Below are 460,645 nucleotides of genomic sequence, written 5' to 3' on the forward strand. Positions count from 1 at the left end.
AAAGTAACATTAGGAGAATGTTAATGGAACCAAAAGAGAACGTTCTACAAAGGTTCAATGAAGATTTTGACGAAAGTAATGTTAGGAGAACGTTAATAGAACCAAAAAAGAACGTTCTACAAAGGTTGAATGAAGGTTGTGACACAAGTAATGTTAGGAGAACGTTGATGCAACTGAAAGAATGTTCTATAAAGGTTGAATGAAGGTTGTTACAAACGTAATGTAAATGCAACCAAAAGAACACTCTACAAAGGTTGAATGAAGGTTGTGATCCAAGTAACATTAGGAGAACGTTGATTTAACCAAAATAGATCGTCTGTAAAGGTTGAATGAAGGTTGTGACAAAAGCAACATTCTGGGAACTGAATGTGCAACCAAAACCAAACATTAGGAAAACATTCCCTGACAACTATAGGACTACCTAGTGGAGTGTAACTAAAATGTGACGTTCCCAGAACCTTCTGGGAACCAAAAATTGTTAGCTGAGCTACAACCAGATGCTTGTCATTAGTTTTTTATTATGTTTGTGTGTTTTTTTTTCCACCGTGTGTCTGATTATACTGTATAATTACAATCAGTTGCTCTAGTACATTTAATTACTTCACTTCTCACAGCTTCACTCATGCCATAATTGCACTTAACAGTTTTGTCACATTTGTCAAATAAAGTTATTGGTCAAAGGGTTTCAATGGTCACGTTTGTCTCCAGCTTATATAAAAACAGTGTCCCTTCAAACCGCTGTGGTATGATGGGATGTGCGATAAGCGAGAGGAATTGCCTCCATAATTATTGATAAACCAATAAAGAAAAGAAAAAAACATCTAAATAATGCCTGGTCATTTGTTGCTGCAGGGTCTATCATTTTTAAAGTGAAGCTCCATTATGACTTTGAAGCTGCCAAGCTTTCATTCACTATCTCATAATTGCTCATCATTATTAGATGAGCGCCCCCTTTGGCCAACAATCCCCGCTTTTCTGCTCGCATCAACTATTAAAGTCAGACCAATTTGTGTTATATGGTGATGGAAAATAATGCAGCCGCTCTCTGAGGCCTGATCCTGCCACCGAGCATCGCTATTAAAGTCCTGTTTGATGATATCCATCCGTCCGTTCTGCTGCTTTACGATGAAGGAGGACATGATGCAGACTTTCTCTGGACTCGGGCTGAATTTATGGCAGTGACATTTTCTGTCATTATGAGGCTCGGAGTCAGTAAATCTGTGCGGGGGGAAAAGTTTTAAGTTCAGAAACTTTTGGGAAAAAATGCCATAAAAAAATAGTGTCATAAAAAACAAGGAGAAGGCCACTGTCACTCAAACACACAACACCACACTGATTTTGAGAAATGTCAGAATGTCAGGTCTTGTGGACCACAAACATTGTTTATTAATAAAAACTCACTAAAGGAAATACTCATTGTACTGCATTGTAATACATAACAGTAAATGCATAGTAAATAGAAAGTGGTAAAATAAAACACAGATCATTCAATTTGACAGGTCTGAACTTCCTTACACTCTCTCTGCGTTAACTATTATTATCGTAAGAGGAAAAACGTATTATTTGGCCTTCTCTAAAACCTAAACAAAGGCCTCGGTGTAGCACTGGCACCCGTCATTTGTCTACAGAATGTGCCTCTTTATAGTATTTTCGCTGTGCCTAACCCGACTGGGGCAAAGGACTGATCACTCACCTATGCAGACCTCCCCAAGGTCGACTCTCGGCATCAGCAGAGGAAGGAGCCAGGCATCTTGACCCCTCTCCCTTTTTTCTCCAAAACCCTTTAAATACCATAACTCTGGGATTCACAGGCAGACTGACAGAGGATTGCCCAACTATGAACATCTACTTGCTCATGTTCTCAGCTCTCCTTACATCTGAGCTGCTTCCAATAAAGCTTTTCAACTCATCTCTGACTCCAGGAGCTCCATCCTTGGTTGTCTCACTGATAATCAAATCTCTGCAACAATTATATTATTATAAGGAATGATCGGTAGCATCTTCATTATCATGACATCGTGTCTTTTGTCCCATCCCATCGCTCCTCTGGGATTGGTTCCAGCTCCACATGTGTCCCTCATGTGAAAAGGACAAGCCGTAGATGGATGAAGGGTGGATGAGAATGTATTGATAGGATTACATTAATGAGAAGCTACATCAGAGGTGACAAAATAGCGGCCCGCGGGCAACATGTGGCCCCACAATCGATTACATGCGGCCCGTCACTTCCGATAGCATGTTACTATGACAACATGGCCCGCAACCTTCCTTTGAACAGAGCGTGGCTGAGGTGATAGAATATGGACAGAATCAAATACTAATGATCAATTATTTATTTTGCATCATAAGTGCGTCATGATTGTGAGGAATACATCGTTCCATATTAAAACAAGCACTTTACTTGGAAATTCTGTGAAATATCTTCTTGAAAACCTTCATTGTGATATAATGATGGAATATTGTGGAATAACTTTAAGCTCATATTGCCCACCCACTACTCAACAGCTGTTTCTTCTCTGTTTTTTCCCTCTAGACCGGCCCCCTCTTGACCAGACTAGATGCTCATTGGCCCCCAGGTCATTTGAGGTTGACAGCCCTAAACTACATGATGTATAGTAATAGTTGTTGTACATGAGCTGTGGTGTAGAATGCACTGGGATACATTAGTAGAATAAAAACAAGAGGACAGAGAGGAAGAGCACAAACTAGGAAAATAAAGTTATTGTCATGATAAACAACTCAAGATTGTATTTTGGGTTTATCAGTTCAGAACAAGGAAAAGTCAAAGTGATACCAGCTGTCAGTACAAGTGTCCCTGCTGCTGCTGCTGCTGCTGCTGCTGCTGCTCATCAAGTCGAGCGATTTTTCTTATTTTGAATCCAGAGGCACCTGTGAAATAAACAGTCCCACACACACAAACACACAAACACCTTTGGATTGCAAATGAAAGCAATCGCACAGCAAAACTCTCGGGTTATTTGACGTGTTACTTTTCTCCCCAGCTGCCAGGTAATACCACGAATTAGTCTCAGCTGTTTCTTCTTCTTTTTTTCCTCTGGGGGAATGTTTCCTTCTCTGTGGAGAAAACTATCTCTCCCACACACACACACACACACACACCAGATGCCTCACCACAGCCTGAAGGCAGCAGTGTTTTCTTTAAAACTCCACTTTAACAGACTCCCTACCAATTACATAATAATCTAATGGATTTGGCTAAAAACAAACAAGTGGATCCAGAGATAAATGGGAAATTATAGAGTGCTTTAAGACACAGAGTTGTTGCTGTTTTCCTCCTGGAAACAGAAAAAAAAAACTACTGTTTGTGCTCCTTATTATATTTTAAAGTCTTGTAAATAAAATATCACAGAGAGCCGGAGTGGACAGACAGCAGCCACTGCGTCTGTGAGGGTTTCTACTTTGGCACAACAGTGTTCTGTGAACAAAATATTGACCAGAAAAACCATCAATTACTTTCAGTATAGATTAAATTCTCTTGAATCCAGTCACTGGAGATGCATAAGTGTTCTGCGTGGTGCCGCTTCCAAGTCTGGATAAACGGCAGAGGTTGTGACAGGAAAAGACATCCAGTAAAAGATGAATAAATAAATGCCAAATCAATAATGTTAGCATTTAGGAACAGTTTTGATAAATAGCACATTACACCTGAGGCACAGGGAAAATACCAACTGTAAAAATGCTTGTGGTTGTATTTATGTTTTTTAAAAAAAGAAGCCAGAATTCTATGTCAGCAATCTTCTTCCCTCTAAATTCTGAGAAACAACTGTAATTTAAAAGATTTTAAAGATTAAAGTCAGAATTTTGAGGAAAAACTCCTGACTTAAATCTCAGAATCGTTTTCTTTTTCAAATCCTCTTCCATACATTTTGGTTATGAAACAAAATCAGACGCAGTGAAATTTTAATTAATAAGAAGCTGATGCTGAATTCAGCCTGAAAATACAAAATATTAATTAAATGTATAGAATTATAACTCCAAGACGACAATAACAGACTGTAGAAACATTATATATGTTGAATATCCACCAACAAAATGTTTTTAGAGACTTTACTTTCCTGTGCATACCTTAATGCCATGGTTCTCAAACAGTGGTACCAGGTACTAATTTTAGTACCTGATCAGGCGAGGTTCCAAAAGCGTGCTGAGTAGGTACTATGCAATGATTGGTCAGAGTGACGTCACAGGAAGAGACGTCCCACACACAAATCAAGCCGAACAGCGCCAAACTGTAGATCACTAAAAACTACTTAACAATCCTAAAAACGTGGGTTAACTACAGGAGTCTGGTGTAAAGTCACTAGTCACTCGTGTGTGTGTGTGTTGCGTGTAAAACGAAGTCACCGCAGTTTCACTCAGCCGTGCAGTGATGACTCCGCCCACGTTAAGTAGGTACTTTTTTGTAGTGGAGATGGAACCTAATCGTGCCGTGTCATGCTGTGCCGAGGCGAGTAGAGCCGGTGGAAATACGCCATAGAACACCTTTTAGCAATTTCTGTCAAACTACAAAACTCCTCCTGTCTCATGAGAATTCAGAGTGACTGATGTCAGAGTATCTGCTTGGCGAAAACAAGCACTTTAAGTGGACATAACATAAGAACAAGGTTAAAAACAACAACAAAAAACAAACATAATTCAAGCTTCAAGCTCGACTTATTGATGCAATAATTCTGTTGTTGTGTTTCGAGTTATTTTACCAACTGTAAAAATGCTGGTGGTTGTATTTATATTGTTACCATTTTTAAAAAAAATGTCAGAAATCTTTTTCCCTCGGAATTCTGAGAAACAACTGTAATTTAAAAAAAGGATTAAAGTCAGAATTTTGAAGGAAAATCTCCTGACTTAAATCTCAGAATAATTTTCTTTTTCAAATCCTCTTCCATACATTTTTAATTTTTCTTTTCTGTTCCTTGATCTTATGCATCTAGTTTTTTTTTTTCAGTTTCCCATTAATTATAAACTCGTTAGAATTTCTTTTATCATTATTGAGGTTTGATGTTGATTAAATATTTAATAAAGATGTATACATGTGTTCATTTGAACAAGAACTGATTCAAACCACTTTGCTTCTAGAAAAATACATATAGTACGTATATTCACTTCTTACATTTTATGGAACAACCATCTCTGTCATGGAATTTCCTGAGTGCCTTCAGGCTTCAATAAAAAGGAACGATACATGAGAATATATGGGCCTTTATGGGCTGTTTGAAGAGAAGCACTTCCTGATGACACTGCAATATTCTCTTTCATCTCCCCCGAACACAACAGAGAGGTGAAAAGAGAGACGAGCGCATGACAAAGTAGTCATGGAGGCATAGAGGGGATTGGCCATTGAGTGGAAAAGAACACATTAGACTAATGGAGGAAGCCGGTGGACTGTCGTTCAACCAAACTCCATCTAACATCCCCCTGCTCGCTAATGTATCGTCCATTCAAGGCGTGTTGGACAATTGCTGTCCTCGCTGAGAGATGTTTTTATGGATGCTTTGTGGAATTCAATACTCTGCTGAAGGAGCTCCACTCTGAGGTCTGAGCGAGGAGGTAACTACACCAGGTGTCAGGTGGAGCCGCAGCAGAGGCCGATTCTCACACGTTTGTCTGCAGAATAATGTTTTCATCAGAGAAACAGGAACAGAAACATCATCCATTCACAGTACAGGTTGATGAAAACCACTTTTTTTTTCTCCCATGATGTTTGCAGTGTTGAAAATACTTTGTTCCATAATGAATCTGTCCTCTTTTAAAAGAAAAATCCTCTAAATTATATGTTGTTGAAGGATGATTCTGAAAAGATGTGAAGGAAAGACAAGACATTTAATGCATTTTAAAATCTATGAATATACAATAAAGAAAAATATCCTCTACAATTAATGTTTTCCCCCGTTTAAGACAATTTCCTTGAAAAACCCCTTTATATTAAGTGTGCTTGCTAGAAGAAAATAGGAGATAAGACGAGTCAAAAGTAAAAAGGTGATAATTATCACATTCGTTTTGACATGGATGATTACACATTTACACATAGAGAATATTAAATGTTAAGATAATAAAATAAGACAGAATATGCAGTAACCAGAATATATATACTGCACAACTTTAATCTTTACAATGTAAACATTGTAATTAATCAGAATAGTTTTTTTTAGCGATTCATTTAGTCAATTACTAATCAATGGATTGTTGTTGCCCCCAGTGATATGTTGCTCATGCTTCATAAAAGGCATTAAGAAAATAAGTCGTCTCTCTCTCTCATGCTGATGCTAATTAAAAAACCTGAAAAGCTTTGTTCCGTGACTCAGATGTGACGATAATACATGATCTGAAAAGCATCCAGACCTTAAGTGCTGAGGTAATAAATCTCTCAGAACCATCATCAAAAAGGTTTGAAGTGAGCACAGAGAAGCTCATTTACAATGTTTACTTCAGAAAAAACATCAATGAGTGAGCAGTGAAGTGGATTGAAAAGTTTCCACAGGAGAACAATCAAACAAAAGGCACATGAGAGTCCTTATGATGTTTGTTTTCTGAACAGAACTGTGGACATTTGGAGAAAAGACGATAAGTCGATGCCACAGACATAAAAACAAAGAAACCGCATCACTGAGAAATACACAGAGTCGTGTGGAGCCGGTAGACTTAATCGACACCATGTGAAGTCGTTTGTCAGTGGATTTGCAACAGACGTTTGTTGAGATTAAAAATGACAGCTTTAATGAAGCGGTGGAAGAGGGTTGATCATAAAAAACAATCTGGAGATCACGAGGAGGCCGATGGCTGACACATGTTGAGCGGAAACCAACGAACACAGTCTGGAAGGGAGTGACAGGTGAGTGGAGAATATATAGTGGGCTAACGAGGAACAGGTGCCACCAATACAGCACAGGTGCTGCTAACGAGCAAACAAGAAAAAACAGGGTGTAGAACCTTGGGTGTTTTTTTTCCAACGGCCCAACTGCAGAAGTAATTTAGTCTCTTCTGGAGTGAAATTAACCTAATATTGTATGTAGATATACATTTTCTTCATTGTAAAAAACAACAACATTAAAAAAAAATATATATATTTGTAAAGGATGCTAGCATAAAAGTCAAGGAAGTAGCAGCTTATTCAGACTACTTTTGTAGTTATTAGTTATATCACTGGATCTTAGTGTGTTAGCCATTATCTGATAATACATTTTAAAGCAAATAACAATAATAATAATAATAATAATATTTGATTTGATTTATAAAGCACTTGACATTTGGATACAAGCCTCAAAGTGCTACACAAGCAGATTTAAAAACAAGCATAAAAATCATACCTTAGACTAAGAGCGAGCTTAAAAACATAATATATATAGATATATATCTATATATATCTATATATATATAGATATATATACATAATTATAACTGTAAAGCCTCGTTGTCCTGTCAGAGATGAGCCACTGGGAACGAGGTATAAGAGCCCAAATAAATCAAAAACACTTTAACAGTCACCATTATGACCATGTGACCAAGTTTTAAAAAAATAAATGAATTACAGAAACCTGGTACCTTGGGTGTGTCATCATCAAATAGCGACACGCTCATATGATCGTACACCTTAGCCACAGTAAGTCCATTTATTTATGTGTTATTAACAATGTCAGTAAGTTACTGCATAGACAAGCTTTTAGTCTCTGCAAGAACAGAGAGATTTGTTCTTTCTCTCAGGGTTTGGGAGTTCTCGCAGGTTGTTCTCGACACATCATCTGGTCAGAACCTTTGGTTTTTAAGCCAACTATTGTGTAATTGATCAGAAATTTGAAGTGGGCATCCTGGCCAGAACTAAGTTTTTGGTTTTTTTCTTGACACCTCCAGAAAACAAACACCTTTCTCTGTTCTTGTGGAGTATGTACAGGCCTTAACACAAATATCAGGGGGTTCCTATGGCTGGGGCGGTACATTAGGAAGCTCTCCTATTGGTCAAATTTGGGTGTTAACTCAAACGACTCTCTAGGAGGACGGGTTAATTCAAGAAGATGACAGGGAGGGTGTATACTATATATATAATTGGTTGTGTTCAAAGTCCGGCTTGTGGGCCAATCCTGGCAATTGGATAGGTTTTATGCGGCCTTAGACTTTATTCTTCAAATGTATTCTTCATGGCTCACCAGAACATGGCCAATGTAATGTAGGGCACAGTATGTACTTTTTTGTGTTTCCATCAGGAGTGGTACAAAAACCATTGAATTTTTGCCACTCCTCTCTTGGGGTATTAGTCACTGGGTGACAGAAAAATCAGTAGCTTGTGACCAGTGTTTCTTCAGTCTATTCTCATACGAATCTTGGTGTCTCCGCTGTTGTCGCACTGCTATGACGTCATGCTCCGTATCTCACTGATGCAGCCATCAGAAACAGCGCACATGAAAGAGGCACTTGGCCCCAGCAGGAGCTATTTACGAAAGGTTCATGAGTCAAATATAAACATCGCCAGAGAAAGCCACAAGTAGCTATGATAAGCGCTAAACGAGGCAAACCTTTTTACAGAGGGCGAGTCCATTAAAGACGCCGTGATAAAGATGATGGATTATATTTGGCCTGAAAAGACGTGGTGGTTTGAAAAAGATTTGCAGTTGTGATGCACTAAATTTGAATAAAATGCAGTGAATTTCCATGCTACTCGATTATGGTCTTCACTATTACAGGACGGCCAGTTGACCCTGAGGTGTTTTTACATTATCTAGTTTAAAGACCCCCTAGAATACCAATAATCGGACATTAAAGGCTGCTTGTGTTCTGAAAGTGCACTTTCCTCGTCCAGCTGGCGTGTTGTTAGCAGTAAATGCTTATTAGCTTTTAGATTGATGCATACGTCTATGAACCTCTGAATGCTGTACACTTTAGATGCAAAGGTAATGAGCGAGAGGACCAAAGGAAATTCTTTATCTTACAGCAGGTCAGTAAATTACAGGTCTAGGTTGAGTAGAAAATGGGCACTTAGTCATTTATTTCCTCCTACCTCCTTTAAGTGCTCACAGGGAGCCTTGACACAAGCGGACATTGGGCAGATCTTAGTCCCACATGTCCTCTGGGACTGTGATCATGTACCGGGGAACAGGGCCAACATGATTGCTGTCACCTTCCTATTATTATTATTATTATTATTATTATTGTCGCAGCTGTGGGCACACAAAACAAAACAAAACACAGACAGAGGTGGAGGCAAAACAACCGAGAGGAGGTTCACTGACTGCAGACACTTATATTCAGGTAGGAGGGAGATCGATACAGTTAGTGTGATTTACTATAGAGAGAAGAAAGATCATTTACACTGAGAGCACAATAAAGTAGAGTGTTTCTTCTTTCGCTTAGTCCACATTGACTCTGTGAAATTTTAGACTTTTTCTAAAAAACTTAGCCACAACAGTATTTTGTATAACTGTGGTGAGTAACTTTTAAATATACACACATGTATGTAAGGATACACTGTCAAATAATTTCATACAATTGATTATATTTTCGGTTTTCAATAAGCCACTACGACTACACTAAAATACAGAGATGTTACTACATAAATTAGAGTTGAATTATAGAAATGAATCCCATCACAACAAGAATATTTAAAAAAATACTTTTCATTTTTGGCCATGTTGAATCCCGAAAGCTACTACTAAAAGACAATGACAATGTTTTTGTTCGACCTTATATCAGGACTTTTATATCCCTTACGTTGTCTTCCAAGTTCCCCCTTTACAACAAAACAACAAAAATGCTTACAACTTGCATATAGTCAATTCTGATCAGAATCAGAATGAGAAAAACTTTGTCAAAACAGAAAATAATCTTTGATGTGGCCCAATTCACAGCATACAGTGCAATTTCAAATATACCTATTGATAAAAACGAGTACATTTACAAAACAAGGTAATATAAGAGTACAGAAATGTAAAGCGACACACTGCATGTATGAGTGTTTTTTAATGGCTTATTGTTTGTTTAAGATAATATAATATAAAAATGAAATAATTGGCGTTTGTGGTATGACTCTCTCTGTTTTTCTCAGTATAGCGTGTCACCGGCCAAAATTCCCACCCTGCTCACAGCTAGTAAAGTGAGACGACAGCAAACAAGTTGGAGTGTGACTGAAATGTCTTCAAAACATTGGAGTTTCAAATGTTGCTGAAATGCACTGTGGGTCCCTATCGATGCTTTGTTTACGTTACGTTTGTTAATTACAAGTTGAGAAATGGTCAAATTTCCAAGCGGCAGTGTTAGCATTTGTTCGTTCAAATGACTTCATGCTAATATTATAACAGTGACGCTAGCTAATCAGTTCATTACAACATTTCAGCTCTTGGACCCTGTTGTTGTCCCTGTTACTCAGTGGTGGGCTGTATAATATCAAAAAAGTATTTTTTTTTTATTATTGTTATTTTTAATAATCAAATGAATGTGTGTCTGAACGTGTCTGAATTCAATTACTTTTTCAGTATGTTATGATTATATTTCCAGAAAGAATATGGTTATTTTTTGTGAAGCTGAGCTGGATTTTCCTGGATGTCATTAAACGCATCATAGCTCCGTGGACCTGCTCTAGTAGTATTGCTGGCCTATCGTTGAAGCTGCCATTTCCTATTTGGTTATAACTTTGACTGACGTGTGTCGTCAGCCAATCAAAATGTGATGCATAGTGACAGAACGCCCCAGGCCCAGTGATGTGTCTGGCGCTAGCCCCCGCTGTTGTCATCAACGACATTTGAACCTTTGGCGGGTTTTGAAGTAAGCTATGGCCACTGCATTAACACCACCGATCCATCATGTTTCTGATCTCCTTCGTGTGCACTTTTCACGGCGATCGTTTGGAGAAAAGAAGGACATTATTTCAAGAGGAAGACCTACACCGAAGAGGTACATCATTTACGGTAGTTCGAGTGTTAATGATAAATTGATAACATTTTTTAGAAGTCTGGAGGACAAAACTGTTGATCATAAATAGTGCCGGGGACGTGTTCCCCGTGTAGCTGATGCCTATGCTTGGGCGGCATGATGGCGCAGTGGTTAGTAGTGGTGGTTAGCACTGTTGCCTCACAGCAAGAAGGTGCTGGGTTCAATTCCTGGTCTGGGACCTTTCTGTGTGGAGTTTGCATGTTCTCCCCATGTCTGCGTGGGTTTCCCCTGGGCTCTCCAGTTTCCTCCCACCATCAAAACATGTTAGAATGTTAGTTACATTCGGTCAGGTTGGTCCCTTGTGGCGGCGCGCTCAGTCGCAGCGGCTCTCTGATCAACCCTCCATCTGACCTCGACATCTCGTTGTACAATACCAGCATGATGACAATAAAGTTGCTTTCCTTCCTTCCTTTCCTTCCTTATGTGGAAGCTTGTTTTTGTGTCATATAGTGGCTTGTGAAATTGCAGTTGCTGAGTGACATAACAGAAGATGTGGTGGTAATGATGCAGTAGCCTATAGATGTGCAGTGGTGTGCATGTGCGCTATGGTTGTTGCAGATCAACTGTCTCGTGAATATAGTGCATAATAGTGTGTTTTGTATGTGGTTGTGTGTTTTTTTTTACTGAAGGCCCTGACTGAAACCCCACGGTACACTACTGCTGTTACTGATACATTTATCAAATGAACATCACATCGCCATCACTTTAGCAACATTAGCAACTCTTGCTACATAGTTAGCGATGACAGAGACTGCTCTGCTAACGTGCGTTAGCTTTCTTTAGCCCCGAGCATTAGAAACCGTCCACAGCATTAAGTGTTAAAGCGACGTCACCCTTTCCGACCAAGACGGTTAACAGTCATGTTTATGTTGCTGTTCTCTGTGGGCTGAAGGAACAGCTCGTTTGTTAACATGGTGGAGTTATTTAAATGTGTCTGACCACGTCCGGTGGTGGTTTGGTGGTTTTGGTTTGTCCTCATTCTCAATGTGTCTTTTGTGCATTTACACCTTTATGACCGAGTCAGTTAGAGCACAGTATAATGGCAGTTACAGACTGAGCCTTCACCCGCCCTGGTCGATGGTTTCTAATATTTATTTCAAGTGTGTTGTTGCTCTGAGGGGAAACTTTTTATTTATTAATTTTTTTTTAAAAACATTTATTTGAGAACTGAAGGCACATAATTATTCAAGGGTCTGTTTGGGTTTCATCCAGTAGTTGCTGTTTTCACATCCATAGTTTTATTATTTATTTTAATAGTGGCCTTTGTATTTCTTTTAAAGTGATGTAATATTTGTAGCACTTTTATTTTACTTTACCAAATACTAAGTATTAAGATTAGTCTATATTTTTTTTGATGTATAAATATGTATAAAAATGGGTGTTTTTATTTACTTCTTTCAGTCAGAAGTAAAGAAAAATAAAATGGTATGTTATATGTAATAATAGAAATAATAGAGTAAAATGAGAACTTGATGTTTCAGAAATGTTTCTTTATTACCATCAGAGCTTTGAATTGGTGAGAATTTACACTATATTGCCATTTACTTGGATACTGTAAGCAACATTGGGTGAAGCCTCTGCCCTCTGAGCACTCTGAGCACTTTTCTTAATCAAATAAGTCCTTGAATCTTCTGCATATTCAGTCCTATTTATAAACCCTCTCTCTTAACCTTTTGACCGTCATGTATCCATTTTGAAAAAACAAAAAAACAGCCGCAGTGGCTTCACCACAGAAACGAGACATCCATAACGCTGCATCTGCGATAAGTGGCAGTCCATTTCCTTTCACATTAGGCCTCAGCCAAAGGGAAACTTCTTTTTCTTTCTGTCTCTCATTGTGCACAGCAGCATATCTGTCTTTCATCTAACCCAGTGGCTCAATTAATTATGCATGTGAGCTACACACGCCTTTCTTACTCAAGTACACGAGAGCATCACGGCTGACGTCATGTAAGGCCGTGATGTTTGTGTGTGTGTGTGTGTGTGTGTGTGTGATGACAGGGGTGTCGCCTTTATTTCACAGATCATGACTAAACCTTAACACTGCTACAGGTGTCACAATGAGACTTCTCTGTGTCCTTTTAGAGCTCTGCATTCACCTGTGAAGGCTTCACAAAGCATGAAAATACATTTTTAGTCCTCCAGCATCTTTAAAATGTCATGTCCACTGAGGCAGTAAACAAGTACAACAAAATGTTTTAGCCCCCGAAAACCATTTTTCTCCCCCAGCCTCCTACTAGAAGTGATGGCAGTTTCACGCTAAAGCCACACTTAGAATTCAAACATTCAAGATGTTTATTTGCACGTTGTGCATGAACAGATATCCCAGACTCATAAGAAATCTTGTGCAAAACCTCCAAAGTCATTCATTTGAAAGGCAGAGAAAACAATAAACAAGAGAAAATTACAAAAATAAAAAGTCAGATATGACACTGTATAAAATAACAGTCAAGATATATACAAACCTGCTACCTTAATAAATATGCAGTTTCAAGGCAAATGTACTCATTTTACCTGACAAAATGTCTGGATGAACACATTTCACAATAGTAACAACCTCGAAAGAGTCCAACAATAATGTTGTTATCTGCTCCACACTAGAGGATTTTCCAATCTCACTTGATTTTAAAAATGTGGGAGACCACAGACACAACAAACTCTCTAACCGATTCTCAGTGTTTTAATCCTGAAAAAAGCACAGATTAAACGATCCAGTCAAGAAACAGGACAACACAATCCAATCCAGCGATTTCAGGGAGGAGATTCCAGGGATTTGGGATCTCACAGAAACCTGTGTAATGTGACTTCAGAATATAAACAGACATTAGGTGGACTTTCGGGGTCATCAAATAATAGCAAAAATCTGTGACTTAAGTCATGACTGAGAAGACGGAATCAACTTGTTCTTGTGCAAGATATGGTTCTAAACAAAAGTATGCAACATCCTTTACCGGTCAACACACTCTCATTGGTTATTGTCATAAATATAAACATGTTTAATACTTACAATTTAAAATCAGGAAGACTCTGATGTATCCAATGACGTTAAAATCACACCATAATCCCTCACATTACAGGATAATTTGGTCAGGTAATCTGTTTAAATCAGCCCTAAAATCAGCACCCACGATTGTTGGAAGGGCCAGATCACGACCAAAATCTGACCAATTATCCTATAGTGTGCCGCAGGGCTTTAGTGAAGAAGGGGAATGGTCTGCAGAACACAGAGTGGATGGAAGTAGGTTCTCCTCCAGGAGTTTGACTGGAGGGGATGATGAGGACTGGTCGAGTAGAGAAGGTAAGAAGAAGCTGAACAGGTAGTGAGGCTTGTGATTGTTCCTGGCAGATGATGAAACACCAGGAGAGGGTAAAGAGTGTCTTCAAACACAAAGGTGCATGTTCATCCTGTTCTGTTTTCATGTGTTCTGGTCCATGTTGAACCTACAAAGACACTGTGGAGGCAGGGTTATTGCACACAGGTGAATCACATGACAGACAATCAGCATGGAGGTAAAACAGGACACACAAGGAAAGTAAGAGTAGACAAGGAGAACACAGTGTAGGAAGAACTATAAGTAAAATGGAAACTGTCATCAAACAAGGACAAAAAACACAGGAAATCAACTCTTAAGTCAGTGAAAATAACAGACAGTACATTGTAATAAATGCTACGAACAAAAGTCCAAACTGAATAACTAGCTTATGGGACTTTGGGTCATTGGGTCATGAAAAATAGCAGATAAAGTTAATGTCATGACCTGATCAATACTGGAAACTGCAAAAGTTCTGCTACTTCCTGTTGCTGCTCTTGTTTCACAACAGTTGTGGCTGCGATTCACCATAAAACAAAGGAAGAAACCTTTACAGGAACAGTTCTGGTTGCCAGTATGGCTCAGGCGAGGAACCTTTGAGACACTGACAAACGCAGAGTTGGGATCAAACAAGAACAACAACGTGTCTCAGTGACAGAAGAAGTTGGCTGAAGCCGTTTCACCATGAGTGGGAGCCAGATCTGGCACAGACCGCTGGTATCAGCCTTTGTTCAAATAATGCAGCAGCTTGTGATGTTGATGAGAGATTACACAGGTGGATTTGGTGTGAAACTGAACTGTGCTTCCACAGCGAACAAACAACCAACCACACAAGGGAGAACAAAGAACAGGGAGGAAAAGGGGATGGAGAGAATCTAATTATAACACGGTGGCTATTAAGATGCAGCTAATTCATTTTTCTGGGGAGACTTTCCATTTTCCATTTTTGTCACCAAGCTGAATGGATTTTCTCTGCTTCAGCCGAAAAAAAAACATTTCTTAAAGGTTCAATATTTAATATTATTATAGTCGTACATATATTATTAGTATAAATAGCATTATTAGCATTATTAGTATAAATAAAACATGTTTTGTTCTTGTGGCCTTAGAATAAGACTTCATTATGTATAGGTAAGGGTCTTGTTTTACAGAGGCCGCCATGTTTCTACAGAAGCCAACATAGACAAAGTATTTCATCTTTTCTGGTCTGTGAGGGCCACCGTAGTTTCCTGACTCACTCGGGTAAAAGATTAGGAGAACGGATGAGTCTTTGTTTGTTACAATCTTCTTCTTTTGGCTTCTACCTTTAGAGGTCACCACAGTGGATCATCTGCCTCCATCTTGTCCTCTACCTTGTGTCCTTCACAACATCCTTGAACCTTTTCTGTGGTCTTCCTGCTTTTCCTCCTGCCTGGCAGCTCCATCTTCAACATCATTTGTCCAGTATATAAGTATTCCTCCTCCTCTGCACCTGAGCAAACCATCTCAGCCTTCACTCTCTGAAGGCCTTTTTGCAAATTCTTCACGTTTATGCATGGTTTTTCTCCAGGTTCTCCCTTTCCGCAGTCCAAACACATGCAGAGGTTCATTGAACACTGTGTGAATGTGCGAGTGAAAGGTTGTTCGTCTCTGTGTGATGGACCAGAACATGACCTTACCTCTCACCCTGTGACAGCTGGGATTGACCCTTGTGTGGAGGACAAGGCAGGATGGAACTTGAATTGTCTTTTTCCATTTCCTGAACCACAACATGAGAAACACTAACACTGACTCAAGTTATATCAAACACCTGAGAGACTTCACCAAAAAAATAAAAAACAACCTTCTCCACCACTGACTTCTCATTGTATCAGTGTAACACACTTACAACGTCAGATATTTTACTTAGCGTTCGCAGTGATCTGTGGCGGCTGCTCTACTGTAATTGTGGGGGCTGTGCGGAAGAAAGTAATTAGATCTGTGTTTTGCTCGCAGCTCTCTGTTTTCCATCCATTTTTTTTACTAAATGGATTTGTCAAATCCCTCATTCTTCTTCTGAGAAGAGGTCCAATTATGATTTCATTTGAGTGGAAATAATTCACCGGCCTTTGACTGTGAACGGCTGTTGTGTGTGTGTGTGTGTGTGTGTGTGTGTGCGCTGAAATCCACACTGGGTGCTTTTGATTTGAATTTTTTTTTTTTTCTTATGGTGTGGTTGCTTGGGTGTTGAGTCGCTCACTCACGACTCGTGTCTGTGTTGTTTCTGTAACCAGACTGCTGACCACATCCTGTGCTGTTGTGATTCTGTTTTTTTCTTCCTTTTTCCCATCAAGTGCATCCGAAACACGAGGTTTCCAGAGCAGGAAGAAAGTCCTATCAAATATTAAATTGAGCTAAAATGCTCCGTTGGGCGGCTGCCATGGAAATATGGACTGTCATTTGTACTGTACTTCTAATTTCTTGTTGATTATCTGCCCGCAAACAAGGCGAGAGGGTTGTTCTTATTTGTGTGCAGCTAATGGCTTTTCCTTTCATTACTGCCTTCCTCAGAGTGCACAGAAACGAGCCTCCATCAATGAAAAGACGTGTGGAAATGATTCTGAATGTTTGTCTAAACTTTACAAGGTAATTTTCTCTCCACCCCACATTCGTTGAAAATTACCATGGGAGGCAGAGTGTCTTGTCTGCGGTGGTCTCAGATGCCGTTTCTGTCCCTTCATGTCTTATTAATTAACCCCGCCTGGTCCTTTCAGAGCCATCAGCGGCAGGAGCGCGTTACCTTGGTAGCCACTGATAACACTCGGTCTCCACTGTGTGTGTGTGTGTGTGTGTGCGCGTGCTGAGAAAATACTGGTGACAGTAGCGTGGATCTCAATTTAATTGAGGTATTTACAGTCATTCCGTAGTCTAACAAGCAGAATTAGAACGTAGAAACAGTTGCTTTATCCGAACATCTCTATCTACAGAGCATTTCAGTGTGCACATGCTCACTTTCACTGAAAGGAAAAACCTACAGATTTAACTGTATATGCTATGCTTTTATCTGATTAGTGACAAAGGCTGCATCAGCAAGCTTCCGATTTTGCACAACTGTCAAGGAAATGAGAAAAGTATCCTTGGAATTTAGGCCGTCAGGCTCAAAATGGATTCTGGACGTGAAAGGATGACTCAGCAGAAATGGTTATCTGTGAATCCGGGGTTATAGAAAAACTGTGAATTTAAAAAACAAAGAAAAGAAGTGTGAAGTCTGACTAAGGGTATACGTGCAGGAGTAATCAGACTATGAATCGCATTGTCCAGGTGTGTTAGTCTGACTAAGAGCTTGATTTTAGTCAGACTAACATGTTTACATGACATTAAGAAAACTGAAATATTGTCTTAGTCCGACTAAAATCTGACTTGTAAAAAATGCATGTAAATGCACTGACTCATGTATTCCAATCAATATACCTAAAAGGGGGATATTTGTAGAAATCTATTTGTGTTATTACATATTATATGTGTTATTTTTATTATTTTTAATTTAAGACTTTAAAACAGAACATTGTATCTGAATTTCAGTGAATCCTCCTTTAAATTCTCTCCCTAATGTATTCACTGCTATTTATATTCATGTAGATACTTATATATATATATATATATATATATATATATATATGACTGTCATTTTTTCTGACACTTTATGGCCCGAGGGAGACTTTTATCTCCTTACGTCTCAACTTTGATGTGCAGAAAAATGTCACACAAAGAGATTTTAATGCCTTGCGTAATCCAAAAAAAAAAAAACACAAGATGACAAGAATAATAATCAGTCGTCGAGTAGATATAAAACTCTGCCTGTCTGTGTGGATCAATTGTTTTTTTCTAAACAGTCAAAAGCTTCTGCCGCTATTGAATCTGCTTGTTTAAAGCAAACCTTTTTTTGGCCAAGATTGATTATCGCTGCGAGACAATGGGGCTCATTAAGTCGCAAATGCCCAAACAAACCTAACATGGATCCAGAAAGTCTGCGTGTGATTTATGATCGTCTGAGTCGCTCCCTGGCACCGTTTGAAGACATTCTAAATTCGTGACGCTGCTCAGCTCTGTCTGTGTCTTTATTCACAAGATAGTGGCTCCATATTTTGTTGTGTGAAGGCATTTTTTTATTCAAAGTTTTAAAGGTGATATATATGAAAGAAGTATATTAGTGTACGTGAGGACATAAAATGACCTTAAAGTTTCCTCCAGAGACTAAGAAAATGAGTCAAATCCATATACTGGCTTTAAACCACTTTTCAGGTGTAAACCAGTGTATATGTATGTTCTTGATTAATCGACAGCACTGTACATAGTTAGGCAGAAACCTCTACAACATTTTAGATAGCAGAGAAACCCAAAAGTTCACACAATGAACAAGCACTCAGCATCAGTGGAGAGAAATCTCGGACAGAACCAGACTCAAAGATGTGCGGCAATCTGCCAAGACAGGTTGTGGTGAAAGGAAAAATTGGGGGACAGAGTTCTATCGTTATAAGTATTGTATTGTTATAAGTTTAGACAAGACAGTTCTGAATAAGTTATGACATGAACTACAATGTCATTTATGCAAGCAGCAGCAGAAGAGATTGTTGATAATATATACATATATATATACATATATATGTATATATATATAACCAAATAATAATAATCAAATAATTTTTGCAGCTCTAGAATATAGTCATGCTTTTTGTTGATTCAAATCTTCACAGTGTAAAGCACTGATGTGATCTTGAAGTGTAACACAAGATATAAGTGCAGCGCCTTATTTCCATATTTAAAAAAAATCTAGCTGTCACACCTGTGCAATGTTTTAAATTCTAATATTTTAAAAGCTTTAGGCCACTGTTGAACATATACATGGCCTAGTTGCATTTATATCTCTTGCTCAAGAACTTATTTTACAATTCTTATAAATGAATGAAGTTGTAATGTTTCTTGAAGATTCAAGATTCAAGATTTCTTTATTGTCATTCCAACACACATTAAGACATGATGTCAGAACGAAATTTCAGTCTCTCCAGAACCTGGTCAGCCCAGCAATAAAAGAAGAAGAAAAAAAGAAGAAAAGAACCAACAGTTTAACTTAAAAAATATAAATTTAAAAAAGATTTAAAACAATTAACAACAATTTGAAACAATGTAGCTGTAGAAAATAATGAGTTGCATTTTTCTTGCTGTAGTGACATCTTGTCCCTTGTTGAATTCGCAGGCCGTTAATAGTCAGAAAACAGGTTTACACGTTTAATTAGATCCAGAGGCTCCAGCTGACAGGATTTGTTTGGCCCCACTGTTGTGTCGTCCCTAATGGACGCAGGGATGCAGCCCATAACACGTCAGCGATGCTGAATAATGGGGCTCGATCCAGTCTGGATAAATCTGCATGCAGCAGATGAAGATGTCGAATTGTCTGGGGGGGGGGGAACAGCATCTTCGAACCATTAATCAGCCAACAGAGGATTATGGTCATTTTCAATTTTCAACTGAGTTCAGGAAATGGTAGCCGTGTGACGTATGAAACATGAAAGGTAAACAAAGCTCCGTCTGTCAGAGAAACTATGGCCTCAGAGTAACAGAAAATATAACATTATTTTATTTTCCTGAAACTGATGTAAACTGTTTTCACACATACATGGAATAAATCAGGGTTCCTCTGCACTTTGGGCAGTCTCTGATACATCAGCAGGTCCACTATCTTAGTACGGTCCATCCTGTAAATAAATGCCAAAAAGTAGGTGTGGAAACTGACGGAGACATTTAACTGATTTTGACGAAATTATTTTTATATTTCCTGATATATATATTCATGTCATTCTCTATGTCAGAAAATTATTTTATCCTACTTAATTACAGTCCTTGTAAGGTATGTGCAGTCGGTCACTAATGGTGCATTCCAGTTGTAGTTGGAAGTCAGAATTTCCAGCTCATTAATCAGTCATACACGTAGCACTGTTCAATATTTTTATCTTTACATCTTGCTTTGCAGTAGCAGTTTCTATCGACTGGTGTGCTATGTGTCCAAAAAAAGTACAAAAACATTTATCTGAGGACATTTTGACCTTGGTGAGACTTTTTGTGTGGACCCCAAAACTTTAAGGGCTTTTTCAGGGCTAAGACCTGGTTTTAGGGTTAGAATTGGGTTTAGTTTAGGTAAGGGTAAGGGTTAAGGTTAGGGTAAGGGTAAGTGATGGTTACTTAGTTGTGATGGTTAAAGTTAGGGTAGTTAGGGACGACTGACGCATCTGCTGATTCTTACTAATTGCGTCCTCCTTTGAAATACTGTACGTATTTACAAAGACGTTACTATCACAATACTGTAATAAAAATCATAATTGGTGAACTTGTTTCTGCTGATTTATTGTACTGTGATGTTGTTGTTGTTTTTTTTATGGTAAACTTGTCTCAGTACAACATGGACCTGGACCACCCCCGGCCCCTCTCCCACTCCCCCCCTTTGTCCTCGTTCTGTGCTTTTAAGGATGTTTTCATTGCGATTGTCAAACAGGCAGAGCGTCTTACGTAACGTGGCACATTCTGTATTTATGAGTGAAATGAATATGTGGGCAGGATGTACTTTAAGGAAGCGTCTGATCTAATTGTTCTTGGAAATTGTGATGGAGCGTCTGGACGACCACCGCAACAGCGCATGAAGGAGGAGGGACACAGGGAGAAACTCATTCTGACGTTTCAGGTTTTTCTTCAAACGTCCAATATCTCATTTTTCATTCATATCATTATTATTATTTATTTATTTTGTTGCTAGATGACTCACTGACTGACCACATAGTTGTGGCTTTTTTGTTCAGTATAAACACAAAATACTGTGTTGATAAAATACTATGGGCGTCCTCGTCAAGATAGCAGCACAAATAATATTTAGTTACAGAAACGAGACAATGTGTCGATTCTAGGGAAAGGAAGACATAGCAACATAACTATGGACAGAAAAATTTAGGATTTACACAAATCCCACACTTCAGCGTCATCATCTGTTCACATGAAACTCAATATTAAATATTTATTTCAAGTTTATTTGGGTAGTTAGAGGTTAGAATCAAGGGTTGATACTGTGCATATTTCTGTCTATATAAATGGCTTTTATGTGTGGGCTATTGCCATGGAAACAAAATCCCCCCCCCCCCCCCCCCCCCCACCCACAAAAAAATCTAATGCAGATGTTTAAATTACCATTTTTTGGGTCCTGACAGTTGAGATTATTAATGCCATCAGAAGCTCAGACACTGAAATGTCAAACAGAATCGTCCAAATACAGATCATTTACTGTATATATACAAAAAAATATACAACGTTTCATCAGTACATGGTGACGTACATAGGACTTTGTTGTCATGACAACAGTGCTGACACAACAAGTTTCTATCTAGAGCAAGTGACAGCGTACTTTCCGGAAAACGCTAAAAAAAAGAATGACACCCTCTTACTTTGGAACAGAAAATTGGCTGAATCTAAATCATCATTTGTTGCCCGGCAACAGTGTCCGTGTTGGCATTAACAGGTTTTTTTTTACCACAGCCTTGGAGGTCATGCTTAGGAAGATGACAGAAAATATGCCAGTGTATGTAGAAAAACATGTTTTTTTCGGAAAAAACAGTTTTTACGACTTTATGCTGATCTAAAACCTCTGACTCTGATCCTGGACTTTCTGTAAAACCTTGAGTAAATGTCCAGAAGCAACTGCAGCTTAATCTTATTTTGTTGTTGTTGTTACTTTTCCATCACAGTTGTTTTTTTGCCTTGGGGCTGGAAAAAAAAATCTCATTTGACCTCTGCATCTTTGACTCTCTGTGACTGTGAGTCCAAAAATTAAAGCGTGATTTCCAGGTCCTTCTTTCGATTGTGCTCGGCCTCCTGCTGTAATCCATCTTCACGCCCGTGGATGTGTCATGTCACAGGGGTTTTCGATTGGATTCTGCGACACGGGCAAAATAAATTCTCACTCCTGCCTCGGTTTTACCTTGAGAAGTCAGGAGTGATGGTTCCAAACTCCTGTTTTGACAGCGTGGGACGAGATGCTCTGGTGTTTGTCGTTAAGGAGGAATTAAGAAGGTGTTTTGCAAACACATGGTTTATGTGGGACAGTACATCAATCTGTCAATCAATCAAGGAATCAGACTATCAATAAAGCTTGTTTCAAGTGTGACAAATGTGTTAGACCACAGCCTTATGTGAGGTTTATGCCACATCAGCCCTAAATTAATTATATCTTTATTCCTAATTGAATTCCTAAAAACATATCAAATTAAGATATAATCACAAACATAGCAGAAGAAACAGGAATGACGGTTAAAAATAAACTTGGACATTCAGAAAAACAGGATATTAATTTTAATCACAATTTTGACTTGTGCCAATCACAGCTGCTGCTGCTGTTCCCGTCACCATGCAGCTCCATTTGGATTTCCTGGATGCAGTTCCAACAAGTGAGTGAGTTAGATAACTTGTTCCCTTCACCAATCTCTCTCTCACCAATTATATTTTAATGGTAATGGTACTGTTTTACTAAAAAAACAGGAATTCCTGTGCATTCCTGAACAGAAACATTAGTTTCAGTGGTTGAATTTGATGCGTAATTTCTCAAAAAAGCCCAGTGAGCCAGCTCATATTTGGGCATAAAAAGGTGAATTCAGTTAATTTGCCAAATAAATAACAATATATACAATAACAACATTCAGACAAGTTTCCTAAATTATTTATGTGTTCTCATGGTGTGTTGACAGATGTTAATAATACATTTGTCGAGCACTGTAACTGTAAGTGCATCACAGGATAAAACGAAAAAAATAATTCCTAAAAACATATACAATTAAAATATAATCACAGATATAGCAGAAGAAACAGGAATGACTGTTAAAAATAAACCTGGACATTCGGAATAACCTCACAATATTATTTTAATCACAATTTTGGCTTCCTCTGAATGTGATTGTGCCAATCACAGCTGCTGCTGTTGCTGTTCCCTTCACCATGCAGCTCCAATTGAGTTAACTGGATGCAGTTCCAACAATTGACACATTATAACTTACCTTTTAACAAAAGCACCACTCCTCTCTCTCTCTCTCTCTCTCTCTGTTTGAGAGTGGGTACAGGCAGGGGAGAGACAACTGGGTCATAGAGACCACGTTGTTTTTCATAATTACTCAGACGTCCACAGGGACGATGAAGGTTCCACGCTGGAGCTTTAAAAACTAATTAAGAAAAAATTATAATCCATTCTGAAAGAAACAGGAAACCAGAATGTGTGTGATGTCTGCTCTCTTTCTTTCTGGCCCTGGTCAGAAAACATCCATTACATATAGGAATTCAACTGTTACAGCTACTCACAGAAATTCACCTGTACAAACCGTCCGTCTCTCCAAAAATCCTTGAGATATTGAAATTTTCTAACTATGTGACACACGGCTGAAGGGCTGTAACCTCTGCTTTGTATGCTCGGCAACACATCTGCTCGCCTCCAGCATCAACCTGACATGAAAGTGATTTAGTGACAAGAGTGTGAAGCAAAGAAAAATAAAATAATAATCCGCTACAGGCAGAAATCCAGCTCCGTCAGCATGTTTTAATACACTCGTGTCTATAAAAAAACCTGTCTGGTCACGAAATACTGCAGCATTAATTCAAAGCACATAATATACAGTATATATACATGTAAATGTGAAAGTGTCCACTCAGCAAATGCAACACAGTCTGTCTCATGGCTGTTTACACATGAAAGCTGCTCGTGTTTGTGTCGTATATAAACGTCATATATGAACAAAACACTGAGTCAGGATGATTAACAGTTACGGTTTGTGGCCCCGTGTCCGTCTGTCCACAGCAGGGTGTACATACGTATGCTTAATGTATGAACAAATGGAAGGACATGCATTATTGATGAGTTTAAGTGCACGCTGACCCGAGGCTCTGACGGGGCTTGACCTCTTTCCTCAGCAGCAGCAGCAGCAGCAGCAGAGAGGGGAGAGGAGAGAGGAAGACGTGTCCATCTGTGGTCAGTCACGGAGGAAACCCGACCCCGGAGCTACACTTTTACCCGACTGTGACGCCTTTGTTTCCCAGCTGTGGCCTTTTGTACAAAAGGGAAATAATAAACCTGACAAATACCAGCAGCTCCACATGTACGGAATTAGATTTGTGTTCATATTAACAAACAACACTTAATGAATCAAGCAAACAAAAATGGACCATTAAATCAAGCGACTCGAAGCCTGTGTCTACTTCCGGTCAATTCAACTGTCGCCACAAAATTCAGTAGCCAATCAGTAGGCAGCTTCCTAAGCCCCGCCCATGGTCAGAATTGCAAACAAAAAGCCAGGGAGCGAAGTTTGGGAAGTTTGGAGCACAAACGTTCATTTTTGTTTGCTCAATTCATAAAGTCATAGTGGTTTTATACATGTATACATATATATATTTATACATATATATGTATAAACAGTATATTGGATTTTGTATAGTGTCAAATCTGCAGATAGATCCCTGTTGCCTTGCCAATTTCCTTACTTTACAGTATTTTTATAATTTTGTATTTTCTGTGTTCTTGTTATTTTCTGTCTCGTAAATGACCGACAAGAATTCCTCTGAGCCTGGACTGAGTGTGCGTTCAAGCACAAATCACACCTTGAGTCAACAGAATCTTGGAGGAACATGATATGAACAAATGTTCATATCATTGTCATTGCCACTGTCAGTCAAAGCCTATATACTCAGGGTTGACATCAAATTCGAGGACCGAATGTGCTGACACAGCCTAATATGGGAGGACAACGTGTAAGAGACGCTTCGTCCATGGTGTCAACAAGTGATTGTCCTTGTCCTTGTCCTTGGGCTGGTCAAAGTCAGTCTTTGTCATTCTTGTCAGTCCTTGGTGAGAGTGAGACATCTGTTTGAATTCTTGTTTCCCAGGCATCACGTCGTCATTTGCTGTCTCTTGCTTAACTTTACTCGCACGGAATCTTCCATCAATGGCAGAGAGAGAGACAGAGAGAGAGAGAGACAGAGGACAGTGTCCACAACACCGCCAGTGATTATGACTCCTTGTTTGTCCTGTGTAGGCCTAGTCTATGTACAAGCAACACAGGGCATGAAACAGTGTTGAGTGCTAATGACGGTGAAACGCCCATCTGTATTTGACTTCTTTGGTCTGTTTTGTTTTTTATATGTTAAAAAATAAACAATAACAAACTAAAAATAGACCAGTAGGAATGGCGTTTAAGTTCTAATCTGCAGTCTCACCATCTGATGTCACGACATCTTTAAGTGGAACTTTAATAAAAAAGTAAGATATGACCTCTGTACTCAGAAAATGGCCTTGAAACTGGAAAATACAGCAGGAAAATGTGTAACATTTTAAAAAGGTGGAATTGAAACCTTTCACATTCTGAACTGCATTCCCCTGCTTAGGAGCTTGAGCTATTTTTTGGGAGAACTGCAATCAACGCCTTTTCAGAACTGACTCAATTCTCACATGGAATCCAAACAATGGCTGTGATGGCAGTGATTGGTCTGTTCAGGGCTGCGGTAATTGCACCTTTTTCTCTGCACGCTGGAAGAATGTCAACGCGTGAACACCAATTAGAGAAATGAAGACTCACTCGCAGTCATTCATTCATTCATTTATCTCCACATTAATCACATCTGGGTCAAACATGGTGGCAGCACTGGGAGAGAATGTTGTGGAACATTCATGATGTCATGTATCTGGGCACGGTTGAAGGAAATATCACGACATAAAGCTTTAACTCTTTAAACCACAGACGACACGTTTGCTCACTTTGCATTAGCGTTATTACGCGACGGTTTGTGCTGTCGGGAAGATTCCAACAGTTTACGAAAGCTGAGAAGTTGCACGTCAAAGCCAATGTGTGGTTTATGTGGTTGTTTCACTCGTGTTGTCGCAGGAAGCTGGAGAATCGGCGTCTTTGTCGCCATGAAGGAGAGAGTATTTACATTTTTTTGGCCTGTTTTTGGACATTGAGACCTTTGTTCTCTCAAACCAAAATCAGTGATTTTAGCCTATGAGGACTATGAGACCATTGTTATCCAACTCTAATTATTTAAAATCTCAAGTCTACTTTTAAGAAATAATTCAATACACTTATATGTAACAGTTGCTTTAACTCAGAAATATTACATAACTGCTGCCTTATTTCCATCATAAAAAGGGAATTTCTGTTGTTTTTTTGAGTGAAATATTTATTGGGAGTTACATTAAAGAATGTAGGGCCATGGTTCTCAAACTGTGGTACGTGCACCACTTCCTCTGGTGGTACTTAGGAGTAAAATGAGAGACCCTCTTCTACTGTGTAAATCAGGGTATGTGGACTCTTGACGTGTAGAAAATTAAACCAGTAACACAATAATTATAATAAATTAAATAATAATAATAATGATTAGAGTCACCTTATATCTTAATCTAATGTCACCAGTGTGTGAAGCATGTGTGAAGAAGAGGAGGATGTTGAGAGAGCAAATTATCTTATTGGGAATAAACCACAGCTAACAATATTTGGTTCTGGGAACGTTACCTTTTGGTTGTGGGAACGTTCCCTGAAGGTTCTCCCACCAGGTTCTCCTGTGGTTGCCACGGAAGGTTTTCCTAAAGTTCCCCTAACGTTAGTTTCTGGTTACACATTTGGTTACTTTGTCACAACCTTTATGCGACCTTTAGAGAACGTTCCCCTAACGTTACACTTTTCTACAACCTCATGTGAAAAGTCTGAGAAACACTGGGTATCAGATTATTTTGCTCCATAATAAGTTTATTCCCTAAACAACATTGTAGCTCATGTAAGGGAGACACAGAGACATTATAATATAAGTGTATTTGAATCCACAGGCTGACACATGTGCTAACATTTGCTAAAATTCCATCCCTCCATCACTCCCCCTCTTTTGTTTAGAGCTCACATTTCTGTGAGGATGTAATTGGCTGCTGAGGAAGCTTCTCTCTCTCTCTCTCTTTCTCCTATCACGTCACGGTTTCGGGACCTGCGGGGTCCGGACTGTGCGGGACCAGAGCACGTTCCAGAGCAGAACACAAGTTCTCAACGTGGAGCATCACGACGCACCAACTCACGCGGTCACAGAGAGAGAGAGAGTGGGGGAGGACGAGGATGACGGGACGTGCGCAACATTTGTAGCCATAAATCCCTGACTGAAGTTGTCCTGTGTTTAGTCCGCGAGTCTGTCTCCCTCTGGCTGTTTGTGTAGATGCTGAAGGAGCAGCTGAGGAGGAAGAAGAAGAAGGAGGAGGAGGAAGGAGGAAGGGTGTGGGGAGGAGGAGAAGATTTCAGCACCGGAGCTGTCCACGCACTGGAGAAGAGACGAGCTGCTTTCCACACTGAGTGAACACGCGCTCCGTGGGACTGTGACGCTGAGGAGGGGAAGGAATAACAAACTAGTGTGCCATTCATTCATTCACTCATCCGTCCATTCATTCGTTCGTTCGTTCATTCATTCATCTCTCTGCGTGGCTGCGAGTACAGACTTCATTCTCCGGTGTAAAGTCCTGCCATGCTGCACCGCCGGGTCTGAGACAGGAAGGACAAAGTGTGTGTGAACATCAGCTTCTTTTCTCACAAGGTCAGTCTTTTTTTTTTTACACACACACGTGTGTGTGTGTGTGTGTGTGTGTGTGTCTGTGTGTGTGACTCTCTTACATAACAAACTGACATGTGTTTTTGTATGTCGCAAACCTGAGGCATTGACGGGACTGAGTGGTGTGTGTGTGTGTGTGTGTGTGTGTGTGTGTGTGTGTTTTGAAGCCTCGATGCAGATTTAGGTCAACACACACACACACACACACACACTCATACACACACACACATTCTCGTACAACATCCTTAGTGAGACATAATGCGTTCCCTAACCTCAACCCTTATAACTCAACCTGACATAAACCAAATTGTAACCCTAACCTTTATAAGTGGTGAGGACCACTTTCCTAAAATGTCCTTAATTCCTATAGTATATGGTTTACGGTCCTCACAGAGATGTGTGTACAAGTACACATGTGCACATTCTTGTAACCTAAACCCTTAAGTCTAACTGTAACCCTAAAACCTAGAGTCTGAACCCTCAAAAAGCTCTCAAAATATGTGACGTCCAGCCAAAAATGTCCTCACAGCTATTCTTCTTCGGACACTGCATTGACGTCCATTCATTGAGTGTTATAACCAGTTATAACCCTAACTAGTTCCTCAGAAATGAGGTCCTGCCTCATTAGGACCAGGTTTTGGTCTCCATGACAAGGTCGGTGTTTATGACAGTAAAATGTCCTAAAGAGGCGACAGAAACAAGAACACACACACACACACACAGAGAGATAGATGTCTGGGCGTGGATGAACGCTGCATGTCGTCAAACTCCAAAGAAACGTATGTGATCGAGACAGAAAATAAATAAATAAAAGGAAATCTGGGAATTCTTGCACCACAGAGAGCACATGTACGTCACTGGTGGGTGGGTGTGTGTGTGTGGGGGGGGGAGGCTGTTAAAGGACTAGGCTGCTGTTTAGTCATGTTGTAGTCTGTTGAACCAAAGACGAGGCTAGAACACAAAACTGAAAGAGAAACAAACAGAAAGACGAAAGAACAGCAACAAACAGACAGTGACGTAAAAACAAGATTGAACATTCTGGCTTCAACTGGTGGTGGGAGGCGGCAAAATACAGAGATTCCCAATGTTGTAAAATGTTGTAAGTTTTCTGTCTCCTGGTGGAAAAAGATGCAGAGAGAGAGAGAGAGAGAGAGAGAGAGAGCTGTGTTTGTGGACGTGAGCTGATTCTCCTCCGCTGCAGCTTTCTTTATCTCCAGCTGCTCACTTTTCCCAGCACTGTCCCACAGGAGAGAGAGCTGCTGTCCATTAGCCCACCGTCCACCGCTCTTTGTTTACAAATCTGCTGGTTTGTTCTCATCTGCTGACCCATTGTCTCCTAACACAAAAAACAATGGGGTTTGTATGAATATGACAAACCACAGAGACCAAAATTCACAATCTAAACTGTGACAAGAGCACATTTGTGTCACTTTATATAAAAAACATGAAAATTATGTTTTTTGTGATTTTCGAAATGCAGGTGTTTCCATTACAGTTTTTTTTAAATTGCATAACTTAGGTTTTTCGTATTTCTAGTGGTAATGGAAACCCGGCTTGTATCAAAGCTCCACAACCTTCACTGCTGCCTCTTCTGTACTTTAGTCAGACTCATCTTGTGAGCTCGTCCGGCCTCCAGTCGAAGCATGCACTGAGATTTAAATTCCTCCTCCACTCCAACTCCCTTTGTTCCTTATCTTGTTCAATTGACAAGTGGAATTTTAAACCCTCATATACATTTATTGTGCTTTAATGTGTCAAGTGTTTCTCGGGTAACAAACGGCAACATGGAGAGGAGAAGAAGAAGATGAAGTGAGACGATGCGGGAGGACGAGCTGTGGGTTGATGAGGAATCTACCCACAGGGCTAATGGCTATTGGATATATTTAGCCCTGTGTGTCCCAGTGCACGTACAGTACATCTGCATGTTTTTAAACGGTTGTTAATGATTCCACTCACTCACTCACTCACTCACTCACTCACAGGAGATCTGGGTGAACTCATTAGTGTAATTAGTTCCAGGTCTTTGCTTCCTTGGGTCGTGGGTGAGATCTTTGGCTAAATGGGGTGGGATTCATTCTCATGAAAAGACATGCTTTGTGGTGCCTCCATTCACATACACACACACACCACCACCACCACCACCACTACCCCTCCACTGGAACAAGGAATGAAAAGACAGGCTGGTTGTGATTCTAATCAGCACATACCAGTGACATCCAACAGCTTTGGGAAGGAAGGAAATCATCCAGCTGGAGAAAAACCCAGCAGAGCAAAGCCAGACAAAAGCAGGAGCATCTTTTATCTTTTTTTTTATCTTTTATGATCAGAAAATGCAACAGTTTGTTGACAAAAGCGTGGTTTGAAATTGAGGTTTGATTTGATGATTTCAAAAAGAAAAATAATTGAGAACTACTGATGTGAAGTGTCTGAGTTTGTTGTTCATGTTGTTTCCAGACATCAGGATCAGAAATATCTTTATTATTATTAGCCACTTATTAGGTACACAATTACGTACACCTACTTATATGTCTAACTCTAATCAGCCAATCACACAGAAGCAACTTGTAGACTTTAGGGCTTTTGTATCATGATACTGGTTTGTATTGATTATTTTTCTTCCTGAAACCAAAATTGAATAATTCACTTCTTGAGACAAAAACCAACGAGTCATATTTCATATCACATGTCACGCAGTCTGACAAACTGAATGGAACAGTGAAACATAACAAGGATTGTATTATGTTTAACTGCTACATTTATGCTAATAATAAAATAGGTATTATCAAGCATAGTTAAAAATAACTATCGAGGGACAAATAACTAGCAAAAAACAAGGGCTAAAGCTAACAAATAAAAAACACTGTTTCGAGGGGAAAACTACGAGCAAAAAACAAGGGCTAAAGCTAACAAACAAAAAATACTGTTTCGAGGGGAAAACTACTAGCAAAAAACAAGGGCTAAAGCTAACAAAAAAAACACTGTTTCGAGGGGAAAACTACGAGCAAAAAACAAGGGCTAAAGCTAATAAACAAAAAACACTGTTTCGAGGGGACAACTACGAGCAAAAAACAAGGGCTAAAGCTAACAAACAATAAAATACTGTTTCGAGGGGAAAACTACTAGCAAAAAACAAGGGCTAAAGCTAACAAACAGAAAAATACTGTTTCGAGGGGAAAACTACTAGTAAAAAACAAGGGCTAAAGCTAACAAACAAAAAAACACTGTTTCGAGGGGAAAACTACTAGCAAAAAACAAGGGCTAAAGCTAAAAACCAAAAAACACTGTTTCGAGGGGAAAACTACTAGCAAAAAACAAGGGCTAAAGCTAACAAACAAAAAACCACTGTTTCGAGGGGAAAACTACGAGCAAAAAACAAGGGCTACAGCTAACAAACAAAAAACAGTTTCGAGGGGAAAACTACGAGCAAAAAACAAGGGCTAAAGCTAACAAACAAAAAACACTGTTTCGAGGGGAAAACAAGGCTAAAGCTAACAAACAAAAAACCACTGTTTCGAGGGGAAAACTACAAGCAAAAAACAAGGGCTAAAGCTAACAAACAAAAAACCACTGTTTCGAGGGTAAAACTACTAGCAAAAAACAAGGGCTAAAGCTAACAAACAAAAAACACTGTTTCGAGGGGGAAACTACTAGCAAAAAACAAGGGCTAAAGCTAACAAACAAAAAACCACTGTTTCGAGGGTAAAACTACTAGCAAAAAACAAGGGCTAAAGCTAACAAACAAAAAACCACTGTTTCGAGGGGAAAACTACGAGCAAAAAACAAGGGCTAAAGCTAACAAACAAAAAAACACTGTTTCGAGGGGAAAACTACGAGCGAAAAAAAAGGGCTAAAGCTAACAAACAAAAAACCACTGTTTCGAGGGTAAAACTACTAGCAAAAAACAAGGGCTAAAGCTAACAAACAAAAAACCACTGTTTCGAGGGGAAAACTACGAGCAAAAAACAAGGGCTAAAGCTAACAAACAAAAAAACACTGTTTCGAGGGGAAAACTACGAGCGAAAAAAAAGGGTTTGGCAAAGTAGCAAACAAAAGTGCAAAACCTGACGAGACAGGGACGTGGAAGAAATGCTGATAAATCCTCACAAGACAAAACACGGGGGTTTACGCTGGTTCTCAGGTACACAAGATGAACTGGCAACAGACAAAGGGAGATGCAGATGGGGAACAGGTGGAAACAATCAGGGCGGGACAGACGATCAGACTGACAAGAACTTAACACAACCAGCTTTCATGGTTGTGACAGTTGCCTAATCCGTGTTCCCTGAGTGAGTGCTGTAAACATGACACAGCACAAATGTGAGCCTTCAAATTAACTTGTGCTTCAAATGAAACTTAAAAATGTCTTGTATAGCGCTAAATAACGCTGATAAACCAAACTTTGTGACACTATTTGGGGTGAAGTGACCACTGCTACTTTTTGGAGGGGGGGGCAAATATTAAAATTTGTCGAAAACACATGATATATCATAATTCCCACCAATATAGTCAAGATGAGATGCCGAAGTGTTACAACTGAGCATCAGAAAAGGTCATTTCAGTGACTTTGTAGTGACTGGGAAACTGCTGATCTACTATTTTCATGCGCAACCATCTCTCGTGTTCATAGAGAAGAGAACAGAAAATATCCAGTGAGCAGCAGTTTCTGGGAGAATAACCAGAGTGGCAGCAGTAACTCACATACAACCAAGTTATGAAGAAGATCATCTCTGAATGCACATAAAACTACAGTCCTGCCTCTCCTGACACGTTATCAGATGTGTAATGTACCTAATAAAGTGGCCGGTAGATGTAGATAAACGTTTTTTGTTGTGAATCTGTGGATCTCTCTCTCTCTCTCTCTCTCTCTCTCACAGCTGCTCCAGTGAGTAGAGAATTAAAAAAAAGCCGCACTTCTCATCCAGACTAAAGCAATAACCTGTGACTGATGTGTGGAAAATGACTTGGATTTCAGGTGTCACAAACCCGGCCAGCTGTCTGCCACCGACGCTCCCGCGTTGTTGCTGATACAAATAATTAGAAATTTGCTCCAAAAAAGGGAATCGCGGCTGCACAACCTGCCGTATTTCGTTCATTATTTTGATTACACTCTCATATTAATTTGTCCTCAGAGACCATTTACTACCATCTGTCGCGTTGTCACACTGACCTTCAAGTAATATCCTGTCAAGTTTCCTCGGAGGCTCCTGAGCAGCCAAATATTATAAATAATAAGCCAAATTCTGTCCATGTGTGCTGCCAACTACCATTACTCCGTAGCGGTGACTCTTTTTTCCTCCCCCCATTAGACTGATAAATTGGTGTTATAGGAGCTTGTGTATTTCTCAATAACTCGCTCACAGTGACACTTGGAAGGCAGAGACTGAATGCTAATAAAGACCTTAAGGTGTCCCCACTGGCCTCTAATACACTGACAGTAAAAGATTCATGGGCTCAGCTTTTATCTGCAGGCTGTCCATGATGCATAACACCCACAAAATGAATCCAGGTGAAATTAACGAGCAGGTACGTGACGGGCGTTCCAGAAACGTAAAAGTACCAGGGACAGATTTTCTCTTATTCTCACAGAAACATCGTCTGTTCCCAGACGTTGAATCACGACCCCGTATGCTGAGCGGCTGACACTGGATACTTACATATAAAATGTCGCGTTTCTCCCTCTGGGACCCGTTTTCCAAAAGTAGCATTTTAGTGATTTTGTGGGATTTTAAAATTCGATATGATGTAAAGCCTAAACTCATTCTTGTGCACAAATGGTTCTTTCAGTCCATTGTTTTCCTAAATTTGCATATTGGTTGTATTCATGGAAACTGTACGGTGGCATTTTTTACTCTAGTAAAAAGTACTCAGTTTTCCAAAAATAGCACTGTCGTGCTTTTGTGCGCAGATAAAAAAGCCGATACATTACAAAACTTTTGCAGATTCCCCTTAAGTCATTCTCATTCGTAAGGGACCAAATTGTTCCTTACAGACCTATGTGATGTTTTTCTATTTTCGTAAAAGGCCAGGGAAGATTACGCAAATTATCATAATGACACATGAACGACTCATGGACAACAAAAAGTTATTTCACTCCAGTCCAGCAGGAGGCAGTAATGTAAAAGCCTATATAACTATGATATCATCACCACATGTTACGTATTGGTTGTATACATGAACGTGCTACAGTGGTGTTTTGAATTATTTATTTTTTTTCAGTCTGGTGTTTTTTCAAAAATGCCACGTTGAGTGTTTTAGTGTGAATTAAAAAGTGGATACATGACAAAACATTTGAAGAATCTCTTAAACTCATTTTCATGTGGAAAGGAAAGGAAATTGTTGTTGTGGTGACACAGGAAAGACTCAACAAGCTGTTCCACTCCAGTCCACCAGGGGGTGGTAATTTACAAGCTGATGCAACTATGATATCACCATTGTCTACCGCAGAATTCAATCATTAAATTGAATCAGTTTCATCAAACTATTGTGTAAAATGACTATTTTAGGGCCTTTATCGTCCTCAATAACCACCTGCAGCTAGACTGACTCGTAGAGGTCGAAAGCAGCATGCGTCGTGTTTTATCATCTGTTTTCCTCTGAACGGAGACATCATTTACAAATGTGTCATCATGTTCTACCCTAGAAGACGTGAAACTGACGACTGAGACATTAACTTGTCAGGAAAAATGTTTACTGTCGCTAAAAATCAAGTGAGAATTATATTATTTCTGAGCGACCCCTTGGTGCTATTCAGTATATTCTTATTTCCTGCTTTGTCTCAGGAGGAACCTTGAAGATTATGGTCATAAAGATCTATACTGTTCCTCTGTCTCTGGTGGAGAAAGAATAGGTATAAAGAGACGTCAATGAATGATTCATTTTTGACGAACACGCTTCTCCAAAAAGGCAGAATATGGATAAATATACAACAAGCTCCGCTCCTGCTTCATAAAACATACTGTAAAAAAAAACAAAAAACACGCCCTGACGATTGTTCTGTTGCCGTGCAGACTGACAAAATAACACATACCCCTGGTCTGTCCCTGTTCTACTTCACTTCTCTGAGATCCTTTTTTTATCCCGGGGCATTTAAATCATTCAGAAGGATCAGGGGGAAAGAGAGCAGAGCCGAGCCGAGCCGAGCCGAGCGGTGGAGGCAGCTGCTGCTGCTGCGAGTCCACTGAAGCCTGAGGGACTTTTTTATCCCCATCATCCTCTGCCTGCATTGCACTCACTCGCCGTATGAATGGGTGAATCTAGGTGATGGCCGAGCCTCAGCGGCACCGCACTGGCTGTTGAAAGAAAGACTCACATTAATCACAACTCTGTGTGTGTGTGTGTGAGATTTTCTTTCGTTTTTGTTAGATTTGACCATCATTGCTTTCAGGCCAGACAGTACTGAACCCAGTGAACTCAAGCGCTGACATGAGGGAACATTATGAAGTGTAGTCCCCGTGAAATATCTGCCTGTGTCTCCTGTATTTGTTATTTAAACAACGTCAGAGTTGGCGCCGCACACACTGGTGCCCTCAGTGAGTCACCTGCCAAGACTGAAGCCAATCGTAGTGGCAAATACTATATTCCAAAGCTACCAAAAGTGGTCAGCTGTAGGACGGTTCCTATGGGCTTTACTCGTAGGTACTGTTCCAATTCCTCAGTCACCAAAGCAAGGCAAGAGTCCACTTGTCGTACTGTACATCCAGGTTACATTTCCATCCACATGTATCAAAGCCTCTCTCGGATCAACAACACATATAAATATTCCATTGACATTCCAGGTTGTGAATGACAATCTATAGATTTAACACCAAACAGAGCACAGCGGTTAACTACTGTAACTGTTCACATATTACACTGTAACATGTAATCCTGCGTTAATCATTCAAACTAAATTACTCAGTACTGGCTCCTATACAAATCAAACAAACTGTTGTTAACAGCTATTCAAATAACAGTCAGACAGTCCTTGCTTTTATAGACTAGTGTAGTACCTGTTTAATATGCGCCTGTTTTGTGTGTATTTATTTATTTAACCAGATAAAGTCCCATTGAGATCGAGATCTTTTTTTTTTACAAGGGGCAGATGTTAGATGGAATGAAAAGCTACGAGTGAGATAAGTTCAGATATTTTCAGTTCAGTTTGTAAAGTCTTCCAAGCAGAGGGGGCGGCAATTTTGTGCGTGTACTTGTATTTATATCTTTGTAAGGTCTTTGTGAGGACATTTTGACCTTGTTGGGACATTTTGTCTAGGCCACACAGATTTAAAGGGCTTTTTCAGGAACAGGACCTGGTTTTTAGGGTTAGAATTAGGTTTAGGGAATGCATTATGTCCCATATAATTTATTAACTAATGTGTCTCAACTAAGACATAAAAACAAGTGTGAGTTCTAACCCTGAGGACATTTTGTCTGGGCCCCACAACTTAAAAGGGCTTTTTAAAGGGGTTAAGACCTGATTTTAGCGTTAGAATTGGGTTAAGATTAGGGTAAGGGATTAGGGAATGCACTACTACTACTTAGTGTAGTTTGTGTGGTCCGCTGTTACTACTACAAATAAGTACAGATATTGAAATAATGGCATTATAATGATAATAATAAGCAAATTTATGATTTAATTATTTTTGTTCTTGGGAAAAAGGTTAAACACTTTTTAATCAGTAACCAAAAAAGTAGGCTGAAGCTCATGGCTTATTTTGTTGCCTAATTAGGTCACAAAAACGTTGCTGACCTGTTTCAAGTATTTAATATTTAGTTTATGGATTTTTTTTAAATTGAAAATAAACTTGCACTACAGTGCAAAGATTGATTCGTTTGAAGAGAGACAGTCTATTAAGGTTATAACTGTGTACTAAAGTGAAGCATTTTGTATTATTTGTCACAGTTATATTTTATCGAATGGAAGAAAAAAATCATTGTCAATTATTAAAAATGGATAACCCATATTTGTCGACCTCTAGTTTCTCACCCATACTTTATTTTTCTTGATTTTCATGTTATTTTTCTTCTAATACAAATAGAAAAATACAAAATTTGTGTCACACTTGAAAGGTTTGAAATGCTTTTTTGAATCTACATAAAGTGCAAAAACTCCGCCAAATATTTCCTCAGGAAGTGACTCCATCCCAAATCCCCTTAAGTGAAATCATACCTGGTGTAATGCGGTGCATCGTGCAGCGAGGGCAGAAATTGACTTAGTTTCCACTCAAGTGAGACACAACCGTGAACTCCATTCACGGAAGAAGGCGCCCGCTGTGGATTCAAGTTGATTACATGGTACTTATGGGTCACGTGTCTTTGCTCTGAAATGCAATCCCGTCCATCCACGCCCCTCGTAAGTGCTTGTGTGGAATTCAATCGCGTTTATTCTGAGTGAAATGGGAGTCGTTTGCCTCTCTCTTCCTGCCGGGCCGTCTCTAATGACCTGCGGGGGCCTTATGTTCTCAGGCTGCATGGCGGACTTATGCTTCATGGACTGCAGACGACACAATGCTTATTTGTATCACGCACAATTCAACACCGGCGCCTGCGCTGTCTACTTTCGTACATTTAAACCTTCGGGGATTAAAAACTGCAGGAAACAAGTTACAAGTTTCCTTTTGGGCAGAAATGATGTGGTCATTCTGGACCACAATGGAAAAGTTAAACGTCCTTTAATTTAACAGAAGGTGACATAGTTTCTCCAGCACACTTGGACAGAAATGAGCCAAACCTCAGTTGAAGAAGAACTGGCTTTTAATGAGATCCGTGTACTAAGGAGCCATAACCAGACGACTGTGTCTCACTCAAGGAGAAGCTCTTCATTTAAAAAGGTCACTTCATCTGGTAACAACACCCTCCTGCACTCATGAATAACAGCAACATGTGGAGAATAACTAGTGGAATGAGAATCATTCATATTTTAACATGGACGAGCTGACATAGAAATCCTTTTAAAGCAGGAGCAGCTGCGACGAGTGAAAATAAGACTGTGGATGTTTCAGTTGCTCTTGTAGCCTGGTAGAAAAACAAACTCATTCTATGTCGGTCTGCATTTGAAAGATCAGATATCAATTCATTAAACCTGTAGGTTGCCATTTCCTGTGTCCTCTGCACAAATCTCAGGAGACTAATGCAGTCACGGTAGTCTCGCATGACAATGAGCTGAACAGCTGAGTCAGCAGATTTGTTCATCACATAGCCACTGATGGTGGAGGAAAATAAAAATTGTTCTCAGCACTTGAATACCAAATCAAAAAAATGATATCTTCATCAGGCAAAACCATGTTTTTCTATTAATCTAAACTTTTTAATCTTGTACAAAAATGACAAATTTAAGAGTTCAAAAAAAGTAGCGTGAATTTGCTACAGAATGTTACTCTTGTCTTAAAACTGTTCTTTGTCAGAGCAAAAGGCTTTGAATTCTGCACGACCTTGGTGTTTTTGTGAAGAAAAGCAAATCATTTCCAAAAATTTAAATTTTAATATGACTTTTCACCACATCTACTGGGTCGGTCCACTTTAAGCCCCCGATCGCCAGTTGGACACAGGCCAGCACCCTCTGCTGGACAACTTTCAAACTGCTGTATACAGCACATATCAAAGGCTTCCTCTAGGGCTACAAAAACAAATATATTATTATTTAAAAGCAATTACAAACTTGTACAAGAATACTTGTGGGTATTATATTACATTTCTGCCAATAAACCCTCTTTAATGTCACACACTTGACCTTAAAAATAGCAAATTAGCTCCTTCTGTCAATATCTTCAGATTTTGCTGTCATGCTTTTGCACAACTGCAATTTCAGAGCAGTGCTTATGACTTTAGAATTCAAAGGGATAACAAATACACTAACAATGGCAACAGTAACTATATATTTATCTACAGTCTCCTCATTGATCTACTTTGAGTTGACATTTAAGTCACATGCTTCAGGGTAGAAGTTCCTGAAAGCTTTATAATGTATAATAGGACTTTATTACCAAAATGTTATGTCTACATGTGGATTGCGTAGTATAAATAAGTACTGTGTATGGGTAATATGTTTTTGCTGAATTGGCTGCGCTGATGGCCCCGAGCGAGAAACTGATTTTATTTTTTACTTGACTTGATGTTGTGGTGAACACTTAAATGGGCCAGTTATGTTTGCCTGAGGGCAGGAGGACGGAACAAGCGATAGACAGGATGAAATCAGCCGTTTAAGATGCAGGATGTTCTTCCGCAGGCGCTGGAAGCCACAGATGTTTTCCGCGGCACGCAAATGTGTGTCAAGGACTCGGCAAAGACTTCCTGTCAGTCACAAAACTCACTTCTCTGGGGTTCCCTTGTGTCTAGACACTCCTGATGGAGCATCAAACTAGCAGCTGTTGTAGCAGGTTGGCTTTCCTGAGTGCTCTTGGAAAGTAAATCTACTGTTGTTCTGAATCACATAGTTAAAGCTTGTTGAGCATGTGGGAGGTTTTCTGTGTAACGAACACCACATTATCAGCTCATTTAACACGATTACCTCGGTTTCCAGTGAGGTAAAAGTGTATGCAGAATTATGCAGACCTATTCTTGACAACATTTACTTGTGGGTAGTTGTGAAAATCAATCTAAGCAAATGTCAGATGGGTCTAATGTCAGATGTTTATTAAAATATGCTGGAATAGGAAAAGGCATATCAAAAACTGGAGATATCTTTATTTTCAATATCTTTTGTCTTTAGCGCTAATATGTCAGACCACTCATCTCTCTACTGTATTTCTTATGTTGTGATAAAAAGTGAAGATAGTCAGCGTCAAGCTAACAGGAGAACATTACCAGATTGTGAAAGATCCAGAGAGACTGCCATAAAACTCAGGAAAACAATCCTGATTTTAACAAGTTGTTTATTTTACACACTCTTATTGCAATTTCTTAGCGCTCTCTGGAGTAAATTGAGATGTTGGAATACTGCAGGTCTGGAATAATGTCTGCTCCGACTGTCTCGTGAAAAGAAACTGTGGGTAATTCGAAGACTCAGACACTGAATATTCAGTCTGTCAAGATATGTGATATATCGCTCAATCTCCTTGGATTTAACGTGCACAGCTTGAATCAAGAACTGGAGCCATATTTATTTTTACAGAAGCTTTTCCTGCCAACATGGAGTTGTAACGTAGTGACTGGACTGACGTCCAGAGATATATATATATACGGATGTAATTATCAGCACAAGTGACCATTTTAGCAAAGAGCGGCTTTGGTAAAGATATATATTTTTGTTGCCTGTGAAGATGAACTAGCTGAAGATGAGCACTCAGACCTCTACAAAGACTGAAACACTTTGTCACCTGTGTTTTACAAACTGGGACCTGAAATGATTACATTTACATTTACATATTTAAAGAGAGATTGACCTGCTTTTACCATGTTATATGAGCCTGACCAAATTCATCCCAATCTGTTAAAATGTCACTGAGATAGGAACATCTAAACTTGTTAAATTGGACTGAAACATGTTAAATTTAGATTCGTAATCCGAAACTCAAACCAATGGTAGAGTGTCTAATCCTGATCGTTTTAATTCAAATCCAATGATTTTTGACAGAGATTTGAGATATTTTTTTGCCCATTATAACAGATAGGGATTTCGTGATTGTGACGTCATTGGTGGGTCTTACCAGAATTCAACGGGAACATACTTGGATGATTACCTACCCATTACCAACAAAGGTTTATGCATCAAAAGCTGTAGCTAACACACGGACAAACCTAAAAACAAAACGAAAATGTAACCTCCTTGGCGGAAGTAATAACAACATGCTGCTCTATTGGTTAAATGAATCCTTGATTATAGTGCAGCATAGATAATAGGCGGTACCATTTAAAATGAGGTCATCAAGAAAAAAGAAATTGCTATTTTATGGCCAGCCAAGAGAATAGGTTTCATAGATTGCAAGGGGGGAAAAGAGAGAAGAAATAACAGCAATAAACAAAGTGACATTACAAGCCCCAAGGTCTGCATAACTCTATCCAATCAATGTCTCTGGTAAACACAACATGAAAATAATTTCAGTATCCTCTGAAAGTCAGACACTCGTATCAACATGCTCCAAATCTCATTCTGCAAAATATGTAGAGGGGGAAAAAATAAAATCAACAGTGGTTCCCCATACCTGCATTATTAATGAAGTTTCTGCCTCAGCTCATTTTTCACAACAATTCACTCGCTCGTAATGGGAATCAACACTCGTGCACAGATATATGATACCAGAGGGAAAATGAAGACAGGATGTTACACGCAATGTCCGTATTTAAGTTCTTTAAAGTGGAACACAACAGCGCAATTCGATGTCACCTCTTTCTCTCCAGAGCTCCCCCTATAGTTTGGGAGTACACATTTTTTACGACACCATCGCAAACAGGTGTCAGTCCATTGTCCTGATTGTTGTTCAAAAAATGCTAAGTTATGTATAACTCTATTATGTTATGACAACGGAGATAAATGTAGTGTAAGAATAGAGGGAGCATGTTTTGATGTTTTGGTTTTTCCACAGACAGACAGTAGGGGGAGTGGAGACAGTGCTCAAACTCCCTGCAACAAGACATTTAACCATCACGATGACTCTGAAGCTGTTAAATTAGGGTAAAAATCCTGCAAAGTTCTGCTTTACACAAAGCTGCAAATAAAGTCATGACTGGTGAGGAAAAAAAGACCTTGTCAATGTCAGGTTAACTTTTGAATTTTAATCAAGGGCCTTGTGGAGGTTTTTTTTCTCTCTGTGTACAAATGAATTGCGACACAAATGGGTCACTGCATGGCTTTGATACCTGAGTTTATTAGATGCCACTGAATAACTCCGGAGTTCCTGCAGCTTTGGACCGCGAGGCCTGTCAAGCTGCTCACATGGTTTATTTGTGACTGACTGGCATCGGCGTCTGTGCAGCTCACCACCTCCTGCTCGCACAGAAGTAATAGGTGATGTGTTTGTTTTTTTCACTCATGACAGATTTCCAGCGGGTAGCAACAACAGAAGGCACGAGAACTATTTTAAAGACAGCACAGCTGCTCCATGTCAGTCACACAGTTACAGCTCGCCCGTCGTTTGTCAAGCACAGTATATATAAGTGGTTTTACATCACAGCACACAGGAGTTGTTGATCCACTGCTGCTTCCGTCGGGAAGTTAAAAATGTCTTACTCTGTGACACACAGCTGTGGGCACAAACCTTCCAGACGAGGCAGCTGTAGACCAGCAGCTCCTCCTGTGTCCCCAGAGAGCTGACATTGTACATTTTCTTAATGGACTTTGGTGTGGGAGAGTGAGCGGTTCACAAAAACAGTGAGAGAATGCATCGCCGGCTAGCTCAGTATTCTTTAAAGGGACTGACGTAAAAGACAGAATGGAGTAACCACCGTGTTACTGTCAGAGATTTAAATGGTGTTGTTGTTTCTTGATGACACATTTCAGGCGTGGGTAACACAGAGATAAAACCCACCACAGGACAGGACAGGCTAACCACTGATATTGGGAATGTTGTAAAAGTGCTTTTTATTCTCACAAATCCTGGCGTGCACCTGTTCAATTGAGCGTGACAGAGGTTTTCGTGCGAGTAATAAAACGTGTTTTTCTGTGAACTAGCCCTTTTAATTTCTCAGCATTGCAGAGAATGAGTAGAAGTAGATTATTATTTCAGGTTATTTGTAGGTCATTGGAGCTTTATTTATTTATTTCAATGAGTTATAGGAAACCTCTTATCCATAAGACGTATGTTTTCCAGGTTCTTACAAATGGCTGACAAGCAGTTATGTATGAACAGTGGACCCATTATAGCGAGGTTTAGATCGTTGTGTACGGTAACATGATAAGAGAGAGGAACGTGAGGCTTTGTTTTCTCGCTGTGTTAAAAGTCCATACTCGTATGAAGTGTGATGTGAGCTATGGGACTCGTTTCCCGTGTTCACACTTCATTATTCACATTTTCATTTTGCTTCGCACGTCGTATTATAAGAAATACTATAATTCCGGCGAGTCGCAGGAGTGTAGGGCTGGGAGCAGATGGGCCGGGTTTACCAGCAGTGAGGAGCTGAGTTCGTGGGAGATTTTGACAGACGGAGCTTTTCACAGTCACTATGTGATGAGCGGGGAGAGTAAATATTATCAGAGATTGATGATCCCGTCACTGTGACTGCAGATGGTTTTCACTGTGGCCTTTTTGTGAAAATGTGATAGCACCAGAGAGCTCTTCAGTTATCACTGTATACATCAATAATTGTCTGTGTCTGATTGTAAATTCATGTCACAGTCACACCTCACAGGAGGATTCAGGCGTGAAAAACCCTCCCCATTCAGGGTTTGGCACACGAAAAAACGTTAAATCCCTTCAACACAAAAGAATCCAAAAATATTGGAACAAACAAGTTCATAAACACTCAAGAAAGTCGGCAGAGAGGAAAAGGTGGAGCGGAGAATAAACAGTGAACCGAGGCGATAATGAGAACCAGGTGGAAACAATCAGAGAAGCAATCACTGTGGTGGTGTAGTGGAACACAGGTGAGGGTGATTAGACAAACAAGAAAGTCTGAAACGAGATAAGCTCATGTCACGCCACTCAATCTGCACCGCAAACTTCATTTGTCCTGATTTGATTCTTTGGCTCCTGCAAGTTGTGGTTACCACAAGAGAGAAAGTGAAAGAAGAAACCCCAACCGTTAACCCTTTACAGGGCACGCACTGTGAATACTTGGGAAGGAAAAATGTCGTCCCTGTTGTGTTACTGGAGGATATAACCAAAGACTCAATGTATAGATAAGTAGTATAAATAAGAATATACAAGAAAAACACAAATAACGTGAAAGGAACATTATTTTTAGTACATTATAGAACAGTGTTTCTCAATTCTAGTCCTGCATGTTTTAGACGTTCATCATTAGTTTTTGAGATATTACCGTATATGCAGGAGAAGTCCGAGCCTGTATGTCCGTACTTTTTGCCTTAAAGTAGTTTTCTGTGACTGAATCTCTGCTGAGTGAAATCCACGTGTTTCTAAGATCTCTTGGTAACCCACGGTAGCACGGTTTCGGACGTCTGCGGTAGTTACCAAATACAGTTCTTTGTCCAGTAAAGCGTTGACCCTAATGTGTAAGAATAATTGCTAAATGTAGCCTGTTTTGAATTGGGTAGTGACGGCCCAGATACAAAAAATAGAACAGGAAGGAGCATCAATCCATGCAAGAACCCAAAAAAACCCACAAAAAAATAAAACGACTCAAGAGGACAAAGTCAAAATAAATTAGAGAACCACCACTGGAGTGTTTGAGTGCTTTCTCTACTTTATCTTTTAAGTGAGCAGTCGAGCACAGTGTCAACATGACTTACCCGTCATAGGGCATTAAAACAATGGTTCTTAGTTCTGGGAATGCTGGAACACTGCAAGTGGTTGTATGAAGCAGAGTCTCTTGAGAGTCTTTCCATGTGGTCTGAATGAAGTGATCGGCATAGAAACAGTCCTTATTCTCTCTTTTTCAGACTTCTTTAAAACTGTATTTATGGCTAAATAAATAGAATTATCAGGGCACAAAGTGGAGTTCAGCAAATAAGATTAAAAAGTAAGTTCAGAGACAGATTACAGGCTCTGGCCTGTAAAAGATAAAACCAGGCTTCAGGGTTTTAGTCTTGGTTGATGACTGTGCTGCTGTACTTAACGGTTGGAAAACATTGTAACTGCAGCATACTTATGTAACTGTTCTTCATTTCCCTGTCTGTCTGTCTGTCTGTCTGCAGCCATGGGAGTGCTCATGTCAAAGAAGCAGCAGGTGGAGAAGGTGCAGAAATGCACCGCCGTCGTCTCTGCCTTCCAGGCCGGCATCAAGGACCGCCCTCCTACAACTAAACAGGCAGATGGAGAAGAGGAGGAAAGCGACGGCCCTGCCAGAACCTCAGCAAATCCTGAGGAGAAGAATAAAGAGGAGGCGGACAAGGAGGAGACGGAGGGCAGCGCAGCGCCGTCGACCTCCCGCCAGGCCTCGCTTCAGACCAGGGACGAGTGCAAGGTCAACCAGGAGGCTTGGTCCAGGTTACGCGACGGGAAGGGAGTGGAGCCCGAAGATCTCGACAAGACCCATCAGCTCACGCCGCCTGCCTTCGTCCGGCCTAAACGGGAAGCTGACGATGACCAGCCGGTAGAGGTGGAGCTGGAAAAGAAAGAACAGGTGTGTCTCAGAACACCTCACATGTATGAATAACAGAAGTTATCGGATTTGATCTAGGATTCTGAAATCTGAACAAAAGATTGGATTTTTGCGTGAACACAGCCTTGAAAGATTCTAATCTGGGAGTTGAAACATGGACATATTTAATTTGTCCTTTGTTCCCACTACTATCAACAAACATGTGCAATCATTTGTGCTGTATGTATAGATTTGCACATTATATTGTCCGTGTAGTTCATGGGCCACACAACACTGCAATTTGATGTCAAGTGGGCCGGACCAGTAAAATAATAGCATAATAACATATAAACAACAAGAAATCCAAATGTTTTTCTTTGTTTTACATTTAATTATATGTTTGTTTGATTTTTTACAAAATATATTATGAATTACCTGAGATTTCCTGAGAGAAATAAGTGCAATTTCAACAATATTAGGCCTAGGTTTACCATTTACACATCTGCATTACAACTTACAGAACACAGTGGATCTACAAAGGTTCATAATATTTAGCCACAGGTACCTGGAAATGAAAAATATGCTATTTCAGTTGAGATTGGACCCCCTGGTGGGTACAGTTGACATCCCATGTCTGTAGAGAAAGAATACCGATATCTGTGTTGATACAATCCTGATCAAAAATCACTGCATCTAATATTGGAAAAAGAAAACATTTAAATCAGATATGATCTAGAGTTCCTAAATATCACATAAACGGGTTGTGATTTGACCAGAACGTGACTGAGTGATGCCGTGATCATGGGAGCTACAGGATGTGGACTGATTTTAAAAGGCAAAGCAGACAAGTGTAATATTGTACAAAGGCAGTAATTATCAGTTTTTTGCTGATCAGTACACCGTATTAAAACATATCTTAATTGTTTTAAAAGCATATTTAAATCCTCAAGTCCGGGGATTTAATGTGAGATCTCCATGGCAACAGCAGTGCTTTATAACTGTGTCTTTATAACCTTCCTCCAGTTTGGAATTATGATAAAGCAGCAAAGCTCTAAACTGTCTTTTTGAAGGTGAGAGAATTCTAAAGTCTAAAGTTGTTTTTCTAACACCAGCAGAGAGACAGTGTGGTTGTTGTGGTGGTGCTGGTGGTGGTTGTTATGTGAGTGAGGGCTCTTCACAGTGAGCACTCTGTGGGCAGGCTGCTTTGACCGACTCCAGAGAGGTGACCCTGTCCAGGGGCGACGCTGACTAACAGGATGGAGTTCACCGACACTGTCGGGTTCTCTGTTTTTGCAAAGAGGAAGCATTGCCCGGGCAACTCACTTAACTGCCGACGCTGCGCTTTAACAAGAGCTTCAGAAATAAATGTAACTGCTGAGGTCACACGCTCGGTGTTGTGTTGAGTAAAAGAAGCCAGAGCCGGACCACAGACTCTTTTGGAGGTAGAAAACACGTGGTTAGCTCCTCTTACCTGACGTGTAACAGCAGAAACAGCCGACATGAAAGTAGAAAGCTTAACAAACCAAAAACACATGTGGTGGAGCCTAAACCTGGGCTGTCTATGGTAACGTTTGACTGACAGACGTCACGTTTGACTGTCTGGAATTATCGTTACAGATAATCAAAACTACAGTTTCAGACATCTGCAATTCAGTTTTTGATTAATTGATTATTCAATTATTAAATTAGTTGACAACTAATTTGATAATCGATTCATCGGTTTGTAGCTTTTTTCATGATTAAAACAAGATTTCGGATTTTTTTTTAAATTGCTTCTTAAATGTGAGCATTTTCTTCATTTCCTTGTTCTGGATAACAAAGAAATCATTAAAAGTTCATCATTTTGGTTTGTGGACAAAACAAGACATTTGAGAACATCATCATTTCCTGGTTTGACGAACACTGATCAACATTTTTTAAGGTTTTCTGATATTTTATGGACCAAGCGATTAATCGAGAAAATAATTGACAGATTAATCGATTATGAAAAAAACTGTGGCGTCACTTTTACCATTCATGGATATGAGGCTTGTCATTATATATATGTACTATTCAGTTTCAGATATCTACAACTTTAATTTGACATAGATATCTTCAATTATCCTTAATTGAAGATATCTGCACTGTCCTTTTTAGACATCTTGAATTAAGCTTCAGATTGTCCGCATGATGTTGTAGATAGAACTTGAATTGTGACAAGTGACAATGTGGTCGTGGATATCCGCGTTATCTCTGATATCGACACCGTCATTATGACTGATCTGGAACTGAATTCAAGATATTTGAAAATGGACAATGGACAATATAGATATCTTTAATTCAAGGATAATTAAAGATATCTTGAACTTGAATGATGACCAGTCACAATGACATTGTAATAACTACAAGTCAGTTGCGGAATTTGCGATGACTACTCTACAATGTCACCTCTTTTAGCCGTCATACTATAAAAATACAGCTGCTTTAGTAAACACAACACACAAAATGATGACTCCTGCACTCTTATACGTTCAGCAGAGTATGACTTTTAAAGACTGCAGTATATCTGGAATCTCCTACTAACATAATCTGATTAAATACCCGCTGTTATTGGGTTGTTTTTTTTTAACCTCAGCCACCACGAGACGAGATGTGTGACGTGTGCGAGGTGTGGACGGCCGACGACCTGTTCCCCTGCAGGATCTGCACGCGCGTCTTTCACGACGGCTGCCTGAGGGAGTTGGGCTACCTGCGCGCCGAGGCCCTGCAGGAGATGAGAGACACGGCCCACACGGTTCCAGGCTGGAGCTGCTACTATTGTGTAAGTCCCCATCACACAATCACACACACCAGACAACAGACACACACTTGCTGCAAATGCAAATGCATGGAGGCAAGCCAAGGAGAAAAAATGTATGTTTCAGTGCCAACATTTGATTATTCAAATATTCTGCAGCCTCTGATTTCTTGGCTTGACTGGTTTCTGTCTCTAATTCTTCCTGTTTCTCTGTGTTTACATTGCGAGGCGTCACAGCTGTGAGTATTTGAGGCTGGATACACAGTATTAACGCCAAGACAAAGGATTAGGGCCAGCTTTGTTGTTCTTTCTCGTGTGCAACAACGTGAGGTTTGTTTTTACTTGTTTTAATCTTCAAATACAACTTGTGGTGATAGTGGTGAAGAAGCTCAGGTGTCGGTCATTTAGTGCAAATTATCAGCTCCAGGTGAGTGGATTGTCATCGCAGCAGACTAAATCTGCTGCTGCTGCTGCTCTAAAGTTCTTCTTACTCCATGTTATTAATACACATCTGAGCACTTTGCACATTAACTGCAACAGGAATTAAAATTGTGAATCATTCTGACTTTTGACCCACTCTTACTAGTTACATCCAGCACAACGCGATTAACCTAATAAATTATAAGAACCAGAAAATAAAACACTTCAGTTGGTGTCATTTTGACAGGATAAAAAAAGAAACGCCTGGCAATAACCGACAGTGAAGAAGATCTTAAACCTTCCCACTTCACCACTTCAGGATGGGTTATCTGTCAGACTGTTTGAAGATTTGAGGAAGATCCTGTCAGTTTCGGAAAGTCAGTCCAAGCTGTTATACGTAAGAGTTTGATGTCACATTATCAAAAAAGATAGATCGTTTATAGATAAAGTGTGTTGTAGCAGGACAACTCTCAATCCTTGACAACCAGGATTAGGAAACACTGTTGACCAATAGGATAACGGAGTGTTCTGATGCGGCGTAACATACAGATATAACTAGGCGATGCTGCGGTTATGTTGAACAGTGACCCCAAAAAACCTTCTGTTGAGCTTTGGGCAACAGTAACCTCTGCCTCTTTGACGTCTCCTCAAGGGACGACCGCTGCAAAGTTACAAAACAAAAATACTGGCGAGGAATATCGCAGGCACTTCAGCAACCAGCTGAATAACAATTAAATAACGCCTTGCCCTACCTCCACGATGACCTCTGAACTCACACACTATCGTCTTACTTACAAGTTCCCCCAAACAAGACACGTCAACAAACTGTGCCACGGCATTAACCCTATCCCTCCACTTTGTTTAGTTTAGCTAGAAAGCGCGTTATGAGATATTTCCCAGATTAAGCAAATCCAAGAAAACTAGGCTAACTAAGCTAACTGGTTCACAGTCTCTCATACATACCATAAACTAGTTAGACTAGTCCACTTTCACTCCGAGATGTTGAAGACATACCAACCTGTCCTCCAACTGAAACGTAACTATGGGGCGCTGGTTTTGAAAACGTATTTTTCGGTTTTCCGGTGCAGTAACCCGGTGCGGTATTTTCCAACTCAAATATGCACATGTGTTTCTGAGGTTAGGGTTAGGGCAAAAAAGACAGGGTTAGGCAGTAAAAATTAAAAAGTTGATATAGGGAGTCGAGCCCTTGTCGGCCACACTCTGGTACTACGTAATTCCTGCATACGACCGGTATGTACGTTTCATTTGAGGACAGTCTCAGACATACCGACATGTCTCCACTTTGCAACACCATTGTTAACGATATAACAGCTAACAGTGGTGTTTGTTTGTTTGTTTGTTTTTTCTGCTTACGTGATGACGTGTAATGCATTTGAAGGGATGTCCCATTTCGTTGAAGTAGATTTGAACACTGCAATAGACCCAAGGGGAAGCGGTTAGGGGGGATAAAAATGAGAACTGGGACTGGGCCTTGCGGTGAGACAGTCGTGTGAGTCCTGTGAATTACTGGATTGTGGACCATGATTGTTGTGAAGAGAATAAAGTACCTGGAACAGCATGTTGGAACAGCATGGGATCATATTTGCTACATTACACATTATAATTCTTCACTTTTCATTCTTGAGCTCAACTGTATTGTGTAATGTTCTGAGTTTCTTATTGAAAAGAAAGAAAAGCTAACAAATGCCCAGCTCCTCATCAGGAATTCAAGGCCAAAGCCAAAACGGATGACTCCGGTGATCATTGCCCCGCGAGAGGCATAATGCAACCTGTTTTAATTCTTGCACAAACAGCTTAGGAGTGCTTTCTTCTGGAGGACCCTTCAGAGCAGGAGGAGCGGCGCCGCTTTCTCTCGCCCTGAGAAGCACAAGCACTTGCCAAAGTTGTGGCGAGAAAGAGATGTTTTTCACACAGTCTGTGAAAGAGAGGACACTGAAAGGTCTTCTTTCTTCGTCTGGCTCCTTCATTGTGAGAGAGAGAGAGAGAGAGGAACGTGGGAGGACACAATTCAGCGAGAGAGGGAAATGTTTTATTCAAATTGTGAATCCAAAGGTCTTGACAGACAACAGCTGTTTACTTTAGTGACTGACAGTCAGGTGGTACGATCCTACTGTTTGTCTGTAATATCTCAGACTCACTTTTACATATGCAGTGGAAACTGCTGCCGGCAGAAGGACTGAGTTTCCTTGAAAGTGGATAAACGAGTCAACCTTGTGTGGCAGGCGGCTGCATGTGTGGCTCAGTGGCAGCCAATCAGAGGCAGGAATGACTTTGAATGTCTATGTTCTAGCTGAAGAGGACTGTGAACCCTCTTTGCGACATATTAGCAAGTGAACCTGGGTGAAGCTGCTAAAACGAAGGCAATTAACACTGTTCACATTGTAAGTGGTTGTTTTTTCATTTGTGTTTTTTCATCATTGCAACAACTATGTGTGAATTCTGTCACCAACGCGCCACAAACAAAACAATTCAGAGGAAAAACAAAACACCAATAGCCTCAGTGTTGGCTAACAGCTAAGCTAATGGCTAAAAACAAAACCTCTTTTGTTGTACGTGTGTGCCAAAGTGCAGCTACTTCCTGTTACTGCTGTTGTTTTGGTTGCCACCCGAAATTAAACGTGAATAGATAACTTTACCCTAACCGCTATCGTATATTGTACAAGAATATTTTATTTGAAATCCCAGAAACTGCCGTAAGTAGCCGCACCTAGCATGCGTAGAACAAATATGTTGTTATCCTTACACTGGAAATCACTGGGCCTCGCTTTCCCACTAATGCTATCAAAAACCTGTTTAATTAAACACAGGATGCTAATTTTTGTGTTCACTAACAAACCTTTGCTTCTGCTGTGAGATAAAAGTGACTAAAAAGCCTCCGGAGTGGCTGAGCTACAAGATAATGCTTCATGACAGCCCAATGATTATGGCATCATCATCTGTCATCATCGGATTCAGTGTGAGCACATAAATATTGACTCCTGCAGAACATTGGCACTGAAGCCTCATGTGAAGTTATTTAAAAGCTGTGTGAGCGTTCAACCGAAGCTGTCATTTTCTTATGAAGCGTGGGCTTAAATAACTGAACTGTGTAACCCATCGGATTAAATTAGACTATGCTGCTATTATTATCATGATACTTTATTCCCTAGGGGCCTTTACTGTCTTATTTTTCCGATGCTGTCACAATGTGACAGGAGTATTAGGGCCAAACAGAAGATAATAAAGTCGAAATATTATAAGAATTAAGTTTTAATATTATGAGAATAAATTCATGATATTAAAAAAGTCATAATATTATGAGAAAAAAGTCATAATATTATGAGAAAAAAGTCATAAAATTATGAGACAAAAGTCGTAATATTGTGAGAATTAAGTCGTAATATTATGAGAATGATAATAAATGAGAATGATAATCATAATAATAAAACTGTCATATTATGCGAAAAGTAGTAATATGAGAAAAAAGTTGTTCTTTATGAGAATTAAGTCATAATAAAAAGTTGTAATATGAGAAAAAGTCATAATAAAAAAAGTCACCATATGAGAATAGTCATACTAAAAAAGTAGTACCGAGAAAAAAAGTCATAATAAAAAATTTGTAATATGAGAAAAAAGTCATAATAAAAAAGTTGTGCTATGAGAAAAGTGGTAATATTATGAGAATAAAGTCATAATGATAAAAAAGTAGTAATATTATGATAAAAAAGTCGTCATGCAAAAAAAGTCTTAATAAAAAAGTCGTGATAGCCTAACCCTAACCCTTGGCTTCAGCCATTTCCTCCTCCATAAAAGAGATGATTTCCGCCAAGTCTGTGTGATTCTTTCTTTGAAGTATTTCTTTATTTGTGAAGCCCAAATCAAGATGTAACTTCACAAAATGCTCTGCGTGCCTCATCTTGACACGAGTTGCAGCTAATCATCTGAGATTCTGCTTGAGTAATAATAATAATAATTATGACTTCATTCTCTTGATTCTGGAAAGGTTGAAAAAAAGGTCTTCAGTTCGGCCCTAACATTCCATCGTACTGCAGAAATGTATAAATCAAATTTAATGCAATATAGACTTAGATCAAAAAAAGAAATGCACATGTAGCAGCATCATCACTGCATATTCATAGCAGATGGCCTAATTCCATTGTTTTACACACAGTGTTACTATGGGTGGAACCAGCATATGCAGAGAAATGAGAGTCACTTTGCTGATGACAGCACCATCGTTTGTGTTCCCCACGATCTTGCTCTTTGAATGGCAGCTGGATAAATAGACGTAGCTGTATTCATTTTTGTTTTATTATGTTCTCGTTAAGACGTGGCAAAGTGAAAGCGGCAGCAAGTATGTAAATGAAAAAGAGAGAGGGGGAAAGATGTGACAGATTATGCTTTAGCGCTCTTTAATTTTTCAACCTCCCACACAGCTAAGGGAGAATTCCATTTTTGTGATTAGTGGCATAATCTAGATTCGTCGTTTGAAAAATGCCCTGGAGACAGACGTGACATTTAATTTTCACCAAATTCCACTAGAACAAAAACCAGCAGATGAAAATGATCTGCTCTATTTTAAGCATGAAACTGTGTCACTGTTGTTTAACAGAGCGATAAACAAATGAGGGCAAAAGTTTATCATCCGACACGCTGCTTTAAAGAAATAGAAAGAATTGACATTTCACACAGCAACAGCAGCTGAATGTGATCGGCTCTGTTTTAAGTACATCTAAAGTACAGTGAAACATGCCGAGCACGAGCGGTGAGGATCATTTCATACAATTGTTTTCATGATGCATCGCGACCACAGGACACATTTTAACAAGGCGAACAACAGAGCTACAGATATTTATCGTTGATGAATAAGACATCACAGCAGCTGCTGAATTTGTGGAACTGAGGAGGATTTTATTTCCAGAGAAATCGTAACAGGACACCAAATAAAATGAAGTTAAGGATAATCTCAATATATAAGTTGGCAAAAACGTGGAGCAGAAGTCCACTTTTTAGGACTAAATGTGTTATGAACGTCACTAACATCCTCGGGCATCGTTTGTTCACTGAAGACTTTCGTAATTCAGTAATACTATAATAATACTAGTAATCTAGCCTGGGAAAAGCTCCAGAAAGAAACATCTATATTGATTTTTGGTAACCAAAAACCACAGATATTTTTGTTTTTCAAGTCCTACAATAAAAAGAAGGAAATGTGTGAAATACAAATGCAGTAAACACTCTGTTGATCTGATGTTAGGTTGTGTAATTGCTGAGTGTGAGGGTGTTATTATGTTATTATTATTATTATTATTATTATTATTATTTATCTATTAAGCGTAAGTGGTTGTGGATTTCATTGTGTGACATTTACAAAGTGCTGACAGATCAGCAGCGATTAAGGGCGTGAGGTAAACAAATTGAAATGGACTCACCTCAATAATCGCGGAGAGACCGTTAAAATCTGATCGCTCCGCTAATCTGATGAATAGAATACAAACACAAAATGCCAATATTATTATTCATATCTGTGTCTCCTGTGATGGTTTATATCCTTGCCTGTGGATTTGCTCCAATGAGGAAACATATGTTTACATGTAAATGTACAATATGTTTTTTCCTCTTGCTTTAACTTCAACTTAATTGGATTGTCGAGGAGGAAAAACGAGAAAAAGATTTCTTTTACATTTTGCTCGGAATCAAATTCTCTTTGCTTGTCTTTCTTTGACTAATGATCCGGTGATAATGAGACTCTGAGACAGAGCAGAGGAGCACGTCGCGATAATTACCATAGGAAATGCAACAGTTAATGGATTTCTTTGCTTTCGAATGCCTGTGGCTAATTGCAGGAGGTCGTACGGGAAGAAGTTCTCATAATCAGAGTGCACTGTCTTATTAAACATCAAGTGACGCACCACCTGACGATAATTGCCCTGCCTGCCCTCGTCTCACCCCTTTGTCTGCAGGATAATCTGAATCTACTGTTAACAGAGGAGGAGATGTACAGCATGATGGAGACCTTCAAACAGTGCAAGATCATCCCAGGTGAGACCATACCTACCTTAAATTAAGGTTTTCGTGATACTCTTCAAGTATCCGTTACCTACTTTACATCACAGTTCAGTAACATGTAATAATCTTGTAATCTGGACGCATCCATGAAACGTTACAGAAGGGAAATCTCATTTTAAAAACCCAGTCGTTTGAAAGTTTGATGGAATGAATGTTTCTTGGGCTGCTGTATACAAACAAACGCTCTCTCAGCCAGGTCTGATAGTATTGCCTGACAGAGCCTGGACGCAGCAAACAAATAACATAATAATCACATCAACAACAACAAAAATCGCGAAAAATGTACGCACTGCAGCTTTAACGAGAGACTTAACGAGAGACTTAACGAGAGACTTGGCAGCCCGTGGCCAAGTGGAAAGGGAACTTGACTTGTAACCGGAAGGTCGCCGGTTCAAATCCCCACCTGGCCAAAAAGGGCTGGGGTACCCCTGAGCAAGGTACCCAACTCCCAATGCTCCCCGGGGGCTACTCAGTGTGGCAGCCCACTGCTCCTAATTCTAGGATGGGTCAAAATGCAGAGGAATACTTTCCCTAAGGGGATTAATAAAATTAAACTTTAACTTTTAAAGCCAAGTGAGATCAATTCTCGTGTTTGACAAGGTTGTAAAAACACAGGTGGTCAAAACCGCAGGAGCAGCTGATTAAAGGGACACGGCCACAGAGATACAACAATAAAAACTAATGACTACGAATAAAAAACCAGAACAGAATCAATGACAACACATAAAAACGTATTGGAGTGGCGTAGAATAAATAAATAATACACCTGTACACAACCACGGAAAAGGTCGCAGGGACCCATTGACCTGCATGTTTCAGATGTTTCCTCGCTCCAACACACCTGATTCAAATAACTTAAAATAATAAGGAAACTTCTAAAGCATGGAGGGCATTTTGTCCCCAGGATCAGGATCAGGATCAGGTTCAGGAACTCTGCTTTCATTTGGAGTCATTACCCTTTTTGCAGCCATAACAGCTTCCACAGACTTTCCTCAAGATTTTTAAAAATGTTTCTATGAGAATATGTTCTCAAACTGTGGTACGTGTACAAGCTTGTGGTACACAGGTTTCCTCTGGTGGTACCTGGGGGAAAATATCAGTTGTTGGACCAGAGTGCATAGAAAATGAAACAAATAACAACAAGAAAACATATAATTGCAGTCACCTTGTCTCTTGCTCTATATTATTCTAATTTCACTATACCAGTGAGGCTAATATAACAGAAACACTACTCTCATTACTAATGCGAATTAATACTGGCTATCATGTGGGAATCAACGTAATTGTGGGAGCTAAAACCTTAGCTTAATTTATATTTCTGATATTTGAAGCATTTTTAGACAATGAGGGTGAGTTTGGCTGCGTAATTTTCACTGTACACTATTAATATCTGTCATATATCTTCGTGTTTTTGTATCATAATATTCATTTTCATCTGCTACAGTTTGTCAGTGATCATTTTCTTTTATAAATTGCATGAACTTAAATGGATTTCAAGATGATTATTTTGTTTTTAAGCACGGTAAGTCACCGTTCAGGGGCCAACTCAGCCTCATAGCTGCATTTTGGTTTAGGCTTTATAGTCATAAAGTTACAGCAAATCCTTAATTTCGGAGGGAAACTGCTGTGGGACAACTCTCTGCAATAGAACTCACATAATATTCCCTTTACATAAACATATAATACATGAAGATGTTACTACTCAATTCCAGGAGTGAATGTAATTGTGTTACTAATGATGTTTTGGCCCTCTCTTGTTTAATTTAATCAGGACCATAAAAAGTTATAATAAACAACAAAAACAGGTCCAGGCAGCAGCATCTTTGTGAAGCCGAATTGTCTTTCTCCTGTTTCCTCCCTCTCATTCTATCACCTCTGTTGCCAACATGGCCGGATTAATCTGCGAGAAAGGCTTCAGGCCAGGAAACTTTGATTACCTCACTGCAACATTTCACACCTGCCGTCTCAGCGTGCTCGGTGAAGCCAGTGAACTTTCAAGACCTGCATTCAGCAGCAGAAGAAATGAAATAAAAACATTGGTGAACTATGGGTAGAAATATAACCACCGCCTTGAATTTGCTATTGGATTTCTCTGTTGAAGTTATTACCTGCCTATTACCCAGTCTGATATTTCTAAGTGGCTTACCTTTGCAGGAAACCAGTCCCATAAATCTGGACAACTGGCCGGTGATTAATTAGGTCTTGCTGAGATGAATTGGTTCTCTGTTTTCTGCAGAGTCGTGCCTGGTGTCGGATGAGCTGCTCCAGTACCGCCACTTTGTCTCCAAGCTGCAGTTTGATAAGGACCTGACCGACGAACAGGAGGAGGAAGTCCTGGGCCAGTTTGCGGCACTGGACCCTGAGAAGAAGGGTCACATCGAGTGGTCGGACTTCCTCTACTTTGAGTCCCTCGCGATGCTGAGGAAGTTCCGCACAGAGGTGAAGTCAAATAGAATGAAAGGAGCTGAAATTATAAGACATATATTGCAAAAAGTCATACTGCAGATTTTTTACTGAACTCCTATCTTTCTTTGTTTAGATCGGATTATCGCTAATCCAGTAGATTTCGATGTTGGTTTAACTGAATAACAAAAGTCATCCATGTTTAAACCTGCGTCCACTGCCACATAGCAGTTTAAATGTTGACTGCATGTGTCTGTGTGTGGTTTAAAGATTGCACAGGAATAAATCAGTGTTTATAGATTGACCTTTGACACGCCCATAAATGACAGCAGGGGAGTTATTACTACACCGTCAAATAGGAGGGGCAGTTTTGTGAAGTAATTTCTGATCTTTAACAACGTTTAATATGACAGTTCTTTTAGGCATTAAATATTAGTTACAGTTATTCATTGTCTCAGTTAACTCAAGATTCATCTAAAACAGTTTTAAAGTTTTAAAGTAAAGAGATTATACTTACTTTATAAAACTGTAATGATACTAAAATGTGACGCTGAGCTCACAAAGTAATTCACAGGAACAGGAAGAAAAGTGTAACTTTGTTCTTATTTTAAATCCATTAAAATAACAAGTCAGTTTGACTTAAAATGATTTAAATGACTCAAATTAACCTCTTGTGTTGGAACAAATATGTATCATACAGTTGAGTTTATACACGTTTTTACATTGTTGTGATTCTCACACACGTGTGTTGCCTTTTTATTTTGGAACAGAACTCAATGGTGCGCCTGTTGACCGCCAAGGAGAGAGATAAAGCCCGGTCTGTGTTCCTGGGTCTGCATCTGGATAAAGACGGCATGATCACACGGGCAGAATGTCGCCAGGCTCAGCAGTCCTGGTTCCACAACCTGAACAAGGACTCACAGTCCTGCAACGTGAGGTGAGCAGACCAAGAGTAGACGATGTAAATGTAAATGGAGATAAAAAGGGAAACACCGTCAAACAGGCAGGAGCTCATCAGTAAGCTAACGGTGTCTTATTTAAGAGAAAAGATTTGGCTTCTCAGGGAACAGAGGTTTTTTTTTAAAAGAAAAGACAGACAAGACATCAAGCTGTGTACTTTTCTCAACTTCTCCCTCCTGTTGCCACAGTAACACAGATAGTTTTTGTAATTTTGCAGACGACGAACCGCTTCACACGGCCTCACAGAACTGTTTTTGCAGAACCACTTGTAGCAAAGTGTCAAAACGACATTAGTTCAAATCCAGATCATGTTTATACAAGAGGAGACTCATAACTTGGATATAGAGTAGTTAATATTTCACCTCTTATCCAACAGTTTACTATAATATAACAACCTTTTATTAATAATAATAATAATAATAATAATAATAAACAAATGTCTGTTAGATTCAAATCATGTTACCATTGTCACTGGTTGACAATCCTGTGCCGCACACAGGAAGTGATGTGTTTAATGTAAAGCCAGATGAGGCAACAGCATCATTGCGCTAGTAAAGCAAGATGACTGCAACAAGTCAAGTTTGACTGAAAACACAAAGAAGTGAATTCTACTGCTTAAAAACCCGGTTGTTCAGCAGTTAGGATAAACACTCCTTGTCTCCGCCCACCCCTGCTCTGCAGCTATCTACAAACAAACAAACACCTCCTCATTCAGGTCTGATAGTTTTGCCCGACACAGTCTGTTTTCAGATGAACAGTCGCAGCAAACAAACAATATAACCAAACAGAGGGAGGACAAAAATAATCATAACATTATTGACAACAACAGAATTTAACAACAAAAGTTACGCACTGCAGCTTTAACGATGTTCCAAAGTGCTTCACCAGAGAAACGAAGCCAAGTGAGATAAATTCAAACAAAGCGCCGGACAAGCAGCAGTAAAATAAGGGTGATTAAATCCAAAGAAGCGGTTGGTTAACAAGACATTTAAGGCCACGGAGATGCAACGATAAAAATTAATGACTCTGAATAATAATAAAAAAAACAAAATCAATAAAAACGTAAAGGAACAGCGTACGATAAATATGTGTGCAAATCAGATATTCCAGAAAACTCATTAAAAACCTAAGGTTTTGCTCATCACACTGTACAGAAAAAGATAATAACACGATAACGAACCCAGAGACTTAATTAAATTAATTAAACCTCAGCTATCAGTCAATTTAAATTCCTCCACTGTATCTTTTCTTATTCTTACTCGGGGTTTTGCTTTTTTTATCCTTTTTTATCCGTTTGTGTGGCATAATATTAAATCTGGAGATAATTCTTGTCTATAATTAAACCCTGATTGAGTTTTTTTTTTGCTCGCAGCACGGAACCTGAACAGCGCTTTCCATTTTTAACTGACGTGTCCACGCGTGCTCTGTATCCTGAAACGCACAAAAACTAAATGAGCGACAGTCGTTGGATGATTTTCTCTGATCGTTTTAAAAGCAAGCGCTAACAAATTGTAGTTACAGCGGCGATTGTGCATGCGAGACACGAACCTACAGAGTGAAATACGAGTTTAACGACTCCTGTCCTCGTTTGCATTTATTATTTATCGTGTCCTCTCTTGCCAGTGTGCTAAAATTGAAAAAGTGGGGCTATGACCCCTCAGGGATCGGCTTTGAACTGAAAAGTTTACAGAAACATTTTGCAGCACAAACACACTCGGGACAGACCGGAGCCTCTGGGAGACGTGGACGCGGTCTCCAAACGAGACTAATTGCAGCGAGTATGCGGAGACAAACTTGGGACGCAACAATGTGTGATGAGCAATAAAACACTGCTCGGATAAAGTGCTTCTCTTGTTTTTCCCTCTCAGACCAAATGTATTTGAGTCTCGTCCACAGGAATAATAGCAAAACAAACAGCGTCTTCTTCATCGAGGGCAAACGCACTGACTTCATTCACTAATGTCTCCTGCGCTGCCACTCACGTCGTTAGCAGACACTTAGCTTCCCTTTTCCATTTGGCGAGTAGCACAATCATCGTTCCACTCTTGAGACGGATTAAATACGACGCTGTTAGTCTGAGATACGGACACATTTATGTCAATCATCGTGTACATCCATGGTTCTCAAACTGTGATACGTGTACCACCAGTGGTTCACAAGCTTCCTCCAGTGGTACTTGGAAGAAAATCAGAAAATACTGCTCTTCTGTAGATACCAGGGTATAGGTGTGTGTTACGGCCTCCCTTAAAGAATATGAGCATGGCTCAATAGGAGACCGAACATAAAAGGACGCCACTCATCGCAGCTCATCATTTCAGCCACAAAGTGCACAAAACAAAAGGTTTGGAGATCCTGAGAATCCCCCACAATTAACAAAAGGTGGGTAGAGTCTGGACCAGCAATGGGCTGTCGGACCCAACACGTCCCCAAAAAAGAAAAATAGATGAAATAAACTAAACCCGATAATAGGACTGCCGGTTACCTCCAAACAACTGAAGTGTGAAACAACAACAACAACAAGGGAGGAAAGACAAATAAAAAGACCTCCAGCTGGCTGCCCATTCTCCCCGCCCATTCTCTCTTTCCTCCTCCTTTTAAACTTCCTGCAGATGAGCGGAGAGGAAAGACAGAGGGGAGGGAGAGGGAGAGCGAGAAATGAATATGTGAGGAAGAGGAGGATGATGAGAGAGCAAATTATCTTATTTGGAAATAAATCTGCCTCCTGTGAAAAGTCTGTATTTCATCGTTGGTGATAATGGTGTTGCATCAAGAGCTCAATATTTTCTCAGGTGCTACTTGGTGTAAAAGGTTTGAGAACCACTGATCTACATTATAATATCATACATGTACAGTATGTACGACATGTGTCGTTATGCTGGTGCCCAAATGTTAATGTTGACCAAAAGGTAGACATTGTTGTGTTTTGTTTTGAAAAGTGAAGCCTATAGTGAGGCACCAGGAAGTCACAAAAAGAACTCAGTGACTGTATATTAAAAATGGACGTGGTTTCCTGGTTGCAAAAATGAGCTGAGATTTGTAATTTTTTACCTCCAGAAATTCACAGACAACGACACTGGCGTCCACTCATATGTGCTCTATCGTCTATTGTCCAAATAATTGACATCATGTTCTACTGTTTCTTATACTGTTATAAACCAGGCGAGCAGTAGATGCTCATTTTAACAATAGACTTCCATTCCTCAAGTCTTTTATTTTGGAAAGTGTAAGTAAGACAGAGGTGGAGGTTTAGCCAACAGGCAGTGACTCTGCTCAGTGCATTTCAACATAATGGAAAAATGAGTTCTACTTCTCAAGAAAAACAAATTACAAAAACAAAGAGCCTGTCTGAGCCTGTGGCAGAAACCCACAGCCAAGAAGAAGAAGAACAACAATGCACACGCTGGTTGTTTTAAAATTATAGCCACTCAATGTTTGGTTTTTTTAAAATACACAAAAGTAGAGCTAGGAAATTAAATTATATAAAAAGTAGCTGTGATTTAAAGCAGCCATCACAGTATTATGAAGCATTTTAAATATGTAGACACCAGAGTGTTTCTTATGCTTTTTGTATCAATATAATCATGTTTTGATTCCACAAGATGCTGTTTTATATTAATGGAGGATGATTTATCAATAATTGCCAATGTCTTGTTTCTTCAGACTCCAATCATCCAATCCAATAAATGACACCAAATAAGAAAGCTTTTTTTTGTTCATGGGCACAACCCACAAATGCATTTTCCTGACAAATGTTAAATGTTAAATTTAAAAGAGAAATAAACACTGATTGCCTTACTTTTTTGTTTGGTTTACGAGTTTATTTTAGAGTGAGGTTTAGTTTAGTTTCCCAAATCTTATTATACTATAAAAAATCTATTATAAATAACGTAATAAAAGGGCGAATCTAACAAAGGAGTACCTCAGGCTTGTACCTTTCATCACTGGTGTATGTGTGTGTGCTTGTTACTGCTTCTAACCTCTTGTGCTGTCATGTCAATCTCCTGTGTCGTGCGATTCCATCCCTCTCACCTATCCAACACGCGGCACTCCCCACAGACTCATGGGACTCTGCTCTCCTATGAATTGTGGGTGAGTGTGACTCAGCACTGCATGGCTTTGTCTTCATTTCCTCACATTCAACGACACCCTCAAAGCACTCTGCAGTCCTCCAGTGTCCCCCCCCCCCCCCTTACGACGGCCTCCTCCTCCTCCTGCTACATTTCACATTTCACTGTAGATTAAGTTCTCGTTCACGGGGAAAGAGCAGCATCTCAACTTAAAAATGTAGTTAGTTTAAACGATGCACGCATCCGCGAATGAGGATTAGTGTGAGCTCCTCTTATCCTCAGGTCCTGTTAGACTCAGAGTGGCATGTAATTATAAGGGATGAAAAGAAAAGCCTTGTGTTCTCCCTTAAAGGAGCGAGTGTAAATAGAGGAGAGGTTGTGGCTGAAAACACTGAGATACATCCTCTGATTGAAATTCAGACAAAATATCGAATGCGCTTGGAAACGTGTGCTCCCTTTGATCCCTGAATAAGAGTCAGTCACAGACGGCAGCGAGAAGGCGAAAGGCAACGTTTGAAGGAGCCGTCAGTCAGGAGGATAATCTGAGGAGATTCTCTCAAAAACGGAAATAAGTGTTAGCCGGGATTCACAGGTGTGGAACTCAAGCTGCGACATGTGAACTCAACACAGCCTGTCTGATTTAACAAGGATGGAGGCTCAAACAGATGAGATCAAATCTGATGAGATTATATGGGATGAGATGAGATCAAATGAGACGGGATTAGATGAGATGGTGTGAGATGATGAGATGAGACTGAATGAGATGGGGTGGGATGATGAAATGGGATGAGATTAGATGAGATGGGGTGGGATGATGAGATGAGACTAGATGAGATTAGATGAGAGGATGAAATTAGATTAGATGAGACTGGATGAAATGGGACAGAATAAAATCTGATGTAATGAGATAAAATCTCATGAGATGGGATGAGATGAGACATGATGAGATTAGAGGAGATTAGATAAAATGGGATTGGATGAGACATGATAGGATTGAGAGTTGATATAAGTTTAGATAATGTGTAATGAGATGACACAAGATCCTCCCTTCTTATTCCCATGGTAATTTGCATGGTAAATCAAATGCAAAATTTACATCTTCAAAGGCAGAAGGTCGAAAATATGAAACTACAGTATTGATGGAATTATTTACTATTATACTGTTTCAATTTAGCATGTTTTTTTTTGTTTGTTTTTAATCTGATGACATGTAAACTTCCTACATACAGCTGTTTTAAGAATGTGAACAGAATCACTATGATATTAAAGATATTGTCTTTTGTTTGTCCCAGCTGGTAAACATGTTTGTGCTGACACAGTCTGTTGTGACAGATAACACTCACTTGTTTTGTCTGTTTTTTTTAATTGTTGATCGGATGACACAGCATCAGTCAAGTGGGCCCCATATGTGAGAGCAGTCCAGGAAGCTCTGGCAGTGAGAAGAGCAAGACTGGTGACAGCAGGTTAGTCCTCCCTCTAATATGTTTACTGTGTGTGTAACTCCTGCCTTCACAGTCAAAACAATCACAAAATATCTAGTTTGATGAAGTCGGGAAGCCGCGTGGGATCATGGGAGATCTTTGTCTTCCCCTGAGTTTACCTCTGTGTTTACAGCAAAGATCTCCCAGGACAACAGTTCCCATGGTTCCACACCGATGTCGTCAGACTATTGTTTTTATTAAAGGTAGAAGGTACATACTGTGCTTTTTAATGTACTATATACACAGTCAGCCCAGCTATTTCTGGGTAACTGTCAGCTAAAGATGCAGAGACGTTCGACAGTCGATACCAAGAGTATTTAGCGACAAGTAATAGAATTTAGCAGAAGTTTTGGATCAAAAGCAGAAGTTTTAATTACTAATGTTACTTTACAAAGTCCATGCTGGCTTGGAATAGAATAGAATACGTCTTTATTGTCCACCAAGGTGGAAAATTTTCTTTGGCTTACCAAATGCAGATGACAAAACAACACTGATTACACTAAGAACAAGACCTAAAACCACAATAAAAACACAATGAAATAATTTAAAATAAAAGTAATTTTTAAAATAATAGTTAAAGTTGACGAGTAAAAAGTCGAGCAGTTGAAGTGAATGTATGTGGTGTTTTAGTATAAGTTGTAAGTGATGCTTCATGCATATAATGACCCAGTTTGACCCTTGCCTTGAACCCAATTTTTAATTTTCACCCCCTCTCTGACTGATTTTCGTCACCGTGGCCTCGACTTTCCCCAGTGGAGCTGCTTATTTACGGCTCCTGTGACTCCACAGTGGCGTGTGTTCTGTGCCAAGACTGTTAAACAGGCAGCATCATGGGCAGAAACACAATGATTCTATTTTTTAGAGGAAAAACAATGCAACCCCCGAGGAATGCATGCAGCAGGGTCAGCGATGACCTGTCTCGTTTCAGGTTCTAGCCTGAGCCACTCTGTACGTAACCATCAACAGCACAATGAAAGCGTTTATCATTTGAATATAATTGGACCAATACTTTAGGAAGTGACCACAGGGTGCAACAAGTACAACAAAAGCTCCACACGGGAGAGTCATGAGTGGAATATTAGTGAGCCCGGACACTCACGGCTCACTTATAAGTGAGTTTTCAAAGCACCCTTAGCAGGCAAATTACAGCAGCAGCACAGAGGCTGGACACTCGTTAGAATATTTCCAAATTAGTTTTAATTGCATAGTTACTGTGTTATGTGTGATGTTGGGTAGTGTAGGCTGCATTAAATCATGCTCGCACATGTGCCTAATGAGTGCAAAGAGCAGAGTATGAGAATGTTTGTGTGCAGGAATGGTTCGTATTATTCAGTTTTATTTACTCCATAAATCCAAAGATTCCCACTGAAGATGGCAGATATTTAGTTTTACTCCCCACATTTACAAAAACAAGGGTAAATGCACTTGTTAGCGACTATTTTTAGCATTATTACATTGTTACAAGTGTTAATGTTGTATGATAGGGGAGTGTTTTGGCACTGTGGGAAACCGAGCTGCCTCGGTGGAAAATCTTTGATTGAACTTTGGTTTAGGGTTACTAAACTAAGCCTTCATGTTCACACCAAGTTTGTTTGTTTCCAAGTTACCAAGTTTGTTTCCAGAAAGATCCAAAAATATACTTCCTTGTGAACCGTTACGTCATCAGCGGAAGTAATGGTGATCTGCCATGATGCCACAGTCATGTTTACTTCTACGTAGAACAACAACAGTTGATGAATTGGGACGGTAGAACTTTGGTTCCTCTTGTATGAACACACCTAAAGCACCAAGGTTCCCAACAAAACTCAAACCTGAACAGGAACCGTGACGGTGCCCCTGCCCGGCGATATGAGCGTTTAAATGGGATTTCAAACCGTGAACTACAGTCCCACAAAATCTGCCCTCTATTTCTTCTGTTTTACATTGTGTACCCAACTCCTGACGTTGACATAGATTTAAAATAAACTGTGATTTATTACTCAACTTCTCTTTCACAGGCCAGTGACCTGGGCAGACTTTTTAAGGGAGAGTGCCATCTATATTTTGGCCGCACGTCCCAATAGCTCTGCCATGCACATTCCTCTTCCTCTATAGTCCTGGACCTTCCGCCGCAACCAAGCAGAGCAAGGAGAGAGCGAGAGAGAAAGAGGGAGAAGTTGTACTCGACAGTCTACAGATGAGAGGAAGAAGAAGAAGATCGATGTGGTGGCATGACGACACGGTGAAGGAATGAACAGCGCGAAGCAGCGAGAGATCAAGTCATCTCTCTTCCTCTGCGTCAAATCAATCCACGGCACGACACAGCGAAGACACAAGTGACAGCAGCTGTCACCGCACCCCCATCCCCCAACCTTCAAACTCTTCAAAAACCTCACAACTTCCAAATAAAAAAACACAAAAAAGAGTTCAAGATAGTATGAGGAAGACACTAACCCACTCATCTCTCACGCAGTGAATCAGTGAGTCAGCTTATTTCTGCAAATTTGAGTGAAAACATTATCCACACAATTACTCAGTTACACTATTTAATTGGACCAAAGTGTAAGCACTAGCAGGAAATGTGTCCACATCCTCTACACTAGGTGGCGATACACCCCCATTTAGCATATTAGTAGTAGGTGGTGTCCGGTTTAGCTGGCGGCTAGTTGTTAGCATGTCGAGTCTTCCTACTGTTCATGAACTTTAACACTTTTGATTTTTTGAGCTGTTAAACTCACCTTTTTTTTTTCTGTGAACCAGCTTCCTCTGTTATTTTAGGGTCACAGCTGGGGGAGGGGCAACTGCGGGGCATGTGCAGAGCGCTCAAGCTAGCTTCAGCCAAACTGAACATATACATGCACTAAGTAGCTCGGCTCCCACGCGGTATCTGGGTGTATGAAGTCCTATTTGGTCGGGATTTGTTTTACATGAGATGGTGTTGTAAAGTCATTATTATCAGAGCTTCTCAGTAAATTTTAGTCCCGTCAAATGTACCATGGTAGTACAATCAGATTACAGTGACTTTTACCTGGGAACAATTACCCCGGGTAATACTATTCCCGTGTAGTTTTTCCCACATTTTCAAGCATGGATCGAGGCCCGATGTGGATGACTGTCTTCACTTGTAATATCAACAACAAGCGTAGCACAAACATGATGAAAGAAGGTGACAGCGGTGTATAAATGGAGCGCCACTTGGTCTCAGGGAAGTCGGGGTGAAGTTGTTTGCACGTAGCCAGTGCTGGGTTGGGGATCACCAGGTTCGCTAACCCCCTTGCCCAACGAAGGGGGTAGTAGTCAGGGCCCTTGTTGGTGCGCCGGGTTACTAGGGTGATAGAACATGTGCCTTGTCTGGGGGGGTCACTCTCTGTGGGAGCGCACAGAACTGGTTGTAGCAGTAGCTCCACGACTGGGCCCAGTAAAGGGCTCCTGGGAAAGACAATTTACCCCGATTTACTCCTCCCAATTGTGGTAGTTTTACTGAGATGTCTTATCCCGTGCGAATTGGCCATTAATATTACAGATGTCCTGTGGTGAAATTACATGACTCCACCCTCCCCCATGTAAAACTAATCCAGTCCGAATAGGGCTTTAGTCTGACTTTGAAAAATCCAATTTAGTACAATTTCAGTCTAAAATGGCTAAAATGTTAACGTGTATTTGTAAAGTCTGGTTTCTGGTCGGAGTGACACAATAATCCATTGTTTTCCTGACATAATGCAAACGTAGTGACTCACACAACACATCTTTTCAGCCAACATGCTACATAACAGACCTCCTGCTGCAGGTATATTTATCTGACAGGTGGTTACTCTTTCAAGTATTCGCTCCTCCAGGGCCTCATCGGGTCCTCATAATAACGCCATGCTCCTGTAATGGTTTTGTGTTTTCCACCATCAAAACTGTTAATCACACAGAGGCACACATGCAAATTCATTACTGGTTCTGTCTGACAAATGGATTCTCTCCCGGGAGACGATGAGCCTGCAGCTGCCATGTTCACATCAACATATACCGAACAGGAATGATAGCTATCCGCGTACGTACTATATCACAACTGCTACATACCCATGTGAATCATTATGATGCTTTAAAAAAAGAAAAAGAAAAAAGAAATACATATTTATTCCTGTATCCTCTGGTGTATCCTTTGTTTTATTCTCACTCTCATCCCAGAATCTACGGTCTATGTTCTCCTTAATGTGAAATAAAAGAGTAGGACGTGAAATCTAAGCCAGTGAATGACTTGTGTATATACTGCCATACGTATTGTACATTCTGTCCCCGTTGTGCTCTCTGAGCTTCACTACAACGAGATGGAAACATCTGCTCCGGTGCCATTGTTTGCACTGCGGGATATGAGATGTAGTCGGACGACTCTGTGACATAATCCTGAGCTGAAATAGGAAAAGACAATGGCAGATCCAGTGCAGACAATTTTCTCTTTTGTTCATATGCAGACGCACTATGTAAGACTTGGTATTTAAGGCGTAGCGTGTGGATACTACGATGTTTTACAACAATTTCAATGCACACAAGCCTGTCCTTAGAATCACTGGGAAAACAAAATAGAGCCTCATGTAGTGTTTATGCCATGTAACAAAGGTTCTGCGCACCGGGTCTCCGTGACGTGAATAAAGTACGGTTATGACATGAATGCTGATCGTCTGAGCGATCTGTCAGTGTTGAAATAAATGCATGGCATTTAATGTCCTTCATGAGTCTTTTGTGTTTGTGTGTTTTTGTCACTGTTGTATAGGCAAGAATTTCCCTTGATGGTTACAAAAATAATTAATTCGATTTTTGTCCATGACAAAAGGGTTCATATAGAGCCGATGTATTCAATTCAGATAGAGAAAATCTCCTCATGGCAAGGTCTCAATTATAATAATGTCTTCTTTTTAATCAGTGCAATATACAACTGACTGAAATAATAATGAAACAATAATTCAATTCAATTCTTTATTTGTATGGCGCACAACATACATTATCTCAAGGCACTGTACATAGAAAACGTAATGGAGAGCAGAGAAACCCAACAGTTCCAGGAAGAGATGTGAGGCCATCTGCCGAGACAGGTTGCAGTGAAAGGAAAAAATGGGGGACAGAGGAGAGGTGGGGGACAGAAAGGGGGGAGAGAAAGGACAAGAGGGATGTGAGGTAGAGACAGAAGAAAGAGACCAGGAGCAGATATACAACAATAGTATCAATGTAACTATATATTTGTTTGTATACGTTTTCACAATAAACGGGATAGATTATGAGATGACTAATGACTCATTTTTAGATTTAGATTTATTTATTTATGATAAAATATTCAGTCCATCGTCAGTCCCTTGTCAGGACATAAAATAATATAACATGATATAATATAACAATAACAGTAAGTGCAGAATAATATGAGAAGTGCTATGTGCTGGAAGAAAAGTTGTAAATTAAATTCACTAAAGAGTCTCTCCAGACTATTCTTAGTCTTTGTTTCTGGTGTTAAACTCCCCTTTTCTTCTTCTTTATTCGTAAAAGTGGAACTTGTGTTCCACGACTGCTAGTCATTGACATCATAAGGGAATTAAATAACCCATCATACTGTATGCTCCTGACTTTTAGTAATTTAAATCCAAAAAAACACAAGAGCATTAGTTGAGTTGAAGGAGTGGATTAACCTGTGAGTGTATTGTTTTTTTTTTTACATTATCCACAAAGGCCTGCCGAGGATCCTCTGAGGATAAAACAAATAATATTGTATTTTTATTTATAATATTGCCACAAACATTAAAGACTGCAACTTGAGTCCTTTTATCTTAGTTGCATACTGTAGTTATTGTGTTAAAAAGTCCGTTTTAACAGGATGTGTATGTTATACATTAAATTCAGTGGAGTTAATTTAAGCCGCTGGAAGAAATTGGTGTGAAATTAAAGTGTCAAATCAGCCACATTTGTTCAACATATACTGTTGTGCTCCTATAGAAATGTGACAGGCGTAACACGACGACCGCAGTTCAAATTCAGCCACTTATCAGCCTTCTGCTGTATAATTACAGCTGGTAGATGCAGGTAAATACATCCTCCGTCATTTATGCAAACCTGAAAACTTCAGCCTGCTCAATCTCAAATATATATACTGCATATATGTCAAGAGGGTCGTACAAGAGGGAGCGTCAGAAGTGGCAATCGTGAAGAAGACGGGGAGCTGAGTGTCGGCTCGAGTTTACGTCAAGAGGACAGTCCCTGGTGTCTCTCTGAGTATCATGTCCACTGGACCTTTCACCTGCTGACAATTCAGATGAGAAGAACTGTCTCTCATGTGACCGAGAGGTTTCCGTCTCCTCCTCACTGAGGGGTTGTTCGTCAGAGCGCAGGTGAAAGAGAAATTATTATTCCATACAAACGGTGGGAACAACACAGCTTCCAGTTTTTTGTTATTTGTCTGTCAGAAGAAGAGAATAGAGAGGAGTTGTCTCATTAACATGTTAAACTGAAGGTCACGCAGAGAAGAGAACAGAGAACATTATTCCTTTAACGAATTACAAATGCAACAAGACAGCTTTTGCACATACTGTCTAAAAATAATCTGCACATTGTGTCACATTTATACTGTACTTTATCTCAGCTCTTAACATATTTTGTCCTAGCTTATTTAATGATCTCATCTTATTTTAACACCTTACCTCATCTTATTATCTTTCTCATCTCATTAATCTTAACATATTTTGGCCAGTCTTATTTTAGTTTAGTTTGTCCTATCTTATTTAAACATATTTTATTATTATCTAATTTTACTTTATCTTACCTTAACACCTCATTGCATATTTTATCTTATCAAATTTTTGTCCTATCTTATTTTAGTTTAGTTTATCTCATCTCAATTTACAATCTTATTGTAATTTAACATCTGATCTTGTTAAATCTCATATTATCTCATCTCCTCTTGTCTTACATTATTTAATCTTGACTTCTCATCTCATTTATCTTAACATATGTTGTACCTTATTGTATCCTATCTCATTTTATCTTATCCTTTACAACAGTAAAGTATACATTCACTCTCCTCTCCATGCAGCAGATCTCAAACACACACACACACACACACACTCTTTGAAAACGTAACAAAGAAAAAACAGAACAGAGACAGATGGAGCATAAACAACAGGGGGAGAAAGGGATGAGAGTGACAGAGAAATTGTCTTGCGGAGAAATCATTTAGATGAGGATCTTATGCAATTGTTGCATAACAGATTCAATTATGATGCTGTTGACCGGGATAATTGCCACATTAAATGTTGAGTCAAATGTGAAACTTGAGCCCTGCATAGAATCAAAGGTTACCCTGTTCAAACATTGAGGACTATTGTGTTAAGCACCATAACTTGGCTTTTTCACATTGCAATTATTTATTTAAGGAATAAAAGGTTTGAAACTATGGACGCAGACTTTGTGATTTAAGAAGTCTCTGTCTTTATGAAAACAGCGATGATTAAAGTAACAAATGGAATAAAAAGAATTTACAGCCACACAACCTTCATAATTTGCAATAAACTATGATTCTTCAATAAAACAAGCTTTCTTACACTGCGTGACTGTGTCATAATAATAACATGGATCCAAAACAACAGAGTTGTATGAACATTTGCAGAAGCAACACACACAAGTGTGAATGTGTGAATGTGTGAGTCATCGCCTCCTCAGTGAGTAAACCAGGAGCAGGAAAATAAATAAACGCTCTCTGACTTCTACTACTGGGAGAATATTAGAGTCTGCTGCTTCTGCTGCTGCTTATTCTGCTTCTGCTACTTCTACTGCTTCTTCTTCTGCTTCTGCTGCTTCTATTGTTTCTTTTTCTAGAGCTGCTGCTACTGTTGCTACTTCTACTGCTGCTTCTTCTGCTTCTGCTTCTACTGCTTCTGCTTCTGCTGCTTCTGCTGCTTCTGCTGTTTCGTCTGCTGCTGCTTCTTCATCTACATCTTCTGCTGCTGCTTCTATTGTTTCTTTTTCTAGAGCTGCTACTGCTGCTGCTTCTATGGCTGCTTCCTCGTCTACTGCTTCTACTGTTTATTCTTATAGTGCTGCTGCTGCTGCTGCTGCTGCTGCTGCTGCTTCAGCAGGGATGAGTGATGGTTAATGAGAGTGGCAGTGAGGTCACAGCTCTGGGCAGGTGGTGTCAGAGCACAGCCAAGGTAAGACGTCAGCACATCAGTCACATCGCGGCATTCATTAGCAGCAGCTTTTCAATGAGAGTGAGAGAACTCTGCTCTAGATAAGTTTTGTTGATTGGCACGCCCATATTTATTTCATTTATATAGAATGAGATAGACAATAAAACACGGATGAATTCACCTCTGAACTTCTGTGAGCCTTTACCTTGGTTGTGCACTTTAGATATGAAGGGATGTTTTAATAAAAAGTCAAATGAGACAGGAGTTTTATTTTAGTGGGTGAATTATGGGTTTTTTCATTTCATATTATTTTATTATAGTACAGGTAAGGAGTAATAGTGACAGTGAAATTAAAATGCACACACACTACAAAGAAGTGCTTGATGATCTGGCTCCGCCCTCTTTAAAAGGGTTCATCTTTATGCTCAGACAACGGGAGAGAGCAGGTCTATGAAATTTGACAGATTGACCTTTTCTGTGAGAGATACAACTTTCCATAAGATCAAAAATACCACAGCTTTTAAATCTTAGATTATAATCATGGCTGAAATCATCTGTACAATCAGATGTCTCTTTGAAATAGAGCAGTGGGATTTGAAAAGAAAAAGAGGGGATTAACGGACGGATTCTTTGTATAGCTGTGGGAAGTTTGGGGCACCGGAGAGTGAGAGTGCAGCACAGGGACGATGAGAGCAGGGAGGAAAGCTTGTTATGGATCCTGCATGCTCTGTTTACTCACCCCCACCTGCGTCCTCACCCTCCCACTGTCATGTCTCTTTCAACACATCAAAACGAACAGCACAGCGCAGCATCCAACTCCTTTTCCTCCAGTCCATTTTTAGATCCACCTCTGCGTGTGTGCAAAAAAAAAAGGAGAAGAAAGAAAGAAAGAAAGAAAGAAACATCACATCCCACCTACATCAGCCAGGCCAACTCAGAGCCCAGTCAGTCTTGTCAGCTGACATGAGCCAGTTACAACAGTCTGGTTCCATAAAAGTTAAAAAGTAAATAAACATGTATATAATTCCCTGATACAAGTGTGCAATGGTCCAGTTAACATTATGTAAATCTGTGTGTGGGAAAATAACAATAATCACCTTTATGGAAATCTGGAAATTTGTCAAACAGTCAAATAAATAGACAAAATAAAAATGCATACAGTGAAGATGATGGCGAGATCATTTAAATAGAAGTTATTGGTTGCTGCAGCAGCTCCATAGCGCCTTCCTGTGGGGCACATCTGTTATTTTAGAAGAGAATTAAACAGGATTACTCTCTCCAGATGCTTTTATTCTGGACATTCACTTTTTGTTCTTTAGTCCCTGCACGGCCATTACATGTGCACATATTTAATATTAAAAACATTTCATCAACAAGGCCTCAGTAAACCATCTCTAAAAATATCTTGTCAAATAAAGCCAAGTTCCTCAGTGCTGCCATGGTCTGCTGTACTATTAAATATGAATGAAATATGAATCCACCTACCATAAAGCCACCACACGTAAGCCACACATTCACACGTCCCATACGTAGAACAAATCAGGGTTTCCAGCACGGATCGGGTTTCAAAAACACAACCTTGCCTAGTCTCCATCTCTCCTCAATCTTCCTCTCTCCTACCCCACCCAGTCGAAGCAGAATTTCTCTCTCCACAGTCGCTAAACTGCTGTGTCTCTTTATAATAACTGTAAGGTCGTGACCTCACCATGTAAAGCGCCTTAAGATAATTACATGTAATGGCATGGCACTATAATACATATGAAATTGAATTGCATTTCCCTGCGGTTCTCACATCTCCAGTGGACACTGTTTTTCAAATCTAAAACAAATTCTCATGATGAATCAAAGCGTCCAGCATGTGCTGCCCCCCTGTGGCTGGAGGATCATCGTTATTTCCTTCAAAGTCTGTGTCAAAGTGTGTGGGGGAAAAGCAGAACTGCTGTAATGAGGGAGTCCATGGTGAGCGGACGACGCAGAGATGAAAAGATAGATTTGCTGCAGCTCCACATGATCCCGCTTCACTGAGCAACTGCAACAGAAGGTGCTGAACTATTATATACCCCCTGATGTGGAGGACTAAAGACTACACAGAGAACTAGACTGAGTCCTACTGTAGCTACATGCACTGTTGTTGTTTTAATGTTTGGACAAAAGAAAAGCTTAAAAACAGTGACAGCTTGAGCTGCTTTAGCTCATAACATTGATATCGGCTTGATTTCATGGCCTTGGTGTGATGCAATTGGCTCATCTGTTTGTTTTGCCAGTCATTATAATATGCAAGAGGATTATGGCCACATTTTAAAATATAAAAATAATAATAATAATAACAACAATAATAATAATAATAATAATAATAAACCAGCCTGACGTTTTTTAGTTTTTGTTTGACTTCCGACTCGAGATTAGTGTCCGGATTCTGAGATTAAAAGTCCTAGAATTCTGACTTTAATCTCAGACTTCAGAAGTCAGAAATTCCTGACCATGTAAAATTAAAAAAGTCAGATTTCTGACATTTAAGTCAGAATTGATTAATTTTCAGAATTCTGACTTTAAAAAAAAAGGAATTCAGGTCAGGTGAACACAGTGTCAGTGTGAACTTTTTTACCTGCTGTTTCATTGCTGTTTAATTGTTTATATTATCTTTGTTATTTCCTGTAAAGTGTCCTTAGGTGTTCTGAAAGGCGCTTACAAATAAAATGTATTGTTGTTGTAATAAGTAAATGAGGTGTTATAATACATTGAGAAGCCATGAGTTGTATGTGTGCACTTGCCGTACGGCTCCATCTAGTGTTGACTATATGTAATTACAAGTCTCACATCTACAGACTTGTTAAGTGTTCACATGCGTAATCATACGTTACGTCGAGATTACCGTTGAAATGAACGGTCCAAATGATAACAGGCGAGTCTCGGTTTACAATCTCACGCGAAATTCTGCGGGAGATTTTAATCAGTTTGCGCATGCGCACTGCAGGCGCCGGGATTGTTTGTGTTGTGGTCCTGGGGAAATGGACTGGACGAGCAAACACATACAGCAACGAGACTTAAACGCTGCTCAGGTAAAAAAAACTAAACAAAAAAAACAATAAAAAACAAAACGCTAAATGACGGTTGACAGTTTATATTGTGTGTCACTTCTGTGTAGCTGCTGATAGCTGTTAGCAGCTGTTAGCAGGACCGTTACATGCTAAATGCTAACTGGTGTTAGCTCACCTTGCAGTTACGTGTTTGCACCTGCTGTCCACCTCACGCGTGACAAACTCGGCTGTAGATGTTGTATCTTATTACGTAACCGTGTTAAGGGTAGCTAATGCACGTTAGCTTGTCTCTGAATACAGTTATATTACGGACAGATAAGCCCGTTATCTGGGTTTTTGATCTAATTTGGTCCAACTGCAGAAAAAGCAGTGAAATGTGCCCCCTTTTTTTGCGTTTTCACAAATAGGTAAACATGTTTCACAAATCAGAAACAGTGTTTTGAAGAATCTTCAGCCACTCTGGGACAATCGAGTCCAGGTTTGACAAGTCAAGTATAGGGTTTTTTGATCTGGACCTGATCCAATGTGGTCTAATGATTTATTTCTTATATGGAGCTAAATAATTAGTATGTCGTGTTAATTGACGATGGTAAATTGTCTATTTCAGAACGGTTCAAAAGCTTATTTATGGAGCACTTTTCAAGCACAAATGCAGATTGAAGTGCTGTACGTGAGCGTTTAAAGAGCAACACAGAGACAGAAAAGTAAGAAATCAGTACAAAGTTTAAAAATCACAATACGAAGAGAAAAGCCTGACTGTATCCAACACTGCAGCACTGCAGGTTGTCAGGTGGGATGTTGGAAAAACACTCATGTCACTCGGTTCCCAGCTGCGGGGAGTATTTCATGATTGTTAGTACAGTTTCATCTTACACAGTTTATCCTCTTATCGCCGCAGTCTAGTAATAGGTTTAGTGTTTCCCTCTGTCAGTCAAATCTTTTTGTGATGATTCAAACACAGGGCTGCTCGTAATTTGGAATCTGCACATGTAAATTAGATTGTGCTGCTGCTGCCGATGCACTCACTGTCAATGAGTCTAATCGAGACATTTAGTGCTCGAGGAATCTTAAAGGAATAAAGGACTCTTTCTCGTTTGATTGATGAGGTCTTTGAAAGGAAGTGCTGTTGCCAACATTCCTCTCCAGGCTGTCGTTGATAAATGGCTTCATTTCAGATCTTGTGCCTTGTGCTTTTTCTCGGAGTGTGTCTGCTCCTTCTTTAAAAACTCCTTCCTCACAGTGACCTTGCCTCGGCCCACGAGAAGACAAAGCCATGGGGAACACGAGCAGTGAGAGGGCTGCGATGGGCCATGGCGAGAAGGCTCACCGGAGGGACAGCCGAGGAATGAAGGAGGGAGAGAGGCCAAAGATCCTGATGGACAGTCCCGAAGATGCTGATATATTTCATGGTGAAGATATGAAAGTAAGTCGTGTTGATGCTGTTTACACATAATGTCACTGTCGAAACTAGAGATTTGTCCATTATTATATAATCAAAGTCCTGGTTAGGGCTGCATTGCAAGCTTTCTGATTTTTCAGCTTCTTAAATGTGAGTATTTTCTGGTTTCTTTTGCTTTTAAGAAATCATTGAAATCAGAATCATTTCAACACAATATCAACATTTTTCAACTCTTTCTGACATTTTACGAAACCAAACCAGTACTCGATTAATCGAGGAAAATAATCCCAGATTCGATTATTTGTTATTTATTACTTTTACATAAATGCGTCTAATTCTCCTGAGTTTTGTCTATCACTTTTTTTATGATTCTCTTATATTTAATCGGTTAGAGTGGGAAAAGAAAAACCGGCTGCCCTGATTCCCTGAAGTTCAGCATCAGCCATGAAAAGAGTCACAGACAAACTATGTGAAGGCTCTGTCTGCACCAAATCTCATGCAAAACAAAAAACGTGACCACATTTGTAATGTTGTTTTTATTTTTCAGGCTCCTTTAGAGAAAGATGAGTTTCTTGCATGGCAGCAAGACTTAGAAGCAGACGATAAAGTGCCAACTTTAGACCGACCGACCGTCTTTCGCTGGATTGGAGATGGTAAGGAGGTCTACCTCTCTGGATCCTTCAACAACTGGGCCAACAAGATTCCCCTTACTCGAAGGTGAGGCCATTTATTATTATTATTGTTATCATTATTATTATTATTATGAAAATAACGTATAAAAGTTGTGAAAAGCATCTGGTAGAGAGGATGTGTTCAGCCAGCATGACGTCGAGCTGTGGACGTGGACTTTATGGAGTCGTAGACTCATTAGGGTCACAGTTACACGCCAGCCTGTTGCTTACACAACACACTCACAGTTTTCTCTGTAAGTCGTCTTCCCTGGAATTCTATCACACTGTCCATCTGTCGCAGCAAAATATTATCACAAGAGCCGGCTTCCAGAAGTCCTCAGTACTTGATCAGAGTTTTTTTACGACACCCCCGCACACCATACATACTCTAGTTAACAGGGCAATCAAACATTATATCCTAGATTGCACACCATAAGCACCAGCATGTCACACCCAAGTGCATTGATGCATTAATAACATAGTTATATGTTATATAATAGAAAATGTTGAAAAATGTTGTTTCCCATGTTTTTAAAAATTTAAAGGTATTTAGATTTTATTAATTTCTTAGTTTTATTGAGCAAAGAAATCAGAAATTTTTCAATTTTTAAGATGCAGAAAAAAACCAGGGAGCGGAAACAACTCAACTCGATAATCAAAATAGTTGACGATTCTTTGAAATTGTTATATTCTTTCATTGAGTTATTATCACCTGAACAGTCCGATGATCTGTTTTTATTACAAATATTTTGTTAATTTTGTTGACTTTTGAATCTATCAGATGAATGTTGTCACTGTAGGGCCACACGGTTGGTGTAGTGGTTAAAGTGAAGACTCGTCCTCCGACAATATTTTGTCACAGGACAAACACAGTTCTGTCACGGACACTTCAGAAATTGAAATGCCCATTTCCTGATAAGTCTGCATATTAGAGCTATAAATAAAAACCCTTAAAAAAAACTATCAATTAGAAAGGTACATCCACATGTTTAATGGTTTTTACACCAGACAATAACAAGGTGAAGTTGTGGTCTCCTCTCTCTCGCTCTCTCTCTGAAGTCAGAACACCTTTGTGGCCATCGTGGATCTGCCTGAGGGGGAGCATCAGTACAAGTTTTATGTGGACGGCCAGTGGACCCATGACCCAGCTGAGGTCAGCAGTTCTGAATTCTTTATTAATCACAGTCATCTGAGTGATACTTGCACGAGAACTCGCTGCCGCAAGACATTACAGTTAAAGCAGCAATATTTTAAAAACAATATAACATACTGGGAAGTGAGTATTAGAAACATTTGTTGACAGTTTAACATTTTCTGGACGCGTAATACGTTTGAGCTTTACTTGTGACGTTGACTGTGTCTTGTGCTTCCTCACAGCCGGTCACCACCAGTCAGCTCGGCACCGTCAACAACATCATCCAGGTGAAGAAAACCGACTTTGAGGTGTTTGATGCTCTGATGGTGGACTCGCAGAAATGCTCTGACATGTCAGGTGAGTTCAAATGCACTGATGCAGACCGAGTACAGGTTTGAGAAGCAGATTCTTGTTGTGTTGTGTGCTAGAGTTTCTACATCAACACTCCTGTGTCACCCTTGTTAGACCTCTCCAGTTCTCCTCCTGGACCTTATCATCAGGACGCCTATGTTCCGAAACAGGAGGAGAAGTTTAAGTCTCCACCCATACTCCCGCCACATTTGCTGCAGGTCATCCTCAACAAAGACACCGGGATTTCTGTAAGTGTTTACGTTTTGTAAAATAATCCAGGTTCTCTCTTGAAACTGTAACTGTTATTCGTGTTCCTAAGTTAAAAGCATATTCAAAAACAGACTTTGTTACTCAGGTCCAAATAGTCACGTTTGTCCCATGTCAGTGCTGAATGACCTGATGTTTTTCCAGCAGTAGATTTCACTTGTGAAACTTTCCCCGGTCGTCACGTTGTGTTCTCAGTCAAACTCCGACCTGTTTGCAGTCGTCCTGCTTTATTACAGCAATGTTTTCTGTTCTTTATTTTGTTTTCATCTTCTATCCTAGTGTGACCCTGCTTTACTCCCAGAACCCAACCATGTCATGCTCAACCACCTCTACGCTCTCTCCATTAAGGTAATGGATCTCCATTAACTGACACGCGGTCAGTGTGTGCTGTGCCGTTTCAGCGGCAATGAACACCTGTGTTATTTGTGTTATTCGAGGAGCTGAGGGACAGAAATTTGACAGAGAAAAACAAACGTGGTGTGCATTGGTTAGCGAGGAATCTGTGAGTTTGTAAGTGAATAGTACTTAAAAAACAAAATGTCATTAATTGGTCCAATGGATTGTTCCAGTGTAATTCTATGGGTCCTTTAACCCTTTTATAAACATCATGATATCCAGGCTGCCTGGATTTATTTTAATTTCATGGCTGTAGAATTGTCAAAAAAATGTTCAGTGCGTGAGTGAGTGCTTCTACCTGCCCATCGTTGTGTGTGCACACCTCTGTGTATTTCAGCTGCAGAACACAGAAACGTGTCTGTTGAGCTAATATTTGATGTTTGTCATGCAGGACGGCGTGATGGTGCTCAGTGCGACACATCGCTACAAGAAGAAGTATGTCACCACTTTGCTGTACAAGCCTATATAAGACTTGGCTGAATTCTGTCCCAGTGTGTTAACTGTACACTGAGTGTACAAAATATTAGCTCCGCCTGTTCTCAAATCAAATGAATCCGGACTCGTATCCGTCATGATCCTGGTAAATCCTCGTCCTGGCTTGAAGAAGTGACTCTGAATGAGGTCGATATAAGAGATTCAAGGTTCAATGTTCAAAATCATAATTTTCAGCCCTTCGAAGCTCTTAATCCAAGTTTATATTCTTCTTAAAAATAAAACAAATGTTGCCGACTTAGATTAAAGAACACATATAGACTTTATTTTTGAATGCGGAACTAACTAAGGCTCCGACGATGTCGTCCAAACACATGTCAAAAAGGAGGAAACTACAGAGAGAGAGAACATTTAATGACACATTGAGTGGAAACGCACAGTTCTGACGCGATATCTTGTACACTCACTGTTTGCTCTGCTGTTGTATACGTACGTACTTGCTCAGTTCCTCGTGTTCTTCATCCTCTGCTTTTACGCCTGCACTGACTGCTCTCTGTAGTAAGCAGTAGTTTATATTATTATAATAACAATAATAATAGGTAATAAGCTCAGTAGACATAGCGTGGCATTACTGAGCAGGTAGGACACTGTGTATAGACATATTAAAACACTCCCACACACACAGTGCTGGGAGAATGGACTGACAGACCTCAGCTGAATGTTTCCACGATCGAGAATGTGAATCGCAGAAGGAAAAAACTGCATTAGTTCTGTCACTGTTTTCTATTTAACTGGTTCATCTTTACCTAGTTAAGCAGATGACTCTATTTATTATCATGTGTGAAGAATCTTTAGTTTTTTTTTATTTCTTTCTACTCTGGTTCATAGTGTGGTTTGTTTTGTCGCCAAAACGTCTCGTCATGGTATTCTAGTTACAGTGTTGTGGTTGTTTCCATTTCAGTTGCTAGCTGTCTTAGCAAAAAAAAATGTAGGACTGAGGCCGGAGATAATAGCTACTATAATAATAGTTTAAAATAAAAAGTGAAAAATATACGGCCTAGACGTGCGTCAGACTGTCTAAAGCAATTACTGCTTGATCCAGCAGAGGGCGCCGTGAGTGACAGCCCTCAGATGTGAGACTTCCCTACAGACAAAATTAATTAATCACATTTTTGTCTCTAGCGTTTGGAGGCCACCGTAGTTCCCTGACCATGCTTTATTATATATTTGCAGTTTCACCATTAGATGTCACTAATGCTCACGCACTGTACCTGCGCAATACTGTCATAAACAGTAGGGGCAGCGTTGAGGTGGCATTAACGTTTCTAGGAGGGCCTCACACATGGTTCATGACAGATACCACTGTTTGTGTGTTTGTTTTTTTATTGTTTGAGTCATTTCTAAACTTAAATAACACAAGATTACCTCTTTCATTTACATACGGCAAGTTCATCATTTTGGTTTTGTGGGGGTGCCCCCTAGTGGAAGAAGTGTTGTGCTTATTGAGGACTCTTGACCACACAGCAAGTACACTTTGTTATTTTTATCATAAAATTATTTTATCTTTAAAATAATTTTTAGTTTTGTACTTTTTTGTTGTTGAATGTATACACAGTCGTCGTGTAAAAACAATTGAAGCGCTCTCAGTTTTGAGCGTCTTAAATGTGGAGATGTTCTGGTTTCTTTGCTCCGCGTAACAGAAATGATTAGAACTGAATATTGAGAACATCATCATTTTGAGGTTTGTCATCGATGTGTACACTCCCATTCCCTACTTTGTCAAATTAATATCAATTTTTGGTTTATAATTGAATGAAATGGATACATTGCTGAAGGTCTTTTAAAAAGTGACCAAGATTTGCTTAAAGAACCACAACACTGACAAAGGGACGTCGTAGGATCATGTGTTACACAAGAGTTGTGTTTTTTTTTTTTTAAAGTGAAATCAATATAATTATTGTTAAATTATGCTGTGTAGTGACGATTATTACCACAAGCCAATATTTAATGCCATGATGTGGTGGCTGTATCTCTTCTCTGTCACTGCCTCTCATGTTTTTGTTACAGCTGTTGACAAAATAATTGATTTTTTTTCTTTCTTCAGTTTATTTTTTTTATAACTTGCAGCACCATTAAAAATGTGAAGTTTGAGCCATGCTGGTGTGTATACACTTTTCACTTAAAAAGGTATTTGTATTAAAAGTAGATATTATACTACACATTCAATGCTGTGTGGGTTGTTTTTGTGTGTGTGTTCTTTGGGGGGGGGGGGGGGGGGGCAAACTTTATGTCCTCAACCATAATTTGCATGTAGGAAAGTCAACCCTGAGGGTGGTCCCACATTTTCTGTCAACCTCCTGGGTTAATCTGCCATTGTTGTTCATCCTTATATTTATTTATTTAAAATTTCTATATCCCCCCCCCACAGGTTCAACAACTCTGAGCAATAACCCTTTAAAACAAGTCCACAAGCAGAGATGTTTCATTTGAAGTAGTTCATAGTCATTGACCTTTTATTTAAAGTACATACTGCCGGAGGGTTTGTTTGTTGTCTTGTCTTGTGTTTTGTGTTTGTGTAAGAGGTCTTACGAGTTCTGCATAAAAGTAGGACTTAGGTTTAGAGATGTGTGGATGAGTGGAGAGCAGCAGTGAGGAGAAACAAGATCACTGACTCGCAGAATGAAAACCTTCCAGACTCTGATCCTCGTGGCTGTGGTGGGCCTCTCTCTTGGTGAGAACATGGTTGTAAGCAGACGCATAAACAGCCATCTTCATTTATACTAATATTGATATAAATACTAATACCAGTTGATGTTACGGTTGCCTCTCTTCCTCTCTCTGTAAAATGTGATGTTTTGTTTGTAGTCTGCTGAACGTGGTCCCTCCTCTGTGGCTCTTCGTGAGGTTTTTCCTTCACTCGACTATAACTGAAATTGACTTGACTTGTTCCACCTTGTTGCTTCTCCAGCTCACATAAGGAACAAGAGGTCAATCCCCCAGTTCATGAAAATGATCGCCTGTGTGATGCCAGAGGGTCGCACTGTTATGGAGCACAACAACTATGGTTGCTACTGTGGCTATGGAGGCCAGGGAACACCTGTGGATGACATGGATAGGTCATGATTCTGTCACTTTGCTTTATATCAATACAACTTTCTATCGAAGCAACATGGATGTCGTTTCAGTCTGTTTGAAAACATGCCTTTTTGAACCTGTAGGTGCTGCCAAGAACATGACAATTGCTACGAAAACACAAGGTCGATGGTTGATGGTTGTCACCCTCTTTTCGACAATCCTTACACCGAGTTGTACAGCTTCTGCTGCAAACGCAATGTGATCACCTGTGGCTGTGAGTACACACAATACACTCCACACTTTGGACGTATAAACCTCAAATCATGTTGCTTGTATCTCATAATTATGACCTAGTATCTCAGAATTATGACTTAGTATCTCAGAATTATGACCTAGTATCTCAGAATTATGACATAGTATCTCAGAATTATGACTTAGTCGCTCAGAATTATGAGCTGCTGAGTCATAATTTCAAGATAGCATCTTGTTAAAATGACTTAGCACTGCATAATTATGAGTTACTTTTGCAAAATTATGACTCAGTAAATACCAGCAGCAAAACACCACCTGCTACAGGATGACTGTCAGGGATTATTTTTGGTTTAATCTGTCATACTATTTATTAGGAAAATGCGGCATACTCTACCTTTGACCAGTGTGCTCCTCCGTCCATTCCCTTCCGCAGGTGGAAACGACAACTGTGAGGCGACCCTCTGTGAATGTGACAAGAAGGCCGCTGAGTGTTTTGCCAGAACACCAATCATCGAGAAATACAAGGACATGTCCAAAGAAAACTGTTAGGAGAGCCCGACAAGATCTGCATAATGTGTTCTGGTATACGCCAAATCTAAAACAGGTTGATGTCTGTATGGTTGATCTGTAATGTTATCACCATCCTACTGAAAAGCTCTTTGTTGCTGAAGCTTTGTGTTATCTGAATAAAAATGCTGCAGTCAGTGCTCACACAGGCTGGATAACGCGTTTCAATCATTTATTTTCGGGTATCTTTGTGCGGGTTCTCCGGTTCCCTCCCACAGTCCAAAGACATGCAGATTTGGGGACAAAGCGAATGGTTGTTTTTCTCTATGTGACCCTGGATATGTGATATGTGTGACGGGCAATGAATGAAGGAATGACTGGATATCAAACTGCAGTCTCACCCTTAGATGCCACTCATTCTTACCAGACACTTAAAAATCCTTAAAAATGAATGTAGTCCATGGTCAAGTCAAATAGGAACTGTGTGTATATTAAATAGCCATCAGGGGGCGACTCTGCTGGTTGGAAAAATAACTGTTTGAATGGACGAAAATTAGCGTCTACTTCTAGCCTGATTCATCCATCCATTGTCTACAGGTTGCTGGTGCCAATCCCAGATGACATAGGGCAAAAGGCTGGGTCTAACCCAGGACACAGAGAGACAAACCTTTCACATTCACACCACGGGGGTATAAACCCCCCGTGGAATGAGACACATCACCCCTAGCGGTGGTGGACATGGATTGGACCGTCTGCCAGTTAGTCTGGAATCCGATGGATTCACCTGATCCAAAGTGACCTCAAGCCAAGCATGGAAATTTAAGTCATCTCATGTTGTTTCATATTTAATACTGTTTCATGTTGTTATTTAATATAGATTTATAGAATATAGATAATTTAAGCTACAGTTATCAAGACTATAAGTTGTGAGGCATGTGTTATGAACGGGGGGGGGTTATAATGTTTTAACAGCTTCAGAGTCATTGTTGCCTGTCTCCGCTCTCCGTGCTCTACTGTTAGTGAAAACCCAGTGTTGCAAGATCAGGGATGCTGACCCGGAGTCCTTGTGGAGACCCGGGTCTGGCTAGAAACACAAATAAATGCTTCAAATATAAAAAACATGTATTTAAAAACTGTAGGGGGAGAAAAAAAATCTGAAAGTGTGCGGTACACGAGAAACCGAAAGTGCTTTAACCCTTAGAACACACACAAGTTAGGCTGCTTTTTATCTCAAATCCTTTTTTTCAGCACAACCTACTTGCAAAAAAAAAAGTTTCATTTTCACCAGCTTTATGAACACACCTGGGCAAATATTACTCAACAACTCAACGACTTTAATATAAATCTAAAATTTATGTTAAAATAAATAAAACATTAATAATATCCAAACTTTCAAACTGTCAGGTCAAAACATTTACATTAAAAACAAAATAACACGTCAACAATGAATCTATGGATCACACCAAGCATCTAATGACAGCGACATCTGAGCCAGCGGATCATTTCATCAGGACAGGCCGAGGTAACGCTGCTCTGTGAGCAGCAAGCATCCGCAGAGGCGGAACTGATCACCTCCGACAACGTCGCTGCCAAACTATAAATACGTCATATCTTAATACACAAACCACATGTTTGAATTCTAAATGACTAATTTCTGGCCTCAAATGATCTTAAAACTGTGTTCGGGACAGAGAAAAATATTTACTTCAGGTTTAAATTTGTATTATCTGCTGCTATGCTCCAGAAGACCAAAAGTTCCGCCTGCTAAACTTTAGTTAATACTTTAAAAAAAAACTCTATGACATAAACTCCACATCGACATCCTGAACGCAGAAAGCCTCCACATCTTCCACCGCCGACTAAAAACACATTTCTTCCGACTCTACCTCGACTAAGACGACGACAAATTAATAAAAAGAAAAAGAAATCACTTGCTTATGCATCGCACTTATGACTAGCACTTTATAGTTTGGCTTACTCGAAGTTCTTACTTACTTCTTGCTCTTGTTTGTACCCAAATGTTTAAATGCACTTATTGTAAGTCGCTTTGGATAAAAGCGTCTGCTAAATGACATGTAATGTAATGTAAAAACAGAACTCGTGCCCCCCCCTCCGGAAAATCTCCACGCCCCTCCAGGGGGGCCCGCCCCACAGTTTGAAAAAGGCTGATATGAGGATTTGTGTATTAGGACATTTAAATGACACTTCAGTGGACACCTGTCTCATTGACTCCATGCAGTGCCAGTCATCTCACGAAATAAAAATACCAGGTATACTTCATACAGCTGGACATGTGGATACTCTTGTGAAGTTACACAGTGGCATGCAGGCCGATAATATAGGTTAGGTTAGTAAGTTGTCCAAAATATGATAAAAAAAAAGTCAAAGGTTAGTATGTCGTCCAAAATTAGACAAAAAAGTCATAGGTTAGTATGTCGTCCAAAATTTGATAAAAAAGTCATAGGTTAGTATGTCGTCCAAAATTTGATAAAAAAAGTCATAGGTTAGTATGTCGTCCAAAATTTGATAAAAAAGTCATAGGTTAGTATGTAATCCAAAATTCAGATACACAGCTCCCCCTCTGGCATGGTGGATGCTCTGCATCTCAGCAGCTACAGCGAGAGTAGTTCTTCTTCTTCTTCTGTTGAATGTACGCAACCGGATGTGCCCGGACTAGTGCCCGCACCAGGAGGCGCTACGGTGGTGAGAGGAGTGGTGAGGTTTTCTGATTACATCATCAGCATAGGGAAGTGCCGATCCGCTTCGCAGAGCCCAGGAAAACAATACAACACTATTTTCTCAGCAGTGGCTGAACTGTTTGTGCTGAAATTTTAGGGTTTCATAAACGAGGTAATGACACAGCTACACACACAAACTCAGTGTTAATTGGAGCTTCTGGTCTATGTCGCCTTTAATCTAAATTTTGGAAGACATATAAAGTATGATTGTTCCTTCTCTACATATTTCTTAAACAAGTGGTTTCATATTGGCAGGAGCGTACCCTGGGGTTTCAGTCAGGGCCTTCAGTAAAAAAAAACATGCACAACCACATACAAAACACACTATTATGCACTTACGATGAGACTTATTATGAGAAAGTTGATCTGCAACAACCATAGCGCACACGCACACCACTGCACATCTATACAGTGGGGCAAAAAAGTATTTAGTCAGCCACCGATTGTGCAAGTTCTCCCACTTAAAATGATGACAGAGGTCTGTAATTTTCATCATAGGTACACTTCAACCTCTGAGAGACAGAATGTGGGAAAAAAAAGAATCCTGGAAATCACATTGTAGGATTTTTAAAGAATTTATTTGTAAATGATGGTGGAAAATAAGTATTTGGTCACCTACAAACAAGCCAGATCTCTGGCTCTCACAGACCTGTAACTTCTTCTTTAAGAAGCTCTTCTGTCCTCCACTCGTTACCTGTATTAATGGCACCTGTTTGAACTCTAACTCGAAAAGACACCTGTCCACAGCCTCAAACAGTCTGACTCCACCATGGCCAAGACCAAAGAGATGTTGAAGGACACCAGGAAAAAACTTGTAGGCCTGCACCAGGCTGGGAAGAGTGAATCTACAATAGGCAAGCAGCCTGGTGTGAATAAATCAACTGTGGGAGCAATTATTAGAAAATCTGGGGCTCCACGCAAGATCTCATCCCGTGGGGTCAAAATGATCATGAGAACGGTGAGCAAAAATCCCACAACTACACGTGAACCTGGTGAATGACCTGCAGATAGCTGGGACCAAAGTAACAAAGGTTACCATCAGTAACACACTGCGCCGACAGGGAATCAAATCCTGCAGTGCCAGACGTGTCCCCCTGCTTAAGCCAGTACATGTCCAGGCCCGTCTGAAGTTTGCCAGAGAGCATATGGATGATCCAGAAGAGGTTTGGGAGAATGTCATGTGGTCACATGAAACCAAAATAGAACTTTTTGGTAACAACTCCACTTGCCGTGTTTGGAGGAAGAATGCTGAGTTGCATCCCAAGAACACCATACCTACTGTGAAGCATGGGGGTGGAAACATCACACTTTGGGGCTGTTTTCTGCAAATGGGACAGGACGACTGATCCGTGGTAAGGAAAGAATGAATAGGGCCATGTATTGTGAGATTTTGAGCCAAAACCTCCTTCCATCAGTGAGAGCATTGAAGATGAAACGTGGCTGGGTCTTCCAGCATGACCATGACCCCAAACACACCGCCCGGGCAACAAAGGAGTGGCTCCGTAAGAAGCATTTCAAAGTCCTGGAGAGACCTAGCCAGTCTCCAGACCTCAACCCCATAGAAAATCTGTGGAGGGAGTTGAAAGTCTGTGTTGCCCGGCGACAACCCCAAAACATCACTGCTCTAGAGGAGATCTGCACGGAGGAATGGGCCAAAATACCAGCTACAGTGTGTGCAAACCTGGTGAAGACCTACATTAAACGTTTGACCTCTGTCATTGCCAACAAAGGTCATATTACAAAGTATTGAGTTGAACTTTTGTTATTGACCAAATACTTATTTTCCACCATAATTTACAAATAAATTATTTAAAAATCCTACAATGTGAGTTCCAGGATTTTTGTTTTCACATTCTGTCTCATTCTGTTGAAGTGAACCTATGATGAAAATTACAGACCTCTGTTATCATTTTAAGTGGGAGAACTTGCACAATCGGTGACTGACTAAATACTTTTTTGCCCCACTATGCTTATGTACACGAAGGAGATCAGAAACATGATGGATCGGTGGTGTTAATGCAGTGGCCATAGCTTACTTCAAAACCCGCCAAAGGTTCAAACGTCGTTGATGACAACAGCGGGGGCTAGCGCCAGACACATCGCTGGGCCTGGGGCGTTCTGTCACTATGCATCACATTTTGATTGGCTGACGACACACTTCAGTCAAAGTTATAACCAAATAGGAAATGGCAGCTTCAACGAAAGGCCAGCAATACTACTAGAGCAGGTCCACGGAGCTATGATGCGTTTAATGACATCCAGGAAAATCCAGCTCAGCTTCACAAAAAATAACTATATTCTTTCTGGAAATATAATCATAACATACTGAAAAAGTAATTGAATTCAGACACACATTAAATTGATTATTTAAAAATAATAAAAATAATAATAAACACTTTTTTGATATTGTCAGGGCCAGCAGAGAAGGCCCTGCTGGCCCTGACAGCCCACCACTGCATATTGGAGCGTTTACGTTTAAATTCTGTACAAACACTGAAAAACAGCCATGTTTTGTGGTCCCTATTAAAGCGTATAAACCAGTATGTGTGTGTGTGTGTGTGTGTGTGTGTGTGTGTGTGTGTGTGTTCCAGACCACAGAAAGTTGCTGCATTTTAAAATGATTTGACAGCAAATATTTAAACACAAAGGTATTTTCCTGTGTGGTAATGAAGTGAGAGGAGATATTTTCGCCACTTTACAGGTTTTCAATCTCAAAAAAATGACACATTTTTAGAAAAAATATTTTTTTAATTCATTATTTTTTATTTTACACATCATCTCAATTTACAGTTGTTTCTTTCTTTTTGACTTCAAATTTCAAGGAAATAACTGAAGAGCTTTTATGACATAAACTCCATATAAAAATAGAAGTTTCTCACTTCTTCTTCTTCTTCTTCTTCTTGCTATATCAATTTTTTGCAGGTTTCAAGTCGATGACAAGTCGTCGTCGGCGTGATGTTTGTGAAAAGACGTTTGATAACCTTGAGGTTATACAACACGGTGATAACACTGATAACAAGTCTTGTTTTATTGCTAACCGCCGTTTGCTTTGCCTTTTATTTCTGTTTCCTCAGGCCATGACGACACATGCACGATGTTCGCAGTGTTGCCAGATCAGATTGACAGTTTCCAGCCCAATCACATCGTAGAACCCGCCCAATCCAATAAAAACCAGCCCAAACCACGAAGTTGCCAGACACTCGTGTAAATCCGTAAAATCATAACACATAGACATCCAGAGCTTCATATAGCATCAAATAGCCACACATAAATGATAGATTAACAGGTTTAATGCAACCAACAAGAGCGCAGTAAATAAACCATTGGCTACACAAATTGCAAGATGAACCTCTGGCATCCTAGCGCCAGGCCCAGATTAGTAATAATAACAGCTGCACGTAAAAAGGTGCACTTTTAACCGTGTAGGCCTAATATATTTAATTATTTACATCACAAATGACCCGTATGAGGACTACTTGCAAAACAAACAAACAAAAGAGCTGTTTTTACAATATTAAAAAACCCGCCAAATGTGGACAAAAGCAGCCCAAATTTTATTCACCCGCCCAATGTATTTTTTCCCCGCCTGACGTAAACAAAAGAAGCCCAATTGGGCGGAAAACCGCCCAATCTGGCAACACTGGATGTTCGCCTGCGATTGTGACAAGAAGGCTGCAGAGTGCTTCTCCAAAGTGACCTACGTGCACGAGCACAAGGACCTGCCCATCGAGCGGTGCCAGTGTTAAACCGGGCAGCTGGCGTGTGTCCGTGCACTCGATGCTTATGCGGCACGCGCACCTTTAAAGTGTCTCCATATCCTAAAGGGGACGACGGGACATTAAACCAAACCACAGCTTCACAGCTGTAATCTTCTCTTACTTTCCTCCAGAGCCATGACGACATGGTGTCCTAAAGTCCTAAAGTGACCTTTTGCTTTCCTCTGATATATTCAGGCGTAGACAGCACAATTTGCCATGAATTGGAACTATTTCAATAAAGATTCTTTGTACTTGACTGTGGTGGGGACTTTATCGTGCTCTACGCCTCAGAGTTCTTAAAATACACCAAATACAAAGAGGTGGCTGTCACAGCTGCAGATTAACAAAATACATTACAAGTATGATTATGTATATTAGCAATGACACAGTTGTTTTTGTTGTTAAAAGTGAATAATGGAAATCTGTGTGAATGTATTACAGTGAAAAGACACGACATATGTACACGGCTATAAGGATTTTTTTTATTTGTTTATATGTCAGTGTTCACACATCACGATACGTGTCACCACCGATGAACAGATGCCAGGGTGGAGCACGGCGGCGGCGGCTCGGTGTTTGCTTTATAAAGAGAGCAGCGGAGCTCACGGAGAGAAGACATCTGCAGCTGAAGTTCTGACTGTCACGATGAAAACCCTGCAGACTCTCACTCTCCTGGCTGTGGGCCTCTCTGTCGGTGAGTAGAATCTTGACCCGGAGCTGTTGACCTGCACGTGTGGTGGCCGTGAACTGATGCATTAAAAGAATTTCCTGATCTTCAGCCCAGGGTTCAGAGGAGAATGCACTCCACCAGTTCAGAAAAATGATCCTGTGCTTGTTGCCGAACAGCTGGCCTATTTTGGACTATGCCGACTACGGCTGCTACTGTGGAAAAGGAGGCTGCGGAACGCCTGTGGATGATCTGGACAGGTTCTGATTCACTTAATGTGCTTATATACTAATGCAAAATAGTGAGCCGGTCTTTTGAACGGCTCCTCAAGATCCGGCTCCCTTCAAAGAGCCATGAATCCCATCTCTAATTGTTATCGTTTAATGTAAGGGTCTGCAACCTTTGTGACATGGAGTGCCAGTTTGAAATGTCTAATATACCTGGAATTGTATTCTATTCATAGAGCACATCTCAGTGCTGTATCTGCTCAACCATAATAATAATTTTAAGAGAAAACATCTTAAAAAAACACTGCCTTTAATTAACATATTGCTCTGTCTGGAAAGTTAGGCCAAACCAAAACTGAGACTCCAGTACCTTGTCTGAAAAGTGTGTCTTGTCAAACGTGCAGGTGCTGCCAAGTGCACGACAACTGTTACGGAGAAGCTGAGAAACTGGCTGAATGCAACTTCTACCAATATCCTTACAACACGTTATACAAGTACCAGTGTGACAAAGAAAACAAGACCCTCACCTGCAACAGTGAGTCTCGCACGGCAACACCCCGAGAGCTTCTCGTTCACTCTTGAAACTTGAATTTCAACATTTAAAAAGGTAGTGTGGGGAAAATATTGAGCTCTCCAAGTAAACGCCATCATTATCACCAAAAGGTTAAAATACAGCGATGTAAATAGGCCACAGGGGGGCAGATTTAGCCCTGGTAAGAGCAAGATTGAATTTGCTCTCGTCCTATTGCTAACCACTGTTTCCTCTCCGTTTCTGCTTCCTCAGGCGACAACTGTAAATGTGCGATGTTCGTCTGCGAGTGTGACAGGAAGGCTGCAGAGTGCTTCTCCAGATCTCCCTACAATCCCAAGTACAAGCACCTGCCCGAGGAGCGGTGCCATTGTTAAAGCTGGCAGCCATCATGTGTCCGCACGCTTGATGCTTTTACGACACACTCACCTTTAAAGTGTCGTGATCTCTGAAGGGGAAGATTCCTCTTCCAGTAGATAAACCAAACTACAACTGTCCTGCTGTAATCTTCACTTCCTTTCCTCCAGAGTCACAGGGTGAGCGACACTCTGGACCTTTTGTTTTCCCTCTGACATATTCAGGTGTTTTAACCAAATGTCTACATTTCAATAAAAGAGCAGATAAAACGTTGGTTTATTGCATCATTTGTATTCTTGAATGGTCGACTTTGTAATGATTTAACAGCTGTTGAAAGTCTGTCTCCGTGCTCCCTACCGTCCGTTTGTGAAAACCCAGTCTTGCAAGATCAGGGATGCTGACCCGGAGTCTTCTGAAAACTGTCCTCCAAAACTGTAGGGGGAGCTCCGTAGAGAAAAAGGACCAAAAAAAAACAAAAAACATACTAATTCAAGGAAATGTTCTAAACTCCACCCACACGTGTGGGACTGACGCCGACCCTCGATTAGTACGAACAGAACGGACTGACTCTCCACGGAAAGTACGACCGAGCCCTGAGCCTCACTCTTGATCATATGATATATAGATATATAGAAAATGGTAGACAAAGAATGAATGAATGAATCTAGAAGACAAAAGCTGATTGCAGTTCCCTGTCTGGATTTTACTTGTTCTTACACAGATGCACAAATAATAACAAGTTGAAGATGGTACAGTCCTGAGCAACCATTCTTTTTAAAAAAACAACAACAACAAAAAGAAGCTGATCTCAGATGAGGCCAGCCTCAACACACATCTGGTAGAAGTGACCCTGAAGAGTGATGAGCTCAGGAGGGGAGTCCATCTCTGCGATGGTGCCTCGGTCCATCACAATGACCCTGATGAGAGAGAGACACACACACACACACACACACACACACACACACGAGTGAGACACTTCAGTAAGTCAACCAGAGGCAGGTCAGATGCGTAGAAGACCTAGACGAAGGTTGAAGAAGCAGATAAATTCCTCCAAGACAAAGTCAGAAAGATGCACTCCTCTCACCCTGGACATTTTGTCTTTAAAGACTCTCCTCAGGTGGACGCTTCAGGACATTGAGAGCATGAGCAAATAGACTAAAGAATAGAGTTTAATTTATGGCAGCGTCATTAACGCACTAAAACACAGCAATAAAAGGACCATGGTCATCCTACAGCGTCTTTATACAGACGTGCTGACTTTACACCAGGTCAGTGTTTGTGCTTGTCAATCATTAGTGTCTGCTGCTGCAAGCATCTCTTGTTATTTTGTGTTTATTCCGCTTCTTGATATTCCTCTTCCTCCCATATTGTGTCACTAGTCCCCATCATACAGGACACATATACACACGCAGCATCATACATGACACATACACACACACGTACATGTGCATGCACACACTCACCTCTGCACTGTAATGACCTGCTGACTTATAATTCATTCATTTCTTTTCAACGTCTTTATATTTTTTATATCTATTTTTTTATATGTTTCATTTTATATTTAGACTGCACTTGCATGCCTCCTATGTTTCTTTTTTGTAACATATTCTTGGAGCTGCTGAACTGTGAATAAAGTATCTATCTATCTATCTATCTATCTATCTATCTATCTATCTATCACAGTTTTGAGAAAACCCCCACACATGTTATATCAAAACGTGCGGTTTGTCACAAAGACGAGTCACCGAGAGAGAGAGGAGCGAGCACTAGTGACAGTACCTCGTGTAGTCCATGATGGTGTTGAGGCGGTGAGCGATGGTGAGGACTGTGCAGTCATCAAACTGATTGCGGATGGTGGACTGGATCAGCTGGTCAGTCTTCAGGTCCACAGCAGCCGTGGCTTCATCCAGGACCAGGATCCTGGTCTTCCTCAGCAGAGCCCGAGCCAAACACAGCAGCTGCCGCTGACCGAGACTGTGAGGAGCAACACACACGAGAGCACCATGACCTCGCGACCTCTCGAAAGCATTCGTCACAACACCTCAACCACGTCACACTGAAGTCCACTCCACTTTATCGTCTTTTTTCTCCTTAAAGACGAGACATCACTTACATAACATGTCGTCAAAAACGTCAAACCTCATGTCGGAGCAACCTCAACAATGTAATTGGTGAATGGTTGATTGACTCCAGCTCCCCTGTGACCCCTCCCCCATGTGGGAAAAATGAAGTAGTAGACAATGAGGAGTGAGTGTCATTGTTTGCAACCAGCTGTGTCTCCCTCTGGTGGCCGTCTAGTAAGTTATCACGTCCTTGTTGGACCAGAAGACTACGTCCACTTTCTTTTTATGTACAGTCTGAGGTTTAACCTGCTGGCTCCACCCACATACTGTATCACATGTTTGCTGTACATGTGAACTGTGGTTGGGCTGTTGTGTCAGTGTTGTACAACTGCCTCTGTCACGACTCCGGTGCATTTGGTAGCAGGTGTGTAGGTGGGTCTACGTACCTGAGGTTCTCTCCTCCTTCACAACACTGGTAGTTCAGTCTCTGCGGCAGCTCCGACACAAAGCTGCTGAGGTGAGCGAGTTCCAGGGCCGTCCACAGCTCCTCGTCTGAGCAGGTGTCGAAGGGATCCAGATTCATTCTCAGGGAACCAGAGAACACCACAGGGTCCTGGAAACAGAGGTCACAGAGGTCACAGTAAAGCCGGGTCAGAGAGCACAGGGCGGCTGCTGCTGCTGCTGCTGCTGCTGCTGCTGCTGCTGCTGCTGCTGTTATTGTTCACCGCACTGTTTAAACTCCTGAATTCAAACCTTCCGTTTTGACATGTTTTAGCAGGAAAAGCACAGATGTTACTCATGACACTAATGATGTAGTTTGTATGTAAACTGTAACACAAACATCTTAATATACAAGTAAAACATTAAGGATGAATCACACTGGAAAAATGAGCTGAGGAAACGCCAGAGGACGAGTTAAAGATAAATAAGTAATGAATACAAATATTGAAATGAATAAGAATCAATTAAATCTGTTGGTGAGAGTGCAAATTGTAAGAAATCTCTCTCACTCTTGGGTTTCCTAAGCAGAACAAGGAACTTTATCACCTTCGTTTTTATTTTTCAGGGAAATATATTAAATTTTTGCCAATAAAACCTGCTACATGTTACATACTGGACCTTTAACTGTTTAATTTGACGCGAGTTATGAGGAAAAAGAATAACAGTGATCATAGGATCATAGGAACTGCATTAAAGTACTACAGAAAGTGAACTTGTGTAATTTGGGAGTTCAGACCTGGGGGATGATGGTGATTCTGGATCGGAGGTCATGGAGGCCGATATCGGCGATGTTGACGCCATCGATAAAGATCCGTCCGTTTGCCGCTTCCAGAATCCTGAAGATTCCCAATGCGAGGGACGACTTCCCAGCTCCCGTTCTCCCAACGAGGCCCACCTGACAAATAACGAACTTCCTCAATAAACACTCAAAAGAATACATAAAAGTTTGTGTCACACATGAGACTGGGGTCTTTGCTGAACCTTCTCTCTGCTCTGGATGTTGATGGAAATGTCCTTCAAGGCCCAGTCAAGTCCTTTACGGTACTGCAACCCATAATCCTCAAACTGGATGGTACCCGTGGTCGGCCAGGACTCTGGCAGAAAACTGCCCTGGAGGGTCCATGCTGCCTGGGGAGCGAGAGAGAGATGAGGAGAGGAGGAGAGGAGGGTAGACAGTGAAGATTAATTCATTATTTCTGCATCACATACACACAGGACGTTGCCGTTTGTCAGTGTTTGTACATTTTATGAACATTCCCTGTAGAGTCTTCTTTCTGTTCTCTTTAAAATAAAGTAGCAGAACTGTTAGCGCTTCAAACCTCTTTCGGCGTGTTGTCGTACTCTTTCACACGCTCCACGGAGACAATGTTGTTTTCCACGTCAGTCCAGGAGCGAACAATCCAGCTCAGGATTCCAGTGACCTGTCGAACGCAAGACGCGGCATCACTTATCTGAAGCTTTGGGATTTTGTTTTTAGTATTGTTCATTTATCTTTTGGTTATTTTGAGCAATCTGAAAATATAATTCTATTGTGAAAAACAAAACGAAACCCTTTCACCGTGTTCTTGGTCTAACAAAAAAGGTGGAAAAAGACGGTGTTCTGAACCTGGAGAGATTGCGAGACGGCCAAACCCACGATGCCGGGACTGAGTTCTGCACGGCCGAGCACGGAAAATATGGCTGCGGCCAAAACCAGCAGATTCCCCAAAAACTCCAGATTCACCGCGAGCCACCTGAATCAGGAACGCAGCAGAAATCATCACAACAATGCAAACATCAGCTATCTGTTGCATCTCAGGTCAAATACAAAAGCTGTAGTGCGTAACTTTTTGTTATGTTATGTTATGTCGTTCTTCTACCTCCATTTCATCTTTGTGAACAGAAATAATATAACAAACATTGTAATACCATGTCATTCATCTAAAAAAATGGCAGAATGAGCAAGTTTTTTGAGACGTTTCTTTGTGTTTTCGAACTTCTTCGCGTATTTTTCATTTGACAGTAATGTAATTAGTTTGTATTTTAAAAGTCACACACTACAGTTTTAACACCAAATCTTTGAATAACACTATATGTCTTGGAGTTTGAATAAACCTTGTGGCGACAAAGCGAGGAAAGTACGCTTCCTGGTTGTTGTCGATGCGGAGGTGGGACTCCAGGACAAAGCGCTGCTGTTCGCCAAAGGCCCGGATAACAACGGCGCCCTGCACCGTCTCACTGAAGTGGCTGTAAATGGGCGAGCGGCTCACCGCCTCCAGGCGCCGCAGCTGACACGATGTCGCCACATAGAAACTCTGGAGACCGACACAAAGTAACGGTCAAGACGCTTGAAAGCCCAGAGGTTGATGATGTCCAAGAGAGACCTTTACCTGGATGAAGACGTACACGCAGGCAAGCGGGAGGAGCACCAGTCCTGTGAGGGGCGTGGCCAACAACACAATAATGCAGACTTCCAGCAGCTTGAACAGGTAGCCCAGCATCATCTTCAGCCCGTCGGGAATCATGCAGTCAATTGCGTCAATCTCTTTGGAGAAGCGGTTCAGCAGGTTTCCGCTCGGCGTGACCTCGAAGAAGGACATGGGCGAGTGAAGGACGCTGTGGAGAAGATCGGCGTGGAGGTGACGCGAAGCCACGATCCCGCCCAGAGCGATGGCGAGCGTCGTGCCGAACATGGCCATCGCTGAAACACAAGGAAGTGACCCCAGGGACAATCAACTTAGACTGATGTGGTCAGATTACATTGAGCTGTGTTCACACAGACGACATGTATGCAGCAACATCTGACCCTGAGTGAACCCCAGCGCCGCGAACACGCTCAGTTTCAGCCCGTGGTTGCTCTGCGTGCCGTTAACGGGCGTTTCGTCAGCCCAGAGGCTCAGCCAGTAGTTGTAGGCCAGTGACGCGGCCTGCTGGAAGGCGCAGAGGAAGATGATGGTCATGATGAAGGTCAAGCCAATGGTCTTGAAGTACTCCCTGTACATCTGCAGCTTCACCTGGTGACAGAAAGATTACTCACAAGTGAGTTGCTGGGTCAGGGTCAGCATGGGTCAAAGGTCAGGGGTCAGCACTAACATGTTCATAAGAGAAACAAATGTTATGAAAAACGGGACACACCCTCCCCGTGTGCGCTTTGTCAGCTTCAGTCAGTTTACCGACGTCATCGACGTCCAGATCCTGGTCGACGTCGTTCATCTGCTGGACACTGGCACTGCCCATGTCACAGCTGCAACACACACACACACACACACACACACACACACACACACGTTAACTCTTATGATTAAAATATGAACTTTTAAATGCCAGTTTTGTATTTACCTGATCAGCTGCTCCTGAGAGAGATCACAATCTGTGAAACTGAGACGAGACACGGCCTTTCTGCTGCCTGCGCACACACACACACACACACACACACACACACACACACACACACACACACAAACACTTGACTCCTCCTTCACATGGTATGGAAGTGACGCATTCACATATGCATGGGCGGGGCCTTACTCTTGTCCTGGAGGGCGGGGTTTTCTCTGCGCCCGTTTCCCCTAAAGCTTTGGATCAGTTTGGCAAAGGCTCCTTTCCTGTCCATCAGCTCGGCGTAGGAGCCGATCTCAGAGATGAGACCGTCCTCCATCACGACGACCATGTCGGCTTTAGGCAGGAAACTGAGTCCGTGAGTCACCAGCACTCGCGTCTGAAAACAAACACAAACGTGCACATGTAAACAACAAACCGACAAACTGAAAACAGCAGCAACGGTCTGCATCAAACAACGGTGCGCGGTCATCGTTGCCTTGTCTTTGAGGAGTCCTCTGGGTCCGATGATTCGATCGAAAATGTGTTGTCCCACGTGTGCGTCGACAGCCGACAGCGGGTCGTCCAACAAGTAAACATCGGACTTCCTGTAGACGGCCCGGGCCAGACTGACCCTCTGCTTCTGACCTCCAGACAGGTTCAAGCCCTGTGGTCGGTAAACACATCATCAGTAAACGACAACGTCAAACACATCCGTCTAAAATGTCAGATTATCTGCCGTTCATTCGGAAGACCCACACTCCTCACGACCCCTGGCGGTGTGATGGAGGCAGTGACAGTACCTTCTCACCGATCTCTGTGGCGTCCCCGGCAGGCAGCAGGTCCAGGTCCGGCAGGAGAGCACAGGCCTCCAGAACACGATGGTACCAGCTCTCCTTCCTCTCACCACCAAATACAATGTTGTCCTTCACAGAGGCGTTCTGGACCCAGGCCTGCTGGGGGGCGTAGCCCACAGAACCCTGACCCCGCCCCAACCCCAAGCACGTGTGAAACGATGTCGCTTAGGTTTATCTCATATGTTTGTCAGTTTATGGCTATAACATGATTTTTAAAAAAAGGCACAGTATGTCATTTCTGCCCCTGCGGGGGTCTCTCAAACTGTTGTCACCTTGACAGAGACGAAGCCACACCTCCTCTCCATCTCTCCCAACATGGCCGACAGCAGGGACGACTTCCCTGAGCCGACGTGTCCGACCACAGCGACCAGTGAACCCGTCTTCACCTTCACGTTGATGCTCTGCAGACACGGAGAGTCGTCATGTGACCAGGAGAAGACCCCGCCCTCGATCACGATGGCGTTTCCTCCTGAGGAAAGAATGCGGTTTCTCGTTACGTCCAGTTTCCCCACACTTCCTGTCCCACTTGCTAAAATCAAGGTAGGGGTGAAGCTTGTAACTTGTACTGCAGACAGCCACCAGGGGGCGATCCAGGTGTTTTGGCTTCACTTTCCCCAACAACTCCACGTTCTTTATCTTTATAGAGAGTTGTTGTGCTGGTCACGGATGAAACTGAGATAACTACCTGCGCTGTGAGGAAGTTTCTCCACGTTGTCGGGCCGCAGTTCATCTTGACACAAGAAGTTAGTCAGACGTCTGAGGGAGATGATGGCCTGATTTACAAAGAAATATTAATATCAGTCACTTATCGCCATCAGCGGGTAAATCTAGAAACATCTCTTTGTCATTTTGTCACAATAAACCGCGCCAGTGCACTCTGATAACATTAGATGGGCGAGGAGTCGGGCGACTTTGAGGCCTCAGTGTCGGCCTATGACTCGCCTGCATTGTCGTGTTCATGGCGAAAGGAAGTTGACTCAGAGGACTTTTCAGGATGTTGATGAGAGCGACAGACACAAAGATTTTCTGAGCGTCCAGGACGTTTCGTTGATCAAACAACACGTAGACGCCAAACACCGACAGGGCGATCTGAGGGGAGAGCGACGGCGAAGAGTTAAGAACAACAAACCTCACAGTTTGACCACAGGTGAGTCAGACTCACCAGGAAGGAGGAGGAGTTAAACGAAGCCAGAGAGACCGAATAAAGGATCTGGGATTTCTTCAGAGCTCCGAGTTCTCCGTCTCTCAGGACGCCGACTCTCCGCAGGAACGCTTCCTCCCAGGCGTAAAACTTCAGGATCTTCACACCGCCCAAGATCTCATTCATCAGTTTGATGCGACCGTCCATGAACTTCAACTGAACCTCCTGAGTGAAGCAGAGGACGTTCAGCATTGTAAACAAAACACTTATCAACCCATTCCTATATATTACAATAAAAACAAAAACAATGGTTCCCACCTGTAGTTTGCCTCTCATCTTAGCCAGAACAGCGTTGAGAGGGAAGGTCAGGGCGACGGCAGTGATCCCAGCAAGAGCCGCTGGGCCGAGGAGCTGTCAATCAAACACTCATGAGAATCAGTGCATTTCTGTTTCTTTCACGTTTGTGTTTCATTCTCCGCGTTGACACGTTGCTCTGTGTTTGTGTTTACCTGCCACAGGAAGTAGAAGCAGAGTGCGATCTCGATGGGAGCGATCCACACGCTGTTACAATACACCACAAAGTCCATCAGCTTCTGAGTGTCGGCCGAAACCAGATTGACGATTTCCCCCAGCGTGAAGTGTCTCCGTGCCGCGCTGCTCATCAGGAGAGTCTGACATTCACACAAGACAACTTTATTAACAACAACGGTATTAACAATTTTGACAGCATTTTTAGAGAGAAGGAAATGATGTTTCAATGTTTTCAATGAGTCAGCCCGTACAGATGTGTCCACTGATTATTATTGACAACTTTTCAGTTTTTTGACTATTGTCAATGTTACTGTGTGTGTATTAATGTTCTTGTTTTTGTTGCCTCTTTGGGACATTTTCTGACATAAACACTTATATTGTCAGGGCCAGTAGTCCTCATGGAGACCAAAACCTGGTCCAGATGAGGCAGAACCTCATGTATGAGGAACTGGTTATGTTTAGGACAAAGTTGAATTGTGGTTAGGTTAAAGTTTGTTGAGGCTGTTCAAATGAATGAACATCAGTGCTAAATCCTAAGAAGAAAAGGTGCACAAATGTGTGTGAGTGTGTGTTTGTCACCTTCCTGTAGATAAGTCCCATCAGCGCCGTCTTCAGTCTCATGCCCACCGTGAAACAGTGAAACATGTACTGATGATTAAGAACAGACTGCAAACACGACAAGAGGAAGAGCAGCACGGCGTACAGGAAACCTTTCCACACCGGTGCGTCCTCGTCCCGCATGAAGACCAGGAGAGCACTGACGACGATAAACACAACCACAAACAGCTGCTGTAAACAACGAGTAAACAACTAAATGAACAGAAACGTCGTCTCTCCAGCAGTGTGCCATCAATTCTTCAAATGCGCATCAGCAATATACTCACTGTAAGGATTCAGCACTATTCTGACTTCAATGAGTCGCTCCTTTGAGCACGTTGTAACCTCATCTGTGTCAGCATTACCACAGTTCGTCACTTTAAGCGACTTTTATTGAACAACCGTGGCCCTCTGAAGTGTCATCCTCGGACTGACCTTTGACCTCGGACTCACCTGAGCACCTGTGGCACGGCGAACATGAAGGCGTCATGGAGGAGGAGACACAGGATCCCAAACAGGAAGTAAAGGCCAAAGCTCCACCCCAGAGCGTGCAAGAGGTAGATACTGTAGTCCCGCCCCTTGCGGTCCTTCTTCAACAGTTGAGTCTTCTCCGTTGGTCCTGAAAGACTGTCTGACCGAGACCAGGACCAGGACTGGGATGAATCAGAACCGGGCGACTCTTTTCTGCAGAACATGTCAAAGGTGTTCATTTATTACTGGCTCTGTGTGTGTGTGTGTGTGTGTGTGCGGTCATCCCCACTGGACATATGTATTTTAAAGATGGAATGTGAAGAGTCGTACTGCAACTGTTTACACTTCTGAGTCCAGAAATTCTCCAAGTCCGTCATGATCTGGTTCGAGGAGTCCTGGTCCCGCAGAGACCACAGGTCTGAAGCCTGCAGGGGGCTTTTGTAACCCTTAACCATCAAACTGAGAGGAAGAGAGAAGATGACACATTACATACTGAATATACTTATTAATAATAATAATAATAATAATAATAATAATAATAATTTAGCCCTTAAAAACATTTATCTTTAAATCGTATTCAAGTCTTAAAACACATTTTCCTTTTGAGTTAAAATTTCAAAATAAAAATATCCGTCTCTATAGCAACAAAAGAGCTGTTATGGATACAAAGATCATACCTGCTGAACCAGAAGAAGAGGAACTTTGACAGAAAGGAGGCGTCTTCTTCGGGACATCTCTTCTGAAGAGAAAAACTGTTTAAGCGATAGTCTATCTACCGTGTGTGTGTGTGTGTGTGTGCGTGTGCGTGCGTGCGTGCGTTACCTGGGCAGCGTTGTCAGACAGTGTTCTGCGGTCTGAGAAGCAGCAGAGGACGAGTTCAGCGAGTTGCAGAGAGAAACAGAGGAAGAACACTACATATCGAATGGCGTCTGAAGAAAAACCCTGAAACGTTAACGCAAACCATTAAAAAAAAATTTAATAACGACAATAGTTATAACAATCCTATTTTTATTTTCAAATTTTTATTTTATTCTATTTAAACGCACCAAAACACCAATTCAAATTCCCTGCATGCGTAAATGTACTTAATAAAAGCAATTCTGATTCTGATTCGACAAAGTACAATTAGGTTGAAATGACCCTTTAAAACTGTAGTGTTTTTGTGGAATCAACCTTTAAAACTTGAAGTATTTAGACAACGCAAACCAAGGAAGCTCTGCCTTGGTTTGCCCTTAGGTGTGAAACTCACTGAGGACACCTGGTGGTACAAGCTGGGAGGGCACGTCAGGTAACAGAGACACTAACCCAGATTAAATTCACTGCTCCTCAGCAGGTCCTTATAAACTACTTGAGCTGGTTGTCCAGACTCTCAGGTCCAGTCCAGGCCTTCAGCCAAGTACATTTTAGACTTATTACATCCAAGACTAAATACCCAGGATCAAACACAGAGCTGAGAGGTGGAACTGCCATCACTGGGCCACAAGATCACAGTCAATATGTATGATCAATCGCTGATACAATATGTATGATCAATCGCTGATACCTGATCAATAATCTGCTTGATGTTGACCTTCAAAGGAACAATGGAGCAAAGAACAAGAAGAGTCCAGAAGAGGAAGAGGAGGACGGATGATCGAAGACCCTTTATTCTTTCCACCTGAATTATAACAACAGCCAGAACCTGAGGAACGAGGAGGAGGATGAGAAGGAGGAGTTAAATCTGATCACAACATCTACCAGGGTTAACCCTGGTATCCATGGAGACCAGTACCTGTTTGAAGAATTATGACGTACCAGCGTGAGGCTCCGAACCATCGGACCCAGCAGCATCAGAAGGTGCTTGTGTGTCTCGTCGTTTTCCTTCACCACAAAGTAAAACATCTCAAGAAGGCCAATGGAGGCCAGACTGAGACCGAGGAGCTAAAACCGGGGCCACAGAGACCCACGTTAGTCCGGAGAGACTCAATAACTTAGACCAAGATTAGACTAATTGGCACGTTAATCTATAATTCCCCATCCCAGACCAGATTCTTACCGTCTTGCTGCAGCACAGCTTGGACAGTGGAATAACACCTCGGTGGGAGCGGAGCAGCAGGTACAGCAGGTAAAACGGAGAACAGGTCCACAGGTAAACACAGGGGAACCACACCAGGACAGTGTGCTGGAAACACTGGGTCAGGTCTGGTTTGGAGGTGTACCAGGTCAGGTTCCAGTCCTGAAGACAGAAACAGAGTTAAGACTGATACAGACAGTTCAGGGATGTTTTGTTTAAAGTTATACAAACGACAAACGTGAATTTATTAACAAAGGCCAGTCAACAAGGTCCAGAAAAGTCGGGAAATAGTCCAGAGTCCAAGATGAAGTCCAGAACAAAGTCTAAGACGTAGCAAGTCCAAAAGGTTCAGGAAAGAGTCTGGAACAATGTCCAAGATGCAGTCCATAACAAAGACAAACATTAAGTCCAAAACAAAGTCTAAGAAGTAGTACACCCAGAATAAAGTTCAGGAAAAGTGTCTGGAACAGTCCAAAAGAAAGTCCAGAATTAGCAACACCTCTTCAACCATGACACGGAGCCCCACAGGATCCAGCTCACACAAGACAAGACCGGGTTCACCAAAAGGAGATCAGCAGACAGTTTGTTATACTGTGACACTTAAATCCCTCTAATCCATGAATTCCATAAAGTTCAGGTCCACACCAAGTTCCTCTCAGCCTCCACTCACACACGTAGACAGATAATCTGAATAGTACAAGAACACACAAACACACACACACACACACACACACACACAAACAGGTTCCTGGTTCCACATCAAATCAGCAGCAGCTGTGCAGGTGTTTGAAAACCACCTGGTTACATTTAGTGACATCACAGGAAGAGGCTGTCTGAAGGTTTTTTGCTGATCCTTCTGAATCAGGGTCTAGATCAGGCTTCTGGATCAGAACACATGGTCTTAAAGGTTACTGATGCAGCAGGACATGTTAATGAGTTTGTCATTAAATCAGATGATTAATGTCCTTTTAAATGATAATATCACACAAATCCTGAATAGGAGACTCACCCAGAGAGGATCCAGTCCACTGACACTGCACAGCTCCTCCATCTCTTCTTCTTCTTCTTCTTCTTCCTCTAATTCTTCTTCTTATTATTATTATTATTATTATGTGGTCCGTTTCTGCTGCTGCTCAAAATTTTTGTCCGAAACAAAATGAAGTCTTATGTCTGATTGACCCACTGAAGATCTGAGGAGGGCGGGGCTAAAGAGTGTGTCACATGTTTAAACTTTAAACACACATGTTTATTAAATAACAGCAATTTTACTGTTTTAACTGAAGCACTCCACATTCAGTATAGGTGTGTGAGGAGCCATGTGTGTGTGTAAGAGAGAGAGAGAGCAGTATGTCCTATGTCCTTTGACACACATGTGACAAATAACAAAGTTCAGTCACTTTAATATTGTCAGACACTCTGTTTACACACAGATCAGAGACTCTTTAAACTGCAAAACTTTAGTTGTTCACATATTTACATGTTTAGGGGGTTTTGTTTTCTTCATATTTCATTGACATGATATATGTACATTATTTTTGTTTGTTTATATAGTAGATAATACTGTTAGTCTTCCTATCAAATAACTAAGACAAACAAGATGGCAGCAGTTTCAGGGATTTGCAGGTAAATGGCAGGAAGTGTCAGTTGTCTTGGTAACGGGAAGAGGAGGAACTAGCTCCATCTTTGCGCTGGAAAAAACGGTTTTAATAAGACTTACTTACTGATGACATCACTGAAAGACACACTTTTTAACTGACACCCACCAGAGGTCTGTAGCCAACGCCCACTGGTGATGGCGCTGCCTCCTCAGAGAACGGTGCACTCTGATTGGCCCCTGTGACACTCTGTGGGACACAGACATTCCAGTTCAATTCCTGTCCCGTTTGTCTGTGCTTCCTCCCTTACATTATTTCCTTCCTTCCTTTCTTCCTTACCTCACATCTGTAAAAGGTATTTCCTCTGTGTGCCTGGTGATGGAAACACTGGGCTCCACCAGCTGCTTCCTGTACACACACACACACACACAAACAGATGAATAAATAAGTTATTTATTAAATATGTCGCCGTGGTAACTAATCACTAGATGATAGGTAAGTATTGTTTAATGTAAGTTAAGAGTCTAAATTTGCTGTGCAGTGCTCAACAGTCTCCTGTAGGGGGAGCACCAAATAAGACTTGTCTTTTCCCAAATCTAAATATGCAACAATTCAGCAAAGGATCTTAGATTAGCATTTTAGCACAAGGAAGCCCAATCTCTTTTCTTACACACACACACACACGCACACACTTACTCTATGTGTTGCCGCAGAATCACATCTGGACTCCGCCTACAAAGAAATGCATTAGCATTAGCATTTGCCAAAATGGCTATATTTTATTACTGGGCTAAATTGTTAGCATGGTGTAAAGTAAGGAATTAGCATAAGCATTAGCATTAGCACTGGTCATCCACTTCACCAAAGCTTCCACATACAGGTCTCTGGTCATCATGGCGACCAATGCTAAATGACAACATAAGTTACATGTATCAATAATGAATGGCTTCAAATCACCGGTTATTTCTTCTTCTGTGTCGCTGCCGCTGCTTGTGTTGCCACGGGAACGAGAACTCTTTATAAAATGAACACTTTGTCATTTTGTTTTCCTCTGACTTACTATATTTCAGTAAGTATTTTTATCATTTCATTGTTCTTTCTTACTTTCTTGTGAACTGAACTCACCATCTAGGCTTCTGCATCGCCTGAAACAAAAACAGGAAAGGTTAGTTAGTTAGTTAGCTACCTTGTTCAGTTGTTAGCTAGTTAACTCATTTGTTTGATAGTTGGTTAGTTAGTTAGATCAGTTGTTAGCTAGTTAACTAATTATTTAGTTGTTAGCTTGTTCAGTTGTTAGCTAGTTAACTCATTAGTTAGTTAGTTAGCTCGTTCAGTGGTTAGCTATTTAGCTCATTTATTTGACAGTTGGTTGGTTGGCTAGTTAGCTTGTTCTTTCATTAGTTAGTTGGTTGGCTAGTTAGTTGACAAGTTAGTTAGTTAGTTAGTCCGTTAGTTGGTACACTTACCTCTGTGATTTTCCATCTTTGTCCTCTTTGGTTGTGGGCGGAAACCTTGGGTTGAACAGGCCCCTGAAGACAGATTACGTTCACATTTATGCACATTTATGCTAGAGTCGGATGTCTATGTTAATAATAAAACACCTAACTTCCTGTTTCACCTGGCAGGGTTGCCGCTTTCCCATGGTGCACTGGGCTTCACATGATCCTCCAGCATGCTCTCACCTGCTAACAGCAGGTGGCGCTGTCTGTGTCTTCACTGGCTCACTGCTGACACTCTATGATGTGTGACTGGTTGAGAGAGAGAGAGAGAGAGAGAGAGAACAGGGTGACGTCAGTATGATCATTAATTCTAAAAAGTTATGAAAATATTCACATTAAAACAACAACAGTGTACATACTGGGTTGTTTTGGTCTCACACAGAGATCTTCTGTTGTTGTTTTGTATATTCCGACGTAATGTACTTTTGGTGTGTGTGTGTGAGACGGGACATGCAAATACTGTGTTTGGACGACGGTTATATATTCTATAGACTCTGGGGTAACTGTGGTGTAAATGCTGGAACGAATTTCGAAGTATAAATATGTTAATTTTGTGTTTGAAATGCAACCGTGATTTCCATGAGCCTTATGTAACGGCGGTGGGAGGGTTAGTAGGTCACTAACCGGACAGTAGGTCACTGTCCGGCCATTGTCAATTTGTAATGTTTGATATGCTGATATTTACATTAAAGTTGACAGTATTACCCTAATAGTCCTAATTGGCTGATATCCTGACATTACCATTGATATAAACAGTGTTATTCTAACACCCTGGGGGGGGGGGGGGCAGACAGGTCATGTATAACAACAGCGCAATTATTCAGTGAAATATATTATAATGTACTGTTAAGCTGCTTCTTGTCTTTCAGAAAATGGCTTTTGCTCCCACTTTCCGCTTCGAGCACTCCTCCAATGAGCTCACCCTTCGCCCTTCTGCAGCCGCGGTGGCCCTGGCCACAAAATTCCGCCAGCAGACCACTGCCAGTGTGCGGAAGATACAGAGGCTTGATCTCATTGAGGCGCAGGCGAGGGCTAGAGCCTGTCAGAAGGGGGACGGCTCTGACCAAATGGTGCTGGCTGAGACCGAGCTCCAGTTTGGCCAGTACTATGGCCAAACCTTTCGGTGGCTGCTGGGAAATGATGTGAGGTACGCCGTCTCCATATTGGCGTCCCACCAGAAGGAGACAGAGGAAGAGCTGACCATGAATACGCCCCTCATGTTAAACAAGGACTCTCTTGCCTGCTACGCAAGGCTTTTCCCACCCATGGTGACAGCCGTTGCCAGGCTTGCGTTGTGGGAGAGCTCCAAGCAGGTATGCCAAGTCGTTCCTTCCTGCAGCTGTTAGACTGTACAACAAACACTGCTCACAGTAGACCACACATAACCAGGCTTCCACGTGCAATATACTGTACATTTTCACAAGTGCAATATACCTATACATATTTATACTGCAAATATCCAAGTCCATACTGTTTATATTCTGCTGTTTATAAAGTACATCCTACATTCTATTTTTAACTAATTTTTTACAGTCAAAGTGTTAACATCTTTGTATATTGTAATTTTCTTTTTTGGTCATGCATGTTTATTACTTATTATCTTTATCTTTACTGTCTTGCTGCTGTAACAATGCAAATTTCCCCTCTGCGGGACAAATAAAGGACTATCTTATCTTATCTTATCTCTTCAGAGTACAAGTGAGGTGGATGATACGCTGTTGGGGTTTGGTGTGCACGCGCACCATTCGTACAAGTCCTTGTACAACGCGAGGGACCGGGAGAGTCGAACGTAAGTAGTGTGTGTGTGTGTGTGTGTGTGTGTGTATGTACTGCATGTGTGTTTGTGTGTTGATTTTGTGTGTTTTTCTTTGCTCTGATACAGCTTTGTGGATTGGTTACGCAAGCACAAGCAGATAGGAGCTGGGTCCAGGATGGATGCCTTCCAGAAGTATGTGCTGGCCCGGGACAAAAAATCAGAGCCAGCACACAGACTCCCACAGCCAGGTAACTGCACTGCCTACAAAACAGCCTGTGGGGTGCTTTCAACAGTACACCAGTGCTTCATCAGTGCATGTTGTCCTTTGCCACCAGGCACCTCCTCCTCCGACCCATCTGACGCCGAGTTGTTTGCCGCTGCCGCCAAGGTCGACTCTCCCACGAAGTGTACATTTTGATGTGAATTCACTTGTAATGCACTTGTAATGCATCGCCCTAACACTGAGGTGTGTTGTCAGGCACGTCCAGGGACACCCCAACAGCTGTGGTCCCCTCTTCCTCTCTCCTCCTCCGAGCAGCCACTGGAAGGGCCAGGGCCAGGACTGATGGCTCCTCAGAAACCTGCCTCCGGCAAAGAGGTATGTATGGTGTCTGTGTGTGTGTGCGTTTGTGTGTGCGTGCGTGTGTGCGTGTGCAGTGCCGGCCCAGAGTAATTTGGTGCCCTAGGCAAGATTTTAGCTGGCACCCCCTTGCATCGCAGCAGTCAATTTCACAATCAACTTTCATACAATCACAAAGAAACTGCATGTGTGTATTCAATATTTTATTTCTTTGAGTAAAAAATATCACACCAAATAAAAACAGTGCAAGCTATCATTCTTTTTGGAGTACATAAGCCAGCTCCTTTTGATTTTTTTCCCATTAACTAAGACTCTTTTAAAAAAGTCATGTTGACACCTTCTCCCATCGTTGTTTTGGGGAAATGTGTAACTGTTTTTTGTTTGAAATGGTCCTCTGTGAACTAACTCTCTTCTTACTTTGTCTGTAAGAGATGGCCAGTCAGCAGGGTCTATAGGTGCAGCCTTTCGTCCTGATGCTGTGTCACTGGGCGTGGTACTGAAATATTTGAAGTGCATCTGAAGAGAGAAGAGAAGTATATGTCACGACAGCATGTTACATTTTAATAAAAAAAACAGATGCTTGGTGTGCTATACATGAGACTAATATAGACTAATAATGAAAATGTGATGAGATTCATTCAACTTTATTGTCATTGCAATGCAATTCAGTCTAACCAGAGTGCAAAAACCAGTAAAGTGCAGTGAAATGAATATATATGTATATATAGCCATGAATGATATGGGAAAGCTAAGGTATAAAATATTAACAGTAATACACTTTAACTGCACTTTAACACTGATGTAAACGTTAACAAACATAAACTGTGACACATAAAACAAAAGGCTTACAACTACCCTATTACAAAGGGGATGGACAACTAAAAGCATTTTAACTGACATACAAGCAATACAAGTAACATTAACACACGTCGACTCAGCTATTTATTGATTATTAAACAATGTTGCTATGGTCCGAAGTAAGCTAGCAAGCTAACACTCTGCTCCAACAACGGTAACTACGATGCATTAAACTATTAATTTCATGCACTTCATCACATTGACATTACTGTACCTCTATCTTTTTCACGTTTTCTTCCTCTTCTTTCCTTCTTTTCCTTCCTTGGGCGGCGGATGGCTTCAGTCTTTTGGACATAATTCCGATACAGTGTCATTAATCTTTTTCTTCGTCTCTGGGTCAGATTCAGGCAGCTGGCCTCTTGACCCCGCCCCCCTCACAGAGGGCAGGTACAGAGCAACGGCTCGTTGCACCCAGAAAAAAGGCTTCTGCCTTATTTAATAGTCTTTGCTATGACTTTATGTTGCTGTGGGCTTATATAATATTTCGAAATAATAGTAATAATGGCAGAAGACAGAAGTAGTATTTATATATATATATATATATATATATACACACACAGCGCCGAACTGTAGATCACTTAAAACTACTTAACAATCCTAACAACATGGGCTTATCTCCAACAACTACCAGGGAAACCTCTATATTTAACAGGAGTCTTTTAAAGTGGAGTGGTGTATTTAGGGACAGCGCTGCTGATCGCGAGCCACAGACTGCTGCTGCTGTAGTCTGTAGAGTAGGAGGCTGTACTCCGGAGACGTGTGGACAGAAATCAAGCCGAATAGTGCCAAATTGTAGATAAATTAAAACTACTTAACAATCCTAAAAATGTGGGTTAATCTCCAACAACTACAGAAGTGTGGCGTAAAGTCACTAGTCACTTGCATGTTTTGGGAGAATGTGGCTTAATAAGTAACTAAAGTTAAAACAAAAAAGTAAGAACAAGATAGAAAGGAAAAGTTGAAAACAAAGCAGGAGCGACTGGAACAGGCTGCATACGCCACGACGCATGCGCACATTCTATGGTCCTTCTAGTCTCCATCTTTTCCTTTGATCTTTCTTTCTTTCTCCTTGTTTCTCACTCTCCTGTTGTCCATCATTAGGTTCGTTCCCTACATCTTGCTTGGCACGGTCTTCGTGTAAACATGTTGGGTGCTTCTTTTTACATTTGTCACACACACTTGAGTAGTGTCCTGCCTTTAAACATCCAAAACACAACCTTTTCGATTGCACAAATTGACTCGTCCTTTTGTCGTTGTGCCAATAAACTTTCTACATGTGTAAATGCTATGATTTGGCTTCTCACAAAACACACACATCTTAACTTTTTTCTTCAGAGCTGCTTGCTAACACCTTCACACCAACACTACGAGTCTTAGGTGTCTTCATCACTAGACTTCAGAGCATAAAGTGACGTAACAGGGTTACAAGCAATTTTGGCTTCCTTTGTGACAAATTGGACAAAATGGTTGAAGTTAGGGAATGTCTTACTTTCTTCTTCTATCTCAATGACTTTTCTGTTCCATCTGGCTGTTAACCAATCAGTAAGCTTGGTGAGCATTCGTTGGTTTTCACCACAGTCACAGTCAGTCAAGATTTCAAGACTCTTAATTTGAGACATTGCTGCTTGACATTCTCGAAGAAAGTCTGCAAAATCTCTTAGTTCATCGCTGTTCTTGGGTCCTATCTTTGGCCATGAGGTTAACTTATCCCTGAAGGCTTTTGCAATCACAAATGAGCTTCCATACCTTTCTTCAAAGATCACCCATGCTGATTGGTAGGCTGTATGTGTGCCTAAAAGGAAGTAACCTTCAATGGCTTTCTTTGCAGGTCCTCCAACATACTTGCGGAGGTAGTAGACTTTCTCATTCACTGGATGTTCTGCCTGCCTATTAGTGTTTGAAAGGACATTTTCCAGCCTTTGTACCTTAAAGGGACTCCAGTGAAAAAAGGCTCTGGTACTGGGAGGGCTTGCATTGATGGACTCTTGTGGATATATGGTAGGTTGTGGTAGTTCCACTGGAGGAGTGTTTCTACGTCTGCTGTTGGGCCCTGAACAACTGCCACCTGCTGATATGGCAGGTTGTGGTAGTTCTACATCATGCACTGGAAAACCTGCTGGGTTTAGGTGCAGGTTTGTCCCGTACAAGGTTGCAGTGGAGCAACTCTGAAAGCTCTTTGTCTGAGCCCACTTCGTGTTCAAAAACTTGCAGTCGAGCCCTTGCAGCTTTCATCTTTTTAACTGTGTCTAAACACTCAATTTTCCTGTGCTTTTCTTCCAATGCATGTTTTTTGGCTGACTTTCAAGCTCTTGTTGTTCACGATCCATCCAAGACCCTTAAAGTAGCTTGGGCTGCGGCTTCTTGTTTCTTTACAGAGGACCGGCTTGAATGTCTTGAAGTTATGCTTGAGTGGCTTGTAAACCTTGAACTTTTTTTACTAAATGAAAAACGTATTATTTACATGAAAGCCTGAGGAACTGTATGGCTGACTTTGAAGGCAGCTACAAATATATATATTGATTTATATTCCCTTCTGTGTCTTGTCTCGCTGCTAGTTCTTTGATGTTCACAGCTTACGTTCAGCATTCTTTTCCACAGCCACAGCCATAGTCATGGTCTTTACGTGTATTGAAACTTGCCTGCCTTTTTTGACCATGCCTTTTTGCCTCACGTTTTACAACGGAACTTATAACTTTGCGATAGAAGGTCCGATCTTAACCAAACTTGTGGCGATCGATGATGGGCCCTTGCTGAAGATGCCTATGCAAAAACAGTCACGTTTGTAAACATCACCTCCTGGTGGTGGCAGAAAATGTACTTTACGATTTCAGGAATAACTTTTACAGAGATGATCGTATCGGATTTTTGCGACAAAAAAACAAACTGCTACAATTTTGCGAATCTTGGTCCAATCTGAACCAAACTTGCTAGGATTGATGATAGTCTGGCCCTGAAGAGGTCTATATAAAAATATTCACTTTCAAAAACAGCGCCCCCCGGTGACGGCAGATAATATGGCGTCTGGTATTTGAATAGACTTGTTGTAGAGCTTTTGTGCAATCACCTTCAAACTTGATGAGGTCACTGTGAACAAGTTGAGGAGCTTAAGTTATGAAACGTTTTTTAAAATGTCGAATGGCGTATGAGATAGGGGGCGCCAAAGTTGATGATAATTCATATTTTTCACAATAGAAAGTGAAATTCTTATAACTTCGTGATGGAAGGTCTGATCCCAACCAAACTTCCTATGATTGATGATAGGTAGTTCCTGAAGACAACTATGTTGCTGAAAACAGTACATTTTTATAACAACGGCTCCTGGTGGTGGCAGAAAATACAAAAAAAAAAAACTGTTACAACTTTGCCAATCCTGTTCCGATCTGAACCAAACTTGCTAGAATTGATGAAAGTCCGGCCCCGAAGACGTCTATATGAAAATATTCAATTTCAAAAACAGCAGTAACTGCAGACAGAATTACACTTACATTTTTTGATTCTGCTCTAACAGGGATTGTTGTATCCACTTGAAACTTGATATGTGAGACCTCAGACCCGTCCTGAACATGTCTGTAAAAGATGACCTCCCCACAGGAAGTAGAATGCCCGAAACAGGAAGTAAAGTCTAACATTGTCCTATCTGCACAAAACTTGATATGTGAGTCAAGGGATTTTCCCTGAACACGTTTATGGACACGCCTTTGACCCAACAGGAAGTCGGCCATTTTAAACAGGAAGTGCCCTTTAACTTAGCCATACATTGTCCGATCTGCACAAAACTTGATATGTGAGACAAGGAAACTTCCCTGAACACATTTACAGACATGCCCTTCACCCAACAGGAAGTCGGCATTTTAAACAGGAAGTGCCCTCTAACTTTGCGCAGTGAGGCCGCTGAAAATAACTAGGACTGCGGTGAATGAACGGGAGATTAACGGGAGACGAGGTAGAGGAGCCTTCGAGCTTGAACCCGTTCAGAACCGTTTGCGGTACTTTTTTATGATTATTGATCTTACGTAGGCGTTGAACAGAGAGACTCCATACATCTGCAGAGAGCTGCACAGAGACAGGAAGAGAGTCAGAGCCTGAGGGCGAGAGACACTGCTGCACAGAGAGAAAGAGAGAGAGAGTTTGTAAATGTGTTTGTTTATCTTTGTCATAAATATGTCTCTGTATTTCAGGGCAAAGCAGGCGACCTCAGTGGACGTCCTGTTGAAGCTGCAGGTGAAACTGATGCCTGTGAACAATCAGTCATAATCAGTCAGACATAAAAATATCAAAATATCAGATGAAAGTTATTCATATGTAGATGAAGTCATTTTAAACGTCACCGTGTTTTTTCATCCTCGAGCTTCGTCGGATCCTCAGCGTAAAATTTCACGCCAAAGTAAAAAATGTAAGGAAGCCCAACTGAGACAAAACAGTCAAAAAAGAAAGTTCATTTGAAAGTTCATTTAAAAGTTCATCAGAGTGAGAAACGTATGGAGGCTGCGATGCTGTGAAAGCGTCTTTGAAGGATCCAACCAGTTCTGAAACAAGCAGGTTTTCAAACTTTCAAACTTTATTTAAAAAAAACCAAAAAAAACACCTGCTTCAAAACGGCCGCCGCCTTTGAGGATTTCTGGGGGAGGGGGAGAAATGTTGGTGAGCGACACCACAATTCAATGTGTGTGTGTGTGTGTGTGTGAAAGAGAGTGTAAACAGACAGGAAGTGCTCACTCACCTTTATGCCTTGCTCTGCCGTCAGTGGGAATTTCATCTCATCCAATAGGAGGACTTCTCCATAGAATTCCTCCCGGTTGCCACGGAAACAGGCCATCTACCTGCAGCAGACACCAACTATTCAGGAGCCTGAAGAAATCACTGAATCGTCACATCGTCCATGTTTGTTTGTTTGTTTATTGTTGTCATTGGTCTTCATTTCCTAAAAAACTATTCTCCAAACACAACAAACAACAGATGCATCATGGGAAACAAGCAGTTTCTCTCCTTCCCTTCCCTTCTCACCTTCGTCTCTCCCCTTCCTTCTTTTCCAGTTTCTCTTTTTTTCCTGTTGTCTTGTTGTCATGGAAACAAGCCCCTCCCCCACACGCTCCATTTTTTGCAGAGATGACCTCCTCACCCACCGCTCAGTCTCAACGTTTCTTTTATTGTGATCGGAAATTAAATATTTAAAAGTTTATAAAATATTTTTTTTAAAAACCACTAAATATTAACAGATTATGACATTTAAAAAAAAAAACAGACGGAAGAACAACTTTATAATGTTTATTTTGATTTTTCACAGCTTATCAAAATTATTTATTTGGACGTTCTGCTCTCACCTTCAAAATAAATCACTATCTCTAATAAACTTTTTCAGAATAAAAGCCTCAACTACACATACTGTAGTTGTAATCTTTAAAATATAGGACTTCCTGTTTAATTAAATAAATGGAAGAAAAAAACAATTACAATTGCTTCAGATTAAAAGCCCTCACACTATAAAACCCTGGCTTCAAATGTGGACTTTCAAACTAAAAGCAGGCAGAAACAATCAATGGCTCTTGTTTAAAAAAAAAATTAAATAAATGTCATTTTAAATTGATTTTTAATGATAAATAGTGTTATTCATGTGTCACACTTTATCATTAATAAATAGAAACATAATCTCTAACATTAGAAATACTAAAACAATCAATGAGGTTTTAAAAATCGTATTTTTCAAATAAACATTTCATGATAAATAAATTCTACGCGTTACATTTTACTCATAAATAAACTTTTAATCACTGATCACATGAAACATCTACTGGGACAAGTCGCTCAGGCTCCGACTGGTGGAGAGGAAACTGTCTATGAAGCTCGGCACCTGAAGACCCGTCACCACGGTGATACCGCCACACCAGACCTGCAACGCAGTATCAGTGGAGTATTTGTAGCATAAAAAAATTGTATATCACAATATATGTTAGTATTTTGCAATATCGTGATTATATCGTATTGTGACTTAAATATCGTGACATTATTCTCAACCATAGTACTGCAGTACTTCTTTGTTGGTATTGTAGTATTAATGCAGTAACAGTACTGCAGTGTTTCTGTCATATTACTGTACTAATTATACGTACAGAGTTAGAGTAGCATCAGCGAAGTACTCACAGTGAAGGCGGGGACGAGCGGCTGGCTGAACTTTGTTTTGAAGGAATGGAGAAGCCGACGTTGATCGACATCGATGAAACATAAATCACCTGAAACGCAAATGTGAAAAGGAAACAAAATAAACAAGGCAACTCCGTGGGGTGAAGTACAAATAAAATAAAACCATGACATCACACAAATTAAAGGTTTATTTCGTACCATTGTCGTAGTCACAGTAGATTCCGATTCGCTGAGGCAGCAGCCAATCCAGCGCCTTTGCTCGGTTGTTGTGTTTGGCTGCTAACGAGTTCTGCAGCCACTGGCTCGCGTGAACGCACCATGAACCGGCGCTCTTTCCTAATTGGTCAAAGCGGCCCAAGCTGGGCCGATAAGCCACGCCCACACTGAACGACTTCCAGTCGGCCAAGAGGCGGAGCTCCCAGTAGTGGCAGCCGCCAGCCATCTCCTGGTCACCTAAGAGAATATTTCGACATTTTACCGTGTGAAGAAAATGATTATATTTATATGTTTTCAAAATAAAAGCCTCCAGTCTTTTCTGTTTTACCCAGCACTGTGTACGACTCTCCGGCAAATCTGTCGCGACCCGTTCGGTTCCCTGCCTTATTGGGCGACGGTGTTGCACTTCTGCTGCAAACAAAATAAAATAATATAAATAAAAAAATTAAAAAAAGATGCAACAGACGACCGACAGAAGACGATTCCAGGGAACAAACGTGATTATAAAACAATGAGGTGGAAAAAGCCAATGACGTCAAAGCGAAACGATGAAGCTGTAAAACATGGATTCAAATATGAATTCAACGAAACCTCTGCAGTTTACTGAAAGAGACACGTTTTCCCAACAATGTTTCTGTGCCACAACATTAACCTTAATGTGAATTTTCAAAATAAAAGAATTTAAACGAGACTGGTCTCAAAAAACAAACATGAAGGTTAAATAAATGTCATCGAATTATCAAATAAACACTGATATGATGTCAGCAGTGATGCAGGCGCTGCATGGGAGGAGAGATGGGTGGATGGAGAGAGTGAGTGGTGAAACAGTGGTCGCTAAGCAACCGGTTGTCAACAACGGTTTTCTACCTGAGTTTGTCGAAGAGGACGCAGTACGGAGACTGAAGAGGGATAAAAATACGACATCACGTGACCTGAGCGTTCTCCATTATTTACATTTGTGCAAATACACTGATGACTGGTCGTCAGTGACACGTCTCCTCACCTGTTTTTGCAGTCTTTGGCTCTGAGTCTGGGGTCGTGACCTTTGACCCGCTGAGGCTCCCAGGTCACCGTGTCGCCGTGAACCTTCAGCTCAGCGTGAGCCGTTGCCGCGTCAAAGCCGAAGTTAAATGCTGCGAATTCAAGAGCATTAAAGAGTTCTTACAGTGACGTGTCCCGCCGTCACTTGCTCATTCATGTGCTCACTCATTTATTCACCTCTGGTTTCCATGGCGACAGGCTCAGAGAATTCTCCGGCAGCCGCTTTGTTTTTTGCTCGCACGCGAAACATGATGAAGCGGGAATCAAACTTCAGATCTGAAAAACATCATTTTTGATCCTTAAAAGTTAACAATAATTCACTTTAGTAAATGAATAAAAAAAACAATCAATCAGTTATGAATTCTTAAGAATCAATACGCTTCCGTCACGCTAACACTTTCCTCACCTGAGATGGTGACCTGGGAATCTCTGATGTCACAGATTTTTTCCCAGCATGCCTCTGCTGCGGCTCTCGCCGAGCTGTCGTGGCTCGCTTTACGATATTCGAGTTCGTAGCTTTTGATTGGTCCGGTGAAGTCATCGTTGTCACCCTCGTCAGCTGGTCGCCAGGCAACGGTGACGTTGTTGTCACAAACGACACATCTGGAGACGTCGATCTCTGGAGGTCTGGGAACTGTAAAAAAAAAAAAAAAGATAGAGATTTCATTGATAAGTGATTAGGTGTGTGTATGTTAGCGTGTGTGTTGACTCACCTGGCAGGAATTCAAGTCGCTGAAGCCCCGCCCTCTCTGCGCTGAAGTCGACAGTGAACTGCGCCATGTTTTCGGACACAGCCGGACGAGTCGTCAGCCGAAACGCTGGCGCCATGGTCACCCTGGCAACGGGAAGGGCGCAGGTCCCATTGGATTGGAGGGGGTCCAATGTTAGCATTCGGGGGCAGGATTGGTATGTTAGGGGCGGGGTTAATGTGTTATGGGTTGTGGTTGTGTTAATTGGGGCGGGGTTAACATGCAAATAATTGAAAGCTGTGATTCATTAATAAAGCTTAACATTAGAAGCAAAACAAACAAAACAAATGACAATGTTACAGAAAAGAAAAACAGAATATTGATACGCTGTTATTATATCTGGTGACATGGCATATTGATTTATAATTGATTGACATGTCAGGTGATTGATTAACAGGTAATACAAACCGTTCTTTGATTTGTTTTGCAGCCTGAAAATAAAGACAAAATATCAATAATCAAAAATTTTATTTATGTTTAAATGTTTGTTCACAATATTTGAATTTTTGTTTTTGTTTTTTCTAACCGTGAGGAATTCTTCTTCGGTGGTGATGCCGAGTGTTTTGTTTGCGAACTCCAGCAGCTGCTCACACGACTGCAGAGCGACCTTTCCCTCTGACAGCTGCTCCTGAAAAACAACAAAAATGTTTTAAAAATAATTTGAAAATTTGAATTTCAAAAGCAAAATGTAGTTTGGAAACTTTTTGATGAGCTAAACCAAGAAACATTTAATCAACAATATATAATCTAATCTGAAAATCAAGAAAACATCGGATTCCGCACCTGAAGCTCCGCCTCCTTTCTGTGCTTTTCCTCTCTGATGATGTCACGCAGCTCCTCACCTCTCTCGTGGAGGGCGGAGCTCAGCAACTCAAGCTCCTCCTCCAGGTCTGTCATCACCTTGCAGGACTCCCTCTGATTGGACAAAGTTTACATTCAGTTTTTAAAGGCTCATTTTCTGATGCCTGATGTTTCCACCTCATTCCCACTTCCGAGTTCCAGTGTAAATGGAACGCAGCATTACTGTAATTCAAAGCTCCGCCCCCCCTCACCTGTAGTCCCACCAATGTGTTGTCAACCGTTTCCAGGAAGTTCTGTAGCTCTTCATTTTTATTGGCTAACGTGCTAATGATCCTGCGAAGAGCTTCCTGTTATCCCAAACAGACAAAAACAGCAGATTATCATCTTATAATCAATATGAATATTGACTCAATGAATCCAGACAATGTTTAACATCACATGATCTGTTACTGAACACACCCGTGCTCACACTTAGCATGCTAACATGTGAAATGGGTTGTTTCTTGTTTTTTATTATTTTGAAATTCGTTTCTGATTCGTTTCATTCCATCTGCTGTCTGTGACGTCATCAGTCAACACGGCGAAAGGTAATGGTGTCACGTGACCTTTCACCTGCCTAATACCTAATTATTATTGATAACATATATCAGTTTTTTAGAGTTAGAGTTAGGTGGAGTTACACTGACAGCAAAGAGAGTGGTTGAATTACGTCACGTGAGCACATGATAATCAATAACTTCATGATCAACGACATTGACTGGACCAGAGAGAGAGAATCCGCAATTCAAAGTGATAGTCACTCAACCGGAGAGAGAGGGGAAAGGTCGAGAGACTTGAATAGACAGCTAACAGTAAGCTAACCTCCGTCCTCCCTCCCTCTCTATACATTTACTACGTGTCCCGCCCTCAGCAGGCTGATCAGATATCGATCATTAATCGATTAGAATCTTACCTTTTGACTGTCCATGATCAGAGAGAGAGACGGGGGGCACAGTCCGGAAGTGAAATCATACGTCACAGGCTCAGTTCACGTCTGCGCTGTCAAAATAAGAGGTTTGATGGGGGAAAAACTGAATACCGGTGTTTTAATACGTTAGTGACATCAACGTAGAAGTGATTACTGATCATCTTCAGTTGAAGAAAAACAAAATTGTGTAACAATTCACGAGTTACAGTCGCCTTCAGCTGGTCGGTCACTGCTGTCTACATGAGCCTTCAAAATAAAAGCCCATAAAGCTGATGAGATAGGAAGTAGCGTTGTCCTGGGGGGGGGCACTTTCACATTAAAAGCTCGGCTCGCCACCAATAAAATAAAAGCATATGGACATAAGAGCAGAATAAAGCTTCTGTCTTCCAGTGACTTTTTGATCACTTATTATTATAATTTTCAGTTCAAAATTCAAACCCAACTCATAGGAAAGCTGAGATACACAGAGCACTACACTTTCAAAATGTCATTCGTCTAAAGTAACAGAAAATGAAAAGTCATTTCTGGACACTGAGTATATTAGTAACAGATGTGACTGACAGTTTAATTAATGGGCTGCATCCTTGAAAGTCTCATGTCAGGAGAAGGACACACATTTAAAACGTACACTTTATGCTTTGAATGAAAACTATAAAAACAAACAGTCTGCTCCTAAAGAATTTTATTGTTTCAACATTTCACCAAAACCTTCTGCCTTTTTCTTCCTCGAGAAAAATAAAACAGTGAAAACCAAACGTAAGTTTTTTTTGGCAAAAATCTTTTTTGTTTCATCATGTGCTTTTAACGGGTTTACAGCAATAACTTATGTTTTACAGTGTTATTCATTTCCAAGGCAACACAGAGCGGGTAGTTTTCAGCGACAAACAAGACTTTCAGATTAAGTCCTTGTGTTAGAGTGAAAAAAAATTACTTGGAAGGTTAAAAAACATTTTCAATGTTTATGTGATTTCTCTCATTACATTCGACACGTTCGTTAAATATCATCACCAAACTGTTATCATCTTATTACACAATGGTAACTGTCATCATTAGGGGTTTGGGCGGGGCCATGCAGGGACACAAACGGAGAGGGTGGGGCTAAGCGCTACATGTAATTTAGTGGTATAAAAACATAAAAAGTTCTTGTTTTAAAGTTTCCTCTCATTGGCTGAGGAAGCGTGATTGACAAGTGAATACAGCCAATGACAGGAGAGGGACGGGGCTAGCACTTAAATACAGACTCACTTCCTATACACATTTCTTTCTCCATATTTACACTGTGTGGGCTTTTAATTTAGTCCAGATTCTTCACACTGATGTTACGATGTAAGAGCCGCGCTCCCCACCACCACCACCTGCACCAGCACCGCCCTCTCCACCCTTCGGCTCCCGTTTTTTGGTGACGGGGGTGGGGATGAGTGAGGGTCGTGTGGGTGTGGTCGATGATGATGTCGTGCTAGCTGCTGTGGTCGTGGTGGTGGTGACATCCATGCTGCTCTTCCTGGGACTTGGCGTGTAGTTGAAGGGGCTGACCCTCGCCGCGACGGCACCACTGCGCTGCTGACCGCGCTGCTGCTGCGGTGGCGGTTGTTGTTGTTGTTGTTGTGGTGGTTGGGACTGTTGGCGTTCAGGTGTCTTGTCGTCCAGACTCTCGCAGCTGTGGCGCAGGTTGAGATTGGAGGAGGAAGAAGAGGAGGAGGATGGGATTTTGGAAGGGGCAGGGCTATCAATGATGGGCGGGGCATTGGCAGCAGTAGGGGAGCGAGCTGAACAGGAAGAGGAGGAGCGCGGGTTGTTGACAGGACAGTCCTCCAGACGGACCCACACATCTTCTGATTTGTCAACAAAGTTGCGTCCGGCTGAAAAGTCTGCGTTACTCTTCGCCTTCCTCCACGTTCCCTTCATCCTCACGGCGCCCTCCTCCTCGCTCCTCCCCTTGTCACTGGATTCCGATGATGCCGACAATACTGATGATGAGCTTCCTGTCCGCTTCCACGTCCCAACACGCGGCAACGACGTTGAGTGCTTACCGCCAGCTCCTCCTCCTCCTGCTCCACTGTTTTCTCGCTTCCAGGTGCCGGTGCGGCTGACTCGTGATGATGTAACTTCCTGTGGGCGTGAGGGGCTCTCAGAGTGTGAGCGGTTAACGTCATGTCTCCGAGTCATTGGAGGGAGTGGTGCGTCAGGACTGGATGGCGAGTCTAATGCTGCAGCAGCTGCCGACTCTTCGAGCTTTCTCTTCAGTGTCGGACTCGGTGCTTCTTTGATGAAGGTCGACTGTCGCACAAGCGTTGGTTTCTCAGGCTCCGCCTTCTGCTTCTTTGCTGCAGAGGAGCTGCCGACCCTCGATGCCGACTCGCTCCTCGGGATGCCGCCAGCGCCACTCCTAGGTGTCGTACTCTGTTTGGCCGGTCTGGAAGCCGATGATGATGATGCACTTCCCGGAGACGCTGTGCGTGGCAGCTGTGACAGCTTCCCTCCTTTCTGATTGGTTGCTGAAGAGGAACGAGATGGTGTGGAGTCCCGTGACGAGCCACCTCCTCTGTCGTCGTTGCTGCCGGGAGCTTTGGCAGCAGCAGCTGCTCTAGGTTTACTCCGTCCCCTGGCCGCAGTCTCCGCCCTTGGCTTCCCTGTAATCAGACTCCTGTAAACCTTCTTCCCACCTTTTAATGCCTTTGCCTCTTCTTCCTCCTCCTTCTTCTTCGCCTCCAGCGTGCTGCGCTCGCCTGGCTTCAAGATCCTTGCACCTCGCTTTACCTCCTTTTCCTCCAACTCCTCTTCTTCTTCCTCTGCATTGTTTTTGGCAATAGGCAGGTGGAAAGGTGAGCCTACAGACTTGAGGGAGAGAACAGAGTCTGAGTCTGATGATGGTTGCCGGGACAGTGATGAGGCAGCAGCAGCAGCAGCATTCAGGCTGCTCACAATAGAGTTGGCACCTTCTTGGATTGCCTTCCAGTCAAATGACTCAGAGTCAGGAGAGGTGGGGCTTCTTGGTGCCTCTGGAGGCTCCTCCTCAGCCAGAGTGTTGTCAGCAGCTTTGGGAACAGGAAGTGGAGTGGTGACGGCGGCGGGCGCAGTGGCGGTGGCAATGGCAGCAGCTTTCTTCTTCTTCTTGGGCATGGCAGAGCTGATGCATTCCTGCAAGAGGTCATCCTCTGAGTCGATGCTGAGTGAGCTCAGAGATGAGTTTCTTGAGAAGCAGACGGGGGTGTCCTCCACGTGGAAGGCTTTGGGAGCGTAGCCACTACCTGCGGGGGGGCGTGGTTTTGAATCCGCTGTCTGTGAAGGGGGAGGAGACTTTGTTGCAGTTTTTCCTCCGTCTTGTTGCTCAGGAATAGGCGGAGCAAACTCCTTGTTGTTGTTTTCCTGGTCGATGTCACTCAGCGAGCTCAGCGATGAGTTCCTAGAAAAGCAGACGGGCGTGTCCTCGATGGCAAACTTCTGCTTCTCATCCGTCGTCATCTGATTGGTCGCAGGTTTCGTTCGTGGGAAAACGGCAGCCGTCTGCTGCTTCCTTTTCCTGCCTTCCTCTTCTTTTACTTTCTTCTCCTCTCCATCCTTCTCAACACTGCCTCCACAGTCTTCCTCATCAAAGTCAAGAGAGCTCAGCGAATCATTGCGTGAGAAGCAACACGGCGTTCCTTCGATGGGGGTGTAGTGTCGTGGTGAGTCGAAGGCAAAACCTGGTTTTGCTTTAGTCGCTGCTGCAGTGACAACATTATAAGCCGCCCGCTGGGGCATCGGTTTCACAGGTGACGTTGGCTTCTTCTTTTGCTGCTGCTGCTGCTGAGAGACAAGAGGAGGTGGGGCTGGAGGAGGAAGGGGAGGGGGGAGAGGAGGAGCTTGGAGGTGGTCATTGTTTGCTGCCCCTCTGATTGGTTTTCTGGGTTTTGCTTTAGGCATGGCGGCGCTGATGCACTCGGCGAGGATGTCATCACCATTCTCGCCTTCTGGAGCTCCAGTGCGCCTCCTCTGGGTGGCTGCAGGTGGCACCACAGGTATGACGGCATCTGGTGCCTCCTCATTGGGCGGAGAGTCGATGGTGAGGTCACTGAGGGAGGTAGCGGTGGAAAAGTTGAGGGGGGTTCCCTCCACACAGTAAACTCTTGGAACCTCCTCTGGCGGCAGCAGTGGTACATCCTTCCTCTGCTGTGATTGGGTGCGGGTTTGAGGTGGGAGAAGCTTGTAGACTGGAAGCTGGCTAGGTTTCCGTGGCACTGCTTGTTGCTGTTTCTTTGGTTTCCGTGATGACTTGGGCATGGCCATGTTGATGCAAGCCTCCAGGATTTCAATGTCATCATCGTCATCTGATTCGTCGAGGATGGGTTTTGCTGAATCCTCTTCTTTCTTCTCCTTGTCCCTGTCCTCCTCTTCCTCCTTTTTCTTCATCTCTGCGACGATGTATGGCTCGTCCAGGCTGAGCGAGCTCAGACTCGATGCTCTCGAGAAGCCGTGTGGCGTGCTCTCGGTGGCAAAGTGCAACAAGACGTCAGCACTGCTCTCCTGCTCGTCCTTCTTGGCCGCTTCCTCTTCCTTGGTCTTCTGCATCGATGGGGGTGGAGGAGGTGTCTTGGCCCGGCTTGGCGGCATGGTCTGTCCCGGGCTGTCAGGCAGGTCACTGGGACTCACCACGCCACTTGGGACACCGCTGCATGGCTCACTGGAGCGTACAGAGCTGGCGATGGAGGACGTAGAGAAGCTGTCCAATGAGCTGACAGACGTGCAGCGGCTAAACATCAGCGGTGTCTCCTGGGCATATGGCTGCTCTGGCGGGCTTTTAGGAGTCCTTGCTCCGGAGGAAGACGATGTCATATGGTGGTGGTGGTGGTGGTGGGCGTGGCCGTGGTGATGGTGATGACTTCGTCTGCCCCGTGTAGAAGGAGGCGCTGCGGTCTGGCTCTCTGCTTCTTTCTGCTGCCGCTGCTGTTGCTGCTCGAGAGCATCTTTTTCGCTGACAGGAAGGGTCGGATAGTCATTGCCACCGACTCCACTGATGACGCTTCCGCCTCTCCTCTTTCTCCCAATCATGTCGCCGTCCTCTTCCTCCGACGACGACAGTGACGACAGCGAGCTGCCTCGAGAGAAACAGATGGGCGTGTCCTCCACACAGTACGTCTGTGTCGACTCCTGGTTGCTTTTAGGAACCCCACGGTTGGTTGGAGGAGCAGTCGGGCGGAGCTTATTTGTGGTGGTGGGCTGAGTAGGCGCAGGAGAGGCAGTCGTGGTATCTTCAGACTTGAACAGTGGTTTGCGGGGGGCGTCGGCACCATACTTCAGACTGTAGTCGATCGGCTGCTCTGTTGTGGATTCACCACTGTAGTTGGATGTTGCGGAAACGTAGCGTGGCTGTGAGACGGACGCCATGCGGCTGCTGCCTGTTGCTGATTCGCTACCATCATTCCTTCTCCTCAGCCTCGTGTCCTGTCCCTCGTCTTCATCGCTCTCGATGCCGCCGCGGTGATTTGGACTCTGTCTCCCAGAGTTCAATTGTTCATCAGAGTACTTGAGGCTATAGTTTATAGGTGTGTCTAGCTCTGCACCGTCATCATCCGCCATGTGGTTAGCACTGCGGATTTTGTGGGCCAGGTCAGCCGGGTATTTCCTGTACACACAGCACTTGTTGGCACCGCTCTCGTCCGAGGAGTAAAGCGGCTCTGCTGACGGTTTTGTCTTTCCACGGTTCCCATAGCCGTCAGCACTAGTCACACTGTTCAGGCTGTCACTGGACGCTCGGACACTGGGCGGGAACACCGGCCGAGGGTACACAGTGTCCTCCCCCATCCTTTTCGATACATCTCCGTTCTTTGGGCTCGACAGCACTGGTGTGTTGGCATATGGACGTGTTGCACCTCCTCCTCCTCCTCCAGCACCATTACAGCCACGCCCCTTCCTGTGTGCAGCCTTCGGGCTCAGGTTGTCAATGTTGTCAAATGTCTCCGACAGCTGCTGCGCATCCAGCTCTTTCGAATAACGCCTTCTGTTTGCGGGCGTGCAGTGACGGGGCGCCAGCGCCTGGTGACACCACACTGGCATCCTTGTAGCGTGCCGGGCGGTTGGCCATGAGGTTGCGAAGGGCAGCAGCGCTGCCCATGGCAATCATTTTGTGGCGGGAGTGGATAAGGTTACGCAACATGCCCACAGCACTCAGCTCCCATAATGTCTCCTGGTCTTTGGCGTCTCGCGCCGACAGGTTCCAGAGTGTGCCACAGGCATTGGATACGATGGTCAGACTGTGGGATTTCAGGTGCTGCAGCAGTGTTGGCAGGCAGCCATGGTCACGGAGGATCTGTCTGTAAGACGACACAGAGGGAGCAGTGGATTATGGGTTGTCCACGGTGTTCTGTGTCATCCTATCTAGTTTTGTTTTTCTAGTTGGTTCTTACCTGTGCGTCTCATTGGTGGCGATGAGGCTCGACACATTGCGCAGGATGCCTCCGCCACTCTCGATGATGGCGAGCGTGTTGGTGTGGCTGCGGTGAGTCAGAGTTCCCACCAGGAATGCCAGCGCCCCGTCCACAGCGCAGATGTCGGCCTTGTTCTCAGTACAGTGTGCCGACAGGTTCCAGAGCGCGCTCAGTACGGACTTCAACGTCGACTCCTGAGCAGAGAACAAGAGACTGTGAGAGTGAGGTCCGGAACCCACTTAGAATAGACCCGCATCAAATATTAATTTACCTTCTGAACCTCGAGGGCACAGCCCATCAGCGCTCGCACACTGCCAACCTCACGCAACGTCTTCTTACTGTTGACATCGGCACGCCAAGACAAGTTCCTCAAAACGCTTGCTATCACCTGAAAATACACAAGAGTAGTTTACACCCACAGACTACAACGGTAACAGGTGACGAATCGTTGTTATGGTAACAAACCTGCTGCAGGTCTTCACTCTCAGACTTGAGCTGGGCCACCATCGCTCTCATGCAGCCCTTCATGGAGCACAGCGTGGCCTGATGGGAAACAATGACAGTTGATATGGAGTATTGATTATACTGTTAGGCCATCCAGGTCAAACATTGAACAGCAGAAGTGAAAATGTTTATTAAAAAAATAATTAATTAACATGTGACCACACTTATTGGCCACATCTCCAAAGGTGAGGTTGGTGAGCCCCATGCCGGCCATACCGTCGCAGAGTGACACTGTAATGGTCACTGCTCAGCCCGAACATCTCACAGTCGACTTGCAGCAGCTCAGCCACCGCCTGGAGACCGCCTACAGGGACGAGTGAGCAAGAGAGAGGGGGTCAAAATGCGTGCGTGTGTTTGGATGCGGTCAGAATGTGTGTCTCAGGTGGTCACTTACCAAGCTCGTTCATGGCATGGCGATGTTCTTCATCAAAAGACAGTTTCATGAGGACACAGACGGCTGGACAGATCTGATGTTCCACTGGAGATGGCACTGTGTCACACACACACACACACACACACACACTTAAGGTGTATTCACGCTGAAAAGGTGTTTAGAGTCAATGCACCCGTGTGATTTTAGGGAACAACTGTTCCGCGATTGGCTGGTGGGTGCATGACATCACTTACTAGGGTTGTCGTCCTGCTCGACACTCCTCTCGTGGTTCTCCTGCCAGCTCCAGCAGGCCTCGCAGTAATGACGCACCTGCTCCAGCAGATGGAGCACTCTGATCTCACGCCGCCTCGCTTGTCGTCGGGCTGACTGTGAACGATGTTGTGGAGCGCCGCCGACGCCCGTGCTCGGGCCTCCTTGCTGCCACGCGAGTTACCTGGGCGACAAGAAGATGTACCCGAATATGAACGACTGAATGAACGTGTGCATAAAAAGAAGTGGGAACACAGAGGAACCACGTGGTTACCTAGCAACAGTGAGTCCTTGTCATTTCCGTGCAGCAGCTGAATGAGAAGCGGGAGGCAGCCGGACTGACGCATGGCAATACATGAGTCTTGCGAACTTGACATGGCGAGGAGCGTTCGCGACATGTCGTCTTTGTCATGCGTCCCCAACATGGACAGAAGACTGTAAACCATCTCTACCTGTAGGGGGAGACACAGACACTACAGCAGTTATTGATCACTAATCACTTTCCACAGGGACGACATGGTGGCATGTTGGCGGTTACAAATTCTTGACCTTGGTTCCAAGGTGGCTGGTGATTCGTCGAGGCACAGAGTAGCTGGTCTCATTGACAGGCTCGTGGTCCAACCGGCTGCTGGCACTCTGGACAAGAGAAAAAAAAAAAAAAAGATTGAATCGAGATTCACAGAGGGAAGAAAAAGGATATAAGACAGACACTCACCTGAGCTGCTGCCAATCCACTGTTTTCACTTGGCCCCTGAGATCCCTCCACCTACAGAGAGACAGAGAAAAAGAGACTTAAAAACTATGTCAATCAGCTAAGTCACGTGATCACAGGAGAAACACAAGTCAACTCACCTGCAGTCGGGCTCCCAGTCTCAGGATGTCCTTTTCTATCTGCTGGATGCGAGCCACACGGGCCTGAACACACACACACACACAAACACACAATTGTTGGACACTAGAAGTCAAAGCTGTTCAGTGGCCCTTGACCCGTTTGACCTCTGATGGTACCTGAGCTCTCCTCTCCATCTCCTGGCAGGAGCCCAGCTGCTCCTCCATCGCTGAACGGATCTGACGAGCCTCAAACTCAAGCTGACGCCGACTCATGTCCGTCTGCAACGTGAACTTAAAAAAGAGACAAACCAGTTCTCACTGCCCGTGCTGTGGAAGCAGAAGAGCATCAGGGGAACTGCACTGTGTGTTTCTTACATTCTCTGTGAGCGGTAGACTGTCGATCCTCTTGGTCAGATTCTGCAGCTGAGCATAGTACCAGTCCTTCTCCTTCTCTTCCTTCTCCAGCTCCGCCAATAACAGGGACCTGTCAGCGAGCAACAGCCAATCACAGACAGCACATAGAGGGAGGGAGGGGGGGGGAGGGCAGAACAGCCAACAGCAGCATCCAATCGTAGAGCAATACAAAGAAACAGGAGCAAACTGGTGGCAAAAACAAGTGCCCTGTTAAAATTAAAGTTGTTTCCATGGCAACACAGTGTCGCCTGTTTCCCTGCAGCTTCCCCTGCTGGCAGCAGTTAAAATCATTCACACTCTTAGTGCTACTCAGTAATATTCAGTTGGCCTCAGTAGTACCTCTCCTTCTCCAGCTCCTCCAGGCAGCGGTCGTGGCTGTCTCTGCCCGCAGACGGCAGCCCTCTCCTGGGGAAGGCCGAGGTAGTCGCCGGGCCTCCAGCTGCTCCTGACGCTCCAGAGCCAGAGGAGGCTGAGCTGGAGGAGGATGATGGGGGGAAAGGAGGCCTGGATCTGGCCTTAAAACCTGAGGATTCCAGGCTCATCTCTGATGAGAAAAGACAGCACAGTAATATGTAGTGAGTGTGTGCCTGTGTATTTGTTACCTCAGAAATGAGAACCGGTTAAGTTTATGGCTAAGATTTGATTTGGTTATGCTGTCCAAATGAAAGGAAGTGAGGAAGAGAGAGAGAGAGAGAGAGAGAGAGAGAGAGAGAGAGAGAGAGAGAGAGAGAGAGAGAGAGAGAGAGAGAGAGAGAGAGAGAGAGAGAGAGAGAGAGAGAGAGAGAGAGAGAGAGAGAGAGAGAGAGAGAGAGAGAGAGAGAGAGAGAGAGAGAGAGAGAGAGAGAGACTGAGTTGTCTATACCTTTCAGTCGCTCGATCAGCTCCAGCTGAGATCCAGACCCATCGCCAGGTTCTTCTTCTATGGTGCCCTGCAGATGCTTCAGCACTTCCTGTTTGGTACAGAGCGATATCACAGTGACATATGAGGACAGATGCGTATAACGTCTTATAAATAAGACAACCATGTTTTCCTCAAAACAACAATAAAACAAAGCACAAACAGATACAATTCTCTCTCTCTCTCTCTCGGTCTATGTCTCTTACCACAATGAAACGACAGCGCCCATACAGAGACATGGTGGAACTAGCAACACTCACTCTATTTGCTGCTCATCCACACAACAGGAAACAGGAAACAGGAATAGGGAAACAGGAAGTGAGGGTGTGTTTGCAAAGAGGGGACAAGTAAGAATCACGGACATTAACAAGAAAGAAGGACAACAACAGCAAGTACACAAAATGAAAACAACAAAAAAGACAGAAAATGAACAAATCAACACAAAGAAAACAAGTAAAACAAACAATTTAACCACAGACTTCTCACTCTGACAGGTTTCCCGTGTCCCTTGTGTCAGACCAAAGATCATCACACACACACAGACACCTCACTCTGACCAACAACAAGGAACTCATTCTGAAAGTCAGCATAGCATGTGATTGTGGGAAAACGCTGAAGGGTGAGAGACATTAAGTTACATAGAGAAAGAGAGAATGAGTTTGTATAGAGAGAGTTTATGTAGCAGAGAGGAGCCTCTCACTCAGCTGATTGAAACGGTCAGCTGACCTACTTGTCTCTCCCAGTCAGCTGACAAACCCCCCCCCCTCCCGCTCAGTCACGTGACCTCATCAGCACTGACCTTCATGTTGGACGCCTCTGTCTCCAGCTTGGTCAGGTGGTTGGAGTTGTCCTGTAACTCCTGCCTCAGGTTGGAATTCTCCATCTTTAAAACCTCCACCTGCCTCAGCAGCTGATCGTAAGACGCTGCCGCCATGTTGGAAAAGCCACGGCTGACCTGAGGAACACAGACGATACGTTGCTGTAGTATCATAATACTGTCAAGAGACCTCATTTCCACTTGGGATGCCACAGTTCTCAGTATAGTATTGAACAGTTCCATTCAGCACAGTTCAGTACACATGCTTGTGAACCGAGGTATTTTCGGCTTCATAAAAAGCAACATTTTTCGCCGAGTTGATGCTGTGTGAGCCTGCAAGTCCACGCACTGGGACAAGAAAACACCTCGCCCTGAGAAAATATCCTATCACAATGTGGTGATGTTGGGGGAGCAGTGTCAGATTTCACTTTAATGTGAGGAGCAGTGAGGAGAGACTGCAGCGTGAGGAAGTGCCTCAGTGAGGAAGAGAAACAATTAAACAGAAAGGTTGTTCTACACTTGCTGCTTTCTGAAGTGGAAACACTTCCAACACGACTGCAGTGTCGTCACTCGTCGAAATCGCTGTCTGCAAAGCAGCACAGCTGAGCAGATAACGCCAACATCCACAAAGCGCTGATGCCTTCAATCACACACATCCCACAGGTTTAGAGCACCACATCATCGTAACACAGGCAGTGCGGGTGTTAATGTGGGCTTTTTGTCACCTTGTAACAAAAACCCACGTTACAAAATACCCTCTCACACATTTTTAAGTACCAAAGTTAATTCCCAATCACTATAAAACAAATCGCAAAAGCTCAGAGACTTGACCTTACTAAAGATTAGGTTTGCAACAATTATTAGATTAATTGATTATTAATCCATTAATAAATGAATCATCAATTATTTTGAGAATCGATTAATCGGTTTGAGTCTTTTTTCAGCTTCAAAATCATTTTGATTTGTGGACAAAACAAGACATCTGAGAACATCGTCATTTCCAGGTTTGGTAAACACTGATCAACATTTTCTGATATTTCACGGACCAAACAAGTACTCGATTAATCGGAAAAATACTCGTCAGATTAGTAGATTATGACAATAATCATTAGTTGCAGCCAAATTTAACAAAAAGCCCACATAATCTGCACCGAACATTCCACACTAGAAAATGTTTCACAACAAGGTGATCACCATAGGAAAACAGTTTCAGAACATTCCCATTGGAATGGGACACAGTATGTAAGCAATGGGGTAGAGAAAAATCAATAATTGGACATTTAAAAAGCAGCCATCTCCATTTGTCAATTGCTGGCTTGTGCTGATCCCGGGGAACAGACTAGAAAACAAACATGTATTTATTCCTCCAGAGTACATAAATAACTAGCAGAGTTGTAGACATTGTTGATGTATTCATAATTAGTGGACTATAAGCAATAGAAATATTAGCTGATCAATGCAGAACTTGCTAGTCACAGTTAGGTCTGTCAGTACATTTTTTGTTCTTGATATTTTTCCATAGAACAAAACAGGAGTAAAAACATTTTAAAAATGATATTCCTTGTCATCAGCTGGAGGAGACGCGGAGAAACAGCGACAGCCAATTATTTAGTAGTGGTTTTCAATATCTATTTCAATATAGATGTGTAAAGCTTGAATAGAAAAAGAATATAAATGTCCATATTTAGGTGCACCACATGACTGCTGGCCTTTCGGAGGCATCATGATCCATCATTTTAATCTGTGAGGCAGCAAAGATTGTAGTACTGAAGTAATACTACAACTACACAAATGTCAATTAATACTACAATGTAATGCAGTGATATAACACTGTAGTGTAGTGTAGTGCAGTGCACTATAGTGTAGAAAAACCACAATGTGTTAACTATAGTGTAGAAAAACCACAATGTACTACAATAACACGACAGTGTACTGGAGTAACAGTACACCGTACTGCTGTAATACTATCGTGTACTACGGTACACTATATGGAACTATGATAATGCTATAGAGTACAGCAATATTGCCGTGTACTGCAACAATCCTATAGTACTCTCCAGAAACACTACACTGTACTGTACTCGTGTGAACTGCAGTAACACTCCACTGTAATATAATGATACTACATCACTGCAGTACAGATCTTTTTGTCTGATCGGAACTCATCAATAATTCATCAAACACAACGTGATCAATGGAAAATGACTAATCAAACTGTACTGTTTGGTCATTAAACAAAGTTTGCAGCAGCAGCAGAAACAGTGAAGGACAGCAGAGAACAGCAGCCTCTCCTCCTCCTCCTCCTCCCTGTCTCCATCCCCTATCACCAGGCAGCCATTTTCTCTCCCTCTTCTATCCTTCCTCCATCATCCCTGCCTCCCCCACCTCTCTTTTTCTACCCCCCATCTCTCCCCTCATCTCCCCCCCTTCTCTCTTTCACTCCCTCCATCAAAAACAACAGAATAAATTAAACCACAAACCAGCGGATGGAGAGAAGACAATGAAAGGACAGTGCCCCCCTCCACTATTATCCCTAGTCCTCCCCTCTCACTCATTAATTCATTCAATACCAGACACTCGAAGCAGATAAAACAGATGGAGGGATGAAGGATGGAGAGATGTTAGTAAAAGAAAGAGAAAATGGCAGCTCACCCCATCGCTGTCGCCTCCATCTCCCTCCCTCTCTCTCGCTCTCTCGCTCGCTGTCTGACAGAGAGCAGTCAGCTGGGCGAGAGAGCAGCCAATCAGTGACCAGGGACAGACAGAGAGGGAGGGGAGGGAGGGGCAGCCCCCCCTCCTGCTCCCAGCATGCTTTGCTGCTGCTGCTGCTGCAGGACTGACCGGGTTACTGAAATACTAACACACAAACATTTACACACTCACAGATTAATATGCACACACAAACCCACGCTGAGATTAACACACACACACACACACCCACACACGCGCACACACACACACACAGAGGGATTAAAATACAGTATACACAGATGCACAAACATACACTGTTTTGCACAGCTAGTCTTCTTAGGACACAGCACTGACTTCCATTCATTTGGACAGTCTAAACAAAGTGTTATACCAAACCATAACCATAACCAGTGAATGCCTGAATGCCACAATTCAAACACCTTACACCTCAACTTAACCAGTTCCTCAGAAATGAGGTTCTACACATGTAGAACAAGTATGGGTCTCCATGAGGATCACTGGTCCTGACAAGGTCAGTGTTTATGCCAGAAGAGGTCTTTAAGAGGTAACAAATACAAGTACACACGTCATAATGGAGCCTGCACAGCAGCTCCAATGAATCATGCATCTGTCTACAGAGCAACTACAGACGAACATCAGCTGATGCTTCTCATGAGTAACAGTCCATCATCACTGTATGTCATCAGCTCATGAGGGTGTAAATAATACTATGCTTTGTGTAATTTATTCAAAAACAGTGTATGTGCTTGTGTGTGTGTGTATGTGTCATAGTGCCCCCCCCCCCAAGAGTAAAATCTTAATCATCTTAAGTCCGTGATGTCTTTAGAATACACTTGCTGCTTCACGCTGCTGTTAAACAGCCTTTTCCAACTGGCAACTGAAGTTTGTGTCACTTAGTAAACAGCTCACTCTCCCACAACAAAGACCATGAAGAAAAAGTGTTTTACATCAGGGCACAGAGGAGTTGTTGATCCACTTCTGCCTCCATCAGGAAGATCAACTCATACACATTATTTATGGTTTGAAAGGTGATGCCGTGGTTAGCCTCCCAGGGGTGAATACACGGGTTGCAAAAATAAATTCCACTTGAATTGAAGTCCATGGGAATATAAGCTTCTACTTCTCACTTGATTTGCAATGTCAGTTAACATTTTCCTGTCTTCCTCGCTTGTTTCAGGCCTTCAATAAAATATGAAGCAAGTTTTGTAAATTACATTCCCATTTAGAATTAAATGGATGATAAACATGACACATTTGAGTGGACATTGTGTGATTGACAGCTAGTATTGTCAAATAGCTAATGCCTGTGAACTTGAACTAATTGGTGCCTGTCAAATCACAAATCTCAAGGCTTCAACCTAAAGGCACTGCATTTTTTGTGAACATTGATGTTGAGCAGTTTAAAACCCTTCGGTTTCCTGTCAAGAGAGGAATAAAGCACATATTCTTAGGATATTGTGATCGTAAAACTGTAATGTTTAGATTCAAATCACTGTCAAATGAGTTCACACAAGACTGATTAAGCCCTTCAGCCCCATATGACTGTGCGCTTTTCAGTATAGCAGTGCTTAAATCTTGTGTTGCTTGGCTACAATCTCACACTGCCCACAGGAAGTGATTTATTTTATGTCATAATGGTAACATTTCGCAGGTAATGCAAGAGCAATCCAAACAGGTTAGAGTATGACTGAAACATATGGTAATGGTTCTAGGCCCTAACTGTTCCTGCACTGCTAGCATTTACACATAAACACTCCCTCAGTCAGGTCTGATAGTATTGCTTGACAGAGCCTGTTATCAGGTGAGGAACACAGCATAGAAAAATGTTAATGTTTAATACACTGCAGCTTTAAGATGTCAGACCTTGTGCCAGTATTCTACATGTTCCGTTTCAACACGGAACTCTTGACTTTTCAAGATCACAGAAACCACCGACCCTGGACTTTTTAACTTGGAGCAACCTAACATTACCAGGTTCAGGATTCCACAAAGTCTGCCACACAAGGTACACAGCTAATTTTGGCATTAAAAGCATGTTGGTTTGATATTTGTTTCACAGTATATATGTTGCCATGTGCACAAAATATCATGTACAACAATGGTAACTTTCAACTGGAATGCGTTGAAATCGTGGGGTGACGTCACACAGAAAACCTGAACTATCCCTTTAACACAAACCCAACGCGCGCGCACACACACACACACACACACAGTGTGGACACTCATAGACCGCGTACATTCCCAAGCCACTTACCTTGATCTTACACAAATCACTGCCTTACCCTTTCCCTAATTTAAACCCAATGTTGCGTTTAAACCTGAACCCAAGTCTTAACCCCAAAAAACCTTAGTCGTGAGGGCCATCCAAAATGTGCTCACAAAGATAGTTTTGAATCAGAACTTGTCTTCACAACCTATTACAATCATGTACACGCACAATACAGTGGTCTCAAGCCAACCACACTCGTCTGTAAGTGAACTTTCACACATGTAGTATTAATACTGCAGTGGTAAACCAGTAGTACTACCATAGTGTACAGTTATAACACTGCAGCACTAGCTCTTTAGCTGTTAGCTGAACAGATAGCATTCCAGCTGCAGTCCAGCTGCCATTGACCCGCTGACTTACTGTGTTTAACCCAAAACACAGCCATACCACCGGCTGCACTCCATCTTACTTCTGCCGACCGTCATCTTTACGGTGCGGCTGAACTCTGTGGCCGTTGCCGGTGTGCCCGTTGAACCGCCCGAGCACCCACATCCAACCATAACAAACTGTTAGCGCGGAGCTAGCTGATATGGATAGGCTAGTGGCTAGGCAAGCTAACAGCGCGGCCGCTCTTACCTCCTTTGAAGGAAACGACTAAAGTCCACCTCAGACGGAGGCAGCCGAACGGGACATCCCAAGAAAAACCGGCACCGGTGCGAGTCGTTAAAGGCGGTGGAGGCCGCTCATGTCCCCGGTCCGCGGAGTTCTGGAAGTCCGGCGAAGTTTAGCTCCGTCTTTTTGTTGTGAACCAGCCGCGGCTGCGGTCCGCCATCTTGTTTCAGTGTGTCACTGACTGTGTAAAGTTGAACAGGTAAAAGTACTGAGTGTAACGCACCGCGTTAAGTTACTGCATGTACCAGTACAAGATACTTTAAAGAGTACTTTACACTTTATTTTGATGTGTGTTGCATCACCTGCTGCACTGACTTTAATGACGGTTTCACGTTTAAATCAGCTCAACATCGAGTTTAAAATCAGTGTTTTCGTCTAATTTCTACTATCAATATTTATTAATATCACCATTCTAATTTCTCAGATCATTTAATTGCAGTGGTTAGTTTCTCTCAAGTCACAAGATGCATTTGAGAAACAGAGATTAAAAAATTAGTCACATGTAAACAAGAAAACACACTAAAGCAGTCAGGTGCTAAAAGCTGCAACTATTAGGGCCTTTTTGTATTTATGCTGATGTACTAAAGATCATTTTCTCGATTAATCTAATCTATTAAGTAAGTAATAATTTGGTCTGTAAAGTAAAATGCCAGGAAAAGTTGATCAGTGTTTACCAAACCTGGAAATTATGACGTTCTCAATTGTCTTGTTTTGTCCACAAACCAAAAAATGATTTAGTGATTTATCATAAAGCTTGTTTTAAGTATTGGAGAGAGATAAAAAACACTCAAACCGAATGGATTATCAAAATAGTTGACAGTTTTGAGTCAAGTTTGAGTTGGTAGCTAGTTGGTTAGTTAGTTAGTGATGTTCAGGCATTCTTCTGGATTCAGTACTTCTTTCTCTTGTTCTTCGTCTTTTCACTCGCAGTGTTTGTCCCCTTCTTCTTCATTTCACTTCTTTCCATTCCATTCCAGTTAACACTATTAACTGTAACGATGACAGTCACAACATTATCATAGTGATCATCATTTAGTGTAATATTATTTCAGTGAACAGTCCATGAGCAGAGGAGTGAATACAACATCAGACCATCAGAGTTTAAACTTGCATAAATCACTGTGTTCACCTGTCCCAGGTAAATCAGTCACGTGTCCCAGAGTATAAAATGACTGACTCAGGGAAAAATAACCTAATGGTCACTTTGACATAAAAAGGGAGGAGCAGGAGAGAGGGGGGGGGGGGGGGGGATAGGTTAGTGGAATAACATTTTAAAACCCTGCTCCTCCTCACCACCTCGTGGCGCTGATGCACCAATACGTTTTTCGCCAATAAAACTCCAGGAAGAAGAAGCGGCGCGTCGTTTTAAAGATGGCGGATGTTATCGACGCTGCGGACAGCTCGGTGTAACGGTTTAGCGACTTTAACCCTCACGGAGAGCTCCGCCGCCGCTGGCGTCATGAGGCGCGGGTTACTGCGCACTTTTTCCGGATGCCTCGTGTGAACCGGACGGTCGTTTTGTCCCTGCTGATCGTGAGCAGCTGCGTGTTCTTGCTATTCCAGCTCTATTACTACCGGAACTACGTCACCAGGGTGAGAAAATCTTTTGTTTACGTTCGAGCTAGTAAATTAGCACAACACATTTTTAAACATTGTTTAATTTATTTTATTTAATTACCCAACTTGCTCCTCTGCAGTCTGGTCCTCATATCCTGAGCCAAACGGGTCACCTGACCGCCAGTGACATCCAATGGGTAAGTTAGCATTAAGCAGCACTGACTGTTGTGTAAATGTTCAACCTCTCTGTCAGTGTTCTGTCTTGGTTTCCATGGCAACTGCTATGTTGCACCAGATGCTATTGTAACTGTCAGTTGTTTCCATGTGAGATATCCCATTGGTTCTCACAGTAACTGTCCATTGTTTCCATGGTAACCATCCATTTTGGCTCTTCTCTCTGTAGCAGACAGTGAAGAAGTTCCTGGCCCTCGCACAGCGTTTCAGGCTGCCGCTGTTTCTCGCTGACACTGCAGCACTCACCTTACTCTCCCAGGATGCTTTGCGGCAGCGTGATCGACAGACACGTGAGCCACACTGCAGCTTCCTGTGCACTGACCGGCCAATCACGTCATTTGCGTTGCAGGCCAACCTATGGAAGCACAATGTGAGTTTTTAAAACTATCAGTGAGGATGTAACTGACTCTTGGCACTTTTCCACTACAGTTCTAGCAGAATTGTGAACAAAAACCAGTACTTCCTGCATGACTGGAGCACAGACTCCGTCTGACACAGTCACTGAACTGAAATACACCAAAGTCCTGTTTGATATTAAGATTTTAAAAATTACCTTGCTAAATTTTGGAGAATAACACTTTTTCAGGATTTTTAGGACTAACTGATTTACACTTTGGCATTGTTCGGTTTGATTTTTTTGTCGGACGTCGAGCTTATATGACTAACCTGGTCACATTTCTTTGTTTGTCAGGCCAACTTCCTGTTGGCTGCTGAGCAGAAAGGCTTTGAGCTGCTGCAGGTGCGAGGAGAGGACCCACGTTTAGCCAGTTTAGACACCCTATCAGGCGAAGAGATCCCACTGCACTTCCTGTTCCGCCTCCACGGTTACATCATCCATGTGGGTGGAGTCACATTACCTCGCGATACCTGGTAAGCACAGAAATTACTCCAATAACCATGTTTTGTGGCAGGTGGTGTTCCTGTACGAGCGCAGTGGCAACTACCTGTGGCACGGAGCGCTACGGCTAAAAGCTCACGTGGACCGAAGCTTTGCTCCGTTCAAACTGCTGGACTACGGACGCCACACTGGAGCTTATGACAGGTACAGCAGGAGGCTAACCACTGTGAAAAGCATGTGCATGTGAAAAGATGGAATCAGACACATCAGGAGTGAGTAAACTTGTAGGAATAAAAATCTCATCTGACTCAAACACAGGAATATGTCAGCAAAAATGAGAGGTGCTTTGTTATGAACATCCTGGTGTGTGTTTTGTGTGTGCTCGCCCCCTGCAGGCCAAAGCTGGTCCTGACAGTCCTGGATGGTCTTGACATTCAAGTCCCACACAACATCACTCGCTTCCTGTCTGAGCAGCGGCATGCCCACTTCCTGGAGTGCCGTTACCGTGAAGCCCGCACCTTCCTCCAGGTACAGGAAAGAAAAGCAGCAGGGAAAAAATATGATGGAATAAAGTGATGTGTAAAGAAATGTTTTTTATGTTAAGACATTTTAAGAAATTGTTCAGCTTCATGGTACCTGAAAGTTTGTGGATGACTTAAAACTACACAACACGGAACAAATGTTGTTTATTTCATTGTTATTTTAAAAATTTGAATGATTTTAGCAAAAGAAAATAATATAAATCTGAAAAGCTTTCTCTCTCTCTCTACATTCTTTGTGAATGTAGCTTTACCCAGAGGACTCATCTCCAGCGGCAGTAGATTTTCGCAGAAATGCAAAGTCATTGCTTCATATCGCTGCTCGGACTCTTGCTGGCCTTGACATTCCCTTCTGGCTCAGCAGCGGCACTTGTCTGGGTAATATGCTAACAGGCTAATGCCAAAGCATAATAACAGCAGCATAACCAGATTTGATTCAATTCAAATGTGTCGCCCCCTGCAGGCTGGTTCAGGCAGTGCAGTGTCATCTCATACAGCCGTGATGTGGACATTGGGATCTTCATTGTGGACTTCAAGTCTGACATCGTTACAGCGTTCAAAAAAGCCGGACTGTCACTCAAACACAAGTTTGGAAAGGTCAGAACTCAGTTTATTATTTTTGTTTTTGCGTCTTTCGTGAACATATTGACTCTTACTTACAGAGACTTTATTTATCTTCGTGTTGAAACAGGTCTTTTTATTTTGAGCAGTTGTGTATTTCCCTTTGTGTTGAGACTTTAATTTGGGTCCATCCATCCATCTGCTCCTTTATCCTCCACATGAGGGTCGTGGGAGGCGGCACTGGTGCCAATCCCAGCTGACATAGGGTTGAAAAGCGGGGTCCACCCTGGATAGGTCGCTAGTCCATTACAGGGTCACATGGAGACAAACAACTATTCACTTTCACACTCACACCTTTGGTCAATTTAGAGTGTCCAATTTGCCAAATCCCCATATCTTTTTGTTTTTGGACTGTGGGAGGAAACCGGAGAATGTGCAGAAAACCCCCACACACACAGGGAGAACATGCATGTATTTTGAGTCTTTAATTTTGGGTCTTTTATTGTGAACCGCAGGTAGACGACAGTCTGGAATTGTCATTTGTGAGTGGAGACGTCAAACTGGACATTTTCTTTTTCTATGAAGAGAGAGACATCGTGTGGAACGGTGGAACGCAGGCAAAGAGCGGCAGGAAGTTCAAGTATGTAAAACTCGACGTGACATGAAACACTGTTTGCCAGCAAGGTCGCCACATTTATCACAATGTTACTTTTTCGTCAGGTACATCTTCCCTCGCTTCTCACTCTGCTGGACGGAGCTTCTGGAGCTCAAGGTTCGTGTTCCGTGTGAAACACTGGATTATGTGACGGCAAACTATGGCACCACCTGGAGCATTCCTGTGAGGAGCTGGGACTGGAAGTCATCACCAAGCAATGTGCAAGAAAACGGGGTGTGGCCTCCAGCTGAGTGGGAGGAGCTTATCCAAGTTTACTGACATGAGGTGGAAAATAAGATCAACAATAAAAATACAACAAAAAGTGGAATTGATGTTTCTTTACATCATTGACTCAAAACAAATATTAATGACGTTTCTGTTTCAGCTTAAGTGACAATTACGTTTTCTTCGAGGACATTGTTGTACATTAGAATCCGCTCTTCACAACCTACATTGTCTGATCATTGTTTTACAGAAGATTAAGTTGCATCATCACTGTCCAACTCCATGGTATTTTATAATCATAATAAAGTATCATAAATATCACTTTATTACATAACATAATTTCCCACACGCTGCACGGATGTTATCAGTGATGTTCCAGTACATTGTTTTCATAGTTTGAACAATTTTTGTTCCGTGACGTCACTCAGCCGCCTCGCGCTGCTGCCCCTTGTGGACCACGAGTCCCTTGCTGATCAGGTCCGGGATCTCCACCGCGAGCCATGGGCCGAGACCCAGCGCCATCAGGTGCGCGAGGCCGAACCGGGGCGCGTTCCGGGCCCAGAGCGGTGCGAAGTGATCGGTGAGGCATATCTTTCCTCCGCGGTACATCTTAGCCGTTTTACCGTCCAACTCTGGCACCGCTACCTCGGGCGCGGTGTCGGGATAGGTCACCGGGATGTCAAACTCCAGCCGGAACTCGTAGCGCAGCAGCTCGTGAATGAACCAGCAAGTGCCGGTCCACCGCGTACCGTCCGCGTTAGATTCCAGACGAAACCAGTCATTGTCGGCTCCCTTGTTCTGCTCCACGAACCGGATCAGCGCCTGGTACTCCTCCTTCAGCCTCTGCGGCCACAGCGCGCGGTCCCTCGGCCCCGCGTGCGCCTTCAACAGCGGAATCTGGGACACGGCCTTGCGCGTGGCTTCGTCCGCCATGTTAGTTCCCAGATTAAAACTACAAGTTTTCTTCTCAGCTCAGAATTTATTCGGGTTCAGTCTCTGGGTTTCAGCTGACTTGTGGCTGTCGAAACAGGAATGACGTGGACTTCCGGGTGGAAACACCAGTTCCTGTGTGGGATTTTCAAAATAATACTCTTAAATGAACTTCAGTACAGTTTGGAAAATGTATTTAAATTTATATTGATCACAATATTAATTATAATTAGTATTATTAGCCATCTCTAATATATCAAAAACCGACTGAGGATGAAATTGTATTAATAAATTCACAATAAATAATTTCAGGTTGTTTTGTTTTTACTAATATTCTTACTAATAATAATTTCTGGCAGGATGTACACTGAGAATCAAATGTTAAAAACATCAAAATGTAAAGAAAATGTAGTAGCGCCTGGAAACGGCTTTGCATTGTGGGATGTGTTGTCCATGTTTGGGACTACAGGGGGATATTCCATCAAGCAGGCTAAAGGCAAAGCCAAGCTTAAATGGCCAAGTCTGGCTAATATGAGTGAGAGTTCGGTTCCATCAAAGAGGCTGAGATTAGCCCCAACTCAGTAACCATGGAAACTATGACTCTGGCTAAGCCTCAACCATGGCTAAGCCATAACTGTGGCTCAGGTTTCCGTTCCATCAATCTGAGCCTCAACCCTGTTCCACCAAGGTGGCTAATGTGAATGCTAGCCATGTACCCATGGTAACTTGTGCTGCCGGGCAAACCTGGTCTGTAGCAGGCTAAAAGTGAAGCTTAGCACAATCTATGATCAAAGAATGTCCAATAGACAGAAACAGAGACACACAACTGCCATGGAATGATAAAATAATATGTAAAACATAAAATATATAATAACATTTATTAAAAAATTATCTATACTAATAATTATATATTATATATAAGTACATTAAAGAACATTGTCACCAAAATAAAATATAATAAAAAATAAGACAAATAAATACAAAATTAAACTAATTAGCAAAAAAATATAATAAAAGAAAATTTAAAGAGATCATCATTCATTTGATGTAACAAGGGTTAGGGCCTCCGATTGATAGGAGATAGATGATTGATTTGCTTTCACCTGCATTCACTTACTGTAATAGGGGTTCTCGTCTCCATTGAATTGCTTGATTTGCTAAAAATGATTCTAGATAAATATAAAATAACTTTTTTACAATCAATAGATCTGTCATATGATTATTTCCTATAGAATGATAATCAACATTGCATTTATTCATGTTATAATCTACCATCAATTGTATGATAAATGTGATGAGTCATGTAAAATACTTTGATTAAATGTAGCCTATTATTATCAAAACTGTAGGCAAGGCAACTTTATATAGCACATTTTAGCACACGGTGATTCAAAGTGCTTTACATAAAATAAAATGAAAATACAACAATTCAACATATAGCATCTGGGACAAAATACAGAAGTAGCACAAATACAGCATGTAAAAATGACAGGCTTAAATGAAAATGATATAAATTCTATACAATTAAACAGAGGAATTGGCCATGCAGGAAATAAATTAAAGCCATCCCATCGATTTGCATAACATTCAGTTGATAAATGTGATGAATATCACTTTCTAACATTACTACTAGGGCTGCCAAATGATAAAATATGGAGAATTTCACATAAATTGCAGTGAAACAATAAAGCTATTTTAATTATGTTCATATGAATGTTACTTATTAGGGCTGTATTTTTGTTCTTTGGGGATTTTTCTTTTAATTTTAGGGATTTGGTTGCATTAATAGGTCCACATAATTAATTAGTTTAAAACAAAAACCATCAAGAAATCAATTGGTAGATTATTGTCTACATATATGTTGTCCCTTTGATGGGGGATTTATATATATTGCCAGACTTATACCTAAGTCTGGCAATTCTTAGCTTTTCTTTCACTGCAATTCCTTCACTCATCACATTTATCATACAATTGATGGTAGATTATTACATGAAGAAATGCAATGTTGGTTATCATTCTATAGGAAATAATCATATGACAGATCTATTGATTATTTATCTAGAATAATTTTAGCAAATCAAGAAATTCAATGGAGACGAGGAGCCCTGTTACATTAAGTGAATGCAGGTGACAGCAAATCAATCATCTATCTCCTATCAATCGGAGGCCCTAAACCTTGTTACATCAAATTCAAAATTAAATTTCCTTTTATTATATTTCTTTGCTAATTAGTTTAATTTCGTATTTATTTGTGTCTTATTTTTTATTATATTTTATTTTGGTGATAATGTTCTTTAATGTACTTATATATAATATATAATTATTAGTATAAATAATTTCTTTAATACATTTAATTATATATTTTACATATTATTTTATCATTCCATGGCAGTTGTGTGTCTCTGTTTCTGTCTATTGGACATTCTTTGATCATAGATGGTGCTAAGCTTCACTTTTAGCCTGCTACAGACCAGGTTTGCCCGGCAGCATAAGTTACCATGGGTACATGGCTGGCATTCACATTAGCCACCTTGGTGGAACAGGGTTGAGGCTCATATTGATGGAGCGGAAACCTGAGCCACAGTTATGGCTTAGCCATGGTTGAGGCTTAGCCAGAGTCATAGTTTCCATGGTTACTGAGTTGGGGCTAATCTCAGCCTCTTTGATGGAACCAAACTCTCACTCATATTAGCCAGACTTGGCCATTTAAGCTTGGCTTTGCCTTTAGCCTGCTTGATGGAATACCCCCCTATGTCCAAGACGTAACAACAACATAAACAACAGTGTTGATAGCCCCAAACATGGCCGACATGCCCAAGATGCGATGTGGCATGACATCACAATCCCCAGTTCCCTGTTTGGAATGCTGAGTACTCTTTGATTTGCACTCCCCATTAATTTACCATGGAAAGATTGCCTTTTATGTTGTGCTCTCCATTCCTTCTCTTTTTTCTCATATTTGCCAATGATATAAAGCAGAAAAAGATTAAATGTTGCAGTAATGTCCTGGCCAAGTTGAAAGTTTGATGTATTAACTGATGAAATGGGATAGTGACCAGATGAAAACAATAGTTGGAAATCGTTGAGCCAGAATTCCTAACGAATAAGACATAAATAAATGATTTTGGTCGTTATATTTACCTGTTTTTTTGTCACTGGATGGACACGGGTGCTTTTGTCAGCACTTTAAGTCTAAAAGTCCCAGTTAATCTATGAATTACAGTAATGTATGAGCTGTCAGCAAAGAAAAAAATTGAAGCAGCTTCCTGTCACTGGTCAACGCTCCAGCAGGTGGCGGTAATGCTCCAATAAGCTGCTTTGTCACCCGTCGCTAAACATCAAAGAAGAACGAATCCCGTGTCCGCCATTTGCTCTATTTGCGTTTCTCTCTCTGTTTTTTCTCCTTTTCTCTTTGGATTCAACTCATACTCGGTCCACCTGTGCCACACCTGAGCACGAGGCAGTGGACACGTCGTGGCGGCGGTGATGGCGGCGGCTGACCGGCGCGAGGACAAAGGTAACGCACGCGAGTTTTGCTTTGTTAGCCACAGTTAGCCGTTAGCGTCCGTGATATCTTTGTTCTCATGATACTTTGGGTTCGCAGTGCAGTTGATCGACTGATCACTTATCGATTATTTATTCATCAGAGTGAACTGCTGACGTTAGTAACGTGCGTGCAAACAACTCTCCCAGTAACATGTATTTTATTTCTGGTTAACACAGTGAGAACTTGATTTCGCGGAGTCAAACTCACACCGCGTGTAATTGAACCACACTGTGTCCTAATCGATCGGGGCTCTGACTGGTTAATTATCATGGAGCATAAACAACTTGTCCTGCTTATAAATTGTGTATTGATCTTTCTCGATCCTTAACGTGACACACAATTTCCAATTCGAATGTCAACACCAATGTGACGTATTATTGTTGTTTACATAGCAGGTCCTTTTTATTATCCATCGTAATCAGTTTATTAAACTACTACGATAACGCTGGAATTGATTGTATTAAAGTTTGATGAAATACGTTGTTGGTTTCCAGTGGAACAACTATGGACGAAATGAACGTAGAGTACAGTTTTCGTATACAAAGCCAACATTGAGGTTCACGTAGCCTTTATAGGTGAAACATTCACTCCTACAACCAGCTAATCGTGTTCCTGTGTAGGCTAAATTGGTTTGTTTCTTTCAGACGGAGAGCTGAACGTTCTGGAAGATCTTCTGACTGAAGCTCCAGATCAAGATGATGAGCTTTACAACCCTGAGAGCGAGCGTGACGTCAGCGACAAAAAAGGTGCATCTTCAATATACCACTGATAGTAGCAATTCAGTTTCTGGTAGCTCTACATTGCTACTACTGATAAGGCTGTTGTCTCTCCTCATCTGACATCTCACTTCTTCTTCCTGTCTGTCAGGAACAAAGAGAAAGAGTGAGCGCTCTGACAGCCATGACCTGAAGAGGCTCCGCCCATCAGCAAGTCATGCCCGCTCTAGGTCATCCTCCAACAAGAGAGTGCCTGGTCCACCCCTCTCCTCATCTAAGAAGACAGCACCAAGCCCGCGGGGCAGACACTCCACCAGCTCCAGCTACCGCCACGAATATTATGATGAGCGAAAGGGTCGCAGAGGGACGCGAGAGGCTCCGCCCAGGAGCCGCATTAGGGAGGATGCACGTCACCGTGACTCTCAGAGAGGCCTGGAGGTTCTGCCTCAGGTATTTCTAACTGCCGCCCGTACTACTGATATTACAATTTATATAATACTGCAGCACTATCACCATAGCCACTGCTACTTCTGTCCTGTTACTCACTGTAAATGTTTGTCTTCAGAAGTTAAGGTGCGACGAGCGTCGTCCAAGTCCCACCCCCAACCAGGAGGACAACCAATCAGAGGGGGATGCAACAGAAGAGTATGGCTCAGAGCAGGGATCAGGAAGCTCCTCGCCCGCTGGTTCCCATGTAGAGGAGGAGGAAGAGGAGGACGACGACGAAGAGGAAGAGGGCATGGAGGAAGAAGAGGAGGAGGAGGAAGAAGGCGAGAAGGAGGAAGAGGAAGAAGAGGAGGAGGAGTACGAGCGTCGTGGCGAAGGTAATGACTACGACACTCGCAGCGAGGCCGGAGATTCACGCTCCGCCTCCTCGGTCAGTTTCTCGGACGATGGCGAGTCGGCTCATTCGGGCTCCGCTTCAGATGCTTCAGGTAACTATGACGACACACAACACTTTTTTTTTTTTTTACTTTTTGAATTGTCTTGTTTTCAGTCCCTTGCTTTTATTTTTAAAGGTTCAGAGAAGAAGCATGAGAAGTTATCTTCGTCAGTGCGAGCCGTTCGCAAAGGGATGGAGAGTAAGGCGGCCATCTTGATTTATCGTTAAGAAGCGACCTCCTTGCTGTGTTGCTGAGTCGTCAGATGAGTAATCAGATTACTTTCCTGTCTTTCAGATCCGACCACTAAGCTGCGCTACATCCTGCGAGACGCTCGATACTTCCTCATCAAGAGCAACAACCATGAGAATGTGTCGTTGGCAAAAGCCAAGGTACGATGTCGCCTAACGACGTCATGCTCAAATTTGAAGTGATAATGTCATAACATGATATTGATTATGTCGTGTGTGTTTTTTTTCTTTTTCAGGGCGTGTGGTCAACACTTCCAGTGAACGAGAAGAAGCTGAACGCAGCTTTCCGCTCAGCTCGTAGTGTCATCCTGGTCTTCTCAGTGAGGGAGAGCGGCAAATTTCAAGGTAATAAGTACTCAATTGATTGTCTGATTTAATTATTGATTTTTCTAGAAATGATGTTAAATAGGTTGTGTTATTTTCTTTTGTTGTTGTCGTGTCTGTAGGGTTTGCTCGCCTGGCATCAGAGTCTCATCATGGCGGATCTCCAATTCACTGGGTTCTTCCTGCCGGCATGAACGCCAAGATGCTGGGCGGTGTCTTTAAGATCGATTGGCTCTGCAGGTAAACAACCATGACTTGCAGAACTGTGACATCATGGAATATCAACAACTGGATGTGGTCAGTTGGTCACATTATGTGTGTGTGTGTTTGGTAGGAGGGAACTTCCCTTCACAAAGACGTCTCACCTGGCGAATCCCTGGAACGAACACAAGCCGGTGAAGATCGGCCGTGACGGACAGGTACGTTTTTGTTTTTCAGTATGGTAATATGTGGCGCTGACGCATAATAAGCAACCCACTGTGCTGAAAAAAATGGAACCATCCCTTTTTTTCTTCCAGGAGATCCAACCAGATGTCGGCGTACAGCTCTGCACCCTGTTCCCGTTGGATGAAAGCGTGGACGTCCACCAGGTAGCTCGCCGCGTTCGTCACAAACGTCGGACACCATCGGAACCACGGCCCCGAGGCCGACCACCGCAACGCGAACCGGGAAGGTTAGCCAATCACCAAGCTCCTCCTCCCGCTTCCTGTTCCTGTTCTCCTTCTCCTCCTGCTGTGACCACAGCGCCACCTGCTGCTGGACGACGGAGACGACCGCTGCTTAGAGCCAGTGGCTAGCGATGTCGGGTGTCAAGTGTTGCTGGTTCTCTGGTTGTTGTGGTTTGTCCAGTCACCGGAGCGACACCTCGCTCTGCGTCTATGGTCGAAGTCGTAAAGTCAGGCAGGAAGTTAAAAGGCCCTACAAGTCGTTTCTTAACGTTTACAGTGAAAGTTTATACATTTAGTTCTTTAAACGGTAACAAATTATTCTAAGTTAAGTTTCTAAATTCTGTTGTTACTGAATTTCTTTTCTTTGCAGGAGTTTCGTACTTCGGATGTTAAAAATCTGAATTCTTAGCGGGACTGTGGCTGAGCCTTTCAAAATAAAAGCATAAAGGACAAGCGTCACTGGAGGGGGGCGGGGCCAGCATTGTAGAACTGACTGTTTCTGGTCTTTGAGAAGGTGGTGCAGGTTGGTCAGCAGGGTGCGGGGCCTCTGGACTGTATCCAAAGAGAGGGTTGATGTTTGTGAGTGGGTGGGGCTTCCTCACTGGCTCTAATAAGGTAGAGTTACAGACTGTTGGACTGAAAAAGATAAGCCCCGCCCCTCCAAGAAAGGACAGTTAACTCCGCCCCCAACTCCACCTATACATACACACACTGATTCAGGACTGTGTGTGTGTGTGTGTGTCACACTATTGGGGGGCGGAGTCAGAATCCTGAATGGACTCAGCAAAAGGAAGGACTATTGCAGGTCTCGAAGGGGTGGGGCTGTGATTGAAGTGGGCGGGGCTTTTGGTATTGCTTGACAGGACTGCACCATCATCATCACCATCATCACTTCCTTCCACCCTTTCAAAGTAAGAGGGTTTTTTTTTTTAAAAAAGCCTTTAACTTGGACTGATGAGGAGAAAAACTTTTTATAGTGTTGTTGACAAACAAACAAGCCCCGCCCACATAAACAACAGAAGCGGTATGTTGTTCTTTCACAGGTTCTTTGTTTGTTGTTTTACTTGTGTGTCTGAAGTGAAATTTATCAACATGCTTTAAACATACGTGGCGTCCAGTCCCGCAGGACATCGAGTCATCTGAGTGATTGGTTGGATGGACAGATATTATTGATCACTAGGGCCGTCGTGGTATTGATTTTTCCGACCTAAATTTATCAGATCTTTCATATCACTGCTGAAATTGCCATGCAGTTAGTATAAGCTAGTTAATGACTCGGACGCATGTAAATTACTGTTGATACAGAGTCCAAACCCGAGCCGACCTGGCAGAACTGGACTCAAATCAAATCATGAAGGTAAGAACAATGAGACGGCAGATTTGACTGGAGCCGCCCGCAAAATAACGTCCAATTCTGTGAATTTGACTCGGCGTTACCACGATATTGCAATAACTGCAACAGCCCTATTGATAGCTTATGTGCATGTGACGTGTTTCCGCATGCTTGTGTGTGTGTGTCTTACTTGTCAACTTATTCATGTAGGCGTCGACCTGAAGAGTACGACCTCCATGGCAGGAAGCGGCCGAGAGCTGATGGACCACCGGACTTCAACCAGCGTGCAGGTCGTCTGCGGTCACTTTTTGTTTCTGTCTTTTTTGAGTTTTAAAAGAAAACGTGAATGTTTGATGGTCTTTCGTATTATTGTTTGTTTTCCCCCCCCCCCCCTTTTTTTGTAAACTTTTTGAAACTTAACAAGGAGTATTTTATTTCCAGGCTTCATCCAGGACCTCCGTAACCAGCCAGTGGACAGGTGAGACTCTCAAAATAGACAAAGCTACAGAACACCCGTCGTTATAACGCGACACTTTGACAGTCGACTTCAGTTCACGTTTACAGGAAGTTTTCATTTGTTTTATTTGTACTGTTTCAGGCGATTCTCCAGCGTCAGACGAGATGTTTTTCTCAATGGGGTGAGTCTCAAACCGGTTGGCATGCTTTCTGAGCCTGTTCGTGTGATCACCGCATGTTAGCTTAGCATCAGTTTGTTCAGTTAGCCTCTTTGCCTGTGTCAGGTGGGGACACCGTACTTCGTTTTCGAGTCGTATTATTACTTGAGGGTCATGTGATCTCAGTAAGACTTATGACTACATGTGATAACAGTAGCATTTAAACTGTTAGCTTAGCATCAAGGTTTTTTCAGCTAATGGTACAGTTGTTACAGTCTTATGACTACATGAGGGACATGTGATCACAGTAAGATGTTAGCTTAGCTTCACTGTGCTATGTCAGCATGTGTGTTCGCTGTACTTCCTGTTACAGTCTCATGACTATATGAGGGACATATGATCACTGTAAATTGTTAGCATGTTAGCCTAGTGTCAGTGTGTTCACTGTACTTCCTGTTACAGTCGTACGACTACATGCGGGACTATCACCACAGCGTTGGTCCTCCTGCTCCCTGGCAGACTCTGGTATGATTTGTGTTATTGATCCTACTCCCCGATCGATCAGATGATTGACAACGCACACACACTCACAACCTCATGTATATGTCATCAGGCGGCGTACCCTGGTGTAGAGCAGCCGCCCCCACACCACCCCCCCTACTACCACCACAACCACCCGCCTCCCCCTCCTCACCAGCCGTACCACCACCACCACCCAGCCATGCCGCCACACGAGGCTCCGCCCCCTCGCTTCCGAGACAAGCAGAGGGCGCCACAGCACCGAGCCTTCGCCTCCAGCCCAGTCAGTAACTGTCACTGTATCACTTATGAATTATGTCTTACTGATTCCTCATCTGTCTGATGCATTTCTGTGCTCTTTTAAAAAAAAATTATTTTTTTTTTTTTTATCTATCATGCAGCATGACTATGACATGCGTGTGGACGACTTCCTGCGGCGGACACAGGCAGTGGTGAGCAGCCGACGTGAGCGGGAGCGACAGCGGGAGAGAGAGCGCGGCGGCCCACGGCGCGAGAGAGAAAGAGAGCGACCAAGGGAGAGGGAGCGGGAGAGAGAGAGGGACAAAGAAAGGGGGCGGTATCGCAGGTGATGTGCTGGTGTCACATCCTGTCAGTGTTTCTTGTTTTTTTGTTTATTTGGAATAAAACAATGAGCAGTGTCAGTTTTTATGTGAATAAAATCTAAAAACAAAGAACTGTTATTTTGAAAAATCCTGTCACACATCCACACTTGTTTTATTGTGAAAGGTTGGATGACGTTTCCTGTAAAGTCCTTCAGATTAAAGTTCAAACTTTAATTTTTTTTAATTTCATTTATTTATTTTTCTTTTTTTTCGTCTTTTTTTTAAACTGCAACTTTTGTTTTATTTCCTGTTTTCAGTCCACCGTTGCCTCCTGCTGGATGTTTTTAGAAAGTCTTTGTGATTGGTCCCCACCATGACAATCACTGGTGTGAGGTGATCTATGATTCTGTTTTATTGAACAGTGGTCAGCTCAAATGTGACATTTATTGTTTTCCGTTTGTGGACGGAGGAGGCGGAGCCTGTGCTTGTTTTGTACAAAATAAAAATAAAATCCTTCAATCAACAATGTTGTCAAAGATATCTTTATGTATAATGTAATACACCCCTTTCCTAATCCCCCACAGTATCTTACCAGAAAATGATTTTGGTAGAAGTTGAAGTGACTTTATTATTTACTTAAGTAAAAGTCTTAAAGTATATGACACTTACTGTACTTCAGTATCAAGTCATTTCCTGATGTAAAATGTACTTTTTTAATACTTTTACTTCAAACTTACTAAAACTTGAGGATTGAGCCAGGGTGGCTCAGTGGTAGGGCAAGTTATCTTTTAACTGGAAGGTTGTGAGCTAAATTCTTGGTTCTGCATGTCTATATGTCCTTGAGCAAAGACGCAGTGTGTGAATGGGTGAAAACTGTAGTGTAAAGCAGCTCATCAAGACTAGAAAAGCTCGAGATAATTGCAGACCATAGTACCAACTCTTCTTCTGATTTTATTTGGTAGTAACGAGTAACAAAGATAGTTAGGGGGAATGTAGTGGAGTAAAAGGGTTACTGCCCTTTAAAAGCTGATATTTAATGTAATGGAGGCAACTTTCAGTAACGTTTTGTGAGAGAAGCATACAATATAAAGTTATTTAACTATGTTAAAATCTTATCTAATAATCAAGGAACCTGGGATACCAGTACTTGCTTGCATCATAACACAAGACAACAGGTGTTTACCTTTGACCTGTGGCTAACATCAAGTTCCAATTTTGACAGTTCAGGGGCAAAAGTTTGAAACAAATAATGAACCCGTCAAGAATCTGCTGTGTGGCCCACATTTCATACTACATTGCTTCTTTACAGTTTCCAATGAGTGGGTGGATCATAGTGATTCATCTTCTACCTCTTTATCCTAACATGGTGCCAATCTCAGCTGACATAGGGCAGAAGGTGGCGTACACCCTGGAGGTCACAGGTCACCAGTCCATCACAGGGCCACATAGAGACAAACAACCATCCACTCCCACACGTATGGTCAATTTAGGGACCAATTTGCCTAATCCCCAAATCTGCATGTTTGTGGACTGTGGTAAGAAACCAGAGAACCCGGAGAAAACCCACACACACACAGGGAAAACATGCAAACCCTATGCAGAAAGGCCTTTGTTCTAACCTGGTCACAAACCCGGTCTTCCTGCTGCAAAGGCAAGAGTGCTAAGCATCAATGGTTTCACATGAAAATGTTTAGTTTATCAACAAATAAACTGAACCTTTAATTCATGACAACGGCAGAAAATATAATCGTTTCTCTGAAGTTGCCTGCTGTACCTTTACACACAAACAAACAATATAAACACATCAGTCTTTCTTTTCACGCCGCCTTCGTCTGCAGCTCCACAGCAAACATCTCACCGCTGCCCAGCAGAGGGCGCAGCAGGCTATCATGACAGCCAACAGGGCAAGGACCACGTCCACGCTGTGGTACTGGAACCAGTTCAGCTCCTGTGAGGCCAGACGCAGGTGGCGTGCGCCGCCGTGTCGCATCACATATTCCACCCAGAACACGGCAGTGCTCAGCGGCGACACCGGGCGCTCGCGGTGCAGCTCCGACAGGTACTGCATGTTGGTCTTGTAGCTGAGCATCATGGGAGATAAAAAAAATAAATCAGGTGGTCACAGAGTTTTCTTCTTGCTTTTAAATACTTAAAGTTGACCTCTGACCTCGGCTGGTTGATGACAGCTTGCAGCGCCTCCGTCAGCTCGTCTGACGTCATGGTGTGGATGTCGAGGACGATGGCGGCGCCGCGGCGGGTCAACCGCGCGAGGTTGTCGGGCTGATCTGCAAACAGCGGGAGACCAACCATTGGCACGGCGTGGTACACGGCCTCATACAGGCCGTTGGTGCCGCCGTGAGTCACGAACGCTCGGGTCAGAGGGTGACCTGACAGGAAGTACCAACCAGGCTTTTATTATGAAAGGACTCCGTTAGGAAACACACAAAACAAAACAGTTTTTTACCCAAGAGGTCGTTCTGAGGCAGCCAATCACAAAGCTTTGTGTTTGGCGCCAACGTCTTTGGTTTGTGGTTAAACCTCCAAATCACCTAATGACACAGAAACATGTTAATAAACATGTTAACTACATGCTTGTAAACACAGTAAATACATATATATTTATATACGCTGACATCTGCCTGAGTGGGTGGAGCTTCTGACCTTCTGTGGGATTCGTCCTAAAGCCGTAGCGATAGCGTCGGCACGCTCTGCTGTCAGGTTGGTTACCATGGAGCCAAAAGAAACAACTACCACGCCGGCGTCACCCGAGCTCTGAACGAAGGCCTCCAGGTCGTCCGGCAGCTTATTGGCCGGCCTACAGTGGAGACCTCCCACATATTTGAAGTTGGGCGGGACCGGCCGCGGCGTCTCGACGTCCCAGAATGTCCGGATGAGCCAGATGTCGGCGTTGCCCAGAATCTCGCACACGCTGGTGGGACGTCCTGTCCACACAGGAAACAGAGCTTTGATCTTTGACCTTGTCGGTCATCTCAGTCATCCAGGTCATAATCTTCTTCGGGAGTTAGCAGTGGGCAAAATAGCAGACTCTGGCTCTCAGGTGACCCCGTAACGACCCGTTCACACCTTGTCTCAGGTTATCGAGAGCCATTTTTAACCCCTTTTCACCCAAATATAATTAAACTGGAGCCGCAAAACCTGTAGTTCATGCTTGAGAAAAGCTGTGTGTGAGTAGCATGGGGATGCAAAGATGGGACAAATGACTTCATTTCAGTGTTGGGAATGGCTTTCTATGTTTCAAAACACAAGTTTGTCAGGTTTTGGGAGGTTTTCAAATATCGCATTTGAGGATGTGACGAATATTTGTATATTTTTCAAGTCCAGTCGCCCGCAGCCAACTACTGAAGAATCTTTGACCTTGTTGTGACCTTTGACCAGGCTCTTCTCACTGACCACACCATACTGGTCACTAACCTTTGAGCTCACTGTAGTACCGGTTCAGTGTCGTCCTCCAGAAGAACTCTGTAATCACGGACGTGGCCACGTACGTCACCATGTTGATGACCCTTTCCCTGAACGTCATGTGGTCGCCGTACGGCAGCGGCGCGGTGGGAACGAACGACGGCGGCGCCACCGCGTGGCCACAATGTCGCTCCATGACACTGCCCATAGAGAAGCGCAGAGAGAGGATGAGCGGCACGCCGAGCACGTCGGCCATCAGGTCGCCACACATCACCATGGGGTCGACCAGGACGGCGTCGAACGCGGCGTCACGCAGGGTCGCCATCAGCTGCTCGTTCCTCAACATGCTGTCGCACTGACGCATGCCGAAGTCGATGGAGCGCTGGGCCCAATTATGCAGCAAGAGCACCTTCTGCAGCACGGACGCATGCGGCAGCTCAGTCATGGAGAAGTGGATGAAGTCAAGAAAGAGCTGGTGATACTCTTCCCGAGTGTACGAGACCTGAGGGGGAGACCCAGAGTCATGGGACTAAACTAAAAGATACTGACAGAGGTGGAAAGTAATGAATTACATTTACTCGTGTTCCTGTAGTTGAGTAGGTTTTTGGTGTACTTGTACTTTGATTTGCAATTTTACCTTTACTTAAGTATGAAGTACTGTACTTCACAAACATCACTCAATCAGAGGTGGAAAGAGTACTGAAATATTCTACTCTGCTCATCATTCATTCACTCACCTGACAGGTGAAGTGTTTACATGTTTAATTTGTAAAGGTTTGCCTTTATTTAAAAACTATTCATGTGAGATTTCTGTGACACAAGAACCCCAACCTTGCTTAAAAAAGTAACTAAGTAAATTGAGTAACTTGAGTAAAGTCTTATCAAAAATAGATAGTGGTACTTTTTCTTGAGTAGAACCACTGAATATCACTGAAAGTCATTTAATTCATGTATGAAAACAAACAAATATGAAAGTCGTTGATGTCGAACAATGAAATCACCTTTAAAACAAGGAAATTGAACTTGGCAGCGTCGCGGCTGTTGTTGTATTTGATGGACGGCGACGCGTCAGGAACCGCGACCGTCACGGAGTGGTTTCGCCGCACCAGCTCCTCCATGATGTTCCTCATGTTCAGCCAGTGGCTGTACTCACCGGGGAACACGAGGACGTGTCCGCCGTTCGCCACGGCGAGGTGATGGAGGACAAGAAGGAGGACGGGAGGGAGAAGCTTCATGTCAGAGAGAGACCTCAGAAGGTTTGATGTTTGCTTCAGCCGCAGCAGATCAACGTCCACGGCTCACAGATAAGAGCTGCGCTCTGATTGGAAGGAAGTTCCACACAGGTTATAGGTGCTAGTGTAAGAACAACAAACAACAAATACTAAAACATTCACGTATCTATACTTTACTTTGTTGTTTACATTTCTAGCAACTTTTACTTTTACTCCACTACCATTTCCTCAATTAATTACTCATTACTCATTATGTACTGGACTACATTTCCTCTAACTATCTTTGTTACTCATTATGAACAAATAAAATCAGAAGAAGAAGAAGAGTTGGTATTATGGTCTGTATTTATATAGAGCTTTTTTAGTCTCAATGAGCTGCTTTACACTACAGTTTTCACCCATGCACATGCTGCAACATGGGATTTAGTGTCTTGCTCAAGGACACATAAAGACTAGCAGATCCAGGAACTGAACCCACAACCTTCCAATTACAGCTCGCCCTACCACTGAGCCACCATGGCTCAATCCTCACTTTTTGAATACTTTTGCTTTTAAAACTTAAGTACATTTTATATCAGAGAATGACTTTTGATACTTAAGTACAGTAAATGTTATTTAACTTTTACTTTTACTTCTACCAAAGTCATTTTCTGGTAAGATACTTGTACTTTTACTCAAGTATCACCTTTAACATACAAGACTGAAGAGGGGAAATATAGTTCACTCTCTTATCCCCATGACTGCTCGGCCGGATTAAACAGCAACCACATCATAAAACATTTCTGTGGTCATCACATTTTACAGAGGCGGCAGCTCTGCAGTTAAAGGTGACAAGGTAAGAGGGCACAACAGCTGCTCCTCCACCCCCCTGTGCAAGCAAGATCACAAGGGTTCGAGCACAAGGTGCGTAGAACTCTATTGAAACTGAAGAAGTTATTCTTCAACCGCATCAATCCTGGCAAAAATTATACATGGGAAAGTTGTTCAGTCGAAAAGCGTTGAAAATTGGAAGTGGGAGGGGCTAACGAAAATGGAAATATGCAAAGTTAGCAAAAATTCAGCTTTTTCGTGAAATCCGATCCGAACCAAACTTGCTATGATTGATGATGGGTAGGTGCTGAAGACAACTATGGAAAAATGGTACATTTTGAAAATAGCGCCTCCTGGTGGTGGCAGAAAATACAAAACATTTCAGTTTCTTCATGATTTTGGGAATATTTTGGCGACAAAAAAACAAACTGTTACAACTTTGCGAATCCTGGTCCGATCTGAACCAATCTTGCTGCGATTGACAATAGTCTGGCCCTGAAGACGTCCACATGAAAATATTACATTTTGAAAACAGCGCCCCCTGGTGATGGCAGACAATATGACATTTACTGTTTTTGATGCTGTTACAAACTTAATTGTAACCACAATGACCAAATAACCTTTATAGTGATATTTTACCCAATTTTGCTTTGTGAATAAGACAAAACAGCTGTGACAATGTCTTATTTAATGTTTTTTTTCAGTCAGTCAGTCAGTCATGTCTCACCTGGTTACGTAATATTCCCTTGTTGCAATACTCTGCTCAGGTCACACTGCAGGACCTGCAGGAAAACCACACAACAAGTCAAGTTCTTCTATAGTTTTTATATTTGTATTGCCTTAATATCTTAGTATCTGTTTCTCTGTTATTTTTTTGTTCTTGGATGGTGTAGTATTTTCTGATTCTATTTTAAATGAAGAGGATTCGATTGGATTCTGATTCTCAAATATTTCGCTTTTTTGGACAAAAGGCAGAAGTACAGCATTATACAGAAGTAACAAGTTAAAAGAAAAACAGAGTTTCCCACATTGCCAATGCTTTCCTCCATCTTACAAGGTTAAAAATTGGTTTTAAAAAAATCGAATGATTTCCAAAATCTTATAATTTCTTCCTTACCAATATAAATGAATCCTTTATATTTTAGCTTATAGATATGTATACAAGTAAACCTGGCAGTGATATGACTGATGCAATAAATCATCTTTTTGAATTTGTTATGTACAGAATAATTGTTATTTACATTCCGCTGCTGGTTTATCGGAGGTTACCCACAACAGCTGAAAGAAAATTGGTGACTTTTATTTTGAAATTCTGTGAACTATTGTCACACATATTGTGATGGAATATTGTTATATAATGTGAGGCTCATATTGCACATATCCCTACTGAATAGGTAGGGTAATAATAGGTAGCCCCAAAGAAACTAAATCAGTCAATCCATTCATTCATGATGTATCTGGTTTCTTTATAGGTTTGCATGTCCAGCAGATGGCAGCATTGCACCGCAAATTGCAACGCTGTGAAAAGCCAGATCTGAAAAAATAAACACTGACAGGCAGTACCGAAAAGTGATACTTGAGTAAACGCACAAGTAAATTACTTTGGTAGAAGTTTGAAGTCCCTTTTTTTTTAATAATATTATACAAAAGTTATTCTCCTAAAATAAAATGTACTGAAGTTTCAGAAGTAAAAGTATTAAAAAATAAAGTAAAACCAAAATGTTCAACTCTCTCATTGCTTAATCCAACCAACTGTTAAATATCAATGGTTTCAAAGCAACATACTGTATATAACACATCCCGTTATTTTTAACTGTGTCGTTTAATTCATGATTATAAAATGAATATCAGTAGAATATTATAACTTTATGAGAGGCACATTTCTTCTTTAGAAATATATATATTTAAGAATATTGCAGTTAACACGCACGGTAGAATACGGCGATTCGGTTCGAGCTCGAACCCGTTCAGAACTGCTCGCGGTACTAGTTCTTCTTTTATTTTGAAAATAAAAGTTGCAGTATGGTCGTTAAGTCAGAAGGGGGTGATAATTCACCCTGAAACTTCCACCACCGAATATTTTAAAGGGGGACGTGACGTCATGGTAACTTCCGCTAGCCTCTCGCCGGGTTGATGCTACAATGAGCAGCGTCCCCCTGGAAACGTCGGTCTAAAATGAGCGATAACCGGATAATCGGACACTAACGGACCCGCCGGCTTTAAACAGGTAAAATGGACCGTGTATCTGTGTCCCGGGTAGTTTGTCCCGGATACACTCAGCAGTAGAGCTGGCTAAGTGCAGTTAGCCGCAGCTAGCGCTCAGAGTTTGCTTAATTTCTACCAAATACCGCTCTATCGTCAACTCTGAGCCTAGACTCGTCCCTCTTTCCTCAGTTTCCCCTTCACAGACACACCTGTTGTGACATTACAAGGCCGTCAAATCCACTAGATTCTAAGCGGAAAGTTCACTACAATAGTTCTGGATTTTTCTAAAAGAGGAGTCACATTCTACTCTCGCGAGAATGGAATAAAAATCACTTTCCGATGAAAAAGTAAACCGAGAATCAACAAGACACACACCTGAACATGGTTCTCTGTGACGTTACGTCATCTCGACTACGTGTGGGTGTGTGTGTTTTTGTGAGGACCAGTCGGACTTTGGTACTATTGCTAATGGAAGCACAAACACATTCGTATCGTAATGTACCAAACTGAACCGTTCCACTTGATGGAAACACGACAATAGAAACCGTAACCTGGTCCTAATGAAGCAGAACCTCTTTTCTGAGGAACTGGTCAGGTTTAAGGCTTAGATTTTAACTGTGTTTAGGCTAAGGTAAGGGTTTTTTGTCCAGATGAATGAAGGTGTGTGGGTGCATGTTTGGGATTATTATTATTTTCATAATCTGTAATCCCATGGTTCTCAAACTGTGGTATGTGTACCACCAGTGGTACCAAGCTTCCTCTTGGAGGAAAAATCTGAAATACTGTTTTACTATACTGTACCACTGTACCAGGGTATGTGATTGAGTGGATCTGAGGAATTTAGACCAGAGTGTGTAGAAAACTAAACAAATAAGAAATAATAATAATAATTAGAGTCCCCTTATCTCTCCCTCCATCTTAATCTAATACACTATACCAGTGTCTGAAGTATATGTGAGGATGATGACAGAGCAAATTATTTTATTGGGAATAAATCTGCCTCCTGTGAAAAGTCTGTAGCTGACTTTTTTCAGACTATTTACACCACTGTATTTTAACATTGGCGATAAAGTGCTTTTGTGGAGGTAACACCACCTTAACATCTCTCTTACTGCCCCGCTCCCGAAGCATCCATCATGCTCTCTCGGCCTCCTGCACTGAATGAGAGTGACAACAGGGGGCGGGGCCCAGTATCCGTGACTCCACGTCCTGTCCTACCATTGGCTGATCAAACAGGTAAATTATGTTTTTAAAGCGTTTATGGCACCTTTGATCAATAATACCAAAATGACTCTGTAGAGTTAGGAGAGTCTGTTTTTTCCTCCTGCAGGAGTTTTCTCCTCTACTACCTGGAACTCCTCTTTACCCCTTCCTCCCCCCTTCTCCTCCTCTTCTTCTCTTTCCTCCTCCTCGGCTGCTCCTCTTTTACTTCCTCGCTCCAGCCTTTCCTCTCCTTCATCCTCTTTCATTTGTCATCCTCCTCCTGTCTCTGCTCATCTAATGTATATCTCTCCCCCTCCTCCATCCTCATCGGCCCCTGAAATGGCTCCTTCTCTTTTTTCCTTTCAACCCTTGAACCACACTCCCCCTGCACCTCCTACAGTTTCTTCTCTTTCTTCTGCTTCTTTCATTCCTTCTCACACTTCTTCTTTCTCCTCTCCTTCTCTTACCTCCACCCTCCCTGCCCATTCCTCTCTTTCTCCCTCATCTTCTCCTGCTACTCTCTCTGTCCTTTCTTTGTCTTCTCCTCTTCCTCCTCTCCTTCATTCTCACACTTCTTGTCTCGTTCCGTCTCCTCCTTCAGCTCTTTCAACTCCTCATACTGCTGCTGTTTGTTCACATCCATCTCCCTCCTCTGTGCACACTTCTACTCCTGTCTCTCCTCTTCCTCCTTGCCCTGTAGCTCCTCCACCTGCTTGTTCCTGCTCCTCCCTCCTGCCTCGCCTTCTCTCAGCTCACCGGTTAGAGATGCGGCGCCTCCTGCGAGGAGCCTTGGCAACGCTTGGTCGTCGCCTGGATACTTTGGAGAGGAGGAGCAGGACGAAAAAGAGAAAGAAAGGAGGAGCAGCAGCGTCTTCTCCGGGTGAGATTATCTGTGTTGGTTATAAATCAGCAGGTTGTTTGTCTTAAGTCAGTTTTCTGGTTGATAAGATCCATTTTTATTGATTTAACTGATTAATCACTGAAATATTACTTAAAGAAATCAAACGTTTATGTGAAGAGGATTGACCGGATAAATTAATTGGTAAAATCATACAAATTATGAAAAAAGCTTTTACTTTGAAATACCAGCAGCAAAAATAATGTACTTCCTGTTTGCACAGCTGCTTCCACCCCCTGTAGTTCTGTCTCCATCCCACTGGTTACCTGCTCCTCCTCATTAGACAGCGAGCAATCACACACACCCGCCCTTCTCTCCTGTTTGAGCCAATCAGAGCAGAGCAAGGAGTTTAGGGGCCGGAAGAGGAGGAGGAAGAACAGAGAAGATGATGATAATGAAGATGAGGATCCTGGGAGGTTTGTTGGACAAATGGCCGTCTCCTTCAGAGGAGGAGCAGAGGAGGCGTCGCTCACACTACACAACGTCAACGCAGCGAAACGGAGACTGGAGGGAGGAACCGGCCAATCAGAGAAAGCTGTCAGTGTCATTGGCAGGCGGAACGGTTACAGAGACCCCCTGTCGCTACACAGGTGAGAGCGACTGAGAGAAATAACACACAGAGAGGGCAAGAAACGCTGAGAAACAACCCAGAGGAAGAGAGAGACACTGAGAAACAATCCCGAGGAAGAGAGAGGGTGAGAGACGCTGAGAAACAATCCAGAGGAAGAGAGAGGGTGAGAGACTGAGAAACAACCCAGAGGAAGAGAGAGGGTGAGAGACACTGAGAAACAACCCAGAGGAAGAGAGAGAAACTGAGAAACAACCCAGAGGAAGAGAGAGGGTGAGAGACACTGAGAAACAACCCAGAGGAAGAGAGAGGGTGAGAGACACTGAGAAACAACCCAGAGGAAGAGAGAGGGTGAGAGACACTGAGAAACAATCCCGAGGAAGAGAGAGGGTGAGAGACACTGAGAAACAACCCAGAGGAAGAGAGAGGGTGAGAGACACTGAGAAATAACCCAGAGGAAGAGAGAGGGTGAGAGACACTGAGAAATAACCCAGAGGAAGAGAGAGGGTGAGAGACGCTGAGAAACAACCCACAGGAAGAGAGAGGGCGAGAGACACTGAGAAATAACCCGGAGGAAGAGAGAGGGCGAGAGACACTGAGAAACAACCCAGAGGAAGAGAGAGGGTGAGAGACACTGAGAAACAACCCAGAGGAAGAGAGAGGGTACTACTAACAGAGAAAGTAAATGAATGTTGCAGTACCAGAGTTGACCAGTGGAGGGTGTTGAGTTCAGTTCATTCCTATTAAAATCTTTGTCCATCTTCCTGTCTTCCCCAGCTCCGCCCCCTCCCTCCACCTTTTCCAGTCAGTGCCGAGCGTTCGGACCTGCAGCCAATTGGAGCCCTTTTTTGTTTTATCTGGCCAATGGTGGAGCTCTGACTTCGCCCCTCCCCGCTCCTCCAATCCCCCTGCATTCAGCCTGTGGCTCAACTCCTCTTCCTCCTCCCCGTTTTCATGTCGCCCCGCCTCAATTTTGCGACTCTCCACGGATTCTGTGCAGACCTTTGTAAACTTGGCGAGGAACAGGGCCTGTGGGAGTCCTCTACGGCCCTTGAAGGACTGGACAGCCCCGCCCAGTCTCAGCGGCGATCACTGGTTGGTTGTGTTTTTATTTTTTTAATTTTAATTTTAATTTGCACTTGCATCACTAATCTGAGTGATCAAAAAGGCATAAACTGATTTCGCGATGTCATTGTCTTTATCTTTGCTTTTGCAGTTATGTGCAAACACCAACACAGAGGTAATTATTTTTTAATTTTTGTAAATTAAACCGTTGAATAAGCTTTTATTGTGAAGGCAGTAACTGCTGATCAGTAGCCTTTTTGTTAATCTCTTCCTTGTGAATCTTTTGAGTGAGGTTGAGTCTCATGAATTCAACCCTTGCTCGTTGTAGCTCGACTTTATCTACTCGCCGACAACAGAAGCAGCGAGCCAATCGCAGCCTTCACCTTCCTCGACGAAGACCCCTTGCCCTGCCCCCATGTTCAGCCAATGGGCTTTCAACTCCGTTCCCTGCTGGCCAATCAGCAGCCGGCTCTGGGTTTCTAAGCACAAATGGAGAGGTGGAGTTGGGAAAACGTGTGTCACAGATTCGAATCCGCCGGGCGTCCCCGAAGGAAACGTTGCTTACACCTATGGGACTGCCCAAGGTCAAAAGGTCAAGAGAGAAGGGCGGGAAAGAAATATGAATTACAAAAGAAACAAATTAAATAACTAGTTAAATTAAATGTAATTTTCTTATCTTTTTAGGTTAAAGAAGAAAGAATTTAGTCTCGAGGAAATCTACACGAACAAGAACTTTAACCACCACCCGACCACCAACAGGTAAAAATCAATAGTTGTATGTTCTTCTGGTTTTTAGTTTTGTCACGCAGTACTGTCTTACTCGTAGCCTTGTACATGCTGCTACGTTGTTTTTAATGTATGAAGCCAAATGGTACAGGTTAGCTTGCTAGTTAGTTAGCCAGAATGCCAACTCTAACCACCGAATAACCTGACTTATGAAGTTACATACTTCAGGTGTGTTGCTGCCACTTCTGAGGAAACTTGCACGGACTACAATTCCACCCCACCAGCATGAGTCTGTACTTCCCAGCATGCTTTGCTTTCCTCCCGCAGGAGCCTTGAGACAATCTTTGAGGAGCCACGAGAGAAGGACGGGGCGCTGCTTCTGATTGGCCAGCAGAGACGGCGTAGACTCCTCCTCTTCCCTGACTTTACTCAGCCAAGGAAGAGGAAGAGGGCGCAAGGTATTCTGGGAAAATCCTTCAAAGACACGAGGAGTTAAAACTGTAGAAAATTGTCGACACATTTTTTGCTTTTGTTTGTTTGTTATAGGGGCGGGGCTACCTATTGCCACGTTGCCCAGGAAGCGTGCTGCTGCTCGGCGTCATTGCCACAGCGGTGGCTCGAGTGAAGATGACCTGGACCTGGACGTGATGCTGGTAGAGCGACTGAGCGCGCTCGAACACTTCCTGACACAGCAGGGCCTGGATGTGTAAACTGTGATATCACTTCCTGTTGGCTAACTTAAGGCCAAATAAATAAGCTGCTAGCACACCTGCTAACCACTGCGTTGCCAGGACAACGTCCTCCGTAAGGCAGTCTCATATGGCAGGTTTTTGTTTTTGCTGTGTACTTGATGATTTAATTTTAATTTTTTTATTTTTACACTGTAGGAACCCTCTGGAATATTTAATATTTAGCTTCTGTGTGGATGATGTCAGCACACCCCCTGCTGGTGACATATTCTCTGGTGAATATTTTTACAGTGTAACTTATTTTTCTTATGAAAATTGTTCTATTTTTGAACAAATAAAATGTGTCTGTTTCCACTGTTTCTGTGTACTGTCAATCACTGAAGACCGTTACAACTAAAACTCTTAATGACGGTGTGACGGTGAAATGACAAAGCATTCCAACAGTAATATACATTTACAAACATCAACAGTTGCTTAATTCTCTCTTCAAAATAAGTGATTGATTATTAGTAATATCTAAAAGTACCATATCTGAGCTAGTTTATCTGTAGCTCAGTCTTTGATACTTGTTAATACCTTATTTTACTACGCAGTCAAGCAATAGCTTCTTCAGCCAATCACAGCGTAGATCTCTCCCGACCAATCCATAGTTATGTTATTGTAGGAGTTAACTGACACCAGAAGGTGGCAGTCATGCAAATTACATGGTAGGAAACTGCCATTAAACAAAGAAGAAGAAGAAGAAGACATACTGACGTCACTTCAGCGGCCAGAACATGGCGGCCCCCTTGCGGACCCGCTGCCTACTCTTTTCCCGGTTCGTACCTTTTATTTTTATGTTTTTATCGAACAAAAAAACCCAAAGTGAATGTATTGCCGTGCGTCAGTGACGTGTGGCCAAAACGTAATATGAACGTGACGTATTTGTTGTGTTGACGAGCAGGTGAAGAGACGGCACCGGACTCCGTTCAAAGTCTGCATCAAATTAATATGTGATGACGTGTAGAGTGCGAACGGTGTGTTGACAGATGACGCAGACCTCTGTGACGTGTGTACGAGAGAACAGTGAAAGATTCGGCTTAGGTGAAATGAAGTAGACGTGAACGTGTGGATTTAAATTGAATAAAGATTGAGTCCGACGTTAATCCAGGAAGTACATGCTGTTTATTTAATCAGCGGGTCACGTGACGCTCTGAGTCGACTCTATTTTCATACCTCAGGATTGTTTATTAGAGGCATTTAGACTTAAACGGGCTTCATAGTCCTGGTTCTGATCCCGGTTTGGACTGAGTGTCGCACAGATGTTCCAAAACACATGTCAGTGACGTCACACAGATGTTTATTGTAAATCAGCATCACCTTGTTGGTGTGACTCGTGTTGTTTACAGAGCTTTTGGTTTGAGCTGCAGACGACAACAACAACAACAACAACGCAGCCTCAACATAGGTGAGTATCTGCTCCTCTGTGTTATCACCTGGTTATCATCACTTTGATTCTAAAATGTTTTTTTCTGAATGTCTATCCCGTCACTGTCTTCAGGTCGAGGTTTGCTACCTCGTCCCCGTCCGCTCCCCCTCCTGTTGGTGACTGGTGGTGGATACCTTGGGTACCAGCACTACAGAAATAGGGTCCAGCAGGAGGATGGAGTTCCCACAGTGGCCTCACCCACACAGGTGAGCGATAATTCCTCTTCCCTTACTCTCCTGTCTTCTCTCGACTCATCTTTATCTGGCTGCTGCGGGGGGGCGGAGTCAAACACTGAAAGTTCACATGTTCACTTGCCAGGTAACGATACTTGTGTGTGTGACACAGAAGACATCACATAGAAAAGATGCCCTGGACTCGCTACACCAGGGCAAATATTCAATATTTTAATTAACAAATGAAGGCACTTTAAAGTAAACAGTCCGTGACAGTTTCACTCGCTGGGCGTTGCTACTTCATGTCTCCTCGTGGCGGCACTGCTCAAATGAATGAGGGAAACTTGGGTGGACGTTACCTGGCTGAAGAAGAGGGAGTTTACAGTGGGATGATGGTGGAGAAAGCTATGTTAAGAGATGCCCCATCCACGTTCAATACATAGACTTTTATGCACTTTGTTCTCCTGTACTTTTAGCCGAGCTTTTCTGCCACGAGTACACTCACACCACTTTCAGAGGACAGAAAAAAGAACACATGTGGAAGACAACGGCTGAGATTGTAGTTTGCTCACAGACAGAATTACATCATGCTATGTGTTCAAGTGCCAAGGTGGGAGGAGCCAAGGCATCATGTCTCAGGATGGTTTGTGTGGTGAGACCTTGTGCATGTGTGGTAGTTTTTGATGATCAATCCACATATGGAGACTTTTATGTTGTCCCCCACCATTGAAAGTCTGTCCATTCATTTAGCTAACAACAATAATAATAATAATGCTAATAATAACTTGTATAGATAGAATACTGGTCTTGCGTCAGGTTTACTCCACTGTTTTCACCCTCTGACCCATGGACTGATCGACTGATTGTCTGTCTGGGTGAAAGTTGAGAGTGATGTCGATGAATGATGCAACGTTTGCAGGTCACACTGTCCCACTGCCACATCACCACTTCACCATTTCACTCAGGCCCCCGCATACTCTTCTCACCATTCCCCCCTGCTGCCCCGATTGCGCCGTTCAACAAGGACATGATCCAATTGGCTGATCGGTAACTTTGTCGGAGAGAGGCAAGCTGTGATTGGACAGAAACTACACAGAGAATAAAACATAATGTCAACTCAAAGTTGTCTAAAACAAGAAAACTAATGGTCAATCTTCAAATCTATATACATTTAGTTAATTTTTTAACCCTAACCCATGTTTTATTGACATTTTAAGAATCAACGCACACACACACAAACACACACTTACACACACAGCCCCAACCCTTTGAACTCCTGCATCAAAACAATGGACCAATTGTTGAACTATAACAAAAATGCTCAGTAAATAGCAAAGACTTTGTTGAAATACAGTAGAATGAAGTACAAACCACAATAATATGAACAATAATAATAAGCAGAAAATAAGAAAAAAGTAGATAAAATCATTTAAAATTCTGTTCAAGTTAATTATCTTTTAATTACAGTTAGTTAAAACTGAATATGATATTCAAGAGATTTTTTTATATTTAATGATTTTTTTAAACTCCATTTTCATAATTTACATGTTATATTTTTTATTCACTCGAACTGTAAACAAATGAAAAGTGATGACAGCAGATAAATAACCAAAAGTTGCGCCATAATAAACAGGAGGGGCAGGGGGGCTGTCTCTCTCTCTCTCGCTCTCTCGCTCTCTCTCTCGCTCTCTCTCTCTCTCTCTCTCTCTCTCTCTCTCTCTCTCTCTCTCTCTCACACACTCTCACTCTCTCTGTCTGTCTTAATCCCAGCCTCTGTGTCACTTCTCCCTCTCTCCTCTCTGAGAACACACCTCCCTCTCACTTGTCTCCTCTCACCTGTCCTCAGTCTCATCTGTCTCCTCTCTGGTCTGTCTCCTTTGACCCCTTTCTGCTCACCCGTTTTCTCCTCTTGACCTTTGTCGGACGTCACCTCGCAAACGTCCTGATGTGTCGTCGGCCCCCTCTCTCTCCGGTGGCGGACGGGCGCTCATGGTGAGTTCCTCCTCCCGCCGCATTGGCGGTGGAGACGGGCGTCGTAGATGCGACCTGCTGCGGCAGGTGAAGCGCGGGCGACGTGTGACTGACGGGGAGAGAGATCGAGAGAGAGATGGAGGAGGAGGAAGGGGGGTGAGGACGAGAGCATCAGCACGATTCAGGTGGGATGGGGCAGGTGAATTAATAAGAAAAAATGTGTTTTAAGGGATAGTCCAGGTCTTTTGAAATGTGGTTGTACGAGGAATGGACATATTATCAACAGTGGCTTCACTGCACATGTTGCTGCTTCTCTGGTCCCACCTGGTGCCAGAAAAACAGATTTTAATGACTTAACAAAAGGCCAACCTAATAAAATCTACACCTGCGTAAGTCTGTGCTCTCTTAAGAACATGTTCACTGCTGTATCGCCCTGTGAAAACTGGCGTTTGTTCATTACACCAAAAAAAAATCTGTGTTCTTAGCTCGGAGGGACACGGGAGCTGCTGGTGTCGTCTCTGTTCACTAGTTTGTGTCACTGAGGTAAATGTGAACTCACAAAATAACACATGTGAAAGGAAGATGTAGTGGATCAGCAACTCATGTGTGTCATGGTGTAAAATTACAGATTTTCTCTATGGACCATGGCGATGCAGGCAATGGTTTACACCTTAAGTTCCCTGCCCAGAAGAGGCTGTCTCAAGGCTCCTAGGTGGCTCCACACACCTGTTGATGTGCTTGGCAAAGTCGCTGTTGATAATGTATCGATATCTCATACAGCCACACTTGCCAGACACAAAAAAAAAAAATATATGTATATATATATATATATATATATATATATATATATATATATATGAAAAAAAAAGCCTAAAGTAGAAGAGAGAGGGAGAGTCCGAACACATCAAGTGTGAGTTTGTGTTAGTGTGTGGCTTAACAGGTCAGCTATTTTAGCTCTTGCCTAGCTTAGCCTGTTTCCAGCTGATCCTGTGTTAACCCAGTTAGCTGCTGTGCTTACATCCAGATTAACACACTCACCTGTCACTCAGGGATTAGATTTGACTTTATCGATCCGACACTGGGGGAAATTCACTGTAAAATCCAATGATCGTTCGATCAATTGTTTTGTGTTTGTCGTACTGTATTGGCTATTAGCGTGTTAGCTTGCTTCACTGTAGCTTAGCCGCATTAGCGTCCATGTGCTGTGTTTTTCATCTGCTCCTCCTCCTCCTCACACCTCCTCCTCCTCCTCCTGCCTCGTCCCACGTGTTGTTATCTTTTTACCTTTTTGTCACTTAAGTGAGATTAACTGATTAAAAATGATGTCATGATAAAGTGTGCTGCCAATCAACAGTTCACCGGTTAACTCAACTTTGGTTTAACCCCGGTTAACTCTCATTGGCCTGATCAGGCTCAAGGTGCCTCGTTTGGATCTTCGCCATCATCTGAGCGCGCTCAGAGGGGAGGTGTGTCGCCCCACCCCTTGGCGCCGTCGGCCGATAGCCTTCCTCTACTATGTCCTGTCCGTCAGTGCTCTGCGGCCTCTGGCCAGTCGGGTAAGAGCGTAGGACAAAGGGGAAATGGTGAGGGGAAATTAAACTGTTCTGTCACATCCTTACTTCAACCCGTAAGCCGAAGTCAAACTACGTGACGATACGAGTCATAGTTGGTCTCTGTGTCTGGTGGTTGGTCTCATTGACACCACAGCTGCTTGCTTAAAGATCATCAACAAGAAAGAACGTGTAGATTTGTCCAGTTTAGGACATAAAGGACATTGGCCACACATGTACACAGTCTGCTGAATAGTAAAGATGTCATGTGTGAGATTGTCACATGAAAAAAAACACCTACCGTGTCACGATCAAAGCAGGGGAAACGCAACAATAACATGAACTATTTATTATGATAGATATGGCTCCGCCCCCTGACAGTTATTCTCGTTCAGTTCCTCCCTCACTTGCAAATTGTCCTTTTGAAGGATAGATTATGAATGTGTAAGTTCCTGTTTACTCCTACAGGTGGCACTGTACCGCTCCTTCCCTACCCGCCTCCTCTCTCGGACCTGGGGTCGCCTAAATGGGGTGGAACTTCCCACCTGGCTCAGGAAGCCCGTGTACTCACTCTACATCTGGACGTTCGGGGTCAACATGCAGGTCAGTGCTCGTCATCAGACGACATTGATCATGTGACGTCTTGTTACATCGTGTAAGCGTGTGTGTGTGTGTATATGGTTCTGTCCACTAGGAGGCAGCAGTGGAGGACTTGCATCAGTACAGGAACCTGGGTGAATTTTTCCGCCGGCGTCTCAAACCTGCAGTGCGACCGCTCTGCGCTTCGTCCTGTGTGGTAAAGCCCCGCCCACCATTGCTGTGTTGATTTGCTACGTACGAGTCTGCTTTGACATTTCACTGGTTCTTCCAGATCTCTCCAGCAGATGGGCGGATCCTGCACTTTGGTCAGGTGAAGAACTCGGAGGTGGAGCAGGTAAAAGGCATCACCTACAGCCTGGAGAACTTCCTGGGTCCACAGCAGCACCGCAGCAATGGTGAGGCCACGCCCACTCTACCACACCACACCCCAATCTAGCCCAGTGTCACCCAGCAGTTAATCTGACTCCACCCTCCTCTGTCTTTGTCTGTCCATAGACTCCGCCTCCTCATACAGGGACCTCCTCCTGTCGTCCCCTGACAACGACCTGTTCCATGTCGTGGTTTACCTGGCTCCAGGTGACTATCACTGTTTCCATTCGCCCACAGACTGGAAGGTGGAGCTTCGACGTCACTTCCCTGGTGAGTGTGTTCACCTGCTCCTCACCTGTCGCTGTACTGGAAACTGGAACCATAACTGTCATAAAACAATAGCAGCATTCATGCTCCCCCCCCCAACCCCTCTGCTCCTCCACCTTTTTTCCCGCTAGGTTCATTAATGTCGGTTAACCCCGGTGTAGCCCGGTGGGTCAAGGAGCTCTTCTGTCTCAACGAGCGCGTGGTGCTCACCGGCCAATGGCAGCACGGTTTCTTCTCGTTAACGGCGGTCGGCGCCACAAACGTCGGCTCCATTCGGGTTTACTTCGATCAGGTGAATACCGTCAACGCCTTTTTTTTATCCTGATCGTTATGTTTGTGTGTTTACTGATCACATGATCCAATGTTTGTGTTTTCATCCTCAGGAGCTTCAGACCAACGCTCCACGCTACAGTAAAGGCTCCTTCTACGACCGCACATACGTCACAGATGGCAAACTGGAGGCGCCGCGCGAGGACGAGGTCTCCTCAAGCGAAGGGGGCGTGGCCTTACAGAAGGGCGAGGCTTTGGGGGAGTTCAACCTTGGCTCCACCATCGTTCTCTTGTTCGAGGCCCCCAAAGACTTTAGCTTTAACCTCCAGCCGGGACAACGAATCAGAGTGGGGGAGGGGCTCGGCTGCCTCTGATTGGATGAGCACAGGAAGGTGTCCAACGACATAAGGCATTGTGGGTAATTTTCCATAAAAAAAAAGACTGTCAAGAGGACGCGGTTGTTTTTAATGACTCAAACTCCCAGAATGCCCTGTGTGCCTCGTCATGGGGACGATGCATGATGATGTATTCAGTCTCTGTATCACTCCCACCCAAAAAAACTGAATTATTCCTTTTCTTTAACAGTGAAATGTTTATTTTTCATGTCGTCAGATTCACAATTAAAAAGCTTGCCGTCCATTGACACACAGTTTGAAGCTTTATTGTTCATCTGTCTCAGGAGTGATCATTTCATATAAATGATAATGTGAAAAGGAAACCAACTGCCAAAAAATACTCCAAAGAAGAAGAAAAGCTGTTGCAGCAGAAAGGCTTGTGATTAATGAAGAGCATCAACTGACGTTTTTGTTTTATAATTTACTTATTTTTCTTTTGTTAAATATCTGATCACGAGTAAATATGTATTTGGTCAAAGAAAATAATGTTAATTTTGTGTGTTAATCATTTTCAGGTTATATTTGTCAGCTTAAGTCTATGGAATTGTAATAATAATGTGTTCTATCTGCTTTATCTGCCTGTCAGTGTTTTTGTCACATTGGTGTTGGAGAGTGAGCAGTGTACAAAGTCCATAGAGAAAAGGTCAATTATGTTATTTTGTGATTTCTTTGTGTGAAGTCCTTCGTTCTGATTTATCTCTGTAATACAAACTTGTATGAGACAGAAGGGTTAACCTGCAGCTTTTGTGTTTCTGCAAGAAAAACCAACACCTGTTTTCTCTGTGGACGTTGGTGCGAGAGATTTACAGTGACACAAACTTAGGATTCCTGTTGGAAAAATGCAGTGAACGTATACTTAAAGGAATACTTCACTCATTTGCATTTAGCTTTATATTACTAGAATAGGGCTAGTATTTTTGAAAACTGTGCTTCCCAATCTCAGTTTCCCCTGAGTTGAGAAATATCTTCATTCTTTTCTTTGTCACGTGCCCACCAGTGACACTTGGTCTGAGGCTACCCACTACCCACTCTTAAGGGGACGGGACCTCATTCCCAGAATGTAGACAGTGTCCGCCATCTTTGCTAACAGTCACGCTAACAGGACCAAGTGTCACCTGATAGATGTGGAAAAAAAATGGAACTGTAAACATTCAGAGAAACCGAGTTGCACATCCTTCAGTTACAGTTTATTACAGTTAAATAAGGTTTTTACATCATTGGTCAGCCTAAGCCCCGCCCCTCTAAGTCAGCCCCGTCCAGGGCAGCAGGACCAGCAGCATAGCCAGTAGGAGACTGGCGGACAGCAGTTACCGTAGCGATGGAAGCGCGGCTCTGCGAGACCTCCATGTGACCAGCCATCATCGGCGGCCTCCTTCCTCAGCCACAGCTTCCCGTCCTGGGCCGTGGTGGCGGCCACTGTCCCCTCCCTGCAGCCAGAGCTCCTGGAGGAGGAGGAGCACGTCTGCTGCGCTTTGACCCCCAGGAAGGAGGCGAGGTCCAGGTCCAAACCCGCCGCTCCACCCCTGGGCCTTGGCGTGTTCTGACGACACTGAGGACACGGGATCCACACCTGGAGGGGCAGAGCATGTTGTCATGGTGATATTGGAAGTCGGGAATTTCCCAGTTCCTAATTTTAGTTTTAATTCAAAGTTAATTAAAGTTTTAATTGGTATGCCCTCTTCAGGTCAGATTTCCAACTCCGCTGCCAGTTCCCACTTACTGACGTAAATAGAATGTACCATTATTCAACGTACGCTCCACTAACATGTTACAAACAACAGGGGGCGACAGATTTAACAGATATGTAAATGAGCTCACTAATGACGTGATGACATCACCGCTCACCTGTTCGTTAATCACCGTGTCCAGCCGCTTCAGACACGCCTGGCAGAAGGCGTGGCCACAGTGCAGTCGCCGCGGCAACCGTGTCGCCAGATCATAGTTGCCGAAGCACACGATGCACACCAGGTCCCGCCTCAGCGACATCATCGTCTCCATGGTAGCAGCAGAGGAGGCAGGGAGGGGCGGACCGGTCACTTCCTGTTCCTCCGCTTCTTCTTCTTCTTTCCCGTCGTCAGACATTTTTGTTCTGATTTGATGAAGAATAATAAAGTTTACGTTTGAATAAAGGGAATTGTGATGTGACTATATACACACTCACGTGCCACTTTATTAGGTATAACTGCTTACTGTATAACCAGCCAATCACAGGGCAGCAACTCAGTGCATTTACATGATTTAAGGGGCTTTGAGTGTGGAATGGTTGCCAGAATTTCAGAAACTGTTGATTTTCATGCACAAAAGTTTCCAGGGTTTTAAAGAATGGTCTAAAAATGAAAAAATTGACCAGAAAGCAGCAGGTCATGCGGTCAAATTGTCTCATGGATGACCAGAGGACAAACGATCAGATAAAGTCTGGAGAAAAGCCGTTCAGTTGAGTTTGAAGCAAAACCTTTGCTTGTTCGTATACACTTTAATCTGTTTTATAAAACAAATTAAACAATATTTTTTTTAAAGCTTATGTTTTTCTTTCAGAATTTTGTAATCTCACGTCTGAATGTCTCATCACACCGCTCAAACATACAGATACATATACAGTATACACACATTAGAATACATATATACATGTGTAATTGTACTTCATAGTGTACTGTATATACAAACAGTGTAGTAATATAGGAACTGCCTTCTCCTCTGTCTGTCATATAAATATTTTCTCTCATCATGAATAAATTAAATCTATAAAAATCCACCTGCTGCTCATTGATTGCTCAGATCAAACGAAAACACACTCACATAATTTTCTCCTCCGTGTTTTTACGTCACATTTCTTTTTCTCTCTTACTCTTCTCCTCTCCTCTTTCTGTTGTTTGTCATTTCTTTCTCTGTTGCGTCTCTCCCCTCTCTTTTCTCTTGCTCTTTATTGTTTCTTCTTTATCTCCAACCTGGTTTTTCTTCTTCTTTCTGTTTATCTTCTGTTAGTGGTATTTATCGCCTCCTCTCTTCTTTTGTTTCTTCTTCTCTGTTCTGTCGTTCTTGACGTTCTTGTGTTTGCCTCAGACAGAGAGAGAGAGAGAGAGAGAGAGAGAGACTCAGCTTCATCAATAATTCAGCCTCGCTCCCTCTGTACTTTTTCTTTCTTTCTGTCTTTCTTTGAATCCTTTTATCGTAACATTGACAGTAAACAGGTAAACAGAATGAGTTGGCACTCTCACGTAAGCGACACTCAAAACATAAACATAAGTTTTTAAACAATTCCTGAGAACGAAATGTGAACGTGAAGTCAGAACACAAATCAATAACTGATGATTAAAGATAATCAATAAAAAACAACAACATTTACATTGTTTGTTATTTATATTGTATCAAAGTTAAACAATCAATAATCTGACCTGTAACCTGATCAGCCAATAGAAAGTGGAATTGCTGTCACTGGTGTCAGATGACAACTCAGTGTAGACTAACGTCACCATGGCAACAGAGAGAGAGAGAGAGAAAGAGAGAGAGAGAGAGGTTAGTGGTGATCAACTCTATATTATATTAATATAATCCAATCAATTAGTCAATCAATATGATATTAATACGAAAAACTGTTTATTTCAACAAAAAAATCAACAACCTTCATCCTGAGTCGTCGTCATGACAACATGTAAATACTTTGTGCAAATTCATGTATAAAGAAAATATCAAATATATATATGTGTGTATATAAATCATGTCGTTAAAATAAACAGTATTAACATCCATTAACAAACCATATGAATGAGATTCAATTGTCTTCATCATTTTCATAATCAGCCATGTCAAACAGAGTCTGACAGTGAACTGAGATTAGCAAAACCTCGAACTGGGCTGGGATTAGCACAATTTAGGTGGAGATTAGTGAGATCTAAAATTGGTATGAACACATTACAAACTGTGATTAGCAAATATCAAACTAAGATTAAATAACTTAATTCATTTAAATTTTAGTATTATGGAACTTTAAAATGGGATGACCTCATGTAAGAAATTCTGCGTATTTGTATTTTTAAATGTATTGTAACAATCTTTGAAACTAAGATTTGCATGATTTCTCTAAAACTGTGAGTGTGTGATCGTCTGATGAACATAATAAAAAAAACATCAAACATAAATAATCTGTTCACTTCACATGAATTTTAAAATGAGCTAAAGGTTTTTGAAGCAGCAGCAGCAGCAGCAGCAGAGGTCCCTTCAGTTCAGCTGTGTCATAGATCTTCCTGCAGGTGGGAGCCTGGTAATCTTCAGGAATAATTCAGTAAATGAACCTCGAGATTGTGTCTGAATTATTGTTGAACAAACAGGAAGTTCACATAGTTTTTTAACACGGTCAAAAAATGACCACAACTTCCTGAAGTTCATGACTCTTTCTTTCCTTCTTCCTTCCTTGGATAATTCCTCAGGGGAAAGACAGAAACATTGACCAGAAAATAAATTAATCCAAGCCACTGGTGCTGTGACATCACATCCCGTTTTCTGATGTCACTTCCTGCCGATGTGACGTCACTTCTTTCGCCTGCACCGGTAGCAGCAGGCGCGGCACCTGCCCTCGTCCTCCTCCCCTCCGTCTTCCTTTACCATATATGGTGGCGGCGCAGAACCCGACGAGCTGTACGGGTTCCCGACGTTACTGTCCAGAGCCATCGGATTGGTTATCACCATAGAGGGGTCATCGGAGGAGCGGAGTTTAGCCCTCGGAATGTTCACCTGACCGTACGGATTATCTAAGGAGACGTTGATGGTTGACATGGTGGTGGTTGATTCTAACCAATCAACCAGTGGGGGCGTGAGAGCTCTGTGTAGAACTGAGAAGAGAGAGAGAGAGAGATAAATTAATGGTGACTGGAGTAGGGGCCTAACCTGTACATATACAAACACCAAATAAACTAGCATTGGCACAGTCTACTTGTACTTCTAAACGCTAACTTAAAACTAGCATTAGTACAACCTACCTGTACATTTAAACGCTAACTCTAAACTAGCATTAGTAAACCTACCTGTACATTTAAACGCTAACTCTAAACTAGCATTTATAAAACCTACCTGTACATCTAAACGCTAACTCTAAAGTAGTATTAGTACAACCTACCTGTACATTTAAACGCTAACCCTAATCCTAGCATTAGTACAACCTACCTGTACATTTAAACGCTAACTCTAAACTAGCATTAGTAAAACCTACCTCTACATCTAAACGCTAACTCTACACTAGTATTAGTACAACCTACTTGTACAGCTAAACACTAACTCTAAACTAGCATTAATACAACCTACCTGTGCATTTAAATGCTAGCTCTAAACTAGCATTAGTACAACCTACTTGTACAGCTAAACACTAACTCTAAACTAGCATTAATACAACCTACCTGTGCATTTAAACGCTAACTCTAAACTAGCATTAGTAAAACCTACCTGTACATCTAAACGCTAACTCTACACTAGTATTAGTACAACCTACCTGTACATTTAAACGCTAACTCTAAACTGGCATTAGTACAACCTACCTGTACATTTAAATGCTAACTCTAAACCAGCATTAGTAAAACCTACCTGTACATTTAAATGCTACATCTAAACCAGTATTAGTAACCTACCCCTACTTGTACATCTAAACGCTACTAAACTAGAATTAGTACAACCTACCTGTACATTTAAACGCTAGCTCTAAACGAGCATTGGCACAGTCTTCTTGTACTTCTAAACGCTAACTTTAAACTAGCATTAGTACAACCTACCTGTACATTTAAACGCTAACTCTAAACTAGCATTAGTAAAACCTACCTGTACATTTAAACACTAACTCTAAACTAGCATTAGTAAAACTTACCTGTACATCTAAACGCTAACTCTAAAGTAGTATTAGTACAACCTACCTGTATATTTAAACGCTAACCCTAACCCTAGCATTAGTACAACCTACCTGTACATTTAAACGCTAACTCTAAACTAGCATTAGTAAAACCTACCTGTACATCTAAACACTAACTCTAAACTAGAATTAGTACAACCTACCTGTACATTTAAATGCTAACTCTAAACCAGCATTAGTTACCTTTACTTGTACATCTAAACGCTACTAAACTAGAATTAGTACAACCTACCTGTACATTTAAACGCTAGCTCTAAACTAGCATCAGTACAACCTACTTGTACAGCTAAACACTAACTCTAAACTAGAATTAGTACAACCTACCTGTACATTTAAATGCTAAATCTAAACCAGCATTAGTAACCTACCCCTACTTGTACATCTAAACGCTACTAAACTAGAATTAGTACAACCTACCTGTACATTTAAACGCTAGCTCTAAACTAGCATTAGTACAACCTACTTGTACATTTAAACGTTAACTCTAAACTAGCATTATTAAAACCTACCTGTAAATTTAAATGCTAACTCTAAAGCAGCATTAGTAACCTACATTACATTACATTACATGTCATTTAGCAGACGCTTTTATCCAAAGCTACTTACAATAAGTGCATTTAAACATTTGGGTACAAATAAGAGCTAGAAGTAAGTAAGAGCTTCAAGTAAACCAAACTATGAAGTGCTAGTCGTAAGTGCGATGTATAGGGGTTTTTTTTTTTTGGTTTTTTTTTTGTCGTCGTCATCGTCTTAGTCGATAGTACCCCTACTTGTACATCTAAACGCTACTAAACTAGCATTAGTAAAACCTACCTGTACATCTACACGCTAACTCTAAACTAGCATTAGTAAAACCTACCTGTGCATTTAAACGCTAACTCTTAACTAGCATTAGTAATCTACTTGTACATCTAAACCAGGGGTCACCAACCTTTTTGAGACCGAGAGCTACCTGAAGGTTAGAGAATAATATGGAGGGCTACCATATTAACATTTTATGCAGTTTACCATTTAAATGATAAATATTATGCATTCAATTGCATACACATTAATTCCAGTGCTTACTCCTAATGATTATCACAGTTTTTATAAACAATATCAAGGACATTTTACTCAGTGATCATATGGATACATACAAGTGAGGTGAAGTGAAATGAGCCCGCGGGCACCTCGTTGGCTGCTCGCGGGCTACCAGGTGCCCGCGGGCACCACGTTGGTGACCACTGATCTAAACGCTAACGTTGACTTAGCATTAACAACATAGCCCACCTGAACATCAATACATTAAATGAGTTGGCATTAGCACACACCAAAGTCCATAGAGAAAAATCACAGTTTTTGTATCTGAGTGCATTAAAAACACACATTTTCCCATCAGAAAAAGTCTGTCATTGAGATAATGCGGTTGTTGTCTTATTCTTCTATGTACTGGCCTCCTCTATTGTTTTTCGGGCATTAACCAAACTGTGTGGGAACTGCGGTGCATGCACAAACAGCCCAGACCAGCATGACTCCAACTGTGGCCCAACTGCTGGTATTAGTAACTTGACTCCCAATTGCATTATCTGGGTGTGTTGAGAAATGTGACGTTTACACGTAATTTTTAAATGTTCTGTTACAGCCAGACTAACAAAACAGTTCATATTTTTTGTAATTCATGTAAAAAGTTCCTCTGTGAAAACCAGAACTATCAGTATTTTAATGACACAACCTATATGCCATCAATTAAATGTTAATTTATAACAGTACTGTACTCTGTGCTACCTTTAATTTGAAGCTTTTTTATCTGTTAAGTCTGAAACACTTTATAAATACCTTGTCTGAAGGCAAATACCTTGTCTGAAGGCAACAGGTGTTTCCTCTTCTCTGTCTTCTCCTTCTTCCTTCTCCTCCTCTTCTTCTTCACTCTGTTGTAGTGTGAGGAATCACAGACCTCTTCTCTGGTTTAATCCCAGCTCCTTCTTCTTCTTTTTCTCCTTCTGAAGTGAAAATAATGTCACAAAATGAAGGAAACAGCAGAAACAGTACAAATCTTTCTCGCTCTCCTTTTCACTGAGTGCTTGGGACTCACTTTAGCCGCCTCGCCCAAACCTGTTCTACCTGATGTCAATCTCTCTCGCTCTCTTTCTCTCTCCCCACTCATTCTCTATTGAGCTTGCCTACTCCCCCCTCCCATTTACACCCCCCGCCCCACCATTCTAGTCATTCTCTGTCTCCCTCTTGTAAGAGAAACATTATTTGGGAATCTGTTGTATTCATTTCCGCCCTTTTGTGTTTTTGAACCAGAGGGAAGAATTATACTTTTTTTTTTTTTTATTGAATTGTGTTTGATACCATTGATAAAATTCACATCGGAGGCAAGACAAGGGATTCAGAGATGAATGAGTGACTTTCTTTGAAGGAGAATGAGGCCGATTCATCAGATAAGATATTCACCAGGGAGAGCGAGAGAGTGTGTGTGTACATGTCTGTAATAGGCTGTGAGGACAACTTTATCAGAATATTTTGAGCTTGTAAGGGCATTTTGACCTTGCAAGGACAGTTTGGCTTAACTTTAAAGGGCTTTTGGGGGGTTTAGACGTGGTTTTAAGGTTTGGGTTAGACTTGGGTTTAGGTTAAGACACAGCCCTCTGTTGAGAGTTATGTGTAAAAGTGTCATAACTAGGAATGCTGTACAAGAATGTGTGTGTGTGTGTGCATGTGTCTTGGTAACCGGTTGGACAGAAACTTGTTTTGTCTCTGGTTCATTCCAACACTAAGCTCCACCCACACTCTCCCATGCTCTCATTGGCTGTGACACACTCAGGCAGGTGTGAATGCAATTCATACAAAGTGGATATTGTTATATGTATGTATAATAATTGTTCTGTTTAAAGCTTGTGGTTTTATCTCTGATCGATGATGATCACCTCTTGTTTTCATGAATGTAAACACTGTCATTTCTACAGTGCTTCTGCAGGCATCCTCACATTGAGTCATGTAACATCAGATATCAGTTCAGGCTTGTTGCTTTCTTACATTTTCTATATATAAATATATGTATAAATACTTTACATTGGTGGACTCAATGGGGGATAAGGTGCCTGAGCCAGCAACCTTCCGGTTACGAACCCAAATCCTTTCCTCTTGGCCATGGGCTGCGCCGATCATTTAAAATGTGTTATTAAATATTGGCAAATATATTCACTTGATAATTTATCTAATTTAAACACTAATTTGTGAACTAACTAACTATGTGAAATATTTGAAAATGTATGTGTTTAATATGACATGTAAATGTGGTAAATAGCTGCTAAATATGACACATGTTATTTAAATATGTTATTGTTTGATAAATATATGAACATGTTGTGAACATATGTTGTTAAATATGTGAAAAATGTATTTAAATATGGTAAATATGTGTTAAATGTGTCATAACAAATTACGTCCCGCCCTCACTCCTTCTTCCATTCCGTTTCCGGCGGAAGCCCCTCCCTGATAGCTGTTAGCTGCTTAGCACTGTGCCCGGACGACAGGAGGGGACGCCGGGGTAAGCGGAGGAGAAAAACGCACAGAACAGAAGGAGATGGTCCCGGCGGAGGACGGCAGAGACGCGCGGTGACCGGACAGCGATCCTGCCGAAGAAAAGAACCGCTTTCCGGTGAGTCAGTGCGGCCGAAAAGTGCCGAGCAGCGGTGGAAAAATAGCTAGCCCCCTCCCGACTCTCCCACTGCTCCTCCTCCTTCATCGTTCTCATCTCTGTATTTACCGACAGAAGAAGAAACTTTTAAACTTCACGAATTCACGTCGTTCAAAGCCGCTGCTCTCAGACTTTAAAAGACTGTTAGCATGTTAGCTGCAGTTTGCTGTCTGCTCTGATGGGGAGCGGCTAGCGTTAGCTTGCTAGCTCCAGTTTCTCAAAGGAGTTTTTTTGAGGAGCGGCTAGTATTAGCTTGATAGCTCCAGCCCGAGGAATGTCAAGTATTTGAACTTTACTTAGTTTTAGTTGGCAGTGTTGAAATGGCAGTTTGCTTATAAAAAAAGTTTACATGGGGGTTTGTTGATTATCTATTCTTATTGTGAGTGTTTCTAATGAAAGTGGTCTGCTTTTATTTGACTCTTCTACTCTCTGTTTGACGTTTATAGATTATTAATTAGGGATGCACGATATTGGACTTTTTGCCGATATCAAATATATCGGGAGTGGATGGGCCGATACTGACATATACTTATTTCCTTTTGTCCAACTGCAGAAGTCTTTTTGTCTCTTCTGTAGTGAAATTAACATTTTTTTCATGCTTTTGTCGCAGCAGGTGTGAAATTTCTTTATTGACAGATTCTTGCACGTTTTCTTATATCTGATAATGTATTTTTTAATGTATTTAAGTATTAACTAAAATGAAAAGTAAATGATGAGTGTTATATTTTGATGATTGCTTTATTTTTGTAATTGACAGCTCTTGCTGGTCAAAGTGTCACTTGTGTTTTTGTTCTCTCTCTCCACAGATGACCATGCAATCACTACCCGCTCGCCCTCGCCGTTAGTGTGTGTGTGTGTGTGTTAGTGTGTGCACGTGAGTTGTGGGACTGTGTGTGTGTGTGTGTGTGTGTGTGTGAGAGAGGGTGAGTGAGTGAGTGTGTGATCCAGGATGGGCTTTGGTCGAGATCTCAGGAATTCCCACGAGGGATTACTGAAGCTGCAGGACTGGGAGTTAAAGGTTTGCTTGTTTTGTATGTTTAACATCATAGCTGAGGTTGGGGGGGTTGTAGATTGGTGGGTCACTCAGTCACAGTTATGGGTGGGTGACTGTAAATCATGGACACGCATTTGCGCTAACTCTTTAGATGTGCCGTGTGGGGTCGTTTTTGAGCGACCTCAAACCAGAAGATCTCCGTGTTAAATGTGACTCATCAACTGAAACTCGACAGTTACGTGGAGATCAGATTAGATCAGACGAAAAAGTGGGAAACAAACATGGTTGAACTTGACTTTTACTCTTTTGCTATTACTTTCAAAATGGGTCGAGTGACAGATTATGCCTTTTGTTCAGATAAATAAACTTCACACACCTGCAGACTTTGTTTTGTCTTGCACTGTGATTGATCTCTCGGTTGGTTCCACGACCCTGTGTCGTCCTCTTAGTAAAAGTAAATTCAAAATAATAACTTCATCAACTATGTCCATTATGAAAACCAAGGAAACATACAAAGCAACAACCTGACAGGAGAAGCGGGGAAGAAAGTGAGCAAGGAAGTTGAACTACTTGCAAATTTGTGTGTCACAGTCGCCCTTTACTATGAATGCCAGTAGTTCAGTTTAGGACAAGCAATATGCTAAGTGGCATTAAATCAGGGATTTTCTCTGTGAGTGGTTCTGACATCAGTCTCAGATGTTACTAATCTCATCAATGAAGGTTCTGTTGCATAATCTGTGTAAACATTAGGGCCAGAGTTAAGATTAGGGGTATCCAAAAATATCTGTCACTTGACTATATTTACATGTTTACACTGTTGCTATGGTTATACCCACCATCCACAACACCCCAACATTTTGCTGGCTCCAACTTCCTCTGTCTAACAGAACCTGTGTGTGTCGCCCTCTAGCTGTTGGAGACTGTGAAGCGCTTCATGACTCTGCGTGTGAAGAGCGATAAGGAGTACGCCGCCCTGCTGCTCAGCATGACTCAGCAAACTGAGAAGCAGGAAGCTGCTGATTACATCAGCACAGTCAGCAAAGTGAGGGCGCCTCACCTGTCCATTCAGTGCCGATTTCGCTCGCCCGGTGTTATAGCTGACCCTTCTCTCTCCCTCTGTCAGTCGTGGTCACAGGTGATTCGTCAGACTGAAGCATTGGGTCGTGTGATGAGGAGTCACGCTGACGACCTGAACTCTGGTCCTCTGCACCGCCTCGCCACGCTGATCCGAGACAAGCAGCAAGTGAAGAAGAGCTACCAGAGTCTTCATCAGCAGCTGGAGAGCCACAACCACAAGGTTTGCTGGGAAATACCTGTGCTGACATCACCACGCCCAGAGGCCAGAGCCTTTCTTTCAGTAACCCTGCTGTTGGTTGTTGGTTGCTAGGTAACTAGGAGCGATCTGGAGAAGCTGAAGTCGACGTATCGTCAGCTGAGCCGCGAAGCGAACAACGCCAAAGAGAAATACAGAGAGGCTCTCACCAAAGGTTTCTGCTGCTCATTTTCCACGATGGTGACTTCACTGAGGTGGCACAGCCGCTAACCCCTCCCCCTTCTGTCTCCTATCCAATCATAGGCAGGGAAGCGGAACGTGCACGTGAGCGTTACGACAAAGTCACAGGCAAACTTCACAACCTTCATAACCAGTACGTGTTAGCAGTGTGCGGCGCTCGGACGCAGCAGGAAGAACACCGCCAGCATTCAGCGCCTGATCTGCTCGACGCCCTCCAGAGGATGCAGGAGGACATGACGCTCGCACTGTGAGTTGCCGTTTAAATGGCCACATTACATCATATAACACAACGGATGCCAGCTGTTTACAACTGTGTTGGTTGCTGTGCACAGTCGGAGCATTCTTCAGGAATATAGTGAGATCAGCAGTCTTCTGACCGACGACATTGTCAAAGTTCATCAGGAGATCTCGACGGCGGTTCAGCAGATCGACCCTCTGGCTGAGTACCAACAATTTATCGATGCCTACAGGTCTGATGTCTCACTGAGGTCACTGTGGTAATCCCCCCCCCCCCCCCCCCTTGTCGCCGTGGTAACAGCGTGTGCCTCTCTCAGGTCCCCGGAGACTCCGGAGACGAGTGTGGAGTTTGACACGAGCCTGTTGGAGGAGACGGACAACCTGCCGGCCAACGACATCCTATGGAACACGCTGACGGCTGAAACCCTGCAGGCCATGTGAGCACCTTCAAAATAAAACACTTTCGCCACTTGCAGTAACACCACCAAAGTCAGAGTCTCACTGCTCACTCTGTGACTGTCAGGTCATCGTCGGCGACGGCGGAGCTGACGTTGACGCAGCAGAATCTGAGGACGAAGGAGGCGCTGGCCGATGACCTCGACGCCAAGATCCAGACGAGTCAGCAGAACGCAGAGAGGACGAGCGAGTCAGTCTCTCTCTCATTCATATTTTGTGTCTCTTGTCCAAATATTCTCTCTCTCCATGTTCACCCTCTGTGTCTCTCGCCCTCAGCTGCGTCCTTCTGCTCAGTCAGAAACTCTCTCTCCTCGAGCTCCGTCACGCTGTCCAGTCGCTGCGGTCGTCCGAGGCCCGTCTGGTCTCCCAAAAGGCTCTGTTGGACACCAAGATGGCCACTGCTGCCACGTCCCCTCCCCCACCACCGCCGCCTCCTGCACTGCCGTATGAGGACGACGCTCGCTCTGTTGGATCGACTGTAAATATTCATTCATTCATTGATTGGTGATCTGCTCGGGACGTGGGGACTTTCGGCTGCTCTTCCTGTTCCTGAACATGTTCATTTATTTGTACAGGACAAGACAAAAGAGCGAACTTCTCGCTTCGACACCCTGCGTCACTCTCTGGCAGGAATGATTCGCTCGCCTAAAGGAATGCTTGGCTCCTCCTCCTCGGTGAGATTCATTCAGCCTGAGTGTGTGTGCCTGTGTGTGTGTGAAATGTAACACTCCCTCCTACTCCTCCCAAGCAGCAGTTCTTTGATGTCATCCCGACATCAGAGCGCCCCCTGGCAGACCAGGAGTGGTATCACGGCGCCATCCCTCGCACTGAGGCTCAGGAGTTGCTACGGCAACAGGGAGATTTCTTGGTGAGAGAGAGTCACGGTAAACCGGGCGAGTATGTCCTGTCGGTGTTTTCTGACGAGCAGCGGCGACACTTCATCATCCAGTATGCAGATGTATGTACCGACGTGTATCGATTACATCAGCGACAAACAAATAAACATTAAAACAAACAAACCTGACAAGCTTCTCTCGCTCTCTCTCTCTCTGGTAGAGTCAGTATCGTTTTGAAGGGACAGGCTTCGGTACAATCCCTCAGCTCATTGAGCATCACTTCTCCAGCAAACAGGTCATCACTAAGAAGTCTGGAGTGGTGTTGCTCAACCCTGTCGTCAAGGTAACCCACATACACACTCGTAAGCGCGCAAGAGTGGTGGTTTCAACTTTTAAATGACATAAACGATGTGTGACCAGGATAAGAAGTGGATCCTGAACCACGAGGATGTGTCGCTAGGGGACCTGCTGGGAAAGGTGAGCGCTCTGAACACTTCAGCTCGTCTTTGTTCGTCCTGTCCACATCCACACGTCTAACATGTCTCCACTTCTGCTACCCATCATGCCCGGTGGCAGGGTAACTTTGGCGAGGTGTTCAAAGGAACACTGCAGCGTGACAAAACACCAGTCGCTGTTAAAACCTGCAAAGAAGACTTACCGCCGGAGCTGAAGATCCGCTTCCTGTCTGAGGCCAGGTCAGCCTCCCTCACGTTACTATGGCAAACACCAACAATAAAAAAAAATATATATATGACGTACAGATAATCTGATAATGAAGCCTGATTCTCTGATGTGTTTGCTGCAGGATCCTGAAGCAGTACGACCACCCCAACATTGTGAAGCTGATTGGCGTTTGCACACAGAGACAGCCGATCTACATCGTCATGGAGCTGGTTCCAGGTGGGTGGAGCTTCAGTGGCTGACTGGTTGACTGGTTTTTCCTTGGTCGGGGGTTGATCAGGTGTGTTTGTCTCTCAGGTGGAGACTTCCTGTCGTTTCTGAGGAAGAAGAAGGACGAGTTGAAGACGAAGCAGCTCATCCGCTTCTCCGTTGACGCCGCTGCTGGAATGGCGTACCTGGAGAGCAAGAACTGCATCCACAGGTTAGTTGGCCATAGTCCCGCGGAATCCCACAGAGCGTGAACGCATCAACTCCTGCACTGAAAACACAAGTGTGACTGCTTCAAGTTCACTGCCCCAAAAAAAGTGAACAATCCTGTCTCCTCTGGTCTGTATCTCAGGGACCTGGCGGCGAGGAACTGTCTGGTTGGTGAGGGCAGCGTTCTGAAGATCAGTGACTTTGGGATGAGTCGTCAGGAGGATGACGGCATTTATTCTTCGTCTGGACTGAAACAGATTCCCATCAAATGGACGGCACCGGAGGCGCTTAACTACGGTAACATCTGTCACTCACTTGTCTGTGGTCTAGTCCCAATGCCCCGCCTCCTAATGGCGAGTTCCATTTACATCAGAAGTCAGATTGTCAGCCATTATTAGCACGTGTAGTAGCGATATGTGGATAACAGCGCTGTACACTGTATCTGGTTTGTGAGGTTGCAAAGTAGCACATTCCAGTAGAATTATAATAATATTATTAAAAAATTATTAAAATATTATAATAGAATTCCTACTAGGAACTCAAAAATTCTGACTTCTGCCTACACCTGCTCAGTGCTTTAGTGCTGCATAAATATGAATATGAATGAGACAACATTTTGACTTGAGTTTTATTTTTATGATGTTTACTCAATAGACTTAAAGTTGACATTTTATATTCTCTTATAGTCCATGTGGCCATAAAGTTCTTAAAATGGCTGTCAGAGATAACCCTGCCCCTTCACGATAGACTGTATATAAAAAAAAACGTGGATGTGGTTTGTGGACAATGGGGGCAGAAGAAGCAGTTAACCACCAGGGGGCAACTCTGTTGGCTGCAAAAATAACTTTGAAAGGAAGTCATGAAGTTGTGTTCCCATTTAGAGGAAAAATAGAAGATAAAGCATAGCACAGGTGAAAGTCTTGTCTATACCTGCGGGTCTTAAAGGTTTATTAATCGATCATTAATCTGTTACTAAATTAAACTATTAACTATTTTGATACTGGCCACACGGTGGTCTAGTGGTTAGCACTCTCGCCTTGCAGCGAGAAGACCCGGGTTCGGTTTGATTAATCGGTTCAAAGCTTTTTATATGATTAAATCAAGATTTGCGATTGTTAAAGCTTCTTAAATGTGAATTTTGTCTTCATTTCTTTGCTCTGGATAACAAAGAAATCATTAAAAGTGAATCGTTTTGGTTTGTGGACAAAACAAGACATTTGAGAACATTATCATTTTCAGGTTTGACGTACACTGATCAACATTTTTAAAGGTTTTTCGGATATTTTATGGACCAAACGATTAATTGAGAAAATAATCGACAGATGAGCTGATTATGAAACAAATCTGTAGTTGTAGCTCTAGTTGTGACTCTGTCCTGCTCTGTGATTGGCATCTGACTGCGTCCTGCTCTGTGATTGGCCGCAGGTCGTTATAGCTCAGAGAGTGACGTGTGGAGTTACGGGATCCTGCTGTGGGAAACCTTCAGTCTGGGGGTGTGTCCTTACCCTGGAATGACCAATCAGCAGGCTCGAGAGCAGGTGGAAAAAGGTACAGTTAAGTCTAATCATACCTAGGTGTCCAATAAGATCAAGATTATTCTAGTGAATGTCAGTATTTGTAATCTGAAGCTTTATCTAAGAAAGTAAAGATGTTGGCTTATATCATGATCATTGCGTTGAATGTGGAGACAGGCCTTAGGTCTCAGGACCCTTATTTGAGGACCACTGCAGTCATGAACAGTGTTGGGCATCTTACTTTAAAAAAGTAATTAGTTATAGTTACAAATTACTTCTCCCAAAAAGTAATTGAGTTGGTAACTCAGTTTGTACCACATTGTAAAAGTAATTAGTTACTCAGCAAAGTAACTGACATTATTTTTTATGTTCTATAACGCTATTACATTCGTTAACATCCTAAATGTCAAAGATGTTTATAATACCTGAATGAAGAATAAAAACCCTATGTACAGTATTTTAGAGCATTTGGTATTTATTTGAACTTTGAATTGAAGGCCACAATTGACACACAAATGTAAACTTAGGTAAAGAGAAACAAAGGAAAAATGTGGCCTTTCAGTAGTGCAAATCTCTGTATCTGTATACCATTGCACAATAAACAGGGCACTATCCAACTCTTAAATATTCAGTAAAGTAACAATTAAATATTGAAAATAAACAATATTCACACACTTTGCATTCAAGTACTAAACCAATACACACAAATGCTTTATTAAGTTAGAGTTGCTCCAGGTTGACGTGGACAAACTCCTTTTCCCCGGACATAGTGTGCACGTTGTAATGTTTAATGCTACTCACTTTTATTTTGATACACCGGAAATAGGAAGTACATCATGACATGCTAGGATGTAAACAAACAAAGTGTGGCTAGCAGAAGCTCCCAAGGAACCTGCGTGCATCTGAATTTATTGACGACATAACAAGTCACAACACACGTTGCATATACATTCTTTCCTTTTACCTCGGTAAGGGAGAAATAGTGTCGATATTTCCACTTAAAAAACGCTACGTTTCCCTGGCTCGTCGCCATTGTCTTAGAGCATACAGTGAGACAGCGTGAGCAGGACACCCGTCCACCCAGCCTATCATCATCGCATTTGCAACGGTGTCGTCATCAATCATCTCCACCCTTGCTCTCTCCCGGCGGCTGATGTGTGGCTGTCAGATAGCCCGACACCGCTGCGCTTCATTCAACCGAATTGTAACACAAGTAACGCGCCACTTTACATTCTCAGTAACGGTAATGGCGTTGCACGGATAGGAAAAGTAATTCATTGGATTACTCCGTTACTGAAAAAATAACGCCGTTAGTAACGCCGTTATACTTAAACGCCGTTACTCCCAACACTGGTCATGAATGAATGTGTTTTCTGATATAACCACCAGGGGGTGCTGCAGACACACTTTTTGTTCTGCGGCTCCTGCATCCATGATGTCACATTACTGCCACCTTCTGGAATTATTATTTATTCTGTCTCATTTCTTCAGTCTCATTCTGTGCTCATCCTCTCCAGCTTGACCTGACCTGATCCTCTTCCTCTTGGTTGCTAGGTTACAGGATGGCGTGCCCTCAGCGTTGCCCTGAAGAAGTGTACAAAGTGATGCAGCGCTGCTGGCAGTACAACCCCGAGGAACGGCCCAAGTTCTCTGAGCTTCAGCGAGACCTCAGTACCATCAAGAAGAAGTGATGACATCATCAGAGAGGGGCGAAGACAAGTCACTTTTTTAAATCAGGTGGGCGTGGTCAGCAGCTGCGTCACAGACCTGTGTTGGCATACAACTGCACCTACGTTGTAAACAACAGTGGGCGGGAAGCATGCCGAGGTCTACACCACCAGCTAATCACCTGATCAATCAATAACGGAGCTAAGAGCATGAATGTAGTGAGGTGTCCTGCTCTGATTTACACTGAACCTTCTTATCACGTCTCAATCATCACAGTAACAGACTGACACTACAGAAACCTAGAAGCTACAGCAACCTCAGTGGTTACCTCGGTAACAGTTCCCGTGATTTCAGTGATTAAAACCCTCTATTTATTGTGAAAAGAAAAACAAACCAAAAACAACTTCTTTTTTACGCCATAAGCTAGAAGACGCCGCTGCCGGCCCCACCACTACTGTAACCATGGCAACAGAGTGAACACTAAAAACACTACAAACTCTGCTTATTTTTTTATTTATTATGTTTTTAGTCATTTTATTTCTTTTTATGCCAAAAAACAACCGGATGTCAATCATCACACAGACCACGCCCACCTACCTTCCTTTTTTGTGTAGTTTCTGACTAGTTTCCAAAATCTTGTCAGGTAAACGTAAGAACCTACATTTTACAGTTTCTTATTTTGAACATTTTTAAATTTTACATTTAATTGTTTTTTAAACACATTTTTATTTTGTTTTTTTTGTAAAATGGCTCTACATATATATAAATATATATATATTATAAAATAAAATCAGCACTTATTCAATATATTTGCTGGTTGCCATGGGAACTGAAAACTCTAAAAGTATTAGAAAGTTGCGTGTGTGAGCATGACGGATTGAGAGTCCCGATTGGTCAAGATCACTACCTGGACTGCGTGAGGATGGAGCCTGAATTTGAGTTATGTCAGAGCTACTGACTGTTACTGTAAATAAATGAAACACTAATCTTCTGTTTGTCTTTTATATTTGTTTACACTCTTTATAAAAATATCGTAGCATTTATTACGAAAATAAATCAAATGTCAAAACAGCTGATGAAATCTTGTTTTTTTTTGTTTCCTTATAAAGAGACAAAATGGAGTATTTTGTGCTTGGTGATGTTTTAAAGCTGCCCTAGGCAACTTCAGCATTGCGCGAACTCATTTGATAATTGTTTGAAAGTAACATTGGTTTTATTTAAATTCTGTGCATTGCAGCTTTAATTTTAGTGTGGAAACATTCTAGTAAAACATTTTCAAGGTTTTATTTCAAAATATATAATTAGTAACACAATATTTAAATGGTCTGTTCGCGTCTTGTTTTTGATCTGTACATGAAAAACAATCAGTTTCATTGTATTCATTTATGTTCATGTTAAAACTGTAAACTTCCAAACAACGTGGGCAGCGTGGCGGGTTTGGGGTGAGGCTTGTAGCCGATGCGTTCGTTGATGAGTTCCGTCCTCGACGCTGCCGTGGAGGAAGAGGCAGACGCTGAGGCTCCGCCCCCAATTATGTCAACACCGATTACAGAGGAACCGCCCACTCCCCCTCCTGACTCTGCCTCCTCTCGCTGGCGCTTCCTGGCCTGCCAGATCAATAATATTACATTAGTATAAATTTGTGAAGAAGAAGAAGAAGTGAGAATCACCCACCTCTCGATTATTGTATGACATGGGGAAGGATGACGATTAATTACCAAATCAATATTCTGACCAAATACTTTGAAGTGTTTCTAAAAATACTGTTCTATCAGTGACTGAATATTGATTAGATTAAAAAAACGTATGCACCTCAAGCTCCTTCTTAATGCTCTCAAACTCTTCGATATCGTCAATCTTGAGCTCCAGGCGAGTCGGTTTCCTCCTCAACATCTTCTCACAACTTCTGCAGACACAAGACCCATAAGGTCACACACACACTGAACATTGCTTTTTTTATTATTATTTTGACGTTTGTTCTTTGACTTCTTTCAGTTTCTACATCTGATATATTCAAAGAAAGTAATGAATATTAAAAAAAACAAGCAGCTTCTGTTTTTGTGCTATTATCCTGCTACGCATCATCTTTAATTTTTTATTTAATGCTGTGAATTTGATTTGATTGATCTATTGGCTGATGCCAATGGTGCGTTCAAGGGATTTTCAGTCGTTGACTCCTGAAGCACTTGAACGCACCATCATCATTAACATTTACTAGGCAGTAAATGTAATCACGTGAACAGTAATTGAGCTGAACAGTAATACAGACACTGACTTATAAAACAAAAATAATTGTTTTACTACTAATACAATTATGTGAATTTTATTTGTAAAATACATTTAGCAACAGAAGTTAAGCTAAGCTATCCGGCTAACCTCCATCTAGAGCAAAAAAGCTGTAAAGTAAACCGGAAACGCACTGTCGCACCCCCTGACTCTTTATCGTAAAAACATTCTAACGTTGTGACGGAGTCGTGATGCATTTACCTGACAGGTGTGCAGCAATATTCCCGTGTTTTCACCTTTCTTCTCTTCTTCGACAGCTACAGTTATAGTAACCGGAAATGCAACCTCTAGCCCGGAAGTAGAAGCACTCGTTGTATACGTTCCGGGTCACGGTGCTGTGCTGAGAGACGCTGCGACTTCGTTTGTCTGCAGGTAAAAAAATAAGTTAATTAAAATAAAAAGAATAAGAAGGTTCTCGCTTTAACTTCACCAAATAATCATTTCCTGTTACGTACTTGCTCTAGTGTGTCCGTGTGTTTGTAGCGCTAGAGAAAGACGCTGTTTGAATGCTAATGCTAACATTATGCTGCCCGTTTCTTTGGTTCACGTGAATTTAGTTCACATCAGCGAACACGTTTGTGTATACTTGGAGTGTGGCCGTGATCTGAGTGTTAGATGTTGTATAAATTCACTGGGACTTTATTTTTTAAACGAATCTTACCATTATCTGTGTTCTGGAGGCAGGAGAAACCTTTGATTTAATCGATGCACCACATTTGTTCTATGAAAAAACATAGTCTTTGTAGTGATCCACAATTAAACAGCCTTGTATGAAGTACCTTAAAGGTGATACTTGAGTTAAAGTACAAGTATCTTACCAGAAAATGACTTTGGTAGAAGTTGAAGTCACTCTTTATAATATACTTAAGTGAAAGTCTTAAAGTATTTTTCTTATAGTAGTTTATGTACCAAAGTTTTAGAAGTAAAAGTATTATAAAAGTGAGGATTAAGGATTGAGCCATGATAGCTCAGTGGTAGGAGGAGTTGTCTTTCAACTGGAAGTGGGATATTTTGTGGGTGGCATTTCTGTCACATTAGCCAATTATTAGTTAGACCAGCGGTGTAAAACTCATTTTTGTTCAGGGGCCACATATAGCACAATTTGATCTCAAGTGGGCCGGACCAGTAAAAATAGTAAAATGATAGCATAATAACCTGTGACCAACAAGAACTCCTTTGTTTTTTCTCCTTTGTTTTACATTTAATGAAGGATATTTTTACAAAACATGAAATTTCTTGAGAAATATAAGTACAATTTCAACAATATCATGCCTAAATTTACTATATTTACTTATCTATAAAGGCACAAACATTTAGTCACAGGTATCTGGAAGTGAAAAATATTGCATTTGACATTACGTTTAGATTGTAATCGTAGTGTAAAATTTTAACAAATTCATCCTGTGGGCTGGATTGGACCCTCTGGCGGGCCGGTTCTGGCCCCGGGCCGTATGTTTGACACCCCTGTGTTAGACCAACACAAATGGCACAAATGGTCACTGTTACTATAGGTTTTGTCATGTTATAGCTTATTTTCAAGGCCCATAGCAGTAGGACCCAAATCAACCTCAATCTGTTTGTGCTTGTTGTATAGAGTCAAAACCTCCATCTGTCTCTTTTTTCCATCTGATCATCAGTGGTGGAATTTTCCCAGCAGCCTTTTGTGTCCTAAGTGGTAGCTGTCAAAATGTCCGACGACGAGGACGGGCCTCCGATCGTGAAGAGGAGCCGCGTTTACTATGGAAGCCTGGAAGAGAAAGAGCGCGAGCGCCTGGTCAGAGGGGGCAGCATGTCATCAAGAAGTAGCGCGGTGAAGGCGGGGATCGATGCAGGGAACATCAACATATCCTCAGGTGAGTGCCATGTTGTAAACAATGTTAGGTCTGTCAATGTGTCACATGAAACTCATTTTTCACATGACGCTGTTCAGGAGAGACTATGGAGATGGAGGAGCGGGTCAACGAGCATCAGCACGAGGCGCTTGCTGCGTTTGAGCGGCGGCGGCGAGCACGACAAATCACAGTCTCCACTGACGACGCCGAGGTCAAAGCGGGCCTCCGCGCCCTTGGCGAACCAATCACATTGTTCGGAGAGGGACCAGCTGATCGTCGAGAGAGGTGGGGAAGGACTCATTTTCCTGTGTCTGTCTTTCCTGTACTTTCACCCCCCCCAGATTAAAAGCTTCTACTTCCTGTGTCTGCATTTCAGGCTGCGAAGTGTCCTCTCTGTGGTCGGTCCAGATGCTCTGAAAAAGTCCAGGAAAGACGAAGAACGAGCCAAGAGGTCACAGGAAGAGGTCGGGACACACAGAACTACATACAAATACACATAAGTCAACACGTATGCACATACACTTCTTAGGTACCCACAAATAAACTGTAGTTTTTTCTTTGACTAATTGCAGTGCCAGCAGACATGGTACCACGAAGGCCCAGCCTCCCTGAAGGAAGCTCGCCTCTGGTTGGCCAAATACTCTCTGCCACGGTGAGTCATCAACTAATGACAGTTGTCTTTGGGGGCGGAGCTTTCAGTCAGCTTCATGTTCCCAATGATGATGAAAACAGAGTAATCTCTGTGTTTAAATATCAGAGAGATCCGATTGGTTGTGACTCAGTTGTGATTGGTTCATCAGGGCAGTGGAGCGTCTGGACGCTGCACGTGCTCAGAAGGAGGTTGCCGAGGCAACCAAGGCGATGCGGCAACAAGAACAGCACAAGACCCTTAGGGTGAGACGATGTTTGTTTTAAATGATAAAAAATATGTTCTGATCAATAATTTCATCAATAATCAATAACCATCTTCTTCCTCAGAATCTGAACAACTTCTGCAGTCAGATCGGAGATGACCGACCAATCAGCTTCTGCCACTTCAGCCCTGACTCCAAAATGCTGGCCACAGCTTCCTGGTATGGGACTCAGTCCACTGCTATATTAGTGTAATATTGGAAAGCTTATGCTAATGCTAACACCCTTCTTCCTCACAGGAGTGGTCTGTGTAAGCTGTGGTCCGTCCCCGACTGCAGTCTGATCCGTACACTCAGAGGTGGGCGGAGTTTTACTTAATGTGTCATTATTATAACTCGGGAATGATCATATCAATGCGTTCAATATGTTTATGATAACCTTTTTATTTATGGTTTTGAACATTTATTGTCTGTTAATGTAAAGAATGATGACTCCATCCTCTGTCTCGTCAGGACACAACACCAACGTCGGTGCCATCGTCTTCCGTCCTCAGGCTGGAGTCTCTCTGGACCACTCGGACGTTTGCCTGGCGTCGTGTGCAACTGATGGGTCAGTGAAACTGTGGAACCTGGAGAGGTGAGAAAGGAAGGGATGGGGACAAGGAGGAGGAGCTTCTGTCTTTATATGGTCATTAATTGCTGTGTCTCTGGTTACCATAGTGACGAGCCAGTGGCTGACATTGAGGGTCACGATGAGCGCGTGTCGCGGGTAACCTGGCATCCATCTGGAAGGTTCCTGGGAACGACCTGGTGAGCTGGTGTCACACAGTCATCGTCACTGTCTGTGTACTAATACTCAACCTGAGTATTTACATGCAGTGTGTGTGCGTGTGTGTGTGTGTGTGTGCGTGTGTGTGTGCGCGCAGTTATGATAAATCGTGGCGTCTGTGGGACCTCGAGGTTCAGGAGGAAATTCTCCATCAGGAAGGTCACAGCAAAGGAGTCCACGACCTGCACTTCCACCCAGACGGTTCACTGACAGCTACTGGGTAAAGTACTGACTGTACTGTGTTGTACTATACTGTTACAACTGTTACATGCTACTGCACTGTTCTGCAATGTTCTAGACTGCACTATAAACTGAACAAGACTCTCTTCTGTATGGGTTAGACTACTCTGTACTAGACAGTACTTAATTTTATCACACTGTTCTATACTACATTACACTGCACTACATCAGAATAGACTGTAGTATACTACTCTACAACACACTGCACTACTGTGCTAGACTACACTATACTAGATGGTACTGTACATCACTACACTGTTCTACTTCATTTTCAAATGGTGGGAGTCCAGTATACTATAGAATGTTCTACACTGTGCGAGACTGTATTATAATTGGCATCTTGTGTTGTCCAATCAGAGGCCTGGATGCGTTTGCTCGTGTTTGGGATCTTCGAACTGGACGCTGTGTCGTTTTCCTTGAGGGACATTTGAAGGAGATTTACAGCGTGAACTTCTCTCCCAACGGGTCAGTCAAAACACTCGACAGCTCATCAGAGATTTACACGTTTTATTTGTTTCAATCGGAGTCATGTATGGTTAATTGTTTTTCCTCTCAGGTATCACTTGGCAACAGGAAGTGGTGACAACACCTGTAAGGTTTGGGACTTGAGAAACAGGAGGTGTCTGTACACAATTCCCGCCCACCAGAACCTGGTGTCTGCTGTCCGCTTTCAACGTAAAGAAGAAAAAAATCAATTAAAAATACCTTCTTTCTTTTTAATGAATCCAGTATTTAACTCTAAATACCCGTTTGTTTGTAGCCACTGACGGTCATTTCCTGTTGACCGGGGCTTACGACAACATGGCCAAAATCTGGACTCACCCTGGGTGGACGCCTCTGAAGACTCTCGCTGGACACGAGGGGAAGGTATGAAAGCTGCACTCACGGATTTGTCCATTTAGGACAGATTGTGCACATTAATAACATCACGATTTTGTCTTCAGGTGATGGGCGTCGACGTGTCGCCCGACGGGAAACTGATTGCAACCAGTTCATACGACCGAACCTTCAAACTGTGGCTGTCTGAGTGATGTGGTCGTGGTGTCAGCGCAGACAGAAGATGCAGCTCTGCTTTTTTTCTTTTCTTTTTAAGTAAAATAAAAGTTTACATTTTATAACTTTCCGTAAAATTATTCTTTCATTTTCTTAAAAACTCAACTTTGCGCCATGAACAAAAACGGAGATGCAAGAAAATAAACAAGTTTACAAAAATGTTACCGAAAACATGCTAAAATAGTTTGAACTAGGTTCTGTGTAAAATGAACATGTAAACACCAGGACACAAAACTCATGGTCAGTGCAGTGGTTAGCACTCTTGCCTTTGCAGCAAGATCCAGGTTAACAACCCAGTTGGAACAAAGGCCTTTCTGCATGTTCTCCCTGTGTGTGCGTGCATGCGTTCTCTGGTTTCCTCCCACAGACTGCAGGAGGACGCCCTAAATTGAGTCTCTGTGGCCCTGTGATGCTGCCTTGCCCTAGGTCAGCAGGGATTGGCACCAGTACGGCCCTCATGTGGAGGTTAAAGTGTGAAATGACGTCTTGAAACACCACAGACGTCAAACAACAATTTATTAGAAAACAAAACTGCGCGTGTCACAGCAGTGCACTCTTGGTGTACGACAGTAGACACAGTGATTGGTCGAATGAGGCTCGTAGCTCCGCCCAGCCTGCCTCCAGCCGGGTCGACAGGCAGTGCAATGTTTCCATGGCGATAGGGTCCTGTGACAGCGAGCGGAGGTGCAGCTGAAAAAAACAAACAAATCATTAATGATCGACAACATGAACGACACATGACACTCTGCTGATCTCTCATTGGCTGACCTTCAGGAACAGCGCCAGGTAACCGTGAGCCAGGTCAAAGTCCCGCCCACTCGACAACATGCTGTCAATCATGAGAATGAAGGCCATGAGGAGGCTGCTGTCGCTGCCTTCTGACACCAGACCGCTGAGCTCCATGGAGACTGCTGACGGCCCACAATCCTTCAGGAGCTGCAGAGGGTGTTCAACTGCAGCAAGAAAAGAGCGAGTGAGAGAGCGATCCACTGACAGCTATCAATACATCATGGGTATTTTCATATGAATTCATCTGTTACCATGACGAGGTATGAATTTCAGATTCAGACTCACATGACCCAGAGTCCATCGCTGTCTCCAGGGCGGTCGCAAACTTTGTCTTCTGAGACATTGAACCCCAGCTCAGCACCTTCGACTGTAACACGACAACATGACATAAATCACACTGCACACTGTCTCACAGTGACATCAGTCAAGTCCTGTAGTTGTACCTGTGTTTCCTGTTCGTCTGCTGCGGCCAATGTGAACTGCGGCGTGAGACCAGGAATTGTGGGCAGGAAAAAGGGAGCTGCGGTCGGAGCCACAGGGGGCGCTGCCGGTTTGTTCCTTTTCTACACACAGGAAGAAAACAGTGTCAAGTTGATGATGTCGTCACACGTCATTGACGGTGCACTTGCACGTAAGATGTCATGTGATACCTTAATGATGTCAAGGTGAAGCAGACTTTTCCATCGAGACTCTGGCAGCAGTGACAGAGTCACCAGCTCCGCCCCCAACTGGTCGGCTGATTTAAATGTATCGTCCGTCTCCTCCGATGTCATTTCCTGTTCTTGTTCGTCCGCCGTGACTCCTGGGAGTGTCTCTTCAACTGGTTGGTAGTCAGCCGGGAGGGGGCGGAGCCCCACGGGCCCACATAGGCTCTTATTGGTCCTGAGGGAAGAGAACATCGGGGTCAGCTGATCAGTGACGTCATTAATACGTAAACAAGGTGAGAAAATCCTGAGACGAGATTGGTTCAGACCAGAGGTAAAGACCCAGACTGTCAACGTGAGCCGTCGCTAGAAAGTCTCCAGTCGGGGACATGGACACGCCCACTGGCGCCATGGCAACCAGGAAACAGTCAACCAGGCTGAAGAGAGAAGAAATACAAATGATCAAATGTTCACGGATGATTGTAAGTTAATCAACAGTGGATTGTTCCATCCTCACCAGCCTGAGGGGAGGTCCCACGTACGAATGGTACAGTCCATTGCCACGGTGATCAGCCAGCGACCATCAGGGCTGAACGTCTGAGGACGAAGCACCAGTGTCAACCATTACAATAAGCACAAGACTTAGCATCTATTAGCATCACAAGCTTTCTCCAACCCACCATGTCGTTAATGTTGCCATGGTGACCTGCAAACTTCCTAATGAGTCGTCTCGTCTCTATGTCGAACACCTGCAGCGTGAAGTCATCCAGGGCTAATGCTAACATCCCGCTAGCATCAGGAAACAGGAGACAAAAGGTTAGCCATCTATATTCAATGTAATCAGCCATCTGTAATAATATAATATAATAATGATATAATATATCATCAATGATATAATAATGATGATTTTACCTGTCTCTGTGTAGCATCATGTTAGCCGGCGCCGCATTTAGCTTCAGCTCCACTTCCTGTTTCTTGGTCTTGAAGCGCCAGAACTTGAGCAGCGAATCGGAGCCGGCGGTGATGGTCAGCTGGTTCAGCGTATCCGTGGCAACACCTCGCACCACGCCACTGTGAGCTGGAGCAGGAGGACAGGGTTAGCGATGGACACACAGAAAGGACCAATCGCAGAGGAGCAGGTGAGCATACCTTTTTCATCGTCACCATAGCAACCACGGTGCAGACCAGACTGTAGGTTATAGACGTCGACACGTCCGCATGACGAGCCAATCACGGTGAAGTTACCACAGGAAGTGATGGCGACTGCCTGGAAACAGGACGTGAGTAACAGCATGTTAAAAGTTTGATTTTAGTCAGACCAGAATATGCTTTTTTTTTTTAAATGTCATGTAAACATGTTAGTCTGACTAAAATTGAGCGAGTCTTAGTCGGACTAACATGCCTGGATAATGTGATTCATAGTCCGATTACTTCTGCACATGCACCAAAATGTCCTCCGCGGAAGTAGGAGACAACGTATAAACTGCAGTACTGTTGACCGAAAATCATATGGCAGGAGCGACTTTTCAGCCTAATTTCAATTTCAAAACTGATTCAATATGCACTAGCTTATAGAGAGATACAGTGCCACCTACGGAGGCTAATAAATAAATGTTTTCCTTTGCATGTATACTCAAACTAAACTGTGCATGTAAACGTAATGAAAGTGATGCAATCAGAGCAACAACAAACAAGTAACGCCGTAATGCGTCGTTACCGTGGCAACTGTGTCCCTGCGAGAGGACGGTGGCAGCAGGTGATGAGCTCCCATGGTGCACCTCTGGTAGTTCCATGTTGAAGCTGCAAGGCGACCACGATGGCACGCAACGATGCTGTCCCAGTCTGACTGACGGGCAGTAGCTGTCAATCAAAAGGCAGGGTGAGAGAGAGTGTCAATCACACACACAGGGAGAGAGAGAGAGAGAGGGAGAGAGAAATAAGACAGAACCCACCAGAGGAAAACGAGGTGATTGCAGGGAGACGTAATGCATTGTATGTAAGACCCTTCTTCTTCTTCTTCTCCTTCTTCTTATTGATGGACCCTACAACAAACAAACAAACACACACACATTCAGACCTGTGTGTTTTTTTCACATCTTTTCTGATTGGATGAGAGAAAATGAGCTGTTAAAGCTGCTGTCAGTAATGGTTTTTTTTGGCTTTTCTTTTAACAGCCAACTTTATTTAATAACTAGCTATGACTGTGTGAGTGAACTGACCGTGACCCAGGTTCTTATTGAAACGCTCATGGACAGTGGAGAAAGACTGTAACGTCCCATCTTGACCTGTAGGGGGCAGACACACAGACACAAAGACACAAAGTGACAAAAATTTTAATTCAATCAGATAAAAATTCACAGTCAGGAGTTAATGATGACATCACTTTTTGTTTACCTGCGCTGAGGATGTTTTTTCCGTCATTGCCATGGTGATGGATGGTTGTGGGCGGGGCACTGTGACCTTGACGACTGCGAAGCAATCTGGCTCCGTCCCCCTCCTGGTCAAAAATCCACACCTGGGAAAAAAAAAAAAACAGAAACCAGTTAATAAACAAAAACACTCTCGAGGATGAAGACATGAGGTAAATCTGTTTGTTTTACCTTGATGGTATTGTCGGCTCCATTCGTGACCATCAGTGGCTCTCCCTGCAGGAAGGTCGCTGCGGCAACAGCCGTGCTGTGGGCGTGTCTCTGCTGAGTGACCAGCTGACGGTTTTCGAGGTTCCAGAATGCAATGTGGCCTTGAGGACTTCCAGACGCGACGATGGGAGGACCGTCTGATGGAGCGAGGGGGGGAGAGAGAGAGTGAGGTTTGTACAGTGACTGTAGGATTAAATAATCCAGGATTATTAAACCATCTACAGGTTAGCTGATCAGACACTGAACCACTTTCTTGGACCAGAGACCACCACCTGTACCTGTTCTGAAAGCGAGCGAGGTGATTGGTCCCCAGTCTTGCGTGAAGCTCATCAGTGTCTCGTCCATGCGGATATTGTGAATGATGATGCGGCCCGTTGCCGTGCCGACACCGACAACATCCACTGCTGGACTCTGGGAAATTTAGTTTTCATTAACAAAATAGAAAACAAAGAAAAATCTAAATCGTAGAAGCAACTTTTTTTCTTCTCATGATTATTCATATTGTGACTCACCTGTTGCAGAACAGTTACCCCTGCTGACCAACCAGGAAACGTGTACAACAACTTGCTGAGGACAAAAATAAAAACAACAATCAGCTCTGTGTGTGTTAGGTCTGCAAAGACAAGTCAACAGAAGGAACCAACACCACACACCCCCTCCCCTCACCTGGTCTTGATGTTCCACAGCTGCAGTGCACCCTGGGAACTTCCCAACAGTATCTTATTCAGGTATGTACTCGGGTGCATCATGGCCGTCACGTCAAAGGTGTTTGGGTCAAACTGTAGATGCAGGTATTCGTCTGAGGGGAGGAAAGAGCAAGGCATGATGGGTAACAGGACAGGTACAAGGAGCTATCTCAGAAACAAGTTTAAAAGTGTGGCTACTTCCTGTTATCACTAAAGAAGAAACTATGATCCCTAATGTGTATTTATTTTATAAAAAGTACAAATAAAATGAAATGTAACATCACTCTTTTAGTGCCATTCTTCATAAAACAGGATTTATTAAATAAAAAAGCCTTAGGATGTTGTACTGTTCACTCTTGATACCTTATATGTCATGCTGTAGCCACACGTCGCACATTGAACAGAACAAATTGGGTTTCTGCTACGGATTAAGTGGAAACAGCAGGTGAGTGTAACTGTGGCCCCGCCCCCCTTTACTCACCTCCACCCTGCACGTCCCACACGATGACTTCACCGCCACAGTCAGCAGAGATCAGGTGATCGCCCAGTGGAAGCAGCAGACGCACTTCCCATTTGTGACCCTCGTATCGCATCACAACCTGTAAAGATAGTTTTTCTTTTGGTGAGTAAGCAATAAAGAATAATCATTCTTTAACACTAACAACAACGTTAACTAACAACAAGAATTGTTCAGCCAAACATTTATCGTGAACCTCTTTGTTTCGGGCAAAGGCGCTGACGACTTTTCCGGCTGCCGCGAACACCAACATCCTGTCTGCAGCCACATAGGTGATGTCATCAGGCAGGCTGTTACCTAGGCAACGACAAGACAGCACAGGAACCGGTCAGAGAATAGAGAACTGTCAGTGGCAGCAACTTCAGTGGATTTTAAAGGGTTTTTATACTCACTGACGGCAACGATCCCCAACCTGTTGACCTGTAAATCAAGCAATACACTCAATCAATACGTGTCATGTTAAACTGTTTCACTTTAATGTTAGACATACTTTTCCAACAGGAAACTGAAGACTGTGTCACTTTGTGAAGTGCTCATTCCCTCACACCAAAGTCCATAGAGAACATGAGTATTTCTACGTCACAGCTCACAGGATTCACTGATGCGTCCATCGGTAGTTGATTTCCAGTTCAATGTTTAAAATCTTCCAATGAGACACTCTTTCATTCAGAGCCACACAGTTGCCACACGAGGCAGCAGTAGACGAGCAGCTCCTGACTCCACTGTGAGATAAATACAGTGATTTTGTCTGTGGAGTTTGGTGCAGGAGAGTGAGCCGTTAACAAAGTGACACACAACCTCGAATAGAATCTATTAGGTGAGTTTTTCTGGGTCTTTGGCTGGTTGTTGACATAGGGGGCGCTCGCAACACAGTCTACACCGACTACACACGCGTTAAAAATAAATCCTGAATTATCCCTTTAACGCGTATGGCAGCCATGCATGGACAAACCACGTAAACAATGTATGTATAACCACGTGGGTTAAAGGTGTGTTAAGTTTCTTACGTTGTACGTGTGAAGACATTTACCGACCGCCGTCACCAGGTAGAACTCCCGGTGCTTCTGGTGGAAACGGAGCGCGTGCGGCACGTGGTTGGAATAAAGACCCAGAACCCGAAACCCGGAGAACAGCGAGCTGCCGCCGCCCGCGAGACTCCCGCCACCCGGCATGTCCGGTAAGATCAGACGAGTTTACCGGAGAAAACACACAATATCGGGAATAACGTAGGACGAAAACACACGGGGCCAACTCTGATTCAAGAGGGCGAGGTAAACTGAGTCCGAGGGGAAACAAGCAGCCACGACTAAGTAGTTCCGCCTTGAGAAAAAGTTGTTCCCTTTTCCCGATTGATTTTAGCGCCGCTTTTGTCATTGAATAAAAATACAAATTATTTTTTTATAATATACATTTAATGTAAATATGATTTAAAATAAAAATGTATTTGCTGGCCAATCACAACACAGTCCACGTTCTGGGGGTGTGATTTTGGTCTGAAACAGCGCGGCTGACGAGAGCGTCAGTGAGGAGATATTTTGATCGGCTCGTTTGGAGCGACTGGGAGGTTTTTAACCATGAAAACAAGTTAATATATGTAAGTAGACCTCCATAACTAACATATATGTGCTATACCAGCATACGATGTCACCTTTAAGCTTCAAATGTTTTGAAATAAAAACTTAAAATTGGACACGACAGGTAAAAGACAAAACAAATGTGCAACAGTTTCACATGATACTTTATTTCTGCTGACTCATTTACAGAATAACACACTGGATAATTTGAGTTTTCAAATTTTCAAAAAGCTCAAGTGCAGTTTCAAATTTTTGACAAAATTATATCGTTTATTTTGTAAAATCAGTGCTTTCCTTTGATAGGAATATGAATGTGAACAATCACAAATAATTTAATCTAAAGCTACATTTATTTAATTTTTTTTACAACTTTATACAAATAAACTGAACGACCAATGAGCTGTCCAATGACCAATCAGTATTTAAACACAAGCACAGGTCATGCTGGGACAGGAAGTGACTTGGCTTTACTTTTGTGACATGTCGTTGTTGGCAGGAAGTGACACAAACTGCTGAGACATGGGGGGGCTGTTACTATAGCAACAGATGGAGTCAATCAGGGGTGGCAGAGCTTTATGGCTGCCATGGTGTCACTTGGCAGTTGTTAGTGAAATTTCCACTAGACACTTCCTGTCGACCAGCTGACTCTGTTGAAGGTCACGCCTCGTCTCCATAGCAACACTTTTAGCTGAGCCTCCCATCCAGCAGCAGCAGTCTCAGCACAGTCCTCGCCGCCGCTAGCAGAGCTCCATGCAGTGCATACTGCGTCACTAGCGCCCCGAAGCCTCGGTAATAGCCAGCCACGCCCTCCCTGCGGCGGATGGAGTGGAGGCATTCGGAGAAGCCTTCGTATTGCGTGTTGACCGGCATGACCAGTGGACTGTTACCGTTTCCAACGGCAACCACGCCGTCTGTGGCATCAATGATGGTGCGTGTGCCCTGCAGGCTGAGGCGGTGCAGCGCCGTCTCTAGGGGAAACACGAGCACGTCCGCCACAAGAGCGCCTGCCCACGCTGCAGCAAGCTCAGGGAAGTAGTTGTCCAGTGGGTTGGACGGCTCCGTCCACTGCTTCTTCGTGCGCTGGTGCAGCCAGAGCACCAGTCGCTGCACGCAGGACATGACGACGTAGCGCAGGATGGCGTGCAGCGCAGCAGGAACCAGCAGAGCGCTGAGAGGGAGCAGACGCCGACTGTGGGGAGCACCTACACCCAACAGTCGAGCCACACCTTCACGGATGCAGTCGAGCAGACCGGACGATGATTCATCACGCACAATTTCGCTCTGAGGACAAAAGAGAGGCGCCATTTAGTAACATTCTGGAGCTTTAATAACATCACATGATGTGTGAACTAAAACAAAGCTAGACAACTGTAATAGAAATTAAATTAGTTTTTTTGATCAATAATCAATCGTCAGTGGTAACCTGGACTGTCTCGATGAGGCTGGCACAGTAAAACGGAAGCGCAACCACAGCTGTTAACCTGAGAGTGAGAGAGAAAAACATATTTACCAACTGATAATGATTGATCACCTGATAAAAAGAAAAAGTGACTGACCCTTTAAGTAGGAAATGTCCAGCTAGCTGTTTCATGGTCCATCTGTGTGGAAGATCCCTGAAGACAGAAAACATAAGGCGACAGTATTACTACCACAGTACTACTACGACTATTACAGTAATATTTTGGTACACCATGTAAATTCTGCAGTAGTTTGTTACCGTGGTAACGGTGTGAACTCGCTGATGATGCCTTCGGCGCCCAGTGTAATGCCGTGAACGATGAACGTGCTGGTCATCCCCTTCCACAGACACTTCACACCCTGAACAGACCATCAGTTCTCAGTATTGATTATTGATAACTCATCACTTAACTAATATTCACAGTGACCTCACAAATTACTTACGAACTACCAATTTTCTCACCTGAGCCTTGGTTAAGGCGTACATGACGGAGACGGTGCTGAACGGAGTCAGGTGGTAACAGCGGGCATGGTAGTTCACCTGTGTCACATAGGTAAAGTGTCAATACTAGTTAAAACGCCACAAAGTCCACAACCACAGAGACGAGATGATGAACCAACCTGACACTGTCTGCGGAAGACAATACACGGGTGAGAGAGGACGTTCTCTGTGAACAGACTGAAAACACACACAAACAGTTCCCATCAGTATTTTTATTGTGAAAATTATGACATTGACAAATCATAATACTGACAGCTTTAGGAACAAAGACAGTGATCTACCTGACGAGTCCGATTCCAAAGCCGGCAAATCGATTCATCTGCTCTGTAACATCAAAGAAAAACATGTTTGAAATACTAGAGAAATTCACAAACCTGAATCATCAAATGATATATAATTAGGATTTTTGATGAAAAAAAAACCCTGAATAATATTTTAACTATACTTCATTAAAACATATATTTATGACTTGAAAACTATAAAATAAACTTGGTTAAATTAATGTAAAAAACCTCAAAACTCACTAGTTTACAGTTAGCCTGTTAGTCTGTATGTGACAAAGAAACGATTCTATGCGATAAAAACATTAACAGTGAGTTAATGAGATCCCAGGAATGACAAAAAAAGGCTATTTAGCACAAATATACATATATATACACAGTGATTTATTTATTTACGGCTCTTGTCTGACACTTGTAAAAATGTAATATCTGCGATTTTAAAAAAACACACCAAAATGTAAGGTTAAGAGTGATCACAATAATATCGTGTATCGCAATTGTTTGTCATGAAAATCGTGACATTACATTTTCATATGTCTAATGACAACGTAAAGGTTAATAAGCCTGGGTGTGCCTGCTAAATAACAATTAGCATGCTAAATACAAAACAGACTTAAGACTGCTACATAACAATTACCCTTCAAATAAAAAACAAATACCCTGAAAAATATAATACAAATATTTAGCCTACTAGTAAGGATAATGATAGTAATAGGTCGCTAATTAAACATATTTATAGACAGTTAACCAGTGGTTAACCAGTGGTAGAGAGTTAGCCTACAGGCTAACCTCTATCATCACTGCGCCTATTAGCCATGTAGCTAACGCTTCCCGCACCGACCTACCGCCAGGTGGTACGCCGGGCTGCGGGGCGTCCCAGCCGCCTGCGACTCCGCGACCTCCGTGCTCTCCCAGTTGCTCGTCATGCTGCGGTGTCCGCTCTCCGGTGTGCAAGTTGCGGCTGCCGGGGATGTCCGGCGGCGTGGTGACCCAGTGCTGCTGCAGCTCCGTTGGGGCTCCGGCGCTCCTCAGCGGGTAGCTGGCTCCGTACAGCGGATCATCGCGGCCCCGGTAACCGAGCCCATCGAAGCTGTCCGGCCGCCTGGAGGCCATCACAGCACCAGCAGCGGGAGAAGCCTGACCGGGAGCCGGTTAACGTATGTAGACACAATTACGTCCCGATAAGGAGACGAGAGGAGTGGAATCCGAAGGATTTGACCTGACACACACATCCAACTGTCACCTGCAAACAGGAAGTTGTAATACGTAAGTTCCGGTAGACACGGAAACATAAATACAGCGGTATTAATTTACATTTGTCTCATTTATCTGTAAATATAAATCCTTAATACTTGTAAATTTAAATGTAACCAATTATTATTGTAGTGTAGTACCTGTTCAATGTCCCCTTGCATTTCTTATCCAAACAATGTCAAAGTGTTTCCTGCACACACTGGTGCCAAGTTTGAAACCTGTCAACACACATGTGAGTGAAACAGAGACATTTCCTGCTTTTATTATCCTGAGAAAGTAAAAGTGAACACTGCACACACACCGGTGTGTTCTTTCAACAAAGAGCATTCAAGTGTGTTGCTGCTGTAATCTGAACATAGATCAAAGGAAGATGAGGGTGACATCTGTTCCAACTCATTTCTCCATGTGAGACAGAACAGAAGTGACACATCGGTCACATTTATCATCTGAACACTGCCAAAGATGCCACCCAAGCCTTTACGGGACCCTAAGCAGAATCTACATTTTGGGGGCCTCTCCCCTCCCACCTTGGAGTCACCTGTGCTTGACTATTATTGGTACAAATAAAAAATTATGGTTTGCTAGTGGCTTAGTATTAATTTGCACTTTCATTCAAAGTGAAACACTGAGTGTGGTGATAATGAACATCACACTATTTATATCAGTCATTCATCTTCTATCACTTTATCCTTCACAGGTTTGCTGGTGCCAGTCACAGCTGACACAGGGTGAAAGGCAGGGACACAAACAACCGTCCACTCTCACACTCACTGTCAATTTAGAGTGTCCAATTTGCCTAATCCTCAAAACTGCATGTTTTTGGACTGTGGGAGGAACCCAGAGAGTCCGGAGAAAAACCAACACACACACACAGACAGGTACAGTATTTATATACTGTTTAACTAAAGATATTTACATTTATTTAACATGTTAAAAAAAAAATTCTACAAACTCTGTTAAGGCCTGTACACACTCAGTAGGACAGAGAATGTGTTATTTCTCTCGAGGTGGCAAGAACAAGAACAAAGTTAGTTCTGGCCAGGACATTTCATACTTCAGGAGAAACCCCTGAAGTATGTTATTTTTGAGGACAATTGTGGTTCTGAATCTGTGGTTTGCTTATAAATATCTGCATCCTAAAATATTTGCTCATTTGACAGAAAGATTTACACACATATAAACATTTTTAAATAGATTTAAACAAACAGGAAGTTTTGTTTTGAAGATTCTGATTGAAAAAAAAAAGCCGACAATGACTTCCTCTTAAACTTTATTCTTTTTTTTTATTACAGCATTTATGACACAATTAAACAACTTCCAGATAAAAGTTTCCTTCATCGTGTTTGAATCATACAACTCAAGATTTATAGACTCGCTCTGAACGCACCACAAACACTGACAGCACCTAGACAAAGGTGAGTGGGACACGATGTACTGTACTGTTGGTCCATTAAGTAAACTCCGGCTACCTCCGGTGTGAATCACAACTATGACAAACGTGGACAAGACATACGAGGATGACAGTTTGGCGTCAGTCAGTAAAGGTCACCAGTGTACACCGTGGCATTTCCAATCATTGCCACTTTAAGGCAAGACGGTATGGCGTTTAAGGCCCAGGGGGGAGAAAACACAGAAGACTAGACTCTGTGACTTTCATTAATCTTTTTTCAATCTCTTTATACTTTAAAAAAGCAAAAAACAAAACCTGAACTCAGAGAGGACAGTTCTCAGAAACAACGTGAACTGATGATTTTTTTAAAAGAATATTTAAAAAAAAAAAAATGTGTCGTGTAAACAAGTAATTTTATAGTTTCAGGTCTGTGGATGAATTCACAGAAGCACCACATGATTCGTGATTTTTCCAATTAAAACAAACAAACAAACCAAAAAAACGATTTTAACAATTGCAGTTAAATCAAAAGAATCTAAAATTGATGTATAAAGGTATATAACGTGTGTGTCATTCATAAATTAAACTCTGCTTAAATACCATGTTGTGATTGATGGCTCATTTGGCGAGCTGCTAACAACGCTAACGAACAGATTAGTGTATGTAAGATTTGTCTACTTTGACTAGCAGCAGCTACGGCTAACCTTCTAGTTGTCATGGCACAAAAAAGGAGGAATTAAGGACAGGAGGAGGATTGGCCAGTTCAAGCTCTGATTGGCTGGCTCAACCACTAGAAAGTGTGAAGAAAATAACAAAAAAACATCAGGCAAAACCATAACAATGTGTGATTTTGTGTGTAGCAAAAGAAGGATGTTTACTGGCCAAATGTGTTGGTTAATGGTGTGTTGGTTAATGTGCACACTAATCTAATGTTAATAAGTCAGTGTTACCATGGATACTGAATAATTAGTTTCTTGTTATTTTCAAGTGCTACCTGAAACACCACCACCGCCGCCTCTGGAGGGCAGTAGTGAGTGTGTCACACGCAGTTGTTTGTTATCGATTGTGATCAGCAGAAATGAAACCCGTCAATGCTCCCCCCACTCTCGCTCTCTCATGTTTGCTAATGACAGTGTTCGGTGATGTCGACGACCACCGCTCTCCTCCAGCTGAACAGGAAGTAGCCCATGCCGGCTCCGGCTGCCACGGCGATGCAGAGGTAACCGTTGTAGGTCATGAAGACGAGCATCAGGAAGTAGCTCACGACCACCTGGATGATGTGCAGCAGGGTCTGCAGGAAGTGGCTGGGGCTGAGCAGCCGCTGCCTGAGAAGACAACAGAGGGGACGTGTTAAAGTTCTGCACAGCCGCGGTGATTCCTCTAACGCGGTAAGTGAAGCTCCTCTAAAATCTCGTCAAATATGTACTGCGTTGTATTTACATTTCAATACTAAACGTGTGCTCAGATTAGAACGTGTCACTAGTTCATTTTGTATTTCAGATAGCAGCCACCGCATTAAAACCACTTGAAGCTAAACTTCAACTGTTCTCTATGGGATGGCACAGAATAGGTTTTTGTCACTGTGTTGACCTTGGCAGTGTTTGGACAAAAGCGACAAAAACGTCACTTCCACGGAAGTTCAGCTTCTCTGGGAGTAAATGGAGCAGTGGGCAGGAGCGTGGACACTGGGCTTCTGCCTGACGATTGGCGGAACCAGTTTTATTGACATCGTTGCAGAAACATACACGACAGCGGAGCCTTTTCTGCCTCAGTCCTGTGTGGATTTTGCGATGGATGTCTGTAGACAAACAGCCGCCCACTGCGTGTTATTTGCTGGATGATAGAGACCATTTTCATTTGTATATATATATATACACACACTCTAAATAAAAGCAATATTATAGCATTTCAGTTTTACATAGTTAGCGCTTTTCGTTTTTCTAGGTATTCTTTTGCAGAATTTATGTAAAATAACCTAAAATGGCCTAAAATGAGCTTCCCCTGTTCTGCACACATCTCTTATCGTGCTCTTCCACTTTGCAGTTCTAGCATGGCTCAGCATGGCTCGACTCTACGCATTTTATTTTTGTTTTTCCCCTCAGGCTCAGTACTTGGTACCTCATGCTTTTTTTTTTTTTTTTTTTTTAAATGGTACCTGCTCTGACGAGGTTCCAAGTGAGCTGAGCCGATATTATGTGACGTCAACACAGTGGAAAAACAAATATGGGAGAAAAAAACTGAAAACTGTAAAGATTAAAATTCAGAAAATGAAGTGAGTTATAAAATAATAGTAATTGTTGTTGTTGTTGTTGTTGTTGTTATAATTATTATTATTATTATTATTATTATTATTATTATTAATAATAATAATAATAATAATAATAGAGACGAAACAGTCAGACACCCACAGATCAAATAGTTTAACAGTAGGGATTCACCGACATCACTTTCATTTTTTTACTTGTTGCCAACAGACCTGACGTCACAACCAACCAACCAACCTCAACCAACCAACCTCTGACACGCCCACTGGCCAAAAAGAACGCAATTCATCCCATAATATACAGTAGACACACATAAATCAGGCAATGTCAGAAAACTCTTCTCTTCACCGGCAGTTTTCATCATAACAGAGTGGAATGTAATGTAAATAGTTCCTTAATTTACAGGAGTTACCCACAAAATCTGTTGCTAGCGCTTGTTCCCCCGTCGCTCGCTGTGAGCACGTTTCATAGCTTCAGCTCCAATGTTCTCCTCCTGTTAGCCTGTCTCTGAATAATGTTTTGTCATCCCAGTTCACAACATCTATCCACCTTCTTCACATTTATGATGAAAACCTTTATGCTGGCGAAGAGGCCGTTTCCTGCCAGATGGGCGTGTCAGTCCCCCATGACGTCCGGAGCTCCTCACCAAGAACTGATACATCAAGTACGTACTTACAGTTACAGTGCAATACTAACAATTAATCTAATAATTTAATTAATATAATTCAACATATTTTCATCCAATATTTTGTTTTGTTTTCATCCAATATTTATGCTAATTAGTACCCAACAGGTTTTGTATAATATTACATTTATCTTCCATCTCACTGTGTAGCTTTGCTTTGCAAACATGAGCCAGGAGGAGCACTTCCTCTCCAACAGCTGGTCAAAGATAAACTTATAAACTGGTCAAAGTGTGTGTTTTACAAACAAAACACTGATGTTACGGTCGTGTTTTCACGTCATGGGACACCCTTTCACTCTCACTGTGTGTGTGGGACCCGACTAAGTAAGGGGAAGTGAATGTGAGAGGGTGAATGCCCTTGTAAAAGATCGCAAAACGCTCGCCAAACTAAAATAATGGCTGTAATTAAGTACTTGTGCAAATATGAGTACATGCGCCTCGTATCAGACTGACACACAATACCGGTTTGAGCATTGGTGCATCCCTAGTAGACAGAACCAGAACCCGGACCAAGATATGAACAAGGATTCTTACATTTACCTGTTGCTTCTTGAGAGGTTGGACTTTACTCTGACTTTCAAAATAGGCTCCGCCCCATCCACTCTGACATGAACAAGTGATTATTTTGTTTAAATATGAATCTACCAATTTCTACTGACAGAAAACAGAAAAAACGTGTGAAGGCCTTCGTTAGCATTGTCCGCGTTTGCCACCTACCCGACAGTTTTGTGCGTCTCCATCAGCACTGTCCCATCAGACCCGGGGAGCGGCATCGAGTTGTAGCGCACGTTGACTTGACTGCGACGCAGCAGAACCTCGCGGCCAATCTTTAACCCCTCATACAGGATGGCCAGCAAGAAGACACCAATACACGCCCCGGCCATTTCTGGTTGTACGGGAGGAGAAGGAGGCGGGGTTATTGCCAAGAGTTACAGAATGAGCTCATGGTTCAAGAATGTCTGTCTGCGGTTTGACCTCTGACCTCCAGGAGTGTTGATGAGCAGTCCGCTGAACAGCAGCTCCACGTTTTTGTAGCCAAAGTAGAAGCTCATCATCTAGGCAACAACAACAGTTGGCGTTAGCATTGAAACATTAAAACTATCCCTAATGGAAAAGCAAAAAGAATGCAGCTGCTCTCACCATCATGTGTCCACCACTGTCGCCGCCACCGTGTCCTCCGTGATCTCCTCCTCCGTGGTCATGACCGGTGGTGGGTGTGGCCATGGTAGGGTCCATGTGGTGGTCGTGGTTGTGGTCCATCTCTTATGATGCTGTGGCAGCTAAAGAACAAGAACGACTCACGTTAGTCCTCTACGGAAAAGCCGGTCCCACCTTCCGCACCCAGCATCACTTTATAGAACCTGAATTTAAATTAAATGCAAGACACAACCCCCCCCATTTTGTCTTTTTCCCCCAACCAGTTTCCGAATATAGTTAAATATTTTTTTTACAGTAACCGTAGTAACATAAAAGATCATGAATTAGTCAAAACTGAGTGTTTTTTGCTCTGTTGTCGAGTTGTAGTTCTGTGTAGTGTCAGTTTGCCAAAAGCTACTGTTGTGTGCTCTCGCCATCATCAATGTTCAGTTATTGACGTCAGCAGAAAGACCTGTTTTACCTGCGGCTGCATGCGAGTGACAGGAAAAGATATCATCTCTTTTTGTTTGTTTCCTTCTTTGTTCTTTTTTAGTGTAGTCTGTGAATCTGTCACTCTGAGCTGCGTTGTGATGTCACTGTATGACATCGAAGAGTAAGAATCGTTATGGACAGTGTGTACAGAGTGGTATTTACTGATGTTTCCTCAAAGTCTTATAACAGATTTTGATGGAAAAACCCATTTTAACAATAACAATAACAATTCTAATTCTGTGTTTAACGCAAGTTCTCTAATAAATGGCATCAGCACAAACAAGCAGCACCCCCCCATCGCTAGTGAAATCACAGCTGCTGAATTTACTGTGATCATCTGTGAGACTGAAGAAAACTTAAAACCAGAAAGTCTCTGTGGCTTTGTATACGTGGACACGACTTATTTGAATAAATAAGCTTCATGTAAACACGGCGATCTCAATATTCTAGTCCAATACGGCTTATTCTGAAAGAAATTTGGTTTATGTCGATTGTTATTCAGTTGTTCCGATCGGGACTTTGGGGTTTGGGTGGTTCATGGCGATGCCTGACGAAAATATGATATTGATATTAATGATAGTGAGAGAAATCGTATTCTTGTTACTTAATAGAGATGGTATGGTGAACAGTGAAGGAACCAACAGAGCAGAAATATATATAAGGGCTGGCTCATTACAATACCTTTGTGGTATTGTGTCTGGTACAAAACTGATATCACAACCATACTGATACAAATATCAGTAGTTTGCACTTCAACCTGTTTTTTAAAAAAGATTCACATTCTATTCACATATATACACTGTATATCATATTTAGGTTCCCATATCCAATTCAGTGACGTTGATGATCCGTAAGAAATATGAGAGTGAGCAGCAACAATGACTTTGGTTTACAGTGAAGCTTCTCCTGCTGCTGCTGTTTCAGGACAATGGGACAACTCTGCAGCACATGTTTAAATGGTTTGTTCTGATTTAATTACTTAGGTGAACGGCGTAAATTGCGAATTAGGGCTGCAACGATTAGTCGATTGATCGATTATAATTGCTTACTAAATTAATTGTCAACTATTATAGTCGGTTTGAGTGTTTTTCCAATAATTAAAACACGCATTTGGACTTTTCAGCTTCTTAAATGAGATTCTTTGCTCCATATAACAAGGAAATCATTAATAAATTTGGTTTGTGCACAAAACAAGACATTGGAATCAGTTCCAGGTTTTGTAAACGCCGATCAACATTTTTCAGCATTTTCTGGAGTTTTGCAGCGTCTGCAAGCAAATACACTGAAAACCATTGTTTAAAAAAAAAAAAAACTAAAAAAAAACGCTCTCTCGTTTTCTTACCTTAGTTACGCTGATGCCGACTCGTCCACTCAGGGATTCAGACTGAACTGTTAGCAACGCAGCGAAGAAGTAACCGCTGTAACAGCCTGACGTCACAGAGCAGACGCCCTGCTGTAATCCGATTGGCCGCCTGAGCCCTGAGGCTACAGAAGACCCAAAGAGCCAATCAGAGCGCTCTGCGTTTGCGTCTTGCCACTGGATCATTAGATTACAGCATCGTTAACATTAACAGTGAGAATGGACGTTGCCGCGAGCGGCGCGAGTCAGCATCACTCAGGTCAGTGTGTCCCTTTCTCTTTCTTTAATGACTTTATATGCGGGTTAACTACTGTGACCTTAAACCCGATAACACTGATTATCTTAAACGACTGAAACTGCACGTACGCTCAGCCCTGCCCCCTGGTGTTTCCTGTAAAAGAGATTTTAATCTCAGTCGGGGTAATAAAATAAATTAAAACCCAGGAGTGATGGAGGAACACAAGGAACGCAATGGAGGTGGCATCCCACTGAGTCATGTGACCACGACGCCTGATTCCTAGGCTCACATTGACCTCAATGATCCTTTCTCCAATTTGCTGAGTCACACACTCACCTTAACTGTATAGTGAGCAGGGGGTGATCGAGAATTACATATAGTGTCGGGAGAGGGAGATGAGCTTGTGTTTAACGGCTAATAAAAGCAGATAACAGGAACCTTCATCAGCCAATCCGAGGACAGCACAACAGGACTAAACCTGAATCAGACCTCAGGAGGTTATCAAGTTCTATCCGGGTCTCACCTTTAGACCACAGGTAAATTCACTACCTCTTATTTTCTGTTGTACAGCTGATTATTGATTAACTGGGGATTATTGATCAGATGAACTCCCAGCAGAGAATCTTGTTAAACGTGATTCACTGCTTCTTATTGTTTTGTAATCCAGTTTTTAGAGGTCATTGTGAGGCTTGGCAATTATGAGATATCACATCACACGAAAAGGAAAAGCTGCCATACTAAGTGTCAGCATTTTTGTGATGCAGTCGCACGTTTGAGGCTCTGCAGGCCAAGCACTGAAAATATCGCACCTTTTACTAAACGAGCTCAAGAGAATCTGCATAAGTTTTTTCTTTTAGCGCATCAGCATTTATCTTCACTTGGCTTGGTTCATCCCGTCTCTGTGATTGTATATATTGTCAGGTATACTTTTGACAGCCTTCAATGTCTGAAAATATTGATCATTGGTTCCCAAAACCTGGAAACAATGATGTTCTTGAATGTCTTGTTTTATCCACAAACCAAAATGATTCCGTTTAAATTATGTAGTTGTTATATGGAGCAAAAAAAGGAAAATATTTACCGTTAACTAAAAAAAAAGAATTGTTTTAATTCTTTAAAAATCTCAAAAGTTGATGATTGATTTAGCAGTGCAGACTTTGATGTGTGTATACGAAAAAATTGGTTCCAGTTATTCATTGGTCAATAAGCAGATTAGCATGGCGCTGTTTATTTATTTGGTCTCCGTTCCATTTTTGCAAATGATGGGAAGATACTTTTTTACACTTTTTTAAGTGCTCAGTTGAATGTCTAATGTTATTTAGCCTCTCTGGGGCTTTTCAGTGATTGATCGAGTCATTTTGATTCAAGAATAAAAGTGACCCTGTCACAATGTTTGATTGTTGAGGCCAAAGACAAGATAAGTTAAACGGAGACCAAGATAAGAACTACAGTGAACATCATAGTGGGGAAGAAAGGGACTTTGAACGTGACACGGTTGTTGGTGCCTTTGTCTCTAACATTTACAGTGAGTTTACGTAAATACGTGACACATATTCTGAATATTTCACCCAGTGATGTTCATGTGTATTAGTGACATATATACGTTGTATTATAACAAATAATAATCTAAAGAAAAAGAAATGTTTTAATGTGGTTGCTGTGGTCGCGGGAACGCGCGCGCGCACTTAAGGCTTAAACCTCCTCAGCTGATGGTCAGAGTGCTACATAAAAAAAAAAAAACACATAAACACAATTCATATCAGGCTGCAAGAGAACCATACGCGAGCCGAACACACTCCAGGCCCAGTCTGGTTCTGAAAACCGCTTCGGGTGAGAGCCTGAGCTCGTCGGGTCAGTCGGAGTCAAACGTTAAATCGGTCCATTTCTCTGTCTGGGTTTTGATGCGTTGGCAAGTGAGGTGCTAAAAGTTAGCAGCAGAGGTCACGTAAAACCACCGAGCTCACTCACCCGCAGATGTTCCGGGAATGCTTCTTCTTCTCGTCAAGTTGCTTTCGAAACACGAAAAATAATTTTAATTTATTTTTTTTACAAGAAAACACAAAAAAGCGAAGGAGGAGAGAAAACAGAGGAGTGGAGAAGAGAAGAAGCTCCTCACCGTCAGCGTCTGTACGACAGCAGCGCTTCCTTCTTCGTCGTCGTCTTCTCTTGATTTCAATGGCGGTTGGCAGCCAGCTTGTAGGATTACATTACCGCCCCCTACCGGTATGGAGTGTGGCTCAATGGACTTATTACAGAGAGACTGAAACAAAACTATATTTTTTATTGTAAAAGAAAAACCATAACAAACAACGTACACGAGAATAATTTCCACAATACCATACAGTATATGGGTTTTAGTTCATTTTATACGTTTTAAAGACTTAATGTACAACTTGGACTCATTTCAAAAGTTAATATTTTTGGATTTGTATTTTTGCAATTCTAAAACACAGTGTTGTAATGTAACAAAGTACAAATACTCAAGTACAAATTTCAGGTATCTGTACTTTGCTATTTGTATTTCTAGCAAATATCCATTCACACGCTGCAACATGGGATTAAGTGTCTTGCTCAAGGACACATAGACTAGCAGAGCCAGAAATTGAACCCACAGCCTTTCAGTTGAAAGACAACTTGCCGTACCACTGAGCCACCATCACTTAATCCTTACTACTCACTTTTTAAAATACTCTTACTTCTAGAACTTGAGTACATTTTACATCAGAAAATTACTTTTGATACATAAGTACAGCAAATGTCAAATACCTAAGACTTTTACATAAGCAGTAATATTATAAAAAGTGACTTCAACTTCTACCAAACTCTTTTACTCAAGTATCCCTTTAAGGTACTTTATATAAGACTGACAAAACAACATGAATGAAGTTCAGCGGCCTTGTTTTCCCCCAAATGAATCTAAGTGTTATGTCCTCTCTTTAAAATGAAGTAATGGGAGTAATGGCATTCTTTCTTCAAACCAGAAGGCATGTGCTGTGTCACATGAGAAAAATACTACTAGTTTCAATACTATAGTATTTGTGTGATTTAGTCCAGTATGCCTTATCCTGAGGCGTGTTATGACTGTTTCTTCCTTTCAGTTCCGGCCCCTGTCTTCTTCTTGTCCCTACATTCTTATGAATACTGTATAGATGTTCTCCTGTGTCTTCTACGTCCCAATATTCTCTGCATTTGCTTATTGCTAATATTGATTTCTATTTTATGTGTTCTCAGCGACTGTTTTGGCTTGGAAGTCAACATCCTCATTCCTTTTGATTCCAGGGGGCACTTCCTGCGCTGCATTATAACGTTTGTAGACAGGACGCATAGGAGGAGCTCGGACATGTGGACCAGTGGGGATCAAACGGCGAGTCCCAAGACGGCTTTTCATGTACATACATCACAAGGCTGGGCATTGAAAAGAGAAAAGGAAAGAAAATAATCGTACAAGTGTAACATGTTTCTCCATTCAGTAGAGCTGAATTCTCAAAGTCATTCCCAGAGACTGGGTCTTTTTCAGATTACATATGACTTAATTTCATCTTTAAAAATTGGGTCCCCATGGTAAGAGGTTTGTCAGGTCACTAGATCTAGATAAACTACACTGAACATCTTGTCCTCAGTGACCATGTGGATAGCTGAGAGACAGACTGGGGGATGTAGAGAGGCGTGCGGGAGATGAATGGAAAAGGGGGGACACCCCCCTCATAATTACACATTTTTAAATAACCATATGGTGCTTTTCCAGTTCTAGCTTTACTCGGCTCTACTCTACTCGGTTTGGTGTCAAGTCAACAAGGAAGCGGTATGAAGGAAATATGACGGTAAAAGGACGACAGTGAGAAGGTGAGGGGGAGGAGCCTATAAACAAACTGACTCTTTTACACATTCCTTTGCTTCACGTCTCTAAAAGCTGTGGGGAAAAAAAACAACAACAAAGTTCCAGTTTATCAGGTTTACGCACAAAGGGGAATAATTGAAGCTTAAGTCAGAACTCTATTTGTGGAAAATTTATGATCACATCAGTTAAAATCCTCTTCAACGCTCTGACAGGTGTTAATTACTTAAACTGTGTGTCAAGGCCAAGACACACAGAGATTAAATCGTTACTCACCTGTGCAATAATGATGTGCCCCTGCACTTTTTCATGTTACCTTCTGTGGTGAAAGGTGTATATGTCCTCTTTTATATGCTCACCTTCATCTTGTTTTGTTGCTTTTCCATTCATATTTTAGATTTAGCGGCATTTAATCATGAATTAAGTCAAGGTTTATCTAATCTAATCTCATTTTCCATGGCCCCAACAATCACAAGAGCATCTTTACACAGTCTGAGCCAATCATCAGTCAGCTTGATGTTATGTTTTCATTTAATCACCATTTTCATCATTAACTTCACAAACATCAACAAGAAGTCACAGGGTCACATTGGATTTTCACACGCACACAAGCTTCGTCAGCTTCGTCTAAGATGATGTCATGTACGACTTAAGTCTTGAATCTAACGTAAAACCTGTTGCTTGATTCTCTGTCCTGACAAAGATACAGTGACGTGTTAAAGATTTAACAAAAACAAACAAACAAATATTAATTTTGATATTTAGATCTGTAAACATCAACACAGTAACACAACATTTATTTAAGCTCGGAACAGGAAAACGCTTCCACAATAAATATTTGTCTCGTATTTGGTCACTCGTGTTGCCAACATCCATGTCTCCCGTTTTGCTCCGCCCCCCTTCAATCTGGAACCCTCCCAGGTACCTCATGGCCACTCCCCCTGCCCCCCCTCAGCCAGCCACGCGGTAGTTAGCGTGGAACTCCGGGTGGATGTCGCAGACGCGTCGCAGCAGCTCGCCCAGCACCGCCTCCCGGTTACCGCGGTAACTCGCCTGGATACGACCCATCCGCTCCACTGTGTCACGGTCGACCTCCACCGCACTGTTACCATGGGAACCAAGGGCCTGTTGGGGTAAGGGCAAAGAAAAGATTCTTTTTTTAACAATATATTCATAGATTAAAGGTAAATGTGAGGTTTGATGTATTTTAAATTATTATTATTATTATTATTATTATTATGATGAAGTCTGTAATTATTCATCACATAATGATGGAAACTTACAGCAGCCTCCTTGGTCTTGAACTCCTTCTCTCTCTGCAGACGATACTGCTCGATCTCAGCCTGTGCTTCCTCCTTCGCCTGCTTCAGACGCCGGTTCTTACCTGAGGAAACGGCGCACAGGAAGTTAGACACAATTAAACAAAGCCTCAGTGTGTTTGTGCTGACATTTTTTAACCTCTTTAGAAACTTTTCTGACAAACACTGACTTTGTCAGGACCAGTAGGGGGGAAAAACTTTCACATGGTTTCTACAAGTTAAATGTAACACTTTTTAATCTACGTAATGCTCCAAGGGGAGGCAGAAGTGGTAAAGAGACTCGGGCCTTGTCTACATGGAAACAGTACTTTGTTTTTCTTTTAACGGTTTTAAAACGTTTCCCCCTAAACACAGCATTGTACAAAGTACAAATACTTTGTTACTGTACTTTAATTTGTTATTAACATTTCTAGAATCTTTTACTCCACTATAGTTCCCCTATCTTTCTAAAATAATAATAAGAAGAGTTGGTATTATGGTCTGTATTTATATAGAGCAGGGGTCTCAAAGTGGCGGCCCGGGGGCCCTCCAATCGATTTCATGTGGCCCTCCAAACAATATCAATTTGTAACGAGTCATTTCTATATGTTTTATTTTTAAATGAATACTTAAAATTTTTCATCATAAATATGTTTTTTTTATGGTTGCATATTAAAACAGCCACTTATATTTTGAAATGATCCAATCCAATCCAACTTTATTTGTAAAGCACTTTAAAACAAACACAGTGGACCAAAGTGCTGTACAGAATAATGGATAAAAGACAGAAGTAAAAGACAGAAAAGCTCACACGAGGCAATAGAGTACATTTTAAAAAAAAGGAATTAATACGACATATTGATATGAGCTCATAACGTCCACCGCAACCGTTGCTTTTCCCAAAAAAGTTGGGCCTTTTTTTTTTACTTGACTGGCCCCCCGACTAACCAGACGAGACCGTCAGTGGCCCACAGGTCATTTGAGTTTGAGACCCCTGATATAGAGCATTTCTCGTCCTCATGAGCTTCTTTACACGACAGTTTTCACCCATTCACACGCTTCAGCATGAGGTTAAGTGTCTTGCTCAAGGACACAGACTAGCAGAACCAGGAATTTAACCCACAGCCTTCCAGTTGAAAGACAACTCTCCCTACCACTGAGTCACCATCAGGAAATGACTTTGATACGCAAGTACAGTAAATTTCATATACTTGACTAAGTAATATTATAAAAAGTGACTTCTACCAAAGTAATTTTCTGGTAACATACTTGTACTTTTATGGGGCTAGGGAATGCTTTATGTCTAATAGTGTCCTCACAAAGGACGTAAAACCAGCATCTCTCTGTGTGTGTGTACACACCTGTGATTCAATCCTCTGACTAATCTGCATTCATTCCGAGTCTTGATCACATGATGAGATCATGTGACGTTCACAACATCAGAAGAGGAACCAAAACAAATGACATTTATTAAACATTTAAAGCACACACTGACATTAATCAATGATTATGTGGTCACTCTTAAGCTTTAATAAAATAACAAATATGATCAATAATTGAAGAGAAGGAAACGAGAGTTTGAGTCAATGAACAACCAGACGCCATCTTCTTTTTCTTCTTCTTCTTCGTGATAACGTCTTATAAACACTGACCATCAGACTAACAGCAGAGCTGGTTCTACTGTAGACCCGGGTCCGCTTTGGATCTGGTCAGAATCAAATGGGACACACCGGGCGCTGCTCAGCCGCTAAGAGGTGCTAACAGGCTAACGGGCCTCCGCGAACCCCGAGGCCGCCTGTCATACTCACGTTTACGGGCTTCCGCCACCTTCTCGGCCGCTCTCTTCTCGGCCTGCAGCAGCTGCTGGATACCCTGAGACTGACTCGCCATAGCGTGGACAGGAGCTGCGCTCTGCGGCTGAAAGGGGACTGGTTCACCGAGACGAAGGTCGACGGAAAGATTCGACTTCTGCGACAGCTGTCAGCTGATGATACGTCACGCTGCGGAGTGGTCACATGACTTCATCACGCGCGAGGGGGCGAGTCTACTGTCTTTTAAACTTCTTCACAGACATTACAAAAAAGTCTACCGAAGAATCTTTTGTAATGAACTTGATCATTATTATTATTTTTAGTTCATTACCGTTTCTAAACCATCATTGTTTGAACATTTGATCTGTGCTTTTATTTTGAAGTGAGAGTCGTTCTGTTTGCGTGAATGGCTTCCTGTTTGTCTTTTAAAGGGGGCATACGTCAAATATGTAAAGCATGCAAAAATATTCAAAATTGCAGCCATTCGCTTTAAAACATGCAGGTAAGGTCGGTTCCAAAAGACGAAAGTCCTACACGTATACCCATTGTTACGTTGTGTTCATACTTTTACTTTTTACAAATTTAAGAGTTTAAGAGTAAAAGTAGCAGAGCAATTTAACGACTTGAGTGGCAGCCATTTTGGAATCCTATGTTGGGGTTTATGAGGTTGCACTGACTTTCTGAGTTGGGCGATATGTTCCTTCAACAGGAAATTCCAAATTCCAAGACAACTGGAACGCAACGTTACATACCTCCATGTGTCTTTTGTCTCAGTATTGACATTACGCAATACTTCCTGTAGAGGGCAGTGTCGAGTTTCAAGTTGCAGGCATCAACAAACATGACGACTATTGAAAAGGTTATTTTATTGTGCTTGAGACAGAAACATAAGCAGCTTTTGTGATGGAGGAATATTACTTATTGGCAATGGCGTCTTTGCACTAGGGGCACGGCCTCACCAGAGGGTGCTGCTGTGCAGGGGAGGATTATAAGCTTTTGTAAGTTTTCCTGTCTCAAAAATGTTGTTGAGCACAAGTTAATAATAAATTCAACTTTCTCCCCAATGAAATGTTTGCAGTTTTCATTTGATGAACGCAATTTCCTCTGTAGACACTTTATAGTTGTGTGTGAATATTTCGTTGCCTCCTGTTTCTGCTCAGTGGGACACAGCCGAGATAGCCCTGCGCCTGCAGTGTCGTGGACTGGTGAACTACTACGTGTGCATGCACGTGTACACCACACACTTCAGTTTCGGCAGTAGGGCCTGAAGTTCAGGGCCCCAGAGCATACATTATCTGTTATAGCAAGGCATAAAGCCATTTTCAGCCTTGATTGAATAAATATGTGATGCGGTGATTGATAATCTCTGATAATCTCTCTAAAAATTGGCAACCATGTCTCACTGGTTAGGTCCCTGAACATTGGTGCGCCCCAGGGCTGCGTTTGATCACCTCTTCTGTACTCTATATACACACATTTTTGCCATTCATACTCTGACTCTGTACTGTTATTTAGGTTTGCAGATGACACATCTGTGGTAGGTCTTATCACCAATAACATCGAAACTGTTTACCGCAGTGAAGTAGAGGAGCTACTAAGGTGGTGTGAGAAGAACAACCTCATCCTTAACATCTCTAAAACTAAAGAGCTGGTTGTTGATTTCAGAAAGAAAACCATCCCCCTCCTCCCTCTCTCCATCAATGGAGAGGCAGTTGAGAGGGTCACCTCCTTTAAGTTCCATCCATCAATCCCTATCATGGGAGCTCAATACCAGTCTTATAATCAGCAAGTGCCACCAGCGACTCTACTTCCTCCGGTAGCTCAAAAAATTCAGGGTTAGTCGAACAGGCATGACCCACTTCTATAAGTTCACAATTGAAATCATAGTCATCTCCATGCTTGTCTGGTATGGTCACACAACCTCACAAGATAAGACTCGGCTGGAGAGCTTCTAAGATCATCGGTTGTGCCAGACTTCCCTCACTCACATCACTTTGCTCATCAAGACTCATCAGAAAGGCCAACAAAATCATAGCAGACCACTCTCACCCAGCACACCACCTCTTTAATCTCCTTCCATCAGGCAGGAGATACAGAAGCATTAAAAGTAAAACATCTCACTTCAGTGATAGCACCTACCTCCAAGCCATCAGACATTTGAATCTGCACTAACCATCAGGTACTTCTTTCGCACTTGCACTTATATTATTTTATTCTTTATTTTTTAATTTTTTGTTTGTGTTACTTAATTTGTGGTGTTTGTGGTGGTTATGTATGTACTGTATTGTGTCTGTCTGAGAGCAAAACCAAGACACATTCCTATCACTTATGTGACATGGCAATAAACTTGAATCTTGAATCTTGAATCTTGAAGGGAAAAACGGAGGAAAATGATCACGAGAAAATGGAGGACATAAAATGTATGTATGACCCTTTAGGGCTTCCATAAGTCACCACCCTGTTATTCATTATTGTTTGTTGGTTAATATCAACCTCTGTATTGTTTTTACAATACAGAGGTTGTTAAGGCATGAAGTGATGTTAACCTTTGTAGAAGCAGTCACATGTAAGCTCCCACAGTGCTGTGCAAAATGTCTATAAGATTGCTTGTATTAGTATAATATAATGACTATATACAGTATAATTATTTATCACTTAATTGGATCATGATGCATTGGAACAGGTAAAAAAAATGGGACAAAAACATTTCCATGCTCGGATGTGTCTGTCACCTTGTGCTTTGTCACCTTTTCATTTATCAGAGACCTCTAACCTTAAAGCCCCATATCTAACCGGAAGCGACGTTTCCACAGTGCTGAGTCACCTGAACCAGACCGGAAGCAAAACAAAGCGCGGCGCGCATGTGCGGCATCGGCCACAGGTTGTGTCATCACCATGAGAGATAAGTAAGTAAAGTTACCTCTGATGAAAAGAAACCAACAAAAAACACTTCTCTCATAAATCATGGAAAACTGAGCACGTGTGTGTGACAACACATGACAGACGAACGACAGCACGAGACACAGCGGAGCGCGAGGCGGAGAAAGTAACATCTGTTTCGGTGCGTGCACAACGCGGAAGCCCAGGGGTGAAGGAGTTTTCTTTTTTTATTTAAAAAAAAAAAAAAAAATCGATATTTTATTGTAAAATTGAGTTCAATATTTTGAAGGAAACTTACTGAGACGCAGTCAAGTGTTAAATGATGTATTTAAAAACCTTGTACCTTAGTTAATGTAGTTTTTGATTTTCTGTATATTTTGTTCTTTTTCATATTTTCTATTTATACACTTCATATTGTGTGTTGTGGCCGAGGGAAACATCATTTTAGTTCTCCGTATGTACTGTAAATATAGCAGAATTGACAAAACACATTCATTGTGGCATTATAAATTTGAGCACTTGTTTATTCGAATTTTTTCATATTGTGAATCCTTTTTGTCATTTAATCACATGTGTTTTCTTGTATCTCAAGCTTGATAGTTCTTCGTCGTCATGGTAACGAAGAGGGGTCGGTTGTTGGGCGTGCTGGTGGGCATAATCTTCTGTATTGCCGTGATGACCCTGTACCATATGCTGGAGCTGATGCAGGGAGCGGAGCTTCAACGCAGTGTGGACACACCTGTTGCACACGTGAACGAAGTAAGTGACGGAACAAAGCGACACCTGTTTAACCACTTTGACAGGTGAGCGGAGCGGTCAAACAACACTTTTCACAAAGCAACTGTTTGCAGTGTTTGAGAAGCAAACATTTGAGTTGAAGCTGAATTTAAACAAAAATGAACCAAAAATCCAATACACAAATTGCAAATAAAATATCGATTTAATCTTTCAAAAAATATATAAAAAAAACCAAACCTTTTTGTTTGCAATGAACTCTTTTGCGTCTGCGCTCCCTCACTTGTTTTTTGTGCCTTGCGTCATTCTTTGGAAGCTGCCTGGTAAATGGCTCCCGAGTTCTGGAGTGACAGCTTAATGGACCGGAAGTAGTCACAGGTCTGGAGTCGCTGTCCATCTGGAACTCCCCCGTTATCCCCGTCCACATCTGACAAAAGAGTTGTTTAACAAACGTTAGATACTTACAACTGTCAGAGTTCCAGGTGGACAGTGACTCCAAGCCTGTGCTACTGCTCTGTTGTTTTAACTTGTAAACTCACTAACTAACTATAAGTATTTTAAGCCAATTAAATCCTCTTTGCAGGAGTTGTCCCACCTCCAGAAGAAGATTGACAGGTTGGAGCGTCTCCTTAGTAGCAACAACCGCGTGGTTGCTGAATTGCGGGACTCTCTGCTCCACCACAAAGCATCATTGGATATAAGACGGGGAGGGGCCAATATGGGCTCAGACTCCTCCCACAGCCGAGCTGGAGTGCTGCCTGGCTGTCAATCGGCCGGCGAAACGAAGAACAGCAGTGTCCAGGTCAGCTTACCTTACCATGCCAGCAGCATGTGTTTGTGTGTGTGGCTGATTTAGCGCCTGCTCAGTGTTGCCGTTGTCGTCCTCAGATGCTGGACGTTTACGACCTCCTGCCGTTTGATAACCCCGACGGTGGCGTCTGGAAACAGGGCTTCGAGATCAGCTACAGCGGGAACGAGTGGGACAAGCAGCCGCTGGAGATTTTTCTGGTTCCACATTCGCACAATGACCCCGGTGAGAAGCTGCGATACGTCAACAACTGTAACACAACTGTATAACACAACAGTAACAAGAAGAAAACAAAAGGACATGATCATTACAGCAGTAACAAAAAATGTCGACCATAAGCGTTAAGATAGAAGTAGTATCTCACTCTGTGTGTTTGTGTGTGTGTGTCATTGTATCTTGTGTTTGTGTGTCTTTGGTGGATTTTGTGTGTTACTGTGCGGGTGCATGCGTACATGCATGCATGCGTGTGTGTGTGTGTGTGTGTGTGTGTTTTGCAGGTTGGTTGAAGACGTTTGACCTTTACTATCAGGATCAGACTCGTCACATTCTTGACAACATGTTGATCAAACTGAGTGAGGACCACAGGTGATCAGTCGCTCATCAGTCCGCGAACATCCGCTGCTCGTCAGGGACAGCTTTCATTGGTGGAGGAATGACATGTGTGTGTGTGTTGTTTTCTCATCACCAGGAAGAGGATGATCTGGGCAGAGGTCAGCTATTTTTCGAAATGGTGGGCGGAGCTCGACGGGCAGCAGAGAGACATGGTCAAACGGTAACTTTTTTTAAATCGTGTCTTATGTTTGGTTGTTTTCCTGCTTTATCTCTGTTACAACCCAGTTTAAGTCCAGGGTTTCCGGTTGCATGCCAAATCCTGTAACTCCTAGACCGTTTGTGATATCTAGAAAATTCAAAACTAGCAATCTGTCCAGAGTGTGACCCCCGCCTTTCGCCCTATGTCAGCTGAGATTAACACAGCACTGCGCATGACCCTCATGTGAAGGATAGCGGGTGGATACCGGAAAGCAGAAAAATAAAGCTTTGCGCCCATATACTTGTCATTACGGTAGCACTCGGGACATCCGGGGAACGACCGTCCAATAACAGACGAGATTTACTAGCGCGTTGTACGTTTGTGACGTCAGCTTCTTAGTATGGTAATTCCAAAACAGTTGAAAACTGCCAGTTATGTTGGAACAATGACTTGGATCATTGAACATTTTTTTTACCAATTCTACATCCATAAAAACAAAATAAATCCAGGCAGCCTGAATATCATGATGTTTATAAGAAGTGACTTACAAAGTTGTTGGTGATCACTTTCAGGAAGCTTCTCCAGATCACCAGGACACACACACACGCACTGAACAAGTTGCACATAACAATCTCCTGAGACTTTAAATCACTTTTTGCGCTGTTTCGCAGCCTGGTGCAGAACGGGCAGCTGGAGCTGGTGACGGGTGGCTGGGTGATGGCGGACGAAGCGAATGCCCATTACTTTGCTCTGTTGGATCAGCTGATCGAGGGACACCAGTGGATCCAGAAACACTTGGGTTTGTTCGCAGTGCTCCGTCACTTCACAAAAAAAACTTGTTTCAAATGGAAAGTTAACGTTTTGACTTTAGCGCGTTGTATTCCTCTGAGCAGGTGTGAAGCCAAGCAGCGGCTGGGCGGTGGATCCCTTTGGCCACTCCCCCTCTATGACCTACCTGCTGAAAGGGGCGGGGCTGAAAAACATGGTCATCCAGCGTGTCCATTACGCGGTCAAGAAACACTTTGCCCGCCAACAGACGTTTGAGTTTCTATGGCGACAGAACTGGGGTGAGACCACATATTATTTAATGAACGTCAAAGCAAAAGTTAGGTAGATAGAGGTTAATTGAATACAAAAGAAAATATAAAAATATGTCTTACATGTCTTAACTAAAGCTATACTTGAACCCAAACCAACACTAACTTATTTGAATAATATTGTATGTGTGTTTTAATAGACATAGACAAGGATTTATGATCAAAAAACAGAATTTATTATACTCACCACCAATCACTTCCTGCTTCCTGCAGATGCCTCCTCCCACAGTGACATCACATGTCACATGATGCCCTTCTATAGCTACGACGTGCCGCACACGTGCGGTCCAAATCCGTCAGTCTGCTGTCAGTTCGACTTCCATCGCCTGCCGGGTGGGCGTGTCTTTTGTCCATGGAAGATACCGCCTCAGGCTATCACGGAGCAGAATGTCCAGGAACGGTAGGTAGGGGGTGGGGCTGACAGTAACTTTTTTTATACCAAGTATCACCTGAGAAAATAGGTCTCTCAGTTACATGTTAATATACTGGTATATACAGTGTCCAGACTTTTACTAAACTGCTCACTGCAGCTCAAAATGTGCCTTTTGTTTTGGTGTAATGAAAAAGTGAACCAAACACTTCCAGCCAAACTCCCGCCATACATGAGATCTGGCACTTTTCCACTGGGATTGGCAAACGCCGAGCCAATCCTCCTCAGATATTGTTAGATTACCCTCTCTCTCCCATTTTTCCTTAACATATCCTGTACTGTGTGGTTTTTTTTTAGACAGTAGACCCTTATAAATTCTAGAGATGACACCCTTATTCGATTTACTTTGGTAAGCATCAATAAAAATGATCGATATCGGGTCATTAATATCGGTGTCCTTTCTGATATGTTCAAAGCGGTTACGTACCTGGAGGAATCTAAAAAAATCTGATTCTTTCAAGGTTACAGTCTTCTTTCAATTTTTCAAAGTTTTTAAATTGTCTCTTTTCTGTAAGAGAGTAGTATGTCGTAATGTGTAATTTATTACTTAATTTATACTCGTCTTTTATCATCTTCCAGATTTTTAGCTGTGCTTTGATCCATGGGGTCTGTACCTTGTCTACAAATCTTCCCAGATGTTTGTGGTAGTATTGCTTGTATTGGGGGCCAATCAGAGTGCAATCAGAGAGTTGATATCTTTCCATCTGGCTCGAAAGGATGGGTTACACAAATTAATCAGGGGTTTAATCTGAGCTGCATAAAAATAATTCTTAAAATTAGGTAGTGCCATCCGCCCTTGCTCCTTTGGAAGATGTAAAGTTTTAAACCTAATCCTGGGTTTTTTACCCTGCCAAATAAATCTGGAAATAATCTTGTCCAGTTCAGAAAATTGTTTTGAGGAAATCTCTACAGGGAGTTCCTAGAATAAGAAGAGATATCGTGGAAGGATATTCATTCTTACAGAACCAATTCTGGGACTAAGAAAAGAAACTGAGTACCATCTATGCATGTCTTCTTTCGTTTTTGTTGAGAGGGGGCCATCATTTATCTCTGCCAGTGTTCGAATTCTTTTTGGCAGGTTTATTCCTAGATATTTTAATGAATTTTGATCCCATTTAATATGAAATTTGTGAGTTGGTAGTTGATAGTCAAAATTTGTGTCTTTTGTATATTTAATTTATATCCTGAATAAACTGGGGCGAAATCGGGCATCCCTGTCTCGAACCACGTTCTAGTATAATAGTATCTGAAAGGTATACGGTATTTGCTGGTCACCTTCTAATTGGGGTTGTGTATACAGGCATTTGTAGTATTTTCTGAATGTTCTTTGTATTTCTTCTTGTTTATACCGTATAGTTCCGGAATCTATATCCCTAATTTTGCATATAGTGTTGTCTGCTCGTTGCTTTTGCACTTTTCTCGCCAAGATTTTTTGTGAGTTTGTCTTGTGAATATCATCTTTTTTTCAACTTTTGTTCTAGTTTTTGTTCTTGTTTATGTTGTGTGTCAAGATCTTTCAGTTCTTAATTAAGGTCTGAATCCTGTTTTGGATTGAGACGGATATTAAAGTCTCCACCACATATGACGACCCCTGTGCCCTCTATCATCAAATCAAATATGTTTCTATAAAAAGCAAAGTTACTTCCCGGAGGAGCATAAACATTACAGATTGTTATAGTTATATCATTTATTTTGCCTGAAACTACTATGTATCTCCCTTCTTCGTCAGTTGTTTCGAGATCTGTTCAAATGGTATTTGTTGTGAACTCAAAGTTGCTACGGCTCTCCTGTGACCTGATTTATAAGATGAAAAGTATACCCTTGAAAACCCCATTCTTTTAAGTTATTTTTTCATCTTCCAGTGGGGTGGAAGTGTCTCTTGTAAGAGCACAATCTGCGCATTCTCCCTTCTCCTTTTCGTCAGTATCTGCCTCCTCTTAGCTGGATTTAAAATCCCATTCACATTAAAAGAAATCACTTTGAATGAATAGGGTTTGCCTATTCATTGTCTACTACTGTGGACTACATTGATTATCACCCAGCCAAAAATCTCTCCTGGCATCCCTGCAAGTACATATACTGAACCTATCTTTCCCAAGAAACACGAACAGAAACAATATAATAGTGTGAAACAGAACAAAAGTAGTAGCTTTTCGTTTCCTTTTCACGTCCTAGTGATGAAAACCTGTGTCTTTGTTCTCTCAGCGCTCTCCTCTTATTGGACCAGTACCGTCAGAAGTCTCGTCTCTTCCGTTCTCCGGTTCTTCTCGTTCCCCTCGGTGATGACTTCCGATTCGTAGAGTCGCGTGAGTGGGACGCTCAGTTCACTAACTACCAGAAACTCTTTGACTACTTTGACGAGCACCCGGAGCTCCACGTTAAGGTGAGAGAGCCTGATACGCCTTGAACTGTGGCCGCAGAGGAAACGTGTCGGCTGGGAAAGTGAAAGTGGTGTTTCATGTACGTGACGTTCTGGCTCATGGCTTTTTCAGGCTCGTTTCGGGACTCTGTCAGATTATTTCCAGGCTCTTCATCGGCATCTGAGCGTGGCAGAAACGACTCTGCCAACACTTGGCGGCGACTTCTTCACGTACGCCGACCGCGACGATCATTACTGGAGTGGTTTCTTCACCTCCAGACCGTTCTACAAACGCCTTGACAGGACGCTGGAGTCGGTGCTCAGGTGTTTGATCCCCGTTTCATGTATCATTAACACACATCAAAACAAAATTATTTTGTATTTTCTTCTTTAAAATATGATTTTTTTTTTTTCGCCTTCCCAGAGCGACAGAAATCCTTTTCAGCCTGACCTTGGCTGAAATGCGTCGTTTCCGTGGTGATGGTCGTCTCGTAGAGTCGTTCCCCGCTCATGAACACTTCCAGCGCCTGACTGCAGGGAGGCGGAGCCTGGCACTTTTCCAACACCATGACGCCATCACTGGCACGGCCCGCGACCCTGTGGTGGTCGACTATGGCACCAGGTGGCTACTTCCTTCACGCACATCATTCCATATTGTTGTGCATTAGTTGGTATGAATGTGGGAGAACTTGAATCAAAACAACAAATAGGAAGTGGCACCTGCTGTGTCGTTAGCGTTAGCATGTCTCTGTCTCATTTATTCCTCCATGCTCTCTGTTGAAGGACGGCGTCGTCATCTGCAACGGTCACAGGTACCACTTCATTTAGTGTGAGCAGTTAGCTGGTAGCGTTAGCATGCCATCATTCCATCCACGTAGCATTAATATCTAACATTAACTTCCCATTATTTCCATTTGTAGTGTAAACATTAGTTCTAATGGACGGAGTTTGTTTGAAAAATTTGAAAACCAATTGAAAAGTTTGATGACGAAAGGAAAAATAAAAGAATGTCTGACGTGACTTTGTTTTCCAGGTTGTTTCACGCCATCCTGAACCTGCGTCAGGTGCTGCAGAGCTCCGCCCACTGGCTGCTTCTATTGGACAAGAGCCTTTACCACCACGACCAATCAAAACCCTTCCTGCTAATGGTGACCTCTGACCCCGATGAATATACCCCGCGTCTGAGTATGAACTCTGTTGTTAATCGTGTAAAGTTTCTGCAGGATGACGTCGTCTCGGCTCAGGACGCTCTGCCTCAGAAGACGCCCCTTGCTCTCAGTGATGAGCCCAGGTAAGGGGGCAGGGCCTGAATGTGAGCGTGAACTGTGTCGACAAACAGGAAGTGAACGTCGAGCATTCGTGTTTCAGGTCGCTGATCGTCTTCAACCCAACGGAACAGCAGCAAACGACCGTCATCAGCATCACTGTTGATTCTGCTGATGCGAGCGTTGTCGATGCAGAAACAGGTCTACCAATGGCTGCGCAGATCTCTGCGGTGTGGGAGGAGCCAAGCCAAGCGTCCACCAAAGTGTTCCAGGTGGAGGAAGTTTCTCGATTTTGTTTGTTTGACCGACGCCATTTTTTTTGTTATGTGAGGTCATGTTTGTTTTCTCCTCAGCTCTCCTTTGTGGCTGAACTTCATCCTCTGGCACTCGTCGAGTATCATGTGATCAAAGTGTCCACTGGCTCTGCCCACAGGGCAGGGTACACCTTCTATCGTCATGGCAACCCGCCGACTGTCAATACAGAGCACTTCCAGGTGTTCCGCCCTGAGGACAACGTTCTCTTGTCAATTAGAAACAAGCACGTTCAGATATGGAGTTCCCAGGAGACTGGCCTGATGCAGGTGTGACTTTTCAAAATGAAATCATTTATTTCATTTATTCAATGTAGTATAATGTATTGTAATACATTGTATTTCAAATGTTTTAAAAAGACATTTGAACATGTTTATTATAATGGACATTTATTTATACATTTGTATTGAATTCCTTATGTGTTTGTTTGTGTGTTTTATTTTGAAAATCCAGAAGCTGCAATTGCAGTCTGGACTTGTCCGTGAGCTACGTGTTCAGTTTGCATGGTACGGAACCAGAACCAATAGGAACCAGGACAAGAGTGGAGCATACCTATTTCTGCCAGGAGAGGAGGGGGCCCAGGTGAGAGTCTCTCTCTCTCTCTCTCTCTCTCTCTCTCTCTCTCTCTCTCTCTCCCTCCCTCTCTCTCTCTCCCTCTCTCTAATTCTCTAATTCTCTAATTCTCTGTGTATGTCTCTCGCCCGCCTACAGCTCTACTCCTCCTCAGAGCCGCCGCTGATCCGGGTTTCCAGAGGTCCCGTCTTCTCTGACATCACTTCCCATTTCCGCCACTTCACACACACAGTGCGACTTTTCCACCTGGACGGTAATGTGTGTGTGTGTTCACTGTGACATCACTGTGTGGGTGTGGTCACATTTATTAGTTGGGAATGCTGAGTCGAGTTACTATTTTTATCATTATTATTATTATTATTATTATTATTGTTATATATATATTATTATTATATTAATAATAATATTATTATATTATTATTGTCCACAGTTTCTATCTCCTTTTTTTAGCAGATGTAAATGATTCTCACATATGTAAAGATAATTCCCAGAATTATTGCCAAAACTTTGACAATAAAATTCTTCTGTCTTCTTCTGCCCCAGGGCATGCAGGGAAAGCCTTGGAGATTTCCAACATGGTGGACATCAGGTCAGAGGCCAATCGGGAGCTCGTCATGAGGCTAGTCAGCAATGTCGCCAACGGCAACCGTTTCTATTCTGACCTCAACGGATTCCAGGTTTGTAGTATTTCAACAGTCTGTGTTTACTAGGTGTATTGATTATAGCTTGGTTTATTGATTTAACTGATTGGTTACAGATGCAGCAGCGGAGGACCCTAGCAAAGCTCCCCCTGCAAGCCAACTTTTACCCAATGAGCTCTGCGGCGTTCCTTCAGGACGCATCGTCTCGCCTGACGTTGCTCTCAGCGCAGAGTCAGGGTGTAGCTTCGCTCAGACCAGGTGAGCAGAGACTTTGTTTTCTATGATGACAGTGACCTCATTAAAGTCAGTGATTCCTGAGTGATGCCGGACCTTAGCCTTCCCACTTAAACTTTCCACTTCCTGCCTCCTGTCCACCCTGACCTCTGCCCTGTATAGGTGAGCTGGAGGTGGTGTTGGACCGCCGACTGCAGCAGGACGATAACCGTGGCCTCGGTCAGGGCGTCACCGACAACAAGCTTACGGCAAATCTCTACAACCTGCTGCTGGAAGACAGGAAAGGCGGGGTGAGTGGGTGGGGTCCTGGGTAATAACATGAAGGTGGATGGGTGCAGTCGCCACTTAGTATGACAGTGTCTTTCTTCACGATTTCTTCTTTTTACTTAATTTTTTTATCTTTTCTTGTTTCTTTTAAACAGGAAGTGGGTGGAGCCTCAGTTGAACACCTGTCACTGCTCGCCCACCTGACCTCACTCTCCCTGTGCCACCCTCCCATCACCATGTTTGCCCCCAGCCACCACCAGCTACCCAAGCTCCGCCCATTTCGGCCGCTCCACTCATCGCTGCCGTGTGACATTCACCTGCTGAATCTGAGGACGCTGGAGGACGCACAGGTGAGACTTGACACAGATGTTAGTTTGACTCTGCAAACACTGTAGTGACCTGAGGAGAGTTCCAGAATAATCAGTCCTGAAAAAACATTTATATATTATAAATATATAATATATTATATTATATAGGAAGCAGAAAGCCCATCACAGGAAGCCGCACTCCTCCTCCATAGGAAGGGCTTTGACTGTAACTCCGCCCCTGAACCAGCACCTGTATGCACATGGAGTGTCCACGAGGAGGTACACACACACACAACATTTACATATTTTTCAGATGCCCAGTGTTGTTTTAGGCGCCGGGGCTCTGTTTTGTTCCCATCATTGTTCAGATTTTGTCGTCTCTCCACCTCTAGGTGAACCTGCACGACCTCTTCTCTCCTCTTCACTTCCGTTCGATTCGCCGCTCCGGCCTCACTCTGCTGCCTGAGGACAAGGAGGAGGAGGTGGAGTCCGCCTGGCACCAGCAGCCACCACATGTGGCTCAGCTGAGGCCAATGGAAATCAGTGCTTACCGTGTGAGGCTGGACTGATAATACATGTTTCAGGATGTCACCATGACGATCCGTTAATTAGAGGTTACGTTAACTGAATGTTACTGCACAAAAAGGAAACAAAACCAAACATATCAATTCTTAATTCCAGAACATGTTTATAACTGCTGCTGATGTATGAATGATTCCTTTTAGCTCAGGTTTCGACTGTAACTGAAAAAAAGTATTTAGAAAACACTGAATTTTAATCTGTGGTCAGATGATGTTCCTATGGCAATATAGAGACCAATTAAGTTGTGTGCTCAGTATTTAATGGTGACTGTTGTTACTGCTGTTTTGTTTTATACATGACTGGAATTGTGGGTGAATGTGTCAAGGTGAGATTGATTTACTTGTGGTTATTGATTTTCTTTGAATGATTTTCTTTTGCTGATTTTTCTGACAATCTGTTTTGACACTGGACGTTAATGTGCTTGTTTTATTTTTGTAAAAAAAAATTTAATCACATATTCCATGTTTATTTTTTTTTTAAATGTGTCTACATTTTCTGAAATAGAGAAATATTAGGGAAAATACTGGGAAAAGTTAATATTCAGGTTACTTTTTTAAATTAATTTTTCGGTTAATATATGAAATATAAATGTGTTTTATGTCTATGAATCTTTGATGAATCTTCTTTTTGGAAGACTGATTTTACTGGAAAAATAAATTATTGTTGAATTATCCTTTGGTTTTCATAAACAAGAACTTTTATCTTGAAGGGAGCAGGAAGTGACTCCTCCAGTGTCATAACTTCACGTCCGCGGTTGGTCAGCTGACCGTCGGCCGGTCCGCTTACTGTCAAACACCTGGAGCTCGAACCGTGGTCTGGACACCGGATTCTCCGGGACCAGCCGCGTCACTGTGTATGCGGTACCGAAGCCGCTAACCCGGTTCGGTTCCTAAAGTGCCCCGCTGACGGTTGGAGGTCGGATCGCTGGCCTAAAAACCAAGGCAAGCTCGTCGCACTCGTGAGCTGGATCCACTCATTCCGCCCCCTAGGTTGGTTCCGTTCCAAGGCCGGTGAGCCTGTGTGACTCTACGCCGGCCACCGCTTCACGCTCCCCGCCATGGCCCTGCTGGACCTCGCCATGCAGGGACTGGCCGTGTTCGGCTTCATCCTGTTCTTCGTGCTGTGGCTCATGCATTTGATGTCCATCATTTACGTGTAAGTGAACAATCGGCTAGGCTAGCTGCTAGGCTAACAGCTAGCAGTGTGACGCTTCTGTTGAGTCCTTTCTCTCTGTGATTTTTACACCCGTTTGTCACTTTTGGTCACGGAACTTTCGAGCCACAGCAGTGGCGTTGATCGGCGGGTTCCGGGTGCGTGACAGGCGGCGAAACGTCCGTGTCTGAGCGTTTAATTGCTGGGCGTTTTCCTGGTCAACCGTTAGCCGCGTCGCTCTGACTGTACACCACCTCGATGGGGGTCCATGTTGCTTGTGGAACATTAATTTAACCATATAATTAAATGTTTTGGAACAATGCTTATGTATTTAACGTCTTTTATGTTTTAGCCTGGTCTGTTCCGCCATGATTCGTTGGAGTTACCTCAAAAGATTTCCTGTTTCCTTTTGTAATGTTGAAATCAGTTTTAAAATTTGACGATTTAACGGAATCGTGGTCTTCACGTTGCAAAACGCGTTATGGCAGATAATATAAAATGACTTTTCGAGGTAATATGACTTGCTCTGTAATTCGGCTTTAATCTGATTCACTTAAAATTATGTAATCATCCTTATGAGACTATTTTGTTAGTTTCCGGGACGGTTCGCAACACATTTATATTGTGTGTCACTCCAGATCAAAGTGTTGTCTGTTGACTGACACATTTGCTCATATTAAAATCACCAGGCGGAAAAGCTGGCGTGTGTGACTATACAACAAGGAATTTTAAAACCTCAGGTTTTGTAACGGAGTTGGTTGCAGTGGAGCAATGGCGCAATCTGGGGTTTTCACGGGTAAATCAGTTTCACCGAAACGAGATCCAAGGCTCAGTCAAAGGTTATGAGAAGTTCAGAGTTTGAGATGTTCAATAAGACAGAATTAGAGCTTTTCATTATAGACACAAGCTGGACATTTATCCCATGACTTGAAGTCACTCACTCTGCTATACAATTGCTATTCATCGTCAAGGCTTTAAAAGTCCAGTGTTTAACCTTTTATGATTTATTGGCAGTATACTTGTAGAGGTATATAACTGTTAACCTCTGACCAATTGTCACTTGTTTGATTATTATTTTCCAACCTTTTTATATGCACTTTGGCAAAGGCCATAGAATGCACTGAAATGCAGCCAGCACATGTGTTTTCAGGGTTTAAAACCAAACCTTTACCAGCAAGCTCTCTGCCTGCTTTAAGGAAGAAGGAAGTGGGAGACGCTAAGAGACAAAAAATTGTCCGTGTTTACATACTTGGTCTTGGAGCTGCCTTTAAACATGCTGACGTACATCCCCTCATCAATGATATCGACCACACTTGTATTTATTTACTTGTATCTATTCAATTTTAGGCTCATTTCTAAACTCCCTTTTTCTCTCAAAGAATGTGGTTTACGACCCAACTGCAACTGTCAAGTCTGGACCTAAATTTCTCTTTAAAAGGTTTTCATTACCTGCTTTAAACTGTTGATTGTTGTAACTCCGTGGTCCTGGTGCCCTTTGACCCAACTGCTGCTGCCTTTAATGGTAGATCATAACAATCTTTTTGTCACCTTGAGTTTTGTGTGGGGGCGTCAGGTGCACCGCCCGCCCTCACATGGTTCAGTCTTCTTCAGCTGCTTCCCACTAACCTGCGGAGGTACCTCAGGGCTCCACCTTGGGCCTTATGAATTTCTCTCGATACATGCTTGTTTTGCAGATGAATTGATTTGTATGCCCTTGCCATGAAACAACCCAGTCTCTGCTGGACTTGGTCTTCAAAAGTGTGCACACATGGATGGAGATAAACTCCTCAATCTTAATCATTCATTTGAGCAGCGCCACCATGAGGAAACATGACGTAGCGACGTGAAGCTGCCACTGTCAAACTGCAGAAAACAAAACATTAATGTGAAAAGTTAAAAGTGCAGGATTTCTCTATTCATTCACAACATAGAGAACAAAGTGCATTAAAAACAATATATCACTATATAGTCCCTGCCAGTTTTTCTCTCTGGGTGTCACTACTTCGTCTCCTCACGGTGGCGCTGCTCAAAAGAGTAGCTGTTAACAGCTGGATAATGGTGGCGAAAGCTACGTTATGTTGTGAAGAAATAGAGAAATCCTGCACTTTTTTTTTCTTCAGTTAAACAGATATTGTGATGTATTGCTATGTGGTTGTCTGGCGATATGCCTTTAAACAACAACAAAATGCTGCACACATATCACTCCTTTACTGGCTTTGTAACACTGGCTCTCTGTGTATTTTAAAATTATATTTATTATTTGTTTTTCTAAGTCTGTATTCCACCTTATCTTAAAAAGAAAAAAAACCTTTTTAAACCTCACACTCTCACCAGAGGTTTGCGGTCAGCTGACTTCTCTTTGACATACCAAGATCAAGAGGCGATGGAGCCTTTTCTGTAGCGGCTCTTAAGCTCAGACCCATGACCAATTTAAAAAAAAACAAAAAAAAAAACTCCATAAGACCTCACAGACTTTCACCTCTGGTTGAGCACAATATCTTGGGTTTTATTGTGCATTGTAAAACAATACTTATTTTATAGTTTTATCTCTTAAAATGTTTAATTGTTTATCTTGGCGCTGATTTAATTCTCAGGTTTTATTGCTTTGTATTTCTTTGTATTGCTGTTTGTGCAGCATTTTGGTCATCTGATGATGTTATTTAATGTGTGACAGAAATTAACTTGGCAGTTTATTGACTGCGGAGACTTTCCAGGACTGCGCACTGTCAACAATTCTTCTGTGAGAGGCTGAAAATGAGTGAACGTCCACTTTCCGACAGACGTGTGTCTGTGTGTGTGTGATTAACCTTTTTGACCTTTTTTGAAAAGGAAACAAATTCCGGTGCGATGTTGAAACACAGGTGCATGCTGGGAGCCGATGAGCTGAGCGGCTCACAATGACCTGTAGTGAACTTGCTGATTTAGTTTGACCTTTGACCGTGGCGGTATTGGTAGCAAAAACTGCACACTGGTGCTTTGCAGCTTTAATGCGTAAACTTTATTAGTGAAGTTACACCTTTACCTTCCAAGTGTGTTGAAGAACCTTTTAGAGCTGCAACTAATGATTATTTTCACGATTTATTAAACTGTCGCTTATTTTCTCGAATTAATCGAGTAATCATTTGTTGTAAAATGATTGAGTTTAAATGATTTCATTGTTCTATGGAGCAAAGAAACTGGGAAATATTAACATTTAAGAAGCTGAAAAAGCATCATTTAAGTATTAAGAAAAACTCTATAAATCTAATAATCTTCTCACAAGAGTTGACATTTAATTTAGTAATTAATCAAATAATCATTGCAGCTCTATCGCTATCCAAAAGTAGAGACGTCTTCTCTTCTGTGTTGAAATCCAGGAATTGACCCTCTGAAATATGGGCGGTGCTCACTGTAACTCCAGTTTGGCCTAATGACAGTCATCAGACTGCTCCTAAACTGCCCCTGAGAGGCAACCACAGTTGTTGAAGAGCTCCATTTTCTTTAAGAGTGCTGAAAGTCACATGGGGGGTCACGTGACACGCCTATAGGTATACACGGCTGTGAAGAGATGAAAGAACAGCACTGTTGGTGCTCGGCGAGGTGGTGTCACTGACCTCCTCCTCCTCCTCCTGTTATTGTTGTTGGGAGATGGTTTCTCTCAACATGGCTTCCTTTGCTTCTCTTTTCTGTCTTCTTTGTCCAAAATGTAAAAACATTTGTATTCTCAAAAGACTCAAGTTTCCCCTTTCCTGCTGATTTACACAGACGGCTGGAATCTTTCTTTGGGAATTAATGAGAATTAACTGTAGATTTAGGATCATTTAAAGAAACTGTGTCATATACAGATGTTGGCATTTTGTTTTGTCATAAGCAGATGTGCATGCAAAATGATACAATAACATAAAAGACTCAGATTTGTGAGTAGTGTGCACTGTATTTGCATCAAATCTGATTCTTTTAGCCAAGATTATGCTATGGTATGTTATTTACCAGCTAGATTTAAGTTCTAGGTTTAAGGTTTAAGTTCTAAGATTTAACTGTCAATGTTTTCATTATTCCTATGGAAAGTTTCCCTAGTCCTGACCTGAGGAGTTGTCTCTCCTCTGTGTCTTCAGAAAAACTACATTCTTTCAATTAATTTTCGCTAACAATTCGTATTATCATGATTGTGCACTTATTTTCTCTATGGACTTTGGTGCGGGGGAGTGAGTTTGTGTTCACAAAGCGACACAACCTTCACCTTTCTGATAGAAAAGAAGTGAAACGTAACAAAAGAAGCCGCCCAGAACAGAACACACGCTGGAGTCGACGCTGGCTGCGTATCAGTGCTTCATACGGCCACGCTTACAGGGTGAATTATGACCACTCTTCTGACATCAGATTGTTTGTTGACCTTTGTCCTTCAGGCGCCTTCATCTGCACAGGAAGAGGTCAGAGGTCAAGCAGTCTTTTGCACAGATGGCAGGTGTTTCTCTGCTGAAGCCACTAAAGGGTGTCGACCCAAACCTGATCTCCAACCTGGAGACATTCTTTACACTGGATTACCCAAAGGTGAGTCCGAGCTCCGCCCACCGTGCCACAACATGCCTTTAACGCATATGCAAATGAGGAAAAATGTTCATACAACAAGTGAGTGACTTGAAAACACTGTCCAGCTTGCCAACATACAGCCCTAGTGATTTATTTAGAAGCACAAGACGTCCGTGGGTCCTGTTCGTCCATATTTGTTCACACTATGAAAACTGAAGGACAGGTGGTGAATTTGTGGGTGGGGCTTTGCAGCGGCCGAGTCATGTTGGCGTCTGTGTTTCAGTACGAGATCCTGCTGTGCGTCCAGGATCACGACGACCTGGCGGTCGACGTCTGTAAGAAGCTGCTGGGGAAATATCCTAACGTGGACGCTCGTCTTTTCATCGGTGAGAAACTTTGCAAGTTCTGTGTTTGCGTGCGTGTTTGTGTGTTTATGCGTTAAATATCTTGACGTTCACGTTTGCCACTCTCTGGTTCTCAGGGGGTAAGAAAGTCGGCATCAACCCCAAAATCAACAACCTGATGCCGGGCTATGAAGGCGCCAAGTATGGACTGGTGTGGATCTGTGACAGTGGCATCAGAGGTTAGCGCCACCGCTGCTAATTCACTGCAAGCTTCAGTGTTTTTTTTTGTTGTTTTTTTTCTAAATGCTAACTGTTCAAGTGTGTGTGTGTGTGGCAGTGAAACCCGACACCCTGACAGACATGACCAATCAAATGACAGAGAAGGTGGGGTTGGTCCACGGGTTGCCATATGTTGCCGACCGCCAAGGCTTCGCCGCCACACTGGAGCAGGTGAGGCTAACGTGTTTTCACGCCATAAAGAGTCATGTGATGAACCCTGTAAAGAAACTTGTTTAACTGTTTGAGGCTTTATGTCTGCACACTATGATTCTCACACATTTGTCCTTCCTGTATCACTGCCTGGGACCAGGCCACAGATTCAGCAACAGCCAGATTTGATAATGTGAAGATTCCCGCGGCCAATGGTCCCTTCAGACCTTCATTATCTTTATTATCCTGGTCACAATTATCATTTTTAAATGGCTATGTAACCAAATCTAAGCCACGCAGGAGTGAACAAATGGAAAAAAACAACTCTGCCTTCCTTTCACATCTGGAGTCAGATAACAACATAATGGGAGGTGAATGCATGAATCCGCCTGTCAGGGCTGGGCTGTGAACCTGGGACTCTGGTTTCAAAGTGCAACTCCTCACCAGCTGAGCTAACATGGATGACAACGTGACTCAGGCTGGTTTTCTGTCGCACTCCGTCCCTGGTCATAAATAATATACATTATAAAACCATACAAAGTCTGGCCGTACAAAAAAGTGTCTCAGTTCATTAAAACGACTGACGACGATATAACAATGACGAGGGAAATCGAACAGTCATCCTGCTCCGTTACACCTATGTAACTTTTGGGAATTAAATGTCTATAGAACTGTAGATGTTTAGTGTGAAAGCAGCAGAGATTAATGTCCATACCACACGTTTATTGTGTTTGTGTTATTGTTTTATTCATGAAGATTAGCTGAAGCTGGACGGCGTACATACTTTTAATTTACCATTTCAGATTATGTTGGATGTATCGTCCCTGTTAAATAAAATCAGTGCTATCAATGTTGTCACCTGATGGTTTATTTTGGCGGGGGCGTTCGTTCTGACAAGTACTCACTTCCTACTGTAGTCGCGTGTTTTACATTTTTTGCGTCACTGTCGCTAACAGACGCTAACTGTGTGCGCAGGTGTATTTCGGCACGTCGCACCCTCGCTCGTACATCTCCGCCAACGTGACGGGGATCAAGTGTGTGACGGGGATGTCGTGTCTGATGAGGAAGGACGTGTTGGATCAGGCCGGTGGTTTGGTCTCCTTCGCTCAGTACATCGCTGAAGATTACTTCATGGCTAAGGCCATCGCCGACAGGTTAGCACCTTAGCGCCTGGCATGATTCTATTTTTTCCTGTCTGAAGTCGGTCGGATCTTAAGCTTCGTTACTTTTTGTTTCCTCAGAGGCTGGAAGTTCTCCATGGCAACACAGGTGGCGCTGCAGAATTCCGGGTCGTACTCCATTGGCCAGTTTCAGTCCCGCATGATCAGGTGAGTGCAGAGCTCTGCGTTCTGATTGGCTGTTAGGTATTTAGATATTGGTCTGACAGTATTATGAGACATTTAAGCAGCTAGATCGTTGATTGTCAGTATTTAGTTACATTTAGGGCTTGAGCACGAAAGCCAGGGACTGTTATAGCCATTGTGTTATAAGTCCATTGGGACCATGGCCTCAACGCGACAGGAAGTCGGCCATTTTGAATTTGGCGTCCATCTTGGTGTGTTTATCGTACCAACATAAAACTGCTGCAATTTGTTTTGCATATTTTATTTCTTTCAAAAAAATATTATTTATTATGATTGGTTTTTTTTATCAGAATGTGATGTGTCTGAACGTCTCAGTCGCTCAGACAGGATTTTAAAGTGACCACAACAACAATGATGTAGACCTGGAGAGACGGATGTTAATTTGGCGTCACGTTAAATGACAGCAACATCTAAACATCATCGTCTGTTGAGAAGAATGCTGAAATCAATCCATTTATCAGGCCATAGCACGTGGGATAGGGTTAGGGTTAGGGTTAGGGTTAGGGTTCAATGCCTCAAAACCAAGTACAAAGAAATCAGGGATAAGAACAATACTGTTATGTTTAGACTGCTTGTTTTTCCAGGGGCGTGGCCTATAGTTATAGAAATCCATGTGGAAGACTAGACAATGTCAATATGTACACACGCAGATGATCACTTGCAATATACTGTATATACATGTGGACAGTTGGTTGGGAATTTCAGATTCTGATCAGATATGCTTACAATATTGCAATAGTGGTTTTTTGATTCAGTTTACTTTGACTTTGATGTTGTGTTTGTGTTTCCAGATGGACAAAGTTGAGGATAAACATGCTTCCCGGCACCGTGCTGGAGCCCGTCTCTGAGTGCTTCCTGGCGAGCCTCATCATTGGCTGGGCTGCTCATTACGTGTTCAGGTAAACCGCCACCAAATCATTCACCTGCACTCAACCAACGGTTAGTGTTGGTCTCGGCAAAAGGACACACACACACACAGTAGTTTTACAGGTGTTCCTGAACGCCTCAGATACTGCAGCAGTGACGTCTCACACCTCACCTGACATGGGCGGGGTTTTTTGTTTTGTGGGTGAATCATAGTCCACTATGGGTGGGGTTTATCTCATTGATAACTACAAGATGAGAGAACTTTTTAATAACAATAATAATCGGTTTGGGTGTTGTGTTTTTTTGAACACAACACCCAACAATATTATTATTATTCACAATAAATGTGAATAAGTTCTGGCTTCTTTGCTTCATATAACAAATAAATCATTAAAAACGGTGATTTATTCCAAGTTATTTATCCAAACCAGCAACATTTGATTAGTGATATTCAGATACATGATGATGATGTTTTGTGTGTGTGTGTGTGTGTGTGTGTGTGTGTGTGTGTAGGTGGGACATGATGGTCTTCTTCATGTGTCACTGTCTCGCCTGGTTTCTGTCAGACTACGTTCAGCTCACTGGAGTTCAGGTACTGCCTGTTGTTTTTGTTTCAGAATATTAATGAAGCTGAAGTTTAACAAGGTTCCCACAGGTCCTTGTAATAAATGGAAAGTTCTTGTAACCAAGACGCGAAGTTGATATTCAGATAAATGTCCTTATTTGTTTACGTTTACCTACTGTTTCATGCCCTGCGTTGCTTGATGGTGTAGACTAGGCAGGACAACAGGACAACACACACCAGAGTTGTATTTACTAGCGGTGTTGTGGACACTGTCCACCGTCTCTCTCTATCTCTCTGTCTGTCGTTGACATGAGGTTCTGTTGCAGAACGATTGAGTAAAGTTAAGCAAAGAGAAAGCAAATGACGACATGATGCCTGGGAAATGAAAATTCACACCAAAGAAAATTACAAAGACTGACCAAGATCCCAAAAAGAACAATCACTTGTCCAGACGCAGAATAAAAGTGGACACCATGGGCAAAGCGGCTCTTACAAGTTGCCCTCCCATCTTAAGCTGTGTCAGCACATTTGGGCCTCGAATTTTGAGGAAATTGGTCCTGGAAAGTCCTTGAATTTGATGTCAACCATCAAATTGGTTGACATCAAATCAAACCAAAGCAATAAAAAGGATTATATGTAAAATAATTGTGTTTTAAAAAAAAAAAAAAAGGAGAAAAAAATCATGGATGACATCATCTTTTAGGGCGGGCCTCTGTGCTTCTCAAAGTTGGACTTTGCCGTGGCGTGGTTCATCAGGGAGTCGATGGCAGTGCAGATCTTCCTGTCAGCTCTGTGGGACCCGACCATCAGCTGGAGAACCGGGCGGTACCGGCTCCGCTGCGGCGGCACCGCGGAGGAGATCCTCGATGTGTAGTTGCCTTGGCAACAGGCTGTGTACCGTCATCGTCATCCTCCGCATCCTCTAAGGGGAAGAGACTGATGTGTATTTTTGTTTTTTTATGAAAACAAGTGTGTGTGTGTGTGTGTGTTAGCGTGTGCGTGCGTGTGTGTTTTTAACTATTTATGTTCCTTTTGGTGCTAAAATGAAATGATGCCAGAACAAGCCAATGAGAGCGCAGGAAGGTTAAAAAAAAAAAGATGAGGAAAAAAAAGACATGTCGCACTGAATTGTCCGATCTAAGATTGGACAACAAAAAGAAGGAAAAAAAAATCAGCCAATGAAGAGAGAGGATGTGGAACTCTTCATTGGCTCAATTTTTAATTGTAAAAAACATAAAAAATGAAGGAAAAAAAAAAAGTTCACGACTGAACCAGATTCAGTGTTGAAAAACAGTTAATTTTGAAATTCAAATGAATTTTCTTTTTCTCACAATAAAATGTACATTCAGTCGTGCTTGAAATTCCACCATGCATTTCTCCGTTGTTTTCACCACTAAATAAATCAATTAATAAAAAAGTAAAGTGCAAATAATTTTGCATATTATGAGTTTTAGTCTCTTGACCGTCGTCGCCGTTGCCGGTTGCAGGCTGGTGCTTTCTCGGCTCGTTAGCGGGCGGCAACGTATCTGATTACCAGGAGCACGGCACGACTCTAGCTTTTAAAAAATAAAACAAATGTGAACGTCCTCAGCCAATGAGGAGCGAGCGTGGACTCTGACGTCGTCCTGTTAAGTGAAGGAAACGGTTTCCTGGTAAATTAACGCCATAAAGAGTTTTTTTGTGAATAAAAATGAAAAGGAAAGAAAGAAAAAAAAAACGCCAATGAGAAAATTTCATGGTCGCCTCATTTCAGTCCAACACTGTGCTGTCTTTACTGTTAACCATTAGCTTAGCATCTGGCGGTTTGGTTGATGACATCACGCGTGTGTGTCGGACGAACCTATGATGCGGTCTTTATTTGTGTTTTTTTTATTATTTTTATTTTATCACAACTGATGGTTGTGGATCGTGTCAACACAGGAACAAATAAAAGTTTTATTATTTCAACGATTATGTGCTCGTTGTTTTCCTGCTTCGCCACTGGCTGTGAGGTCACACAGGAGGCGGGCCCACCCCGTGGTCACATGTTTTATTTATTCAGTGGTTCATGCTACAACTTCCTGTCACTTTCAGAATAAATAAAAAAACAAACAAACACAGCCCTGCCCCCATCCCTCCCTCCCTCCTCCCCCATGCACATGTTCTATATTAAAAATATTCAAATATAATAACAATTATAATCCGCTTTCTCCCACAATTCACCACAACTACTATGCAGTAGCAAAACGTTCAGGTGTAAACGAGTAAAAGTAAAAGACATGAAATCAAATAAGACAACTTCTTTTTGACAGGGTTTTGTGTGTGTGTGTGTGTGTGGGGGGGGGGGGGGGGTTTATGCAACATGCATTGCTTAATATATGTAAGGTCAAATGTACATGTTCCCTCCTGAGTAACAGGCTATGTATGCTATCTATGGAAGTGTATTGCATTCACCCAGAATCATTTTTTCAGGGTGTTTTTACGGAATTTGACCCCAAAAAAAATCTCATTAAAAAACAGACCCGAAAAAAAGCCTTTTTAATGAAATGATTTGAGGTGAATGCAATGCGCCTCCGTAGACATCGGAATGGGATGATATAAAATCTGTTGTGTGTGTGTGTGACCTGAAAATGCTGTTTACCGACACGCTAAGTAGCGAACAGCCACAAGAGGGAGTCCTGACATTCCGTACCTTTTTTTTGGTACCATAGCTTTTTTTTGTAACGTTAGTAAGTTTATCATCAGTTTCCTTTGTCTCTGTAAGAGTTCAGAAAACATGCACAAATATTGACAGAATCCGTATTTGTGCACACAAAAGTTATGATAATTACGTTGCTAACGTCAAAGAAAACATTTACATCAACAACAAAAGTTAACTAACGTTACAAAAAAAGATTCCACTCTTACAAAAACCATTACTAGCATTATAAAAGATGTTATTTTCTGTTTACAAACGCGAGATAGAAAAACATGTTTCTAAATTTAATATCATCCCATGCCTGGTAACATGAAACATGTTAAGGGAGTCACGCACAAACTTCCCATCGTTGCTTCTGTTTCTCCGTTTCTCGTTAAAAAAGGTTGTGTTTGTGTGTCGTAGTTTTTTCCTCTTTGTAAACGAGCTTCCTTGGGTTTTCACGGACACATGGCGCGATAAAGAACTGTAAATAATAACAAAAAAGGGGGTGTGGTGGAGTGGGCGTGGTCACATGATAATTTACATTAGTGTTTAATTCAGTAAAAAAGAAAATCCCACATGTAGAGAATATGTCACAGTTCTGATAAACAAAAACAACACGTTGCCTTCAAAAGAATCAAAATTTGCAATGTAAAAAATAAAAAGTATGATCATATAATAGTAACTTGTTTGGAAAGCCATTTAAACAGGAAGTGATGTCATCATATGGAAATAAGTTGGTCCAATTGAAAGGCAAATAAACGTTGGTTTACGCCCCGAATTTTTTTTTCTTTTTTTAAAGATTCAATGATCTGAAATTTTCTAAACTGTTTATCTTCACAAGAATTTATGTAACATGAAGCGGAGTACATACAAAAAAACAAAAAACTTTAAACTACAAACATACGCCTACTTCTGGAGGAAGGTAAAGTCAGAAGGCAAAGTGGGCGTCGGCAGCTTCCTGTTCGTTCTGGCTTGTTTCCTGTTTTTTTAACGGCAGCGATGACGGGATATAAAAAGAGCTGAATTTGACTTAAATTACTTTTAATAGAAAAAAAAAATCGGGATGGACATTTGAGAATCAACCAGTCACAGCGCAGAGTGACACACCCACACATATAGATACATACGCACACACACACACATATGCTGTATATATATATATTATATATATCTAAACACACACGCAGGTACGACAGGTGGGCGGTACAACAAAGCTTTACCTATACAAACATTCATGATTAAAAACCCCAATAATATAAACCGACAATAGCAAAAATATTATCAACTAAATGAATATATTCTACGAGAAAAAGAAAAAAGTCCGATCAACACATAAACTAAAACCTAAACGTAAACCCAGCGGAATAATTGCGAGAAATAAGGCACAGAAGAATTTTTGAGGTTGCACCAAACAAACAAACAAAATCGCCATCAAAGAACGCACAAGCAAACGGCGCGTGCTGACGACAACGTTGGAATTAAAACCGTAAACGATTTTGAATGAGAAAACTAAAAAGAGAAAGTTACAGTGGAAACTAAGCTAAATAAATAAGTTCCGTTACTACGGCAGCAAGTTTTTGTTTACCACGCTAAATAAACAAATAAAACCATATTTACTGTTGTGGGGCTTTTACTTTGACATTTTTTTTTTTTTTTTTTTTAATCTTTAAAAAAACGCTTCCTGATTTATTTATTTATTTTTTATTCCCTGCACCACATCAACCCCACTACCCAAAATTCATTGCTGCACGGTTTACTCAGGAATGTGCTCTGTAACCGCTGTAACCACGGCGACGACCCCTGGTGACGTCATCCGTCACCATGATGTCAGAGTGTTTGTAGGCACAGATCGTTGGAGTGTTGGAGCTCAACCACTGGTCCAAATGTTCTGACAATGGACCAATCAGAATCCCTACAGTCTGATTGGTCCGTCAGCTCCAAAGGTCAGATAACAGGGTCGAGGGTAAAAGGTCAGTCAATCACAGGGCCAGCGAAGTTCAGCACTGATGCTAACCAGCTATCAGACCATTAGCTGTGATGTAAATTAGCTTTTAGCATGTTACCTTTAGCCTTTTAGCCTGCACACTACTTAGTGTTTATATTTTTAAGTGTCTATATATTTAAAAAAAAAGAAAGAAGAAAAGATTTACCTCCGAGGTTCATTTGCAAAGAAACACAAGAAAAGTCGACCTCAAACTCGGAACGTGGTTTAGCGTTCGTCAATGTTAATTATCGGAATCCACGTCAAATCATGACGACACGGACAAATGACCTTGTGTGTAGCTACAGGCTAACTGACGTGCAGGTAACGGGCTAAAAGCTGAAAGCAGTCGAGGGTGGACAACGGTCAACGGTCAAAGGTCAGATGGTGGACTTGGAGAAGGAGACGCGGAGGTGCTGGTTGTGGTCCAGCTGGTGGTCATGCAGAGCTATCAGCGCTTCGATGGCTTCCTCCACCGACGCAAGCTGCATCAGCGCCATCTTCCTGTCTTTCCTGTGACATCACAGGAAGTGACATGATCAGACACGCCGCTCCATTTTACTGGCATCAATTCTAATGCATTGCTTAATATTTTAAAAAGGGTCTGTTTTTACAAGTTTTTTTATCCCCCCAGGTTTGTAACATCTCTCATAGAAACAGACCCAAAAGAAATCTCATAAAAATAGAACCCGGAAAAAATCTCGTAAAACAGACCCCGAAAAAAATCTCGTAAAACAGAACCCAGAAAAAATCTCGTAAAAACAGACCCGGAAAAAAATCTTGTAAAAACAGACATCGAAAAAGAAATTCTCGTAAAAACAAAGCCCGAAAAAAAAAACTGTGACTTACTGGAAAAACTTGAAGGCTTTGACGGTAAATCCACTGGAGGAAAATAAATCCTTCAACGCTTCCTCACTCACTGAGGAGCTAGGAGACAAGGAGACAAAGTGACAAGGAATCAAAAACACGCTCATTCTCTAAAACCACCTTAGCCTCTCATCACAGGTCTTAATTGTTGTCGTACGTACGGGATGTTAGAGAGATGCAACGTCGCAGACGGGGGAAAGATGTTGTTAAAGTTCTTGGATCCGGGTTTTTTGAAGCGGTGGAGGGCGGAGCCTGAGAAGTCCCGAGTCAGCGACTGCTCCTCTTGCCCCGCGCCACCGCGAGGCAGCTGCACCACCGGGTGCTTGGACAACGTCACCCGGATCACGTTACCATGGAGACGCTGGCCGTTCAGGTGACTCATCGCTGTCGAGACAATATTTATTTATTAATCAACCATTTTAAAACGGTAACAAGTATAACAATACTGAGTAAAGACCTAGCTGAGCCTGAGTGGCGTCACTCATCTGGACGAGAGCGTTTTCTTTTTTATTGAAGAGAATCTTCACTCTCTGAACGTCCCCGTAAACACCTGAAAACACACAAACAATAGTGGAACATCCTTCATTTCCTGTTCAACTTGAGAGTTTTCAACTTTGACTTCAGGTTTAAATGCTCAGAATTTTGTTCAACTCTATCTTCAATGTGTGTGTGTGTTTGTTTATCAGCTGTTTCCTCACCAAACAGGATGAAGAGGCAGTGTGGAGAGACGCTCTGCGGAAACAAACAAGACATTTAAAAAAAAACGTTAGCCGCGTTAGAGTGCTGCGCTCTCGATCGCTTCAGCCGCTGAGTGACAGTGTGACCTCTGACCTCTGGGTTCAGGTTAGACACCAGCAGCACTGAGTGGACAGCAGGGGGCGCCATCTGCAGCGACATACGAGGGGGAGACACCAACGAGCCGGGAACAGCAGCCATCGACAGACCTGAGGGATCATGCAGAACTTTATTAACATCAGTGTGGACAGGGAGATTAAGCCACGCCCCAGTGTGAGTAAAGCCGTTTTTCAATCGAGTGGAACGGTTCAGTTTGGTACAGAACAGTATATGATTTATTTTGCATTTCCATTAGGAAAAGTACCAAAACAAACAGCCCCAACCAGACTACAGTCAGGGTAAGTAAAGCTGCTTTTATCAGGTGAAACGCAAGCCTGACGCAGGGCTATATCATTCCAAACCATACCATACTATACCACACTGAACCGTACCACGATGGAAACACAGCATAAGACGCACCCAAGCTAGATTAGGCACTACCCATGTTTATGAGGTCTCGCCCAGGGAGATTAAGGCCCCGTGAAAGATAAGTGTAGCGGTGTGTTTTGCCCTGATCTGGCTTGTGTCTCCAGCATGGAATGTGTGAGCCAGCCATAATAAGAGCGTGACGCAATACGAGTGCAGCTCGCCAACAAATTCCACTAACAGGAAGAAAGTGCCGCAGTAAACACAGGGTAACGACGGAGGACATCTGGCGATCTGTGTAGTTTCTTCCTCGGCATGATTTATCCCACGAGAAGTGATGAGTAAGCGATAATTCTCTGACGTCAAGTAAAAAGACTGAGTGTCTAGCTCCGCCCCCTTTGGAGCACGACCACTGGGCTAGGTACCAGGGTTATAATAGTTTTAGTATAGTTTTAATTAGTTTTATAGAGCAGGTTTGCTAGTTTTATTTGTAAATGCTTAGTTGTAGTTTAGTTTTTCTTAGTTTTATTTTTTTGTAATATTGAGTATTTGCGACATGCAAAAAAGGTCACGTTAATTATTGTGTCATAAAAACCCAACAAAAGACGCCATTAGGACAGATGAATAACCATCCCTGAAGACTTAAGACACACATGAACATCACATAAATAATAACAAATAACCCTGATGAGACACATCACATTGTCAGGGAGCTCAATCTTGAGCACAATTTAAAAAACCCAATAAAAGACGAGAGGTTTGATTCACTTTCATGAACCAACTCAAATTAACTACATAACAAATATTATGTTTAACTTGCATTTCGTTAACTCTAATAACCTCGCTTTGTACCCCTACAGGGACTGTGACGGCACAGATCGGTCATTTTGGTAACCATGACATGACGTACCGAACTGAACCACTTGGTGGAAATGGGACGGAAAACCCACTCAAGTTATATTAGGCCCCGCCCAAGTGTTAATAATAATAATAATAATAATAATAATAATAATTCATAATACAGATTTACCTGTGTGCTGGTGGAAGGTGGGCGGGAACGCTGCCGCTCCATAAGGAGGGAGAGCTACACCTGCACACAAACACAAACACCTTTATTTTAAAAACTGCCATAGTGCGTCCGTATTTAGCGTTGTGCAGCACGGTCAGCTGGTCTCACCGAAGGCAGCGGCAGTGGGCTCCAGCTCGCCGGTGGGGAGGTCTCCTCTGGTGAAGTCGCGGCTCTTGTCGTTGTTGTACTTGACGTTGAGCATGCTCAGTTTGGAGAAGTCGATCCTCAGCGTGCAGCAGCTGTTGTAGATGTTCTGACCGTCCAGTGCCTGAAAGACAGGAAATCACATCTGATTGGTCCACAGCAGACGTTCAAACGTGCATTTGTGTGTGTGTTTGTGTGTGCGTGCGTGACTCACAGCCTTGGCGTGCTGAGCGTGCACGGCGTCACTGAACTGCAGCAGAGCCTGGAACTGGTTGTTTCTGGTGAAGGTGATGATCTTCAGCACGGTGCCATATTTACTGAAGATCTATCAACGACGACAACAACAACAACAACAACAACAGACTCGTGACTGTAACACAAACAACAACAACATCTGAAAATATGTCGACGACAAACTGCAACAAGAAGCCAAAAACAAACGGACCTGCTGCAGAACCTCCAGCGTGACCGGGTAAAATAAATTCTCAACGATGATCCTCAGGACGGGACTCTGACCTGGGATTAAGCCCCGCCCATTCCCTCCTGACGCCATGCTCCCAGAATGCACTGCTGCTGCACTGATTGCCTGCAGAGCCGCCTGAGCTCTCTGTCAACAGACAAACAAATCAAACGAATTTCACAGCAGTGACCGCCATGACTTTCTTTATTTTTTTTAAGAAACTGCATTCGTATTGAAGTGGGCGTGGCCTGAGACTCTTCTCCTCACCTGATTGGCCAGATTATCAGTCTTGAGCTCGCGGTGGTTGGAGTACTGAATGAAGACTGGCTGGTTCCTGACAGTGGGCGTGGCCGATGTGTAGTAGTTCACCATAGTAACAGCTGCTTCCTCAGAGGCCATCTCTAAAAACGCCTAGAAAACAAAAATCTTATCATGACTCAGCACTTTAAGAACACTGTGAGGAAAACTGCACAGACTCAAGTAGTGACTCAAGTAGCAACAAATTAACCAACATATATTTAACTAGTGTCATTTAGAATTGTTAAACGGTTAATTTTCTAGAATTACATCTCATTGTATGCATGTTATTTAAAACATATACACTATAAATCTTAACTCAAAGGTTGGGAAAACTTTGTTTGGGGGCTCAAAATAAATCTCCTGTGGCCCATCTGAGGGTCCCGACCCAGCCTTTGGGAATCACTATTCTAAATCAATGATTCTCAACCTTGGGCTAAGAGTCAACGTCTGTGTGCTCGTCCGACAAAGACAAATTGTTTTGTGAAATTTGCTTTATGCAAAAACTCTTACGCGCCTACTGTGTGATGCTGCCAGCAAGTGTGCTGTGACAAGCTGGAACGACAAGGTTTCTCAAAAATGGCATTTAGCTCAAGACAATGACGAACTAGAACCGGCGTTGTTGCATCCCGATCCGTACTGGAAAGTGGATTTTTTGTCTTTTTGTGCGTGTGCAGAGCTAACGTGAGAGAACCTGATCAAAAACACATTATCATTTCAATGATAATGTGCTTCTGTGATCAGCTGTTCTGAGAGAAAACGTGTAGTAAACACCATAAACAGTCAAATCAAACCAGCCAAACACATCTTCATAAACAAAGGATACCTTATCAACGCATGAAAGAGCATGATTACCCTCTCTCTGTGTGTATATAATTCAATTTTTCACCTCTTTGGGACCTTTTTCTGTCATAAATACTGACCTTGTCAGGACTAGTAGCCCTCGTGGAGACCAAAACCTGGTCCTAAATGGAGGTAACCTCATTTCTGAACATGTTAAAAGTTTAAGAATCTGTGATGAGAACGTTAATGTTAATATGTAGTGGTTTATTCTGTCTATATTCTATCACCTCCGTGACACACGCTGTGTTTAAAGGAAGGTTATGGCCCATGTTTTCATCATGACATGAAATGAAGTGGCGCATTTGGACCATGGACCGCCAGTTTGACACCTCTGGTTTAGTCAGTGCGGGGTACTACGAAGAATAGTTCAACCTGTGTGTGTGTGTGTGTGTGTGTGTGTGTGTGCTGGAGGGGCCCAGGAAGGTTGAGAACCACTGTTTTAAACAAAAAACAACAACAAAAACATCGTCAAACGTCTCATCTCACACCTGGTTTTTGGTCTTCAACGTGATCAGTTTAGTGACTCGGCCAAAGGGAAGTGCCAGAGCGAGCACTTCCTGTTCGGAGACGTCGAGGGGAAGCTGACGCAGGTGAAGGACCCGGGACGGGATGCACTGAGCGCGCTCAGAAACACACAGTCTATCAGTGCCATCCACTGTGAACAGACACAAACACCTGGGTGAATGAAGTGTTTTTGAGAACATGTCACATGACATCACTTGTGAGAGTCAGGTGAGAGGGAGAGAGTGGGAGGGACGTCTCACCTGTGGACAGGTTGACGGTGCTCATGTTCGCAGAGCGGCTAAGAGACAAGGTAAACGCTGGCACCTGCAGACACGAGCCGACAAGAGGAGGGGACTTTCATTTAGATAACATTCAATTCACTACGGAGGCGTATTACATTCACCTAAATGGATTTTTTAAAAGGCTCTGTTTTCACAAGGGTTTTTTTCAGGTCTGTTTTTATGAGATTTATGAGATTTGCTCCTCAACCCATGCAACGGAAGCTGGTTGCATTACACTTCCATAGATGAAGAAGCTCCAGGAGGATCATGTAGTCGGCATGCCTGACCATTGCAAACTCCAGCAGATCCCAGCGTTCTTTCCGTCAACTGCCAACTTAAAGGCAGTAGAATCTCCCAATGTCTCGGACCCAAAGCAAAGTAAAACTGGATCAAACTGAACAACTGGGACATATTTGCTTTCAGCGATGGAGACAGGAAGCTTCTCCACTATCTCATTCAGTCAGAAAAAACACAAAAAAAATCTTGTTAATACAGACCGTGGAAAAAGAATCTCGTAAAAACTGACCCCGAAAAAAAAATCTCGTAAAAACAGACCTGAAAAAATCTTGTAAAAACAGACCCCAAAACAATCTCGCAAAAACAAACCCCGAAAAATGTCTTGTAAAAACAGATCCCGAAAAGAAAATCTTATAAAAACAGACCCCGAAAAAATCCTCATAACAGAGCCTTTTAAAAATTATTAAAATTACTTTCGTAAATTGCACAAGACATAAGATATAAATAAACTTAAAAGTTAAGTGTATGAATAAACTGCATCAATAAAAGCTATTAAACATTACTTGTATGATTATAAGTCGATTGTTGTTGTTTTTTTATCAATGAGCTCTCTGCTCTTTAAAATGGTCAAATACATCAAATATATAATGAATGAATGACAGAATGTTCTGGTTTAGTTTCACAGATGGATGAATAGATGAACACGTCGATCAATGACGAACACAATCGATCGTTCTCGGTGAACAAACGCATTTTTTCTGATCATCGAGTTGAGGTGACGAGTCACATTAAAAACGAAAACACCACCGTGTTCTGCACGAGAACGCGCAGTTGTCGCGAGATTTACGACGATCACTCCCCACCTCTACACCGTCCCCGTTGGCTCGCGACACCAAAACAAACGCAGAAAACCCGAACCGGGGGCTACCGACGACGGGCGACAAACGGGACGCGGGTATGATTCGGTGGCGAGAAAAGGTATCGGTAAACAAGTAAACAACAACACCGAGGCGCGAGGGCGGACGAGAGGGGCTCGCGCAGGTGCGGTCCAATCACCAAGGAAACGCGGGGAAGGAAGGAAGACAAACAGGCGGGACGTGCGGGGAAGGTTCGGGAGGTTTCCCGCGCTCACCCGTCCATGGTCCGCGAGGAGGAAGAAGAGAGAGAGGAGGAGGAAGAGTTGTTTTGGTCCGCGAGCGTCCCGCTCCGCAGCCAGACAGTGCAGAACAACGAGCTCACTTCCCGTTTGCTGACGTCACGAAAGAACATGGCGGCTGGCGGACACACCTCAGATCAGAGCGATCGATGCTAATCGATAAATCAGATCGAAACGTCTCAAGTATTCGCCAGTGTTTGCAGCAGAACTGTGACGTAACGAATTATTTACCTTTTTTTTAAATCCCCAGACTAAAACAAACAACAGAACAATTCACTGAAGGAAAATGATCTACAGTTAAGAGTAAATTAATCCACTGACTAACTAAAACTGTTAAAAATAATCCATTGACTAATTTATACAGTTAAAATAATCTACTGACTAACTGAGACTGTTAAATAATCAACTGACTAACTGAAACTGTTAAAAATAATCCATTGACTAATTTATACAGTTAAAATAATCTACTGACTAACTGAGACTGTTAAATAATCCACTGACTAACTGAAACTGTTAAAAATAATCCATTGACTAATTTATACAGTTAAAATAATCTACTGACTAACTGAGACTGTTAAATAATCCACTGACTAACTGAAACTGTTAAAAATAATCCATTGACTAATTTATACAGTTAAAATAATCTACTGACTAACTGAGACTGTTAAATAAACCACTGATTTACTGATACTGTTAAAATAATCTACTAACTGATACTGTTGAGGTGAGGTAATCCACTGACTAACTGATACAGTTAAAATAATCCAATGACTAAATGATACGGTTAAAATAATCCACTGACTAACTGATACTCTTAAAATAATCTACTAATTGATACTTGAAATTAGGTAATCTACTGACTAACTGGTACTGTCAGAGTAATGTACTAATGTATTGATATTGTTCAAGTAGAATAATCTAATAGATACTGTGAAAGTAATCTACTGACTAACTAATACTATTAAATAATCGACAGACTAACTGACACTGTTAAAGTAAATTTAATACAAAAATACAGATGTACAGTTTCAGTATCAGTGTACTTCATATTATTAAAATAAAGTAACTAATACCACAAATCCTTTATATTAGAAATAAATGACTTTATATTAAAAAGTAGTCTGACATCATTATTGCAGTATTATATGTCAGTACTTGTTAAACCCCCGTTCAGATGTGGTGTTAACATCCGTCCTGAGTAATCTGATCACATGTGAACAGCACTAAATTCAGGTTTGAACATCAGATCAAATTACCAAAAAACACCTGCTGAGTTGGTTTGAGGACGTATGACGACATTCCTGTGCTACATGACTGCAGTTTGTCCTCAGGACATGTTAGAGAACGTCTCCTCAGGAAAACTTCCTCTGACCCCAGTATTTTTACACTTTTACATCATCCATACGTTGATGTATTAACAAAGTATATATATTTTCTATTTTCTATTTTATTAAAATGTCATTTCATGTCACAAATGTGTAATTGGTGCTTTAATATATTTAAGTTAATCTCCACCCTACCTTTTATAAGTCTGAGTTCAAGGGTCATTTGAGATAAAAGCCATAACTTCTGCTCTGCTCTTCTTCTATGGGGATTTAACAGCAGCTTGGATCCATGGTGTTGCATTACTGCCATCTGCTGGAGTTGTTCAACAAGTCCAACGGCAATTTCTTTCTTTCGTTCGTTCTTTTCAGAATAATGTCAGTATTAGTTCTGTGAAAAATGCAAATTTCCTTCCACGGTGTTCACACCAGTAAACACGGGTTTCACCTCGCAACCTTCACATCCTGAACCAAAAACACCACTCTCCTCACCACACATCCGAAATATGTGTGTTGAGGAGACAATAATATTACTACTAATAAGAATACTAAGTGCCTTTGACTCATCAGAAGCACAAAATATATAAAACACCCAACAGATTCAATAGACTTCACAAAGAAAAACAAAGTAATTTAAAAACAGATTTATGAACGTATGAATATGTAAATACCAAACACTTGGATATTCCAACCGCTCAAACGAGACTTTTATTTTGTTAAGATCGCTGTGGACCGGAACTAGCATGCAGCTAATTGTAACTTCTGCTTGCTTCGAGCAGCTTTGGTGCCGTAATCATCTTCATCGTTTTTCACTTCAAATCAGTTTTCAATATTGATCAGAAATATCAGCTCGGTCTTTAAGATTAAGGCAGGCAGTTTTACGGTTTATGCCCCGTGGAGCTGGTCTGTGTGTAAAAGACCGTGGAGCGATGCAAACACTCCCACCTGTAGGGGGCAGCAATGTACCTTTCTGTGTACAGTCTACCGGAAATTGTGTTATGTTATTATTAGAAGAAGAAGATCTTTCAGTGGGTGAAAGGTGAAGAAGACGAGGCTGTTGTAATTCTAGGACACGGTCATTGAGCAGAACTTTGGAATCTTGAGAGAAGATGTTGCAGAACACAGGGTGAGTCTACGAGAAGTGAAGCCTCCGCGTTTAGAACCTTGATGCAATTCGGTTCCGGTTGGTTCTAGTTGCGGTTTCAATAACTCGACTGCAGCAGGAGCACATTTATTAGCATCTTGAGGGCAAATTCACCCTTCCTGAGAGAAAAAATAATCAAAATTTTTCCCTCTTAATCCTCTTATTCAGAATAATCAAAAACAGATTTCAATTATATCATATATACATATATCAATAGTACTTAGTTCAACTCCATTGACTCCAGTTAAAGCTACAATGCGTAACTTCCATGGGTTGTGGGGCTGCTGGTGCCAATCCCAGCTGACACAGGGCACACGGTGGGGTTGCCAGTTCAGGACAAGAACCAGCAACCTTCTTAATATGAGGCAACAGTGCGTTCACATCAAGAAACATTTATGAACAATGGAATTCACTTTTTGCCACTTTTTGTGTGTTTTCAGTTGCACACCAACCTGTCAGCAGACGTCCTGCTTTACTAGCTTATTGTTACTGTTGCCTCCTTCTGTCTTAGTGCTGGGTCATGTTTTGCACGTCCATGTCCGCTGGTGGTCACACACGTACAACTCGGCACTGTAAGAATACAAGGACATACAGTGACAGGTGCAAGATTTACTCGCACAGCAAGTATGACCCGGGCACTAACATAAAACAAACTAGAGAGCGCTCGCGACCTTGTGTACATAACCCAAATACAGTCGTAACATCGTAACACCACAGTTGAAGTTTAAACAACACAGTTTCATGAAGAAAAAATTAAAATGATATGCATTTTACGATAAATGTAAATAAATTAATTTATTTACATTTATATATACTTTTCGGTGTGTTTTAGGAAGTTAGCTGGCCTCACGCTCTTCATCACTGGAGCGAGTCGAGGCATCGGTAAGGCCATCGCGCTAAAAGCCGCCCGAGATGGAGCCAACATCGTCATTGCCGCCAAGACCGCCGAGCCCCACCCCAAACTACCAGGAACCATCTACACGGCTGCTCAGGAGGGTGAGGAGCTAACGTTTTCTAATGTTTAAAAATATGAGTCAAATGAATAATGTCAGAATCATATAGGATGTTTATCTCCTCCCCCAAGGTCAATTTAGGTGTCAGAGGTAACTTTGTGCGTTGTGCGTTGCAGTGGAGGCAGCGGGGGGGAAAGCGTTGCCCTGTGTGGTCGACATCCGTAATGAGCAGCAACTGGAAGAAGCTGTTCAGAAAGCTGTGGAAAAGTTCGGAGGTAGGGGACGCTGTGTAACCTTCTCCTGCGTGACATCTTGACATGACATGGTGCCTGCAGTGACATCATCCCAGTGCCTGTGTTTGATTGGCAGGTATTGACATCCTGGTGAATAACGCGAGTGCCATCAGTCTGACGGGGACATTGGACACGCCAATGAAGAAGGTGGATCTCATGCTGGGAATCAACCTGAGGGGGACGTACTTGACGTATGTTGTACAAATACAACGTAACATGCTTTTCCACTGTTCAGTTCCACTAGTGACGGGCAAAGCAGTTGTTTTTGGTGTAACTGAATCACGAGAATCTGTTAATTGAGAAGATTAGTTCAGTACTTCCTGGTTGATCGGAGCACAGACTCTACTTGAACTGAAGTACGACTGAACAGGTTGTGATTCGTCCAGCAGAATCCTCTGTTAATATTGAGATTTTAGAAATGTCCTTGCTTAATGTTGGCGATTAACGCATGTTTTCAGGATTTTTAAGTCTTTTTAACTGATCGACAGTTTGGCATTGTTCGGTTTGATTCTTGTGTCGGACGTCACACTCATACCTCTTCCAGTGACGACAATCTCTGACCAATCAGTGGCCGGCAGTCTGTTGACGTCACATTTTAGTATCAGCTCAGCTCGCGTGGAGTCGAGTTGAGCCGTGCTAGAACTGTACAGTACAAAAGCGCCATCAGTTAACAAGCTTCTCTGTGTTCCAGGTCTAAGATGGTCATCCCTCACCTGCTGAAGAGTCAGTGTCCTCACATCCTCAACCTGTCGCCGCCGCTCAACCTCAACCCCGTCTGGTTCAAGAACCACACTGGTAACTGTTATAGCACCAACTGAGCAGGTGTCCTGTCACACACCTGTAAAGTGCTGACATGCTCTGTTTTTTCGTCTTCAGCATACACAATGGCTAAGTATGGCATGTCCATGTGTGTCCTGGGAATGGCCGAAGAGTTCAGAGGTCAAATCGCCGTCAATGCCTTGTGGCCGAAAACTGGTGAGTGGCCTTTTAGCGTGCTAATACTTTCCATAGACTTTGATGGTAAACTGGGACGCTGACTCGTGTTTTGTTGCCACAGCGATCCAGACAGCAGCTATGGACATGTTGGGCGGCGATGGCATCAGTAAGCAGTGTCGTACATCCGACATCATGGCCGACGCTGCTTACATCGTCCTGTCCCAACCCAAGGACTACACGGGACGCTTCCTGGTGGACGAGGACGTCCTGAAGGAGCAGGGAGTCCAAGACTTTGATCACTATGCTGTCCAACCAGGTGGGCTATGAGGCCAGGTTGAGTAGATCACGTCTCCACACTTTGTGGTACTCATGGTGGTGTCTGATTGGTTGACAGGTCACCCCCTGCTGCCGGACTTCTTCCTGGATGAAGCACCAGAGTCTCTAGCCCAGCAGATGGAGCAACATGGTAAATACACTGGATACTACAAGTACTATATATATTTCTGTGGGTACTAGACACACTGTAAACTCTACTACATGATAGAGGTTATCATCTGCTTCTATTCCTTTAATGCCAGGGGCGACGCCAGCATTCAAACCACCATCGTCATCGGCCACGCCCCCCTCTGGTGGACCAATACAAAGTACATTTAATGCCATCAGAGGAGTCGTCAACGAAGACGTGGTCAAGTCGACGCAGGGCATTTATCAGTTCGACCTGTCAGGTAACGGCAGCGGTCACTTCTGTCCATTTGAGGAGATATTATGGGCGTGTCATTGATATGTCGTTACGACCATATTAGGAGAACACAAGGGCGTTTGGTTTCTGGACTTGAAGAACGGCGCTGGCAGTGCGGGTGAGGGGCAGCCACCAGTCAAAGCCGATGTTGTCATGACGATGGACTCCAGCGACTTCACCAAGATGTTTGCCGGTGAGCTGTCACCTAAGAAAACAAGTGGGGAACAAAAAGCAGCAGTTTTTGTGTTTCCATGGTAACAGCCATGTTTTGTTTTTGCTTTGTTTCAGGTAAACTGAAGCCCACATTGGCGTTCATGTCCGGAAAACTCAGGATCAAAGGTGACATGGGGCTCGCGATGAAACTGGAGAAACTGATGGGCCGCATGAACAAGGCTCGACTGTGAGACGGAGGCCACGCCTATGTCCCCTCAGGCCCCGCCCCTCAGTGTTTGTCGCTGTTCTCAGAGGTCTCAAACTCATGGCCCACGGGCCACATGCAGCCCCCCGATAATAGCAAGTTATAATGAAAACCTGAAATAATGTGCGTTGCTTATCATACAGAGACAAAGTCAGACACAGTCTTTGACCCGATGGAGCTGTTACAAATATTCACCTCCTACCTCTATAGCTCTATAGCTGTGGAAGTAACTAAGTAACTAACTAAAATCTGTAAAAGGACTGGGTTTGTTTTCCTGACAACACACACAATGTCATGTCAGTTCCACATCACTGAATATCATAGCCTCATATAACGTATGAGGATATTTTTAATTTTGTTGCGCTGCGTGGACAGTTGAATTAATGAATGAAATAATGAAGGCATAAAAGTCGGCAACCTGGATTTAATTACACCACACGAACAACACTTAATCATATTTACCTGTGGCTGCTGGAGTCAGATTGGATGTTTTACTGGCGTTTCAAAGCACAGGCGTGTCTGGTACTGGACGATCTCCTGAAGGTTTATGATCCTTGCATCCATCCATATTCCCGTCTTATTTGCATCCGATGATCAAAACATTCCCATTCCATTGTGGCCTTTCACTTAAACCATCTGCTGTTATAGTAACGGCTGACTGCACACATGACACCTGTTTACTAGAAGTGATATGATCGGTCAAAGTCGTCTTCACGTCCGCTGTCAGTAAAGCAACGGACCTGCTGACAGGAAATGCCAAACCATTATGTTGTGTTCTGCCAAAAATAAGGATTATAACTCGGCTAAAGGTGCAGTTTGGTGTAAAATGAAATAAAAATCTAAACCCAAGATACACGTAATCATGAAGAGATAGAATATAATAACAGTTGTTCCAAAATGTTTGATTTATTTTCACATGACTGGCCCCTCCTTCCTGACCAGACTGTCCAGGCCCACAGGTCACATGAGTTTGAGACCCTTGCTGTACATGTTGCCTTAACAACTGTAAAGTTAATAAATATAAGCTGCTGAAGATAACCGTGTTATAACTCATGACACCACAACAGCCGTGATGTTGTTTAGTTGTTTTTTTTTAATAACATCTATTAATAAAACACGTGATGACACAGTGACTGAACTTGTCTCTATGATTAAGCCTAATATGATTGGCATATCAATCAAACATTAGTTTTGTAATATATATATATATGTATATATATATATGTGTGTGTATATATATATGTATGTGTACATATATATATATATATATATATACACACATAATATGCTGCTGTTTTATTTTACAATACATTTTTGTTTAAAACCAAACATATTGAATGTGTTCAAGAAACCTATAAATAATAAATGCTGGAGTGCTTTTACTTTGAAAAATGAACAGGATGTATTGTGTTTGTGACATGTGTGACAGATAAAGATGCTGAAGGTTTGAGACTTAAATTGCTCTTTAAAGCTGTTGTTTTCTAACTTAAAGAGGACCATGGATCGCAATTCTTCATTAGTCAGTAATTATTGATCAGTAAAAATAAGTAGCTTATATATGTATTTGTATATATATATATATATGTAGATATATGTATATACATATGTACATATGTATATATATAATCTGAATATTGACTCTGTAGAACATTTTGGGATTTACTTTGAACTTGGATCTCTGGAAAGATGTATGTTTATTCAAACAAGAGCTAATTATATATATATACATATATATATATAATGAGTTCATATATATGCAAAATAAATCAAAAGCATACTGGTGTTGCGAATTTGCTAAATCAAAGTTTTCCTTCTTGATTAGACCTCTTTTGTTCTCTATGTGTTAGGGTTTTTTTTACAAATGTTTTTCTAATTCTTCGTCTGTTCTCAGTAGTAATGGATAGATTTAGATTTTTGACAGAGAATAAAATGTTAAGAAATGATTTATTAGTAAACGATGGAAAATTATCAATCTCATGATCGGATCAATAATATCAACTTCCTGTCAGACGCCGTAAAAGAAATAACCGGATGTTGCAGCGGTTTCAGGGCGAACAGCCAATCAGAGCAGCGATTGCGGGTCTCCATAGTAACCGTGGATAGTTTGGGGAAGGGCAGCTGTTTGTTTCGCAGTTCGGTGAGTCTGAGAGTTTGTTTATTTGTTTGTTTTTATTTGTAAACATGTGAAGATGAAACGTGCTCAAATTTGTATAAACATGTAATGATGTACAAGCGTGAGCGTGTGTGTGTGTGTGCGCGCGTGCCGTCAATAATTCAAATGAGTGCTTAAAATAACAATAAATGTGTCATCGCTGACATGTCTAAGATCATCTCCATTGTGACGTCATCACATCGTTTGCCCGTGGACAGTGAACTGGACAGCTTGGATCAAACTGCAGCAGGTGAGCTCAACTCAGACTCTGACACACAATAGGAAATGATGTGTTAATAACACATTAATAACAAGTTAACTCATTGGCTGCCATTCGATCACTGCTCCTAAAATGGCTGGCAGCCAACGTAACCATTTAAAGGGATAGTTCATTTTTTTTGGGAGTGTGGTTGTGTGAGCACCGACTGTTCTTCATTCACACAGAAATGCAATGAAACAGAAACAACAAACAATCTTTTTTTTGTCGTTTTGAAAAAGCCTGTGAAGACCAATAACCTGTCTGCTTCTGTGAATAAACATTCCTCCTCGACCATACAAGTCCTCCAACGACAAACTATTATCTGGACACTGGAAAAAAACACTTAACACAAAAATTATCTTTCTGACTTCAAATACCATGATCATTTGCAAAGTAGAAAGGATCTCGTACCCTTTTATGGACATTAAGTATAGTTAAAGCTTAAAACTTTAAACAACCCCTTAACCAGCAATTAACCCTTCATATGATTTAGATTTATTCTTTGGTTTATTCTGGGATGTTTTACAGTATGAGCGAGTATGAATGAACAAAACACTTGAATGAACACGCAGTCTTTTCTCAACTTTTATTACTGACATGGGATTGAAATTGTGTCAGTGCTTCAGTCGTGCTCTTGAGAGGTTGCAGATGTCACTGTCACTGAAGCATTGAACCTTTGAATCTTTTTCGACACAATAGTTTCAAAAGCCTCAGTGCTTCATAAGGCTTCACTTGCCCACAACTACAAATAAGTTATCCAAAATGTGACAAAAAAGTCTTTAGTATGTCGTCCAAAATGTGACAAAAAAGTCATACTTTAGTGTCGTACAAAATATGACAAAAAAGTCATAGGTTAGTATGTCGTCCAAAATATGACAAAAAAAGTCATAGGTTAGTATGTCGTCCAAAATGTGACAAAAAAGTCATAGGTTAGTATGTCGTCCAAAATGTGACGAAAAAAGTCATACTTTAGTGTGTCTTCCAAAATTTGACAAAAAAGCCATACTTTAATGTCGTCCAAAATATGACAAAAAAGTCATACTTTAGTATGTAGTCCAAAATGTGACAAAAAAGTCATACTTTGGTATGTCGTGCAAAAATTGACAAAATCAAAGTTTAGTATGTCGTCCAAATGTGACAGAAAAGTAATTCTTTAGTATGTCGTCCAAAATCTGGCCAAAAAGTCATACTTTTGTATGTCGACCAAAATATGACAAAAAGGTCATACTTTAGTATGTCGTCCAAATGTGACAAAAAAGTAATTCTTTAGTATGTTGTCCAAAATCTGGCCAAAAAGTCATACTTTTGTATGTCGTCCAAAATGTGACAAAATACTTTAGTATGTCGTCCAAAATGTGACAAAAAAGTCATACTTTAGTGTGTCGTCCAAAATGTGACAAAAAAGTCATACTTTAGTATGTCTTCCAAAATGTGACCAAAAAGACATACTTTAGTGTGTCGTCCAAAATGTGACAAAAAAGTCATACTTTAGTATGTCGTCCAAAATGTGTCTAAAAAGTCATAGTTAAGAATGTCGTCCAAAATGTGACAAAAAAGTCATACTTTAGTATGTCGTCCAAAATGTGACAAAAAAGACATACTTTAGTACAGGGGTGCTCACACTTTTTCAGCATGCGAGCTACTTAGAAAATGACCAAGTCTAAATGATCTACCTACTACAAAAATGCAAAACATATATTTATTTATAAATATATTGAGAATTCTTTATATGTACAATGTATGTTGATGTACCTTGCATAACCACATGAGCCCATATTGCACAACACAACACAATTAACTATGTACATTTTTTGTCATTACCTGACTTTACTCTGATGACTTGCACTGAATGGAATCAGCACAGTAGCTGCTGACAGCCAGCCTCAAGCACACTAACAAATGATCATCAAACGCACTTCGAAAATGTCATCGTGAACAAAAGCCATCCTCCCATTCTGTATGAAAGTGATACGTTTTTGTCTTTTAACTTGGTCCAGCTCCCCCACTCATTTTTATACCCTTTCTTAAGTTTAAGAGAAAAATTGGAGGTAACTCGCTAGCTATCTTGTTAGTTTTGCTGCTGCACTTAGCGCCGTTGTTTGCACATGCGCAGTGACCTAAGTGTCAGAAAAAGTCAGATGTCAGCTGACTGGCTGCCCTGTATATCAATTAAGTGACAGGATGGATGATAGGCTGAAGTCTATTTTTTTTTAACGTTATACGATCTACCCACGCTACCTTTGCGATCGACTGGTAGATCGCGATCGATGTACTGAGCACCCCTGCTTTAGTATGTCGTCCAAAATATGACAAAAAAGACATAGGTTAGTATGTCGTCCAAAATATGACAAAAAAGACATACTTTAGTATGTTGTCCAAAATTTGACAAAAAAGACGACAACTGGAATGCACCATCAGTCAGACAATCATAATTAAACCTCCACAAAAAAATAACACTTCAACCTCCACAGTGTGTCTCTGAGATGGCGGGGACGTCCAGACACGACAGAGAGATGGCAGTCAAGGCCAAGCGTCAGCTGTCGGAGAGCACTGACCCATTGGAGCGGCTCAGGCTGCAGTGTCTGACCCGGGGTTCAGCTGGGATCAAAGGTCTGGGCAGGTGAGTCGACTCACCTTAGGTCAAGAGACTCATATGACATGTTATTATGTTTGTGTTTTGCAATCCAGGATGCGTTTTAATGCCAGGTCTTACACTCGTACTTAACCCTGTTCAACTGTGATCCAGTCTCTCAAGTCTGAACAGGGCTGGGGTTGTTCCTGCCTAGCAACAAGGCATTATAAAGCTGTGTTTCCACTGAGTGAAATGGTTCTGTTTGTTATAGTACGGTAAGCATTTTTTTTGCGTCTCCATTAAGAGTAGCACCAAAATAACAAGTCCACCATTTCATTCTTCTCCCCCTTTTCCTTGGGGTAGCAGAGAAAAATGGTATAGTACAGTGAGCTCCACCCACAACAGTCAGTTGATTGGGCGACAAAAAAAATGACACCCCCTTGCGATTGGAAGTCGAGGAAAACACCCGCAGTCTATTCTCCAACAAAGCTAAAAGTCTTGTTGAGACAAACAGTCACAAACTGAGCAGAAAAAACAGAAGTGCTGGATGTTGTCCATTGTTGTCCACAACATCATGCTATGATGTGACCACTGGACACAGCCCACACCCCGCCTACCAAGTAAAGGTACTGCTTTCAGTCACACGCAAGCCTGGCCCAGAGCTTTACCTTTCCAAACTACACTGTACTGTATGAAACTGAGGCGTACCATGATGGAAACACAGCATAAGTGGTAGACAATCTGACATGTAGTTCTGTTTTTTTTTTACCAATGTCACCATGTTTGTCAGAACCTTTAAGATCATGGATGACGACAGCAGCCGCTCTCTGGACTTCAGAGAGTTTGTGAAGGGTTTAAATGACTATGGCGTCCTGATGGAGAAGGAGGAGGCGGCCACTCTGTTTAACCAATTTGACCGTGACGGGAGTGGAACAATTGACTTTGACGAATTCCTCGTCACTGTCAGGGTAAATATTGTATGACGAGTCACCGCGCAGGTCACGTGTCCATTACTCCATGTAACGACCGTCTTGTGTTGCCTGCAGCCGAACATGTCCAAGGCCAGGAAGGAGGTGGTCATGCAGGCCTTTCGAAAGCTGGACAAGTCTGGCGATGGTGTGATCACCATTGAAGACCTGCAGGGCGTGTACAACGCCACGTACCACCCCAAGTTCAAGAATGGAGAGTGGACAGAGGAGCAGGTGTTCCGGACCTTTCTGGACAGCTTTGACTCGCCGTATGACAAAGACGGAAAAGTAACGTATCTAAGGGTCGGGGCAGGGAATGGTCAACAGAGGGTTGGTGAAGGCCTTATGTCTCAGAGTCAGTGAACACCTTTGGCGCTTTTCCACTACACTGTCCCGGCATGGCCTGTTTTTATTGCTTTTCCATTAGTACCTGAAAGTGTCGTCAATGGAAGAGTCATGAGCGAGACGTCGACACAAGAATCAAACCGAAGCGCCAACATTTAGCCATGGAAATGTAAAAATCTCTAAGAAGTCACAGCAGTACTATGATGACTTGAGGAGGTGCTATAGTAATGGAAAACCATACCAAACCTTGTTGAGTCGAGCGCCACTTGTGACTGACAGTAATGTGTGTTTTGATGTCTGCAGGTGACCCTAGAGGAGTTTAGAAGATTTAAACTGACGTCTACTCTATTGTGATTATTAAAAATGCCTGGAAACAGTGAATTAGCTTTGTTTTAGTTAACAAAAGAAATACACTATGTAGGTGGTGGTGTAGCACAGGAAGTAAGGTGAAGATATAACCCGGATGATGATGTTGCAGGGTCATTACTTTAATAGTAAACAAACTAAATGTCTTTTTTCTGAATGACAGGTGACCAAAGAGGAGTTTTTCAACTACTACTGTGGCGTGAGCGCGTCCATCGACAGCGATGCGTACTTCAACCTGATGATGAGGAACGCCTGGAAGCTGTGATGCAATCACTGAGTTCAAATGCTGCCATTGTTTGTTATTGACCACTGTTCGTTTGATTAAATATCACATTTTCTTCTCACGAGAAGTGTAATGTTTTCATGTTCTGTAGCTGATCGAGCATCATCTTATACTGTATAATATCAAACAACCTCGGATTTTTGTCAGGACTACAATAGCGGTGTGTTCGCAGTTAAAAAGCTCAGATTCACATTGATTAAACTTTAAAGTCATGTTTAAATGAATTGTTACTTCACTCCCATTCCGAGGCGTGAAGTTTGCGTGAATGGGGTGAATTCTGCCATCTCTACAGTGTGGCCCTAATCTGATGATCTGAGATCGATTGATTTGGTCTTCACACAGGCACATATGTACATACACACTTGTGATAATTAAGCATTCTGGGAAAGTCTTTACTGAGGAAGCACGGTTACATCACATCATGAACATTTCCACAATTTTTCTTGGTATGTTTTCATTTATATATGTATTATTACGTGTCTTTAATACATTAACTAATATGTACTAATAAGTTTTATCAAGTGAACGTGAGTTTGTGTCACAGAGTCAAGTCTTGTTTTGTGTCTTGTGTTTATCTTGGTCATTTTAATAATATCTATGCCAATCTGCAACAAAGAGCGGTGTTTGTACACTCAGATTTAACTGGTTTAAAAGAGTAAATGTCTCAGTGAATGTAGTCCAGATGGCAGCAAAAAGAGGGCGTAACCCCTGAAGACATGGTTGAATTTGTATTGTTCTAAGTTGGTATTATTTTGTAAATACTTTATGATCATTTCTAAGGGACATAACAACAGCACATTGACCAACGTTGTTGTTTTTAAAAGTACTTTATGAATAAACTTGGGATAAAAATACAAAATAAAACTCAGGAGTATGGAATGTTCTCAGTGGACGTTGGTGTAGGAGAGTGTAATTGGTGAGATGAAGCAGTGAATACAAACACATAATAACATTAGTGTCTTTTGAAAACTTAAAAATAGTACCAACTGAGATTGAAGTGGAGACAGTGTCAACAATGGTGGAAGAGAATATGTCAGTCATACAACCACACTTCTGAAAAGCTAACCTTTAACCTCTGCAGTGTGTCTGTGTCTGTGTGTGACCCTGGAGATGGCGATGACGTCAGAGGTCACTGACCCAGTGGAGCAGTTCAGGCTTCACTGTCTGACCCCAGACTCATGGGAAGTGAGCGATATGTGCATGTGAGTCAAGAGTTCACTGTGCAAATAGATGAATTCATCATCATTTAAATGTTGTTAACACTGAGTACTTTCACCATGTGTGTCTTTCTGTCTGCATCTGTAATTAAAAGGGTGTGTTATTTGCACATGGTGAGTCCATCTCCTTTTACACAGGATTTAACAGCAGCTTTCATCCATAATGTTGCATCACTGCCAATCTACTAGAGTTTAAAAAAAAGAACTACACTACCCAGTCACTGGCATTCTTTTAATCAGGCTGAACGGGGCCTGTGATCACAGCATCTGACCTGTAGCTGGTCCTGTCTCTGGTTGACAGCTGTCACTTGTCATCATGTTTGTCAGATTCTTTAGGGCCGTGGACACAGATGCCAGCGGGTCTTTAAACTTTTTGGAGTTCTGGTATAATATACTTCGCCATAACCTCTTCATTGAGGAGGAGGAGGCTGATGCCATGTTTAAGCTAATTGACATTGATGGAAGCGGAACCATAGACTTTGGTGAATTCCTCACCATTGCCAGGGTAAATATTTGTACACAGTCTTTTAAATGGTCTGTATTTATATAGCACTGTTCTTAAACTGAGTTTTGCCATAAACCCATTCACACCACATTCACTCCCACTTTCATACAGCGCATCTACGTGCAGTAGTATAACTGCAGTGTGTTAGCAAATAGCAGTGTTAGCAATTAGCAGTGTGTTAGCAGTATGACTGCAGTGTGTTACCAATTATCAGTGTTAGCAGTATGACTGCAGTGTTAGCAATTAGCAGTGTGTTAGCAGTATGACTGTAGTGTGTTGCCAATTAGCAGTGTTAGCAGTATGACTGCAGTGTTAGCAATTAGCAGTGTGTTAGCAGTATGACTGTAGTGTGTTGCCAATTAGCAGTGTTAGCAGTATGACTGCAGTGTGTTACCAATTAGCTCAGCTATTAAATCTGTTTAGACTCAAGTGTTTGTGTTAGTGGTATGATAGCATTATGTTAGTGTTGGTTTAGCAGTGTGTCAACGGTTTGTTAACAGTGTGTTAGTGGTTAGCGCTCTGTGCTGGTTATATTTGCATTATAATTGTGGCGTGCTAGTCGTTAGCTTAGTTTACTCCAATTTATGGCAATGATGACTTCCAACCCGGTAGAGCAGAACCAGGGTTCTGGGCCTCAGGGATTAGCCAAAATAGCTGACCTTTACAATGAAAATTCGGTTTTTAGTTCATTTGAGGAACTTAGAATTAGGTATGGGATTCCTGCAAAACATTTTTTTAAATATTTGCAACTTCGAAGCTTTATCTTGTCCAGACAAAATAATAGTTTGACAATTCCCCCCAGATCCACTTTGGAAGATTATACTTTAACATTTTTACACTCCAGAAGACAGGTTTCCTCACTATACAAGCTCTTTGAAAGCAAGTCTAAAGAATCGTCACTAAACACACTTAAAGCATGGAGGGCAGATCTGCAGGATAACTTAACAGAGGAGGAGTGGTCAGAAGCATGTTCTCTAGCTCAAAAGCAATCAATAAATACAAACTCCAAATTATTACAATATAAATGGATAAGTAGGCTTTATATAACACCATCTAAGTTGCACCACTTTAATCCCAACATACCTGATACCTGCCTCAAATGCAAAGACCAAAAGGGGACATTGTTTCACTGTATGTGGGAATGCCCACAGATACTTACATTCTGGAGAAAAATCTTATATTTAGCAAAACAAATCATTGGTGAGGATGTGCCTATCAATTCTAAATTATGTTTATTAAACCTTTACCCAGATGGCTTTAACACCTCTAAAAAAGTAAGATCTCTACTTAATATTTGCTTTTTGGAAGCCAAGCGATGTATAGCTTCCACATGGAAGTCAGATACACCCTGTGCCACCTCACAATGGCTAAAGGGAATGACATTTTACATGGCCTTGGAAAAGATCAGTTACACTGCAAAAAACAAGCTTGATAGGTTTTGGAAGATTTGGGACATCTTTTATAGATTCCTTGAGAGAAACAGTATGGATGTGGATTGTTGGACTGATGACAAACTGGATTGACCCCCTTTTTTTTTTTCCTTATTTATTTTGTATTCCCCTTTTTATGCTGATGGAAAAATGTCTATTATTATTATTATTACTCATCTTATTTATTTATTTACCTGTTTGTAGATGTGCCTTGTGTGTGTTTTGTTGCCTTCTGTTAAATTAAGAAAATCTTCAATAAATACTTGTTTAAAAAAGTGAATCATTTTGGTTTGTGGGCAAAACAAGACATTTGAGTACATCATCATTTCCAGGTTTGACGAACACCGATCAACATTAACATATCGACCAAACGATTAATCAAGAAAATAATCGACAGATTAATCGATTATGAAAATAATCTTTAGTTGCAGCTCTAGTCAAGAGTGACCTGCCGCACTGCACTGACCCAGTGAAGTGGTCGAGGAAGTATGGTTACTTCCTCGATTCATTATTAAAAATGCCTGGAAACAGTGAATTAGCTTTGTTTTAGTTAACAAAACAAATACACTATGTAGGTGGTGGTGTAGCACAGGAAGTAAGGTGAAGATATAACCAGGATGATGATGTTGCAGGGTCCTTACTTTAATAGTAAACAAACAAAATGTCTTTTTTCTGAATGACAGGTGACCAAAGAGGAGTTTTTCAACTACTACTGTGGCGTGAGCGCGTCCATCGACAGCGATGCGTACTTCAACCTGATGATGAGGAACGCCTGGAAGCTGTGATGCAATCACTGAGTTCAAATGCTGCTATTGTTTGTTATTGACCACTGTTCGTTTGATTAAAAATCACATTTTCTTCTCACGAGAAGTGTAATGTTTTCATGTTCTGTAGCTGATCGAGCATTATCTTATACTGTATAATATCAAACAACCTCAGATTTTTGTCAGGACTAAGATAGCAGTGTGTTCGCAGTTAAAAAGCTCAGATTCACATTGATTAAACTTTAAAGTCATGTTTAAATGAATTATTACATTTAAACATGACTGTGCGTGAATGGGGTGAATTCTGCCATCTCTACAGAGTGGCCCTAATCTGATGATCTGAGATCGATTGATTTGGTCTTCACACACACATATATATATGTACATACACACTTGTGATAATTAAGCATTCTGGGAAAGTCTTTACTGAGGAAGCACGGTTACATCACATCATGAACATTTCCACAATTTTTCTTGGTATGTTTTCATTTATATATGTATTATTACGTGTCTTTAATACATTAACTAATATGTACTAATAAGTTTTATCAAGTGAACGTGAGTTTGTGTCACAGAGTCAAGTCTTGTTTTGTGTCTTGTGTTTATCTTGGTCATTTTAATAATATCTATGCCAATCTGCAACAAAGAGCGGTGTTTGTACACTCAGATTTAACTGGTTTAAAAGAGTAAATGTCTCAGTGAATGTAGTCCAGATGGCAGCAAAAAGAGGGCGTAACCCCTGAAGACATGGTTGAATTTGTATTGTTCTAAGTTGGTATTATTTTGTAAATACTTTATGATCATTTCTAAGGGACATAACAACAGCACATTGACCAACGTTGTTGTTTTTAAAAGTACTTTATGAATAAACTTGGGATAAAAATACAAAATAAAACTCAGGAGTATGGAATGTTCTCAGTGGACGTTGGTGTAGGAGAGTGTAATTGGTGAGATGAAGCAGTGAATACAAACACATAATAACATTAGTGTTCGTCTTTTGAAAACTTAAAAATAGTACCAACTGAGATTGAAGTGGAGACAGTGTCAACAATGGTGGAAGAGAATATGTCAGTCATACAACCACACTTCTGAAAAGCTAACCTTTAACCTCTGCAGTGTGTCTGTGTCTGTGTGTGACCCTGGAGATGGCGATGACGTCAGAGGTCACTGACCCAGTGGAGCAGTTCAGGCTTCACTGTCTGACACCAGACTCATGGGAAGTGAGCGATATGTGCATGTGAGTCAAGAGTTCACTGTGCAAATAGATGAATTCATCATCATTTAAATGTTGTTAACACTGAGTACTTTCACCATGTGTGTCTTTCTGTCTGCATCTGTAATTAAAAGGGTGTGTTATTTGCACATGGTGAGTCCATCTCCTTTTACACAGGATTTAACAGCAGCTTTCATCCATAATGTTGCATCACTGCCAATCTACTAGAGTTAAAAAAAAGAACTACACTACCCAGTCACTGGCATTCTTTTAATCAGGCTGAATGGGGCCTGTGATCACAGCATCTGACCTGTAGCTGGTCCTGTCTCTGGTTGACAGCTGTCACTTGTCATCATGTTTGTCAGATTCTTTAGGGCCGTGGACACAGATACCAGCGGGTCTTTAAACTTTTTGGAGTTCTGGTATAATATACTTCGCTATTACCTCTTCATTGACGAGGAGGAGGAGGCTGATGCTGTTTTTAAGCAATTTGACATTGATGGAAGCGGAACCATAGACTTTGGTGAATTCCTCACCATTGCCAGGGTAAATATTTGTACACAGTCTTTTAAATGGTCTGTATTTATATAGCACTGTTCTTAAACTGAGTTTTGCCATAAACCCATTCACACCACATTCACTCCCACTTTCATACAGCACATCTACGTGCAGCAGAAATGTAGTGGAGTAAAAGTAAAAATTGCTAGAAACATAAATAAAGTAAAGTAGAGTTACGTGAATGTACAGTAACATTATAACACTGTATTTCTATGATAAGTCCCATGTGTCAATAACATCATGTAACGACTATCACGTGTTTCCTGCAGTCGACCATGTGAGCAGTCACAGAGGACGTGGTCATGCAGGCGTTTCAGAAGGTGGAGAAAACTGTGGAGACGACGTGAGCCAGTTTTTCTTCTGTCATGTGAAGTGAAATATTAACGTCGTGTTCAGTAAATGAACACAAATAAACATCATCATCATACACTGCAGGGGTTTGGCAACTCAATTTGGCTGAGGGCCAATATTAATATTAGCAATTGAATCCTCCCCCTCAAACATCACATCTTCATCTTCGTTTTTTCTTTGTAATCTAAACTATTTAATCTTGTACAAAAATGGCAGATTTTAAGGGACGTGTTGGTTTAAAAAAAGCAGCTTGATCCTTTGCCACAGGATGTCACTAGTAGTGTCTTAAAACTGCTCTTTGATGACACAGTTCATCATTTTTCAGAATAAAAGGCTCTGAATTCTGCAAATTTATTTGTAACTCATGTCATTTATTGCTTAGCCACAGGGGGCGCTGTACAGACACTTGTCCTCAGTCATCAATGTCCAGAATTATTGATGTTAAGTTATTTTCAAAATATACAAAGAAAATATGTCAAACTAAGACTATTAGTACTTTGAGGCAGAAGTACCAAACAAGACACAAACGTCCTGATCACGTCTGGAAATCAATCAATCAATCTTGATTATTAACAGATTAAGTAATCATGTATTATTATTATAATAATAATGTTTATTTTTCAGGTGACCAGAGAAGAGTTTCTCGTTTACGCTGTGACGTCATCACTGGATCACAATAAAGAGTTCAAAGCAAATGCTGCTGTCGTTTGTTAGTGACTTGGATTTAAATCAGTTTTTGTTTTCTATGTTGTGTTCTATGTTTCTAATAGCACTGCACAGTGTTGTAAAGTATTACAGTATTTGTGTTCAATTATGATCTATAATGTTAAAATGTGAGTTTCAAAAGCTCAGATGTATCTTACTGACATTTATCAAACTTTAAAGTCGTGATTAAATTCATTATTTATGTTGTAGATCTACAGAGTGGTGCTATCGTGATGATCTGAGATCGATTGCTTTGGTCTTGACACACGCACACACCTGTGATCATTAAGCATGATTCTAGTTGAGCTCTTACTGGGGAAACACCGTTACATCACATCGTGAACATTTCCACGCTCTTTCTCGGTATATCGTGATTTCTATCTTTACATTACATGTCTTTAATTCATGATACATATATTTATAGTTGTTTGTTAACGTTTGCTAGCATTTTTGCAGATGTTTGATACGAGTTTTACCAAGTGAAATTCGAGTGTGCGTCACGGAGTTTACCTTGGACACATGTTGTACCAATACACAATATTTATACCACCTTTATTTGTATTTTCTTCTGTTTAATCTCCAACAAAGAGCAGTGTTTGTACATTCATTTTTTTTTAACTGAGTAAATGTCTCAGTGAATATAGTCTATATGGCAGCTAAAAAAGAAGATGGCGGTTATGTCTAAACAGAGAGGTGGTGATGAAGACCGCGGTGAAATCAGTTTCAGGTTGGATATTCAACGGACATTCGCTCCAGATCCAACGACACCCCGAGATAGGTGCACGATCACGGCTTGTTCAAAGTCCGACCCATCGCTCTTGACTTTCGTGGTCTTATTTAGGGACCATAGCTTCCAGGCCATGTGTCCCAAAGACACCAAATTAGTGCAGAAACATAGTGCTAGCCTACCAATTCAGGACACACTTATTTTTATTCCATTTAAATACTTCCCAAATTTTTAATACATTTTTTATTGTAAATATTAGCATTTTAGCTCAATAGCTTCCAGGTCATGTGTCCTAAAGACACCAAATTAGTGCAGAAACATAGTGCTAGCCTACCAAGTCAGGACACACCTCTTTTATTCCATTTAAATACTTCCCACATTTTTAGTAATTTTTTTAATGTAAATATTAGCATTTTAGCTCAATAGCTTCCAGGTCATGTGTCCCAAAGACACCAAATTAGTGCAGAAACATAGTGCTAGCCTACCAAGTCAGGACACACCTCTTTTATTCCATTTAAATACTTCCCACATTTTTAGTAATTTTTTTAATGTAAATATTAGCATTTTAGCTCAATAGCTTCCAGGCCATGTGACCTAAAGACACCAAATCAGTGCAGAAACATAGTACTAGACTGCCTAGTCAGGACATACCTCTTTTTATTCCATTTAAATACTTCCCAAATTTTTTATATTTTTTTTTATGTAAATATTAGCATTTTAGCTCAATAGCTTCCAGGTCATGTGTCCCAAAGACACCAAATTAGTGCAGAATCATAGTGCTAGCCTACCAAGTCAGGACACACCTCTTTTATTCTATTTAAATACTTCCCACATTTTTAGTAATTTTTTTAATGTAAATATTAGCATTTTAGCTCAATAGCTTCCAGGCCATGTGACCTAAAGACACCAAATCAGTGCAGAAACATAGTACTAGACTGCCTAGTCAGGACACACCTCTTTTTATTCCATTTAAATACTTCCCAAATTTTTTATAATTTTCTTAATGTAAATATTAGCATTTTAGCTCAATAGCTTCCAGGCCATGTGACCTAAAGACACCAAATCAGTGCAGAAACATAGTACTAGACTGCCTAGTCAGGACACATCTCTTTTTATTCCATTTAAATTCTTCCCAAATTTTTAATTTTTTTTTAATGTAAATATTAGCATTTTAGCTCAATAGCTTCCAGACCATGTGACCTAAAGACACCAAATCAGTGCAGAAACATAGTACTAGACTGCCTAGTCAGGACACACCTCTTTTTATTCCAATTCAATACTTCCCACATTTTTAATAATTCTTTTAAAGGCGACATAGAATGCTTGTATCACACATATATGTTAGTTATGGAGGTCTACTTACATATATTAACTTGTTTTCATGATTAAAAACCTCCTAATCGCTGCAAACGAGCCGATCAAAATATCTCCTCACTGACGCTCTCGTCAGCCGCGCTGTTTCAGACCAAACAGTTGCTGTGATTGGCCAGCCAACGAGAGCTTTCCTACTGTCCTGTGATTGGCCAGGTACCTGGAAGTGACGTAATAGATAGGCCAGCTCTCAGATACACAGCTCCCCCTCTGGCACGGTGGATGCTCTGCATCTCAGCAGCTACAACGAGACTAGTTCTTCTTCTTCTTCTGCGGTTGAATGTACGCAACCGGATGTGCCCGGACTAGTGCCCGCACCGGGAGGCGCTACGGTGGTGAGGATTTCTGATGACGACATCAAATTAAGGAAGTGTCGATCCGCTTCGCAGAGCCCAGGAAAACAATACAACACTATTTTCTCAGCAGTGGCTGAACTGTTTGTTCTGAAACTTTAGGGTTTCATAAACGAGGTAATGACGCAGATACACACACAAACGCAGCGTTAATTGGAGCTTCCGGTCTATGTCACCTTTAATGTAAATATTAGCATTTTAGCTCAATAGCTTCCAGGTCATGTGACCTAAAGACGCCAAATCAATATAGGGCCATAGTGCTAGACTGCCTTTGCAGGACAGACCTCTTTTTATTCCATATTCCATAGTACCTCGTATATATGTTTTTCTCAATTTTTATGTAAATATTGGCTTTTCAAGAGTAATTTTTTTGACGGTCCCTAAATAAGATCACGAAAGTCAAGAGCGATGGGTCGGACTTTGAACAAGCCGTGATCGTGCACCTATCTCAGTGTTGAGAAGGAGAAGGGTGCCGTTGGATCTGGATCGAATGTCCGTTGAATATCCAACCTGAAACTGATTTCACCGCGGTGTGATGTGGGTCAAGACTAGAGCTGAAACAATTAATTGATTCATTGATTACTAAATTAAACAACTATTTTGATAATCGATTAATCGGTTCAAAGCTTTTTTCATGATTAAAACAAGGTTTGCGATTGTTTAAGCTTCTTAAATGTGAGTATTTTCTTCATTTCTTTGCTCTGGATAACAAAGAAATCATTAAAAGTGAATCATTTTGGTTTGTGGGCAAAACAAGACATTTGAGTACATCATCATTTCCAGGTTTGACGAACACCGATCAACATTAACATATCGACCAAACGATTAATCAAGAAAATAATCGACAGATTAATCGATTATGAAAATAATCTTTAGTTGCAGCTCTAGTCAAGAGTGACCTGCCGCACTGCACTGACCCAGTGAAGTGGTCGAGGAAGTATGGTCTGTCCCTGGACTCATCTGAGCGGGTGAGTTGACTCTCCTCAGGTCATGTGATTTTTAAATGTGAAAGAAATCAAGGGTGAGATGTCAGTTTGTAAATTTGAGTATTCCAAATTTTGAGTATTCAAAAGTTATTTTACAGATTCATTATTAAAAATGCCTGGAAACAGTGAATTAGCTTTGTTTTAGTTAACAAAACAAATACACTATGTAGGTGGTGGTGTAGCACAGGAAGTAAGGTGAAGATATAACCAGAATGATGATGTTGCAGGGTCATTACTTTAATAGTAAACAAACAAAATGTCTTTTTTCTGAATGACAGGTGACCAAAGAGGAGTTTTTCAACTACTACTGTGGCGTGAGCGCGTCCATCGACAGCGATGCGTACTTCAACCTGATGATGAGGAACGCCGGGAAGCTGTGATGCAATCACTGAGTTTAAATGCTGCTATTGTTTGTTATTGACCACTGTTCGTTTGATTAAATATCACATTTTCTTCTCACGAGAAGTGTAATGTTTTCATGTTCTGTAGCTGATCGAGCATCATCTTATACTGTATAATATCAAACAACCTCAGATTTTTTTCAGGACTACAATAGCGGTGTGCTTGCAGTTAAAAAGCTCAGATTCACATTGATTAAACTTTAAAGTCATTTTTAAATGAATTGTTACTTCACTGCACGGAATGGAAGTGAAGTAATGCGTGAATGGGGTGAATTCTGCCATCTCTACAGAGTGGCCCTAATCTGATGATCTGAGATCGATTGATTTGGTCTTCACACAGGCACATATGTACATACACACTTGTGATAATTAAGCATTCTGGGAAAGTCTTTACTGAGGAAGCACGGTTACATCACATCATGAACATTTCCACAATTTTTCTTGGTATGTTTTCATTTATATATGTATTATTACATGTCTTTAATACATTAACTAATATGTACTAATAAGTTTTATCAAGTGAACGTGAGTTTGTGTCACAGAGTCAAGTCTTGTTTTGTACATTCAGATTTAAAATTTCTGGTTTAAAAGAGTAAATGTCTCAGTGAATGTAGTCCAGATTGCAGCAAAAAGAGGGCGTAACCCCTGAAGACATGGTTGAATTTGTATTGTTCTAAGTTGGTATTATTTTGTAAATACTTTATGATCATTTCTAAGGGACATAACAACAGCACATGGACCAACGTTGTTGTTTTTAAAAGTACTTTATGAATAAACTTGGGATAAAAATACAAAATAAAACTCAGGAGTATGGAATGTTCTCAGTGGACGTTGGTGTAGGAGAGTGTAATTGGTGAGATGAAGCAGTGAATACAAACACATAATAACATTAGTGTTCGTCTTTTGAAAACTTAAAAATAGTACCAACTGAGATTGAAGTGGAGACAGTGTCAACAATGGTGGAAGAGAATATGTCAGTCATACAACCACACTTCTGAAAAGCTAACCTTTAACCTCTGCAGTGTGTCTGTGTCTGTGTGTGACCCTGGAGATGGCAGCGACGTCAGAGGTCACTGACCTGCTGCACTGCACTGACCCAGTGAAGTGGTCTGGGAAGTATGGTCTGTCCCTGGACTCATCTGAGATGGAAGATCTGAGCAGGTGACTTGACTCTCCTCAGGTCATGTGATTTTTAAATGTGAAAGAAATCAAGGGTGAGATGTCAGTTTGTAAATTTGAGTATTCCAAATTTTGAGTATTCAAAAGTTATTTTACAAAAGAAAAGTAAAACTGCATTTAAACTCAAACAGGCTGTTCATCAGCTGATGAAAAGTTTAAAACCATAGCCTTCAAATCAAAAGTGAAGCAAAGATCTGGCTTCCATGTCATTTTCTGTCATTCACGCTGTCATGTACCCCTGATGGCAAAGGCAAAAAGGCTTTCTGTCTATGTGGCAGGATTGTTGAACTGCACAATCATCGCTGCCGAGGTTGGACGCAGTAAGACGGTCCTTTTATATTTCTTAAAAGATCCTGGGACAAAAATATTCACCTGCACATCAAAGTAAACAAATTAAAATATGTCAAACTGAGACCCTATCCACACGCATTATGTCATGTGACCTCTGGCAGAATTGCATTGTGATTGGCCATACATGGTATTGATCATGCGATCACTCAGATCTTTAACCTTTAACCTGAAGATGGCACCAGAAGAACAGTCAGATCCACGTGATGGTGCCTTCAAATGCGTCTCTTGAGGTTTTCAACACCATGTGATTGATTATGTCATGTTTGTCAGTGTCTTTAGGATGATGGACAAAAATGCCAACTGCTTTCTGGACTTCGATGAGCTCTGGAAGAGTTTAAGCGACTCTGGCGTCTCAATGGACCAGCAGGACACTGTCACCGTGTTTAAGTACTTTGACCGCGATGGAAGCCGAGGCGTTGACATTGGTGAATACCTCGTCGCTGTCGGGGTACATATTTGAATGATAAGTCACTGCACACAAGTCGCATGTGCCAATTACATCATGTACTTCAAGTGTACTTCAACCTAATGATGAGTTGTGATGTGATCACTGCTTCAATAAAGAGTTCAAACAGATTTTTGATATTAACAACTTTTAATGACATCTAAGTCAGTTTTCTTCTGACGTGTAAAGTGAAGTATTAATGTTAGGTTTTTGCGTTCAGTAGATATTTAAAAATCATATATAACACATGTGAATCAAGCATCAACATATATACTGTAAAATGTCAAAACAAAAACTGGCATTTTTGTCATCCTTTACTCGGCCACAGCGGGGCGCTGTGTGGGTGCCGTTCTCAGTCAGTAACGCCCGAAATTACTGTTGTAAAGTACTAGGTCATGTGACCTCTAGCAGAATGACATCACATGATCCATGTGACTACATCTTCAACCTTTGACCAGAAGATGGAACCAGAAGTAGAAGAATCAGATCTACCTGATGGTGCCTTCAAATGTGAAGTGGTGACACTAGCTAGCAATGAATTAATTAATTAATGCAATGAAAAAAAATTACATACATACATATATATATATATATATATATATATATATATATATATGTATATATATATGTATATGAGAAAGAGCAATTCTAAACTTTACAAATAAGATCACACGTTATGAAAAATGTACGTCCATTTTGGAAAATGATGCTACAACAACTCATGGATTGTACTTGGGACAATGACGTCACTGCACCACGAGGTTCATCCTGCTCCTCAGGATAAATCTAGAAGAGTCATTCATAGAGGTCACGATCGGAGAGGTCAAGAGGTTAAGGTCTGACCCCCCTGGTTCTACTTGCTCTGGTAGAAACTGGACATGGTGACGTAGGCCTCCTCCTGCTGGCCCGCTCCACTGCTGTGCTCGGCTCCATCACTGACATGGAGCGGTGAAGGACTGGTGCTCTGGAGGTCTTCCTCACTGTCGGAGGAACCTCGACCCAGCAGGGCTGCGAGCTCCAGCTCCTCTGAGCTGATGCTGGTGGCACTCCTGCAGTCGGATGTCTGAGTGGAGCAGAGAGTGTCGGCTCGACTCGAGGACCCAGATTGGACAGAACTGAAGGACCCAGACTGGACAGGGTCTGTGGATGGTACCTGGTCAGAAGCGGAGCCCCCAGAGTGGACGGGGTCAGTAGTTTGGACCAGGTCAGAACTGAAGATCTCTGTCTGTAGCAGCGGGGAAACTCTGAGGACACTGAACACTTCCGGTTTGAAGTTCAACAGGTGGCGCTGTGGAGCCACAAACACATGACAGTCACATGTCGTAGAACCAAAGAGTCAACATCAGATCTTATGAAAGCAGTGTGTTAGCAGTATGACTGCAGTGTGTTAGCAATTAGCAGTGTGGTAGCAGTATGAGTTTGTTAGCAGTATGACCTCAGTGTTAGCGGTATGACTGCAGTGTTAGCAATTAGTGCGTTAGCAGTATAACTGCAGTGTGTTAGCAAATAGCAGTGTTAGCAGTATGACTGCAGTGTTAGCAATTAGCAGTGTGTTAGCAGTATGACTGCAGTGTGTTACCAATTAGCAGTGTTAGCAGTATGACTGCAGTGTTAGCAATTAGCAGTGCGTTAGCAGTATAACTGCAGTGTGTTAGCAAATAGCAGTGTTAGCAAATAGCAGTGTTAGCAATTAGCAGTGTGTTAGCAGTATGACTGCAGTGTGTTAGCAATTAGCAGTGTGGTAGCAGTATGAGTTTGTTAGCAGTATGACCTCAGTGTTAGCGGTATGACTGCAGGGTTAGCAATTAGTGCGTTAGCAGTATAACTGCAGTGTGTTAGCAAATAGCAGTGTTAGCAGTATGACTGCAGTGTTAGCAATTAGCAGTGTGTTAGCAGTATGACTGCAGTGTGTTACCAATTAGCAGTGTTAGCAGTATGACTGCAGTGTTAGCAATAAGCAGTGCGTTAGCAAATAGCAGTGTTAGCAATTAGCAGTGTGTTAGCAGTATGACTGCAGTGTGTTACCAATTATCAGTGTTAGCAGTATGACTGCAGTGTTAGCAATTAGCAGTGTGTTAGCAGTATGACTGTAGTGTGTTGCCAATTAGCAGTGTTAGCAGTATGACTGCAGTGTGTTACCAATTAGCTCAGCTATTAAATCTGTTTAGACTCAAGTGTTTGTGTTAGTGGTATGATAGCATTATGTTAGTGTTGGTTTAGCAGTGTGTCAACGGTTTGTTAACAGTGTGTTAGTGGTTAGCGCTCTGTGCTGGTTATATTTGCATTATAATTGTGGCGTGCTAGTCATTAGCTCACTGGGTTGGGTTTGCAGATGTGCACCAGTGTGTCTTTGGGATGTGGGATGTTTGGCCACATGTACAAGAAGATTCTGCAGGGGGAAAGAAAAGATGGATGAGGGGAAGAACCAGCAGTCTTTTCAGAGACATCCTGTTCAACACAAATGTCCTACTTTTTCTTCCAGAAGAAAACGACACTGATGATCACTGCCACCAGGGGGACAAGACCCAGTGTTGGCACAGACCTCACTTCCCAGCTGTCGTTTGAGTCTCTTGCAGCTAAGACGAGAGAAAGCACACAGTGAGACAAAGTCCCTGGTCTCTGTCCACACTGCTGTTCTTGTACTCACCTGCTGTGGGTGTGATAAATGTAAACGTGTCACTCCACTCGCTCCAGAAACCCTTCAGCAGCTTCACGGGGATCGCCCGCACTTTGACGTGATACTTGGTGTTTCTGCGGAGATGTTGCATGTCAATCTTCATGTTGGTCGAACGGCTTTATTCTTGGACGACAGGGCTTCCATAATATACGTAGAGTGCCTAACATCGTTTTTGAAAACTCTGGATGTAATGACACTGCCATTCTGTCACTGGATGCCGAAAAGGCATTTGACAAGGTGGAATGGCACTACTTATTTGAGGTTCTTCAAAGATTTGGCATTAAAGGGAAATTTCTCTGCTGGATTAAACTTCTATATGCTGATCCCCAGGCTGTAGTATTAACAAATGGGTTATCATCTGTACCATTCAAATTATACAGGGGAACAAGACAGGGCTGCCCCCTCTCCCCCTTATTATTCACCTTAGCAATTGAACCATTGGCCATGGCAGTCCGTAAGAGTACTGATTACAAAGGCATAAGAATAGGAAATGCTGAACATCGCATAGCTTTGTTTGCTGACGATATTTTTTTGCTTTGCTCCAATCTGAAGCAGACTCTACCCACTATACTTGACCTTACAGAAAATTTTGGTACATTTGCAGGTTACAAAATAAACTACTCCAAATCAGTAATACTCTTCCTAGATGAAAAGGAGAGACAGGCTCCTCCGATTCATACTTCTTTTCTGGTTTCACAAGAAGGTTTCTCTTACTTAGGTGTCAATATTACCCCTACTATCGACAGAATTGTACCAAGCAATTATAACACCTTGACAGATAAGGTTACACACCTTATTAATAGGTGGACGAATCTACCCATCTCCATGATTGGCGCATAAATGTTCTGAAGATGGCAATTTTACCAAAGTTTTTATATCTTTTTCAATGTATTCCTTTAGCTCCTCCATCCTCGTTTTTTCACTTACTTAAAAAGCTTTTTACAAACTTTATATGGAACAACAAATGCCCCAGATTAAGGCTTTCCCTACTATACTTACCATATGAAAGGGGAGGTTTACAGGTACCTAATCTTGAGTGGTATTACCAAGCTGCCCAAATTAGGGCAGGAATGTTTTATTTTGAGAAGAGTCATCCCCCAGCGTGGGTTTCCATAGAGTCACACTCAATTGATATTCCTCTATGTCTTTACATAAATTCTGCAAACAAAACTAAACTAATTAAAAAGACCAAAAATCCCTTTCTAAAGAATACTTTAAGGGTTTGGCATAACTCGTTGGCATACCTGGGAGAAAATATAACTATATCTCAGTTTACTCCGATTTATGGCAATGATGACTTCCAACCCGGTAGAGCAGAACCAGGGTTCTGGGCCTCAGGGATTAGCCAAAATAGCTGACCTTTACAATGAAAATTCGGTTTTTAGTTCATTTGAGGAACTTAGAATTAGGTATGGGATTCCTGCAAAACATTTTTTTAAATATTTGCAACTTCGAAGCTTTATCTTGTCCAGACAAAATAATAGTTTGACAATTCCCCCCAGATCCACTTTGGAAGATTATACTTTAACATTTTTACACTCCAGAAGACAGGTTTCCTCACTATACAAGCTCTTTGAAAGCAAGTCTAAAGAATCGTCACTAAACACACTTAAAGCATGGAGGGCAGATCTGCAGGATAACTTAACAGAGGAGGAGTGGTCAGAAGCATGTTCTCTAGCTCAAAAGCAATCAATAAATACAAACTCCAAATTATTACAATATAAATGGATAAGTAGGCTTTATATAACACCATCTAAGTTGCACCACTTTAATCCCAACATACCTGATACCTGCCTCAAATGCAAAGACCAAAAGGGGACATTGTTTCACTGTATGTGGGAATGCCCACAGATACTTACATTCTGGAGAAAAATCTTATATTTAGCAAAACAAATCATTGGTGAGGATGTGCCTATCAATTCTAAATTATGTTTATTAAACCTTTACCCAGATGGCTTTAACACCTCTAAAAAAGTAAGATCTCTACTTAATATTTGCTTTTTGGAAGCCAAGCGATGTATAGCTTCCTCATGGAAGTCAGATACACCCTGTGCCACCTCACAATGGCTAAAGGGAATGACATTTTACATGGCCTTGGAAAAGATCAGTTACACTGCAAAAAACAAGCTTGATAGGTTTTGGAAGATTTGGGACATCTTTTATAGATTCCTTGAGAGAAACAGTATGGATGTGGATTGTTGGACTGATGACAAACTGGATTGACCCCCTTTTTTCTTTTCTTTTTTTTATTTATTTATTTATTTATTTTTTTTTTTTCCTTATTTATTTTGTATTCCCCTTTTTATGCTGATGGAAAAATGTCTATTATTATTATTATTACTCATCTTATTTATTTATTTACCTGTTTGTAGATGTGCCTTGTGTGTGTTTTGTTGCCTTCTGTTAAATTAAGAAAATCTTCAATAAATACTTGTTTAAAAAAGTTAATCATTTTGGTTTGTGGGCAAAACAAGACATTTGAGTACATCATCCTTTCCAGGTTTGACGAACACCGATCAACATTAACATATCGACCAAACGATTAATCAAGAAAATAATCGACAGATTAATCGATTATGAAAATAATCTTTAGTTGCAGCTCTAGTCAAGAGTGACCTGCCGCACTGCACTGACCCAGTGAAGTGGTCGAGGAAGTATGGTTACTTCCTCGATTCATTATTAAAAATTCCTGGAAACAGTGAATTAGCTTTGTTTTAGTTAACAAAACAAATACACTATGTAGGTGGTGGTGTAGCACAGGAAGTAAGGTGAAGATATAACCCGGATGATGATGTTGCAGGGTCATTACTTTAATAGTAAACAAACAAAATGTCTTTTTTCTGAATGACAGGTGACCAAAGAGGAGTTTTTCAACTACTACTGTGGCGTGAGCGCGTCCATCGACAGCGATGCGTACTTCAACCTGATGATGAGGAACGCCTGGAAGCTGTGATGCAATCACTGAGTTTAAATGCTGCTATTGTTTGTTATTGACCACTGTTCGTTTGATTAAATATCACATTTTCTTCTCACGAGAAGTGTAATGTTTTCATGTTCTGTAGCTGATCGAGCATCATCTTATACTGTATAATATCAAACAACCTCGGATTTTTGTCAGGACTAAGATAGCAGTGTGTTCGCAGTTAAAAAGCTCAGATTCACATTGATTAAACTTTAAAGTCATTTTTAAATGAATTATTACATTTAAACATGACTGTGCGTGAATGGGGTGAATTCTGCCATCTCTACAGAGTGGCCCTAATCTGATGATCTGAGATCGATTGATTTGGTCTTCACACACACATATATATGTACATACACACTTGTGATAATTAAGCATTCTGGGAAAGTCTTTACTGAGGAAGCACGGTTACATCACATCATGAACATTTCCACAATTTTTCTTGGTATGTTTTCATTTATATATGTATTATTACGTGTCTTTAATACATTAACTAATATGTACTAATAAGTTTTATCAAGTGAAGGTGAGTTTGTGTCACAGAGTCAAGTCTTGTTTTGTACATTCAGATTTAACTGGTTTAAAAGAGTAAATGTCTCAGTGAATGTAGTCCAGATGGCAGCAAAAAGAGGGCGTAACCCCTGAAGACATGGTTGAATTTGTATTGTTCTAAGTTGGTATTATTTTGTAAATACTTTATGATCATTTCTAAGGGACATAACAACAGCACATTGACCAACGTTGTTGTTTTTAAAAGTACTTTATGAATAAACTTGGGATAAAAATACAAAATAAAACTCAGGAATATGGAATGTTCTCAGTGGACGTTGGTGTAGGAGAGTGTAATTGGTGAGATGAAGCAGTGAATACAAACACATAATAACATTAGTGTTCGTCTTTTGAAAACTTAAAAATAGTACCAACTGAGATTGAAGTGGAGACAGTGTCAACAATGGTGGAAGAGAATATGTCAGTCATACAACCACACTTCAGAGAAGCTAACCTTTAACCTCTGCAGTGTGTCTGTGTCTGTGTGTGACCCTGGAGATGGCGATGACGTCAGAGGTCACTGACCCAGTGGAGCAGTTCAGGCTTCACTGTCTGACACCAGACTCATGGGAAGTGAACGATATATGCATGTGAGTCAAGAGTTCACTGTGCAAATAGATGAATTCATCATCATTTAAATGTTGTTAACACTGAGTACTTTCACCATGTGTGTCTTTCTGTCTGCATCTGTAATTAAAAGGGTGTGTTATTTGTACTTTTACACAGGATTTAACAGCAGCTTTCATCCATAATGTTGCATCACTGCCAATCTACTAGAGTTAAAAAAAAGAACTACACTACCCAGTCACTGGCATTCTTTTAATCAGGCTGAATGGGGCCTGTGATCACAGCATCTGACCTGTAGCTGGTCCTGTCTCTGGTTGACAGCTGTCACTTGTCATCATGTTTGTCAGATTCTTTAGGACCCAGGACTCAGATGTCAGCGGGTCTTTAAACTGGTTGGAGTTCTGGTTTATACTTCGCCATAACCTCTTCATTGAGGAGGAGGAGGCTGATGCCATGTTTAAGCTAATTGACATTGATGGAAGCGGAACCATAGACTTTGGTGAATTCCTCACCATTGCCAGGGTAAATATTTGTACACAGTCTTTTAAATGGTCTGTATTTATATAGCACTGTTCTTAAACTGAGTTTTGCCATAAACCCATTCACACCACATTCACTCCCACTTTCATACAGCGCATCTACGTGCAGCAGAAATGTAGTGGAGTAAAAGTAAAAATTGCTAGAAACATAAATAAAGTAAAGTAGAGTTACGTGAATGTACAGTAACATTATAACACTGTATTTCTATGATAAGTCCCATGTGTCAATAACATCATGTAACGACCATCACGTGTTTCCTGCAGTCGCCCATGTGAGCAGTCACAGAGGACGTGGTCATGCAGGCGTTTCAGAAGGTGGAGAAAACTGTGGAGACGACGTGAGCCAGTTTTTCTTCTGTCATGTGAAGTGAAATATTAACGTCATGTTCAGTAAATGAACACAAATAAACATCATCGTCATACACTGCAGGGGTTTGGCAAGTCAATTTGGCTGAGGGCCAATATTAATATTAAGCAATTGAATCCTCCCCCTCAAACATCACATCTTCATCTTCGTTTTTTCTTTGTAATCTAAACTATTTAATCTTGTACAAAATGGCAGATTTTAAGGGACGTGTTGGTTTTAAAAAAGCAGCTTGATCCTTTGCCACAGGATGTCACTAGTAGTGTCTTAAAACTGCTCTTTGATGACACAGTTCATCATTTTTCAGAATAAAAGGCTCTGAATTCTGCAAATTTATTTGTAACTCATGTCATTTATTGCTTAGCCACAGGGGGCGCTGTACAGACACTTGTCCTCAGTCATCAATGTCCAGAATTATTGATGTAAAGTTATTTTCAAAATATACAAAGAAAATATGTCAAACTAAGACTATTAGTACTTTGAGGCAGAAGTACCAAACAAGACACTAACGTCCTGATCACGTCTGGAAATCAATCAATCAATCTTGATTAAGTAATCATGTATTATTATAAAATTTATCAACTTTAGAGTTGGCGCTCAGAGAGGAAGGACGCAACAGCAGCTGCTCCGTGAGAAAGGCCGACCTTGAGACAACTTGAGAAAAACTTTGAGATAACTGAGGGAAAAAAAAAAAAAAACTCAGTGAGAATAAAATGGTGAAAACTAAAGCTGACCAAATGATGGAAACTGTGATGGAAACCACGAATGAAGGAATGGAAGCGATTCGCGCCGAGATGAGGGCGATGAGAGAGGAGTTCAAGGAAAGCGAAAAAGCGACGAGAGCTGAGTTGAGAGCTGAGATGAGGGCGATGAGAGAGGAGTTCTTGACTGACTTCAAGGAGAAGCTGGAAGGGGTGACAGTGGAAGTCAAAAAGATCCAGGAGGAGAACGCAGAGAGATCAACGTGGACTTCAACAATGTGGAAGTATGTCACCTCTTACCACGAAGACAGGAGAATGGCACACAAGCTGTCGTGCTGAGATTCACCAACAGAAGGCATAAGACGGCACTGCTGAAGCAGGGCAGGAAGCTCAGAGGCTCAGACGTCTACATCAACGAGAATCTCACCAAAAAGAATGCTGACATCGCCAGAAAGGCACGTCAGCTGAAGAAAGGAGGCAAGATCCAACACACCTGGACGGCAAACTGCAGAATCTACATTAAAACAAATGGAGCTACACCAGAAGAAGTCAAAATAATGCAAATCAGGAGTGAGGGTGATCTGGAGGAATACAACAACTAAGGTATGGCTCACGAACACTCCATAACTACAGCACAGCAAAGGTCAAGGGTCACTACACAGTCTAAAACGATGATGGAAATATTAGAGAGGATTGCTGAGCAAGAAAATGTGGAGCTGACTAAAAATCAACATGTGAACCACACCTTAACTGACCCAAATGAAATAATTGACCCGGATAACCATCTATACCTAAACGTGTCAGAGAAATGCCAGTACTACACTGAAGACCAATTCAACGAATGCATTGAGATGGATGGGAAATTGTCTTTCATTCACTTCAATAGCAGGAGTCTATACACCAACTTCGACCACGTGGAGAGGCTGACAGGGACACATACAGGCGATCTGCTGCACCCCCTGGTGCTGACGGCAGAGCACCAGACTCTAGGATAGAGGATTTCAATGAATGTGTGGGAAGGATGTTTTCAGGGACCAGCCAAAAGAGGGTTTTTATCTGTGGCGATGTGAACATTGACTTACTCAACCCGAAACGGAATACGATGATTGATGACTTCATTAATATGATGTATACGATGGGCCTACAACCCCTCATTACACGTCCAAGCAGGTTCACGACACACAGTGCGACCCTAATTGATAATATTTTCACAAATATTATAGGGACAGGCATAACAAGAGGACTACTGATAAATGACATAAGCGACCACCTGCCAATCTTTGCTATCTATGACTGGAAGTACACTGTTACACAGACACCGAATAGAAATATATACAGAAGGGTCAGGACTGAAAAAGGGATGCTTACACTGAAAAACGAACTAATGAGGCAGGACTGGAACGAGGTCTACAAAGAAACAGATGTAAATGATGCTTATGATTCCTTTTTGCAAATATTTAACACGTTGTATAATAGACACTGTCCTGTAATGAAAAGACACACAAATCAGAAAAAGGAGGGGAAACCATGGTTAACAAAAACGTTGATAAATGCCTGCAAGAAGAAAAACACCCTGTACAGACAGTACATGAGATTAAGGACAGAACATTCAGAAACGAGATACAAACAATATAGGAACAAACTAAATAGCATCCTAAATGACTGCAAAAAAGAATACTACAGTAATCTGCTGGCAGAAAACATGAGCTATACTAAAAAACTATGGGACATTAAATGATGTGATCAACAGCAAAAACACCAAACCTAGCTACCCTCTCTACTTCAAGGATAAAAACACTAAGGAAGATAACAAAGAAATCATAGCAGAAAGATTTAATGAATTTTTCGTCAATGTGGGGCCGAATTTGGCAAAGAACATTCCTGACTCACTCCTTCACTGGGACCACTTTGATAAGGACAGAGACAGAAACCTAAGCACAATGTTTCTCACCCCAGTGAAGGACAGAGAGATTACACACCTGGTCAACAAATGTGTAGCAAAAACATCCACGGATGTTGATGACCTCGACTTGAAGCTAGTCAAGAAAGTAATAGTTGAAATCGTTTCACCCTTAACACACATCTGCAACTTGTCATTTCAAACTGGGACATTTCCCACCAAAATGAAAGTGGCGAAAGTAGTGCCATTGTTTAAGAAAGGTGACATACATGAATTTACTAATTACAGACCAGTCTCAATACTACCACAATTGTCAAAAATTTTGGAGAAACTATTTAACGAAAGGCTAGACAACTTCATTAACAAACACAATCTGCTATATGATAGCCAATATGGATTCAGAAGAAACCACTCGACGGCTCTAGCTTTAACTGAGTCTGTGGAAACCATTACTGACGCCATTGATCAAAAATTACATTCAATAGGAATATTCATAGACCTGAAAAAGGCATTTGACACCATCAACCATGATATTTTGATAGCTAAACTGGAGAGATACGGTATAAGAGGCATAGCACTGGAATGGGTCAAGAGTTATCTTCACAACAGATCTCAATATGTTAAGATGGGAGATTGCACATCGACTTGCTTGGACATAATTTGTGGGGTTCCACAAGGATCAGTGCTGGGCCCTAAACTGTTTATACTATACATTAATGACATATGCAAGGTATCCAATATTCTGAAATTAACATTATTTGCAGATGATACTAATATTTTCTGTTCGGGGGAAGACCTAAACCAATTAGTGGAAACAGTCAATAATGAAATGGCCAAGCTACATGTGTGGTTTAATATAAATAAACTATCTCTAAATTTAGAGAAAACTAAATATATGCTGTATGGGAAAAAAGGCTGTAAGACTAGTATTAACATACAAGTTAATGGAGTGGACATTGAAAGGGTTAATGAGTACAAAGTGCTGGGAGTGATTATTGATGACATGTTAAGTTGGAAGCCACACACCAAACAGTTAAAAGGCAAGCTGGCCAGGAGTGTGTCCATACTTTGGAGGGCACAAAAACTATTAAACCAGAAGGCACTGTACTTGTTGTACTGCGCACTAGTCTCTCCACACCTGCAATACTGTGCAGAGGTCTGGGGACACACTTACAAAACCACTACTTATCCCCTGTTTATACTCCAAAAAAGAGCCTTGAGAATCCTACATCATGCCAGTTACAGAGAACATACAAATCAACTATTTACCAAATCAAAAATACTCAAATTCTATGACTTAATAAAATACCGCACAGTACAGATGATTTATAGGGCTGCCAACATGAGGTTTAGGCAGAGAAGGGTAAGAACTACATTAAAATCCTTTACTGTATCGGTCACGGGGGTCAGACAGTGGAACAATCTGGATGAGGAGATGAAAAAATCAGCAAAACTGAGTGTATTTAAAAAGAAGTATGTAGAGATGACTATTAATCGATACAGAATGACACAGAAAGAAAATATGACAAAGGTCAGAGACAGAAATTTGTAGACACTGGGGGAAACGGTGCAACGGCGCGATGGAACACCATGGACACATGTACATACACACATGGAATCTGAGTTGACTGTCTAGAGCTAGACTATATCTCTGAGTGCTACCGGATGCTGAAACATGTTTTCTTTGTCAAAATGTCATAAAAAAAAAGCAAAAAAAAAAAAAAAGGAAATGAAATGTATGATGATAATGGGGGCGGGACTACTAAAGCTTTGCTTCTCCCGCTTTCCCTTTCGGTTATGTATATTGTGTGAACTGCAATGTTATGTGATGAGTGATCTAAATGTCATGACCGAAATAAATAAATAAATAAATAAAAATAATAATAATAATATTTATTTTTCAGGTGACCAGAGAAGAGTTTCTCGTTTACGTTTACTTCAACGTGACGACGCTGTGACGTCATCACTGGATCACAATAAAGAGTTCAAAGCAAATGCTGCTGTCGTTTGTTAGTGACTTGGATTTAAATCAGCTTTTGTTTTCTATGTTGTGTTCTATGTTTCTAAATAGAACTGCACAGTGTTGTAAAGTATTACAGTATTTGTGTTCAATTATGATCTATAATGTTAAAATGTGAGTTTAAAAAGATCAGATGTATCTTACTGACATTTATCAAACTTTAAAATCGTGATTAAATTCATTATTTATGTTGTAGATCTACAGAGTGGTGCTATCGTGATGATCTGAGATCGATTGCTTTGGTCTTGACACACGCACACACCTGTGATCATTAAGCATGATTCTAGTTGAGCTCTTACTGGAGAAACACCGTTACATCACATCGTGAACATTTCCACGCTCTTTCTCGGTATATTGTGATTTCTATCTTTACATTACATGTCTTTAATTCATGATACATATATTTCTAGTTGTTTGTTAACGTTTGCTAGCATTTTTGCAGATGTTTGATGCGAGTTTTACCAAGTGAAATTCGAGTGTGCGTCACAGAGTTTACCTTGGACACATGTTGTGTTTCAACTTCTATTTTAATAACAATATTTATACCACCTTTATGTGTATTTTCTCCTGTTTAATCTCGAACAAAGAGCAGTGTTTGTACATTCATTTTTTTAACTGAGTAAATGTCTCAGTGAATATAGTCTATATGGCAGCTAAAAAAGAAGATGGCGGTTATGTCTAAACAGAGAGGTGGTGATGAAGGTCAAGACTAGAGCTGAAACTATTAATTGATTACTAAATTAAACAACTATTTTAATAATCGATTAATCGGTTCAAAGCTTTTTTCATGATTAAAACAAGATTGCGATTGTTTAAGCTTCTTAAATGTGAGTATTTTCTTCATTTCTTTGCTCTGGATAACAAAGAAATCATTAAAAGTCAATCATTTTGGTTTGTGGGCAAAACAAGACATTTGAGTACATCATCATTTCCAGGTTTGACGAACACCGATCAACATTAACATATCGACCAAACGATTAATCAAGAAAATAATCGACAGATTAATCGATTATGAAAATAATCTTTAGTTGCAGCTCTAGTCAAGAGTGACCTGCCGCACTGCACTGACCCAGTGAAGTGGTCGAGGAAGTATGGTCTGTCCCTGGACTCATCTGAGATGGAAGATCTGAGCGGGTGAGTTGACTCTCCTCAGGTCATGTGATTTTTAAATGTGAAAGAAATCAAGGGTGAGATGTCAGTTTGTAAATTTGAGTATTCCAAATTTTGAGTATTCAAAAGTTATTTTACAAAAGAAAAGTAAAACTGCATTTAAACTTAAACAGGCTGTTCATCAGCTGATGAAAAGTTTAAAACCATAGCCTTCAAGTCAAAAGTGAAGCAAAGATCTGGCTTCCATGTCATTTTCTGTCATTCACGCTGTCATGTACCCCTGATGGCAAAGGCAGATCTTTTACCTTTAACCTGAAGATGGCACCAGAAGAACAATCAGATCCACGTGATGGTGCCTTCAAATGCGTCTCTTGAGGTTTTCAACACCATGTGATTGATTATGTCATGTTTGTCAGTGTCTTTAGGATGATGGACAGCAATGGCAACTGCTTTCTGGACTTCGATGAGCTCTGGAAGGGTTTTAGCGACTCGGGCGTCTCAATGGACCAGCAGGACACTGTCACTGTGTTTAAATACTTTGGCCGCGATGGAAGCCGAGGCGTTGACATTGGTGAATACCTCGTCGCTGTCGGGGTACATATTTGAATGATAAGTCACTGCACACAAGTCGCATGTGCCAATTACATCATGTACTTCAAGTGTACTTCAACCTAATGATGAGTTGTGATGTGATCACTGCTTCAATAAAGAGTTCAAACAGATTTTTGATATTAACAACTTTTAATGACATCTAAGTCAGTTTTCTTCTGACGTGTAAAGTGAAGTATTAATGTTAGGTTTTTGCGTTCAGTAGATAATTAAAAATCATATATAACACATGTGAATCAAGCATCAACATATATACTGTAAAATGTCAAAACAAAAACTGGCATTTTTGTCATCCTTTGCTCGGCCACAGCGGGGCGCTGTGTGGGTGCCGTTCTCAGTCAGTAACGCCCGAAATTACTGTTGTAAAGTACTAGGTCATGTGACCTCTAGCAGAATGACATCACATGATCCGTGTGACTGCATCTTCAACCTTTGTCCTGAAGATGGAACCAGAAGTAGAAGAATCAGATCTACCTGATGGTGCCTTCAAATGTGCAGTGGTGACACTAGCTAGCAATGATTTAATTAATTAATGCAATGAAAAAAAAATTACATACATATATATATATATGTATATATATATGTATATGAGAAAGAGCAATTCTAAACTTTACAAATAAGATCACACGTTATGAAAAATGTACTTCCATTTTGGAAAATGATGCTACAACAACTCATGGATTGTACTTGGGACAATGACGTCACTGCACCACGAGGTTCATCCTGCTCCTCAGGATAAATCTAGAAGAGTCATTCATAGAGGTCACGATCGGAGAGGTCAGAGGTTAAGGTCTGACCCCCCTGGTTCTACTTGCTCTGGTAGAAACTGGACATGGTGACGTAGGCCTCCTCCTGCTGGCCCGCTCCACTGCTGTGCTCGGCGCCATCACTGACATGGAGCGGTGAAGGACTGGTGCTCTGGAGGTCTTCCTCACTGTCGGAGGAACCTCGACCCAGCAGGGCTGCGAGCTCCAGCTCCTCTGTGCTGATGCTGGTCGCACTCCTGCAGTCTGATGTCTGGGTGGAGCAGAGAGTGTCGGCTCGACTCGAGGACCCAGATTGGACAGAACTGAAGGACCCAGACTGGACAGGGTCTGTGGATGGTACCTGGTCAGAAGGGGAGCCCCCAGAGTGGACGGGGTCAGTAGTTTGGACCAGGTCAGAACTGAAGATCTCTGTCTGTAGCAGCGGGGAAACTCTGAGGACACTGAACACTTCCGGTTTGAAGTTCAACAGGTGGCGCTGTGGAGCCACAAACACAGTCAATGACAGTCACATGTCGTAGAACCAAAGAGTCAACATCAGATCTTATGACTGCAGTGTCTTAGCAATTAGCAGTGTGTCAGCAGTATGACTGCAGTGTGTTAGCAATTAGCAGTGTGGTAGCAGTATGACCTCAGTGTTAGCGGTATGACTGCCGTGTTAGCAATTAGTGCGTTAGCAGTATAACTGCAGTGTGTTAGCAAATAGTAGTGTTAGCAGTATGACTGCAGTGTTAGCAATTAGCAGTGTGTTAGCAGTATGACTGCAGTGTGTTACCAATTAGCAGTGTTAGCAGTATGACTGCAGTGTTAGCAATTAGCAGTGCGTTAGCAGTATAACTGCAGTTTGTTAGCAAATAGCAGTGTTAGCAGTATGACTGCAGTTTTAGCAATTAGCAGTGTGTTAGCAGTATGACTTCAGTGTGTTACCAATTAGCAGTGTTAGCAGTATGACTGCAGTGTTAGCAATTAGCAGTGTGTTAGCAGTATGACTGCAGTGTGTTGCCAATTAGCAGTGTTAGCAGTATGACTGCAGTGTGTTACCAATTAGCTCAGCTATTAAATCTGTTTAGACTCAAGTGTTTGTGTTAGTGGTATGATAGCATTATGTTAGTTGGTTTAGCAGTGTGTCAACGGTATGTTAACAGTGTGTTAGTGGTTAGCGCTCTGTGCTGGTTATATTTGCATTATAATTGTGGCGCGCTAGTCGTTAGCTCACTGGGTTGGGTTTGCAGATGTGCACCAGTGTGTCTTTGGGATGTGGGATGTTTGGCCACATGTACAAGAAGATTCTGCTGTGGGAAAGAAAAGATGGATGAGGGGAAGAACCAGCAGTCTTTTCAGAGACATCCTGTTCAACACAAATGTCCTACTTTTTCTTCCAGAAGAAAACGACACTGATGATCACTGCCACCAGGGGGACAAGACCCAGTGTTGGCACAGACCTCACTTCCCAGCTGTCGTTTGAGTCTCTTGCAGCTAAGACGAGAGAAAGCACACAGTGAGACAAAGTCCCTGGTCTCTGTCCACACTGCTGTTCTTGTACTCACCTGCTGTGGGTGTGATAAATGTAAACGTGTCACTCCACTCGCTCCAGAAACCCTTCAGCAGCTTCACGGGGATCGCCCGCACTTTGACGTGATACTTGGTGTTTCTGCGGAGATGTTGCATGTCAATCTTCATGTTGGTCTCTGACGTCATGTTCTGGATCTAAACAGAAACATGACCATGTGACCTCTGACCCTCTGAAAGTCAAACTCATATTGTTGCTCCAAACATCCCCCAACATTGAGTTTGTGAACACACCAGAGGTGCAGAGTCAGAGCTCCAGATGTGCAGCTGGAAAAGCTGGTTGTCGGCTCTCAGGTAGTCCTTGACGTGCGGCGTGTAGATGTGGATGACCACCAGGTTGGACTCGGGATTGAACGTGACGTTCCGCACATGAGGACACCTCGGTTTCACTGCAGCAACGACAACAGTGACACCAGCAAGTGAGCGCTGTTCCCTGCCACATGGTGGCAGCACTGAGACAATGCATGAGCCTGTCAATTATCAACTGATCTTCAGTAAAATCTAGAATTCAGATCAAACTGATCAAAGTAGAGCTGCGACTAACAGTTATTTTTATAATCGATTAATTGCCTACTAGTGGTGCAATTAAACCAGAAAATATTCATAATTTTTTTTATTTATTAAAATGATTAATCGATTAATTGTTGCAGCCCTAGATCAAAGTTTAAATATATAATTTAACATATTTATTTAATATTGAAATGAACTTGTATCAATGTGCCACAAATATCCCTGACACAAAGGAGCGTGTCACTTATGACGCTCATGACGTTTGACCTGGCGTTGGTTACAGAACAGCTGATGACCTCTGACCCCAGTGACCTCAGTGTTTACCTATCTTCTTCAGGTCGAGCGTGGTCGTGATTGTCCCTCCTCTCCTGAGGTGAACTGTCAGGTGGAAGTCAACAACCGGCGGCTTGCTGGTGTTCAGTGTGTTCCCACTGTTCTCCTCACAGTTGATGGGCGCCGGCGTGTGGGTCCAGTCGGTGGCGCTGTGAGAAGAGAAGTGCAGGGATGTCAGTTCCTGAGGTAGGCAACCTCACACACCCACACACACACACGCTGTTATGACACATGATTTACCACAGAGACATTCTCTGGATACTGTCGTCCTCGTCCTCGTCCTCATCGTCATCGTCGTCCTCGTCGTTGCGTTGTCCTTGCAGCAGCTCACAGGTCAAACTGTTCCCTTTTGTGGTGATGTCAGAGCTGCAGCTGAGTCTGTGCCGCTCTGATGGGAAAACACATCATTTTTTACAGTGTTATTACAGATGGAATAACTGCTTTATGACTTTATCAGGACCAAACAAAAACTTCCTGACTCATCAAAAAAAATCAGGTGAATAGTCATATTACAGCCTACAACACTAATAAATAAATATTAATACAAAGTGAAAACAAAATGGGCTTTCTCTAAACGTTCCACAAACGTATAAAGAACCCACAAGGAGACCACGTCTCACCTGTGCCACTGCGCCCATCTCCGCTCTGAGCCCAAGCCGCCGCCGCCAGCATCACCAGGAGCAACTCAGACGTCCTCCTCACATACATTGTGTCCTCAGCTGAGCGTCTCCGTCTCTGCTGCAGATCTTTACCCCTGAGTACAGAGGAAGAGGAGGAGCAGATACGACAGGATGTTGTGTAAACAACAGCAGCAGCAGCTGGAAGAGAGACAGAAAGAGAGAGAAAGAATATGTAATAATAATTACCTTCAAGGCCCGGTGTGTTACATTTCAGGGGGTTTACTAGCAGAAATGTCATATTTTACTCCATAAGTATGTTAGTGTAGAATAGATAAATAGCCTTAGAATACGCCTTTCTGTAGGTAAGGTCCCACGTTTCTATGTCAACCAGATTGTGCATTTCATGTTTTTGAATTTACAGATGAGCAACATCCTCTCAGATTTACCTCATTGGCACAAACTTACCGGACAGGCAGCAGTCGACCAGCAGCAGCTCCTGTGTCCATTTTCTCTCTGTACTTTGGTTTGAGAGAGTGAGTGGGTTTTTTTGTTTTATAAAGTGACACAAACTTTATAATCTCAAGATATTGTCGACTTAAGCAGCGGACACAGATTTTGTGAAGCGGGTAAAACTCAGGTTTTTCCCCCTCGTTTCCTCCTCTGTTTCACTGAGAGCTTCCAACTTCCTGTAGTTTTTTAACTTGGAACACTTGAGTCCAGAGACGCAGAGGGAACATGGAAGTTACAGGGTTAAAGGTCGTTCTCTGGTGTTCTGCTGGGAAGAGACGCAGGCCACGCCCACTCCCTTTTTACTGCCCCCGCCAAACCACACAGCTGAGGTTTGAGCTGAGAGATGCAAACATGGAGAGCTGTGGTTTCATGTTCGCTCACCGCCACCTGTTTACACTGAAAGAGTGTGTGTGTGTTTTTGTATCTGCAGCCTCTTTAGGACCTTTTTTTGGCACAAACGCTGACTTTGTCAGGACCAGGCGTCCTAATGATGCAGAACGTCATACCCGAGGAACTGGCTAAGTCTCTGACAGAGATTTGGATTGTGGTTATGGTCAAGGTTGAGGTTAGACATTAACTGATTGGTGATAACACTTTGCAGTGTCCTCTGAAGAATAGCTGCACAAACCTGTGTGTGTGTGTGTGTGTGTGTGTGTGTGTGTGTGTGTATGACTGTTCAATGACATCAGCAGATTATGTTTTTCATCCTCAGTTATTATGATAACTCTCAAACACAAATGTACATACGTGGTAAAACATATACCGAGCAGTACATGTATAAAACATTAAACAGTTTAACTTACATTTCTAATATATTAGAAATATATATGAAAAGGTATAAACATACATGGAAGTACAAGTTGCTGTTTGGAATATGTTAATTTATTTAAAAAATGTGTTATTAGTAGTAATAGCACTCTTGGTACAGGGATATCGGGTTATATAATTGAATTGAACTTGAACTGAAATGCACTGCGTGAACTCATTGTGATGCATTCAGGGCCCCAAACCTGCTGTGGTAACAGTTTTACTCAAACATACAGTATATGTGTGTATGTATGTATATATATATAACTACCCTATATACATACCCACCTACATGAGGCACCACAGTAAAGGCTCCTGGTGCTGTGTTCGAGTGAAGCCACAGAAACACAAGCGTCTGCGAGCGGCTTCCTGCTCCACACACAGACACTCGAGGTGCTGCACACCGTGCAAACACAACACCAGTCATGTTTACGTTGTTGAGAAATGACTTGTCACCACATCCTCTTCCTCAGAACTTCATCCCCTCAAAACAGACCGAGCCCCAGGGCTGAGCCTCAGGAGACGGTGAATGTAAGTGGCCTGTCAGTCTGAAGAGTCACTGAGGACAGTGAAGACATTTGTTCACTGTCACAGAGGACAGTGAAGGCATCTCTTAGGGTCTTAGAGGATGGACGTATAGAGGACAGTGCTTTCATCATTAATATCAGGGGACAATGAAGGCATCATTCTGTCAGTCTGAGGACAGTGAAGACATGATTTAGAGTCAATGAGGACAGTGAAGACATTATTAACAGTCAATGAGGACAGCGAAGACATGATTTAGAGTCACAGAGGACAGTGAAGACATGATTTAGAGTCACAGAGGACAGTGAAGGCATGATTTAGAGACACAGAGGACAGTGAAGACATGATTTAGAGTCACAGAGGACAGTGAAGACATGATTTAGTCACAGAGGACAGTGAAGATGACATTCACAGTCACAGAGGACAGTGAAGACATTAGCAGTCAATGAGGACAGCGAAGACATGATTTAGAGTCACAGAGGACAGTTAAGACATCTTCTAGAGTCTTAGAGGTTTTGACAGTGAACACATAGAGCACAGTGCTTTCATTATTAGAATCGGGACAGTGAAGGCATCATTCTGTCAGTCTAAGAAGTCAGAGAGGACAGTGAAGACATATTTTAGAGTCACAGAGGACAGTCAAGACATTGTGTATGTATTTGTCCTAACCCCTGACGTGAGGACATCAAATGTGTGCTTCAGCTGTTCTTCATGTCTAAATCTAAATCTTATACTTTATTAATCCCCTTAGGGAAATTATTATTTCTCTGCATTTGACCCATCCTAGAATTAGGAGCAGTGGCAAACCCAGTTCCCTTTCCACTTGTCCACGGGCTGCCCTGTTATCCGGGATAACCTCAAATCAAAGATAAAGTGACCATGAGGACTGCTGTGAGTGAGTGTGTGGTTTGGAACACATCGATGGGGCTTGTGTGTGTCTGCACCTGAGTGACAGGTAAACCACGGACACCTTACTCATACACACACACACAGCTGGTGCACCAGACTCTGTGGGAATCAGCTAAATGCTGTGTTCACACAGCTGCTACACTAACGGCCACTGTGTGTGTGTGTGTTTCCTACATACAGCGCCACCAACAGGTTACAGGTCTGCAGATTATGTTAGTTATTCACAAAAACATGTATTGTTACAATAATAGATTAAAGGATTTATTGTTTACATCGGTGTCAACAAACCAAAGTGAAACTACTTTAAATTTTAAAATGTTTTTTATTATTATTATGAGTGTTTCTTGTCATGAACGTAGTGATTATTAAACTTCTATTTTCATTTTTTTAAATGTTTATAAAGTTCAGTTTAAAAAAAGGAGATGCAGGTGAAGGAATCAAAGGCACACTGTAAACGCAGTCAGACAAAGTCTTCATTTTTCCTCTGGCACCTGAACACAACATCATTAGTGTTTCATTGGAGGACTGTGGGAATTTAGAAAAATGATGATAGTATGATTTTTTTGTATTGGTTGATCCTGAGTGAAAAATGGTTTCTGTCCCTGAGCTTTCCGACAGGTGAAGACGTCACTGAACGTGAGCACCAGCGCGCTCGCCGAGGGTTAGACTCTGACGAGGAAGTCGAGGCCGAGGGAGGCGGGGATGTGCATCCCGTCCAGGCTCAGAGCCGACGGCGTGTACGGGAAGAGGACGGGGAACGTGTGTTTGGTGTCGACGAGCAGCTGAGGGGGATCGTTCCTCTCCTGGAGACGATTCTACACAGTGAACACATCAGCAGTGTGGTCAGTGAATGCAAGAAAAACTGCAAGTAAAAGGCATCATCACTGTTTGGACTCACCTGTATGTTTCTGATGAAGGACACAGTGACTCGCTCCTCAAACTCGTTCAGCGGCGTGTAGAGATTCAACAACTTAACAATCTGTGGGGACACAACACGTCACGTCACGGTACACGCCACGTAAAGATCCCACAATACAAGATATGTTATGCTACAGGTGTCATGTGACTTGTGGGCGGACCTGCTGTGTGGTGAGGGCGGAGCACAGCGAGCAGATGGCCTCTGCGTCCTGAGTGGTTTTCTTCTTGACCTGCAGCAGCTGTGCGGCTTGAATGATCGGCTCCAGAGACTCTGCCGCTTTACTCTGGTACAGATTATGACTCCGCAGCCACTCCTCCATCTGACTGGTGTTATACCTGAGGGGCGGAGACATTAGACATTAGAGACGGTTGTGTGCGTGCGGTGACATCCCTGTGACGTCATTGCTTCATCTACCTCAGCTGCATGCCCTTGCTCCAGGAGCACACGTCTTTGCGCAGCAGCAGGTTGTTGAGCGTGATGGCGTTGATGCAGTGGAACAGCTGACGGATCACCTGACCCACGATCTCGGGGTCCAGCCCGTGTTCACTCATCATACTTTGGAACTGTCCCAGCTGTCTGATCAGCGCCTCCAGAGTGTAGCTGCTTGGGCCGCCGCTGTCCATGTCCATGCTGGACGAGCGGTTCCTGTAGCCGGTCGGCTTCACCGCCGCAAGGCTGGGAATGCTCTCACTTTCCAACATGGCCGACACTGGGGACAGAGAGGGATGGAGAACGAACGTCCTGAGGGTCAAACAACCGGGACACCTCTCGTTTTGTCTGACGTCATGTGACCACAGACGATTCTCAAATACCCTGACACCACGTCAGTAAATGACTTAGTTAAAACAGCCTGTGGAGAACATGTAAAACCCCTCTGGAGGACAGAAACACCTGATATTGCGAGTGCTTTAGCCCCGCCCCCTGCCCTCTCACCAATCATGGGCTGGATGATGCCCTCAGCGACCTTGATGAGCTGCTGGTAGATCTGGATGGACAGGTCGCTCAGCACCTGCCGGTACTCGGCCAGGTCGAAGTTCTTCAGACAGTGCTCGTTCTGTTTCGGCGAGTTCTGCGTCATAAACGCCTGCAACACAAACCACGTGGTGCCATTTAAGACTTGGACTGGTTTGACAGTGGACCATTGACTCACAGGAGCATGCGTCGCACCTCATCGCCGCTGTACTGCTTCAGGCAGTGGAGCAGACGACTCGTGTTGGCCAACCAGAAGGACGTCATCTCGAAGTCGTCGCTGTTTTTCTGCACGGACAGAGAGGAGACGTTACCACCGTGGCGGTCACAGATGCAGGTGGACGCAGAGAGAGCGCGCGCTCACCTTCAAGACCTTCTTGATGGCGTTGATGGTGGAGGTGAGCAGAGACTCCACCTTCTGGTCGTCGTTGATGTAGTCAGCGTGGCGGATGCACATGAAGAGGATGTACGCCGGCAGGCAGGGGACGGTCGCCGACACAGAGGTGGGCTTCATGTCTGGAACACAACAACACGTTAAAGACACATCTTTCATAACCACGTGGTCAGCCGACACGTGACCTCACAGCTCACCTGTGATGAGCGACTTTAACAGGAAGACCTCGTCCTCCTTGTCGTACTCCAGCATTCCTTCAAAGTCCTTCTCCTTCCTCTGAACCGTCACCTGACGAGTCAGCTCTGGCCTTGATCTGCTGCTCAGCGCTGCTGCTTGAGCCGCTGAGACGGAGACAAGAGACACAAACATGAGACATGAGGTAGAGGTAGGACTTCGCTAGAGCTGAAACAACTAATTGATTAATCGATTATTGATCGTTTACTAAATTAATCGACAACTATTTTGATAATCGATGAATTGCTTTGAAGCTTTTTTCATGATTAAAACACGATTTCAAGTTTGACAAATACTGATCAACATTTTTTTAAGGTTTTCTGATATTTTATGGACCAAACGATTAATCGAGAATGAAAATAATGTAGTTGCAGCTCTAGACTTCTCACATCTACACGTCTTCTCACCCTCTAGCTCCAGAGACACAGAGACTGAGGCATACGTCTCACCTTCCAGCTCCTGGACCTTCTTCATGTAGATCCTCAGCTGTTTCTTCAGTTTCCTCTCGTTCTTCTCCAGTTTTTCTACCAGCTCCTTGAGGTCCTGTGGGACAAACACACCCCGGCATTAGAGAACCCGTGGTAATGTCCAGGTGCAGTGTCTGCGACCTGCGGCCTTCCTCACCAGGTTGTCGTTGGTGAGCCGTGTGATCTCCTGCTGGATGCTGTATTCCACCTGAGCCTCCGGGGACAGAGACATAGTGTAACTGAGCAGCTCCTGTTTCTTCTCAATGTCGTCTTTCAACAGCTCGATCTGAGTGAGGAGAGCGTCCATCTCGTCTTTGTGCTGACGTGTCAGAGACTGCAGCTGCGACTCCAGGAGCCTGAAGACAGGAGGACGTCCACAGGTCAGGTAAAGGTTAGGTTTTTTGAAGTGTGGTTGTATGAGGTACTGACACGAGCCTGTCTTGAAATGTCACAATTAAGTTTTTACACTTAAGGGAGGAGTTGGCATATTGACAAATAAGCCGTGTGTGAATGAATGTGTTGGAAACAGATTTAGCAAAAACAGGGAAAATTAAAATTGGAAATACAGAGGAAATGTCAGACGAGAGGAGAAAATCAAAACAAAGCAAATATTGCTCCAATGATGGAATCGACAACAAAACACATGAAATATCCCTGTAAAGGGATGATGTGACACAGCACAGGTCCCACCACCTGATGTCAGGTCTCTAACCAAACCTGATCACGTGACACCCGAGTCACTGCTTGTGTGTGTGTTTGTGTTTGGAAAAAGAAGCAGAAAAAGAAGAAAGGACCAGAAACCTGGCAACTTGTTTGAGACCGTGGTTTGCCAACGCCAGCTCGCCATCTTCATTCAGAAGACACCAGTCCTGCTGGAGACTGGTGTCCACAGACAGAAGGACAGTGTCAGAGGACATAGAGTCAAAAGAAACAAAGGGTCAGCATCAGAGGACAAAAGGGACAGACAGACAGGCAGAAGAGGAAAGAGCAGACTTGGAGAATATAAGGAAGCAAAGCTTAAATGTCATGAATGCAGAAACACAGCTGCTGGGTGAGGTCAAAGGTCCTGAAGCATCATGTAGACAGCAACTCCATGTTGTTCCAGACATGAATTGTGCCTGAAGAAGTCAGGAAACGTGTCACTCACCGTTTGGACTCGGCCAGTCCTTGATACGCTTTGAGCGCCTCCTCTTTGTCCTCGGGAACTTCGGGAACTTCAGGAACGTCAGGAACCTCGGAAACGTTGGGAACGTTCTCACTCTGCTGCTGAAAGAGTGAAACATCGATGGTTACTGACACTTCTTCAGTGAGAAGAAGCAAAGAGAACATAGATGCTCATCTGATCTATGATTGGTAATCTTCAGTCTGTAAATCCAGAGACAGGACTTAGCTTGAGGGTGAACTGTTAGCGCCAGCATTAAGGAACCTGAGATGTGACACGTGACCCGATGTCTTGTCGTCAAACTCACCACTTGTTCGTTCTGCTCCTGTCGCTGGGCAGAGCTGACGATCTGAGTCCTGAGGATCAGCACCTCCTCTTTGCGGGCGTCCAGCTCCTCGTTGGCTGCTTTGAGTTGACTGAGCAGCAGGTTGTAGCTGTCCTGCAGCTCATTGTTTGGGTTGTTCTCAGCCGCACGCTCGGCGATGTTCTTCCTCAGCGTGTTCAGGTCGTCCTTCAGTTTCTTGTTCTCCGACTCCAGCTCCTCTCTCTGCAGGGTGCAAAGGAACACAAAACGTGAAGCAATAATTCATGTTGCATTACTATCACATGTTTACGCGACATGTGACTAAGGGTGCTTCTTCATTATACAGTTATAGCACTACTCAGCTCCACTTGACTCAACTCTGTTTTTTTGCTTTTCCATAGGTTAGTACTCGGTACCTGGTGCCTTTTTAGTGCCTGCTCTGCTCTCCTTGGGCTAATGTTAAAGTTAACTAATTTCACAGTAAAGTGTGTCAAACACATCCACGCATGTCGCATGCGTTTAACGTGCATCAATGTTCGTACCTTGAGGTTGTTGTACGTCAGATCTGCGGCCTCCTGATCCGAGGTCGGACTCCTGGCCTCCGAGCCCTGAGAGGAATCAGAAAACACTCAGACGTTCTGCTCTGTGAAACATCATCGTTATCACCAACACAATCATCATCGTCATCATCACCCTGCGCTTGGCGAGATCCTCCATCTTGTCCACGGTGCTTTGCAGCCTCTTCTTCTCCTGCTCCAGCTCACGCACACGTTTCTGCAGCTTCATAAACAGACTGATGTCCATCGCCGCTTTCTCCATCCCCATTTCCTGTAAAATAAGAGCAGTCACCGTCTCATCCAACCGTTGCCTGTTCTGTCATCACCTTCTGACCTCACAAAGACTCACCTCCACCAGCTGAATTGAGTCTTCTGTGTCTCCAACCTCTGACATGGACACAGATGGGAAATTAGAGTCTGACTCCAGGCTACTCTGATTGGACTCATTCCTCCGGTGGCCAGGTTGGAACTGAAGGATTATGGGAAAAGGAGACAAAGTTAAAGTCACAGCTCTTTCTCCATCACATCACAACCATGACCCAGTGAAAATGTCTGCCTACAGGGGGCAATGGTGGGCCGCCTGAGGAGTGGATCATGAACAGAACAATGGACTGTGCAGGTGACACCTCACCTTGGTCAGGGACAGCTCCTCCTTCAGGTTTTCGCATCTCAGCTCCACTTTAGAAAATTCTTTGAGCAGATTCTGGTATCTCTGTCTCTCTGCGTCCAACTCCGATTGAAGGGACACCTCTCTTTGAGATGCATTACTGTCCTCTGAGAGACACAGAGACAGGAACACACACAGACGGCTGAGCATAGTACACTACTGACACCTACTGTTTAAGTTTTAGCGTTACAAACCCAAAGCACTTCAAATACATTTCATATTTAATGATGTTATTATGTTATGGTACTGAAACAGTGACACCTGCTGGCTGGAGGTGGTAGAACAATTTCTCACCTGCAGAGGTCTTCACCTGCTGACGGATTTTCTGGTTCATTTCTTCCTTCTCACTCTTGAGCAGAGTGTTTTCTGTCTCCAGCTCCTCCACCCTCTGCGGTCAGAAACAGAGACGATGACATCATCAGGACACTGGTGTCTTGCTCATGACCACGCACCTGATTGAAAATGACCTCACCTGCTGTAGGGACATCTTCTCACTGCTGTGCTCCTCCTCCAACTTCTTCCTTTGTGCGTGTGCCTCCTGAAGCTCCTTCCTCAGCCGCTCCAGCTCCTTCTGCAGAGATGTCAGCTGACCTCCATCGCCCTGCTGACCTCGTATCACCTCCAGCTCCTTGTGCATTTTGCTGACCTCCGACTCCAGCGTGGTGTTCACCTGCTGCAGCTTCACGTTCTGAGCTTTGTAATCTTTGGACTGAAACAGGGAGACAGACTCGGTGAGCAGTGACGCAGTAGCAGCAAGCGTGGCACCGTGGACGTGTCGGCAAGCGTTACCTGGTCGTCCATCTTCCTCTGCAGCTGGACAATCTTGTTCTCCATGCCCGTGTTCAGATTCTTCAGATGTTCTGCCGACCGCGCCTCGATCTTCAGCTGCTTCAGTTGCCTCTTGGCTCTCATTCGTCTGAACGCACACTGGATGATGATGGCAGCATTACGTGCCCGCCTGAACTTCCTCCTCTGCATCCAGCCGCGGACATTCTTCTGGATGATCATGGCCTTGTGGTGCAGGAGGAACTACAGAGCAAAGGACCCAGTGTGAGAGTCTGCCTCACCACATTCCACCTTTAATTGGAAACGTTCTGTCTCTATTTCACTGCTTACGGCTGCGACACAAAGAGCTACAGAGGCAGCACGGCGTGACGCGTTCAAGAACCGTCAGAATAAAAACAGAGTTTTATTTACCTGCCAGTAAATCCTGCGTGTAAACATTCCTTTGGCATAGGCCTGGATGGTGATGACTGCCTGTCTCGTTCTTAGATACGCCCGTCGATCTCTCACCATGCGATACTGTTTCTGACAGACAATCGCCGCTCGAGTCAAACGCAGGTACTCGGCATACCTGCAGAGGAAGACATCAGGTCAGGACATGTGACATCATTACCTCTCACCCATGAGACCACCGCCACCTTCACACTGTATGTACACTGAGGATAGACCATGATGTGTTCAGGGACACATTTTGACCGAGTGTAAATGTAGTAGTGTTGCCACAATCACACGTGAAACCAGCACGGTGAGTGAGTCACACACACACACACATACCTGCGGGCCAGGTATCCTCGGCCGTATCTCTGCAGGGTGATAGCCATCTTGCGGATCTTTCGGTACCGGACTCTCTGCAGCCACCCGCGGACTGTCTTCTGGATCATGATGCACGCCGCGCGGAACTTATCGGCACGCAGCTTCTCCAGGTACGCCACCTGACCCGCGCGGAAGAAGATCTTTGTCTTTCCGAACTGGAACATGTCAGAATCCTGAGACACGTGGGAAGATTATTGCGAAGCTCGTCAGTGTCGGACATTTCATATACAGATATACTTGAAGTACAGTGTCAGTCATTACCTTGATAAGAGTCTCCAGCAGTTTTCTACACACCAGCTTCCTGTCTGATGACATCAAGTCAGATTTCTTCATCAACACTCGATACCTGCTGAAAAAGTCCAGGTACGTCCACCTGGAGACGGGGAACACGCAGTTTATTTGCCGTTATTACAACTACATTTCCTGTTTGAACTTTGCTGAAGTCTCTGCTTCTTCATGTGGATCAGAGTCTGTAAATTCTAGATCAGAATGTTCAAGTCTTTAAATGTTTTTTAAATGTTTTAAACCAAATTATAAATGATGGAATTAAATCGTTTTATAGAGTGAGTGTGAACCGCATGGATTAGAAAAACGTCTACCAATGTCTCGGTCACTGATGATTAGATTTCATGGAAGGAGCTAACTAAGTTGTCTGAACTCCACAGCGATAAACAAACCACACTGACGTTATCAATCATAGCCAATAATATTCTTCTTAAATAAAAGGCAGAAACACAGAACAGGTGACGATGAAAAGAGGAGGACTCACCTGGAAGGATATCCGGCCGCACTGATCCGGATCGTCTCCAGAACACCACACGCTCGGAGCTGCTGCACCGCTCGCTTCGAGTCAAAGCTGTGACGACAAACAGGAAAACGCATTAAACTCCTGTGAAGGTTAGCGTCCAGGTGATAATCGCTCAGATTTAACATGGCGTCCAACCTCATCTTTCTCTTCGGCATCGTGTGAGCACCTACAGAGGTTTAGAGCCAACTGAGGGAACCTGAGTCTGGACGCGACATGTGACTGACTCATCATCTAATTTACCACGAGTCACAAATACTGACAGAGCAGGTCATACAGAGTGTGTTCACACACAAACACTGTTCCTCTGGGTTTCTTTACATCATGATTTTTATGACATTATCCTAATTCTTCGTTCTGGTGTGATTATAAGAATTCTTAAATTAGTCCCACTTACTTCAGCTTTGTAGATTTCACCAAAATGTGAAAAAACTTAATTTTGTTAAGTGGATAAAATCTGACTGAGTCTGTGACTTCAACCTTAGGTGATGCAGAATGAAAACTTGCATCACGTGACATCTAAAAACATCAGCCAGTGCTGACGGACTCTTGCTGTGTGCTGCTGTAACTCCAGAAAACAACAAACGTCACACTCACGTAAATGCCTCCTTGAAGTCGTTGGGTTTGATGCAGCGGACGTAGTGTGGCGTTGTGGCGTTCAGCGTCTCCATGAGAAGCTGGAGGGAACTGCGGAACTGGATTAAATAAAAAAACGTGAGTCACAGCGGCACGAGATTGACAGCGGACGACCTGCAGCAGTGTGAACTCACCTGGAGTCCGACGGTCTTCCTGTGCTCCTTGTTCGGAGCTCTGGGCGCCGTCTTTGCCGCGCGGACATTAACCTTGGAGGACTTTGTGGAGGGTGCGTCGTTCTTCTCGTGAAACAGATCTGCGACGAGCTGGGACTGAGAGAGGCAGCAAAGGTGGCGTTAGGTTTGATTTATACTCATGCTTTAAATTATTCTCAGAGGTTTATACGATTTCTTTCTAATACTCTTTTCAAGCTAATTTTATAAATGTAGTGATTTTTATTATCACTCAAATTTGGCTGAAAGCAAGTAACACATTTTTATGGAGCATGCAATAAACAGCCTTTTTTTTTTTACTGTTTTACAGGCACTACACATGGACATCATCACATTAAAGGTCACTGAACAGAGGTCAGCTGCATCTCACCTGGCTGGCCTTCAGGATGTTGATCTGCTCCTCGTACACCCTGTCTCTGTTCTTCTCCAGAAAACCGTCGCACTGATACTCCACCTGCAAACACAGCGTCACCCGTTATCAGCCGTCACCTGTTCTGCTGCTGCTCAAACACCTGGCACTCATGGCGGAGGGCATGACCTCTGCTCACCTGGTCGGCGAAGTGTATGATGATGAAGGACATGTTGGACATGCGTGGTTTCTGGAAGTGAGCGCTGTCGCTGTGCTGCTTGTAGAGCTTCTGAGCCCAGTTTGTGTCTGTTCCCTTTGGAACCTGAGAAACAAAAAGAAGAAGAAGAAGAAGAAGAAGAAGAAGAAGAAGAAGAAGAAGAAGAAGAAGAAGAAGAACAAGAAGACATGTTATACCAAGAAACATGAGTCCTAGGAGGTTGTTCCTAAGAAAGTGATGTTCGTTCGTACCTTACACTCCTCGTCCAGCAGGTCCAGGATGCCGAGTCGAGCCTCGATCAGGTCAATACACGGCTGGTTGTCATAGAAGTCGATCAGTGTCCAGGGAATCTGCTCCTTCATGTACTCCTCCTGCTCCAGCTTAAACACATGCTGCAGACACACACACACACACACACACATTTGTTGTTTTCAAATTATTTCTAGGAACTTCTTCTGAGCTCCATGACAGTTTTTTTTAATTAGTCACACTAATAATGAATACTGTGGTAAAATGTGGGCGAGGTTTCTGGAAACAAAAATGTGGAGACTTCCACACCCAAATAGACAAAAACACACAAATACAGGTTTGTGCAACTATTCTTGTAAGGACTCACTCCGAACTCTAACCATAACCGGTTAAGGTTTTGTTCTCCATGAGGACTACTGGTCCTGACAGGGTCAGTGTTTATGAAAATGTCCTAAAAGGTAACGCATACAAGCACACACACACACAAAATGAACTTACAGAGTTAAACTGCTGCTGAAGTTTCTCGTTGGCATAATTGATGCAGAACTGTTCAAAACTGTTGATCTCGAACGTCTCAAACCTACAGAGGAAATAAAAACACACGTTCGGTGTGAACGCACCACGAACATCTGACGACACACTGAAAGCAACTGTGTGATGACACTCCGGAGAAGTTACCCGTAGATGTCCAGGACGCCTATAAAGGAGTGCTGTTTGGAGGACGTATGCAGGGCCAAGTTGATGTGCTCCACGATCCAGTCAAACATGCGCGCGTAGATGTGTTTGGCGAGGGCATCGCGGGCGTTGCTTGCCTGTTTGTGGGACATGGCCTTCACGTACGTCTCCGAGGTTGTGGCGAGCTTCCGGTGACACAGCCAGTGCTCCATCTGCTTGTGCTCCACCCCCAGCAGTTTGCAAAAGTCGCTCAGGTGGGAGTCGCCCTTCTGCAACACACAACACACGCACTTATACTTTCCAAGTCCACTATTGTGCACATGACGTAAATGACCTCATCCACCCATGTCTACAGCCATTCCTGCAGGCCATATGCAAAAATGAGACTGCGCATGTTGACTGCACAAGCTCCAGGTAGGACAATGTATTAGAATTTAACAGAAATCTGGATCAGGTGCACGTGTGGAACGCCAGATCAAATCAGTAAACTTTAGTCTGTCCCGATTGTTTTCATGATTGAGGTGTGTGTGTGTGTGTGTGTGTGTGTGTGTGTGTGTGTGTGTGTGAGAATGTTACCGAGATGTGACACATCTCTCCGTCTCTATCGGAGCAGATCTCTATGTTCCCCAGATGAAGAATGGAGGCCATTACTTTGAAGATGTTGCTCTGAGTGCTCTCCTTCACTCCTGAAAGCACACAGATGTTTCACACGTGAGGACAGACCCTTTGGTAGCTAGTTAGATGTGTTGTTATCATCAAGCCGCCACAGAAGTCAATCCAAATGAGGGAATATGACTCAGTGGGAAATAAATGCTGATGTAATGGTTTAAATTTACAGTCCCAAATTGGTTTTAAACATTAGAGCCTGCTCTCTGTTAGAGTAAGAAGGACTCTCACTCACAGCTCTCCACCACCAACCTGTGTCCAATGTCAATAACCCATCTCTAGTTATCCCTACATAACCTAGTCATGTGTTCTCATGTCAGACCATGTGACTTGAGATGATGATAGACCACAGGGTCCGTCCTTACCCAGCAGGCTGAAGGCCTCTCTGGTCTTTTTAAAGTCCTCAGCATCATTCACTCCTTCAATAAAGATGTTCTCGCCTAAGGACGTGTAGGTGAAGTCCTCTGCACTGGCTGAAAGAGAGAGAGAGAGAAAAGAGATCCTGGATTTTACTGTTCACTTGTGTGAGTGTGGTCAGGAGGTCACATGATCATGATGATAGACTCACTGAGATTCAGGTCTTTGAACTCCGGTAAACTTGCAGAGGCACAGAGCTGATAGAAGATGTGATAATTCCTCTCGTCCTCAGCCTGCAATTGTGTCACAGAGATTAAAGTGGTGGTTCCGGTTTTTCTGAAGTGTGGTTGCATAAGGTACTGACACATAGTTGGAGCTGACTGTACTATGAGAGGGTGCAGGGTTCAATAAAGGCACTGCCTTATCCCACTGTTAGACAGCATTGAACAGGCAACTGAATAAATATTTAAAATATGTTTCTCAGTATCATTTTCTACATGAAGTGTGGTCCATAGCACAAGGGGTGTTAAAGGCACAGTCAGCGTAGATTATGCGTCAGTACCTCGTGCAACCACATTTAAAAAAAAATAAAAAATCTTGACAAATAAACTCACCTGGAAAACAACCCTTGACTTCTCCAGCAAATACGTCCGCATGTTGGCACCAATGATGTGGTAGTGTCGGCTGAACCCGATCTGAATGTACTTTCCGAAGCGACTGCTGTTGTCGTTTCGGGTGGTCTTTGCGTTTCCAATGGCCTGGTGAACAAAGGAGACCGAGCCAATGATGGTCTGTGTTCCACAAACAGGAGGTGACATCACGCAGCAGGACACTCACCTCCATGATGGGACTGGAGGCCAGCACTTTCTCCTCTACATTTGCGTCGTTAGACGAACCTCCCACTGTAGCGAAGAAACGCATAGCGTACTTTGCAGAAACTGTCTTTCCTGCTCCAGATTCTCCGCTCACGATAATGGACTGATTCCTCTCGTCCCTGCAGTGACAAAAGACAGTCATCGTCACAGAAACACTACAGGGCTACTTACGTTATATGTCTGTAACATTAATATGAGTGTTGACAAAGGCTAATGTGTACTTAACATGTATTTATACCAACTAACGTGGGCACTAGTAACACTAGTACTTAACAACAAATGTATTTTAAGCTAATGAATGGATTTATACCAGCTAACATGTGCAAACGCATGTACTTAATAATAAAAGTATTTTTACCTAATTAGTATTTATACCAGCTAACGTGTGCTAACACATGTACTTAATAATAATGAAGTATTTTAGCTATTGAGTGTATATATATAATATATATATATATATATATATATATATACACACCAGCTAATGTACTTAATAATAAAAGTATTTTTAGCTAATGAGCGTATATATATGTATATATATACCAGCTAATGTGCGCTAATACATATACAATAACAATAACAGTTTAGGAATGTACCAGCTAGCATCTGTATTTTTAGCAGCTAAAATGTTAGTTAATATGAGTATTTGTGCCATCTAGTGTGTATTAAATGGTAATATAAATATTTATACAGCATTTATGTAACATGTCAGGCTAACTCTAACCCTATGCTAGTCTACATAAATTCACATGCCTGTGTTCACACAGATGTTAGCAAGTATAAATTCACACATTAGCATTAGCTGGTATACATTTACACACTGAAGTTAGTGAGTAAAAAAATATTCAATAACCCTGCCAAAACCGCCCCTTTCAGAACGCTCGGTTTTGTGCCTGGTCCCTTTACATGCAAATGAGACACAGGCAAACACACACCCACTTCTTCCAGGGGGTTTCTGATTTGTCCTTTTTACTGCGCTCACTCAGCTCCTGTTCCCTCCGCTCCAATCCTCTCCCCCTCCCTTCGATAGTTCTCTGACAATTTCGGCGAGCTGCATAAACTGCCGCTGTATCTGACTGTATCAGACTGAGTCTGTGCTCCGGTCATGGAGGACGTACTGAACAAATATGTTTAATTAGGACGTGTCAGAATGGTCAGTTATGAGCTCTATTTGACCTTTTCTTGAAAATGTGTGTGTTTGTACGTCGGTGAAATACAGTCGCTGACTAAATACAGCGACCGCTGGCCGCAGTCTGATGCGAAGTGGTGCGAACACACGTTTGCTGACTTTATCCGGCACATTAGCTTCATATATAAAATCCTCTGAGGCTGGAAGTTTGTGTAAAACACTGTGCTCCACTGTGCAGCCACCAACAGCACACTTGTCCCTCCGCGTTGACATAATACCGCTTTTCCTCCCTCGCCTGCACTCTCGCATTTTATAGGGACAAGGTGGAGCTCTCGAAGTAAACTTACTGGTGGGCGGTAACATTCGCGGTGAAATGCGCATGCTGCCATCATAAGGCGCAGGGAATTCAACATTGCGTGTTTTATCGCCTATACTTACACTAAGGGGGACGACGAAAACATGACTGAGTATTCTTTTTCCACACTTTGGCGACTGGTAGGTAGGTAATATGTCCCCTTTAACTGGTATAAATACAGATAGGTGTATATACCAACTAAAATATTTGTAGTGGCTAATACTAACGTATGTATTTTTTTTACCAGCTAACATGCATTTATTCCAGCAAATGTTACTGTGTATATTTATGCCAGCTTTTCATATTATTTACATTTATACCTGCTAACATTTGTATGAACAGATATAAAACACTATAATTATCCACCTACACCATATTATGTCCTGCCTCAGGGATCAATAACTTGTGATATAACTGATACATTGATCACAGACAGGTGCAGATCTGACCTGGCCATCTGCTTGTAAGCTTCTTCAGCTACAGCAAAGATATGAGGGTCCATGTCCCCCATGTTCTGCCCGCTGTAGGCATTGATGACCTCCTCTCCATAAATCTGCAGCTGGTCATATGGGTTGATGGCCACCAAGACAATACCTGAAAACAGCACATCACACCTGACTTCAGCGTTCATGTACCATACGCACACATGGGGTTGAACTGCAACTGATCTGGGATCGGCAGAGACTGACCGCAGTATGTGTAGATGTGGTTGGACTCCAGGAAGCGGACTTTGAGGTTGTGCAGCACCGCAGGTTCGTGCAGGTAACTAAGAGCGGTGAGGTCATTCTCCCCCACCAGGATGTCAGGATTACGTAGGAAAGGAAGAGCGTTACTCTTTGGACCGATGGGATATTCCACAGGCTGAGATAGAAAAATCACAAAACACAGTCAGTGTATAATCAAGACACATATATAATATATTATAGAGACAACATGTGATGTTAAATACCGTCTCATCTTCCAATTTGATATGAAGAACAGTCTCTCCCAATTTGTAATCTTTGGTGATCTCTGCAGCGGTCCACACATCTTCAGGGTCTGGGATCCAAACCCGAGTGAACTGAAACATACAAACAGTTTTTATTAAATATCTCCCTGAAACACAGCTCCACTGAAGGCAGCGAGAGGTGATGTTCTCAGGAGATATTGACAAAACAGAGGTCACATTGGTTTGTCCACACCAAAACATCATGTTCCAAAAGAAAATATGACATCCCACACTGAAACATCACATTCAACAGTAAAAACATGTCATTCAATGCTAAAACATCACATTTCATGCAATAAACATCACACATATAAAACCAGAGGTGACCTTCAGTCCAATCTGTTGTTTGTTGAGCTGCGAGCTGATTCGGTTGAGCTGAAGACACTGTTATTTAGAAAAGGTTTTTAGCTGACTGGTGGCATGATTTTTATGGTATGTTTTTATGTGATGTATTTTAATCATTGTGTTACTTTAATTTGCCCTCATCTTGTCTTATGCCACTCTACACTTTTATTGTTAAAGCACACTGTGATCAGTGAAAAGTGCTATAGAAACAAAGAAAGTTTACTCACCAAGTGACTATCATTCCACCCATCAAACATCATGATTCATCACCATTCTCCACTAAAAACACTATGTTCCACACTATAAACATCACATTCCATCATGTCCTACACTAAATGCTTCATGTTCCACGCAAAACAAAATCACATTATACACAAGAACTTCATCATGCTCCAATTTAAACACAGTATTCCACACGAAGAAGATCACACTAAAAACACCATGTTTCATACTAAAACACATGTATAAACATTAGGGACGATGATGAGAAAGGCCATGAAATTGAACTGAATCAAATTCTGGGCTATTCATTTCTTGACATGCACAATTGTGTTGTGAACAGCTTTGTCGTTTAAGAGATCTAAAAAGGACTGTATCGGAGTGATATTGTGTCATCCCTATTAAAGCAGGTTAAACTTCCTTCTTTTTTTTTTTTTAATTTTTAATTTTTGTTTTGTGAGAGCATTACAATACAGCAATTACTTTCATTTCAAATAAACAATGGTATTTCCGCGACTCACAATTGAAATTTCTGTATACAAAACAAAAAAAAAATTCAAAAAGTCAAATAAAAGTATACTTGAGAACTCAAACAAATTGGGAAAGATAGCAAATAAAGAAATGTCCACCAGGGAGTTTTTTTTTTTTTTTTTTTAAATAAATAAAGTAAAACAATACACACTAGTCGTTAGGCCAAATAAAACATTCAAGAATAAAGCATAAAAATAGCATTACAGGATCATCCATTCAATACTTCTGCCTGTTCAAAACTAATATATCTTACCCATTTGGTCCACAATTCGGTAAATAGAATAGAATAGAAATACTTTATTCATCCTCAAGGGGAAATTGTTTTAACATAGCAGCAATACAAACAAATATTATAAACATAAAATGTAAAATGTGCAACAGTGAGAAAAAAAAAAAGAAAGTGCAATAATAAAGGAGTGGCATAATGGAGTGCAATGTCATACTGTACTGTACTGTAAATATGTTTTTCTGTAGGCGAATGGAGAAGGTAATCTGTTCAATGAGGTAAATGTCACTTACTATACTTATCCACTCCTGTATTGTGGGCGGATCAGGGAGAAGCCAACGCCGTGTCAGTGCTTTTTAACCAGCGGTTATCAAAATACGAAATAAATATTCATCAGCTTGCCTGACCTGTGAACCCGAATTTCCTAAAAATAATGTAGAAAACTGCATAGGTAGATTAGTATTAAACATGCTGCCTAATACTTTGTGAAGTTCTGTCCAGAAGGATTTAACCACTGGGCATTCCCAAAAGATATGCCAATGATTGGCTTCCTGGTGTCCGCATAGTCTCCAGCACGCAGCTTCGCCTCCAGCAAAATGTGCCTTTTGTTTTGGTGTAATGAAAAAGCGGCTCAAACACTTCCAGCCAAACTCCCGCCATACATGCGAGCTGGTACATTTCCACTGGGATTGGCAAACACCGAGCCAATCCTCCTCAGATATTGTTAGATTACCCTCTCTCTCCCATTTTTCCTTAACATATCCTGAACTGTGTGTTTTTTTAGACAGTAGACCCTTATAAATTCTAGAGATGACACCCTTATTCGATTTACTTTGGTAAGCATCAATAAAAATTATCAATATCGGGTCATTAAGATCAGTGTCCTTTCTGATATGTTCAAAGTGGTTACGTACCTGGAGGAATCTAAAAAAATCTGTTCTTTCAAGGTTACAGTCTTCTTTCAACTTTTCAAAGTTTTTAAATTGTCCCTTTTCTGTGAGAGAGTAGTATGTTGTTATTCCATTCAAAATCCATGATTTAAATCCCTTATCAATCGTGTTAGGCCTAAATTCCGGATCATAGGCACACCATTGAATTATCTGTAATTTATTACTTAATTTATACTCGTCTTTTATCATATTCCAGATTTTTAGCTGTGCTTTGATCCATGGGTTCTGTGCCTTGTCTACAAATCTTCCCAGATGTTTGTGCGGTAGTACTGCTTGTATTGGGGGGTCAATCAGAGTGGAGAGTTCGATATCTTTCCATCTGGCTCAAAAGGATGGGTTACACAAATTAATCAGGGGTTTAATCTGAGCTGCATAAAAATAGTCCTTAAAATTAGGTAGTGCCATCCCCCCTTGCTTCTTTGGAAGTTGTAAGGTTTTAAACCTAATCCTGGGTTTTTTACCCTGCCAAATAAATCTGGAAATAATCTTGTCCAGTTCAGAAAATTGTTTTGAGGAAATTTCTACAGGGAGTGCCTGGAATAAGAAGAGATATCGTGGAAGGATATTCATTCTTACAGAATCAATTCTGGGACAAATAAAAGAAACTGAGTTCCATCTATGCATGTCTTCTTTAATTTTTGTTAAGAGGGGGCCATCATTTATCTCTGCCAGTGTTCGAATTCTTTTCGGCAGGTTTATTCATAGATATTTTAATGAATTTTGATCCCATTTAATATGGAATTTGTCCCTAAATTGCTTTGTGGGTTGGTAGTTGATAGTCAAAATTTGTGTCTTTTGTATATTTAATTTATATCCTGAATAATTACCAAACGTTTCTAGAAAGACCATTAATTTGGGGAGTGAATTAGGAGGGTCACTTAAATAAACCAAGACGTCGTCGGCATATAGCGCCACCTTGTGGTTGTCTCCATTAATGCAGATGCCTTTAATACTCTGAGTCTGTCTTATCCACTGAGCTAGGGGCTCTATATAGAGTGCAAATAGCAGGGGCGAAATCGGGCATCCCTGTCTCGAACCATGTTCTAGTAAAATAGTATCTGAAAGGTAACCATTTATTTTTATCCGGGCCAATGGTTTGTTGTATAATGTAAGGATCCCTCTAATAAAAACGTTGTCCATGCCAAATCTTTCTAAAACTTTATAAAGGAAAGGCCAACTTACCAAGTCAAAGGCCTTCTCGGCGTCTAGACTAACTAAACAAGCTTCAATATTATTATTTTGGATATGATGTATTAAGTGTAATGATCGCCTGATGTTGTCGTGAGTCTGTCTTTGTGAGATAAATCCGGTCTGATCATTGTGTATTAGCTGAGGAAGAACCTTGTCCAGTCTTCTGGCGAGGATGGTTGTATAAAGCTTGTAGTCAACATTCAGCACCGAGATAGGCCTGTATGAACTACACTCCAATTTACTTTTTCCCTCCTTGAGAATGAAGGAAATCACTGCTTCATTCCAAGATGGGGGCATTTCATTATCTTTTAATGTCATATTACAAGCTTGGAGAAGGATTGGCACCAACTCAGTTTTAAATGCCTTATACCAATCCGAGGAGAAGCCATCTGGGCCAGGTGATTTGTTTGCTTTCAGGGTGGAGATGGCCCTATTCAGCTCTATCTCAGTTATAGGGGCTGTTAATATTCTATTTTGTTCTTCTGATAAAGCAGGTAATTTGAGAGATTTTAAGAAGTTATCAATTTGCTGGTCACCTTCTAATTGGGGTTGTGTATACAGGCATTTGTAGTATTTTCTGAATGTCCTTTGTATTTCTTCTTGTTTATATCGTATAGTTCCACAATCGATGTCCCTTATTTTGTATATAGTGTTGTCTGCTCGTTGCTTTTGCAGTTTTCTCGCCAAGATTTTTTGTGATTTTGTTCCTGACTCATAATAAGTTTGTCTTGTGAATATCATCTTTTTTTCAACTTCCTGTGTGTATATTTTATTTATTTCATCTCTAGTTGCTTTTAATCCAGTTAGTGTTTCTAGTTTTTGTTCTTTTTTATGTTGTGTCTCAAGGTCTTTCAGTTCTTTATTAAGGTCTATCAGTCTTAATTGTTTTTGTTTCTTTTCATAGGAACAGAATGATATTATTCTCCCTCTAACAACAGCTTTTAAAGTATCCCACACCGTAACTGAGTAAACCTCTCCGTTATCATTTTCTTCTAGAAACGTTTTTATTTCTTCTCTCATTTGGGTTTTGAATCTTGGATTATTTAGGATATTTGTGTTCAACCTCCACAAAGTTCAACCCGGATTATCGATAATGTCCACAGTGCAGGAGAGATCAAAACATCCAATATCGCAATCACGTATTCTATGACGATCTCTTTTTAGCACAAAAAAATAATCTATCCTTGAATAAACATCGTGTGGGTGTGAGTAAAAAGTATAGTCCCGGCCTGATGGATAGAAATCCCTCCATAAATCTAATATACTAAGTTCTGTCATTAATGCAATCATTTTCCTATGTAATCGCGTAATAACTGGGTTTTTGGATGAATCCTGTTTCGGATTGAGACGGATATTAAAGTCTCCACCACATATGATGACCCCTGTGCCCTCTATCATCAGATCAAATATGTTTCTATAAAAAGCAAAGTTACTTCCCAGGGGAGCATAAACATTACAGATTGTTATATTTACGTCATTTATTTTGCCTGAAACTACTATGTATCTCCCTTCCTTGTCAGATGTTTCCGAGATCTGTTCAAATGGTATTTGTTGTGAACTCAAAGTTGCTACGCCTCTCCTGTGACCTGATTTATAAGATGAGAAGTATACCCTTGAAAAACCCATTCGTTTAAGTTTTTCATGTTCCAGTGGGGTGAAAGTGTCTCTTGTAAGAGCACAATCTGCGCATTCTCCCTTCTCATTTTCGCCAGTATCTGCCTCCTCTTAGCTGGATTTAAAATCCCATTCACATTAAAAGAAATCATTTTAAGGGTTTGCCTATTCATCGTCTACTACTGTGGGCTACATTGATTATCACCCAGCCAAAAATCTCTCCTGGCATCCCTGCAAGTACATATACTGAACCTATCTTTCCCAAGAAACACGAACAGAAACAATACAACAGTCTGAAACATAACATCACCGGTGCAATTTGGAACAGTTGCTTCCGATGCTGAGGCTCGTTTCAAAGGAGCCTTGTGGGACCTTGTAAAGTCAAAGCCCTCATAAGGGAACATCCCACGACGTAGTGGTGGGGCCCTGAAATGCGGCTGCATTTCAGCCAAAGTCCAAGTGAGAAAAAAAAGAAATAAAAAAAAAATAAAAAAATCGAGTATGGCTCGCCAAACACGTCCCGTTCATCTGATTAAACAAAGAAAATAGAAGTGTGGACTATGATTAGACGCGAGCCCAGGCCAGATAGAGCAAAACTGTATGGTAGAGTTATGCATGCATAGCTAAACCAAAGCAAAGTGTATGATACACATTTCATAAAATCAGAGAGCACTTATCTGTAAAGTGTGAGGAAACAATCCATCAGTGACCAACAGTGTCCTAGCGGGGTTGTCTTCTAAACTCCTTAAGTCTGTCTTTTTTCTTTTGGTGTTTCGGATGTGCGCTGCCGCTCGCAGCAATAGACTCCTGGTTTCCGACCTGGCCTCCCCCCTACTCCCTGCCAGGTAGACAGGAGGAGAACCTCCTCTTGGTCCGGTGTGGCGGGGGTCTTCACCACAGTAACCGGAAGCCCTCGCGCCGACATATCCCTCGTAGCCTCCGCCGCATTCTGGAACAACCGGGTGCCGTCATCATAAAAAATCCGCATCTTTGCAGGGTAGGGCGTCTGAAACTTTATTTGTTTTTCCTTCAACACCTTTTTGGCCTCGATGTATTCATTGCGTTTCTTTAACACTTCAGGAGGAAAGTCATGGTCAACATAGAAACGAACGTTGTCGTAAAGCACCTTCTTTTTCTGCCACGCTCTCTTTATCACTTCTTCTTTAATCTGCCAGCTGCCAAACCTGACCACTATGGAGCGAGGTTTTGCCTGCGGGCCGGTGGGCTTCGGTGCCAAAGCCCGATGTGCCCGTTCAATCTTAAGGTCTCCGTCAAGTGGGAAGTCGAGTGAAGTTTTCAACATGTTATTCAGGAAACCAGCCATGTCAGTGCCCTCTGTGCCTTCGGGTACTCCGTAAATACGCAGGTTGACACGCCGGGCTCGAGCCTCCTGATCAATCAATCTCGCCTCCAAGCTAGCCTGACGCTGAGTCAGCCGCTTGATTAACGTTGTCGTTGCTAGAAGCACGGTCTCCGTTTCATCTATTCTCCCTTCTACTTCGTCCAGTCTGTCATTCGCTCTCTTCAATTCCTGCTTAATGTCAGAGAGTTGCTCCCTGTTATCTCTTCTGAACTCACGAATTTCGTTGAAGATACTTTTAAGGCTAGCATCAGGGATATCGTCTTCCCGTGGGTGTAAATCCGGAGAGCTGCTTCGGCTGATGCTCGAGTCTTGGTCGTCTTCTGTTGAATCCATGCTGAATATAGTTCTACTAGTAACCGCTTTCCTCATTCTTTTAAGAAATACCCACCAGGGTTAACAAAATCAAGTTTTTTTGGGGTTAATTGGTAAAACCTTCGGGGAGCTAAAAGTTTAGGCTGCCATCCTCTCGGAACCGGAACCGTCTAAACTTCCTTCTTTTAACAGGAAGGAGGAAGCAGCACATGACGACTCCCCACACCTGTGTGTCATTCATTACCACACACACACATCAAAGCAATGTACGACTGTATGTACACACGCACATTCATGATGTGATTACACTCAGCAGGTGACACTTAACTCAACTAATAATGTGTCAATGTGAATCACCATAACGGAAGAGCGCTTTAAGTCATTATTAAAATGTTTAGAGTTGATTGCTTGGAGCCTGTGTTATGACCTGACCTCTATCAATGCCTGTTTATCTGGGACACATTTGACACTGTCCAGTGGCGTCTCAGCGGGACACCCTGCAAATAATGAGGACGCAGCGGTGACGCCCCTCCCCCCGGTGGATGCTCCCATGCCTGCAGGAATGTGTTATCAGTGGGGGAGGGGAGGGGCCACCAAGCAACAATAAAAAGAGGCTAAAGAGCGTCTGATGCAGGATTAAGTTTCCTGCCTGCATGTTCATTTGAATTTGCCCAGTCGCAGCCTGCAGTTAATCTCAGTCTGTGAACTCATGAATCTGTCTCAGGTTACACACACACACACACACACAGGTGAAGTCGCAGAGACTCCGCCCACTGGTGTGTGAGCAAAATGATATCAGCCTCCAGTGAACTCTGGGTGTGTCCGACAGAAAGACACAACACCTGTCGAGGATTCTGACTTTCAAGAAAGATGGCAACCGTTCACACACACACACACACACACACTGACACCTGTCGCACACATGGTGTGATTTTTATATTAAAGCCCACGTGTCCTCATCGTCCTACTGAGCCACAGACTGATCTGAGGTCAGTTTCCTTTTATTTCACCACTGTTTCTCTGAGCAGCAACAACAGAATCAGTGACAAAAACAACAAAAGCAACAATGACGGCAACAGTGACAACAAAAACCAACAACAGCAACAAGAGGAGCATGGGGAACAATGACAACAAGAGCAACCACACAGCAGCAGCAGCAGCAACAACCACAAAGACAACAACGACACAGATGAGGGAAAAACAAAATCAATGACGGCAACAACAAAAACAGCTCAACACAAAACTGCATTATCAACAACCAGATTTCCACTGTAGTAGATTACAGCGCCCCCTGCCTCCAAATGAGATTAATAATAACTGTAACATTAATAAAAGAGCTGACAAAGCAGAGGAAACCATGACTCTCATACACACACCGACCACAAACAACCAGATGGCATCCCCCCCCCCCCCCCAACAATTATCCTATCTATCCCCACTCAGAATTTCAAATCTGGATTAATTAATCTCTCAGTGGACTAGGGGAGTCAGAGGGAGGGGCTCACACAAACACCCAAGTGTTTGTTTAATACTTAAAACAATAGTTTACAATGAGAGCAGAGGAAGTGACAACTCGTCCACTTCCTCTTTCAGCTTCAGGAGAAGTTATTTGAGATGTTTGTGGAGAGATGCTGTGATTTCATTTGTGATTTCATGTTTAAAAATTCAGTATTCGCTATGATTGATTTCAAATGTAGCAATAACATTGATGAGAATCATCAGGAGAGAATAAATGCCGAGTCAGATGATGTAAAACATAATTGCTACCTGTGTGTGGCAGGTTCCACTCCACCCTGTGGTTTATCTTTCCACTGGGCACTTATTATCTGAGAAGATAATACATGTCGACACGAGGACTATTAGTCCCTTTCTTGATGAAGAGATTAAATTTAATCCTCAACCAGTCATTACAGGTTTTTAGAAATATTTGCATATGTGAGGAAGTCGTCTTTCTCCTGGTGAGACAGAAATAATCTGAACGTGTCACTGCAAATGTTTCACAATAAAGCTTTAAAGTTTATAAGGGAGTGGGATCCATGTGTCCTTAGGTTTTTTTTTTAACTGAAACTGATACTACTTATCAATGCTGACACTTATCAATACTGCTATTGATCCTATAAAGGAAATATTGCGATATTTCACTGTATCGATTCTGCCATAAATATTGCAATAATATCTCACTGTGATTTAAATATTGTGATAATATCATATTGTGGCTTAAATATCGTGATAATATTGTATTGTGATAATATCATACTGTGATAATATTATATTGTGACTTAAATATCCAATTATTACAAATATGCTAATTTCGTATTGTAATAATATCTCATTGTGACTTAAATATTTTGATAATATTGTATTGTGATAATATACTGTGATACTATATTGTGACTGAAATATCCAATTGTTACAAATATGCTAATATCGTATTGTAATAATATATCATTGTGACTTAAATATTGTGATAATATTGTATTGTGACTTAAATATCGTGATAATTTCTCATTGTGACTTAAATATTGTGATAATATCGCATTGTGACTTAAACATTGTAATAATATCGTATTGTGACTTAAATATTGTGATAATATCGTATTGTGACAAATGTTGTAATAATATCGTATTGTGACTTAAACATCGTAATAATATCGTATTGTGACTTAAATATTGTGATAATATCGTATTGTGACTTAAACATCGTAATAATATCGTATTGTGACTTAAACATCGTAATAATATCGTATTGTGACTTAAATATTGTAATAATATCGTATTGTGACTTAAACATCGTAATAATATCGTATTGTGACTTAAACATCGTAATAATATCGTATTTCAGTGAGCAGTGAATCTAAGCTTTAGTCGAGGACGCTGCAGTTCCATTAGCAGCAGTGTACAGACTGTATTAGTTTTCTCAGTTCTACCTTTTGACACATCATACAAGTCGCTGCATGGTACCTACATTTATCAACGTCTGAGCACTTGTCTGCCATGATGACTACAGGGTTAAACACTGCAGCCAGCAGCTTTGTCATCATACGGGCACAACTGAAGATCAGAAAAGTTAGCATAAACATAACAAAGACGTTACTAGCAGCACAGTTTTGTGCTGACAATGAGGGAAAACCAGCTCCTTTGTGAACTGTACAAAGACAAAACTAAAGGTTCAAAAAGAATCTATTGTCCTGAATATATGAGATAAAAATCTGTTTCAAACTTAAAGGGATAGTTCAGATTTTTTTGCTTTGTCTTCCACCCCAGAGGAGGATTCTTTTTATAGATTTTCTTATAGAAAAAATCTTGTGTGGCTTCTTTGTCCAGTCTCTTTTACATGTATCCGATAATACCGTGTCAAAGAAAATTGACACGGTTCTGAAAATGAAGAGAGAGATAAGTCGTCTCTCACCTGTTCAGTGTATTATTCAGACAGATAAAGTTAACACGGAGCGATGAGTAATCATCTCTCTTCTTTAATTCTAGATTTTTAAAGACTGCACCTTTGAGAAAAAGACTTTCTGGAAACGTTTTTCAGGGATTTAAAAAGGTGTTGACCTGTCATGGACATGGTGACTCCTATCTGCCTGACTAACACTGCATCTGACTGTATATTAGAGTCATTTGAATGTAACTATGTCAACCGTTTATTGTTGTTTTGTTTTGTCTGGAGCTGTAACTGCTGTTTTTAAAAAAAACGCAGAGAATGAAAAGGTCTGAACACAGAAACTTTATGCATTAATAATTGTGTCTATGTACTTTACTTTACTAGAACTCACAGAGGAACTGTCTGGACCTGTGATTTCCCTGTGTTTTCATTGATCCTGAAACATAAAAACATTAAAAATCAACTTTAATTATCAGTTAGAGCTACATCAGCTTATGATCATTTCATTGATCTGTGAAGCTGCTGTTTTCTTTTTCCAGTGATGCACAAGACCACCCAACTGCTTCTCAAAAAACAAAACTGAACTCCATTATAAAATTCTGATCATTTATCACAAACCTGTCACCAGCTGTCACAAATGACAAACTGTCTCATGAGGTGACTGAACGTCAGTGATCTGTTCGGCCATCTGCTCCATTCGGCTCATACAAAATCCACCACATAGACTTCATTACGTCACACTTCCACCTGCTGTCTAACAGCCTGCAGCAGCATGGGACCTGCCGCCCAAAGTTCGTTGCAATTCAAATGAGGTTTGTTCAGTGTTGTGCTAAAATCGGGCTGCATGTCCCACAGTTCATCTACACCGAACCCCGTTCAATAATCAGTCAATTCATTACAAACGGTCTTTCCTGACAGATCATCCCATGAAGAGATCGAACAGCAGTCATGTATCCGTCCTGCTGCACTCTTCGGCTCACACATGATCTACATCATACTTTTCATTGCGTCACACTTCCACCTGATTCACCGTGCACCTGTTGTCTGGAACCTGGGGCTGCGCGGGACCTGCCGCGTAAAGGTTTTCAAATTTGACATAAGGTTTGGTGTATGTCGACATCTTTGTTTGAAAACTTGAGTTTGCTTAGTCAACTGTTCTGTGTTCACAGGTGAATCAGTCTGAACAGAAACTAGTCTCCCCCCACCACCTCACACACGCGCGCGCGCACACACACTCACCTTTGTGTACAGCTCGTCCACAGACATCTTCTAGCGCGTGCTCACTCGGTATCCAAACAAACTACGACACCGTTTTAGTTCCCATCAGAACCATCACTAGAACCGGAACAGCACCAGCATTATCCCGCAGTGTCTCTACTTCACCAGGTGTACACTTGTTGTCCGTTGTCCCTGGGACGCGATCGGCGGGTGGTGGTGGTGGTGGTAGGGGAGTGGGGGGTTTCGGTCACTGTGTTCGGTAAAGTTCGGCTGCGGGGACGGAGGGTGTCGGGGCGTTGTACTCGGGTGTTCCACAGGTGTTCCTTCTTCCTCCGGTTCCGCGCAGGTGAAACACCAGATGATCCAGAGATGACGTCACAGAGGTCGAGTACTTCCTGACACATAACGCGCGCGCTGATTGGCCGTTTCCCTGGAGCGCAGCCAGGTTTCTACGGTCGCAGCGCACACACACGGGTGTCAACATAAGGGGCGGGACCACACCAACGGCCGGGGTAAATATAACCTTAACAATAAGTTCAATTGACTTTATAATTACTTTTCTTGTACTTTCCATTGTTTGCTATTATCCATGCATTTAGGTTAACATAATACATTTCAGTTACAGAATATTTTGATCATATATGATGAGTTTTGCTGGTATATCTTATGTATTTGTTGTGTATGTTGGTGGTGACGGCAGGAAAGAGGGTTTAAATTTTATGGTCATTGTTTTAATGTAAAATACTTAAGTATTAAGTACAGTTTTTTTATCCCGCATGAAATCAGATTTTATCAAACCTTACTCGAAAGTGGTTTCAAAATAAGATTCAAATCAGATTTCTGCAGAGGAGGACGACGACTCACCCTGTACACGCTTAGCTGCACAAATCGGGTTTTAAATAGTCTGTTGTGTCACTGGTGAGACGACACGCAACGACAGTGTGAACATTTTTGACACGCCCCGTCACTGCACGGTGAAGCTCCAGCTGAGTTTGTTTTTCTGTCTCAAAGTTCTGCTCCGTGACTTGGCAGGACCAGTGAGATGATGCTCCTTTACTTTTCCTGCATTCGTGTTTGAGAGCCATGTGAAAAATGTGGACACACCCATGTCATCATTATTAAAGTAACCATAGTTTGGTTATGTCTGGAAACACAAACACCTGCAGTCTGAACTATTGGTACAGTTCAGTTGTAATCAAAAGACTGAATTTCAGAGTTCGTAGTTGTCCCCTTCAGGTAGGTCGGTTCTCAAATCCAACTTTCGATATCAATGAAACGCACCTACAGTGCGATACCGATATCAGTCACTTTCTATCCTTTCTGAGTGAGATGTATACATATATATATGTATATATATGTGTATCTATATATATATATACATATATACACACATTTATTTATATATATGTATATATATATATATATCTATATATACATACATATATATGTATGTATATATATACGTATCACTATACATTAAAGCGGACATAGACCGGAAGCTCCAATTAACGCTGCTTTTGTGTGTGTATCTGCGTCCTTACCTCGTTTATGAAACCCTGAAGTTTCAGAACAAACAGTTCAGCCACTGCTGAGAAAATAGGGTTTTATTGTTTTCCTGGGCTCTGCAAAGCAGAATGGTACTTCTGTTTGCTGATGATGTCATCAGTAAACCTCACTCCTCTCACCACCGTAGCTCCTCCTGGTGCGGGCACTCATCCGGGCACATCCGGTTGCGTACATTCAACCGCAGAAGAAGAGCTACTCTCGTTGTAGCTGCTGAGATGTAGAGCATCTATCGTGCCAGAGGGGGAGCTGCGTATCTGAGAGCTGACGTGCTAATTACGTCCCTTCCAGGTACCTGGCCAATCACAGGACAGTGGGAAAGCTCTCATTGGCTGGCCAATCACAACACAGTTCGCGTTCTGGGGTGTGATTTTGATCTGAAACAGCGTGGCTGACAAGAGCGCCAGTGAGGAGATATTTATATTGGCTCGTTTGCAGCGATTAGGAGGTTTTTGACCATGAAAACAAGTTAATATATGTAAGTAGACCTCCATAACTAACATATATGTGCAATACAAGCATTCGATGTCACCTTTAATAGACTTGATGCCCTCTGACATTTCTGTCACAACACTTGAACAGAAGTTGCAAACGTTGACAATATTCAGAGGTCAGAGGTTACAAATGCCTCACGAGACATTGTTCATGTGGACGCCGGCCGTCCTCCATCTCTGCTCTCTCCTACTGCGACAGAGACGCCATCAAACATTACATAAACAGCTGATGGTGGATGAGCATTAACCCACAGACAACAATACACTTCACTACAGACCAGTACAGTTCACCACAGACCACTACAGTTCACCACAGCCCACTACAGTTCACCACAGACCAGTACAGTCCAGTACAGACCATTACACTTCACTACTTACCATTACAGACTACTACGGTCCAGTGCAGACCAATACAGTTCACTACTGACCAATACAGTCCAGTACAGACCACTACATACCAATACAGTCCATTACAGACCACTACAGTTCAATACAGACCAATACAGTCCAGTGCAGACCACCACAGTTCACTACTGACCAAAATATTCATCTACAGCTACTCCTGACCAGTATCACTACACATACAGCCTGTTCTGCCACATGTCACTACAGTGCGTCTCAGTGAAGATGATTACAGTGTGTCACACGTCTTCAGCCTGTATTACCACAGTTCACTGCAGCCTGTCTAACTACTCTGAGAAACAAAAAAAGGAAATAGTTGACAAAGAGATCGTTTAATTAAGTCTATTCAAACTAAAGACAGGCGACTTGTCCTCGTATAACTTGGTAAAGGGTTTAGTTATGATGCACTTAATTCACTCAGGTATTACTAATTAAAGACATTAATTTGGGTTGTCAGCCTTTTTTTCCCCAGTGTATGCTTGACTACAGCCTGTCTCACTACAGCCTGTCTCACCACTGTCAGTCTCTTTATACTTGACTACAATGTCTCACCACAGTGCTGCTGTTAAAGGTGATAAATGTGACCTTTGCCTTGGTGTTTAGGTAATAAAGGTGACCTTTGTTCAGGTGATTAAGCCGAGCCTTACCTTGACATAAAGGTTGTAGTTATTCTTCATGGTGAGGTCATTACATCCATCAGCGTTGGCGAGGCCTTCAGTGCCGAGCGTCTGCGACGTCTTCAGTCGCCAGGAAAACTGTGGGAAGCAGCACAGCTCGGACCTGTCTGAGCACAACTATTATCCTTACATCAGCCAATCAGTCCACTCCCAAACCGCTCCTGCAGCAGGTATGAGCTGTCACCAGTTGCCACGCCCACAACACACAGCACAAATAGGTTTTTTAAATAGAAACATGAGGAAACAGTGTGAACAAATCTGTGGGCGGGGCTTCATCACTCAAAGAGAGGCCAGTCAGAGTTATGAAATAGTGGACAAAAAATATATGGTGACAACACTCCTGATCGTGTTTAGCTCCTCCCCCAGAACACTGCCACACCCCCTTCCAAAATCACCCTGATGACATCACAGCGTCCTGATGATGATGATGATGTGGGAGACTTTTCTTTTAAATTTAGACTTTTTTAATTTTCTCTGTGATGTAACGTGATGCAGGTGAACACATTAAGTGCGGAACATTAACACATGAAGAGTGGAACATTAACACATGAAGAGTGGACACGTTAACACACAAGGGGTGAACACAAAGTGTAGACACATTAACACACAAGGAGTGAATGCATGAACACGAGTGAACACATGAGGAGTAGACACATTAACACTTAAGGAGTGAGGAAATTACACGTTAACACACGAGGAGTGAACACATGAAGTGTGGAACATTAACACACAAGGAGTGAACACATGAAGTGTGGACACATTAACACACAAGGAGTGAACACATAAAGGGTGGACATATTAACACACAAGGAGTGAATGCATGAACACAAGTGAACACATGAGTAGACACATTAACACTTAAGGAGTGAGGAAATGACACGTTAACACACAAGGAGCGAACACATGAAGTGTGGAACATTAACACACAAGGAGTGAACACATGAAGTGTGGACACATTAACACACAAGGAGTGAACACATGAAGTGTGGATACATTAACACACAAGAAATGAATGCATGAAGTGTGGACACATGGATATAGGAACAGTGAACACAAGTACACAAATCAACAAATAGAGTGAACACATGAACAAATAAAGAGAACAATCTCGAATACAAGGAAAAAATGAACGTATGATGAGTGAACACATGATCGTAGGTGAACACATGACCTGATTTGAATAGGTGAATACATGAACGTGGGCTTGTGAAATATTTGTGTTTATTAATACACAGAAAAAAATTCCATGAACTCATGCCTGTGACCAGTGTTTGTGTTTGTTTGTGACTCACCTCAGCTTGTTGTGACACAACAGTGTGATCCCACGCTTACATCACCTCACCTCACACTTATTTATCCATCATTCATGCTCAACTTCAACATGAACGGATAAAAACAGCTGATACGCCGCTCTGTTTACGCATCATGTTCACCATGTCACACCAGGATCACTTCCTGTCTTGACCACCATGACAATATAGAATTATTTCAGTTTAAACTTCTAATAAAACCAAAGAACAATAATAATAATAGTAACATATATGATTTTAAAAGGCTCTTATGTGTTTATCAGTGTCACAGGTAACAGGAAATAAACTCTACACGGAACAGGAATTGTTAGCATTGATTCATCGCTGGTAGTCTGTGTAGGTGTGTCACCATCGACCAAAATCTGTTTCTGTTTGTCCAACGCTAAAAAACCACAACCCCAAAAGCTGGGTGGAGCTGACAGTATTCAGGGGGCGGAGCTGACTGTAGCAGGGGCGAGGCTGTTGAGCAGCTGCTGTATCTTCTGGTGCTCCAGCCGCTCCAGATGTTTCCTCTGCTCCTCCTCCCTCTCACTCTGAGCCCTGAGCTCAATCTGACGCTGCTGCTGCTGCTGAATCTGAGCTCTGAGACACGACTCGTACGCTTTACACTTGTCCACGCGGCTGTGAACACATGAACACATGAACACACGAGGAGTGAGCACATGGGGAGTGAATGTATGGACATACAAGGAGGGAACATGTGAGGAATGAACACATGAACATTAGAGGAGTGAGCACAGGGACACACGAATACAGGAGGAGTAAACACATGGACATGTGAACACATGAACATATAATGAGCATGAACATTTGAACATGAGAGGAATGAATGTACATGTGAGGAGTGAACACATTGGCACATGAGAGGTGATCGTATGAACACACGAGGCGTGAATGCATGATCACATGTGCAGTGAACACATGAACATAAAAGGAAGAAGCATTTGAACATGTGAGAAGTGAACACATGAGGAGCGAACACGTGAGGAGTGAACACATTGCCACTTGAGAAGTGAACACATGAACACACGAGGCGTGAATACATGAACACATGAGGTGTGAACACAAGAGTGAACGCGTGAATAAATGAAAGGAGAACAGAAAAAACATGACAAAAACACATGAAGGGTGAACACATGGTCATGGATGAACACATGAAAACCTTTCAAGTGAACAGGTGAATACATGAACATGGGACGTACCTCTTCCTCTCCTCTTCCTCTTTCACCTTCACCTCCTCCATGAGTCTTTTCAGCTCGTCTCTCTCTCTGAGCCACTCACTGTATTTCTGTGCTTCCCCATCCACTACACACACACACACACACACACACACACATTGTAAACATTGTCTGTTTCAGTCCTGATTTTGAGTCTTTTTTTCCTCTTACGTTTCCTCTGGACCTGCAGGTGTCGTCCCTCCATCACCTCGTCCAGCAGGTGGCGCCGCGCCTCCTCCTGCAGGCGGCCCCTCTCGTCACTCTTGGCCATGTTCTCGCTCAGAGCTTCGCCGATGAGTCGCGCCGTCTCCTCCTCGTCCACCTGCTGCTGCTGCAGCAGCTCGCCTAGGTACTGACGGTACTGACGCTGCTCCTCCTGCAGCACCACCTACAGACACAAGCACACAGCCCTCTGATGCCATCTACAGGCCAGCAACTGACACATCTCCTTTCACAGCGCTGCACATGCTCTAACGTGTCAGTTTTTTTTGGCCCAATCTCAAAACCTCCCGTCCACTCGCCCTTTTCACCAGAGCGTCGTCATATGTCAGGCCCGTCCCCAAACCTGTGAGTGGACGATCCAGACCTTTAAAAGTGCAGACTGGTCCAGGGAGGAAGTGCAACAGGAGAATGAAGGAAAACAACGTAGAAATAGATGTGTCTACTCCTCAAGTGTTCTGGATCAACGACTAACACACAAACAAACTCACAGAAAATGATGGCGTTTAAAGATATGAAATATATTTAATTTGCCTCATTCTCAGGGTATATATATATATATATATATATATATATATATATATATATTATATAAAAACAAATGAACAACATAATCATTCTGGTTGTAGTGCCACTGTAAGTCTACATGTCTAATAAGTTAGGAATGCTAATGCTACATCGTTTTCCCTGTTACTCTTCATTATCATTATTCCTACATTTCAACAAATATATCAGTTCTTCTTCCAGATCATTTTCACTGTAATTATCTATATATTTGTTTTATATATATCGCCCTGTTTTTTCCTTCACATTTCGTCCCGATGCCTTGTCTACATTTATTAATGCTGTCGTCTTCATGCTTCTTTTCTCCTATGACAGTTCAAGCACAGCATCTGTCCATCGCTATGGTAACCGTGGTTTCCTATTTCCAGTAGAGTGAAGGTGTAGAGGGGAGGGGTTCCAGTAGTTTGGCTTCTCTTCTATAGCCTCCCCCTTTGTCAGGGTTGCCCGCTACTTGATTTGGAGTGACACCCGGTGGAGAAGTGGCAGTGTGCAGGGAGTGGTTTTGGGATTGGGCCCCCCTGTTCTGTGGCGATGTGTCTAAGACTGAAGGTGCGTTCAGGTACGGCGCTTTGTTTGTGTATTTACCCGACAATCGGCGGCTTCCTGTTTGGCGTGCGTCTGCTGCTCCTGTGCCTGCTCCAGGATGCTGGCGTCATGCCGCCGCTGGTTCTCCTGCTCGCGCTGCAGACGTTTTGTTTTCAGGATGACGTTGTTGCCGAGCTCCTCGCGCTGGTTCCTCTGAGCCTGGCGCATCTGCATCTCCTCCTGCTGCTCCAGCCGGACGTTCTCCTCCCGCTGCTGCCGCTGGAGGGCGAGGAGCACAGAGGTGAGCAGACACACAAACACAAAGTTAAACAGCAGCAGAACAATTCACCTTTGTTACAAATTTGACTCTATCAATTCAGTGGTATTAAAACACCTCGTGAGGCGTTCAGGGGGATGACAGTGAAAGTGGTATTTAAACTTATTGTGATGAGTACAGGGTGATGACGGTAAAAGTGGTATTTAAAATTATCGTGATGTATTCAGGGTGATGATGGTAAAAGTGGTATTTAAACTTATTGTGATGCGTTCAGGGTGATGACGGTAAAAGTGGTATTTAAACTTATTGTGATGCGTTCAGGGTGATGCAGTAAAAGTGGTATTTAAAATTATCGTGATGTGTTCAGGGTGATGACGGTAAAAGTGGTATTTAAACTTATTGTGATGCGTTCAGTGTGATGCAGTAAAAGTGGTATTTAAACTTATTGTGATGCGTTCAGGGTAATGACGGTGTAAGGGGTATTCAAACGTCTTGTGAAGCGTTCAGAGTGGCGACAATAAAAGTGGTATTTAAACTTATTGTGATGCGTTCAGGGTGATGACGGTAAAAGTGGTATTTAAACTTATTGTGATGCGTTCAGGGTGATGATAATAAAAGTGGTATTTAAACGTCTCGTGATGCGTTCAGGGTGATGCAGACCATAAGGCGACCATCCTCTTCTCGCAGCTCTTTGACCCTCTGTCTCTGCTGCTCTGTCTCATTCATCTGCGAGCGGAGGGTGCTCAGCTGATCAGCGTAGCGCTGCTGCCTCATCTCGGCTTTCAGCTGCTCTTTCTCGGCTTTGGCCTGCGCGTCACCCTCCCACATCTCTTGGAAGAAGCGCTCCTCCTCCTCCTGCTGCTGCAGCTGCTCCTGCTGCCTCTCTATCTGAGCATCGCGCTCCACGTCAGCATCCTGCGCCCCGCGTCTGGTCAGGGCGACCCGCAGCTCGTCACAGTGCTCCCTGGAGGAAGAAGAAGAAGAAGGGGAAACATCAGAGTTGTAGTGCCGTGGGTAAACAGAACACGGACAGAGAGAAGACATTTACCTGAAGAGTCGATCCATCTGATCGGTGACGTGCTGCTGCCGCTCTTTCTCTCGACGCTCCTTCAGTGTTCGTGCTCGCTCTTTATTCCTCCTCTGTCTCTCCTCTGTCGTCTCCGCCTGCCCCTCCAACTCCTGCAGCAGCTGCTCTTCCTCTTGAAGGAGGAGCTCCCGCAGCCTGAGGAGAACCAGAGTCGTCTGTAACTGAGTACTGAGTACTGACAGGTACAGGTAAATGTACCTGGTAACACTGAGACAGACCTGAACTCAGATGAGTAAACATTTACGTTAATGTAATGTCCGAGAAAAACTCAGCGGTAACTCAGTGTCAGACGTGAACTTGAACAAGTAAATAACTGCGATCACCGCAGTAAAGCAGCGTCAGCCATGTACTGTGTGGGTAACGCTATGACGGACCTGAACTCAACAAAAAGGTTCCACTCAGATTAACTAAATTCTTTAAACACTGACCTGTTCCTTCTCTGCTCGACGCTGCTCTCATGCTCCATCACGGCGTCCTTGACGTGTTTGTTGATGGCGCCCCGCAAGTAGCCGCGATCTGTCCTCTTCAGCCATGAAATCATGTGGTCACACGCCCTCTCCTTCTTGATGACCTCCACAAGTTCCTCTCTTAAGGCGGCCGGCTTTGGTCTTTGCTGAGGCCGAGTACCACAACACACACACACACACGCACACAAAATCTCATCAGTTACACATCAGTTTCAAGCTTTTCCTGAACAGATACAGCTTCAAAATAAAGAAATGACGGGTTTTTGTCGCCTTAGAAGAAGCCTTTTTTGTGTACAAAGTTCACCATCTTGTGTTACATTGTTTCCATGGCAGCCCAAACCTGTTTCTGGTATTCAAAGGCTGCTGTCACATTAGGGAAGTTGACCTCAGTGATCAAAACTTACCAAACTAGGCAGCAGCAGACCGGCTGTCCCCATGCCCCCACGAGTATAAGCAAACCGGTGACCGACATTGTCCACAGTGTGCATCTTTGATATGGTTAACAACGAGATGTCCGTTGCTCTTTATGAACTGTTTGAAAAACAGTCTTCCTCGTCTCAAAATTTCTTTTTCTGTGTTTTTTAAAGGCTAAGCAAGAATTCCTGCATCTGCAAGTGACGTCACGATGTCACTTGAAAGCTTCAAAGGCATTTTGTTTTTGCATTAAGCCACCACGTCTTACTGCGGACAGAAACACATGTGTCCATTTTGAATGTTGATAGTTGTTTTTTTTTTACTGTATATGTAGTTGTGTGGGGTTCTGATACACAATTAATAAGTAATTTTAGTTATTTATAAGAACATGTTCATTAGTTTATCTCATTGTTAGACAGGTAAACTCTTAACATACTCACACCAAACTATTTACTGTTTACTTTACTCCTTGGTAACTTTAGTTGCAGTAGAAAATACTGTTGTTTATATTATTCTTGTAATGGAGTATTTCCACTCACCGTTGCCATGGAGTTTGGCGTTGCTATGCTGATTTCCCGGCACCTGGTTCTCCCGTGACTGAGCAGCATGATAACGTAGTAAAACTAAAATTAAAACAAAGTTTATATGCTGACGCACACACAGGATCCGGACGGGACAGAGTTTTCGTTCACATGGAAACGCCAAAACAGTGACAGTAGCGCCCCTGCAGGTGAAAGAGTCGCATCGCATGGTTTTTTTGCCGTATTGTTGTTTGTCTTCGGAAAACACGTCAAATACATCACGTTGGAAACCATCGTCAAAGCAACAGAAAACTGTACTGAGACCCCACACCAGCAGGGGTCGGTACTGCTGCTAACCTACCACTGAAACAGAAGAACAGTTAGCTTAGCTTCTTAGCTCGCCTACAACTACTCGCCCATAGACTTAAAAAAACAACAACAAACGAACTAATAAATTAGCTACATAGCGAGATAGATAGTCAGACCAGAAGCAGGGAGCCGGTCCGGGGCTCCGGTTTACTCCACATTTAGAGGGAGAGAGCGGTATGGTTGGCTAAAATAAAAGTCCGTCTTCTTAACATGTCGGCCACCTCTAAACACTACATTACCCATGAGTCTCTGATGCTACTGCGGCGAATCATACGTGACGTATAACTTAGTTAACACCAAACTTCGTAACTAATAGTTACTAAAAGTGTTCATTAGTGAGCCTGGCTCTGTAAAAAGGTTGTTCAAGTCGTTCTTAACTTTAGATTATACGGTAGTAGACTAACGACAGTTCTGTGGGTGAATGTCAGAGAAATGCACCTTGGCAATTGTAGTTGTTTTTTGTTTTGTTTTTTAATGTCGCTTGACCTTTGTTCAGTTGAAAAATCAAAAATGCTCTTCTTGGTAGAAGTGGATTTAATTAAATATTCACATTCTGGTGAACGTGGCAAATCCATAATGATATGCTGGGAATTTTTTAAACTTTTGTATCAGGAGTCAGGATCATCAGCAATCATCAATTTAATAAATACTAGATCAAAATATGAATTAAAGGTTCAAGAAGCACTTAAATAGCAAAACAAGTTATGTTAATTTGTTGATTTTCTTGATCGACTGGTGTGGGAGAGTCAGCAGTTTATAATGTGGAACAAACCTCACATTTCTTATTGAAAAAGAAGTAAACATGCTTTATTTCTTAGATATCCTGGTCTTAGTTTGACACTGATTTTTATTAGGCTTTTTGTGAAGTGGCTGAAAATCATATTTTTCAGAAACCCCAGCTGACAGCCACACAACTGCCTACCAAAATAAAAGAATGCAAACTATTCCTTCTAATGTTAGTTGCAGTGATTTTCTTTGTATATAAAAAAAATGTGTAATAATTGATCATTATTTGCTCTTTCAAATCTCTCAAATGATCTGGTGCTTACCACAGGACTGGAGAAGAGGTGGTAGTTTGACATTTGTGTTTATTATGGAGCAATGCAATCCAGTTATAACAACAATAAAAATATCTCGACATGTATTGTTTGACTGATGTCCAATAGAAGAATCATTGAGTTCCGATTAAAGACATTGTGGCATGGATTTCTTGGCTTGTAACCATACCAGTAAGAACTTCTTTTTTCAGGTTTCCAATTGGCCAACATTGCTTTAATTCATGAAGGAGTCATTCAAGTCATTCTTGTGATATGTCACGTTTGAGGCATCAGACTCTATTAATATCTCCAGTTTAGTTTTCATCTTTATAAACGCCATCAAAGTACTGCTGTAGTCATGAGTGACCACAGTGATACGGTCCAGTGTCGTAGGAGTTCGCAGCTTTTCACTGACAGCCAGCAGCTCCAGAATATCCATCTCCAATCTGATGAACTCCAAAGCCTTGGCTCCGACGGATCTTCTCCTTAGTTCTCCACAGGAAGTCTTCACATCTTCCAGATCCCCATTCAAGGACCCAACAATTGTCCTGAACTCTTCAATAAGTCTGCCCACTCTCTCTGAACTTTGGTGTTCTCTATTTTTCTGCTCAAGAATGAAAAAAAGGAGGACAATACCAGCAAGAAGAAATATCACAAAACTCCAACCGGCAGTAAAGGGGGCCACGAGTAATGCTCCAAGAAATGCTGCTCCCAGAATAGCAACTCCTGCCAACAATTTCCCCTCTAACATCTTCAGCTCAGTATCAACCTCCTGGAGCTCATACACAATCTGTCTCATTGTGTGTTCATCGCTGTCCAACACTGACATGAAAGATGCAGCTGAATCTGAAGCATTTTTTCTGCTCTCCGTCTGTTGAACGCTCTGCGCCATTTTCTGAACGGTTCCTCAGAAATGAAAGTGTGGAGAACCTGTAGAGCGGGTTTGGTTGCTGTGGTTCAGTCTAGTAAACGGATATCTGTGAGGCTGAGGAGGTAGAGCTGCACTGAGCAACAGCTCTAGATGTGCCTTGTTGTAGTGATATCATGTGACCAGGTGAGGCGGGCGTATCTTTCAGAGGAATGAAGTGCTGCAGGTTTAATAATTGAACAGTCTAACATCATCATCAGCTCGTAATAACATAGAACAGTAGCGAGACAGGGTTAGAGTGTTTCTGATCACTTTTATTCACCCGCATGACACTGGCAGCACATTCATCCACAGATATGATAATACTTCACAACTGTGACAACCCTCTCTCTGTTCTGGTCATCCTTGGATTTTCTGTTGCAGGCTCGTTTCAGGCATTGTTTTGATCCACTTGTGTTTTCCAGGTTTTCTTCTGTGTGAACTGATAAGGGAGAACCATTGTTAATAGGAGTTTTTTTCCCCTAGCAGGAAAAGGGGTGAATCCTGTTTAGAGGGTTCATCTGGTTTAATTACAGGCTGGTGGTGAACGTGGGTAGAGCAAAGCTTGGGAGCATCTCCGTGGCTGTGGGAAAGTGGCCAATTGCTGGTTGCTTTCTTCACTCCACTGGTTTAGCATGCATAAATACCCCCCACATGTGACTGCCAGAAGACTAGGGTTGAGTTAGTTAGGTAAGTTTTGGTGTTAGGTAAGGTTAGGGGGGAAAAGTCTCCTTATGATTTTTTGGTTCCTTTACATACTGGTTTGCATGGGGTAACTGAGGAAATACATTGTGGATTAAACTGTGGTGTTTTGCTTAATTCATACCTTTAAATCAGGGTTTTTGATAATGCTTCTGTAGATGAATTTTTTCACTCTCCTTCTGATCACCTTCTTGGTCAATACACTAAAGATCAGCTTTTGAAAATAGTGGACCATTATGGTATTGATATTGGTGATAAACGGTTGAAAGAAAATATTAGAGCCATTTTGAATGCAAACTTGGTGGATGCTGGAGTCCTTAAAACGGAGGAGTTTCAGCCTAAGGGGACCAATGCGGCCTTGAGTATTGAACAGAAAGTTGTTAAATTGCAATTGGAACAGGAGAAACTTAAACAACAATTCAAAACGGAACAGACCAAATTAGAGTTGGAGCACTATAAGTTGAACCTGGTTAAGGAGGGCAAGCTTAATGATAGTTCAGGCAGCGACAGTGTGCGGTCTAGTGGACTTTCTCCTAGATATGATGTAGGTAAAAAGTTAATGTTGGTACCAAAATTCAATGAGCGAGATCCTGACACTTTATTTTCCTTGTTCGAGCGGGTTGCAGAAACTTATCAGTGGCCAGACGCGGAACGCACCTTGTTGCTTCAACGTGTACTACTGGAAAACCACAGGAAGCATATTCTGCATTAAGTTCAGCAGATAGTAAAGTCTATGTTAAAGTCAAAGCTGCTGTGCTAAAAGCTTATGAGATGGTACCTGAAGCTTATCGGCAATGTTTCCGAGGTTTGAGAAAAAGGGAGCACCAGACTCATGTTGAATTTGTGAGAGATATGATCCTCCAGTTTAATCGTTGGTGTTCGGCATCAGAAGTTAATCCTTATTAGCAGCTTTGTGATTTAGTGGCACTTCACCAATTTAAAAACTGTGTACCAGAGAATGTTGCTACTTATGTAAATGAGCGAAAAGTGAAAACGCCCCAGGAAGCAGCCGTGCTGGCAGTTGAGTATATTCTGACTCATAAAAGTACATTTGGTGACGACAGTGTTGATATGCAGAACAGTGGTTTGGCACGCACAGGCAAATCTTTTCTGCCATATGGGGAGTCCAATCCCTTTAGGTTTGAGGATAGCTGGAAGAAAAATTATCCCAGTAAGATTTGTAATTTCTGTTGGCGACAAGGGCACTGGAAAAAAGACTGTCCTGTACCTAAAGAAAAACTAAAGTTCTCAAGTAGTGCACAGGTACAACCAGCTGCTTTGGCTGCCTCTGTCGTAGTTTCAGCCCAGGGGGCGCGCCAAACACACAGTTCCTCTGATGACCTCTGTCCTGTGGAGGAGTCCAAAAGGAATGATGACTTTTTAGCATTTATTTCAGATGTTTATGTCTCCCTGTTTGGGGAGAAAGTGGCAGTTAAGATCTTGAGAGACACTGGGGCAAAGCATAGTTTTGTCCGTGAGTCTGTCCTTCCTTTCTCCTCAGAGTCAAATACTGGGAATTACATTTTGATGCGTTTCCTGGGCATGGTGGGGTATTACAGAAGTTTCTGTAAGAACTTCTCGTCAGTTGTGGCACCCCTAACAGATCTTCTGAAGTCCAGGGTGAAGTTTGTCTGGTCAGATAAGGCTCAGTGTGCATTTGAAAATGTCAAAGCTCTCGTGTGTTCCTCTCCTGTGTTGACGGCATTGCAGTTCGATAAGACCTTTACATTGCAGGTTGATGCCAGCCATGTGGGGGCTGGAGCAGTCCTGTTGCAAGCTGATGTTGCGGGGGTCGAGAGCCCAATTGGGTTCTTCTCAAAAAAGTTTAATTCCTACCAGTTGAACTACTCTGTTATTGAGAAGGAGGCCCTGGCATTAATCTGGGGATTACAATATTTTGATGTGTATACTGGTTCAGGAACCCCTCTTGTAGTGTACACAGACCATAATCCCCTTACCTTTCTGTGCTCTTTGCAAAATCCTAATCAACAATTAATGAGATGGGCACTATTCTTGCAGCCTTATCATTTTGATGTTCGCCTTACAAAAGGCAGTGAAAATGTAATGGCTGATGCCCTTTCTCATGCCTTCTAGTTGGGTTAAGGGAGTAATTGTTAATGTCCCCATATTTTTTGCCTTTTTTCTGTTTTCCTTTGTCTCGCTCTCTCATACAAATGTTCCTGTAGGTACCCAGGTTGATGAGGGGGTGAGAATGAGATGCTGCTGCTGACCTACCACTGAAACAGAAGAACATGACCGTTAGCTTAGCTCTTAGCTTTTTTAATGTCGCTTGACCTTTGTTCAGTTGAAAAATCAAAAATGCTCTTCTTGGTAGAAGTGGATTTAATTAAATATTCACATTCTGGTGAACGTGATAAAGCCAAAATAATATGCTGGGAATTTTTCAAACTTTTTTATCAGGAGTCAGGATCATCAGCACTATCAGAATGTAATAAATACTAGATCAAAATATGAATTAAAGGTTCAAGAAGCACTTAAATGGCAAAACAAGGATTTCAAACACAGAAGTCACTAATTGGAAGCAGCAGTGGATCAACAAGTGATGTTAATTTGTTGATTTTCTTAATCGACTGGTGTGGGAGAGTCAGCAGTTTATAATGTGGAACAAACCTCACATTTCTTATTGAAAAAGAAGTAAACATGCTTTATTTCTAAGATATCCTGGTCTTAGTTTGACACTGATTTTAATTAGGCTTTTCAGAAACCCCAGCTGACAGCCACACAACTGCCTACCAAAATAAAAGAATGCAAACTATTCCTTCTAATGTTAATTGCAGTGATTTTCTTTGTATATATAAAAAAACTATATGTGTAATAATTGATCATTATTTGCTCTTTCAAATCTCTCAAATGATCTTGTGCTTACCACAGGACTGGAGAAGAGGTGGTAGTTTGACATTTGTGTTTATTATGGAGCAATGCAATCCAGTTATAACAACAATAAACATATCTCGACATGTATTGTTTGACTGATGTCCAATAGAAGAATCATTGAGTTACGATTAAAGACATTGTGGCATGGATTTCTTGGCTTGTAACCATACCAGTAAGAACTTCTTTTTTCAGGTTTCCAATTGGCCAACATTGCTTTAATTCATGAAGGAGTCATTCAAGTCATTCTTGTGATATGTCACGTTTGAGGCATCAGACTCTATTAATATCTCCAGTATAGTTTTCATCTTTATAAACGCCATCAAAGTACTGCTGTAGTCATGAGTGACCACAGCGATACGGTCCAGTGTCGTAGGAGTTCGCAGCTTTTCACTGACGGCCAGCAGCTCCAGAATATCCATCTCCAATCTGATGAACTCCAAAGCCTTGGCTCCGACGGATCTTCTCCTTAGTTCTCCACAGGAAGTCTTCACATCTTCCAGATCCCCATTCAAGGACCCAACAATTGTCCTGAACTCTTCAATAAGTCTGCCCACTCTCTCTGAACTTTGCTTTTCTCTATTTTTCTGCTCAACAATGAAAAAAAGGAGGACAATACCAGCAAGAAGAAATATCACAAAACTCAGACCGGCAGTAAAGGGGGCCGCGAGTAATGCTCCAAGAAATGCTGCTCCCAGAATAGCAACTTCTGCCAACAATATCCCCTGTAACATCTTCAGCTTAGTATCAACCTCCTGGAGCTCATACACAATCTGTCTCATCCTGGGTTCATGGCTGTCCAACACTGACATGAAAGATGCAGCTGAATCTGAAGCATTTTTTCTGCTCTCCGTCTGTTGAACGCTCTGCGCCATTTCCTGAATGATTCCACAGAAATGAAAGTGTGGAGAACCTGCAGAGCGCTCAGTTAGGCTAAGGAGGCGCATGCGCACGCTGCGACCGCCAGGAAAAATTTGGCTGACAATGTTTTGATCGTGTTTTAATGTTTCACGTTTGTTTGTGTCGGAGATAACAACATCACAAGTGATCATAACTGTGCACGGTCCTCTTCACTGAAGCGATATGGGTCTTTTTCGCGTCGCATCGCTATTTTTGCTGTCCTTCCTGTTATACCTGGATATTATCCTGCCCGGCCAGAAGGCAATACGGTAGAAGTGAATTGCTGCAACTTAACTTAGCGAGACCGGCTGGTGTGCCAGACATCAAGCTACAGATTCCGGACCTCAAGAAGTCCTGAAAACATCTACGAAGAACCAGGGGGGAAACGGAGAAGAAACAGGGGTAAGCGTGGAGGCGTCCGCCCACGACGGAGGAAGATGCGGTTCAACCAGCTTCCGCTGGCCCTCAATGATCCTGGGGAACGTCCAATCCATATGAAACAAATTGGATGAACTCCAGGGAGATGCCCGCTTCCCTAAGGATTACAAAGCCTGCTGCGTACCGAACGCGACCAGGACTCGGACCTCATGAGCACTGCACCGCTTAGATCTTTACATTAACCAAAGGTACTGTACTTCGGTAACAGTGAGAGAACGCATCTGTACCCCTGATGTGGAACTTTTGTCAGTGTCGTTGCGCCCCTTTTACCTGCCCCGTGAGTTTCCCCGGCTCTTCATTACAGTTGTGTATATCCACCCCAGAGCACACGCCCCCTCCGCTTGTAAAACTGTGTATGACGTAGTACAAAAGCTGCAGTCTATCTCCCCTGAGGCTCCGGCTTTTATATTGGGTGACTTCAACCATGTTTCCCTCAAGAAGTCGGTCCCCAACTTCTACCAATATGTAACCTGCCCCACCAGGCGGGACAAGACTCTTGACCCAGGAGGCATATAAGTCACTTCCGCTACCTTCTCTGGGCCACAGAGACCGCAACTGTGTGTAGCTCATGCCCATATACAGAACTGTTCTGAAGAGGTTAAAGTTCTCTACAAAGGACATTAAAGATTGGACTGAAGAGTCTGTGCAGTGTCTAAAGGCCTGGTTTGACTGTACTAACTGGGACATGAGGCTTCATAGAGGCTTTTGGGCAAGACCTAGATCAGTCAGTCGATGTAATATGTTCTTATGTAGCATTCTGTAGAGACATGATCATCCCATGCAAAAGGATAAAAATGTATTCTAATAATAAGCCATGGGTCACTAAATCCGTCAAAGTCTGCATGGGACTGCCTCTGAATTGTATACAGCCACAAAAGATTTGAAAATTTAAATCCTTACAGCTAAAAAGGACTACAAAACAATTCTGGAAAATAAAATGGCTGCTAACAACTTGGGCTCAGCCTGGTCAAGTATGAGATCCATTGCAGGCATCAGTAACTCAAAAAACATAAGCACTGTCATCTTAGAGAATTTTGATTCAGATTCTGTAAATGCTCCTAATAAATTATTTTCCCGATTTGACACTTATGAGTTCAGAACAGAAATACAGGAACTCAGTCATCATTTAGTCGATCAGAATCACTTTGCAATTGATGAGGGTAATGTAGAAAAGGCACTATCTTCCATATATACAATTAAAAGCTGTGGTCCTGATAATATTTGAATTCCAGCCCCTCCCATCAGGCCGTAGGTTTAAAACGCCTGCATGTAAAACCAAAAGATACAGAGGTTGTTTTGTTCCTTCAGCTACCAAGACCCTGAACAATACTTAGGCTATTTGTAGACTACACACTAATCCTTTTAAATTATGCACAGCCTTCCTAATCTATTTATTTATTTATTTATTTATTGACCGAGCTTTTTTGTATTCGATATGGTGGTTTTTATTCTGTATTTTATCAACGGTTTTGATAGTACTATTGTGTACTTTTTATCTATATCTCTATACCTGTAGCACTTATTGTTACTGTTATGTCAATGTTGTCAATGTTGTCTGTGTGTAATGTGTGTATGCAGCCCACTCTTTTTACCTGCAACCAAATCTACCCTTGGGTACAAATAAAGTTACCTTACCTTAGAGCAGCACTGAGCAACAGCTCCAGATGTGCCTTGTTGTAGTGATATCATGTGACCAGGTGAGGAGGGCGTATCTTACAGAGGAATTGCTGCAGGTTTAATAATTGAACAGTCAAACATCCTCACCAGCTCGTAATAACATAGAACAGTAGCGAGACAGGGTTAGAGTGTTTCTGATCACTTTTATTCACCCGCATGACACTGGCAGCACATTCACCCACAGATATGATATATAATACTTCACAACTGTAAATCACAGGATTGACTCTAGCTCCACAACCACAAGCAACATGTGACAATAAATATTGTAAAATAAATATTAATTAGAGAAAACAATCAGAGAGTGCCAAGGCCATTCAGATTTCCCAGTGTCAATACATCTAGCAAGGTTAATCACCTTATTTATTTATTTTTTTTAACTTGAATCTAGATCAAAAAGCATCAAAATCTAAATAGTTTTTTTCCTTAAGCCATAACCTACCATCTCAAAAACAAAACTATAAAAATCTGTCCTTAAGTTTTTGAGTTAAGCTACTCACAGAAAGACAAACTTCGCGAAAAACATTGACCTTCGTGGCAGAGTTAATTACTTCACGAGACGGAAACATCTCCTTCTACGTCATTGATTAGACCATATAATACATATGTACAGAGGAGTGAGGAGAACCTGCAGTGAGCGCTAAATGCTAACGATATATATACACCTACGGCAACTACAAATCAAAGATGCTTCGTGTTTTCCTACTAATTATAATTACGCGTGACCGATCTTTAACCGGGTTAGAGTTGCAATTGTTAAACATGCAGTTGCTCTTTTGGGCCACTAAGGTGAAGAACCGTCTGTTAACTGAGGGTGTACCCCAAGGAACTATTTTAGATCCATTTCATCTTTAATTCAAGCCACTTTTCCACCACAGGAGCTTTCACCAGAAACTAGGCACCTTACCAAGAACTATGAGCTTTTCCACCTCAGGAACTTTAACCAGGAAATAAGGGCTTTTCCATGAATCGCATGTATTTCCAACTTAGGGACCAAGGACGAAATAGAACTTCCAAGTAAATGTTTATCCCCCCAGCAAGAAACTTGCTGAGATGTCATACTTTCAGAAAATCCAGGAGCCTTCAAAGATGAAGAGTTGAATAGAGTTGAACAACCTAGTTTTGCTTCAACGTCCACTCGTATTGAAATCTGATTGCTACTAACTTTTTTCCCTTTACAGCAGTGCTGTATGAAACTCCTTCATGTTAACCACTGTTTTATTGTGTACGCTTTCCCCGTTTTCTGTTTATCATCTCAAATGTGTCAATGCTTTATAACAATATAAAGGATCCGTTTGCTCTGAATGCAACAGCGTTCGTTCGCTCACCGGCTCTGGTTTTATGCTTGGACATAAAACCAGAGTGCTTCCACACTTGCACTTGCCAATATGACCAACAGAGGCCGCCAGAGGCTTGTTGCGTGAATGGGGTGAAGTCTGCCATCTCTGATTGCCTTGACATAGCTACACCATCTCAGCTGACAGGCACACATGACCTCACAGTGCACCAGACAGGTGTGGGGGTAATATAATTCACGTCACGATTTTCGCATCCAAAATAATTGTGATTCACGGTATTATTGCGATAATTGTAAAACTTTGCTTTCCTAAACAGACGGAGTGTGTTCCTATCCACTTGTTTTGGTTTGTGTCCACAAACATGGACGTATACAGACATGTGTCTATATACGTCAGTTGTTAGTTGTTGGAAATCAACACTTAATAGTCAGGAATCTTTTAGTTCCTGTTAAGAAGCTCCATGGACTCTTAGTGGAAACGTGGCTTTACATGCTGAGGTGTAGAGCATACGGAAGCTAGGAGCAGGCTTTACATGAAGTTAATCATCATTCATTCCTTGAATGGACGATGGAATGATCAGTTTTAAAAGTAAAAAAGATTCTGGACGTTCTGTTTACCTTCATGGGTTTATAGATAGATGAGACAATCTTAAAACAGACATGTCCTCAGTAACTGGATCACATGACCTTCATAACGTAAAAATAATGAACATAAATAAACCTTCATTGTACCTCAGTGATGTGACAACATGGCAGACATCATTGGTGTGCATGCTCAGACTCCTGCCGCCATGACACGCAGCAGGAAATTCACCGTTTGTTTTCCTTCACTGCTCTGACTCCGAGCTGGACGTGACACATGTGACCAGTCTGTTAGGTTACCGTGCATGCTGGGAGACGAGCAGATGGAGGAGCGTGCGGTGCAGGTGGACACGGAGGCGGCTGTTAGACGTCATCAAATATCCGGCTGCGGGACGACGACATGGACAGATACCGTCCTCCCGTGTGTCTGCGGGACACAGATACAAGACACACAGTCAGGCCACATGCCTGATGTCTACAGCTGTGTTCTTCCCACAGGAGGGCGCCATAGTTACCTGCCAGAGTCAGAGTCCAGGGCATCGTCTGCCAGATTGTCAGCACTGAAGTCTAAAGGCTCGGCGTCCTGCAGCAGCTCGATGCGGTCCCTCTCCGGTCGACCGCCAGAGCGAGAATATTTTGCTTCTGTGGAAACAACAAGAGTGGGCGGTGGTCAAAGTGTACATTAACCTTTGGTGAAGAGCACTGGAAATGTCAGTCGTCGCCTAACTCACGTCTGCCGCCACCGCCGCCGCCGCCGCTGGAGGTCACTGTGTCCGAGTAACTGGTCTCCTTCATCTCGTGACTGCCTCTGTTCCTCGCCGCAAAGTCTTCTCGGGGGTTTCCGTAGCGCTCCTTCCACTCCTGCAAAGCAGCACACAAACATGGAGTCAACATTAACGATATAAAGACACGCAGACAGAAGAAGAGGGTGTGACTGTGGGTAGTGTAGGAGCATTCTAAAGAAGAAGACACACTGTCTATATCATCAAAGAGAGAGGTGAGAACCACAACAACAGCAGCAACAAAACATGTGGTAAGAAACTCTGGTCTCTGTGCTGCCCTCTAGTGGACACCTTGCTCAACAACCATCCTCACATGTAAAACGATTGGCGATGACGTCTACACTGTATTTTTACGTACATATTATCAGAACAAATGTATGGTCAGAGCAGGGTGCCTGTGCTTCCTGTCATTATCTGGTTTGATTTGGAGGAAGAAAGAAACTCACCCTCCGTCTGCTTTCACCATCTTCGATCCGTTGCCGCTTCCTTTTCTCTGTAAAAAAACAAACAAAAAGAAGACAGGGACAGGTGAAGTGATGGTCCACCACCTGCTCCCCTACAGCGCCACCTTTCTGTGAATGTCATTGCGAGGCTCACCTCGTCGGATCAGCTCCTTCCCCTCGTCAATCAGGTCAGAGGTCATTTCACAGTCACCCAGAAACTGCTGGAAGCCCAGAAGGTTCAGGCAGCGAGTCCCCAAACTGAGGACGGAGGTCATCAAGTAAGCGAGCATACAGAATCCACTAACGTTTTAAATTGAGTTGGCTTTTTATCCACACGGAACTGTTGTTTTGGGAGGGACACCGCACACAAACTTGATGCACATGCTCCATGTCTTATTCTCCACATACTCCACATACAGGCCTGGCATACTGTATGTACTACAGCTTTCAGAGTGTATGAAGACATTTACCATGTTTAGGAAAAGACTGTATACAGAAAGTTCTGTGTCCGTGTGGATAAGAGCCGCAGTAGAAAACACTAATTTGATTGTATGTTTTAGAGCATTGAGCAGAGTCAACAGGTCAAACACGTCTCACCTGAAGTAGGTGGCGATGCAAAGGATGACTATCAGCATTGGGTAGTAAATATAGAAGCCATTAGCAATGAAGGACAAAACATGCATGGATCCCATGATCTGAAAAACAAGTCAGACAGAAAGTCCATGTTTTACTGTTAATTGACAAGTTTGTTCCCACATTTTGACAAATTTGTTCCCATGTGTGATGAATTCCTTCTCATGTTCCAAAATAATTCTTGTGCCTTCTGTCATCTCTTTCGCACCTTTTGGTGAATTCATTTCCACGTGTTAATGCGGGGGATCCACATTTTAAAGATGGCAAATTAGTGTGACCCAAATCACAATATGAGTCATGGCAAGAACAAATTTGTTTATAATGAGGAAACTTATTTACAGCCATACATCTGTAACACCTAATATCATTCGTAATTAGTAGACTTATGAAAATCATTTCCAGAATTTTCATTTTATGCACTTTAAAACATATACACATGGAATTTCCACTAAAAGATTGGGACAATTCTGCAAATTTGTTTGGGGACCCAAAAAAATCTTTAACATGAACCATCTGTGGGTCTCGACCCAGACTTTGGGAGCCACTGTTTTAAAAAACACTTTCCCACGTCTTATTGGCTTTACCACAGTGTTTTGATGTTTACTGTGTCTTGTCATGTTTGCAAAAATTTAACAGAACAATACAGTATTTTACCTTATACGCATGAGTTTGATTGTTGATTGATGTGCTTTGCTCTCCACGGCCACTGTGGGGCGCAGCACTGTACAGGTGACAGTCCAGAGTGTTCAGTGTTTTTCTGTGCGGGACTTACTGACGTGTAGGCGGTCTGCTCCTTCTGCTGGTGGGAGATGGCAGAGTCCATGTGAATCAAACCCAGGAAGTTGAGGCAGAGGGGAGGAGTCAGACGACAGAACAACCTGCAGTTCAGGAGAAAAGCGTTATCGTCTGTTCCTCCGTCACACGCACGTGGGCGCCTGAATAACGTCAAACCCAGGATTCATGGGTTAAGACTCTGGTCACTTACATGCCGCTGAACTGGAGGCTGTAAGCATCGGTCTGGTGGTGAGAGGCCAGGTAGTAGTAGTTAAAGACCCGGATGCGGAAAACAGTGGAGTAAACGCAGATGCACAGGAAGAAGATCGTAATGAAGCACGCCATCTGGTGGACAGAAGTGAAAATAAAACCGACGAGGCGGTTAATTAAAAGGTGTGTTCTCGTAATACCTTTTTCCCCCACTTTTGCTAACATTGTGCTTCTTATTTAATTATTAACATTCTCTACTCTACTATGTCTCTAATTCATTCCTTTGTTTAACTGAATTTGTTAGCACATTTTTACAAATTCATTAGCACATTTATATGTATTTGTTCCCACATTTTAAAACATGTATTTCCACATTTTGACACATTCATTCCAACATTTTGATGAATTCTTTTCCCACATTTTCACTAATTTGTTCCCACATTTAGACTGTTCACTGTCCGTGTTTTGATGAGTCGCTGACTCTTTAAATCTGTTTTGTCAGTTTTTTCCCCATGTTTGTCAAATTTGTTTTCACGTTTTGATGAATTAATTTCCACATTTTGACAAATCTATTCAGATGTTTTAATTTATTGCTCCCACTTGTCTCTCAGTTCCAGTCCCTTTTGGCGTATTTCCACCGGCTCTTCTCGCCTCGCCACGCCACGGTTTAAGTAGCGTTTCCACTAGCATAGTACCTGGTACCAGGTACTAGTTTTAGTACCTGCTCCGGCGAGGTTCCAATTGTGCTAGTAGTAGGTACTATGCAATGATTGGTCAGACTGCCGGCCGCTGACTGGCCAGAGTCCCGTCACAGGAAGAGACGTCCCACACAGATATCAAGCCGAACAGTGCCGAATTGTAGATAAGTTAAAACTACTTAACAATCCTAAAAACGTGGGTTAATCGCCAACAACTACAGGAGTCTGGGGTAAAGTCACTAATCACTGTGTGTGTGTGTGTGTGTGTGTCACGTATAAAACGAAGTCACTGCAGTTTCACTCAGCCGTGCAGTGATGACTCCGCCCACGTTAAGTAGGTACTTTTTGTAGTGGAGATGCAACCTAATCGTGCTGTGTCGTGCCGTGCCGAGGCGAGTAGAGCCAGTGGAAATACGCCATTTGTGTCAATCTCACTCCAGGAGTAAATAGGCGGTTTTGTTTTGCTATGTTTTGCTGGACCTTAAGGTCATGAGACACATTGACTGTGGATTCTCACCTCGATGTACAGGTAGTTGTAGTCTCGTTCGGCCAGCTGGATGGAGACAGCAAACAGAGAGAGGACAGGCCGTGTGCTGAAGAAGGTGCACTCAGACCAGACCACGGCCACACTGAACAGAGTCAGCATCACGGACAGCAGCCGATAGAACCAGCACTTCAGGAGACACTCCCAGTACCACTCTGCACACACACACACAAATCATGATGTCCCTCTCTGAGGATTCAAAGTGATCTATGGTTGCTGCATGAGCCTGATGTTTTATTATATGGAGCCTTGTAGGCGGAGCTCAGACCCACCTACAGTCGCCGTGTAGACGTATCTGCTGAACCAGCCTGAAGGTTCTAATGGCGGGAAGCTGTGGACAAACTGGTGGGCGGAGCTGGTCTCATTCTTTGCCACGTCTTCCAGATGGATGGCCTGCTGCAGGAGCATCTGCCACTGCACACGAGTCCTGTTGTGTCTTTGAACAGCGTAGATCACCTGCATGTACACACACACACACAGCACTCACTGTTATCAGGGTTTACATGGTAAAGTATCAAACTTTTTGTGGCTAAGGAGTAAAGGTGTCGTCCACTAACTGGACGGTAAGTGGGTGAGCACGTGCTAATACATCCAAATATTCAGTATCACATAAGAACTACAATGTAACTTCCCATCCATATATTTAAATATCACATAATTACATTCAACTATCCCTGATATGTTAAAATATCACAAACAAATGTTACACACCAATGTACTTAAGTGCAAATATCAAATTATAAGTGTGTTATCACATACATGTGTACGTCATAAAATGTACAAATACAGATGTCATGTGGTGTAAACAGAGGCTCCATACATACATGTGGTTCTCATGTAAGTCTCACCTGTTTATGAAGCTTCACCAGGCTCTTCTCGCTGGGATACGTGTTCTGTTTGTCATCAAAGTCCTCGTAATCATCCATGTTCCTGCCCATCTTGTCCTGGTAGTCCCCTGGGCACTGTAGTGTTGATTTAGATCAATCAGTGGGATCAATAATGATCAGAAATGATCAGTAATTATGTATACACAGATACACAGTATGTCCCTCTCACCTTTCTGAGGATGGTGTCGATGCACTTCCTCAGTGGATGGTTGTACTTGATGGACTCGCTGACTTTTCTCACTTCCTGCAGCAGAACACACGTCACGGTAAAAACACAGGAGGTCAGGTAAGGTCACCCTGACCACTGCAGCCACCACCACTCACCTCCATCACATCCTCCAGGTTCTCCTCTGCGTCCGCCTTCTCCGTCATCAGTTTGGACGCCTTGAAGTATGTCTTGATGAGCAGGTGTCCGTGTCGTGACCCATTCCAGTAGGAGCGGGGAATCTCCACCAGGCCGTACCCGAGCAGCAGAACCAGGAGGAACAGACCCCAGGTGTTTGCCGCTGTGATCCCAATGGTCTGCAGCTCATACCTGAACCACACAGAAACACAGTTCAACTTAATATAAAACAGAAACGGCTTAATAATGTGTCTTCATGTGCCCTGAGGACAAGCGTGACCAGCAGAGGCAGCGTTGGACTCACCAGGACAGATGCCAGTTGGGGTTAACCGCCACGTATATGAGCAGAGAGCCGAAGATGAGCAGGTACGTCCCGTAGTAAATGGCGTTTTCTATTAGTGCTGTTTTGACTTTTCCAGTGATGGAGAATCCTCCGGAGCGAGCATATGACTGCATGAAGGGCAGCAGCAGCCTGAAATCACAGTCACAGTCAGTCACAGACTGACAGTCTCTATTGATACTTTAGCACCGCAGGTAGTTTTTCACAGTTCTGTGTTAGTCTATGTCTAAGTCTATGTCTAAGTCTATGTTAAATGTTGACACTGCCTAGAAACTGTTCTCGATCAATTTCTCTAAATGCTCATAATTTGGAAATTTGAGTGCAAAGAAAATATAAAGAACCCTAAAAGTATAGACACTGCATAAGATAAGATAATCCTTTATATGATTCTCTATATTGTTTTTGCAATTTCAAATTTTCTCTCTACGTTCTCAATAAGCCCACAACACGGTCTCAACACATTCACAATATGTTCTCTGCAATTTATACAATCTCGAAACGTCCTCTGTATGTTCAGGTTCTGACCATGTGAGACACTGGGACGTCCAGTACACCACCCTCCAGAAGACGGGCATGATGCCATCAGGGATGTAGCTCCACGGTTTGTAGCATCGCTCCACGACACTGTTAAAGAGAAGATGATGACATTGTAAAATATTCACCGTCTCTGTGTTAAATGTGTCCCAGGTGAAGCAGGGGTGAGTGAGCAAGCAAGCAGAGCCACTGACCTTTTCGTGGGTGTGGAATTTAAGTTTGCTGTAGTGTGATTTACTGCTGATGGGCTGATGGTGGGAACAGCAGAATGCTCTTCATGGTCAATCTTACACTGCTTGTAGATGGTCTGAAAGGACACACACACACACACACACACACACACACACACACACACACTCAGTGTCCAGGTACAAGTGGGCAGTCAGCGTCATCTCTGTGTGTCAGTACTGACCGTGCTAACGTCCAGAGGTAAGATGAAGACGATGAGGAAGCAGAGGTACCAGGCGAGCAGCGTGCTAAACAGAACCATGCGCTGCTGCTTCCTGAAGTCGCCATAGCGATGCAGCAGGAAGAGTGCCAGGAAAAACACCACCACGATCTCGATACCAAGAGCAGCCCCACTCATCACGCCACACCTCCACTCAGCAGCCCGACAGAAACTTGATAAAGAAGACGACACAATGTGGTCACAATACAACAATGACAACATTAGCAACACACACACACATCAACCTGTTCACTTGTTATTAGGGTACACACTCCTTTGTGTGTGTGTGAGTATAGAAATATCTGTTTTTTGTATTTAGTTACACACACAGACAAACACACACACAGGTTTGTGCAGCTATTGTTGTTAGGACACTGCATTGAACTGCGTTAATTTGAACAGCCTAAACAAATTATTATTAGCATTAACTATAACCAATTAATACCTAAACCTACCCTTAACCTAACAACAATCCACATCTTAGCACTGAACTTAACCAGTTTGCCTCATTAAGACCGGGTTTTAGTCCTGACAAGACCAGTATTTATACCAGAAAAGGTCCTACAGAGGCAACACAAACAAGCATGCACGCGCACACACATATCGATCTACAGTCAGTCCGATGACGCAGATGTGAACAGCTGTTCTACGCTAACAGTGACAGCTAGCCAATATAGCTTAGCTTAGCTCGGCTGTGGTGACAGCGGTGTATCAGTTCGCTGTTACCGTGGTGAGAGAGTCAAGCTATTGTTCCCCAAGAGTCTGTGTCCGCCGCTCAGAGCTTTTTCTCTGCTGTCTTTCCATCCACAGCCTCGCTTCGTCTACGGCTAGCCGAGCAGCTACACTCACTTCCGGCTTCTGTGCCAGCGTAGATGGTCGGAGCAGAGACGGTGACGTCACCGGCTCGACGCCTGCGCAGCAGCTCGCGTGGGCCGCTCCCAATATATATACAGTATGTATTGTACTGAAAAACCATGTACCAAATAAAAAAGTGGAACATTTAAGACATGGCAATCAAAATGTAATAGTTGTAATGAAACAAACAACACTACATCACAGCCACATAGAATATATCTGTGATAACGTCAAGAAAAAGTATAAATTAGAAATGTTGTCATGGACATGGATAAAATTGTTTTCAAAATGGCAGGTTCCACTTTCCCAAGGAGGTGCTCAGTTGCAACTTAATTAATAAGCGACATATGTCAATATCAACCAACAATGCGACAAAAAAGGTTGACATAACAACCTCACAAATCCCAACAGAGGATTACTGGATGGCCACTGGTAAGCAAATACTGTTTGCTGCATTTCTATGTTTTTTTGTTTCACATTAAGACAGTCGTACACATAATAGTATAATGTTTGTTTATTTATAAGTCGTCTATACTGAAGCCTCCCTGTGTGATGCTAGTTCTGTTCTTCTTCTTTGGTGTTTTTTCGGGCAGTTAGCATCTGTAATTTTGCATCATTGCCCCGGATTTTTTGTTATGTTGTCATTTATTTTGAAACTCAGAGGTCGGAGCTGGGAGTGAGGTCACCTCTGAGGTCACGGCGTTATAGAGAGAAGTTGGGGGGGGGGAAATATGGACGCAAACACATCCCAGCAATACCAGTCAATAACAACGTTCTTGATGGTATTTGGTGCGCATACAGCATAGCAACAACCTTAAACAGTACTACACTATATCTGTAAGGACAAAAGTATTTAAGCCACAACTAGAGTATTGAATTCAGGTGTTTCAATTAGGCTTTGGGCGTGGCCCCTTATCTCCAATGAAGGACAATCTTAAGCATACCAAGGGGGAACAGAGATAGCGAGCCAGGTCTTCTCGTCATCAGTGCTCTACAGCCATGGTTCCCAACCTGGGGTCCAAGGGGCGACCAGAGATCACATGGGGGGGCGCAGAGCTTTGACTGCTCTGAGTTTGTGAGGTTAATATAATTTTATTTGTGTATCCCAATTAGACACTCTACTGGATAATTAGAAGTCAGTATCACCCAAATAAAAACTATAATTAAAATTTTTAAATTTATAAAGTTATTTATCACCAACACCTGATCACGTTCCTGTTGTGTGAGAAACGTAAAAGTACCAAAGACTCATCGGTATCAAAAAAGAAAACAAGGCAATACCTTAGTTTTGATTCAATGGAAGCACAGTTTTTATCTATATACACTGTGAGAATAGGAACAAAAACCTCCAACTGCTGTTTATTTTTGCATGTGAACTTTTTATTCTTCTTTTTAATATTTTCTGACATTTTATGGACCAAACGATTACTTGCAGCCCTGTAGCTAAGCATGGTCAAGATGATTATGTGTCATCTTGAGGACTGATCTTCAGACGTGAAGATAGTGTCTTACATGCGTGTCTTGATGTTCTTTCGGGTTCTTCCTCAACAACTGTCCCTCATGTTATTAGCAAAACACCCAACATACAGCTAAACGCTGCCCTTTCAAACAATTACTGCCATTTGATCATCTATGACTTAATCCTTTGAAGTGACATCATGATGTCACTTATTCCAGTAACCCAGAAGAAATCATTCATGTAATCTTACGGAAGCCAACTGCTGTAAACCCCCACAGAAAACCCCAATCATTTGAAACGTTGTAGTGAAACACTGTAAACAAGAGCTTTCATTAATTTCTTCACAGCTCTGTGGACCCAGACCTGGACTGTGCTCCTGGACACATGTCAGACAACCAGTCACCAAACCAAGATGAGTCTCTGCCTTTGAGTCAAGGCCGACGTCCTGAGCAGAGCTCATCAATTTTACTGCGCCGTCGTCCCAGACGAGGCCTGGATTGTGTCTCTGAAAATACGTTGAATAGCTATGTCAGAGGTATCCTCCAAAACAGGACCTCATGGTCTGTGCAGGCAGTCAGAGTTGCCTCCATGATAGAAGGTCTCTGTGGTATAGTCCAAAGATCGGCCTCTGCTCTCAGTGGTATAGTCCAAAAATCAGCCTCTGCTTTCTGCAGTGTTGTCGAAACATCAGCATCTACTCTTTATTGCGCAATCTTAAGACCAGTCAATAGTCTTATTAATGAAGTACAAAGACTGGTGTTCGACGTGATTTTACAACAATCACTGGACAGAGTGTTACAGGGTGCAGCGACAGTCATCGTGATCTTCTACCTCTTCCCACTGTTCCTCTACTTGTACAGATTCATCCAAATGTTTTTTCTTCCTTTAGGAATCCTGCTACTGATAAGAGATTATGAACAGAGATAAACAAGGCCCCCTTTATCAGAGAGCTTTGTTTTTACCCATTCACATAAGCCACATCGTCAATGTGAACACTGACTCAGCATAGTTTCCCGCTCTTGATATTTACTATGCAACTCTTACAATCACGTACTTCTCCCACAGTTTTGGGCTGATTTTCTTCATAATTTACCTCATAATTGTTGAAATTTCACTATATTCTATGATTATTATATTCATTATAGTCATTTAAACAAAGAAACAGTAGAATTAAACAGAATTTGCAAATGTAACTATTGATCCAAATCTGTTGTTAAATCCAGTTTGGATTTCTGTATAATATTTTATGTGCCACACCCCTTTTTTTAAAGTACTATATTGCTATAGATCTGTCTTATATTTATTTATAAGTATTTATTCTATTCTATTTTCTCTTTTGGATCAGTTAAGGAACATAGTATCATTCACACTCATTTGTCAGTTTTCTTTCTTCACACAGGTGAGTATTTGTCCCCACCAAGATTGTCAGGTAATAATGGAACGTGATCAGAGATGAGTGGGTGATGTGAGGTTCTCTGGCATGGACATCCACTCAGCAGTTGCTGTGGTTTTTACTCCCACTCTCTGAGTTTCAATAATAAAGGAACTATCCATAAAATTCTGCTGTTTGCACATTATTTTTCCACAATGCAGTCAGTGTGTGCTCACATGAGTGTGAAGTTCACATGATCCCAGTCATGAGCACACATGGTCAGTAGATGGTGCTGTGTTCATGGGTCTTTAAAACTATATTGTGGTCATGTTCAATGTCAATGATGAGTCTGCATAAACAACACTGTTCTCCTTTCTTTCTTAGTATTACATATTTAGCGATAGAAGGCACATGTGTTTGTGCACAGCCTTTTGAACTGTTTCATACTTTAAGAAAAAAGAAAAGTGATTTTTCAGCCACTTCTCCCGTTGAAAATAAATGGTGACTGCTCTCATGCACTATTCAGCACTTGCTACTGCATTTTCAGCAAGCGAGAAAACCATATTTTCCCTGTTCACCTCCCAGTGGTGCAGCAGTAAAACTGGAGAAGCTGCAGGCAGTGAACGTTGATGCACTCAAGGTCCTGCTGAATCCTGCAGGATCAAAATTTCACACAAGCCTGAAATAAGATTGTTAAGTTTATTAGTATATAGTATGTTTGGTTTGCTGAATAGAGGTACAATAATTGAAATTGTTGTGTATAATGTTTTTATGCACTGTTTTGATGTCAACACAAATTTCCCAGTAGATCTCTAGGTTCTCCTTAATTGTGACGCTCAGTTTAAACATCTTGACCACACTGAGTTGCTGATGTCTTGTCTTAACAAGCATATGAACAGGTGTACCTAATAAAGTGGTCAGTATTTGTTTTGAAACCATTGTGGTGATTTTATTTCGGGGTGTGGTTGGGGCACCAACTTGTAATCTCACCCAAAGCACCAAAAATGCTATAACAGGCCCTGTAGTTAAATGTCTGCATGCATATGCACCTCCCTCCTCCCCCCCTCTCTCTCCCACACACACTCTCAGCACTAGCAGGAGGGAGGGGGAGCAGACGGGGAAGGAGTGTGACGCAGTGAGCCTTCACTTCCACTCTCCTGCAGGAAGAAGCCAGCGCGGCTCGAGGAGCTCAGAGAGAGAGAGTGAGAAAAAGTCGCAGATTGACGCGAACAAGTCTGTCCAGAGGACGGACTCCGGCCACGATGAGGACACAGCATCAGGGCAGAGCCCTCCTACGGGACCGGAACCCAGATCTGGACTGAAACCTGGAGCTGAAGCCGCGACGGGGTTGTTTTCATTGTGAGGAGGATGTCTGCGCGGCCACACACGCTCCTCCTGCTTCCACAGAAAAGCTCGATCACTTCCCGACACTGTGCTGTGATGCGCTCTGTCTGACCCTGCAGGAGCCCGGCCACCATGGCTGCTCTGATCCATGAAAACTCTCCATGAAAACAAAGAGGACGAGGAGGAGGAGGCGGAGGGGGGGTCCGGCTGCTGCGCCATGGAGGACAACAAGCTGAGAACGGCCAGGATGTGGAGGGATGCCGCCCTCCGCTCCAGGAAGCTGCGGAGCAACCTGCGCCAGCTCACCCTCTGCTCCAAAAACAATCAGATCACTCTACCAGAGGACATTGCTGAGGTTGAGGCGCTCAATCTGGGCAACAACTCCCTGCAGGAGCTGCCCGCCGGACTGGGATCCACCCTCAACAACCTGCGCATCCTCGTCCTCCGCAGGAACAAGTTCACCGCTGTGCCCTGGGTGGTGTTTGAGCTGGGGCAGCTGGTGGAGCTTGACATGAGCCACAACTGCTTAAGGACCCTGCCTGACAGTATCGGGCAGCTGAAGGGGCTGAAGAAGCTCTGCGTCAGTCACAACAAAATCCAGAGTCTTCCAGCTCAGATTGGAGCACTGCAGAGTCTGGAAGAACTTGACATCAGCTTCAATGACCTGCACAACCTCCCCAGCTCCTTCTCTGGTCTCACCAGGTTGCGCACTTTGGATGCAGATCACAACAAGCTCAACCAGTTCCCTGTTGAGATCCTGGCCCTCTGTGAGCTGGAGGAGCTCGACTGCTCCGGAAACAAGTTTGAGGTGTTGCCAGCAGACATCATGAAGCTGCGGTCTATAAAAATCCTGTGGCTCAGTAGCCTCCATATATCTACCTTACCTGACTCCTTTTGCCACTTGAACAACCTGGAGAGTCTTATGCTGGATGGGAACAACCTCCCAGTACTGCCACCATCTTTTGGAAATCTGCAGAGACTCAAGATGCTCAATCTGTCCTCAAATGAGTTCGAGAACTTCCCACAAGTTATTTTAAGCATCACATGCTTAGAGGAACTCTATCTGAGCAGAAACAAACTGACTTGTGTACCTGAGGAGATTGGTCATTTGGTGACACTGGTGAACCTGTGGCTGGACAATAACAACATCACATACCTGCCGGACTCGGTTGTGCAGCTAGAGAACCTAGAGGAGCTGGTGTTACAGGGTAACCAAATAGCCATACTCCCGGACGACTTTGGAAAGTTGTCTAAAGTGAACATATGGAAGGTGAAAGACAACCCTCTCATCCAGCCTCCGTATGAAGTCTGCATGAAAGGGATCCCATACATCGCTGCCTATCAAAAGGAGCTCGCTCATTCCCAGCTTGCCATGAAGCCACGACTGAAACTGGTGCTGATTGGAATGAAAAACGCTGGGAAGTCCTGGCTGAGGCAGAGTGTGGTGGGCCGACAACATGAGGTTAAAGGAATCCAGGGAAACAAGGGGATTGAGGTCACACACTGGGTGGCAGATGCTGACCGCTGCCTCACATTTCTTGTGTATGATCTGTCAGGGAAGTCGAACTATGACCTCGTCAAACCATTTTTTCTCTCCCCTGGCGCGCTCTACATTCTAGTAGTCAATTTGAAAACATATTTGCCCAAGAACTTTTACACCCACGTTGGATATTTCCTCCACCTCCTCGGTGCCAAAGTCCCCCACGCTGTTGTGTGCTTGGTGGGCACTCACGCAGACCAGTGTGGGGTGGCGGAGCTGGAGCTGAAAGGTCTAGACATCCACAGACAGATTGGCCTGCAGGAGAGGAGTGATATCCAGAGCCTGAGGAACCTGTCTCTGGAGGTGGACCAGGCACTGGAGCAGGGCTATGGCGTCCGCACTTCTAGTCCGCACGTGCTCTTCTATGGTGTCTTGGACAGGAACTTGAGGCGAAGGAAAGCGCAGCTGCAGTTCATGCTGAACCACCGACTGCAGATACTGTCTCCCATTCTGAAGGTGAGCTGCACAGAGATGCAGACAAATATTCAGAGACTGCGGGAGAAGCTTATGTCTGTAGCAGACCAAAGTGAGATCTTTCCTAACCTCCACCGCGTGCTGCCAAAGTCCTGGCAGATGCTGGAGGAGCTGCACTTTAAACCCAAAGACTTATGGCTGTCGTGGTGGGACTCTGCGCGTCTGGGTCTACAGGCTGGGCTCACAGAGGACCGGCTGCAGAGCGCTTTGTCTTACCTGCACGAGAGCGGGAAGCTGCTGTACTTTGAGGACAGTGTCACTCTTAAGGAGTATGTGTTTCACAACCTCCCACAGTTTATTGCAATTCTAAATGTGTTCTTCCACAGGGACGAGTCCACACTGTTGGACCGGCTCTTATCTGAGGGGGAAAGGGGGGATAAGGGAAGGGTAAGTCTGGTTATTGAGAATGAGAAAGGAGAGGACCTCAGGGTGACGCACCTTCAGCACCATGTGGAGGGCTTCCTCCAACACGGCCTCCTCCCCTCAAATGTCATCCGCCTGCTGCTAAGACCACTCATCCAGACCCAGCAGGACCTCCACCTCATCATGGAGCTGCTGGAGAAAATGGGGATCTGCTACTGTGTCAACAAACCCCGCAGCAAACCTCTGAATGGTGCTACGGCGTGGTACAAGTTCCCCAGTTATGTCAGCAGAGAGGAGCCGGAGATGGAGAGTGAAGCAGGTGGTGGATCTCAGCCTCAGTGTCACTTCTTCTCTGTGGAGCAGTTGCACATCCAGTACAGTTTCCCCTTCCTGTTTCCTCCTGGACTGTTCACTCGCTTCAGTGTGCAGATCAACAGCCATGTGGTCCAGAGGTCGGACGGCAGGAACCAGATCCTCGCCTATCGAGGCAAAGTTCCCGTGGTGATCAGTCACCACTCTGCCAAAGGGCAGCAGCAGGTGGAGACTCTGTCCATCACCAGCCACGCCTCGCTGCCCAACATCTGGACAGCATGGCAGGCCGTCACCCCGCTGGTGGAGGAGCTGAACTTACTGCTGCAGGAGTGGCCCGGCCTGCTGTACTCTGTACACATCCTCTGCTCCAAGTGCCTGAAAAGGGGGTCTCCTAATCCACATGCTTTTCCAGGTATGTCCTTTAATCCTCAGAAATCGACCAAATATCACCATGGTAACCAGGAACACATAGCTGCAACAAACAATTTTTAGATTACTTTAAGCAGCATAACTCAAAAAAAAATGTCAGGGACTATAGCCCAAGGTAGAAATGATCAGATTTTGACAGTGAACCAGATAAGCATTCAGTATACAAAAACAATGTTAACCTTGTGAGATGTGGGAAATTGAGAGGCCTTAGCAGAGGTCTGAGTGCTCTCTCTTCTTTAATCATTGATTTATCCGTCAGTTATGTTCTGGATTTATTGATGAGTTGTTTTTTCCATAAATTGTCCACCAGTCTTCCCTGAAACTCATTATGATGATGTCCTCAAATGTCTTGTTTAGTCCAACAGACAAATGTCTTTGTTACAGAGATATAAACCTGAAAATAATCACAGTTTAGAAGCTGAATTGAATTCAGCTTCTAAATTGTGATTATAAACACCTGATTATTTTCAGGTGTCTTTGTCTGTAACAAAGAATTCTGTTTTTATTTAAAGAAGAACTCAAACCAATTGTCCAATTGTCAAAAAAGATGACAATGAATTTAATAATTGATCAAAAATAATCAGTTAGTCATTGCAGGCATTGTCTTATAAAGATTATCCAGTGACAAAATCATAAATTATCAGTATTATCAGTATTATCAGAGTATGTTTATGGTACGTTTAATGTGGGAAGTGGTGGGGCGTTGTATTCTTGGTATCTGGTCACATGACTGATCAATAGACATTAAGCGGAGTGATGTCATGTGTTGTAACAGATAAACATCCCTTTTGTGCTGAGATGAAATTAATGTGTGTATGTGTGTGTGTGTGTGATGGATGAGGTGGTTGTCATGGTAGTGGAGTGACCTGGTTTTTATTGTTCAGACATTAGATCAGGCATACTGTCGTATACAAAAGCCTGTGTGTGTGTCTGTAAGTGAGTCTGATAAGAGAGAACTCTTTCTTCTCGAACATTTATCCTACCAGGAAACAACCGTGGAGGGATTTCCTCCCTGACTCATGTGATGGGTTTAAAAGAGGAAACGGCGTCAGGAAACACATGAAGGGGACAGGTTGGGGTGGGATTCAACAAAGTCATGATTCATTTTATTTACAGCCTGAGATACGGAGGATTTAAGTAAGAACATGTCTGCCTGTGGGGAAAAACAGATCGGAACCTCTTGACAAAAGGCTCAACTTATAAATTGTACATCAGCTCAGTTCGAGGTTGTTTTTCCAACAGCAAACTGAAGTTTGTGTCACTTTGCAAACCTCTCCCTCTCCTGAATCAGAGTTTGAGTGTTTTGTTCTTATTTACCTCAGTTTCACAAACTTACCAAATGAGGAAGCAGTAAACCAGCAGCTTCTGTGTGTCCCTGCGAGCTAAAAACAAACTCCATGGACTTTGGTGTGTGTCCACATACATCTGTAAAGAGACCCCGGCAGTATTTCCTGCAGCCTTTTTTTGGCCGTGGTATTTCTGGCTGCAGAGTTCAGGCTCCACAGAGTTCGAGCAGACCAAACGCTCACGCTCATTTTAGAATAGCGTGTAAGTGATCCTCGTCATCCATGTTGTTTGAAAGTCACAGTCTCCTCAGCCTCTGTGTTTAAAGTTTAACTGACGAGCGGATGACTCTCAGCTTTACAGTGCTTGACAGGTCACCCTAAAATTAGTGCGCCACAAAAATATTTTCTGCTCGATCCAGGGTCAGTGAGGTTTATCTGCCACGGAGAACATGCTGAGGTGGAGCTTAATTATTGGTTAAATGTATGATCTTTAAGGCCCAGTTATACTGCGCAAAAGACAGATGGACTGAGCCTTTTTCCGTACATTCATTACTGCAAGATTTGCTTGTGTTTCTGTCCATTTCGAATCAAGCACAATAAAATAACTTGAGACTGTGTCCCCACAGAGATAGAGAAGTTATCACATGTAAAAACTTTTTTTTTTCATCCCAAAACTGTGTCAAAATGTAAAAATAACATTCAAAAAGTTAGCTGTTAGCTTAGAGAAAAGACGGGCAGAATTAGCTCGGGGTTAGCTGCTAGCTCACAGAACAGAGTTAGTTAGCCGGGAGAAGAGTTAGCTGTTAGCTACAGAGAGCAGAGAGTTAGCTGTTAGCACATAGAGCAGAGTTGGCTCTTAGCTCAGAGAGCACAATGCTACTAATGTATTAACACAGCTAGCATAGCACTACTCATAGCAGGCAAACAGCACAACAACATCAATTATTTTTAAGACAACATTATGTTTTAATTTTTATTATTTTTTTATGTAGAACTACTGTTAGCACATGTAGCATCATCATCACTGCTTCTAGCTGCTGTTTTATTGGAATATGCATGAAGCTGTAGCTGCTCACTCAGCTGCAGCGAGGCTCCACTTTCACTCTGGATCAGCTGCTCAGTCTGACTCGTCTTAATCCAGTGATAGGATAAGACTGGATTAAAGCCAGTCACAGATTCAGCAGCCAAACAGTCGCTCGCTTAACTCACTGTCACGACCCACGTCTGTCCAGCTACTTGTCCCTCAGGTGTCCACAGATCAAGTGTTACATAATATATTGACCATGTGATGGTAAATGACAATGTAATGGATCAAAACCTCCACATTTTCACACATACGTGTGTGACACTTGTGTGCTCACTGATGTTGTATTGAACTGTGGAAAGACATGAACCGCAGCCAAAGGAAAATACCAGTGAGCCCAGCAGTTCATACTCTGCCCATAGAAGCTTTGTGCAGCAGCTGAATGCTGGGAAATGACTTGACCCCCGTCGGCTGCCAAACACAACAGAGCCCAGTTTCCCCCGTTTGCAAATTTATTTAGTGATGGTTTGCAGTAAAATATGGATTTGCATTGGTCTCGGGTGGACGGCAGTTAAAAGGCATAACAGTCATCAGATATTCATCAGGCAGATTCTGCCAGTAGAGCCTTAATGCATCACACAATCTCAGGGAAACATCAGGGGCCTCATTTATTAAACCGTTGTTAATGCACAAAACGTGGCCTGGAATCGTATTCCACCATTTTCCACCAAAGATCAAAGGTCAACCTCGGGCTCTGGAAATAGAGTTAATACTTCTTCAGCTTCTCTGGAGTGAGAAGCTGAGGTTTGGTGAATTATGGATCAGCGTCCTGTTCAAACATGTCTGCCTCGCCCCCGCCGCTCAACGCCCTATTCGCCGCTTGTTAGCGCCTTTTATGAGAACAAATGTGTTTGTGCTGCTGAGTAATCTAGTGGAGAGGATGAGCGTCCTGTTACATCACCACCCTGCAGTAATCCTGCGGCATTATTATCTCAGACATGTGACTGACCACTCTTGTATGTGTGTGTTTGTGTAATTTGTGGGATTAGACTCGTTACTGAAGCCGTGGCACATTTAACCGGCACTAATCACAGCCGGGAGATCCACTGCATCAAAACAAGTGCTCCCACTTTGTCCCTGACAAACAGGAAGTAGAGGGGTGTGCCATCCTGGGTTCCCTGCCAGGCCTCATCATCGTGGCGGGGCGTCTGTGGCAACTCAGGTGGAAACAGATCAGGTCTGAGATCATCGCTCACGGTGAAGTCTTCAGACTCTGATCTCAGACCTACTCATGTTTGGTCTGTGGTGGTGAGTTCACTGCCTGTCGGTACAGTCACTGATTTAAGAAGATTAGGCTTATTTCAACCATGGTATGTGAGTCTAACAGAGTCTGATCTGATTCTGCTCCATTTCACAAACCTACTGCTCCATCACTGTGATACACAGAAGTTCTCACAGGAGTTAAAGAAGCAGCTGAGCTCAGCGTTCTGTATTTTTGTATTTTGATGAACAGTAGAAGACTCACCTTCATCCGTCTAATGACAGACATGAACATTATAGAATTCTAGCATGATGACTCGACTCTACCTGGTGCTTTTTTTTTTTTAGTACCTGGTCTGGCAAGGTTCCAAGCGAGCTGAGCCGATACTAAAATGTCAGCCACTGATTGGTCAGAGAGTGTCGTCACTGTCATGAGCGTGACGTCCAACACAGGAATCAAAGTGAACAGTGCCGACCTGTAGATCAGTTCAAAAGTCTCAAAGAATCTGGAAAAATTGCATTAATCTCCAACATTTAGCAAAGGAAATGTCTGAAATCTCAATATTTATCCGAGGAGTGTAGTGTATTTAGCGACGGCACTGCTGAAAGCCGCCGATCGTGAGCCCAATCACAAGGAAACTGTGTCACACGGAGTCTGTGCTCCGGTTTTGCAGGAAGTACTGAACGAATCTTTTTAATTAACTGATTCTAATGATTCATTTACACCGAAAAAAACTGCTTTACGCGCTAGTTGTGTCGTGTATAAAATAATGTCACGGCAGTTTCGTGCAGCTGTGCTATGACGACCCCTGTCCACGCTGAGGAGGTACTATGAAGTAATGGAAAACGTGTGTGATACCAAACCGTGTAGAGTCGAGGCCGAGTAGAGCTAGAACTGTGTAATGGAAAATCGCCAGAACAAAATCATCCATCCATCTTCTGCTGGGGGGAGCTGTGCCAATCCCAGCTGGCATAGGGCGACAGGCGGGTTCACACCCTGGACAGTTCGCCTGTCCATCACAGGGAGACCTCTAGACACAAACAACCATCCACGGTCAATTAAGAGTGTCCAATTTGCCTAATCCCCAAATCTACATGTCTCTGGACTGTGGGAGGAAACCGGCGAACCCAGAGAAAACCCACACAGCACACGGGGAGAACATGCAAACTTAATGCAGAAAGACCCTTGTTCTGACTGGGTCAGGAACCTTGATCTTCTTGCTGCAAAGGCAGGAGTGCTAACCACTACACCCTGGGGCCCCATAAAGCTTGGGCCAGCCCTGTACATGAAGCTTCCCGTGACTGACATTAGTACTAACCATCTGCCTGACACATTGTTGATTTGACTTTTATCGTGAGAAAACCTAAACTGAAGTAAAAGAACAAACAACAATGATGACTCTTGCAAAATCCTTGAGTTCACACCAGAAACTAGAGGAGTGAGTTTCCTGGAGAACAGAAAGTTCTGCTGCTTCCTTTTAAGGCTGCGCACGAGTGGGTGAGGAAGGAAGGAGGAGGAGGTGGAGAAAGACCAGCGGGCAGGAATGTACATGGTCAATGTACCTGCTGGTGGTGTTTGATCAGTGATGCGTGTGTGTTTGTGTGTGTGTGCTGGTGGATGTGGGTCAGAGTGTGACCCCTCTCAGTTGGTATGGGGGGGGGGGGGGAGGAGTGTGGGGACGGGACAGGGAGGAGCCAGCATTGACCTACTTGAGGACACACATGCGGATGTTTGGAGCTGTTGGTTGGAAACACTCCGAAATCCTACATCTGTGAAAGCACCGTCGCCTCCTTATATGGTGCTACGTTCACTTTTCTTACAAATGTAAACACGTACACTATCTGACCCTCCATCTACCTCACTCTCTTGTTATTTTGTTTTTTAAAATTTAATAAACCTCTCATGTGGATTAGACTCCCATGCTCCATATAATCTGTTAGTCTGGGATTATGAAGTGGACAATCTGGGGACAGAAAGTAGGCCTGAGGGGCTCTGGACTCAGAAGTAGACCAGTCCAAACAGCACTGCAGTAAAGTGAGTCTCGCTCTTGCTCAGTGTGGACACGCTGCCATCTAGTGGATGAATCATTAATTTGACCAGAATTGACGCACTTGCTTTAACTTGTGCCTGACTCAGCATATATCAGCCTTATCACATCTTAATAAGTGACTCTGTGTCCAACAGGTGACTCATCATCTTTCCTAATAGATGACACGGCGCCTAACAGGTGACTGTAATGCCTGACTTGTTGTGTTGCAGGAGAGCTGCTGACTCAGCCGCGTCCTGAGGGCCTGACTGAGATCGTCTGTCCTAAGAACGGCTCGGAGCGCGTCCACGTGGCTCTGGTCTACCCGCCGACGCCCACCGTGGTCAGCCCCTGTCTTAAATGACTCCACCCCACCTCCACATCATCCACCTCCGACCCCTGCACGACCCCCACCACCGTCAGCTGTAAGTAACAACATGAACGAAGACAGCTTGATTCAACAGGTTTTGCAGAACTTACAATTAAATCACTTTACTTTGTTAATATGCATCTGTTATATTTAGCCTCTTTCCCATCAGCCGTCTGGCCAAAGCCACGCCCCCTAAAAATACTGGAAATAATGTATTTTTGTAACATTTTATGGTAATGTCAGTTATGTTTTTGTCATTTTTGTCACATTAGTTCATCTTCTAGTTCCTCTGTATCTGCTTGATCTAAGTAGGAAAGAGTCACATTTCCTTAAAGCTTATAGGTACAAAATGAATAAAGGTAGGACAGTGGTCCGCAACTGGCGGCCGGTGGGCCAAAAGTGTACCAACAGCAGCATCAATATTTTGGCCCGGGTCCGATGATTTGCTTATTTTCACAAAAAAAAACAAAAAACAATTTCATACTGAAATCAGAGCCTTTATTTCGAAAAAAGAAATGAGATTATGTTTCTAGAATTGACAAACAACTGACACATGTTTGGTTTGAAAACTAAAATGGTGCTGTTGTAATGGAGATTAAATGCCCGTAAAATAACTATTAGCATTATGGCTCAAAGAAGACGCAGTAACTCTCACAATTTTCATTGATGCACAGTAATTATTAACAGTACTAAAATGGAAAATATAGATTGTTAAGAGCATTTTTTTAACAGACAATGTCCACATTATCAGCAGGGCGATGTTGTCATCTCAAGGCAGTTTTTGTCTCTGTGATACATTTCTTAACTTTGTATTGTTTTGTACAAGATTGGAGAGTTTCGATTAGATGTCACACAATGAACATACACTAGGCAACAGTGGAGAGAGGAAATATCCAAACTCAAAGATGTGCAGTATCTGCCTAGACCGGTTGGGGTGAAAGGAAAATAGAGGACAGAGGAGAGGAGAGAAAAAAGAGAGGAGTAGATGAGACACAGAGACAAGTATGTTCAAATAAAAGACAAAGGGGGACATTTGACAACAGAAGATTAAAAGAAATAAAACTACAATAAAACTAACCTCATCACTGGTCTTTGAGAGTTACGTAACTCCATTTATTTAACTCTGGTGACCTGATGTTTGTGGTCTTGTCTTCCAGGTTGTTCAGCCATGTTTGTGACGTCTGCCCTCACACACACACACACACACACACACTGACACCGAGGACAGCAGGACAGCAAGACAGGAGACGTGTGACGTGCGTGTGGACGACCTGCAGCGTTTTTAAGACGAGGAAACAAATTTGTCTTCGTCACGTGACTCAAAACTCAAACTGCGACTTTTACTCCCCGGTGTGTTTTATGAACGAGAGAACCAAGAGGAGACGAAACCTGCTGCAGAGACACGATGGACACACGATGGACATGGACTGACTCGTCCTCAGATTATTGATCAATTATTTATTATTGTCTGGAAGGCTTCACTGCTCACAGTCTGCAGACGTGTTTCTTCTTCTTCTTCTTCTTAACCTGTGTCTTCATCAGATTTTAAAACATAAAGTTCACTTTATTAAAGATATCAAACTAAATTAACCTGAATTATTTATCAAACAATCACCAGAGAAAATGTTTTTAAAAGTGAAACTCTCATTAAAATGACGTGCAACTCACCTTCTGCTGGAGTGACAGTGACAGTGTCTCCCCCTGCTGGTCAGATGAGCTGCAGATTATTGTTTGACCTTTTTTATGCCACGGATGTTGGAGCTCAGTGGGACATAATCTGTAATAATCTGTGTCTCCGACTGCACGAGATTCTTTTCTATCTGTTTCTCCTCCACTGTTGAACCCGATGTAAATAATATCTTTATTTTTCTATGTCCTGCATTATTTACAGTGTGTGATGTTGTGCACACAGAACCCTTTTTTTACAGTGTGTAGCAGGTTTTGAACAGGAAATACCAAATAAAACAAATAAACGACAACAGCTGGCTTTAATGTGTCTGCAGCGAGTCTGTTTTTTTATTTGATGTATATTTTATTTAAGTCACTTTATCATGTATTGTGATAAGACACGGTTGCAATAAATTAATAATGGTGAAATTCCATGATTGTGATAATTGTGAATGGAGGGGATCATAAATAGACAAAGTGACTTGTTGCCACAAGGGGGAGCCTGCATCTCTCCACTGTGATTTATAATCATATTATATTATAAGGTATCTTGAATTTCCGACCAAAATGTACGATAAAATGTGCTTAAAAGACATTTTACGCATTCCTTTTTAACAATTATTGCTATAATTGATATGTCCCCAACACACTGGTCACATTTACATTAACATTCTTTGTTAACACAATCATGTTTTTTGGTGTGATTAATATAATTTAATTCATTTTAAAGTTCACCTGTTTTCTTTGTATCTGCAGGCTTTCAGAAAATGTGCATAAATGTCTGTTTTATCCTTAATTTTGAACGCTTTACAAGCTTTTCAACATGTACCTTCAAAGTAAGATTCACTTTGGGCTCCATTTTGAGTGGTGAGATATCTACTACTTTTTCTTTACATCAATTTACTGAAATAACATTTAAATAAAAAACAAATAAAATGGCAGTACGTAGAGGAAAAGGTGAAATTTAAGGGGGGAGTTTTCAAAAGAGGACACTTTTACAAACACACAAGGAGCAGAGACTCTATGTGTGTCATAATAGAAAATAAAGAAAAGAAACATGAGAAGAAAACATTAAGAGATGTAAGGTATATGTTTTGTTGGCTCAAACAGTGAAAATTTACAGAGAAAATATATTGTTATGAATAAATAAAAATAAATATATAATACATATAAAATAATATATTGTTAAAAACGCGTAAACATGAATTAATACAGCATAAAACTCTAAAATGAACAAAATAGAGCAGTATGTTCAGGTCCTGTCTCTGCCTGTTGCTCTTCCGGTCCGGAGGAGGGCGCTCGTGCTTTGGGGGAGCAGAAGAAGAGGAGCGCAGGCCGTAGCACTTCCTCTTCCTTCCGCGGCCACAGAGGTAGGATCCTTTCTCAGTTTAAGGGAATACAATCTGCCCTCAATCTACGTTAAATCTTATTCATCCCAGTTTTAATACTGCACATTTTAAACCATCGCCTTCTTAGATCTCTGGTGATGTCAGATATTTGTGTCTGGAGCGTTTTATTCTGTGAAATACTTTGATATTTGTGATGAAGTCGGTTCACTGCCTGTCCGCCATGTTGGCTGTGGTTGAAGCCGGATAGTTAAAACTGCATGACTCCCTAGTTTTATTATTTACACCGGCTTATTTTAGTGTTTAAGTATACGCTCTTGTGTAGTGTTTTATGAAGTCCTGTGCCGTTTGCCGTATGTTTGTTGTGTTCGCTTGTTGGCACTGGTCGCTAGTGCTAATACTAACTAGCTGCTGCATATGAAACGTGAAACTTCAATTCTTCGTCTTCCTTCTTTGCAGATATTCTGAAAATGGTCCGCTACTCTCTTGACCCCGAGAACCCGACGAAGTGTAAGTACAGTTTTTTACAGGATTGTGTTCCGCCTGGTGTGAGGCAGTGATGACTACTTAGGACACCTTTGGATTAATGATGAAAACACTCGTTAGAATCTGAGCCTCCACATACACATTCACACAAATACACACAGATCAATAATCAGATGTTAACATTGAGTGTCTGTTGTGTTTCAGCCTGTAAGGCACGGGGCTCCAATCTCCGGGTGCACTTTAAGGTAAGTTGCTGCTGATTGGACACATGGAAACAGGTGGACTGAACCTATGTCAGTCTGTGATAGTGTTAAAATAAAACAAGTGTTGGTTAGACTTCTAGGACTGACGGTCTTTAATAGCATTACAACTAGGGAGTGGGTCAAAATATCGGTTTGTAAATATATTGTCGTTCTTGTGTGTTTAACATTTGACATTTAAAATCATTGATGGAAACCAGTCATGTTGAGTTCACATGAAGTTAAATGTAGGCCCGCATTAGTGATAATGTCATTGTTTGTTTCTATGTTCTCACGCTGTGTTGACTGAAGCTAAAGAATAGTCTCTGATACTTTGAGGTAGCCATCTTATATTTTTCCCTCAACATTAATGTAGGAAGTGGTCAAACTTCTTTGCTGATACTTTTGTGATCAGTGTTTATTTATTTATATATATATATATCTCTCTAAAGGTAGATTGGAACATTGTACAGTCCTTTCTTTCACCTTTTAGTGACTTCATATGTTAGTAGCAAGTTGGTGTTTTATTTTTTCAATCTTGTGGAATAGGGTTGAACAGTTTACTACTTTTCAAATAAAAATTGCAGTGTGAAACATGAGAATTAATTATTTTTAAAATTGTGTCTTATTTTCTATCTATTAACAGACTGGTTATTGAATAGGAACTTGAATTTCATGGTTTTCCAAATCAAATCTGTCAGAAGTAGATTTCAGACATTTGACCTGTGTTGCTGCTTGTGTTGTGAACAGAACACCCGTGAGACAGCTCAGGCCATCAAAGGCATGCACATCCGCAAGGCCAACAAGTACCTGAGGGATGTCGTCGTCAAGCACCAGTGTGTCCCCTTCCGTCGCTACAACGGAGGTGTTGGACGCTGTGCACAGGTGAGCCAGGGACAAAGATCACCGTGCGTGATGTTTTATTTTCTTGGAGTTGCGGTGATGACCTTCTTAGGACACCTTTGGATTAAAGATGAAACAAAAAACATTTTAATCTGAGCAACAGCTGTGGTTCCGCCCACTGTTGCTTTATTAAAAGAACGTTTAATGAGTTTTCTTTCTTCCCTTTTCAGGCCAAACAGTTTGGCTGGACTCAGGGTCGCTGGCCCAAGAAGAGTGCCGAGTTCCTGCTGCACATGCTGAAGAACGCTGAGAGCAACGCTGAGCTCAAGGTGAGTTAAATATGAGTTAAATGCCTTGTGGGGTCATCAGATACTGTGAGGTCATGTGACCTGTAACTTGTCATCCATTAAAAATCAATCAGTTATCAGATTATACTGCATATGTTGATACTAAATTTGAAAAATAAAGTGAAGTCTGATCTATACCAGAAACTTGATGTTCCATGCATGTACAACATGCTGCTACTTCCTGTTACTATGGCTAGGATGAGGATTTTGACATGAAGTAGCCAAATATTTCCACATTTGAATAAAGTGACCAATATATTAAAGATTCTTAAGTGTCTTATGTTGCCCCCTTTTTTTGCCTATGGGCCTGTGCACATGAGAGGATAATCAACAAATGTATCATATTGGCTTTTTATCCACATGGAATTGGGCAAGTCCCAGTGTTAAATAATCTCAAAATGCCACCCCTATATTTTTCATGTATAAAACCAATATACAACTTTAAGAAAACAAAATATGTCTAAGTCCCATATCTATAATCTAACCTGTAACCCTGCTAGCTTTATGCACATGCTCCACAGTCTCATCTATTTTTGGTGGATTTATGTGGCAGCGTTTTCCAAATGTATTAAAGAAATATTGTGTTAAGGGAAAGTTTCCGTGTGGATACAGTTTGTTGGTTTTCGTACGGCAAAAGTATTTTAAAATGCCCAAAGTATTGATTAAAACATGAATAAAACATTAACTTGAGTTTATTTAAAGTGTTTAAATGTCTTTGTCTCAAGTCATCTGCTGCTGATGAGTCTCTCACAGGCTGTGGTAGTTTGTCGTAACATTTGTTTTAATGCTGTGAAAACAGTGTTTTGTGACTGCAATGATGACCATTTAGGACACCTTTGTATTAACCATGAAAATAACACAACAAAGCTGAGCAGTCACAAGACTTCACTCGAGATGTTTCTGTATCGTGTGTGAACATAAGGCTCACCTGTGTTTTTGTCTTGCGTCCCTCTCTTTCTGTCTGTCTCCGTCTCTCAGGGTCTGGACGTAGACTCTCTGGTCATCGAGCACATCCAGGTCAACAAGGCGCCAAAGATGAGGCGACGCACGTACCGCGCCCACGGTCGCATCAACCCCTACATGAGCTCGCCATGCCACATCGAGATGATCCTGACGGAGAAGGAGCAGATCGTCCCCAAACCTGAGGAGGAGGTCGCCCAGAAGAAAAAGGTACAGTCCGCTGAATTATTACAGGAGCAGACGAGCGGTGCGTTCAGGTGCAGGAACAGGCGGCCGTTCTTTAGTGATACTAAGTCCAGACAAGTGGATGAATCTTGGTAACATCTGAAAGTGTCTGAGCTGCACCTGAACTCACTGCCGCCTCACTGGCTGCACTGATGACATCTTAGGACACCTTTGGATTCACCATGAAAACAACTTGTAAAAAATCTGAGCAGCCCCGGCCTCTGACGTTGTGACCTTTGACCTGTGACGTCCTCTAACTGTCGTCTCTCATCTTTTTTTAGGTTTCACAGAAGAAGCTGAAGAAGCAGAAGCTGATGGCGCGGGAGTAAAAATTTAAATAAAAGGAAACATTACTCAGCTCTTTGGTTCTTCTCATTATTGATGTACAGTTACCTCAGACTTACCTGCACAGGTAACTTATGGCGTATTTCCACCCACTCTACTCGCCTCAGCATGACACGGTTTAGGTTGCATCTCCACTATAAAAAAAGTACCTGCATAACGTGGGCGGAGTCATCACTGCATGGCTGCGGGAAACTGCGGTGACTTCGTTTTATACGTGACACACACACACACACACACTTAAACGAGTGACTAGTGACTTTACACCAGACTCCTGGTAGTTGTTGGAGATTAACCCACGTTCTTAGGATTGTTAAGTAGTTTTAACTGATCTACAGTTTGGCATGCTTTTGGAAACTTGCTGTGGCAGGTACTGAAAATAGTACCTGTTTCCAGGTGCTATGCTAGTGGAAGTGCTACTTAAACCATGCTGTGGAGAGCAGAGTGTGTGGAAATAGCCAAAAGACACAACTGTCAATCAAAATAATCAGCTGACAGTGGGCGAGCTCCCCCTGCCAGAGGTGGTTTCATGTAAAAACTTTTTAAGAGCATTATGTTCTCTTAAATGGTTTGGTTAAAGAACTCGTGTATGAACATGTTACAGTTACATGCTCAGTTGCCTGAACCCACTGATTGAATCAATCACTCTTTTGGCAAAACCATAAGCACTTTTCACGTATTTAGACACAACTTGCCAACACATTTTCATTGTGATGCACCCATGCTGCATAATGGTGAGCACAGGTGACAAAAGTCAAATGCAATTAAAGCACAAGTGTCACCACCTGAACACAAGAACTCAAAACTGATCACACTTGTGGCTAATGATGTGAGGGAACATATAAGCCAGTTCAGAGAGCACTGGTTTGTGAGGCCCTATGATGGTTAGAAATCTGAGAGGAAGAGTTCGTGTGAGAGGTGGTCAGCGAAGACATCTGATGAAATCAGAGTGACTGTGATTGACCATGTTCTTGTCCATGGTATGAGCATGAGGGAGGCCGGACAAAGGCTACAACCAAACATCAGTAGATTCACTGTGTCCACCATAATCCCAAGATTTAGAGAAGAGAACAGGTAATTACCTTTTTTGACATTATAGTAGAGTATGTAAATGTTGACAGCAATTACTGTATACCATACTATATACTGTAAGTAAATATGTGTTTCAGTACATCACTGTACCAATGTACTGTAGTATTGTAATGGAGGGTTGGTCTAACGGTTTGCAGGCCTAGTATTCCATGTATATTTTTTGTAACTGCATGTTCTCTTTTTGTAGAATTGAAGGACTGCCACATGGGGGTGGGAGGACAGGTATGTTCTCCCCACACCAAGAGACTCTAATTGTTGATATGGTCCGTGAGAACAACGCCAATAAACGGAGTGAAATTCAGCAGAAGATCATTGAGGACCATGTCAATTTTGAGGGTATCCACAGTGTCAGCCTCTCTACTGTTGATCGTGTCCTCAAGCACAACAGACTGCGCATGAAACAGCTGTACAGAGTGCCCTTTGATCGCAACTCAGACAGTCAAAGAGCAAAGATTCCAGTATGTACAGGTTGGTATATATCCAGACACATTCAATGTTGATTACTCTAAGTAGTGATTTAGTGTAGTGGCCTAAATCACCTTTTCTGTATCACTTACAAAACTATATCTATTTCTACAGAGGGTTTTTCAACTGGATGCAATGGAAAGACCCCATGAATACATCTTCATGGATGAAGCTGGGTGTAATCTCACCAAAAGGAGAAGGAGAGGCCGTAATGTGATTGGCCATCGGGCCATTGTTGGTGTCCCTGGGCAGCGTGGTGGCAATGTCACATTATGTGCTGCCATCAGCAATTGTGGGGTTGTCCACCATCATGCCAACCTGGGGCCCTACAACACTCACCAGCTCCTCATTTTCCTCAATCACATGCGAGATGCTCTGTTAGGGCAGCAGGATGAGCATCACATCTATGTTGTTGTTGTTTGGGACAATGTGAGTTTTCACAGAGCCCTCCAGGTTAGAGAGTGGTTCAATATGGACCAAGGTTTTATCAATCTTTGCCTTCCACCGTACTCCCCTTTCCTAAACCCCATTAAGGGAATTCTTCCCCTCATGGCGGTGGAAGGTATATGAACACCAACCTTACACCAGGGCAAATCTCCTGCAAGCCATGGAACCTGCCTGTGGTGACATAGGTGTGGAGGCATGCCAAGCCTGGATACGGCCTGCCAGAGGTTTTTTCCCCCGTTGCCTGGCACACCTGTGGCCTGTGATGTGGGTGAAGTCCTGTGGCCTGACCCAGTACGGAGACATGATGATGTGGCTGAGTAATGCACTTATTTGTATATTTTTGTACTTTATTTTTACATGGGCTTACTGTACACAAGTGGCAAATGCACAAGATTTCAGTTTTTTGTCCTTTTGTACAAGTGCTAAATGCCCAGGTTTTTTGTTTTAGCCTACAGTGAACAATAAACATTTATTTCTCCAGCTTCATGTCCTGAGCATTGTGTTTTCTATTTTTCTACATAGTGTTTAGTGACTGTTCAGTAGTGTTTTTAATTTTGATTGACTCGGAGCACGATTTGACAACATAGTTCAGTTTTGAGCACATATTGAACTATTTTGAGGTGAAAGTTTGGTTTTGCAAGAAGAGTCTGAGGTTTTGTGAATGTAGCTGGAAAATTGTGTTTTGTGTTCACGGTTTAGAGAAAAGGAGAGCAGCTTTCAAGAAATGTGTCTTAGCAATCCAGAAAAACTGTAATCACCAGTATTATACATTTTTATTTTTTTAAATTTTAAAGTGCTGGTTTTTGTATTTAAATCATTTATTAATTCATGAAAGTGTAAAGATTTCATACTGACTTGTTTTCTGTGTCACTGTACAGTGGCTCACAGTTGCACAAACAAAATGAAACAACACAAATATTAAAATTGCATTTGAATTTTTTTCAAACGTTTCTGTAACAGCCACTATTTTGTGAGATGGTAAACTAATTTCCAATAGTTTTAATATATGTATTATAAATGAATTCCAACTTCTTTACATGCTTCTGTGGTTGTGTTAAACAGACAAATCTTAAAGTCTGGGCAAAATAATGCTCATTTATTAGAAAATTATCTTGCGACCACTGGTTGAGCTGGTGTCAATAGAAATAATTTAGTTCTGAGAGTTAATGTTTTTATTTGCGTGGTAGTTCTGGCTTATTAAAGCTTATTATTAGCACTTTGTTTTGCTTTGCAACAAAACTACAAACATGGCAGACATGGAACTGAGTCCACAGAAGGAAGCACACTTTCAGCATAATTATGGGATATTAAATCAAGAGTATGAAGTAGCAACTCTAAATCATGGGATTGTACTTAATGATTATTTGATGGTAGTTTGTCATATTTTCATGACATTAGTGATGCAAAGTCATAATTATGAGGTCCTAAGTTAACTTTAAGATGTTATGTTGTAATTAGCAAACCTCATGATGCTATATCTGGCACTTAAGACATGACATCTTATAATTATAAGATGCTCTAGGTTTGTCTCCTTTTCCGCCAGACTTCAGTTTGTTTGAGAGGTGACGTGCTGTTTGTCCTGTTCTGCAGGTGACAGGAAGTGTAAAATAAAATGAACTTTGAACTCTGAAGACAAACATGGACAAACTCACTCAGTGTTCAGTGAGACTCTGCAGGTCTTGTTTGTCTACAGTTAAAGAATATTTCTATCATTTTTAATAAAGATTTTAAATAAACTGACGCTGAGGTAATTTTACAATTAAATAACAATTACTTTTATAATGAAATTTCTGCCTGAGTCAGTTCAGGCTTCAGTGTTGTTCCTGCCAGTGACCACAGGAGGGCGCAGTGACACCGTCTCAGTTTTCGCCTCTGGCAGAAACTCAGTCACTGATTGATTTGTAGATTATTATGGATTATTAATGAAAGACGAGGTCACGTTTCACTTATCACTTATATTAAGTATAACCAGGTATGTAAAACATTTATGATTTATTGATATAATCTTAAATAATAACTTATTTAAAATAATAATCTTTGATCTTGTGGATCCTGCCGATCAGTAACTGAACTGTTGATCAGTCATGTTTTTTTCTGACGAGACACTTTGTGACCTTTGTGACCTCGCCTGTGCATTTCAACACAGCAACAGTTTTCTCCTTATACTTCATGTTTTAACCTTTTCCCTCTCGTCGTCCTCCTCGTCATCTTCTTCTTCTCTTTGTTCTCCTCATTTTTGACATTATTTGAAAGAAGGCTGAGGTTCATCTCCTTCCTCCTCCTCATCTTCTTCTCTCCACTCTTCATCATCTTCCTCCTCCTCCGTATTTGTGGTTCATCACCTTTTTTCTCTTCTGATTTCTTCTTCCTCCTGTTAATGTTTGTTTCTCCTCCTTGTTTGATTTGAAGGGGTTTCAGATTCATCACCTTCATCTTCCTCCTCCTCCTTCCTCTCCGTCTCTGACGTTTTGTTTTCCAGGTGAAGCAAACACTTGATAAATGTGCACTTTAACATTTGAACAGCTACAAAATAAACTCTGTTTAAATTTTAAAACATTAAAAACTAAATTCTTCACTTTATTCTAGATTTTTTTCTCTCATCACTTAATGAAAACAGACAAATACTGTGAAGCTTTTTAATATGAGGTTATTTTTTAATTTTTAATTTTGCATGTGTCATTAAAATGGACGGTTTTCTAATCAGTAATCCGATTACAAATCCTGCAGAGCAATCTGATTACTTTTGTGTAATCGAACATGTCGACATTCACGTTTGTTTTTACGCGAATTATTTTTCTGTCAAAATGTTTACACTAGATTTAAGTTAATTCACAAATTCATCAAATCTAATTCACAAATTAAAAATATTGAATGGATGAATGTTATCGTTTTACACCCTTTTTTTTAACTTTAACAGGGGCCGTTATGGTGTCATTTTGTAATCGGATTACAGGTAATCCGTTACTGTAACTCAATTACTTTTTCTTGACAGAACTCAAGGTCCCCATCACAGACGTCATCATCAGCGTCACGTGCTCTTAATCTCGCAGAATTAGGGCCACTGTATTAACTGAATAATGACATCATCCAATGTATCAGAACCTCAAATAATATTTAACATTTTAATATAATAATAACAATTATATTAATAATACAATAATAATAGTTGTATAATTAGAATAGAATAGAATTGAATCTAATGTGATTTAGTTTCATTTTAAAACTACTGGAACATCTTTGTCCCGCAGCTTCACGTCCAATCAGGAGCTTGTCCTGAACCCCTCGTGGTGACGTCACTGCCCTCTGAGCCAATCAGGACCACGCCCTCTCTGAAACTTTGTGTCAGATGCTGAGCCGCAGCTGAGCTTCTTTATTTCCTCTGAACTTGTTGAAGAGCTTCTTCTCCGTGATTGTGGTTCTGAGCTGGACCGCGGACCTGGACCCGGACTCCAGCGGGAGTCAGTGAAGCTGTCATGGGCTGTGGCTCCACAGGAGACCGGCTCGTGCTGCAGTAGAGTCCGGACAGAGTCAGGTGCTCCGGGGCCTGAGGCTCCGCTCAGAGCCGCCGCAGAGCTGCCCCCGGAGCCCGCAGAGAAGCGGTGATGTTAGCGGTGGGTCAGATGGACGGGTCCCGACAGAGCGCCTTCCTCCTCAGCACGCCGCCTCTGGCTGCTCTGCACAGCATGACCGAGATGAAGACCCCGCTCTACCCGGCGTACCCGCTCTCCTCCAGCGGCCCCAACTGCTCCACTTCCCCGGCCACCACCTCCCCCAACCCGGGCGGCATGGCCGTGTCCTCCCCGGGCATCAAGTGCTCCACGGGTCTGTCCTCGGGGCTCGGCTCTCCGCAGCAGAGTTCCTCCGCCACCCCGCACGGGATTAACGACATCCTGAACCGGCCCATCGCTTGCGCCACCACGGCCACGGTGGCCGCGGCTGCCGCCGCCGCCGCCGCCTCCTCCTCGGCGGGGCTCCTGTCCGGGCTGCCCCGCTTCAGCAGCCTCAGTCCGCCGCCACCGCCGCCCGGACTCTACTTCAGCCCCAGCGCCGCCGCCGCCGCCGTGGCCGTTGCCCGGTACCCGAAGCCTCTGGCGGAGCTGCCGGGAAGGACGCCCATCTTCTGGCCCGGGGTGATGCAGAGTCCGCACTGGAGGGACGCGAGGTTCCAGTGTTCGCCCCGTAAGTTTGTGAAGAGCAGCAGGAGCGGAAATAAAATTAAAATTAATTAAATAAAACAAATTGAGAATGAAATAAAAATAAAAACACAGGAGGCCTGAGAGGCTGTGACACATTCAAAAACTGTCGGGGAAAAACAACTCTCGGAATAAAGAATTCTTTTATAAAAAAAAAAACCAAAACAATTTAAAATGACTATTTTCCTGTTTTCAGATCCGAATTCCGTGTTACTGGACAAAGACGGGAAGAGGAAACACACCAGGCCCACGTTCTCCGGACAGCAGATCTTTGCTCTGGAGAAAACTTTCGAACAAACCAAGTACTTGGCGGGTCCAGAGAGAGCGAGACTGGCTTATTCACTGGGAATGACCGAGAGCCAGGTCAAGGTAGGAACCAGTCATATCACAAATATAATAATTATTATTATAATAATTATAAACAGTGAAAATATATTTTATATTTTCTCACAATTTACTTTTTTCGTTTCACATTATTAAATATTACAAAATACCGTCATCACCTCCTGAATTAACATTTAAATAATCCGATTACTGTCACTTAAATTAAGTCAAAATAATAATAATAAAAACATCTATAAAGTTCGTTAATCTGATGCTGATTTTTCTGCGCACTTTAATTCCTTTTTGAAAAATAAAAAATAATAATTGAATGACATTTAAAACCTCTTTATGAGTCATTTCGATCAATTTAATATGATCTTAATTATATACTTACAAAATGCAGTATATAATGTGTAATTTAAATTCTTCTGTACATGTATTTGTGGTTCTTTTAGTGCAGTCAGATATTTGTGTACCTCATCACTGAACATGAGACTATTTTTTCATTTAATCTGAGATGAGTAAAATCATTCTAAATAAATAGTTTAATGAGGCCTTTCGATCATTTTTTACCATTATCTTAATGTTATCCTCAATTGTCCTTGAATGCATCAGCATGACTGTATAATATAAAATATCAGATGTTTAAGAACACAGTACTTTACTGCAGTAAAATACATGTCTATTTTTTAAATAAACAAAATAAAAATGATTCTAAATGAATTAAATCAGGTTTTATGAGACATTTCGATCATTTCAACCTGAGCTTCATTTTATCCTCAATGTTCCTTTAATGCTTCAGTAATCGCATCACTGTGGGACGAAAATCTAATTTAATATAATCTGATTATGATTCCTCCGTACATGCTGAATGCAGTACTTTCTCCACTGACTACTGAGTACTTCAGGTACTTTTACTGCGGTGGGATATTTGAGTCACTGAACATTATAAGAAAATCATCATTTTTTTCTTTAATTTAATTTAATTTAATTAGGTTTAAAGAGCTCAATGAGGCTGTTTTTCATCAATTTAACCTGGGCTTCATTTTGTCGTTGTGTGACCTTGAATGCATCATTTTTTGTATTTTATTGTATTTTGTCTATGCAGAACATTTGAAGTTAAATTTACAGGAAAAAAATAAATGTATTTTACAGGATAAATAAAAAAAACACCATGACAAAAAAAGATAATATGAAGGTAAAATTAATTAATGGGAGATAATAAGAATTTAAAATTGAAAGCTGAATAATGTAAGTATAATAAAGCAGTGATTTAATAAAAGAGTGTGTTCCATATCTGTGGAGCAGAGAAACTGAACGCTGCCTCTTCCTATTTAAGTCTGACTCAGGGAAAAAAAACTGTTAAATTGGTTAAAAATCAAAGTAATAATTATTGTAATAATTAACAAATAATTATCAGTATCTACAATTTTCACAGAAGCATAAAAAATAATAAATGAAGGATAAAACTGACAGATGTGTGTGTGTGTGTGTCAGGTGTGGTTCCAGAACAGGAGGACCAAGTGGAGGAAGAAGCACGCAGCAGAAATGGCCACGGCCAAGAAGAAGCAGGACTCTGAGACGGAGCGCCTGAAGGGGGCGTCGGAGAACGAGGACGAGGACGACGACTACAACAAACCCCTGGACCCGAACTCTGATGACGAGAAGATCACACAGCTGCTCAAGAAGCACAAACCTGCCCCAGGTCCCGGTCAGTGTCAGGGTCCCGGTCTGGTTCCGGGTCTTCTGCTCCACACGTCGGAGATCGACAGTTCGTAACTGAGTCTTCCACGCGGGGGACGCTACGCTGTGAGCAGGACAAGTGTGCTGGACCGAGGACATGAGGACAGAAGGACATGAGGACATGAGGACAGAAGCAGGGGCGTTACAACAGGGAACACTAAGCTAACCCAGCCCCCCCCCCCCCCCCCCCCCAGACTGAAAGGGCCCCCCCAACATGACTGATTCAAATAATCGTAAATGATTATTCAGGCTCTTCTCATTCAGTTTTCATACAATTTCATTCTAAAAGTGAAGCATGATAATTTATATCGGAAAGTCAACGTTATCGTGAACCAGGAGGCCGAAAATCTGGGGTCACATGACCTTTGTAAATCCCCAAAAAATGGCGGACGTTCATGCAATTCTCAGCTTTAAAAATGTTCCATTTTAAAACACCGTCAGCTTAAGTTTGAAGGTGAATTTACTTACTATATTTACTTTTATTACTTTTAAACGCCGTTGTTGCCGTTCATTCAGAATTATTTTTTACTACTTAATCGTCACGTTGTTTCAGCTCATATCCGATCGGCCACGATTGCGCAGACACGTTTTTTTCATTTGATATTGAACAAACCGTGAATAAGAATAACTTGGTTTTATAAGAATCCCCTTCAATTTACCTCAAAATAAGAAACAGTGGCTGGAAAAACTGCAACATCTGAACCGAGATGAGAGACAAGACGAAAAGAAAAGAAGAAAGAAAATCCTGTTTTACGTTGAATTTTAATTCATGATAGGCCTCCAGATTCCCTTTTCACTTGGGGGACCCCCAGTTCCTTTGAAACGCCCCTGGACAGAAGGACATGAGGACTGAAAGTCATGAGGACAGAAGGACATGAGGACAGATTGTCTCGTGTAAAAAAAAAGCAGTCAAAAGAGAGAGAGAGAGAGAGAGAAACACTCCAGTGAATTATTTGTGTGTAAAAACTGTTTTTGTACAGATTCAGAATTTTTCTATTGGACGGAACAGAAAAACTGCTCCTGCGGTCCGTGAACGCCTCATCACTCAGTGCTCACACACCAGGAGGAGAAAGAGGAGGAGTAGGCCGTGAACGCATCACCTGTACATATCTATACACACACACACACACACACACACAGACAGCGCGTGAGGTTTTATTTATGTGTTTTTGGCGGGTTCATGTATGACGCACTTTTATTTAATAAAAACTCAAAGGTTTGATTGATGTTTTTCCACCACGTGACTGTTGTTCAATGCACCACTGTCATTTCTAATCACATCATTAATTCATTAGTATCCAATCCTTATTAAAATCAGAACTCTTTTATTTTAGCTGTAGCGGCAACATCATCATTATTATTATTATTATTATTATTATTATTATTATTATTATTATTATTATTATTGTTAACAATAGAGAGACGTCTGATTTAATTCATTGATTATTGATGAACTGATCAGATTCTCTGATGTGAGCTGCTGCAGTTATATATATATATATATATATATATATATATATACTTAAAAAATCTAAAATGAATGTTTCTATCTTTATATATATATATATATATATATATATATATATATATTTTTTTTTTCTTTCTCGTTTCATCTCGCGTCAGATTGAAAAACGCAGTGAAGCAACGCAGCAGCAGCTGCAGCTGCTTTTTAATTCATCACTCGTGGATCCGGAAGAAGAGTCGCGTCATAAAAAAAATAATTTATGAACGAAAAAGAGCAGATGAAACGAGGAAGGAAAAAAACGCGAGATTATAATTTATTTATTTATTTTATTTAGTTTGGTCTGCGCGGTGTTGCTGCAGCAGCGGGCCGCGTGCACGTTAAACAACAACAATGTAATAATAATGATGATAATTATCATTTAAAAAATTCCTTCAGGACAAAAAAATTGCAAATGAAATTAATAGATCGTTCTTATTGTGACGTCAGCAGGCAGTAAGAGATGGAGCGCGTGCTCTATATGAACCACAATCAAATTCTTTCATAACGCAATTGCGCCGCTTCCCAGTGACGTCATCAGGACGCCACTCATAGCGTATAATCAAGAATGACGCATTAATCCGAATAAACAGCAGGTTGGTTACAAAAGTACATTTCCCTTCATATTTAAATGCATTTTCTGAAATATAAATAATTCAATATTTTATATGTATGGACTTCATACATATATAAACACAACTTATTTTTGTTCACAGAATCAGAAAACAGTCAAGTAATGTTTGTTCTTTTTCTATTTATTTTTTTAAAATGTAGTTATAGTTTGTTTGACACAACATTGCTTATGTGACTGAAGAACTTTCATGTTTCATTTGTACGGAAAAATTGAACGAAAAAACACAAACACATAAAATCTGATCAGAACATTTTAGACACATGATAGAAAAAAAAGGCTTTTTTAAAATAACAAAACTAAAAAAAAAAAACAAGAACATTGATGGATGATTTGATTATTAATTATTCATTCTCATTAAATGTTGACTGCACAACATTTAATATAAATACTAAATATAAAACTATTTCCACAGTTCAAATAAAGTCACGTTTTTCTGTCTGACACATTATAATAAGAAATTGTAATTATTATAATGTGCCAGAACATTTAATAGATTTATTGTAGAAAACCAGATTTTAAAATAACATCTATTAATTTAAAGACTATTATAAACACATGATGCAGCAGTAATAAGACTATTGAGTAATATTGAGTATTTTTTACCTTCAGTGTAATATGAAGCTTCTTTTCCTGTACATATTTACTGCGGTACTTTTACTCAGAGTGGATTACTTTTTTTTTTACTGCAGTCAGATATTTGAGTTGCTGCTATATATATATGTTGTATATATATATATATATATATGTATATATATATACATATATGTATATATATACATATATAAATATTTGTTTATATTACATAACATCCATTCATTAACATAAATAAACAGATGATGACTAATTAGAATAATAATAATCATCTGACCTCACAGTCTGATCATCGATCAGGTTATTATCATTATTGATATTATTTGGTCATGAAATTCAAAACCATTTTAATGACCGTTTTTGATGAACAGAGTAAACAGGTCTGAGCTCAGGCCTCTTCATCATCATCATCATTATCATCATTGTCTCTGTGAGTTACAATTTTTATTTTTCACCAAACAGCCAATCAGGACACAGAAGGTGACAAAATACCTGCTGATAGAGCGCGTGGAAGCATATTTGAATAGAGATGAATATTTAACATTTGAACGTGGCTGCAACTTTTTTTTTATTTTACGCCATATTTTCTTAATTATTACACCATCTCCATCAGGTTGGTGTGTGTGTGTGTGTGTGTCCCACCTGTTCTGTGGTCTCGGCCCACAGCTCCACCTGTTGACTCGCACTAAATCTTTAGCTGTTAGCTGGCGTGACTAATGTGTTAGCGTTAGCGGCTCTTTATAAAGAGCCTATTGAGGCGCTCTCAGGTGACCATGTACTACAAGAGATTACACACAAGGACATGTGTTGGAGGGTGTGTGTGTGGGGGTCCTTATCTCTCTGTAACCTGCCTGCAGGCCTGTGATAAGGAGCCGCTCGGGATCCTCCATTATGAAGCTAACAGGAGACAGAGCAGCAGCAGCAGCAGCAGCAGCAGCAGCAGCAGCAGCACAAGCTGCAGAACTAACACATCAGTAGCAGTCAGTCATGAGCAGGTACATCACACAGATTTGAGGAGATTTGAGTGTTGAGACATCAGGGGTCTCCAGGAGACATTATACTGTGTTTCTTTTGTCTGGAAGAAGGTGTTTATCATGCAACGATTGTGTTGAGAGCAGAGCTTCAGTCCACTCCTGTTGATGTTTCCGACTCAGTGATGCTCCAGGCAAAATAGCCAAGAGGTCTATTTTTGCACCAAACCAGTCATTTATTTTAGCAGTGGTAGCAGCAGTAGTTATAGCAATAGTAGCTTTAGCAGCAGCAGCAGCGGTAAGAGCAGCAGTAGCCATAACATTAACAGTATCAGCAGTATGAGCCGCTGTGTGTTAGCAGTAGTAGGAATAGCAATAGAAGCGGTAGTAGCAGTAACTGTAATATTAACTGCAATAGAAGCAGTAGCTGTAATATTAACAGCAGTAGTAGCAGCAGTATGAGCCACAGTGTGTTAGCAGTAACAATAGTAGCTTTAGCAGCAGCAGTCACAGTAACAGTATCAGTAGCAATAGTAGCGATAGTAGCAGTAGCCATAGTATTAGCAGTAGCAGCAGCAGTATAAGCCATGGTGTGTTAGCAGTAGCAATAGTAGCAATAGCAATAGTAGTGGTAGTAGCAGTAACAATAATATTAACAGCAGTAGAAGCAGTAGCTGTAATATTAACAACATAAGTAGCAGCAGTATGAGCCACAGTGTGTTAGCAGCAGCAATAGTATCGGTGGTAGCAATAGTAGCAGTGGCCGTAACATTAACAGTAGAAGTAGTAGCAGCAGTAGTAGCAGCAGTGTTAGTAGTAGCAGTAGTAGCAATAGTAGCCATGGTAGTAGTAGTGGTAGCGGTAGAAGCAGTAGCCGTAACATTAACAGAAGTAGCAGCAGTATGACCCATATCGTGTTAGTAGTAGCTATCATAGTAGTAGCAGCAGCAGTAGCATTAATAATAGCAGTAGTGTGTGTAGCATTAGCATTAGCAGTAACAGATGTTAAACTGGGGCCTTGAGCTAAAGGAGCAAACTGGGAACCTCCAGAAAAACAGTGATGACACATGGTCAGAAAACTTTAACTGTGTTTCAGGTGAGTGACACTGGACTGAAGGACGTTTCCCCCTCTGCCTCTTGAAATGCCCTCCTCCTCCTCCTCCTGTCTGTAACCACACCTTCACAGATGAGTGGAAACACTGTGTGAGATGTGTTTTTTTAGCAGTAATCAGTGGTCTACTGCAGGACACAGAAATAAAGTCACTGCTAATTGGTCTGTGTGCTTCAGTGTGTGTGTGTGTGTTATATAATCTGTGTTATCAGCATCTCTCGCTCTCTTTAACCTTGGAGTATTTATTCAGAGATAATCCCTGTAATGATGTCTCACCTCTGCTACTGTGAGCAGGAACCACCTGTCACCATAATCCCACATAGGGAGGAGAAATCAAACACTGTCACCTGACCATGTGACCATGTGACCATATTTCGCTGCGTTTTTTATATTCAATCAGATTACACCATGATTGATTACCATTTCCTTTAAATGAACGGAATCCCTGAAGGTCCATTATGTGTAGTTTCATTGGTAGAAAAGACTTTGTTGTGAGGCAACAGTGGTAGCCACTACGCCACCATGTGAACCCAGGGTAAAATCACTTTAAAATAAAAATAATTTGGTTTTCATAGCCTTACAATAAGTATTTTATTCGTACTCTAGGCTCGGGCCTTACTTTAATAGACCACCATCATGTTATAAAGTTTATAAGAGTTTGCGTTTTGCTTTTTTGAAACAGAAATATTACATTTCTGGTATGTGTGGGCCACCATAGTTCCTTGACATGCTTGGTAAAGGGAGGGATGAGTGAAGGAGTCCTCCATTTGTTACAATCTGCATCTCACTGGCCATTAGATATCGCACATATTTTACAAACTGAACCTTTAAGGCCCTATACACATGGAAACAAAAATATTTTTCCTTTTCTCTCTTAAAAAGATTTTAGGAAATGTGTTCATACACATGAAAGCCCTCAAAATGACTCTAAACAATGTCATACATATGCCAGGCCTGTATGTGGCGCTGTGGAGAAGAAGACATGGAGAGTGTTTATTTGTATACATGCTCCATGTTGGGCTCCCAAAATGTTGGTTACGTGTGAATAAAAAGCCAATACGATACAAAACCTTTGCTGATTTTAATAAACTTGTTGTCGTGTGATCAGGCCCTGAATAATCTCAGTCATTGTTGCCAGTTTATGACGGCAACAACGTATGAAGGACATTTGTTGTCATTCAAGGGTTCCTGAGTGTCTGTGGAGACAAAAAGGGAGGGGACTGTTTCCCCCTCACAGTAAATAACTGATAATAATAATGATTATAATGATTCTAACAGTTTCCTGGCATCTGACAGCAGACTTAGACCTTTAATGTCTTTGAATAAATGTGATTAATTATGAGGCTGAAGTCGGTCGAGGCCTTCGAGAGCGATGAAATGCTGCTGGAGATGAAAAGAGCCCGCCCTCATCACCCGAGTCTTTTGTTGTGAATTTTATTAGCACTAGCCATGCAAAAAAAACATAACCTGCTAACACGTATCATAGTGCGGGCAATAATAACCTCCTCAATCATATTTTAAAAGTCATGTCAAGGCGGCCGCTCTAATTCATCTCTATGCAAATACGCGGTTGGTGTCAGTGTCAGCCCATTACTGCGGTGCAACAGGGGTTTTATTAAAATGCATTCTTCGCCACTCTCTTCCCACTCACCGCTAATAAAACACGAACCCTGCTGCACAAGAATTATGGCAACTATTAGTGTAACATATGGACAGCATGCACGGTGAAAATAAAACCAACAGATAAAGTGGCAGGGTCAGGAGAACCGGGGTAAGGGTGTGTGTGGGGGGACGGCAGTAATAGATTGTGCTCAGGCTGGAAATCAAAGCCTTATTATACATTCATTTATCGGAGTATAACCCCGCCCCCCTCCACACCACACACACACACACACCGCCTCACCTGCAGCTCAGAGCCAGCTCAGGCTGAGAGGCTCGGCATCGTAAATAAAGACGAAAATAAAAACGTAATAAAGTGCATCAATTAAATTAAAACAATGGAGCCGGATTCACTCGGTGGGTTGAGGACGCCGACTCCACGCGGCTGCTGCACACATGGGAAACACATTTTTCACAAGTTATTAATAGAACGTGGTAAATTATTCATATATAACACGCTCATACATATTCATACACTGATGTAATATGTTAATATACTATATTTAAGGTGAATCACGCAAGGTTTTGACTGGCTGCTAGCAGCTGTGAGTTACAGGTGTGAGTTAAGTTACATAAGAAATTATAAGGCCTATAAGTTATCATGTTTCACTCATAAGCTATTTGCTAACAATACTTACTTATCAAATATTACCTATATAATAGTATAGGCCAATATGTATCATGTATATGCTATCAGCTAACTATCACCTATAAGCTATCAGTTACTGGCTATCAGCTATTAGCCATGACCTATCAACTATCAGCTAGAGCTATCAGCTATAGCTACCAGTTATTGCTATCAACGATTGCTACTGGCTGTCACCTATCAGCTACAGCTATCAACTAGCAGATATTAGCCTTGACCCATCAACTATCAGCTATGGCTATCACATATCACATGTCAGCAATAAAATTACTAAATTAGCTATCATTTATGACACATTAGTTACAATCTATCCGCTGTGAGCTAACAGAGATAAGGCTAATTTAAACTGGCCCATTGTGGCGGCTACAGTATCGCTAATAAGCCCCACCCACTCCATGTTCTCCGATGGTGTCATGTTTTCCTCACAGTGATGTAAGTGTTGATGGTTTAAAACTGACTTTGACGTCATGATTGGCAGCTGACACTGACTCCTGATTGGTCTGGAGGGAATATGGATGGCATCTTAATGCGAAAAGGCTATTTTTTGCAGATTTCCATTGTTACTGTGGTTTTTCCATTGTCTGTCATTTTCACTGCTTTGGTTGTGCAGGACAGACTCTGCATTTCTTTGTATCGCAGAGACGGATTGACAAACTTGAGGGTGATAAATGTCTATAACAAACACTTCAAATTCACACATAACACATAAAGATATGAGGCGACGTCGTGCCCTGATGTAAACATTCCTTCCACCTCACACTGAGCAAATAGAGACATCACCTTGTAGTGGCGGCGCCCCCTCCTGATTATCTGTCATTTAGCGGTTTATCAAAGTCACAGGATCCTGTCATGCTTGTGTGAGCGGTGGATTTTTCTATTTTATGGAGTCATTAATTTCTCGTGGATCATTAGCCTCCGTACAGATCTCGCTTTGACAAATGCGGCACACAATGTGGCCCCCGCCACCTCTCACATTACCCAAATGTGTTTGTAGGCGCGTCCGTCACTCCATTACAGTCGAGCGCGTGACGAGCTGGAAACAACATTAAACATAATGCGGGAGGATGACGAATGGAGGAAACTTTGTCGAGTCCCAACACAACACTGTGTTATGTTGTAGGAATAAACAGGAAGTGACATTTCGGAGGCGTCGATATATTTATACAGTCGATGTTAATCGACATCACTCAGCAGCTCAAATACGTCTTTGAAAATAAACCTTTAGATGGATGTTAGTCGTGCCACAACAATATGGTTATGGCATTGTATAAATGTATTGTTTGGAAAATCTCAAAACGCCACCCTTGCATTTTCATAGAGACAATTAATATGCTAGAAAATAATGATGTAAAAGTCCCACCTCTGTCTTCACTGTCACTATCTATGTTGTTGTTGTCGTCTTCCTCATCTTGTGTTTGATCAGATTGTTTGTTTACTGATGATGATAACTTTTCTTTTTCTTTATTTCCTTCCTTTCCATTGGCTTGTTTCATTCATTCTTTCATTCTATAATACCGTTGTCTTTTGAAATAAAGTTTTTATTAAAAAAAGCTTCTTATCTCTTTTGATGTAGCAACGTTACAGCGCCACGTACAGGCCTGGCATATGTAGTAGAGCGTTTAGAGTCGTTTGTGCGTTTTCTGAAATGATGCCGTGTTTTTCAAAACAACAAAGAATAAGATTGGTTACTCAAATGATGGACTACTCAAATGAGAGTGAGATGTCTGGTGTTAGCCAGGCTATTATTTTTCTGGCAAACAGATTACAATTTTAATCAAATAGAGTTAACAATTAACTATTTAGTTTGTCTTGGGAAACATTTTTCTATTTTAAATGCATTAAAATGACCTGCAAATACATAACTGTTGTTGTCACGTTCAAAATGCAGCGACACACCTGACAGCAGGTTAGAAGGCGGAGTCTCCCGGAGGGGGCGGGGTCTCGAACAGATGCCGTTAACGCTTCTGGAAATGTGTTAACGCGGCAGCAGCAGACGTCATGGAGCCGGAGAAAAGCAACGGGGAAGCGGACACATTCCTGCAGAGTCTCCGCTCTCTTCTTATCAGTGAGTTAGACCAGAAGTGTTCACCTGTGTGCGCTCCGGTGAACTTGCCTGGTTTGTTTTGTTTGTTAGCCGCTAAGCTAACGAGGGAGTACAGTGCTATGTGCTTAGCTGCTAACACTTGTTAAAAACAGCCTGCTCCTCATTTATATCTGTATTTGTTTCATATTGTTACGTTTTAATTTATAATAATTGTTTATTATTAATGTATTTTTGTAATCTGGGTGTGTCAGTTGTGTTTTGTTGCTGTGTTGATGCAATTTGCAGTTTGTCATGTTGTTGTCAAAAAAAAACCCTCATATAGGATAAAATACATCTCACATTAACTTTGTTTAACTCACCTCTTTTCGTTTTAGTGTTAATTAGATTAATCCCCAGGATTTGGAAGTGATGTGTGATGTAATGACACTAATACATTTTTTTTTTTATGAAAAGTGATGACTCCGCAGGACGTCAATAATATGAATGTTAACTGAATTGTTAAGTGACTCTGCATTTTCAGATTGGACTGAGGCCACATTTTCATTAAAAAAAAAAAAACCCAGTCGTCTCTGGGTCCCTAATAACACATAATAATAACCAATTATTCACTTGACCATTCAGGTGCATGTGGGAATGTGTGTAACCATTTAAAATGAAGTCTCCTCTGCTGTTGTTTGCAGCAAGAATTTCTCTTATGAATCTGGAAGGTTTCTGCCCATCTAGAGTGAATGTCAGCTCTGGATATTTCAAACTTCTCAATTTTTGAGGCTCCAAAGGCACAAAGGCGGTGTGGACAACAGGTGTATAAGAAGCAGAATATATCAGTTTTTAAATGAAAATAGATTAGTAAACATGAATTAAATGGATGTATCTGTTTTTTTAAAGTGTGGTTGTATGAGGTTATTCTGACAAAGTCAGTGCTGTCTCTGTTGTGAATGTGGCATATAAACAGATGTGTTCACACCATGTTGTCATGAATGAATACATGAATAAATTGATTGTCTTTTTTGTATAATTTTCAGGTGACACCATCAGTGACGAGTGTTGAGTCATCAGTTCCTGTCGCCACCTCCGTCCTGACACCAGCGTCTGTGCTATATGTTCATCACTTCATCTCCATGCTTCCATAGAGGTACCACCTGAGAACACTGTGTCAGAGTTAAAACCTTCCACCACTGATGTTTGATCATTACAACATGTGCACATGAACATGCTGCTTCATGTGCTGCATCAGTCCAGTGTTTGGTCTCCTCCTCCTCCTCCTCCTCCTCAGCTGCTCCTCTCAGTCCACAGCTGCTCTATGAGTCTGCAGCTGTGTGTTTGACAGAGGCACTTTACACATGTTTACACATGTTTACACATGCTTACACGTGTTTACAGCTGTTTTTCTTTCAGAACAAGATTAAACTCTGTGTTGGTGAAAAATCTTTCCTGTTTTTAGTCATGAGGTGCAAGGGTTCAACAAGCCGTTGGTTTGGTTGTTCAGTTCCTAAACAATTTCATCTTCCCTTTTGAATTTGCAAATAAATAATAAAACCCCAATTTACCTTACGTTGAAATCAAACTAAAAGACTCAGTGTATCTGTGGTCATTTACAACATGAGATCGGTGTGTATTAGAGCTGCAACTAACAATTATTTTTCATAATCTGTAGATTATTTTCTTGATTAATCCAATTTGTTTGGTCCATAAAATCAGTGTTTCCCAAACCTGGAAATGATGACGTTCTCGGACGTCTTCTTTTGTCCACAAACACAAATTGTTCAGTTCTTTGTCAAATGGTGGAATTTTAACTCGCTGCCGATTACAAGTTCAGTAAATTCTCTTATTAAAAGATCCTACTTGTAAAGGTGAGATTACACCTCCAAGTGCAGCAGGAGCGATGAATGCGAGCATACTTTGTCATTTGGAGGGGGGTGGGGCATCGTATGCAATGCTGTGTAAAAAGTTGTTTCCATGCAGAACTAAAAAAACTGCGAGTTGTGTGAGTGAAATGAGCTTGGGTTCGAGTGTTGGACCATTTTTCTGCCTGTTAATATAATCTATATAATAATATGATACAGTTAATATGAAAGTGTTGACAGTGGCAGGTTTAAAGTTTCCTCCCACAGTCAAACTGTAGAATAACAGTAGACATGCGTATGTGAACAGTTTATTCTGAGGAAAAAAAAGTTTATTTGAGTGTAATTTTCCTTCAAAGTGATGGGTTTGTTATGAGTGGCTCGGGGTCACACGGAGGTCACGGTTTGTGGTTCACACTATTGATATTTACATTGGTTTGTCTTTGTGTTGAAGCTTTGGTTTGGATTTGTTGTCTGTGACCTTGTTGTCTTGGGCGGACGGTCACTCAGCCTGATGCGACCCGCCTGGCCCGTTGTTTGGTTTATCGATTGACCGCAGACATGCCTCTGCGCCGCCATTGGCTCCGATGGGTTTTCATTTTTTTTATTGGCAGGCTGGTGACAGACAGCGCCGCTCTGCCGAGGCTCTTTACGCTTTAACAGCTCAACGTATCAAAACGTGTTTTACAGACACTCGTAAAACTCAAACAAAGTGAGAGACGATGAAAAGCAGCGGACTCCGCACAAACACACTCTGTTTGTGTCAGTGTGTGTTTGTGTCTGTGTGTGTGTGGAGTTTTTACACCCATAATCAAGTTTTAAAAATCCTCTGCTCACTTCACTCTGTGACCTTTAATTTGAAAGTTTGATTGTGATGTGAAGCTTATAGTTAAAGTTCAAATCATAACATGCAGACTTTAAAAGCAACACACTGTTTAGTTTACCATGGGATCCAACAATGGGGGCTGTAAAACTTCACTGTCAACTTAATCGAGTGATTATGACACAGCGCTGGACTAATCTTAGCTTCAAATCTGTGGACACCAGCAACTGTATTTACTGAAAAATACTGATTTTTAAATATTTTTTTAGATTATAGGACCATGTATAGTTTGAGTATTTTAAAGTGTGGTTTTACGAGGCACTGACACACTGTCAGTACTGTTACACAGCCTAGTCTAAGAGGAAACATAAGTTTGTCAACAGGTCACTCTCACACACCTAAGTCCATAGAAAAAACTAACAATTTTAGCATGTGGGGAAACGGGAGCTGCTGGTCTACTGCTGCCTCGTGTGGTCACTTTGTGTCACTGAGGTAAATCTGAATGAAGGATTTCAAACAACAGAATCACAAAATAACACATTTGAACTTACTGATGGAGGCAGCAGTGGATCATCAATGACCGTATGCTGTGTTGTAAAATCACTGGTTTTCTCTATGGGCTTTTGTATGGGCTAATGAATCGTTTATAAAGTGAAACAATCTTCAGTTTCCTGTTGGTAAATCCTTTCTAATAAAGCAGTGAGCACATTATTGAGGTATCATAGACTTAAGCTGTATACATTATTAGGTCAAGTTTTTTTTTTTAAGTGCATTAAATCAGTTTTTTTTCCTGCTGTTCTTATGACTCAATTCCTCATACAACTACACTTAGGGTTAGAGTCAACGGTTGCCCTAGTGCCACCAATGGTACTATTGACTTCCCTTAGAGGGGATGAATTTTGGGATGGGACTGGACTCAATAGCCAAGTTTGGTTTACTGTCATGGTAAGCGTCTTCACAGCCCTCACTGCTCAGCTCTGTCCCTTCAGTGACATCACTGGACTCATGTCTGATGACCCTGCCACACTGAGTGCTGTGGTCAGAGAAACGCCACAGCCACCGCTGCTGCTGCTGCTGCTGCTGCTGCTGCTGCTGTCCTGCACTGTGGCCACCATGTGACAGACGCCCTGACAATAAATGAGTCTATGAAAGATGAGGAGGGAGGCGGAGCACTGTAACCTGCTGAACCTGAGAACCTCTTCTCATCGATTATGGAGATGAGTCCGCCGCTGACCCGGGCTATCATGAGTCTTAAGTATTGATTAAAGGCACAGAGGAAAATACTTTGGCAGTTAAATCAGACGATGATTCGATTGGCTCTCCCTCGCCACCGTTCCACATCCATGCAGCCATTTTAAAAGCTTTTCATTTTTCTATAGAGGGTGCGTTGTCTGGAAATGAAATTAACTCTGCTGCAATGTTAATGCGGGGTGACCTTGGGTGGGTGGACACCCTCTGACCTCTGACCCCCGGGAGCGTCTGGTCATAAGGAAAGTGAAGGGAGCAACAGACCCCCATGCACTTAGGCTCTATTCTTGAGGGCGGCCTCAGACGCGTCACGCTGTTTTGTTTCGGAGCGATCGATTGTTGGAGCCTGACTTCATGAGCAGGTCATAAGAAGCATTTCAGATATGAGTGTGTGGAGTTCACGCCCTCGCCGCTGCCACCTTTAATACAGAGCTTGTGTCACTTCCATCAATACGTGGAGGTATTGATAACGTGTGTGTGTTGTTAACGATGGCGTCCATCACGGCAGCTGCAGCTGCGTCCTTTAATGGACACCGCTGATGATTCTCTGCACTGCTCTGTGTCGCCTGCGGCGCCAGTGTCAGTATCTGACCGACCGATTTGATTCTTGATGAATCGGTTACACAGGTGGTCAGTGAGCTGGGGGGAGGGGCAAAACAATCTCTTCTCTTGTTTGCATTGTAAAATGATCAATCCCAACGATCAGTTCAACAATTCATTTATTATTGAGCCAGTGTAATAACAGCTAGCAGCTCACAGTTAACACTTAGCGCCAGTTCGTCTCAACAAGTGAGCCACAGATTTAATCACAGTGAATACATTTTCATGTTTAATGGCTACTTTAAATGACAACAGCTAGCTGCTTACTGCTTTCAGTGCACAGTGAGCACAAGGGGTAGCCAGTTAGCCTGTTAGCATCGGTAAGTTAGTTAGTTAGACTGTCTTTGCTGCTGTAACAATACAGATTCCCCAGTTATGTGACTAAAGAAGGATTATCTTATCTTATTTTAATTAGACGTTTAATAGCTACATGGACTGCTAACAGGTAACGGCTAGTAGTAATAGTTAGGACAAGAGGTATAGCCCGTTAGCTCGTTGGCATCAACAGGGGAATCCAAATTTGTCACCGTGAATGCATTTTCATGTTTAATGGCTACATTAACTACTAACAGTTAGCTGCTTACCACTTACAGCTAACAGTGAGGGCAAGAAAGTATAACCTGTTAGCATCAACTAGTGAATTAAAGATGCTGCTAATAGGTAGCTCCTGTCATTTGTTACTTTCTGAAAATATCCTGCCATTTAAAAGCTGTCCACTCGCCGTGGTCCACATGTTGCTGTCAATACGCTGGTCTGTACTTGCTACCGTCCACTTGCTGTCGTCTACACAACACCGTCAACAAGCTCTACACACTGCTGTCTACTTGCAGTTGCGAACATGCACCGTCCACTTTGCCGCTGTCCACACCAAAAATAATATTAAATTTAAGCAGCTGCTGCTTGTGGATCACATAAATAAAGTATTCAGATTCAGTGGTGACGAGCCGCTGTGGTGAACCGTCAAGATTAAACATTAACCACAGTCGTCCTCTGAAGTGGCTTTTTTCCCATGAAGCTGTTCACCAGCTCTCACTGAGTCTGATGAATGAGAACAATTATCATAACTCTCGCCCCGCTCTCTATTTCATGACTATCTGAAGGATCTGTAGAGTAATCGATTGTCTCCGCCTACCCCGCAGCATTGAGACGTGATCGGCTTCACAGAGGCGCAGGAAGGCGACCTTTTATGGCGCTGGAACTGCCTGGGAAAGTTGGTGACCAGGAGACACAGTGAGGTGGAGACTCGTAGGCTCAACACAAGGCTCAGATTGTTCCCCTCGCGCCATCATGCTGTTTCCCATGCTCACCAGTGCCCCACCGTTTGTTTAGTGATGTCGCAACTGCGCGTTAATGCCTCTTTAGTTATGTCACGCTGCGCGGCCGAGGAGGAGAGAGGGCTCGAGTTAACCCCCGTCACCTCCAGCCAAAAGTGAGTGGGACAATGAAGAGGAACCACATTAGGAGCCGAGCCAACACTTCCCGTTGTCGTTGTTGTTGTAATGCTGCTAATGAAGATGAAAGTGAACGAAGCGGCTGAGTAAACCTCCTCAGTCTTAACACCAGCAGGTCATTAAACGCATCGTACACAGAGTAAACCTCCTCGCTCTCGTCACCAACAGGTCATTAAAAGTCTCGCAGTGAATGTTTCACAGACACAGAGACACTTAATAATATAAAACAACAATAATAAACTTTATTTAGACAGCAGTTTATTTAGAATTTGAACTACCAAGAGCTTCTCAATGTCAACACACAGGTCGTAAAATATCAGCAAAATCATCAGTTTTATCACTTTTATACTCACTCAGTACACTGATGATCAAAACAGCGGATACATTAATTCATCAATCGCTTCTCAAGTTGAAATAATAATTAAAAAAAGCCTTTCTGACGACTCGGGTAAAACAAAACTCTTTGTGTGTGTATTTGTGTGTTTGCACCTCCTGGATACTGATTTATCCTATTTAATTTAGTTGTTTTTTCTTTAAAAAACTCCAGCATCGTTTGAATTGATCGTCAGTCATCTATAGTTGATCAGAAGTAGCTCCTTCAGAATAAAGTGAAACGACACACGTTTGTCCTGTTACCGAGTTTGAATAGTGAATTATATTTGACAAAGCCACAAAGAAAACAGTTTATTTTTTGTTGATTAAAACAAGTACAAACAACTTTTATTTTAATTTAATAAAACTAATTTAATACATTTTTAATAAACTTTATTGAAGTGTAATAAAACCAATAAAGGCAACTTCATTGAACAGAACTTATACAAAAAACTTTATTTAAATGGAATAAAAGTGTTAAGAACAACTTTATTCAAATTGAATAAAAACTTTAAAATGTTTTATGTAATAAATCTGTAGTTTTCCTGTGATTTTATCATATAAGATTTTAGTTTCACCTGCAGCTGTTTGTTCCCACAGTTCAGTCACACTTGAACTCATCACTCATGATTCACATTTTACACTTTTCACACTTTTTAAACGGTCAAAGGTCACTGACGACCCCTCCGCCTTTAATTCTCCATAAACTGTGACATAAACATTTACAGCCAATCATGTTAAGTGTGTCACATACATCCCCCCCTTTCTTTGAGTAAATGGATTTCACCGTCTTCATGTGGCTTCATGACAGGGACGGGGTCTTATTTACTAAATGTTTGTGCTCGCTGAAAACAAAGTTTCTTGAACTAAATCACCAGTGTTGCCTTCACTGTCCTCAATCTAAGGTTGTAAACGGACCTGCATCAGAGCATTGAGACCTTGAACACATCGTCCATAGTCGTGATATTTTGGGCGGATGGTGTAAAATTTCTGACATTAAACTTAACATCACTTTATAGTAATTTATTCACATAGTCAGTTATCGGCCTTGGATCTATTTTGAATACTTCATGGCTCTTTTGGAAAAATAAGACAGTGATGTTTTGTTGTAGGAATGGAAATTAGAAATTAGCTTAAATGGCCCTTAGCATCTGTTTTTGCGATCTACACGACACAGATGGCAAATCTGCTGACTCACCAGTTAGCTTAGCTGTTAGTTCCACCCGAATGAGGCAGTGGAGTAGTGAGATTCTCAGTGATGGAGACATTGATGGACACTTTGCAGGACCATGTCCATAAAAGACGTCACATGTCGAGCAGGTGTTAGTGATAGCGTCCTGAGTGCGTCCAACGAGCCACAGCTCTGTGCTGTGTCAGAGTGTGAACCCACTCCCACTCCCCACCTCCAGATTAAATATGTAGTTGATTAGCGCGGGGACACTTTAACCCCGCGGTGCGCCTCTGACGGCCTCGCTCAATGATGACGCATAAATCAAAGAAGCTGATTGGTCTTTGTGTTGTAACGCAGAAAGATGGATCCTGATGTAAAAATCAATCGACAGCCGCGGCTTTAAGATGAAAACCCTGTTTAACCGATCGATTGAGCAAAACGTCTCGTCTTCACTCAGACGACTCTTCATCACTTTTATTCTTTTACTGTCCGTTGGTGGGATTTAAAGAGAAAATGTTAACAGTGATTCAGAAACTGGTGACAACCTTTTACTTTGGAAAACTGTGTCATTAATCAATGAATTAATAATTAATGGGACAACATGGGGATACAAAAATCCAGTGCAGATTAACAATCTGTCCACTTTAACACAATCATGTGGTTATTACTGATCTTCATTTAATATTTGAAAGGTGTAGCTTCACAACAAAGTGCTAAATTAACCGTCGACATAAGTAACAATTAACAAGTTAACATTGACCCCAAATACTGACATAAAATGTCACAATATTGTTATACACAGGTATGTTACCTGCTATACGAGGTAAGATAAAAGAAAAATAAAACAAAATTTAAACGCCATGGCTTAGTTTTATGCCTTTATACTTATTTCCTATATACATATTTTACAGCAGTTTAAAATTGAATTGCAAAACTGAAAATGAAAAAACTTTTATTTATATTTTATGACCTAAGTAAAACTTATGTTTTATGTGTATAAATACATTAAACACACCTGAGGGGGGACTCGCACAAAGATAATAAGAAGCTTCTTATGTTTATTAATACTTATTTAATTTAAATTTGTTTGTTAACTACAGTATATTTATTAGACTTCTAAAATACTATTTGAATAATTAGTAGTATTATATTTGTCGAATTATTCTAGCATGAGAGTGATTGAAAGTAATGTGGGGTTCACAGTGTGTTGAGCTAACGGGAGCAGCTACAAGGTGCATTCAAAGACCCTGGGAAATGCAAGATGCTTTCACCAAATCTCTTAAAATCAAATCTGCTAACCAGCCTGCCATTGGTGCCATCTTGTGGTAATGGATGCCGCACAAATTGTGTAGTCATTGGAGTAGAAATATTTGTTTTTTTAAAAGCAATAATTGACCAAACATTTGGTTTTTTTTAATATTTTTTTAATATACCACGAATAGTCACAATAACTGATCGACCTTTTAAAATCAAGCAAATATTGAAATTTAAAATTTAATAGATGATATATTTATATTAAATGCATTTATGTACATGTTTAATAATACAGTCAAGTCAGTTTTATTTATATAGCCCAACGTCACAAATACAATTTGCCTTAAAGTTGTAAACAGTTATAAAAACAGTTATAAACGGTGTTTGCAAACGGTTGTAAATACATATTATATAGATAACTGATGGACGCTTTAATGGACAGAATATGGATCAGAAAGTGTGTTTAATATTTTCTGTCTTAAGTTTTAGTGATTGAATTAGTTCATGTGACATTTGAGGACACTCCGTTTGATTGTGGGGACATTTTCAAAGGGCAACACCTGAAATCTGATGGATGAAATGAGGGAAATGATCAGGTGGTCCATCAATAATGAAAATAATGATTTACTCTGATGTGCTGATGCACATGCTTTCCTCGCATTATTGATCCCTGAGCCTTTTTGAAGCCGTTTGTGTTTGTGTTAGAGCGGTGCCGGACTTCACCTCCTCGCTGTCACGTGATCTAAGCAATGAAGACGTTAATGGTCTAGAAAGCTCCGCCCACCCACTCCTCATTGTTTCACGAAGCGAGCGCGCACACACACACACAGATGAGCAGGTTGATGACTCGCGATGCTCCGCCTCTGCGGCGTGAGAATAATGACAGAAAGACTTTGATTCCTGTTTGTGTTTATTCTTCTCTTTTTTTTTATGAATCCATGAATTATTTGCTCATTATGCATTAATCATAGGCGCCCCATCTGGAAGGTGCAGGCGTGACTGTGTGAGGAACAGCCATTCTGATCTCAATTAGATCACGGCTCCGCTCGCGCTCTACCCATAAATCACTGCCGCAAAGTGAAATTAACAGTTACTGGAGCGCATTAATATCCCGCGTCAGGCGTGAGGAGGACGCAGTGACTGGAACCAGCATGGAAAACATCAGTCACACACGAGAGAGAGGGAGAGAGAGAGAGAGAGGAAATACCACTGAATGTTTTTAAAATGTTCTTTTATTCATTTTCAGCTGGTTAAATCAGTTAAAAGTTTATTTAATCAACTGCAAAACACTTCACAGGTTATTGACGGAACAAAAAGATCAATAAGACGACAAAACATCCAACCAAAAGTGAATAAATTTGTGAAAGACTGATTTTTGAAATTCTACTTTTTATCTGTGTCATTCACAAAAAGCCTCCAACTTTTCATGGCAATTAATTTTATTCATATGATTTTACAGCTTGTTTTTAAACTAAATATTCTCCGTTTTTTAAATCTGCTCCAAAACAGGTTCATGTTTTTCATAATGAACCAAACAAATTGAAATTCTCTCACATACTCCACATTTTATTAAGAAGTACATCAGTTATGTTGTCACAAGTAGGTAAAGTTCCTGAAAGCAATTGTGCACTTTTGGTGAAATGATTTGTCAAATTATAAAAAAAAACCAAAACCTAAATAATTAAGCCACATTTTAATAAGTTCTAAAGTGAAATCTTGTTAGATGTTGTGAAATAAATAAATTTTTTCAGTAGAATCAATATAAATGTGATGAATGTAACATGCGATATTCGATTTAATAACTTGGGCCTGAACGCATCATCTCATTTATTTAAGGACATATAGACTCGGTCGTGTCTCTGTTCACGTTATGACACAGAGAAGGGTCAAACTCATCTAAGATGCTTCACTCACTAATTTCCCTGTTGATGAATCAATGATGTCATTGATTATTTCTTGTGTACAGACCTGTGTGTGTGTGTGTGTGTACAGCGGTGAAGTGGTCGTGTCATTTCAGACACGCTGCGCTCGGGGGACGGAGGCTTAGACTCTCTGTGTGGTGTCCGTCACAGCGCTGATGGATTGGAAGTGTGACATTAAAATGGAAATGGCGCTCGGTGGGGGTGGGGAGGTGACCTTTGACCCTTTGACAAAGACCACAGACTGACTGATGGACGATATGCTCATCTCCTGACTCAATACTGTCTCTATACTGACAAATTATTTTCTATGAATCATGATTGAATGTCAAGATTTAGTTTCTCCAGAGACGTTGCCGTGGATTTATAAACAACACTTAACAGCTCATCAAATATTCATAATATTTTTGGGATTTTAACCCTTTAAAGGCCATTATGTTGACACAACTCCACTGTTTTTTTTAAAATAAAAAAAACAACAAAAAACTACAATAATTCCCATAAAAAACATTTCTAGGTGAATTTGAGAATTTGATTCTAATTATTATTATTAGGCCCTGGGTCAATGATTGGCAGATTTTTTTTTTTTTTCTCACTAATTTGTTCCTAGTGGCAGAAAACATCACCCCTCTAAAAACTGCTGTAAATCTTTTAAAAGCTACCTCAGCCTGAAATATACATATCTAATTTTAATAATATTTTTGAGACTAATTCTCAGTTCTGAGCTAACTGTTAGCTGCTAGCCGTCATTGCAGTACAACCATTTTACTTCACATAAACCACCAGAACTCCAGAACTGATATTTGGTTTGTGATGTCAGTGGACAACCCACTGCACCTCCTCAAAACATGGTGACCCTGAGACTCATGGGAGAATCAAAGTCTTTGTTTTAAGTGGTGATACTGTAGATATTAGTTGATTGATTACATTGTTTGTATTAGGTGAATGTGGCGCCCCCTGTTGAAAAGTTGTATCTCTTGATTTCAGTGTAAAACGAGACCATGTGACCGTCTGAACTGATCCCTTCTCTAACTATCTGTCAGGAGGAGGAGGTGGGGCAGCTGCAGGGCCCCCCCCCAATACATAATTAATGTCATCATTCTAACTCCACTATTGACTAAACAAATGCATAAATCACGAAGGCTCGAGTCAATAGACACGGAAACGTTTAATCATGTTCTAAATAATGACGACTGTTCCCATAACGCCATAATTATTTTCAGCTGCTGGTTTGGATTAATGGGCTGTCACGGTGCCATCAGAGCGCCGTCACGGCAGCATCAGAGCGGAGATAGAGCGGTGATTGACACGCACACAGAGCAGGGGAAAAGTGAGCAGCGGTGGCATCCTTATGTGGAGTGGCAGGCGAAAAGTGGCTGTCAAAAAAAGGTGTGGATATTTGGTGTTTTGTTTATCAGCTGCTGGTGCTGAATAAAAGAGCGGGAACATGCTCTGCCTGTCCGTCCACCTTTTCATCCTCGCCTTTAATGGGTCTGGGGATTGAGAGTGCAGTTTATCCCCTACCATCCTCCCTGACACGGAAACCATTTATCGGCGAGACGCCGCTCTGTCACCAGAGACGCCGTCAAATCAAGTCTTCACATGCTGCCGCTTCCTGTCGCCCGAGAAGGTTAATTCGCGTTTAACATGAGCAGAGCTGCCGTGGGACTCATGGGATGAGTGGAAAATGTAAGTCACAGACAACGTGTTTTAATCTGACACGTCTAAAGCTGTGTGGAGACATATCGGGTGCGATCAATACGTGTGATCAGAATTGGTTTGGATCGGGTCGTCATCAATGACAGGACGTCGTGTCGACTGGTGACTGACACGGGAAAAGGGTTCACCTGTGGTGGAAAACATTTAGTCAATATTTACAGCAGTTTCCTGAACACATCACAGAACGTAGACTGTTGATAGACGGTGGTTCAGTGGTGCAGCTTTTAGTCCTCATTCAGGTACTGCAGGCAGATTCAGATGTTGTGATACCATACCTGGGTGGATTCTGGTCCAGGTAGACCACTACTTAGCATGTAGAGTCTTGCTCTTGGTCTACCTGGAAAGACAAGATGCAGGTAGAGTTTTATATTAGGTTGTTTCAACTATTAAGAGTAGTACGACTAGGTCACAATATGGATTTGGTGATGCATCGTCGTCCTTCAAACAAATCTCTGCCAATTTCACTCTCCGGGTGTCACTACTTCAAGTCTCCTCACGGCGGCGCTGCTCAAATGAATGAGGGGAAACTTGGGCTGGAAGTTGGGATAATGGTGGAGAAAGCTACGTTAAGAGAGGCCACGTTCAATACATAGACTTGATGACTCTGTTCTCTGTGTTGTGAATCAACAGATTCCCTAACCCCTAGTTGTAACCACAGAAGTGACAGTCCTGCTCTCTGTCTCCCTCTTTCTCTATCAGTGGTACTGCAGCCTCATAGCAGGAGTGTGCTCTTCTTTCTGTTTTTCTTCTCTACTTCATTTCCTCATCTTTGGTACATTTTTAATATAGTGGCAGAGCTTTTCTGTGTGCTTTTGCATCGAGGAAAGACACATTTTAACAAAAAAGTTGTCTCGCTAGCTACTAAACCAAATGTGGCCGTGTAGGAGCAGGTGCAGTTACTTACGAGTGAGCGGTAAACTGCTGACAAAGCTCATTGAGTGTTTGTATATTGTTACCATATCGTTTGTTTTCATTTAATCAATTTTCTCTGCTACTATTTTCTAACATAAAAATGTTTGAAACTCTATTTAAGTCAAACAGCTACACTGACATTGGTAAAGGAGCCATTCGCATTTATTTTAGTGGGATCGGCCAGGTTTGAAAACGTCATATACCTGCTAATTGTGGTGAAAAATAGTCATAAGCGACGTCTCTTTCGCCCTCCCTCACTCACTCACTCACTCCCTCACTCCCTCACTCACTCACTCACTCACTCACTCTGAAGGTAAATCCAGCTCGATGACTTAATCTTGCCATGACACCACCTCCCTCCTCCCTCCCTCCCCCCCCCCTGCAGCCAGGTCGCAGGTTAATGACTTTTGTGTTTACCAATCCAACAGGCTCTTTGTTAACCATATCCTCCCACCGTGTTTTCACCGCCGTGAGGAGGATGGAGACGCCCGCCGCGGAAACACAGGTAGTGAGAAATGTGACGCCGCCTTGCCTTGGCTGGGCATCGTGGGAGAGAATGACTAATATTTATTCATGATAGAGAGAAAGTAGAGGTGTGTTGGCACAGACCACTTCATTTAAATTCTCTTATAGACTGAAGCTGTCGCGCTCACTGCTCGCCACTGTCATCACGCCACGACCACCTGATTGTGTCGGAGACGCCGTGAGTGAAACTTGCAGCAATATTGGTTTATTCTAAACACATGAAGAAGTCATGTGACATAGTAGAATTGGAATTTGCACACCAGTAGTGTGGGCAGCTTTTTATTTGTGCCTTGGCAGCAAAGGGGGGGTTTGGTACCTTTGCTCAGGGGCACCCCAGCCCTTCAGCTGTCCTGGGATTGGACCTGGTGACCTTCCAGTTACGAGCCTAGTTCCCCTCCACTTGGCTATGGGCTGCCCAAAGTACTACTAATATAGAGTACTAGTAAGGTGACGTTTGAGACATGGCACAGGAGGTGTTGTGTTGGACACAAAATACTGTTCTTCTGGGGTCTGTTAACATGTTGCTATGGTGTTTCATGTCATGTCATGTGATATGTTCAAATGCAATATGTTCTGTGGAGTGTTTTACTCTCAGATCCAACTTTCAAGGCAACTGTAATAAGTAAAAACAACCACAAAATAGAAAATCTGCTTCCAGATTACATCAGCATGCACATGCCCCACTGTACGTGAATGGTCCTGTGATATACTGCACATTTTCTCATCTTACATAGGGTGAAAAGCAGGGTACGTTCATCCTGGTCAGATCTCCAGTCCATCACAGGACACATATTGAGACAAACAACCATTCACTCTCACACTCACATTGTGTCAGTTTAGAGTGTTCAATTGACCTAATGCCCATATTGCATGTTTTTTGGACCAGAGAAGTTGTGGTCATGTGGACACAATTCAAATGCATATCTGGATTGTCTCAGAGTGTACTACTGTCTGTCAGGCAGGTGATTGTCCTTCTTTATTTATGATTATTATTAACATCAAAAGCTATTATTTTATGAGCACACACACACATGCACACAAATCACACTCTCCCATGAGTAATCGCCAGCACTTATGAGTGTAATAAAATTCCAGACTCACCATTAACGACCATCATTTCTTCTTTATTAACTCTTGTTGAACTGTAACCGCTGATAATTATTTACATAATCCAACCAAAATACTTGTTTTTAATATAACATTTTCTGATCATTTGGAAAAGCAACTATTACAGTCTCAATGAAATGTGCTTTATAAATTAATTGGATGTGATTGGACAACTCAGTGTTTATATATGTTGGTGCGGCATTAATGTTGTTGGTGTAACGGCAGCCGTTTAAAACCAGAATCAAACTCTATAATCTGTGCAGGTGAAACTCAGAGAGTCTGCGTCTGAGCTCTGTGTGACGGTCGCAGCAGTGTCTGATGGGAACAGAGCGCCGCACGGCTGATAACGGTGTAATGATTGGCCTGTGAGTTCACGGAGTCATCGTCTTAATGACTGTTGGGTGAGAAGACGCGGCAGATAATGCAGCTGCAGGAGGAGGAGGAGGAGGAGGAGTGAGGGGCAACAACTGCAGATTTTCTCACCAGAGTTTATCCTGCAAGAAGTCACTTTTTTATGGTCTGCTTCCTGAAACACTGTTTGTGTGTATTTCATTGTTTTTAAAGGTGAAACTGACACAGATGCCACAGTGGAATGGTGAAAAAGTACTGTATTCTTTTACGACAGTGACCAAACAATTATACAACTATATCATGTAAAAAAAAGTCCAGATAAACTGATAATTATTGTGTCCCCTGCAGAACCCCATAGAGAAAGTGTCTGTTTTTAAGTTTTCCTCTCAGTCTCACTGTGATGCGGTGGTGTTTATCTGTGTAACTCTGGTTTTCTAAATCCAGGGAGTGATGGTGATGAATTCAGCTGCTGTGATGAAACACTGACTCAATGTCAACAGCTCATATTAACACGTGTCACTGTCTGTCCCCATCAAGGTCTTTGGACTGTGATGTTATTGATGCCTTGATTGAGTCTACAGCTGATGGTAAGTTACATTACTTTTTTTTTTGTTATCATTTTAATCATTATTGTGTGTTCCAGTAGCCTCGGAATTCGTAATCTTAATCTTTTGAGTATGGAAAGCTACAAGACAAATCTGCGGTCCATGTTTGCTTTCTCACTGTGTATGCAAACATTAAATCGTGGACTTGGGGCATGAGGAAGTAGAAAACGTTTGTTGACTTAGAAAAACAACTTCAGGGGGCGCTCTAATTGACATGTCCTACTTGGAATTACTACCACAGACTATGCTTCTGTCTATTCATACAGGTTTATGTATAAATTGTGCGTAATGGTGTGTGTAAGTCAGTAACAGGGTCGGTTTTGTTCACATTTGAAGTGTCTGATTCATACGAGGTGTTCAGGTACCGTTATTCAAAGGAATTTCATGGTAAAGTTTCTTTTTTTTTGTTTATGCGTATATTGTTGTGTTTGATACATGTCGTCCTCCATATTAACATGTTGTCAACAAATTAAACACAAAAGGACAGATGGATGCTGGGAATCATGCCAACAGTGTATGTGTGTGTGAGACGGTGTCTGGCCCTTGTCCAGTCACATATAATAATAGCTTTTAATGGCTGCTGATTAATGCACATGATGAAGGAGGATCAATAGTAATAACCTGTGTGTGTGTGTTGGGGGGGGCTCTGTCTCTGTGACACTTCTTTATTTACACCTCAAACACATCAGCCCCCCCCCCCCCCCCCCATCTGAATGTATTGCCATTTAAACATGACAAAGGGGCCTTTGAGGCGGCCATTACAATAATCCATCATGTCCACCAGTGTTGGATCCAGCCTTGCGGTAAATCCAATCTGAGCAGGGTTAACAGTGTTTTTCCTCCAATATGGCTGACTGCTGCTGTGTCTGTGTCTGTCATCAGTTAACACAAGAGAGGCCACCAAGAGACGAGCCTGAGGCGTCTGTTATTATATTAACTTAACATTTAGTTTTCCTCTACATTATGCACGCGTTTTTACCTGATCTTACCTGACCTACATTTAAATTAGCCTACATCAGCTTTTTTATGTTGTCCATTGTATGAACTAATGGGTTTCTCTGTCCCTCTGTAATATTATACGATATTGACCTTACTACAATTGACCCTGGGGCCACTGCACATCTAGTCTGGTCAGGAGGAGGCTGGTCAAGTGAAAAAATAGTCAAACATTTTTGGAAAAAAGCAACTTCATTATGAAGGTGGGCGAGATGAGCTTAAAATGATAATATCCCATCATTATATTGCAATAAAAATATTTGAGATGACATTTCACAGGATCTCTAAAGTGTCACATTTATGATCCATAGTTATCCATAATTATCGATTACTAAAACACTTATACTTGATAACTTGATATTAAGTGGTGGGCCACAGGAAATGGATGGGAAGGCTGCATGTGGCCCATGTACCGCAGGTTTGAGACCTCTGTGTTACTGTGCCTCAAGATAACACACAAATAAAATGTACTTGGTTTGATGTTAGCTTACCAATTTATTAGCTTTTCTTTACTTACATTAAACTAATCTCTACTTTCACTTACTTTTTACATTGGCTAGTGTTAGCTTACATTTGTAAAATTTAGCTTAGAATTACTTTGACATTTGTTTACAGTGGCTAATGTTAGCTTACCTTTTTGAAATTTAGCTTAGAATTACTTTAACTTACTTTTACATTGGCTAATGTTAGCTTACCTTTTTAATCTATCTATGTTAGCGTTTTCATTTAGCTTACCTTTACATCGACTCGTTATTACATTGACTTTGACATTGACATTGAAAGCAGTCAACATAGCTTTACATGAACTTACCTTAACTATCATATAAACTCACCTAAACCTTACTTATCTTAGTATAAGCTTGCATTTTTGTTATCTTTCTTTTATGTTAGCTTAAGTGTACGTTTACCTCTCTACACCTGTATGTTTGTGACTGTTTGTCTGTTGCAGTATTAATGTAACACTTTGTCATAGGCATTCACTTGGAAAGAAATGAGTAGTTAATAGTGATTATGAACACATGATCCACACATGTGTAATAGGATGAAGTGATGATATCTTGAGATAAGTCAAAGGTCACCATCTTCACCATGTTCTTCTTCTGTGTATCGGGCTGTTGATGTTTAATCCTGAAAGAATCAACGTGTTCCGCTCTTCATCACACTAGTCCCACAGTGAGTAACGCGTAGGTGTCCCCGCTCTTTATCTTCCTCTTCGTCACTCTGAGTTATTTGTGTTATATAGTCCTGTAAGTGCAGGTGTCCCCACTCCTCCTGCTGGCGGCATAAGGAACCCCCACACAGAGTTAATCATTACATCCCAACCCCTAGCCTCATTGATTAGCCACATACTCAATGGAGCGCTCGATGCAGATTGGTGTGGCAGAAGAGTCGCCTCAGCCTTTAAAAGTGCTTTCATTTTCTCTGCTGTTGCTCAGGAAATATCGACCCACTCTACAAGACTGAGACCAGTCGATGGCCAGGAGACACTGAGGGACACACACACACACACACACACACACACACACAGAGAGGGACAGACAGAGAGAGGGAGAGTCAATGTTTAAGAGAGGGACAGATCTGTCTGTCTGTCTGTCTGTCTGTCTATCTATATATCTATCTCTCTCTCTCTCTACATTAACTTACCTGAGCTTACCTTTACATTAACTTACCCTCACCTTAGCTTACCCCTACATTAGCTTGCCTTTACTTTAACTTACCTTAACTTGTCTTACCTTAGCTTACCTTTACATTAACTTACCCTTACCTTAGCTTACCCCTACTTTAGCTTGCCTTTACTTTAACTTACCTTAACTTGCCTTACCTTAGCTTACCTTTACTTTAACTTACCTTAACTTGTCTTACCTTAGCTTACCTTTACAATGATTTGCCTTTAGCCTTACCATTACCTTACATTAACTTACCCTTACCTTGGCTTGCCTTTACATTAACTCATCTTAACATGACATTAACTTTAACTTACATAAAACAAAACATTTACTTACTTTTACCTCAGTGGTCAGAACGTTTCTGGTTTAATTAAAAAAAAAGAAAAAAAAGAAGCGTGGTTCCTGACATGGTTCCTTCAACTTTCACTCAAACATCAATATTTATTGAGCTGCAGTTTATTGTTGTTTTTTTATCAATTGATTTGAGTGAAATAGTTTTTTTTTGTAAATTCCTGCTGTAGATCCCGGATTATCTTCACCTCCGTCACGTTTTGTCCAACAACGCTGGACACAGTGGACACAGTGTCTTCAGTGTTCCATTTTACTGCCACACCATCTTTGTCAGAATGTTGCCTCAGTCCTCAAGTGTTCCACTTCAGTGTAGAAAGTGGAATCAGACTGTGTTTAATCTCTTTAAATCCTCTGAGTCGCCCATTATCGGTGTGTGAGGATTTGAATAAAGCAGATTTGCAACTTAAACATTAATCTCTCCTGATCAGCGTTTCCTCCTCACGAATAAGTTACACGGATCTAAAGTCTCATGACAAACTGTGTTTGTGTCACGTTTGTACGTCTCAATGAATGAATGAATGAATGAATGATACTTTCTATTGATCTGTAATCAGTGACACAAATCGGATTATGATTATGTATTTCATTAATATGAATATCTCTCAAACATCAATGTTATTAAAATTATTACATTATACGTGAGTCTACAACTGAAGCTGAAATTGTGAATGAAAATGAATTGAAAACTATGGTCGTGCTGCAATGATTATTCAATAAGTTGATCATTAATTATCAACTATTTTTAGGTTTTAATTGACAGCTTACACGCACAATAAGCAAAAATGTCATGCATTTCGAACGTCTGACAGACCACCCACTAACATTATGTCCATTCTCGCCTCGTCAACGAAAACCCACACGCGTCTCGTCATGTTTTAGTCATCAAAGATCCATGTTTATCTCGTCTCGTTATCATTATGAAAAAAAGGGGCGTCAACGAAAGCATTTTGTCATCGTTGACGAAAACAACACTGTTCCTCACTTCCTCTGAAAACGTTTTTCTCTTCTTCTTTTTTCGCCGGCTGTCGTGAAAAATGTCTGAAATAACGCCATTGCTGCCTTGGTCTTGTTGCTGGTACCTGGCAATTCATGTTTCTCATGAGACCCAAGACTTCGCAAGACTTCCTGATCTAGCAAGGCTGGTTAACATGGGGTTAATTGTCTTGCTCAAGGACACATATAGACTAGCAGAGCCAGGAATTGAACCCACAACCTTTCAGCTGAAAGACAACTTGCCCTACCACTGAGCCACCATGGCTCAATCTTAACTCCTCACTTTTTTCATACCTTTACTTCAAAAGTTTAAGTACCTAAAATGTCATACACATACAAAGACTTTTACTTAAGTAATATTATAAAAAAAGTGACTTCAACTTCTACCAAAGTCATTTTCTGGTAACATACTTTTACTCAAGTATCACTTTAAGGTACTTTTATACAAGACTGCATTGAACATCACAATGACTCCAAAGATGGTAAATTAGAGGTAGTTCTGCTGTAAATTATTAGTTTAATTAGTACTTTTCAAAAAGGTTGTCAGGTTTGTGGACAGAAGGACACTCTGACTCTGCAAAAACTGAGACAGTTTCTCTTGTTGTGGTCATAAACTGAATGTGTTTCTTCAGATGAGGCGTTGGAGGACATCAGCGTTGAGTTTTTTCCCCCTCATCCGACAGAAACATTAGGGTTCGATTTGATTATTGATTTGATTAATGGAGACAATGATCATCACTTGTGTCCGCCGCATGCTCTCTGGTGTTTCCTCTGTTTCCTGCTCAATTGTAAAACTGAGTAAACTCCTTTTAATGCGTCTCAGATACATAAATATGTCAAGTGAAGGAGCTTTAATAGACCTGCTCGGGCTGGTAATTGCGGCCGTATTGTTTCCTTGTGATTAGGAAAGAAGCGTTCCCCGAGGACTGCCCATCCTTCAGCTGCTTCATCTGCATTAGCCGCCTCCTCCCGCTTTAATCTGCTCGCTGCTCAGGTATTTAGAATAAATCAATGGGAATACATGATTGTTTAATGATTTCTGGAGGAGCGCTCTTCGACCACAGCTGCATGATTTAGAATGACTAATTCCACTTTTTGCCATTGATCCCCGGCTTCCTCGCCAAAGGAGCCGCTGCATTTAGAGAGCAGCCGGCCAGCGGGGGGACGCGTCTCGCTTATAGCAATGAGAAGCTGACTCAAGGTTACAGAGTGGTGGAGGAATTAAAGTGAGAAGTAAGTGGACGGCCACTGTTCCTCAAACACGTGAGGAAAGATTAAGTCAGCAAACACGACATTTTAATTTACTAAATAGCTATTGATTGACGGACGAAGAAATTCCTCCGTTTTCTGCTCAGCAAGGTCAAAGGTCGCTTGAGAACAATCCAGCGGCTGGTTGGGAATCAACAACACCTCTCTTTATATCCGGTATTTTAAGAGAAGAGAGAAAACCCTCGGAGTCTGTATCGGATCTTGAGAAAGAGTAAAATGGGTCATGTTTGTATATATGTCGACGATGCTGTCTTTTATATAAGAAATTATATCACAGTTACACATGCTCTTGCATGTCTGTGGTTTCGACCACACTTCCTCACATTTCTCAACAGTCTCATTTTGAATGTCTCTGTATCCTTTAACCCTGTTGTGACCATCATCATGATATTCATTCCTTTTGATTTTATGGCTGTAGAATTGTCAAAAAATGTTCAATGAGTGAGTGTTTTTTCTGCCCCTTTTTCCGAGAAAACTTTCACTCTCAATATCTGGCAGTTATTCAACCCTTATTAGGAATTACGGTAATGAGAAGGTGACGTCACAAACGTGTGGCGCGGTGGTGAACCTTATCTGTGGTTGGACAGTTGTTCTGTGGAAGTCCTGAGGGTCTACCGTAATGACAAGTACATGAGCGCAAAGCTCTATTTCTCTGCTTTCTGGTGGTTTTTGGGAGTTCCTGTAATGAGAAGTACGCATGTCAAATCCCGTCACCGACAACAGGATGGTAGCAGACGGGTTAAATACCAAGTTGTGTATGTGGGGGGGACCAGTGGAATTCCTCAAACAATGTCTAGTATGTTTCTGTGGTTACATCCTCTTCGTTGTCTCTTTTGTCCAAATTTATGTCACGTGTATCTCTGGAAAATATGACTCATCAATCATAAAGCTACAGTGAGTGTTAGCATTGGCAGCTGTTAACATTGTTAGCCCCACCTGGCACATTTCGTGTCGTGTTCGAGGACCAAATCCGTGGTCAGCTGATGAATTGTGCATTCAGTCTGTAATGTGTTGCATTCATCTGTAGTTAAGCCAGTTAAAGGTGAACTCATTATTCCTGCAGGTTGATTTCCTGCGGCCCGTGGTGGCTCTGGGGGCGAGCGCCACGAGCTGCCTTGTTGATGGACACCTTAATTACAGTGGAAGCTGATTAATTATGGGGCTGCCAGTTGCCACTTTGCCATGACCTGTCTCCGGCCACTGCACCCCTCAGTGTCACGTGAATGTCAGGACGCAAGATTTCTTTTTTTTTTTTTTAGATATTCAGGGGGAGGGGTCTGTGTTGTTCGGTGGGACATAAACACAGATACAGCAATGGTATTGTCATTTAAACCTATTATCTATACGTTGAGTGGTGGTGGCAGTATACTCACTCCAGTAGACCACACAACACTATATTTGTCCGTCATATAAAAACAAACATTAGTCTGGAACCCTGAATATGTTGCAGCTGAGGCACAGGGCATGAAGTGCGGCCCCCTGCTGGCCAGGACATTTACCAATTTGCGTAGGTGAAGAAACTCCATGATTTCTTTATTTGCATAATAGGTCAAATTTTTTTGACAGGTGTGAACAGGTGTGGGTGTCTATGTATCCATCACATCTTTACTGCCATGTCACAGTCTTTAAAGGGGTAGTTGTTTTTTTGTTTTTTTTCAAAGTGTGGTTGAATGATGTAGAGCAGGGATCAGCATGTGGTCGAGGGCCAATTTTTTTTTGTAAGCAATTGAATATTTGGGCCAAAACATCTTCTATCTTCATCAGACAAAGTGCCTTAAAACGCCTTCACTCAGAAACAAAAAACCCATGTTTGATGCCTTAAACTGACAATAATGTGGACGTTGTCTTTAATCAGCAGCTCGTTACAAAGACTCGTACTGTTCATACTTAATGTGCATTATTCAAATGTTAAGAATTACTGCTTCTTCTGCTTTGAGAACTAACATATGCAAGTAGTTATTTTACGGACATTTACTCCACAAATTGCAGTGTTTTTATCTTTTATTTTTCAAACCAAACATTTCCTTTAGTTTAACTGTCAATTCTAGCAACATAATCTATTTAAATGTAAAGTTTTTTCAGAATAAAAGCTCTGAACTTTTTTTTGTGAAGATAAGCAAATCATTTAAGATCAGATTTGTTAAGTCATCTGCCGGGCCAGATACTGATGCTGACGTTTTGCATAAATTCATCATTTAAAAGGGTGTGTGCATAAATGAGGTGAGATGAAAATATCTCCACTTTCGAGTCCCATCAGTGGATCATTTCACACTTGAGCCAAATAAGTAGGTCAAAGTGTATTTATTGATGTATTTATTCATTCCTTTTTTACTTTTAATTGTGTTTTTTCCCCGCTATTGTTGGATTAGATGTAGGACATATGATGTGTGTAAACAAGTGATGTAGGTTAGGTTAAATTCAATAAAGAAAAGTCACCTTTTTGTCAACTCTAAAACACAATTTGAACGTTTATCATCCAGATGAAGCTCCTGAATCACTGAAATATAAGAAGCACATAAACATATAAGTATAGTGAGTTTTATTCTTTTATTTTCACACGCACGCTGACCATCCATTATCATTAATCCTTAATCAATAAATCCAGACAATAATCCGATTACTGATTACACTTGTTCAGCATGAGGTTGATCCTCTGTCTCTTTGTCCAGTTTGACTTCAGTCTTAAAAAGTCACTTCCTCTGCCTTGTCTCTGTAGCATAGCCCCTCCCCCTTTGTTCAGTTCGCCTCCATGTTTACCCACAAACCCGTGGGGTCAGTGATGTCAGAGCGCTGAAGCTTCTTCATCGCCGGCATCTCGTTCTCACTCTGCAATGCGATGCCTCCACATTTGGGTGTCTGAAACTTGTCACGAGTTGCCCCTCCCCTTCCTCTGCCTCGTTAGAGTTATTGGACTTTAATCAGAATTAGTTTGTAATTGATGTCTTTGATCAGATTAGCTGGAATAAAATCAGTGTGCCTCCCCCCCCCACTAACAGGATTACCGCGGGTTAGGAGTGAATGCAAATGTAATCTCTCTGAGCAGGAGAAAAAAAACTGACTCTGATGGAGGGAGGAAAAAAAATAAGGACTTGTTGGGAATGCAAATGGGCGCGGCCTCGTTTTATGCTAATGAGGAAACGGCAAAACATTTCAATGTATTCTTGTCTTGTTACAGTCGAGCTAAAAGCTTCTAAATCCTCCCATTTACCAAATTAAACTAATTTCCAGTGCTTCAGAAGACACCGCCTCTCCCCCCTCTCCAACGCACCCCACAGCCCCGCAGAAGTGGCTCCACCGCCGCCGCTGCGTTCAACATCCCATTGATCCTTGAATAGTGATGCCTGTCAGGGAGCCATATCAACCATTATCATTCTAATTTTACTGCCTTTGCAGGCCCCTCATCTAATTTGCAACGATGCTGCAGCTTTTGACGAGGCCACTGCACTTTCTTCAGAATTTCAACAAGGGCATTAACCCCCCAACACACACACACACACACACACGCACACACACACACACACATTTACATTAATGAAGTGCACATTTAATTAAGGCGCTCCGTGCAGGACACATGTCGGAGACCAGGTGGACGTGAGGTGTGAGGAAGATTCACTCACAACTGATCAAATAACCTTGTGTTTCACTTTACCATCACTGTTTTACTTTAGTTACTTTGCAACGTGTACTATTGTTTATTTTGTTTGTATTTAATGAATAGATCATTGATCATGTTTAGTTTCTGACCCTGAATCATGGTCATTGGCAACTATGGTTGCTCTATGTTTATAGAACTCTTTTTTAGTCTGGATAAGGGATTAGAGCTGCAACTGAAGACTATTTTGTTAGTTGTTGTAAATGGTGAAACATCATTTCAAAAGAGATGCATAAAGAGTGCATAAAGCAACTTGTGTCGTAGATCTCCAAGTGTCCACACACAGAAACGAGACATTTCCCCCTCCATTATGAGCAGAGTCTGGCTGCTGGTTAATGCAGCTTTAGATCGGCAGCAGCCATGTTGTTCTGATGTTTACCTGCCGTCTCCTGCCGTTCACTGCACGTGCAACACAGATGGGTAGAAAGCGAGATGTCTCACTCCAAAGAAAAAGCGGCCGTGTGATGGTGTAACCGGGAATTATCGACAACAAAATTCATCGATGACTAATTTTATCACTGATTTTTGTTGTGACAACGTGATCAACAGTCAATAAGTGCGAAATATTCAAAGACGTGGCCCCGCAAAAACCTGATGCCTCCCGCATGCGTATATTATTTCCAGTTGGCTGAAAATTCAAGCTGTTCTGTAATCAACAGATTAACAACAACAGGTTATTAGAAAAAGATGAAGAATGAATGTTACCATTTTCGTGTTTGTACACAGCTTTATGCACAAGCTCCACATCTTCTTCTCCATGTTTGTTGTATTTGCGTGTCAGTGTTCAGATTTCTTGTATATATAGGTATATAAATATACCTATATATATATATATATATATATGTACTTCTCCGTGTTTGTGGAAAACGTTTTTTCAGAACGAAAAAGTACAAGAATATATCAACACACTAGTACTGTGATGTCACCCACGGGTTTGTGACTTCGTGAGGTTTGGCCTCACTGATGTCATCACTGGCGTGATGTCACGCCCCCCCAGACAGACATGACTTCCTGCTTATTGTGAGCATGAGAGTTAAAAAAAAAAAAACAGGGTGGCCCGCCAATCTGGAGGTGGAGCGAGGGGGGGGTGCGGGTTGAAGTCTTTCTCCCTTTTTGTGTCTTACAGAGCAGTAACGGGGGGGTCATCCTCAGAATAAGTGGTGGTCTCTGGGGTGGAACAGCAGGGGACGGGGCAGACGGGACAATGATCCCGCTGCTTGGCCGTGAAAAAGACAAAGTTATAAATTCATCTATTTGCTCTCTGCTGACCTCAGCTCCGTGTGTGTGTGTGTTGTGGGGGGGGGGGGGGGTCGCCTCTGTTCTCCCACTATGCATCAGCCTGTCACAACACGGAGAAGAACGTGAAGAAGGAAGAATGACGAGCAGATGCTTTATTGTCTCTGTAATTTCCACGTAATTAGCCGCAAAGAAAAAGTCCCCGCTCAGTTTAATCACGCTGAATGAACTTGAAGATAGAGCACACACACATGCGCACACACACGCACACACACACACACAACCAAACACACACACTGCCCTAAACTGTGCTGCTGCAGAGTTTAACTGTGCGTGACTATGGACTGTGAAATTAGTTAATATACACACACACACACACAGGCACACGGAGATGAAGTGAATCAATCTGTTAACACCTCTGGATATTACGTGGTCGCAGTCGCCGAGTTAATGAGGCCACTCATCAGCGCCATCATCAGTTCACACCATCAAACACACATTAGCGTGTTGATGATGTTTAATTTGCTTTTGATTTGCACCTGAACGCCACGTCGTCGTCGCTAATTACACAGAAGAATTAAAAAGACATTTGGATCCAAACGACTGAGACTGAGACTCCACCGGTACGACTGTCACTCACTCATTCATTCATTCATTCGTTCATTCATTCACTCATTCATTAACAGGTGCTTCATCAATGGTAAGAGCTCATTTCCACTGGTTAATATCTGCAAACATCTGCCTCCAGTTTTAACAGATACAGTCAGGACACGACTCAGCCGGTTTTTGTCTTTGTATTTAAGTGATTTGTTTTAAGCAAAACACTTAAGGTGATACTTGAGTAAAAGTATGTTACCAGAAAATGACTTTAGTAGATGTTGAAGTCACTTTTTTTTTATAATATTACTTAAGTAAAAATCTTAAAGTATATAAAAAAGTGAGGAATTAGGATTGAGCCATGGTGGCTCAGTGGCAGGGTGAGTTGTCTTTCAACTGGAAGGTTGTGGGTCCAATTCCTGGCTCTGCTCATCTACATGTGTCCTTGAGCAAAGGCACTTAATCCCATGTTGAAGCGTGTGAATGGGTGAAAACTGTAGTGTCGAGACTAGAAAAGCTCTATATAAATACAGACCATAATACCAACCCTTCTTCTTCTGATTTTATTTGGTAGTAACGAGTAACAAAGAGAGTTAGAGGAAATGCAGTGGAGTAAAAGTCAAAGTTGCCAGAAATATAAATAACAAAGTAAAGTACAGATACGTGAACTTTGTACAGTAACAAAGTATTTTTTTAACACTGAAAAACAAACAAAAGAAATCAGAAGTCAGTTTAAAATGAGTTTAATACTCACTAATTTTTTTGTTAGTTTTCAACATGAAAGAGTTTCAGTGAAAACAACAACACTTAATAATCTGCTGTGGATTGGTTTGAAAAGGTTTTAAAGTGAAGCTGAAGTGTTTTGTTTTGTTAAAGCTGTGACACTCGTGGTGATGTCACTCCACCGCTGCGGCCGACCACAAAGGAAACAGACACAGAAGAAGCACCTTCACGTGCTCACATCTGAGGATTAATTAAAGCTAATGCGCCGAGTGAATGGGTGAAAGGCAGCGCGGGATGAATGGTCACTTTATTACAGCGTGCCGTGTGCAGTGAGACAGAGGGGCCTGTAAAAGTGTGTGTGTGTGTGTGTGTGTACTGCATAACAAAACTCAGCCCACCCACAGTCCTTTGCTTTAACTCCAGGCTCACTCTCCCTCCCTGCACTCCCTCCCCTCCCTCCCTCTCTGACGGGTGATTCCCACCGTGGGTTTTGGGCATGACCTCGGTCTGTCTGTGGCTTCACGGCCCGTGATGATGATGCTAACTCATCACCTAAAACCTCACTCGTAAAAAACAAAAACCAAACCATCAGAGGCCGTATTTCAGCAGCGCTAAGTGGTGTTGGTGACCGTCTGGTGTCCTGCGGCGAGAACACGACAGGCTGTCAGGCCGCCAGTGTCTGTGCCAGCGTGGAAACACAGGGATCGTCGCGGCGGAGAATGTGGTGTGAAATCGGGCCACAAAGAGGCCGACGGTGGAGAGCAGATCACACACAGAGAGACAAGATGTCCAACTGTCCTCCCGCTGTGAGGAGCTCAGCGGGAGGATCGAACCTGTCTGACCAGACACTAATTTGACGCAATTAACAAATGACACATATAGGGCTGCAACTAAGCATTATTTTCATAATCGATTAATCTGTTGATTATTTTCTCGATTAATCGTTTGGTCCATACAATATCAGAAAACCTTAAAAAACGTTGATCAGTGTTTGTCAAACCTGGAAATGATGATGTTCTCAAATGTCTGGTTTTGTCCACAAACCAAAATGATTAACTTTCAGGGATTTCTTTGTTATCCAGAGCAAAGAAATGAAGGAAATACTCACATTTAAAAAGCTTAAACAATCGGGAATCTTGTTTCAATCATGAAAAAAGCTTCAAACCGATTAATCGATAATCAAAATAGATGTCGATTCACTTAGTAATCGATTAATAATCGATTCATTGTTTCAGCTCTAGACACAAAAGTCATTTTGAAGTTCAGCCTGGTTCTTAAATCACAGAGCAACTCCACGACTGGAGACTTCTGGTGCCTTCAAACGGGACAACTGAACTCATGAAGTTACAAAACAGTGTTAAAGTCCTGACAACACCGTTGCTAGGCAACTCTACTGGTAGCTAGCCTATGTTTAATGAAATGTAGGGAATGGAGACAAGAAAAAAAAACCTTTTCCTCAAAGTAAACAATTCTTAAACCTGGAGGAATAGAATTACATACTGGTCATTCACCAACCAATGTTATTTTAATGATGTTATTTTGGAAAACAAGCGTAGGAACCTCGCAATTTTTGATGTCGGAGGTTTCAGAAACTTTCCGCATGCAATGTTGTGATTAAGATATGATGTACAGTGTTCTACAGCGAGTATCACTGAACCTGTTCACACTGATAAACCCTGGGTTTTCTGTGTCTCTTATGAAAACCTGTAAAGGTATCTCCATATTTAAACACAATTCTGAAGATATTTAGCACATTTATCTTAAATTAATTGATACAATATTATTAACCTTTTATTCTAAAATATCACAGTCACTTTTAGAGGGTCCTCACACAAAATATGAACTTGTTGTTATACAAAAAAAGACCTAGAATGTCTGTTATTCTGGATTTTTCCCTTTAAATGTGAATATTTTCTGGTTTCTTTGCTCCATATATCTGAGTATTCATTAACAGTGAATCATGTTGGTTTGTGGACATTTAAAAACATCATTTTGATTATTGTGAAACATGAAACAGCATTTTGTGGCACTTTATAGCCTAAATAACTAATCAATGAATCGATAAATTAAAAATAACCATTAGTTGCAGGTGTATTCACTTTACTTTCTTGAGTGAAACCCTCACACCTTGACTTCCTGTGACGCGGCGGTGCAGCGGCCTGAGTGACAGCTGGATGCTGGGAGGTCTGAGGGGAGGATGAGACTTGTCGAGCGGTGAAAGGATGAGTGTGGAGTGGGAAAAGGTTGGGGTGTGTGAGGGGGGTGGAGACAGTGGACTGTGTAAAGCCAATGAATAAATCAGTGGTTAGTAACAGTATTAGAATGAGAGGAGGAGGAGGAGGAGGAGGAGGCAGCTGCATTACTCAACACACAATAGCCACTCAACAGATGGCAGCGTTTAGTTAAAGAAAGTCAGCGCTTTAGTTAAGCAGCACGCCGCCCACTGATCTGACAGGTGGTCTGGTGTCTGTGTGCGTGTCACGGGGGCGTGTCCGAGCCGCCTCGCCGTCACACCACCGGGGCCTTGATGTCCGCCAGCTTTTTTCTTCTTCTTGTAACTGAGGCGAGATTTCACTGTTCCTGTTTTTTCCTGTAATCCGGCTGTGATCGAGAGGGCAGAAAGTGTCCCATCTGTGGTTTCATCAAAGTGTCGTTTAGAGAGCGGCACACACACACACACACGAGTCACATGACTCGTCAGATTTACTGTGGCTTATCTCCACACGCGTGGACAATGGAGATAGGACTTATGTTGTTATGAAACGTGAATGAAGTGTGACTGAGCGTTTAATGACCTCATCTTTGATGCTGTCGCCTCCAAATCACTTTATTCTTTATTCCGTCAATCAATATATCATGTACTCAATATTAATATACACTTTATACATGTTCATTATCACCTACTTTCACCTTAAAATTTATTATTGTTTTAGTGAAGCATTTTCTTTACTTAGTTTCTTAATCTTTTCTTTTTTATGTACAAAAAAAGGATGTTTCTTCTAAGAAAAGTTTTCAATAACATTTTCATTACTCTACATTTTTTTTTTACAAATAGTTTCTCATTATTTACAGAAACTTTGTCCTTTTCATTCCTAGAAAGGTTTCTCATATTTTTATTTTTATTTTTATTTTTTCCCCCGTTTCTCTATGTTTAGAGACATTTTTGTTGCTTATTTCCCCCCAAAAATGTGGATTATTTTCAGAAAATAGTGTCTTTATTGACAATATTCTGTGTCCGACGTCTCTACATTTTAGGACGTTTCTTGCTTGCTTTTAGAAAAGTTAAAAAATGTTTAGAAACATATTTAATTATTTCCATAAATTGTCAAATTTTTTCAAGAAGTTTTCAATAATTAAAAAAAAAAAGATTCCCATTTTGAGTAATAAAAATATTGCTAGAAAGTTTATATTGTAATCTATAACTTTACGACAATAACAGATGGATTAGGGTACGTTTCAGTATGTTCACCTGTCGTAACGCCCTCACCTGGAGGGAATGGGTCATGCAGGTGTGTGTGTGTCTGTGTGACAGATGTTTTCATTTTCCTCAGTGACACTTAAACACTAACAATTTCCCCTCTGTGTATCACTTAATATCACATTTACTTTCCCGTTCATAAAGGAATTAGCCTTACATTCCCCGCGCTCTGTGTTATTGCAGGGACACTGAGGACATCTGAGTTAATCACTCGCTCATGTGTAATGATATTCTTCATCGGGACGACGGTCGAGGGCCTCCTCTTCCCCCCCGTGAAGGTTGAAAAAATAAAGCGTGGCTCTTTGGGAGGACAAAGCGTCTCCTTAGCGATTGTCTTTGGGAATGAATTATTTTTAAGAGAATTAGCTGGGACGCATGGTGGGACGGCCTGATTTGGAGCTTTGTGGAATCTCATTAAACTCCTCCCCCCTCCCCCTCCCTCGGTAATGACATGCAGAGTGGCCCGGCTCGACCACAGCTTTGGCTCATAATGGGCCTGATTGATGGATCTTTGATTGCTGTGTAGAATTGGATTAAAGGATCATGTCAGAAATAAACGGTTTACTTTGTGGACAGTTGCACTGTTGCCGCTGCTGCTTTGCATAAATGAGGTGCGTGGACAAGGAGAGGTGAAAGTCAATTAAACATTAAAGCTCTGATTCAAAGAGAGCAGCTCTGACCTCAGCCAGTACTGATCTGCACTTGGTTAAAGAGATCCTCTTGATTACAGTCAGTGAGACTTTTATTTTGAAACTGCAGGGGTTGAGTTATTGTACGGACAAACAGAACAGAGACAGGAAACTAGACTTTAGTGTGGACCTAAAGAAACTAAGACCGTTATGTTTTTGAAAAGTGCAGGATTGTGTTGTTGCATGGACAAACAGAAATAGTGTTTTAGTGTGGATTAATAGAAAGTGAGACTTTTATTTTCAAAACTGTGAGGTTGTGTTTTAATGTGGATGAACAGAAACAGATACGTTTATTTTGAAAACTGGGGTTGAGTTTTAGTGTAGACAAACATAAATTGAGAATGTTACTTTGAAAACTGTGAGGGTTGTGAACATACAGTAACCTGACACTTTTATTGAAAACTGTATGTTTACAACATAAAGACTTTACATAAAGATTTTCAAAACTATAAAGTGGATGAAAATGAACTGAGACTTTTATTGAAAAGTACAGGGTTGTATTTTAGTGTGGATTAACATAAACTGAGACTTTTATTTTCAGAACTATAAAGTTGTGTTTTAGTGCGGTTGAACATGAACTGAGACTTTTATTGAAAACTGTAGTATTGTATTTTACTGTGGATAAACAGAAACAGACTTTTATTTTCAAAACTATAGGTAGTGTTTTAGCATGGATTAACAGAAACTGAGACTTTTATTGAAAACTAGGGTTGTGTTTTAGCGTGGATGAACAGAAACTGAGACTTTTATTGAAAACTAGGGTTGTGTTTTAGCGTGGATGAACAGAAACTGAGACTTTTATTTTCAAAACTATAGGGTTATGTTTGAATGGGGATAAATAGAATCTGAGAATATAGAGTTGTGTTGTGTGGATTACAGAAACTGAGATTTTACTGAAAACTGTTGTGTTGTGGTTTAGTGTGGAGAAACTGAGACTCTTTTTGGATGGTTGCACGTGTCAGTGAATGTCAAAATTTTCCTTGAATCTGTGAACGACCGACTCCAGGTGCGCTCTGTGGGATGATGTCGCTCACTGAGTGATGACACCTTACATGTGCTCACATGTGGCCGCCTCCTCTTTCAGAAAGCCCCTCCCCAGGGCTTGAACCCCCTCCACCTGCGCTGCTCACCTTCCAATTTGAGAGCGATATATTCATTACCCATCATCCCCGCACACTTGATTAAAGATCAGGCGTCCATGACTGTCGCCCCCGCTCGCAGTGACATCTCCTGTGGACGCCCCCTGAGCCCGTGTGGGCCCCGCCGTGCTGCAGCGGTCATGTGACGGAGGTTATTAATGGCTGCAGTCTCTCCACCACTTGACATGTTGCTCCAGCTGTCAGTCTGTGGCCGCCGCCGTATGAGTCTCGGGCTGTGAGAGTGCCAGTGGCGGGCTGACCCATCCGTCACTGTCAGCGGTCGCCTGGTGATGAATGGTTCAGGGATACATGGTGAGGATGGAGGGGAGAGGTGGGAGCAGGGCGTGTGTTAGCTGTATGTGCAGGCTGCACGTGTGTGTGTGTGTGTGTGTGTGTGTGTGTGCGTGTGTGTGTGTGTGATCACTAATGATGAATTGACCACAATTGTGGACGTCGAGGGTTAATGTGACTTTCAGATGTTCAGCACAGACGCTGCGGCAAGATGTGTCCTCGCTGCTGGACGCCATCTTTACGTGTCAGGAAATTAATTGTGGACTGTGTGTGTGTGTGTGTGTGTGTGTTCCCCATAAGAAACATTTGACCCAGTTCCTCACATATCTGCTGAGAATAGTGTGATTCCAGCTCAAAAACAGTTGACCCATTGATATCAGTGGTGTTGCAAGAAGCTACCACCATTTGAAAAAAACAACATCATTTCCTGTTTGAAAAGGGTGGTGAACTTAAACTGACACAGATTTTATCAAGGTGATTCTTTTGTTGAGAGGCAGAAATCTAAATAAATAATAATAATATAATTAATATAACCCTGCAACAACCCTTTAAATTAAACCTCTTACCTGTGCTGTTTAATCTGACAGCACAGGTTTCCCCCCACAATGCAGCTGTGCTAACCATGCTAATGCAATGCTAATGATATTGTGTCACTAATTATGACTTTAATTCACTTATTGGCAGCTCACGGCTCCTCAGTGCTAAAAGCTCATTCTGCCTGAGACGCAGAATCTAATTAAGAAGAAATGTTCAGTGGAGAAAATCCTCCCTGACCCTAATTCTGTTAGCTGTGAGTGTGTGAGTGAGTGTGTGTGTGTGTGTGTGTGTGTGTGTGTGTGTGTGTGTGTGTGTGTGTGTGTGAGGCCTTTAACATCTGTTCTACTGGAGCTCAGAACGAGTCTCTTCTCTGTGACCTTCTCACAGTGTGAAGATCAATGTGTGTGTGTGTGTGTGTGACTTCCTATTTCTGAAGATTTCTTTTAAGATGAGTTGCTCACAGTAGTTCCAGCAGTTTCTGTGGCAGTTGTTTCATCCCTAAAAAATAGATTTTATATTTTCAGCAGCATTAACCTTAAGGTCTTCATCTGCACATCAGGATTTTCTCAGCGGCCGTCCAGTTCCATACCATGTTTCAGCTACAATCACGTGCAGACCAAGGCCCACAAAAGATCTATAAAGCCCCATAAAACATCTAACAAAGATCTAAAAGTCACTGAATCAGTAGGAACTGGGATTTCAGAGAGTTCTTGAAGAGTTCAGTTCTTTCATATCAAACCAAACTGAGGTTAAGTGTTTCTGTAAGATGTATGCGCATCCAGATCATAGTTATCCAAAAGTCTTTGAATCAGTAGCAACCGGACGAGTAGATTTCTTTAAGTTTGAAGAGCTTTTCTTGGAAGTTTCTTGGTGTAACGTCTTCAAGAAGTCCAGATTCAATAAGGTTTGGATAACTTTGAGTCTCTGACCAGGATGAATATGAATCTACACAGACACTTCACAAAGATTAAAGAACTACCTGACAGATACCTGATGAAGATCCAACAAAGGGCCATCAAAAATCCAAGAATCCAAAAATCCAACTACAGTCCAGAGAAGACCAATAATTGACAAAGACCTAACATTTGACCATGGCTGATGTTCTGAGACTCACCTTAGACTTTAATCCTTGTGGAAAACTGTTTTGACATTAATACACACATGATATGAAGATGAGGAAGATGCTTAAACCATAGAAATTCTGTAATGTCACAGCATTACAATGTTGTTTGCTTTAACTCTAAGTACAACAGAGGAGTGACACATTCCTTTAATATTTTTATTACTCATAATGACCATGATGGCTTTTTAATTTGGCCTGCAATTAGGTTTTCTGCGAGTGCATGTAAGTGCATAAAGAGTGTAAGTGAAAACAAGATTAATCGTGATTAATCGTAACAAGTTCTGCGATTAATCAGTTACGTTTATTACATAATTGACAGCCCTGATTGTTATTTACCTGGCAGATATTGAAGTAGTTCATGAATGATTAAATTCCACTTATACAAACATGTCATCTGCATACAGTTAAGAACTTTTAACAGTGTATTTTTACATCTGCACAAATATCACACAGTAATCATTTTAAATAGGTTTTTTTGATTGAAAATGGGAATAATGATGGAAAAACGTGAATCACATCGCAAATTCCTGTCAAAATAATCACAATGAGATTTTTATTTGAGAATCGTTCAGCCCTGCTGTGCATCTTCACTGTTGTCATGTGCTTCGATTATGATTCAATTCCACGATGCGTTACGAGCCATCGCACCCTCCGTTTTCTTTAAATATGAATTTAAAACCATTTCTTTACAATAATCTCTTTATGTTCTGTGACTGCATGGATGTGGGATTATTAGTGTCCACATCACGATGTGTTTTAGGAAAGAGCCCTGAGTATTTTTTACTCTCTTAGATTTGTTCTTTAATCAAATAAAACATGGGGAGCTGCTGCTCTTCTTCAGTGTCTCACGTGTGTGTGTGTGTGTGTGTGTGTGTGGACCCTCCTGCTCCGTCCTCTCCATCTCTGTCAGAGGAAACACAGACGAGCCGCTCCTCCTTTTAATTTACTGTGTGAATGATTACACAGCTCATTGGTCGGCCATTGTGCGGCTGATGGATTTAATTAAGTTGGGATTAATCACGGCAGGTGATATTTAATGTTTGGGATGAGGGAGCAGGGGGTGGGGCCACTGATGGACAAATCAAACATTCTTCTCAGATTAATGCGCCGCAGTGACAGAGGTTGAAAAATAAATTTCACCCCGTTTGCCTCCCGGCCTCCGGTCTTGACGCTTGCTTCATTTTTTACACATCGACACTCACTGTTTGTTTTTTAGCCCCTCCCACTCTTTGTGACGTCACACATGCTCAAAGTCAACACCTGAGACATTGTGGGATTGTTGGCACCAGGCTCCATGTTTATAAACAATAATATCGTCTCCATGGTAAAGGGATATTCAGGTTTTTTGGTGTAGCATGGAAACGAGCAAAAACAGATTTTATCCATGCTATCTTAAGTCTGTGATATCTTAAGAAATGCCATCACTGCTTTAACTCACCATCAGACAACATTTTCTAATAGGAAACTGAAGTTTGCATACTGCTCATTCACCCACAACAAAGTCCATAGAGAAAATCATGAATTTAAGCTCACAGGGATACAGGAGCCGCTGGTTAATCTGAGCAAAGGATTTCAAACGAACAAGTGTTCAAATGAGCCCATTTGAGTTTAGTGTTGGAGGCAGCAGTGGATCCACGACTCCTGTGTGCTGTGATGTAAAAAATGATGATTTTCTCTATGGACTTTGGTGTGGGAGAGGGAGTGGTTAAATTTCAGCAGTGATTTAGCTGTGTGTGCGCAGTGTGTGTGTGTGTGTGGTGGTGGGGGGGGGGGGGTGGACTGTCAAACAAACCTATCTTTGTGAGGACATTTTGGCTGGTCCACACAACTTTAACAGTCTTTTTTGAGGTTGAAGGCCTGGTTTTAGGGTTAGGTTTAGGTTAAAGGTTAGGGTTAGGCACTTAGTTGTGATGGTTAAGGTTTGGGTAAGGGGCCAGGGAGTGCATTATGTCTATGAGTGTCCTCACAAAGAATGTGAAACCAGCATGTGTGTGTGTGTGTGTTGCAGTCAGGGACAACAGCAGATCAGATCTTATCAGGTGTTGATCACGTTGATCTGTCTCTGGGGTCTGGACGGGCTGAACCAACCACTTTAAACAGCACAGGGTGTGTGTGTGTGTGTGTGTGCGCGTGTGAGAGTGGGCGTGGTTTGTGCCTCAGTCCGTGGTCACTTTCCGTCACTGCCTCTGATTGTTATCTGGTAAAAGCTTTGAATGTGATTATCTGACCTGAGGTCTGTTGTATCATTAACATCGTAATAGAGCATCTGTCAGGGCTGTGACCTGCTGCGGTGGCGGAGGGGGGGCGGGGCCTGGCGTTGTCCTCTCTGCGTCCACATCACTTCAGTCATTAACCTGCTGCTCAGGTCACACACACACACACACACACACACACACACACACACACACACACACACACACACACACAGTTACCTGCACAGTGGTAGTAGCTGCTGTGATGTCGTTGCATGCCTCATGTTGAACATCGTCGGCGCACGACTGTACACGCTGACTCTTGCCTCAGCGAGGGGGGCGGGGCCAGTGGGGGTGGGGGGTAACTGACCCTCTTTGTATCAGCCTCTCAAACAAATGAGTGTGCCATGTAAATGAGAGCGAAAACAAAAACACCTGTCAGAGGGCGCACTCATTATCACCACGGTGATTAAAAGAAAGAGCGGCGTCACAGAAACAGCTGATCATCACAATCAAAACAACCTCATCTTCATCTTCATATAAATGATGACCATTAAATCAGCCGAGGCTCTTTGTTGATGTCCAGATGAGCTGTTTGTGTGAGGCCATCTGTCTCACACACACGCGCACATGCACACACACACGCACGCACACACGCACACACGCACACACGCACACACACTGTGCTCAGGTGAGTCTTCTTGACACAGTCTTTATATTCATTATCCCCAGAGGACGACTCTGTCCTCTGAGACTGGTGACCCCTGGAGTCAGTGGGTCACATGACACGAGACAAAAAAAGAAGGGATTTTTCAAATGTATAAATGATTGTATTGAATTCAAATTAATCATATTAACCCTAACCTTTTTTTTATTAACACAGCACCCACTTATCTAACGTAACAAAATAGACAAAAACGATGAACAGAAACACAAACGTTTTATTTATTTAATTGTGGTTTTAGGTCATCACCTAGAGATAAAGTGGCGGAACAAACAAAAAAACTGAAAGAGAAAAAAAAAAATGTCATTGTCATAAATTGATTTGTCATCACTGTCTTCAGTTTCTTATTGGTGTATTTTTGTTTTGTCTGGAGTCCGTCCTAAGTTTGTCTTCATGTTGTCTTTGTCATCCTTGTCTTCAGTCCATTTCCTTACTCAGTGTTTGTCCTCATTTCATAATCTTCAGTTTGTCTACATTGTCTCCATCTTCACTTCTTCACTTTTGCTTGTGTTCATTGTCTCTGTCCATCTTGAGTTCCTCTTTGTTTCCAGTTCTTTTTTGACTATGTCCGTGTTTAGTTAGTGTTTGTCCTCCTTTTGTCTTCATAATCTTCACTTAGTCCTTCTCCAGTTTGTCTTCCTCTCCGAGGGGTTTTCAGTTTGTCCTCATTGTCTCCATCCCGTCTTCGATCTGTCCTTACTTTGACTTTTCCCCACTTTGTCCTTTCCCCAGACTCTGTCCTCTCCGTCTCCTCCTGCAGATGTTCAATCCTCCCGCTGATGACTCTGTAATTATTGATGGCTTCATATATGCAGTGAACTTCTCCAATCAGTTGCCATGGTAATAGTAAAGGAAGTCATATGCATAAAATTAATTATACGGCGCAATAAGGCCCATAAATCAGGTCACTATCAATTCGGCTGGAAATGTTTCACACCGGCTCGTCTGCAGGGTTCAAGGTAGGGAAGAAAGATCCTCTTCTTCACCAAATCAAAGGAGTAATCAGTCACAGGGGACAAGGACGTTTGTCCACCCGATGTCCAACAGTGTGTGTCCTCCACTGGAGGCGAGACAAATGCTTATCTGCACAGTTCAAGGTAAAAAAGAAAGAAAGAAAGAAAAGGGGGCTTCAAATCAGAGGAGTAATCGGTCACAGAGGACGAGGTTAAGTGTCCACAGTGTCTCTCAGCGTCTGTTCCTCAGCATATCAAAGACATACTCCGTATGTGGACAGGTGTCCACAGTGTTACGAAGGGAAGAGACACTGAGACAGAAGCTCGTCTGCAGAGTTCATGGAATTTAAAAAAAAAAAAAAATCATTTTTAAGAAAATCAAATATCAAAGACGAGAAGAACAGGTGTCCACGGCGTCTCTCGTGTCCGTCAGGGTCCCTCAGTGTCCCTCAGTGCCTGTCAGTGTCCCTCAGTGCCTGTCAGTGTCCCTCAGTTTGAGTGAGTATTAGCTTAGGCAGTAGTGATGTCATCAATTAAAGGAACACTTCTTCTCGTCGTGTCCATTTGTTTTTTCCCATCAGATAATTACATGATGTATTCATTTTAATGACTCGGTTAATGAGACACACGCACACACACACACATGCACACACACACACACACACACACACACACAATAAGAAGGTAATTGTCCAGTTAGAGCTTTAATGAGGGTCACTCAATTATTTCTGGAGATATTAAGATACATTCATTTTGTGTCAGATGCTGAAATAAATAGTGACAATTAAAAGGGACATTGAGGACACGTGAGACAGTGAGGATGCATTTTAAACAGAATATATATATATATATGTATATATACATATATATATTAATATATATATATATATTTATATATATATGTATATACATATATAAAAGCTTCAGATTCAGACTAATCCCATTGTCTGTACATACTGCGGTGAGACACTGACTCGCTGATGAATCCGTGTTCTCTCGGTGAGACATGAAGACATGAGCGTCCTCTAACATGAGCGTCCCGTCACTTCACAACCTCGTCATATGTAACACTAATATTAGTGTGAGCGGGTGAATCATCAGCTCACACAAACTGCGGTTTGTTTTAACGAGGTGTCGAGAGACGTCGACGACCCCGACATCTGACACCAGGCCTCAGATATCATCTCCATGTTGTTATCAAACACTGGAATGTGTGGCTGATCAGAGGGACGCGCGTGTGTGTGTGTGTGTGTGTGTGTGTGTGTGTGTGTGTGTGTGTGTGTGTGAGTGTGTGTGTGTGTGTGTGTGTGTGTGTGTGTGTGTGTGTGTGTGTGTGAGTGTGTGTGTGAGAGAGAGAGAGAGAGAGAAAAACCACATCCCCATAAGCAAATGCTAACATGTAAAATCTAATGTTTCGGTTGGAAATTATCAGTTAAAACAACAATGTTTTTTCCTGTTTCTTTGTTGTTGTTTGCTTTTCCTGTTCCATACTGTTAAGTTTGTTGTTCCTGACTGTTCCTGTTTGTTCCTGACTGTTCCTGTTTGTTCCTGTTTGTTTGTTCCTGACTGTTCCTGTTTGTTCCTGACTGTTCCTGTTTGTTCCTGACTGTTCCTGTTTGTTCCTGTTTGTTTGTTCCTGACTGTTTCTGTTTGTTCCTGACTGTTCCTGTTTGTTCCTGTTTGTTTGTTCCTGACTGTTTCTGTTTGTTCCTGACTGTTCCTGTTTGTTCCTGTTTGTTTGTTCCTGACTGTTTCTGTTTGTTCCTGAGTGTTCCGGTTTGTTCCTGACTGTTCCTGTTTGTTCCTGACTGTTTCTGTTTGTTCCTGACTGTTCCTGATTGTTTGTTCCTGACTGTTCCTGTTTGTTCCTGACTGTTCCTATTTGTTCTTGACTGTTCCTGATTGTTTGTTCCTGACTGTTCCTGTTTGTTACTGACTGTTCCTGTTTGTTTCTGACTGTTCCTGATTGTTTGTTCCTGACTGTTCCTGTTTGTTCCTGACTGTTCCGGTTTGTTCCTGACTGTTCCTGTTTGTTCCTGACTGTTTCTGTTTGTTCCTGACTGTTCCTGTTTGTCCCTGACTGTTCCTGTTTGTTACTGACTGTTCATGTTTGTTTCTGACTGTTCCTGATTGTTTGTTCCTGACTGTTCCTGTTTGTTCATGACTGATCCTGATTGTTCCTTCCTGTTTGTTCATGACTGTTCCTGATTGTTTGTTCCTGTTTGTTCTTGACTGTTCCTGTTTGTTCATGATTGATTTTTCTTGTAAAATGTTTCCATAATGTTTGTTGTTGTTTGCTTTTTCCTTTTTAGATTGTTCCTGACGGTTCCTTTTTGTTTGTTCTTGTTTGCTTTATTCCTGTTTGTCCCAGACTGTTTGTTCAGTGATTGACTCTTTTCTTCTTCATTTTCACCCTTTAAGAGCTTACATGTGTTACAGCATCTTATAAATCCAACATGGCCACCATACTCATGTGTCCAGTGAAACTCCTGTAATTTAATGAATGCAGTTAAACACAGTCACTTTGTTGATTGTTTACATAGAGAACAGACATGTTTGTTTGTTTGTTCATTGCAAGTTTAAATAAATCATCATATTAACAAGGAAACAAAACCTCACTCTCGTGGTAATATTTAATACTAATTAAGAGAAATGTTTGTGTAATCTGTGAACTTCTGACTAATTATTTTCATTATTTATTTATTATGATGAACTGAGGACAGACTCTGCAGCAGCAGGAGACAGAAGGAAACAGAAACTCTGTCTCTGCAGTAAAGCAGAGATGATGAATGCTGACGTCTCAAAGTATAGCCCATAATAATGTCCCTCATCGTCACGGTAACACTGCGCTATAAAACAGGCTGTTTAACACCATGTTTTCATAGTAAGATTTTATAGGACTGTTAACAGAGCAGTGAATTCATCAAAACATTTACAGCCACAGAGGGCCCTGAACACCTCACAACATCTGTGTTCACCAAGACTGGCCTAGTTAATCTTTGTCCTGGTTTATCTTTGTCCCTGTTTATCTTTAAACCAGTTTATCTCTGTACCAGTTTATCTTTGTCCCTGTTTATCTTTGTCCCTGTTTATCTTTGTCCCTGTTTATCTTTGTACTGGTTTATCTTTGTACTGTTTTATCTTTGTCCCTGTTAATATTTAAACCAGTTTATCTTTGTACTGGTTTATCTTTGTCCCCTGTTAATCTTTAAACCAGTTTATCTTTGTACTGGTTTATCGTTGTCCCTGTTTATCTTTGTCCCTGTTTATCTTTAAACCAGTTTATCTCTGTACCAGTTTATCTTTGTCCCTGTTTATCTTTGTCCCTGTTTATCTTTGTACTGGTTTATCTTTGTACTGTTTTATCTTTGTCCCTGTTAATCTTTAAACCAGTTTATCTTTGTCCTGATTTATCTTTGTCCCTGTTTATCTTTAAGCCAGTTTATCTTTGTACTGGTTTATCTTTGTCCCTGTTAATCTTTAAACCAGTTTATCTTTGTCCTGATTTATCTTTGTCCCTGTTTATCTTTAAGCCAGTTTATCTCTGTACTGGTTTATCTTTGTCCCTGTTTATCTTTAAGCCAGTTTATCTTTGTACTGGTTTATGTTTGTCCTGGTTTCTATCTGTTTCAGTTGATCTCTGTCCCCAGTCTATCTTTGTCCTGATTAATATATCAGGACAAAAATGTATCTCTGTTGAGGTTTATCTCGCTCCTGCTTTGTTTCTGTCCCAGTTTATCTCTCTATCTGTCAAATGTTTCTATTTCCTGGTTAATTCTTCTTGAAGGAACTGGTTTAGGTCTGTTTTTGTGTCCTGGTGTTAACCTCATTTTACTTCTGGATTACTCTTGGTTTAGTCCTTGTTTTACCCCTGGATTAGTCTTGGTTTAGTCCTCGTTTTACTCCTGGATTAGTCTTGGTTTAGTCCTTGTTTTACTCCTGGATTGGTCTTGGTTTGGTCCTTGTTTTACTCCTGGATTAGTCTTGGTTTAGTCCTTGTTTTACTCCTGGATTAGTCTTGGTTTAGGCCTTGTTTTACTCCTGGATTAGTCTTGGTTTGGTCCTTGTTTTACTCCTGGATTAGTCTTGGTTTAGTCCTTGTTTTACTCCTGGATTAGTCTTGGTTTAGTCCTTGTTTTACTCCTGGATTCGTCTTGGTTTGGTCCTTGTTTTACTCCTGGATTAGTCTTTGTTTAGTCCTTGTTATACTCCTGGATTAGTCTTGGTTTAGTCCTTGTTAAACTCCTGGATTGGTCTTGGTTTAGTCCTTGTTTTATTCCTGGATTAGTCTTGTTTTGGTCCTTGTTTTACCCCTGGATTAGTCTTGGTTTAGTCCTTGTTTTACTCCTGGATTAGTCTTGGTTTGGTCCTTGTTTTACTCCTGGATTAGTCTTGGTTTAGTCCTTGTTTTACTCCTGGATTAGTCTTGGTTTAGTCCTTGTTAAACTCCTGGATTGGTCTTGGTTTAGTCCTTGTTTTACTCCTGGATTAGTCTTGGTTTAGTCCTTTGTTTTATTCCTGGATTAGACTTGGTTTAGTCCTTGTTTTACTCCTGGATTAGTTTTGGTTTAATCCTGGTTTTAGTAATGCTTTAGACCTGGTTCAGACCTGGTGCGTGAACAGTCATATGACATGTTCTGAGGAGTTTGGCTATAAAATGGCGTCAGTGGTGACGTGGTTAATTAGTTTAATGAACAACCTCGGTGTGTAACAATGGCTGCTGACCCTCTTTACTGTTAACACAGAGAGAGAGAGAGGGACCACCCACTCAGAGGGGAGAGGGGTGTGTGTGTGTGTGTGTGTGTGTGTGTGAGTGGGGGTCATCAGCAGGTACAGTGACCCTGTCAGAGGTTCACAGGAAGTTCATCCAGCTGGGACTTGTGACATCACAGGAGTCTGTCATTCTCAGCTTCACTCATGTGTTTCATTCTGAATCTGATCATTTCAATTTAAAGTGACAGTGAATCCAGGATGAGTTTGATTCACGGCACCACCTTTATCTCTTGAGCTGTTGTTGTTATTTAGTGACTGTTCAAAAACAGTTTTATTAACCTGTTTCACAGCAGCCATTTTAACACATTTTAGCAGGAAAGCTATAGTGTAAAGCAGCTCATCAAGACTAGAAAAGCTCTATATAAATACAGACCATAATAACAACTCTTCTTCTTCTGATTGTATTTGGTAGTAACAAGTAACAAAGATAGTTAGAGGAAACGTAGTGGAGTAAAAGTCAAAGTTACGAGAAATATAAATAACAAAGTAAAGTACAGATACATGAATTTTGTACTTAAGTACAGTAACAAAGTATTTGTACTTTGTTACATTACAACACTGGTTAGGACCATGTGACACACCCCGACATTAAAGAAGCTAAATGGAACTCGGCCATCATCCATGTGGTTATTTACACCTGTGCTTTTCAAAGTGGCTGCTGTGAAAACACTGGGAGAATGTTGCATGAATCCAGGTGGTTTGATCACTCGATGGAGACTGAGATGATGAATGAATGATTGCATTGGCTTGTTGTTGGTGCGACACACAATGGTGTCCCCCTGAGAACAAAGGGAAACGGTAACAGATAATGACCAGAGCCAAGATGTTTATGGACAAACTCCAGAGGATGATTAAAAAGTTCATTATAGTCAACATCATTATATCATCATCATCATCATCATCATCATCCTGTGGTTGTTTAACAGTCATTACTGAGAGAGAGAAAAAAGTGGAGGGGCTTGAAGTCAGGACTGGATAAAATATTAGGTTTCAAACCTCTTCTACTATGAAATAACTCACTAATCTACCTGGTAACTAACCTACACACGTCCTCTGACTGTCTGTCAGTCGTCTCCATGGAGACACTGTGTCAGAGGACATGTCTCCCTTAGTGGACATCACTCTAAAGACTAAATATTGTGTCCAAACATTAGTACTTAACAGTTACTTGCTATCAGATTGTAATAAAACAAATGCTGTAAATTCATTCTGACTGAATTATCTTTTATACAATAACAAAATGTATGTCAGAAGAAATTAATATCTTTAAGTTCTAGTCCTTAAAGTAAAATATTATTTATATATATATATATATTATATATAATATTATGTATATATATATATATACGTATATGTTTATATGTGTGTGTGTGTGTATAATACATTTTACATCTTAAATTCCTTTTTTTTTGTAGATTTTCCATTTTACAAGAACAAATATTCAAACAATCAAAAAACTCCCCTCCAAAATGTTGTCAGTGCAGTATAAGTGCAAAACAAAAATAAAGAATTTTTGGAATAATGTAGAGGTGAGGAAACCGTGAACCAATCCCAGAAAAGTAGAAGTAAACGACAACCATGCGGAGTTAATTTTTTTTTTTTGATTGTACATACACAAACTAAAGCTTCTCATGTAAGATCCCCAGATCTTACAGAATTCAGGGTTCACATTCATCAGCTGTTTTTCTAACAGACTCACAAAGTCATTTCTGACTAAGTGCGTTTTGTGAACAACCTCATAATCTACAGCGTGGCGTGGTTTTGCCCTGCATGGAGTTTGCATGTTCTCTCGTGTGTGCGTGGGTTTTCTCCTGTTCCTCCAGTTTCCTCCCACATGCAGATTTGAGGATTAGGTAAACTGGACTCTCTAAATTGACCATAGGTGAGTTGTTGGATGGTCGTTTGTCTCTATACTGTATGTGTCCCTGTGATGGACTGGCGACCTGTCCAGAGTGTACCCCGCCTTTCAACTGTCGCCCTATGTCAGCTGACCCTCACGTGGAGGATAAAGCGGTAGAAAAAGGATGGAAATTATAAACTTGCCTCTGGAGGGTCAAGATTAGGCAAAACAAAAAAGAGTGGCCATCCCTGAGGTCACTTGTCGCTGTGAGGTCACACTCTTTGCACTGTCCGTGTGACACTCTGACCCCCTCCTCTCTATCTTCATCATCTTTTTTTACGCCTTCACTGTGTTTCACGCTCATCACAACACGCTGAGCTCTGATTGGCTGCTGGTTGTCTACAGGTTACTCTATGGTCTCCATGGTCCTAATACTTGACTTCATGAGAGCACGACATGTGACCAACACACACACACACACACACACACACACATACACACAAGTCGTCTGCTGAAGAGAAACTTTTTCCCAGCTCTGCCCCGCCCCCCTTCACCTTTGACCCCTGTCCATTAAATGGCTTTCTCTCTGCTGTGGCCTCCTGTATGTCTGTAGATAATCCAGTTATTGGTTCGTGTCAGTGAGAAACTCCGCCTCCTCCTCTTCCTCCTGCTCCTCCTCTTTCTCCCCCTGTTGGCGGGACGGTGATGTCACACTGCGTTCTAAAATATACTTCACAAGCGTTTCCTGCATCAGACGGACTTTGATGTGCACTGGCGGCGTGCTGTGCGGCAGCAGAGCGAGCTCTAGCGTAAACAACTGCGGCCATTTCTGCTCTGTGAGAAAACACAGCGTCGATCGTCTCCAAAGACAAAAATAAACGAGTCTTTAAATAGTTTCAAATGCACGCACACACACACTCTCAGGTATGTGTGTGTGTGTGTGTGTGAGTGAGAGAGCGACCTGTCGTCGATGCGGCTCGATGAGAACATGTGACTCCGCGGAGTCTTTGATGACGTCCTGTGAGGTCACGACCACATGACTCGCCTCAGTCAGAGTCGTTTTCAAACAGAGGTCAACGCTGCAATAATATTTTCCCCCGTGACATCACGTCGCTCCGCTCGCCAAGACGCCATCTGTGGCATGAAGTGAGCAAGCTGAGTAAACTCACGAGCACGTACACACACACACACACACACACACACACACACACACACGCACACACACAGGTTTGCACAGCTATTCCTCTCAGGACTCTACATTTACTTCCATTCATTAGTACAGCGTAAACAAAGTGTTATCCCTCACCTTAACCTATAACCAGAAATAAGGTTCTGCCTCTTAAGGACCAGGTTTTTTGTCTCCATGTGGACTACTGGTCTTGACAAGGTCAGTGTTTATGACAGAAAATGGTCCTAAAGAAGTAACAAATACAAGAACACACACACACACAGTTTGACGTCCATCTTTAAACTTCACGTTAACTTTGTTTACATTATGACTTTAAATGCGCAGTTTAACGCAATCCAACGTGAAATAATGACTCATCATGAGTTAATGCACAATTTACAAAGTTATATTTGTCCACCTATATATATATATATATATATATATATATATATATATATACACTGTATGTCCACAGTTTTATTTTTCCATTAATCTCAACAGTTTCACTGTAAAACATCATAAATAATAAGATTATTGACCGGTCAATAATAAATGGCTTAATGTGAATGAATGTAAACAAGTTTTCAGTATTTGCAGTTTGTTTCTTGTGTTGTTTTAAAAAGTTTGAACATGTTCTCTCTTCTGTCCTCACTGTCACTGTCCGAGGGGGGAGGAAGGAGGAGGAGGGGGGAGTGATGGTGGTGGTCAGTGTTTGATGTGGGAGGTCTCCCCCTGCTGTCTCTCCCCTCTCGTCCCTCAGACGTCTCATTAAGCGTGTCATCAAAGGCCCTGACCGACCAATCACAACATTAATGTTAACATAAGCACACGGACGCCAGTTTTCCTCCGAGACTCCCGCAAAACCAGGAACATGGATTTATAACTTCAACATTCAAGGACAAAGATGCATTACTTAATTAAAACCTAAACCTCTGGATTAACCCTATTAATATGGGTTTTTAACTTCAGAATTGAAACAGGGAAATCTGTTTTTTTTAACATCAGGTTTAAGGACTTTAATATGGATTGTTATTTTCAGGATTAAACCTGGAAATATCTGTTTTTATCCATAGTTTTAAACCCAGGAACATGGATTTTTATTTATTTATTTATTTATTTATTTATTTATTCACTTATTTACTTATTTATTATTTTAACCTTGAGAATATGGGTTTTAATGTCAGGTTTAAATTTAGAAATATGGATTTTTCTTTTGAGGATTACGATCTGCAGCATGGATTTTTTAATTTCAGGATTAAACCCAAAATTGTTTTTTTTTTTAAGTCTGGAGGAATGTATTTTTAACTTCAGGATTAAGTTGGGAATATTTGTAATTTTTTTAGCACAAGGGTTAAGGCCCATAACATGGATTTTTATTTTCAGGAATAAACCTTGAAATATGTGTTTTTAACCTCCGCTTTAAACCCAGGAACATGGATTTTTATATTCAGGATTAAACCATATAACACAGATCTTTAACTTCAGGATTAAACCTGACAATGTGGATTTCCAACTTCAGGTTTAACCCCTGGTAACTTGAATGAATAACTTCAGGATTAAACTCAGGATTTAGCGCAGGTTTGTGTAGGCGCTCAGTTAAAGATGGCAGTTCAGGTTTTTCTGTCTTAAACCAGACCAGGATCTCAGCACTGAATCAACATCAGTCTGTCTGAGTTGCGTTGACAGAGTGAGTCGCTGTGTCCTTGATTAAAGCAGCAGAGACCCCCCACACCCCCACAACCGCCACCCCCCCCCCTTGTCCTCAGGTCGATGGGTCTCCTGTGGCCATCTTGCTTTTAAGCCGTCACACGGGCCCGTGGGGAACATGAGGCAGATCTATCTGTGTCACCTCCTCAGGTGATCTCTGGGTAATGTACTGAAGGACGGTGAGTGCACCATCAGCTCAGACCTGCATGCCGCACGCTCCACGCCTGCTTTTGGCGGGTCATTATGGGGGGGGGGGGGGCAAACCAATTAGAGAGTGTCTGTGCAGTCAAAGGACATCTCTGTGACAAACCTGAGCGCAGGGTCACATGTTTATTATGTCATTGCTCCACTGAGGGGCCGTTATTACACAGCGGTGTCACAGTGTGGCAGTGTGGACGCCGCTGAGAGCGCCGTTAGCGTCATCTGTCTTCAAGTGGACGGTGATTTTCTCTCTCGCATCACTTTAGAATGTGTGTGTGTGAAAGTCAGTGTGTCCTACAGGAGACGTGTTAGGCACTACATCTCCCATAATGCAGCGGGATAGTGTCCTTCAGTTGTAGTAGATAAAAGTGAACAGGTGAAAACGTGATTAAGAGAACACATCCGTCATGTGGAACAGTAGGATAATTTAGCATAAAAAAAGAACCTCACAGAGAAAGTTACTGTTTTTAAGTTTCTTGTAGTGTCACAGCGATGCAGTCATGGTTATCTGTGTAACCCTGGGTCTCTGAAAACAGGAAGTGATTGCGGTGAATCTGGCTGCTGTGATGTCACACTGTGACATAATTATCTCTGATGTCAATCCAGTTAACTACCATTAGAAAGCAGATGCTACAGAACCTCATAGAGAAAGTGATTAATTGTAAGTTTATTTTAGTCTCACAGTGATTCGATTATGGTTATCTGTGTAACCCTGGTTCTCTGAAAACAGGGAGTGATCGCAGTGAATCCGGCTGCTGTGATGTCACACTGTGACATAGTTATCTCTGTGATTCCACTTCAGCAGACGCTGCAGAGCCTTTCATAGAGAAAGTTACTGTTTTTGAGTTCCCTTCAGTGTCACGGTGATACAGTGGTGGGTATCTGTGTAACCCCGGTTCTCTGAAAACAGGAAGTGATCACAGTGAATTCGGCTGATGTTATTGTCTCACTGTGTCTCTGTGTGAAGAGAAACAGGATATAAAAGACTGTTTGTTTGCCCTAAAGCTCCTAAACGATGAGAACTGCAGTTTAAAAATCTGACAACCGTACTGGACACTTTCATTGGTCTTCAAATTGACCTCTGACCCCAAACCCATCTATCCATCCAGTAGAGGGCGCCGTCATGTGAACATATACATGTTATTTTGACAGTGAGGTATGACTGCTGTGCCTCATTGGGACCTTTTGGGGTCGTGTTTTTCCTGGAGGACACTCTCGACAGGAAGTTTCTCTGGGATACTTCAGGGACACTCCGGTGACGGGACGTTTGAGTCTCTGAACCTCACACAGACCTGTTTATTGGTTCCCTTTGTCTCAGGCGCTGTGATTGATACCCGGGGTGCAGTGAAAGCGGGCGAAGGCCGGGCCACCGCAGCGCGAGCTTTTGTGTGACATCAGTGTTTCCACGGTGCAGTCAGTCAGAGAGGTATGCGGGGGGCAAACGTCCTCGCTGTTTGCCTACATCGCAGGGAAGGTGTCCGTCTGTCCGTCTGTCTGCGGAGGCAGCGGCGAGGTACGAGAAGATTAATTGAGTGCTGGATGTTTTGTGCCCGGCGCAGCGTCCAGGGGCCACAGGGCCGAGAGGAGGCCTGGGCGGGCCAAAGTAAAGAGACCATCTCATTAATATATGATTAATCGCCGCCGCTGAGGTGATTAATTAGTGTTTGTGACAGTAAACTTTTAACAGGCCGCTGCAGCGTCTGCTGGAAGGACCATTTATCTTTCTTTACCCCCCCGCCCCCCCTCGCTCTCGCTCTACTCCCCCCCTCGATGTCCAGAAAGAGCGAATAAGTTTGCATATTCTAGTCTTGTCCGATCTCATTCCGCTGCTGCCTGGAAGGAGCAGCCAGGAATGAGGGCTCTCCGACATGATTGATTGCTTTGCTTTTTTTATTTGCGAGTTGGAATCCGGAGAAGTTTTTTTTTTCTCTCTTTTTTTCAGAGGGGGGGAGAAGAGGAGAAGGGAGGGGGGGAGCCTGAGCTCACTGCCGCTGCCTCCGCTGCAGAAATTTCCTCCAGCTCTGCTTTGAAATTGATTTGAATCGCTGTTGTATGAGCTTGTGTGTTTTTCTCACAGCCTCTCACCGCTCAGTCCCCCTCACCCTCTCCTCCCTCACCCCCTCCCTCACCCGCTGCCTCAGGAAACTTCCACAAACTCACAAAATGACTTTTTTTATGTTGATGTGAAGCCACAGCCTCATAATAAATGATAAATGTCATAAATATAAATGTCTCAGGTGTTTCGCGCCAAACTCACAAACCTTCGTATGTTCATCTGGATTTTGTCCACAGTGAAACTTATTATTCGTATCAAAACGCAAAACATAAAGAGTGAAACAAACGAGTAATAAAGTCATATTATCATTTCTTTCACAGAATAGTCAACATTATCAAAATATCTGATGAACCAATGATCGCTCATCTATCAGGAAATAGTTTAATCTTCCAAAAACACGTGCTTGTGTCACTTTGTGAACCGCTCACTCTCCCACACCAAAGTCCATTGAGAAAATCAGCGTTTTTAGCTCACAGGGACACAGGAGTTTCTGCTTAACTGCTCACGCTTTTTATGAGTTTTTGTCACTGGGATAAATCTTAATGAAGGATTTAAAACACCAAAGTCATAAAATAACACATTTCAAATGACTGATGTTGGCAGCAGTGGATCAACAACTCCTGTGTGCTGTGATGTAAAATCGCTGATTTTCTCTATGGACTTTGGTGTGGAAGAATGAACAGTTTAGAAAACTGTTGGAAAAAGCTGACTAATAGCAAGATAAAGTAGTGAATTTATTCTTAAGATATCGTAGGCTGAAGTTGACAAAGATTTTATGAGGTTTACGTTTTCTTAAGAGGCAAAAATCTGTTTTTGTGTCTCCTCTTGCAGTCATGTTTTCTGTGGTTGTTGGTTCTGACTACAGACTTCATCACAGTCAGCACTAACTACACTTCAAAACACTTTCATTTTTTCCAAATACCCACCTTTACCAAACGATGGAGCCCTGTGACGTTAAAAGACTGCCGGCCACTGATTTAGTCAGAGAGTGTCGTCACTGGAAGAGTCAGGAGTGCGACGTCCGACACAAGAATCAAAGCGAACAATGCCGAACTGTAGATCAGTTAGAAGGACTTAAAAACCCCTCAAAACATTACGTTAATCTCCAACATTTAGCAAAGGAAATGTCTTAAAATCTCAATATTTAACATAGGAGTCTGGTGTATTTAGCGACAGCACTGCTGAAAGCTGGCGATCGTGAGCCCGTATCCCAACCCGTTCAGTGGTATTTCAGTTCAGTGTGTCAGACGGAGTATGTGGAAGTACTGAATGATTCTGTCAACTGATTCTAATGATTCATTTACACCCAAAACACCATCATTATAAAACAACATCACAACAGTTTTGTGCTGCCGTGCTATGGCGACTCCGCCCACATTGAGAAGGTACTATGAATTCATGGAAATGGGGCTAATGTTAAAGTTAACCACCTTCATAGTAAAGTGTGTGTCGCGTGCGATTAACGTGCATCAACGTTCGTACCTTGAGGTTGTTGTAGGTCAGATCCTCTGAGCCGCCGAGCTGGAACTGTATCGTGGAAAAATCAAAACTGTGGTCTGGTGTCGCTCACTTTGTCACATGCCACACCTGAGACGGCCACCTCTAATTTTTACCTAAAATACTCAAAAAGTCAAAAGTCAAAAGTGGTTATAATTGTTCCAAAAACAGGTTTGAAACCAGCAGTTAATTTTCCTGGTCAAACTTTCCGTGTGTGTGTGTGTGTGTGTGTGTGTGTGTGTGTGCGTGTGCGTGTGCGTGTGCGTGTGTGTGTGTGCGTGTGTGTGTGTGTGTGTGTGGATGAGACATACGGACAGTAACAGTTCTCCTCTGCAGCACAGGGAACATCACAGATGGTTACTTCCATTTCATGATGCCTTCACTGCCTCCCTCGTAACCCGACACCACAGTTCTCCTCTGATCCATAAAAACACTAAATGAGCCACTTTGATCTGAAGCTGAGGTGAGAAGCAGCTGCACGGTTTATGTCGGCGTTTTCACGTCCAGAGCGGAGCTGCGGTGAATGTTAATGAGTTCTTTATTAAATTTTAAAAGGACCATTACACAGTTTTATCTGCGGGGTTACAGCATACTGTATCCTGATCGTCTACCGGTGTCAGCGATAAAAACAAAGTTAATAGAATAAAATAGGGGTGCCACTTTTTCATGTCTGATAATAATATAACAAACTCCAGTATCTACCGATATAATATCAGTCTGATACAGTCATTTTAGACCATTTCAATGTAACTTTTCAAGCTATTTTAAAGACATAATTCTCCAACTGTGTAACAAACATTCATCTCCCATAACATGACTCAGCTAAAACGCTGTTGCTATTGTCATTTTTACAGACTGTACACAGAGAAACCTATGATATATATCTATATAGGAGTATCGAATGGCCTCATTAAAATCAAAAATATTTTGTGCTGTTTTACAAATACAGTGTAACATAGTGTCGCATGCTGTACTATATTGTAGCTCAGTGTGGTATAATGTAGAGTAGAGTAGAATAATACAATTATTTATTGTGTAGCATGGTGTTACATTGTGTACTGTATCATAAGGCTGCAGCTCACCATTATTTCCATCATCAATTAATCTGCTGATTATTTTGTTAGTTGTTTGGTCGACTTCAAAACTTAAAAAATTATGATGTTCTCAAAAAAACAAGCAAAGAAACCAGAAAATATTCACATTTTAGAAGCCGAAAAAATCCACAAAGGTTGTTTTTAATTATGTAAAAAAAAACAACAACATATGTTGTATGTTGTAAAATAGTTTGTGATTACTTCAATCAATCATTAATTGATCAGTTGTTAGGGCCGTGAGAAATGTTGATCATGTGTTTCCCAAACCTCGAGATTATGACGTTCACAAATGTTGTGTTGTCCAAAAACCACATTTAATACTGTGTATATACTGTTATACTGAGCAAATCATCTAGATCCTACTGTATCCTAAAATGTGTGTGTATAGAATGGTGTAGCTTAGGATAGTCTAGCACTGTATAGCATAGCATACTGTGGTGTAGTGTAGCGTAGCATGATGTAGTGTAGCGTAGCATGTTGTCATGTTTCAGAAGGAAAAGTGTTTCTGGTAAAAAAAAACAAAAGTTCAGTTCACTTTACCAGGACAATGTGTGACAGTGAGGAAACTAAATGGAAGTCAGCCATCATGTGTTTGTTTTGCGGCCCGTCCACATGTCTGACAAAACGTCCTCCATGAAGAAGACCTGCAGTGTCTCACAGTATAATGACATTTAATGTGATTCTGATGATTTGCTCTTTACTTTGAAAGAGCACATTTTCTTGTAGATGAAAAACATCAGTAGGTGAGTTCACAAGGTTCATGGAGAGACGGAATTAGCTGAACTGCTCCTTTAATGTCCACCTCTCTCTCTCGCTCTCTCTCTGTGTGTCCACCTCTCTCTCTCGCTCTCTCTCTGTGTGTCCACCTCTCTCTCTCTCTCTCTCTCTCTGTGTGTCCACCTCTCTCTCTCTCTCTCTCTAACAGCAGGATTCATCAGAATATAAAGCTTTTTTTTAGATTTTTTAAAGCTTTTTAATATAAAAGCCTCATCTTTGCTGTTGTGTGTTATTAAGTTTGTGGAGCTGCAGAGATCAGAGGGTGAGACACAGGCACCTGTACTGCGCACACACACACACACACACACACGCATTCAGTGATGGAATAAAAAGCCTTTTGTGCGTGTGTGTGTGTGTGTGTGTGAGCAAAGTTGTGTTGTGTTTGCGGATGTAGGAACTTTTCTTTCTCTTCATTGTTGATAATCTCTTTAACGACAGGGGTGAGCCGCTACACCTGAACCTCTCCATCCGCGGCCGCTGCAATCGCTCTATAGCCCCAACACTAATCCCATCATGCCTCGGGAGGGCTCCTCCCCCTCCCGCTTCTTCTCCTTCTCCCCGTCTTCCTCGTCTTCCTTCTCCTCTGTGATATTAAAGCAAAGCAGATTTAGAGCAGATCCATTTCATTTCAATAACCTGCATCGTCCCCACGGTCAGAGATCACACACTCTTACAAACACACACACACAGCAAGTATGTGTGTGTGTGCGTGTCTGTAAGAGTGTGTATGTTTGTTTCATTTGAACACAGTGAAGTTTTCTGTTGAAAATAATGTGGAGTCTGTAATTCACTGAGTATTGATCAGCGCTGATTTATAATGGTCTGCCTCTGTGTCTGTGTGTGTGTGTGTGTGTGTGTATGTCTGTGTGTGTGTGTGTGTTAGAGAGAGAGAGAGAATTGTCAGCAATAAGAAAATAAGGATCTTTAGCTTCACTACAACATAAATTAAGCATTAAACCATCATTCCTTTGTTTTTCAGAACTGAGCCACCACAGTTAAATGATGATAAATAGCTGCCACTAAGGACACAAGGGAAAAACATTATTTAGCCACTTAACAAAAGACTCATCTCATAAAACCTCTGCCAGCTTAAAGCCAGAATATCTTAAGACAGTCTTTTTAAAACAGGAAGCTGAAGTCCGTGTCCCTCTTGTAAACCTTTCACTCTCCCACACCAAAGTCTGCGATTTTACATCAGAGCACACGAGAGTTGTTGCTCCACTGCTGCCTCCATAAGTACGTTTAAATGTGCCATTTTGTGACTTTGGTGTTTGGAATCCTTTGTTCAGATTTACCTCAGTAGCACAAAACTGTCAAACGAGTCAGCGGTGCACAAGCAGCTGCTGTGTCCCCCCGCGAGCTAAAAATGCTGATTTTCTCAATGGACTTTGGTGTGGAAACAAACGTCAATATCGTCTTGGAAAAAGCAAGTTTTAGTAACTTCCAGGGTCTTTGGTTGTCTTTTATTTCCAGGAGAACACCTGTGTGCCTGCAGAAGCCTGTCAGAAAGACAGATGGACACACCTGTACATGGCTCAGGACCCTGCGTGTCCACAGATGGAAACACAGACGTTTTCCCTTCAGGTACTGTACTCTCCTCTTCCTCAGACCTTCATCCCCTCCCCCGCGCGCCTCAACACGTGCCGTGCTAAATGAAAGGGGAGGAGCCGTGTTTTTAATAATGTACTTGACACGGGAGCAGCGTCTGAATTAAACCACGCCACCTGTTGCTTGTTTTTATTAGGAAGTGTGAGATTACATTGTTTTTCCCCGTGACATCATCTTCTGCTGCGCGTGGGATGAGGTCGCTCACCACAGTCCATGCAAATCAAAAGCTCTGATTTATGCACCTTTTTCCCCCCGCGCCGAGTGGAACATTAAATTTAATTTTGCTGCTGTGGAGCCCGCGCCTGCACCGACGCTCAGGCGTGACACGGTGAACCGGGGGCCCGCCGCTGCTGCCGCTGCCGCGCGGGAATTCATTACTTCCTCCACAATATGCGAAAGCAAAATTTGAATGAAACATTTGTCTCATGTCAGAAGTGAGCAGCGTCCACGCTCTCTGTACAGATACATGAGCAGGGGGGAGGGGAGGAGCTCGCACGCCACTGTAACAAAGCGGTGAGCGGCGTCATGGCGGCACATTAAAATGAGGCCTGTTGGATTTGAGCAGCAGAACAATCTGTTTGTGTCTTTACTGCTCTGTAACCTCGTGGAAGGTGGAACAAAAACACACTAAACAAAGTCATAAAATGTGTTTTTCCCGCCACACGGAACAGGGTTTGAGGACAGGAGGCTCCGCCCACTCATGTGTCCAACACTTTTTCGGAATCAGAAAAGTTTGACTCGGTGCATTTAAATAGAATAAAATTAAATTAAAAACCTTTAAACACAGTGTGTTTTTACGATGTGTAGTAATCGCACGATTACATTTATTACATTCAACATTAAGTTACATACATAAATATATATATTTAAATAAGCTTGTTTGGGTTTTTAATTACAGTTGTCCATGTTAATATTTGATTAATTTCTCAGTTTTTTACATTAATAGATTTATTTTGCGTCCTAAATATGCTTTTATTGTGAAGTATACATCAATCCATATCAAAACAAGCACTTTTACTTGGACATTCTGTAAAATATCATTATGAATATCATGATGGAATATTGTGTTATAATTTTAAGTACAGGTGTTTTCTTTCTCCCCACTTTTATTCTTTAGCCCCGCCCTTCTTTGACCAGACTAGATGCTCATTAGCCCGCAGGTCATTTGAGTTTGACACCTGTGATCTAGCGCTTTATTATGTTTATTCAGCGTCATGTAGAACAGGAACACACTGCAGGTGTGTTCTTTATGTTTTGTGTTAATTGTCCCACATTCAGTAAACGCATCATTAGTTTCTCTCTGTCGCACAAACAGAACAACAGACATTGTTGTGATAAACATATTAATATATGAGATCATTTAAAGTTTTCTTTGTCTGTTTCTATCAACCGTTTTGTTTTGATTTGTGTCGGCCATTTTGCTGAGCTGTCACCTGCAGCGTCCCGTCCATCGCCGTAGAAACGCAGACATGTCGTCAAACTGTACGTAAACAAATTCAATCTGTTTTTAAAGTGACATTTGTGCGTTTTTCTTCTGTTTTGCTGCTGTCACACACATCACAGTGTGTACGCAGGTGTGAGTCCATCCACAGTCCACGTCTGGTGTTTGGAGGGTGGAGGGCAGAAAGGGGCGGGGCCACGAGGGACAGATTACAGCCTCGTGTCTGTGAAAGCAGACGAGGACATTACATGGTCAGTGTGGCGTGGCAGTGTGAGGAGGTGAATCCTCTGTGTGTGTGTGAGTGTCTGGTTTTCCTTATGTTGTGGGGACCTATCATGTGGACTTGTCTTCCCCATCATGTAAATGACTACATTTGAAGGTGAAGAGGTGTTTTAAAGCTAGGCTGAGCAGTGTGTGTGTGTGTGTGTGTGTGTGTGTGTGTGTGTGTGTGTGTGTGTGGGGGGAGAGGGACTAAAGATGGAGACATGACATGGACATTGTTTCAGTCAATGCCAAAAACAAAACATCAAAGTTAATGACCCAGGGACATGTTGTCTCTGCCTCACTGTCCGTGTCCCTGACTCAGTGTCCCCTCTGTAACTCCTCCCTCCGTGTCTCTGTGTCTCCCCTGGGTCATCCCCGCCCCCCTGCTCCCCCTCCTCTTCCTCCTCCCCCTCAGATGTAAATGTCTCCCCTCGTGTCCTTGTGTTTCGCTCATTAACTTTCTGTGGACATGAGTCCAACTTTATTATTGACTGCACAGAATACACAATCCTGCGACCTCTGCCACCGCCACTAAATCTCTCCCTGCGTCCAATCCATCGCTCTGACCCCGCCCCCCCCCCCCACGGAGCTGACACATCACTGCAGACCACAGAGACGCCGTCAGACTGTAAACATCCTGGGACGCTAAATTACTACGTTTTTATTTCATGGATTCTCACCACAGCGCCCCCTCCCTCCCTTTCTTTGTGTGTTATTCAGCGTTTTCAGTCTGCGTGACGTGAATTTTAAGCTTTTTTGTCCCTGAGCTTCTTCTTCTCTTGTCTTCTCATGTTCTACATTCCGGCAGTCTTCAGGTCACACTGAGGATCAGTGAGCAGACGTAAACACAGACTCTCCCCCAACACGAAGACAAACAAACAGCCAATCAGAGCGCAGCATGGATTTATCATGTCACATGACGTCTGTTTGTTATTGTTGAGTTTCCCCCCTCACTGAAGTTTTGGTACGCTTCACGTGAACATGGAAACATCTCAGTTATTGATCGTCCCTCACATCGTCCACCTCGTCTCACCCTCTTTGCATTTTAGTTGACCCCCCCCCTCAGAAAATGTGCCACGCTCATTTTCGCCGCCTGTCCGTCTCCGCCGCTCATTTCTTCATCATTCCTCGCTCCATCGATTCCTCTGCTTCATCAAGCGCCCTCGCTGCCGCCGCACCTCTTACACCTTGGCAGCGCTCGGGGCGGTGACGGCCGACAGGAAGTGCAGCGTCAGCTGATCGGGACGTCCTTCACACGCAGAGAGAGTGGGGGAGAGAAGGTCAGAACTGCTGACAGAGGAGGAAGCAGAAAAAACAGATCACTTCATTTAACATGAGGACGAGAGTCAGCGCTACAGCTACATCAACCCGATTACTGATAATCAATTCATAATCAATACTTACACACACACACACACACATGAGATTATGCAGCTGTTTTTCTTAGCTGCACTGACTTCTGTTTATTTTGACAGCTTTATCCCTAGCCTTAACCATAAGCAGTTAACGCCTAACTCTAACCTTAACTTAACCAGCTCCTCAGTAATGAGGTTCTGCCTCATTAAGACCAACACATTTCATGACTTTAAAAATGTATTCTGTGAGCGGCGCAATGCCCTGGACCCGAAGTAAGAATTAAAAGCACAAATAAATCAATAAAACCATATTTTTATAGTTATTTTGAACCTTTTTAATAGAATTTCATGATGTTTTACACCTTCTGGCTTCAGGGAAGTTGTAAGCCATGATGTTCTCCTCTAGAGCTGCAACTAATGATTATTTTCATAATCGATTAATCGTTAGGTCCATAAAACATCAGAAGACGTTAATGAATGTTGATCAGTCTTTGTTTCCATGTCCTCCTCGTGTTTGTGTGGGTTTTTTCCAGGTGCTCCAGGGTAACTGTCCTGTCAGTGCCTCAGACCAAAGCACTGACAGACATTTAATCTGGACTTGTTCCCTGGTCGCTGCTCAGTGACTGCCCACCGCCTCTAGTTCTATGAAGGTTCCTAGTCGAGCCTCAAAAAACCTTAAAATGAAGATAATATCATGTATAAAGTTTTTTTTTTATACATGTATACTATATTTATACAAATCCAGTTTGTCGCATTCATGAAATTTAAGAACTACAAAAAGAAAACTGTTGACATTTCATTGCTGTTTATACCCAACCTCTTCTAAAGGGTAGAAACGATAAATACTTTGAAATGAAATTTGGATTTGATGTCGTTCATGCTTGAGAAAACCTGCCTGGCATAAATATGTGGATCCAAAGATGGACAGGACTCCAAATGTGTACTTCCTCATGTACACATTGTTTAATTGAAATGGCTTTCGGGGGAGGTTTTTTTAATATCGCGTTTGACGTAAACACTTTTATTTACACTTTCATCTCTACAAAAGGGTTAAAAATTTGGAAATAAAAAATAAACCCAGTGTTTTTTCTTCAAAGCTACAAGGAGCCACTGCAGAGGGGCTGAAGAGCCACATGAGGCTCTGGATTTGAACTAAACTGGCTGCAGAACAGCGAGACTTTCCCGTCATTTTGAACATTTCATCAGCTCGAAAATCATGTGAGTGTTCGAGTGAGAAGCCGCTGGTTTGATTCCCGCTCTGTCATTGCCGTGACGATGCTAATCGTGTTATCTGGAGTTAATGTCATTGCTGCAGATGCTGCTGCCTCAGCTCTTCGCGCCGTGGTTACCGCCACTCTTGACCATCGGGCACCTTTTTCCGCGGCGGAGCTCATTTGCTAATTGAAAAGTGATTGACAAATCAGGCGCTCCATGACTGGGAAACCCCTCAGCCAATTTCCCGGCTGGGGCCGATCCCTGCAGACGTGACACGAGCATGAGATGATGTTTGAAGGATGAGCAGAGCGAGGGCTGTGATTCCCGGCGGAGGAGCTGTCCAGCACGAAAACACCTGCTGTCACAGTCTTTCTCACACACCAACAACAAATCTCCTTCCTAATGGTCACTGAATTAAGCCCCCCCCCCCACACACACACACACCTATCACCTGTCACACAATCAGCACAGACAAGTCCTTTCTGTGCTCACAGGACAGCAGCGCCTGCCGCTCCCTCGAGGGAACGCCACATCCTGTCCGATGGTCGTCAGCCGCCGCCGCAAGAGCCGCTGATCGTGGTGTTAAAGCACCGAGGCCGACTGACAGAGCTGTGGTGACACGAGGAGGTGAGGGAGCCGTGTTTATGGAGACGAGATGAAGAGCAGGTTATAAACAGCCGAGAGAGAGCTGAGAAAAAACAGATGTAAATGAAAAGTGTCAGCTGTTTGTTGGTGTAATCACCATGGAAACAAACACAGATATGAAGATAGTGTGTAAAGATTGCCGGACCTGTGACACACACACACACACACACACTTGAGACTGTGTGACATCACTTCCTGAGGATATTATTATCTGTAATGTGCACATTCTTGGTCGGATTCTTGGAAGAAACTCAAAGAATCCTCACACACCCAGAGTTTTTTCAGATGTAATAGCACTTCTGTCATATTTGTTTCATAGTAAATCAGTCGTGAACACAGTACTGTTCAATTTTTTCATCCATAGACATGTTGCTACCCTGTTTGTTTGCACAAAATACCATTTAGGACGTCACAGCTATAACTTTACGAGTTCCGATGTAAATTCAACACAGCATCTTACGTATGCTTTTCTTTTACACTTGATGGTGGGCATATCTGAGTGCAGCTACTTCCTGTCTAAACAAATTAAAAAATCCTTGTGTGACCCAGCTGATTGTGGGAAAATTAGGAAATATTTTTTTAATAAGAAAAAACCATCGGGGGCAAAAAGAGCGTCTACTTCTCACTTGATTTACAAATGGGTACATTTCTTTTCCTGAGGGGTTAATGGTCTCTAGACTCGCTAGTTACACATCTCCATCAATTGCACATGTTGTCACTTTTTGTAAATTATTTCCCCATTTATGGCTAAAAAAAGATGATGAAGTGCGGCACATGTGAGTGGAGCCTGATTACTGATGACGTCTGTAGTAGAATGTCAACATGGCGTCGCCCACAATCATCAGTCTTAAGCTCCAGAGTCCAGAATCTTCTGGGCGACGTCACATCTTGATCGCCACCTACTGGCCCAGTTTGTTTGTTTGAGCGTTTGTCGTCGTTGTTGTGTTCTTTAAGAGGTGGAAATACTCATTACAAACAGCCACAGTGTCCGTGTGCACAGAAAGAAACTATTGAGTTCAGTTCTCATCACATGCTTCTGTCTCAGAGGTCAAAGGTGAGAGGTCAGGGTGAACAGTGGAAAAAAAGCAGCGTTGTTAAAACAGTTTTGCTGCTCTGGGATCAGCTCGTCCTCGCCACTCCTCCCCTCACTGTGTGTAAATGTTTAAAGAGAGTGAGACGTCCACTCAAAAGACGGGCTTTTGTTTGAGCCCCCCCGCCCCCCCCCCCCTGCTGTTTAACCCACGACACATTCACAGCAAGCAGCCAATCACGGGCGCTGTTAAAGAGAGCGGCCTGCTATCTACCCAGCATGCCTGCTGTGCTGCCATCACTCTTCCTTAACGGCGTTTAATTAATCCCGATGATGGCGACAGGGGGTCATTGTCCCCGAATGAATGGCGGCATCACACGGTCAATTTACCGCCGTGTTCTTATCAATGGCCGTCGCACATCACCGCTGATTTAAAAGAGCTAATTAGCTGGAAAATACATGACAAGTCAATTGTGGTCGGCGGGCGGAGGCAGAATGAGGCGGATGGCCTCCGCCGGCGTCTGCTCGCCGCTGATACGCTTGTCCCGCTGCGCCGCTGCACCACTGCGCCGCCAGATAATGTTTTAAAGAGCGTTCACTAATTAGACCTTCACCACTTTGATTATTGGAGAAGCTGTTTTACAAATTAAGTAATAACATGGCTTCATTGTTGGGACGCCAACACAGGGAAGGGATTCAAGTTTTTATTAAAAAATAAATGCATTTGTTTTCTGTCAATTATGTAACTTATTTATAATGTTAATCTTCACATGATGATGCAACATTCTAGATATGAATGTAAAAAAAAAACTTTATATAAACATGATTCTTGCACTTAATGCTTCTTCTAATACTTTATTTTGGTGCAAACTGAAACCATTCAGTTTGAAAGAGTGACTGATGTGAGAGATATAATAGGGTAGCCATGGTTACCATGTCGCTCTCTTCTATGTATTTATATAATATACATATATATGTGTGTGTGTGTGTGTTATGGATGCGACATGTGATTCACTAGAGAAACAAAGACAAACTCCTTCTACTGTGAATGAAAAAGAGTCAGTCACCTTTATTTTTAGTTGGTTTACCTGTGTTTAATCACAACCATGGCAGCTGAAGTGAGACTGTATACGTTAGTTCAAACAGCAACAACAGTTTTCTGAGAACACCCATAAATACAGAGCACTGTGCTGACACCAGGGCTGGTTCAGGTCAGTGTTGGGCCCCCCCTGGGTCCACAAAGTCTCTTGAAACACCCCTGACTGTGTCAGACTAAACATGGAAATACAACTCGGGTCATTTCAGGTGTGAAGCTGTAGTTACACAGTAGATTAAATTCACTGTGTGTGTTCTTGTATTTATTAGCTCTTTAGGACCTTTTTTCTGGCATTAACACTGACGTTGTCAGGACCGGAAGTCCAAAACCTGGTCCTAATGAGCCAGAACCCAGTGACCTAAGAAGAATAGCTGCACAAACCTGTGTGTGTGTGTTTCAGGCACATCTGCAGCCTCCTCATGTCACTGTAGCTCCTCCCCCTCCTCCCTGTTTGTCTCAGCTCTGTAAAATGCTAATGAGCGCTAACATCTGAATCTATCCCTCAAATGTCTGAACAGGGAAAAAGCCCGAACTGTTGCTCTTGGCAGCGGAGCCGGCGCCGCCACAACACGCCGTTAGAGCTGTTTCTGCTCTGGCTTTGATGGCGGTGGGGGATTTATGTGGCAGTGGATCTATCTGACAGAGCGGCCCATCTGCCTGGAGCTGCCGCCACTGGCACGCACGCCAAAACGCCACAGATTGCTAATGTGGCATTAAACAATAAATGGAGGAAAACGCTGTTTCTTCAGCAATTCCTTCAAAGCGTCAGCGTCAGCAGCTGCACGCCGCTGCTTCACATCTATAAACCACAAACTGGCTCCACTGAGGAGGAGGAGAGGGAGGAGGCGGCCTTTTATCATTTCATTATGAAGGGCCGTTAGCTTAGCTTAGCATCAGGGGGTCTCATCAGCTGATGCTTTCAGAGAACCAGAGTCACACAGCTAACCACCACTGTGTCAGTGTGACAGTGAGCAGATTTCTCGATGAGGTTCTGAACAGAGATCTGCAAACGCTAAACAGTAATGTCACACTCAGTCATAGCAATATGTCACCCATGATGCACCTGTGTTTCACCTGTGCACATGCAGTGGCTCAGTTCTCAGGTGGACAAAGCATCTCCGCTCTCGTCACTCTCTGGATCTGTTCAGAACTTCGTCTTCAAGGGAGAGTTCAGAGAGACGGAGACGCAGTCAGGGCTGAGTGCACTGTGAGTTTAGGGAACATAGCAACCACACTGTGAGTGAAAGCACGGCTACCAACCAGAACACCAGGACGTTTCAGTTGTCATCCACTTAACAAATGGCTGACAGAGTCTACGATATCTCAAGAATATATTCACTGCTTTATGTTGCTGTTAGATAATATTTTCTGTCTCTTTGTGAACTGTCCACTCTCCCAAACCAAACTCCATAGAGAAAAATCAGCGTTTTTACATCACAACAGGAGTTGTTGATTCACTGCTGCCTCCATCAGTAACTTCACTTGTGTTGTTTTGTGACTCAAGTGTTCAGATTTGCCTCAGCGACACAAACTTAGAAAAAGAGTCAGCAGTAGATCTGCAGCTCCTGTGTCTCCAAGAGCTAAAAACGCAGATTTTCTCTCTGGACTTTGGTCTGGGAGAGTGAGCGACAAGGCTGTCTAACATTGAAATAAAGTGATATTTATGAGGTGAGCCTTTTAAGTGAGAGTGAACTTCTCACCACAGGAAGTGCTGACTCAGTATCAGTAAGACCAGGTCTAAACAGGGTCATAAGAACCAGGTTGAAGACCAACACTGTGACTCTGTGGAGAGACGTTTCCAGGGCAACCAGACGTCTCTGAGCCTGGGACCAGTTTCTCAAAGATGTTCATGAGTCACATCATCAGAGGAGACGTCTGTGACCCTTGACCTGTGACCTGAACATGTGTGTGTGGTATGATGATGATGATGATGATGATGATGTGAAATGTAAAGTCACTGTATAATGATGAGATGTTATGAAAGAATCATGTGCTGACTTTGGAGCACAGCGACGCTCACTGTCATCAAAGATCTGCAAAACAAACATGAGTCAGGCTCTGGATGCTCGGAGGGAAAGAGAAACAGAGGGCGGAGGTGGCGTCCTGCGGAGGAGCCTGTTTTCTCTCCACACAGTGGCCACCGAGCACGCCTCCACTCCTCGCCACTCTGACGTTAGCTCGCTGCGAGGCGTTTATTTTTGCTGCATCGTGTGCGGCGGGCCAGCGTCTACGTCTTTCATCCGCAATGTTGTCCGTCGCGAGCTGAGGCCTGGAGACAGATCTGCTGTCGGACGGAGCGTCTCGGGAAACCGCCGCGGTGTTTGGTTTGAGGGAGAACTCACACGTTTGCAGATGGGGTCCAAAAACAAACCGCCGATGTAGATGAGCTTTAAAAAACGATTCCGAAACATTCAATATGATAATCAATCAATTCACTCTGTCACCGGCCAAACCAGCAGTGATGGAACAACACGGTCTGACTACTATCCACAACATGAACCTGAACTGTCAAAATAAAAGTCCATTCAACATAAAATTTCTCAGCTTGTTCGTCATATCATGTCTCAATAACAGTTACTTCCTCCTAATATAGAGTTACTTAGAGTGTCTTTTAAAGTAATTGTTTAGGTTTAGGACTGCGCTTGTGCCGAGAACCTGGGCAGGTACTGTATGTTCTCGATTAAAAAAAACAAGGAAAAACTGCTTTCAGTCATTAACTCGGTATGTTTAGAAAATGTTCTTTGCTTTAACTAAATCTTAGACTGACTTTATTCAACAGGAAATTTAATTTTGTGCCACTTTACAACCTGCTCACTCTCCCACACCAAATCCCATAGAGAAAGTCAGTGTTTTTAGCTCGCTGCGACACAGGGACTGCTGCTCTACTGCGGTGGTTAGTTTGTGTCACTGAAGTTAGTATTTTAAACACTAAAATCATAAAATGACAGGTTTTACTTTACTGACTGAGGCAGCAGTGGATTAACACCTCCTGTGTGCTGTGATTGTAAAAATAGTGAGTGGTACATACAGTAACTTTAAACTACATGGTGATGACATCAGCATCTTTGTTTGACCGTGTTTCCCTTTAAGTCGCCGTCTTCCCTGCTGACCTGTTGAAACGTGCCTTTGAGTTCCCCTTGTTCCAGAGGTCCGGGGTCTGCGGGTCGTCATCGTCCTCTACTTTGCCTAATTACAGATGGAGGAGAGTGTCTCGGGCGGCGTTAGCATTGGCGCAGTGAGCAGCTTTGATGGGCAGAAGCGCGGCCGTTATTATGGAAACGTTTAATATTTAATTGATGGATGAACACGGAGAAGTCTGAACGTGTGTCTCTGCTGAGCTGTGATGGCATCCATAATGAAAGGTGGATCTGTGTTTCAACCTTGAAGGGGCCGGGCGGCGTGCCAGTAATGAAGACGTATTAAAGCTTAATGTAGCGTAATGTAGCAGGTGTCATATCTATAATGTACAGAAGCTCTTTGGAAAGCATTATATTCATGGCTACTACCTTAAAAGCCACTAAATCTCCGCCACCGAGTTTGTCTGCCTGCGATTCTCTTCCAATTAATCAATAAAAAAATTGTTAACACACCTTAACTGGGATCCATTAGAGCGTCCCCGGCTAATAAATGCTCTGAGGGAGGGCGGGGGGGTGGAGCAAACTGCCTCCAGCACTCAGGTTAATGGGCAAAGTTGAGAGAAGTGACCACTAAATCTGCAAGGACACCACATTCTCACTGGAAATGACCATCGCTAAGAGCTGAGCGACAATTAATCGTCTGAGAGGAGGGGGGCGCTGTGGAGACGGCGGCGCTCCACTGAGACTCCAGCTGCCAACGTGACTCATTTAACCTCCGTTTCATCAGACCATCAGACCTGGAGCAGGACCTCGTTTTTCCAATCGATGGATCAGTCGTCCTGTATTTATGCCACTGACCACAACACGGTCGGCCACGCCCACCGCGTCGTCTACATTTGATTGGTTGGTGTTGTTGAACTTTTATGGACTCACAGAGATCAGGACTGAGATTTCACAGCTCAACAGCCAGATAAAGAGATCAGGTCCATATCCAGAGGCTAGGTTCAGGGACCAGGTCCAAGTCCTTAGCCCAGGGATCAGGTCCACATCCAGAGATAAGATCCCAAGACCAGTGACCTGGTAAGCGCCTGGAAACCAGAGAACATGTTCACATCCAGAGACAAGAGACCTGATCCACCAACAAGCTCCATGTCCAGGGATCAGGTCCACATCCAGAGACCAGGGATCAGGTCCACATCCAGAGATCAGGTCCCAAGACCAGTAACCTGGTCAGCATCTGGAAATCAGAGATCCAGTCCACATCCAAACACAAGAGACGTGGTCCAGTTAACCAGGGAGCAGGTCCACACTTAGAGACCAGATCTACATCCAGAAACCTATCACCAGAATCATATCAAACCATCTCAGAAGAAGCTCTTCCCCTGCAAACATTCATGCTTTTATTTTGAAATGTATTTCCCCTTTGTCTTATTCAGTTGTGATCGACCACATAATCTTTCATATAAACATATAATTATATAATTATCATTATTATATCTTCACCAGTTGTGTTCACTGTCCGCAGATAAATATAAATTGAAACCATGTTGTTAGAGAAGTGAAGGGTGTGTTTGTTTTGGCAGCTCTGATGATTTTTTTGTCTTAAACAAATTAGAGAAGTTGTCTCCATGTGGGCGGAGCCTTTATTATAACCACTGGTATTAGTCAGATCTACTCTGAAAATGTTGGAGAATCAGATCAGGAGGAAAGTGAATGCGATGAGAGCTAATTGAGTCACAATGTGGAGCTGAAGCTGAGGGGCGGGGCCAGACACGCCCGAGCTAATTGCGTTTACTTCATCTTGAAATGCGGCCCATCATAACGGCTAATTCAATCGCACGATCATTCTGCCAACTCCTCGCCATTAAGCTCACGTTTAATTGCTCAGATGAAGCTTTTAATATGCAGCGCACAGAACAGTGTGTGTGTGGGGGGGGGGGGGGGGGGGGGGGGGGCGTGACACGACCGCTGGCCAACATGCAGATGTCCCGCCATCACCACGGAGACACAGGGCTGAGCGGCATGTTATTGGGCAGTCCTGTTTCCAAAGCGACATTATTAAGATGAGTGTTCAGGGCCTTTTTTAATGGCTGTAAGTCACACACACACACACACACACACACACGTGTGTTATCTGTACAGCAGCTTTTCATGAAATGGCGCTTCACACAAAACAAGATAAAAGACAAACAGAGACAAGAATAAAACAAAATAAAGATTAAAATCAGAGTGAATGAATAAATGAATGCAGCAGATGTTGGTGTGACGTCATCAGTGTCTCTGACCAGTAAAAACACACACACACACAGTTTTCAGCTGATTAAAATACGTCTGATAAAATTGTCTTTAAGGAAACAAACAAACAAAAACACAGTTTGTTACAGAAACGCTGCAGTCGGAGTGAGCACTTGAAAATTCACTTTCTTTTTTTACCGTAAAATCACAATTTATCACAGATTTTTTTAGTAACATAATACATAACACAGTATTTAGGTCAAAAAACATTTTTGTTTTTGTTTTTTTTCATATATCCTGTCTGTTTTTTGTTTTTACTCGACATACAACACTATGGTCAACTTTTAAATAATACTATAGAAATACATTTGGACTGGATTGTGCAATTTTTTGCCAACTTGTGTTAAGTAAAATGTACATTTAACAACTATAAAGTGCACTTTTAAGAGTGTGTTGAGTTTGTTTCACATAAGAAATAATTTAAACTGAATTATGGAGGTAAACTGTTTTTTATATCATTGTCGTTGAGGCCATTATGTTAGCTGTTAGCCTCTAGAGCTTTTCTTAAATATGTGGGTTATAGGTAGACAATTTTAAAATGAAGACATTTATTTATGTTCATCTCTCATTCTCCTTTCACTGTTGATCCAGTCATGTTTGACTTTAAAGGCCAAAGAGAGAAAACTTTGCCCTTTAAAACACTTTTGGCTGTTGCTTGTGTTGTTAGCATGAAGCTAACATGTTGTGTTGTTAGCATGAAGCTAACATGTTGTGTTGTTAGCATGAAGCTAACATGTTGTGTTGTTAGCATGAAGCTAACATGTTGTGTTGTTAGCATGAAGCTAACATGTTGTGTTGTTAGCATGAAACTTCAGTATTGATCTAAGCGCTGAAGATTTTTCACCACATTCCAATCCAATCTAACTTTATTTATAACAGCAACAGCTGAAGCAAAGTGCTGCACATCAGAGCTAAATGAAATGTTGACTACCTAAAAGACCTAGTTTTGATCCGTCTGAATCAAACTGATGGTGTGAAGAGTAGTGTAGCCACCAATGTTAATGCTAATGTTCCGACCCGTCAACACAGAATTTGGCCACGTTTTTACGAACTAGCATATCAGGGTTGAATCCTGCTTAAATCTTCCTGCAGAAGGGTTATATTATTACGAGTGTGGGACATGTAATCACATGTCCATCATAAGTGATTTATACAGAGTTCACTGAGTTTCAGTCAAATGACCAGACTGTATTTAAACTCTGTAGCTGATGTGTTCCGTCAGGGGTGGAGCCCTGTCGAGACGGAGTATTGACTCTGTCCCCCGTCCCCTCTGTCTCTCTCTCTCTCTCTCTGCTGTCTCCTGCTGTCAGCTGCAGTGATGGAGATGTCCCTCAAATTAAAATCTTGTCTCAAACTGCATCTGATGGAAATGACCATTCAGCCACCATCCTTTACGGCAGAGCCAATGAAAAGTAATAACAGTTGTGTTTAATGTCTCTGGCAGCTGCCGCACTCTGAGCCTCTTAATAGGAGCTGTCCATCAACGTCAGCCCGGGCGCCGCGGCCTCAACAAGAGGCTGTAATAAACATGAGGGGGAGATAACAGCGGTGGCATCGGGCCGCCGCTGCCTGACCATCACGCTCTGGTTAACTTCCTGCTCAACCGCCCGTTTGTCACATCATAATATGTCAGGGTGGACACCCGGCGCCGCTCGCCGCTCTTCTATCGCTCTTCTATCGCTCTTCTATCGCTCTTCATCCTTTGTTCGGCTGGTAATTCATCTGCAGAGCCAGTTGTACGTGTCATTGACCCCCGACGCACACCTGAAGCCCATCACACAAACACGGCTCCTCATTATGAGCGCAACATGTGACTCACATGACTTCAGATGAAATGGTTCACTTTCATATGACGGTGGTCACAGTCTCGCGAGCCCTGACTCCGACATTTATCCAGGATGGTGACTGTCACAGATGAGAAGTGTGAAGTCTGGATTTTCCATGTTTTAATCCTGAGAAAGCACAGATTAGACGATTCAGTCAAGACATTTGGGATTTGGTATCTCACAGAAACTTGCGTGATTTAACGTGACTTCAGAATATAAACAGACTTGATAATCGATGAATCCATTTGATTGTTTTTTAAAAAACAAGCTTTCTGATTTTTCAGCTTCTTAAATGAGAATATGTTCTGCTTTCTTTGCTCTGTGTAATAAAGAAATCATTGT

The 460,645-nt window shown here is 42.0% G+C and overlaps 39 protein-coding genes, 5 long non-coding RNA genes and 4 other non-coding genes across 82 annotated transcripts; 28 read left to right on the forward strand and 20 right to left on the reverse strand.

The window, feature by feature from the left end:
• The first annotated feature begins 27,229 nt into the window (after window positions 1-27,229).
• Window positions 27,230-67,828, forward strand: phf24 (PHD finger protein 24). Of its 2 annotated transcripts, XM_058617516.1 has the most exons (9): window positions 27,230-27,836; window positions 44,575-45,002; window positions 47,575-47,760; window positions 54,120-54,198; window positions 56,462-56,664; window positions 57,399-57,565; window positions 61,645-61,677; window positions 63,041-63,118; window positions 65,134-67,828. In XM_058617516.1, exons 2-9 carry the CDS (start codon window positions 44,577-44,579, stop codon window positions 65,228-65,230), a joined length of 1,269 nt encoding a protein of 422 aa, XP_058473499.1. In that variant the 5' UTR covers window positions 27,230-27,836; window positions 44,575-44,576; the 3' UTR covers window positions 65,231-67,828. The 2 variants fall into 2 exon arrangements, with proteins under 2 accessions (XP_058473499.1, XP_058473500.1); XM_058617517.1 differs by lacking the exon at window positions 61,645-61,677 and having other exon boundaries at window positions 27,231-27,836.
• Window positions 67,829-74,145: 6,317 nt separating this feature from the next.
• prkab1a (protein kinase, AMP-activated, beta 1 non-catalytic subunit, a) lies at window positions 74,146-81,176 on the forward strand. The gene is made up of 8 exons (XM_058617023.1): window positions 74,146-74,327; window positions 75,547-75,729; window positions 76,253-76,422; window positions 77,436-77,529; window positions 77,754-77,868; window positions 77,977-78,110; window positions 78,409-78,477; window positions 78,917-81,176. The coding sequence occupies exons 2-8, from the start codon at window positions 75,580-75,582 to the stop codon at window positions 78,992-78,994; spliced, it is 810 nt and encodes a 269-aa protein (XP_058473006.1). The 5' UTR covers window positions 74,146-74,327; window positions 75,547-75,579; the 3' UTR covers window positions 78,995-81,176.
• Window positions 81,177-81,264: 88 nt separating this feature from the next.
• Window positions 81,265-82,997, forward strand: LOC131446065 (phospholipase A2-like). The gene is made up of 4 exons (XM_058617025.1): window positions 81,265-81,688; window positions 81,926-82,073; window positions 82,176-82,306; window positions 82,718-82,997. Exons 1-4 carry the CDS (start codon window positions 81,637-81,639, stop codon window positions 82,831-82,833), a joined length of 447 nt encoding a protein of 148 aa, XP_058473008.1. The 5' UTR covers window positions 81,265-81,636; the 3' UTR covers window positions 82,834-82,997.
• A 6,885-nt stretch (window positions 82,998-89,882) lies between these two features.
• Window positions 89,883-91,087, forward strand: LOC131446064 (phospholipase A2-like). The gene is made up of 4 exons (XM_058617024.1): window positions 89,883-89,981; window positions 90,067-90,214; window positions 90,586-90,716; window positions 90,966-91,087. The coding sequence occupies exons 1-4, from the start codon at window positions 89,933-89,935 to the stop codon at window positions 91,085-91,087; spliced, it is 450 nt and encodes a 149-aa protein (XP_058473007.1). The 5' UTR covers window positions 89,883-89,932.
• Window positions 91,088-91,749: 662 nt separating this feature from the next.
• Window positions 91,750-103,790, reverse strand: LOC131446062 (multidrug resistance-associated protein 1-like). 3 transcript variants are annotated; one of them, XM_058617021.1, is made up of 30 exons: window positions 103,588-103,790; window positions 102,561-102,740; window positions 102,320-102,445; window positions 102,069-102,206; window positions 101,348-101,467; window positions 101,203-101,261; window positions 100,856-100,984; window positions 100,508-100,738; window positions 100,037-100,214; window positions 99,436-99,597; window positions 99,245-99,337; window positions 98,948-99,151; window positions 98,728-98,874; window positions 98,471-98,558; window positions 98,058-98,254; window positions 97,732-97,908; window positions 97,428-97,595; window positions 97,139-97,328; window positions 96,950-97,016; window positions 96,746-96,854; window positions 96,417-96,624; window positions 96,001-96,311; window positions 95,726-95,925; window positions 95,238-95,364; window positions 94,951-95,052; window positions 94,613-94,759; window positions 94,368-94,526; window positions 93,577-93,743; window positions 92,847-93,041; window positions 91,750-91,984 (listed from the first exon to the last, which is right to left on the reverse strand). In XM_058617021.1, the coding sequence occupies exons 1-30, from the start codon at window positions 103,627-103,629 to the stop codon at window positions 91,876-91,878; spliced, it is 4,530 nt and encodes a 1,509-aa protein (XP_058473004.1). In that variant the 5' UTR covers window positions 103,630-103,790; the 3' UTR covers window positions 91,750-91,875. The 3 variants fall into 3 exon arrangements, with proteins under 3 accessions (XP_058473004.1, XP_058473003.1, XP_058473005.1); XM_058617020.1 differs by having other exon boundaries at window positions 101,203-101,264; XM_058617022.1 differs by lacking the exon at window positions 103,588-103,790 and adding an exon at window positions 103,078-103,566 and having other exon boundaries at window positions 101,203-101,264.
• A 337-nt stretch (window positions 103,791-104,127) lies between these two features.
• Window positions 104,128-110,834, reverse strand: LOC131446066 (band 4.1-like protein 4A). Of its 4 annotated transcripts, none has more exons than XM_058617027.1 (8): window positions 110,613-110,834; window positions 105,792-105,921; window positions 105,640-105,702; window positions 105,299-105,318; window positions 104,870-104,905; window positions 104,513-104,581; window positions 104,342-104,422; window positions 104,128-104,266 (listed from the first exon to the last, which is right to left on the reverse strand). In XM_058617027.1, the coding sequence occupies exons 2-8, from the start codon at window positions 105,813-105,815 to the stop codon at window positions 104,188-104,190; spliced, it is 372 nt and encodes a 123-aa protein (XP_058473010.1). In that variant the 5' UTR covers window positions 105,816-105,921; window positions 110,613-110,834; the 3' UTR covers window positions 104,128-104,187. The 4 variants fall into 4 exon arrangements, with proteins under 4 accessions (XP_058473010.1, XP_058473012.1, XP_058473009.1 ...); XM_058617029.1 differs by having other exon boundaries at window positions 104,518-104,581; window positions 110,356-110,834; XM_058617026.1 differs by having other exon boundaries at window positions 110,356-110,834.
• Window positions 110,835-114,115: 3,281 nt separating this feature from the next.
• On the reverse strand, window positions 114,116-119,099 carry fsd1l (fibronectin type III and SPRY domain containing 1-like). 3 transcript variants are annotated; one of them, XM_058617726.1, is made up of 13 exons: window positions 118,764-119,099; window positions 118,063-118,158; window positions 117,794-117,925; window positions 117,537-117,632; window positions 117,419-117,441; window positions 116,975-117,096; window positions 116,668-116,895; window positions 116,439-116,537; window positions 116,224-116,353; window positions 115,549-115,631; window positions 115,203-115,457; window positions 115,005-115,093; window positions 114,116-114,753 (listed from the first exon to the last, which is right to left on the reverse strand). In XM_058617726.1, the coding sequence occupies exons 1-13, from the start codon at window positions 118,776-118,778 to the stop codon at window positions 114,652-114,654; spliced, it is 1,470 nt and encodes a 489-aa protein (XP_058473709.1). In that variant the 5' UTR covers window positions 118,779-119,099; the 3' UTR covers window positions 114,116-114,651. The 3 variants fall into 3 exon arrangements, with proteins under 3 accessions (XP_058473709.1, XP_058473708.1, XP_058473707.1); XM_058617725.1 differs by having other exon boundaries at window positions 115,549-115,628; window positions 117,537-117,638; XM_058617724.1 differs by having other exon boundaries at window positions 117,537-117,638.
• Window positions 119,100-119,443: 344 nt separating this feature from the next.
• Window positions 119,444-134,981, reverse strand: LOC131446481 (adenomatous polyposis coli protein-like). Its single transcript, XM_058617730.1, is given in 20 exon segments — window positions 119,444-124,739; window positions 124,741-125,068; window positions 125,162-125,376; window positions 125,454-125,570; window positions 125,648-125,727; window positions 125,852-125,897; window positions 125,899-125,990; window positions 126,081-126,176; window positions 126,314-126,424; window positions 126,427-126,513; window positions 126,604-126,781; window positions 126,879-126,965; window positions 127,045-127,095; window positions 127,182-127,244; window positions 127,338-127,451; window positions 127,536-127,644; window positions 127,914-128,118; window positions 128,437-128,524; window positions 129,272-129,427; window positions 134,847-134,981. Coding segments are annotated over 19 exon segments (6,855 nt in total). The 5' UTR covers window positions 129,407-129,427; window positions 134,847-134,981; the 3' UTR covers window positions 119,444-120,086.
• On the forward strand, window positions 134,944-139,594 carry fktn (fukutin). The gene is made up of 11 exons (XM_058617727.1): window positions 134,944-135,081; window positions 136,226-136,475; window positions 136,580-136,636; window positions 136,843-137,043; window positions 137,365-137,511; window positions 137,585-137,715; window positions 137,907-138,039; window positions 138,299-138,428; window positions 138,514-138,647; window positions 139,127-139,251; window positions 139,332-139,594. The coding sequence occupies exons 2-11, from the start codon at window positions 136,374-136,376 to the stop codon at window positions 139,543-139,545; spliced, it is 1,374 nt and encodes a 457-aa protein (XP_058473710.1). The 5' UTR covers window positions 134,944-135,081; window positions 136,226-136,373; the 3' UTR covers window positions 139,546-139,594.
• Window positions 138,635-140,550, reverse strand: ufc1 (ubiquitin-fold modifier conjugating enzyme 1). Its single transcript, XM_058617729.1, has one exon. The coding sequence runs from the start codon at window positions 140,422-140,424 to the stop codon at window positions 139,912-139,914; it is 513 nt and encodes a 170-aa protein (XP_058473712.1). The 5' UTR covers window positions 140,425-140,550; the 3' UTR covers window positions 138,635-139,911.
• A 3,191-nt stretch (window positions 140,551-143,741) lies between these two features.
• Window positions 143,742-150,363, forward strand: ythdc1 (YTH N6-methyladenosine RNA binding protein C1). 2 transcript variants are annotated; one of them, XM_058617712.1, is made up of 16 exons: window positions 143,742-143,938; window positions 144,613-144,714; window positions 144,836-145,134; window positions 145,250-145,619; window positions 145,704-145,766; window positions 145,863-145,957; window positions 146,053-146,161; window positions 146,263-146,380; window positions 146,475-146,559; window positions 146,659-146,813; window positions 148,352-148,431; window positions 148,583-148,619; window positions 148,740-148,779; window positions 149,218-149,280; window positions 149,369-149,557; window positions 149,676-150,363. In XM_058617712.1, exons 1-16 carry the CDS (start codon window positions 143,908-143,910, stop codon window positions 149,862-149,864), a joined length of 2,025 nt encoding a protein of 674 aa, XP_058473695.1. In that variant the 5' UTR covers window positions 143,742-143,907; the 3' UTR covers window positions 149,865-150,363. The 2 variants fall into 2 exon arrangements, with proteins under 2 accessions (XP_058473695.1, XP_058473696.1); XM_058617713.1 differs by having other exon boundaries at window positions 145,253-145,619.
• LOC131446472 (UDP-glucuronosyltransferase 2C1-like) lies at window positions 150,113-154,492 on the reverse strand. The gene is made up of 6 exons (XM_058617714.1): window positions 154,259-154,492; window positions 153,270-153,759; window positions 152,499-152,779; window positions 152,302-152,386; window positions 152,005-152,224; window positions 150,113-151,918 (listed from the first exon to the last, which is right to left on the reverse strand). The coding sequence occupies exons 1-6, from the start codon at window positions 154,490-154,492 to the stop codon at window positions 151,642-151,644; spliced, it is 1,587 nt and encodes a 528-aa protein (XP_058473697.1). The 3' UTR covers window positions 150,113-151,641.
• Window positions 154,493-157,386: 2,894 nt separating this feature from the next.
• On the forward strand, window positions 157,387-163,010 carry wu:fi75a02 (uncharacterized). 6 transcript variants are annotated; one of them, XR_009233922.1, is made up of 11 exons: window positions 157,393-157,526; window positions 158,633-158,740; window positions 158,835-159,587; window positions 159,829-160,195; window positions 160,951-161,268; window positions 161,390-161,413; window positions 161,531-161,830; window positions 161,923-161,997; window positions 162,292-162,422; window positions 162,511-162,768; window positions 162,852-163,010. XR_009233922.1 is itself a non-coding variant. In XM_058617704.1 (10 exons), the coding sequence occupies exons 2-10, from the start codon at window positions 158,641-158,643 to the stop codon at window positions 162,672-162,674; spliced, it is 2,232 nt and encodes a 743-aa protein (XP_058473687.1). In that variant the 5' UTR covers window positions 157,387-157,526; window positions 158,633-158,640; the 3' UTR covers window positions 162,675-163,010. The 6 variants fall into 6 exon arrangements, 5 of the variants coding, with proteins under 5 accessions (XP_058473687.1, XP_058473688.1, XP_058473690.1 ...); XM_058617704.1 differs by having other exon boundaries at window positions 157,387-157,526; window positions 162,511-163,010; XM_058617705.1 differs by having other exon boundaries at window positions 161,567-161,830; window positions 162,511-163,010.
• Window positions 163,011-163,410: 400 nt separating this feature from the next.
• On the forward strand, window positions 163,411-169,970 carry pisd (phosphatidylserine decarboxylase). 4 transcript variants are annotated; one of them, XM_058617716.1, is made up of 9 exons: window positions 163,411-163,470; window positions 164,042-164,100; window positions 164,194-164,327; window positions 168,284-168,418; window positions 168,510-168,611; window positions 168,687-168,810; window positions 168,911-169,054; window positions 169,183-169,343; window positions 169,435-169,970. In XM_058617716.1, the coding sequence occupies exons 1-9, from the start codon at window positions 163,430-163,432 to the stop codon at window positions 169,693-169,695; spliced, it is 1,161 nt and encodes a 386-aa protein (XP_058473699.1). In that variant the 5' UTR covers window positions 163,411-163,429; the 3' UTR covers window positions 169,696-169,970. The 4 variants fall into 4 exon arrangements, with proteins under 4 accessions (XP_058473699.1, XP_058473701.1, XP_058473698.1 ...); XM_058617718.1 differs by lacking the exon at window positions 163,411-163,470 and adding an exon at window positions 167,677-167,821; XM_058617715.1 differs by lacking the exons at window positions 163,411-163,470; window positions 164,042-164,100; window positions 164,194-164,327 and adding exons at window positions 166,028-166,450; window positions 167,677-167,821.
• A 295-nt stretch (window positions 169,971-170,265) lies between these two features.
• Window positions 170,266-173,046, reverse strand: rnf224 (ring finger protein 224). Its single transcript, XM_058617719.1, has 3 exons — window positions 172,513-173,046; window positions 171,562-171,805; window positions 170,266-171,286 (listed from the first exon to the last, which is right to left on the reverse strand). The coding sequence occupies exons 2-3, from the start codon at window positions 171,796-171,798 to the stop codon at window positions 170,963-170,965; spliced, it is 561 nt and encodes a 186-aa protein (XP_058473702.1). The 5' UTR covers window positions 171,799-171,805; window positions 172,513-173,046; the 3' UTR covers window positions 170,266-170,962.
• Window positions 173,047-173,286: 240 nt separating this feature from the next.
• si:ch211-202f5.3 (uncharacterized) lies at window positions 173,287-177,506 on the reverse strand. The gene is made up of 2 exons (XM_058617091.1): window positions 177,422-177,506; window positions 173,287-174,542 (listed from the first exon to the last, which is right to left on the reverse strand). Exon 2 carries the CDS (start codon window positions 174,484-174,486, stop codon window positions 174,241-174,243), a length of 246 nt encoding a protein of 81 aa, XP_058473074.1. The 5' UTR covers window positions 174,487-174,542; window positions 177,422-177,506; the 3' UTR covers window positions 173,287-174,240.
• A 335-nt stretch (window positions 177,507-177,841) lies between these two features.
• Window positions 177,842-188,675, forward strand: fer (fer (fps/fes related) tyrosine kinase). 3 transcript variants are annotated; one of them, XM_058617077.1, is made up of 21 exons: window positions 177,842-178,416; window positions 179,077-179,249; window positions 180,095-180,306; window positions 181,193-181,324; window positions 181,406-181,579; window positions 181,670-181,769; window positions 181,859-182,042; window positions 182,128-182,265; window positions 182,350-182,469; window positions 182,556-182,678; window positions 182,765-182,966; window positions 183,064-183,162; window positions 183,237-183,446; window positions 183,545-183,667; window positions 183,745-183,801; window positions 183,901-184,019; window positions 184,130-184,224; window positions 184,303-184,426; window positions 184,565-184,719; window positions 185,848-185,970; window positions 187,491-188,675. In XM_058617077.1, the coding sequence occupies exons 3-21, from the start codon at window positions 180,238-180,240 to the stop codon at window positions 187,625-187,627; spliced, it is 2,484 nt and encodes an 827-aa protein (XP_058473060.1). In that variant the 5' UTR covers window positions 177,842-178,416; window positions 179,077-179,249; window positions 180,095-180,237; the 3' UTR covers window positions 187,628-188,675. The 3 variants fall into 3 exon arrangements, with proteins under 3 accessions (XP_058473060.1, XP_058473059.1, XP_058473061.1); XM_058617076.1 differs by lacking the exon at window positions 177,842-178,416 and having other exon boundaries at window positions 179,012-179,249; XM_058617078.1 differs by lacking the exon at window positions 177,842-178,416 and having other exon boundaries at window positions 179,015-179,249; window positions 183,240-183,446.
• Window positions 188,676-188,872: 197 nt separating this feature from the next.
• On the reverse strand, window positions 188,873-190,194 carry cdc26 (cell division cycle 26 homolog). Of its 2 annotated transcripts, none has more exons than XM_058617088.1 (3): window positions 190,092-190,194; window positions 189,417-189,510; window positions 188,873-189,211 (listed from the first exon to the last, which is right to left on the reverse strand). In XM_058617088.1, the coding sequence occupies exons 2-3, from the start codon at window positions 189,495-189,497 to the stop codon at window positions 188,999-189,001; spliced, it is 294 nt and encodes a 97-aa protein (XP_058473071.1). In that variant the 5' UTR covers window positions 189,498-189,510; window positions 190,092-190,194; the 3' UTR covers window positions 188,873-188,998. The 2 variants fall into 2 exon arrangements, with proteins under 2 accessions (XP_058473071.1, XP_058473073.1); XM_058617090.1 differs by having other exon boundaries at window positions 189,417-189,507; window positions 190,092-190,173.
• prpf4 (PRP4 pre-mRNA processing factor 4 homolog (yeast)) lies at window positions 190,186-194,765 on the forward strand. The gene is made up of 15 exons (XM_058617079.1): window positions 190,186-190,262; window positions 191,528-191,743; window positions 191,821-192,007; window positions 192,099-192,186; window positions 192,295-192,374; window positions 192,523-192,616; window positions 192,701-192,795; window positions 192,874-192,932; window positions 193,087-193,210; window positions 193,294-193,383; window positions 193,500-193,622; window positions 194,000-194,107; window positions 194,199-194,317; window positions 194,403-194,509; window positions 194,587-194,765. The coding sequence occupies exons 2-15, from the start codon at window positions 191,578-191,580 to the stop codon at window positions 194,671-194,673; spliced, it is 1,527 nt and encodes a 508-aa protein (XP_058473062.1). The 5' UTR covers window positions 190,186-190,262; window positions 191,528-191,577; the 3' UTR covers window positions 194,674-194,765.
• Window positions 194,766-195,194: 429 nt separating this feature from the next.
• Window positions 195,195-201,255, reverse strand: wdr36 (WD repeat domain 36). Its single transcript, XM_058617075.1, has 22 exons — window positions 200,978-201,255; window positions 200,363-200,390; window positions 200,167-200,267; window positions 199,935-200,052; window positions 199,434-199,566; window positions 199,280-199,334; window positions 199,046-199,178; window positions 198,729-198,904; window positions 198,523-198,643; window positions 198,348-198,413; window positions 198,081-198,170; window positions 197,846-197,988; window positions 197,278-197,395; window positions 197,041-197,206; window positions 196,809-196,917; window positions 196,646-196,725; window positions 196,458-196,565; window positions 196,135-196,366; window positions 195,928-196,047; window positions 195,770-195,851; window positions 195,464-195,648; window positions 195,195-195,385 (listed from the first exon to the last, which is right to left on the reverse strand). The coding sequence occupies exons 1-22, from the start codon at window positions 201,140-201,142 to the stop codon at window positions 195,236-195,238; spliced, it is 2,679 nt and encodes an 892-aa protein (XP_058473058.1). The 5' UTR covers window positions 201,143-201,255; the 3' UTR covers window positions 195,195-195,235.
• Window positions 201,256-201,690: 435 nt separating this feature from the next.
• Window positions 201,691-204,898, reverse strand: slc25a46 (solute carrier family 25 member 46). Its single transcript, XM_058617080.1, has 8 exons — window positions 204,631-204,898; window positions 203,786-203,828; window positions 203,624-203,681; window positions 203,466-203,543; window positions 203,262-203,362; window positions 203,101-203,157; window positions 202,968-203,025; window positions 201,691-202,825 (listed from the first exon to the last, which is right to left on the reverse strand). Exons 1-8 carry the CDS (start codon window positions 204,896-204,898, stop codon window positions 202,229-202,231), a joined length of 1,260 nt encoding a protein of 419 aa, XP_058473063.1. The 3' UTR covers window positions 201,691-202,228.
• A 1,398-nt stretch (window positions 204,899-206,296) lies between these two features.
• On the reverse strand, window positions 206,297-214,796 carry slc31a1 (solute carrier family 31 member 1). Of its 5 annotated transcripts, XM_058617082.1 has the most exons (7): window positions 214,722-214,781; window positions 214,574-214,614; window positions 210,519-210,658; window positions 210,361-210,433; window positions 210,096-210,264; window positions 209,919-209,981; window positions 206,297-207,754 (listed from the first exon to the last, which is right to left on the reverse strand). In XM_058617082.1, the coding sequence occupies exons 3-7, from the start codon at window positions 210,636-210,638 to the stop codon at window positions 207,553-207,555; spliced, it is 627 nt and encodes a 208-aa protein (XP_058473065.1). In that variant the 5' UTR covers window positions 210,639-210,658; window positions 214,574-214,614; window positions 214,722-214,781; the 3' UTR covers window positions 206,297-207,552. The 5 variants fall into 5 exon arrangements, with proteins under 5 accessions (XP_058473065.1, XP_058473068.1, XP_058473064.1 ...); XM_058617085.1 differs by lacking the exon at window positions 214,574-214,614 and having other exon boundaries at window positions 214,722-214,796; XM_058617081.1 differs by lacking the exon at window positions 214,722-214,781 and having other exon boundaries at window positions 214,574-214,715.
• Window positions 207,705-217,499, forward strand: LOC131446093 (uncharacterized). Of its 2 annotated transcripts, XR_009233887.1 has the most exons (4): window positions 207,705-207,817; window positions 208,904-209,357; window positions 215,885-216,448; window positions 217,362-217,499. It is a non-coding gene; the product is annotated as an uncharacterized LOC131446093 (long non-coding RNA). The 2 variants fall into 2 exon arrangements; XR_009233886.1 differs by lacking the exon at window positions 207,705-207,817 and having other exon boundaries at window positions 208,216-209,357.
• atp6v1g1 (ATPase H+ transporting V1 subunit G1) lies at window positions 217,064-219,740 on the reverse strand. The gene is made up of 3 exons (XM_058617087.1): window positions 219,547-219,740; window positions 217,724-217,824; window positions 217,064-217,565 (listed from the first exon to the last, which is right to left on the reverse strand). Exons 1-3 carry the CDS (start codon window positions 219,626-219,628, stop codon window positions 217,392-217,394), a joined length of 357 nt encoding a protein of 118 aa, XP_058473070.1. The 5' UTR covers window positions 219,629-219,740; the 3' UTR covers window positions 217,064-217,391.
• Window positions 219,741-222,932: 3,192 nt separating this feature from the next.
• On the reverse strand, window positions 222,933-223,754 carry LOC131446271 (uncharacterized). Its single transcript, XR_009233905.1, has 2 exons — window positions 223,405-223,754; window positions 222,933-223,168 (listed from the first exon to the last, which is right to left on the reverse strand). It is a non-coding gene; the product is annotated as an uncharacterized LOC131446271 (long non-coding RNA).
• Window positions 223,042-233,464, forward strand: man2a1 (mannosidase, alpha, class 2A, member 1). 2 transcript variants are annotated; one of them, XM_058617403.1, is made up of 23 exons: window positions 223,042-223,188; window positions 223,748-223,966; window positions 224,053-224,197; window positions 224,470-224,557; window positions 224,661-224,744; window positions 225,395-225,522; window positions 225,617-225,790; window positions 226,034-226,220; window positions 228,456-228,633; window positions 228,743-228,933; window positions 229,034-229,231; window positions 229,643-229,757; window positions 229,833-229,900; window positions 229,978-230,146; window positions 230,228-230,455; window positions 230,640-230,768; window positions 230,898-231,012; window positions 231,303-231,436; window positions 231,517-231,658; window positions 231,797-231,924; window positions 232,057-232,251; window positions 232,378-232,488; window positions 232,602-233,464. In XM_058617403.1, the coding sequence occupies exons 1-23, from the start codon at window positions 223,042-223,044 to the stop codon at window positions 232,776-232,778; spliced, it is 3,450 nt and encodes a 1,149-aa protein (XP_058473386.1). In that variant the 3' UTR covers window positions 232,779-233,464. The 2 variants fall into 2 exon arrangements, with proteins under 2 accessions (XP_058473386.1, XP_058473387.1); XM_058617404.1 differs by having other exon boundaries at window positions 231,312-231,436.
• Window positions 233,465-233,527: 63 nt separating this feature from the next.
• Window positions 233,528-243,968, forward strand: ugcg (UDP-glucose ceramide glucosyltransferase). Its single transcript, XM_058618111.1, has 10 exons — window positions 233,528-233,946; window positions 238,329-238,473; window positions 238,736-238,838; window positions 238,934-239,035; window positions 239,134-239,246; window positions 240,201-240,379; window positions 240,467-240,553; window positions 241,381-241,488; window positions 241,970-242,048; window positions 242,725-243,968. Exons 1-10 carry the CDS (start codon window positions 233,849-233,851, stop codon window positions 242,893-242,895), a joined length of 1,185 nt encoding a protein of 394 aa, XP_058474094.1. The 5' UTR covers window positions 233,528-233,848; the 3' UTR covers window positions 242,896-243,968.
• A 363-nt stretch (window positions 243,969-244,331) lies between these two features.
• On the reverse strand, window positions 244,332-253,827 carry ptbp3 (polypyrimidine tract binding protein 3). Of its 3 annotated transcripts, none has more exons than XM_058618107.1 (14): window positions 253,696-253,811; window positions 252,306-252,369; window positions 252,030-252,196; window positions 250,669-250,812; window positions 250,387-250,548; window positions 250,156-250,266; window positions 249,906-250,065; window positions 249,759-249,818; window positions 248,360-248,472; window positions 248,227-248,260; window positions 247,986-248,078; window positions 247,690-247,912; window positions 247,511-247,588; window positions 244,332-247,174 (listed from the first exon to the last, which is right to left on the reverse strand). In XM_058618107.1, the coding sequence occupies exons 2-14, from the start codon at window positions 252,328-252,330 to the stop codon at window positions 247,042-247,044; spliced, it is 1,503 nt and encodes a 500-aa protein (XP_058474090.1). In that variant the 5' UTR covers window positions 252,331-252,369; window positions 253,696-253,811; the 3' UTR covers window positions 244,332-247,041. The 3 variants fall into 3 exon arrangements, with proteins under 3 accessions (XP_058474090.1, XP_058474091.1, XP_058474092.1); XM_058618108.1 differs by lacking the exon at window positions 253,696-253,811 and adding an exon at window positions 253,620-253,640; XM_058618109.1 differs by lacking the exon at window positions 252,306-252,369 and having other exon boundaries at window positions 253,696-253,827.
• A 2,185-nt stretch (window positions 253,828-256,012) lies between these two features.
• hsdl2 (hydroxysteroid dehydrogenase like 2) lies at window positions 256,013-260,657 on the forward strand. The gene is made up of 11 exons (XM_058618110.1): window positions 256,013-256,167; window positions 257,018-257,181; window positions 257,315-257,413; window positions 257,508-257,622; window positions 258,123-258,226; window positions 258,308-258,406; window positions 258,489-258,683; window positions 258,762-258,833; window positions 258,946-259,092; window positions 259,171-259,299; window positions 259,395-260,657. The coding sequence occupies exons 1-11, from the start codon at window positions 256,151-256,153 to the stop codon at window positions 259,508-259,510; spliced, it is 1,257 nt and encodes a 418-aa protein (XP_058474093.1). The 5' UTR covers window positions 256,013-256,150; the 3' UTR covers window positions 259,511-260,657.
• A 937-nt stretch (window positions 260,658-261,594) lies between these two features.
• Window positions 261,595-266,530, forward strand: LOC131446390 (calcyphosin-like protein). The gene is made up of 6 exons (XM_058617576.1): window positions 261,595-261,661; window positions 261,851-261,926; window positions 264,407-264,555; window positions 265,298-265,475; window positions 265,554-265,763; window positions 266,350-266,530. Exons 3-6 carry the CDS (start codon window positions 264,419-264,421, stop codon window positions 266,449-266,451), a joined length of 627 nt encoding a protein of 208 aa, XP_058473559.1. The 5' UTR covers window positions 261,595-261,661; window positions 261,851-261,926; window positions 264,407-264,418; the 3' UTR covers window positions 266,452-266,530.
• Window positions 266,531-266,676: 146 nt separating this feature from the next.
• Window positions 266,677-268,087, forward strand: LOC131446554 (uncharacterized). The gene is made up of 3 exons (XR_009233940.1): window positions 266,677-266,915; window positions 267,551-267,671; window positions 268,014-268,087. It is a non-coding gene; the product is annotated as an uncharacterized LOC131446554 (long non-coding RNA).
• Window positions 268,088-268,098: 11 nt separating this feature from the next.
• Window positions 268,099-270,424, forward strand: LOC131446674 (calcyphosin-like protein; the record flags this gene model as incomplete). Its single annotated transcript, XM_058618057.1, has 2 exons — window positions 268,099-268,191; window positions 270,305-270,424. Coding segments are annotated over 2 exons (195 nt in total), but the record flags the coding sequence as incomplete, so codon positions are not given.
• Window positions 270,425-270,789: 365 nt separating this feature from the next.
• LOC131445876 (calcyphosin-like protein) lies at window positions 270,790-279,179 on the forward strand. Of its 2 annotated transcripts, XR_009233856.1 has the most exons (7): window positions 270,790-270,862; window positions 271,502-271,622; window positions 271,964-272,144; window positions 272,426-272,499; window positions 273,132-273,575; window positions 278,073-278,211; window positions 278,851-279,179. XR_009233856.1 is itself a non-coding variant. In XM_058616598.1 (3 exons), exons 1-3 carry the CDS (start codon window positions 277,470-277,472, stop codon window positions 279,038-279,040), a joined length of 354 nt encoding a protein of 117 aa, XP_058472581.1. In that variant the 5' UTR covers window positions 277,414-277,469; the 3' UTR covers window positions 279,041-279,179. The 2 variants fall into 2 exon arrangements, 1 of the variants encoding a protein (XP_058472581.1); XM_058616598.1 differs by lacking the exons at window positions 270,790-270,862; window positions 271,502-271,622; window positions 271,964-272,144; window positions 272,426-272,499; window positions 273,132-273,575 and adding an exon at window positions 277,414-277,494.
• Window positions 279,180-279,738: 559 nt separating this feature from the next.
• LOC131445875 (interleukin-7 receptor subunit alpha-like) lies at window positions 279,739-282,002 on the reverse strand. Its single transcript, XM_058616597.1, has 4 exons — window positions 281,673-282,002; window positions 281,496-281,601; window positions 281,342-281,414; window positions 279,739-280,313 (listed from the first exon to the last, which is right to left on the reverse strand). Exons 1-4 carry the CDS (start codon window positions 281,803-281,805, stop codon window positions 279,879-279,881), a joined length of 747 nt encoding a protein of 248 aa, XP_058472580.1. The 5' UTR covers window positions 281,806-282,002; the 3' UTR covers window positions 279,739-279,878.
• Window positions 282,003-285,042: 3,040 nt separating this feature from the next.
• Window positions 285,043-291,460, forward strand: LOC131445872 (calcyphosin-like protein). Of its 2 annotated transcripts, XR_009233855.1 has the most exons (5): window positions 285,043-285,109; window positions 285,683-285,803; window positions 286,128-286,302; window positions 286,584-286,657; window positions 291,189-291,460. XR_009233855.1 is itself a non-coding variant. In XM_058616593.1 (4 exons), exons 1-4 carry the CDS (start codon window positions 285,085-285,087, stop codon window positions 286,593-286,595), a joined length of 333 nt encoding a protein of 110 aa, XP_058472576.1. In that variant the 5' UTR covers window positions 285,043-285,084; the 3' UTR covers window positions 286,596-287,019. The 2 variants fall into 2 exon arrangements, 1 of the variants encoding a protein (XP_058472576.1); XM_058616593.1 differs by lacking the exon at window positions 291,189-291,460 and having other exon boundaries at window positions 286,584-287,019.
• A 103-nt stretch (window positions 291,461-291,563) lies between these two features.
• LOC131445878 (uncharacterized) lies at window positions 291,564-293,159 on the forward strand. Its single transcript, XR_009233857.1, has 3 exons — window positions 291,564-291,653; window positions 292,333-292,438; window positions 292,831-293,159. It is a non-coding gene; the product is annotated as an uncharacterized LOC131445878 (long non-coding RNA).
• Window positions 293,160-293,190: 31 nt separating this feature from the next.
• On the reverse strand, window positions 293,191-297,361 carry LOC131445877 (interleukin-7 receptor subunit alpha-like). Of its 2 annotated transcripts, none has more exons than XM_058616601.1 (9): window positions 297,285-297,361; window positions 296,820-297,017; window positions 296,440-296,587; window positions 296,191-296,348; window positions 295,591-295,745; window positions 295,335-295,494; window positions 295,158-295,263; window positions 295,004-295,076; window positions 293,191-294,265 (listed from the first exon to the last, which is right to left on the reverse strand). In XM_058616601.1, the coding sequence occupies exons 2-9, from the start codon at window positions 296,905-296,907 to the stop codon at window positions 293,831-293,833; spliced, it is 1,323 nt and encodes a 440-aa protein (XP_058472584.1). In that variant the 5' UTR covers window positions 296,908-297,017; window positions 297,285-297,361; the 3' UTR covers window positions 293,191-293,830. The 2 variants fall into 2 exon arrangements, with proteins under 2 accessions (XP_058472584.1, XP_058472583.1); XM_058616600.1 differs by having other exon boundaries at window positions 293,192-294,265; window positions 295,004-295,079.
• Window positions 297,362-299,872: 2,511 nt separating this feature from the next.
• Window positions 299,873-328,930, reverse strand: myo5b (myosin VB). Of its 3 annotated transcripts, none has more exons than XM_058616849.1 (39): window positions 328,771-328,930; window positions 314,272-314,382; window positions 314,012-314,183; window positions 313,772-313,916; window positions 311,801-311,957; window positions 311,578-311,721; window positions 311,175-311,256; window positions 310,972-311,079; window positions 310,517-310,626; window positions 309,944-310,209; window positions 309,764-309,845; window positions 309,268-309,408; window positions 308,999-309,121; window positions 308,821-308,904; window positions 308,415-308,549; window positions 308,242-308,339; window positions 307,609-307,695; window positions 307,101-307,212; window positions 306,801-307,012; window positions 306,441-306,597; window positions 306,033-306,272; window positions 305,716-305,952; window positions 305,538-305,631; window positions 305,208-305,350; window positions 304,926-305,045; window positions 304,713-304,847; window positions 304,562-304,627; window positions 304,023-304,262; window positions 303,701-303,816; window positions 302,711-302,909; window positions 302,536-302,629; window positions 302,050-302,193; window positions 301,823-301,974; window positions 301,657-301,746; window positions 301,423-301,573; window positions 300,904-301,198; window positions 300,650-300,824; window positions 300,469-300,549; window positions 299,873-300,385 (listed from the first exon to the last, which is right to left on the reverse strand). In XM_058616849.1, exons 1-39 carry the CDS (start codon window positions 328,798-328,800, stop codon window positions 300,233-300,235), a joined length of 5,481 nt encoding a protein of 1,826 aa, XP_058472832.1. In that variant the 5' UTR covers window positions 328,801-328,930; the 3' UTR covers window positions 299,873-300,232. The 3 variants fall into 3 exon arrangements, with proteins under 3 accessions (XP_058472832.1, XP_058472830.1, XP_058472831.1); XM_058616847.1 differs by having other exon boundaries at window positions 303,701-303,819; window positions 328,771-328,929; XM_058616848.1 differs by lacking the exon at window positions 328,771-328,930 and adding an exon at window positions 325,686-326,036 and having other exon boundaries at window positions 303,701-303,819.
• A 1,074-nt stretch (window positions 328,931-330,004) lies between these two features.
• On the reverse strand, window positions 330,005-336,028 carry cfap53 (cilia and flagella associated protein 53). 2 transcript variants are annotated; one of them, XM_058616851.1, is made up of 8 exons: window positions 335,420-336,028; window positions 334,428-334,612; window positions 333,961-334,134; window positions 333,573-333,876; window positions 332,696-332,914; window positions 331,499-331,715; window positions 331,313-331,415; window positions 330,005-330,731 (listed from the first exon to the last, which is right to left on the reverse strand). In XM_058616851.1, the coding sequence occupies exons 1-8, from the start codon at window positions 335,486-335,488 to the stop codon at window positions 330,536-330,538; spliced, it is 1,467 nt and encodes a 488-aa protein (XP_058472834.1). In that variant the 5' UTR covers window positions 335,489-336,028; the 3' UTR covers window positions 330,005-330,535. The 2 variants fall into 2 exon arrangements, with proteins under 2 accessions (XP_058472834.1, XP_058472833.1); XM_058616850.1 differs by lacking the exon at window positions 335,420-336,028 and adding an exon at window positions 334,871-335,066.
• An 8,418-nt stretch (window positions 336,029-344,446) lies between these two features.
• On the reverse strand, window positions 344,447-353,715 carry lmbrd2b (LMBR1 domain containing 2b). The gene is made up of 18 exons (XM_058617431.1): window positions 353,565-353,715; window positions 352,803-353,010; window positions 352,585-352,697; window positions 352,382-352,480; window positions 351,821-351,988; window positions 351,498-351,708; window positions 351,343-351,417; window positions 351,135-351,248; window positions 350,559-350,742; window positions 350,260-350,441; window positions 349,046-349,179; window positions 348,833-348,938; window positions 348,025-348,122; window positions 347,582-347,685; window positions 347,431-347,477; window positions 346,934-347,063; window positions 346,718-346,844; window positions 344,447-346,629 (listed from the first exon to the last, which is right to left on the reverse strand). Exons 2-18 carry the CDS (start codon window positions 352,974-352,976, stop codon window positions 346,566-346,568), a joined length of 2,130 nt encoding a protein of 709 aa, XP_058473414.1. The 5' UTR covers window positions 352,977-353,010; window positions 353,565-353,715; the 3' UTR covers window positions 344,447-346,565.
• Window positions 353,716-357,639: 3,924 nt separating this feature from the next.
• On the forward strand, window positions 357,640-368,949 carry mfhas1 (multifunctional ROCO family signaling regulator 1). Its single transcript, XM_058617510.1, has 3 exons — window positions 357,640-360,969; window positions 366,817-367,008; window positions 368,111-368,949. Exons 1-2 carry the CDS (start codon window positions 358,017-358,019, stop codon window positions 366,945-366,947), a joined length of 3,084 nt encoding a protein of 1,027 aa, XP_058473493.1. The 5' UTR covers window positions 357,640-358,016; the 3' UTR covers window positions 366,948-367,008; window positions 368,111-368,949.
• A 998-nt stretch (window positions 368,950-369,947) lies between these two features.
• On the forward strand, window positions 369,948-373,424 carry rpl17 (ribosomal protein L17). The gene is made up of 7 exons (XM_058616494.1): window positions 369,948-369,991; window positions 370,427-370,477; window positions 370,658-370,698; window positions 371,443-371,577; window positions 371,766-371,864; window positions 372,861-373,052; window positions 373,349-373,424. Exons 2-7 carry the CDS (start codon window positions 370,438-370,440, stop codon window positions 373,394-373,396), a joined length of 555 nt encoding a protein of 184 aa, XP_058472477.1. The 5' UTR covers window positions 369,948-369,991; window positions 370,427-370,437; the 3' UTR covers window positions 373,397-373,424.
• LOC131446819 (small nucleolar RNA SNORD58) lies at window positions 370,519-370,585 on the forward strand. Its single transcript, XR_009233970.1, has one exon. It is a non-coding gene; the product is annotated as a small nucleolar RNA SNORD58 (small nucleolar RNA).
• LOC131446817 (small nucleolar RNA SNORD58) lies at window positions 371,627-371,696 on the forward strand. The gene has a single exon (XR_009233968.1). It is a non-coding gene; the product is annotated as a small nucleolar RNA SNORD58 (small nucleolar RNA).
• Window positions 372,692-372,758, forward strand: LOC131446820 (small nucleolar RNA SNORD58). Its single transcript, XR_009233971.1, has one exon. It is a non-coding gene; the product is annotated as a small nucleolar RNA SNORD58 (small nucleolar RNA).
• LOC131446818 (small nucleolar RNA SNORD58) lies at window positions 373,212-373,280 on the forward strand. The gene has a single exon (XR_009233969.1). It is a non-coding gene; the product is annotated as a small nucleolar RNA SNORD58 (small nucleolar RNA).
• A 1,169-nt stretch (window positions 373,425-374,593) lies between the features above and the next one.
• LOC131446500 (uncharacterized) lies at window positions 374,594-375,893 on the forward strand. Its single transcript, XR_009233930.1, has 2 exons — window positions 374,594-374,969; window positions 375,081-375,893. It is a non-coding gene; the product is annotated as an uncharacterized LOC131446500 (long non-coding RNA).
• Window positions 375,894-378,806: 2,913 nt separating this feature from the next.
• On the forward strand, window positions 378,807-381,849 carry nkx6.1 (NK6 homeobox 1). Its single transcript, XM_058617469.1, has 3 exons — window positions 378,807-379,592; window positions 379,803-379,975; window positions 381,428-381,849. Exons 1-3 carry the CDS (start codon window positions 379,016-379,018, stop codon window positions 381,707-381,709), a joined length of 1,032 nt encoding a protein of 343 aa, XP_058473452.1. The 5' UTR covers window positions 378,807-379,015; the 3' UTR covers window positions 381,710-381,849.
• The last annotated feature ends 78,796 nt before the right edge of the window (window positions 381,850-460,645 follow it).

The sequence above is a fragment of the Solea solea genome, chromosome 19 (assembly GCF_958295425.1).
Source record: "Solea solea chromosome 19, fSolSol10.1, whole genome shotgun sequence".
NCBI classification, from domain to species: domain Eukaryota; kingdom Metazoa; phylum Chordata; class Actinopteri; order Pleuronectiformes; family Soleidae; genus Solea; species Solea solea.

Bases quoted from the DNA above. Each gene is read 5' to 3' on its own strand.
- fsd1l (XM_058617724.1), bottom strand. The intron at 116,896-116,974 runs GTGAGTCAACAC...TTTTTTTTACAG, and splicing joins GCGACTTGAATTCCTGCCAG to TTCCCAGACCTCCAGAGATC. The intron at 114,754-115,004 runs GTGAGTACTTCG...ACTGCGTTGCAG, and splicing joins CGCTCGTCCCCGCCTTCACT to GTCTGGTGTGGCGGTATCAC.
- rpl17 (XM_058616494.1), top strand. From the start codon at position 370,438: ATGGTCCGCTACTCTCTTGACCCCGAGAACCCGACGAAGT. The intron at 370,478-370,657 runs GTAAGTACAGTT...GTTGTGTTTCAG, and splicing joins CCCCGAGAACCCGACGAAGT to CCTGTAAGGCACGGGGCTCC. The intron at 370,699-371,442 runs GTAAGTTGCTGC...TGTTGTGAACAG, and splicing joins ATCTCCGGGTGCACTTTAAG to AACACCCGTGAGACAGCTCA.
- cdc26 (XM_058617088.1), bottom strand. From the start codon at position 189,497: ATGTTGAGGAGGAAACCGACTCGCCTGGAGCTCAAGATTGACGATATC. The intron at 189,212-189,416 runs GTGCATACGTTT...TTGATCTGGCAG, and splicing joins GCATTAAGAAGGAGCTTGAG to GCCAGGAAGCGCCAGCGAGA.
- ufc1 (XM_058617729.1), bottom strand. From the start codon at position 140,424: ATGGCGGACGAAGCCACGCGCAAGGCCGTGTCCCAGATTCCGCTGTTG.
- hsdl2 (XM_058618110.1), top strand. The intron at 257,182-257,314 runs GTGAGGAGCTAA...TGTGCGTTGCAG, and splicing joins CTACACGGCTGCTCAGGAGG to TGGAGGCAGCGGGGGGGAAA. The intron at 257,414-257,507 runs GTAGGGGACGCT...TTTGATTGGCAG, and splicing joins AGCTGTGGAAAAGTTCGGAG to GTATTGACATCCTGGTGAAT.
- LOC131445875 (XM_058616597.1), bottom strand. From the start codon at position 281,805: ATGAAGATTGACATGCAACATCTCCGCAGAAACACCAAGTATCACGTC. The intron at 281,415-281,495 runs GTAGGACATTTG...TTCCCCCTGCAG, and splicing joins GTTTTCTTCTGGAAGAAAAA to AATCTTCTTGTACATGTGGC. The intron at 280,314-281,341 runs GTGAGCTAATGA...GTGGCTCCACAG, and splicing joins ACATCTGCAAACCCAACCCA to CGCCACCTGTTGAACTTCAA.
- LOC131445876 (XM_058616598.1), top strand. From the start codon at position 277,470: ATGAACATTTCCACAATTTTTCTTG. The intron at 277,495-278,072 runs GTATGTTTTCAT...TAACCTCTGCAG, and splicing joins CATTTCCACAATTTTTCTTG to TGTGTCTGTGTCTGTGTGTG. The intron at 278,212-278,850 runs GTGACTTGACTC...CATGTTTGTCAG, and splicing joins GAGATGGAAGATCTGAGCAG to TGTCTTTAGGATGATGGACA.
- slc25a46 (XM_058617080.1), bottom strand. From the start codon at position 204,898: ATGGCCTCCAGGCGGCCGGACAGCTTCGATGGGCTCGGTTACCGGGGC. The intron at 203,544-203,623 runs GTTGGTTCATCA...TATGTGACACAG, and splicing joins TCTTCCGCAGACAGTGTCAG to GTGAACTACCATGCCCGCTG. The intron at 202,826-202,967 runs GTTACCACTGAC...TTTTGTCCTCAG, and splicing joins GCCTCATCGAGACAGTCCAG to AGCGAAATTGTGCGTGATGA.
- LOC131446390 (XM_058617576.1), top strand. From the start codon at position 264,419: ATGGCGGGGACGTCCAGACACGACAGAGAGATGGCAGTCAAGGCCAAG. The intron at 264,556-265,297 runs GTGAGTCGACTC...CATGTTTGTCAG, and splicing joins GGGATCAAAGGTCTGGGCAG to AACCTTTAAGATCATGGATG. The intron at 265,764-266,349 runs GTAACGTATCTA...TCTGAATGACAG, and splicing joins CGTATGACAAAGACGGAAAA to GTGACCAAAGAGGAGTTTTT.
- fktn (XM_058617727.1), top strand. From the start codon at position 136,374: ATGCCTCGTGTGAACCGGACGGTCGTTTTGTCCCTGCTGATCGTGAGC. The intron at 137,512-137,584 runs GTGGGTGGAGTC...GTTTTGTGGCAG, and splicing joins TCCACGGTTACATCATCCAT to GTGGTGTTCCTGTACGAGCG. The intron at 137,716-137,906 runs GTACAGCAGGAG...CGCCCCCTGCAG, and splicing joins CACACTGGAGCTTATGACAG to GCCAAAGCTGGTCCTGACAG.
- LOC131446064 (XM_058617024.1), top strand. From the start codon at position 89,933: ATGAAAACCCTGCAGACTCTCACTCTCCTGGCTGTGGGCCTCTCTGTC. The intron at 89,982-90,066 runs GTGAGTAGAATC...CCTGATCTTCAG, and splicing joins GGCTGTGGGCCTCTCTGTCG to CCCAGGGTTCAGAGGAGAAT. The intron at 90,215-90,585 runs GTTCTGATTCAC...TCAAACGTGCAG, and splicing joins CCTGTGGATGATCTGGACAG to GTGCTGCCAAGTGCACGACA.
- si:ch211-202f5.3 (XM_058617091.1), bottom strand. From the start codon at position 174,486: ATGTCAACCATCAACGTCTCCTTAGATAATCCGTACGGTCAGGTGAAC.
- LOC131445877 (XM_058616600.1), bottom strand. From the start codon at position 296,907: ATGTATGTGAGGAGGACGTCTGAGTTGCTCCTGGTGATGCTGGCGGCG. The intron at 295,264-295,334 runs GTGAGTACAAGA...CTCTCGTCTTAG, and splicing joins ATTTATCACACCCACAGCAG to CTGCAAGAGACTCAAACGAC. The intron at 295,080-295,157 runs GTAGGACATTTG...TCTTTCCCACAG, and splicing joins GTTTTCTTCTGGAAGAAAAA to CAGAATCTTCTTGTACATGT.
- ptbp3 (XM_058618107.1), bottom strand. From the start codon at position 252,330: ATGAGCACCGTCAACCTGTCCACAG. The intron at 250,813-252,029 runs GTGTGAGATGAG...TTTGTTTTCTAG, and splicing joins CGTTGAAGACCAAAAACCAG to GCGTTTTTAGAGATGGCCTC. The intron at 248,261-248,359 runs GTCAGAGGTCAC...TTGTTTCCGCAG, and splicing joins TGTCTAACCTGAACCCAGAG to AGCGTCTCTCCACACTGCCT.
- LOC131446472 (XM_058617714.1), bottom strand. From the start codon at position 154,492: ATGAAGCTTCTCCCTCCCGTCCTCCTTCTTGTCCTCCATCACCTCGCC. The intron at 152,780-153,269 runs GTTAGTGACCAG...CTGTGTGGACAG, and splicing joins GTACTACAGTGAGCTCAAAG to GACGTCCCACCAGCGTGTGC. The intron at 152,387-152,498 runs GTCAGAAGCTCC...CTGTGTCATTAG, and splicing joins TAGGACGAATCCCACAGAAG to GTGATTTGGAGGTTTAACCA.
- prpf4 (XM_058617079.1), top strand. From the start codon at position 191,578: ATGTCCGACGACGAGGACGGGCCTCCGATCGTGAAGAGGAGCCGCGTT. The intron at 193,211-193,293 runs GTGAGAAAGGAA...TGGTTACCATAG, and splicing joins AAACTGTGGAACCTGGAGAG to TGACGAGCCAGTGGCTGACA. The intron at 193,623-193,999 runs GTAAAGTACTGA...TTGTCCAATCAG, and splicing joins GGTTCACTGACAGCTACTGG to AGGCCTGGATGCGTTTGCTC.
- phf24 (XM_058617516.1), top strand. From the start codon at position 44,577: ATGGGAGTGCTCATGTCAAAGAAGCAGCAGGTGGAGAAGGTGCAGAAA. The intron at 45,003-47,574 runs GTGTGTCTCAGA...TTTTAACCTCAG, and splicing joins AGCTGGAAAAGAAAGAACAG to CCACCACGAGACGAGATGTG. The intron at 63,119-65,133 runs GTTAGTCCTCCC...TCTCTTTCACAG, and splicing joins AGCAAGACTGGTGACAGCAG to GCCAGTGACCTGGGCAGACT.
- LOC131446062 (XM_058617020.1), bottom strand. From the start codon at position 103,629: ATGGAGGAGCTGTGCAGTGTCAGTGGACTGGATCCTCTCTGG. The intron at 99,152-99,244 runs GTGGGAACCATT...TGCTTCACTCAG, and splicing joins AGATGAGAGGCAAACTACAG to GAGGTTCAGTTGAAGTTCAT. The intron at 97,909-98,057 runs GTGACAACAGTT...GGGCGGGGTCAG, and splicing joins GTGGCTTCGTCTCTGTCAAG to GGTTCTGTGGGCTACGCCCC.
- lmbrd2b (XM_058617431.1), bottom strand. From the start codon at position 352,976: ATGAGTGGGGCTGCTCTTGGTATCGAGATCGTGGTGGTGTTTTTCCTG. The intron at 350,442-350,558 runs GTGGGTCTGAGC...GTGTGTGTGCAG, and splicing joins CGTCTACACGGCGACTGTAG to AGTGGTACTGGGAGTGTCTC. The intron at 347,478-347,581 runs GTGAGCCTCGCA...GTTTTTTTACAG, and splicing joins GAAGGAGCTGATCCGACGAG to AGAAAAGGAAGCGGCAACGG.
- wu:fi75a02 (XM_058617704.1), top strand. From the start codon at position 158,641: ATGCTCTCTCGGCCTCCTGCACTGAATGAGAGTGACAACAGGGGGCGG. The intron at 159,588-159,828 runs GTGAGATTATCT...CTGTTTGCACAG, and splicing joins AGCAGCAGCGTCTTCTCCGG to CTGCTTCCACCCCCTGTAGT. The intron at 161,269-161,389 runs GTTGGTTGTGTT...TTGCTTTTGCAG, and splicing joins AGTCTCAGCGGCGATCACTG to TTATGTGCAAACACCAACAC.
- myo5b (XM_058616847.1), bottom strand. From the start codon at position 328,800: ATGAAGAATAACTACAACCTTTATGTCAAG. The intron at 314,383-328,770 runs GTAAGGCTCGGC...TGTATGTTTCAG, and splicing joins ACTACAACCTTTATGTCAAG to TTCACTCGGGTTTGGATCCC. The intron at 301,747-301,822 runs GTGAGCGCGCGC...CTGTCCGTGCAG, and splicing joins CCATCAAGAAGGTCTTGAAG to AAAAACAGCGACGACTTCGA.
- ugcg (XM_058618111.1), top strand. From the start codon at position 233,849: ATGGCCCTGCTGGACCTCGCCATGCAGGGACTGGCCGTGTTCGGCTTC. The intron at 238,474-238,735 runs GTGAGTCCGAGC...TCTGTGTTTCAG, and splicing joins TTACACTGGATTACCCAAAG to TACGAGATCCTGCTGTGCGT. The intron at 238,839-238,933 runs GTGAGAAACTTT...TCTGGTTCTCAG, and splicing joins GGACGCTCGTCTTTTCATCG to GGGGTAAGAAAGTCGGCATC.
- man2a1 (XM_058617403.1), top strand. From the start codon at position 223,042: ATGGTAACGAAGAGGGGTCGGTTGTTGGGCGTGCTGGTGGGCATAATC. The intron at 225,791-226,033 runs GTGAGACCACAT...TGCTTCCTGCAG, and splicing joins TCTATGGCGACAGAACTGGG to ATGCCTCCTCCCACAGTGAC. The intron at 228,634-228,742 runs GTGAGAGAGCCT...TGGCTTTTTCAG, and splicing joins ACCCGGAGCTCCACGTTAAG to GCTCGTTTCGGGACTCTGTC.
- pisd (XM_058617715.1), top strand. From the start codon at position 166,284: ATGGTGAGTTCCTCCTCCCGCCGCATTGGCGGTGGAGACGGGCGTCGT. The intron at 167,822-168,283 runs GTAAGAGCGTAG...TTACTCCTACAG, and splicing joins TGCGGCCTCTGGCCAGTCGG to GTGGCACTGTACCGCTCCTT. The intron at 168,419-168,509 runs GTCAGTGCTCGT...TCTGTCCACTAG, and splicing joins CGTTCGGGGTCAACATGCAG to GAGGCAGCAGTGGAGGACTT.
- LOC131446066 (XM_058617027.1), bottom strand. From the start codon at position 105,815: ATGGGAAAGCGGCAACCCTGCCAG. The intron at 105,703-105,791 runs GTGAAACAGGAA...ATCTGTCTTCAG, and splicing joins GAAAGCGGCAACCCTGCCAG to GGGCCTGTTCAACCCAAGGT. The intron at 104,582-104,869 runs GTAAGTGTGTGC...GTGTGTGTACAG, and splicing joins ATTCTGCGGCAACACATAGA to GAAGCAGCTGGTGGAGCCCA.
- rnf224 (XM_058617719.1), bottom strand. From the start codon at position 171,798: ATGTCTGACGACGGGAAAGAAGAAGAAGAAGCGGAGGAACAGGAAGTG. The intron at 171,287-171,561 runs GTGAGCGGTGAT...CTGCCCCTCCAG, and splicing joins ACACGGTGATTAACGAACAG to GTGTGGATCCCGTGTCCTCA.
- slc31a1 (XM_058617085.1), bottom strand. From the start codon at position 210,638: ATGGACCACAACCACGACCACCACATGGACCCTACCATGGCCACACCC. The intron at 210,434-210,518 runs GTGAGAGCAGCT...GTTGTTGCCTAG, and splicing joins ACAGTGGTGGACACATGATG to ATGATGAGCTTCTACTTTGG. The intron at 210,265-210,360 runs GTCAGAGGTCAA...CCGTACAACCAG, and splicing joins GCTCATCAACACTCCTGGAG to AAATGGCCGGGGCGTGTATT.
- fer (XM_058617077.1), top strand. From the start codon at position 180,238: ATGGGCTTTGGTCGAGATCTCAGGAATTCCCACGAGGGATTACTGAAG. The intron at 182,043-182,127 runs GTGAGTTGCCGT...TGCTGTGCACAG, and splicing joins GAGGACATGACGCTCGCACT to TCGGAGCATTCTTCAGGAAT. The intron at 182,470-182,555 runs GTGAGCACCTTC...TGTGACTGTCAG, and splicing joins GCTGAAACCCTGCAGGCCAT to GTCATCGTCGGCGACGGCGG.
- ythdc1 (XM_058617712.1), top strand. From the start codon at position 143,908: ATGGCGGCGGCTGACCGGCGCGAGGACAAAG. The intron at 145,620-145,703 runs GTAACTATGACG...TTATTTTTAAAG, and splicing joins CTCCGCTTCAGATGCTTCAG to GTTCAGAGAAGAAGCATGAG. The intron at 146,560-146,658 runs GTACGTTTTTGT...TTTTTCTTCCAG, and splicing joins AGATCGGCCGTGACGGACAG to GAGATCCAACCAGATGTCGG.
- cfap53 (XM_058616850.1), bottom strand. From the start codon at position 334,954: ATGCACACTGTGGACAATGTCGGTCACCGGTTTGCTTATACTCGTGGG. The intron at 334,135-334,427 runs GTCAGTGTTTAA...GGTTCTCCTCAG, and splicing joins GTCGAGCAGAGAAGGAACAG to GCTGCGGGAGCTCCTCCTTC. The intron at 331,416-331,498 runs GTAAGAGGAAAA...GTGTGTGTGTAG, and splicing joins CCTGCAGGTCCAGAGGAAAC to TGGATGGGGAAGCACAGAAA.
- prkab1a (XM_058617023.1), top strand. From the start codon at position 75,580: ATGGGGAACACGAGCAGTGAGAGGGCTGCGATGGGCCATGGCGAGAAG. The intron at 76,423-77,435 runs GTGAGGCCATTT...CTCTCTCTGAAG, and splicing joins AAGATTCCCCTTACTCGAAG to TCAGAACACCTTTGTGGCCA. The intron at 77,869-77,976 runs GTGAGTTCAAAT...CACCCTTGTTAG, and splicing joins GAAATGCTCTGACATGTCAG to ACCTCTCCAGTTCTCCTCCT.
- LOC131446065 (XM_058617025.1), top strand. From the start codon at position 81,637: ATGAAAACCTTCCAGACTCTGATCCTCGTGGCTGTGGTGGGCCTCTCT. The intron at 81,689-81,925 runs GTGAGAACATGG...TTGCTTCTCCAG, and splicing joins TGTGGTGGGCCTCTCTCTTG to CTCACATAAGGAACAAGAGG. The intron at 82,074-82,175 runs GTCATGATTCTG...TTGAACCTGTAG, and splicing joins CCTGTGGATGACATGGATAG to GTGCTGCCAAGAACATGACA.
- wdr36 (XM_058617075.1), bottom strand. From the start codon at position 201,142: ATGCCGGGTGGCGGGAGTCTCGCGGGCGGCGGCAGCTCGCTGTTCTCC. The intron at 199,567-199,934 runs GTGAGTAAAGGG...TCCTCCCCTCAG, and splicing joins GTGGGACGTGCAGGGTGGAG to ACGAATACCTGCATCTACAG. The intron at 196,918-197,040 runs GTAAAATCATCA...TCCTGATGCTAG, and splicing joins ATGATGCTACACAGAGACAG to CGGGATGTTAGCATTAGCCC.
- mfhas1 (XM_058617510.1), top strand. From the start codon at position 358,017: ATGAAAACTCTCCATGAAAACAAAGAGGACGAGGAGGAGGAGGCGGAG. The intron at 360,970-366,816 runs GTATGTCCTTTA...GTTGTGTTGCAG, and splicing joins TAATCCACATGCTTTTCCAG to GAGAGCTGCTGACTCAGCCG.
- nkx6.1 (XM_058617469.1), top strand. From the start codon at position 379,016: ATGTTAGCGGTGGGTCAGATGGACGGGTCCCGACAGAGCGCCTTCCTC. The intron at 379,593-379,802 runs GTAAGTTTGTGA...TCCTGTTTTCAG, and splicing joins GAGGTTCCAGTGTTCGCCCC to ATCCGAATTCCGTGTTACTG. The intron at 379,976-381,427 runs GTAGGAACCAGT...TGTGTGTGTCAG, and splicing joins TGACCGAGAGCCAGGTCAAG to GTGTGGTTCCAGAACAGGAG.
- atp6v1g1 (XM_058617087.1), bottom strand. From the start codon at position 219,628: ATGGCGAGTCAGTCTCAGGGTATCCAGCAGCTGCTGCAGGCCGAGAAG. The intron at 217,825-219,546 runs GTGAGTATGACA...CCGTTTCCTCAG, and splicing joins GGTGGCGGAAGCCCGTAAAC to GTAAGAACCGGCGTCTGAAG. The intron at 217,566-217,723 runs GTAAGTTTCCAT...TTACCCCAACAG, and splicing joins TCAAGACCAAGGAGGCTGCT to GCCCTTGGTTCCCATGGTAA.
- LOC131445872 (XM_058616593.1), top strand. From the start codon at position 285,085: ATGAACATTTCCACAATTTTTCTTG. The intron at 285,110-285,682 runs GTATGTTTTCAT...TAACCTCTGCAG, and splicing joins CATTTCCACAATTTTTCTTG to TGTGTCTGTGTCTGTGTGTG. The intron at 285,804-286,127 runs GTGAGTCAAGAG...CATGTTTGTCAG, and splicing joins GAAGTGAACGATATATGCAT to ATTCTTTAGGACCCAGGACT.